Raw genomic sequence first — 426,663 nt, forward strand, 5'->3', positions numbered from 1 at the left:
GTATACACTCAAATTTACCACCCTTAGGTAACCAAGTGTTACCTGGTGCTGCCAGCATTTCCTCTGTTCTGGGCCATAGTACTGTGTTTACCATCACATTTCTGCAGATCCCCACAGCAAGGCACATCACTTCTGTGTGTGGCATCATGTCAGACTGTGAACGTCTTGATGCCTGTCAGCTCAGCTATTCCATGTCTAGCAAACAGCAGCTGGAACTCATGCTGACAAAAAAACTATACGTTGAGTTTACAAAGGAAGCTGGTATATTTAGCTAGTCTTCTCTTACACTGGCTCACCCCAGAGCACCTCTTTCCTGAACTGTTAGTAGTGGAAGTGATATATTGGATAGATTACCCTCACAGCCCTGGCCACCAGGACAGACAATGTAGGATGTGTCTATACGTATGTTTAGTATTTCCCACTTCAGGCAGTTCCTGTTTGGCTACAAACTCTGAGATCTTGGACAGTATAAGACTTGTCATACCTAAAGCAGCTTTAATGTGATCTTGAGGCAATGAGTAACAGCTCTAAACTCCATTGGACAGTGAGTCCCTGTCCTGGTTTTGTTAAAAACAAGTTTCTCTTTCAGTGAATTTTGCCTGTCAGCTAAAGCCTTCATATTAACTGCATTTTCCTGGAGAACCAGACACACGTTTTGGTAAACATAGCAATGGAATGCAAACTTATTGATAAGCATGGATGGACATCTCGCAAGAGGGGCGATGAGAAACAAGTGACTAAGAAACTGACCAACTGTGTATAACATTCCATTCACATGAATACTTCATATAAAAGTGGGAGATCACAAGGATCTCGTCCCTTTTTCCCTTCTGCTTATGGCCGACCTTAGGAGAGGACCTTGCGAGTCGTCCCTGTGAACTGAGGCCTAGTGACAGACTGAATCCAGCTCCGGTTGGCTGCAGAGTCTAATCCAGGACTTTGGGTGCCGGCTCTGCAGTTGCAGAGACTTTCAAGATTGGTTTTGTATATTTTGTATTATTTTCTCTATTCTTATTAGTAGCATTAGTAAAACATCTTTAATTTTTCCAACTCTCTTCTCTCTGTTCTTTCTTTCCCTCCCGATCGCCTGTCCTGAGTGGGAAGGGGGGAGAGGGAGGGGCAAAAAGGGGGAAGTGGGGGGGGAGAGGAGGTTAACAATACATCTGCCAGGGTTTTATTGTCACCCCGCAATCTTAACCCTCGACAGTCCCTTAATTGTGGGGCATTTCTCAACCCTTTGTCAGCATGATGTGCTGTGTCAGTCTTACATAAAAACACTATCGCTACATTATTCCTGTCTTACTATTGTTGTGTTAACAACTGAAAGCAGTCGCTACAACTTAAAGACAATATACTCCTTTCCCATGAGACAGTACATACACTCTTCAGTTTGTTTTGGTTTGAGACTAATGGTGTTTCCAAGTGACTCGTATGTTGAAAATGCTCTGTATTGCGAAAAAAAAAAAACAGAAGAAAGCAAAATCAGACTGTATACAGTGATTATATGAAGTTACCCAAAACCTGAAACACAGCAACTTAAAAGGAAAATTGCTTCTCTGTAAACAGCTTGAAAGTAAGCAATTTAATTTAACAGTTACAGCTTGAGGACATGATATTTTCTGAAGTGCACCAAGAATTGCATTTAACGGGTTAGATAGCTATTAAGAAAGAACATTTGGAAAAACAGAAACATCAGGAAGGGGTGGGGGGGGGATTAAGAGCTTCAGAGAGAGAGAGAGAAGTGATTTGAACAAGCATCGTTTCCTTAGGAAAACTGGGGAGAGTATTGTCAAGGAAAACTTATCAGTCATCAGCTCTAAACATCATCCTATAGAACTGAATCTCTTCACACGCAGTCTGTCACATCTCAGTTTTTTAAAAATCATGAAGTTCTGTAGAAAATATCTGGATTATGAACAATTATTTTTGCAGAAGCATTCTGATCATTTTCATAAGGTAAGCAAAGGAATGGGAAGCAATACCAACTCTGACTTTTCCAAACTGAGTGCTGCATGAACCATTCTCTGGTTCAAAGAGAATGTTCCCTAAGACACCAAGAAAATGATAAGAAACAAAGACTTTCTGCAGCAATGCAGGATGCATTGTTCATCTGCAACTGTGGTAAATCCCAGCAACATTTATTTCTAGTTAGAGTAAATTCCTTTAAAATCTTTAACTAGTCATTAGGTGAATCTGTATATGGAGCTTATTGTCACATCAGCTGCAAGAGGCCTCTCCTTTTAACTTCTGATTGTGATGACCATGGTGTGGAACACAACTATTTGAAATAGCGGTATATTTTTCCTGCCCTCAGCTTCACTAGTCATCAGTTTTAGTGTATAGCATGCTATATTTATCTAGCATACTCTCACCTCAGCACACATTTTCCTTGTGTTGATTTTTTAGAGGCAGGCACCTTACAGAAAGTGTAGGACAAGGGTGAAAACTGTTGCAGATTGCTCACTTTATGCATCAATACCAAACTTAAGATGACCTACAAAACAATATAATGATTCCAGGAGCACTGTTGTATTAAGGTAACTAACTAAATCAAGTGCATGCTAGCAGTAATTGTTCAGAAATACATGAGGAAAAGAAAGGGTTCTGCTAGTTCTGCTAAAACAACCTACTTAGGTATATTCAGTTTCAGCTATGCAAGAGCGTGGTGTACTACCCACATCTTGAGTATTGTTTGGAGTTGTAGGCTCCTCATCTTGGGAAGAACATGGGTTAGAACAATTACAAAGGCAACTAAAGTGATTTAGGGATAGAACAACTCACCCTCCCCATCTACTACAAGAAAGACATTGAGGTGCTGGAGAGAGCACAGAGGAGGGCAAAAAAGCTGGTGAGGGGCCTGGAGCACAAGTCTGATGAGGAGCAGTTGATGGAACTGGGGCTGTTTAGCCTGGAGAAAAGGAGACTGAGGGGAGATCTTATTGCTCTCTACAACTACCTGAAAGGAGGTTGTAGCATGGAGGGTGTTGGTCTCTTCTCCCAAGTAGCAAGTGAACAGACAAGAGGAAATGGCTTCAGTTTGCACCAGGGGGGTAAGATTGTATATTAGGAAAAATTTATTCACAGAAGGGGTTGTCAGGCATTGGAATAGGCTGCCCAGGGAAGTGGTTGAGTCACAATCCCTGTAGGTGTTTAAAAGATGTATATGTGAGGTTCTTAAGGACATAGTTTAGTGCTGGAGTTAGGTTATGGTTGGGCTTGATGATCTTGAGGGTCTCTTCCAACCAAATGGTTCTGTGATTCTATAACTGTCTTATTAGAGAGAGAAACTAGAAGGCAAATGCTTAAATATTCCTGAGCTCTTATGGTCCTCTGGTCTGGGTTTCTTTTTGATTATTCATTTAATTCAATTTAAACCACCTTCTCTTCACAGGGTTTGCCCTGCAGTTTGATGCTCATTTCAGTCAAAAAGTACTGAAAAATACTGAGCTTTATTAAACAGAATAATATTGATTAAAGCCATGGACTTATGCAGGTTTTTCAATAAAAATATGAATTGTCCAGAAAATCCATGGGAAGAAACAGAATTTCCTCAAAAAGTGCCTGGTATTTGTAATTTATGGCTAAATTATTAATGAGCCTAAGTCAAGCTTTGTGCTGAAAAATAAAAAAAAAAAAAAACAAACAACATTTTTGGGGTGCTGTTAAGATTCTGTGACAATCATCACAGTTGTCTATGCCTTTCATAAGCTAAATACATGGGTAGTTTGATGTGTACTCATTGACATTTTGCTTACAAAGGTATATTACCTCATGACAGCATAATTTGGCCACCCTGCAGTGCAAGGTACATCTTCCCAGACAACAGGTGTATTATTGTTGGGAATATGACACGTAAGAATAGCACTTGTCCTGAGATGGTCAGATGGATGGATAGATTAAAAAAAAAAGAAAAGGAAATATTGGAGACAAACTGTACTGAAGGAATCAGAAAGCAACATGAACTCATAGACTGTTCATGTTGGATTTTCTTCTGTTCTTACTGCCTCTCATTTAAAATGTTAAATGAGAGCTGACATTTAACAAGACATTAACATTAATGTCATGGATATTGCAGCACATTTAACTGAGTCCAAATACCTCCTGAAGTAAGTCATTCTAATTTACAAAACAAATTTGAGAATACATTTCTTCTATATATCATATATCATCTTTGGTAATCATTTATTTACATAGGTATTTTAAGTACTGAAAAATTCACATTCCTCTGTGGCCAAATAAACTTCGCTGAAAATTAAAGGAATAAACAAAAGCGATCTTGGCATATGTGCTTGAATATCTGTCTCTAACCATGCACCAGCTTAGTATGAAATACAAACACTTTCAAAGTGTTCCATGCAGCAGAGGGCAGCAGCGGTGAAATGGTGCATCAAGTATGATTACTGTAGGTCTGCTTTTATCATTTTTAGTATCATGTAATGCAAACAGCAAAAATAAAAACTATTACATAAACCCAGGGTTAAAACTTTTATTTCAGTTTTCTTGCTGATGTTCCTGTCAGCATTTATTTTCATTAATAAGAGAACATTACTGTCATACCCAATTTCCAAATTCAAGGCTAGAATTACTGTGTTTTTCACCTCATAGAAAGGCCAATGAACCTCCTACCCTATTAACTTTGTTTTGTTTTCTTTGAACAAATGAAATAAAATCTGATTCTGAATTAGCAAATGGGCATATTTTTTCCTGAGAGGGTAAATTGTTAGTTCCACAGATGCATTTTATTATAGATTACTTCATTACATTCTAGTGGTCAGTATCCTATTATACTGCTTCTCAATCAGTTAATTCTTTTTCATGGGTATAAAAATGATTGGAAAGCCATTATAAATTAAACTAGTAGCAGATCTAATGAAGACTGATTATGTCCCATGGCTTTGCGTCTTAGGATTGTTCATTTTGAATAAGATGGTTTATGGGATTAATAATGTTTCTCTTACAGTTTCTTTCATGTCTATAGCTGAGTCTTATGTCTGCAGCTTCTTGCACGTAGATACTATAACAGAAGAGTGCTCCTTCTAGCCCTTGTTTTCTCACAGAACTTGCAGGTATTAAATATCTATAAGATTTCTTCTCCTTTATCAATTATATTTGAAACTGCCAAAATTGTTAAAGACTTAGTGGGGTGGAAGGAGTGGGGAAAGTCATACAGAGACAGGGGGGGATTTAACTGGCAAAATATAGTTGATGGTACAGAAGTCTTCAACAAAGACAATCTTTCCAGGCTCTCTGAACTGTCAAGGCAGTTACCATAAATTAACTACAGATCCCAGAGTGCAGCTCCTTTCACTCAACAGTATTTCTAGAATAGGCCAGATAAACTGCCTCTTAAAATGTTTGTCTCTCTCCAGTGACTATACAGGGAGCCTAGAGTGACTTGTCCAGATACAGACTTCATATGCAAGAAATTTAGATAAGTTTAATCCTGCCTGCACAGACAGACCTTGACTGCTTAAGCCTCACTGCTTCAGGAGATCACACTGAAAAAAAGCAACAGAAACACCCTTTAAATGAGGAGGAAAAAAGAGGAAAAAAATAAATAATTCAGACTATACTTGTATATGTATAAAAAAGGTAGAAAAGGTTTTTTTTAAAAAAAACACATAGGTGAAAAAGAATTAGTGGTCTCTCTGCGTATGTTAAAAAGCTTCTTTGAAACTGCATATTAGCTTTTATGGAAAACATGCAGCTCAGAAACCAAAGAGTTGTAGGCAGGTTAAGTCTATCAGCTTTACTGTAAACTGTGAAGTTTTAAAAATAATTGGTAAATCAACATACATCTACTCATTTGTGTTCTGAAAGAGGTAATTCAGCTTTATGGGTGTGTTAAAGAAGAGATAATATAAAGGAACATGCCAAAAGGGAGCATGGTGTATTTTCCCATCTCTCATGCATATATACTTCCCTCTTTCAAAGTGACAGTAAAAATAGTCTTTGGCAGGTATATCTCATCAGATTTTTTTCTGCAGTAAGAGACCAAATTGGGGTTAATACATACCCAGTTAGCACCATGTCCAGATGGTCATTCTGTCTGTGTCATTTATTGCCTTTAATAGACAAGATATGCTTGTGGAAGAGTTCCGTGTCACTCAAAAGGAGACATAAAAAACAATGCAATGAGAGTCATCACTCAGAAGACAGGGAGGAAATCCAGTGTGTTGAATGTATCAGTTTTGGATGTATCCATTCTCCATACTCTCATCTGAAGGCTCACACCTCCCTTTTTTTGCTTTGCCACTGGTTTATGAAGAATCTTCTTTTTTTTTTTTTCATCTTATTTGCCTCAGCTTCCTCTTTAGTTCTTTCCATGATTTCTGAGAGAGAGAAGGGGAAGAAAAAAAAAAAGAAGAAGAAACATAAAATTCTAATTAAAAAACCCCAAACCTCCTAGTAGAGAGTTAACTTTAAAAATTACCTCAATGCGCTAATGCTCTGCATGCTAATCCACTTAGGCTTTCTTTTTCAAGGTTATGAGTGCCAGCCATTGACTTGTTCTACTTGGCTGCTTTATACCTTACAATGTGCTGCAGATTGTATGCTGTTAAGTGTATCTAATTGTTAAAAAGTATTCACTTTAATTTCATCTAATCAAATGGTGCAAACTGAGAATACACTTTACAGTTATGATTTTCGAAACTTGTGTGTGTGCTTAAAAAGGGCAGTGGGAAAAAGGGGAATTGGAATAAATGTTCTTCTTGCATATCTCAAAATCCATTTCCAAGTGTGGAGATGGTGTGAGAGCAAAAACTGCAGCAAGAGCAGAGCTGCAGTAGGCTTGATTAGTATCATATTTAGCAGACAATTTGTTTGTAGTGGACCCTCAGTTCCAGCAAAGTTTGTGCTTATGATGTTCACAAATTACTCACATTAAGCATGCCAGGATACATCCCCAGCATGTGTGATAGCTTGTTCAGCTGCTAAATCATAGGACAAGCACTTGCTCAGCAGAGAGTTAGCATGGACTGCAATGCTCTGAAAAAACTTGCCTGATGTTGAGTTACAGACTCTAATGAAGCTTTTGTTAAAGGCCGAATTTCATTCATAAATATATCCTAGAATGCAAAACCACAATGGGTTTATTTCAGAAATTCCTGGGTATAGTTTTTTGTCCTGCTTTAATGCAAAACATGCAATGATCCTAAAAGATCCCTTCTGTCCTTAAAAACTGTAAACTGGAAGACACAGGTTGAAATCTTTCCATGTAACTGAATATAAGTTGTATGCAAAACTCAGAAGGAAGTAATTTCCTATTGCAAATATATGAGCGAAACTTCTAGCTTAGCCTGAGTTTTCTAAAACACATAATATTTTTAGTAAAACCTGTTTTCAAATAACGTGGTTTTTTTCAGATTTGACTTAGGTTTCAGTAAATGGAGAGTTGAGGTTAAACAGGATGGAACATCTTCAAGATAAACCCATAGTTTGTGAGCACAAATATTCAAAAATTGGCAGGGTTATTTACTTTAAATCTTCAGTTGCTGTCTTGATGAAAAGACAACTTTAATACAGACTGTTACTGTTTCCTATATAGGAGGTTATAATTAGAACTAAATAGAAAATTCAAGCAAGCTGTTCTTGGAACAGTGTGTGGGAGATTACAGGTACTGATTAGCTGCAGATTGTCTGAGTGTTAACAGTTCAAAATCAGTAATTAAAGCTTAAAATACCAACCAACATCACAATGAGTGATGTTTTTACAAAGACTTGTGCTTGATCATTTGCAGCTGAGTATTACAAGACTTTGCATGCTTGATGAAATTCAGGGCCCACTGGTGTGATACCTACCCCAATGCCAGCTGCTTTGGAGAACCTTTGGTACCTGATGGAGATGAGGTTTTGCCCTGAAATCAAACATTCTGTGTTATTTCCAAAATGCATCTGCATGCATTACTACTACTTATTTGTTTAATCCTAATCATCGTCATCATGGCTAGGATTCCTCTGTGTGTCTTAACTAGTTAGTGAAGGAGGCTCCGCGTTATTGTTTGTGATATAAGAACAGCCTTAATTGAAAAAATGGTACTGTAGCTTCATTCATTTTCTTGACAAGGCAGAAAGTGTTCAGGCAATTAACTGAGGTTTTTAAGATGACTAACAAAGCAGAAGTCCAAGGTCTGTGCTTGAAATCTGCCTTCCAGCTCATGGTCCTCCATGGTGTTTGTGTTGATATTAACTGATACCATCTATATAATTTACAAGTATGGTCAATGAGCACTGTATGTAACTTAGATAAAACAAGTAGAAACCAGAAAAGACATCTGAGAATGGGATGGACCCCTGGTTATACCAGTGCGGTTAACTTTAAAAGTTGAAGGACATTAAATTAACAGCTTTTTAGTTCTTAAGAAACAGCAGTCTAGTGGGAATTAAGAGTACAACTGTCTTTATAATTAGCCCATCTACTCTGTGCCTTTGTTTTGGACCAAACTTCGATTTCAGACTTGGCTGATTATGCACATATTTTTAGTAATTCCATCTGAATTTGCCGGAAAAAGTACAAATATTTACTTACCTAGAAACAACCTGAGTTGTACAACCTGAGTACAACAAAGAGACTAAAAAAATCTGAGAAATTGTATCTTCTGCCAAGTGTTTTGATTTAGTATCATTGCATGTTAAATTAAAGCTTTTCTTATAATCTACATCTATATTGGTTTTCTTTTCAATATGTTCAATATTTTCAACATTCAGTACTTCAATATTTTCAATATCGTAATTTATTCCATGCATCTACACAACTAGAAAGGACTAATTCTATATTTTTATTAATTTCTACATTTATGAGAAATAAATGTTTATAGCTAAAAATAAGCCATGATTTCAATTTGAATGTTGGTAAAGAGGAACTAATTGATAAACTAGGAAGGTAAATTTGTTTGTTTGATTTTAAATGACAGGTTATAAAGGATAATCATGTTTTCATGCAGAAAGAATTAGAGACCTGGAGTTTTAGACATGAGGTAAAACATAGTAAGCACATGTTACAGGATGATAACAATGATTTCCAAGATGAGCAATAATGGAGAGCTAAGACCTGCACACATCACTTATGCACAGGAGATGTGAGGCATGTCGACTGTGCAACCATAAAAGAAGCAAATGCAATCTTTGTGTGTACACAGCCAAGTATTTTGAGAAAAGATGTGAAATTTCTAACATTATTATGAATATACTTCATTAGGAACAATGATTATGTTTATAATGACACATACTCATCAGATTAATCCAGTAAGTGGAGAAAAACCTGCTGTGTTGATGTAAAAATCAGAATACTCATATTAAATTAGACCCAGGGGTTTTTATTGTTTGTGGTTTTGTTTCAGCTTGGTGTTCTTTGTTTGTTTGTTTGTTTTTTCTCCAGATTCTTTGGTTTTGTTTCATACTCTTTATATATACATTTGTGTACAGAGAACATGCAGACATAACAAACTGCTTATATAGATGAGCACTACTGTTGCCCAAGATCTATACACTTCATAAATCGCTTTGAATATTCATTTACAGGAGAGGAAAACAATGAAGATAACAATATCTCACCTCAGTATGATGAGTTATTCTGGTACTTCTCAGTATAATATACACTTGACCCACAATTTGTTTCTTCCACAACTAAACAACACAACATACACAACCAATGGCAAACAGATGCACAATTCACCAAACTATTATTAAAATACAGCAATTCTCATCCATGAACTGGTGATACAAAGAATTCCATGGCCAACACTGAGCAGAATGAACGGTGTGTCCCCTTGACGAGAAAATAAGAGTTGTTCTGAAATCAGATAGAATACATAGTGTATTAACTCAAACTCTACTTGAAAAGTTAAAATAGTAGTTTGTTTTGTATTTTCTGTGTATTTTTTACAGGTAGGAAAAAGCAAGCATTTATTTTGTAATCTAAGGCTTACATATTCATCATGAATACTGGATGGTTATATAGAGATGAACAACTTTTTAAAGTAAAAAAAACAATTTCTTTTATAAAGTAGGAGCATTTCTTATCATAACAAATTTCCTTCTCATTGCTCTTGTTACCAAACCTTCAAACAATGCATATAATACTGGGTTACATGGGGGAGGTACTAGTTAGTCAGTGGTTTTAATAAAGGTGGAAACTTAGTTCACTCTAATGTGATGAAGGTTGTATTTGGTTAAACTTATTTTTTCTGTCTTTCATTGTCCTTTCATTCCAGGATTTCTATTTTCCTTTTCACCTTCGTTGCTTCAACATCTGTTACTTGAAGCCCATCTGATCACCCAACTATTCCATAAGCTGCTGTTAATGTTGGTGCCACCTACAAAGTTCCTGAATTCAAGATAGAGAGTGAAAGAAATTGTTTTCACTACCCTCACCCTGGCTTGTATTCATGACCCAGAAACTTATATTTTTCCTTTGTTTTTAGGCAGACTAGAGTGCCTTAAAAAGCATCGGTCTTCTCACAGGCAACAATTACCATGATGTTTGCTTGCAATGACTCTTCTCTATTGTGAGGAGAATTTCTTTAGGACAACAGAACACTGAGACATAATTTGAAAAACAAGAAGTAATGTGAGTAAACACTTGTTATCCTAATTTGTGCAACAGCAAAAATTATTTATGAATATTTCATGAAGTAAGAGAAATTACACAAATAGACTTTTGAGTAGGTTTCAAGCATAAGATGATGACTGTCCAACAGGAAAGAAACATTAAGTATGTTGGGGTTAGAAGTCAATGGGTGAAGAATTGACATATGAGACATAATTCAGTTTCCTACAAGGTGAATAACATAGCTGTCAAAACACTATTTTTCAATTTAAAAACCTTATTTTTTTTCTATTAATATATTACTTGGTGTTTCATGACATAATACTTCATAACATTTCATTTGGAATATTTAAATTTATAGTTTAACATACGTAATTGGACTGTAAATGCTTTGGACTGAAGGAAACATTGTCAGTAAAATCAGCTCGTATTTTTTGAGCTCAATGTCTTTAGAAGCCTAAAGGAGCAGAAATAAACAATATGCATAGTAGAGCCTGATAATGCTCCAGGACATAACTGAACAATAGGCAGCAAAAAGCTTAGTAACTGATTTCTGCATCTAGTTATTGGAGGAGGAGAAGAGATAGCTGAAGCTGATATGATGGTCTAGTAACTATACTTGAATGTTTAGATACCTTCAGTAAAGTTAGGCTGCTAAAATTCCTGAGGATGAACACAAGAACTTTTTTCCCCACGTGTTTTTAACTTAAAAATGCACAACATTGTATACATCCGTCTGAAGCCCTCTCTGTTTCTTGATCAAGTGTCCCATCCCAACAGATGGGATGAGGGATGAGTTAACTCTAAATGCAACACGCGCCCTGACTCAACAGGTGAGACCAGGTGTGAGTTAGCTTGGGGTTAATTCTGCACAGTTATGTGAAGTGAATGACAGACAGTCACTCCTGGGGTCCAATTCAATTGTGAGTTTTACTAAAAGTACATGTTGGAATATTAGTTACAGCGAATAGTGACTTGGCAAAAGTATAACAGAACTTATCAACACATTAACAGCGAAAGTCCTACGATGAGCGATGTTTTGGCAACCATTAGTAGTTATAATATGAAGTTTAACCAGAATCCAACAGCAGAGTTTAAAGTGATGTTACACTTATGTTCAAAAGGAAAAGAGGGAAAGAGAGTGGTAGAGAGGGAAGGGAAACTAAGGTATAAGAGAGAGAGAAAGAGAGTAATATATACGCAGGAGGAGAGACAAAGAAATGGGGTAATAGAAAAAGGTGAGGGATCCAGTCTCTTATGGCCCCACAGTGTGGATGACAGGACTTGTACGATGATGCATGGCCTTGGTGTTCCACAGCGAGGATGCTGGTGTTTGCAATTCAGGAGCACAGTGTCCTCCAAGGTCTGGTTCAGTTCCCGAGGCAAAGCTGCTGAGATGCGGAGTCCTGAGGGTGGATTCACTTTGGCAAAGCTGGTGGGCTGAGAGTCCTGAGGGTGCTGGATTCCCCTCAGTGAAGCTGGTAGGCTGAGGGTCCTCAGGGTGCTGGATTCCCTACCAGTGCTGTTTTAGGTGAGCTTTTTTATAGCTCTCTGAGTAGAGAAAAGTCTGGGGGGAAAGGGGTGATTGCAAAAGATCGACAAGTCTGGACAAGTCCTCGGCCACGGTGAAGGGTCTCAGCTTTTCCCTTTTCCCTGGGCATATCAGAAGATGGGGCTATGTGCCCTCCAGCACACTTTCCACCTCCAGTATCAGTCAGCCGGCCTGATCTGTGGCTCCTTACCTTGTCGTTGACATGTAAATCGCAGTTCCCTGTACACTGAATGTATCATTTCCAGTGGCTGGCTGAACTAGTTTCACCACAATGTTTTCAGCCATGATCCTTATCAATACACAACACCAAGATACTCATATCTCCTGCTGTGACTAAGTTCTTGATTATAATTAATATTACTGTTGAATAGTCTTGATGGTTACCTCTAGATCCCAATTTTGTTGTTGTTGTTTTGTTGTTGTTGTTGTTGTTGTTGTTTTTTATTGGAACCACAACCAGATAGTCAGCAATGGAGAGTTTGAGTGAGGGAGAAATCTGTAATAAGACTGAGACAATTAAAGAGGTTTTAGATCACACTCTCCCTATAAACAAACACTTTTTGTTAACCCATATAAGCTTTCATGCCAGGAATATTTTAGGACAATAAATGTCACAGATTAATTCTGTAATATGCGAGAAGACACTTCTGAAGGTGAATTTCTCAAAACATAAGAAGCTTTTCTGGCCTGAAGTAGAAGTAATCCATGAGTTCTTTCTCTTCTATTTAAGTGTAACTAGATTTCCATGTCTTCTTAGGAAACTCTGCTAACTAACGGGTGAATTACACAATCCTGAACTAATACAAGGCTTGTTCCAGAGACATATATTAATGTAGAGTTATATATTGATATATGTAACTCAGATAATTCCAATAGCATTCATTTATTTTAATTTATTGGCAATCTTAATATATGCGATATTGTTAGGATTGACTGTGAGGCCAATGAAGCTGGATAGAATGTGGTAATTCTAAAGCACTGACATTTTTTGTTACAGCATTCTAGCATTAATTCGTTGGCACAGATGCTTTATATATTGAGATTCTACACAAATTACATGCAAAATGTAGTCCTTTCAAGTGTCAATATGCTGTGTATGGCTGTAATTATAGCAATGTGCACAGATCACATTAATAACCTGGAGGAAATTTGCAGTACCACAGGATTTTCTTCTATTTGCCGTAATTGCTGTGATTAGTAAAAGGGGAAAAAACTTATTTGCTTAGTCCATCAGAACAAGTTATATATTATTTAAGGAATAGGAATTTTATAGCTGCATTTTTCAGTAAGCTGTGAAGTTCAGTAGGGGTCTTGCTCAAATGATGCCTTCATCCTCTCCCATTCTGCTGTACAAATAAAATTAAGCAATTTGTCAGATTGGTAGAGCTCATAGGGTTGTCCTTGTCATCTCAGAGTGAGTTCTTTAAAGAGTTTTTCTATTCCTACATAATTTATTCACTGATTCTTTGAAAACCAGTAAATTGCAGAGTGCAGTTATTCATGGCATTTGTGAACAGGCAACTTGCTTTTGTTGTCGCAGCAGGTGTGTAGGTAGGAGAAAAAACAAGATAAGATGCAATAAGTCTTACTGGTTTACTTAAAATTAAAACCAAATAAATAAATAAAAATCCTGTCACCAAAGAGGGCTTGCTGCATGTTCTTATCACGTTACGTGTCTGGATATGCCATTCGGAAGCTGCCTTCACTCCTATTTCCTAAAAATGGAATTTAGGATATTACTAGATGACCTTTCTAAGTCATAAAAGAATGCGTTTGTGTGTGGAGAAAATCTGATATGCAGTTGTCTGAGATAATGCACCCCATCATGAAATATAAACAAGAGTTTTCAGAAATTTCCATTTTTATCACTCTTATTTTATTTCTTCTGTTACTTATTTTCCTGGGACATGTACCCATGCCTGTCAGTGGTCAGGTACTCGCTTGCAAATATCCTTCCATGGTAACTCTTCAAGCTGACTAAGAATTATCTATTATCTCTGCAAATTCTTGAGCTCAGGCCCTTGCTTGATCATGCCAAGGTCCTTAACTGAGCATAGAATGGAAAAAAAAAATAATAATTTGCTTATTGAATGAAGGTCATCCTACTTTTGCTTTTGCTGTGCAGTCTGTCATCTTGTTCAAATGGTAATCTCCTTCAATTTGAGTTACCCCAGTTCGCCAGTTCCTGTGAGAGCTCTTTCTTCCATGCATATTCTACAGTAAGCAGAGAGTCGCTGGCTTATGACCATTGTGCATGGACTTTTTTTCCCCTTTATTAAAAATCACCAAAAGACATGCAATTGCATTTGAGCCAAAATGGCAGAGACTTGTAACACATGAGAGAAAAATAAGTGTTAGGTGCTTCAGGAGGTTTTAAGACATTCAACTGTACCAGTGATTTCTTTCTGTCTGTGTATCTCAGCAAACTTCTAATAGGCATTTAACTACACAGCTCTGTTATTACCCTTGTCCCATTTTATCAGTTGGCACAGCATCAGGATGGGTAGGTGGTAATGAAATAATGCTACTACAGGCGCGTTTCAAAAAAGGACTTAGCAATTGATGCTAGCAGTTATTTCAATAGTAGTGATCCAAGTGCTGTGTAGGCAGAAAAATTCTTTGATAACAGTGGCACGGCTGAAGCATGGGTAGTGCTCTGGCATCAGGAGTAGATGCAGAAGTTAAGGCTTGAGTCACCATCAGTGATTTTGCCACCACTGAGAAACTCATTTACAAGCCAGAGAAGGTTTGCAATGCTTAGTCTTAGAAAGGGAAGTGAATTCTCCTTTGAAATCTGCCATAGTACCCTGTACCAATTATAATCTGTTGCTTTTTAATACACTGTTTCCTTTTTTTCCCATCACTCTGGAATATAAATGTTAATGTAAAATATCACCAGTATTATGCAAATCTCTCAGCAGTTTTCAATAGTTATAAATCTTCAAATGCGTTTTCAAATGTTAGCTTCTCTCAATAAATTGAAACAATTCACCTTCTCTTTGTACCTTTTAATTGGATAGAATTAGTTCTTAGTTTCATTTTGTAATTATATACTACACACCAAATTATATACAGATAAACCTATTTTGTTTGTTTGGAGATTGAGCAGTCCCCAGAATTAAATGCTGGAAGCTCTTCCTTCATTATCTGAGGAATTATTTTTATTAGTGGAACAAATCTGGATGTAGTCAGCTTTGTTTAACAGAGCAAATCATATAAAAACTAGAGGAGATGTGTATTACCATGTGCCTCCGCTATTCAGTCATTCATATAAAAATAATTTTTTGAGATTAACTTTTCTGGAATTCTTGTCTGCATAAAGTTGCATATTGGGCAATGTTATTTTGATAAATATCTTTTATAATTTATGAAATAACATAAAAGATAATTTGATACAAATCTGAGGGGTTTTTTTTGTACTTGAGTATCTAATTGTAGGACTGATTTTTAAAATGCTCAGACAAGAGTTTGTACATACTTCTATGTAGCTTTCCTTCATATTTTTGAGAACATTTGTTTATATTTTGCACTTCCCTCAAGCTGGTGTTGTCAGTTTATATATATATATTTTTTTTTTATATGATCAGTATCAGTTGCTAGTTCTCAGCTTCACTAAAACAAGGCTGTTCCCTTTGACCTTGCCACCTTATAGGAAATATTACCAGCACTTTAGAACTCAGGATTTTTTGTCAGTCTAGCTTTAAAGAGAATTATGACGTTTCTATTACTACAGGCTTACTGCTTCACAGGATTTGTTGAGCTGACTGAGATGCCAATTCTTCACTACTGCACTGAAGGTTTGGAAGGTGGGAGAACAATATGACTGGTATGTACTTGTCACCCTGGAAATCTGTCAGTTGTGACAGTTTTCACTAACTTCCAGTGCAATAATAATGCAATGGCATGGTGATGTAATTGTCGACTTTGTAACAGCATCCCTCTGGAAAATCTGAGTGGGTGGAATAATTTTATTTTTCACTGCAGTCTGAGCTATCCCAGCTTTTTTAATTGGTGCAAATGTGGCACAGAATAAGTGGCGATGAAAGAGCCTGTTCTCTACGGACAGTGTTTCCCAAAGAAAAATAATGTTTTTTTCTGTGGAGGTGCCTGAAAAGATTTCTACTTCTGTTGTCATATTTGCATAAATAAGTAATGCTTTGATGAAACAAATAAATTCAGATTTGTTGCAAAAATTGATCAGATAATGTAGTAATGTAGAGAACAGAGTGCTTGCATCCATTACCCATTGTAATGAAACACATTCAATAGATTTTATAGGTCTTGCACTGCTAAAATAGAGACTGTTTACATAAAATGATAACTATTAAAATATGTGAAATACATTCAACAACGTGATGCCTAGAACTTGCCAAGAAGAACATGTACTAATTCCTATCCACCTCCATTGTTACCTTAAGAGCAGCTCTCTCCATAGCAACTGAAAACTTTTCAAGGCAGCAATAAACTAATCCTCTCCAGCTTCCAGAGCACCATCAAGGAATTTTAAAAACCTTGGACTTCCAGCAGCTAAATACTTCTGAGGATTCAGAAGGCCACAAAGCTAGATACACAAGCATTCTTTTTCCCTTCAGAAGGTAAGAAAATAATGTTTAGAAATAAATGCAACCTCGTAACACATTCCTAACTGCTAATGGTAAAATATATCTAAACACCGAAAGGTTTTCTAACATCTAAAAACATACTAATCTTTATCTGTGTAAATGCCAATTTGAATTCAGCAGTTATTTTTTCATTTTAAATACTCTGTTAGCAGAGTTTCGTTTAAAGTAAGACACACAAGTATCATGTGGCAGTTAAAAGAAGCTGAACTTATGTGTGGTTGTTTAACATATGTGCATTGTCAGCTGAAAAATGCATGTCACTGCCAGCATCTGCTTGTCAATAAAATGAAAACCTTTTTGTGGAAAACAGAAGTGAAACTCTTTTATGTTTCTTACACTTTGATATTGAGATAGATTATTGTTAAAGCAGAGGCGATGTTATATTGTTAAGTATAGTGACAAGACAGATTTACAGTACAAAATGTCTTTTGCATCTAGAGTTAGCAAGATAAGCTTGTTGCTTCTGGGTGTTTGTCTTGTTTATTCACTGAGTTCTGTGAATGAAATTATGGTGTCAGTTTTGTAACTCTTTCATCTGGTCATAACATATCACTGATTTTTAAGTATGTCATGTTCATTCTTCTTTTGTGTTGTATAGTTGGAGTTTGGTAATGTTAATAAAGTGTTTTGAAAATAAAACCTGCTCTGTATCATTGCTGTGTAACATAATTACTACACTTTTCTAGCAGAATCAGACTAGTAATATTTATTTACATCTATTTTTGCTACTAAAAACCTGTCTCATAATGGAATGAAAGTGAAAGCTATGGTATTTTCCTGTTCTTACTGAAGAGAATTATTAGTGAATGCAATAACATAATACTGAAATGAAAACCATACACTTAACTTTTATGAGGAGGGAAGGGCACTTTGAGCAACCTCTTGTTGGTAATTCTACAGAAGTTTTAAGGCCATGGTTGTCTTAGTTTCCTGCTGTTCTGGGCTGTAAAGCCCTTACAGGCTCCCTGTTGTTCAAAAACAGCTTGTCACTGCAAATCAGCTTAGCCGACCAATTAATAAATCCTTTCAAACATATTGCGTTCACACTAATTAAAGGGTTGGGGTTTTTTTCCCCTTTACTATTCAGATTCCTCAGGTTTGAAGTTTAAGCTGTGAAGTGCAAACAACAGCCCAACATTCAGTGCAGATCACACGCTGCAGGAAGAGGAGATGTGTTTTCTGACCAAGCGTCCAGCTCTTGGGGTGGTATGTTCTGCTTTCATATTCAGCGTGCTCACTGCTGAAGGACAGCCCGGGGAAGAGCATGGGCAGGATGGCAGTTATGCTCCCGGCCGAGGCTATCTGATGGAAGTTTTACGCGTTCTTTCAGCTGACAACAATGAGCTCCACATGAACCACTCACGAGAACTGGTCAAAATGTTACTGGAGAGAGCTGAGTGTCCACAGCGGATTTATGGCATGCAAGAGGATTGTAACCTGGTTAGTGCTTCAATTAATGAGGGATACCTTTACAGGATCATCAGTTCATTCTAAAATTATTTATTAGAGTGATACTCTCCTGAATACAAAACCTAAGCATGTAAAAAGCTTGTTATTGCAGAATAGAAATTGTCCCTGCTTCAATAATTTCATTCTTAACTATTAATATCTATTGTTTGAGCTCATGAAGAGATATTCCAAACATGACAGGCATTCCTCTAGAAGCTCCATGCTTCAGTCACATGACACTAATAGTTTTCCTTTAAAAGATATCAACTGTTTCTTTTGCAACAAAGATTTTTCTGCTTACCCTGATGTAACTATAAAAGCATGAGCTTGAATTTGGGACACAGAGGATTTCCACTGTGGAAATACATAGGTAAAAGTTGGGGACCAGTTCTGGCACTTCAGTTTTGTTCTGGATTTTAGTTCATAAAAATAAAATCCAGAAAGATTTGTCTCAGATTTATGTACCAATTTAGTGAAATATTCAAGATTTAGAGAAGGGTTTTGGTAAGAAGTTCAATTAAAGGAAAATCAAAGGCAGAACGATGAATCTACAAATCCAAACTGAAACTGGAAGCAGTCCAGGGTACAACTTCACAGATGTTTTAATTGTCTAGATGAGTTGAGAGTATTTTCAAAACTGATTCCCGATTTGACAAAGAAAGGAACAAGTATAAGAACATCATAGACTATAGCAGGACAGAAAAAGTTAAGTGAGCAACTTAGCTGAAAGGGATTACAAAGAGCTGGGTGAGTCTTCGGTTAACGTTACTCTACCTCTGGCATTGTTCAGTGACCTACATACACCAGAGTGTCTCTTTATATCAGAATTATGAGGATAGTCATAAAGGTGAATGCTTTCACAACATACTCTTCTTGGCACTTTGCTAAGCCAATGAATCGAGATCTTTTTCTCCTGTGCAGCAGACAACTACTCACTTAATTGGCCCTTTCTGCAAAGGTTCCCATTTTTCATACTAGCCTCAAAATGAAATTTCATACATAAATTATGTAGGTTCCTGTCATTCATCAAATGGGTAATTTTTATGGAGGAGATTGTGCAGTTTTTCTCTTCACACATCTGTGTAATGGATATGTACCAGATATAAAACCAGATCAAAAGCTGAGAATGTATTCATCAGTAATATGTAGAGAGTCCTTCTAAACTTCACAAAACAAGAGCGCAGGCATTCTTGTTCTCCCTCTTTGTTTTGCTTCTCTGGATTGCCATATTTTTTCCTTGTATTTGTGGAGAGTATGCCCCTGTCTTTGGATGGAAGTAATCTAAGCGAAATTAGCTGGGTCTTACTTTAGTCAGGACTTCCACTCTGTTTAGACTTCATCTTGGAATTTTTCCTGTGGGAAGAATTTGAATTCACCATTTGCAGTAGTTCTCAGCGTTGGCTGAGTCAGTAACACTGCACACATCCTGCACTACTGGTGCCACATGAACACTGTTTTCTGCCCAAGAGCAGTGAGAGAGAGGCGGCATCTTCAGTCCCATTCAGCACTGTGCTGAAATCTTGCAAGATGATTTAACAAGATCTCTTAAATCAAAACAGCAAAGCTGTGCAAGAAACAGTACCTTCAAGTTCATCAAAATGTGAAACAGAATGCCCCACCTTAGCTTGGCATTTTCTTTCCCATACTTGTTGGGAATAACTAATTGATTTCAGACTCAACATTCCTTTCTAAATCCAGTCATACCACATGAATTTGTTTTCAGATTTTAATTTTTTAATGATATCTCCAGGGGGTATCTAAAAGCAGTGAAGTTTAACATCATTTTAGACCCCTTTTTGGTTTGTTGTTACATATTGGCCCCGAGACTCTTTCAGTGGAGGCTGGCAGCTATTGAATGACATCTGACAGTTCCTTATTTCCTAAGCACACAAAATCAATATATTTCTTGCAATGGTAAGATAATTTTTTCTAACCTTTGGCCTTTTAAACAAAAGACACTCAGGGTTCAATGTCCAGGTTCAAAGTTGGCCTCTTTTTTATAGCAACTAAACATTTCTAAACCAAGGTGATGCAGTCAATTGTGCCTCTAAAATATTAGTAACAGCCAAATAACCAGTGATGAACAAATTTATGTCCTCTTGATATCTCCCCAAGGGTCACTCTGTATGGGCTACCAACATATTACGAAGTAGCTGCATCTTTTACAATGCACCTGCTTCCTTGCCATCAGCAATCTCCTTTTCAGTCAGCTTTCTTACAAGAGCAAACAGCTGCCTCACTGGTTGTAATTTATCCTCACTGGGTTTTGAACTCTTATAGAAGTCTCTGAAAATGTTCCACTACATGCAGTATGGTTATTGTACTACTATTGAGTGTTTGAAAAGGCTGATTGACTAACTTTTGGTCTTTTGGGATAGAAAGCAGAATAACTATATTCCTCCTAGCACAAGTACTAATACTCAGAGACATGCACTCAAAAAAGAATTGTAGATCTTGTTAGACAATGTAGGCAGGGCACAGTAGGTCATGCTGTCATCTACTTTATTTACAAGTATAAATATTTCATTGGGAAATTACCATCCACAGTCCTCTTTTTCTTTTTTTTTTTTTGGATTGAATATTTGTGATAATTTTTGTTAGAATTATTTCTATTAAAAAGTAGCAGCTCTCTCAGTTCCTCCAAGGAATATTGGCTCCTGAACATGACAATGTGTGTTTGATTCTACTCAGCTTCCATGCAGGAAAATAAACTGACATACAAGCTGACTTATACCAACCAGTGCATCATGCTTGTAGCCACAAACAATTTAGTCTGACAAACTATGTTCTGTCTGGATTAATTAACTTATTAGATAGTAGTTTAGATCCCCCCTTTGTACCTTTATGTGTTGTAGTTTCTTCTCTGTAAAGTACAGTCCGGCTGCTCTACCATAATAATTGAGATTAGCTGGCACCCCTATAACATGCTTAGAAAAGAGCCAGTTGGAAAACAAAACAAAACAAAACCTAAAACCAAACCAACCAACAACAACAAAAAAAAAAAACAACCAAAACCAAACAAAAATCCCACAAAACCAAACCAAAACAATAATAAGAAACAAAACAAAATTTAAAAAAACCCACACACACAAAAAAACCCGCAGCTACACAATGAATGACGATAGTTAGACTATATCTTCAAGAAACATTATTTTTTTTCTGGAATTCAGTATCTTATTTTCCATAGCTTGAAATAGAGCTCCATTAATCTTCTGATCTAATTTTAAAGATTAACTTTTGCTTGCACTGGCAAAAGTTTTTGTAAAGGCTCTTTGTATCAATAAAAATGAGATTTTATATATATATATATATATATATATATATATATATATATATAAAACCCTGTGCTCAGATAGAAAGCCTCAGAGGGTGAATATATCATTTCAGTCCATCTTGAAGTGCATTTGGAGGACTAAATGGTGTTGAGACCTTGTGCTGGGTCTATACACTGAACCTAATTGTTCCAGTTAACAGAATCCATTGAGAAAAAATTAAAATAGTTGTATGATTGCAGGGTAAATTAGGTCTCATCTCAGTGCATTGAATATGATATAACTTCTGTTTACACACCCTGAACTAACTACAGTCCCGATATGGTCTTTGTCTAATAACACAGACACATATAGAACACACAGGTGAAAATAGGATAGCCCTGGACTCTGTCTAATATATTTATAACCAGAAATAGATTCTGTTGAAGTTAGTGGAAGACTTTCAATTCTCTACAATTATTGATCAGAGTTAGTCCTGTTTTGTAGTAAATCTTAAATCCCTTGGACACTTGAAGTTTCTTAAAAACAGAAGGAGCTCTGGAAAATCAAACAAAAAAACACACGAAACCAAACAAAACAACAATGAAAAAAATCAACCCATAGTGTGATCTTGCAGCCATGTAACTACAATGAATTACCTGCACCCTCCTCCTGCTGATCCATTAGCCTGTATCTGTAGTGGCTTAGGTTTTATCCCTTAAATACCAGAGTTGAATTCTCCTGTTCTCATCTCTAATTGTATTTGCAGATGACTTGCAATGTTGAATTTCCATTTATTCTTATTTTTTTCACAGTGCCTTGAACCAGATGCTTTGTTAATAGTAGCTGGTGGAGATTTAGAAGACCATCTTAGCGAAGAAGTATTTGAGAGAATTTCTCTTATTCTTCTCTACTACATTCTTCATCATAGAGAAGTGTGTTCTTCAGAACTCAGCTTGAATAATAAGGATTATAAATTTTACTTACAGAGTATGCTTAGTTTAAGACATGATGAAGACTGTTATTATTTTTCACGGAATGAAACTGAAGATATTTTGGCTGCAGTAAGGCAACATTTTAAAACTTCTGAAACCCAGGTAAAGAAAACATAAGTAAAAATATCTTCATATTTATTACTGATAGAATGCCTTTAAGCTAGTTCACACAGTGTCTCGGTATCATGGTCCTCCAGAAAACTGGTAAATAACAATGCACAGGCTGAACATCGGTCTTTTGTTGTACGTGCTGTTTAATACCAACCTTCTCCTTGACTTGCTTTTGGCATCTGCTCCCTAGCACTTTCACAGGGTCCACTGAGACATGGCTGGGAAGACAGCACATATTAGGGACCTTTCTCAAGAGGTAATTCAGATGCAGTTACCCTGTTACCCTGTTCAGATGCAGTTACTCTGTGTAGATACAAGATCTTGGACTAGGCTTCAAAGGCAGAACGTACTTTCTCATTTAGTATAGATATCCTAGCAGTGACTGTATTTAAATGGTAGAAAGCAGAATAGTTCCAAAACTGATCTGTCTGTATAGCAGAAATGATGAATCATTTTGCTGTGATGAGATCCTTGCCAGGCCCTGCACTTCCATGTCCATCCAAAGCAGGGTGGAATAAGGAGTCCATCCAACGATATGATGGTTTCCTTCAGCTGGGACACATACATTTGTGAGTAATTATCTTCCAGCATGGATATGTCTTATAGAAAAAGTGATACAGATAAGCTTAAATTTAAAGTGGGGGAAAAAAAAGAAAAAAGAAAAGAAAAGAAAAGAAAATAAGAATATTGAGCATACTCAGCTAAAAACATCCTTTTAAAATCAGGAAATACACAGCGATTTTTCTCACCACCTTTTATTATTCCTTATTTCAAGTATGGTATATAAAATAATAGAATAATATTCTAGAATTCACAATCTAAAGAAAAACTGTTTTCCTTGCCATGGGCAATAAAATAAGTTTTGCCAGATTAGATAACTCCTAAAGTACAGGTTGACCTACTGGGAGAAGCCCCTTATATCTGTTCATCGTATAAAGTTAAATCTGGTTTCTTGCAAAGTTTGCATTGTTCTTTTTCATTTCATTAGATTTAAATTTACAGCATACTGTAGTAGGTCTTCCTGTGCAAACAGAAGACAGCCAGGAGTCCTGGCTGTGCAGCAGAATGCTGAGGGCCTCCAGTTTCTCTTTCTGTGTTTTGTGTTATCATTTCCCGTCGTAAATTATTCATTGACCAGTACTTTTGGTTCTGAGTCTTGGTGAACGTTCTGACTTCCAAGAACTCCAATGGTATCTGGGCAACTGTAAAGAGGCATCGGTGGGTATTTGGCATGTCAAGATAGAATAACAATGCATAAAGTGCTTGACTGTGTGGTCTGTTTGTTTATGCTGGCAGTAGAATCAGTTGTTAAGCCTGTTCAGTAACTGAGACTTCACCACTCACTGACATGAGGGAAAAGAGGAGTTTTTTTAATGAAAGGTACTCAAAACATTATGGACTACCTAATGCTTAGAATCACAACACCTGAGTTATGGAAAAGGGCCAATGATGCAGGTAGTAATATCAGAAAAGCATTTTTAGTGGCTCTTTATATTTTTTGTTTCACAGAAAATAACTTCTTCACAGTCATAGCAGCTAATATACTACCTTAAATGAGAGGTGAAATTTCAGGTTGTGGAAATGCAAATGTGTAAAGGATGGATGGGAAAAAAAATGCCAGCCTCCTTTCTGTAGTTTTTAAGGCATATATATGGAGAGATGAGTATGTCTAAAATAAGTAACTGCTGTACTGGCTCACCTAGTTGACCTTTCAATTTAGTTAACAAGAGTGAGAGACAAACTTAAATAATTTTTGCCAAATTTTCCTTGTTTCTCTCAAACCCCAACTATTTGCAGTGAAAATAAACATGAAAGGCAGAAATGGAAGAAAACAGGGATAAGTTTCCAGGTAACTGAGGGAGCTGTACCCTGCTCCCTCACTTCAGACCCACACACAGGGCTGTGCACGACTGACTGCAGCTCCCGTTTGCTCACCCAGCAGGGAAGTCACCCATTCTCTGCAGAATTATGTCTGTCCAGATTGTCCCCAGATAACTGCCCCATAATAAATTATTCACCTCATTTAAAAGATGGGGAACTAAAAATATGAAGAGAATTCTTTCTGAAGTTTGAGACGAAGAGTTAAAATCTGTATTGAGTCATTCTCTTGTGCCTTAACAAAACTTCCTCCCTTTTCTGCCACTTTCTGGAAGTAGATGTAGATGCAATTGAGGAGGATGCAGGAATGGTAGAAACAGCATGAAAACAACACTAAGCAAAAATCACCTGAATGAAGGACTGTACTTCTTCCTTGTCAGATACTGAGTAAAATTTCAGGCTTTTTTATTCTATGTCTGTTGTCATTAAAATGTCTTGTGCTTTGCATTTGCTGTCCTGCTGTCAATTACAGCTTTTATCTTGGTATTTTTTTCTACCCTGTCTGTCTCTGAAAGTGTTCTCTCCAGTTTCTCCTCCTGTCACTCTGATTATTTAAATGGAAGTGACCAGGGCTGTCTTCATGCTGTTTTCTCCTCATGTTTCAGTGTGTTGATGTGAGTACTCTGGAGAAAAATGCTGATATAACGGGCAGAGATGGTGCTGATGAAAACACACTTCCACGCCTGGCTGCTTTAATCATTACTCTGGCTCTCCAAGGAGTCTGTATGGGGAAAGCAAGTTTGCCCTCCCCAGAATTCTTTATAAAATATATTTTCAATTCTCTAAACAGTACCACTGAGCTCCAAGTGACCGGTAAGCTATTTATTTGTATCTGGTTGCCTTTTGCAACACACATTTGATATAAACTGTCTTTAAATGCCTAAAGGACATTTTGCATTTCATTGTAGATTTAAGTAGTGTCTTCTAAATTTAAAAACAAAGTTTGAAAAAAACTCCTTATTTTGATATTCTCTGAGAGGTATAAAACAAATTGTTATTGTGATTAGTAAATGTGTACCATCACATTAATTTATGACCTAATTGCTCAGCACAGTTTGGACTACCCATGAGAGCTCTGAAAGTGGCAATCTAGCTGTGGGGGCAGAGTTCACAAGGGCCTAGTTTATCTTGCCTCTTTTTGCAGATCCGGACACATTGCAAGACTCATTTAGGGGTTGATGGGAAATTCAGATCAGACACCTTAGTCACTCACACCTCAGTGCAGACATACCTCCAGAAGAGATGAAATAGAGGCAGGCCACTCTGTTTTGACCAAATGCTCTGATATCTGCCTAATGTACCCAAAAACATCTTTATAACTTGTGCTTGCCGACCCAGCTTCTGATCTTATTCTAGACTCAGAGACTGGGTACTATGCAAAGTTCATTTTTCCTTCAGGAGCTCTGTTGCTCGATGTATCAAAAATGCTACTTGGCCAGAAATAATTAGAAGTATAGGAAAGTTCTAAGTCGTCAAAAAATTGAAAAGGAAAAACACAAGTGTTGAACTCACAGCAGCTGCTGTTAAGTTCTGTAAAAGACTGTGCATGCTTAGCAGTGTAAAAAATTAAACCATCAGGGGCCAACTGTGGATTTAGAAGGTTATTATAAGACATTTCCTTGTTTGTGGTAACTGCTAACAGCAACACTTTACAAGCTTTCCAAAGCACTTTTTTTAAAGTTACATTAAGTATAGGTTAAAGCAACTTGAAGAGTTGAATTAAGCATAGCTAAAAACATTTTTACTACCCTTAGGTTACAGACAGGTGCACTGAATCACAGAAAATAATAATAATAATAATAATAATAATAATAATAATAATAATAATAATAATAATAAACAAAATCCTCAGCCTTACATTTGGACTCCTAGATCATACTTGCATAAACTGGCTTTGCAGCAAAACCCTTCCTTTAAAATTCCCAAGCCAGATCTTCTGAAGTAATTGACTCACAAGGATGGATGGAGCCATCTGGGCACAGTGCTACTAAATAGCTATAAATGGTGAAATTCAGGCCCAGTAGAGACAATAGCAAGACTTTTTGGTTAGTGGAGTTAGGGCGTCATTCAGAGAAACAAAAAAATAAACAGTTTATTACAGAGGAAGTGTATTTTAAGCCTAAGCTAATTAAATCATTCCTTTAAATTTATTTTAATTCTTAATAGTGACTGGAGGAAAGTGTAAAGAACTGGAAGCATAAAAAAAAAAAAAGGAAATAGAGTTGGCTACATTAGAAAACAAATCTAGCTTTAGCTCTGTTCAGATTTGTTTGCTCAATAGAAAGAAAGCAGACAAACATCTTATCACAAGCCTTTTTTGTAAGACTTGCCATGAGGAAAATATCATTTGCTTTTTCTGAATATGATATTAAAAATAGAAAGGATTATTACATGGGAAAGTTCTTAATCATTGATCTAACTTCCTTTAAAATTAATTTGTGAACTGCCTTTGTTTCCAATGGACAAACTCAGGTTTACCAAAACGATCACTATGGTTTCAAATTGAAAATGCAGGGGTGGAGGAATGGGATAAATAAGATAGGACAGAACATGCCCCCTCATATAGCCAAGCATTTCAACAGCAGGCACACCCACTGCACCCAGGTTATCTCATGGGACAGATCCATGCAGTGTCTCAGGTTTGGATTAGGGAGTCTGGCTCCCTCTTTCCCACTTCAGGGCTGTAAACAAGCGTGCTTCCAGATTAGCAGTTTAACCAACCAAGAGGGAAAATCTGCTGCCCTGTGTTCCACTTTTGCAGTGCAAAGGGCAGGGCAGCATCCTGAAGATTGTGTACAGAACACCCTATAAAGGTTCTGTCTTCCTGGTCTTTCTGCACTATCCAAATACCATTGTGTCTTGGCATGTTGTTCCATTTACACAGGAAAATTTGAAGAATAATAAAGCTATTCAACAGTAATTTGTAGATAAATCAGACAGAGATCGACGATTAAATGCACGATGAATTGCCTTCCAGTCAAATCTGTTTCCCTCTGTGTTAGTCATAGGGAAAACATCTGAGTGTGGTACTGTAAAGGCTGAGTATGTTGGTGTCTTGAACTTCTAGAGCTGTTAAGCAGAAATTGCCTACAGTACCAAACTGAGGAGAGAAAAAAGTATAAAATGAGGAGTTGAATTAATGTTAAAAATAACAAAACTTGAACAATTACTTTTGGGTTTATATTTTTAAATGTGTGTTTTCCCATAGTAACATATCTTTTTTTTTTTTTTTTCTAATGAATTACTAGAACTAGAACAACTACTAAATGTGCTTACAGTCAAAAAGACCTGCACTGTAAACGGGCAGTTCCACGGTCACAAAAGACGACGTTATGGTATGGCAACCAGAGATACTGGAAACAGAAATATTACAGTCAAGGAAAACCATCCAAAAGGAGACTATCTGAAAGGTTATTTTGAAGATGGTGAAAAGAACACAGATTGGGACCAGGTTAATTTATTTTCATGTTATTATAATATTAGTCACAGATTTTCAGTGATGAAAGTACGAATTGGTTTGCAAACACTGCATTATTTGAGGTAAAGGTTATTAATTTCAAAAAGTCATGTAGATACTGGTAAGAATAGATTTTTATGTGTTTATATTTGTTAAAGTATTAATTGGGTGAAGAACTTTATGGATGTTGAACATGTGATTAACGTAGCTGGGAAGAGCTAACAGACTGGTTAGTGTTACATGGAATCAGGTGTTTCTTCATGACACGGAGGACTGTAGTACCATGGCTTCAATGTTTTCATTGTTGTTCTGTACCAAGGAAAAGTGTAGATGAAGGTTTCTATATAAGTTGTTTTTAAAAGGCTTCTGTAAACTGAAGGGTAGGCACTTCCTAAGAGTTTTCATAGCCATCTATGGAGTCCAGGAGCCTCTTTTAGAAAGTATTGAGTCTGTAAGACAGAACTTCAGCTACTACCCAGTATCCTCTTTGAGGGCTTTGAAGGACAGTGGCTCACTGCAGGTGATTTTATCCTTATTCCTAACTATTTGAAAATAAATAATTTTTGGTTGTATCAATGATGAAGGTGGTAACTGACTTCCATCCTTTAGACTGTAAGACATTGCTTAGATAAAAAAGAAGACTTTGAAGTATATACTTTGTATGTATTTTGATGTGTACATTTGAAATATATACTTCAAGTAACATGTTTCTATTGTTTTCAGTTCTTTACAATTTAATTTAATGCACAGACAATTTTTCTTCTCCATTTAGGAGAATAAGGGATGCGCAATTGACTTTTTCTGAGTGGTCATTTTATGATATGGAACTGAGACAAATGGGATCTTGTTAAATACCATTCTGATATACATTAATCTATGTAATTTTACTGCATTTGGAATACATACTTTATCAATACATTTATTTCTTTCCAGCTGGCCACAAAAGAATCATGCTGACGAGCATTGTGAGGCATTTAGTGAGGTCTCAAAATAATTTTAAATGAAGGTCATTTTAAATGTGTTTCAAATTAATTTAAAATTTATGAAGGACAGAAATCAGTAGTGATACTATCTGTACAAGAAGTAAAATTGTTCTCCAGCAATAGAATAATTTATAAATCACAGTTTTTGATTTCTTTAACTTCTGAGACTAACTGTAACTCAAAAGATAAGTGTGCAGGGGAGCTATCTGAGGCCTGGGAGTCAAATTGAGAGCCAAATATTCTGTATAAATGAAAAAAAATCACATAGAAACATCTGGAGAGAAGATAATTTATCATCTCTATTAATTCCTAGTTTCTCAGGTTTATTCCATTCCGCTTTCTTTCTAGTTGTGTCTTTTTTCTTTAACATATCATTGCATTCGAAGGCTTTGTGTTTCAGTGTTGTGTTGCTAATTTTGTCTCCTGCTTTCTGCACAGATCTATGATAGCCATTGTGCTCCATTAGTAACAGATGCTGCTACATATGAGGCATTGACTCATCTATGGCCTATGTTTGCTAACTACATTAAGATCTGTAATTTGATTTTATGATAGGAATTATATTTTGAAACATTATCACAGAAAAAGGTCACTGCTTTCTTTTTAAGTCATCATTGTCTCTATTGATTTTAAAAATGCGTATAAAAGAAGTAAGTAGTAGATGATCTAATAAGAGAAATAATATTAAGTTCCATTAAACTACTGCACAATATCTGTGTTCATTCATTATTCCTCATTAAAGAAACATGGATTTTGGAAACCAAAATCATTCATCCATCCAGTTTTCCATATAAGAATATGCAAATTTGACTTATTAGTTTTCTACAGTATCATCCTGCAGGAGTAAACACATACCTGCTTTACTAATGGAGACTTAGTACTCTGCCTCCTTATGTTAAAAAGTTTCAAAGGCTGAGGCCTGCAGCTGGAAAATATGCAGGCCTTCGTGCCTCAATACTTACAACAACATTTTACTAAATAAACATTAAGACTTACTTTTTTATATATGTGTGAACAGTTCATTTTCCAGATGAAATCTTGTTTTTTTTGTTTAAAATTCCTGATCATAAAATAACATTAAAATTTTGGTTTATAGTAATCCTGGATCTCGTCTTTTCTATCCTACTTCTCAAAACAGGGCCAACATCAAAGTCAGATCAAGTGTCACAGGCCTGTGTCCAGCTGAATTCTGAGCGTCTTCTAAGACAGAGATTCCACAGTCTTTCTGGGAAACCTGTACTAGTGCTTTATTGCCATCATTTTTGTGGGTTTTGTTTGTTGGCTGGTTTATTTGTTTATTATTATTATTATAGCAAATAGGAATTTTTGCCTGCTGTAACTAATACCTATTGCCTCTTATTCTTTTGCTGAGAAGACTGTGGCTCTGTTTTCCCTATAATCCCCATTCGATAGTTGAAGACTATCTGCTCCCAAGCCTTCTCCAAACTGAAGAAACCCAGATTCCTCAGCCTCTCCCTGCATATCATGTGCTGCAGCTCCCTGGCCATCTTGGTGGCCCTCCACTGGACTTCACCCAAGTTGCCAATATCTTTCTTGTACTGCTGGTTATTAAACTGGACGTAGTCATATGTCCCGAGTGGAGGGCAGTAATCTTTTCCCGTTACCTGTTGGCTACACTCTTGCTCGTGCAGCCCGGTATGCAATTAGCCTTCATCTCCACAAGGGCCCACTGGTGACTTATGTTCAAGTTGTCTGTCAGGTTCCCGAGGGCTTTTTCTGTAAAGCTACCTTCCAGTCAGTTTTTCCCAGCCTTTATTGATGCACGGGGTTATTCTGTTTGAAGCACAATAAACTTGTCTCTGCTGATCTTCATCAAGGTCCTGTTAGCCCATTTTTTTGGCTTGTCAATATCCCTCTAAAGAGCAGCCATGCCCATCAGCATGCTGACTAGTTGTTCCAGTTGAATTTCACCTGTGAATGTGATATGATGGATGCTGTTCCATCACGCTGGTCATTGGTGAAGGCATTAAATAAACCAGCCCCCGCACTGATCAGTGAGGAATACTGCACATAACCAGCCTTAAGCTAGACTTCCAACTTGATAGCTCTTTTTGGTGTTCCCTACTTCTAGAGTTAAAACCACTGTCTAGAACAGGCAAACTGAAGGTCTTTTCTAATATGGTAGCTCCTGAATTGTCTTCATGCTCTCCTTCTGCTTGGAAGCAGAACAGACAGGTGGCAGGATCACCTGTTATTCTGATGACTAGAGTGTAGTATTCAGAACAAAAGTATCAGTGCTCAATTCATTCTGTTTCTTAGTGAGCTACAAGGCTTATTTTATTTTACTAATGGATGAACAAAGGCAGGAAGGTGCTAGGTTTTAACTGGGTTATAAAAAAGTAGTTATAATTATAAATATTTTTTTTAAATAGTAATTTTATTTCAAAAGAAACATAAGCTTTAGTCATTAGAAAAAGAATATTTATGAATTCCTTGATTCTCAGGTGGAGACTAATTTCAATAAAAGAAATATATTTTTTTTTAATTGAATCACAACTAATCTGATGAGATTAAGAAATTTTTAGGATAGCATGTTTGATCTGGACTTATTTTTAAAAGTTCTTCCAGAAATTGCAAATAAAACTGTTTTAATATTAACTGCCTATGTTTTTAATAGAAGTTTCATTCTGGAGATGAAAAAATAAATTCTTCATGAAAATTTTTCAAAACAAAAATGTTCCCAAGGAAAGTTCATTTTTTTAACAAGACATTTCTAACAAGAACAAAAATAATACAATTATGAAGTAATATTTAAACTCAATTTAGTCTATGTAACATCTAGTTTGCTGACCTTAAAGTGACATGCCGTTGTTAAAAGAATAAAAAAAACTGACCAGCTTAGTTCTGTATCTCGCTAAAGATGAGACAAGGACACAAGGACAAATTTCAGTACTGCCTTGATACAGGCGGTATCTTACATTAATACCAATATTGTTGCCATTAATGCAATCTTACATGAATAGCTAAGAATATTATTTGTGTTAGCATTAAAATAAGTTTTTTAGCACATATAATAAAATATTTATAGGTATTATTATGTCAGATCCTCATGATGGTAATAGGCTTTGATGAAAATTGTGCTACTTCATCCCAAACGTTCTGATCTTTCTGAGATAAATAGTACTTTCAAGTTTTAATTGGAAAAAATAAATGAATAGAAGTAATCGAAGTAACTAAAGTAATGTAACCAGAAAAGGCTGTATGGAAAACCAGTTTTTTCTAGGTTGTATAACCCTGTGTTATTGTAAGATTACGTAGTTAACCTCCTCATTAAATGCAGGTATATGCAACATATTCAGTAACTGCACATACTTTTCTACTTAGGCTTGTTTCTCTGCCAATGAACTTGTGAAGATATTTTTAAAAAATAGTTCTTCCTCCATTTCGAAGGACCACTTCAAGCAAATCAGTCCGGCTATCATTCAACAACTATTAAGTTGTTCGTGTCACCTTCCTGACTCCAAGCAGACTAAGCTGCCACCAACAACTCTGGAAAGTAAGTTATGCTGTTATCAGTAAAGGGTTGTGAAAATTCAGAGAAAGGGGTGCAGGGGCTTAACTTCTGGATATATTTCATTCATTAATGAACTCCAATCAAAATATGATGACATTTATGCACTCTGTAATCTATGCACTCTATAATTTCATAACATACATGTCAGATAATAGTACTATATTGAGAAGTGAGAGGATTCAACTCTCTCAATTTTATGTTGGACAGAATTCTATTTCAATGTGTAAATTTTATATTAGACAGAATTTTATTTCAATGTGTAGGTTTTTAAGCTTTATTTTCTTCATTTCTTAGAGGTTGCTTGGTACAGGCAGTAGGTGAGCCATGACAGGTCCTTATCAGTGGGTTGCTGGGGAATAATGGCCAATTTAGGGAAATTTCTACCAGGTTTATACTGGAATTATTACATTGCTCTTACATATAGCCTCAAGATTATATCAGCTGGCATTTTATACCATGATGTGACAAATGCTTGGTATAGATAAGTTCTGTGTGGATGTTGCTGATTTTTCATGTTGTGATATTGTACAGCAGAGAGGCTTTGGGCATACTACTGCAGGAAGAAAAACAACCAGAACATGAGTCATACAGGCAGCAGGACTTGTATGGTAGAACTGGAACAAGATTGTTTCCAGTAGCGGTCGTAGCCCTCACATGCCACGGCTTCTAGGGATTTCTGCCCCATCTGTTCTGCTGATTCAGTTTCTCCTGTATCCAATCCCTAGTCCACCCTATAGACAAAGATGTCTGAATATAATCTGACCTAAGGGCTTAATGTGTTTCCTTGTTTTGTTTTTACTTTAAAACTGCAGTATCTGGGAAGTTGTGACTAAAGTAGTTGTGCTGGTGTATTATGGGGGGCATTAATTTCTGCTGTGGGATAGAGGGGGCCAGGAATGAGGAAAAAGGAATAGGCATCTAAGCATAATCACCTGTACCTAGAGCAGTACTTTTAGGCTACTTTATCATTTCTATGCTACAGTTTACCCAGGTAATATACAAGGTTGAGTGAGACACAGTTGAGTGAGATTCTCCCAAGTCTAAGGCCATCAACCCAATCAATGACATTATAGTGATTTCATAATGGTGAGAGATCTGTGTAGATGAGAAAAGATGAGTTATTCAAACATGGAATGGAATTAATAAGCCCTTTCTGCATGACTTCATGTGTGACCCATGTGTGACCTAGTGATGTGAGCATAGAGTCACGAATTTTATTTTCAGTTCTATTTTACTGAGAGGCTGTGCTGTTTTGGTCAATCATCAAGGCCTGACCTTCCATAAGTATCTGTTACAGTCTTGTATTTGGATGTGTTGAGCACTTGCAGTGCTATTTGAACTGTGAAACTCTAGGTGACAAATTTAATGTTTTGGTATTAGTTCCTTTATCTGTTTCTCATCAGTGTTTTACCTCCATAGTAAGAATTCATACAGATTAGTCAGTATTCATGTTGTGCAAAAGTCTGGAAATGTGAGTAGCATGTAACTGAAGAATTATAAGAGTAACCTTCAAAAATCCCAGTACCTTTGGAAAAAATAGGTTGGTGATCCTGATGTAGTAACTAAAGGAGAGTATGTCCACAGAAAATTTGTAAACATACTTTGGACCAAATAGTTTATGCTTAGAACCTTAATTAGATGCCTACATCCATCTGAGGTTTTAGGCCTTGGTTTGTTTACTAAGTATGATTTGATTAATAATGTGGTGTGGACTCTAGAGACACACAGGTGTGGCATGGGATGACATAGAACAGCAAACACAAATCTGCTAAGAGGGGAAACAAATACCAACCAGCATTCACTATACGGCTCTGAGTGCCTCTAATCTGCACAGTCACAGTCTATTTACCTCTTTAAGGTCTGACATTTAGATGCACTAGAGTGTGTTACTTGTAAAGCCTGATAAAATGCATGTGATTTAGGCTTCGAATTCTGTCATCTATGTCACAAAGGACTAGAAAAATCTATGTGGCACAGTGAATCACTTCTCTGTGTGCCTCTACAGAGATGTAGCAAAACATAGCCTCAAAACCACATACAAATACAAAAAACAAATACAGAAATACAAATACTGAATGATTAAAGGTGCCCTTGTTTTGTTTCCTTTGTTTTTCCCTACAGAATATGGTTACAGCACTGTTGCTGTTTTACTTATTACTATTGGATCTATGTTTGGTACAACCCTCATTTTATTTAACTCCTGTCAAGAAATCTATACACTCATTTTACAGCTATTTGTTGGTTTGGCTGTTGGTACCCTTTCTGGAGATGCATTGCTACACCTTATTCCTCAGGTAGGTAATACACACTTTGTGTGTTTACGATGTTGACATATACACACACACATGCACACACATCCCACAGAAAAGTTTCATTTAAATCTGGCTTACGTACATCTGTTTAAAAATAAGGCTTTCCATGAAATCTGTGGATCAACTACCCAGCATTCCAATTTGTAGTTCAGAGAGAGATTCCAAATAGTAAGAAAGATAAGTCAATGAATTATGAATTCAGGGAAAATAAGGTTCCTATTTTCACAAAAAACTTTTCAGAAAACCAGCAAGTCCTGTGCAAGACAGGTTCCTTTTAAACTCTTTCATGAGGCAGAATCTGTAATGCATTTTAGGAGAAATTGTTCAAAAGTTGTACAAGGCATCCAAAGTCCCCTCCACATGTTGTTCCTGAGAACCATGGGCTACCAGCCTAATTCTGCTGCCTAGAACTGTAAGCAAGTGGGTGCTGTGATTGTTACCTAAATAAATAAATAAATTTTAAGGATAGGATAGTGTGGAAAGCAGAACCAAGTTTTCTGTTGTGAATTCATCTATTTTTGACTGAGTCTCCTCTGATATGACACAATTGTTATGAGTAGACTTCAACTGGTCATTGAAACAGAGCTTCACACCTTCCCTTGAGATTTTGGTCAAAATATTCTTCATACTCAACACATCATCTCTGGAAGCAGAACTGGGGGACAGTGGCCTGAGGAAGGCAATTCTCACTGTATATCAGACAAATGCGTTTCTTTAAGAAACACCTTTTGAATGTGAAAGTATTCTCCTTCAACAGTTTAAAGTGACATATCCAGTAGCCTTTAAAGTGCCCACTTTCAGAGCAAAGGAGGGCTGCCGTGCTGTACCTCGGGGGAAAAATGGAAGCACATGCACTAGCAGAAAGATTTATGGATTATTTTCAACATGAAGCTTACACCTGAAGATGAAGCAATTTACTTTTTAGACATTAAAAATCAATACACTCAAGCCAAAATATACGAAATGTACAGATATATAAAGGGCAATTTCATAAAACTGTCTCTAAATATAATATTACTTTCAACATTGAGAGATCAAGTGTAGCAGAGACTCCTAACAATTAATTTCATCCACATACTATTCAGCTGATTAGCTTGAAACAAAATTTACATGTAAAAGAGATAGCAAAAGAAAATTTTCAGGCTAAATTGAATGCACATATTATGGATTACTGTAGCAAAAATTAAAACTTTGCCTTTTTTTTAACATTTTTCTTTTTTTTTAACTTTTTTTTTTAGATTCTTGGTTTACATAAACATGAAGCACAAGAGGTAGAAGATTTCTATGAAGGGAAAGAATATATCTGGAAACTTCTGGGAATAATTGGAGGAATTCATGGTTTTTTTCTGATAGAAAAGTGCTTCTTTCTTTTGGTAACACCACGTGAACAGGTAAAGCTTTGTATAATTTATCCTTTAAAAAATCTCATTTATTTTGAGATTTTACAGTGCATAAAATGTTGAAATGATTGTGGAAAATAATTACAATCTATATGAGCTAAATGAAGCATTAAAATTGCTTTCCAAAGTGCTCCTACAAGACTGACCTTCAACTTCTGATTTGCTTTGCTATATGGATGTTGCATGCTTTATGAACATGTCCCATATATTTATAACTCAGAAAGGAAACAGTTAATTAAATGTGTTCTATAAGGATACTTTGACTAGCTCTGGCGCAGGTGAAGAGTATGTATCCATAAGGATTAGCAATGACAGTTGTTTACTCTAGGCTTTGTTTGAGGAGGAGGAAGACACAGATGTAAGCACACAATATTTTACAGAATTCTATCTTGAAATTTCCAAATTGTTTTTTACCCCTTTCTTATGGATCTGCAAATCGAATACGTATGTTGTGGTCAGTAGAACCCCATCTTATATTAATAATATCTGCTTGTTCACGGCCATGGTTATAGTAATTCTATCACTCTATTTCAGTGTGGCTGGCACCTCAAAATATGATTATGCACAAGGAGATAATGTAACACAAAGTGTGATGGCTCATTAAGCTTCTCAGCTTGGAAGGCTATCTTAAAGTCACTTAAGAAGGCTGAGCCTTTGCTTTTTTGGTTTTATAGACTGTTTAATGACTGGCCTGATTTAGATATGTAGCAATGAGTCCCTATTCCCACTATCTTTGTGTCAGTTGTAAGAATATTATGTGAGATTAGTAGAAAGAGAATATTTTAATTATGGTGATTCTTTATTGTTCAGTAAAAAGCATTCCTTTTTGTTACTTATTTGGAGAGAAGGGTGTTATGATGATCCCATAAATTTTTAAGCTTGTTCTACTGAGATCTAGATGAATTCTAAAATTTAGGATTTACATCCATCTCAGCTTCAATTTTAATCTTCCGTGTTAAAACAAAAGAAGTTTTGTCACTGATTTATCTGATTCACTTTTCACGTGTGTGTGTTTTTTGGTGGTTTGGTTTTTCGGCGTTTGTTTGTTTGTTTGTTTTTTGATGAAATAAGCATTGGGAAATGTTTGTACCAACTAAAAATCTTTTTCAATAGGTTTTGTTTTGGAAAAAGTAATTCTTATACATTTTCACAAAAGGATAAGAAAGACTGCACCTGTGTCAGAACTAATTGCAAAGCATCTTCATTCAGCAGGGCCTTTCTTTAGTTAATGGGCACTGGGGACCTTCCCATGATCTTTCAGTGGAATCTGAATTAAATGAACATTCAGGCAGAGGCAAGTCTACTTCAACCATACAGTTGGTAGGTTACCAGTATGACATACTTCCCTAATTTTATATTCCTCTTCCTCTGTACCACAAAAAATGAACCAAATTAATGTAATAAATCAGTATTATTTTTCAGCCTTCATTGATTCATCCTTTATTACATGATATGATTATCAGAAATCTCTAGATTTAGAAGTTTATAATGAGCTTTTACAGAGATTTTGAACACAGATTTTTGCAATAACTTTTCTGTTTATATCAGATTGAGATAACAATACACTTCCTGTACTACTTTTGTTGACAAAATTATTGAAGATTTTCCTCCTCCCTTCTTTTTAAAAACATATCATGTGTAAGGGCAGACTCTCCCATGGGAAAAACTTCAGGATTTTCTACAGTGAGAGTTAAGTGCATAATTAGTGAACAGATGAAATCCTGGACTGTTCTTGGGCATCTTCCACAGATTTGAACAGTAACATAAACAAGCTGGATATCTGGAAATAGTACTTACCTGTAAGAAGTTACATAAATTTCTGTTGGTCTGTGGAGAGTATCCAGTCAGATATATCTTTGCAAACTAAATTCTCTCATACCTTTTAACCTGTTTTTTCTTTTTCCAATGAATTTCTTTAGCTTGTATGTAGTACCTAGATACGTAGGTTCCTGGTTATTTACATCAGGATCTCCAGAGGTCTTCTATAATGTGAACTCCATTTTGCTAAAGCAGTTGTGATGGGTAAGAGCCTCATGAGCCGCTGTTAATCTCTCAAACACAGTTGGGCAACTCTCAAGTGAAGGCAGAGCAAACAGATGAGTGAAGAATGTTTACTAATTTATGAAGCACGTCATAGCTTCCTGTTCATGATAATGAATGACCTCGTCATTCCTCTCAGATGCAAGATCCCCCTGAAGTTATGTATAGTTCACATGAACTAGCCTGGCTTAGCTAGTTTGTACAAGAGCAGCCAATTTTTCAGAATCATGTGAGTAATAGTAAGACAAACACTGGTCGACTAAGAAAAGCTTATAAATCCTTCAGGTCAGTGATTAGTCTTGCAGTTTTGACTCAGAGTTCAAAGAAGTGGCATGTGAATAAATATATAACAGAAGTGGAACAATTACTGGAATTCATATGACTGGCTGTAATCATGGAAATTAAGGACTTTTATTTTCCATTTAAAATGTAGAATTTAAAAACCAAATCCTTTCCCTTTCTTCCTCATGTCTCTACAGCAACATATCCCACATCACAACCAAGGTAATACCAGGCAAGGAACATATCCTGTTTTGCAGCCAGAAGACATCTCTGCTATAATTTTTGGAGTGATGGCTGCAATCCCTGACAAAGAACTATTTCGTGCTGCTGTTGACTCTTCACTGGCTGCCATAATAGCTTTAATATGATTTTTTGAAAAAAAAAAGAAAAGAAAAGATAATTATTATAAATTCATTTTTTTTCTAGTTTCAAACAGACAAGTTTTTTGGCTTATCTCACCCTCACACAAATTCCTAGTAATTTCTCTATTCAGAAAACAAAGCCCCAGGGAAGTAGGAGGAGGGAGAGATGCCTCATGTTCTCCATTCTCCTCCCACATTTGCAGTTTCTGTTAATTAAACATTAGGACTGATGCATCAAATTAACTCTCTAGGATAAGGACAAAGATACTCTTCCTTTCTTCACTTGAAATAAGGGTAAATTTCACTCATCACAGCGGAATGTACTCAGGTGCTGCTGTGGCCAGTCAGTGTTTCCTGATGTCAGGACAAAGCCCTAACTAAAGGCCAAGAGGCATGGCCCTGAAGAAAGAAGCCCTATATTTTGAAAAGGTGTGAAACCTACCTATGATCATCTTTTTTAGTCTTGCGCTTTCACAGAGTAACTGTGAAGAATATGAACTCCAAAGAGACGCTGGTGCCTACATATTTTTTCTTGGAAATTCTATAGGTACCCAATCCAGCAGAAAGCCACAATCATCCGGTCATGACAAGATCAAAAGATAGAATTTGAATTATAATTACCTTTTTAGTCCTGCATTTGGCTCAGATTTTTGTGTATTCAAGCAGAAACATGATTTTGTTGGGTTAGAACAGTGGTTTGAACGTCTTTCGTCCTACCTGAATTAGACTGTAACCTTTTCTGGGCAAGGAAGATTTCTTTTTTACATGTTTCTGCAGTACCAATCACACTGCCACGGTTTAATAAACTATTCGAATGATATCTGTGCAAATAACAGCATCTATTTTTAATACAAAAAGCTTGAAGTTATTTGAATTTTTCCTGTATTTATAGCAGCAGTTGGAAGAGCCCCTTAACACTGATCCATTATCTTTGCTTTTAACTAGAGAAGCCCAGAAGATTGTGAGTCTGCTGAAGTTCCTCCAGAGAGTAAGGCGATCAGCAAAAAAAGTTAGTATCAATAAAAAGACTAGACAAGCAACAGTAAAAGCCTTCAGACCTAAGATGGAATTGAAAGTGTGAAGCTGGTTTAGCACTGTTTGTTGTGTGCTACATCACCACATCTGATGGTGCTTGGCTACATAATGTAGTCACTGCTTGAAGACCTTTTCAGCTGCCAACCCAGTAATTGTGAAGTTCATTAATCTTAAACTGTCCATGCTTTACTGTTTGTTTACTCACTATTGCAAACCATATTTTAAAGCCTTTGCTTAAAGGGAAATACTCAAAATTTCATACAAACCAGATTTTTATAATTGTAAACATTGCTTCAGCTTTTATTTCTGAAGATAGTGAAACAATTGTTTTGTTGGCTTACTACACTGGTATAATTCTGCTTCCTTCTTCTCTTATATGGTAAAGCAATAGCCTCTTTAAATCAGTAATAATTTATTACAAGTATGGAATTATGGGCTCATGATGGCTTTCAGTTTTATGATAATCTCTTTACTCCAGAGTGCTTCAAAGTTATCTTATCTTCTCTGTTTTGTTGCTGCTTAGTCCAAAAAATAGAGCACAAACCAAGCTCTGCCTTTGATTGTACTTGTGTGACCTCGGTGAATTTAGTAGAGTTGCAATCATCCAATTAAGGGAATAACATTTTAATTGAAATCAGTTTATTTACTATAATTGACTCCCCTTAGTTTTGTGATCTCAGATCTCAGGTCATCAGTTTGTTTTATTTAACAATGTCATTATCTTCTTTTATTTTCTTGAATATTGTTCTTTGTTGTTGTGGACTTCATTTCTGAGGCATTCGAAATCTGGATATCCATGTCTTCAGTTTCACCTATCCAGCAGTACACCATCTGCTGCCAGTTTCAGTGTGACTATCCAGTCCATTTCTAGATGTTTCCATTCTGTTCAATCATCACTACCCACGAACAAACGAAGTTCTAGGGATCTCGATGTTATTTGTTCCAAATAAATAAGTTGGGTGTATAACTAAATTTCGGATAGTTTCTCAGTAACATTCCTTTTTTGGTTCAATTTTTTCCTCATAGATCAGTTTTACCTCTATATTAGAAATCAGTAAGTGAAACCATAGTAGTGAAATGTTTTGTTTCAGAGTTTTTTCCTTGGATTTTTTTGAGAATGCATACTTTTAAAAGCTTGTATTGTTACAGTTCATATGAATAGCTAAATGCATAAACATACCTGGGTACCTTAGTAGTAAGTTTAGTAGCTAAACTTTAAGGTGCTATTTTTTGTTTGTTGCTTTTTTTTTTCCCAAACGAAATGGAATCTGCCTCTCTAAGACAGAAGCCTGACATTTCCAGAAATGCCAAACTTCACTGTAAATGCATGTCAAGGAGGACAGCGAGAGGAGTCAGTCACCTCACATAGCCAGTGAATAACTCAGAAAGCAAGAAGCTGAGGGAAGAAAAAGATGTCTCACTGGCCCTCTCCTCATTTGTCCACAGTTGTTCTATCAATATCTGAAAAGATCAAACAGTAGCATTTTATATTTGGTATACTCAGTGAGACTTTACATTAACTAGAAATATTTTTGCTGTATGAGTAATGGAAACATTGGAAAAAAGATCTATTTATGGATAAATGTTTGCTTTAAACTCTTATTCAAAGCTTAAGAAGCATAATCTATGGTGGGAGTCCTGCACCCAATAGCTTCATGAAAATTAGAGAAGAGAATTTGCTATGAGTTCTGATCCCCTATTTAAGCCCGGAAAATTATGAAAAATAAATGTAGGATTGTTTAAGAAGAAGAGGCTTTATGGAAATAAGGTAATAAATTAATAGCTAGTAGTTCCTATTGCAGCTATATAATGAAGTGAGATAATTGCTAGTAACAAAGTTGCTTTAAAATAGGTTAAAGGTAAATTGAAATAAATATTCAGATTTGTTTATATATGCATCTTCTTAAGTTTCAGTCAAGTAAATTCACAGAACTTACATTTGCAATTGCTCCATAATATTAACCTGATTCCCATGTTATATTACAGCCAATACACTGGAGTGAGCTCTAGTAACCATGGTACATCTTCTGTAACAATCAGATACTTGAATAAGCCAGTGCTCATTAAAAATCATGATCCTAATGTAATGCAGAAATTTATTATTTCTACATAACTCAAGCTCTGCACTATTGATCATAAAATGCCCATAATGTTTAGAAAGAACTGTACAAACTGGGGACATCCATGTCTGGCTCTGTAAACTGGCAGGAAAATTTAACAAGCCTGCCAATTTCTGAACCCGCAGAGCTCCCAGGCAACTAGGGAGGATTTTCTGAATACAGCTGTTAGGCTTTTATGTGCTGTGTGTTTTTTTATAACAGTCTGAAGACTTCAGTTCTAGCCAGTTTCTGTAAGAAAAATATCTCCCCCATCTCTATAAAATGGTCAGATCTCGAAAACATTACTGAAGTGAAACCTTGTAATAACTGTATTCAGACAGTTTTGTGCAGCTCCACATTAGCTCCTTAGACTGTTACATTATGTTTCTGTGGGGCCATCAAAAGTCAGGAAAATACATTATGTTTAAAGTCCAAATCATGACCCTGATTCTTCAGGTATAAAAGCAACCCTTTGCAAAGTGTTCTGTCTGTGCTGTGTAGATGGAAGCTGGATGAGTTTCCTGAAAGGCATTGTGAGGTCCTGCTTAGAAGACTGTGGATAAAATGGGTGGAACAAAGTATAGGATAGGGGAGCCAATTTTATATTGTTAAGCCTATACGTTGAGCCCAAATATGGAGTCTCACTGCTACTTGTAGTGAGAGATAAAATACCTCCCTATGAATCCATTCAGCACCCTACATGGCTGTCTGAGTTATGAGTTGGGGGGAGAGACAGTTCCTAATTCTCCAGCTTGATTTCAGTACTTGTCTCGCTAGTAGCACCTTTCCACTCATGTCAGATGCCTGATCATGAACATCCGATATACTGTTCCACACTAAAGCAAGGTCACAGAACAGCGTGGGAAAGAAAAGCAGCCCTCTGCATCCATGAGTGATGCTGCAGACAGGAGTACAATGAGCATAATGGGCATTAATTGATTGGAACAGAAGTTGGAAATGAGCATGCTGTGACACTGGACTAATAGTGATACTTGGAGGCCTGTTGCCTTTCATCTCTGTTTTTCACTGTAATACAGTCTCATAAAAAACAGACCCTGAAAATATTACCTAGTAGCAGCATGCTTTACATGTTAAAATGATCAGCTCATGAGACCAAACATCCGTCTTCACTATAGCTGTGCAATTCTGTGAGCAACAGTAGAAAAACTCCCATCTTTAAAGGAAGAAAATAACATCTAGGAAAACGTGTGTGAATTTCAACAATTAAAGAAACACTTAGGATACATGACTGGACTCAAACCTAATTCTAATTTTTTGTCTAATTGTTTACCTAGTAAAAATAAGGAAGAGACTTCCTGGTATTTCTGTCTCTGACTTCTACAACCTACTTTTTTGTTTCAAATGTATTGAAGGAAGTGTAATAAAAGGACATAATAGATAAACACTCTTGTCCTCTGATTATTATGACTTTCAATACTGTTATATGTGAAGTCACAGAAAAAGCAAACCATTTGTACCATAGGAAAAGTTACAAGATCTCTTTGTGTTAAAACTTCGGGGCTTTTTTGTTGTTGGTTTCTGTGTTTGTTTTTTCCTAGGTAAGAAAATTAGCTTGTTAGCAATAATGGTCCTGGTGGGTGACAGTCTTCACAATTTTGCTGATGGCTTAGTAATAGGAGCAGCATTCTCATCCTCCACAGAAACAGGTGTGACAACGACTATTGCTATTTTATGCCATGAAATTCCTCATGAAATGGGTAAGAAATATGTATGTGTATTTCTCCTTATTGCCCTTGTATTTCCAGCTTTTTTGAATAATTCTTTCCTGTATGATGTTAGTGGGAAATCTCGCTTATAGCATTATGAAATATAACATCAATGCATGAGATGGATATGTAAAGATGTTATGTTCTTCTCTTTCTCTTCACAAAAAGGAGAGGAAGCTTCTGTCCTCATTATTGGATACCATCCCATCTCACCTTCTCCAAATGTAAATGCCATCAGGGCAGAGTGGCCCTTTATTCTCATGTGTACAGAAACAAAAAGTAGTAAGCTTTGAGCAAGAGCCACCTATGCCTGACCCAATGGGCTATCCAGAAGTTTTAATATGCAGCAGAGCCATTTAACAATGTATTCCTTGTGCTACCCTCATTCCTGCTGCTAATCAACAATAACAAGATAATAAAAGAAGATATATGACTCATTTTACTAGCAGACAGGACAGGAAGACAGTTCTATTGAACATAGACCTCAGTTATCTCCTTGTAGTAAATCTTTCACTGTGGAAGAAGTTGCTCTACACATTGTGTTGATGAACATATATAGGCTGACAAATCTGAGATGAGAACGGCGGATTCTCATTTTTGTTCTTAAATGACTGGAGATTTCATGTATTGTCTATGTAGTAAACTTCCCCAAACAAAAAGGCAGGATGGAGAATTGCTGTAAAACTGGTAACTCTTGTTTGCATAGAAAAGAGATTACCAAAGTACTGAACAGTTAATTCCAAAGACAGACCTTCTTAATTCTGGGGCAGCAGTGTCTCAGTGTCAAAGTGGCATTTCTACACTCACGGAGAAGAATTTTCAAAGTCTTTAAGTGTGGACATGTTATGAAATTGTTTATTTTAGAAGAAAAATCTGTCATGGGATTCTGATGTGCAATTTACCAAAGTTAATTAGGTCTAAAATCAGTGGGATTAAACTCAAACTGGAATCAGACTGGCATAGGTTTTTCTGACTTGCAGCACCTGTGAAACAGTCAAAGACCGTGTTGCAAATATACTCACATGATTTGAATTGGCAAGTTCCCAACCAAGAAAGATTTAGAAACTCTGGGAAAGCATGTGAATTCACTTTTGTGAATCCAAGTTGGAAATGTCACAGAACATCAAGAACTAACAAAAAGCCACTCCTGTATACTGTATGCTACTTTAGGAATAGCTAAACAAATACAAGTCAATATGGTTGGTTTATGTTTTGGGGTTTTTTTTGTTGGTTTGGTTTGGTTTGGTTTAGTTTTTTGGGGGGTTGTTTTGATTTTGGTTGGTTGGTTGGTTTTTGGTGGGTTTTGCGGTTTGTTTTTTTTGGTTTTTGGTTTGGTTTTTTTTTTGGTCTTGTTTTGGTTTTTGGTTGGTTGGTTGGTTGGTTTTGGTTTGTTTGTTTTGGTTTTTTTCCCCACACTGGATGAGTTTATAACTAATTCTACAGAAATCTAAGGGTGGTCCTCCATCATTCACTATCTTTGTGCATATCTTAATTATTTTCCTTCATGTTTTATTACCCAGAGTCTTACAAATACATTTATCAGCTAAATAATACATTTTCTGTCTTTTTCTCTATGCAGGGGATTTTGCTGTGCTGCTAAGTACGGGCCTCCCCACAAAGATTGCAATTTTGATGAATTTTATAAGTGCACTAACAGCCTTCTTAGGACTTTATATTGGCCTTTCTGTGTCAACTGACCTGTGCATTCAAAACTGGATTTTTACTGTTACAGCTGGGATGTTCTTGTATTTATCTTTAGCGGAAATGGTGAGCGCTTCAGTTGATTTTTATATTTTCCTTTTAACATAGCCGTATCACAGATGAGTGTGGCAAAAGTACATAGATGAGGCAAAAGTACATAGATGAACTTGGAAAGAAAAAGAATTCATAGCCTTCTTGGGAAGAGCATGTTGTCTGCTCTGTGTGGGTACAGTGCTTAGAACAATCGTCTGTTTTTGTTTTGTGCCATTGCCATACTAGGTGTGCTAAGTAATAAAAAGGTGAAATAAAGAGGTTAATACATGAGAAAGGCATAAAGAACTTTTAAAGGGGGAAAGGTAAACAATATATATTTTTAAGTCAGATAGGGTTACTTAACAGAACATAAAGAAACATTTGAATCTGTGGAGTTTACAAAATTTTGAAGAAGTTGGTTACTTCTTTCTTTTTATTGCCCTTTTCTTCATCCATTGTTTCAACATGAATTTGCATTTCTGAACTAAAATGCAAGATACTTAACCTGTGCTCTTCCTGGCCAGCCTTTCTATCTCAGAGAGGTTTGGATGAGCTCTTAGGCAGTTCAAAACCCATCAGATTGCCTCGAGTTTTTTCATATTTGCCCTATGTGTTTCATACTCCCAGTTCAATAGCAATGATCTGACTATAGAAAAATAAAGTGTGAAGACATACATTAGGAGGAAGGTCTAAGGACTGTGGAAGAATGTGGTGGAATCATAACTCATGTGGATGCCTCAGGCCACATTATTTATTGAAGACATGGCTAACTTTTACACTTGTAAGAACACAAAACTATACTACCTTGCCAGCTTTGCCACATGGCTCTTTAACCAACATGTGTCAATGTGAACTTGCTTGCAAGCTTCTGAATAAAGATGGAATATTGTGAGTAATTAGATCAAGAGGCGTCAGGGGAAAAGGAGTTCTAGCTCTTCATAAATTACTACTGTGGTTTTCCCAAGCCTGGCTATCTCTCTGTTGAGTTCACTGCCAACCTCTACCTCATGCCTGGGATATCATTTAATAGGTTCAAGCATAATACTTGAAACCTGACATGTATTATAACTTATTTAATAATCTAGTTACAATAATTGACCTTAGACCTTGAGTATATTTTAGTCTATCTTTGCTATTTTAACAAAAGTAAAGTGAACATAAAGTGCTCCTAAGAGCTTATGAAGAAACTGCCTAAGGATTGTGGATATGTCCTGACTGATGTGGTAAATGAGAGACAAGAACACTGTGTACCAAGTTGCATCCTGTTCTGACACAGAGAAATCTGGAAGTGAGGCTGCCTACCTCCTCAATAGGAATGCTTTTGTTATGGGACTAAGAATGGTTTAGGCATATTTCTCCTTCAGTGTAGGATCAATATCCATCAGGGTCCCAGGGTTCATCCACAAGCTCCCAGAACAACATGATGTTTTTCCCTGAGTCTTTAAAGCAATGCGTCAGCTGTAAATCCCAAGAGATGACACAGTTTCAGGCAGAGACAGGAACATGTTTTCCCTTGTTCTCAGCTTGTCATCACGATCTTGTTCTTGATGTGAAGAGGAGAAAGATGGGAGAGATAGAAGAGGATCTTCTTTCTCTCACCTCCCTTTTATTAATAGAGATTCCGATCAGCCTTTCTCTGCACTTTGCCAAAAGAGTTGGCGCTGGGTTGCTCACCTATGTTTGTCAGAAGTGCAAGTGTTGAATATCACAGGGGTTATTTTATTTTAATTTATTTCTGTAGCACTACAGGATCTATAGATCTGAAGTTTTGTGTGTTTGTGTAGTACCTCTCAAAAGAAAATCAGCCATGCTTTATTTTTCAACTTTCTGCACGGAAATAACATATTCTCTGCTGCATTCTCATCTACAAACAGTAATCACCAGTGTTCCTGGCAATGGTGTACACATATTTAATGGTGTACAAAGCTTAACTATAATTTTCAGTATTTGTTTTATGGGCTTTCACATATGCATGGCCTTGTCAGAGCAGCAGTTAAATAAGAGAGCAGAAGTTAAATAAAACTGAACAGCCTCACTGGTTTCTGCATTAATATTCAAATAGATAATCAGAGGTGTCATAATAGGTAAAGCTATAAAAATGGTCTGTGCACTTGATATCCTGCACATAGGTTAGGTGGAGGGAGCAGAGATCTTCATTGGACGTAGGAAGGGTACTACCTGCTTTTTAAAACTTTCTTAGCAACCAACTGTGCATGTAACACATAAATTGGCACTGGCGCCAGTAAGAGAAAATACCAGCTTTTGCATTGAAGGGGAAAAACATTTCCTATTGTGCATCTTTAGAGAACTTGTTTACCCATGTGTGGGGGAAGAGGACAAAAGAGACTCATCATATGGATAAATTAGAAAGAACTAAGGTCTCACCTGGAAACCTGAATTCAGACCTAGGTCTTACACAGCATGTTCTACTTATATACAAAATGAAACCCACATTCTCTGAACTCTTACAAGCTGTCAATTCAGATTTTGGTTTACATCAGAACTTTGAGATGTTTACACTTGCTTTAGATTAAAAGTTTCTGATGATCTTTAAATACAAATTAAATATAACTCTGTGAGTTTCTAAGGTATGAATTTGTACCATAATTTAAACCTCTCCCTAGTTGTTATGAAGATCCAGGATGTTTGGGTTTGCCTGTCATTTTTATGCAAAACTTTACCATGGAGGCAGGTTTTTCTCTATGGTTTTTTTTGGACCCATACCAGCCTCCAGAAAAAGAGGAGTGCAGAAGCAGCGGATCCCTCTGACAGAGGGCAGGACAAGGCACAGCAAATCACTGTGAGCATCCCCAGATCATCACCTCGCTCAACACCGTTCCACCGACTCCTAGTGGTTGAGGCTCTGGGAGCAGAGGGAATATAATTAAGTAGCTTCATCCAAGTGTGGGCTGTGAGTGGAGCAGGAGGGGACTATGGGGAAGTACCAGGAGCACTCGCTCTCATTTTGAAGTTCACAACAAAGAGACAAAAAAAGCCCAAGCAAAACCAACAGCCAGTACCAGGCCACTGCTCTATATTTATTTCTGAAGTTGATATGAAAGTATCCGCAGTCATTAGTGTCTCCTCTGGTTTTTATAACACATAAAGCATAAGTACTAAGAGAGTCTGAGCCTGAGGCGTTTTTCACAGGTTTTATTGCAACATACGTTTTGTTTAAACCTTTGATATAAGAGAACCATGCACAGCAGAAGATCAATGTAGAGAGCTTTTAATATTATAAACAGCTACTGCTCCTTTACTTGATTTAAAACTCACAGAGAAAAATATTAAAGGTCATTTTTCAAGCATATTTACAAAATCATGTTTTCTACTTGTATGTTTACTAAAGCCCAAGTAAATAGGAGTGTTGCCAGTTATTTCAGCAAGAGCAGGATTGACCCTATATATAGTACTGAAACAAAAAATTCAAACTAGTTTATTCCCACAAACAGGAATCACTAATTTTACTAAATAAGCAATTCCTTACAGACAACTGTATAAAATTACTAAAAACTACTGAGAAGTTAACAAATTTTGGAATCTAATTTATAATTCTTGTCGATGCTAGTAAAAGAATGAAAATGGGTAGAATTTCATTTAAATATTTCACTGTCAAGATCTGTGTTGTTACAATGTACAAAACATGCTACAGATTAATAGCTATATTCAGAAACCCAGCATTTTGAAAGTCTTTTTTTAATGAAGTTTGTCTTGTTTTCCCATAAGACTTTTTTTCCCAGAGATGAATATATCTGGCTCTCATTCTGGTGTCTTATTCTTTTTTTAGCTTCCTGAAATGACTCATATTCAGACACAGCGACCCTGGTTGATGTTTCTCCTACAGAACCTTGGATTACTATTAGGCTGGCTTTGCCTCTTACTTTTGGCTATATACGAACAGAAAATTAAAATATAAGCTTTCTGTTGGAAATCTCGAAGTACCACTTATGACAGTGGACAGGATTATTCACAATTTTGTCATGTCTGCTATAGTGATGTATAAATTAAGTTGCCGCAATTTTTGTATCTGAATAGTAGATAGCTATTTCACTTTATTAACTTATTCTTCAGATTTTATAATTTTTTTTTGTAAACATGAATGTTTAGAATTATGTTTTATTTGTTACTGAGTTTACCAGATCCCATGCTCAAACTCACAGGAGCTTTAGATTAGTTTTTATTGAGACTGTTCTAGTTGAATGCTCTAAGTCAGGGGTGTCAAGCTCATTTATACAGTCCTAAAATTACATTTGTCCCTTTGAAGGCAACTGTGAAGCTGATGCGGCCCCCAGTGAAAATGAGTTTGACACCCCTGCTCTAAGTGATCTCTGCCAGTGTGATTGAAGAAGAGAATAAAACACTTTCATATGCAATAATTAAAGTGGACTAACTGTAGTTGAATAATTTGAAGCAGAAGTGTTTGCTGCCTCTTAGTGCAAAGAATAAATGTATTTTTATAACTGAAAAGTATAATAAAACTGAACTGCTAAATGACATACAACAAGCTCATTATAATATCTGCATTATCTACTTTGTCAACATAAAGATCCTAAATAGACATATCTCACTGGTCTGCTGTGGTAGGTAAAAATGACAAGTGTAAATGTTGAAGTTTATGATCTAGAAATCTGAGAATGCACTTTTCTGGCTGTAGTATCATTTCTCAAATGTGTGATGGAATCTGTGACAGTCAAACATTGGACTATAGTAACTGTCAGAGTAAGCCACTTCTGCTTTATCCCACTTCTGATGGTTGCTCATAGCAAATGCTTAAGAATGATTATAAAAAATATGTTTAAATATTTTTCCCTGACATCCCTTCCAGGCTCCTCAAATCAAGGGATTCCTTGAGCCAGATGTTGCTTCTGAGCCATCATGTTTAATGAACAGCAACAGTGCCTTCCTGTCAGCAATTAGCTTATTCATACAAATGTGATGTGCATTGTGGAAAGAGCTTTTTCAATTGTCTAAAGTGCATGAAATTGTGCTTTCCTAGGGCCTCACTCCTATCTTGAGTGATGTTTGTGTAATTAGTCCTCTTGATTTCAAGGGAATTCTGCATAAGTTAAAAGATGACTCATTTAATTTAGTATTGCTGAATCAAGCCTGAAACAAATATACAAATTCTGCCCCGATTCTGAGATGCTGAGCAACTTGCAGGAGGTACTGAGCAACACTCAGCTGTGTGATTTCTATTACTTACATGCTATCAATTTTTGGTGTAAAGACTCCCCCCAACCTAATTGATATTTTTATATGAGAATTGAGATGGATTCTTTCTCCTTCCTCTGATGAACTGTAGAAACAGAGGAAGTTACAGAACAAACAAATATTCTTTATGCAGCAAGCGGATATTTTCTTTTCCTTGTCTTAACTCAAGCGTGAAATATGGAAACATTATGACACAATACGATTGTCTCACAATGTGTCCTGTGTTTATTTGACAGCTCCTAGCGAAGGTACAATTATTTTCATATTACAGAGGGGAATAGAGTCTACTCTCCTAGAGCACTGTCAGTTCTCAAAGGCTGTCAGTTCTCATGGGCTTGTAGACCCCTAGTCATCCAGAGACTACCCTTGGGAAAAACACTTAAAGGTAATTTTAAAGACAGATATACACTGATTTTCAGTACCTGTTAATAATGAAAATCTGTAGCAAATATTCCACTACACATCTAAATGTACATCTAGGCATTTGCATACTTCAAAAACCTTGTCCCAAACTATTTATCCAAGGTCACACAGGAAGTCTCTATCTAGCTAGGGAAACGAACTGAGCTGTTTTAAGTCCCAAAGTAAAAACCTAGCTTGTTTTATTTAGGTGTGCAAATATGACTGCTTTTCCTGTTGATTTAGCTTTGAAAGGTGAGCTGAGAAGCTATGACTGAAGCTTCACTTTTCAAAGTTTAGATTTTTCAGGAGTTTGTGCTTGCTTTTAGTAAGGTAAGGCTTTTTTAAAAGAGGTTTCCCAGTATTTCATCTGTTTGTATTGGCATTGAGTCACTTCATGACCTTCAGCTTTGACAGTCAATTCAAGCAATAGCAGGACACCACTGGACGTAAGCAAAATCTATTCCTGTATCGGATGGTGCAAATGAATATTGGAAACATCTGTTATTTCTCAGAGCTACCACAATTTGCATGTTTATGTGTGCATAATGTTCACCACTACAAAAAACAAGATTACCAATATGGTCATGTTTCAGTAATGTTAATGTATTCTGAAATGTTTTCCTATTATTTATTAATGTATCTGAAAGAGGGCTAGTAATTTCTGGCAGTATGTACTTTAAAGTTGCATATGAACATAGGTTCAGATCCTGAGGTGATCTGTGAACATATTGCATCCTCATCTGTTCAGAAAATGCCATCTTTCGGCTATATATATTTACCAGGTTTCCTGATCACATTTAACAACCAATTATATTTATACAGCTTCCACCACACGCACAAATACGTTGGGTGCCAGTTAGTCTTTATTTCTGCCACAGAATTTGGATGTTTTTGCAGTATTTGTCAGTAAGTGAGCAGTTCCATCACCATTTTGCCCTGGTGTCCAGTCTGAATACCTGAAATCTCATTAACACACAGAAGATTGGATTTTTATGGAACCCATACTTAAAGTTGGTGCCTCTGCTGTAATTCTCTTGACATTAATATCTTCAAAATGATACTGAAGGTGGAGCATTACCATATGTAAAACAAGACTAGACTGTGTATTAGGAACAATGCATCATACAAAAGGCTGGAAATTATTCCTGTAGGTCACTGAATTAGAGAACGAAATCAGTTTAAACCCAAAGATATTCACGAAATCAGTTTAAACCCAAAGATATCCACCTGCAGGATTCATTTGTTTTGTTGATGTTCCCTGAAAAGCCCAAGAAGGATAGATGAATATGGGTTTGCATCCTTAGAAAAGAGAAGGTGATGCACAAGTATTCTTTTGTTTGTTTTACATTCTGTAGGATTTATTTATACAGATTTCAAACAAGGCTCTATTTAAAGCCAGGTATTTCTTTCTGTTCCTCCAAAGCTAACAGACAGAGAGCATAGTATGCCAATGTTTTCATTGAGTCAAATCCTGAGTAAGGACTGCAGAACTTCATCACTTGCAGCCCTTAAATCATGACTGGGTATCTCTCTAAGAGGTATGCAATTACTCAAACAGATGTTATGTGCTTGATGGAAAGATTACTTCGTGAGGTTTTACAGCCTGTCAGGCAGTTCTGACTAGATAATCATAATGTTCCTTTGAAACCCTAAAATATATGAAACCATAGATATGGGAATTTTTACTGGAAGAAGCTGGTTAGTATTTCTCTCTTTCATCTATTCTGTTTTCAGGCACTCTCATTATGAAAAAGAGAGAAAAAAACAAAAAACATAAAACAACAACTTGCTTTCCTACACAGAAAATGAGAGAGAAAAGGAAAGGTTGAAAGAATTGTTTGCTACAGTATTTTTCCCTGGAAGTTAAATGGCAGAGGGCCTCACAAAAAATACCTTCAATTCCAAACTACCAGGGCTCCTAAGCATAAGACAGCTGACCTTGTACCTCTCTCTTCTGTGTATGTTACACATTACCCAGTGACTCCTAAGATAAATAGTGCCTTCCTCACCGCCAGCTATGCTAATGCCCTTAGAAGTTTCTGGAGCTCATCTGCATGTTTTAAATACTGCCATCTATTCCTTCACTGTATTTTATGCTTTAGGCATGAATATGGCATTTCTCCAGAGACAAAAAATGCCTTTTTCATATAAGAAAGCATGGTTACTTTGGATACATATCTTTGGATTGTATTTCTTTTACCTTGACATTGCATTTGAGAAAGCATATTATCATTGTAACAATTTTGAGCCTGCAGCCAGGAACCAAAACCAGGTTTATACCAAAGTGAGGATTAGGGCTGATAATTTTATAATAAGGGTCAGCTTTTCTTGCTTTATTGTAACCTTTTGTCAGCTCTTCATCTCATCTTAAAAATAAGCTGTGTTCTATTGTGAGTGTAGCCATAGGAATGCAACTGCAGAAAATGCGAGTGGTAGTTACACAATGCCTTTAATCAAAACAAAAAGTTCTGCAATTTATTTTACTAGACCCACCTTCATTCCCTTCTCCCCAAAAGAACAAAAAATCCACACCACGGAGCTGGTGCTCTGGGTCACGTAGGAGAATGTAAGAAGTGCCTTCTTCCTTTTATGTCTCTGATAACAGGACGGAGCACAATGGGAGACCCTGCGTAGACGTCTGGCTGCATTGAAGTCGCTGCCAAGCTCCCGTCATCGGCAGCACAGAGCAGCCTCCTGGTGCAGGAATCGCAGAGGGCTGGTGCTGCTTCCTTTTGCAGGGATGACAAGAGACAGAGCAGGCAGGGGGACGCCGGCGGGGCATACTGCAGTGCAGCACTTCAACAGTTGCAGCAGGAGGATCAAAGGTTTTATAGTTGTCTCTGTAGCATCCTGCAGGAGCTCTTTTCAGGGCAAATTCTCAGACGGTTCACATTGTCATGGCTTTGGACGTGAAGGATATGGGGAAAGTTATCTGGCTGATAACCCTGTTGGTGCAGTCTCCCACAGTGCAATAATCCACAGCAGTCAGGGTGACCCAAGGGAATGCCCCTTCTCTGCGGAGGAGTCTCCCATGGTACTCTCAGAAATAAAGGAGAAGGCCTGTATTCATGACCAGGGTGGTCCACCTCCACATTACAGCCACAGGGCATCCAAATGGAGCATGGTGCAGCAGCTCCTCCTCCCCAGGGTCTCAGCTCGGACATTGTCAGAGAGCATTAAACACAGGATTAATTGGTAACCTAAATCTGCCTACCAACTATTTATGTATTGGTCCAAAATAATGCTGACCAACTGCTAATTTACTGCTATAGGTGTGTCTAGATGTGACATCATTTTGTCCCACTGTGGCTGGCTGGCGAACCCTCCTTTTCCCAGAGGCCAGCAGACACTAACTTGACCAGAGAGATGACAATAGATATGCACAGGGGAGTAGACTAGTCAACACATTCCAGTCTTAATTTAAGACTACACCAAATTCTGCTGTGTATCCATGGACTCTCATACTGCAAGGAAGTCAGCAGGACAATGTCTGTACTGGTCTGTTAGGTAGCTGCCCCGGTTGACCTCCCCAGGGTACGTGGTGGGTGAACAGCAGCCATATCTCAAGCCTGACAATTGTTTCAGAGTATCCCAGGTGTCCCTGTCATTGCATACCAGACATGGCATCCACCAGAACACCACCTCATATGAAAATTCTTTTTCTGGCAAGGACTTTCTAGCATTTGTCCTGTTTGTCTGCATTATGCAACTATGGTGTGGTCTCTTAACTGTTCTCCTCCACCATGCATACTGATGGGTTTGGAGCAATTTCTTGCAACTATTTGTGACTTCTGATGTTCAGAAAGGGCAACAGGGATTTGGAATTTTCACTGAGAACCACACAGGAGATACTACTATCTACACTCTGGTACCAGCAATTTTACTCTTCTTATTTGAGAGACACTGCTTGCTATGAGTACTGAACACAAGCACAAGCAAGTAATTCTTTCGTATTCCACACTGAAGTGTGTTGACATTTTGTTGGTGGCCTTGGGTGGTTTTGTCACTAGCAACTGGTCATGTGTCCTAATTTCAGGATTTCAAAGGCCATCCTCATACTTCCGTGCAAAGGTTTTTATGAGCTCTGGAGCAGAGGTGCACCTACTTTATGGCTAACATCCCAATCCAGAAGAGGATGAGTACTGCACTTCTTAAGTATACAAACAAAAATCATCTATATGCATGGTACAGCAGTTCAGTAGCAAGTAGGTGTAACTACCAACAAGTTTAGAAAGATGTGAGTGGACAATATACATATGGTGGTTTAGTATGCCCAGAACAGCATAGAAAGCATGACATTCAGAACTGAGCTATAGCTGTGAATGCAGTTCTTTTCCCAGGTACTGTCCACATGAGGAGTCCCATAAGTATAAAAACATTCTGTCATACTCCAGGACCTCACTGACAAAATTATTTTTGTGCGCTTTTGCACAAGCTTCAGAGGAAAAGATGTGGTGGAGAATAAGGTGTCTTCTGTAATTTGGTAAAGAAACTAATACAAGTGGCACCATACTCTAAACGGCATAGTGATTCATTATCCTGCACAAATACAAAGCATCTCCCTTCCCATTTCAAGACAAAAAGAGCAAAACATCTACATAACAGGAAAGCCAGAACACGGAAGTGTCCAGCAGAAAGTTCTTGCAGATGGCTGTGTAAATGCCAAAACAAACAACAAATATGTAAAGAATATTACCTCCTCCTCCTCGTGGTTCATTCTCATTAGTAAACACAGAACCCCCACAATTCTATGCAAATGTTGCTGGAAAATGTCGTGTCTAAGAAATTGAGCTTTAACACTGGAAATAGTTTAAATATTAAAAAACAGATGACTTTTAACAACTCTTAAACTTGAGACATGCATTGAAAATATGATCCATATGTTCACAGCCATATATTTTGGAAAATACATATTCATAGTTGATGAAATCTGTATAATTTTGTGTGTAGGATTTCAATTCCATCTCAAGTAATGAGAAGGAAAAAAGCTTATGAGATCATGGTCCATTTTGTATCATTTCCTACTGCCATAAAAACCTACTTTTTAATTTGGCTTTTTGTACTTGCAATTAGCAAGAATATGCCATTTGTCTAGACAACAGAATAGCTGACTGTCTGGCACAGTGTTTCTGGCATTACTGGAGTGGACTAGGAAAGCACATGACTATTTGTTGTAAATTCTTCTCTAGTATGTAATATTTTAATATGCCATCACAATTCTTAGGTCTGATTGCACTTAATTAATCCTCCATTCTCAACTTCGATTCTTCTTCATGGAATCATGTTTTTCAGGAGTAATTATAATGTACTTCACTTAAGTGAAGTGGGTTTTTTTTTTCCTCCCCTTCCTCTCCATTTCTCCCCCAATATAATTTCTGCTATGTATTAAATTTCAGTATTGGTGGAGAAAACTTAATTTGTCAGAAGATCTTTTTCCAGACATTTCATAATTATAGCAGATATTGGATTATGGGCAAGACGGACCTCAGAAAGGATTGTCTGAATTCTAACGAAACATAACTAGAGTAAGAGCAGTTCCTACCCACTTTTTGACGGTATCAGAAAGCACGCTCCAACTTTAAAGAAAAGAAAATTAAATGGCACAGCACAAATACCAACACTGGTATTCATCAGTCTGTTTACACCAGACTCCAAGTGAACAGATCCCCTGCACCTCTTCAATCACACTTTTTTGAATTTACTCTTTCCCAGCTGAGACATGTTAGCTGACACTGGGCATGTGCCTAATCTTTTGCAAATTCTCAGTAAAACAATTCCTAACCACTTTCACTTTTATAGCCTGTTAGTATTACATACAAAGACATAGAAAAACAGTTTCTAATAATGGATAGCTACTTGATTTAGGGAATATAAACTGAAAATCTCTGGTGACTTAAAGTAGATACTAATCAACTTGTAATTTGCTCTTGCAGTTTACAGTTCTGGTATGAAGATAAACCGCAGCCTTAACAAGGGTTGCTTTTGATTCTCTCATATCTGTGTCATATACTGCATATTTTATATCATTCCCTCTTCCTCCAGAACTCACAACACAAAACACATCCCATATTTAAGACAGTAAGAAAAAAAACTACAGGTCCCTAGCTTTCCCAAGAATCACTTTTTTCTATGTTCAAAATGGCTATTTGAATGGTAAAGAGGCCCTTTCATCTCTTCTGCACTACTTATTTCAGAAATGGCTACCTGTCAAGCTTATTCCCAGTGAAGTTGGTGGTTCACCTGGTAACAAACAGTCTTGGCAGAAGAGGCATTCATGTTCACTATATTCATTTTACAAAATAGTGTCAGATCTCAGATTAAGACTTTGCTCTCTTATGCTCTTATAATCTGTGAGACTTGCTTCATAGCGTGTAACTACATAAATGACTTCTGAATTTTCAGGTTAGTTTTATACTGGTGAAATTTTACTAAACGCAATAATTTCTCCTTTGTACTGTATTAACAACAACAACAACAGAAGGGCTTTTACATTCTTTGTAACAAAAAACCCAAGTCTGCACAGTGCCTCTGTTGCTGAGATCTACATGATAAGGAGATCATCTGAAATACAGCTGGCAACCAGTATCATTTCTCAAGTACTGAAAGTTCCTAGGCAGTATGTTTGATGAAAAACACATTGCATGTTCATTTATCCCCCACATCTATTTAAAATGTGAGATATAAACATTTCTTCTACAAACAAACTGGACAAACCTGTATCTGGTTTACATCCTTCAGTCACCACAATGACATTTTGTTAGTTAATCCATTGTGAAACTGATTTTTAGCAAAACAGAAGCAAATTCATTTCCTAAGTTTAACCTGATTGTGTAATACACTTCCACTAAGTCTGCCACTACAGTTCTGGCTGCCTTATGTTATTGTTTTCTGGTGACAGATAGGCTGCTGCAAATACTTGCACCATAATTAATCTGCTCCAAGACGGAAGGAAAAAAAAAAAATAAAAGAGTTGAAAGTAAACTTCTAAATGACATAATACTGCACCTTACAGTGCAAATGGGTCCTTGTGAAGATAAGACAAATAAGACAGAACAAAACTTCATGCAGTGTTCAGTATGTCTGTGATTGCTAGATAATAATAATCAGTGACAACGTAATAGTTTGGGCACTAGGTTGCTTCTCTTCAACTCTGACTCTTGGCTACATAGTCATCTACTGTTTTCATTCCAATTATACAGTGTTTCATATTAGCTACTTAAATGAGGAAACAATTGATCAAGCTTCCTCAGGGAAAATCTAATGAAGAAGAAAGTTCATTCCCAAATGAGATTTTTCTATGCCTTGTCTGTCACATTATCCCATCAGTTGAGCTGTGCAGAAAGGTAAGAATATGGCAAGACTTCTACAGCAGTTCAATAGAAAATTCAAAATCCAGGGATTTCCCAGCAGTTTTAAGCAGCATCTGTGGGTGCTTCAGGTAACCCCCAGGGCTTGGTAAATTTGTCAATTTGTCTATTAGTAGTTAGATGCAACAAAAGACACCTCCTTAGGTACATTGTCTTACCTCTGCACTAGACTTTGGATGAGAGCACAAAGACAGTAGAAAAGAATGGAATTGTCAGTGAAAAGCCCCAAATATTCTGTGCAGAAGCCAGACATTTATCAGGCTGGCTAATGCAAAAAGCGGCAAGGAATTTTTAATTTAGCCATTCTCTCTAGAGGCCTTTGAGATTGTAGGGACAATCCTTTATCTGGATCTGGCTAACTCTACCTAATCCTCTCCTGAGAACACGCACCTTATCTTTCAAAGATCTGAATATTGTCACCCTTCTCTTTTAGAGATTGTCTAAAGGAGGTTGTTCTGCCAAAGTTTATAAAACACCATGGCAAACAAGAATACTCAAAATCTAGTCCAGAACTAGCTAGTCCCAATTCCAGAGACTGTTATATGTTTTCTCCATAGCCTATGAAATAGAAATACAGAAACAGTCCTTGGAGCAAAAACTGGAGTCTGGAAGTGATAAACTGGTCACCAAGCTGCACTGTAACAGAATCATAGAAGAGCTGAGGTGGGAAGTCACCTCTGGACATTGTCTATTCCAACCACTCTTATTCAGAGCAGGCTCAGCTAGACAAGGTGACCCATTGCCATGTCAATCTACGTTTTGAGAATCTCCAAGGATGGAGACTGCAGAACCTTTCTGGGGAGCCTATGCCACTGCTTGGTTACTCTCACTGTAAATAAAACCTTTTTTACTATTATTTAAGTAGAATTTCTTGTATTTCAATTTGTGCACATCACCTCTTCTATCACTAGACACCACTGAGAAGAGTCTGGCTCCATTTTCTTTACTATTTTACTTCAGCTATCCATATTCGTGGATAAGATGCCTTTAAGCATTCTATTCTCCAGGCTGAACAGTTCTCTCAGCTCCTCCTCATGCAGCAAATGCTCCAAACCCTTAAACATCATCGTGGACCTTCAATGACCTTGTACGTCCATGTGTCTCTTGTCTTGGAGAGCCCACCAATGGGCAGAGTACTCCAGAAGTGTCTCACCAGGGCTGAGCAGGGGGAAGGGTCACCCCTCTCAGCCTGCTGACAATCTTCTGCCTAATTCAAGTCCAGGATGCTTTTGACCTTCTTTGCTGTAAGGACACACTGCTGGTTCATGTGCAGCTTGTCCAACAAATTTCCCAGAGTCTTTTCTGCAAAGCTGCTTTCCAGCTGATCCTCAGCCTGTACTGCTGAATGGGGTTATTCTTCCCCAGGGGTGGGACTTGGCACTTATATTTGTTGAGCTTCATGAGATTCCTATTCACACATTTCTTCAGCCTGTCAAGGTCCCTGAGTGGCAGCACAACCCCCAGGTATATCAGACACTCCTTCCAGTTTTGTACCACCTGCTAGGCATGCTCCTTCTTTGCTTTATCTTTGACCTACTACCATAAATTAGTTCTTTTAGAGTGCTAGAGTTTGTAGATCCTGAATCCTTAAGAGATAAATTCTGATTTGCTCATGTGACAGAAACTGAACTTCAGGGAGCTTACAAGTCAAAGAGGAGTTACTCAGTGTGCTTATATACCTCTAAACATTATGCATCAAATGAGTAGATGCTTCAGGACTGAAACTTTTAAACTAGGTGCTTAGGTTCTGCTTAACGTCTGCTCCAAGCTTCTTCATAGTCTATGGGTTCTAGAGTTACAGAGGGAAAGCAAATGTCACAAGTTTTTGGTCCAAGGTTATCAGATATAGCAACTTTACCCTGACATTGTGCTTTCCATCCAGCTGCACTGCCCCCACAGTGTACAATACTCACTGTCAAACTACTGCTATAGACTCTAGAGAAAGGAGGAGAATGAGACGAGACAGATATTACATAGTTATTTCATCCTGTCTAACACTCCCAGACAGTCCACATCCCTGCAAATTAGTACAGCTTATGCTAATCAAAGAGTCTTAGAGCTACAGACTTTCATGTTTGAAAGTTTAGACAAGTTAGCATTTTTGAAAAATAAAAATTGCAAACTGTACTTATACTACCTATACTATACTATACTACCTATAATCTCCAGCCTTCTCCACTTCTGCCAAAGCTATGCGAATATGTGAAATACCCAAACACCAGTTCACTAATAAGCTTGTTTGGAAATCTGAAATAAAAGAATAACATCTTATTTTCCTAAGTTAACAGTTTAACTGCTATCAATAAACTCCTTTGGTTTCCTGTACTGCACAGTTCTGACTGTACTAGGAGCTTTCTGTGCTTTTGTTAATCCCAAAATGTGCCCATCAGATAACAATTTTCTCTTTGGATAGCACTTCTTGCCTCTCCAAAGTTGTTCATAACTCTGGAACATAAGCTTTAAAATGCCAAGTTACTAAGACGTCTCTTTATGTGAGTGAATGTGTCCTCAGTTAAAGTGATAGTCCCCTGCATTTCAGAGATCATCTTGACAGAAACCAGAAAGAAATTCATGATGAAAACGAGTAGTGACTTACAATAATGAACCAAATGTATCTCAAAGGTGATCTCAATCCATTTTAGTTGTATAATTTAATTTAACGCAAATTTTATAAGTCTTAGATACTTTGGTTAGAATAGTTTTCAGAGCTCCTGTTTCATTTCTATAGCAGTTTCAGGCCTGACTTCTGCATGAAGGAATTGAAATTCATCTACACAGAACAGTTCTGCACCCTTGCAGGGATACAAAGGAGTCATTTTGAAAGAAACACCAGCTGACAGATGTCAGGGCTCCCTCTGGTATCCTCAAGGGTCCAAAAATGGTTCTCCCACAAGCAACACCTTCTTTATCTCCTGAATACACGATGACTCTCTTACCTCCAAAAGCAGAGAGAGAAAAGTGTCACCAGGTTTTGGTCCACTGGCTTCTTCAGCCTGTGTTGTAACAGCCAGGTGCAGCCTGTTCTTCTCTGTGATGGCAATCACCTGGGTCATGCTCCTCCATCTAGTCTTCCCATTAGGGGTTTTACAACTTAGTCTGTCAAATTTGGTTGAGAGAGGAAGCAGGGAACAGATTGATTAATAAGTCATTTGATCATACAGCTTTTATACCCCATGAAAAGTAAGCTAAAAGAATCCCTGTAGGTTGTAGTTCACCCTGATGTTCAAAGCTTTAACAACAGTTTGAGTTTCAACAAGCTTTTTCCAAACTACTGTTTTCCTATTCAAGAAAGCTTTTTTAAAGGTAAGTAAGGTTTCTGAAATGCTATTCAAATATAACAGTATCCAAACCAACACTCAAATTATCAAAATTCAAATTTAAAATAAATCAAATTGAGCACTTCTAGTCTGGCTAAAACATAAAGGGGACATGCTGTTTAAAATATGATAACAATATCAAGTGTTTGCTGAACCTTTGGTGAAGATTTGTGCTGTACTGATGCTGTGTTTGTATTTTGTAGACTGAGAACTAAGCACTAAATAAGTTTAGATTGCTTTTGCTTTATGAAGTGCTGTTAGTCTCCCGTCTTCTCAGTGGAGCTGTATGTCTCTAGGTAACCTCATAATCATACAGGCAGGAAAATAAAAGGTTGTTTTGCTTTGGTCCAGAAAATTATGAGGCTAATGAAAACGTAAGGTTATTTTTAAAAGACAGAGAGAAAATGTTGACTCTTTCTAAGCGGAGCAGCCAGTTCATGTATTTATCCTTTCATCACAAAAATGGACTTGCTTATTTCTTGCTATCAAAAATTTATCAGCATTTATAGATGTAAACGTAGTTACCTGTCCAACATTTCCTCTGTAGAAAACTGAAATTAAATTATCTCTTTAATAGTGAAATGAGTTCTTTGGAAGTTCAGACATACGTTCCTGAGCTGTTTCAATTACTTTTAGTACTTTGATCACATGCCTTCTCAAAAGTTTATCAGGTGACTACAACTGGTTAGCACTTCACAAAGGTGCTACAAGATGAAGTGGAATATATTCAGTGAGTTTATTGCAGCAATATTTGTTCCTGTTGACTTTTTTTTTTTTTTCCTAGAAAAAGCTCTTTTATTTGCCTTAAGACTCATATTTTACTGTGGTAAAATGAAAGAAAAATCTCTTTCTTGTGCTATAAACAGCTATGAAATTGCAGAGAACCCAAATTCAGCCAAGGAATGCTATTTTTCAATAATATTTAGTCCCAAATAAATAGATCAAGGAATTTATTTAATGTGAAATCTCTAAATTGCAGTTTCCTTAGGAAGTGTAACTCCTATCCTTTCCATGACACAGTTTAGTGGGTCTAGTGTAAAATCCACTCTAATCTCATTGGTTTGTAATCCAGTCTGATTTCACCATGGAGTTTTTTAGATTTTGTTTCTTGACAAATTTAGGTATAAACAATATAAAACAGAAGTTGATGATATGGCTTCTCTAAAGAAATAGTCTCTGTTTCCTAAATGCTGTAATTTTTTTCTCGGTCAGGTAAATATTGCTCATAAAATCACAGCAAATAACAGTTCATATCACAAGTGATGTAAAAATACTAACATTTTTAGAGAAGTGACCCTACCCATACATTGCATGTTTGCCCTCAGAACACATTTATGGTCTGAAGAAAATCTGGAGATCATGAAAGTGGTAGTAAATGCATTCTTAGGAATACTGTATACTTCATGCTAACCACTTACTTACGATGTGGGCCAGATCCAAGACAGCAGAAAAGAAAATTAATAGCTATTTTCTGGCAGGAGAGTTTACTCCATTATTAGGTACTGGATATCACAACAAAGAGCTGTTTCTATTTGGGCTCTTCCAGTGAATTGACAAGACATTTGGCTGTCATCCTTAAAATTTTTGGATATACAAAACCAGGCTTAATAAATATTTACATTTGTTGTTTTATACAAAGCACTGTGCCAAGACCAAATGAGAAAAAGGCTTTAAACCTTCAAAAACGTTAAAGTAATATTTAGCTTTTCTCATTTGAAAGCATTCCTTTCTTTTAACTGTATTTGTGCTTCTTGTTAGGGAATTCCTAGCAAGATCAAATTGTTTGAGGCTTTTAACATAATGGAAGAGAAAATTTGGAAGGTTTAAAACAGATTATCCTGTGAACTTGTTTTCTACTCAATATTTTATAGAGGTTCAGAAGATTAGGTTGATATTTCAGGTATCTTCAGTGAGGATATTTTGTAAGGAAATAATAATATCTATCTGAATTGATCTCATTTTAAGGGTTTGAGGATTTTAAACAGTGGCTAGCACAAAATCTTAAAGTGAGATTTGTATTTATTTATTTATTCATTTATTAAGAAGGTTGACAACGAAAGTAAGCTAAGCTGCTTTCACGTGAAGTTACTACTGAGGAATGGAGAAGATGGCAGTAAATGTAGCTGTAGCAATTCCTGCTTTTTTCATCAGCATGCAAGATAGCAGCATACCAGGGTGAGAGCAATGGGTTTGCCCAGAGTTCCCAGCTCTGGGCTGGGGAGCACACAGCTGTGTTACAGCCCCAGCTTTGACATTTCCACCAGATGCAACTGTACAGGGGAGTTGCGTGAGGATGGGAATTAGATAAATGTGTCACTCAGGTTTGTGGATTATAAGCCAAATTTTGATTCTTTAATATTACAGTATGACATTATTGCATCCATATAGGGAAGAGATATCCATTCAGTATCCAAACCTGTTTTTCAGGCTGCTGTGCAAAAAGGTCTATCTAATAGCTGTCAGGGTTATAAATTCTCTGAGGAGCAATAGTTCTAGCAACTTCAGAGAACTGCAATAAAGCAGCTTCACCTCATGGCAGTTTTAATACTTGATAGAAGCCCAGAGCACTGGAACAATCAAACTAGAAAAATCTGATCTCCTCTCTGGAGTGTCTTATCTGGCAATGCTCAGAGAACCTGACCTAATTTCAGCAACCCTTCTTGCACTCATGCTAATATGAAATGTGACAAAAGCGCTTAAAAACTATTCCTGATAAAATCTCGGGGGCAAAGGGTGGCTTGTGTCTGTATCCCATCTCATTATGCCAGCAGGCAGCTATAAAAACTGAGCTGTCTTAGTTGGAATCCAAGTGACTCATCACTTTAAAGACAATTACAATGCTAGCATAGATTTAAAGCATGGATTCTATAGCAGCTTGAAACATTCCCTATGGCCTGTAAAGGAGATGATTGTTTATAGTAAGAGTGCATATTTATATTCTTAATGTTTTGTTTTTCTCTTAGAGATTTATGATAATTATTCCAAAATAGTTCATCTGTATAAAACAATTTTTCCTGACAAAAATCTTCTTATATATTTTAAATTATTACTAAAAATAGGTAAAGCATGCATGGTCTCTGCCTCAATTCAGAACTCTTCTATAGGAGTTTATTAGTCAAAATAACAAATAAGTTATCCCAATTGGATTATATTCAGCTGGCCTTCTGTTAAAGGTGTAGTTATTCTAGGACAGCTGACGTCACAGAGAGTTGTTGTTATTATTATTGTTGTTATTGTTGTTATTCTAGTCTGCCTGATAAGATATCCTTTATTAGACTTGATTTATATTTTTGGAGCTGAAATAAAATACCAGCTTTTCAAAAACTGTGCCTAGACGTGGTGCAGTACGATGTGATTGTCTGTCATGCCACTGGTAACATGGGCATGATGTTGACAAGTCTCTCAGGGGAGATTTATGCTCATGAGTAACACTGGTGAAATGTTATCATATGTAGCATTTTTACCAGCAGCACTCTTGCACATGAGACAAGTACGGTTAGAAGTGCATCACTGTTAACCTGGGAAGCTTCCATGACAGCTACAACCCATATATGTTTAAAATAACCAGGATACAAGTCCTGTAGGGCTCTAGTAATAAAATCCCCACGTGGAAGTGTATTGATATCAGAAGTTAAATTCAGAATAAATACCAGAGTACAAGGGCATGGAATAACATGGAATAATGAGGAATAACATGGAACAACATGGAGCAACAAAGCAATTGCTGCTTTGATGAAAAGGTGGAAGCCACTAGAGAGCAGACTGTGGAATTTTAGCCTCAAGAAAGTGACTAGATTTATTAGGCAACAAGTGATGCATTTTCATTTCATTCTGTATGATGGCTTCAATTGTTATTGCATCAAACCACAGTGTTTCAAAACCACATATATTTGATTGGTTGGTACTTCATATGCCAAACTGCTGGGTATGTATAAGCAGCCATCAGATAAATTTCAAACTCTGAAATGGAGAATCATGCTTAATCTGTGCCAATGAACCTTGTTTTTTCGTTTTGTTCCCCTTATAGCTAAAACTTTTTCCTTGGTGCCTATCACCATTGTGTAGTTTTTTGACATTTTGACTTTTTTTTTCTAAGTGGGATGTACAGCTCTAACCATATTTTTCTTTTCAACTTCATGAAAAGCAACTGAAGAGCTGTAGAAGCAAACGTCTCTTGGTGTATATACACTTACTAGAGTAAAAGGGAATTGGTCATATAAGCCAAGATTTTTAAATCCTTCCAAACTAAGATTAATTACCAGATGTTCCAGGAACTTTATCATCAGTCCAGTCAGTCCTGATGTCCTTGCTTCGTGGTATATGTGGTAGTTGCCTTTTTGGCACTGTGTATTATTTCCTGGAGAGCTCCAAGGGCTGCAGTTACATGGCCTTTTGTGTGAATGGATTTTACCACACACATTTTTAGGCTACAGGAAATATGAGAAGTCTGTATGGTTTCTCTTGATTACAGTGCAATCTGGAAAGTACCACCACAGGAGTCTAATCTGTCTTTGTTTTAAATGCATGGGGATTAGTGCTAACAGACGTCGCATGTGAGATTCACTCACAGTATCCAGAGGGTAGCCAAGCATCACTTCCCATTCATTAAATCCTGCTGTGTTACCCTTAGGGCATTTTGGCCTCATAGTTTCCATGAATGTAGTCATAGTCACATGGAGCAATTTTTAGTTAAACCATCTCCCCTCCAAAACAATAAGGAAAATAAACACCAGAAATGTTAGAGGTGCTCTGAGAGCCCTGCACGTAGCTTACCTGTGAGTCTTAGCATGTGTCCCACTATAGCCAAGGATCACACAGGCTGTACCCATAAATCAGAGCTAGTTTCACAATAGCTGGCCAGCACAGAAGCAGCATACTGTACAGCAGGACAGAGTGAAATCCGTGCCAGCTACCTGAGTACCAACAGCTTGCTCATGCTTGAATACACAACCCTCGCTGAATCCCGCTGCTTTCCTTTGAGCCCAGCCAGCTCACCTTGGCCACTGGCAGTACAGACACCTGAGACACCCTCACACCCTTACCTAAACCCTGTGGTCACAGACCAGTTGCTGTTCCACAGCAGGCTTTCATTTCACATTGGAATCATAAACCTTTGTGGATCAGCAGCGGTGTTTCAAAAGCATTTTGAAGCAGGGGAGAAGGTGATGAAATAATTTGGATTTCCAGTTTGCAGCAATTCGCTCTCAGCAAAGCCACTGACTGACAAGTATTTAACAATTCATACTTTTGTGGGGTTTTTTTTTTGCTAGAAATGTGAAGATGTCATCTATCTGCAGGTGTGATTTTTTTCACAATATTAATAACATCTTGGGGTGTTTTTACAGAAAGCAATGTAAGTTGATACAGAGGTTATGAAAATGCCTCTTGACAAAGCTGATACTTGTTAATCAGAGGTCCCATAGAGAAGTATAATTTCTTATTGACTAACAGTTTAAGAAGATTCAGAGATCGTGTGGTACTTGTCCAAAACATCTAACAAATTATGAAGGAGCTATTGTATTCTGCAGCAGCACAGCCTCAGGGATTCACACTTTCTGAGGACTCACAGTACTGCTTCGATGCCAGAGAAATGAGACAATCTGATAGAGTTAACAGCCTGTCAGGCTGGGATCAGTTCACATTTTAATAATGTGATTTTACTATTGCTAGACTGGATGGCTAAGGAAATACTAAAACTGTTTGGAAAATATTTTCTGTTCTATAGAAAACAATAGTTTTCTATCAAATAACAATTCTGCCTGTGCTTTCACTTTTCAAGTCTTGCAAGACCTTTATTTTTACTCACTCTACTGGCAGTTTTCCTTTATTTTTTTTTTTACCAAACTTGCTCTTGGATCACAGAGAGCTCAATCTAAGCTAAGGACTACAAGTGGAGTTTGCTATATGCTTTTGTCAATAAAACTGGCCAGTCAAATCTTGCCCTCCTTTTTTTTTTTGTACGAATGATAAACACTATTATCAAGTACTTGCATCTAATTATTCTAAAGAGGTTTGACTCCAGTTGTTTCATTGATGACAGTGACTAGACAGCAAACAATTTTAAGATACTAAACCTTGAAAGACGTTCTTTTGTTTTTGAGAGGGGTGTGTTTGCTTTTGTATAAAACTGATCCTATGCACTTTGTGCATGTGGCTCCCAATCTGATCATTAACTTTCAATGTAAAACAATGCTCCTTCTACCTCTCTGAGCTCTGAAAATCTAATGAAACTACTCTTTCATAATATTGCATCTGTTACGTAGGTTTATTCTTAAGTACTTTCCTTAGTGAGGAGTACACTTACGGAGGAAGATGTGGAAATGTTAGTAAATGCTTTAAGTTTCTTCGCACTGATAAGTTGTAGCATATAATTTTATCTCCTGGACAAAGTGATTGTGCTTTTTTTGTTTTGTTCTGGTTTGTTTTTTTATTTGGTTGGATGGTTGGTTGGTTTGGTTTTTGTTCACATTTTGCTTGTGGTTTTTTTGTTTGTTTTTTCTTTTTAGAATTGTTTTTGTAAAAGGAATTACTCTTCAAACATTTTTCAGTTAGATTTTTTTTGTACTAGTATGCTCATTTACAAGCATTCTATCTTTTAATATTTGGGTTGCTCATCAGTAAAAATATGTATGTACATAGACAAATTGGACCTATAGTAACTGTGCTGAAAGAGCTTTGGTTTCTATTTTTAAGGCTATTTTGGTTTCTAATCTAATGTCTGGTTTATTACCTAAAAACCACAAAGGAACATACTTAGACAAATAATATCAGCTTTGTTTACTACTTGTGTTTTTAATACCATTTGTCATATTTTTCTTTTTGACTTGAATATTTTTTGATTTGACAATCAGTTGGATTTCCTCTAAAAGATGGTGTCTGAAATTGAAGCTACCTCTAAAATATAAAGTCTGATCTAAAAATGGGATTAGTCTCATAAAATGTGATCTGAAGTTCCGCAGTCACAAAGAGCAAAACTGAAAAGCACTCCTGGGATGCCAAGCGATCTCAGAGGCACTCAACTGAATGGACATGGTATTTCCTTTTAGAGTTGCACCTATGAGCAAAGACCAGGTAAATTTTTTCCCTAAGAAACATGTACAAGGATGCTTAGATCCACGTTCTTTATCTGTTAGGAGGTTCCTGTAACCATCTGGAATGGTCTATTCTGAAAATAAGATTCCTTGGTACTAGGAATGAGGGGAAAAGTAAATATTGGTTTTTAATCTGGTGGCTGAATATTCTGAGAAGATGGGAAAACCCTGAGATTTGATTGCTGTTCTTAAAGGACATTTTAATTTATCCAATGCCTATTTTAGTTTAAAAGACAGAATAGTCTCACCTTGGAAACATTTAACTACTCTGTACTTCTGTTTCCTGACCTGTAAGTTATAATTTCACTGACTTCTTATACTATTATTTCTAATCAACGTTTGCGATCTGTAGATGGTCTATTTCTGTGCAAGAAACCATAAATAAAAAAGATTGCATTTAAATTATATGGTGCAAGACAATTAGAGAAATTACTAATTCTATCAGACCTTAAGAATAATGAAAGCAGTAAATGTACTAGAACACATACTTGTTGTGCACGGACACCTATCTTGAAATTGGTTTTCTCTCTCTAACTGTAGCATGGTAGCAAATGTAGAATCTGCTGAATTTTCTTGCAACATCCAGAATTCAGCTACGCAAAGGAAGCAATTATATATACACACTATATTAGTTTGCGGTAAATAAACTTTTATTGCAGCTGCAAACAGCAACATGAATGCTAATTGAATGGAGTTTATAGACTGTTATTGCACAACAGCACATGTGCAATCCCAGAAAAAGAGAGCAGAGACTCAGCCACGTTGTGAGCTGAGGGTGGAGTGTGGAGTAGCACGCGTTCCGAAAGCGGCACTTTGTGAGGAGCACTTATGAGCAGCACCTAATCTTCCGTTTCTGAAGGCTCAGAGCAAGAAGGATATGTGAAGTTTATTTGTCCTACATGATCATGTTCTGCCTGATCCTTCAGTGTGTACTCTGTATTGTTAATTGGTAAGAAAGGCATATGAAAGCCCTTATTACAACTTCAACCCACTTTAACCTTGTTTATTTAGAGGAAAAAAAAAAAAAAAAGAAAAAGAAAGAAGGATTAACTGGTATACTTACATTGGCAAAAGTTCCTAGTAAAGGCCTTTTTAGTTTACACTAATGGCTGAACAAAGACTGCAGTCAAATTAATGTTTCTTCCAGAAGGAAGTATAAAGCAAATGAAGTTGGAATCGCTGAATGGGTGACCACTCTCAGCTGGCCACTGTGTTGCTTCAGGACATTGCTGCTTCAGCAATAATGATGGCCAAATGATTATTTTACTGGTTGGAGAACTATTGCACTCAACATATTAGTGAGAACTAAGAATTAATCTTGTTTTAAATTCTCATACTGGATTTGAAACAGCAGGAGTTCAGGAGCTGATTCATGAACAACAGTTTGACTGCAAACAGCTGAAATTTTGGTCCTAACTATCTCACTGTGTTTACTGTCATTGTTTCCTTTATGCTGAGTGACATATATAACAAAACTGAATAAAACAGTATTGTTTTTATTAAAAGCACGCAGTAGAGATTTTACTCGAAGAAAACAACCTCACAGTGGACAAAACTGCAGATCCCTTAGCAGTTAATAATGAGATTTACAGTGATAAGTAATTCCTATGATGTTGGCCATACTACTTATGCAAGTAGCCATTGACCAATGTAATATTATTATAAGAAGACTTAGTCTAGTAAACAATGTTGGCTTTTTTCATATGTGTTTGATCTATTCTAAACATTTTGTGTCAGCCTGTAGAAATGAAAACATGTTTTTCACTATGTGTTGAATAGTAGATGAGCATTTGGAAGATATAAAAGCATTTACTGCAGTAAATGTTGAATTAGTTTGTGTAAAGTGCTTGGGAACACTTGCATAAAGAATTGCATTAGTGTTTATAAGCCATACTGAAATATATCCAATGAAAAAGAAAATCTATCGTTTGGGATACTGGTATCCAGTTAAAATCTAGTGTAGAGCACCTCATAACTCGTGAAAGGTGCTGTGAAGCTAATGAAGCTACTTACATTAATAATTTGCAGGACTCCTTTTGGTGTTTTTATATACAGCTCATTCACAAATCTATGAAAACTAGGGCTTAAGTAACAGATGAACATGAATTGTTCTTTTTTTTGATGCTTCTGTCTTCCCATGGGCATGTAAAATTGCACTGCACTCATTAGGACTAGGAGCGAAGGCTGGGCTTCAGGGTTGCATGCAAAATTGCTTTTCTTATCACTAGAACATGACTAAATTGTACCCAGTTTCTCTAGCCAAATCTAGATGTCAGCAAGTGAACAGGTGATCCTACTGAGAGATGTCTCAGCTAGGAAGCCAACAAGATTAAAGATGAATTTGGAAAACACTGTATGATTTCAGCAAACCTTCACATATGCCTTTGATGTAACTCTAAAACTAAGTTATTACATATTATCGATGTCAACAATCCCTTAAGCAAGCCATGCTTTAAAATTGCCTCTGACTAGTTATTTTGGGGGCCTGAAATAAACCCATTTCACTTCCATATTGATGGAAGAAAATAAGAGACTTTGATGATGGAGTTTCTCTGCTTTTGTGAGCTCTGCATTAATTCACTCATGGGGAAATGTATTCATGTATGTTACTGTGAAAGCCACAACAATGGTTATTTTACAGTTGGGGGGTTTTTTGTTTGTTTTAATGTTCATATTGGTTAAAATGACACTCAAAAATATTTTTTTCTATCCTCATTGACTCCTTATACAGAAACAGTCCACAGGTACTAGCCTGGTGATAAATGGCTTCAATATTCTTGTTCTTATAGTAACTCCTGGTTCAGGACTTCATGAGCTGTGAATGAATAAATAGACACACACTGACTATATTTAAAAACAAAACAACAACAACAAAACCAAAACCAAAACAAAACAAGCAAAAAAACCCACAACGGAGTGAAACTGGTTTCAATATTGACCAAAGGCTGTAAAATCTCATCATGAATTCATTTTGTTCTCAGAAAAAATCATCTAATGCACATAAAAATTACTAGATACCAAAGACCATGATCCCCTTCCACTACTGAGGAGGAAATTTTCTAAGGCTTTGCTAATTATCACTGTCTGAAACATATTTTTCTTCCTGTTGCGCTAGAATATGCTCCACATATCTTTGTAGAATTAGGTCTCTGGCTTCCAGGCTGCTTCTCTAGTATTTGTTGCCATGGAGCTGCCTCTGCCTATTGAATTAACCTGGGCAGACGTTGGATAGCACACTGAAGTTGATTCAGTCTGTCACTAACACATGTCTTCGGTGACCAAGGAATTTAAAAAACGCTGCAAGGAAAATCAAGACTTGTTCAGATTTCATATTAAGGGATTGTTTTAAGTAAAATAAAAGGTTCCATTTTTTTTCATGGGATGCTTTGTGAGATCACTGATGGCCTGACATTCTCTCCTTTGAAAGAACAATGCTTCATCATTATTGTAATTTGCTGTCTTTTTCGGAAATCATAGAATCATAGAATGTCCTGAGTTGGAAGGGACCCACAAGGATCACGGAGTCCAGCTCCTGGCCCTGCATATGACAACCCCACAGTTCACACCATGTGTCTGAGGGTGTTGTCCAGTCTCTTGGACACTGTCAGGCTTGGGGCTGTGACACCTCCCTGGGGAGCCTGTTCCAGTGCTTCACCACCCTCTGGGTAAGAACCTTTTCCTCATGTCCAACCTAAACCTCCCCTGGCACATCTTCCTGCCATTCCCTTGGTTTCTGTCATTAGTCACTAAAGAGAAGAGACCAGTGGCTGCCCTTCCTCCTCCCCTTGCGAGGAAGCTGTAGACTGTGATGAGGTCTCCCCTTAGTCTCCTCCAGGCTGAACAAACCCAGTGACTTTAGCGACTCCTCATACAGTTTCCTCTCCAAACCCTTCACCAACTTTGTAGTCCTCCTCTGGACACTCTCAGTAGCTTTATGACTTTTTTTATCCTGTGGCATCCAGAACTTCCCACAGTGCTCCAGGTGAGGCTGCACCGGTGCAGAGCAGAGTGGGACAATCACCTCCCTCACCCGGCTGGCCATGCTGTGCTGGATGCACCCAGGACACGGTTGCCCTCTTGGCTGCCAGGGCACACTGCTGGCTCATGTTCAACTTGCCATCAACCAGAACCCCCAGATTCTTCTCCACGGAGCTGCTTTCCAGAATCTCATTCCCCAGTCTGTCCGTACAGCCAGGGTTGCTGTGTTCCAGGTGCAAAATCTGGCACTTGTCCCTGTTGAACTTCATGCGGTTGGTGATTACCCAGTTCTTCAGTTTCTCCAGATCCCTCTGCAGCGCCTCTCTGTCTTCAAGATTGTCAACAGCTCCTCCCAACTTTGTGTCATTGGCAAACTTACTAAGCAATCCCTCAAGTCCTGTGTCTAAGTCATTTATAAAGACATTGAAAAGTGTTGGCCTTAAGATGGATCCCTGCGGAACCTGCTAGTGACAGGTCACCAGACCAGCAAAACCCCATTTACTTTGAGCCCGTTTACTTTTACCCTTTGAGCCTGGCCTGTCAGTCAATTGCTCACCCACTGCACTGTGTGTTTACCCAGTTGTATGCTGGACATCTTGTCCAGGAGGATACTGTGAGAGACAGTATCAAACGCTTTACTGAAACCCAAAAAGATCACATCCACAGGCTTCTCTTGGTCAACTAGGTGGGAACTTTATCACAGAATCAAATTAAGTTTCTTAAGCAGGACTTTCCCCTCCTGGACCCATGCTGGCTGGGACCAAAGACTGCGTTGTTCAGATGTTTTTTGGTAACTCCCAGAACCATCTTCTCCATGATTTTGCCAGACACAGAAGTGAGGCTGACAGGCCTGTAGTTGCCAGAGTCATCCCTGTTGTCCTTCTTGTAGACTGGGACAACATTTGTCAGCTTCCAGTCATCTGGGACCTCTCCAGATTCCCAGGAGTGTTGAAAAATCACAAGGAGAGATCTCGCTATGACGTCAGCCAGCTCTTTCAGCATCCTTGGATGAATCCCATCAGGCCCCATCAGCTTGTAGGGATCTAGCTGGAGTAGCAAATCCTGTACAAGTTCTGAATTGATTGGGAGTTTATTGTTGTCGCAGCCATGGTCTTATAAACCAGGGTTATGGGACCCCTCAAGTCCATCATCTGTGTTGAAGATGGGGGCGAAGAAAGCATTAAATGTCTCAGCTTTGTCTATTTCCCTGTTAATAAGGTGATGGTGATCATCAAGTAATTGGCCAATGTTATTTCTAGTTTGCCTTTTTCCATTAATATATTTTTAAAAGCCTTTTTTATTGTCCTTCACAGTACTGGCCAGCTTCAATTCTAATTGAGGTTTGGCAGCACAAATTTCTTCCCTACAGTGGTGAGCAGCATCTCTGTGCTCCTCCCATGTTGCCTGACCTTGCTTTCACTGACCATGTAATTTCTTTTTTCACTGTATTTCAACAAGAATATCCCTGCTCAACCAAGCTGTCTTTTTGCCTCACCTGCTAGATTTTTGGCATTTTGGAATTGCCTGGTCCTGTGCTTTTAGTAGGTGGTACTCAAAAAATGACCAGCACTGATGGACGCCAACATCTTCAAAAGCTTCTTCCCAGGGAATCTTACTAAGTACTTCTCTGAGCAGCCTGAAGTCTGCTCTCCTCATATCTAGTGTTAAGGTCTTGCTGGCAGAATACCCATTCAGGACACTAATCCAAGAACAGATGTGGACGTGTCTCACCACAGCTTGCACCAGGAGCAGCAGCTCCTGCGCTACCCAGCAGGGACAGGATGGTGTTGTTTGATTTGTAATGTCCTGGGTATCAGAGGCTTGGATGCCAATACATTAGCTGTTGGTTTTTAATAGCTACATAATTTTAAAAGCTGACTGTTTCCTATTATTTTTATCAGTGTAATTCTATAATAATAATAAAAAAAAAGATATTATGTCTATTTCAAGCTATTTTTCCTTCCAAAATAGACCTGGGAAAATTGAAGGGAAATTTGTTTTCTTAGCATTTAATGATATAAAGAAACCACCCAGATTTAAGAAACATGTCATAGAAAGTACTTGCGGGTGTATTTTAAAATACATGGTTTCAAAATAATATTAAAGTACATATTTAGCTATGAAGTGTAGAGTAAATCTGATCGATGCTTGCCACAGTTTTCTTCTTTGCACATGACTGGAACAAAATGTTGCTATTAGGCTTCTGGCATTTTTTTCTACAGAAGTCATATGGGATACTTTTGTGATGTTACTATCATCTATCTATCTATCTATCTATCTATCTATCTATCTATCTATCTATCTATCTATCTATCATCTCAGCACAAACTTGGTTCTTAGGTTTTTGAAGGACACTTCAATGATAGTTATCTTAATAAAATGCAAGGCAGCACAGAATCAGAGGTGAAGATGGTGAAGTCTTATGCATCTTTTCATGTTTCAGGTGGACAAATGTTTCTCTCAAAATTTTACTCTGGAAATAGATAAGATGGTTTTGATGGCAATTAATTGACTGTGTCTAATGCAGATTTACATCACAATATTAATATGACTGCTGATATCTTATTTTTCAGAATATTTTTTCTTATGAAACTTGAAGGCTGCTAAAGCTTTATTGAAAATGGTTTCTCACAAAATGAGAACTTCAATTTTGGTAAAGATTGGGAGGTAGTTGAGTAAAAGAGGCTTAGCAGTAAGGGAGAAAAAGGAGGAACAAACAAAAGCTTGAAGACTTGCTTTTTCTCACTCTTTTTGCTGCATAAACTCAAAGTACTTATCCAGAACTACTTTTCAGAAGCCAATCCAACGTTATTCTGCAGTGATGTTTTCTAAAATGACCCTGGTTGCAGTTGCTCTAAGGGCTGGTGCGCTGCCAGGAAGGAATTCCTGCAACCCTGCCCTAAGCTGCATACTCCTGCTGTCCCCCGCTTCCCCTTTCACCCTGGTATTTGCACTTGTCAACTTCATGGTAAGACAACTCATGGAGATAAAACAGCAGAGAATTAACCCTGTGGAAAGGTAATTAATTTTGTGCTACATTTTGCTTTTAATTCTTGAATGGCGTCCCTGGTTCGCAGAGAAGCACAAGCAGTGTGCAATGGAGGATCCGCGTAGTGCAGCCAAGGCGAGGAGGGAAGGCAAATGCTCACAGTTTAAATTGACTTGATGGTAACGTGGAACTGTGCCATCAGGGATCTGCACTTCAGATCTGTGTAGGTACAAATTGGCAAAGAATTTGTAAACTCTTAGGCGTATTAACTCTGCCAACAACCTTGGCAATGATGAGTTAACTGCCAACCATGTTGATGGTTTTGCAATCCTCATACAGATTAGAAGATGTCATTGTTTTTTCTTGCACCATTTACTGTGAATGAAGTTTTGCTTCAGTGCCACAAATAAGTGATTTTTGGGTGGAAAAAAAAATAAAACAGAAAAGCCCAAGCTGAGCACAGGGCTTAATGAAGGGGGAAGGCCAATCTCAAGTAGCTGAGAAGAGCTCGGATGCCATCCATGGACACAGGGTGCAGGGTCTATTAAAAGCTGTCTCTCGTGTCAGTAACTCACATGGATTGAGCATATTTGTGGGTGAGAGTGCTGCAAAGCCTTTCTGTGGTCTTGCGATTCAAGTATTTAATAATAAGAGAGCAATGATGCTATAAATAGCAACACCATAGTTGGTAAGGTCTGGGGATACAAAAAGAGATATGGGGTCTCAGTTATGACAGGAGGGCAAAGGAAAGAAAATATCAGCTGAAACGAGTAACTTCTGCAGAAGTGCTTAATCAAATATGAACTTTGTATGTAACCCATCAACAACAACATTGCCTCTTGCAAAGTGAACAGCTTGCAAGCAGGAGTGTGCCTTTTTTGGTCACGTTTTGCAAAGGGCTGAAAATATGTGCTTAGTAGGTGTTGTGGCTTTTGCAAGTATTGTGAGCCTTCCCGTGCATTAGGAGCATTTTTGCTAGTGTTTGTGTCTTGCTCGTATCTTCCATTGTATAGAAACCCTGCTCCTTCCAATTCCCAGAATATATCATAACAATATGAATCAGGGTTTTGCTGTACCTCACCTACGTGCTACAGAATCAAGCATAATAAAACATGAGCTGGAGGAACAGATCGGTTCATTAAATCCAGGCAGGCAGTGTTGTGCACTGATACAGACTGATAATAGATTCATAAGTGAGCCTGTCTGGAGTGGTTTTGTTCAGACTTGTCGTGTGAAAGATAAAGTACAGAAATAAGAAGAATCTCTTTAGTTTGCACTTGTGACAGACAGCTTCCAGTTTATCACTCGAGAAGAAGATGAATTATGTCTATTCCAAGATATTAAATCCAGGTAACCGAGTGATTTTTTTTTTTCACATTTCTAGCTACAATGCATTTTAAATAGGAGGTGACACAGAGTAATAGATGGCCAGCACTTCTTTTCAACTGAAATGCCTAAATAAATTTGCTATATCAAGGCTTTAAACATATGCTCAATTAGAAGCATCTTAGTAGCTTCATAAGAGCTACTTATGCTCACCAGCCCATATTTATGCAAGTTTTTAATGATATCCCTTGGGCCTAAGTTATTAGCTTTTAGCTGCATTTACACAAATATCAGCCAGCCATCTTAGGCCTATTTTTGCACATTCAGGTGACAGTTACAGAATAAATCAATGCTGTAATCACTGCACATGTGTGCAAAGGTTAGGCCACGGTGCTGACACCACATTCTTATATTGGCAGTAAAGGACAATTAAACATGCAAAGTAATACAGCGCTCCTTGCTCTAAAAGAACATCTAATATCTCATACAACAAAAAAGGCTACTTTTTTGGCACTCAAATCAGGTTATCTATCTTGTTTGTCAGCCTAAGGACATATTTTTTTCTTTTTTAGTACCAACAAACAAAAGCCCCACAAAACAAAACACCTTATGTGTTCTTTTGGTCTTCTAACATTTACATGCTTAGAAAAATCCAAATAAGCATGCACAACACCCCTTCATTGCAGATAAAAGAGTAAAAAAATGCAGCAGAGTGGTTTTCTGCTGAGAAGTGATTAGGCATAGCAGGTTGTTTTCCTCTTGAGAAAGAATGAGCAATTTGGAATCTCTGCATATTGCTTTTACATATTGACCCTTATCCGGGAGCAGATGTGGCCAAAACCAGTATGCCGGGGGCTGACTGCATGTGAATGTGTTCTGCTGAAGGATTTGAAGGATTTTCACTGCATATTTCAAGGTCAGAGAACTCGCTTCAACTGCTAAACAAAAGGAGTAAAACAGACTAAGATACTTACAATTATTTTTCTAGGTTAAGCATCTAGGCACTCATTATATCAAGACAATGAATGACAATTTCTACTAAAAACACTTGGGTAGAATATGTTTTCTCAGGAAAAAAACTCAAACAAATTTACTAGAAATTTGCAGGTGATTATTGTGTGGGGGGTTTATTGTGTGTAGTTTTTTTTTTTTAGAGACTACTGTGCAACACAAGTATTTATATCTACTTTTTAAAGTCAGTTAGTCAGTTAGTTCTCTTTTGTTTATTTGTGCCTTAAAAACTTATTTCCTGAGTCCCTGCTTTCTGCAGCTTTTGTATGTATATATAAAAACAAGCAAAATTATTACCTTTATCTTTTTATAAAAGAAAGGAAAGAAGACAAAGTAATCAAAAAAGATGTAACACTCAGCAAATAAAAAATGAACTTCATTTGATATATTCAAGCTCTAATTTATGAGGGAGTATATATACCCCTTCAACTCAGATACAGAATTTATGGTTTTAGAAACTGTAATGCCTCCAAAATGATCTCTACTACTCTTATAGAAGAATGGTATATTAAAAAAAAAAAAAAAAAAAAAAAAGCTGTGTTCTTTAGGTACTCTTTACAAAGTGAAAAATTCAGAGAGCAATATGAAGCATCACTGTTACATGATTAAATAACATCCACTCCCTTGTCTGCATGAGAGAAAAATAGGTGATCTCTGATGGATACCTGAAAATTTACCAACCAAAGGTAGTGAATCAGAGTGGATTAAGTGCCTGCCATAGAGAATGGTTTGAAACAGAAGTATAAACCATAAAACTGTAAGAAGTCAAAGCAAACATCTTTCTGTAACAACACCCTGCTAAGCAATCATTAACAGGAATACTGTGTTTAGGTATTTTGTAAACCTATATTTATGTATTATCCTTCCTTCATTATTATGATGCTCACAAAATGTAATGCCATTAAAATAATATCATTTGGAACTGGCAAAGAAATGCCTACTTCAAGGCCTATGACAGAAGGTGAAGTATGTATTCTTCCCACCAGATGTGTAAAGAGAAAATATATTTTTGTTTATAGCCATGAAGAGAATATCTAGCATCTTTACAGTTCCAAGATTGAACAGTGTGAATGAAATGTAAACACATAAATGACATTCTTTTCCCTTAATATTAAGGTTCTGTTTTGCCATAGACAACAATTTGGACAAAGTTCTAGAAATTATTGTTGAAGAATACTATGACAACATTTCAAACTGAAATGTGAAACTTCTTGAACAAGTTCTCAAGCACTTGCACTGAAAGCCAATTTCTTCACAAAAAGTGGGTAGTTCCTGCAGGATATTTTCACTGTACATGAGAGAAAATCCATAGGGGTAAGCTAATTCAGAGAGGAAATTTATTAACTCTTACAGAAAATGAGATGAATCAACCACAAAATTGACAGAAAGCTTGAAAGTACTTCTTGAAGCCGAACTGGATTTTGTGCTGGTTCATGTTCACTGGCTTCTTTTCCTGTATCTGACTATTATAATGCTCTCTCATAATGATGGTTGTGATTCTAAGTATATGACATGAGGCCACTCACGAGTTTCTGTACTGATTTTTCACTGTTTACAATCAACTGATAAGTGATTTCACAAACAGTCACAGTAGTTTCCCTCTTGTGCTGTGTGGAGCGCAGCTGGGTCCAAACCAAAAGTGGCAAAAAGAGGTAACAAACCTTCCTCTACCAAGTCTTCTCCGACTACAAATATCAGGCCACTGTGTGTCTATGTGTTGAGAGGGTTTAGTCTCTGTCAGGAGAGTCACAATGTTGGATTTTGTTTTCCAAGGAATGGATGATAAATCATCTTGGGGTGGAGGGTGGTTTTGCTGGGGCAGGTTTTAAACAGGTCCTCCTGTGCAATACCTGATAGCACAATGAAAATTCGGCAGTGGCTTTCATCTCACCGGATAGCTAGGAATTACTCATCCCTTGTGGATATGTGCACGGGAATCTTCAAGAAGTACAGGAAGAAACCGTATCAACGAGACAGACCTATGGCAAGACCTCTTTGGCAAGTGCGGGTTCGTTCACTAAACCCAACCATACCCCATGATTCTGGCATCGGTGCGGCCTGGGACATGCGACGCCATGCGGTCAGGGACGAGCAGCACCGCAGGGGTGAGGAAGAGGGGTGCACCCCGCCGCCCTGGCTGAGCGGAGGGGTCCGGCTGAGGGGGGGGGGCGCAGCAAGTCTCTCCCACCACTCCTACCCAAAACGCGCCCGGCAACCCCAGAGCTGTCTGACCGCTGGGAAGCGTGGTTCGCAAATAAGTCACTGCCGGGAGCCAGCCCCTCCCGCCCTCGGCCACGAGTGGCTGGGAAAAGCGAGGCCTAACCCCCCCGCGCCTCAGCCCCAACTTTCTTGCTCGCCCCTCGGCCGCGCAGCCCCAGCCGCACCGGGAGGCAGGCGCCGCCCGGGAGCTGCTGCCGGGCGGGAGATGCTCGTTGTCACTTTCCCTCTTCCCCACGCGCCGCCCCCTGCCCGCCCCCGCGCCCGGCGGTGCCCCGTCCCCCGGCGCCGCGCTGCGCGCTCCCCGCCGGCAGCAGGCAGGACCGCGCCTCCGCCCGTCCGCCCCTTACCCCGGCATGGCCGGGTGCTGAGGGGCGCCCCGCCGCCCCGGCTCGGCTCGGCACGGCTCTGCCCCGCCGAGGGGCTCGGCGCCCAGCCGCCCGCTCTGCTCGCCAATGGTCCAGAGTGACATGTCCAAATCGCCTCCCAGCCCGGCGCAGGAGGTGCAGATGGAGCTGCTGGACAACCCCCTGCCCGCGGCGGGAACAGCGCAGGTACCGCGGGGACCGCAGGGCTCGGCCGGGGGCTGCGGCAGGGAGCGGGGCGGGGGACGGCGGGGCCGGGCCGGGCTCGGAACGCTTCGCCCTGAGGCAGCGGGCGGCGGGCTGGGAGAGGCGGGGAGGGGAGCGTCGGGGCTGCCGAAGCTGCCGGTCCTTCAACTTCGGCTCCCCGCCATCGGAAAAGTTTGAGGGCTCTCCCAAGGCGCCTGAAACCCCGGTTCTCCCTCACCCTCAAATGTGATTTAATTAAGATGCACAGTGGGATGCTCTGAGCCATAGAAGCACCCTAAGTCAAAAGAATCTTTCAGTGATTTGAACGGTGGACATATAAGAATACGTTGCTATTAAGGTGCTCTTCCGTGCGTGTATTACCCCCAGATTACGGCTATTTTTCCCTGCTCCAGTAACCTGTTGTATCTCTACCTGATGCTTACCACGCACTGCTGAAACCTTCCTCATCTGTGACACAGGCTGCTAGCGGGCTGTCTTGAAGGGGGAAGGCGATTCACGTTGGTTGTTGAGCAGGATTTTGGAGGAGGCTGAAGGTGTTGAGCACGCTGCAGGTTTAAGCTGCTCGATTACCATGCGGAAGGTGGCTGTACAGTCATCTCTGAAATTTTAACAACTTAGTCCATGTGCACTGCGTTCAGGTGGATGGATGAAGAGAGGGAGACAGGGTGTGGATGTCAGCACACTTGGTAAAGACTTTATATTTTGAAAGGTGGTTCCTGTTTAATATATGAATGTTGCATAATATCTTCGAGTTTGCAATAGTTGGCTACAAAGACTTACGATGCTATTTTTAAACCCAGTAAAAGGGTGGTAAAATCTGATTGCGTTAACTTTAAATTACAAACATGCTTGTTCTTGTTAGGACAGAGTTTTTTTCCTTTTGGGGTGGCAAGTTTTATTGCTGCTGCCGAAGCTATCTCCAGTGCTTTATTTTCTTTGAGAAGGAGGTCCGGTTTCATCACAGAAGTGCTCAATTGCCAGAAGAAAATGCTGTCAGTCTGTCAAAAGACTCACTAATTGATCTCTACTTACTGGGGACCAGTGACAGCAGAACAAAATCCAGGCACTGAAACAGAGACTAGGTTTAGCTGAGAAAGTGTCTCTTTGGATGTGAATTTGACTGCAGCCTCCAAGTGCAGAACAGACATTTCAGTAGGGCCATATGCTTTGCCAGCTTCCCCAGAAACAATGACAAGGGAACTCATTTCTGACCTACAAATTTCGCATTTTTATATCTTTTCGGCCCTAAGCACAGAATTGGCAACTGTCAAAACATATGGTGCTGCTCTGCCGTGGACAAAAGTCTAATACTGATGATAAAATTGATCTTCACCCCTTTTAATTAGGCATAAAGACAGGAAGGATAGTTTGTTTAGAGAGGAAGGATAGTTTGCTAATACCTGCATTATTTATGTTTCAGGTAAAGGCCTGATGTTCTGTTTTATAGAATTGGTTTCTGAACATTCACAGCCAAAAAGATCCACTTTTTAAGATAATAGTAATGCAGATTTTAGTTCAGAGGCTGTTTTTCAGTTTTCACAACCAAAGCCACTAAGCAAAATAAGAATTGTATCTTCTCTGTAGATATATATTCTAGATGTATGTAAACCTTTGGTAGAGAGGAAATAAGATTATGGAAGCAAAAGAGGCCATTGGCTAAATAATAATGTTAGTTAATTCCTTAGCATGCACTGCATTGAGAGACAATTATTCTGATTTGAATTTTTGCTCTGTTAACATGATTTCAAAAAAATCGATACTGTAAGATCTTGCCACTTTAGAACACATTCACAGTGGGGAGAGGGTTAATGAGAACATGTGAATCATCAAGTAGATTGCCTACAGGTACTTCAGTTGTGCCCACCACCATCTTTTTCACTAAGGTACTTGAGTATCAATCCTAGAAACGTTTCATGCCAAGTAATGTGTCATATAAACAAAAGCAACCAACACACAAGCTTATGGAGTGATATCATTCCTAAAAGTATTCTCTCTGAAGTGCTACTTCTGCAAATTAAGATTTAGCAAAATAAAATTGAAGAGCTTTTGTAGAGTTGTAACAAGCCTCAAAATTTCTCTTATCCAAGAATTTTGCTTTTGCAAAGCTGAGGATTTCTTTTAACCTGGCTGTACATCATGGTTGATATGTTGGATTGTGCCTGTCTATCGATTTTGGCCAAACTTGTCACCACTTGGCAGAGGAGTGAATGTAGTTAACACTGTGAAAGTAATTACTCTTAAAAGGTACTTAAATATGTGAAGTATTCCTGGATAAGTTCTATTTCTTATTTTCAAAATGCATTTTCCTAACAAGATCTGCAAACAAAATAAAATCCCTTAGGTATTGATTGTGACAGTTATACTGTATTCTCTCTGTGAAGTTCTTTGCAATGGGTACAAGGTATTGGTGTATTATTCTGTACTACCTAATATTCTGTGGATTTTAGTTCCACGTTACCGTAAAAACATAGTTCTGGGTACTCACAGTGATCCTAATCCAGGTGGGGTTGTGCTGTAGTTTCAGATGTCCAGTTTTATCCAGATGAATGGACACACTGACAGTTTCACTGTGGAGTTATTGACAACATGTCAGTTTTATCTGTGGTCCTTTTGTAATAAAACATGGATTTGATTTTCTGAAATCATAAGACAAGCAAACTCTGTTTGAATGCATCAGTGTTTGATGATCAGAATCTATTTTTTAAAGAATGAACTCCAGTCCTGTTTTTAATTCTTTATTTCAAGAACTCCCAAATTCTTGGAAGCTGAATTAGTAGAATATTCAATTTAATCATTCTAATTTACCCAAACACCATGCTGATTTGTTTATGTTATATTGTAACATAGTATATTAATGCCTTTCATGGTAACTCTTGGTCTTTCTTCTTCTCTTTTCCCTCCCTCTCATGTAATTTTTTTCTGATCCTACTTAAAAGTCCCTCAGTCCCCAGAAATCATTAGATTCAATTTCTATTGCTATTTTCTCATCAAGCTTCCTGTGTTGTGTCATAGGAACAGTCATAGCAAATCAGATCAGTAAATTATACGAGATGTTTCAAAGAAACTATAATTGTAACATTGCGTCAAGGAACTACAGACTTCCTTGTGGAAGGTATCTTATCCCAAATTAGTTTTTCCCTATTCCCCATTATTATTTTCCTCCTGTTCTTTTTCTTGCCTTCTTATGCATCATCTGTCAATGCAGGTCCTAACAACCTGACACATTTTAAATGAAAACAGTTCTTTTGATTGTTTTCTTCAGCTCTTTCACTTGCATTTGGATTTCCTTTCTGCCCTAATACTGTTAAGTGCTTCCTCCCAAGTCTAAAGACTTCACCATCCCGGGAGCTTTGGGTCCAGCAGATGGGGTAGTACTGCTGAAGGTAAACTGCAGGCATGGGTTTAGGGACAGGCTTCTTCAGTTTTCCTTCTGTATTGACTGTGATTGTTACTCATGTGAATTTTAGAGTAATGGGCACGTGGTGACTCCAGAATACCAGCTTAGTTATTTGGCCCTAGCACAGACTGTTGTCCTTCCTGGATCTCCAGCTATCTTTTCAGTTGCATAGCACCATCCCCTCACTGCCTGTCTTGTGGTAATGAGGAATGGAAAGAATAGCCAGAGATTTATTCTCAGCAGATTAATCACACTGCCCTCTGCTGCTCTCTTTCAGCTGAGCTGATTTATCACAATTCACACCGTGTTTACCTATGCTTCAAATAAACATTTTGCAACAGTGTATTTCCTAGTGCTAAAACAAATAAAATTTATATCCATTTGCTTACTTAGATAATAACAATAACCATTTGTTATAGGCATGGAAGGTTTTTCTCTCTTCTAGCAGCATCCGTAGAAGCCAGATCTGATGTGTCAGTGGCTCAGTGGAGCATATGCGAATGAAGAAGAGATTAGATCAAACTGCATTCATTGGACTTTCTTATGGTCCTCAGCAAGAAGCAGTGTTTTCTCTCTTGATTTGGTAACTTCCTTTCAGTGTTGTGCTCCATATTGAAAAAAATAAATGTTAATAGTCCTTCACTGAAGAAAGCCCTTCAGGTTTCAGCAGTTACTTTTCTGATGATTCTCCTCTGCTCTTCAGTTTATTTTGCAGTCCTGAAATCCAACAGTAATAGGTGATCTTGCATGCTTATCTCTTCCAGAGACATTTATTTGCCACTTGGGTATTACACAGCTTCAGCATACATGTGCTATAATAATTGTTTTTTACATTTTCCTAGAGAGTAAAATCCCTTTGAAACAATTCAGCAGTTTCAGTCCTGACATATTTGTGTATCTGGTAACCATCTTCTAGAGGCTACCTCTGTTTTTGTGTTGTTTTGTCTCCAGGTTTATAATTTCAAACCATTGTAGATGAAAAGTTCCTGAACTCTTCCAAGGCTAGCTTCTTTGGAGTCTCGGTTACTTTTCTTCTGCTTCTTTTACTCTGTTCTTTTCTGTGCCAGGATGGAAGAGTTTCAAAATAACTCAAAACAAGCCAAATCACCCTCCCTCTGTCAGCAGGGCAGCAGACCCTTAGCAGATGGAATCTTCCACATAAGCGCTGTTGCTCCCTGCAAATATCGTTCTGCAACAGAGCCAGATCGCTTTTTCTGTTTGCTTGTGTCAGAGAAGTACAGAAATCCATGGAGGGCAGGTGTGGAGGAGCAGGCACATGGCCTGCAACGGTATTTGCCAATCTTAAAAGGCTGCAGGAGGCACAGTGGGGTTTGGACATGAGCTTCAGCACCTACTGCTCTTGTGTGCTCCTGGTGTTACAGGGAGATGTGCAGCAGATTTGCACCGAGGTGGGTTCCCAAGCCACTGGGGAGGAGGAGGGTGGACCAGGTCCCCTACTTCTTGTCTGTCAGGGTGGAAACTGCCAGGTGACCTGGTCTGATGCCAGAGCGAGAGCACTGGGAGACGGCTTAGGAATGTAGGAACTGGTGAGAATTAGGCTATTTCTAGCTGCACTATTGGCAAGGCTTTATCACAGGCCAGCAGAAAAGAGCATCAAAGTTTTAACCCTGTTACAGATTTTTCAGCAGAAATGGATTTTCTGTTTTCATGAGGGGAAAAAGAAGCATCTGTCAAACAGTTATTTTTGGATTATGTATGCAAGTGTGGATAAATTATTTGTGGAGGGTGTTTTGTTTTGTTTGGATGGATTTTTTTCTTTTTGTGGAGGATTTTATAAAAGCACCATGGAATGGATTTAACAGAGTCATTATTGTAGCTTGTGTGAACTCGATGACTGTATATGGAGATCCTCAATTTGACAGGATTTTTGAAGGCAAGCCTTGTATTTTCTGAATTGTGTCCTGATAGCAAATGTTGTTTCTTTGAAGAAATCCAGGTTTTGAGACCAAAGCTTGGGCTGCTTCTCTGTGATGGGGACATGAGTCTGTGCCCCTCAGGCAGTTTCATCACTGAAGGTATGTCACAGGGCTGAGTGCCTGCCATGGGACTGCACTGGTGTTGACTGTGACCTGAAGCCCCAGCCCTCAGATGGAGGCAAGCCAGGATATATTGCTATGTTCAACATTGCACTGTTACCCCTGTTGTCATCGTGGAATGGAGTGGTGGAGTGCTGGGGGCTTGTCACCAAAGTCTACGTATGTCTTCCAGCCCTTGGCTGTACTGTCAGAAGGCTGACCTCCCCTCCTTTGTGAGATTAGTGGGATTTGTCATGCAAAGATCAGAAATATTCATGTCTCTTTCCATAGCTGACCCTTTATATCTAAAGATGTGGTTTATGTTATTTGAGTGGCAGGTGTGGGGATTTACCGTTACACAGCTGATTCTGGAGGCTGCACCTTTCAGTAGCAGGACGTTATCATTTCTGAGTGGTGGCAGGTCTGGCCATTGATCAGAGAGGGCTCAGGAGGTCTGATGTACAGGACCACTCTTGCCTTGTAACGAATTGATAACAGTGGCAATGACTTGTTTTTCTAAGAGGTGGATGGAGCTGGATGTATGTGTTCTGCACTGTCCTGGCATGCTATTCTTCAGCTGGGACATGGGCTTTTAAAAATATCTTTTAAAGTTTTTGCATGGGAAGGAAAAATGCTGAGTGCACTCTTTATTTTCTGACTCTTTTAGCAGTTCTCTAATCCTTCAGAGCGTCACTCTTTACCTCTAGGTACTCTTTTGATCCTTGTAATTGGTCATTTGTTCATCTGAGATTGTGTAAGCTTCATTTCAGCTCTTTTTGTTTTCTGTTTTTGTTCTCTCCAGCTCCTTTCTTGCATCATTATTTCTGTTTTGAGAACTGACTCCATGTCAGTGACTCTTCTGCACCTTTATTTTTGAATGAGACTAATAGGCTAGTTCTTAAGAGTTCATCTTTGCCACTTACCATGATATCAGTCTCAATACTGGTGCTGTTTTACCCATTATAATTAGCAAAGGTTTTGGCTCACCCTGTCTATACTTCTTTTGTCTGCTTCAATATAAAATATAAAGGGTGAGTGCCATGGGGATGGAGCCAGGCTCTTCTCGGTGGCAAACAATGATAGGACAAGGGGTAATGGGATCAAGCTGGAACACAAGAGGTTCCACTTAAATTTGAGAAGAAACTTCTTCTCAGTAAGGGTGACAGAGCACTGGAACAGGCTGCCCAGGGAAGTGGTGGAGTCTCCTTCTCTGGAGACATTCAAAACCCGCCTGGACATGTTCCTGTGCGACCTCACCTAGGTGTTCCTGCTCCAGCAGGGGGATTGGACTAGATGATCTTTTGAGGTCCCCTCCAATCCCAAACATACTGTGATACTGTGATACTGTGAGTAGTTGCTGGTGAAGGGCATTTTAAGACTCTCACTGAAGACTGATTCTCTGGTTGTAGACAGTTGGTCATTTAAAATATTTTATATTCCCTCTTCCAGATGATAGTATTTTTCCTACAGTGATAAACCATGCCTTCTGCTTGTCATGTGTTTTAAAGGATTAAATGTTACAGATGCATGCTTTTCACACGTTGAGGCAGAACCTCATGAAAATTAAAGGATTTTGCTGAGTGACACTGGTCTCATCTGTTTGCAATAACAAATAAATGTATATGAAACTGTTAATTATCATGAAACAGCTAAGCATGCCTCTAATGCTTCATATGATTCCTGTATTTCATTTGATTACATGGGCTGAGTAAAGGTTGCAGAGTTGAAAGGAACAGTCTTTCTTTGCTTTGTTAAGACTTTGATGATGAAATGTTTTTTATGAGATTACTTTGGTAGGTTTGTGTTTGGTCTTTGTTTTGGTTTGGGTTTTTTAGTGCCTTTTTCAAAATTTATTTTTTTTTTTTTTTTATTAAGGTTTCACCTTGTCTGTCGGGTATCTTAAAAAGCTGTAGAACATAAATGAATGTGTTGTGTTTCTCGCCTTTGGCAACTCAGCCAATTTTGAAAGAACTTCACACAGCTGACTAATAAACTGAGCTACACTTTCGATCTTGTAAACACATGTATACACAACTTTATTTGTATAAGATGTTCTGCTGAAATCCCATGAGAATGTTCCTGTCAGCAAACTTTTTATATAAATAGGCTTGTTCACAGGGCTGGAGTCAGTTGCATTAACATTAGCTGGGGCAGATGATGATAGTCCATACTCAGCCGACTATGCTGGGTTTCGAGATTATTATCACTGGGGTGCAGAGACATTTAGTCCCCTATGGTTTTTCTGTTAGGTACAGCTACCGTATAGGTTAAGAATGACTGCCCCGTGTTGCTGCTTTTACTGGCCAATGTCCGCACATCATGATTCAGTCTCTTATTTTTAGCTACCTAATTGCAGCCAACTGCTGCACAGAACACAGATAAGGCAGCTAATTTTAATATGAAAATCACAGCAACATATTGAGTTTGTTGTTAAAATTTTTTTTTTCACACCCCCTCTCCCCCCACTGAATTGAAAGTAACTGGTAGATTATTTTTTTTTTTTTGGTCACAAAGGTCTTGCTCTCGCATTAGGCTATCATGGAAAAAATACACTCAAAGAAGCAAAAGCTAATGAATATGACAGGATGAGTATTCATGGTTCTCCACATGACAAAGTTATTTAATCATTTTTTAAAATATGTAAGAATCTTCTTTGTTTATGGAAGACTTATCTTATTTCTAGAAGTAACTTTCAGGCATTTCTGACTGTGGGAATAAGCTCGAAAGGCCTGGAGGACAAATGTTAACCCAGATTGGCATCCTTTAAATCAATGAGAACAGTTATCAAATCCCACTTTTCCCGTGTGCCGAAATGGTCTCATTTTCCTTTGATTCAGAGTTGGTCTGTGCACAGAAGCAGCTATAAAACTGACTGTCCCTGCACTGCGTAGCCATGGCCTGCCATCGTGTCAACTGCTTTTTTGTGTTTGAAGTTAGGGTTTAGCTTGTGCTCCTGAATCGTTTCCACTTATATAAGACTAAAATACAAATTTGCATGCTGCTGTGCCCAAAAAAACCCCACCAAAACTGAAAAATCAAGGTGTGTTTCAGCCCGAGCTGCATTTACTGTGTGATGTTGCCTGAAATAAATGCTTTTAGTTGTTGCTACGCAGGTAGAGAAGTGTGCGTTTTATCTGTGCTTGTAGCACGTTTTTATACTGCTGTTGTTTGTTTTATCCTCCTGACTCCAGACACAGTCCCTCTTTTGCATTTGTAGTGATTTTTTGCATTATAAAACTGAACACTAGGATTCTGTAAATAAAATAAATATTGTAGCAACTAGGTACAATGCAAGAAATGTGACTGCGAAAGAGAACGTATACATTTTTTCTAGTATCTCCTTGGGGATTACACAATACTATACTGTACATTATTTATGAAACTGCCTAGATTGTTTGATATTTATGTAGAAGCTTTATATTATTGAGCTGCTATGTTCATGTTATGAATTCTTTTTTTTTTTGTAAGTATATTTCCACATTCTTCCACAAAAATTGGAGAAAAGAAAGTCAGAATGTTGGCGGGTAACTACAGTCGGTTACCTCAATAAGAACCATTTTTAAGAGGTGAATTTTGATTTAAAGATGTTATTTTATTTGAAGACTACCGATGTCAAGGATATTTTTAATGTATTCTAGGTGCCTTAATATTATATAATATTAGGTGGAATATTATGTTGTGTGGAAAAGGATGGTTCTGATATAACTGTCTGTTCCAACAGTAACTGTAAAATGTTTTGATTAATTTGCTGGTAACAGCAATTCTGATATGCTTTTTATTCTTATAGATATATGAAGACCTTTCTATTATCAAAAACTTCTCTTATTATCAAAGATCTCTTTTAGAAATACAACTGTGCAAAGCCATTCCCCATTCAATTTTAATTTTATATTTCATAACCTACTGGATTACAGTTCCACATTAATCAGAAGGTCCTATTTTCATCCCCATAATGTGTAGCATGCTGATTTTTATATAGTTCTGCTCTAACCAACACACCTAGTATTGATTCATGTGCCTTTCAGAAACTTCTTATATGGCTTTCCTACAGTTTTGTAAAAATCATATTGATTTAGCAAAATATCTTTCCCATAAATATATATTTTTGGGGAAATAATTGCTTTTTGTGTAAGTCTTTGCTAGTTCAGTGGCATAATAGATATTAAATTATTTTTGCTGAGAATCAGTGTCAGACTGACAGATCTATTGTTACTCAAGTCATTATTTCTAAAAGATTGGTATAATATTAGATTAGAACCAGTGCTCCAAGCTTTTCCAGAATCAACAGTGATGGTCCAGATACAGTCCGACATTATTCTTATGCATCTTGTGCATCTCATGGCAGCAAGTTACCTGGATTTGTCAATTTGACAAATGATCTCAAGTTAGTAGTGGCTGTCTGTCGTCCTCCTCAGTTACTCTTAGATTGCAAAATATTTTATCGTGTTTACCATGTGTGTTATTGCTAAGAGGTACGGCTCAGATTTTGAAGTCATGATCTTAAAAATGTGTCAGTATGAGATTTTAATTGTGCCTCTGAGCCTGTGCTGGAGCCCACCGTTCCCTACCCCAAGAACTGATGGGCCGCAGGCCCAGAGCTCTGCGTGGTGCTCTGGAGATGGCTGCAGCCCAGAGAAGGACATGCTTTGTGCACCAGGCAGAGTTTTATCCCAGGGTTTGCTGTATCAGGGCCAGGCTGTCAGGAGTATTGTGTTGTAACACATTTGCAGCCACGTTCTCCAATATGCTGATCGTAATATTCTCATCATGCCTAAACCCAGGACCGACTGCAGCTTAGGGCCAAAGGCAACAGCAGGATGTTCATGCACGGACTTGTAGGAAATAATAGTGGATAAATAATATAATTTATTACTGTAATATTTTCAGATACTAGCATGCTAGTATCTTATCATCAAGAGGGTTTTTTTGTTTGTTTGTTTTGTAGTTATATATTTTAAGGAGAACAATGAGATTTCTGTAAAGGGATTTCTGTTCTGGGGAGAAGGATTGTGAGGTCGTATGGGGGAGGAAATGAAATTAGTCTCAGAAAATTTAGCATGTAGGTGATGGAGGCTGATGTTTTTTGTTTTGTGGTGGGGTTGTGTTTTTTTTTTTCCTGAGTTATTATGGAAATTGCAAGTTCAGTGCTGAATGCAAGATGAGAGCTAAGATTGGGAATAGGCCAACAGAGACCTTGAAAGTGAACATAAAGACCCTGTTTATTGCAGGAAACTGTGGGAGGTATTTAAAGACAGGAGGCATGATCCAGAGAGATGGATTAGTAAAATGACCTCAACAACAGCATAATGAGTGAGGGAAAAAAAATCGCTATCTCAAGGAAAATAATATTTGAAGTAGTGAAGACATGATTTTGATGTAAGTTTAGATGAATTTAAGGAATGCGATTAGATAGGAAGGGTTGTCTTTTAATGTAGTTGTGCAAAACAAATCTGCAAGATTTTGCTATACCTGGGAAGGATGCCCTGGGAAGGGGCTGAGGTGGTGTCATGGCACAGTTTACAGTCACCACAAAAATAAGTGGTTGCAAATGGCAGAGTTTTAAACTTCTCATATTTTTTGAAATTTGTTTTATAATATATATGTTGATGGTCCATATTCATCACAAAGAACAAATAGCTTTTTGAGGGGATTGGGACATTTGCTGTGTTTCTAAACCGTAGTTTAATAAGTTTTGCTTCAGCCAACCACTGCTTTCTCCTGGTGTCTTTTTGATTTCTGAAGAGACAAAAATGATACCTTACTTTTTAGTTTTATATTATCCCTTTTCCAGATATTAATACATGTTTTGTCCTTTTTATTGTTATACTGCTTTTACTTCAGCTTTTTGTTTGTTTCGTTTTGTTTTTGTTATGTGTTCTTCTTCAGTTGTAGGATTGTCTCTGAATAGGCAAGTTGTAGGTAATTTCTTCCTGTTTAATATTTCCTCAGTTGACTTGGCTCATAGCTGTGAGGTACTAGAGACTGCCTCAGTATCTTCTTTCTTCTTCCTAGCTTGTTTATTTAAACTTACTGCAAAACAAACTGTACATTTTAAATCATTGTGACTTGGGTGAATAATACTACAAGTATAAAAGTTTCTCCATACCTGAACACGAAAAAAGCCCCAAAACAGTCAGTGCTCAATTGTCCAAACTTGATTGTGTTGGTGAGCACTTGTGCACAGAGCCCCATCAGTTACTTATTGAATATGTGCTTATTAATTAGCATAAAGCTAATTATCTGAATCCCTGCTAGCCTAGGAGGCATTAGTGATGCTTGTACTGAAAGCTTTCTGTGCAACACAAACTTAATGCTATTCCTTTAATCTTATTTTTTTACAGTCTTATGGTAAAGGCGCAAGAAGGAAAAACCGATTCAAAGGGTCAGATGGGAGTACATCTTCTGACACTACCTCTAACAGTTTTGTACGTCAGGTATGTCTTTTTCAGTTTTTAAAAGACTTGTTGATGTTAATGTTCAAGTAATATTTTTTTTAGGTAAATTATCAAATCAAAGAGTGATACTGTAGCCTGAGAAAAAGGAAAAGTCTCTGCCAACACAGTGAAAAATATTTGGTTGCTATTGTTTTCATTTTGGCAGAAAAATTCTTTTTCATTTCTTATTCATTTCCATGTATAGTAGTTTGCATTATTTTTGTTACTCTAATGCCATCAGGTGATTAAAGCTGGAGGAGGAGGTGCAGTTTGATGGCAGCGCCTAAAGTGGCAACATTCGGGAGAAAGCATCGAAGCCCTAACAATCCTTGGGGTTTACCTCCTTAAAATAGTGCTCTGTGAGGCAGTGTTAACTTAGATGCTTGCCTCCCACATCCCAGTGTTATTTTAAAGCATGGGTTGGAGGGGAGATGCGTGGCAGCATTTGTCCCCATCACACCGATGCTGAAAGGCCTGCAGAGGATGGAGTGGTGCCCTAGGCTCCTGTGACCTCTGCCTACATTTCTCTCCCTCAACGGGGGAGACTGACGCGAGTCCCAGACCTGTGAGGGTGCTTGGGGGGCACCTCGATCTCACCAGCAGATGTGACAAAAAATGCAGGGAAGGGTATCCAGAGTGTGGTGTGATCTTTCGCTGCAGAACGGTGCTACCGAAGCTGTGGTTTTGTGGAAGGAGCGTGCATTTTGATGTGTGTCTGGTTGGCAACAACGTGGAGAGCACGAAGGGTGTCCAGAGCATCACAGTGACTGTGCCAGTGCAAAGTCTGAAATACTCTTCTTCATGGCCTGCTGATTTAAACTGTGGTTTTGCAAATACAGACTTTGCCATCTTTTTTTGGAAGTGTTCTGGAATTCGGGAGGTTTCCCTGTAGACTTTTTGTTCTTGCCATAAGCAGGCACCACACCTCCTTCTCCACCAGCTTATCTTTCACGTTCCTCCATCTCAAAACATGTAATGACTTCACTGCTGTTGCATTGACTGTATCAGCACACATTTTCTGTTTGCAAAATCGATCTACTTTGTCCTGCTGTGATCATGATAGCAGGTTTTGTGATAGGCTGTGGATTTGATAAAGTCAGGCCCCCATTACATTTCAGTGTCTGTTGAATATAGTTGTGAAATATTAATTGCTCATGGGAGTTTTTCAGTGGCAGTAAACCATATCAAGATGAAAACTCTGGATCAATAAATTACTTATTTGTGACATTTTGTCCTGTTTAAAAGGAAAAAGCAGTCCAAGCAGTGTTTGGGAGCAGCAATAGGTTCTCCCACTTCCAATGAGCCTTTGTAAAGACATCTGTGTTGCTGTTTTCCTTAACTCCTTGTGGATGTTAAATTCATTCTGGAACACTTTTTGCAGAGTATGAGTGTTTATTTTACATTGGCTGCACATGGTTCTTTGCCTTTCTTGTTTACCTAAACGAAGTCTGAAGTTGGTCTCAAGTATTTCTTCTTGCTGTCATGAGGGGGAGCAGGGCAAAGAGGATGCAGCACATCAAACTACATATAGATGTTGAGGTGGACTCCTGTAGCTAGAGGAGAACTAGTTGGCTCTATACACTGTGGGGCATTATTTATCAAATCTGCAAAACAAGACATATAAAACAGGGTTGGTGAGCTCCAGTCTGAAAGACTCTGTACCTTTCCCAGGGCTGTAAAGGGAGAATGGAGCATGACTACCTCAAGTGTGAATTCTTACAGAAGAGATTTATATATTTCCCTGAAATAAATCCAAAATTGGTAGTTACTCAAGTGATATGATAAAAATGACTGAATGATGAAATAGGCTTCTGCAAAAAAACCCAGAGATTTAATAGAATGCTGAAGCAAAACTCAGTTTATAAATGCTATTATCACTGAAGATAACGAAGGGATGCTAATGGATAAATATTGATGTGACATCATACAAAATAAATTTAAAATAAGAAAATCATCACAAAACATTCCTAGTAAGTAAAGGCAGAGTTATTCGAGTTATAGTAGATGTATGAGAGAAGTGTCTCTTCACAGTTGAAGCTGAGAGGTTTACTTCAGGGCTTGGGCTGCATTTTCAACAGGCTTTCCTGTTCTGATTCTCCCCCTGGGACTGCTTGATTTTCTCTTGTACTAAGGAAGAATTGCCACCAGCTGGTGTTCAGCACCCCAGATATTAAATAGAATGAGTGCAGTCACTTTCTGCTGGCTCCGCTGCTGTGCCCTTCCCAGAAAACACCTTGGTGCTGCATATTGCTTGACTCCATCTTTCTTGGAGGATATTTTACATGGTAAAAATGAACACAATTGTTTTGCCATAACCATTTATTTGCAGGAGAAAAAGTGACTCCAATAATTTGGTGTTTTTTCTGAGGTGGGTAAAAGTTACAGAACAGCAGACCAGAATCAATGACGTAGCCATTTATTTTACATTATTTTATTTTAGTGGTATTTTAAAACTGGGAAGTCAGTTTTGGCTTGGAAAGGGGTTTGTGGCGTTTTTTTAGTAGGCAAACTGCTTGTTTCTGTGATGCTTACAATGCCTATATCTGCCTTTTTTTTTTTTTCTTTCTCCTCTGAATTCCCTTATTTCCTCTCATTTCCTGTCTCCTTTCACATTTACTTCTTAACTTGGCCTGCAACTTTTATGCGCATTTCTACAAGTACTCCCTTCTGCTCTCAAGAAGGAATCCTGGGATTGTCCTGAACATTTATGGCTAAGGTCTTCCTATATCCCTCATAAAGAAGGAAGAATATTTGGAAGGTGCTTTGCGTCATATTTAGCTTTCCCTGTCCTTAAACTAGAAGGGCGGCTGGAGGTGTGCATGTTCTTCTTGTAAGCATGGGTGTAAAGTGGACGTTTCATAACAGAGAAATAAATTGGTGCTGAATAAGAGAAGACAAATATGTCTAGTCCTGAAGACCTGTTATGCATGTGGAAGGCAGCGGACCTATAGTGCAAGAGCAAGTTAACTTCCTGTGTATACGATTCAATCATTTGAATCCACAGAGCCGCGGGCCATTTAAGTTAAAGTTGCTGCAGGCCTGAGGGAGTTAGTATCCACTACTTACACTGACAAAGCTTTATTGTGTCTGTGTTTTACCTTTTCCTTAAGGGCATCTGCACCGCTGGCTCCAGTATGTACCTGGCAAGTTTCCTGCAATGCATACAAAATGCTACAGTAGGAAAAATAATGCCAACTTAGTTTTGCTTCAAATTGCTTGAAAATTCCTGCTGTTGTATAAAGAGGATGAAATGCACTTTGCACAGCCCTGTGCACAATGATCTCTTCCACTTAAATCTGTTTTTCAGAGTGCTGAAATAGTGCAGAACAATCTATTGCTAATGTATATAAAAGGAGCATTAAACCAAAGCAAGAGCATTTACAAATATAATTTAAAAAACCATTCTTTTAAATCCAGTACTATAATTTTTATCTATTGATATAGATTTGTATTTCTATTTTTCACTTGTGACACTGTAAAACCTATGGGATTTTAGGAGAATGTTTTGGATCATGTTCTGTTTGTTTGTTACAAAAACTTGTTTGTTTAGTTTTGTCTCCAGAAAGTTATTGATGATATTGGAGCTTAAAAACATAACAACTTGGCCTTCCTTTCACTTGCCAGCAGCTACTGCTTGACTTTCTGTAGCAGGAAAGGGAAGAATTTTTCTCCCCTCTGTTGTGTTGTGAAGTCTTGTTGGCAATTAAGCAGTGTGTTTGGAAAACAGAAGCATCACTGCACACCAATCAGCTCCTAACCGACTTTAATCAGTTGTCCTTAGGGAGTTGAAGAACACTGTGTTACATAGTTTTCATCATCTTTTTTTGAGCTTTGGAGTGATAAGCAGCTTGTTCTTAGGGTTAGCTATGAAAGGCTGAATTGGATCTGATCTGTGCTTGGAGCCATTTTGACTGATGTGTGGTAATGATTTTGTTCCCAAGAGTTTTTTTAAAATACAGATCAGACAAAATATTTTGCAGACAACAGTATGGCACTTCCCAGCAACATTATTTTAAGCAAATTTCATGTTCTGATAGCATTATATATTTTGTGGTTGCACTTCTGGACCTGCCTTTGTAGAGGTTTTATTTTAAATCCTAATGATTAATCATAGAGGCAGTCTAAGTTGTTGGGATTTTTACATGTTGCAAAGGCAGATTAGATTGTGAAATAGACTGTAGACTATGGATCTGCTTACTGAAATATTTAAGGTTTTACAAATCTGTTGTTTTTTTTTTTTCCCTTTAAATATTGGCTTCATGCCTGTTACACTGTGTTCACTCAAAAATACAGCTATAAATAATTATGTAGGGAATTCATTATTCTTCACTTTCCTCTGAGGACATTTGCCTAGCTGTGTAATCACCTATTGAATTTTATGAATGGTAAAGCTAAGATTTGCACTAAAAAATGACTTGAAAATATTGACTCAGTTTTGCTCATAAACACACCTCTTTATCTTGAGTTCATCAGAGAACTGGACCATGTCAAAATGTATTTCTCTTCTTTAAATTGCCTTTTTTTTTTCCAGAAATATAGCTTAACATTGATTTTTTTTTTTTTTCCTTTTCATGGGGAGAAGAGCTTATTTATTCAGCTTATATTCATGCCTGCCAGTGAGACAATGCATTTACAGGCTGAGCCACAAAGAGCTGGTGCAGAGTGGGCAGAGATATTAGCTTTGGTCTTAATTTCCCAGCACTAACAATCTTGTGCTGAAAAGCTGCTTATGCTTTTTGTGCTAGGACTATTCCTGCTTCTTAAATGCTATATGTGAACAAGATTGTGTAGCCAGAAAATCTTAATAATTTTTTAAAAGTGCATTTGAAAATTAATATATTCTTACATTCTTTGTGTGCCTCTAATTATGAAACATGTTTGGCTTCTAGAGAATAAAAGAGCTTTTCAGACTTGCCTTCAGGTTTTACACGCTAGAAAACAAAGTTTGTCATAAATGTTTAGAGGAATTGTGCAAACATTGTTGTAATACATGAAAATGTATACCTACTGCTCAACTTAATTTTTTCATCTTTTATTTCTGATGCTACTATCTTGGCATATTTTGTCAGGTTCCGTTTTTTTTTCTGTTTTGATTCTGCTGATTTCACCGAAAGCCACAGCCTTGATACTTGTGGCCTGTGCTTGTTATTGTGGCTGCCTTGAAGCCTCACACAAGTGATAGGGGCTGGAACATCTGCTTATTTGAAACACATTCAAACTGTTATTTTGTGGGATTTTAATTTGATTGAATTGTGGCATCCTGTGTTTTTCACTGTGAATTATTAATGTAAGTGTTCGAAGGAAAGGTATTACCCTTGGAGAAAGCCACCTTAACACTGAGGTTGGCTTATGGAGTACGGTGTCTGTGGTGTTCTGGCATTGGCGGGAGCTGCCAAACTTTGCTGTTAAAGACAATGTTAATCAGTTTTTAGTCAAATCTATTAAGTCTGTATTTGTTGTGATACAAAAATATATCCTGTCTCTAAGAGTAGCACTAGTATGGGAAAGTGACTATTTTTCATGTATTTCTTGTCATGTGAAGTGTAGGGATTCACAGGAATATGTCAGTTCAGCTGTTGAAGTAGAGTTTAATTCATGGCTGATATTTCAGGTCCTCAATCATGTTGTAAACACAAGCTAGATGGGGAGTGGGAGGAGGACAGATTTTAGAAGAGGCTTGGATTGGGAGTGTGTGGCTGGAGGAAGGGCGGAGGGAGGAGAAAAAGACTTGCCCTTCTGGTGGCAGTTGTGGAGCTGCCCTTTAGGCTCTGTAGACGTGGGAAAATCACATTATGCTCATTGAGCTATAGATTTCCTCAGCTGTAGTAAGGGTTTGAAAAGTCTCCTTTTTTGGCCTGGAGAGAATTGAACAGATGCCCCTATAAAGCATGGGATTTTGGCACACATGACTGGAGGGGAGATGGCTGAGAAAAACTCAGCAGAAAGGAAGTTCATTTGCAGACTTCAATTCTTTCATGGGCCCTTGTTTTGCCTCAAATGATTTCTAAGAATAGAAATCAAAATGCTGCCATGTGTTTAAAAAAACCCACACACCCTCTAACCAAAACAAACAGGCAAATCATCGTAAAGCTCTTCTTATGTGTCCATTTATTCTTCCTGTAGCAGGGTGTGAGAAAACTACAGGGGTAACAACTAAATATATTACTTATTAAAAACTAAAGGATACGAGCCCTCTTTATAGCCTTGGATGGGCATACGTGTTTGATGTTACTTGGCAAGCAGCTGAAATCAACACATCCTTTTCCAAGCAGCTGTGGAAATTTGGAAGATGGGGCTCATATCTGATGGCTGCTGAGACGATTGCCAGTGTTGCTTTTGAGCTTGGGTGGGCATTGTGAGGTGTTGGAGAGGACACGTGTGGCCCGCTGTGAGAGGGCTGGGGAGAAGCGAGGCCTGAGGTGGGAGGTAGCAGCTGTTGGACCTTCTCCTTTGTCATTCCCATTGCAGCCATCTTGCATGTGCCTCCTGGTTGTGTGCTTCTCCTCTGGGTCTGTCAGGGACAGGGAGCAATGAGGCTTTCCAGCCACTCAGGAACTACCACAGCCTGCACTTGAGTCTGGCAGCGTCAGATGTGTCCCTTTGTAGTGGGACGTTTGAAGGGTTTGACAGGGCTTGTGCATCCCTGAGCCATGTGGGATTTCTGCAGGTGTCAGGGCTGCCTCCATCCTGAGGAGGAGGAAGACGAGGAGGCACGGGCTTGGCTGCTCAGGCAGTCTGATATGTGAGTGGTTTTTAAGCAGTGAGACAAACTGATGGAGCTAAAGCATCATCTTCGCAACTCTTCTGAAGATACAGTCGAGACTCTTCCATCACAGTGCATGGTAGGGGAAAGAGCAGAAGGCTCAAGCCCAGATGTGTTTTTAGGGTTTCTCTTTGGCCAAGGACCTTCATGACTGGCCACTGCTCTCTGGTAGTCTCAGTTCTGTGCTAATTAAAGTGTGCTTTGCATGAGCTGAACCTCTCAAAGCCTTAAAACTGTACCAAAAACCTCCTTGCCAGTATTTGTTGGGCCTTTGGGTGGGGTGTAGTGGGAGCCCCAAGAAAAAAATTACACAGTTGTAAACAGTTAAGATCAAAATTAGGAATAGGACAGAATGAGAATCAAGTGGTTTGGTTTGTCCCCTGTTTCTCCCAGGAAATTCACTGCGGTTCCTGGTTCTCGTGTGCAGCATTGTCTTACTCAAAATAATTTTAAACATTGTGGTGAGAAGCAAGGTTCTATTACATGCTATCATAGATGTCTTCCAGTTATAGTAAGCACAGACATACAAAGTGTCTGCAATGGGGCAAGAGTTCCAATAAATATATTTAATTATAGCTAATGCAAAAACTGTCAAAAATAATTTATGAAGATAAACGCAGTATTTTGACAACTTCTTCTTACAAGCCTGTTTAGTTGGAGTGGATTTGTTTTGAAGTTGAGGGTTTAATTTTTTTTTTCTTAGATTGAGAGGTCTATTGGAATTTTTTTTTTTTTTTTTGACAGGGCCTTGAAATATGTGTTGGCTTTTACTCTTGGTGGCTTTTTGTTTGTTTGTTTTTAAAAAGATGGTTTAAGTCACTCACAAAGTTCAACTTTATATGTAAAAGCACCATAAACATAGCTGCTGACTTAGTTCCCTTTGCAGAAAAGTAAATCTGAAGTGATTTTTGTCATTTTGAATATTATATTGATTTTCAGGGCTTGCATTTATGCTGTATGGTTTTGATTGGGAACGAACGCGTAACACAAGGGAACAGTTTGATACTCTGTAAGGCAAATGTCATTCTGCTCCAAAATGCAAGCAGTTCCAAGGAGACATAACCAGCAGTTGGCCGACGTGCAGAGAGCTGCCTCAGTATCTGTTCGGTGTGGAGCTGAGTTGTTCCTAGTCACTGGCAGGGCTCAGGGAGTAAAGAAAGTTACTTCACAATTAGCTAGAGGGATCTACCGAATCTTTTATCTTTCTTAATACCCCACCAGTACGCTCTTTCTCAAACTCAGGCGTGTTTGGTTTTGTACCTCGCTAACCAGGTACATTACAACATACACAAGTGCCATTTCCATCCAGTTAGTCACAAAGTTGCCAGTTTTACGGACAGTTGCAGCAGAGAGCTGCCTTGGGCTATGTAATTAGACAGTACTTCCAACACTGGTTATATCTTTCTGTAGATTTGAATGTCACTTTTTTCATCAGATCTCACTCAGACTTTCCTTTGCTCAAGTTCATTGAACAGCTTCATATTCCACCACTTCTAAAATTAATTGTAAATCTGCAAACAAATTTACAGGAAAGCTTTTTTCTGGGCATTGGATTATGGACTGACATCCATGGGAGCTCAACTGGTGCACCTTTTTTTTCACTGATGGTCACATGATATTTTAGTTCCCAAGTATAACTGGCCTGAAGCAGTTATAGGTATATGAAAAACTAGAAAGCTATCCTTCCTTAAAATCTGATATTGTGAGATATCCGAATTCTTCCACCTCTGCTAAAGGACGTCATTAATAATCCTATTGAGATGTGTAGTATTAATTCTAAGCTCCACATAAACCTGTAGCCTTCTATATAAATAATTGTCACCACGTGGTTTACCTGTAGGATGATCAAGTCTTGGGTAGGAAAGAAAACTGGTTCTTGCCAGTGAGTGAGGAGCTGAAAGAGGGGCAAACAGGTGAGTTGACAAGGGGAAAAATACATCTATAAATGCCTTTGATGTCTTTCCTCCAATTGCCTCCAGTGATATTTTTGAGTTTTCAGTTGTTTTGCAGATTGAACCAGAAAGTATTTCTGAAATCTGGAAAGGCTGTTACAATATGAAAACTAGACTTCTGCTCTTATGCCGAATTGGGTTGAGATGCTATGTCTTTTGTGTTAGAAATACAGCTTTAAGCCATGGTTGATCAGTTGGCTCTCAGAGGTCTGCGTATCAGATACTGCTTTCAGAGGAACGGAGCTGAAGGCAGGCACCATTGTTCCTGTGAAAACAGTGAAGCATTGCTAGGTGGGTTTATTTTTCCTACAAAATACGAAAATTATAGTATATATTCAGTCATCTCCCCTTATTGCTTTTCTAAAAACATGTTATTGCATGCATAGCTCTCTGAAAAATAAATCATTCTTTGTCCACCTTCTTTGACCTTATTTACTTTTAAAAAATTCTTTTGAAAACAGTATTGTGTCAAGGAAATGTTTGCTTATAATAAGAAAATATTAAAGATTATTTCAGCCTTGTCCTTGAAATAATTGCCAAGGAAATTGCCAGACTTAGTAATAGAGTATAATCAGAAGTTGATTGGTTTTATACATCTCTTCCCAACATTAGCTACAATTTATCCATCATCTGCCATTTATACTGAAATGGAAATAAGATGCTTTCCTTAGCCGCACTAAAGTAAAATGTTAAAATAAAATTTCCCATGCTTATGAGCAATAACATTTGCTCAAACTCCATCAGCAGTTTGAAGATATCAAAGGGTAAAATTTGCAAACTCTTCATGTCTCTGTTATTATCTGAGAAAAATAAACAGTAGTTAAAATACTGTTACAGAAACGACGAAGAAATGAAAGCAAATTAATAGATTTGACCAACTATGCTGTTACAGTACTACTTTGAAATCTGAATGTAGAAAATGAGTCAAAACCTTACATAATAAATAAGTGTGGTGATAAAGTGCGGTGTTGAGATAAAACCTCCAAATGAGATGAAACAACCAAGTAGAAGAGAGACAGCATCAGGCTGAGGCCTAAGCAGCAGTGGTTCCCTGGAGATAATCTGGAAGAACTGACAGTGTGCTGTGTACCTTTTTTATGGAAATGACCTAACTCTGAAGAGTTTAAGATTTTTCTAATATTATTTGATTAATTACTCATAAGCAAGAACTACTTAGAATAGTACTTACATTTTTTTGCAGTGTTCAACCTACATTTGCTATTTATTTATTTATTTTAGAAAGACTGCATACAATTAAAAATAACTTGAATTTGCAATTTTAGGTAAAAGCACAAACCCATTTTTTTTGCTGAAGGTTTTGAAGAGAGAAAGTGCTTGAAGGTTCTAATTCTCTGTCAGCAGATTTGCAGAAAATTTTAGGATTACCTCCCATAGGTAGTGTTTGAACTTCAAGAACCACAATATACATTAGCAGAATGCAGTTCTTATTTGAACCACTGCTATATCTTTATTTTATTTTATTTTTAAAGTGTGTGCTTTGCCATTATCACAGCAGTGCAGTCCTGGCTAGCTATGGCAATTCGAAGACAGTCACTCTGCCAGAGCATCCTTGTGATACACACCAGGAGTGAGAAGGGCTTGCACCAACCCATCAACCACAGATTAGGTTCTTCTCCCTACCTCTACTCTGAGGCAAATATGCTAGTACCCATTTTATGATGCTCTGATGCCTCTCCTTGCACCTATTTCCTAAAATCCCTAGTTAAACTACCTAGATGATTTATTAATGCTGTATTAAAACTTATGTATTGAAAGTTTTTTATTTACCACAAAACATGATCTTTCTTAAACAGGGTGACTAGTTCTAAATCTCTTAGGCTCAGATGCGGGCAAGGGAGCAGTGCTGGTCAATGGAAACTGTGTGGGGGAGCTCCACATTTCCAGAAAATGTGTGATCACCAGGTCTGTGTCTAAGCTTGGGGCTCTTATGGGCCTGTATCTAGGGTATTCACTGAGAGATGCAGGGCATCTGCTCTGCACTTTGAGGAATCTAATTCCCATGTACACTAAACTGTAACTTGTAATGAAAGGTGTTGCCCTTGGGTCCAGGTCTGTAGACTCCTGAACTTCTGCATGAACCAGCAGGTCTTGTTAAGAGGCCATCTGGGGAAATGAATTTAGAGGAAGATTCCAAAGAAAGAATTTTTTTTTTCAACATGACAGTGGCTTTCCTTTTCCATTCTTGCTCAAGAGTCTCATCTCAAACCAGTAGACTCTTTTGTGTTTCTTCATCTCTTTGCTTAACTGTATGGTTTTATGTATCTGCCTGAATAGCTTGTCAAATAGACACAACTATTATAAATCCTGCAGAAACCCTGTGAGCAGATTATGTGAGTTGCTCTGTCTTGAAAAAGAGCCAAGAAATGTCATCTTTCTTCCAGTGGGGCTGGATTCTTTTATTCCCACTCACAGCTAGGATCTCTGGTGGCACACTTGAAAATGAATAATCTAAGCCACAATTTAAAAATGTAACAAAGGATTGAGAAGCAAAGCATATTCTGTGCAGTGCTTGTATTGTGTCTTCTAAATACAGTTTCCTTTATACACAAATAATACCCATTAACTGTTTATGAGCCACAGTCACATTTATTATAAGACTCTGATGAGAGATATTCCCTAATTTACAACAATGTAAATTTGCGGGGCTCCATAACCCTGGGTTATAAGACCATGGCTGTGAGAACAATAAACTCCCAATCAATTCAGAACTTGTACAGGATTTGCTACTCCAGCTAGATCCCTACAAGTTGATGGGGCCTGATGGGATACATCCAAGGATGCTGAAAGAGCTGGCTGACGTCATAGCAAGACCTCTCCTTGTGATTTTTTCAACACTCCTGGGAATCTGGAGAGGTCCCAGATGACTGGAAGCTGACAAATGTTGTCCCAGTCTACAAGAAGGGCAACAGGGATGACTCTGGCAACTACAGGCCTGTCAGCCTCACTTCTGTGTCTGGCAAAATCATGGAGAAGATGGTTCTGGGAGTTATTGAAAAACATCTGAATGACAACACAGTCATTGGTCCCCACAGCAAGGGTTCATAAGGGGAAAGTCCTGCTTAAGAAACTTAATTTGGTTCTATGAAAAGGTTAGCCACCTAGTTGACCAAGGGAAGCTCATGGATGTGATCTTTTTGGATTTCAGTAAAGTGTTTGATATTTTCTCTCACAGTATCCTCCTGGACAAGATGTCCAGCATACAACTGGGTAAACACACAGTGCAGTGGGTGAGCAATTGGCTGACAGGCCGGGCTCAAAGGGTTCTAGTAAATGGGGTTATGGGCTGGTGACCAGTCACTAGAGGGGTTCCACAGGGAACCAGCGCTCTTCAATGTCTTTATAAATGACTTAGACACAGGACTTCAGGGATTACTTACTACCGATGACACAAAATTGGGAGGAGCTGTTGACACTCTCAAGGGCAGAGGGGCCCTGCAGAAGGATCTGGACAAACTGGAGAACTGGGCAATCACCGACCACTTGAAGTTCAACAAAGGCAAGTGCCGGGTTTTTCACCTGGAACACGGCAACCCTGGCTGTACCTACAGACGAGATGGGGGACGAGATGCTGGAAAGCAGCTTCACGAAGAGGGATCTGAGAGTTCTGGTTGATAGCAAGTTGAACATCAGCCAGCAGTGTGCCCTGGCAGCCAAGAGGGCCAACCGTGTCCTGGGTGCATCCAGCACAGCATTGCCAGCCGGGTGAGGGAGGTGATTGTCCCGCTCTGCTCTGCACCGGTGCGGCTCCCCAGGGAGGTGTCACGGCCCCAAGCCTGACAGTGTTCAAGAGACTGGACAATGCCCTCAGACACATGGTGTGAAATGTGGAGTTGTCATAGGTAGGGACAGGAGTTGGACTCCATGATCCTTGTGGGTCCCTTTCAACTCAGGACATTCTATGATTAATGTCTTAAAGATTTTGATTGACTGCTCTTGAATGAGGAAAACAATGTATATGTAAGGTTTCTGTATGTCTGCTTGGTGTATATGTCCTATGTTAACTGATGTACTCGTGGTCACGATGTGTGGTAAGTTTTGTGGGCTTGATGGATGTGGTGCTGACCAAGAGGTTCAAGACACTGTAAGGGACTTGTCACCTGAGCAGGTGAATGAATGCAGTGTGCTCATAAACCCTTCAGGTCAATGTAAGGATTTCTGAGACATGCTTTACTCCAACAAAATCTAAAAAGAATGGAATTGCATTACCAATAGTTATCGCACATATCCTTAGTAGGCTACTTCTTTTTTCTTTTTTTGTTTACCCTCTTGGAACTTCGCAAATTTTTCTAGAAGAAAGTGGGAATTTTACAAAAGAAAGAAAAAGTCCTTTATTGTTGCAATTTAGCTTTAGATTGCTGTTTCAGGGATCCCTGTCCATTGTTTGTGTCAAACAGTTAATTTTCTTCAAGTATCTGTGCTTTTTGAAAGACCTGTGTCTCAAAGACTGATGCAATAAATAATTACTGTATGATACAAAGAGTGTTTATTTAAACAGTTGTTCATTCCAAAATAATAAAAAAATGAATAGTGTTCATCTCGGACCAAAGAAGATTTGAAACTGTGACAAAATACAACTCTGTGGTTACATTTGCTCTTGTAATTCTCTCTCTAACACCTGGAGGCTTCCTCTGAATCTGGTAGGACTGTGTAATTACAAGTGTTGGTAGTTCTAGAAATCTTACATACTTCCAGTTTGATCATGAACACTTGAAATATACAGGTTTTTTGCTATGGATATGTATAAAAATATATATGCAAGTTGTATATATTTTATATGAATCTATACATCTCTATCTCTCTATATATATCATGACCAAACTCCTGGCAGTCTGAGCTACACAGCAGTATCACATTTTATCTTTCCTGCAAATTTTCTCTATTGAGAGTGCAACTCAGAACTTCCTTAATTGGTACTCGTTGTATGCCTGAAAGTCATCATGGTGAAATCCACTTTAGCACAAGTTCGGAATTTGGCATTTAATCTGGTATTCTTATTTCTACCAGAAATCGGCTTTCTACCTTGGCAAGATTCATCATGTCAGTTCAGACCTAAATCCTCACACCATACTCAGGAAATCCTTTGGTCTCCTTTAAAATGTGATGTTGTGTGCTTTTTGTTATGCTATACCGTGTGCTTTCCCACAAAGCAGGGTCAGATAAATCCAGGGCTTCTTTCCAGGATGCATCAACTGTATATGCTTTGCAGAACATCCTATTAGTTCTTTCCGAAATGGTAAGTGCAGCCCAGAAACATGGAAGAATCTGTATCTTTAGTACTTCATTTCCTGCTTGTAACTATATCTATGGATGTCTCATTGCTCATGTGGGGAAGCACTTGTGGGTGACTTACATTTAGCTAAGAGTTACTAATCACCAGGGGAAACAGAGAGATGAAGTAATTGTGAAACCCAGTGCTGCAATATTTGCCTAATTAAATAAAAGTGGGAAAATTCATGCATGGGAACAAGTAGGGTCTGAGGTATTATAATTTTGGCAGATCTTTACTTCATTTGTGCTTTTATCACCTCTGCAGAACAGAAGTTCACAGCTTTCCCCCCCATGCCGGCCCCAATCACGAGGGGAGTCTGTCTTCTGTGATGGTTCCCTTGGGTTTGAACTGGATCTGCCTGTACTGTGCTCCTGACTAAAGACCGAAACATGTTGTTCAGAAGGTGGCCTTGATCTGCTCCATTTTTCTAATTTTTGTGCTGTAAAACACTAACCTGTTTAGGCTTGTCAGTTCTGTTGGTTCTGCAGGCCATTTGCAAGAAGAGACAGGCCTTGGCCAGATGAAATTATTAACTGTGCTGTTTTCAAGGTAGTTTTAATTTTCCATCACTGCGAAATTTCTGGTCAGTCAGCTTACAGTTCTTTAGGCATCAGAAAATAAGAGTGCTTCATTTAAACATTGATTGTTTTCCTGTTATTGTCGGGTAGACATTGGACTTGGGGGAAATCTGACTCCTAGCTTATACAAAACTTAAACAAAAGTTTCTAGGCAGACTTTCTTGGCAGCACATGCAATATTTTATTCTTCATCTTAGAAAAGTTCACTGTATTTATAAGACTGGTATTATTCATGATTTTTCAGAACACATATTTGAAGTCAAGCAGCTGCAACTTAGAGTTAATCTGGCAAACATTTACCTCTGCTTACGCTGAGTATCACTCAGGGCCTTTTCTCTACTGGCTCTTAATAAGGCTTTTTGAAATGTCTCACCAGTGTGGTTTTGCCAGCTGTGGAACAGGACCTTAACTTGGTCTTATTTGTACTAATGAACCTTCCTTTCAAGTCTGTTTAACAGTGTATGCATCATTACATTTACCTGTGAAAGTGGTATTTTAGTGGTCACTCAAGAGTTTGAAATTCAATAGCTCCTACATTTCCAGTAAGGCAGGATCTGTCTCTGAATACATCGTCTGTTTTATTATGTAAGTTATCCCCAAAGCAGAACACCAAAATCTGAAATGTTATAAACCAATCTCTGCCAACTTGGGAAAGTACTTCTCTCCATTTTACACTCAGCTGATGAGAGTGTTTGCCAGCTGTGGAGGCAAGGAGACAGCCCTCAGACAAGCGGGCAACCTGCTGAAGATTAATTTACCAATGCTGGCAGCTGCCAGACTCCATGGTCACTATTTGTGGGGCTGCACAGGCTGCTCTGCCTGCTACAAGCGGAAGGATCTGGATGCTGTGTCCCAGCAGGTCACCCCCCCAGCCCCAGCTGGCCAGCCCAGCAGTCAGGAGGCCTGGGCACTGCTGGCATGTGTCAGGTTATGTGCTGCATGCTGCTTCTCAGCCACAGAGGACCATAGGAGTAGTCACTTGGGTGTATGCTATATACAGTACAGCCCAGGGCTGAAGAGTGTGCTTGAAGACCCTATTGTGCCAAAAACTGTTGAACTTGGATGCCTTAGTCCCTCTGGTTTAGCCCAAACTGTGGGAAGCCCTTGGGTTTGGAGCACATTCTACCTTCACTCTACCAAACAGAAATAAGCGTGGACAATGTTGCCTTTTTCCTCATCTCTGCATCATGGTTTTCCTGGAAGGAAATGAGTTTGGAATGAAACCCAACCTGCTGTGTGTTCCCAGAAGGTTCTGAGTTTTGGCAGTGGCTGGAACATTCTCTCCATGGGGCTGCAGGATATTTGTCCCACAGGTTCACAGCTGTCTTGTTGTCATGGGTGTCTCCAGCTACTAAAAGGAGAAATCAACTCCTGGTTTGAAAGAGTGTTTTGACAAAAAAAAAATGCGTTGGGAACTGTGAAGTGTGCAGGTGCTCAGTCTGAAATAGGTCTGGAACAGACAGAAATGGAAATGAAGTTAATATATCAGAGCAGAGAATAATTCCCAGCCTTTTTAAGCAGAAAACCCACCATACCAGAGTGAATAGAGAAAAATTTTCCCACTGTGCCTACAAATATTTTATACAGTCCATTTGCTGTATAGACTATACTAGGGATTTCTGAATAGAACTGATTTATCTGATTGCTAGCAGTCTGTTGTTTGTTAGGTCTCTAGGCACCATAAATGAGGGCGACTGAGGTATTTGGATAAAGATTGCTTCTGCCTTATATGGTACATCCTTACCATCTAGCATAGTATCTGTTAATTACAATCCACTTTGTAAACTTGTCTGTTTTTTCATGACAAGAGAGGGTACAATTTGTACTATGCTATTTTAGAATATTTTTTTCCTTGGTTTTATCTTGCTTTTCTAGGAGGAATGGGAGAACCTGGTACAAAGTCAGTCCTCTCTGTTGCTTAGCACAGTTTGTGTGCCTTGTGTGCTGTTGGCGTCAGCCAAGCCAGAAAGTGCCACTTGAGCTCTCACCCAAGCTAGCAGCATTCCTGTGCAGGCTTGATGGCTACAGAGGCAGACCAGCTCTTCCAGAAGTTGATTTTTATTACCTAAATTAGTCTTCTGCTCTGAGTTACTCTCCCAAGAGGGTAATTGTAGTCCCACTAAGTACAGGGGGAACATGAGGGAACCAAATTTCTCATTTAGCTGCCTGTGGTTGGTTGTTGTGAATAGTCTCATACCTGTATCTGATGGTCAGACGCTCTTCTCAGTTGATATTTCTACAGCTGCTTATCATTATTAGCACCTCTTTAGCAGTTGAGCACAGATTCAGCACACATTGCTACAGTGTTTTCTGCATCTATGCAGCTTTCTTATTTCTATGGAACCTTTTGCATCTGTTCTACTCTATTGAAATCACGTGGTCCATACCTATGGGGTATAGAATACAGCAGCACATAAGCTGTTTTTAATTTTATTCCTGTTCTGCGTTTAGGTGTGACTCATTGCTCTGGAGATTGAGTTGATAAAACATCACATTAATCTAATACTGTAATTCCCAAGAAACATTATGTTGAAAAAGCCTATTGTTCAGATGGTGCATGGGGAGGTTTACTTTATTGATAATACTATAGCCTATGTGTAACAATCCTACCCGTAATTTTCTAGCAAATGAAAATACAATACAAGGACTCCTTTGCAGAATCCAAAAAGTGATGTCTTGGAACTCAGACCTGAGGGAGTGTTGGATCAAGAGTTTCAAAAGGCTGCAGTTTAATTCTGTTACTCATAGCATTCATTGTCATTAATATCAACCTTGATGCTTTTCTGAGCAGTGACATTTTTCTTTATTTTTCAATACAAAGCTTGGAAAATGGTGACAGCCACCTGATTCAGCAAGAGATTAATTTGAAAACTATTTTAAAGCTCTTACTTTATGTAATGGTAGTCTATAAAGTAATGCAGAATAATAAAACAATTGGAAAATCTCATACAGCCTTGCTCCCCTGTAGTTTTATGATTCCCATTTAGACAAGAATTCTAATGCAGAGCACAGCTCAGGAGCTACTTTTCTTCATTCGGAGATGGATTAACTTCTTGTTTAACTATTTCTTTCTACTTCACCTTGGAATATAATGTCTCCTGTCTCCCCTGCTTCTCCTCCCTCCAAAAATTCCCAAACCAAAAAGGAAGGATCTATACAGTCTAATTTTTTCAGTATAAAAGATTCTGAAAGTGAACAGAAGCTGAAGGTAATGTGCATCTTCGCAAACAATTGTTCCTAAATTAATGAATTCTGCCTGTTGCAGAAACAACAAGTGAAAACTAGGAAGCAAAAGTGGTGAAGGGTCCCCTGGAAGAGTAAGGCTTCAGCCCTCGCCCTTCAAACACAGTAGTATTAGGTTAGGTGTAGGAGCAGCCTGCTTTCCTAGGTCTGGGCAGCCTGGCCCCTCAGGAACTTGAAGTCTATCTCTTTGGAGAAAAAGCTGTAACATCCCTCATGGTGAGTGTTAGAGTTTGCAGCATTTGTGTATCCTTTGGGAGTGGTTACTTTTGAGGTAGTGAATTTGCTACAATAACATACACAAGATGAATATTTGGACTATGGTAAAATGTATGGGCAGTTTTAAACTTAAGCTAAACTTCCTGGTTTTAAATAATTTCTTCTCTGTGGACCTTTTCAGAAGATTTTTGCTCCATGTGAACTGCTGTAAGTTTTTCCTCCATAGTACCTCTTCTTTTTTATGCTGTAAGAGGATAGCATGAGGTGTATGTGTAAGCTGAAGTAAAGAGCTTTACTTTTCTTGTTATCCATGTGTGTGTATACAGATTTTCTTTTCCTTCAGAGGATATAAAAATAGTTCTTTTATCCTCAAAGTTCTGGGCAAACTGGTGGGCACTTGATGTGTGAATTTGCTCCACTGTTGCTGGAGGGCAATGTTCCCTGACTCACAGTGATTTTTTTTTTTTTGGATCATATCTGCTCTGTTCAACATTGTATGCATTCCAGGGACTGTCTATTTGTTGAAAGTGCAAGACTAGATGCAGAAACTCCAGTTTAAGAAATATTTCTTTAGCTTCATATAACTTCATATTTTTACCTCCAGTTTAGGTTAGAGATCATACCTAAACACAAGTAGATGGTGTTTTGTCACATCTTGGTTCAAGATACAGAAATATAAATGAGCAAGTGACAGGTAAACTGTCTGGACAACACAAACACAACACAAACACAACACAAACACAACACAAACACAACACAAACACAACACAAAAACAACACAAACACAACAACATAACCTGAAGTCCACAGACAACCTTGGATATTTCCTCTGCAGCCTGTTCTCATTGTCTGCCTGGATTTCTTAACCTCTAGGTTAAGATAAATGGTGAAAAAGTCACTTTTGTTCTTTTTGGTTATTTTGTCCAAACCTTTATTCTTTTTCACAGCTTAAAATATACCCTTAGTCTGTGAATAAGTTATAGTAAAAGTTCTCCTGAGTAAACCAAGAAAATTTTATCACAAAGTTATGTCCCAAATATTTGCAGCTTCACAGTAAGAGACAAAAAAGAAATATGCCTCCTATGCCTTGCTTGATTACTGAATAAACTTTATAACAATAAAGAACTCCAAGTATGTTTGTAATGTATGTTTTAAAGTATTTTTATCCAAGCTTAATAATTTTTAGATTTCTGTAGAAATTTCTTTTTAACTTTGATTAGTAACATCCCCTTTGTGCTACAGGCAGTAAAACAGAGTACATAATCTTTTTAGAATGTGTTGGACACAGACTTTCACTGTTTTCTAAAATATTTATGGGAATTAGACTAGGTTGTTTTCAAAAGTTTTTCAAAAGTGTATCTTCTTGGTTCTTTTATTTATTTTTTTTTAAAAAAAACCCCTACAGTCTGCATGGTTGTATTGTAGTATCTCTACTATTGTGATTTGTCTTTCCCAGACCAGCCCATGGGAAGAAGGCGGGAAGCAGCAGCGATGAGCAGGCAGGGACCCCCCAGAGGCTTGCTGTGTTCCACTTGGGCCCTTGTTTCCCCAGGCCCTAGAGAGGGCCTTAACCTTGAGCAGTGATATGAACAGGCAAAGAGAAGGTTAATTCAGAGTGGAAATGGCAAACATGGTGGAAACATAGCCTCTCATGCCATTTCTTTGGTGTCCTACAAAGCGTGGGGCCAGCTCTGTGAAGAGCAAGTTGTGGATGGGTGTCCAAGGAAAGCAAATGTGTGCCACGCTTTTTCTTCAGCCTGAAAAGCAAATGGGAGTGTTTTGTTCTTAGTCTCTGTCAGCACATGCACAAGGCACACGTGTGTTAGTCTGCAGTGTCTACTACCTGTGACCTGTTAATGGTGTTAAATGGGCAGGGAGGGAGGGAGATACATGAAGTGCTTGAACAGCTGAGAGGAGCATTCAGAACTAGCTGTCCTTATCTGCCCAGAAATTTTAGGATCAAAAAGGCACAATTTGTTACAGCCATTTTCCCCTCTTGGAGCTGTCATCTGGGCTTTAAGTAATGGATTATTTTGAGGAGGAAAAAATGCCTTGAAGACACAACTCACTGCCCTCACGAATGACTTCATATCTTTTTTCAACATATGTTTGAATTATTTATGTTGGAGATTCTGAAATAGTGCCCTGGTACAAAAGTTGTGGGAAGTATTGCAAAGTCTGTGAGCTTTTGTTTTCTTGAGTGTGAATTTCCCTGGTCTTGATGAAAGGCTCTTGCCCCCTGGAGCAGAGGCAGCCGATTCCACTCTCCAACCATGGTCACAGTTCTGCATGGCCTGTGAGCAGTTGTCCTGTTAACCGCAGGGGATGTAGAGGCAGCGATTTGCACACTGTTACTATCTACTGTTAACTTTTCTTTTTGGGGCCTGTTCAATTTCATAATGTTTTAGGCTATTGGCGTTAGATTTTTATTCTGTGACTTAAAAATCTAGCTAGTACATTAAAAATGTTAGTGCAAGAGGTGTCTGCCATTCACTGAAAATAATCTAAAATTTTATGCATTAAAAATTATTTTTATTAATGAATAAATATATGTTTATTCAAAAGTATTGGGAAAATTTCTGTTTTATCTAGCAGTGCTCTCCAGCTGTTCTACATGGAGCCTTACATGGGATTTTTTTCTTCCTAGACAGTCAAAGGATATCCATGTTTATTGCGACTCAGGGAGTTCAGTAAAATGCTAATTAAATATATCCAATCAATTTAGGATGCAGCCAGGTTTTCCCCTTTGCCTTTTCTGTTTGCCCTTTCCTTTCTTTCTAAAATTACATATTCGGTCTCATACTTTCAATCTATAATCCCCTTGGAGAAGCTTGCATCATCTTCTACTTAAACTAGGTAAATCTAATTAGCAAATTCCTGCTATAGCATCTTGTATTTGCTGTAACACTACTTTGAACACCAACAAGGTAACTTTCCTTCATGTTACTCATGTCTGTGCGTGAGAGCTCCGACACTGTTGCTGGTCCCACCACACTGGACAGTTTGGTACCAAGTGTTACTTTCCCGTTGGGTCTCTGTCCTCTTGCAGATTTGGAAGAAGTCTGTTCCCAGTTCTGTTCCTGGCTCCATTCTTGGGGTTACTTTGAAATCTAGGCCTGGTTCCTGGAAGCTTTAAAAAGACTCCCTGGAACACACAGGTATCAATGAGCTGATGCTCAGTAAGCCTGAATGATTTGCATCAGTTTTGGCTCTGTCTCACCACTGGAATGTCTAGAGCTTTCTTCTTATAGGACGCACTGTGCTATTTTTTACCCATAAGCTACTTTTCAATAATTCCTTCAAGTAACATTAAATCTAATCTTTAATAGATATAGCTCATGAGCAGAGTAAAGGATTGCTTATTTAGACTTGGTGTTTGAAAATGTGACTATTTTAAAACAGGTGTGGTTCTTGTTTTATTTACTTGATAGGAGCAGGGTTCAGGTGTCTGTAATCTTTCCCTAGTAGAGCCGATGCTATCATTACCAGGTCACTTCTGCAAGGAGCACTTTACCTTTCTCTGCACCAGGTTAGCAATGGAATCGGCTCTTGGAGAAGAGACGTGGGGTCCAACACCCAATAGTCTGCAGGAATCAAATGTTTCAGACTTGACAGAGGACGGTCTAGATCTTAGACCCAAGGATGAGCTGGAAACAATTCCTGTAGAAGAAATTAAAGGCCTTAAACCTGAGGACTTGGAGGAACTTGCTCCTGCTGAAGCAACGCAGGACGCTACACCTGAGACTGGGCAGGTACAGCAAAGACACGCTATATGTTAAAGCTTTGGGATGTTTTTATGGTTACAGTGGTATGTTTGTTAACAATTTTAAACTTACAGTTTTCTTAATTATACTTAAGAAGGCTTCTTGAGTTTTACAGATTAAGCCTGTTATATCTGTAGAGGTAGGTTCTGTGGGCCCCAGCAAGGCCTGTGGGGCAAGGCTTTTTGGTGCGTGCCATGCAGACTTTTTGGCCTTAGCTAGGCAGGAGTTTCTGTATGCTCCTGCCATCCTCAGGTGTATTGAGCAGAATGAAATTATCTGTTGCAAGCTGACCTACATAGCTAAATTCTTGCTGGGCATAATGCATAGTGGATATATTGAAGCTGCCCTAATAGGAGGTGGACTTTTGTGTGCAATTTGAAATTTCTGGCCTCTGTTCTGAGTAAGGCTATAGAAATATGATTGTTCCTACCTGCAATAGTCTTTGTTTTTTTTTTTGTGGTATTTTATTTGTCTGCAGAAAATTCCACTCCACAGTGCCATCACACAGCTCAAGGAGATACATGGATATTGGAGCCTTTAAGTAGAGCAGATGCAAAACAACCTTTTAACATTGGAACAAACTATACATCTTTTTCAATGTTGCTCCTAAAAAGGGTCAAACAAATGTCAGGAATGAGAAACAGGCTTTGATGAACAGTCCTGGTGATCTGATCTTTTGCTGCTGCACGAGTCCTTGCTCTTCTGTGTTGCAGGAAACAGTTATGTCCTCAACACTGGACTGTGTTCTTGCCCAGAAATGTTCTCCTCTTAATGTTTGTTTGCAAAGTTTTCCTGTTTGTGTGAACTGTTGAGCACTTACTGCAGCGGGTAGTTGAAACATCTCCTGTGTTCCAGGTGAGTGTCCCATCCAGCAGGCTAGCAGGTCTGTATCTTTTCTGCCTACTCAGTAGTCCAAATCTGTAATAGCAGAAGTTGCATCTCAGTCTGGGTATCTGCATCCTGCATGAGTGTCTTTTGTTCCTTGAATACTCGTTTTGTGCTAAGAGTTTTGGAGTTTTTTAAATTTAATTTTTCACCAGAAGTCCCATCCTGAACTTGAGAAGTCTGTCACAAGGAAACTTTTGTTAAATATAGCACTGTTGCAAAACATCTGCATTGACAGATTGACTGCTTTTATCTAGTGTCGTTCTTTTGAAAAACTTGCAATTGAGAAACGTTAGGAAGAACTCCGTGTCAGAATGAAAAGATGACTGTTGTTTCTGGATGATAGAATACTTAATAATACAGCAAGAATATTAACAAGTGTCTGACATTAGAACAATTCAGGAATCTGAAAATCTTTTTTTACAGAGTACCTTGACTGTCTGTCAGAAAAATCTTAACTTCTGATTTTGAGTAGTTTTTTTTCTTTTTGAGGGTTTGTCTGAGCTTTAGAGAAAAGAAGGTTGGGATGGTAGTCCCCTTAATCAGTGTGATATGCAAAAACTCAGGTACTAACATTTTGAAGAATAAATGCTGCTGAAGCAGGGCTTTCTATTTCTAAAAATAATTTATTGGTTGAGCAGATTTCACTTTAAATCTTAGACTTTAGTATTTGATTTTTCTATTTGTCAAATGTCTTGATTATTCACTAAATGAGAATATTAGTCCATCTGTAAGGTTAAAATATGAAGGAATTCCTTAAGTTCCGCTTTAACAGTGCATCGTTGGTATCTTTTTATCCAGGTAATTTTTCTATAAAGCATTAGTATTGTAATGTGAAACTATTTGGTCATTATGATAATGTAAGAGCCATCTGGTTTTCCTGTTACTTACATCAGTTGCTCACTCTACTGTATGTTTTGTGAAATTTTGCAGTTTGCACCGAATTATTCCAGCAGTAATCCACAGAAGCACATGTGCCATAGTTAGAGCTCTGTTTTGGTATGACATATAGCACAGGCTGCCACATGTTTGCACTTAGTGTTGCCGAATGTATGAGTGTGCTTGATTAACGAGCAGTTGTGATCCCATTACATGTGTCCTACATTCTTCAGACTGGTTTGTAAAGCTGAATTGACAGGAAATCGGCCCCAATGTGCATCTTTAAGTATGCGAGTCAGGAAAGGACAAGGGCTATTTTCAAAACCTTGTGATTTAATCTTGGCATAGTTTATTACTTTGCTCTGACGCTGCTGAACATACAGTTTCAGAACATAGAAATACAGCTCCATGAAAGCACTCACTTTGGCATAGATCTCCCTTTGTCTAATAGCTGGGAACAGTTCCTGCTGTTTAGTTCTGTAAGTTTTCCCAAGTTCTTTTTGCTGTTGCTGACTGTATGTGCAGGACCCATATGTTATGGGGTTGTATGTGTACATGGCCTCTTTCAACCATAAATCACATTGATAAAGTTGCAAAAATCTCGGCACGTGTACAGGGATTCTTTGCTTAGAGTCAGAAGCTCTTTTTATTGTTTTTAAAATTCACCTAAAGTAGATCTCAATGTTTCTTTAAACTCTCTAATAAACATTTAATTTAGCTAAAAAGAAGGGCTTAATTAGAAACTCTCTTCTCTTTAAGGAAATTTCTTAGTCTTAATACTTTAATATAGATATAAATAAGTTTAGAAGTTACTTCCATTAGTGCTTTGATGTGAGGTAAATACAAGTAAAGAACAATTTACAGAGAACTAGATAATGATATTTTTAGTAATGATACAAAATGCTCAGTCTATGCTTTTAAAAATATTTCTGCCTTTTTAGGACTGTCAGAAGCAAAATTTCAGTGTATTCTCTAAACTAAGTACTTGCATTATATAATGATGGGTGTGTAGTTCCTGAACTTTTAAAATAATGTTTAGTTTATGAACTTTTCAACTTGAGATACAGCAGATTCTGCCTGGTGACAGAAAGTAAACAGAAGTTACAACCTGCAGTTTCATTAGATGCCTGAACTAAATACAGTTTGTTTTCTAACACATCAGTATGAATGCCGCTCATTCCCCAGCCTTTATATTCAGGGACTTCTATTAGATTTATGGGTCTTGAGTGTCTTTTTCTTTCTGTCTCTTTGTCTCCCTCCCTTTCCCTCCCCCCCTCCTGCCCCCCCGCCTTCCTTCCCTCCCCTTCTTTTCTGGCATAATTTTGTAATGATTCAGATGTTCCACTATTAGTCTCTCTTTAAAGTGAAAGTAGTGCTTGCAAGAAATGCCAGCCTAATGGACTAGGAAATTCTGGTTTCTTACCTCTAGAACCAATCCAGGATAGGCAGTGGACAGCCTAGCACCATAATACAGAGGAGAAACCCACCATTACTTATCAATCTTAGTCTACAAATGAGGAGTCCTCAGTGGCACATGGCTGCCCCTAATAACACCAGAAGCAAATACTGTTATGGGAATCAGACTGAACTGGGTGCGTGAGAAGATTGTTTCCAATAACGGCTGCATTTGTCCCTGTGAAATGTGTGTATGCTTACATAAGAACAAGTGAAATGCTTAGCCAAATGTTTGTGTTTCTGGGTAACCCAAAAGGGTTGGGAGACTTCCCTGACTGGGTCACCTATGGCTCTGTTCTCTGCGCTGGTGCTGCTGGTTCAGCATTACTTCCAAGGTGTTATTCTGCCCTGCCCTGGTTGTGGTTTCCCATTCTGCACTGCATGCTCTACTCCCCTTCTCCATGAGAATAACTGCACTGATTGCTCCAAGTTACTCTAATAGATCTCACATAAAGAAACTTGCAGTTCACTTCAGACTGGCTCCTTGATATAACATAAACATTCATACCACTAGTTCTTTCTGTCAGTGCTTTCTTTGGATGCAGACATAAAGCAACCCTTAAAGGACCCGGAGTCTACAGTGGTGGCTCATTCCCAGCGTTTGTTACATCATGTCTTCTTTGAGGAGTGCAGTTGCATGTCATCTTCACATATATTCAGAGTGCATTAGAATGAGTGGATGTTGCTCTGTGCCAAAGAATGTGCCGTTTGTTTGTGAGTGATTTAGATTGATAATATCCTTGGAGGAAGAAAACATATATTTGTAGTGATGGGTATCCTGCATCTGAAGCAGCCTGATTTCTGTTTGTTATTCTCAGTAGCATCTAATTTGTCAGAATTTGCAATGCCCATGGTGATGGCTTCCTTCTCTTAAGGGGATTCATGTACAAATTTTGTCAGACCGTCTAATGCTCTGTGAATTTTCCATGAATTATTTTAATGGCTTTTGAGATAGCTCTTGTGATTTGTAACAGGGTTCACTTGGATGTGGGGTGCTGCCCTATATCATTGGCCTGTCCTGGGTGAGTCCTGTTTTATAAATGTGTAACATGCTGAGTCTCAAGCCAGCAACTGAAAATGAGTTTGGCTTGTTCAGGTTGGTCTGTAGTTTACTGGCAGATTACTTTTCATGTCTGAACCTGGGGTAAGCCATCGGTTTTGAAGCTGAATATTCCATCAGGAAACTGCTGATTCTTTCAAGCTGAGTTTAGCTGTCCCTGGCCATGGTCAGTAAGCTGGTGTTAAAAGAGGTGAAGCAAATGCACTGCATGACTTACCTTACGATGCTAAAGCCCTTTAAAATGGCAGTTTGCCCAAGCCCCATGTGAAACCTGGGGGAGCAGCTGGACGATTATGAATCGTTTCTCATAATGAGGAGCCCTAACTTAGGCAAATACAAGTGGTACTCAGGAGGCCCTGTGAACTGTGAAAACAGAGAACAGCAGATTAGTTTCAGAGGGGCAGGTGGGTGAATGCCCAGCAACCTCACTTCAGCAAACCAAGGAGTGGAAAAGGCACACAGCAGCAAATGGCAAATGATCCAGAACACAAACTCGAACTATATGCATGATTTCAGATTCTAGATTAAAATTAGAAGGTTTCATAAATCAATACCAAGTTTTTAGGAGGAGAAGAAAGCATGAGTTTGAGATTGGTTTACAAAAGAAAACACAGCACTGTCAATCAGGTTTATGTCTCAGATGACATTAATTTAGGCCTCATATTATCTGAATTACTTAAGCAGATCAAAGGTGTTTCTCTATGTTTCAGTATTTATGGGGTTCATAGTGATCATCACAAGTTTCTTCTATTCATTTTAATGCTAAAAAAAAAAATCACTCACTTTTCTCCACTCTCCCATCCCTTCAAATAGCCTTTCCTGATTTTTAAAAACTTTGCCATCTACATTTATTCTCAAAGACTGTCCAAAATGCAGTTACTCTCACCTAATTTGTCTAGCTTCAGCTTGTAATCCTTTGCTTTTATTGTGACATTTTCTACTAGATTAAAGACCTGTTTACTGTACAAAGCCCTTCCCGCTCTAGTTTACATGTAATCCTTGTTCAGGTCACCTCGTAACTTTCTCACTGCGATAAACAGACTCAGCTGCTTTTAAATGCCCAAGGTAATTTTCCTAGCACTTCACTGAAATGTTACAGTTTTCAGCGGCAGCCTAAAAGATGTGTGGACACCTGTCCTGCCCGTATAATCCTAATAATAATCTTGCTGATATCATAACACCACTTACCTGCTCTCGACGTTTCTTTCAAGGTTCAAAGAACAGGCTGACTTTCTAAGCTACAGACCTGCAGAGAGACTTTGTGTGAAACCAGGATTGTTCATGATCCTTTCTAGATTACTGCTTTCTTAGGTACTCTGCTATTACCTAGTTCCCCTTTTTAAATAGGTGTGTGCATTTGACTTAATTTAATTGGGCCAAGTTCCACATATGAGAGTTATTTCCATCATTGTTTATTGCATCCTACAGTTTTCAGATCAGCCTACCAGTGAAGTGTCTTCTTTGTTCATTACCCTTTTCCTGCAAACTCTTTGTCTAATTTAATCAAATTTGGCAGAGCAGTGGAGATCCCAAAGACATTAATGTTATGCTGATTTTGTGAAAAACAGGGGGGCTGTGAAGCAGACAGAAGTGGATGGGTGGGCAGACAGGTAAAATCTGGCCTTTGCCTACTCTTTTTGGCAATGGTTGGATGGTCAGTAAATGTGAAGTTTGTCAGGGGGCAACAAGAAGATATGCACCTTCAGCAGAGCCTCTGTCTTCTGAAGCTTGGCCTTGCAGAGGTGGGAGAGGATGCTGGTGGAAACTGAGAGCACTGTGGTGCTGCCAAGAATGGGGAGTGGTGCATGAGGGAGTGTAGGGCATCAGAGTCACTAATGAGATGGTTGTGATGGGGAAATGCATAAGGACTTCATGCAGACAAATATATTTTTGGCTGGTTTAGGCTGCCATTAGCTCTGCTGAACTTGTCTGATCCCTTTTAGCCATTTTTATGTTCACATGTTAGATATGTCCTGAGTATGGGCTCCATATTTAGGATGAAAGGTAATTGTTTGCACTTTGCTTTCTTAATGAATGTTATTTGTCAGAGTACTAAGACCAAACCTATCTGAAAAAGCTATTTTTATTAAAAGTAAAAAAAAAAAAAAAAAGACAGTAGTATCCTAGTTTTTCAAAATGAAAGAGTTCTAACAGGAGATACTCATAGCTAGAAGCATGAAGCAAATATTTTTAGAGCAGCAGAAGAAATCCAGTGTTGCATCACTTCGGGTACTCCATGACAAAACTGATTAGAGTGCTGTTTGAGACCTAGGCTCTGTTTCCAAAGATAAATCCTACGTGGTTATGCCACTAATACATAATTCATATGCTACTAGGGAGAGGTATAGATTTCTACTGATAGTTAGGTGTGGTTGGCTACAGCAGTGGTATCTAGTGTGTCTTGCTGTTGCCTTCCATGGGGGACCATAAGCCTGCAGACATCGTGCTGGTACTGGGCACTTCAGCCCATCCTCTGCTGTAGAAAAAGCCACTGCACTGTAAAATGCAGAAAGGGAATGGTAATTAGAAGATAATAATTTTTGTTGAATTTTTTCATAATAATGGTTCAATTTCAAGTGACACCTTTTAATAATGATATATTTGTGTAGTTGAAATTTTTTATCAAATTTATATTTTCTATCTTAAAAATACTGTAGCGGAAAGTGTGCAAGCATGTAAATCAAGAAGAAACAGATAAAAATGTTAGATGGCCTTCAACTGCATTTTTCAGAAAAAGTCTTAAAAGTGTTGCCAGGCCAAATTACTTGAGTTTTTCAGTGTAACTTTTTATTTATTTTTGGAATAATAATTTCTAAATAATAGCACATTATGATATAAGTATAAAAGTTAAGTCGTGTTGCATGTCCTCTTTAAATGGTTTGCCCATTGAATTTGCTCTACTAAAGCTATCTGCTATAAATATTTTGCTGGTGTCCAGGCACTGTTCAAATAAACTTTCTAATAATGTCTCTCAAGTCTGACAACAGGAGATTTGTTATGGTTATATAAAGGTGGGACTTGACAAGATTAAGATGCTGGGCCATGGAGGCTTTGACTGTGAAGCTCAAATGTTCAGTTTGAATCGAGTGTATAAAATTACTTTGTACTACTGAAGACAGTTGGTGTTGTGGTAGGTTTGACTTATTACAAAAATATAGGAAAGTTATATAAAAGCAGGCCATATTGAAGTGTTTTATTTATTTGGAAGGCTACGTCTTTTAATGGTATGGAAATTGGGTCAGTCGTATCCCCCCCAGCCTTCTGTGATCCCCTAATGTCCAAATTCTTTTAATTTCTGCTCTGTTTTACCTTGTAGCTGCGAGCTCCCATGCAGACTCAATGCTGCTCTCTATAGAAATACCAGGAACAGTTTTGATTTTAAGTTCATTAAAGCCAGCATTGTATCATTTATGCCTATGTAGTGCGTAACAAATCAGTCTGTGATGTTTGTTAATCTTGCATGACATTTTAGGCTACATTTTTGCTATAAGCAATAATTGGTTGGAAAGTAGGCTTATATTTTTCTAGTTTATTAATACAACAAATTTGTTTTTGTACAGACCCTTCAAAATATAGCCACAAGAATCCCATTTTACTTGAAGAATTTAATGAAAAACCTTCTTTTTTCCTGTAGCTCAGAGGAGTATCTCTTTACCATGCAATGAGATTGAATTAAAAGCTGTCGGGCCTTCGAGGGGAGTTTTCACAGCTGGCTTGTGATAGCATTAGACCTAGATTGCAAGAAACAAGACTGAATTTGTGATCTCTAGGATGCTTTTTTGGGTGTTACTAGAAAATTGCCTTATCTATTGGAAAACCGCACCACTTTGGTGGTCTCCAAAGTGGCTGCCAGCGATTGCTTCTGCAGTTCAGATAATCAGATTATAAAGATCAGTGTCCAGTGATTTACTCTTGGCCAGCTTCAGGACATTTTCTAGTCATATATAAAGCATACACTAAAAAAAAAAAGCACACTTAAAAATGTGCAATGAAATTTTATATGTGCTGTTCTGTGAATGCCAATTAATTTATGAGAATTAACATTTGATTTTTTTGGCAAATAATACAGTGGCAAGTGTAAACTCCATGAAGCTGAGCTGTATGCTGCAATTGACATCTTTTGGAAATCACACTGAAAGTGATAGAAAGTGCTTAAAAGGGTTATTGAAAGTCAGTAAGAAGGCAGAGTTATATTACAGACAAGTATTATTCCAGATATGTGAGCGTGATCAATTCATCTGTTAAATATAAAGCTAAGTAACTTTTCTAAAGACTATACACAGGAAAAATTATCATACAAAAAAGAAAAAAAAAGAATAAAGATGAGATCAATAGTATTTTGGGATTTTTTTTACAGTATTTTTATTCTTGTTACTGCAAATATAGTCAAACAGGTTAATTATATTAATCAAAGATAGTGACTGATGAATGAGGCAAGGGAGGATAAGAAGTTGTCACTGCTTCAGTAATAACTGGGAAAAGTATACTGTAAAGAAAAACAGTCCAAACGCATGTGGATTGGGATATATTTTAGAGAGGCTGCTAGAGTTGGTTTCTGTAATTCTTTCTCTCTTCATGATCACTGCTGAAATGTGTGTCCCTGTGTTTATCGCACAAGGGAGAGCTCTTCACAATGGTTATTGCCCATACTTTGTAAGTTATTTAGAGAATAAAGTAGCATTAAAATTTTATACCATATTTTATAAGTAAAATTAAAAAAACAAAACAAAACACATTCAGAATGTGATAATATTCAAAGTGGAAGTACAATAACTTTATTTAAGAATAAGTTATAATGTTTTTCTGGCAACAACAGGGATGCCCTATTTGAGTAACTTTTTTTTGTTGTATCTCAACAACACTTATTCAGGGAAACAGAAAATATGGTTATCTGTATTTTCTAAAATATGAATCATTGTTAGAAAAGCATCATATATCATATACATATCTTTGAATTGCAAAGGCACTGTGCCTATAATAATTATAGGGCGGTGTTGTTTATTCAATTAAATAAAACCAAAACATTTTGAAAAGATAAGTTGCGTAATTTCTTTGGTAAATAAGTTTGTTTCTTCTTGCTGCTCAGCAATCAGGCTTATGTCCCGTTGAATATGCATGTTTATCTTTGTCATTTTTGCATTAGACTAGTGCTGAGATAAATGTGGTAGAGCTGAAGTTATTGTGCGCTGCCAGAACGCAGTATTTTTTTCCTAATACGTATTTGCTGCACGTAGTGTCCAGCAGCATGTGAATGTGTGTAGTGGATTCATGTTTTTATGTTCTCATGTATCCTCTGAGGATAAAACTTTTGATGCAAATAATTGTAATATTCAGAACATATTATCTCAGGGTCACAGAATGTTATATATTTTGTAGTGTTGCTGCCAGCTTAAGAGATATCTAAGCTTAAGGACACAAATAGATTAAAATATGCTTCCAAAATTCTGATTTTGTCCTTCATCGTTTAATATTTCACAAAGTTTCTCAATACAGTGAAAAAAACAAAGCATGGCAATTACTCAGCTCTATCTGGATTAGGCTGCAACAAGTAGACACAGAGGTTAGTGCAGTAAATCACTTTTTCAAGGGTGGTTATAGAAAATGACGTGTCAGTTGTGTTGACTAATTGAGTCTCTGATGAAAGGAAAAGTGGCATTGACTACAGCGCAAATGTGTCTTCTAAATTTTGCAGTTAAAAGTTAGACAGGAGAAGTTTTGTTAATGAATACTAAAACGAGCCTTTTATGTTATTTAAATCAATTTAGATGAAATCGCTTTGGAATTCAAAGAGTTACAGGGGAAAAAAGCAGCTCTAAGAAATTCTAATACAGTTATAAAGGGTAGAGCAGCAAGGAGGTTAATCATGTTTTCACTCAGTTTCCACGCAATTGTATGCAAGTTCCAGATAAATAGTAAGTCCAATGAGATGGCAGACAGTGAATTGGTTAATATTTGCAGAATTATATTCTTGGATACAGAACTATTGCTCTTTGTTGGTCTGGAAAATGCAATTCCATTTTTAATTTCTAAATATATGTTTGTTTTTCCTGGTCTCTAAATTTTATATTTAGTACAATACTCATGACATGGATACTAAGTTTACCTAAAACAAGTATCAATCCTGCCAGCCTTGACAAAGTTAGGGGAATTATTCTGACCTTTGGCAGTGTTATTTAAAACGGAATATGTCTCATGCCGCAGTTTTATAGATGTCAGAGATGGAGACAAACTTTCTAATAAGAATAGCTTTGATTCCATCTAATACTTCACCAGCATGTGTTGGAAGTAGATCTCTGTTCCAACACGATTACCTTGTGTTTAAAATTTATGCATGCTATTTAAAAAAAGAAAGTATAGATTTAAATTTATATGGTAGTGCACATTTATTTATCATAGATGTAACAGTAAAGCAATTAAGTCATAATGAAAAAAAGCAGCATAGAATTCCCAGATATCATAAGTTATACGTTAGTTATATAATCGCAGGGAAGAAGTTCTGCTCTGTCATGAATCTCTGAGGATATAATTACTATTAATGTTCATAAACTTGGTAAGACATATATTTTGAAAATGTAAAGCAAATTGGATCAAACACTGTTTTGTTACTAAAAAATTAAGAAATATTTTAATATAATTTTAATAAGATTGGTTTAAAAGTGCATGTGAGTGTCGTGTGGTTTGGGTTTTTTTTATTTTCTTGATTTTTCCGAATTGTCATTATCTCCATAGATGGTGTATTTGCTCTCATGTTCCCATTCTCACTGTGAGGTTTGAACACATCTGAAGAAAAAAAATGAACAAAACTCATAAAGTCCCTTTACTTTGTGCTGAAAATTTTGCATGACAAACAGACTCAAGTGAACTCTAGTTTACTGCAAGATTTCAGGGTCTTCTTCCTTTATGTATTGAGAATATTTTACAAATTGACATGGAAGTAAATCTCCTGATTATAGAAATGTTTTGATAAGCATGAACCAGATTCCTTAGATAGGAAGCTGTGTGGAAAAGCAGAATCTCTATATGTGCCCCAAATATACCCCAATCCTTTATGGTGCCACTGTGGTCCAAACCAATAGTTAAACCATATGTGTGCTGGAAACATTTTGTCCTGGGGACCGGACTAAATCTTGTCTGAAATAAAAATGTTTCTGCATATACTGGAGACCTATAGGGGCCTTGGCACCAGTTTCTTCAATCTACTGAATGACCCCTGTGGTGCTGCATAATTGCTAACGGAGACACAATGAAGAATATAATCTTCTGTGGGTGTGAGTGAGTTCCTTAGATAAGCCATTGCAAGGCTTCCTCCTTAGCATCCCACAACCTCCCCACTTCTTACTTGTATAAACATTAGTGCATTTTGTAAAACTTGTTACTACTGGAGTTAAATAGAGGGGTTTTTTTAGTTACAGGCTTCCACTACTTGTGCATTGTGCAAACATATTGGAAGATATGGTATTGCCTTGATTTATGGCTAAAGAAAAGTAATGATTTTTAGTAGTACAAGGTACTCATGAAGCCAGAAGTTTTGTTTTTTACGTCTGCTACCTACACATTTTTATTATCAGGAGGGATGTATAGCATCTCAACATTTCTTTTATTGTTCACTGACATCAGTAATGTGATAATCTCATCAAATGGGTTTGTGGGCAAAAATGTGAAAACAACACTTTAGATCTATTTAATTTTGCCTGAATTTGCAAAAGAAAAGTCTATACTGACTACAGCTGTTGGTTATAACTCAGGATAATGATAGGTCCAAGCTAAGATGGCTTGGCTGCTGAGATTACTCTCACATCTAAACAAATACAGACATCTTTACAAATGGGATTTTGAAGGTCCAAAACATGAAAGAAACACCTTAGCATTCAATTGAACTCTTTTTACAAAACTTATTCTAAATTCTTTCATAGTCAAGTAACTACTGACTTTGAGTGCCAATGCAACCTGTGTTTCTTGTAAAAATAAAAGCATCTCGATTAAATTAACATTTTGTAATTGTTTTAATCCCATTGCACTTTAATGTCTGGGTTAGGACACTTTCTTTTTTGTATGGCATGAGAAGATGGGATGCTGTGGAGTTTGTGTAGCACCTGAAGGACCAGCTGCATAGCAGCCCTGGACGGGCTGTTCTCTTCCATATCTGAAGAGTGGGAAAGGCAGCAGCAGGGAATGTGCAGCCATTGCCACAGCGATTCATCTGACCTGTGTACTTTCCCCAGTGCTGTTCGGATACAGGCAGGGAGTAGGTTTGCAGGCTGGGTGAATATTTGGCCGTAATGATTTGCTCTCATTTGCCATCCTGTCCAGTGACTCCTTTATATTTTTTCTCATGTCAGTGCCTCAGGCAGAGCAGAGAAGGGTGGTGTGTGCTGGAGCAGTCACCTGCTGACATGGCCCAGGGCAGGGAGACAGGAGCTGTGCTGACCATCCAGGCAGTGGGCTGAGCATCTGTGTCTTCATCCGTCCTAATGGTGAGGAAGTGGGTTTAAGCAGCTGGCATGTCAGCTCTAGTGAAGAATAAACTTTTGACAGCATAGGGTCACCATGGTGGTTCCTTTGTGCTCCTTCCCCATACTGAAGACAGAAATAGCTTTAAGATTATTCCAGATAGCCCCCTTTATGCTTTGCATGAAGCCAGGCAGCTGCAATGCCTGCCTTCAGCAGGAGTGATTGATGCTCAGCAAATCAGCATTTTCCCAGGCAAAAGAAATTGACTAATGTTAATAATTTTTATTCACTGATTCCTGGTTCTATAATTTATTAAAAGCCTATTTATAGCCAGTTAATTTCCACCAAAAAATACATTTAATACAAAAGTATTTCCCCATCTACATATAACAGTCCCTTTTATGTTCTCAGCATTTATAATACTGAAATGTAAATAGTGTGCCTTGTTTCACTAACACTGGATGTACCGTCTATTCATGTGTGGTGTGCCTTGATATAATATTGTTCTATTCAGCACACGAACTGCGTGACACAGATGTCTCTCTGGTTATAGAGAGTTTTGTTTTGTTTTCACTTTGTTGTATTCTTGTATCCTAATTTATTTGATTTTTTTTAGGAAGCAACTTTCAAAAGCTGGATGAGCCTTTATATTTTAGGAACAGGGTAGTTAAATGTTTCTATCTGATACGATACCTTTCTAAAAACAGTTCCGTATAATAGACCATAGAAATATTATGCCATTCTTACAGTATTTGGGTTTCAGAATAAAATAGTAACCAAAGACTTTATTATGGATCTTGGGGGTCATATATGTTTGATGTCTGAAAAACATTGGCTTTTGTATAAAGGTGTCTTTTGTAGTTAGATCCACAGCTAGAGCTGGTGGATTTTTAGTATTCTATTAAGTAAAAACTTTTTTCAGCAGCTTGTGTAGATTTCTTGCACTTAAATAATTTTTCAACACTAGAGTTGAACCTTAAGAAGTGATATGTTTTAAATACACAAAGTCTTCCAGGATGCAAAATCCCCCATTTTGTTTCTTTTGCTACGATTCCTTTGATTACAGATGGTCTGTGTGATAGTTGCTATAGAAACCAGACCATTTTACTTCAATCTCTCCCTGTTGCTATGGTGTGCAGAGAGCTCCTACGTGTGAAGTGTCATTTAGATTTTTTTGCGATACTCCATGTAATAGTTAACTTGCAATCAATATTTTCTGACGGCAGATAGAGTAATGTGACACTAATTGATGCTTTCTGCCACCAACTGTTGGATACAACGGTTCGGCAGAAATTAGTTGCAAAGTTAGTTTAATGAATTCTGCAGATACATCTTTCTTCAAATGCTTAATATTAGAAGAAAATAACTCTTCTAACTCACTGTTAGGCAGAATTGTTTTTGTTGCCGTACCTCACTCTCTAACCGAGCACAAGCATCCAAGGCACCCAGAACATCTGAAGACAGAGACCTGGGGGGTCTCCAGGGATGGCGGCACAGCTGCCCCACCAGACCACAAGGCTGGTTGTGCCGTCTGCAGTTACGGTTGCAGCTGAACCTTCCAGCAATTCCTGATGGCAGCAGCGATTGGGATCTCAGAGGGCGAATGATCTGGAGCACGGCTCTCCTGGCCACCAACCCTCACCCTGCTACCAGCCTCAAACAAAACCAGTGCAGGGCAGCGTGTAGCACTTGTAACACTTCTGTGTTGTAGTTTCTCTTGATGGATTTGGCACCTAAAAATAAAAAAAGAAATTAGTTTCTATTAGATTCCAAAAGTTAGATTTTCAGGAAATACTCTAAGGATGACATGAAGGAGTCCTTGGTGGAGATAATGCTGATGACGATGTGTTGTCATTATTCTGAGATGAAGATCAGATTATTTTTCATGCCCAGTAGTTGTGTCCAGAACAAAAGCCACATCTGAAGCAGGTTAGTGAGGGTATCCACATCCCACAGCAAATTTTCAGTGATTGGTTTCCTGTCACCTGACTTAGTTTAATAGTATCTCCTCCATTTATGTTGCTTACACCCCACAATGGAGACACCAGTGCAGCAGCCCAGCAGCAAAGCTTGCCCTGCCTCTGAGGTATCAGGAGGAGTCTCTGATGCAGGAGGGTGGTGGCTCTTCACCTTCCTGCTGGGGTTTACCAGCCCCCAGAGTTTTGTGCCGTCTGGGGGTCAGGACCAGGGTTGCTGCTGCTGCGGTGGGCTGGTGCAGCACCTCGCTCTGCAGGGTGCTGTGCTCCACAGCAACACGTTCTCTGCAAGTAAAAGAAGTTCCATTTGTTCCGAAGTTTTGCCACCCTGGAAGGCTCCAGAATCCTCATTCCACTTTCCCTACACCATTTCAGTGATAAATAGCAAGGAGTGTTTAGATGCTGTTAGTTACATCCTGAAGCTTGATCAAGAACCTGCTGTGTGATTCTGTCTCTAAGATGGGAAAATGGTACCACGAGGGTGCATCTGGAAATGGCTTTGGTAGAGTTGTTTCAGAGGAGAGGCTTTGAGTCGTGAAGTGGAAGTCATTCTGAGACAGGAAAACTTCATGATAGCCCCTTTTCAGATGCGAGTTATTCTTAAATATTACTTAACTGTCAATAAAGAGGAATAAAGATAAGTTATTTTAAGTGGGGTTCTGAGGAAATTACATGTGATCTTTGGAAGTGCAAGAAGATACACCTTTGCAAACATTTGGATCGCTCTGCCAGTTTATGTATTATGCACTATTTATATGTTAGTGTAACTCCATTGATTGTGATGAAGCTAAGCCTGGTGTAAGTTAAATGAGAATTCTTCTTCAGCCTAGCTAATTGCCTCACAGCTCACACTACATCTTATTTTAAATTTTTTCAATGCATTTGCATTATAGATGTATGGTGTTAAACATAGTGAATTGAATTATTTCTTACTGTTATTTCCAGTGCTGAAGTTGAATAGCACATATGCCTATTACTTACCATCTGAGCAGCTGAATCAGAGGTAGTCATGGCACTTACACTTTCCACTGTTATTTCTTATCACTTCTCTTTCTGTTTGTTCTTGTCACTTGGTTTAAAATGAAATAATTAAAATTTCTGGTTTAGGTTTCGTGCCTTTGTTTAAAAAAGAAAAAAATGGTTCTTTTGCATCTTGAAGAAACATTGGATCATGTAGGAATGAATGCAAAGCACAATTCCTGATTCTTTGAGAGATACGTTTATCATGTAGGAACTAACTTCTGAATTGCACCCTTTCTAACACATGTACAAATGGCACTTGCAGGGTTTTGATTTCACGTATGTGCTTTGCTGAGAGAATGGAAACCTTCTGTCACAGTCTGTATGGGTTATGAGTTTGGGCCCTGTCCTAATCTAACAATATGGATTTTCACAGTTGTAATACTTTATTAATTTTTGTTAGAGAGGATAAATGTCATTAAGGAGTCAATACTATATTGCAGACCCTCTAACAGTAAAGTAGGTGCACATTTCAGCATAATTCTTCATATTAAAAGTTAAATTATTATTTAAATAGTCTGCTTAATTAAAAATTAAATCACCCAAGACTCTATAGCATTGAGAAAAGCTGTCTGAAGCTGTTGCTGTAATAGTGAAAATTGCAACAGGGGGTAAAATGTGTTTTTGTTCCATTTCATTCATTTTTTTTGTTACCGTTGCATATGAGATAATGAAAATGGAAGACCACTAATCTAGATAACTGACCCTGGTCAGCCAAGATGCATTGAGAATCTGACATCTGGAGATATAAGGGTAAATTAATTTTTTCATTTTAAGTGGTTGCGTTTTAAAGGATACTGTTAAGACTGCTGTGCTCTGTTTATAGTTTGGGCTGCTTCCAAAATCAATCTTTGTCTTAAAATATTTGCCCATGTGGATGGTATTGAAGGTAGGTGTGCAGATGGATACACGAACACATAGGAATAGAATCTATTTTTACCAAGTCATATGTAATGTGTCCTTGAGCAGGAAATGTTACACACACCATGGTGGCATAAATAAATTTTGGGTTTTGACTGGAATGCATTCGACTGCATTGTATCAGGCATGTCTTGATACTTTTGAGTATAGTTTTAGTTCTTGTAGTTATTTAGCAACTAGAAAATCTTTAATTATGGATGAAGTATTTTTCATTTATTTATTTTATGTTGAGCCTGCTTGTAATATTTTGGTTCTGAGCTGCCTTGTAAAAATGCTTAAACAATACCAAGTTTTGTTAAAAGCGTAATCATTCTAGTTTATGTGCAAGACTACTTCTTACAGAGATTTCCTTTATACCCTAAAGAAGTCTGCTCCATTTCTAACTGTCTTTCTGTAATAACTCTCTTAATCCCTCTTCAGCAAAAGTGAGACATCTTTGGCTTCTTTAGTTGTGATGAGCTGTACTTGCTTGTAAAAATCCCAAGAAATTGACATAAAGTTGGAGTAGGACTGCAGGATGTCAGTGTAGGGTAAGAAGAGGAGCAAGAGCTTGTTGGTGCTATTTCAGGCAGAGACATCTAGTGTCTGGTTGCAAGTTAGCATGGAAATGGCCTTTATATGCTTTTTTTTTTTTTTTCCCTCCTTAAAAAAAAACAAAGGTTAAATTCAAAATAGCACCTTAAGAGCAAAACCACAAAATCATGCCTGTGTGATTTGTGAGTCTTAGGGTTTAGGTCAGTTTTTACTGCAGGCAAAAGATTGCTAGTGGTGCAGGAATCTTTTTTCTTTTAAGGGACATTTGGTACTTCATGTCATAGTGCTTTAGAGGTAGGGTTTTTTGTTTGGTTGGTGTGGTTTGTTTTTTTTTTTTACATTTGCTTCAGCAGAAAACCAGATGTGCTCTGGTTATTGAATGTTCTTGTATTTCTAGAAGTGAAAATTTCTCATTGAAGAATTGAGTTGCAGTGGAATGAAGCTTCTCCTGAAATTACATATTTATTGCTTCTTTGCTGAAAATGGTTGTAGATCTAAATCTGTCACTTTTTTTTTTCCTCAGTGTGGAATTGACGTTAATGGCTCAGCACGGTGTGAATATTAACTAAACATCCTTTTTGTCAGTTTGTCAACTAATGCGTTGTGTGTATTATTAGCAATAGAGTCCTTGTTGATGGGACTAATGTCTTTCTTCTGTTGTCACACTTTTCTTTCCCCTTTCTTATATTTTTAAAAAATTACAGTGTAATCTCTTTGGAACACAGGCTTTGCTCTGTTTGAGTTCTATGAAGTACTTTGTACAGTTAAAGGAATGAAAATTGTCAGGTATTACAAAAATTCCACCTAAATTCACATTGCAGATGACGAAATGTAAACTAGATGAAACCAACATTTTTTTAAGGCAATAAAAGGGAAAAAATATACATAGAACTTTAAAAAAAAAAAAGGAAAATATTTACTTGTTTTATTCCAGAATTCAGGTGTCACTTTGGGTTAACTTTAGCATCCCCACCATTGCTCCACTTTTCTGACTTTTGTTTAAGATATAGCACTCAGAACTAAATTACAAAACAAATGTGCAGGAAGCAAACCTTGCTTTGCTGTGTGTTGTATATTCTTGTAGGAACCCTACCAGAAGAGCTGGAGAGGGGCTTTCTACAAGGGCATGTAGTAATAGGACAGGAGATAATGGCTTTAAAGAGAAAGAGGGTAGATTGAGGTTAGAAATAAGGAAGAAATTCTTCAAGCGAGGGTGGTGAGGCCCAGGAACAGGCTGCCCAGAGAAGCTGTGGATGCCACATCCCTGGAGACATTCAGGGCCAGGTTGGATGGGGCTCTGAGCAACCTGATCTAGTGGAAGGTGTCCCTGCCCTTGGCAGGGGATTGGAACTAGATGATCTTTAAGGTCCCCTCCAACCCAAACCATTCTATGATCGTATGGTATTTTAACAAAAAAAAGCGAATGTACTGTTGAGATTACTACTGACAATTAAATCTACGCAATTTGATGGAGCGTGATATAAATTCAAACAGTAAGTCCATAAACGTATTTGACAACTAAATTCTTCATTCAAGAGAAAACTGCCTCCTCCTTTGTTTGCTGTCGAAACCATTCTGTGCCTATTGTGTGTGTGGCAGCAGCTGGATGAAACGATTTCCTATACTGTGAATATAGTTAATTGCTGCCGCTATCATTTCCCTTGGTGGGAAAAAAACCCCATGCGGTATGAAGGGGAAAGGAAAAAAAAAAAGCTTCAGGATTGTAATTGTAATTGTGAGTTTGTCTTCTCTGTTCTTTGTCAGGGTAGCTGGGTACTGAAAAGATAAGCCTGTCAGTGAGTTTGAGAGTTGCTGTGGTGCCAGAAGGTTGCTGTCCTTATGATGAATGCAGTGCCAACAATGTGACATCTGTGAGCAGTGAAACAGATACCCATCTCCATGAGTCACTGATGGCAAGGAATGTTCTTGGTTATTCTAAGATGTAGGACTGTGTAGAGAAATGTCTTTCTTTTCCATGAGTTGGATCTCTTTCTGCTGTGTGGACCTGTTTGCCACTTCATTAACACTGTCACTTCTGTGTTTAATTCTGCTGAGGGAACAGACAACTTAGCGTATACAAGGTGCATCCTCTTTCACCTGCCCTGCACAGGTGTCAGGCTGCTCAAAATGGGAAGGATGTGTTGGACTCTTTCTCCCTATCGCTTACTTCTCTGAAGATCAGGGAGTGTATTACTGTATAGATTTTAGCTTCTGACTTTGTTTTCCTTCAGTCTTTTTGGTATTTCTTCCCTGTAAATTAATTATGTGAACAGGTAGGTAGGTAAGTAAAACATAGCAATTTTTATGTTGATTATGAGTAGTCCCTTTAGGAACCACAGTTGTGTTTTGAAGGAGAAATAGATGTAAATTCAGAACCAGTTTCAGTCACTGGTATAAAATTACAAAATTTTAATATGTTTTATTAATTCCCTGTCTGAAATATATATAAATATATATATATATACATGTTTAATGTATTATTTCTCAAAAAATAAGCTTACTAACTTGTTGAGTACTGGTGGCACATTATAGACAAGCTGGAGAGCCTGGCTAAACATAAGCTGTACAAAATCTCCTGTGTCTGTGATCCTGGGCAAAGAGAATTTGGGGTAGATCCTTCTGAATCATTTCATTCTGTGAATGAAACCAAGTTGGTACTTGTCCAGGACTAAGCATTTGGTGCATGGTAGCGGTGCTTAGCCTGTTACCAAGTGTCAAGTCCTCGCATACTTGATGCTATGCAGGAATATGTCTAAAATTGATCTGAATCCAGCTGCGCTCATTGTTAATATCACTTATTCTCTCTATCGTAACCAAAGCAATATGCAGGTATTGTCTAAACCATTTCGTGAGGTAAACTGTACTTTCAATCCTCTGTGGAAAAGCAGCGAGGATATAAAATTGGACATGGAAAGTTATTTTGCCTTTTAATCCTGTTTTGCTTTTAGTCCTATTTCCAAAATGTATTCATATTGCACACAGTTAGGTAATACGTAACTCTTGCCCTCTGTAATATTTGAAGGAAGTTCTGGCAAGACTAACTATGACAACCATCTCTTTTGTAAGAGCAAAAGTCCTAAAAAGAATAAATGCTGTCAAGGGATGGGAGAAAGCAAGATTTATGTCACTGCCTGTAGTGACCTGGTAAAACTGTGATGAAAGGCGCAGAAGTACTGTATTGCTTTTTAAAATAACTGTAGCATACATTTCTGGAGGAGATTGTCTTTAAATAAGGATAGGCAGTCCTGAATTAGCATCAGTTAAGATCTTTATGCATTGTGAAGAGTAGGTGAGAGACTGGAGGAGATAGCGGAACATCTTTTTGCAAAAGATTTGTTCTCTTTTGACTTTCATGAAGCTGAAATTGAAATACCAGCTCTGAGTTCCCAACCCCTGTGTATGCTGTAGTAGTGCGAAAGGGTAGTGCTGGCCTCTCTTTGCCATTTCTTAAGCATTCATGACTCAACTCACTGGTGACGTTGAATAGGTTGAAATTAGACATTCTTGGGCCACCCAAGCCTTCTTTCACTGATAATTTGAAGGCAACGCACTGGGTAGCGCCTGGTTGGAGAAGATGTCTCCTGTCCCCAACTCTCCTGTCACCCCAGTGGCCGCTTCCCAGCCCAGCCGGACCGCTGGAGGCTGCGGGAAGTGGCCTGTGTTTGTTCGTCTGTGAGCGATGCTGATGCCGATTCCCGGCCTCTCCCTGGGGAGGAGGCAGTGGGCAGTGGGGAAGCGTTGGGCTGGCTGCCAGCAGAGCCCTGCAGGATATTAAGCCACAATATAAATTAATAAAGTTAGTGAAAGGGAGTTTAAGCTCTGGCCTTGAGACAATGTTTTGTGTTGAAGGCTGACCTTTTTTTTTTTTTTCTTTCTTTTTTTTTTTTTTTTTCCTTAAAAGAAAAGAAAAAAAGGAATAAAGTTTAGTTTAAGACTACAGAAACTGGAGATTTCATTATGGATCAAACAAAAGGCTGGGGGTTTTTAATATTATTATTTCCTGAACTGTTCATATCTGTGTAAACAATCTGTTTTTTTTTCTTTTTACTTGAACGCAATTTACTTTCTTAATCGGTAACAGTCCAAAAAATATTTTCTTGCAGGATATCTTTTGACTTCTGTCATCTTTTTAGTTATTTGCTCCTGTTGCTTCTCAGAATGAATCTGCAGTTTTTCTGTTATTTTAGTCATTGCTTCATGTCTAGTGTTCTCCTCATTTCAGGATTCAAAGTGGCATCTACAAGGGAATGTAAAGCTATTAGCAGCACATAGCACTACGGTTGCTTTTCTATACCACACTTTCATTTGCAACTAGTAATGCTTCATGACTTAATTATGCCTCTGTTTGAACTTCTGATCACTCTGTTATCAAAACCAAATACCATCCAAACACAGAAGCCAAGATTAGTCAAACTTTGGTTACCAGGTACACAGTCTGTCTCAGGTGCCAAGGGCTTCCTGATACCACATCAGGTTTCAAGTGAATAAGGACTGCAAGGTCAACAATGTTTTCATTTCCAGTGAAACACTTTGGTACCATCTGAATTCTTCCAGGCAACAAGTAGCTGGAGAAAGTAGAAATTTCATGACTTAATACCCCAGGGATGTCTTATTTGAGTTCCTGAGATGTGCCATCTGGAAATTCTTGTTCATTCACATGCTGCAGCCTTTTTTGGACACTGAAGAGCTCCAAGGTGCTTCGTCTGAGTTGCTTTGGAAGTGCCCAAAATAAAATGGGGAGAAATACCAGAAAGTCTTTATTAAAAACAAATAAATAATAAAAGAATCAATTTCCATCTGAGTTGCCCAGGTTACCCTGGTCCGCTACGAAGTCTGCCCAAACTTTGCTGCTGTGTACTGCTACGCTCCAAGTGCTGCCTCTTTTCCTTCTGCTTTTCACCCAGTTGTCCCTTAAAATTCTTTATGATTTGCCAGCAGCAGGATATTCCTTCTCTCTACCTCCCTTTTTTTCTGCTTCCCAGACTGTACCCACCAGAGGCTCCAATGGGCTCCATGGGGAACATCACCAACCCCAGGTCTCCTGGTTCAATTGAGTTTTGTTTGGAAAATGCAATTTTGGGAAAAGTCTTTTATTTGGTAGAGTCTGATGTGTGGCAGAGATATATCTTGTGGTTTGCTGTCTCTCTCCACCTCCTACCCCACAGCCTTGGCTTTGTAGCTCAAGGGCTCTTGGGCTTTCCTGGTCTGGGTTTGGTGGCTACCCATGGAACCAGGGATCAGGAAACCCTCATCCCCATGGAGAGGGGCAAAGCCTGGAGGATGCCGTAAACCTGGTAGTAACATGTGGTTTGTATCACTTACCGTTGTGTAACACAGACGTCCTTTTTGGGTCTCAGGTCACATTGGAGAAAAATGTTTTGAATGACTTTAATGAAGTTTGATGAAATGTTAACAATAAAACAACATTATTTTGCTATTTAAAAATATATTCAAATCCATTTAGCAGTACTTTCTAAGGCTTTTTGTCTCAAAATTGAGGCACTTTTGTGACTTCTGTGTAATGGTGGGGATGTTTATCCCTCAGTGTTTTCTACAGAACCTCCAGTTTCTTTTTACTTGGCTACTTATTTAGGTAAATCTATAGGAAATTAATATTTAGTGAGATTCTCCCCCTCAGTCAAAAACTGCAAATGAACCTAGTACATAGAGGGAGAAAGTTTTATTTTATTAAGAAACTAGACTACAAGGCTATTATTTGCTTACTTCTGTCTGTCTGGAAATCATGAAATATTGCTCTTCATCTTCAGAAAATCCACTTCATATTGCACCAACTGCTTTTACTATACTAGATTCTGTTTATATTCCTACTGAAAAATTGTTTCAAATAGGCTGTGATATATATATCTCACAGTTGGGTTTGTTTGTTTGTTTGTTTTGTAAAAAAGAACTATCAGGGAATTTCTCTGGGTACTTGGAAACTCTTAAGAATTTTGTGTTGCATTTGAACTTCCCCATTCCTTATGTTATGGTTTACCTATCAGTAACAGCACAGTTCAGTACAAATACATTAGACAGCTGGCTTCCGAGGGTCCAACAAGTTTGGTAATTACGGAGGGAATACTTGAAAAGGCTTTGGAAGATATGGAAACTACTGTAAAAGGAAAATTTTGTGGGGTTTCTTAATGTTGTAGCTTATGTTTACTTTTTCATAGCAGTACATTCTTAAAACTTTCCAGCGTCTTCTTAATAACAATAAAAGCTTGACCAAACAATTATAAATTTTCATGTAATTGTCTTTTGAATACATTTCTTCTTCAGTAATAAGGACAGATTTAGAAAGCCAGACTTCTTTTCAATAAAAATTAAACTGGTGATGCCTTTGCTTATTATTTAAAATGAATAAGTAGTAGTGCATTACTTCCCTATTGTTGTCTAAGTGCTGAACATTAAGTAGTATAATAAGCGGAGATTGTAAATTCTTTCTTTAAGCAACAAGACTGCTGCCAGTTAAGTTTAGGCAGAATTCTGAGGAATTTTATGCATTCAGTGTTTGTAGAATCCCAGACTGGCTGAGGTGGGAAGGCACCACTGGAGATCATGGAGTCCAGTCCCCTGCAAGCACAGGCTCAGCTGGAGCAGGTTGGTCAGGGCTGTGTCCAGGGAGGTTTTGAGTAAATCCAAGGATGGAGACTCCATAACCTCTCTGGGCAACCTCTTACAGTGTTTAACCACCCTCACTATAAAAAATAGTTTTCTTTTGTTTAATTGAAATTGCCCGTATTTCACTTTGTGCCCATTGCCTCTTGTCCTGTCATGGGGTACCACTGAGTAGTCTGACTCCTCATAGCAACCTTTCGGGTATGTGTACATATGGATATTGTCTCCCTGAGCCGCCTTTTATCCAGCTGAACGTTGCCAGCTTTCTGTCTCTCCTTTCATGAGAGATGCTCCAAGCCATTGAAGGCCTTCATGGCCCTTGGCTGGACTTGGCTCCAGTATGTCCGTGTCTGTCTTGATAAGTCTGTGTTTCTCTGTGGAAGATGATTTTCTGCGGGGAAGAACATTTGCAAGATTATGCCCTGTTGGAAATATGTGGTGAGCTCTCCCCATCTCCCAGTTGTTTTTGAGCCCTCCTGAGGTCCAGAGACTCAGACTGAGCCCACACTGTGGACATCATTGTAAGCTGCTTCCAAGTGACCTTTCAGCAGACTCCTGCTGTTTTGGGGCTGAAAATCAAAGGCAGCCAGCTGTGAGAATACCTTTGTCACTCTCTCATGTTCTCCAGAAACTGGACTGCTTAGGAGGTGGCTTGTCTTTTGTTCCTCCATCCCCTCCCACCCCCTGGCTGTGTCGTTTAGACAGAGGGTTGCAGTAGTTTAGGTTAAAAACTTCAGCCTTTGAGCTGGGATCAAGGTGTAGAGCTCAAACTCAGTGTGGTTCTGGCTGTTTAGTTTAACCTCTCGTGTGACACAGAAGCTCATAGATTTTATAGCTGCGTCACTGCGATCAGTGGTTTACTGACATGTGAAATGACACACATCTAGGAATGGGGGTGGATGCTACTGGGCAGAAATACATTCCACATCTATTGCATGTAGCTGGTAAATTTCCAAACAGGCAGTGCACATTGCTTTGGAATGACTCGTTCTCAGTCCGGTTTATTCTGTTTTCTTTCCTTCTCATTCTGAGCGGGATGTTTTTAGTTGACTTTCACTTAAAAGAAAATGGAAACTAAATAGTGTCAATACTCAGCATTAGCTTTTCCCCTTTTACTGTGAGGAATATGATCAAAACTGTCAAGCATTTAGTACCTGCAGTGGTTGCCTCCCTTGATGCTCACGCTCCTTCCTTGACAATGTGAGGCTGTAGCCCCACTGACTTTTAAAGAGCTTGAGCTGGATATGACAAGAGCTTACCTTCAGCACACCCTCTCTATCCCACTCAATAGATTAAGTTTATAATTTTCTGATTAAGTTATTTAGTCAAGTCAAAAGCCCTCGACTGTGGAGTTCACCATACTTCTATCTTGGAGCTGCCAGACTTGTCTCATGAAAGATGAAGAAACAAGCCAGGATCCTCCTCTCCTTCTGCACTCTTTGGGCACTTCATGCTCCTAGTCCATGAATTTTTTTGGAAGAGGGAGGTACTAGTATTGGGAATAGATTTTTTTAATTAACTGAGGGCTCTGTAGTTCTATGGGGATTGTTGGACGGGAAAGCTTTTCCAAACCCCTTTCTTTAACATGTGCCCCTATGCATCAAATGAGGTTTGTTCTGCAGTGTATTTGCAGAGAGCTTGTGGATGAACTAATGTAGTGTATTTCATGTCACTGTTACCTTCATTGCAGGTACCACTAATTCCAGTACCTTGGGATGTGTAAGTGTATATAGTGGACAGCTTGGAATTTTGTACCAAGGAAGGTTTAGATTGTTGGGCATCGGAACAGGCTGCCCAGGGAAGTGGTGGAGTCACCATCCCTGGTGGTGTTTAAAATACATGTAGATGAGGTTCTTAAGGACATGGTTTAGAGGTAGACTTGACAGTGCTAGGTTAACAGTTTGACTTGATGACATCAAAGGTCTTTTCCAACTAAAATAATTCTATGATTAAACAAGGAGATGTGCTGAAACAAGGAGGTGGGAAAAAAAAAACAAACAACAAACCCAAACAAACAAACAAGCAAAAAAAGGTTAAGGAGAAGGAAGTACTACAAAAAAAGGTTGTCTTTCTAAAGTATTTGCTGGAATTTAAACATATGGAGAGTTTGACTGTGCTGATTTAAGAAGGAAGAAAAGCAGCTTTTATGTCAAGAAACATAAGGAGTACTGTGTCATCTGTAGTCGAAAGATAGCAGTATTGTGCCTGATATCAAGTCAGTGAATGTGTTCATAGGACTTATTTTCTAAACTTAAAATCTGTATTCAGTATTTTTAATGTTGCCCGGTGCAGTAATTTCTCCATGTGATTTCAAGAACATTCGCTAAAAATGTGTTACCTTAAGTATTTCAGGAATTTTAATAAATAGATGAAGCAGTTTAATAATATTTATAGATAATGTCATAAAATAGGTTTCTCGTTATTGGCCTTTTGTTATTTCACACTATTTTCTGTGGCATTTTTAATAAGTCCTTTTATATTCAAAAAGATGCAAAGTCAAGTTTCAAATTATTTAGTTACTGGTAATTGTTCTTTGGCCAACTTTGCCACCTAGTGGCTATAATTAAACAGAACAGTTCATTTTCTTTATTTTTAAAAAACTAATGCAGCACAGCACTGTTGTATTTTTTTCCTTTGCGTTTAATATTCTCTGATTTTTATGTTGGTATAATTTTCAGATGCAGCTGAAACCACTCATAATAGGTTTATGAAAATAAGCACTTTAGCTTCTAATGTGGTTTAAAAGCTTAGTAAATGAATTTATAGGAAAGTTTAATACTAGACAATTCTCTCTTTTTTTTTTTTCCTTTACAAACGTAGTCTTCTCATAATAGAATCAAAAGAAAAACTCTAAACCCTGTGAAAATCTAACATAAAAAGATGTAATTTTAGGTCACTGCTTGTATGTACTACAGAATGTTTTTCCTCTAATATCCTTGTAGCACATGTAAAATCTGCTGTCTCGTCTCTGGGCTACACCAAGCCACAGGCAAAGCAGCTCCCCAATTTATAACTTATATTTAGTCTTTTTTTCCCCTCTTTCTTTCTTTTTCATTTACTTTTTTAATATAGAAGCATTACCTTTTTTTTTTCTTTTTTGTCTTCCTCAAATGCTTCTAACTGACCTTGTTTAATACATTTTTACTAAATTTAAAGAGATGTTTCTTTCAACAGGAAAAAAGTATCTCTGTCGGTAATGTGGGCATTTGAAATTGACGGTGATATTTAATGTTGGAAAACATTACAGTCACCATTCCAGCAAGTTGTTTTTTAGACACAGGTTATCTCCTTTCAGTCTCTTTTAGGTTCCAAAGGAAAAAAAATAGCTGTTCTCCGAGGAGAAGAGCTACAGAAGCTTGATTTCCTTTTATTATATGTCCTTTTTTTTTTTTTCATATGTCCCAATGACAAAAATTCTTTTTAGGCACGTGACAGCATATGCTGTTACTGGTTCAAAGTTACATATGTGGTGATTTCCCACACATACAGGCATGATATAGTGTAATTGTCCTGGCAGAGCATGTGACACTTTTTTATAATTTAGTATGATTTTGTAATTATCTGGGGTTTGAATGTCTCTTATTTTATCCATCTTCTAGTACTTGCCAAACCTGTAGAAAAGAAATAACCTTGAAACTTCTGCTATTTGAATTAAATTCTCTGAAAGGTGGTGAAAGGCAGGAGGATCTACTGGATGAAAGGAAGGATCACTCAGTTATATAAAGCTTTGCTCCCTGAGAAACCTAATCTAAAGCCATCATATATCTTGATCAAAATATGGCCTAGAGAGCACTCTGTGTGTAATAAGAAACTGAAACAGTGTGGACGACTTGTTAATGTTGTCATAGCATTCATATTATCAGATTCAATACAGGAAATTATTTAACTGTTGGAATATGTTCAGTCAATCCCTGAAGTACAGGAGTGAGTAAACAGAGGATCAGAAAAAAAGGGGAACATGGTGCAGACTTTGTCTTTAATAAGAAAGAAACAAGTCCTTGACTTTTGAGCTGGGGACTGGGGAGAGGTGCTGACAGTGTTTGAGATGGCATCAGAGATGACCTTCACATTGAAGGAGAAAACAAAGATGTTGAGGTGTAGAAGCTGCCAAATGTGCATTGCTGATGAGAGTTCTGATAACATCTGTATGTGCCTAGCATGTATGACCTGAACTTGTGGCAGAACATTCCTGAGAATTAGAGTTCTCAGGTGGAAACAGCAAGTTGGAGGAAATAAGAGAGGATACCATATAGAAACATAGTGTGTTCAAACACCTGTCTGACAGGAAAACCTGAAAAGCAGGCTGCAGTCTGGAGGATGATGGTTACAAGTAGAGGATCACAAGAAAAGAAGATGAAATACTGTTGAAGTTTCTGGGTAACAAGAGACAGAATGAAGTGCAGGTGAAGGGAACAGTGGGGCATAAAAAACCTCAGTGGGCATGAAGATGACAACAAGTGTCTGTGAGTGGAAATCCCTTTAAGACTAGATAACTAGAAGAGCAGATAACATAAAGTCTCCTCCTGCATCAGAGTGGTGGTCCCTGTAGCACAGTAGTCTGTCTCTGTATTTTTAACTGTAGCTAATAATAATGCTAGCTAGACAGGGTATGAGGGAACCTGATGACTTTATGAGGTCCCTTGTTCTCCTTGTTTTGACAGAGGGTATATCCCTGACTATTTGTGTTTGTTTCTGATTATGTACCTGCTATCCCTGTATTTGTGCAGTCCCTTCTTCCCCAGTAGTGTCTGTCGTACTGCCAGTGGCAGCAAATTCCAGAACTTCATGCCTCATGTTGTAAGAAGTACTTTATTTTACTTGTTTGAAACTGATCTCCTAGAAAGTTTAAACTATGACTCGCTGATTGAGATTCTCTGACGTAGATTGGTATGAGAACAGCTACAGCTATAGTTAGGATGATAGCTTGACAGATTTGTATAAACCAAGGTTAGTGATTATTTGAGACAAATTGTTTATTATCTGTCTGTGGAGAGCTTTTAACACATTGAAAAATGAGCTTGCTAAAATTGCGGTTTTTGTTTACCTTTCTAGATTAACAGGCATGGTAAGGTTTGCACATATTGCCTCTTTTAGGATCAACTATGATAACAATGAGGGACTGCTTTATTAAAAGACAATTTTGAAATGATTAACTTATTTTTGCTCAGAAATTATGTATGCATAGATCATGTAGGCAAGAAGGTTTTAAGTGTTGCTAATTAATACATGCTAACTAGCAAAAATAGCATAGTGACATCACTAAATCAAAAGATTTCAGGTTAAAAGGGTTTTGTTCTTTTTCAGTCTACATTAAGAAATAGTTGTCTGCAACTTTAGCAGTTTTATAAGAAAAAATAAAAGTTGAGCAGCATGGCTCTGAAGTAAAGCCAGGCAGCATGAAGCTCCTTAATGAAAATGAAGACTCCTCAGTGCTAATACTCTTTTCCAGACAAACGCTGGCGGAGAAGAGGACGTTTATAACATTAATAGAAAGTCAACAACATTCATTTCTGGTGGAAGACAGGAAGGTGGGAGCCATAGTTGGCAACACTCATTGTCAATGATTAAAGCAGCAAACCATTATTTAAGAAGGTTAACTGAATGCTGAAGTCTGGAGCTAGTATTCCGTATTTTCTATATTAAATTTAGTTACTTAGATTTTTCACAGAGAATACAGATCTTGTATGGATGATACAGTAGAGGTTATCCATTTGGAATACCACTAAAAAAAAGAGGCTGACTGAAGAGGATTTCATTGTGCCCTTTCAAGCAGTGGAGGAGCTGGACATCAACAAAAGTAGGTTCTCAGAACGCCTTGGAAGGAATTGGCTGCAGCACATGATCAGTAAAATGCCACATGGAGAAAGATGGCACCACTGGAGACAAGTCACATTCTTAAAGTTTTTTTTTTTTTTTTTTGCATGTTTGTGTATGTAATGCATTGCATAATATGTAGCAAATGCTTTGTAAAGGACTGGTTTTGAGAATCTCATATAGGTTTGTACCACTGACTTCATAAGCAAAATAGATTTTTGGGTTGCTTTTGATATTAGAGGAGGGGGACTGAATCTCTTTCTCTGCAGTTCACAAAACCGAGGGATTCAGAAACAGCTTATTCTGCCAAAAAGTCTGAGATGTTTTTATCGCAATTTCTCTGTCACCATAGACTCCTCATACAGTTTTGCATGAATCCTTAAAAAGCTTTATTTGTAGGTAACTGAGTGACTTAAAATATCTCAATTGAGTTTCTCTGAAGTGCTGCATGGAAAGAATGTTAAATGGTACTGAGTAAATTAATCTATTTAACAACTGACTAATATGCCAAAAACCTTTAGCTAAAAAGAATACATTATTTCATAAATGCTGACTCAGATATACTACTAAGAAGTGGGCCTGAGAAGCTTTAGCAGAAGGTTTACAGTTAGAAGCAAAGTAAACATTTTGCTGTAAAGTTAGAAATCCAGTCAAGTACTTAAAATGAAGTTGTTATGATGCAAGGGAGAAAATCAAACCTAAATATTTGTGTGTATAAATTTTAGAGGGAGAAGCCTTTCTGAGGGACAGTGGTTTACACTGAGTATCCATACCATTAATCTGATGTCATAGAAAAATTGCTCTTAGTAATCTTTGAAGGGTTATAGTGATTGGGAAGGTTTATGAGGACTGGAAGAAAGTAAATATAACCACAGTCTTCATAAAGAGTGAGAAGATCTGGGCGTCTACAAGCTGGTCGGCCTTACCTCTATTCCTGTGAAGGTGATGGAGCAAATCCTCTCAGAAACCATTATTAAACATGTGAAGAACAAGTAGGTGACTGGGAGTAGTCAGCATAGATGTACAAAGGGCAAATCAGACTTGACCAGCCCGACAGCCTTTTACAATTTTATGATTGGCTTAGAAGACAAAGGGAGAAGCGTGGGTGCTGCTTATCTTGCCTCTGACAAGGTTTTCCAAGCTGTTTCCCAGGACATCCTCATAGACGAAATAATGGACTAAATAAGCAGATGGTGAAGTGGACTGAAATCATCAGAACTGGCAGGTTTGTGATCAGCGGCATGAAGTCTAGCCCAGATGGGGGCCAGTCACTAGTTTTGTGCTCTAAGGGTGGTCCTGGAGCCTATACACTTTAACCTCTTCATTAATAGTCTGGATGACTGAGCACAGTGTACCCTTACTAGCAAGTCTGCAGATGCTACACAACTGGGAGGGGTGGGTAATAAATCAGAGTTTGTGTTGGCATCCAGATGGACCTCAACAGGCCAGACAAATGGTCTGACAGGAACCTCATGAAGTTCAACAAAGTGAAGTACAAAGTCGTGCACCCAGGAAAGAATAACCCCATGGACCAATATAGACTGGGGCTGATCAGCTGGAAAGCAGCTTTGTAGAAAAGGCTGTGGGAGTCCTGGTGGACTCCAAGTCAAGATAAGCCAGCAATGTGTCCTTGCAGCAAAGGCCAACAGCCTCCTGGGCTGCGTTAGAAAAAGTGCTGCCAGCAGGTCAAGGGAGGTGATCTTTGCTCTCTGCTCAGCATCTGGAGTGCTTGGTCCAGTTCTGGGCTTCCTAGTACAAGAGAGATATGGACATTCTAGAGGCCAGCCAAGGACCACAAACTTGAAAAAAGGCTTGGAGCACATGTCATATGAGGACAGGCTGAGAGGGCTGGCTGGGACTGTTCAGCTGGAGAAGGGAAGGCTCAGATGATCTTCTCCAAATGTATAAATATCTGAATGGAACAAGTAAAGAAGATGGAGCCAGATTCTTCTCAGTGGTGCCCAATAACAGGACAAGAGACAATGGGCACAAATTGAAATATAGGCAATTTCAATTAAACATAGGAAAAGAAAAAGCTTTTCTTCTGTGAGGGTGCCCAGAGAGGTTATGGAGTCTCCATCCTTAAATATACTCAAAAGGCCCCCAGACACAGCCCTGGCCAATCTGCTTTTGTTGAGCCTGTGCTGAGCAGGGGGTTGGACTTAATGACCTGCAGCTGTGCCTTCCCACCTCAGCCAGTCTGTGATTCTGTGGATAAACTGAAATAATAAGTTAATGGAACTACTTGTTTTGGGACCTTTTGAGGAGGGATTGTGTTTTTTAGTTGTGGTGTGGGGTTTGTTTGTTTGTTTGTTTGTTTGTTTGTTTGTTTGTTTGTTTGTTTGTTTTTTCATCCAGAAGAAGGATTCGGCATGGTTTTAGTCCACCATTGATCTTTTTTGGAATGGCTGCAATGCCATTTGAGGTAGTTGGGGCAGCTGTGCATTGAGCTTGCTGGCACTGAACACTTCAGATCCATCTCATTAGCTCTGGGCAGTCACTTGATCAGATTATGGAAAGTCTGGCCAGGAGCATTGGGGTGACTGTGAGCTGGCAGAGGCTTCACCCAGATAGTGCTGGTTAGCTGAGGAAGCCAATCAAAGTAAATGATAACAACCTCCTGACAGCCTCTTTTTCTTTTCCCACTTTTCAGTTTACATAACCTGTGAAATGAAGCACTTGAGGAGAATACAAATAGCTGTATCACTCATTTACCCTCTAAGGGTTCATTCCTACTCAACCTTTTATTCCAGCCTGCTCATTTAATTTCAGATAAAAACTTTTGTCCTTTCTTCCATGTTGTTTCAATATTGGAGAAGCTGCCTCTAAATATTTGAAAATCAGCCTCACTGATTGCTTCAAAACACTTCTGAAGTTTCTACTTATTTGTTGTACCTGATGGTATATTTGTTACCAGTGTGTCACTGTTTCTTTCTGCTTCCCAAGTGTTTGTACCAATCTTCTGAATATTATTTCATATGTATCTGTTAAGCTCCTTTTTTGAAGATGCTACCATTATGCCTTGTGTGCAAAAATAAAATTATTCACTGAGAACATTAGCTTTGGTATTATCTTAATAATGATGGTGAACTTAAAGTTCATTTCAAAAATGTATCACAAGAAATACAAAATTAGAATAATTGCTGTGTTCATAAAGCTATTTTTTTTCAATGTTAGAGCATGAAAAAATATTTTTCACTGGCTTGGTCGTATTCTGTCTTTTAGTGGGGTTTTGTGTTTTTTAGTTGGTTTTGTATTAGATGCCTTGTTACACCTGCAACTTAAGGTAGCATGGAGATTTTTTTATTATAGTAACAATGTTGAGGAGGGTTTTGGTTGTGGATTTACCAAGAATCATTATATTGCAGTTGGCCTAAGACTAAGCCCACCAGGAAGTATAGGAAGGATAGCGATAAAATTTGCTGCCTGAATAGTCATCATTGTTTCTTTAAATGCAATAAATACTGCTAGATGTCATAAACGAGGTAATGAGAATGGAAAGACAAAACAAAGTAAAATCCAGTGTGAGTGCTGAAGAAAATTTAAGAAAGGATATAAATGGCCTGGTTCTGTATTCACTGCATTGTCCTATGGGGACTGTAAACAAAGTCATATTTGCAGAACATAAAATTTTACTGATGAGTTTGACTTGGAGATACTTGTGTCTCTTCTATCCTCAAAATATTCATCCCTCCCACACCTTCATGAAGTGTGATCATGACAAAGTATTATAGTAATTTGGGAGTAGGAGGGGAGACAGACAACCGAACACTTTTCCTACCTATATTGAAAGGAGAGATTTTTATGGTTGGATTATGAAATTTTGGTTGTGAGAGTAGATGCAAGATAATTTGAATAAGAGTTGTGATACTGATTTTATAAGGGATGCTTATGGTTACTGTGGGTATTCTTGATGAATTTTAGGAAGAGTTAGAAATGCAGATGCATTTATCTCCTTCAGAAGCAACTGAAGCTTCTAAAATTAATTGCTGCTTTTTTGTATTGTTTGCCTTACCAGTGTTATAATCACATATATGAGACCAATATTATTGATGATTTCCAAATAAATGTCACAAATATTTTAAAAAATCTAACTGTATAACATGTAGCTGAAGTATGGCTTTCATACTGGTGTTAGTTTATGTATGGATCTTCTCTAAGAGTAAAAAGTGGTCATTACAAGGAGAGAATATAGAGAACTAATTGGTATGTATGTATGTATGCAACTACTATATTATTCTTTCTATCTTTATTTAATTAGTTGTTTTGAACAAGTGATTCTTTTTTATGGTACTATTCAATATGTCCTGAATTTCAAATGTTTTTTTCTTCCCACTAGTCCTTGTTATTGGTACATTTACTAATGGCTTTTTAGAATAACTCTAAACAGTCCTGATCTGCATTGTTTGTTGGTCTGGTATAGTGCTTTTGGACTGTGGAGTTGTTACAAGGACACTTCCTTAATGTGTCTTTGTGAAGTACCAACTTCTGTCCTCTTGCTAAAGGTAGATGATGACCTGTCTGACTGTGTGGTAGGAGGTAAAATAAAGCCAAGTTAGATTTAGGTGTAACTTAGATTAGGTCCTTACATCCAGAATTTCCTGGTTTTAATTATGTTAGTCTTATTATATTTTTTTAAGATGCTGAGAGCATCTGCAGGTCCAATTGAGATGAGTTATACATCTTAACTAACAATTCTGGCTTTTCACCAAAAGTGCATTTGGCTTAGAAAGACCAGTAATCCACTGGTATCCGCAGCACCTGCTTGTTGTTAGTTGGTGTGGAAAAAGCCTACCAAAAAGACCCCAAAACCAGTCAAACTAGTGATATTTACATGGCTAAGGATGCATTTTGGTCCTCGAAGACACATAGATGCTTAACATGTGATTTTTTTTTTTTTTTCTTTCTTTATAAAGGGGGAAATTGCACATGAAAAAATTGTACTTGAAATTGGCAGGAGTTGCCTTAAATCGAGTTTTATATGCCAGACTTTGGGGTTGAAAATGTTAACTCTCTCACCACTTGGGTTCAGCACAGAGTCAGAGGGCTGCCCGCTCCTATGGGCAGAGCTGCACTGTCTTCCACTGGCAGAAAACTCTTCTTGAATACCTGGTACCATTTTTCTTGCATGCAGATAACTTGCCTTCTTTGGAGTCCTCTCTTTCAAGCTTGGAAGCCAAGCTAATTTCTGAGGGGCATCGCCTTCTATTTCTTTACCCTTTTGAGAATATTTCACCCTTTCATGAGCCATCAGCACACAGCCTACATAAATCCAGGATAGAAATATCATGTATAATCTCTAATTTTTTCATCGCAGACTTTAACAATAAACTCAGTAATTACGTTAAAATAAAAGTACCTTTACCTTCTAAAAGTAATATACTGGTTCTCCTTTTTTTACTATTTTAAGCATACTGTATATCCTATTTTTTAGCAAAGTGCTGGTGGTGAAAGAGTTAAGTCTACCTCAGTGTTATAAAAGTAAGTGATCCTGTATTCATCTGACCGGAGATGTACAGTACTGGAGACATTTCAGACTCTTAGACCACTGCTGTAAAGTACTGAAGGATTTAATTTTAAGATATAATAGAGCTATTAAGCCTTTTCAGTACGGGGATATTCAGTCCCTCCCAGAAGAAGAGTGATAAACTGTGATCATAAACAGTTTAATTTAATCTGACCTCATTTCAGATGTGTCTTATTGCTTTAAGGTTAGTAATTTTTCATGATATTTATCTTTTCAAAACCATTATCCATAAGTCTTCATTATCCAAGTTGTTAATTAGCTCTGTCACTGTTTTAGGTAAAAAAAAAAAGAAAGAAAGAAAGAAAGAAAGAAAACCCAAAAGGATGTATTTGATGTTCTCTCAAGTTCTTTTTGTAAACAGCATGAGCAGAGGAGACTGTGCCTCTGATGCGAGTCAGGTAGTAAGGCCACTCAGCAGTCCTGCCTCATATGAAACACGTATCGCCAGACAAAGCATCTGACTATTTGGAGGGTGGTTCTGTATCCTTGAGAATCCAGAGTGAATTAAAGTCTAGACTCTGTCATTTTTTCAGGCTGTCGGGAAGGGATAAATAACAAATCAGATATGCCCAAGATAGAATAGAGGTAACGCTGAAACAAGGATGCTCTTGCTGGTTTGTGCATTGGGAAGAAAGCTGTAATAGCAGCAGCAGCAATAACAACAGCAGCAGCGGCAGCAGCAGCAGCAAGAGACCTTTGGAAAGCCGGGTGTTGCAGTAGTCTGAGAGATAAAGATCCTGTTACGTCTCTCTTCTATCCTAAGTTCAGAATGGTTGATACAAACCTTATGCCACGTGTAGCAAAAGATGTAGATGAATACGGAATTTGCTTTGTAATAGCTGGATGCTGAGGAAATAAAGACGTGCCTCTGGGTTTTTGTTGTTGGGCTTTTTTCTGCCTTTTTTTTTTTTTTTTTTTAAATCATCTGAAAGAGAAGAGATTGATTTACTCAGAGAAAGTAAGTTTCATCTGTCTTCAAGCTAATTTAAAAGGACAGCTTGAGAGCTGGAGGGTGGCTGTTTTTCTACCTGTTTCCTTGCACCTGGGGCTGAAAAGTGAGGAGAGATGGACAGTGTCTCAGAGGAGACAGGAATGACTGAAGCTTGGTGAAACCGTACACTGATTGTTGTCTGCTGTCCTCTTCATGCAGTGCTGTGGGCTGGTGCACCGACGGCGAGTACGGGTTTCCTATGTAAGTTTTCATTTGTATTAGAATGATGCTAACTTGTATGTTCAACTCCTAATCTAGCCGATGGTATGGTATGCCTCAGGCAGGTATTTTAATGTATATCTGACTGACCAACCAGAGCACCAGACACAGGATCATTTTAACAGGTATGAGTTTCTTGTCATCTGTTTTTCAGAACTTCTTCATATCGAGAATATATCTTATTTCAAAATAAGCTGCAGTGTTAAAAGACTGGAAGCCTGACCCTTCTGATTTCTTTCTTAAATTGTGTGGTGTTTGGTTTGGTTTGGTTTGTTTTTTTTTGCTAGTAGCTCTGTGTAAGTGGAGTCATTAGAAAAGGACATCTCTATCTGTATATGATAACGGAAAATCAATTAAAGTTATAAGCAATTATGAACTGGCATAAAAATTATTTGGAAGATCCTGAGGCACATAAAAATCCTCGTATGAGGTAGTTCTTTTGAAAAAGAGCAGTAGGACAGTGGCAGAAGTATGGCCTGATCATTTGCATGGTTTGTTTTCTTTCCAGAACAGGGTATTTCAGTACTCTGATATTATAAGTCTGCTCTGTATTGCAAAATGGCTGTCTCTAATAAATTCCACAAGAAAGGCCAGCACCAAAGCTTAAGTATTAGTAATGAAAAAGATTGTCTATTACCTGAAATATGTCTGAACCATACTCAGCTGATGTGACAATCTCTTAAGTAATTCATTTATGTTTTAACTTTCCTTTTCCATTCTGCTATTCAGTTGTCAGAGAGATGTGATAAGAAACAGGAGGCTGAAACGATCTGGCTGAGCTGCAAATTGAAATTGCTGAGTATTTGCAACAAGCAGATCGTAGCTTGTTGCACAAGAAAAGAGCAAATATATCAGGAAAAATAGTTCTGTTGTCAGGAATGCTGTGTGTTTATGTCATAGAAAGCTCTTTTACACAAAGCTTAAAAAATGATCACAGAACATGCAAGGTCATAAATAGGTGTAATTTAAGTCAAAGTTTTTGTACGGGGTTGATGAAGAGAACAAAATTACTAAAGACAAAAAACATCTCTCCTTCAGTATCCATGGCAGAGATGTAGAAAGAAATGTGAGTGTTGTCATAGTTGTTTTGCGCAGATAACTTGACTTTGGATGTATTTTGTTCTTCCTGGTGCAACAGTTGATACTGTTCTGTAAGAAGCAGGCAGAAGCTTGCATAGGTAGCTATGCCCACTGTTATGCAGAAATTGAAATATGGATACATTGAAAGAGCTTTGTATGTGGAGATTGGGGCATATGAAAATAATGACCTCTTGAGATGCATCACCCATTCTTTCATTTCTTCTTGTAATTGTTACTTAACAATAACACGAGTCACTGTGAATAACATTATCTAGACAGAATAAAATATTTGCCTGTTTGTAAAGTATGTTTCACAACCTGGAAGTGTCAGATTACTCATTTGTGAACCACCATGACATCTACTTGGGTTTAGTCTCAGACTAAACACATTGAACTCCATTTACTGTCATTTTTTTGGAGGTTTGTGGGTAATGGAGAGAAAGATGCTTAGTGAATGTATTATAAAGTACTAAGGTTTGTACCTTATTTTGTTACACTTGTTGTGTAAAGGATATTGTGCAATTCTGAGTACCTAACTGACTATATACAAACAGGATGCTTCATCTTAGGATAATTGAAATGGAGTTTGCCCTTGATCTTTTTGGTCCAAACCCCATTACGTGAAGGATGACCGTGTTCTCAAGTAACTTAATTACAATGAAAATTCTCTCTGTTGTTTGAATCCTTGATTATCCAAACCCGTTATTATTGATTTTTTTTTTTTTTTTTTTTTTGGTGCTCCCCATGGCATTGGGCTAATTGAGGTTGTACTGTGTGATTCTTTTGGGATGAAAGCACTGAAATTAAAGTGAGCCAAGGTATGACCCTTTTTATTAATGTCTGACTCACTGGGGAAAAACATCAGACTTTTATTCTGGGTTATTAGTTTACAGATTTTAAGTTGCTTATGAATTGTAGTGGTGAACGATCTAACACAGAAGTTCTGATTATTTTTTTTTTTTTTATTTTTCTGGGAGTTTAAGGTATTTTACTGTATGCATCCAAAAATGTATGACCAAATCACAGCTGACCATTGTTTTGCAACCAATATAGCCTTTCTGGTCCAGGTCCTAAAAATTGTGCATATCTTGGGCATAATCAATCCCTTTGATGGTCTTTTGGGTCAAGAATAGACAGACGACTGCAACTAGTTATGTGGCGGTCACGTTGTTTCTTTGGGGGAGCAGCGTTATTGATAGAGAAGGTGATTGTATTATGTTGCTCCTTTCTATGATATTAGACTCTCATGCACAGAGATTAGTCCTGCATCTGTGTGCAGGGATAAAATTCAAGGCCTGGGTGGATCGTAGCTATGTGTTTGAATACAGACTTCAACCTTTCTCCAGGTTTTGCTGCATTTTAGTGATGTGCAGGTAACACAATGTTAACAAGATTAAATTTGGCTCAGCTATTCTTAGGCTTTCCTGATCATTGACTCTTCCTTCAGCATGGCACCCTGTACTGCCTGCATCTATTATACCAAGCTTCCATTCTTTCTCTTCTGTGGCTGGGTATTGAGGGGGCTGTTTAATGCGATCCGTTTAATATACTCTGTAGCATAACCTGCACCTTCTAAAGATAGGATGTCTCATATGGCCAATATGATTGCATGTTAATACTCAATTCCAGAAATAAAAATCTTTATATTGGACTTTTTTCATAGAAAAACTGGAAATAATGCTGAATAACATCTTCACCTTATGTCTTTAGTCATGTCTGCAAGATCGGGTCATGCCATTTTTCAAATGGTACCCATTTTGGGTAGTGTGGAGGAACAGCTGTGTTGAGCTTTTCTGGGAGACAATCTCATCTCTTTCTGAAACATGGAGTCGAAAACATTAGTACTGCTTGTATATTGCCCCAAAAATGTTTCACAGCTCACAGTGACAGCATGTCACAGAAATCTAAGTGCACAGGAGCCTAAAGACTAACCAAGGTATTTTAGCTTTTAAACTTTAATTCAGTCTATCCAACTGTTGGTTGAGCATTCAGCAGAAGTTACAATCTGATGGAAGTCACTCAGGAATCTTGCACTGTTTTCAGCTCTCTACTGTTCTCTCTGGATATGTCTGGAAACCCATCATGAAGACTGTTTGAATACAGACTCTGAGATATTTCCAAAGTCTGCACATTTGCGAGTAGAACAATTAGCTGTCAACCACTCTGCTTGGCTGTATGTACTGTCACCTCTAATTGCTGGGAGAGTGGTCTCATTTGCAGTGGTGCAGCATGCTTGTCAAACTGGAAAAATTGCATATATGACAACATAATAGTGATTGACTCTGAACTTTTTATCCATGGCAAGTGAAAGCAATGAGGAGAGTCCATACAGTTTCTTGAGAGGCTCTTCAAGATGGTTAACTTGGACGTGACCTAATTCATAGCTCAAGGTCACCTACCAGAGTGTACAAATCTTGGATTTACAAGTGCATTGAGCACTTCAGTGCAATTCTGGAATTCTTGGCTTCTCAGGGTGCAGGTGTGTTTGCAGGGCACATTTATTGCCACTGTTATAGCTGCATAAGGAGTAGGTGGGTGTAGCTAGGGAGGGCCAACATCTTATGATAATCTGGATAAGCAAGCCACAGGCTGGAATCTGTTTTATTTTTAATAACAGCTTAAAATCTTTGGTTGTGTGGATTTCCAAACACCAATATTTATTTATTTGGTAGTTTGAAAACTCATCTTGCTGACTTTTTAAAATTTTACCTTTTTTTTTTTTTTAAAGAATGATCAAATTCTGGTTTTGCTTACCTGAAAAGACTTCAGAACAAGTCTGAACCTGTATCTTAAAGATTTTTCTTAGATATATAACTGATTTGATAAAGCATGGAGATGATGTCTGGAAGACAAATATTCATTACTCTGACTATAATCCTTTCCAAAAGGATTAAAAAAAAAAAAATCCAAACAAAACCAACAAAAAACGAACAAAGACAACAACAACCAAACAGCCTTAAAAAATGCATTCCAAAACAATATAAACTTTAAATAAAGATTAGTAGTGAGATTTATGGTATGGCTTGTACTGTGTATTTCAGTTTAATGTAATTAAGGACCTTGGTATGGTTTTATTTCAAGATGCTTCTTTTGTGATGTTGGGGACTGTAATTGGAGAGCTTTCTGCCTGCCTGCAGCAGCAAGCAGGATCCAGACGGCAGGCTTTTTGTGCCTGTGTCTGGAGGATATCTCAGACCTCCTGAGGGAATGTTCTCTTTTTGGTGTTGTTAGCTTTGGACTAGGGTTATTTGTCTGTTCTTCTTGATACTATAATCTTTTCCATCTATCACTTAATCAGGTTTCTCAACAGATCATTCTTTATCATAGCAGATGCTGTCCTTTTTCTTCCTTTTGCTCACTCCCCCCCTATCTCTTCATTGCTGATTTATAGTTTAGTTTTGTTTTCCAGATACAGCTATTTTTTTTTTCCTCCTCTTCTTCAGCATGCTTCTCTGTTTTTGACATGCAGAAATTTTGCTTCACATTTGCAAACTTCTTTTCCTCCTGTTGACATTAGTCCCAGCTTTCTATTTTCCCTTCCCAGGACTGCACCTGCCAGGGCTATTTCTGTGACCCTTAGTACTCCTGGGCCATGAGCCCTGGCCTTGTACCTACCCCCTTCTCTTCTTTTCTCCATTGCTGCTGTTGTCAGTTTTAGTGCAAGCTGGAGTTGTTGAGAAGAAGAAGTTGCAGCCAAAAGGCAGCTGTTGATGAACTGTTGTTATCAGGACTTGCCTCTGTGATTCTGTCCTTTGTGTATTGTAGGCAGAAAAACACGTTGAGAGGAGGAAAAAAATGTATAAAGAAGTTGTAGTTTTCTGATAATGAGAAGTAAATTACAAGTTTTAGCATACACACAGTATATTTATAAGAATTGGCTGGATGAGCAAAAATAGTCCTTTAACTTTTTAAAGTGACTGGACTGTCCTTGGTACAAGTTGGGTATATCTGACATAAAACTGCTAGGGAGCAACCCAAAATCTCTGGATTTTGGGGAAACTTTGTGTATTTTATACATCTCTTGGAAGTCCTTTTGCATTTTTTCTCTACCCTACTTTTCTAAGATTTTTGTTTGGTCATATGGAAAGAAAACAAACGGGGAATAAAGTGGAATAAACTGATGTGGCGATATTTAAAGAGCAAGTAACCTGAACCAAGACTGTCAGTCATTGTATACCAGCCAAACCAGGAACAAACTCTTCACTGCCCAAACCACAGGGAAATAAATCCCCTTTATCTGCATTTCCTTTGCTACAATAGTCCAACAGAGCCTATATTTGTTATGTTGTGGAGTGTTACTGAAGCTAACCTGTTTCCATTGCAGTTTCAGTCCTTTCAAGTTAAACTTCACACATTTGCTCTAATTATTTTGGTTTTTACATATTAGGTGGCCACAGTTTCTTATTTTTGACTCCCATGTCTGCGTTTAAATGATTGTGCTCCATTTTACGAGCACAGAGTTTGGACTACAAAGCCTTTGTTTAAAGAAAAAAAATAAGAATTTTTTTTTTTGTCCCACTTTCTGTAAGTTCTTCTTGCTGCATTCCCTAGATACAACCTTTGAATTTAATTAACTAGAAAAAGGGGTTTCTTTTGAAAAGCTTTCTTACATTTAGGAGAATTATAGGGAACATTTGTAGCTCATCATGCATTCTGAGGTAAAATTATATAACAATATGGCTGGTGAATAAAATTTTGCGACAATATATGTAATAAGGGCCTGCTTTCTTTCATTTTGTTTGTAATGTAACTGCTTGAATAGGACATTTAAAATACTGAAAATTTCAAGTCAGCAGCAATATCACAATTTTAAATACACTGAAATAAAGAATTAGAGAACCTCATTTTAGTTATTTTCCTCTAGTCTTGTCTCTTAAGGTTGAATTAATATTTCCATTGATAGTACTATCACTGATTGCTATACCAAGGGCATTGTTTTGTTAACCTCCACTAATTTGAGTATATCAAATTAAGTGACCTTATTTGCATTGTTTCCGGCAAGAAAAGCTCAGACTTGTAAAGCCGATCTGTGTCTCTCATAACATCCTCCTCCAATACCAGTGGCACCCTTGACACTGTTTTTATGCATATTATTTTAGAGTTTTCTGAAACTGTATTTTAAATGTAGTTTTTAAAAAGTCTATGTGTTTTCTGAAACCTCTATTATATTCATGAAAATCAGTTGCAAATTTGCAGTAAGCCATACACTGCATGCTCTATTATTAGTCTCTTGGTGTTACTAAGTGGGAATCAGGAGTTGTAATCTCTGCATGCAAACTTGACAGTGGTTCTCCTGTGGCTGTGGAAGAGTCATGTGGAAGGAGGCCTGAGGTGCTTCCTTTCCACAAAGCTGCTATTCTTTGATGGAAGAAGAAACGTGCTGCACAAGTATGTGTGCAGAAGTGTAAGGTTTTCAACAAAACCTGAAAAAAAGGAGTATTTGTTAAAAATAACACTTTAACTTAACAGATTGTGATGAGTCAAGTACAACCCATTTTCATCCTTCTTTTTTTTTTCTTCATATTTTTTACCCTCTGCCTTTTCCCCACTTCATACATAGTGAGCTTTGCTATCCTCACTTGGTAAAAATGTTTTTCTCCTTCTAAGTTTTTTAGTGGTTTATTTTCTTTGTATTGCGTTCTGAATATATTTCTTCCCTTCAACATTTACTTGTTCTTTCTGCTCTTCTTGGGTGTAATGTCTTTGGGTACAATACTTACAGACTTCGCTTGTGATGGAAAAATGTAACTATTTTTGGCAATGTTAATACATTTTCTGATGAGTTGGCATTCCATAACCATTTTATGAGATCGTGAAGCCATGATAAATTAACTGGCTGTCTTACAATACTAATTGAGTCTCCTGACTTCTCTGAGGAAGATTGCTATGTTTGATGTCTTTCCTGCTATCTTTATACTTAACTAGAGTAGCAAAAATCATAACTTACTAAAAGGGATGTGAGAGGAAAAAGAAAACAAAACCAAAACCAAAAAACTACTTTTAGAGTTAAATTGAAAAGATAGAATTGGTGAAGTGCCGAACATAGCCAAGAATGCTCCACTGAGCACAAACTTTTCTGGAAAAGGCCTTGCACTAGTTCTGGTGTGACTAAACATTCCCTTCCAGAAGGAATATTGAAGGAAAAGGGATTTGTTGGTCAGTGAATGAAGAAATGGAGAAGGTCAAGGTCCAGATAAGCTGGAAGAGGCCAAATGAGATTATTGAAAGGTCAGCTTTTTACTTCATCCTAAAAGAGCTGAAAGAACTGATTTTGTTTAAGTAATGTGTTAATGTGCCTTTTATGTGTGGCAAAAAAAAAGAAAAAAAAAAAAAAAAAAGAAGAAACTTTTGGCTTTTGTGGAGTCCTTAAAAAGTTTTGCTAGTTATGGCAAGGTGAAATGAAATTAGAGCTGAGAGTCGAGGTGTTTTCAGTTTGCATTGGTTTCAACATGTAATTTACACATCCTTACACAAATTCATTATAGAGCTCTTTTATATGTCAGTCCTAGTCACATCTACTTGCACATTATTTGTGGCTGCAGATATTGCCAGGACTGTCCAGCATGTTAATAACTCTGGTTACTACATTATCTTTTCTGTCCAGTGCAGCCAAGCACACTTTGCTCTAAGAAACAGATATTCATGGAGCTATGACACCAGGTAGCAGGCCCATTATACTGAGTGCGCTGTGTTAGTTTTTTGTGCCTATTCTGTATTTAAAAATAGCTAGTCGTGAGGGACGAGTAGCTTTTACACACTCTTCCTCTAGATGGAACCACTCTGCTGCTTCAGTTGGCTGAAATTCTGTATGTTTAACAGCTGAAGGAACTGTTGCAGCGCGTCCTTGCCATCCCGCTTCTGTGTTCAAATGCGCCTGTGGCTCAGAGCAGACTGTGGCATTAGAGGCATGAAGAGAAAGGAGGAGTGTTCTTGGCTTTTGCATTGCTTCTGGAAATAAATATTTGGAAGGTAGTGTTTGCAAACTTTGATCTGTTACAGAGTAGAGAAAATGATTCTCTTTATGGGAATATTGACCTACTTTTCCTACATCTGGCAAAATGCAGTCAGATGCTTCATCTTGCCCTTTGTCTCTGTAGAGTCTATTTCAGAGTTTATAACCAGACTGTTACCAATAACTCTCACTATCGTCACATTTTATGATCCTTTCTGTTTATGGGTTCGTGCACAGAACTTGGTCTACTACAGCAGGCATTGGTACCTCTGTTTTCACTAGAAACATCTTGCTTCATTTATTGCGTCTCTGTTTCCATTTGTTTTTTCCAGAAACTTTCTTTACTAATGCTTTTCCCATATTTTGTGATTATGTGTGTTTTGTTCAGAAATTTGTGTATACAACTTTCTCAAGGTTTCTCTCTTTTTACCTGATGCGGAAATAAGTAGGTGCGTTTAACTGTTATCTTCCAGTTGTAAATGTGAACTAGATGTATTACATAATATATTCTCCATGTTGTTTTTATTGAATTAATCTGGAAACACAGATTTTACAGAAACAGTATGTTTTATAATTTGTAAGAGTAGCATATATACGCAAGACTTAGCCCACTGCACCCCTTGTAAAAGATTCAGAAGATAAACTAGTTTGATTAATTATCTTCCTGATCAGAATCAAACATAGTAAAAGATTGTCCAGAAAAGAAGAAGGAAAAAATTGTGTAGGACAGTTAATCTCATGGGGTTTAGGCCTCTTTTTCTCCCAGAATATTGAAAATGTGCTGAAATAGGATGGCCCTACACAAAACCAGCACCAGTAAATAAGTAGAACATGCTGGTTCTTGGTCCCCAGCAGCTAAGGAAGGAAAGCCTTAGTCATACAATGACTTTAAGACTATATCCATTGATTGATGTTACTCTGTCCTGTAAGCAGAAATAAATATGGCAATGGATTATTGTCCATTTTGTAGAATCACATAATGCTATTAAAATAACAAGTGATGAAATATTGTTACTGGGGTATAGATCTTTAGAAAAGAAAAATACTGTTTAGCAGTTATGTTGTCAGTGCAGTTCCTCTATCTCGAATTTTCCAGCTTTTGGTAAAACATACCTGAATATTCATTATCATTTTAGTAGAACTAATCCATAAAAGTCCAAATGCAAGTCTAGAAGTGAGTTTAATCTAGATTGTGTTTGTGTGAAATAATAAACCATTGAAATTGAAAGAATTAGAGAAAGAATGAAGAGAAATTTAGAGAGGATGCCAAATGGAAGAATTCAGCAGACCCTGAGGAGGTATGCCACGTGTGTAGAAAAATCAGATGGAGGGGGGTTGCGTGTGTGGAACCTTTTCTTATGAAGGAAATCATTAATGTTGTTATGAACTATTGCACACATTTCATTAAATACTTATGTTTCTGTTTGTGTATCTGCAAGCACAGTACCATAATTTGTGTAATATGGACAGCTGAATTTTTACAGGTTTTAATTAAACTATGTTGGCTGCTGGTAGTTAAATGTTGTTGTGTTTGATCTATTGAATTAGCAATGTGCCATGACCTATTAATGTTATTTATGTTTTAGTAATAGTCAGTCTATACATGGGCTAACACGTTTGTGTAGGTTACGTAGAGATTACAGTACAAACCTTAAAGAAGACAACAGGTGGAACAGACACCAAAGTGCAGGAGAAGGAAAGAAATGTTACCCTCATTGAGACAAAGAAATTTTCATTAAACCAGTCAAGTACATGATATAATACCTGGTCTAAGAAGGCAATGTTTGCACCTCTGGGGAAATAAAACCCTATTTATTTTGAATGACCGTGCAGTTTTGTAACTCATAAGTCTCAGTGACCAACACTGAGGGAGACTTCAATGATCAGATTGGTTATAAAAAGCTCTGCTTCACCAAAACGAGGCACTCAGTGATGGTTGCAGCCTAAGAGTTAAGAGATACGGAAAGAGGGAAAATGCAGTAGAAACAGAAAATTCTGTAGAATGTTTCTGGAGAAGGAATTAGCTTCTTCACTTTTGTTTTTATAAATATTTTTGACTGATGACTGCTTTGGAAGTTGTAGGGTTTTGTTTTGTTTTGGTTTGTTTTTTTTTTTTTTTTTTAAGCAGGCTTGTGTTAGGGTGGTAACCCATCTCACCCAAAGCCTATTGTGAGTCAAACATCCTAATGTATTCATTGCATGTTTTAAGAAATATTCTATTTGTCCAGTGCGTCCTCATGGTTGTCCAAAGGTAACGAAGTCTGACGTAGAAAAGAGTGTCCCAGGGTCAGGTGAGTCTGTGCATCCCAATGTGTCCCAGTTGCTGGTGGGAACCAAGACAGCAACATTTGAACAGGTTTCAACTGAGCTTGTCACAAAACATTTTAAAAATGTTTTTCCTTTTGTGATCTTTGGATTTCTTAAAAATTACAAAGATTGAAAAAAAAAAAACTAAATAAAAAGATGAGAAAAAAATTAAGGAGACTTCGAAGGAAACTGTTGTATTGCACAGCGAATGTCTCCTGGTGCAGTGACCTGGCCCAGTCTTGCCATGGCTGAGCTCCTTCCAGCCATGGACACAGGGCTTCCCGCAGGGGACCCTCCCTCCAGGCGTGTGTTTGCAAATGTGGTATGTAGGCCAAATATTGTCCCCTTATTTTATACTCACTTTTTAAATCACCTTGGTTTCAAAGAGATATGGCATCATCTTCTAATTTTATCATTGTACTACTGGTACTTACAGTTAACGAGTTGACTCCAGTCATAGCTACGTTTCTAATCTGGATGAAGTGATCCTTGTAAATCTTAAAGAAAAATGTCCAAGTACTGTAGATTGAAATAAACCTCAGACGCAAATCGAAATAACTTTTTCTTAAAAGAGAGAAGTTAAAAGGAGACAGCAGAGGGAAAAACAAACAAACAAACAGAAATCTTTCCAGAAATAGCAATATATATACATGTGGTACAGGCAGAGATCACAGAGCTGAGTTTTGTTCTGTGAACTCTCTTCAGTCGCTCATGGCTGAGATCTGGCTGAATTCAAAGAAAGTCTCTCTGCCTTCATGTGCAAAGTTTGCTCACAGTAGCAGTTGTTATTGTGAGGCTTTGCCACAGGACTACCGAACAGAAATGTTTTCTGTATGCTTTGAGAAGTGATGTGATTATAGGCAGAAAAAAAATATTTTTTTTTTTTCTCCTAAATACTGTAAAAATACCAAAGGAACAGTGTAGATATTTTGCATTGGGGAAGTCATATATATTCTGGTAAAAATACATTTAGACAAAACCCACGGATGATAGATGATACAGAAAAGCCAATTCGTAACTACTGCAGTAAAATCAAATAAAATTGTTAAAGAACAGTTCAACCAGCTGGAAAGAAAAATTTTGAAAAACTGCCAAGGTCAGTGCGATTTGCTGATTAAATGATGCTCACATGTTCGTATGCCTGTGGGTTGTGTTTAATTCCTGTACTTCCATGATTCAAAATTGAAAGCATGCTAAAAAAGGGCGAATTGGAGCACAAAATAAAACTTGCATTTGTAGTCATTCCTTTAGAGGCTGCATTCTGTGTATGTGACAAATTTTTGGAGTGCTCTCCAAATAAAAAACACTGTGTGAATCGCAAATTGAAAGTAACTTCTCTGTCAATTTATCATCACATAAAGTGTGGATTTCTGATCTAGAAAGTGGAAAAGAATTTATTTAAATTTTTTTAAAGTAAATGATTACATTCTGGTTCCTTGATTTGATGTAGCAAATTAGATATACAATTCTTAATACAGAAATTAATATAAGCAACTAATTTATTGAAGCAAAGACAAAACTCTTACTATTATTTCGGTAGACTAACTTTTTTCAGTTTGAACTGCAGAGATTTCTCAGTGCAGTTCTCCAGACGAACAGGTGCAATGTGATATTGTTATCATAACACTACAGATCAGCTTGTGTAGTCAGTAGGATTCACCTGTGACGGTGGATATGGAAACCTGGGAAAAATTTATTGGTAAGAAATTCCTTCTTTATAGGCTGGAAAATTGTTTAGATTTCCCAGTTAGAACTGGGATGAGAAAGTGAAATATAGCAGTTATTCACAGCTCAGGTAGGTAAAGTCTATTGCCCAGGGCAAGCTGATCAGGTGAATTTAAGGCCTGTTTGAGGGAGTTGTAATGGAGTGTTGCTTGCCTAAAGTAGATGCAGACTCCAGCAAGCTGGGGAAGGTACAATTGGGACTTTTTTCAGCCAGCAAGCCTAGTTCAGTTTCAGCTTGTGGGGGCAGGATATCTGTGCCAGCCCAACAGCAGGGACCTTGGTGGTACCAAGAATGGAGGAACCTGCAGGAACCATTGTGTGAGGTAACCTCATCTCCAAACGTATGTCCTTCTAAATTCTTGGAGATCAACGTGTATACCAGGGTTCACACATTTTGTCAAAATGTGGTTTCACAGTTTTTCCGGTGGCTCTACTTTGCTCTGAAGGAGGGCAGAGGAGTGACCCCACCAGTGGCCGTGGCCGCTGTGGTCGCTGCCCCCTGCCTGCCGGGCCTGCCCTGCGCAGGAGGAGGAGGCTGCAGTGATGCCACCCCTTTGCTAGCTTAAAATTAAGATATATTGCAGCCTTGGTGTTACATGTTGTGAGTCTTGTTGAGATAGAGGTGTTTGTGTTAGGTTATGGAGTTTGTGTGAATCTGTTCCATTTCTTCGTCATGTATTTACCCACTGGCTCTTCTCTCGGCTCAGGAGGCTGCTCACTGCTGCCATTCACTCCCAACACTCCTGGTAACAGGCAGCATAAACTGCTGAACATCATTCTGTGTGATAGTCCCCATCACTTTCATCCATCAGCGCCTGAGACGTGCTCCTGAGCCCGCTCTGCTGCTCGAACATTCAATTTGGTGCATGAACGATGATGTAATTTGTGGCCTTTTTCCAGAACAATACTTTTGATTATATTGGATTTTGTTGGGAAGCCCAGAAGGATAATCTGTCTATGTAATATATAAATATTACCTGAACAAGTTGAACTTTACTTAATTACCTTTTCTTCTTGCCCTCCCTCCCCCCTCCCCATTTCTGCTTTTTCTCCTGAGAGCCTGTTGTTGACTTTAACTACAAAGGTGCTATAGGCCAGAGTCAGGGATTTTCTCTTGATCTGTCCTGCACTGGCTGCTCACAGCACATCTGCTGTCTTACTCACATGTAGACACTAAAACACAAGAAGCAGAGGTACAGATCCACCATATAATTTCGTCTATAGCAAATATAAATAGGCGTGAGAAAGGTGACATCACAAAAGGCTGTACAAGCCAGTATCTTTCTTGACACACGATCTTCAAGATGGTAAATATTATCAGATTTGTTTTTAAGAGCATGTTTTTAAGTGTTTTTGCTTTGAAATCCTTGCTTCACAGTATGTTGCTTGCCCCTGAGGAGCAATGTGACATAGTAGAACAGATTCTAAATTGTACTGGCTTTTCACTGATGATTTAATTGATTAAAATAAAACATTGTGTGAGTTGAAAATGAAACTGTCTCTCTGAAAGGCTTGCACCGGTCTAATAGTGATTTTGAATATCAATGCTCTCTAAACCTCATTGCTCATTTTTAGCAATTTGGGCTTGAGATGTTTAATGATGATGTCTAATAACAATAGAGAAGAAAATCTTACCAATGGTAGGAAGGCTGAATTCACCTACACTGTATCTGATACCAAAAAAAACTTCAAACAATTGAACATTGAATAGATTCAGCATCGTGTCCTTTTCAAACATTGAATGTGTAACTGAAGGTTTTATAATCTCTGTTATTGCTGTAGTCTAGGGTATTTGGCTTTTCAATCAGTGAATTTTCAATGAATGCAAGAGATGGCCACAGGAGAACATTATAATCTAATATTGTATTTAATTAGTGTTAGAAATAAAGAAAAAGTTAAAATAAGTTTTTGTTTCTGCAAGCACCTTTATACTCTTTCATGGCTTTGCTTACGTCTGTACAATGTTCTGGTTGTCTCGTTACATAGAATATTGCAAATGAGTCACTTTAATTTATTTTTGCGTACATGTGTGTGTTCTGAATGAACTGTTGGAGTACTCATAAGACTAAAAATCAGAAAAATAAAAAGGAAAATATTCAAGTCATAATGTCAGTAAGTCATAGGAAAGGATATTGCTCAACTACTCAAATAAAGAAATGCAGCTAAGAACATTTATTTAATGTAAATATATTTGGATGAGAGATCCATGCCCAAGGGTTGTGGTAGCAGGTTTCGAAGTGTACTCACTCTACTTTTGATACTCTTATGTAAGAATTACACAAATATTTTCATGCATATAGAAAAAAATAATAATTTTGAAGAAGTCATAGGTACCAGAATTCCTATTGCTCACTAAGGCTTAAGGAATTTTGTTTTATCAAGATATTTTTAGAATTAATATATTATCTCAGTAATCAATATCTTTCTTAACTTGTGGTATATTTTCTTCTTTCACAGAAAGGCTTGATTTGACTTACCATTGATTATTGATTGATGCTTTTGATTATTTTTCTTTGTGATTTCAAATACAATTTAGTACATGACACTCCCCAAGTATTAAATCTTACTTATTTGAGCATTTTAAGTACTTCAATTATTATTATATACAGTGAACTGAAATACCACTGAAATATTACATTTACATACTGTTCGAGCTTTCTTTTGCTGTGAGCGTCATTAATTTTCTGCTCATAAATATCCAATGTGAACTTTTCAGTAACCCCTAAAGCAAGGGTGTCAAAGTCATTTTCACTTGCAACCACATCAGCCTTGTGGTTGCCTTCAAAGGTGAAATGTAATTTTAGGACTGTGTAAGTGTAGGACTAGTTACATTAATACAGTCCTAAAATTCCACTCCACCGATTAAAGGCAACTGCAAGGCTGATGAGGCCCCCAGTGAAGATGAGTTTGACACCCCTGCTCTAAAGCATCATGCAAAGCTTGTAAAAATTACAGGTATTTTCCATTTCTTTCCGTGAACCTTTTTTTTTTCTTTTACACTTTTTTGCATTGTTCTGAAACATTTATATTTGTGCTCTGTATTGCTGAGTAGGACAGATATGGAAAGAAGCTTCTTGTCCTATCTACTTAGAAACTACTGGAAACAATGGATACTCTGTGTTATTAATATCCATAGTATTCCAGTTTTGAGAAACATAATCCCTGAGTCAGCTGCAGTATCTCAGATAATATGTTTTGAAAATATGAATGATTATTATAACCCTATTACAATGCTGAAGGATTCTTTTAAAATCAAACTTTGAGTTTTCTGAGTTTTGGTTGGTTTCACAGGTTTGTAGTCCTGGGGATTGTGGCTGTTGTAAATCCACCCCATTTTCCTCCCTGCCTGCTGGGCAGCCCTGCCATGGCAGCAGCCGCCTCCCCTTGCTACCCAGCCCTTCATTTCGTCCCCTATGAAGCGAGGGGCCAGCCTGTCCCTGTCCCGCCTTTGGCTGTCTGAGTGGGTGGCTGCAGCGCTGGTGGCCGGGGCTGACAGGAGGGACAGAAGGCAGGGGAGCTGGAGGAGGATGGAGACGCCTGGGAGTTGGGCCATGCAGACACAAGTTATTTGATGGCATGGGGGAAATGACCACCAAGATACGGAGCTGGTGGAGACAGAAGGAGAAGGAGGAGGAGAGGGAGGGGGGGACGCAGGGTCTGAGCTGCAGTATCTTTCTAGTATCAGCAAGAAGAAGACCGTGTGCCTTATTCTTTTTGATGGCCCAGCCTATGTAAAGAATAACAATTATGCTTTGGCAGCCCATGTCACAGGTTCCTGTGTTATGTGTACAAAGGCTTTTCTTTAATGATCTTCATTAAGCAGTGCAGTCTTCTATAATGTTCATCTAATTGCTTCGCAAACTTTAATGAGCAAATTTAGAGCATTGATTTGTAAGGCTATGTTGTTATTTCTGTTTTATATCTAGAGACCAGACATGTTAATTCCAGTGTCTGTATATTCTGAGGAGCCAAACTGAAATGACTCTGGCAAAGTGCATTGGTTTCAGCCACAGCTCTGAACTGAGAACAGTTGCAGGCAATACCGTGAAGCTTGTTGCAATCAAAACCATTCCATGCATTCATATGATTTTGGTTTGGTGTGTGTGAGGTTTTTTTTCTTCTTCTTCTTTTTTTTTTTTTTTTTTTTTTTGTGTGTGTGTGTGTGTCAATGGTGCTGGGACTTTAATTAAAACCTATAAAAATTTTAAAAAGGGAAAACCTATGTGTTATAAATTGTTCAGATTAGGAAGTTGGTTATTTGAAAGGTGAAACACCCAAGAATTGTGTGTATACATCACAATGTAGTATTTAAAGACCAAGCAGCACATTCTCTTCTTCTTAAGATCTTAGCTGTATTCATCACTGGATGGGTGATACTCAGGAAAAAAATAAAAATCAATTTACTTGATGTGAGACATCACTTTGTTGCTGAGGTAGGAGCTTAGTATGTGAACATGAGACAGGAAGAGAGAGGATAGTTTTGTGCTTAAGACAGAAATGGATTTGGCGCTTGTTTGGCTCTTGGCAAGGCTGGACACTTTGCTTAAATCAGAGATTCAGGTCATTCTCTAAGTGTCTCGTGTACCACCATTTGGGAATACCTGGCTTAAAACAACACCGACCTCAAAACTGAAGTAATCAAGGTTTATTTGTGGAACTGCTGAGTATGCAATAGAGCGGAAGTTCACAAGTGTGCTCTAAGTACAGAAAGTATTACAGAATGTTAAATTCTTGGAAGGATCAGACCAGAATCCTCTCAGTCTAGAGTCGTCATTACCTAATGGACTCATCTGGAATTTATTATTCCAGCTATCAATTGAGAATAACAGTAGCATCTCCCCTCACAATAATCCTCTGAAAACATGCTCATGGTACAACTATCGGAAGTTGCAGTGAGTGTACAAGAAATGCATCCTCAAAAATGAGATGATGCATGATCAACATGTGCAAAATATGTCTGTTGTTTTAGGTTTATTGTTCAGCATTGTTCATCCAAGGAGGACCTTCTGTTTTCTATAACACAAGGAAATTTGTGTCCTCAGGAATTAAAGATTAGAACATAGGTCCAACATACAACAGAGCTAATTTCTGCAATTTCTAGTCTTGTTAGCATCTAAATTTTCAATATTTATTGCCTTTTAATTTGGTTTTCTTAGTGCATCCTGTTGTCACTAAGGTAGCTGTTTAAGTAAAATTCAGTATTTCTAAATCCCTCTGTGTGAGGAAATATATTTATTACAGTTCATTTTAGTCGACCATATGTCTGTCAAACCCTCAGCAGCTGCTGCTCTAAAATCCTGTGAACTGGGTTAGTATCAAGAAGGAGAAAACTCAAATGCCAGTTGTTTTCCAGGTTGTTTGTGTGGGACCAAGTGTGTTTATTAGCACAGTATATAGGATCAGATTGGACCTAATCTGTTCTACACCAGTGACAGTATTGTAAGATACCTTTGTGTTAGGTACAAATGTGGCAAACTCTATATCCTCTAACTTTCAGAATGGAATAAACTCATGAGTTTCTCTGTGAAATATTTTTTTTCTTTACTATGTCTAGACATGGCATATTTGAAACAGAACTGTTTCTAATAACTGGTTAATATCTCACTGAGAATCTTTCTTGTACTTTCAAGCATTTGACTATGGAAAGTCACCACACAGCTGTAGGGATGTCCATCCAGTCATATACCGCTTTATTTCAGCAGTCCAACTACTAAAATTTGAATCTCAATGCACTTCTTGGATGCAATCATCCACAGTTTTATTTGGGCCTCAATTTAAAAATTGAGTGTAGCTTCACAAATAGAGTTCTTCCAAGGATGCTACTGCCCTTGTGCTGTGGGATCTGGACGAGAGCCTGGTACATGGTGTGTGCCGTAATGAGCACTTACTACACAGCATCCTGTCCATACATACATATGGACAGCATATGTCTGTACATTGTACTCGGACTTTCAGAAAAGATGTGCTGATGCTCTGCTGGTAATGATTCACTTCACATTTGTAAGCTGACATCTAAATGCACTCACTAACTTAGATTGTTTCATGGGACATACACCTACGATACATGAAAACAGTAGAAACTGTGAAAATTGAACTGGGAAGCAGAAATTTATATAAGTGCATGAATGTATGTTTAGTGTGTTTATGTCTAGGCAAGCATGCAACACACAAGTGCTCACCTTAAGCATTCTGAGAAGCCCAGAAATTCTTACCTTTTAATTTATTTGCAGGTAATTTAATTAAGTAGACCCGAGATTACCTCAGTGGCAGCCACATGTATGCTACATATCCTACTTAAGTTAATGTTTCTTTTGATATATGTATACTGGTGCCATTTTTTCCCCTTCCCAGAAGTAAAATGGGATTTGTATGCTTCAGGGTTCCCTCTTCCCTAAACTGGCTGTAGGCAGACTTGTCTCAGCCCAGTTTCTTTATCAATTATTTATGATAGTGCAGATTCAGCAGAGACTGCAAAACCACAGGTTCAACTCTGCTTAGGGTGCTTCAGGTTCCTCTTGCTGATACCAGTTTCTTAGTTTCACTCCATTGGAAATGAGGGAATTGCTGAGAATAACTGGACATACTAATGAAAATATTGTTGGCTGTTTAATACATCTGCCTGGTTCTCAGTCAGCTCTCAGGAAAGCAAATTATCTTCTGAAGTTATTTTTCCCATTTTAAGAACAAACCTGTTGCAGAATAGTGCTGAAATTTCCTTTGCATTTGTTTCTGTCACGTTCATCTGTTTTGTTCCTACCAGAACTAATGTTTTTGGAAACTTTTTTACCTTATTACTTGCGTATATTTTATCATTTTATGGTCAAAGTCAGATAGCGGGAAGTAATGCTATCAAAGTATATGGGAGTTCTGTTGTGATATTTGCCTGTGTTACATATGTATAAAGCGGCATGCATGCATACTATAAATATGTAAGAGATATTTTGTTACCATAAGTAGAAAAATGGCAGTGATGGTTTTCTACTGCTAACAAAACCATATATGAGATGAAACAATGTGTTCATCTGAAAGAAGTAATTTATATTTTATCAGAGATCTGTTCCAGTGATATTCAGAGAAAGTGCAAATCTATAGCACACAGTTATTCATAACATATGCCCTCTTTTGTCTTTGGTGAGTAACACATTAGAGATTTAAGATGTTTCAATAGAAATTAATAGATAAAAATACCACAGTCTTCATTGTTACATTGCTTAAGTGTATGACTCTTAACAGGAATAAATGCACAACCTAAAAAGCTGTTCCTGATGCTGTGTCACTGATGCATGGAAGGCAGCTCCACTAGTAAGCTGTGCTAAAGTGTTCAAGATTGGCTTGTAGTTTATTGCCTCCAGACAATGTTAACTTGTAGGTTTTGTTCTATGGCATTTTATGCCCTGAAAACCATTACTTGTGCATTGCCATCTGTGGCTTATACATTTTCTTTCTATTTTTTGAGGCCTTTGTTTGGCCATCTTAATTACAATGCTACTTCAAAGAATTTTTAGTCTTTCTGCCTTAAAGTGTTGGGTTTTAAAATTGATAGTTGCTTTCTCAGGGCAAGAAATATTTATGTTTTCTATAAGAAAAGATAAAACATTATTGGTACAAAGTATTTCTGTGGTTAGGACTGAGCAGTACCCCCATGATGCTTTTCCTCTGCCTGGGTAAGCTGTTGCATCACCAGGAGAAGGATCATTCAAATGCCTGAAACGGCAAGCGCTGACTGAAAACAAGTCAGAGGAAAAGCATCATGGGGGAACTGCATAAATCCTGAGCTTCTGTTTGCATCTGCTAACCAGGTCTATAATGAGTGACTGGTTAATGGCTTGCTGGCAAGTGATTCTATGGTTGGCATGAACAACAAAGGGGACAACAGATATCTTTGATATATGGTTCATGTAAAGATGAATCCAAGAAGAATGCACCTCACTGGTGAATATCAATGCCAGAGTTGTTCTGAGACTGAGTAAAATTATTCCATATGCCATACAAGAGAACAGTTATGAGATTTTGGATCGTCTCTGTATCCCAGAAGAAGTGCTGCACAGTTTGGCAATATAGATACAGCTATGCATGTATCTGTATATGCATGTCCAAATTGTCCTACCTTGTTAGGTTATGCAATCAGTTGAAAGATGTGCCCGAGCTTGTATTTTAGCATTGATCTTTGTAGTTTTCACTGGAACTTTCAAAATATAAATATTTCATAAATGATCTACTCATTTAAAGGATGACATGAAAAGTACTAGTAGGGGAAAGGGACCTGGGGGTCCTGGTGGACAGCAGGATGACCATGAGCCAGCACTGTGCCCTTGTGGCCAGGAAGGCCAATGGCATTATGGGGTGTAATTAGAAGGGGGGTGGTTAGTAGGTCAAGAGAGGTTCTCCTTCCCCTCTACTCTGCCCTGGTGAGACCACACCTGGAATGTTGTGTCCAGTTCTGGGCCTCTCAGTTCCAGAAGGACAGGGAACTGCTGGAGAGAGTCCAGCGCAGGGCAACAAAGATGATTAAGGGAGTGGAGCATCTCCCTTGTGAGGAAAGGCTGAGGGAGCTGGGTCTCTTTAGTTTGGAGAAGAGGAGACTAAGGGGGGACCTTATTAATGTTTACAAATATATAAAGAGTGAGTGTCACGAGGATGGAGCCAGGCTCTTCTCAGTGACAACCAACGGTAGGACAAGGGGTAATGGGTTCAAACTGGAACACAAGAAGTTCCACTTAAATTTGAGAAGAAACTTCTTCTCAGTGAGGGTGACAGACACTGGAACAGGCTGCCCAGGGAGGTTGTGGAGTCTCCTTCTCTGGAGACATTCAAAACCCACCTGGATGCCTTCCTGTGTAACCTCATCTAAGTGTTCCTGCTCCAGCAGGAGGATTGGACTAGATGGTCTTTCGAGGTCCCTTCCAATCCCTGACATTCTGTGATTCTGTGAAGCAAGTTCAACCTGCCATTTTCTAATGTCATCTTCCCTGGAATGTGTATTGACCTGTGATTTATTGAACTGAAGTCCTGATGTAAGGCTGCCAACACACAGTAGTACAGTGTTTCAATTTTTTTTCTTTAATATCCAAGGTATTCTATATCTCAATTTTTTTAAAAAAAGCTAGAAACTTTTTTTCAAATGCTATCTTTAATAGTTGCATTCTTTGTAATGCTTTTTTCAGGAGTGAGTTACAGTTTCCTTAACTCCTCCAGGATTTCTGCCTGCTGGATTACATTTGTACATTTATGGTAGAAAAATGGATGATGTTTCTCTTAAACAAACAAACAAAAAAACTACTGTCAAACTACAAGGTAATTAATACTGTCTCAAATAGATGATTCTACTTCATCAACTTCTAGAGTTTATCAGCTGCTGATTTCCTAGCTACAAATCAAGGTCTACAGATTCTTCTAGTTAAAGATGCTGATGAACCAATAATAGATAGTGCTTCAGCTCCATGAGACTGGCTGGACTTATTAAAAATAGAGGGATTTATTAAAATACAAGCCTTCATTCTAGCATACACAAAGCAGGGTGTATCAAACTTGTTTTAGTTACCCTCGGTGTGGACTGTAAATCTGCAGAAGACTGTAATTGTTTTGAAATCAGAGTTATCTCCACTGGAAAACACATGTATTTTGCTTTTATTTCTTTTAAAAAATAAAAAGTTTATGCCATCATCTGGGAAAAGACCTTAATATTACTTTAATACCCACAAACAAATCACGGACCCATCCACAAAATGAGTTTGTGAAATCATGCATTTATACAAATACATTAAATAATGAGTGTAAAGTGACAGATAATGCTTGGAGCATAATCTGGGTCTGTATCATGTGGATAATATTAAAGTTATTATTTTGGAGGTCCTAGAAAAATTGTATGTTGTAATGCAAACTGCATTTCTGTGTCACATTCACAGTGTCTGTCAGATGGACTTAACTGAATTTTGTACATTTTTTTATTTTTTTGTCATCTCACCTCCTTATTTATTCTGTTCCACCAGTCTCCTTTTGTATTTTATTGTTTTGATTTATTCTTTTCAAGATTCAATACCACGGTTTTATGATGGTACTATAATTTCATAATTTGTCCTACGTTTTTGTTTGATAGCCTGTATCTGTATTTAAATAACTGAATATATATATTTGAATATGGGTCATGCAGGTCACTTTCCTATACATTTAATGATATGCTTTGGAAAAAGCACATTTGAATTACATTATGAGTAGCATAGATACTGGCAGGATTCAGCAGGTTTACCCGGGGGAAGATGATACTTCTCACATGTTTGGTGCTCAGGTGCCACACAGGGATGCTCATATTGGATCCAGATTTGAGCAGTAGCAATCTGATACACAGAGTGTTTTAGGTACAGAATGTCACTCTTTGATGTACCGTGCTCTCATGGGTGAACCTGTGAGGCTCTAGCAAGCTCTTCCATCTGGAAATGGTTTGAAACATTCCTATAATGTAGCTATTAAAAACAGGATTCCGTTTCCATTTTCCTCTTTTTAAAAACAGCGCAGTCCGGCTTGTTCATACTTCTCCGTTCCTCATGGAATGGACTGCTCCAAATGCTCTCATGCTGTGCAGCGAAGCAGAAGTATTTTGCAAATGGTACTGGCCCGTGTGCTGAGCGAGGAGGCAGAGGTCTTCCTGTATAATCCGATTTCAATCAACTCACTCTAATCACTACTGATAGTTGCAAAATTTAGCCTGGATCCGCTCTAGTAATCTAGATTGACAGGAGGTAAAAGTAAAGGGACAGAAGGGCAGAGGAACAAAGAGAAACAAGCAGGGACAGTGATTTTCTGCGTTTGCTTCCCGTTTTGGGACGCGTGTCTGTGCTGGCGGGTGCACCAGGCGCCGCGGTGGGGGCTGGAACCACCGGTACCTCCGCAGGGTGGGAGCGGTGGCCACCTTGCTGCCAGCACGCACAGCACAGCAGGCACCCACACAACCTCTTGTTGTGCGTTATTTATTGACATCGAGATTCTAATTCTCTCAGAAGATCCCGGGGTTGTGAAATATTCAGGCATAGCAGCAGTTAAATGGTGCAGCCAGCAACTGGGCATCTCTTCGACATCCTCTGAAGGCAAGTGGCTTCCAGTGTTGGGCTTCATTCTTCTACAAGCTCAGAGCTTGTGTGGAAGCTCGGTGGGTAACCGGGCACTGCATTTTGCCGGAGGAAGTGGGACGTCTCTGTGTGAGTCGGTCCTCTTGACTTTCAGTTTTAACTTTTTCAAGAGAAGAGCCGACTTCGGATTTCATGGATATACAGAAATACAGCCAGCTGGTGCTGGAGCCAGGTATTTTGCAAAGATTTGTCTGTGTTTGACTGGATTGTATATCGGGAAGAAAAATGACTTTTTTTATTGTTACCTGACCACATGCTCAGTGTGCCTGTGTCAGCCAGGCTAAGGGACTGTCCTCCCTGGGGTAACAGAGGCACCTGGACTGCTCCTCCATCTGACTTTCCATGCTGGTGGGGCTGTTGTTGGTCGTCTCAGCCTTGCATGTTGCCATGCTAAAAACACCCAAGGCTAAAAATGTGTCCTGGGTAAGTACAAAAGGATGAAAAAAGTTTCTATGAATATGCATGTTTTTAGATATATATGAATATACTTTGCTCTCTATATATGTGCAGCTATAACTTAAATAGACTGAGGTGCAAGGTAGATTAAAAAATTATAAGTGATTTCATGTCATAACTATTTAAATTATTCCTAAGAATTAAGAAAAATAAAAAAAATACATTTATTTGAACACAAATATTTTGAGGGAACTATATTTGGAAATTTTAAAATTATAGGCTTTCAACTTGTTTTTGATATAAACTCTTAATCTGTGCTAGTAGAGGGTTTGTGCTATGTACTTTTAAATCAACTGCAAAATTGGTGTGCCTTTCAGGGTACAGGATCAAGGCCTTAAGAGTAAGGTTTAAAGATTTGAAGGGGATTAATTATTTTAATGATATTTAAATTTCTATTTTTGTATATTTCAGTGATTTTTTGACTGTAGGTATATGATCCATGTCTTTAAACCTTATTTAAAATGTCCTGGGAGTTGTTTCAGTGTGTTTCAATAAGGTGTAACACAGTGGGATGAAGGAGTCCATGTTCTGTGTCTTTTCTGTAGACTTTCTTCATTTTTACCAAGAAAATGCATTTTTATTTTGTCCTGATACATTATTTCAGTGTCAGAAACTAGGCTTCTCTATTGGGCAATAAAGTAAGCCACGAAATACAGTTCCAGAGTAAGTAACAGTGCCCTTTCCTATCCCCTGTCACGTACGATTATACAGTGCTGCCAGCACCCAGCCTGCTCTAGCGAGGCAGCAGAGCATCATCAAACCCCAGCTTTACACAGAAAACTGGACATGCCGGCAGCTCCTCCATAGATGGCTTTAGGGCTTCTTGTGTGACCTCATTGAATCCCAAATCTTGCCCCAAATGGGTTGCCCGTAACCTTGTCTACAGTGCTGGGGTTTTTTGGGAATGAAGGATGTCACTGCCAGACATGAGGGTGCAGAAACCTTCTGTTTGCAGTGGCTGCTCAGTGATTAATAGCTGGGAAAATCCACTAATTTCCAACTGACTTAGAAATTTTGGTGTGTTTGTGAAGCAGGCTATGGTTGTATGGAAGTGTAGTTGGTAGATGTTTGTATCCCCCAACTTAGGTATTGAAGGATAAACTGCTCACATACCCAGTGTGTCTTCCTGGATGCAGAAAACTCAAATGTTTGCAGCTATGATTGTCTCCAGGTTTAGGTATTTAAACCACCTGTTTCTGATGATTATGTTGGAGAATGCCAAGGTACTTACTCTGACCCATAGTTTTGTACTGTGGAGTAATCACCGCAAATAATAAAAGTAAGACCTGTCTCCCCCTCCATACTTTCACTACCAGTTTGCATACAGAAGGAAATACTTATATCCTGTCATGAAAACAGTATATTTTGTTAATAATTGCAATTGAATGATTGTTACATTTATGTATGTTTATGTATGATCGCATAGCTCTATATGGTAAACATGAGTGACCTTTAGTTGTTTCACTAAACCCATAGTTATACATGTGAAATGTGTAAACTATAAACTGATTTGAAAAATCCAGTGCAAAAATGGCAATTTAAAGGTTGCAGCTGTGTGCTCTGTAAAGAAACAGATGCGGCATCCAAACCACTGTAGCTTTTGGGATCACTTCTACTTTATGTAACACTTTTCCCCTTCAAAAATAAATCAATAAAACTGCAAATATTATTTTTAAGGATTTCTGACTTAATGTTAAATAAGTATATTTTATTAGTAATTTATGGTTGTGACTCAATATCTGTGTGAGACACAAAGAGCCAAAGAAAGAAATTCATAGTTCTATAGAAAGACGATAGGTCTATGTAATTCTTGCATTCATCTCTTTCCCTTTGGTTTTCTTGGGTGGAAGGGTGTGTGTTTAATCACTTCATCCATCTTTGGCAATATAGTATAATGGTTATTCACTACTCTAGTGGTGGAAGTTATCGTTTTCTTATTAAGTATAAAAATAATTCTGTGACCATTATTTTAAATGAAAAAAAAATAGAATAGCTATTCACTGAAGAAGTTTAAAACAAGTGATGAGAATTTTTCAGAACATAATAGTGGATTGGTTTGGGTTATTTTAGTGCTCTAGAGGTTTGGAAACATGAGATAGATACCCTGAAGTAAAGTGTAAGGGCACCTTACAGAATCAGATACCTGCTCAAAGTGTCATTTGGTTTAAATCCCAACAAGTGGAGATTATCTTCAATTTTCCTAAAAATCTGGAATTTGACTCTGGAAGTTTTACCTGTCTTGTGATTTGATCTTGACCTTTGTGGATATTCAGTGAAAATATGAAGGTCCACGGCTGAATCACAAAGATGAGTTCAAGAAAGAATTTGGATATAATCCAGCAAAGCACTTAAACATCTGCTGAAATTTCACGTCATTTCTTACCCGCTTAAAACTTAAGCTTGTGGTCAACCACATTTCTGAATTAGTGTGTTTGCTAAATTTGTGTTATTCTGTAATTAAAGTTGGTGTTTGATCTTTGTGTCATTAGCATGCAAGTTCTAGAGGACAGAAGCTATGCCATCATGGTGTGTCTTTGTACAAATGACTGCTACCTGCTGGCAAGTGCCTACCTGGGTGCATTCCCCTGTGGAAAACAAACAAAAAGCTGCTACAGTGTTTAAAAGCTAGGAAGTTTCTGGGACTTTTGCCAGCATTTTGCACCAATGTGTCTGACAGAGCCCTGACTGCTGCAGGGACTCTCACCTCAGAAGTCACAGGGCTGAGAGATGAATTTCTTCTGTCTTTGAAGAGCCGAGGAAACAACAGCTCCTTAGTGGGCTGTTTCTTCCCCAGAAGCTCTTCAAATACCATTTGGTAGATCTGCACGACTTCACTGTAGGCTCTAGGGCTTCCAGATGTCAATTATAGCCTTGATTTAATGCATGCAGTCTTGAGGAATCTTTGGTTACTGCTGCACATGGTCTATGGCTTTTTAAGTCCATTAAATGGCCTTGGAGGAGCTGTGGTGACTTTAGTTTTAAATTACATAGAGAATATTTTCACCTTTCTCTCTAAAGACTGTTGAATGTTTTTGAAAGTTACTGGGAAGAGCTGAGGCTGACCTAGACAAGATGAATGTAAAATCTGTTTATCTAATGCACTGGGATTTTTAAATTTGATTTGCAAAATGCATCCATTTAATTATCCCTAATGGAATAAATTTGTTAAATTGACTTCTATTGACATGAATTTCATTTCTATTGTCCAATATCAGCAAATTTATCATTTGTTACTTTATGTACATACAAGCAATCCTGTCCTTGAGCTGTGGCAGCTTTAGGTAGGGCCTGCACCTGTGAAAAAGACAGTAAATTACAACAAATGCAGCTAGGAGACGTGGTGGATTTTTTAAAAATTATGTTTTTAACCTAAGCAGTAGATGCTGGTGAGATTTGAGCTTAAAAGAACTTTTAAATTTGAAGTACTATTGAGTCTTCAAAATACTGTTCTATGGCTGTTAAAGATTTATTCCCTATATATCTTGTAAAATATTAGGCCAGTCTGCTATTTTGCTATATTACAAGAGTAAACACCTTTAAGTGTTCTGTAAAAGACATTTTTTACCTGATGCCATTTTCAAGGGTAGCATGATTTTACAGAGTTCCAGCTACAGCCGCTTTTCTCTCTCTAAACATCCTCTGGCCTTTGGAGCCACACAAGCCTTGCTGCAGGGCTGCAAACCTTGACTCTGTGCCAAGGCTGCCTTCTGAGCAGAAAGGTCATTGAGCCACGGAAACCCCAAAATAAATTCAAGCTCTTTAGCTGAAAGCTGTGGAGCTTCTTGTCATGCTTTGCTGGCAGCAGCTGTAGACTGTGGTACCTATAGAAAAACAAAACAAAACAAAAAACCACAACCAAACAAAAACAAAAAAAACCAACCAACCAAAAAACCACAAAAGTCCTCAAACAAACAAACAAACAATCCAAAACAACAGCAACAAAAGTCTGTATGCCACTTTAGCAGGATGACTCTTCTTCCCTAAAGGACAGGTTTGGGTGGGTAGGAAATTTGCTGCATTGCTATTACTGTCAGTAGGGTGCTTAAGAGTGCATACGCAGGATGCTTCTGCTTTTATTAATATTTAAATTGAGTTGTCATTGTTATTTAAGAGAGAAATCTTCTTGATTGCAAAGTTTCCATTTTCTTTGTCCTCTTACTTATTAACAATCTTTGCTACACACCCAGTATCTTTCAAATTCAAAGGAGTGGAATTTACAGAGTAGGAAGACTGACTTTTATGTCATTAACTAAATTACAGTTCCTAGTGAATTCCCTGAGTTAATAAAAGGGACTGATATTTCTGTATCACTTTATTACTTAAGAAGTTACATGGTGGTACACAAAGTGTCACCATGGTACAGAAAGTGAAGGATAAAAGAAGAAAGATAGGATGAAAATAGTGAAATATGCTTATTGCAGCTCAGAAAGTTTCAAGAGAGGATGGGACATGTGTGGAAAATGTAAATAATAGTTCCATTCTATGGTTTTGGAAACTTTCGAAATATGGAGTAACTTGAAAAAAATGAAAGATTAAGTAGTCAAAGAAAAACAGATAAGATAAAATTCTGAGGGAGAAAAGACGAAGAGAAAGACAAAGCAGAGCTTAGAATTTTAAGAGATGTGATAGTAGTAGAAAGGAAGGATTAAACAAATGCAGAAACACCAAGAGGAGGCTGTGGCTGCATTATTTTTGTTTCTGCACTTGGGGTCAACACGAAAATAGAAAATTAAAAAAGTAGTTTGAAGGACAGTGGAAAAGCTTGAAATAATTGGAAAATTATCTGAGGATGTGTTTGCCCTGAAACATGGAGGATAGTGATAATACAAATGAAATTTGCTGGGTTTCTAACAGAGAGGACAAAAGGTTCCCTCGGATGAGTTCTTTATGCTTGAGATTCTCAAGGTACATGGAGGAGAGGAAAGCGTGGAGAGAAACACACGCTACTTTCAGGCATGCGAGTACTCTGGTTTAGATTAGTATTGATCTTGTGAGGAGACTGCTTGTACCTACAGAAGTGCGTGAAGTCAAGAAATACTATGGAAATATCACCTGTCTGTGGACTGATAATAGAGCCATTGCTCAGTTCAAGGGGTTGTTTTGAGATGTTATTGAAAGGGGGGAGACAAGGATCTGATGGAAGATCTAAGCAGATAACATCTGCTGCGGCAATATCTCTGTGGGCTTAAAGATCTCTCCATGCAGTAGCTGAAGTAGTCTTTGGCGCAAGCGGCAATTGATTACTCAACTCTGGCTTGCATGGCGGACTTCATCCTTTGATAAAGCAAGGCTCTTGACATTTAAAGACTGACATAGCTGAAACAGCTGGGGATATATTTGGCTGAAACACAACATTATTGGGAAAAAAAAAAAGAAAAGAAAAGGAGAAACATAAAAGGAAAAAAAAAATCTCATGTTTGTTACATTGCTTATGAAGTGGTGTTTCTTTCCAGTAAATCAATGGGTGATGCTTTGGTTCTATCTCAGCCTGGCCTAATGTGCACTAATGTGATACTCATTCTGTCAAATAGTCATATAGTGACATGACATTGACAGTTGCTTTCCTTCTGGTTGATATCAAGTCCTTAGTTTCTATTGGAGACAGCTCTTAGCATTCTGGGATGATAGGGAAAGCTTCCTTGGCAAAGTTCTGATGAGGACTTTGCTTCTTTCTGCTGACAGCCCAGGTTTTTTATGTTAATAGAGGTGGGCCTGGGTTGCCTCCATCCTTCAAAGGGAAACTGGTGGGAAAGCTGCTCTGGCTGTGGATCATCTGTCTCCCTTTGCTTGCCTGGACTCAGGTGGTGTGCTACAGAAAGTTCATGGGATTTGAAGCACTAGGAAACAAAAGCCAAAAAGCTCAGTTGCATATTTTCCCCCTTCTGTTTTTTTTTGTACTTATTTATCCATGTAATTCCCACTGATTTTGGCTGGAGCCACATGCATGATTAGCAGAAAGGTCGTCAGGACATGCAGATCTTAAAAGTAGTCTGCTGTGAGAGGACGTGCTTCCCTTGAAATTTCGGAATGTTTTCCCTGAATCAGGGGAACCAGCATTCTGCCCGTGTCCTCACCGCTGCTGGGCTGCACCAGCAGAATCGCACGGGTGGCCGTTTCTGCGGGTGGTACCAGACTGTGTGTGCAAGGCTGTGATTGCGCTTGTTCTGCTGGAGGTGGGACTCTGGGCTGAATGTGGGTGATACATCCCTGTTGGTAACACTGCTTGACTCAGACAGATGGCATGATCTTTAAAATTAGGCAATCCTGTTTGACAAATAAATCAATGATACATCCCAAATTGGAATCTATCAATTTTAGTAATTCATCTTTATTTGCACTATGCTGAGTTTGTGACTGCCATGCAGCAATTTAAAGAGGCCGGAGAATAATTTATGCTAAAGGTAGAAAGTTGCCGTTGACTGACTTCATACAGTAATGAGATGTTAACTTTCCTAGAGTGTTTTTTCTTAATACTATGTAATAGAATACATAAGCATTTACCACAGACATCTAATTGCTACTTCTAATGTCACAGACTTTTGTAACCACACAAAAGGGGTGGGTTTCAAAAGATAAGAGAAATGTGTTTTCCCCTTTTTAAGATGTAAAAGTCAATTTGTTTTTCTGTGTCTAGAGTTAACAAAAAAGCAGAAGGAATTACTAGGTGACTCAGTCACAGTCAGTTTGAGCTGCCTTGAAGTGTTTTCTTGAAGAGAAATTTTTAGAGACCTGCAGTCTATTCTGGAATAGAGGAGAGTCTAGGAAAAAAAATACAAACCTGACTTTGAAGGTAATGTTGCCTGAGATAAAATAAAAGGTGAAATTATAGAAGCATCTGTGAATAAAAGGAAATGATGGCCTGCTTTTCTCAGTAGTACGTGTACTGGCCTTTGACATTAGAATCTGGATACAGGAATGCCAGCTATATATTCCAGTGGGTTGGATATTTGTATTGTCATTTCCCTTTTTCATTTCTAAGTTTTGCATGGCTACTAAAATTGGAGAGCCTTGCAATATAAATTTGCAGTGTAATTTTCCTGTATTTGAATTGCAAAGACTAAAGCTGACTGAGGTCTGCCTGTTACTTAAATTTATGACAAATTGCCAGATAGATCCTGCATTTCTAGAGGCATAAATGGGCCCAGAGTGTTTAAAGTGTAAATGGTTTTATTTTTCCAGTGATGTGTGACAAATTTAAACATGTAACTGCATAAGTTTTTATGAGTTCTTCACTCAGATCATCAGTGTATTAATGGGAGATTTATTCCTAAAAATACGGTAGCCATGGGAAATAGGTAGAGGAGAGAACAGCTACTGGACATACAGGGCTGAGAACCTATTGCAACACTAGGAAGGCTCTATGAATATAGATGGGGAAGAGTTAACCTTTTCATGTTTGATAAATGTTATGGGTGACATAGAAATGTTATGTTGGGTTTGAGCAGACTAGAGCTGGATGTTAAGGCTATAGAATTTTCTGTTTGGATTAATCTTTCTCCCTTTTGAAAATCCTCTTGCTGCCACAGTTGTTAAATTTCAGCTGGAACACCACTTGTGTATGGATTTTGTAATGTCCTGCAGTTATATACCATCAAATTATATTGCTCTTTAAGTAGTGTGTGCTACCCAGCAAAAATCACGCATACAGTAAGAAAGGCTCACAAGAAATATTGTAAGAATCGTGTCCATATTTTAGTCATAAAGTTTTAGATACAGTTGATCAGAATTTCATGGACATTTAATAATTATATGCTTGGGGTTTTCTGTTTCTGTATCTCCTTATTTCTTGATACTTATTCATAAGAGGGTATTTATATCTGACTTTAACTATTTTATACTGAATTCATAAGGGCTACTGATTAAATTGAAAGCCTTCCTAAGTTCTGTTTTCATTAGGTAGCCTTGTCTTGAAGGAAACTAATAACAGGATTCCCATGTGGAAAGAGTTTTTGAATATTAGAACAAATCTGAATGTAATACTATGCAGAAAACTAAACCATGTAAAGCACATATTGTTATCATTTATTGTGGTAGAAAGAACTGTGATAAAAATTATCACAATAAAGAAAAATAACACAGTTACAATACTTCTCTGAGTGATCAGGAATATACTTATATAGTTACTAGGAAGTGTTTATTTGGTGCCTCTTGAGCTGTCAGAAAGGCGCGTTCTGCCTGTAGTTCAATCAAAACAGCATCATCCCTTGTTAACGAACAATACAGCAGTTGATTACTAGACTTGATAAATCTGGGCAATGATATGCAAAGGTACGTCACAGAGAAAAAGAATATGTGTACAAATAACATGCTGAAAAGTTACATGTGTGGAAGCGTATGCTACATTCCCAAAATACATGCTGGGAAGGCAGATCTCTCTCTTTCCCGTGATACATGATTCCTAAGTGAAATCACAAGTGAAAACGTCTTGGAAATGAGAGCAGAGATTCAAAATACATTAGAGAATCTAAATAATTAGCCCTGAAGAAAACAGCAAAGAAGTTAATACCACTGTAGAAAATTTACATTTCAAGAATTAAAAATCCAGATCTGTGCCTGGAGCCCATTGGTGATATCTTTTCTGCAGAGGCCCCAGGGATTGTCTTCATGTCTGACTTCTGCTGTCTCTGCTTCCTAATTTTGTTTGCTTCATCTTGGCTTTGGTAAATAAGCATCTGGCTACTACTGTAATAGATTCAGTTTTGTCAGATACAGCATATTGAATTTTTGCCCTGTGTCCAGGCCGAGTGCTGGAACATGTCCTTGGCCACTCAGGGCAAGTTGCACTCCACAAGATTTCTGCCATGTTATGGAACCTGGTTCTTGAATGCAAAATATTGATAACCAACTTTAGGAGAATTGATTAAGTCAACTTAATTTGATAAACTACAAAAGGCACTATGATAGTTAAAATAATAGTATCTTCTTCAGAATACTAAGAAAATGATAGGAGGTGCTTTGCAAGCAACATTTCAGTTTTTGAATATTCAGCATTTCAAACCAATACTGTATTCTTCAGATGTGAATTATTTTATTGCAGGGCTCATATATGTTCAGTGTTTGCAGGCCTTCCTACCTTATGGGTTTTTTTTCTTCATTGGGAAGCTTGCTTCCAATTTGAAATCTACCCTGTGGCAAAGACTGAATCACACTTCTTTTTGATACAATCTCCCTTAAGCCTTCCAATAATTTTGAGGTTTTACTGCCAGGTTTCCCTCTATATCTGCCCTGTGTTGAATATAGCACACAGAATTCATAGGCACCAGAGGAGAAAATGATGAAGACAGAAGGCCATGAAATGCATAAAACACTTTTTAATGGACTAGATACTCTTATTGTGAATAAGAATAATATTTTAAAATAATGTTAAATGTTGCTTCTTGAATAAAACTAGTAAACAATTAGAGACATATTTAAAAAACATAATGTCTCTAAAACCAAGAAGAGACAATGCTTTTATAAGAAAAATGGATATATATGTTGGGTCCTTTAAGTGCACTAATATATGATATAGAAGTTTTGAGATATTGTCTTTGCTGCACTATTCAATATGGTTGTTAAACTCTAAGTAATGAAAATTCTGGCTTACTTTTTTTTTTTTTTTTTTTTTTTTGAGAAAAACAGAATGAAATCCCAAAAGCACGACACAAACAGGGAAATCAAACTAATGTTGTCTCAGCTGTTAATATCTACTTCTCTATTTATTTCTCCTTAGAAAGTATGGGTCAGATATGACATCTTCTGACATACTGCTTCCTCTTCACAAACCATCATCTCAGCCTAGTCCGAGAAAGGTTCCTGCCTATTGGTGAAAGAGGGACATTACTGGAATTCCTCAGCATAACTATGGCCTTTTTTTGGTTGTCAAAAATTAGAGCAGCAGTTCACGTACTCTGCTTTGATTCAGGTAGATAAATATGCAGCAGAAGCACCACAGGACAATCTCCAAATTCAAGAAATCGTGACTTCTCACTAAAACTTTGATTTGCAGGCTCGGTGGCTGCTCATATACCATGACTTGCTTCTCACAGACCAGACAACTAATTTTTTGTCAAGTGTTTGCTTGGCTAGTAAGGAAAGAGTGCACTCTTTCTAATTCTTACGACACTTTCCATTGTAAGGAAGTTCAGGTTTTATGTCTGTTTCTGTACACTGATAAAACAGGAACATGTAAGTACTTGGCGTGTGTAAGTGCATAGGAGACTGTACTTGGGAGGCAATAATACATGGTGGTATCCTTTGGAGTCATTAACAATTTGATAGAGAATAAAGTTAATGAGGCAAAATATAACTAGAAAATGGACATTAATTTCCTCTTAAATAACATTTTTAGGAGCAGATTTTTGTAGAGGAAGAAGGAAAGAAACATAATCACCCTTTGCCAGCTAAAGAAGTTTTGCAATTCAGCAAGTGATAAATTGTATTCTTCTGCAAAAAAATAAAACATCTAGTTGCAAATATGTTTTTGAATGTTAAAAAGTATTACTGTAATATTAATATAGTATTAATGTCTGTCATTAGTTTCACTTTTAATTTTAAGATTTTTTGACAAATTCCTGTTTGGTGGTGTGCGGGTTTTTTTTGTTTGTTTGTTTGGTTGGTTAGTTGGTTGGTTTTTTTTTTTTAATTATAAAATGTTTCTCAGTATCAGGGAGACTTGTAGTAGAGGATTTTTCCCATAGTAAATAGAAATTGAACAAGCTTCATGCCAGCTATTTCAGTGCCGACAACTGGGCTTTTGCAAGGTCACTTACAAAAGCTCATAAACTTAATTAAGTTCTTTTGTGAGCTTTGATGTGAAGAGTAAGTTGAGAAGTGTCAGACTGCCAGAAATTTTGAAGTGTTCCCAGTGTTACAGCCAACAAAGCAGCGGGAGAGGGGTCAGGGCAGAACGGGGCTGTGCTCTTTAGTTCCTGGCAAAATGACACAAAGATAGAACAAAATCTCTTAAGTGACTTTCCAACTTTCTTCTGGACAAACTGTACTCTCAAGTATCTGTTCAAATGTCATCAGCTCTGTCACATGCTTAATGACATAAAAGGGTAAGAAATTTATCTCTGAATGTTTGTTTGAAGTCAGTAAATATAGTCTGATGTAACCTCTTTGTGCTACATAATGGTGCGAGGACAGCACTAGGTATGATTATACTGTATTTCTGATGAGTAAGATAACGTCAGTCACACAACATCTTTCTGCACAGTCAACAGAATAGATATTTCAGTCTTTTCACCTGCGTTAGGGATGACAGGAAATGTGGGCTGCACTGCGATACATGTGTTGTTGGGTCTGGTTTTCTCCATCAGATGATCTTGTGGTCAGTTGATCACCTCTGTATGCTGTTGGATTGGCAGTCTTTTTAAATGAGTAAAACCAATGTCCCACCTTTCCAAAACCAATGGGAAGTTTATTTATATCAGCAAATCTAGTGCCTGCCATCTGAGCAGGATTTGGAAGGAAACCAAAGGCTCCGAGTAGGGGTTTAGCTGGTGTGCATGACTGCAGGGAGCTGGTGTGAGGAGGAGAGATATTGCTCTGCCTGAAGCAATAGCAGCATGGCTATTTAATCCAGTGCCATCAGTTTTAAGCCGTTTGCAGGACGACCTGACCTGTAGGGATCAGGTCTGGGGCTGCTTAACAAGCACCCAGACACCATCAGTCACCGCATCAATCTGCCAACCCTTACTTTCCCTTCTATCCTCTCAAGTTCTTCCCTTTTCCCACCCTCATTCTCACCCAAATAAACATCCTGCCCTTAATCACTCTTTTTTTTTTTCCTCCAGTAGGTCCCAATTTTGGTGTGTCTGACTGACGTTGCCCAGATGATATGACCTTGTACCACCTTACTGGTAGAGTTGCCTACACACTGTGTTACCAGTTTGATGGTCACGAAGAAGGGTTCATGTATTGATGGGTAAATGGGGCACTGGTACCTCTCTTAGCTGCTACTAAGAAAGCAGTGTGCTAAGTGATCAAATCCAAGCATGCCAGTTTTAGTTAGAACTATTTTTGTGGGTGATTCAAGCACTCATGAAGAAATGGCTTTTGAATTGTAGCCTTTCCTGTAAATTTCCCATTATGTCTTGGTAAATTGGAAAGACATCGTTTTAAGAAACATTTTGTAGGTGACCTCTTCCAAGAGACAAAGTATCTGATTTGTTTTTAAAGTACCTTTTTTGATACTGTGTTTGTAACTAAAATCTTAAAAGTATGCACATTGCCTCATTTAAAAATAATATTAATTTTAAAAAATATCACTTAAGTTGAAATCCCAAACCCAATTATTCTAAACTACTGAAGTAATTTCTGCATATTTATGACTTCAGCGGTACTAGACTGGCTCATGATAGTGAATTAAGGACTTCTTTTCACTTACAACCAATGCTTTAACTGGTCCATTGTTTCTTGTTCCATAGATTTATTGTTGATAAGGGAAATACTTTGAATCCTATGAGAAATACAGTATGTTCCCACACTGATGGAAACTATTATACTGTATTCTTGTAGTATACAGTTTTCAAGGAACTCCCCACGCTGCAAGTTACATCATGAGTAACAAAATGCGTTGGCTCTGGGAACTGGTGTTCTCCTAGTGACAGTTTAAACTCCCTGTTGTAAATATTGCATTTTTAAGGAAGAGGAATGCAAAAGCTCTTTAGCAATAACTCAGGCATTCCAGATTAGTTAATTGTAATGTTGTATAGTGCTCTTTGAACTCAGGCTCTTCTTCAAGTGACAGTAGCTGATTTCTTCTTGATATATTATTGTGTGCTAATGTCTTACCAGTGGGTTTTAGCAGTGTGATTTTATAGCTGTATAGCTGCTGGATAGTTATATTAACCCTTGTATTGTTGCTACACTGAATGGCATTACAGTTCTAAATCTGCATAGAAAATTGAACTACTGAAGATTCAAGGCCAAATATCACTATGATGTGAAAAAAGAGGAGAGGTAGCTTTCTGTAATTGTTTCAGCTGTAATACACATAGGAGAAGAGAAATATTAGCGATGATAATAATGTTGCAGCATATTTGGAAACAAAGGGTAAAATATCTCTGAAGTACATTATGTTTTGATGTCCACCCATCGTTAACAAGAGACTTAATGGCATTGTGAAAATTGTGGTTTAGGTTGAAAATTTCAAGACTTGCCAAACTGTGTAATTTGTAAAAATCCATAGATAATTCCTCACATCCAGAGAGCAAAAACTCCTTTATTGTTTCTCACTGAAATCAGAGCCTTACAGACTTGGTACATGCCCAAATTAACTACTTAATGCATGCGTTCCAGTGGGATTTTGCTTGTATGAGTGTGTCTGACTAAAAGGAAAACATTGAGGAAAAGCCATACAGAACCAGTGTTTCCAGAGTGATTTCTATTATTTCTGATATCAGCTGTGCCCTTGTATCAAGCTACACAAAAATTAGCCTAGTTAGATGTTCACATCTTGTGTGGTTATCGTGTACAAAGTGACAGAGAATATTAAGTCCAAAGAGGAAAAATTCTTTCCTGAAGGTACCAAGTAGTTATTGTAGAAAAAAAGGAGAGTTTATATGTCTCTGATGCAGAGGACTGTTTATTAACTGATAAATGCATGACTCCAAATGTAATGTTTATGAACGTAACAGAGACATTTATCTGCTTGTTGGACAGTTGCTTGTTGGCAAACTTGGTTCTCATTGAAGAGGATGAGCAGGCTGTTCTCTACTTGAGGCAGAGGAAAAGGAGTTTAATGAAAACGTAATAAACTTGCCAAAAATCTGAAAAGAGAGACTGGCTGTGAAAGTGAAGAAAGCCCGTGCAAAGGGCAGAGGACATTCGGGAATGCTGAAACCTTTGCATTTTTATCTTAAACTAGTTTGCGCTGTGAGCATCCACGGTGGCCTGTTTCTCATGCAAGGGGCATTGCAAAGCCATCAGAGGTGTTCCAGCTCTCTCTCCTCTGCATCCCTCAGGACATCCAGAGAAGAAACTGAGGAGAATAGCAAATGTGTAGAATCAGGGATTAACTTTTAAGATTTGGGAAGATAACGGGACTTTGTTCTGATCCCACGCTCTGAGAGAGTGATTGATTCCCATTATAAGTTAGTGTAAGGTGAAGAAAAGATACACCAAAGTTCTGAACCTTTCCTCGTTAACCCTCTCTATTAAGTTGCAGTTGCTTGGGTAAGAGTAGCAAATTAAATACTGGTGCAGTAAAAAAGAATCTGTTTTCCTTTCTAGCAGAAAGCCACATAGAAAGGAGAAAGGACTGTAGGGTGAAAACATTAAAAAGTTAGAATTACAAAATAATTCAGGAATAACAGTAATTATTAATAGGAAATATATCTAGTGATTAAAAATAATTATTATACATTATTTGCTGTCTCAAGGTCATTATCAACTTTTATTCAAACATTCATTTTCAGGGACACTATGTAGCTAGAAACACAGGTTTTATGTCACAATCTACTTAAAGAATGCATTTGGTAAAGATTTACTGTAGAACTGACAGGTGTAATATTTTGTGATCAAAGTCTTCAAGTTGCTTACAGTAATTCATGGTGCCTTTGCAATTCTGTGCTTAGGGTTGTTTATTTTATTCTTCCATTAATATATTGTTAATCCTCTGAAACGTGACTAAGTGGACCTATTGCACAAAATCTAACAACTGTGACTTAATCCAGAGCCACCTGTGAGGACTGGGTTTCCATGCAAGCTGTGTTATGGTGTGTTGTGTTCCTTAATTGTACCGAATTTACCGGTCCAGTATTAGCAGAGAACTGGTCAGTTCTCTAGCTCAGCTCCTCATCATTGTTACTGCCAAACTCTGCTTTCTGTTTCTGAGGTTTTAAATTTTTAATTTGCATGAATAAGCATTGCTTCATCTGTTTACAGCTGTAAATTAGGACAGTTGAATGCTTTTGTTTTCACAGAACAGGGCAAGTTGGGGTTATTTGTGGGAATGTAGCACACAGGGTGGGGTTTGGGACTCCCTGCTGCATCCCCCTGCTTCCCCCCCCTCACCCCCCCAGCAGGCAGCCTGTCCCTGGGGTCTGGGGTGTCTGGTGTGGAAGGTCTTCCTTCGTGGGTGGCCAGTCTATGGTCAGAGTGGGGGATCAAAACTTCAAATCTGATAATTTTGGAGAGTTTGTGGTTATTTCCATGGTTCCCATGATGTGGCCACTGCTGATAAGACATTACTAAAGATCATCCGTCTTTTCAGCTTGCCTTATCCTGGTCAAACACAACCTTCAGGCTCGGAAGGAATTCGGCTTCTTACGTTCCTGAATGTGAAATGGGGACTCTGTTGAAGGAGCGGGAGGGTGTGCGAAATACCTTCAGTGAGACCTGCTCCTGGTGTTTTTCAGACATGAAGTCAGCATATTAAAAAGAGCTGTATTTTTAGCCAGGGTTGCTTCCTAGCAACGGATCATTTACTGTTCTGTGGGCTTAAAATGTATTAAATAATTTTAGCTTTCCTACTTTAACCTCGGTGGATTACAGTAATGCCTCAAGGCTCTTTTCCTGTGCTGTGCTATGTGCCTTCCGGTACAAGACAGCAAACTACTGGCAAGGCCATATTGTGCTTAACCCCAAATGCTGTTAAACATTTTTAGCGTAAGGATGGTAACAAAATTTCTGCTGTCTTCCTACTAAGCAACCACCTGAGTAAATATTTAGAAACGAGACTCCTATCCAAAAACTGTCCTGATTTATATTTTCACAAGTTTAAAAAAATAATAATTAAAAAATTGTGAAGTCATGTTGTAGAAACTGTAAATAAAAATGAAGAAAAAAATCAGAGTGAGGATGGTTAACCCTCAAATGTAATAAATTTGCAGAAGTTTCAGTTATTTCAATGGGATAGGAAGCAATATATTTTCCTGTATTTCTCTTAAGTTTATTTGATTTTTAAAAATTTTTTCTTGGCTCATTTCCTTCTAATTCTAACTATTTAATACTTATTAGTGAATAATTTTCATTGTATGGTTCAATTTTCACTTTTATATTCAGGTTATAGTGTTGCTTTGTAGAACTTATTCCAAAAGCAGTTTTGATTTTCTGCTGTAACCGATGTGCATATTATGCTGAAGGCAAATAATACACCTGTCTGGCTTGAGTAGCTTATTGTCGAAATAAATCCTGTACTGTTTAAGGAGGATACTTTGACTGAAGTCTTTAAATGGTCTAGACCTGGTAGGGTAAGAAGGCAAAGGTTAGACCAGTCATTTTCTTCCATACACTCCCACCTCCTAAATGTTGGTTAAATCTGAGAAAATCATCCCCTCAGATAACGAGCCTGCATTTCCATTGGCACCGTTTAGTCACCTACACTAAAGCAAAAATTACTTTTACACACATTTTGAATAGCTAGAATTGGTTATAGAAAAAAGCAAATAACAAACCTTTTTAGTAAATTCTGGCTAGTGGCTTCTCCTTATAGAATTCTAAAGTATCTTAAAGTTTAATTCTAGAATAGATAAACCAAACTATTTTTAAATTATTTTTAAATTTCTTTTTAAAATGTGAATGTTTGAAATATTTGTATTTTTCCAACTACACAAATATTGGATATTTGAAATATTAAGTTCTCAAAACACTTAAAATATTCTTTACTATTTAAAAGAAATATCTACAGATTTAGCCCTTGTTACTGTATTTGTGTCTCATTCAGCATTGAAGTCAAGAGTATACAAATCTCCTTAGATTTAGGAATTTCATAATTTTTTATTTATTATCATCTTTTTGCCCTGTTTTCTTTTCTTTTCTAGTGCTTTCTTACTAGGTCTGGGCTAAGTGTTTTTCCAGTATTTTTGGAAGTGATAACCTTTTTCTTTGCCTGGTTAGGCTTCACATTTAAAATGTGAAGTAAAAGTCTTGGGGCCACTTTTGTTGTTATTTATGCATGGGTAAAGCAAATCACAGCTGTCAAGTTTTGTGCACACCGTGGAAGATATTTATGCAAATAACTGAATAATTAATTTTGCATGCTTAATGTGATTTTGCATATACTAAGAAAACGTCTGTTTGAAATACAAAAGTGCTGATGAAAAATATCTGTTCACTCTGGTTGGTGAAGTCTTTTATTATGTACAGGGTAAACATAAATGGTAATAATACTGCCCTATTGCCATGTCTCTGTTCTTATTTCTGACTTGTTTCTTTGCTTCAGGTGCTCTTCTGTTTGGTTTCTAATTAATATTAACTGTGGTAATGAGTATGTAGTATGGAAGCTGAAACTGAAATCTCAGCAGCCTGGCAGATGGGAAATAAGTTTAACTGTTACTGAGCTACAAGGGGAATTCATCGATGAATTCATTACACTGTTCATTACCCGGCCGCAAATAAGTATAAGTTTCTGATGAGGAGTTGTACCAGTAACATACAATCTTAATTCAGATATTTCTTAAAACTGAATCTTGAATTAGACACTAATTTTTAAAATATTAAATTTTTAACCTCATATGGTTCATTTTGTACTTGCATTTCAGTAAAAGTAAACTGAAAAAAATCCTTTTGGTGTGTTCCTAGGATGGTACAAGACATTGCATAATGTTACGAGACACTGATTTGGCCCCTGCTCCCAAATGTGAATTATTCAAGCGGCTCTAACTAGGAGTGATAGAACATGATACTCAGCATTGCTTTCCTGCTTTTCAGTCTGGTAGACCAGGTGCTTGAAATCAGCTGATTCTCCCTGCTTTTCAAACAGCTACACATTCATTATTTTTACTCTGTTGAACTTTTTATGTATTTGGGTATCAATCTTTCACGTGTTGTGCTGCAGCAGCTCGCTCCTGTCTGTGCACACTCCGAGGCTGCCAGCTGAAGTCTGGCGGCAGGATGAGGTGGAGCTAGGCCGGGATCTCTGTGCTAGGAGCTGCGCTCTTGTTCATCTCAAGAGTAAGATGCTTCTTTCAGAGCCTTGTAGGAAAGAGCTTTCAAGGTTGAAGCATTTGGTTTGGCCTCTACCATTGCCAGATCCTTTCCTGGATCTGATGCTTCCCGCGGTACCTTGGCGCGGTCCTTGCCTGCCTGGCATAGCTGGATGTGGCTCCAATCAAAATGGCCTGAGGTGCCAGTAGCTCCAGAAGGTGGTCAAGGGAGGCAGCTCGAAATTCAGCCCTGTGCCCTGCTGGGATACTCGCCTCGTGCGTTATTCTGAATGAGCAGCTCAGTCTAACCGTGCTCAACTGCGATCAGCACCACCTTTGTGATGGGAGATTGTACAGGTCAGTTCTCTAACGTTGTGCATTAATTATGCTTTTTTCAAGGTTGGGATAACTCAATCTAAAAATGCTGTATAATAAATATTAGGATTATGCTAAGCTTAAAACATTCCATAGTGTCTTTTATATTGTACCAGGAAGATTTCAGCCCTCATGAAAAATATGGTTTGGGATGTCATTTAATGCCTTTTTTGTATCGAACTTATGATTTTCTCTTTTACATGCAGTTTGACATGAGAAAAAACTAAATCAGAGCAAAAAGGCACGCTGAAATGAAGTGTCCATGTTGACATGGCAATGGACTGCAGATCACTGAGCTGAAAACTGGTTTGGCAAGGCTAAGGTCATCTTTTTGAGGTGCTAAATTTTCAGAGAAAGATGTTTTAATTGCAGTGTTCGGTATGCTTGAGAAATGTAAACGATGCTTTCCAGCCAGCATGGACGCTGCCCGGGCTGGCTGGGGCTGCGGGCAGGGATCCTCCAGGGCCTCTCGCTGGCCTGTGTGAGGGGGTGCAGGATCAGCTCCTTAATCTGCTCTTTTCTTCTCCCTTCTACAAAATCCTGCCATAACGTGAGTTCATGCTGTGGGCAGCCCTGGATGTTTTTATCCTTCCATATTTTGTATTGTCCCAGTTTCAAGATGAATTCTCTTGAGATTATATTAATAATAAGAACATGTCTTTTAAATTTTCTTTAGTAAATCTGAATAGATTAGTCTGAATCGTACATAAAAAAATATTAAAGTAGGTGTATTAAAATCCCAAGGATGAAATATCATACTGAGTTCCTCTGAAAACAAACCTGCAGAAAAATCATGGTAGCATCATAACTGCCAGAGTCAAAAATGTGTTTTACCATGGATACTAAATTTGAGCATTTTTACACAAGGCAAGGGACAGCACGTGAAGAAATTGAGTGAAATTGGAAAAAGAGCTCTAACAAAATCAGTGGTCTTTAAATGGTAGCCAGGTGTTCTGAGGAGACGTATCAGTGAAAATGAAGAGATATGTCATGTCACTCGTGTCTCTTATGTCACGAGGAGAGGAATATCCTGAAAAGTATATACTGAACAGTATAGGTGTATTTATGTGCGCAGTGTGGTGTTCCTGGCGCTGATATCAGTCAGAGCAGCGTCTCCTTTCAGCCCTGCTGCGAGCTGCCTGTTTTGTAGAGCCGTGGATAAAAGGCAGGCACACAGGCAGAGCCCGGTGAGCTCTTCCTTACCCACGCACATGGCTGGATGTGAACAAGGAGCTCATAAAGCCAGGTTGCCAAAGAGCACAACACCGTGACCTGATGCAGAAGCTGGACCTGTTCATTTCCTACATGGCATAAATGGGAAATCAGAGACTCAATCAGTTTTTCTTCTCCTCAGAGTCTGCACCATTGCAGGTTGCCCTTTATTCCACATAGATCATAGTGTCAGCACAGCAAGGAGCTCAACTTGGAAATATTTATAAAACTCGTCTCCATTTAATAGAGAAGACCTATTTGTTTGCAGGATCTGGTTTTATTTATATCATAAAGCTTAGTTTCCTGTGCTAAACCCTCAGCCTTATACAGATAATGAACACTAAGTGCAGCTCAAGCGAGGAGGTGCAAAATGGCCTTGAGCCATCAGCCTTGGGACAATGACATGACCTAATCTAAACTTTCCCTGGCTCTGCTCCAGCAGCCTCTGGGATGCTCAATCCATTGCTTCTCCCTGTGTTCCCCTGCTCTCACAGGCCCTTTTTCTGGGAGCCTGGAGATAATTACTGTAAAAAACAGATGCTCTGCTTTAGCTTCTCCAGTGTCTCATTTTTGATGCAGTCCTAAAATGTTAAACAAATGAGTTTGTTATTTTTATCTTACACATTACATGGTACTCCATCTCTCTGATTCTCCCTTTCTGAATGTTCTTCTTGTATTTTATAATTTAAAATGTACCTTATAGACTTACATTAAATGAGGGAAGAGGCTACCCTTGCGAAAACTCAGTTACTTCCAAAAGAGTTTCGCAATCTACAGGCCAAAATAGTAATTGTCTTTTTTGATTTCTTTCTCAAAAAAGATACCGTTGTCACCATTTCTATGTTGCCATGCAAGTACAGGCAAGTGGAAAAGGCTTAGAAATTACATTGTAGCACTAGGCAAACTGATTCAGTGGCATTGAAATGTCATTTCTAGAATTATCCGGCTTACTGGAGAGTGTTTCAAGGAATAACCTTCTGGCATGGCAGACTACAGTGCACGGATTAGATGGGGCTTGCACAGGAGGCCAAATTCTGCCTGGTGTTAATTAGGATTGTGCGAGCATGAGCAAAGACAGGAACTGTCCCAGCGATTGCCATTTTATGTTTAAATTTCTGTGGTATGGTATGTTTGTGACATTATTTTTTCCCAGATAGGAGTGAGCTCAGACCCCTTTTAATTTAAAAAAAAAAAAAAAAACAACAACGAAACAAGTGTGTGTATATATATGTATAGTCAGATATCAGATGATGTGTTGGCAAAATTATTCTACAAAGTCACAGAGCCTGTTTTGATTTCAGAAATATGTATGTTTAGGACCTTGCTTTCAAGATAATTACTTCTGATTTAAATTTTGTCTAAGAAACTCTTCAGTATTGCCCTGTGAACAGGACCTACAGTTTTCAAAGGTTTCTAAAAACATCCTTAGACCATAAGTGGATGCTGATAACAGAGCTCTTCCAGAAAAGCGGGAAGGCTCCTAAGGAAGCCACAGAGTGCTCAGCCCACAAGGTCCTACAATCATCCCAGCCTGTGCAGGGGGATAGAAAGAAACTCAAGACAAAACTTTTGGATTTGACTCCCAACATGGGAAGTTAAGATGGACAAGCTTTACCCCAAAATGTTAGCATAGTTTGTTTGCCAAATTGCTATTTAGTGGTGTCAGAATGAAATATTCAAAGACACAGCTTTGAATTTTTATTTGGTCCAAATGTAGAACAGAATATTCAGCACGCTACCTTCTGTTTCAACAGGCTAGAAGAAATTGGAGCTGATTAAATAGCATTAATACTGTTATTTTCAATAATGTTCTTTTGATCTGGAAGTCTTTGCTATTTTTAAGAAACCAGATCAAAAGTTCAAGTTCTAAGAGGTGCTATAATTATAATAAGCTTCTAACATTGTGAACGGAACTTTTGGAACTGTTGCTAAAAGGATGAACGAGACTGATTTAATGGTGTTTGGTGGGAGCTACCAAACATCTTATTTAAGGGAGAATATAGGGCCTATAAGAGGTACTTGGATTAAATGATTTTGTGAGGAAATAGGGCAATATGTGAGCTGTCTCTTGGCCACTTCATTTTCACCTGGAAAAAAATTGCACGTGTGTGTTGGTGGCAAAGAGTGTGAAAGAGGGTGAGGAAGAGCAGCTCAGCCCTGCTGCTGAGGGATGGTTCCTCGTTTGCCTTCTACTGGGCATCTGGCAAGCTGCTATTTTTGTGCCAATTTCACAAAGTTGATTGTGGGAATGATTGGGCCAGGCTTTAAAGAATTCATAATTCTGTTGTGTAGTTGTCCAGATTGCAAGTATGTGTTGAACACAGTCCGGTTTAAAAAGCAGAAACCATTGCTTGCAAATTCAAGCATGTTTTGTGTAGATATTTTAATCTGAAACAATTAATTTCAAGATTTTTGTAGTATTGTTATTAATTCTATTTACTGCTAAAAGACCTGACAAGACTTGAAGCCAGATATGAGTGCTATTTTCAGCCGTAGTTCTGATATAGATATACTGCAGGGACCAGGGAGCAGGCTTTATGCAATAATTATTTATTTGAGTTCGGTTTCTTTATTTAGATAGTTGGAGAAACATTTAATGATAGTCTATGCATACTGTGTTTTTACTGTTTGTACTCTGTATATAACTCTTTGTTAATTCTGGGCATTTAATGTCATTATTCTTCGTAAGAGTTATTTATATTTGCCTTTATAGTATATTTAATTATTTTTTTTGCTACTGCAGAAAAAGGAAGGCCTTCAAAATAAGTCCTGTGATCTAATCATAAGATTAGGTAGTATGTTTGAAAGGGGAGAATACACTAGAAATGACTAACTTTTATAATTTTTGCCAGCCGCCCATGCACCCGTAACTCATCAAGGAAGGTGCTGGCAGCTGTTTGTTTATGTTAAGAGGGGATGGCATTTATGTCTCCTGTTAAATCCTTGATTGACGCAAACTGCCTAAATCTCCTTAGGAAGAAAGAGTCACCGTGCGGCACGCTGGGACGGGTGGGCAGGGCGCTGTGTGGCACACGGAGCAGTGTCAGGACACGCGGCTGCCGTGTGTCACCAGCGCTTGGACAAGGGGGGTTGCTGAAGGAGGCGGCTCAGGAGCTGCAGCCCCCCTGTGTGCGACCTTTGCCGGCGAGTTGGATGGGGTGTGCAATGGAGTACATTCTGAGTCAAAACTGTGCTTGAATTTCCTCTCACAGTAAGATAATGAGTAAATTGGGAAAGTAGCAGATATAATGGAAAGTTAATTTTTCTGTTCTCCATGGGAATTTCCCTCGATGGATCAATAAACTCAGTGATAATTGTTTGTTTGCTCGTTTATGAACAGAATTGCAGCATTCTCCTTATTTTAAGTAAGCCTGTCATGCAAAGAAGGGGAAAAAAATTAAATTACATTGTTTGTCAGCAACAATAGCTTTCTGTCCTGTTTTAAAGAAGTAATTAAACCTGATAGTTTTGCAGCCATGACATGACCTGTTTCGTGACCATACTGGGCTGGGCAGTGGCAAACTGATACCTGGGTCTTTCTGTTTCCTAGTGAGCGATTTCTCACCCAAACTGATGTGCAAGCATGTCAGGGGATGAGAAACACGTAACCAAGTAGAGAGGGGGACTCTGAACTCTCCATCAAAAAAATATCTGTCACAAAATGTTCTGTAAAGCAGCTTGAAACCAAAAATACTAGAGATGTACCACCTTCCACGTGACCTAACTTTTCCAAGTATCTGAATGATTTATATTCTCCCTTGCAAATTCATTTTAGTCATGGCTGAACTTATAGATTTACTACACAAATAATTTTACAAGTAATGGATCTTTTTTTAGCTCTACTGGATTTCATAAGGAAAAAAAGATTAGGATTTTTTTTATTTTAAGGAGTCTGTGTACTCTGACAGATCTCAGATGAGATTTCAGGTATTTAAAACAAAAGTTCTGCTGCTGTTTCATTAAATTCATTTTTTCTGGGTGTTTAAAGAAACTAGGATTTGGAGCACGGGTTTTCTTGCAGGGTTTTGTTTGTTTTTTAAAGAGCGCTGATATATAGGAAAACGATGGAATAAGTAGAATGGATTAAAAGGCTATTGTAAGGAAAATCATATTAATTAGAAAAAAAAAAGACAAAATATGGTGAGAGCAGCAAGTGATATAGAGAGAAGAGGATGATGATGTATATGAGTGACAGAAGATGGAAGAGGAGACAAGACACACAAAAGAATGAATCCAGAGTTGAAGGTGAGCTTTTAAGTTAGCTTGAGTAACAGCTATGTTTGAAAAAAAAAGGTGGATATAGAAATAGGCAGCTTTAATTTAAAACAGAAGTAATCTGAAAAACTCAATTATTAAAAATTCATCTGATTTATAGATATTCTGTTGAGGTCTTAATGTTTTGAGATATACTGAAGTGGTACTTGCAGTTCAAATAATCGGATAATCACACACAACTGAATACTGGTTTCGTATGTGTAACTCGGGGCTCAGTGTTGCCAGATACCACAAAACTGTGTACTCTTCTGTTTTTCTGTGTTTCAACAAGATTTGCACGGTGCATGGGAGACAACACAGCCTGATGAAGAGTGCTTCATTTCTGACTTGTATGTGCTATTAATGAAACAAAATATGTAATAACTAAAAATACAGTCTACAAGATAATTTCAGTTTCTAACCATTTAAGGAAGAGGTGTAAAAGATGAATTCCATGTTTCTTTACCGTCCAGGAGCTGGAAAAGGGACGTCCCTCCTCCCTCACTCAGGCTCAGCTGCAGGGCAGGCTGAGGGTTTGGCTGGGCAGACCAGCCCCGAGCCTGCCGCGGCCATGCAGTAGATTCAGCATCGTTCCTGTAGTAAAATACGCTCTTGTAGAAAATCCTTGTGTTAGGTTCATTCTCTTCCTTAATCCCTTTCCGTTCTTTTATTTCTGTTACACAAGCAGCCTAATAGCTTTTATAATTCTCATTCTCTCTGTTCTACAATGTATTCACCTCTCCACATCATGAGATAATCCTAAAATATCTGTACATACCAGAAATAGCAAATGGGCGTTTTGTGTTCTGTTTGTTTTGGTTTTGTGTTCTTTTCTAGAAGCTTCTTTCCAGCAGCCTCTTGTCTAAATACTGCCCAGCAATCCTGTGGCATTCCCCGGATCTGGGACACAAAATCATTCTCTTAATTCCTGTCTCTGATTACTTTCTGCTTCGGACCAGCCTCTGGAGCTGAAGCACACAGATTTAGTATGTTTGATTTGCTGTGCCACTAAAATCTTTTATCGGCCAAGAATAAAAACCAAAACAAACAAAACAACCTGCCAAAACCTGTGCTCTCTGCAGCTGTACAGGAGGAAAGGGTCTTGGGGAGCCATAAAGTTTGAAATTCTCTCCACGTGGTACAAAGCAAACATGAGCTTTAGTTTGTATTATTTTATACTGATCTGAATATTTGCTGTGTCTAAAAGACAATGAAATTTGGTGTGGAAAGCTGATATGAAGGGAAACAGTGTTTGGTTTTGGTCAGTAACAGTGAAAATTTATCTTAAAGAGAGTTATAGAAAAAAACCCAGATGCAGGGAGATAAATAGGTATTTTCTTCAATGTATGCCATCAGCAATCCTAAGTCTGTCTGTAAAATGTCTGGAAGTATGATGGATGTGTACATAACCTAGGCCTTAATCAAACATCAATTGCATTAAACTAACCAGGCGTTTCAATGACAGTTCTGCATCCAACATAGTTTTGTTTTCTAAGTCTCCTTGTACGTACTTTAATAAAGCCTTATGAAAATAATTCACTGAGTTAAAGTGAAAAATGAAGATTCAGAACAGAAATAAACCGTTATCAGTGGTGCTCAGATTTGACTGAAAGTCAGCCTTGTGAGATGCTCTGCGCTGCGTGGGCAGCCGCTGGCCTGGCCCTACCTGCCCAGGAGGTGGCTGGCTGTCCCACCTGGCCAGGCTGGCTGTGCCACCACGCAGGGACAGCTCTCCCACCAGGCAGGTCTCGCTGTCACATCAGGCAGGGATGTAGAGGAGTCTCTGGAAAGACACTGGGGAGGTTTAGCAACACAGTGCCTGGCTTGATGTTGTATGGTGCCAGATGACTAGAAAACTCCAAATGAGCAGGTGAGGATATAAAATGGAAATACTTGAGTTGTCTTATGATGGTGAAACAATTGCCTGAGTGCACTTCAGAGTACCTTTGTGTCCCTAAATGGGTCCTGGCTTTGCCTGTTGGAGTTATTGGAGCTGTCTAGCGCTGAGGTTGTTTCTGTGCGCAGGAGCTGAGGAGCATCAGAGGTTTCCTGGCACAGGAGTGCAGCTCTGTGTAGTTGTCAGAGCCGTCCCAGGTGTGTGTTTGGCTGGGACTAACTCGCAGGCTTCCAGGCAGCTCTTTGGCATCCCTTGTGAGACAGCACAGGCCTGGTAGTATTCCTGCGGCGTGGTTTGGATTCAGCCATCCCCTTTTGAAGGGATTGAGAATTAGCTTAATACTGTGGACTTTGGCAACTCCGAGCCAGTTGGCTTTAGGTCAGGAGAGCAGTCCAGGCATGCTTGATGCATTAGACCCCAGTAAGAGGAGCCAGGAGCACTGTCCCACACTAGTAGTCACCAGTTTATCTTCTGGGGCCCTGCAGTGATTGCTTGAACTGCTAGGAGTGGACCAGGAGCCACATGAGCCAGGAGAAAAAGTACTGACCTTCCTCCAAACCATGGAGGTACCTCTTTTTTATTGTAAAGTGTTTGCCCTTGTATGAAAGATGGGCATTTGCACGGCCAAGGTTGCATTTTAGCCATCATTTGTAAGTCATGTTGTGCATGATATAACAATTCATAAAGCAGTAGCTGTTTTGCAGAGTAATATTTTTTTTATTTCTACTGTACAGCTGATCTGAAATGCAATCAGTAGTATTGCACTGTCAAAAAATATTAAGACTCTTGATTAAATTGTTCTCCATATTCTTCTGCTTTTGAAAAATAATACTTTCACAAATATGTTCTATGTTGAAAATAAAACTTTTCAAATGAAAAACTGACATTGACTGTACGGCAAAGTTAAATAGGGAGCGCAGTATCTACTGTAACTTCTGATTACGGGCAAAATCAGGTTTAAAAGCAGGGTGCGTCATGTCTTTGACTTTTGGAAAATATTAAGGGAGTAATCATGGGAAAGAAATGGACTGAAATTATATCCAGGAGGAAAATAAAACAACATTATCAGCTGAAGTCTCTATTTGCAGAGATAATGTAACCTTCTGGGCAGTTCCTGCTGTCATGGGCTGTCCCTCCACTGCCTGGTTCATGGTTGAAAGCGCAGTTTAAGGCTCTAGGGAAAACTCCTTCCCATAACCTGGTACGTGACAGTGCTAACATCCCTACTGACCTACGTAGTTTAATGGAAATGCACAGCAGTTCTTTGAATGTGCATTCTTTTCTCCTGTAGACAGTCATCTAAAGGGACTGTTTCTGGAGAATTTGTGCTTCAATACAAGAGGTTGCTTTTTATTTTACCAGAGGGAAAGGTAAGTCCTTGATCGCAAGACCAGAACCAGAGTTAAAAAAGAAAAACATAAAAGGAATTAAAATGAAACTTTAAGTATATTTAAGAGCAGACTCCTTCCCTGGAAGATTTTGCAGAGGCATCTCTCAGCCATGAAGCCTTAGGGGCAGCTCAGCACCATGATGCTTCCTGGGAGGTATGTTTCTTACCAGCCTTTAAGCTACCTTTGAAAGTTGAAGAACTCGGCATGCATATCCTTTTCTTCTCTCTTTCTTCTTCTTAGCTGTTAATTAAGCACTTGACATAAACCATGCTGTATCAAGTTACACTGAAGATTCATCTAGCTGTTTCCAATAGTAAGCAGTAGCAGAAATAGGGAGAAATATAAACACAAAGCAAGTGTGTAGAGATACTCTCCACAAGACAGTTTATTCTCCACAAGATGTAGCACAAGAACTGTGATGGTGGTACTATATCCAAGGTTTATTTAATGTATGTTTAATGGCTCTCAATGGATTTGAATTCCAAGAACATGTTCTGTCCACTCACATTTTGAGTCCAGTTTTGTCATTCTTTGCACATGTTATTTACTCAACAGAGATACGATTTCCAAATTTACACTGGGATGGTTGAGCTGGCTCCAGTTTATTCTTGAGGACTGACCTTTGAAATCAAAATTCAATAGGAAGGGCACTTCTGCCTTAAGGCATTTGTCTGCATTTGAATTCTGTTTTACCCATTAGTTAGTGTGTTCCTTCTACTTTAAAAAAAGCTTGTTTTTGGTCATCTTGTGAGGGCCTGACAGGTATTCTGCATGTCTTCCAAAGACTTGTGGCCTTCCAAGAGGATCTCTTACTGATGTCAACTACTTGGAGGTGAGGTGCTGCTGCTGGGAGCAGGAGGGTTTCTTTCACACACAAAATTTTAGTGCCATGGGCCACAAACAGATCATGTGCTCCCAATTCAGATGCTGAGGTGAGGAACAAGCAGCCCCTTCTGACCATATTCTGCCTGCCTTAGCTCTCATCTGTCAAGTGGGAAAAAAGCCCCCTTCATCTTGTGCTTCTTATTGTGAAGATAAATTCTGTTTGAAGCTATAGAAGATGCTAGTGATGAGCTTCTCAGAATATTCAAAGGAAAAGTTAATAATAGAGAAGGCCTGAGGCCTGAAAACTCAGGAGTACAAAGAAGAGAAAAAAATACGTACAGAACATAGCAGCTCAGTAAACGTTCGTCTGTCTGTGTGCTGAAAAATGAAGGAGCTCTCTGGAAATCCAAATATGATTATGTAGGTGAAGACAAGGGAATTCAGTTAAAGTTGACCAAAAACTTAAATGCTTTATTTTGCAGTCTTGCTCATTTTCTGTCAAAGTAGGCTCTATGTGTAATATATGGTATATATATTGGTATGGCTGTGTTTTTTGTCATTCTTTCTGTGCTCATAAGAAAAAAAGAATCACTAAAGTGTTTGCTATTATTAAAAAGAGTAAGTTAGTATTTTTTTGCTGTGTTACATTTTCTTGAGCCTATTTACGTGTCTTAATTTGCAAGTTATTTCTCTCCTAATCCACATAAGTAGTGTCGGACTGTGAATTGTGAAGTCCAGTGCCTTTTAGATGGATGAGTGGAGACTGCTGTTGTTTGTGAAGGATCACTGAAAATTCTGCATTATCAGACTAATAAACTCTAACTTCTCTCAGTACGGAAGGAGAATATCAGATATTTGTAGGCTGTAGTATTCTGTGATAAATGGTTCTCCAACAGAGAACATGAAATACAAAGATGAGAGTGTGAATAATCCACTCTTCTTGCATTGAGAGAAGTTGGGAAAATAGTTTTAAAATAACTTGTTTTTAGTCCTTTTTATGAGCTGTTGTACTGACCTATTTTTTGTATAGTCTTAGAGATGGTAATCTGAAGACCATTCTCTGATTCCCTGTAAACTAGTGCACCTTGCTGGCTAGTAGTTCTGGTTTATCTATTTATTTCAGCAAGGCTTTTTCTATAGTAGTAATACTGAGTTCTTCACAAGGATTTATTGATAATCTTGATAATATTTTATTGTTTGTGCAATTACAAGGATGGATATAGATAACCTCATGGATGTTTTTATTGTCAGTAGAAAAACAGAAGAACAACAAGAAATTGTAATTGCTTCTCACTGGGGGAAAATCATGCTTAAGAAGAAAGTGGATTGTAACAGTTCATGATAATTCTCCATTACATATAGCCTAACAGCCTATTGTATGGGGAGTTTTCACTAATTGATAGCAGCCTTCCAAACTTCACTGTGGAGTTGCACATGAACAAATACACATTCACTCACATATTGACACTTGCTTCATGTGGACTCTGCAATGGTACTTTCTGTCTTTTGTACTGTAGTATTGGATTGCTTTACTGTATCCTGAGAAACATCACAGATTAATCTAGACTTTAAAAAGTATATGTAATACTTTGCATACTTCATATAAAAATGATGTAGGAGAAGAGTACTGACCTTGGGCCTTCTCCCTTCCAGTAGTTCCAGCTGTGGTAATAATGGTCTGCTGTGGTTTTTATCCCCTGTGCAGAGATGGACATGAATTTGCAAAGCACAGAAGTTTTTTTTAAATAAAAACAAAAACAAAAATAAAAAACCCAAAACACATTAAGTGTGTATGTCATACAAAGTTACATTATTTATTTAATTATTTTCTGGGAGAGTATGTATTAGCTTGTATATTCAATTTAACAGAATTTTGTATCTGTTCTGCTTTTCCAAAATACAGGCATCTGTTAAATAGAAATGAATTTATACACACAGAAATTGTGTCTGTTGGAACTTGCATAGTAGAAACGGGCCCCAGATGTTACAGTTACGTAAGAACCTAAACCAAAGCCAACTGAAGAGAGCCTTGTGGGCTTCAGATCATGCCAATAAGAACATTTTCAGGAGAATTAACTTCGAAGGAGATTGCAGTAAGCTAACATTGTCTGTAGCTATTGTAAGTATTAAACCAAAATGTATGGATGAAGGGGTGTGCCTTATTCAGTAGGGCTGGAGCTAAATTTGTGCTTTGAAGGGGAAAAAATGTGACATGAATTATCTTTAATAAAAAAAGACTTCATTTAAATGTTAAGCACAACTGTATGTATCTTAAAGCTGTCATTTTTTCTGTTTACTTAAGTAAGTGTTTGTGTGGGGGTGGTTAATTATTGATGTTTTGAGTATGAGATACTTCTTTTGAAGTAGATGTCTTTTCTGCTTTTAAACTGATACAGCATTGCAAAGCTGTTGCTGTGCATTACAAAATAGAAATTAAATTCACAAAGGGAGTTAGGCCCTTGGTGGGTTATCTTGTGAGGTTTGGGTGGTGGAGGTTTGTTGCCCCACCACTACCAGCATCCTTTCCCCTGCTTTTGTTCCCTTTAGCTGTTTCGTCTTACTGACCTGGCAGGAAAAAAAGAGACAAAAAGAAAAAACAAAACAAAATGAAACAAAAAACAACAAGCAAGTAGTTTCCTGCTGAGCTGGGTATGTCACTGTCCTCCTGGAGGGGTGTGATGTGCTGGGACCAACAGAGAGGGAAGGAAGGTGCTGCTGCAGTACCAGGGATGGGAGTAGGAGAGGACCAAGAGCTCCGCTCTCAGCAGAGGCATTTACTTATTTAAACTGTTAGTGTAGCAGTTTCATGTGTTATTTGTATTTTATATGCTGCACTCAGATTCCTGTAAAGTTCCTACATGTCTTCTAGTGCCATCAGGGAACTTAAATTTTCATCTAGCGCTGAAGTTCCTTCTCTGCAGAAGACCTAACCAACACCTAACCCTAAGGCACTGTACTGATCCTGCCTTGTGGACTTGGCAGTAAGGCAGTGTCATGTAAAAGTGGGACTATATTTAGACTGGTGGAATTCCACATTTTTCATTAAATTGATTTTTGGCAAAGCAGTGTGTACTTGAAGTCAAGAAGATCAGCATCTCTGAAGATGCAACAGTTTTCTCTCACATGCAGCTGTAGCTCTTGGGAGTAACAGTTTGCAAGTCAAATTCCTCAAGTTAGCTGGTCAAAAATGAGGAGTATGAAGGTGCAGGTCATGGTAAGCCAGGCACTCTTATTGTGCATTTTAATTGTAAAACATACCTCTGAACCTTTTTATCCCAATAGGCATCTATCCAAGTCAGCTTGCCCTTATTAAAAAAAATAATAAAAATAAAAAAAAATAAAATCTTCCTTGTGTGTTATAACCAGTAACCCCACTGATATGAGTACTCACCTGTTTCAGACCTTCACACCTGTTTTGCAATATTTAGGCATTACAGAATTTGGTTCTTTATTGTGTGACAAAATTTTCATTGTGAACCCTGTCCCACTTACAGAAAATAGTTGACTATTTTCACAGCCACAGAGAGAAAAAACAAGAGATTGACTTTATATCTGGTAGTGAAGAAACTTTGGAGGTGAGAGACCCTGTTTGTGTCCCTTACTCAAACTGGGCAGAGTGTACGTGGGCAGTAGTTGGCCATCCTGTAGCTCAGCTCCCACTGTGCTGGGTGAGCAGCTGCGATTTTGTCTTTTGCTAGAAGTATCAATCAATTGGCCACTCTTGCAGCATCTCACCTGGGACTCTGCTGCATGAGCGGCCCTACTCAGTTACTGTGCGAAACACTAAACAGAACTGGCCCTTTGGTAAAGATCTGAGAGGGAATGATGAACCTGAGAAACCTTCATGAGCTTTGATATGAGCAGGGGAGCTGAACTCCTGCCAACCGGGTGGTTTTGAGTGTTTTCTGTCGAAAGGCTGTTGCATCAATTTAGGAAGTCTGGGTTGGGCCTGTTTGCTACTGTCTCGTTGACTCTGTGTGAGCTTTGACTAATCTATCATCTGTCTTCTCAACAAAAATTTTGTACATGTCAGAATTCCCATCAACTTTGCATAGGCGTATGCAGAGTTCTGCTGTCATATCATGTTAAATAAATGAGGGATTTTAATCCCTTGATGTCTTTTGAGAATACTTTGGATCTTGTCAAAGGGGAAAGGAAAATCTTCCAAAGTTGACTCTTGCTAGGTGAAAAGAGATGGTAACATATATAACTTATATGAATAGCAAAGGGATAAATATTCACCTTCAAATAGGAAAAAGGGGATGGCTTAGACCATACTTAACTCAGCCTGAGATCTTTGTATGGCATACTAGGATACCTAAACCTTTGGCTGAGGAATCTCAGAAGCACGAAGTTACCTTTTGAGAAACTGTAACACTAGTGAGGTACCTGATGACTGAATAAAAGTAAATTTGATATCTCAGGTAACTGGAGAAAGACACAGTATCTGCCTTTAAAATGGGAAGAAGAAATAGAAGAATCCTTCTGTATGTATATATTAGATTGACACGTGGATTGACAAGCTTCCATGCATTACCTATTCATACATTTATCCATCAGAAAATGCCACAGAACAGAATCCATAGTGAGGCAGAATTACAATAAATTGCCTTAATTTGTTTGCCATATGCTAAGAGTGCCCACATGTCCACATATGGAACAGCTGATGCACAATAACTTGGTGATGAGAAAAATTACTCATATATCTAAGTCCTTATTATTTCTGAGATATCGACTGTTGTGATCTCTAACAACTCATTTATGATCTGGTTTGTCAAGAAGAACTTTCTTAGACAAGCACCCATTTTCAATTTAGGATAGAAAGAAGCAGAGTCCAGATACCTGGGTTTGCTAAACTAAGAAAAATAGAACCAAAAAAACTTAAACATTCACAAGAAAACTTTTGTTGGTGTGCTGCTGAGAATGAGTATTTAGTCAGTGCTTCTATTTTCTTATGTGCTTATTGGTATTTATGGTCTATAGTACATTTCATAAGGTTATGTTTACAATTGATTTGAGACTTCTGATGAAAACACTAAATATGGTAGTAATATTTAATGTTAAAGCTACTTCTCTATTAGTGCTATATAAGATTAAAGAATGAAAACTGTAATTATTGTATGAATTGTGTTCCTGTTCTATTAATAAGGGCCTTAGATTTTTCTGTAAGTGGATGAATGTCACTCACTTTTGTTCTAAGGCATCTTAATTTTTTTGTAAGGTTATGCACAACAGTCAGCTTTTAACAGACCTGGTACGTCTGAGGTGACAATTCACTCTCTTGGGTAAAAAAGGGCAGAAGTCATCTGTCATTCACTACGTACTCATCCTGTGACTGACGACGGCTCAGAAAAAAACAAGTGGTTTCTATTCTATGGCTAGAAGAGTGTGGGAGCTTTTGAAACTTAATGATCTGTACCAGGGAATTCCTCTGTTGCTCTTTCTGCATTGAAATCATCTTATTTCTGTGTTTTCTAGTACAAAGTTCTTTTGTTTCAATATTGTCATGCCAAAATTTGCCATTGTGACAGCCTGGTCTTGCAAGCTTAGTTTCAGTATTCTGTAAATTGTGCTGCAGGGCAGAAGATAAGCCTCTAGAATCAGAGCTGTCCTGTCCTAACTGCAATATTCCAGCTGGGACTGTGATTATGTATTCTTCAGAGTAGTTCTGACTTGCCCCAAGGTATTTGTGTCACACAGCATGTGTTAAACTTTTTAAGGATGGTAATTTTGCCAAAAACTAGCTCAGTAATTGTGCTATAAAAAAAACCCTTTATTAATACAGTATTGCATCAGAAACGGCCATACTTCTCACAGCCTTCTAAAACTGAATTCACTGAAGTTTACTATTTTCCTCCTCTGAAAACAGTAGTTGTCAAAAAAAATTATACAAGAAGTTGTCAATGTTCTCTGGATTTTTCTCTGCTGAATCTATTTCAGGTAAATAGAAATATCAATTTCATGAGAAATAAATATTTGGCTATCATTAAAAAAAAACAACTTATGCAAGGTTTCTACTTATCTGAACTGAACCTAGCATGAATATTGGTTTCTGAAACAGTGGTAAAATTTTAACAATCCTGCATTTCCAGACTTTCCTTGCAAGCAAACAAAAAACCTAAAAAACCAAAAACCAAAAAACCAAACTAAAAAACCTGAACAAAACAAACAGCCTAACAAAAAAAACCCTGTTATGCATCAACCAAAAGTTACCTCTAGTGTCAGTGAGTTAGAGTTGTTAAGAATATGATGCGCAGCTAACATGAATAAGAAATCACATCTTAAGTGATGGAGGGAGGTACAAAGATAACTGACCTTGGTCCACCTTAAAAGTAGCTGTGTGAAAGTATGTGTAGAAACCAGTTAATACAGATGGAAGCCACTCTGAGATCTTTATTAAAAATAAATACATAAATAAATGTTTTGATTCTTATTGTGACACATGTATGTGGAGTCTCCAACTACTGTCAACTTTACAGAGTCTAATTACAAAGTCAGTGTTAAAGAGTTTGGCTTTTGGAAATAGGCAACATTTTCAGCTCTCATGGACCTGAGTTTTGACTTCATGGGAATTTGCTTGCCTAGCACGCCTACTAAAGGCCAGTCTCAAGGCGTAAGCAGAGGTGAAGATTGCCCAGCTCACTGAGCAGCAGGAGCCAAAAAAAATGTTTGCGCTTGTTGCTATTCTCAGGAGTCACTGCCTCGTCATTTATTATCTCAGCGGTAGCAGGAGCATAAAGCTGCTTCTCCGCACTTTCTACTCTCTTCGTACCATTCCCTGCCTGTTGCTGCCTGTTCCTTCTTCCTCTTTACTACACCTCCAGAAGGCTCTGAGCAATACAGGCATGTATCCTTCATTCTTCTTATTTACATTCAACCTACAGTCTAATTTTAAGCCAGTTGACCCTAATCTTGCAAACTCTTAAACACATTAGGAACAATAATATTCCTGATGATTGTAGCGTACTGGCTAATGCATGGAAGTACTGCCCTGCTGATGTATCTAATGAGGTTGGTTTTCTGGTTTGTTTTTTTTTTTAGAATAGTAGTTTATACAAAGAACTGTGATTAAGGTTCATTTGAATATATCTTCTACCATAATATGTCTTCTGCCTTAATTATGATCAAGCATAATTTTCCTTTTCCAGATTTCCAACCTGAATTTAGATTTCCAACTTGAAATACCAGTGCCTAATATCTCTGTTCAAGGGAGGGTGGAAAAAAGAAAGAAAAATATCCATATCCACAAACATTAAGAAATCCGATTATCCAGTGTTCGTGTTCAGATACTTCTCTGTTATTTGGTTCTGGCTGCGTAGCCAGTTGTGGTATGTTAAGAGGAGGCCATGCGTGCTGCAAGGCACGCATCTGAGATTAATAAAATGTTATGTTACTCCAGCAAGCGTGCGGGCTGCGTTCCTAAAGCGACTGACGTCACTGGGAGCACGGAGCCCTCCCACTCCTCCTGGGTAATCGATGGTGACGGGTTCTCCGCTGAGCTGTAACCCAACATCGGGACTGAATCAGATCAACGGCTGAGAGCAGCCACCAGCAAACAGTATCGCTCCACATAGACGAAAGCTGGGCACTTTAAACCGGGCCTTAGATGGACGAGTATCTCGAACGATGGTTAATGCGGGCTGATTTGCTGAAGTTTTCGCTAGTGCGCTGTTTTGCGTTGGAGGTTTTGTTCCTTGTAAGAAGCGTTGCTGCTGCTGGAAGGGCTGGCCCACGTGGAGCGAGGCTGACATGCTTGACAGACGCCTGATGTCTCCTCAAACTAAGCACATTACTCCTGGGGTAAGCGTATGTTGAAGGAGTGCAGGCCAGATGCTGGGGAGGCCTTTAATTTTACAATGCATTGTACAGGCTGGCTTGCAAGTTAATTACAGTTAAACTGTATCACTTTGCTCTCATCTAGGCAAGCGCAAATGTTGTTGAGAAACATGCCATCCTTTTTATGGGAGTTCAAATTACATTTTTGAGCTTCCTTATTTCAAATGTACTAGCTTGCTGTCCCATTGAAAAGCTGCAAAAAACTAGATTTTAGGGCATGGGAAAGCACTGACAGGTGGCTGTTGCTTAGAGTGCTTCTGTCTATAATCCTATTAAAATAGTTAAAATTAAGTAGCTTGCTGTTCTGCGTTTTGGGGGACTGTGCGAAATTGTTTTTGTGTCAATATGAGAGCAATGGGACTCTCTGCTGGCAGTAGTTAGAAGTACATTCTCTTTACAGACGCAAATGTTACACTCTCTATTAATTTTTGGTTTGGTTAGCATGTAACATGCTCATGAGTTTTGATTTGGCAGCATTTGACCAGGTATGTGTATCCTGCAGCCAGAGACCTAAAGTAGCAGATATGCCACTACAGCTGTGCTCATGAAATAAAATCTAAGTAATGACCATTTTTTCCTAAGCTCTAATTGTATACATTTTATTTTTTACACTGTAGAGAACAAAAAAATGAAGATAAAAAAAATAAAATTAACATAGGCATAATTTTCAGCCAAATGTTTGGTTTAAACTTGCTCCTTCCTATAACCTTTATAAGAGATTTTAATGTAGTTGCAGTGAAAGAAGTGTACCAGAGGCATGATGGTAGCTTTCCAGAGTTATTCTGAGAAAACCCAGGGACAGTGTGTTTTGTAACAGCTGTTCCACAGCTTTCTTCTAGAAGGAAATCAGCTTTGGATCATTCCTATTCCTGGATTATTTAGGGATCTCCACATAGGAAGCTGAGTAGTTATTGCTAAGATCCACTCTGTCCTTCTCTCATGGACAACTTTACTCAAATTAGAATGTGCTTGTATGTTTGTGAGGGGAATAATGCAACAGTGGGTCTTACAGGGAGTGTGCCATGAAGTAGGAAGGTATACGATTATTATATACAACTCCTCTGGACTTTTTTCAGCATGGATGTTCGGAGCAGCAGAAATCAGCTACTAGCAGAATCACAGAATCATTTAGGTTGGAAAAGACTGTTAAGATCGAGTCCAACCATAGCTATAGCTGCCTTGAGCCTTTTCTTATGTAAATAATATAGTTAAAAGCTTAAAAAAATAAGTTTCAGTATACATATTTTCCAAGCAGTTCTTAAGAGCTCTGAAGAATTACTGTATTTTGGACTTCTCTGACAATCACAATATATTTTTAAATGGGGAAAAAATTGGAGAATAACTTTTTTGATGGGTAAAGGGTGTAAAATTAAAAAAGAATCAGCTGGAAAATATTCTTTTCCTAAAAAGAGAAGCTATCTGATATTAGAACATAGCACAAAAAATGCCCATATTTCCATGCAACATTTTTACCTTTCTGTCTACCAGTCATCAAATAATGTCATCAAGGGGAAGGTGAGTTTGATTTATCTGGGCTATAAAGTAAAATGTAGAAGTCCAAGCCCTGTTTGGTGGAGTCATAGAGGTCCTGGTTGATGGAGGAAGAAGTTACTGGAGATCACAGGGAGCCATGCTGTGGATGTACAGCTCTTGTGAATTGAGACGCAGCACCAAAGCAGGACAGGTGAAGGAAACAAATAAAATTTGGCTGAGGGGATTCAGCCGTGTATATTACGTGGATTTCTGAACACTTGATCAACCCTTCAAAGTTATGGTTGATGACCATTCTTTTCATGTTTCTTCAATTTCTATCCTAGTTTCTAGATGAGGGAAAGAAGACCATTTGACTTTGCTAATGTGATTTTCACTGTAGTCACTTCTTGTTCAGACGCATTTTACAGGAAGCTCTGTTTGTAAATTAGCTTGTTTTTAGTGGTACTAGTCCTCAAATCTGATTTTAAAAGGAATTGTTTAAATGGCTGAAAGTAATGAGAAGATTGTGAAGATTAAAAAGAGAGAGCTTCAGAACTTTCATATTTCTTGGCATGTGTAATTAAGTAAATTGGCTATTGATTATAGTCTCTTAATGACAGATGTTGCACCAAAAGTGGATACAAATTACATAACTGAACAGAAAATCAGATAACCATTCAATGGGAACATTTTTATAAATTGCCAAATTTCAGGATGTCCCTTGTAACAAGTTGACCCCTGAGGTATTCAAGTAAATTAAAATATTAGAGTAGAATGGCATAAAATAATACTTATTGCATAATGTGTGATACGTTTTTCACCACCAACACAGTTCTTGTGACATAGAAATTCTTCAGTATGGAAAGTCCTTTAAGTGGCAGAAAGTGTAAGTACATCAGGCACAGTAATTCCTTCCAGTCTCCTGAGGCTGCCATTTTGTCCTTACCTCACCCACTATGCAGAGAAGTGACATCCTGCCTTTTGCCAATTTACCCACATCTGCCTGAATTTATGTTTTTAGCATCAGTGGAATATATAATTGCTGCTCTTATTATTTATTCTGTCTTCAAATTGCAACTAGCCTAGGAATTAATAAACTTTAAAGGGTGAATTCTGCTATTTGCTTCTCACGGTGGATGGTGTAGAAGTGCAGCATAAAATGGAGTAAAAGTAGGGTAGGTAAAGTGCCTTGAAACTTCCATTGCATTCAGATACCCGTTTTCCTAGAATCAGAGAATAGCTTGGGTTGGAAGGGACCTTCAAAGCTCATCTAGTCCAACCCCCTGTAATGAGCAGGGACATCTTCAACTAGATCAGGTTGCTCAGAGCCCCGTCCAGCCTGGCTGTGGATGTTTCCAGGGATGTAGGCTATTAAACCACTGGCATGATTGTTTTGGTTTGGTTGTTTTTTTTTGCTATGGGCCAAAATACAGAAGATGTAACAATTTTGAAAGTAAGTTTTCTAATTACATATGCATGTATGACTTTCTACAATTTTTTAGTTACTGATCCTTTGTTATAAGTACGGTATTTTTATGCAAACTTTTATGCACCACTGGTGCTGCGTGTACACTGCATGAAAGCCTGTGGTTTATATCATACTTGCCACTGCTTAATAACAGCAACAAATGTTCTCTGAAAAAAGTAGTTTGAAAATTCTCCATAGTCACCGACAGACTAAATGTTTACATTGCTGCTCATGCCATCATCTTATATTTAAGCAAGCTGCTGAGTATTAAAGAGTGTGGACAGTCTTTGTATAACAGCTCTGATTTTACAGGTTGATTTCCTAAAACAAAATTTATGCAATCCCACTTTCCATCTGTTAGTTGTGCTTCTCAGTAACTTCAATCCAATGGCCAATTTAAATCAGTCTTGCACTCAGTAGCGCTGAGTGTTTATAACAGACCTTTTTGTGGGCTGGACAGGGCGGTTAAAGACATTTGCTCAACATGCCAGCGTGTGAGAGTCAAGGCATCCTCTGGGCTGCTCTGGCATCCGAAATCCAGCATCCAGCCAGCCGACGAGCAGGAGTTTAACTCCAGAGCTGCTGAAACAAATGCTGCCTCTCGTTCAACCAGCAACTCGCAGAAAGGGAAGGGAGGTTTGGGAAGGGGAATCGAGGGTGCAGAGCATGTGGTGTGTAGGGAAAAGGAGAGAGAGCTGAAGGTATTGTGGAGGTGTGTGTGGGAAACCAGGCTTCATTACTTCTGCTGTTCACAAAACAACTTGTTTTTCTTCTGCTCATCATTAATGATCCACTGCATTTTGCACTGTTTTAGCGGATATAAATTTCTGGGTTTTTTTCTGGATGTTTTGGAGCTGCTGAAAGGATGCTGACAGATCGATGATTTAGAATATTTGTCCCTTAAAATTATTAGGTTGTTAGTTAATTATATTAGTAGAATATTAGCATCAGAAAAAAAAGAGATCATTTAGAAGCTCTGCTAGTAATTCTAGGTATAAAAGCTGAATTTCACTTTGAGTTGGCTCATGCTGATCAAAGGCAGTTGGTGGAAATACTGCTCACAGTTGCAACAGCTGTAATGTAACTTAATGTCTTCTCAGTTTGCTGAAGTCCTCAGTCAAGTATGTATTCTAATTTCTGTGTAATTCAGCACAGTCTTGTAAGTGCACAGTTCAGCAGCCTGGTTCATCACAGTAGAGTTTCTTTGAGAATCGGTGTGACCCAGACATGCTTGGGCTTTACCTGTTTCCTTTTATCATGAGCCTTATGACTGGGATGCTGGACTAGATGACCTTTAAAGGTGTCTTCCAACCTAAACTCTTCTATGATTCTATGATTTTGCTTATTCATTTAAGCACTATTCAGTGACTGTTTTTTATTTGAAAGTTTCTGGTTGTTTCTTTTTATGTCATTCACATATACTTTACCATTATACGATAATAAAATAAGTATATTTTTCTTGCCTTTTAATAATGTAACAATGAAACAATTATTTTCAAATCATAGCATTATTTGAAAGAGTAATCTCTTCAGTATTTGCTCTCTAGAAACTAGTGAATGAATATATGTAAGGCATTGGAAAGAGTAATGTTTCAACTTTTTAAATACTGCCTTTCAGCAATATTTCCAGTTCATTTTGGAAACAGGGTCACGTTGGTACATAAGTAATGGGTTAATCCTTAATTATATAATATTTTCCATAGCTTATGTCACGGTGGAACGCTAGAAAAGTAATTTTAAAACTAACCACTTTGATAACATTCTGCCGAATTCAAAGTAAATCAGTGAGTTCCCAGAACATGATGATATTTTCTGGCTGAATGTTGTCTGGCTGAATATTTTCTGTCAAGAAAATGTGATCAGCTTCTATCGCTGTGCTTTCCCATGGATCTCCCAACTTCATTAGAATTTGTATAGACTTAAACAAAGCAACTTGCATCCTAATAACGAAAGTCTTTCATTTTAAGAGAAGCTTAAGGTGTCTGAACCAAACTGCTCGAGTGAATAATTTCCTTCTTAAATTTTTAAAGCAACTTTCTGCATTGATGCTGGTTTATTGTAAATCTGTTATTGAGTTCCCATCATGCACAGCATAACATACAACTTAGGTTCAGTGTTATGAATTTAGGAGAGGAGAAATTCTTGTACCTTGGAATTCAAAATACTGTCTTTATAGGCCACTACCATATTAAGATCAACAATTATGGATTTGATCAGAATTCTTACATTGTTTACTTATTTCATCATGGTAAATTGATTGTCTAGTAAATGTTTTGTATTTAGGAGGAGTTTCTCAGTGACTTCAGAAATCCTCATCCAACTCACCTTAGTATCACGGATTTGAACCTGAAAGTTAGTGGGGGTGACTGCTGAATCACACACACAGGTTCCCCTTTGAAGCTCTACCCAGGATGTAGACAATGCAGGCTCCGACAGAGAAGGCAAACCTGAAACAGACACACACTTTGAGGTGCGCTCTTTGGTTTGATGCACAAGCTTTCGGTGTTGTCAGCATCAGGGAAACAGGCTCTTCAGAGGATTCTTTTTATGAACACCAATTGCAAATCATAGCAAGAGGGAGAGGAAAAAGTCTGCTAAACAGAAAAACTTAATTGAAAAAAAAAACCCAAACATTTTTGCACCAGTCTAGGAGAATATAATTGGGAAAATATGTATCATTTCAGTGAGGGAAGACCTTTCCACTCTGCCCTAAGTATTCATGTTCTTACTCTCTGCTAACAAGATTCTGCTAATTTGAACAGACAAGCAAGGTTGATTAAAATTATCTTACCTTAGTGCTGCATCTCATCAGGGCAGTTCTGCGGATGTTGTTGTAACGCGTTGCATTAGTTCTCTGTGAGGACCAACTTATTGTATGTATTTTATCCATTCCATTGCAAAGTACTGACTCTGCTTAGCTAACACACTGGTTATTCTGTCTGCATTTTCACCACGGTGCCCTGAGAGTCAGTAGCCAGGGTTACACATCTGGCTCCCTGCTCATTACACTAAAGTATGTTTCTGCAGTGCCAGGGTGACACCCATCCCCACAGGTGAGAGAGGCCATTACAACAGCACACGTGCTGCCTAAATTCCACTTAATTCCTATTCTGAGCTCTGAAGTGGGTCTCAAGTGATACATAGTCCTTTCTGCAGACACAAGTTTTCCAGCTTTGATATTTCACCAGAATTCATTTCACTGGGGCTTGTTAAATTGTACAAGCCAGTCTTCACCAAAAGTTAAACATAATTAATAAAGCTTTACTATTGCCAAAAATGCAAACATCAGAAAAATTAGACTCTTCAAACACAGTAAAAATGAGAAATGGGAACTGAGATTTGAAGAAGTGATGAGGCCAAAGAAACCACAACATTTGATGAGAACCAATAACTTAAACTGATGGAATTGTGGAAGAATGACTTGTGCCAAAAATCCATAAACAAAGGCAAAATGTGTCAAAAAGCCTCCAGTGGCCTGCTGTTGTGGTTCTGCCGCTCAGATGTGTGTTTGTTTCTGAAATGAGAACAGAATTTAGAGGTATCAATAGCTCAAGTTTTACAATTACTTTTGTAAATGTGATTTTGAGATGTGGTTGGACTTGTATTATACATGAATTATAACCTCATTTTTAAAACCAAAACAGTTGTAAAGGACAAAGGGCTTGAACCTCTCCTTTGTGAAGTGTCAGTTGATAAGTCAATGTCCTGAGTATGGGGATTGCACAGCAATAGTACCCAGAGGACAACCTGTCACTCGGGCACCATTTTCAGAACTTGGCTGTGGCCAGAGGTGGCTAATATCCCTGGTTGTTCATGGTAGCCCTGTATGCAGCTACAAGCCAAAGTTACTCCTCAGTCACCTGCTCTGGAGCAGCAACTGGCCATCATTGAGCTGCTCTTGGCACTTGAAACATTTCAATGCACCCAGAAGCAGACATGTGCTGAGTGTGGGAGTTAAAAGCCTTTCACTGAGATTAAATCTCAGTGTTTATTTAATGTAGCTTTCAGTGCAGCAGAATGTAGTGGTGACATTATGGAGTTAAAATAGTAAGTTTTCAGTGGAAAGCTGTATTTTTTAAGGAACATCAGCCATCACAGGCTGCTTTTCCAGGTTTGTGTAAGTTTTATATATTTGCTTCAAGATCTTAGTTTTACCTGTGAAGATGGGTTCTATTATTGATGTTCTTGTGCTCAAAAGCACATTTCCCTTCTTGCAATTAATAAATATGGCAAAATATTATTATATTTGTTTTATTCTTCAGGGTATTATGTATTTTAAATATGGTTGTTGGAGACAACTTTTTTCAACCACTGAAAGATCTGACAAAATTTAAAGCTGTTTCAGAAATGTTTGCCTGCACATTCAGTTGCAAGTGACTTGCACGAGCATCTTAGACCAGCAGTGGCATGTTGAACACTTGACTTGTCCTTTCCATCTGTATCCTCATTCTCTGTGCTTCACTGCTGCAAGGCTTCAATCTTACCCATGACTCCGCATTACATTAAAAAAAATAAATAATAAATCTTGCCCATGCATGGGAGCAATCACCTGTGGGCAGATCTTCCAACTTTATAGACTATAAAGTCTATAAAGCATCTCTCCAATATCTGAATTATGCAGAAGACCCATAATACAACAGGTATTTATATTAAGTGTTCATAATACAAATGACTTCAAACCTTTGCTATGTTCCTGACACTCATTGTGACTTGGGCTAAATGTTTTAACATCTGACTGGAAGGAGATCGACAGCTTGTTGTTTCTGTGACACTGTGAGAACATACTCATGTTATCTTTCAATGCAGGAGGAGATAGCATGTGCCTCTAATGTACGCATCTTTGCAAGTTGAGAAGTTTAGTTTGCTGTTAATGTTATCACTGCTGTGTCCTGAAATAGAAAACTGCAGGCAGATTGGATTGTGTCAGAGAATGGTAACCATAATAACCAATAACAATCTGTAAATGATAAGCAGCTTTAGTGGTTAAAAATAGAATTTAGATATCATTCCAACAGTTCCATGAGCATACTTTCAGATTTTATTTTATTATTCATTCATTTTACGCTTGTTTTTGAGATTTAAGATGTGACATTAATCTTAAGGAATTGTTTCCTTATTGCATCTTGAATTAGTTGACATTGCTTTATTATATACCTAAATTTAATCTCATAGAATAAAATGTTACTTATCAACCCTCTTTCAGATGTACACCATCTGTAAAGGAGAACTACAAATATCGTACATGATATATGGTATTTTATATAAGGAATGGACTTTTATCTCTAGATTTAAAACCACTATATTCAGAAAATAAATACAAAGTCTGCTGGGGATGAACACGGAGCATCCTGATGGTTTGGAATCTGCACCATGTTCTGGGATACTGCCCAGCATTTCTGCTGACATGAAAATTAAACAAAACCCTTTTAACTTGACCCAAAATATGCTGGTTTTCGGGGGTGCTTTAAAAAGTAAGGAAGGTGTCATTCAAAAGAAGTGAAGGAGGAGGTCCAAATCATGTCCTGGCCCCTCCATCCCACTTCTTCCCTCCCTCCCACCAACATCCAGACTAGGGTGTTTAGCACGAGTTGGGGAAGCTCAAACTCAGCTGTCACAAAACTCAGTCTATGAGCAGCACGGTGCTGCTGGACCAAGCTGTCCACTCTTCTGGGTTAGCTTGTTTGCAGTCCCCGTTGCTGAGGTAGTTCTATCATGTTCATAAAGTACCTGGATGTTTCTTACACAGTCTTACTTCCCAGTTGCTCCTGACTGCCGGGACACTGTGGTTACCATCACGCTGCATACAGGGAGTAACAATGGTAATGAGAAGAACTCTTGCAGGGCAATAACATTCCTAGAGGTGTAGGCAAGCCATGGTTTATGCTGCTGGAAGCGGAGTGCCCACAGTTATCCTGACCACCATGGGAGAAGTGGGAGAGCTAAAATTCATAGGAAAAACTGAAAAAGTACTTGCTAATCACAATTTTGCCAGCTAAGTAACACCGTTAAGCAATTGTTTAGTGCTGGTGTGGGATAGAATAGTGTGGATGATAGGTAATTAAAGTGAAATAGCTCTTGCTCTTTGGTCTCATATGTGAAAGGGGATAAGTTCTTCAGAATTTTTGCAACAGGTAAATGAAAAGTGAAAATAGAAGCATTGCTGAAGTTCCCTTAAGAATGAAACACTTCTGTTTACAAGAGACAATTCTTGTTCCTAGCTGTGCAAAAGAGTTACCAGCTGTTGACATTCTTCACTGGTGTTTGAATTTGAATCTGAATTAGGTAATAGAGAGTCAATTGCTTTCCATTAGAGTTTCTGAAGAAAAAAATGTCCTTACAGTTGGATGCAAGTTGAAAGGTTCTTGTTTATCAAGGAAGGTCTGTTTAGTCTATTAACCTTGACAACCATGTCAGCAGCTTTTTCTGTTTGTTTTCCCAAAGGCATTATGTTGAAGTAGTATGATACACGAAGTTATTTATAGTGTAGACAATTCATAGCTATGCTTAAAAGACATGGGTCAGAGTTTAAATACCAGAGTTAAATGCTAACCTTCTAGAAAATTTGAAAAGTTAATATGCTCAATCTTTGAAAATTAAAATGGAGAGATGGAAACACTAAAATAACGTGAATCAGGTATTTTTATATGAATTTATTATGGTTTCACAGAGTGGTTGAGGTAGGAAGGCACCTCTGAGCTAGTCTGGTCACCAGCTCAGAGCACCAGATGGCTTTTGAATATCTCCAAGGAAGGAGACTCCACAACATCCCTGGCAATCTGTGCCAGTGGTCGGTCACCCTCACAGTAAAACAAAACAAAACAAACGCCAGCACCACCAACAAAAAATACTTATGTTTAAGTGATTTTCCTGTATTTCAATCCATGCTCATTGCTTCTTGCCCTTTCACTGGGAACCACTGAGAAGAGACTGGCTTTGTCTTCTTTACTCCCTCCCATCAGGTATTATGCACATTAATAGATTTTTATGAAAGGAACGGAATTTGCAGAAACAATCAAAGCAAACAAAGTCCACCCATATTCACATACCTGCATTTGTATCTACTTGCCTCTGTTAACACCTGTTCAATCTTGCTATTGCTGTCCTGGATACTACAGTTGAGCAAGGGCTGCTCTAAAAGTACTTGGCTACAGTAGAAAGCTGAAGTGATTTCTTTTATTGTTGTGATTTACCCATCTTTCGGACTGTAGTCTTGACTCTCACCATCAAGCCTCCAGGTAGTTTGTTTTTCTTTAATCTGAAGGATGGTTCTTAAGGCCCAGTCTTCATCAAGTTGGGTTTGTATACCTGTGTAGCTGTCATACATCTTCAAGGACATGTCCTACTGGAAAGTACCAGTGGAGGAGAGGAGCATTTCCAACCTTAGCTTTGTTTCCACCTTCTTTTTTTATAGAGCCATTGCTGTGGTTTTGACAATTTCTGCCTTTGTTCCAGTTCCATCGCTCTCTTAAACTTTGTCTCTCGCTGAAGTCTTCACCCTACAGGTTTTTCAGTAGCCCTTGTTTGCTTGATCAGCCAGTTCTGCCCAGACATCCCACCTTAGCATCTCTGCCCTGCTCCTCACCATTCTTCTCTTCCCTGGTTACCTCCTAGATCTAGGCTAGTCAGGTAGTCAGCTGTTGCCATGCAGGTCTTTTCAAATCCTATTGTGTTCCCTGTCTACCATGAATGTTTTTCTTGCCTCATCTTAATTTGTGTCTTCTGGCCTGGTTTTTGGCATCTCCTCCTTGTCGGTCACACAGTCACACTGCTTCCTTCCTTATTCTGCACTCTAGTTTTGTGCCCTTCCCATTCCTACCGCTTCTCCAGTCCCATCGCTGCCAGATTCCTTTTTCCAGCCTACTTCTCTCTCTCTCCCATTCCTACTTCTGTGCTTTCTCTTTCTGTGTGGATCATGGGATTCTCCTCTGTACTGCCTGGCTTCAAGGGTCTGCACCAGCAAGACACTGTCCACCCTGTGCTGGCCAGTCCCACGCCGCACTGAGGCACTGGGGAAGGATGTGCAGAGAAAACCCATCGCTGTCACTTGGCTGGGAGTGGAGCAGAGGTCATCCAGAAGTGCTGTGCTAAGTTTAAACGCCCTCAACAGGGGTGGCATTTTTGCAGACTTTAACTCTTGAACCATAAAAACTATGTACAGATCTGCTTGGTGGAGCCCTGAGATAGACTTGGCTACCTGTCATGATGTTTCAATTCAAGAGAGCAATGAGCAATTCAGCTTATTTACTGTCCAACCTGCCAGACTCTGGCTGCTTGTACTGTCTGTAGTGAGGATTACTTGTGACATGTAAGTCGCTTATGGTGACAGTCTGAATAATTCCCTAAGTCTCTGCCGAGTGCATGTGAACTGCAGTCCTCCCCGATTTCATATTCATGCCTGAAGTACAGGAGCTGATGAAACTATTGAAAAAAAATCACTGTAATTTTTAATACATAGAAAGCAATATGTTTTCCTTATTCTTGATGGTAGGAGCAGTTGTGACATTCCTGCTTATTTTTTTTTGCCAAATTTAGTTATGAGAGCCATATCCAACAAGGGAGCAATCAAGTTATGGCACCCAAATTTTAGTTGCATGTAAGAGCTGTATCAGACAGGCGAATAATGGATGATGACACTAGCTTTGCCTAGTATTGACAGGTGTGATTTCACACTAAAAAAGCTGTGCAGTAAAGCTTAGGCAATTACATTAAAACTAATAAGTGTATGTAACCACACTTGTTCAGAATCAATTGTGGCAACCAACTTGGCCAAGTGATTATTACATTCCACTAGCAGTGTCTTATGTCTGTTATTTACCTCCATGCAGAAAGGGTGCGTGTTTTGTTTACTTTCTGGGAACACAATATTATGATATTACTTGTTTGAATCGTAATTTGTAATTGATATAATGCGAAATGACCAGTTTGGCTGGTAGATTAAACTACTGCTATTTTGTAAACATATGGTTGGAAATAAAATTAATGTCTTCTGATTTCTAATTTGCTCTTTGCAAGAGTATACAGCTTGGCTTTAACTCTGCTTGTGAATACATAGAAGAACTTAAAAAATCCAGGCTCATGACTCACATCACATACAGCCAACAGAGGACCAAAGGTCTGTTTTGACAGAGAAGGCAGACTGAGAAAAGAATATCCTACTAACTCACGCAGAGAAACTGAGGTAGTCAAGATCTATTTAAAATGAATGGGGAACAAGGCGGGGGGAAGGAACAGGGAGGCTGTTTACAATGTATTTGAACTCTTTCATTTGGTGTTTTTGTTAGGAAAGAGGTCTTGTCCTCCTTCCTGTGTGCAAAAGGAGGAAGTGGAGTGGCACAAACTGGTTTTCAATGCTATATGCTTTCATGATATCTTGTCACGGTATGTTGTGTATATGATATTAATGTAATTATAGATATAAATGGGTAAGCATACACCTACACGTTTTCTCCTTCAGACATTACATATTCCATATTTTTTTCCTAGAGCTTATGTACAGATTATGGGATACAGTGGTAGCAGCAGCATGTACTATAAGGAATTTAGAGGACTGAGCAGAGAGTCGCTGTGTTTCCTAGTGCTGTTTTAAAGCTGTTTTCATCAGGGTTGTGTTACTGGATGCCAACTGGTGGCCTGTTCCGCAGCTGTGAAGGACAGCCTTTCCTAGGGGGCAATATTTCTGTATGCCTGGCTTACTTTATGCTGTATTCCTAAACCACCTTTAATGAAATTTATTTTTAAAGCCCTATTTTAATATTAGATTGGGAATGCTGTTGGTGAATTAGTCTCCGATGTCTTTTAGTCTTCAGCATTTTGTTCTGCTCTCTGGCTGCTTTTACTCTTTCTTGCCCGCTCTGCCTGGGCTGGAAGTTGGCCAGGAGCGAGGCAGGTCCTCAGGCTCTTCTGTCATGGTGCAGTATTGAATGCTGGATCTGCTTCCCTTGCCGTGAGGTAGCAGGTATAGATTTTCTGTGACCTAAGTGCCATTTGTGTTGTAAAGTTGCACTGTGTTTCGCTGGCAGAGCAATCTGGGATTAATCAGCATAAGGAGGCAGTGAAGTCAGTGAAACATAGCAACAGAAAACTATCCTGGGCCGGTTTTTATTTTTTTTTTTTTTTTTTAATAGAGATAGATAGTGAGATAGCTCCATGGGTTTTCACAGAACTATCAGAACAGTGAGCGATACATTTGGATGAGCTCAGGTAATCCAGATTGTGAACTGCCTGTTCTCAATCCAAGTTAAACTAGTTGTGCTGGCTCACACCGAGCGCTTCACCGGACAGCAGCGTTTGCTCCCTGAACCCCTCGGTGATGAATACCACCAGCGTGTGCTCCCACTCCAGAAATGCCACTCCTGCGATCTTCCCGGACTCTCCCACCCCGAACAACGGCCCACCGGCCTCCCACTCGCTTTTTCCCGACCCTGCCTTTCCCCGCAGCCAATCGGGGCAGCGCCAGCAACATGTGATGAGGAGCAGGAGCCGGAATGAGCGGCCCGGCCCCGCTCGGCGCTGACAGCCCGGCGCTGCCCGCGGCCGCGCTCCGGCCCGCCGCGGGTCGGCGGCTGCTGCTGCCGCTTCTCCTGCTTCTCCTGCCGCTTCTCTCCTCTGCGGAGTTTCTCCTTCGGAGCAGTTCGCCAGACCGTCGGTTCCCCGGCCCCTTGCAGGCAGCGGTTTTGTTTTCGTGCCTGAGAGCAACACTTGGAGAGCAGTTCGGGCGTGGGAACGGAGCGCTGGGTCCGTCCGGCAGCTGCGAGCCTGCCCTGGGGCGCAGAAGTTGAGGATGCTGGTGAAGGTCTTGCTTTAGGCGATTTGGGCGCTCTGGACGTGGAGGTGTAGCAATGTACCTTTTTGGCAGCGAGGATTACGAAGCGGTAAGATGTAAACTAAGGCTGTGTTTTGTTTTGTTTTGTTTTGTTTTGTTTTGTTTTGTTTTAAACGTTATTTACTTTTAATGTTTCCTGTCTCTCAGAATTTACTGGGCAGATTTGGATTCCTGTCAGTGCTGTGCTTTCTGTAGTTGGGCTTTAGTACTTACCAGTTGTATTGCTTTTTAAAAAATGACATTTTTCTGCAAGTTCTTCAAGTAGTGAGATACGATTTATTTTCCATGTTTATTGCATTTTGGTAATATTGAAAATATTCAAGTACCCAGTAGTATTAAGCAATTCAGGCTTTGGGTTAAGCAAAACCATGCTTCCAAATAATTCAGAATTTGACTCATACTTGGTGATGTAGATAGACTACAAGTAGCTTACAGAACTGCCCTTAATTGTATGTTTGTGGGTACGTTGCCAAACTGTTTCTTTTGTACAATTCAAAACATGTCATTGCAATGTAATGTTCATCATTAAAGCTTGCTTCAAAAAAAAAAACAAAATAAACCAAACACTGACATTAAGATCTGACACTCTTTACTTCAGTATTTGTGTAAAACGGCATCAGAAATATGTCCATGATGATGAGGAGAAAAACACAAATAACTCCACATTCTGCGTGGCATTGGTAGCTGACATAAAAGTTTGCGGTTTTGCAGCCTGAGGCTCATGTGCTACTTCATAAGCAAAATGGATGGATTCTTCCACCCACGCACCACTCGTGACCGAGCAAAGACCCGAGGAGCTTTGGGGAAAAATAATGAGACCAAAAAATGTGAATGAACTCTACTATTGGACATCAAAATAAATTTCATATGTTAAAAAGTGGCACATTCTTTGCATATAACTGGCAATTGCAAATGTTTTGATTATTGAAGTTGCTCTTTGAAGTATGAAAGCGCCTTTTATGGCAGTCTGGGTTCTACAACACGTTTCAATTTAGTTATTTTGGATTTTTTCCTAATTTTTTTTCTTTTTAATTCCAACCAGCTATGTTTTTGAGATGCAGGAAATATAGAAAAAGTTGTTGAGGAAAATAATTTAAACACAGCTGTCTGCACATTGAACTCATTTTTGTGTTCGACCCACACAAACTTTCCCAAAACAAGCAAGGCAACTGAAAAGAACTTGAGTTTCTCCAAAGCAGCAAACAACATGGCATTGCAGTAATTATTATATGGACTGGTTACTTGTTTATAAAAATTGACAAGTAAATGAAAGTTTCCAACTTCAAAGCTTTTAAAGGACTGATTTATTTTTCTTAATCCATTACATCTTTGTCTCCATTTGTAAGGGGTTGCGAATCTCTCATAATAGATTTCTAGATTTCTGTCTGGTCTCTACATTCCATTATACCCTGTGTAGTTACTTGCTGGTTTGTATAGAGGGTGAAACTTTGGGTCTGAAATTTTAAAGTACCTTTTTCTTCTTAGTTTTTCTTTAAAGCAGGATAGTTCAGAGGAAAATATGGATGCACATTTTTCGTGTTATTTTGGCAGCCAGACTTACCAAGATGTTTGCTTTACTCAGTGATAAGTAAAGTAGAATTCATGGCCTATATAAAGATTGAAGAACAGTTTTATTGTTCAGTAAAAGATAGAATCAATGTCAAACTTCTGTTTGCACAGATCTGTAGTCCACGAAGCCATATGCTCTGCACGGTAGAAAAGACATTTGTTTTATCTTCCCACACAAACAATTACTTGTGAGTCACTGAAGGACGAAGTGAGTGAAAAGAGTGACAGTGGAGGAAGAATTGCAGGATTTGATTTAAAGTTCACTATTAATTTCAAACAATTTGAAATTAGTTTGAGGCATTCTAGCTATGCATATAAAATTTGATTTTAATCCTAGAAAGGAGATTATTGATAAAATGAAACATAGAATGATTCAAACATCTCTTAGAGGAGTTCAATAAAATCCTCTTTAAAAATCCAACCCTTAAATACAGTAATAGAGAAAAAGAACTTTCTTTGGTCATCATGTGTATTTTATATGCACACATGTATGTCCACATGAGCACACATACACATTTGCAGAAACTTGAGCTTCTGAAGCAATATTGTAACTTAACAGGGAAACTCCAGAGACTGATACAATCAGCTGTTGCATGTGGTGTCCTCTTTTGCTTTCTTTTTGTTCCTGTGTATAAACAAGCTTGGATTATTAGCTTACTCTGACTACATACTAAGTCCAGATAACTGGCAGCACCAGCAATCAATTTTTAGGTCATCTCTCATAAACCCTATCTGAACAAAGATAATATTGCTTAAGGATGAGTTATCAAAAGACAATGCAGAAATTTATGACCACTTCGTATTAAAAAAAAGGTGTTATTTAATAACATAGTGACAAATGCTATATTTTTGAAATCATCAATAAAACCATGTGGCTGTTTGAATGAGTTTTTGCATAAATGTCCCAATTTGGGACATTGCATTTTAGTATTTTAAGCAGATACTTATTAACCTCTTAAGAAATGGTGGAATAAACATATGGTATCTTTTGTGATCTTTTAAGGCATTTTTTTATGCCATATGCCTGGAAATGTAAAGTTGTTTGAATACAGAAAGCAATTTAATTTCGTAAATACAGGAAACTATAAAAACTCCAGACCAAACAATCTCATTTGTGGCTACAAGTTTGTGTAGGGATTTCCCTGTTTGTTTGCAAAATCGACCTTGAATAGCAGCACAGAATTGGAATAGTTCATCAAAAATAGAGAACAAAGTGGGAGCTCCTTTTCAGGGCTGGCTGGTAAATTGTACTCTACATTAACCTCCCAAAGCAAAGGCATCTAAAACTTACTCCCAACAGCCTTTTGAGTCGATGCATAAGGGGTGATGGAGATCTAGGACAGTGCTTGCATGTTTGGGGGCCCGGCCAGAGCATTCCCCATAGCTGCAGAGGTGCTTTGCCTTGGCTGTGGGTGCTGGGCATCTCCAGTCATGTCCCACCATCCCACCGTTGCCTTTGCAGGAAGCCCTGGGTGTACGTTTGCAGGCCAAGGCTGGCAGCACCAACATGGGACACCTTGGCATTTTACCTCTCCTCCCTCCTCCCAGTCTTTCCCAGTAGAAACTTTGAGCTCTGTTGTAGTAGGATGGTCAGGCATTGCGAGGGTAAGTGTAGGATTAATTAGGATTTATGTTGAGAACGACCAAATTGTTGGAAAATATTTTGTAGCGGAGTAGTTCAGAGTCAGGGAGGAGTTTTCTTGAGAACTGGTCATTTAAGGAAAATAATTGAATTTCACTCACTCTATTGCATCAAATGCAATCTTTACAAGATTTATGAAGAGGTCTTAATAATTCTGGGAATTTGATTGTGATGTCCAGAGCAAATGTTTTGGTTGCCTTGGAAATGCAGTATTTGTCAGTTGTGTTCTCTGGGCAAAAGTTGTCTATTTAAATTAAATCTTCACTTCCCTGGGGTTTGCCTATGTCCTCCTGCAGGTGGGAGAACTTCTTATGGAATATTAAGTTTGATGTTGATAGATGCCAGTTACGCCTCCTGCAAGGTGGCATTATCTTCTGAAAAGTATGAAAAACTGTCTGCTAAATTTTTAAAGGAGTGGAAGATCTTGAAACAGCGAAATGATATTCAGTTTTGAGAAGAGTTACTTTTTGAGTGCTATTTGTGAATGAGACAAACCCCAATTCTTTGTGCAGCAGGCGTGCTGCTGATAGGGCTAATTTTGCTGCATGACAGGAAAACCCCACTATTTTAGAAACGTGTTATTGTAAGTCCTAGAAATCAGTAGGGAGAACACATTGATGTGTTTTCAGTGTTTACTCTGAGTCGTCACTACTTACCTTGTTTCAGAAATTGAGCGAAGGCAGAAAAGATAGTAAGGATGTTGTTTAAGACTGGAGAGAGTCACGTGTAACTGTTTGCAACAGTATTTTTTGTCATACTGTGGATTAACATAGGAATATGTCTGAAAATCATAATCAGGATTGCAAGCAGAGTTCTGCAAATTTCCTCTGGAAGAATGCTCTAAAATATTAACCCTGAGACTTTGGAATTGCTTTCCTTTTTCCTTTTCACCTTAGGTCAACCTAAGGCATCAACATCTGATGCTATGTTCAGATGAGTAAGTTGTATGGCACATGTGAGTGTAACTTGAAGTATAGACTTGAAAGGTAGGAAAATTCAGCTTCAGAGATTTGTTTCAGAGTCATGACAAATCACTTGACGTTTTGTTTATTTACGTTTAAATTTTAGGTGATATTTTGTCCTTTTCTGGTAAAGATAAAGGTTTAACTTTTTAAAGCTGGTAAGTTCCTTTAAAAATATGTGCTTTACACATAACAAATGCTAGTATTTAATAATTTTCAACTACAAATGTTGTACATGTGTACTAGGAATGGAGTTATTCATGCCTAAAGCAGGGTGATTTGTGAGAATTGCTCTATGTGAAAGACAGATGTGCTCACATCCAGAGCTGGATGTGAATCTGTGAAACAGTAACCCTGAGCAAGCCTTTGCCCGTTGATTCTCTGCAGCAGCCAAAGTGTAGCAGCAATACAGATTTGCTTTCCTAAATTGGAAAAATGAGGGTCATGCTGTGTGGCATCGCTCCCCATGACTAGCTCAGAGATGTCTCAGCTGTGTTTTAAGCGTTGTGTATGAGTTTTGGGATCCCCCCAGGGGAAGCCTGGGAGAGCTGCTAGCTCTGATTGTGTAGCAGAATGTCTCCTGAAGTAGTTTCAGTTTAGGATAGTGAAATGCTAGAGAGGAAAGCCTTTATAAACCCATGCAGAGACTTCTGTGTTAACTCCCAAGACACCCAGTGTGCTTTCCAGTTAATGATTTGTGCAACTGTAGTAACCATACTTTTTTTCCCAAAACACGTTTAACCTCCTGTAGTGTCTGTGAAGCAGATTCTTTAATAATGATATGACTGTTTGAATCACAGAATCATAGAATCACAGAATGTTAGGGATTGGAAGGGACCTCGAAAGATCATCTAGTCCAATCCCCCTGCCGGAGCAGGAACGCTTGGATGAGGTTACACAGGAAGGCGTCCAGGTGGGTTTTGAATGTCTCCAGAGAAGGAGACTCCACAACCTCCCTGGGCAGCCTGTTCCAGCGTTCTGTTACCCTCACTGAGAAGAAGTTTCTTCTCAAATTTAAGTGGAACCTCTTGTGTTTCAGTTTGAACCCATTACCCCTTATCCTACCGTTGGTTGTCGCTGAGAAGAGCCTGGCTCCATCCTCGTGACACTCCCCCTCTGTATATTTATAAACATTAATGAGATCACCCCTCAGTGTCCTCATCTCCAAGCTAAAGAGACCCAGCTCCCTCAGCCTTTCCTCATAAGGGAGGTGCTCCACTCCCTTAATGAATGATCTTTGTTGCCCTGTGCTGGACCTTCACATAACTTTCCTCTCCTTGCCTCATTTCTTTAATTTGAATTACACTGATTGAGAATGGAGCTTTTTTGATTGTTGAGAGTATACCAGAGGGGTTTACACTATATCTGGCCTTCCCCTGCCTCTGTCCCTGTGATCCAACAAACAAACAGGCAAGAGAAAGGTGGGGAGCTCTGTGGAGGCCATAGTTGGAGGCACTGAGCTGTAAGTCCTGTTAGGTACTTGAGTCTATGAACTGTCAATCAGCTGTCCCTCATGTAGAGCACAACATACCTATATGATACTGTAGCATCCTGGGGTATGTGAAGCTCTCAAAGATTAAAGACAGTGTTCTCCTTTCAGGAATTAACTTCTAGAAATAGATATTTCTGACAGCAAATATGAGGCAAAGTACTGACTACAATTAGCCTGGATCCTTTTGTACTGGTTTAGTGCCAAGTGGTGTCTGAAGGCAGTGGAGGAAGGGAATGAGAATACCTCTTACCATGGAAGCGGATCACAATTAACATGCCATGTTTGAGAAGCAGGTTCATATCTGAAGCACGCATGGGAGAGCCCCTGTGAAGTGAGCAAAAGTCACATAGTTTCTAGCTTTTAGAAACCAGCCAGCTACTCCAGGTGATGAAATAGCAAGGGAGTTTACATCTGTTTACAGAGTAGAGGGGAAGAGATGTAGAGCGTGGAGATTGGCCTGGGTTGGCAGGACCAGTGCAGTTCACCTTACAAATGTGAAGGCAAAATAGCGAAACCAAAGTATTTACACTTGGCATTCACACGTGGTGTAGGTGAACAGCCTTGTGAACACTTTACACAGAATCACAGAATGGCAGAATTTGGAAGGCACCTCTGGAGGTCATCTGGTCCAACTGTCCTGCTCAGGCAGGTCCACCTAGAACCAGCTGCCCAGGACTGTGTCCAGGTGGCTTTTGAGTATCCCCAAGGATAGAAACTCTGCAACATCCCTGGGCAGCCTGTGCCAGTGCTTGGTCACCCTCACTGTGAAAAAGCATTTCCTGATGTTCAGAGGGAACCTCCTGTATTTCAGTGTGTGCCCGTGGCCTCTGGTCCTGTCACTGGGCACCACTGAGAAGAGCCTGGCTCCATCCTCTTTGCAGCCTCCCTAGAGTTATTTATGTACATTACAAAGATTCCCCCTGAGGTTTTTCTTCTCCAGGCTGAACAGTCCCAGCTCTCTCAGCCTTCCCTCATGTAAGAGAATCTCTAGTCCCATCATCATATTTGTGGCCTTTCATTGGATGCTCTCCAGTATGTCTGTGTCTTTCTTTTACTGAGATGCCTGGAACTGGACATTCTACTCTAGATGTGGCCTCACCAATGTTGAGTATTTTGTGTTTTTTATTGTAGGTCCTTCCTTTTCTTCTCACCATCATCTTCCATCTCGTAGTAAGTGCTAGTGGAAAAAAACAAAGGGTGTGCATGAGTGAAGAGACCCATCTCTGGATGCCCTCCATCAAACTGCTTGAGGTACATCTGTACCTCTTGGCTGATTTTCCATTTATGAGACAGCAGTGGGAAGGAGGGAAGGAAGTCTCTTGCACAGTATCTGGGAATAGTTTGCTTCTACTTGTGTCGATGTCACCAAGTCTGGATGAAATCTTTAAATTGATTGGTCTTGGTTTCAGCTTTTTTTCCCATCTGAAGGAAATAAATAGGATAACACAACCTACTTCCTGACAAAGCACTAATGAATCTCTCTGGAGAGTTTACCTCACTGAAGTGAACCAGCATGAACTTCTGAGTAATAACTTTGTGATCGATGATACTTGAGTTTTTTTCTTATTGTCATCTGCTCTACAGGTCTTGATATTGAAAATAGAGCTATTTTCCAGTGAGGAACTTGAATGAAGCCTAACGTAGCCACAACAGGAGATGCCAGGAGGGGCAGAGCTAATTCATCGTGCTTCTCTGATTCACATAGCTTCTATGTACTTAATTATCTTGGATTCTTCTGCATGCATATGTATGTATATGCTTCTAGGCTTTTGAGAATTTTTTACAACTTGCTACCTATTACACCGCATGTATTCATACTTCTTCCTTACTTAGATGTCAGGAGACTTACATAGCTAGAGGAGTCTTGTTCTTAAGGATACTATTGACGTGCCTTTTAAAAGTCATCAATTTCTAACTCTTGGGTTGAAGCTCTACATGGAAAAGTTGTAGCTGTTTAGAAGGAGGTAGCTTGAATGTCTCTAGTTAAAGAAATGGAACTTGTATATGCTGCACATGAATGTGGTACAAGAAAATTCCAGATCTTGCAGGGCCCTCAACGTGGTGCCTCTAACTATAGAGTTATTTTATTCTGTTTTCAAGTTAAGTATTTGTGACATGCATTTTTATGTCTATGTTTTTCAGTCTGTGGATGAATGTAAGTTAGCAGAACGGGTACGTATGCAGGATGTTTTATGTGAAGAAATGAAATGGTGACTCCCAGCAGCACGTTTGAACCAGCACGTGGGCGCTGTCTGCCACGCGTGCCTGCCCGCTGCGTAGCCCGCCTGATTTAGGTGCGCTATCCTGGTAGCATAGCTACTTTTCTCCCATCAATGGTATATGAGGTGGTGTCTGGCAGTTTAGGTATCTCGTTGCTCTCTTGACCTTTCAACACTATAGTAGTTACAACAGCTTAGTTAAGTACTCCTAGCAGGCAGACTGGATATTGCACAGTGTCATTTTGATAGGAACCTTCCACACAGGGGAATCAAGGGCCAAAAATTCTGTTTCAGATTATCTGATCTGAAACTTCTTTGATAATCCATCCCTTCCTCCTTTCCCCCACTTCCCTCCTTCCCTCCTCTTAATTCTAGAAGCAGGTAGACCATTATAGGAATTCTAAGCATAGTAGGTCAGTTTATAGGAGCAAGGCTGATACATGCATAGCTGTTATTAGAGTATTATAATACCTGTTATTAGCCTATTATAATATAAGTGTATAATTATATTGCAAAGCTATTCCTTCAAGGAGCAAGTCAGTGTGATAAGAAAATGGCCTCTGCACATCTTTTTTATGAAGCGTATTTGCCTGAAAGTAAATGGGAAACTTATTTTTTTTATTCACTGGAAGTAATTAAGGTTTTTTTTTTCAAGTGTATAAATTGGCTTTACTAAAACTGTGCTGAACCTGGTACCATTGTATTTGTCTGCTCATGGAAGGAGCTCAGCTGTCTAATCTTTGAGGCTAGAGGTCATATAAGTTATTAATTTATTATCTTAACATGTTAGATTACTCTTAGAATTCTCTTACATAGGAGATTAAAAAGTAAAATTCTGTTCAAAGTTGCAAAATTTCCATCCGCGGAGATTTTCAAAATTCAACTAGACAAGGCCCTGAGCAAGCTGATCTGGCTTTGAATCTTGCACTGCATTGAGCAGGGGATTGGACTAGGTGTCCTGTCCTCCAGATGTCCTCTTCCCAAACTATTTTTTTCTGTGATTCTGTTCAGAGAAAACAGGCTATACAGAAATCTTACTGGCACCTAAGTAGAAATTCCCATGTTTTATAAGTCAAAACTCGCTCTTTGAAGTCTTCATCTTGTCCAGCAATTCCCCATGATTTAGCTGCCATTGCTGAAGGATGCCATATATAATTTTGAAGTTTCAGGTCTCTAATCTGTAATTCACTATGATTTTTTTAGCTTTCATCTGCATTCCATATAAATATAGTGATATATCTATAAAGTGAGATCTGAAGGACAGGGGCATTAGATTGTGGCTCAAATATAGTCAAATTATCATATGTATCGTATTGTGGTCTACCCCAAAGTTGTGTTCTCTTTCCCTTAATTGTCCTGTGGTCTTTCTAAGATGAATTTATTTGTATTGTTTACTGTAATTCTGTTATTTACTATATGAGCATACTGGCAAGAATATAGGTGGCCTTCTGTGTACTTAAGTAAAACTGTAAGGCTCATTATAAATGACTCTAGTACCATATGTGAAATTTTTCTTTCACTGATTGTCATTTCTCTAGAACTTAACAGCCTTTTTTTTTTAAATAATCACCAGATACATCTGTTGCTGATAACTTAAACTGATTTCCCTTCTGAGTATAACAGTTTTCCCATGCACACATGAATGTTATCCCCCTCTCTCCATCAGTAACATAGATTTGTAAGAAGAATGAATAATTTTCTTCAGCTGTGTCTTGTTAGTACAAAATAATGTTCTGATGAATTTGGATCCAGAGGTTCAGTGGAATTCGCAGGCAAGAATATGTGGGAAATGATCTGGATGGGACTGTCTTCAGTGTGTTGGGAGGGAGAAAATACAATCGAACTGATACCGTTTCCCCTAGCCATTGCTGCCTTGTCAGCACAGCAATAAAATCTGAGCTCTTCTGTAATTGAATGACTCCCAGTAAAAAGCATACATTTATTGTGCTGTTTCTCTGAGGGCTGTTTTAAATAAACCTGGACATCTGTGTTTGTAAGTGTGCTGGTAGAGATTAGTTCTGCCATTTACACAACATGTTTTGTGGATCAGCTTGCCTTGTGACAATTGTCAGTGTTGCCTCTGCACTTCTCTGGTAGATTTTATGACGTGAATGAAATGCTGTTTGGTTTAAATAAGGTCTATTCTAGCATAATCAAAGAGGAAACAAGAAGGAACTGCTATTGAGATCACAGGCTATGATGATTTTGAAAATGAACAGAACTGAAAAATGCTGATGTCTTTTCAAATCGTAAAAAAGATCCATGCCTGCAGACAGCTAACAGAACACAAGACTACATTTCTGTTACTGTGCCAACTTCAGCAAGAAACATTTCCTTTTCTTCTGCATGTGGAAAGAAACAATAAGCCATCGTTTTTATTTTACCCTTTGTAAACTCAAAAACTTCAAACAGGAAGGGAGATGCTAACTCTATGAATTACTGCTGATTATAGATAGAATAATTATTACAGAAGGAGTGATGGAAGGAGAGCAGTGCAAACCTAGAGTGAAATTCTGGTTTCCTTAAATGAAAGTTTTCAATACTTTGTAATAAGTGATTCAGCTTAATTGAAATCAGTTGAGAATAAAAACACACACATATAATTAAGATACTAAATTCCTTTTTTTTTTTCAAAATGGAAACGAACTGGAATACTGTTGAAAGTCAGGAAGAGTCAGACTTCTTAGAGCATGAAAAGCCTGTCTTGCATTTAATGTTCACTTTTAACTTTAACGTGGCCATGGAAGCCAGCATTGTGTCTCTGGAGAATGTTCAAGAGGGTTTGAGTACAGATGTATTTGAATTGTGGTATAGCATCACATATACAATGTACATGGCTACCAAGTAGACAATAGGTATGACCTGGAAAAGATGATGTGTCTTGGGTTTCTCTATCATTTGTAATTCTTATATGTCCGTGAACACTTTGAGAACTCACTTCATGTAGAGCAGTGTAAACACAAACTGTCGAATGCTTGTTAGCAGAAAAGCTAGTTGTGGAATTAGTTTTCTGCCTATATACTTCAATTTGGAAACTTAGAACCACTGGATATTTATTGGCTCTAATGGAAAACTGCATACAGTACAGAGATGGAAGTGGTTAGGTGTCATAAAAATGCATATTGTTTTAAAAAAGGGAGTTATTAGCTTACTAACTCTCCTTGTAGTGCCAGGCATATAAATACAAATAACATTGAGATAATTTTTTTGTTTGACAGTATTTTTATACAGTATTTTCATCCTAGAAAAGATATCTTTCTGCTTTTGTGATCTCTGCTGCTGAACTGGAGAGTGGCAAGAACTAGTAAAAGTTCAGAAATGCTTGCTGGCCTGCTGTCCACCTCTTACATTCTTGAAATCTTTCTCTGGTATTTCCCCCCTGAAAGCCTTGTCCATTTTGCTGCTTTGTCACAGGTGCTCCTCTTCTGTGTGGTACAGATGATGCCCATCATCCACCTACCTACTTTCTGCTGGCTCCTTGGTCACTCTCTTCCTCTGTGTTCAGGAGTCTCATCCAAATAATAATGGTCTTTCTAAGTAGCACAGCAGAAATCTCAGTGACATCTTTGTCATATTCCTGTCGCCTCAGCAGGAGTCCAGTGGTGATAGCAGCAGTGGTAGAATTGATAAGTTTGGCTGGTGATTCCTTAAGCAGAAACTGATTCGCTCATAAACTGGAGGAAATATGACTTTTAATTGAGCATAACTGGATGAGTTTAAGGAAAGAATTAATTTCATCTCCTGAAAATGGAACAGAGATGAAGAAGCAGGTATTGGCCAGTGCAGTTCCTGAAGGAAATAAATTATTAGGGGTGGCATACATGGGTTCATTTTTATTTCTTCAGTGAGAACACAACATGTTTTGAGACTTTAAAACTTGCAGAACTGGAGTTTCCATTCTTGTGTCTTTCATTCCTGCAGGTGCTGGAGACTCTCTTGTGACCAGAAACTTGCTAGGGATATGTTGGAAGGCATCTCTTTATCTGAGGGGTTTTACAAAGTTGATTGATCCTGGTAGCATATTAATAACGTTGCTTTACAGCAACGTGAGGCATTGCTTGTCTTAACATTTTTGAATGAATTTTACTATTGTATAGCACATCTATAAATGCAGGTTTTACAACAAGTATGTTGGCTCTTTTCTGATGAAAATTCTATTATATTTGCAAAGTCACAGGTTCTTTTGAAATCCTGAACTCTTGAGTCCTATATGAAGAGGACCACAGGCCAGGGAGGTGATCACACCGCTCTGCACCGCACTCACTAGAACATACCTGCTTTACTGGGACCAGTTTTGGTTCCCCAGCAGAAGAAAGATGTAGATAAATCAGAGTGGCTTCAGTGAAGAGCCCCCAGAATGGTTGGCCTGGATCACTTGGCCTGCAGGGCCAGGCTGAGGGGCTGGGGCTTGTTCAGCCTAGAGACGTGATGGCTTCAGGGGAAACTGAAACCCTCCAGCATCTACAAGGAGGTTACCAAGAGCATAGAGCCAGGCTCTTCAGAGGTGCGTGGTGGGAGAGCAAGAGACAAACACTGAAAATTGAAAGAAGAGCTGTTCAGACTGCATATATGATAGGAAAAAACATCTTCACCATGAGGGTAGTGTGTCAATGGGACAGGTTTTCACAGAGACGTTATGCAGAGTCTGTCCTTGCAGATTTTCAAGACCAAACTGGATAAAATCCTGAACAAGCTGGTCTGGTCTCACAGCTTGAGCAGGAGGTTGGATTAGAGAGGCCACCTGAGGCCCCTTTCTGCCTGAACTATCTTGTGGTCCTGAGCACAACATGTAGGATGTTGTCATAGCTCTGACACAGGGTGCTCACTCATTCTTTCTTAAGATTTTGGGTTTATCATCAAATCAAACCTGTAGTTTGTGCCAATATTCAGTATTGCAGCAATAGCTGAAAGAGCAACCAGTTGTCCAATATTTGGTGCTCTCTCTAGAGGAAGAAATGGCTCAGCAAGGCATATGATGTAATGTGCTGTCCTGACCCAGACAAAGCCTGTTCTGAATCAGAAAGAAGTCTGTTCCTGATTTTTATTTTATGTCTGAAAACCAGAAAATGCTTGGACTTGTAGGTTGCAATAATGTTAAAAACCAGAGTTCACTCATTATCCTGGAAAGTGCCTGTTGTCTTCTACTAAGCTTTGAATGTTCCAGAGCACAAAAAAATATTCCAACATGAGTTAAGAAAGGTCGTAAGACCATGTACTGCTTTTATGCTTGCCTTTAATTTTTCTATTGCAATTCATTTATATTTTATTTCCCTTCAGGTTAGCATCTAATCAGCATCACCATCTTCAGTAGCTGGCATGTTTCTGTTTCCAAATTGCTTAAAACATCTACTCCTCTTTTAAACTTCTCATCTTTATTTAAACAATCATATCTCAGTACTGCTAATATAAAAACATAGCACAAGACGTGTTTTAGCTGTAATGAAAATATACTTAGATTTATACATTATTAGAGATTATATACTGTCAGATGGTTTCCCACAACCTTTCACTAATTTGTTTTTTTGTAAACTAGCTTTGTATATATTCTTATTATTGTATTTGCTTGCAGATGGAAAATAGAGGCAGTAACATCCAGAGAGTTCAGTCTTACTTCTTAGTAAAGAGGTGGGAATGGTGCTCCAGGAAGTGCAGTAGGAAGGATTAATAAGTCAGAATCATGAACTCCGTCTTGCTCTGCATCTTTCACAAGGCAGTTGGTGGAGCCTTACAAGTAATGACAGCCACGTGGATTGGGATGGGGGAACCAGGCATGCAGGGCTTGCTTTAGCTTCTGCCCTCGGGTGGGTATCACACATGGCACACTTGAGACCCTCAGCCCCTCTGTGTGGATATGCTAGGTTAGATATCTTTTAAAGTCAAATCTAAAAGAGCCAATGGATGTGAACAGTTGACATTGTGAACTGTATATTTTGGTTTTTGAACAAATACTGTGAAGATGTATGCTGGAGAGAGAGAATTTTCCAACATTACTATTTTAATATGTGATTGGCAAGAGGGACAAAAGGCCTTTCCAGAAACTTTTTCATCAATGAGAAAGTATTACGCTCTATTGCATTCTTGAAAGAAGACGAGAATAATTGTAATATCTAAATGGTGTAAGGTGGCTCATCTTCTTGGAAAAATTGCAAGTAGTTTGCTTTGGTTTATGCTGGACCTGGAGGGTTGGTAATGGCTGTAAAGAAACAGTTCTGGTATTTTTCAAGCAGCGTACATGAGGATAAAGGCTGGAACAAAGGTCTAACATCCGAAACCACAAGGACTCCTGTGGCTTCTGACACCCTTGGAAACTGAGCTTACACTTAGCCCACTGACGAGGAGATGCGTATTTTATTTAGCATTTTTATCCTGAAGTAAATGGCATCATGCCGTGTGAAAGCTGCTTGCTTGCTGTTTCTGGTAGTATCAGAGGGACCAAGGCTGCAGATGCCTAAGGGGTGGTCGCGCCTGCTAGAGATACCTGGGCTGACTCATAAATGAAACACTGTTTGACAAACTTGAGCTTTCAGGGAGCCTGGGTTAGGGAATTTAATGAATTAATTCCTTAGTCTTCACTGTATGTAATTTAAGAAAGGTGTTGATATGAAAACCTCTCCTAATATAAGCAGTGAGCAAACTGCAGTGTTTTATGTCATGACAGTCACTGATTGCTGTTAACAAAAGATCATGACTAGAAAATCAAGATTTTAATAATAGATGATGGGCTGGAAAATAAACTTATCAGATGTTGAAAAATATTGTAGACAAGTAGTGTATGACAGCTCTTTTTCCACAGTATGTACTTGCCAAACTAGCTCATGAAGGTATATGAAAAAGAGATAATTATTTAAACAGATGAATGTTATATTTACAGAACAGAAATGAAGGGGAACAACAAAAATACGTATTGAAGCAGTTGTTACATTTGAAATAGTAAAAAAGGGAAGACTTCACTCTATATACTTAACCTCAACATTTTTAAGACGTTAAAAACCAAACAAGCAAACAAACCACCAAATCTTCCATTTCTTATCTGTAGAAGACTTTAAAACCAAGAAGGGATTGTACATACAGAGATAATTTGATAAAATACAAAGAAGATTTTTTTCACTTCAAAATTCTCCATTGCTAACAGAATTTCATGCTAAATTTTCAAGGAAGTTATTTTTAAGTATGCAGAAAATCTTAATGACTTGAACCAAAATCCCAGATAAAAATATACTGAAGATCTGGAACAGAGAATCTAAATTGGCACTTTAAACTGAGCTGAGACAAACTGAGATGATGGTTGCCATGCTTTGCTTCAAATTCTTTCCTTTTCTAGTTGTCTTCCTGTTTCCTTGTCATCCCAGATGTATTTTCCATTTTTCCTCTTTTTAATTGAGCCCTTGTAATTTTCTGGCTGACCCAATCTTTGTCTTTCTCTCTATGCTCTTTTATCAACACATAGCATGTTATATTTTAAATCCTTTTTCTGAGTTTCTTTCTGCAATTTAAAATCCTTCATTTGCGATATCTGCTGTTGATGAATAAATTTAGTCCAAAATATTTTCATTTTTCCTGAAAACCTTAAATTTTTTTGCCTGCTTCTGACTCAGTAAACTCCACCACAGCTCACCTTGTTGTTACTAATAATCCTGGTTTACCTTTGCTTAAGGGCTTAGACATATAATCAAGTTACCAGAGCTTTAAAAAGTTATCATGAGTCAACCAAGTTGTGCTGATATACATGTGTATACTGACAGTTTGAGAGAAAAGGGAGATGATTCAGGTTCATGCAGCTTGCAATCATTTCCTTGGTGTATTTTTCTTCCTTTGACACCTGTCTCTGAGTTGTTCCACTGGCAACATCTTAGCTCTGTCATTGCTCTGACTTTTCCTTACAGCTCAAAATAACTAAGAAGTTAATACCATCCTCTAGATCCAATTAATTGTCTCAAAAAAAAAAAAATCCCATTTTTTATTTAGTTTTGAGGATTTTTTTTAACATACTCAATTATGTGATTATGTTGTCTACAAAACATATTTTGATAAAGTAGGAGACCTCCTTATATTCCTGTTGTTGCCTTCTTCCTCAAAAGCACTTTCTCTTGTTTCATAAGTGGGAGAATCTCTCTGTCAGAATATACAGAGCTACCAGATTATCCTCCTTCAGAGGCTTTCACAGAACTAATCTCTGCCATAATACATATAGAAAACTGCCTTAAACAACCCACCATGGTTATGCAAGAGATGAGTCATAATGCTAGTATCAAATATTTTAAAATTCTTTATTTTTTGTTGAATTGCTACCTTGATCCCTCTCTTTTTCCTTTTATTTATTTATTTTTCCTGCTCATACTCTCATCCTTTAGACTACAAGTTCTTTTAAGCAGGGCTTGTCATTCACTTTGTGACTGTACAGTGCCCGGTACAACAGGGTCTCAAGTAGTTTTCCCTCTAAGATGTTTTTTGCACAAAATGGTGAAACTAACACAGCAGAGCATTCCATGGATTTGTGCAAAGCTTAGCTCGGCTTCTCAGGGCTCTGTTTGTTTGCTTACGAGGCTGAGCTCTGCAGCGGCCTTTTGGAAACAAATTGCATAGTGCCAAAGTTTCTCTGAAGAGTCGCTATGAAAAGACTATCATTCCTCTAAAAATATTTACTCATGATACTTTTTCTTAGCAAAACAACAGGAAAACAAACATTTAAGCCAATATAATGAAAATGTGAGTGCAAATGTGTAGGGTTTTTTGGTGTGGGGGGTTATATTGGGTTTTGTTGGTTTGGTTTTTGCTAATAAACTACCTGACACAACTGCTTAACTGGTTCATGAATACCAAAATCTAGGCTTCTGCAAACCTAAAGGATATTTTAAAAAAAACTGCTTTCATCCAGCTGTTGATTGGATTAGGACCTTGAAAACCAGTTAACGTTGAGCTGGGTGCTGTGATCAAGCTCGCAAAAGTCATGTTAAGGGTAAAGAGAAGACTGGTTTCCTAGATAATCTCCTTTTTAATCACATTGCCTCCCTAAAGCTCCCAGCTGTTCTAAAATTGCACTCCTGTTATTTGAGTGTCCCCCATGGCTGTAGATGCCATGGCAATACTCAACAAAAAAAAATTGAGTCTACCTTGGTGTGGGTTTTTAAATGCAAATATAGCAGATGATGTCTGGAACTGGTAGCCCTCCTTGTATAGCAATTGTGGGAGAGCCCAGTTTTACAGCGTTTTAGAGTAAATGTGTGGATAGAGAGCAAATGGCCAAGCCCCTGCTGAGGGCTGGAGAGGACATGAGGAGTACACTTGGCAGCTGCCAGGCTGTGGAGGGTCCATGGCCCTTAAATATGCCCGCTTGATATGCCCTTAATGAATATGTGAACTCTTTCTTTTTTTCTTCATTAAACTACATTTCTTCAGTTTTTTATAAGCACCAAATATACATGCCAAACAACTAATTGGAATTAGTTTGGTCTTCCCATAAACAAATCTATCCTTCAGTAAATAATTTTAACATCAATATAAGATTGTGTAGCATTCTCAGAGCGGCACTTTGTGCTTTCTTCAACATCATTCAAAATAATGACATTGCGTAGACATCTGAAGAAAACTTTATGGAAAAGAAATGTTCACATTTGCCATCTGTGGCCTCTCTGCCAAACTGAGATCCCTACAGACAGTGCATTTGGGGGTGTGCTTTGTGATTTTCTAATTGTGTGGCCCATACATTTAATTTGGGTCAAATAATTATGAAAGAACACAATCTGTATTCCCTGTTAGCAAATTATATTAAAATACGCCAATGTCAGCAGTTTTACTTCATGCTAAAATTTAACGTTTCACATTTTGCCTTTGTTCTGAATAAGCTTTAAAGATTTTGAGTGAAATGAAAATTTTATGGAAATAACCTTTCAACAACTTTTTTTCATTAACTTATTTCCTGGCACTCAAGAAGTACCTCACAGGGACATAATATACCATCTCAAATCATGTCCTAAAAGGATGTGCCATGTCATTCTGACTGTTTCAACAAGATGAGGAGATAAGCAGTTAGCAATATCTGTGTATAAATTCTGAATATTGAAATGAATTGTTCCTCTTATTGGCACAGTGAGGCCTGAGCTTTCCATATTCAAGTATAGAACAAATGAAGACATAAATATATTTCTCTTTTTGGTTTTAAAATTCTCTTCATCATTAAATGAATGAAGAGATGAAAAATGTATCTAGGAGAAGACCCTGGTATTATAAATATATATATGTGTGGTCACGTGTATTTCTTTATTATTTATAAGATCTTTTTGTACGTTTGCTTACTGCTTCATGCCTTTATGTGATAAATAATAATGTAATAAGTCTTTACTTGAAGTAACTTGTTTGATCTTTTTAAGAAGATAATTATCTGAGAATATTCAGAAATTTGGAAAGTTACCTGCCCTGATGATATTCAATTCATAAGTGAATTACCCCATTAAAGAGAAACATGTGGTACTCCGAGGATCGTTTTTACTTTCTGAAGACATAATATAAAGACCATGACTGAATTTGTGATTGTAACGATAGCTGTAATAACCCAGTAAGAATTTGTTACAGTAACAGACAAAACACATCAACAAATTTTACACTGTGAACATAAGACTGCAGTCAAAATCAGTACTTCACCTCCAGCTGTACTGACCCAAGTTAAGTAGGGGTACAGAAAACTAACAAGAAAAATAAGATCTAGAGGCAATGCCTAATATAACTAAGGAGTTTCTACCTGCAAATAAAGGAAAATAGCAATAAAAAAAAATTGTATTTACAGAATTTACTTGACTTTGATGCACTTATAAACTACAAAAGATAAGACATTTTTGGTCTTAAAGAAGGACCTCAAATATGATCACATATGACCACTAGCTGTGTGAAAAGAGTGGCTTCATATTGAAAGAATACCTCATAGAAACTATTATATTCTAATAGAATAAGCGTCAGGATAGTTGGTAAATATTTGTCAAGCATGTAGTTAAAACAGGAAATGATTTATCAAGCAAACTGGATTTGTACACCTGCCAAGAAAGGAGGAAAAGAAAAGGAAGCGAGAATAAATAGATGGGGTAATTATTAACGTGACTTATCTCACTTTTATTAGATAGTTTCCCATGAAAGATGAGGAACTGGGGGCTATGGTAGCGTGTATTACGTACATATATTACAGCAGCTCTTCCATATTGCAGTGGAAGGAGATGGAGACCTGCAGAATATCAGAAAGGCTGAATTTCAGACGCTCTTGGGAAAAGATCCATAATGTACTCCAGAGCAACCCTGAAAAACTTGTGTAGCCCATGGAGGTAATGAATAGATAGTGCTCATCCACTTGGCCCTATCTTCCTTAAATAGTCAAAGTATTTCCACTGTAGTTTCATCATGGTTTTTATCTGAGTTTGATTTTTTTTCCCTCTGAAAGTGGTTGAAAGCATTCTTAGCTTATGTGGAAATACTCAGCAGTTTATCAAATGAATTGATTGTAATTGTGTGCTTCCCCTTTTTCCTGCATTGCCTTGGTCGGCTTTGATTTTTTTTCATATTCGAGAAGTGAAGAAGCTCCCAACTTCTGCTTTCCACAGAAAATTTACATGACCATGTCTGTCCCACAGGGGAAATAAATGTAATGTTGAGTTTGATTCAAGCAATTTGTCAATAAAATTAAAATAAATTGAATCATTATAATTTTTGGATGTGTGTTGGGACTGTGGCCAACACAAGACATGACCAGCACTAGAAATGATCTCTGTGGCCTGGAAGATGAAATTCCAATTTTAGCAATCCTGGCCTGACCCAAAAGACATCTTGCCCTCCTACAGGAGATATGAATTATGTTTCTGTGCATTATGATTTTTTTTTTTTGTAGGGTGAGGACCATTTAGGCAGCATTCTTCCTGGACAGCAGAATGGATGATAGTAAAAGTGATGCTATGCCACTTGGTCAGTGGAAAATCTGATGTGTTCACTGTGAAAATGCTGTAGAAAGCAAACGTGCAGACTGTCCATTGTGTGATTGCCGTGTCAGGCTTGGTGGCTGATTTGTTTGTTTTCTTCTGATTTAAAGGTCTTGTTGCGTTGGGGTTGGTTTATGACACTGTGCCCAGTGTGATGGCGAAGTTGCACCAAGGAACTGCAGCGCTGGTGGGGAACGGTTTAAACGTCCCTTTTCTGAAGGGGGTTGAGTGTCAGGGGGACCCCAGAGTGTCCTGGGGGCTGGGGTTTGGAGCGGGGCGAGGGGGCAGTCAGTCCATCACTGTCTTAGCTTTCCTTAGTGCTGTGATAACATCAGTGGTTTCAACCACAGGATGTTGTGTCAAACAGAATAGGATTTAAACTCTATACTCAACTTCTGTCTGTTTGTTGCTGCTCATCTTTTGCCACTGTTTCTGTTGGAGAGATGGGTCAGAAGTTGTGGCAAAGGGAAATTTTAAAGAATAGACAAATTTGAAAGGCCTCTGAGTATTCTCCTAATGGGCATGATTTTTAAAAATTCAAGAAGAGTTTGATTGTATTTTATTTTCTGCTCCTTTTGCTTTAGCTCAATAGGCAGTTTAGTTTTAGAAAATCACTATAACATATCATTTAGATCCATATAAGCAAAATATCTCTTGGAGAGTAAAGTTCTTTATGTCAGTTCAAAGACAGGTTATGAAACTCTATGTTATAATTCATATGGGCTTCAGGAAAGAAAACGAAACAACATTTTGAAAGTTAAAATTTACCTTTATTCTAAAGTGTCAGTTTAGTGACAACTATTGTTTGCTCTAATAGTGGTTAAATGTTGGCTGCCGCATCACTTGTGATGGGCCAATTTAGTTGTTACATGGACTCAAACCGTGGCAGGATTCAGTCGTTCCTGGGACATACTGATGTACTATGACATATGCGTGACCACTGTTCCCAGCTGTAATCTCTATTCTCTATTTTTCTTGTCACTGTGAGCTTAAATCAAAGGCAGGTGTTGCAATCAGCTACAGTGGTCTTTTTCACCTAGGCTGTTACATGTCTGTCAGTGAATCATTAATGCTGTAGATAACCATGCCTTATCATGTTATTTTCATGTCAGTTTATGAAAGGATAGGGGGTGACTCTGAAAAGGAGACTATAGAAACTCAATGTTTTGTTTGGCTTTTGCCACATTAGGATCTAATATTTATGAGTTAAGTGGTTTGGTGCAGTTATTCTTTGCTTCTTTCCTCTGCTAACGTCAGAAAAATATAAGCAGTAACTAGGGGGTTAAACTCCTGCTCAACAGGCATATTTTTGGATTTACGTTTTTTCTGTAAGAGAGCTGGGAGTGGAGCTCGGCGCTTTGCAGCGGAGGGAAGCGCTGCGTGACAGATCCAAGCGTCCGAGGCAGACATGGATCGTAGCAGACACACATGTCAGGAACGAGATGCTGTACCAGCTCTTCCAGTTTCACAGGGAACTTGCGTTTTCCAGCTGTTTACCCTTGAGTCGTAAAATGGCAATTTGGCATAGGCTAACAACCCAGTGTGATGCGAGCATCTGCGTAAAAGGCTGCACATATGGAGCATGCCCAGTGATAAGAACAGCCTGTTACCCCACCCCCAGCCAATCTAGGAAGAGATGAAATGAACTTTGCACTTGCAAATGTCACTGAATACATTTTGCACAGGATTTTAAAAGGTTCTCTTATAAGCACTATTTTTAACAGCCAAATCCGCCCCCCAAAACAGAAAGAAAAAAGCACTAGGTATTTTTCTGTGATTGATCTCAGTTTAAGATCAATTGAAGCATCTCTCACAACATTTATCTGAAACCTGACTTATTTTGCCTTTTTATCATTCAAGTTGGGATTTTTGGAGATGGTGTGGATTTTTGGGGGATTTTTCTGGATTTTTTTTTTTTTTTAATGGCATGAGAAAATTTGAGAATTTAATCACAGTAGACTACTCGGAAACAGTGAGGTTGCAAGCTTGAAAGGCAGAGGGAAGAGAAGGAAGGCTCTCAGAGCAGAGCATGGATAGCAAAGGAGCTGTGATTCTGCGGTGCTCACTGTGCACATGTTTTATGAGATCAGTGCCGGGCGCTGCAGCTGCGGACAATAACTGAGCTGTCTGGCTAATGAAGGCCACCTGGATCAGGCTTCTGAAAAGAGCCAAAGGAGGACGTCTGAAGAATTCTGATATCTGTGTAAGCCCTACGTTTTTGTTATCGGCATATATATATTGCAGAGAGGGAGGGGAAAAAAAGACGGTGAGGAGAGGACAGTTGTTTTCATTCTGATTGAATTAGCAGAACTCTGTTTTGTATGCAAGGAGATGCAGAGGGAAAGCAGAGCTGTCATTATTTATAGAGCTGTTTTGGCATTGTGGCTGCTTCCATTGTGGTGATACGGGGACATGTGTTGAGTCCAGACGGATTTTATTAGTTGGAAGTTGATTTGTGGTCACTTGCATGTTTTGCTGAGGGGCAGAGATGGATATGAGCCATTTGCAGTTCTGATGGGGAAAGTGTGTCAGGTTGCCCTAAAGTGAAAATGGATAGCAGAGATTAAAGCTGTTAGCAGTGATGTTGTGTAATGGTAATTATTGATACAGAATTTGCATTTTGATTATAAAAAGTCTGTTTCCTTGCTAATACTGTGTCACTGTTTAGAGTTTTCATTTTTCCTTGAAGCTGCTGTGTGTCCTTCAGCCCTGCACTGCACCACTGCTGTAACTACAGAGCAACTGGCTCTGCTTGCTGAAAAGCACACAAATAAGAGCATGGGGATAGTGCAGGAAATAAAGCACTGGGAAAGACACCTGCACTCTTGGAATGGCTCCACGAGAAAACATTTACCTAGACTCCATTTCTCCAAGTGACTTTCCCTTTCGGGCAGTTGTTCTCTTTTTGGGGATCCAGAAGTAAGAGAAAAGGCAAGGTGTATAACCACTTCCACTGTTTTGTTTTGGGTTTTTTTGAACACCAAAACGACTTGTGACATTATTTTTCCTTTTCTTGTGCAGGGTTCGGCGGACTCCTACACCAGCCGTCCATCTGATTCAGATGTATCTCTGGAAGAAGACAGGGAAGCAGTGCGGAGAGAGGCAGAGCGACAGGCCCAGGCACAGCTGGAAAAAGCAAAGGTAAGGTGTCACTTCATGTCACGGACTCATAAAATGTTCAGCTTAAAGGACGGTCATCTCATCCGTTACTGATACAACTGTTTTTAATGTGTTAACATAGAGCTTAAGACCTCTTATAAAGATTTTCCTGACAACAGTAGAAAATACAGTTTCCAGGAAAAATCACTGAGAATCAGTATTCCATAAAAAGTGTTTGATTGGCTTGCGTATTTCAGAATAATCTTACTTAAATGTGTGCAGTTTTTCTTGCATTGAATATACCTGTTTATATGCAATGTATAGGGTCAAAGATTTGAGTTCTTACTGAAGATATTTGTGAAAGTTTGCCTGTGGATTGCTATGGCACTCAAACTTCCTATTTATCTGCCATCAATGAAGGATCAGTCCCTACAAGTCATATATAAATAGGGAGAAGCTGTTACAGAGGTCTTTTTTGCCTAAAGATTTCACTGGCTTACAGTTTCTGTGTAAAATGACCCTGTGAGTAATATGCTCTAGGACTTGTTAAGGTTTCTCCTTCTTTCTCCATACTCCTAACAGATAGTGACAATTCAGTAAGGAAATACTAAATGAGCTTTAGGTTCTTGTTCTGTGTTTATATATTTTCCCTGAGACACATTTAGGACTGTGAGGGTTTTAGGAGTGAAGGGGTATGGCCTTGGTTTTCTTTCATCTGTGCTGTATCTTTAAACACAATTGTAAAAATCATCCTTCTCTTATTTGGGATCATTCCTTTATCACTTTGTTCCAGTTTTTCTTTCTTGTATCCTATCTGCCAGATCTCTGTATTACTGTTTTCCAAGATGTTTACCATTTTCATATATTATATTTAAATTGTAAATACACTGTTGAGATCCCTCCTCAGATCTACATTTCTCTCTCACTTTCTCTCTGACTCCCCTCCTCCATTTTGCCTTTTTTATTTCCTTATCTCCCGTTCCCCATTCTGTTTCCTTTTCTGCTGCCAGCTTTGCCTATGCCCATTACACCACCTGTTTTACAAGGGTTCTTCAGAAATTCAGGAGTCCAGATCATTGAGCTATGCACCTGATCGTATGGCAAGGACCAGCTCTATAAATAATACAGGACCATAATGCACAAACAGAAGCAGACACCTTCATTGAGCCAAAAACCTTCAACAGGGAAAATGTAATTGTTTACCAATATTTAATAAGAGCTCCTGAAGCAGCTTCTTGATAAGATGCTGGAACTTGCCAACCGTACAAGATGCTGGACATCTCTTTGAAGTTGGGTCTTGCTGTCCTGGGACCAGTACAGCAGAGAAGCCACAGAAGCAGCCCGCTGCTTCCCTTCCACCTTGTATCTTAGAGATGTTACTGATCATAATCAGGAGTTTCAGTTTTATCAAGGTTGCTTTTTGCAAAGTGTGAGATTTCTTTGCTCTTAGGAAAGATGATAAAGGCTGCCCTGAAGTTCAGGTGAAGTGCTGAATTTTATCAGAAAATGCACAATCTTTAGAAGAGTTGAAGTAATAATATCTTGCAGACTAATCAGGGTAGCAGTACAGCACTTGCTCCTGAACTGATGCATCTCTTGGCGATGAGTAAATCTATGAGAGTGTTGCTATGGGAATTTGGCTTACTGATGCTGGCTTGAGTGCACGGACAGTCCTTATGTAATATTCATGACCTCTAGCACAGCTGCCATTGTAGTTTGTAGCGAAACTGCTTCCAGACCCTGAGTTTTTAAAACTGTATTTCTATACATCAAAGCAATGTTCTCACTCCAGCTGGCATAAGATATAGTCTCTAGGTCTGACACCGTCTGAGACTGTAAGACAACTTGCGAACAGTTGAAGTAGCAAAGACACTGCCAAAATCAACCTGCTATAACAATAGGTAATTCCAGTCATACAGAAAACACAAAATGAATTATTTAAATCACTTGTGATTTAAAATGGATTAAGGCTGGAACTACATTAGCGGTTTTTTTCCTCGAGTCAAATGTTAAAAATCATGCCAGGCTGTAATGTATAGAAATAATTTAATGTAGTGGTATAGTAGTGTAATATGTACTCTAGTGTAATATTTAATAATATTAAGTAAAATATTATATGCATTTGGTGCTTATGTTTGAAATAAATGTTTTAAAAAGACATAAATTGAACCTAACCTAGTAGATCTAAAACATGACAGGGTGGCTTGACTGCCTCTATTGGTGATTCAGCCCCTCACCTCCCTGAAATGCAGTAAAATTAATGAAGCAGTGACTTCCACTGGTGCCGCCCGGCTCCTGTGTGCGCCCAGCCCTCTGCTGCTCCTGCTCCCCATGGCTGTGCCGGCCCCTGACCGCCCGTCGGGCAGAGACAAGGGCTGCAGCCGCTTTAACTTCTCGTCTTTTAATATTGTGAGTGGAAGTGTTGATCCTAAATAAAGTCATTACAGTTGTATTTGTCACAGGAATTAGAAGAGGATGACATACATGAATAATGCAGCGGTGGAGGGAAAATGATAGCGAATTAAGGGTAGATAAAAACTGTTGGAACTGTGTCACACACTTAATGAAAACAGTTTAATGACATCCATTTGCCTTCCTTACAGCTAGGGAAAACACCTTAACCTGAAGAGAAAAACATAGCGATAAAGCACACAATGGCAGATTGTTAGGAGGATTTTAAGATTTTTAAATCTGGATTTTTATGGATTCTAGGTGCTTGTTTGACATGAAGCCAGAATAGAATATGCATATCTGATAGGTATCCAAGCAGGGAAAAATAAAAACAGCCTGGAAGGAAATACACATTCTGTCCATTTCTGTTCAATTATTTATTTATTTTTACAAGCATCTCTTCTCTGGAAAATGGTTAAGCATGTTTTGCTGACTCACTTTGGCACGTGACCGACTGTAAGGAAGGTGGAGCCATGGGTGCACCTTCAGAGTCGTCCGGGATGGAAAATTAAGAGGCACCTTCTGAGGCTACCGGGCAGGGCAGCTGCTAATCCCGGGGGAAAGACATCTGCAAATGAAGCTGTTAAACCGAAAGCTGAGATGAAGTGTTCTTGGTTAGAACAGTTTAACAATGCAAATGTGGAAAGCTTGAGGTTTTTTTGATTTGTTTTAAATAGACCATTTCAAAGCATTAAGGATTTCCTTTGGAGCCTCCTCATAGTCCATAGCATGTGGCTATCTCCGTTATAAAGAGGATGTGTTGTGGCTGAGTAGGGCATGCTAACAATGCCCATATCTGAGGGCTTGTACTGAATTTCCCATTTCCATAAAAATATGAATCTTAAGCATTCACAAGAAAAAAAAATAAATAGAAAGCTCAATTATTTTAATTGCTTTTAGCGTTAATATTTTTAAAATTTTCATTTCTATAGAAAAAACCTTCCATTTTGAAGGGTGAGGATTAAAAATAAATGATAGTAAGTAAATATCCTTTTTGTCTGTTCCTTGCGAGTATTCAGTTAAATATCCCTTAAAATACTGAACTGAGTGACAGGGATGAGATCAAAGGAAAACTGTGAGGTACAAGTATTAATGAGACCTTTAAATTCAGTACTAAATGAGCTAAATTTTTTTACATAAAAAAGGGGGCTTCAGTAATGATTTTTGGCCTTTTCCAATGCCAGTAAAATCGACTCAGATATTCTGTTGATTTATTTTGCCAGAAGCACATAATACATTATGTACTAGATTTGGCTGGAGTATAATTAGTCAGGTAGTCTGTAAAGCTTTTCTGCAAGAGTAACTTATTCTCTTCAGTCTCTTCTCTACAGACTTTTAGATTTCACCTCTTTTTTTTTTTTTCCCATGGCTTAGAGCTCCTTATGTACAGACAATTTTCAAATGACATATATAGAATATTTTCAGCATTTTGCAAAATGAAATAATTTTTCAGTTATTTCTAGTACGTTGGTTACTTAAGGTGACAGTTAATCATCCAGGTTCTGTTCCTCACCTGGCACTAAGAGCCCTATGCTCTTCGTTCTCTCTTAAAGATTGTTCTCAGCGTCCTTTGGTCCTGAGACATCTTAAGTGGCTGTCAAAGTCGGAGTGTGGCCTTCCAGAAGTCAGTAATTGTGTCTAGAATAGGAAATTTCAGTTCCACTCAGCTCTACTTTGTTTGCAGTCCACCTAATGTTCTACTGCCAGCATCCTTTTAGGAGTTTGTTGAAACTTGAAATATCCATAGTCCTAGTTTAAAACACCATTTAAATAATTTTTCTGTTAGGACAGTGCACCACTGACATGTTGGTACCAGACATCCCTTGCTGGCTCCTAGGCATTAATACAAGCTGTTGTGTTTTACTTTTTGATGTGTGCTGTAGTGGTGGTGATGGCTTGTGACTCTTGAGTAATAGTGCAGTATCTTAAGTGTAATACTGTGCCCCCATGCATGTGCTGGGGACCACAGCTTTGGAACGTGTATCAGACTGGGATAATGCCTACGTATCTCTGCAAGGCTGAAGGCACAAAAAAGATTGTCGAATGTAATTATCCAGTGCAGTGTGCCAAGACTAGTTATTTAAGTATTTATTCACTCTCAGACAGGTTTCACAGCCTCTGAATGACCCCACGCTGCTAGCAGGCAGCTGCAAGGCTAGTTAAGGTATGTCTGCTGAAGCTGCAGTACCTTTTTGACAGACCAGAAGTGCCCATCTTGTTGGTGTGTGTTATATTATGTCACCTTGTTCCATCACGGAGATTCTTTCTATTTTGTCTCAATTTTGAGAATGTCATGGTGCTGAACAGTACCCAAAGCCATAGTAACATAGGCTAAGGTAGTACCTTGTGCTGGCTGTTGTGTATGGTAATATTTTTTCATTGATTTCTTCTCATTTGCCCTTTTGTTTTGGAATATTCGCGTTGCATGTTATCATTTAGACAGCTAATGTTGCGTGTCAGAGTTGCTGGGATTACATAGGAGTTGGCACAGTGTTCTAGCTGGAAATAAATAACTTGTTGATCCAAAAGTACAGTTGCAAATCTGGTTGTTGTTTAGCTGGAGGAAAGTTCTGCATTGCTGGATATGTTCGTATCAGGTTACAGTTACCCTTTATAAAATTTTCTTCATTTATTTCTGCTGCTTTTTATTAGGACTGTAACATTGGGATGTAAAGCAGCTCCCTTTAAACTGATCTGTAGTTTTTTCTTGTTTATGTTCATGATCTATTTAATATATACGCTTGTTCTGCTCTAGTGCCTGTCATTATGTTGGTTATTTCCCTGAACAGTTGATCCGTTCTCACTGTTGAGCTGCAGTGTTTGAGGTTTGGAATTGTTTCTTCCAGTGGGGTCTCATGCAAACTGGAATCAAATGCTCCAGAAGTAGTACCCTCTCTAATTAAAAAACGTCTGCCATCTCTCATTCGTGCTGTGATTCCAGAGTGGTCAAATCTGCTTCATAAGTATCCTTTCCTGTTCTGCTTCTTGAGTATGAGTGGAGAAAGAAGAGTGGAAGGAAATTAACACAGCCTAAATTCAGATACATAACTGTAGATAGTTCTTTTAGTATCCTGACATTCTTTAAATAATCAGCAGAAGGAGATAAATTGTCTTTGAGGAATAGTGAGATAATACTGAGAATAAGTCCCAAGGCCATGCATAGCTCTTCCACCTGCTCTCACCTGCAGCTTCCACATGCACCTGCTCCCTTTCTTGACAAGATGTCTTTGCTCTGACTTCATCTGTATGTCAAAATTCCTGTATAAAGGGCAGTAATACAAACATTACATTCTGTTTGTAAAACTAAACCTATTCTTTATTAAAAGAAGTGTTGAAGGAACATTTTAACTGCCAAAGTAAGCGTCGTAAACCAGATATGAACACACACCTACATCTTAAATCCTTGTCCAGCGGTTTTCCTCCTACTCCTCCTCCCTCGGGTCTGTGTGGCAGACACGACCTGTCACCTGCCAGTCTCTGCTGCAGGGCTGGCACTGCAGAGGCTACAGCCCCAAACCGTGGTGTGCCTGTTGCTGGCCAGTTATACGTGGTGACAGCCACATGCGACCTCCTGCGTGCGGCTGCTGCCCCCCTCTGCAGGGTGAGTGTCCTCAGGGCAGGGGTGACCTGTGTTCTGGGTGTCAGGCCGGGAGCTCGTGTGTGGGTCAGCAGGGGCTATGGAGAGTATTGGGAACCATACAAGAGGATGAGAAGCAGCTTTGGGAATGGTCTCAGTGACCGACAGGGAGTGTGGTTGATGGAGCCTGGGAAAGGAGGAATTAAGGTGTGCCTTTGCAGGCTGCTCAGCACTTCCACTGATGTTAGATATAGGTAGATGCTGCTGGTCACTCTTAGCAAAGTATATATGGCCTGATTTCTTAACTTTCTTGGGTTTTATAGGGTCTCATTTACTTTTGCCAATGTCCCAGACAGTATGCTGTAGTGCAGAACTCCACCTTTCTCAGCAGCTGGTCCAGCTCTCCGAGTGCTGTGTTTATTTAAGCAGTTAGCATATGTCTTTTTACTTAAAAGGGAATACCAATTCAAAAAGAGAGGGGAAAAGAGGGTTTCAGAGCATAGGCCATTGTTAAAGGTAGCTAAAATATTTGTAATATTTGTAAATTTACCTTAAGGTAAATGCTGAGGTTTTTTCATCTGTAATATCTATTTAGGAGATAATTTACACAATTTTATCTTTTCCACTCTAAACGATTGATGTATATTTCCCATTTCAATTCCAACTTGATGTAGAATCTGGTTGGACTTTTGGGGGGTGAATTTATCTTTAAAAAAAATCTTTTATTTTTCTAAAATAAAAAATGTATTTGTAAAATGTTTTCAAGGTAGGCATTACCGATACAGGTTTATACAAGTATTAGTTCTCTTAGTTATTTTTGCGTTCAGTAAAATATAGGATGTTAAATGTCTGTGGATCTGGACCTGTGTTTGTATCTGTGTGTGCTTATACCTATGTGTATGCATTATATACATCCATATACATATTCATGTATGTATATGGATATACATTTATACGTATGTCTGCATGTATTAGATTAACTATCACTGGTGACTTGAACTGGCCATATATATTCTATAGCTGGTAACTTCCCATTGTAAAGTGTTTATTTTGTACTCAGGGAGAACTGTTGTACCAAAGGATTAACTTGTGGGAAGACAGAAGTGTTTTATCAGAGAACAAAGTTATCCTGTGGTCAGTGCTGGTGGGATTGCCATGGGCTTTGGGGAAGCAGGAGTGAGGTGGAGTGAGGACTTCAGGGCAGCCACCAGCAGCGCACCGTGCAGATGTGCTCAATTAACTCAGACCCATGGGATGCGGTGCAGTGGCTTGGAGAAAGACTAGTTTGGACAATAAAAGCATTGTGCTTTCTGCTGGTGTACTGAAGTGGCTGTTTTTCCAACCAGTTCAGGAACTAACCTGATTTCTATTAGATCAGACACCTGACTGATGCGTGTTATTATGAAGAGAGGTACTTGTCATCTGCAATGAAAACAAACCCCCAGACACAATTCTTAAGTCCTTAGTAAAGATCTGAATCCCCTCCCTCCTCAATAACCCACCCTTCCAAAAAAAATGGGAAGAAAAAAGAATAAATCAAGTATCTGTAGTTTTGGTTTTATACTTAATCAGAAAAAAATGGAAGGAAGCTTCAAAATTAGTTGTTTTTTTTTTTTTTTTCATAATTGCAACATGAAGTATGACATTACACACAAGATGCCAGTGAGTTCTAACTAAAGGTAGCAGTAGAGTGCTTTGGTGCAACATTAGACTGATGTTAGATGCCAATTCAAAAGCATTTGCTGTGGAAAATTTAATATTAGTTACATAAACTAGTTGTTGGTTATATAAAACTTAAAAAAAAACCCAACAACTCAGTCGGAGCGCAAAGTAAACCAGTGATACCTGGGAGGACAATACTCTGTGTTTTCAGGTTAGGAACATTTTAAGTGCAAACTCAGCTTAAACTATGAAGAGTGTCTGGATTCTGCATAATTCATAGTATGACAGAAATTAATTAAAAATGAAGATTCAGAGACATCCCCACTGATGCTCTTCTGGTTGTGTTCCTGCCATCTTTTCATATATATTCTGTTTGAAGCCAATGCCCATCCTAGAGGAGAAAGCATAGCGTGAACTTTCCCAACATTCACCTGTGGAGCTACAGAAACCTCTCAACATCTCCTCTGTACATTTAACCGCCAATCCCGCATTGGCATTTTTCTCTAACTTTTCATATTTACTTGGGTTGTATTCCCAAATTCAATATGATACAGAATATTTGATGCATAAACCCTCTATTTTTATACATTTAAAATCAATCCTGAGGTAAAAATATATATATGCTGAGGTGTATTTTTGGCTGCCACAAAATATCAAAAATTAAACAGACATCTTTTATGAAAGATAGCCATTTACCCTTCTCCCTCCATTTTTGTCATATAAGTGTCATAAGTGGGTTTTAGTCATACAACTTTTACAACTACCTAGTTTTATTTTTACTTGATAGACAAAGTTCAGCTCTAGTAGCAAGTAAGGAAGAAATCAAATACTTTTTATTAGATCTGATATGAAATCATAACATGTAAGTTTCAGGTGGCATTCTCTAGCTTTATCTGAGACAGTACTCATTGAAATATTACTTCTTGCAGCTATTTTTCTTAAAAACCCCTTCTCTTCCTTGCTAAGTAGATCAAGAAAATGATAGTTTCATCATGATTTGTTACTGAAATCCTAGTTTATTGATAGAAAGACACATGCAGGTGGTACCTAAGTTTTAAAAAGTGATACAATGTCAAGCGATACAGCTGTGCAAACAATTCAGATTAATACTGCTTGAGGGAATCCAAGGGTTTCTCCCGTTTTCTTTTTCTTTGCTTTCTTCATATTTACTTTGATTAGTCTCCTCCCTGTCCATATTTGGGTATTTTTAGCATACTGTAATTGTTATATTACTTTTTCTTTATTCTTTTCATAGCCTTCAATAAGTGCCATTAAAACGTGACATTCTCATTTGATTGTTCTTAGAAGTGAGACTCGCTTCTTGCTTGTTGGAATGCTTGGTGAAATAAAATTTTTCCAGCTTTGTGACTCTTATAAAATGATCTTTCTGTGCTAACAGCTTAACCTGCTTTGGCTTATGAGTTTAAAATGTGTACTTTTTTGTTCTTGGAAAGGTATAATAGTACGTTGATGGTAAAATAAAATATTTAAGATAAATATATGGCTAAAATACATATCAACAAGAACATCCTTTGCTCTCATTTTGGGAATTTTTTCAGGTAGATACCTATTTTCAGTGGGATTTGTTGTTTATTATATCTAGAATCCAAAATTCAGTTTGAAAACTGGTGCCCTATTTTCACTATTTTGAACAGATCTGCATTTGACAGGTATGGAAAACAAGGATACACCCCATGGTTTGGGTCTTTATTGTGCAAATATACTCATGTTATTGATCTGCAAGCCATCCTTTTTCAGTGATAGGAGGAAAAGCAAAGGGAAAAATGTCTTGAAAGGGAAGATGAAGGATCAAGCTGCAGCTGCTTTGATTATTTTGACTGGAGATGTCAGAATGTTGAAGTGAGAGAAGAGATGTGCCTGCTGCTTTTTGACTCCATCCATTCTGCCAATTATTGGAAAATTGGGTTTTACAAAATGGTTGGATTCTCATATTTCACTTGTGGTAAAGTAGACGAATACAAAGCACTTGGGGTTACTATAACTCCAGATCTCCTCTGGCTGTCATGAAAGAAACATTTCCTGACTGAAATAAAAACGAGAGGAAACGCTGAGTACCTGCCATCTTGCGAATCAGCTCTGCACATTGCTTTTAATAACCAGCAGTAATAAACGGCAGTAATTGGAAAGGCAGATGTATTCTGACTCTTAGTAGCAGTCAAATTGCAGCTGAAAGTGTCTTTCCCAGAGGAGCTGTAAGGGAACTTACTACATTTATCCCAGCTCTTTCATTATTTTGACTCTTTATTGCCCTTTTGCAGCAAGGCGAGTGAGTCACCCACAAAGTAGAAATTTCCTTGCCTTCTCCCTGGTGTTTCCTGGTAGTTTAATCCAGTTGAGATGTAACACAGAGCCACCATGGAGGAGGCCTGCTGTATTGCTCCTTATTTTCTGCTTTCATAGCAGCCCCGATGTGCTCAGTGAAGCTGATCTGGTGGGGATTGAGCATGGACCTGCGTCCCATTCCAGCCTCTCTGGGTGCTCGAGCTGCCTGCTGCAGAAATGGGGACGTGACATGAGGTTCCTCCCTGACAGAGGAGGGTTTCACAGAATCAGAAAATGGTTATGGTTGGAAGGGACCTCTGGAGATCCAAAGATGCTAAAGCAGGTTCACCTAGAATAGATTGCACAGGAATGTGTCCAGGTGGGTCTTGAATGACTGCAGACAAGGAGACTCCACAACCTCTCTGGGCAGCCTGTTCCAGTGCTCCATTACCCTCAAAGTAAAGAATTTTTTCCTCATATTCAAATGAAACCTCCTGTGCTTCCATCTGTGCCCATTGCCTCATCCTGTCACTTCGCACGGCTGAAAGGAGTCTGGTCCCATCCTCTTGACATCCACCCTTGAGATATTTATAAATATTGATAAGATCCCCTTCCAGTCCTGTCCCAGCTCTGCTGGCAGTGACCTGGGGACACAGAGAACTCCAGCAGCTTGTGACAAAGGAGAAGGGTGCTTCCCTCCCATGAGGATAAAGCTGTGGAGCTGTGCTGGTGTAGATGTGCTATGTATGTGTGAACTCAAATGCAGCTGAAACCCTTACTTTTTCCTCTGAAAGGAAAAGATTCCTTACTCCTACTTTTAAACTCTTCTCCGCATAAAACCATCAGATTAAATCACCCAGCATGTAACTGTATCCTTGCTGCTTGCCTTCCAGAGCAAGAACTCATCTTGGCATTAGGCTGGGTAAAGTCTCCAAGGAAAACTCTCAAAGCAGGAGTTTATTTTGAAAGCCCATGATTGAGGTGCAGGGCCTGAGGATGAGGGGAGGTCATGGAGGGTTAAACAGAGCAAAATAATTTTGGATTGCTTCATACAGACTTGTTCTGTGATTCAGCTTGAAGACAAATCTGGTGGGAAGGAGGAGATAGAGGGAGTTGCTTGTTGACATTCTTGAGCAGGTTTGAAAGACTCAGATTTTACCTTTCATTGTTCAGACTCAACAGTCTCTCACTCTTTGATTATGCTGTGTCTCTCTGGCAATGTACTTTCATGGCAGTGGCTTCAGCTCCAAAGCACTGGTTTAAGAAGTTTCCATCTGCAGCTGCTCAGTTCATTAGTTTTGGCAGAGTTATTGCTAAGCCAGGCCAGGTATCCACAGTGAGCGTGGTGCGGCCTCCGGCAGTGTGCTGCGGTGTGGGGATGTGAATGGAGACTAAGTGCTCCATACCACATGGCTGAAAAATTAAATGAACCCTTTTCAGCTGAGAAATCCTCTATCTTCTCTTGTCGGGGGAAGTATCTTCCGTTTACCACTGATCCTAGTTTTTGATACAGCACATACTGTTGGTTGTTCATCGGTCACAAGTGAATTTGATTACTCTTCAGGACTTTCCTGCAGAAGCTGTCTGATGCGAACAGGGACATGTCTACACTGTTATTACTTAATCCTAGGAAAGGAGCAAGACATAAGAGGGCATAAAGCAATGTATCTGCTTTATCTGCTTCACTCTATCATGAAATGTGAAGATCCTATTTTTGTCTCAGAAATGACATGTTTCAGTACTTCTTCCTGAATATCGCTGGCAAATCCAGGCTAGAAATTTTGCCGAGTACAATTTGGCAGATAGTTGTGTTCCACAGTCAGAAGTAAACCTGAATTTTCTCTTTAAACTTCAGTGTGTATTGCAGCAGTTTTCCTGTATTCACGAACTATAAGATCTCTGCCATTACTGCAGGCCTGTTGCACACTTAGACAGGAATAATGACAAGCATAATTCAACAGCTAGAACATTTAATACCAATACCATCCTGCATGTATCTTTCATGTAATCAAATTTTTAATACCTTTTCCTGTGTTTTATTCATCACTGAGTTCTTGAAGCTATGATCATTCATTCTAGGCACTGTGAATATCTGTCCTTGTACATGACTTCCCATGGATTCTCTCACCACAGTGATCTTTCGCCAGAAAAAAAATGCTACCTGTAATAAACCATGCCTGCTAAAGCAAACTCCTTTCTGAGAGCCTGGAATTCCAGAAATGAACAGCTACTAAATATGCCATAACTATATGTTACTCTCAAGTGCGTGTATGAAGCTAAAATTCATCGTATGTTTTAATAGTAGAAACTTTATTAATTGTGAACACAGAGACACTTTGCTTTTCGAAAAGTGATAAAAAAGTAATACCTTACTGATTTTGTCAATTTTCTTATGCATGTATACAAAACAAAATAATTTCAAGTCCTAAATCTGTTTGAAATGTTGCAGAAAATGTGGTTATTTTATGAGATGGTTCATTTAGGTGCTCATACAGAGTATTCAGTGGCAGTATTTGTGTGATACTGTCTGTTCAGATTCTGTTTATCCGTATAATCATAGCATCAAGCTCTACGCATTATAAAAATACTATGCCAATTCTTTTCAAAAGCTTTGATTTTCATTGATAAACTCATTTATTTTCAGAAATTTCTAGAAACCACAGCTAACTCAAGAACCTCCATGTCAAAACCCACAAATAACATTTTTCCCTGTTGAAATTAGTAGCTTTGTTCTGAATATTTTAAGTAGACGTAAATGAAACCAAGTGACAAAGTGCACACACGGATTTATGTGGCATTAGTGCAGCTGGGGAGAAGTCCATATACAGATCTCTTTTCCAATTCAGGGCTAAGAAATATATAAGCATGTATGAGACATATGGGAGACATAGATTGGACACCATTTCTTTGGATTTATAGTAAGGAATTAAATTTGTTTCTCTTGCTCCAAATTATCTGCTTTGAATATCCTGACGTTTTTTCTTTCTTTAACTTGTTTAACACATTTTGTAACAAACTGAAAGCTTAGGTGGAGATAAAAGGGGAAGGAGGTTTTATCGAGTTACTGAAATCTGCTGATGCTCTTTTTTCAGTGGAAGAACTTTGAATGGAAATAGCAGATAATGTTTTATAACATCTTGAGGCATTTCGGAACATACTGTTTGAATTTAACTAGTAAATTAAGCAGCTACTCAAGGTTGAAGACCCCAAATTTATCTTGTTCAAAGAATATAAATGTAAGTAAGCAGTCTGGTCACAAATACTCTTTCCAAGAGTGTCAAAAATGTTCTTGTACACTTTTGTTGCTTATTGCAGAATTCTAAACCTTAAAAATGTAATTTTTTACTTCTCATTATTGCAGTAGATTATTGCTTAAAAAAAGAGGCTTTAAGTTATTTTTATTTGCATTTTCAGTACATTGAATATTCCTTTGACTCAGGCTCTTCACATTTTATGTAAAGTATGAGGTCTTCAGTACAGCAAAAGGGAGAAAAAGGAAAAGAAACCATGGAAGACCCTCAAATGATTTCTTTCATCAACCACTGAGTAGCTGCTGTGCTGCTTTAACTATATTAAGGACAGAAACAGCTTTAGCGAATGCTGGGCCCTGCGTGAAATCAGCATCAAGTATGCAGAGGAGAGAAACCTTTTTGCAGAGGTGGGGGACAAATGTGTTCTTGCATAACACTATCAAATTTAGCAGTGAGTTGAATAACACCAAAGAAATTTCATGTGTGGAGAGTAAGGCTTCTCTAATTAGCTGTGAAATGTCAAATGATGGGTACTAAGGACTGTATTATAGCAGTGACCATCTCTGCTACAATGCATCAGTCTCTCTGCCCTGTCAAAGGGGCTGCTGGTGTGGTGGTCAGTGGTGTCTCAGAGCTCTGTTGAAGTTCAGCCTGTTTCTCCACTTCTTGGGCAATCTCATAGCCCTTTAATTATCAGCTGTCTCTAGTCAGACTGCAACATGTACTGATTTTGGATTATTGTAATAAAATTGAGAGGATAATAAAGTAGAAAATATAATTAGAATAATTATAGTAAATTAGCCACCTCCATTGTCACATCTCTGTTGCATGAAATACACTTGTAATGGATAGGATTAACACTTGTGCCTTGCTCATCCTTTGCAAAAGTTTTCTTCACATATTTGCTTTGTCTGAGTTTTTCAGATCAAGTAGACCTGTTTGTATGACTGTAGGTTCACTTTTATTGTATGATAGTTTATGTTGAGCTGTATCTCAGGTGTCTTCCAATGCCAAATTCTTGTTTGATGCTGTCTGTAGGTGTTCCTAATACTTGTGGTTCATGGTGCATTGTCTGAGAAACTCTGTTTATAGAAAGTTATTTCATTTTGGAAAGAGGCAGAGGGAATAAAATCTCACAAATCTTCACTGAACATTCTGCAGGTATTTCTGATCTTTTTCTCATCTTCTGTTCACTTCTGAGTCCCAACACATGCTTCCTTGGTGTCTTCCCCCTGGGTTGACCAACAGAAACTTTCACACCAGATTCTCCTCGAGTCTGCTGTGAGGGATGGAAAAGATTTAAATTGCTTTCACTCACTGACCGGCAGCTCAGAGATTTAACAACCTTGCTAAAAGCAAGGCCATGGCCAGCAGATGATGCACAGGCCCACACTGACACTGTCTTGCTTCCAGTCAGCTGCTTTGAGATCTTGTTTCAGCCCAATTAGAAGGAAAGGGACCTGGGGGTCCTGGTGGACAACAGGATGACCATGAGCCAGCACTGTGCCCTTGTGGCCAGGAAGGCCAATGGCATCCTGGGGTGTATTACAAGGGGGGTGGTTAGTAGATCGAGAGAGGTCCTCCTTCCCCTCTACTCCACCCTGGTGAGACCACATCTGGAATATTGTGTCCAGTTCTGGGCCCCTCAGTTCAAGAAGGACAGGGAACTGCTGGAGAGGGTCCAGCGTAGGGCAACGAAGATGATTAAGGGCGTGGAGCACCTCCCTTATGAAGAAAGGCTGAGGGAGCTGGGTCTCTTTAGTTTGGAGAAGAGGAGACTAAGGGGGGACCTTATTAATGTTTATAAATGTATAAAGGGTGAGTGCCACGAGGATGGAGCCAGGCTCTTCTCGGTGGCAAACAATGATAGGACAAGGGGTAATGGGATCAAGCTGGAACACAAGAGGTTCCACTTAAATTTGAGAAGAAACTTCTTCTCAGTAAGGGTGACAGAGCACTGGAACAGGCTGCCCAGGGAAGTTGTGGAGTCCCCTTCTCTGGAGACATTCAAAACCCGCCTGGACATGTTCCTGTGCGACGTCACCTAGGCGTTCCTGCTCCAGCAGGGGAATTGGACTACATGATCTTTTGAGGTCCCTTCAAATCCCAAACATACTGTGATACTGTGATACTGTGAAAATTCTGTGGGTCAGCTTCACTACAAAGCAAATTTAATAGATTGATCTAGTAGCACGTGTTTAAATTATTGCATCTCAGAGTCAAATTCAGAGGAATAGGAGAAAAGTGTATTTCAGTGTCATTCTAGAACTTAAAAGAAAAAAATCTGTCACATATTAAATGGCCCCTAAATCACTCCTACTTTCCCTCAAGTTGTGAGGTGGTAGGCTGTATATGCAGAAAGCCACTTTTGAGTAACATATTTTGTTTACTGTTGAATGTTTAAATTGTAATATGAATTCTGTATTCAAGCCTGGGCTTAGTCATTATATTTAGCCTAGTTAAAGTAGAAGTTAGCAGATAGGCTTTTGCAATTTTTTAAAATTACTCTGATCAGTCAAGAATGTCTATCAAAGCAGGCACTTACTGCATGTATAATGCACGTATGCAAATAATAAATACAGGTAAAGAAATAAGCCTGCACTGACTGTGAAAGAGGTCTGTCTGTTTGTTAGTAGGCTGCAGTGAATTTCTGCACATTAAATAGTGAAATTCTTTCAAATTAAGTCAAAGCGTAGTTCATGAGGCAAAGTGCTTTTATTCTGCAATTACTTAAAAAGGCATGAAATCAGCAACCAAATAAAGTGTACATTTGAAAAAGAAACGTATTCTAAATATATTGTATTTAAACATGTTCATAAGCAGAATTAATTCACAGTTATTTTATTTTTTTGTTGGACTGCACTAATCAGTTAATGCTGTAAATTTTATGCATTTTTTTCCTGCAGATGAATGCTGTGGTCCAGCCCTCTTGCTGGAAAAGCTTTTATGTGACTACATGGTGAACTAAAACTGAGTATTATTACAGTTATATGTAGCCTTATAAGAAAAAATAGATACAAGCAGTATAAATTTTGTGATCCTGTTCTCCCATTGCCATCCAAAGTGGGGTTTGGGACCAGAAGAGAGGCTGCAGAGGAAAAATAAGCTATAATTTGGGTGTTGTAGGAAGACAGCATTTAATTTTGGTGAGGATGTTGGCTGAAAATAATTGAAAGTATGCATAAAACTGGCCTGAAGGACATTCTGAACTAGAGTTCGGTTTCATTATTAAAATACCCCTGAAAGTACATTTAAAGACATTTCTGCCTCGCTTCATAAATAATCAATACATGACATCTGATCCAGGGCCATTCATCTCACTTCTGTATTTCTCAAACAGATACTTTATAGAGGGGATAGCTAATTTATATGATGTAGACATAAACTGGCTAGTCTTAATTTTCTGAAATACAAGGTTTGTCTAGATTTCATTACAACAGAGGATTGCGTCCAGATCAACATCTTGTTTGTAGAACAGCTACAACAGCTCTATTTGGTGGCGGTTTTGCCCTGATCTTCTTCTTCTCGGTTTAAATTTTACCTGGCCTGTTACTCTCTTCAGATTTCTAATTCTTTCCTCCCCCATTTTCCTCAGTTTCTCCTTGTTAGCCACAGTGATGAGGTGCGTGGAGTCCCAGGCATCCTGCTCCCTTCCACCAGGCCTGGCTGGAGCATCTCCACAGGCCAGCAGCCAGCAAGGGCTCGGGACTGCTGCCTGCCACATGTGCAAAAGAGGCACGAGTCATCACAGAATGAAAATGTCATTTTTGCAAAGCTTGAGAGCTGCCCCTTGTGTTGAGTTTGAAGAGGAGAGAGGAAATTGAGGGGAAGGATGTGATTTCGTTGCAGAAATTCCTTCATCACCAATATTTGGCTCCTCAGCTGTGGAAAGAAAAGCAACTGTGTAGACAGCACACATCATCTACCCTTCATGTCCAGTCTAACTGCTGGGGTCTTTCTTAACTGGCTTCATTCACGTGTTTGCCAGTCAGTCAGCAAGTTGGGGAAAATCACAACAGATGCACTGAGCTGCCTTGAGACAGAGCAGGAAGTTCCTTCCTTTTGCCAGCAGTGAGAAAAGGGATCATTGAATGTGTGGAGTCTTTCCAAATGCACGCTTGAATGATTCCCTTACAGTTCTTTAGTGGCTCTTTTTATATTCTCTTTGTAAACTGGGGTATTTAACCTGTTCCGTTTCCCTTTCTATAACAGTCATCAACGTTTTCTCTAATTTCAGAATGTCTTTTGTCCAGGCAGTTTTTAATATGTAAAAAGTAGTTGTGCTCAATATACAGATCACTTTTCAAAAAGATGAACACATATGATCTGCAGAATTAAAATTGTGTGTCTATATACACATAGATTAGTTTCAAGTATCAGGTCTTAAATCTTTTAAAGTATCAAGTCTTAAATCTTTTCAAAGTGGTCCCACATGTTTCAACTAAGCAGGTCATTAAATCACACCTGTGTGATGTTCTGTGTGAAAAAGAAGCTGAATTCACGTGAAAGAAATTACAAGTTCCATTTTATAGTGTAAGAGAAAAACAGACTGTAAACATAGTCAGTAAATCTCTCAGATATGACACAACTTTGCTTGTCTCAATTCCTTCTCAAGGAACGGACCTTTTGGTTTTTTCCCCTCTAAGATTCAATGCTGAATTCTCTGGATGTAGTAGAGAGTTTTCACTGGTGTTTCATAATGTTTTATAGATTAGAATTAGGATCTATTGCCATATTTTTATAAAATACACGCTCGCCTTTATTTTGGGACACAGACTTTTGCTTGATGAATAATCTGTTGAAATAAGAAATAAAAATTTGCACTTGATTTGATTCAGTCAAGACTCATGTAAGACTTTGGACGCTGTATGCTAACTTAACACGAAGTAGCCTTTTAGGCTGCCTCTTTCTTCCTCTTGTAGTTTCTTCCATTCACATTTCTTAAAGCAGGTTTCTTTTCTGCTAAGCCTGATTTTCAAGATAAGAAAACCTCTTGCATCATAACATATGTTGGAGTACCCACACACTCTTGTATCTGTTCTCTCCGTCTTTAAGACAGTGAGTTGGTAATGACTTTGCTGATATTGCTTGCAGTGTAAGTTAAGTTAATCTCTTGTGCTACAAGCACTGAAGCCCCAAAACTGTGAAAGCCCTGTGGTCCTGATTTTTGGCACCTCTTTCATGTCATGCGACCTCCACTTAAAACGTTGTTACTAGTGTGTTCAAAAACAGCTGTCATTTTTTTAAGTTCACTCCCAGGTTTCTGAGCCTTTAGGCAGGATTTGGGAAATATTTCAAGTCTTCTTTCACAATTGTAAGGACTAGAATATTAGTTTTGTTTTGTTTTAATAGAAGCTGAAACTCTAACTAAATCATAAAATTTTAAGACCATGGACTTGATGAATAAGGACTAAATAATCCAGCATTTTTAAAATCATGCATATTGGCAACACTATTTGCTTGCTTTCACAAAGCAATTAACCTGACAGAAAGATGAGAATTGTGAATGTTCCTTACTGTTTCACCCTTGAAAACTGTCTCCTAGTTTATCTGACCATCTGTACATCTCCTCCTCTTCTGTGTTTCAAATGTTCTTATCTGAATAACTTCAGCAGGTAACTGAGACACTCCAGCACATTACTAACTTCCTGAGTTCAAGGGTTCTGGGAATTAATGGACACAGTGAAGATAATAGCTGAAATGTTAAGTGATTAGTGACATCTAGAGAGATTGTAATACCTATTGCCATTTTGTGACAAAGTCTATAGATAGTCTTTTATTTTCCCCTGGAGTTTGTGTCTTTGAAAACATTCTAGAGAACGTCTTTAAAAGATACAAATATCTCAAAAGGAGACTTGACTTTACCAAGGAGGAAACCGGTTTTGTTGTAAGTAGCCTTAGTGCTTGTCCGTCCTGTGGCTGCACAGGCGCATTTGTGTGAAGAGCCTTATAAAAAAGCCATACAGCACCTAGATTTAGTCACTGCTGTCATATTTCTATATTTAATCAAGAGTTATTATGGAAATACTCCTTTTAAAGTAATACCAGTGTCACATGAGGATTATCTCAGGGGACTGTTTGCATCTCTTACAATTATGACCTAAATGATATATATTTAGAGCACATCACAGAACTTAATACTTGTGAGTTCACAGTTTCAGCCGTGAACTTCAAGGTTTATTGAGTCAGGAATGCCTGCAGGTAGCAATAGAAGCTGCTTTATTGTGGCCTTTTAGACCTGTACAACATTTTTCCATGGTAAAATGTTACCATTGTTTAGGCTGGTTACACAGCAGAGGGAGAACGAAGAAAAACTGTTCATCATGGTCTTGGTCTGTGCATTCTCACTAGTTATCCTTGTTTTGTATCTTTCTGGTAAGAATTTGGTATGTTAGTAATTCTATATATTTAAGGAAGAGGCTTACCTTTTTCTTCTTGGAAGATGTATTATTCAGGATTTCTGTCTCACCAGTTTCCCCTTTTGAGACTGGTTCTTCACTGCAATATTCTTTGCGCTTGAAGTTATATATGTGATTTGGTAATTACCCTTTGTGATGGTCATTTTTTTGTCCAGGAATAATGGCAACTGAAAGGTAATTTATGATTATTGCATTACAGTAATGGCCTGCAAAACTGATATGTTTTAGCATATTAGTCGGAAAGGTTAGTAATGGAAATAACAACATTGTATGGAGGATAGTAGCCCTGCTGAATTGAAATTTATTATATAGTCATGTACTTGGACAGCAGATTAATATCAAGAATCTTGTATTAAAGGCAAGATTGTTACTGGTGAATTAATGCAATTCAAAAAAAAAAAGAGACTTTTTTTCTGTTTTGAGCACTCTCATTTGATTATCACATCTTTATAAAACACATTTTTATTTTAAATTAACAATAGATATGATTTCAAAGCAGCTGGTTTATCACACTTTGAAAACAGTTAATTAGGTACTTATGTTCTTCTGTCATAGTAACTTAGAGGATACTTTACTATGGATTTTTGCCCTATAGATTATTGTATCTTAATGAGTTCTACTTCCAATTGTCCCTGAACTTTCTGATAGATATAAAAGTTGTCTACCAGGATTACTAAGCATCATTTGCAAAAAGAAGTCTGTAACTTTCAATCAGCACTGCTTAGTTACATATTGGAACAAGTAGATGAAATAACAATTTGCAGCCTGTCGCACAATTTCACATTTTATGTTAGAAACAGTAAATTGATCAAAAAACAGAGGTGGAGAGGCTGGAGGTCAGTCATCCATGGACTGCTTACAAAACTGGGAGGTATGGAATTGCTTTCCCTTAGCTAGTTTTCAGTAGCAGCCTTTCCCATGACATAACCAAGCTTGGAGAGCAGCATCTCTGCTAACAGTTCTAGTGGAAATACCTGCTTAGTTTTAACCCTAAACAGTCTTGTTGATGAAGATCCTGGACAGTGTTTTCTTAAATAATTAAATAATGCACGTACTGTCTTGTTCCATTTTGCATTTAGCTGAGCTAAAAGAGCACAAGAGGAGCTTTGTGCCCGTGTGGAGGCTGCAACCTCCGGCATCCACTGCTGGGGGGCACATGGGTAGCCCAGACACCCAGCCCTTCAGGCAGGACCTGGCTGTGCTCTGAGGATCTGGGTTTCCTACCTTTGTGTCTGTAAAGGGACCATTTTCTTTCAGGAATCTTATGCAACTTACCCACCTTGCCATTTCACAATTAATGAGCTCCATTAAGTTCAATAAGGATTTTATAACCTGTGTTTTGGTCAAGACAAATACAGTGTTTCCTCAGTTGTATTTACAGTTTACACTTGTGTTTTTGACTTGAGTGATTTGTTGTCATGGTTTGCTGTGCTGTTCAGTTTTCCTTGGAAATACGCGTAATAGATAGCCATGCTTCAATGTACTTCAGTAAGAACATTTTGTCAGGCATTATCTTGCTGAAAGGGAGTTATAAAACCAAAACTGATCCTGCTCATTTTAACTTGCCAGGGAATCATGTTAACTTTTGTTCCCCTGCAAAGGTAGCAAGTAGAGTTCGGTAAGGTTGTTTAACACTGATGTAAAGTTCTAGCACTGCAACCATGAATTTCAGCTCAAAAACTGCAATTGGTTTTCATCTTCTCTGAAACCAGGGAGCCAGGAGCCGGGGAGGAGAAGGGTGCTGAATGAGAGGAGGCAGTCAGTGGGAGCACTGCAGCAGTCAGTGAGATTTCTGAGTATCGGGGCTGCCAGAGGCAAGGAGAGCAGGTGGGCTGGAAAGGCTGAGGCTGGACTGGGCAGTGGAGGGAGGTTGTGCCCTTTCCCCATACAGCTTGGCAGCCAGGGGAGCAGTGGAGGCTTTGGCTGCTGCTTTGCCTTAGGCTGGAGGAATGGGCTTAGGACACTGAAATCCAGGAGCCTGTTGGGAGCTTCTCTAAGCTGCAGAAAGGTCTGTGGTTAAAGCTGGAGGACTCCTGGATATGCTGGTGGAGAGAAGGGAAGACATGCTGTGTGAAGGGCTTCAGTGTTCATTTTGATGACGGAAACTAGTGAAGTACATAGGAGTGTCAGATTGTCACTGAATTTGCATATCTTCTTTGCTATCTTCATTTATGTCTTCTGTCTGGGAGCACAGTTACTCTGTAAGTTGCCTTAAAAGGTGAACAGAAAAAACCCATATCTTCTGTAGCATATGTTAAAAAAAAAAAAAGGCAAATAAGTCACAGTTTTCTTACTATTGTGTCAAGATACTGTCATATTGTCTGTTCAGAGGATGACCTTTTAGCCTCAAGGACTCCAGATACCTGCAAATGTTCTCATTTTCCTCTGTATGCAAAGGAAAGGGTGGTGATTTTTAAGCTTTGGAATATTTGAATCTTTTCCTTCTTAGGCATTGCCCATTTAGAGACATGCCAGGCCTGGGCTAACATGGGAGTTTACTTTCCTGGCCTTTTTGCCTTTTTCTGTTCTTGGCACTGGGTACAAGTTTAATCGTAATGAACTGAATTGTTTTTTTCTTTCAAGTCAGCCATTGGTAGCTCAGCCTTTATTCACTCAGTGATGTATGTGTAAGATGAAGGAAAAAAAAGTCAGCAGACCTTTGCCAATGTCAAGTAATAGAAGAGTTCCTTTATAATTTGAAAAACAAAACAAAACAAAAACCAACAAAACCCCCCAAACAACACCACCACCACAAACAAACAAACAAAACTAACAGGAAAGGTAGATTCTTTGGTGTACTTGAAACAGGTCATGAAATGCTGATGAGAGAGAAATGAGAAGGCCAGGGTTTCTAGTGGTTTGTGAGGTTATAGGATGTGAAAGCCAGTCAGCTACTGTTACCCTTTGTTTGACCACTTTGATATGGTGAACAAAAAGGTTAAAGGTTTCATGTTGCTTGATCTTTAGCTCTTCCTTCTCGGAACAGTTACATCTCTTTTCTTGGCCTGTTCAGCAATAATCTCCTGACCTCATGAGGCATTTTCCCAGGAATTAAAGCCTCCTCTTTCTCCTCCCTCCCCTCCTGCATCCCAGGGGATGGTGCTTCTCTCAGCAGTCTGACTAAATGTCTCCCTGTGAGAAGAAGGATCTGTCTTCTAATGTATTTTCACTGGGGTGGTGGGATTATCTCTTTCCAGAGAGGAAACAATATTTGTGATGGAGGATCTGCTGTCTGTTTGTGTCTGCTTTACTTTTAAAGACTCTAAGCTTTGCCTAAGGCTCTCAAGGGTTACTGGGTCAGCTACGGCTTCTGCTTCCTGAGGAATTCATTGGTTCGTTTCAATGATAATGGTTCGGATCTGGTATAATGTACTAAGCTGGTGAAAGGCAGCATGCTTTTTGCTGCTTGTTTGTAACATAGGGCAGAAAAGCACTCTCACAGGTTGCTTGAAAGAGCACAGCTTTTTCACAAAATGTCTTGATGTTACCTTTTATTGCATTTAATACTTAATTTGATATTTAGGATAATAAATGTCGTTTGTAAACCTCGGATCTTTTTTCATATTGAATTTCTCTTTGTTGAGGGTGTCATGTTACTGTATTACCATCAAAACAAAGGAGTTCTCCAATTAAACAAAATGTTCTTTTTCTCTGTGACTTTGACTTTTGATTGCAAAGTGTGGTTTTAAGTTTGTGCTTTAGTTACACTCTTTACACTTTTTTTGCTTTTACTTGCTCACTTATCATCACAAAATTTAAGGGAACTTGCAATGTATAGACTTCAACTCCCTCTATCAAATTTATCTGAAAGACTGAAACCTTATGGGGTGAGGAGATCATGATGTGTGGGATGGCTGCACAGGTACCACCAGAGCACAGTCAGACGCAGCCTCCTGAGCATGATGCTGAGAGGCACTTTCCCTTGGTCTGCTGCTTTCCCATAATTCCTATGCTTCTAACATCAGACACAAAGAAAAATACAGTCCTGATGGAAAGATCAATAGAAAAACAATATCCTGTTATTCCTTCTGAATTCAGAAACGGCTAATTTGATCCTGTGAAGGGCAAGGGGGGGAGGAGAGCGGGGAAGAAGAAAAAGTGTAAGTAAATAATACTGGTGCTTGCATATCAGAAAGGGTTGGGCTTTGGGGGATTTATGAGAACATTGAGTTACATGTCCAGAACACGGTATACAGAACTGGATTGTAAAACAGTGGGAACAAAATTATTGCTTCCAATCTTTTGCTTTTGACTTGTTACGTAAAATGAGAATAAATTAAATGAACCAATTTACAGTTGTAACTGATGAGAAAAGTTAGATTGTGTTTCTTTTGTATCTCCAATTGCAAAAGTGCAAACAACTGGAAAAGATAGGATTTACAATGGAAATATTAGTTCTATACAATAAAAAGCCCCAAATCAACACATGGGCTGGCAGGCTTCCCAGGATGCAGGTGTTTCATGCCCACCTGACTGCAGTGCTGAGGTTGGGAAGGATGTGGAACATGACAGAAATGTCTGACTGAGGCCAGGCCACTGTCCATTGAAGTGCCTCAGCTGCTTTGGTAGCTGCATTTCATTGTGAACACTGAGGACACTGAGGTCACTTACCAGATTTTTCTTCCTCTCTGTGACCCCTGGGTCTAACACATTCACATTTTAGCAGGAAGGTCTGCCAAGCTACATAGACCAGGCAGATAGTGAACAATTTTGCACTTTGGAACCGCTTATGACCTTCCTTTAATGCTTGGCACAACAGCTGTTGGGGGTGTGGGGGGGTGGAAATACAGAAGGAAAACGAGGAGCGGGAATGAATTTTAAAATATATTTTGAGTAATAGGCTCTGTCCTTCCTTTGCCGGCTGTTGTGCTTTTGCCAGCTGGGGAGAGCTCTCTAGTAATCACGTCAAAAGTAAAGCTAAAGGCTGGATCTACCGCTACTTCTGATTTTCCCTGTGAGCAGTGCTGGGATGCAGGGTGGTACAGGCTCGTGTGCTGGGGCTGCTTCCAGTGAGCTCGGTCAGCTGCTGCTCAAAGCCAAGTGACAGAACAGTGTCTCATAAATTTCTCTCTTAACACGCGCTTTCACAGCTTAAACTGCCTCAGTCTTTCTCCCTCCTTTGCTTATTTATGTGTTATTTTTCCTCTGTGACAGTTTTATCAGTCTTCAGGGTGTTTCTAATGTCACATTTCTGGCAGGTGTAAAAAGCATTGGATCAGCAAGTTCTAACACATCCCTGTAGGGCCTGTGGAGGCCAAGGCATGGTTACCTGGCCCTCCTGTGTTAGCCTCCTTGCAGCAGATAATCCTGAAACAAAATGCCCTCTGGAGTACCACCTTGCTCACATCTCTTGTCCTTTTCCCTGCCCGTTGCTTGGGAGTGTGGGTGTTGAATTCACTGCATTGTCTGTTAGCTTTAGGATTGGGACCAGCCAGGGAATGGCAGAAACGTGATGCTTTTCTCTCTGTGCCTTAGGTCTTGTGCATTGACACTGGGCACAGAGCTGAATACTAATGCTAACTTCTTGGTAATGACCTTTGGGTTCAGCAATACAGGAGGTTTGGCAATTTTTGTCTCTTCTGAGCTTCCATCTCCTGACATCTTTGTTTCTGCCTATGACCTTTCTGCTCACAGATATACCTGCCACCATCATGGTTGGCTTCATCTGTTTCTCTTCCCCACAAACACGGGCAGCCCCCTTATTGTGAGGGATCAAGGAGTACTTTATGGGCCACTATGCCACACTTTCTGTGTCTCAGTAAGTTGCTACCTGACCTACTACAGAGTGGCATCTTTTCTCTGTGGGTTGCTCCCTGTGTGTCCCTGGAGGGGACTGTCTTTCAGTATTAATCTAACCTTTTTCCTCATGGGGTCGGAGATCTTGGCCTGTAGTTCCCACCAGGGCATGTATCCTCCCCACACCCGTCAACCTGCGCAGCAGCCTCCCATGCAAGGCAGAGTGCTGTCCTATACATACACCTAACTTCACTGCTGAAGCTTAAAGTGTTACTTCTCCAATCTCAAAAGATGCCCAAGTGCTTCTACATTTTCTTCCCTTCCTTTCTTTGCTGTTTTCTCAGATGTTCCCATAAACTGTAGCTAGTTCTCCAAGTTAGCTCCTTACAGTTTTATTTGCCCCAAAACTTAGTCAGTAGTACTCTAGGGCTATTACAGAACAGACAGAAGTACTTTCTGGTGTAAACTTCACCAGTGTGAATTATGTCCTCTGCAGATACATTTAAAAATATCTAGAGCCTTTTATTTGACTATTGGGGCAGCACATCACTATTTCTCTACTCAGTTTCATACAGTCAACCAAACTTTCATTTATTAAAGTATTAGTAGTAAATATTTTTTATATATGGGAAACAGCTTAATGCCTTTGGAGGCATCCAGAATCCTTGCATGGGATCCCTTCTTTTCCATATTTTCTCTCCACACTGTCATACCACCTAGAAGTTAAGTCTGTCTGTCCATGAAGTCATTGGTAGCGTCTCATGATCTGGGTTGTCCAGAAGTGATGAATATCCAGGCATTTGGCCTGTGTGTCATCTTACTTGTTCCCAGAAGGTGATGTACTACATTTACTACCCGAGATACCTGGGTTACAGCTCGTTCCATCTCTCCTGGGTCTATATTCTACAGGTGCACCCTCTGCACCATCACTCACTGAACTGAGCAGCAGTTGCAGCAAATCGGCCTTGCTCAGCTCTTATAGGAGCAATCTGTTCATACACAAGGGCTTGCCTCTCCTTTCTGGTGACTCAGTTCTTTTCCCAGGGTCCTTCCTTGTCCCTCTTACCACAGTGACAGGAACAAAACAAAAAATATTTCTTGCTGAAATTTGAGCCTGAAGTGTGTTCAGACCTCCCTAAACTACTTAAAACTAGATCAACGAACTTCATGAAATTGAGAAAACTCGAAATGAGGAAGGTCACTTCTGGCCTGAGAATGGTTGGTCTTTTCTTTAAAGCTTGTTTTCTGCCCAGCATCTTAGTAACTTTCTCAGTTGAAATAAACCCCACCATGTCTCCTTTAGGACCCAAGGAAAAGAAAAATCTTTCTTTGTGTCACTTTACATCTAGTCTTGTTGTATGCTTCTCTCTCTGCCTGTATATTGCCATTGTGAGCTGCATATGAATGCTTTTATGGTTACCACATTAATAAACACATGAGAAATTCATAGCATACCAGAAAAGGATAATTAAAGAACCCAATATATATGTATATAGAGCCTGTCTGCTTTGGGGAAAAAAAAATAGCTGAAAAATAATTTACTAGAAATATCTCTGTTCATAGAAAACAACGGTATGAGATATGCAAGAGAAAAGAGATCAGCTGTGCTGGTGACTCCGTGAAGTCTAGAATGAGTTTGACCAAGCAACTGAGGTAGTGGAATAGAGAGAAAGTTTGAGTGTTTTATGAGTGTTAAGTTCTACAGACCATTGCCTGGCGGCTGATGTTATCTTTCTGTTTTGTTTTGGGTTTGCTTTGTTTTGTTATTCCCTTGTTCTTTTTTCCTTTTTTTTTTTTTAATATCTAAATAGTGTTAGATGATCACACTTTTGACGTAAAAGCTCTCAAAGGCTAGAGATAAAGTCTAGAATTCAGCTAGTTTAATAAGATTGACGTACTTTTTTTAAAAAAGAAGCTTACATAAATGTGAAAGAGCTCAAAGCGTAAAATAAAATTAAGACTTCAAGGGATTTCAAGGCCTTTCCAAGAAGTCTGTTCTACATCAACTCAGAATGACTTGTACCCAAGCAGTTCCTTATAGGTATTTGTGTAACTTAAAACCTCAGGCAGTTAGGAAATAAGTAAGGTTTCTGTGTTCTCCCTGCTGTTTTCTACACCTCTAATCATCATTGCTGTCCCTGTCCAAACCATTTCTCTTCTTCGTCCACCCTCTTGAAGCTCCATGCCTGAGATGCTGTAACATTTCCTGAGTGAGGCCCCAGCCCCTCTTGAATCATGTGCCATGTGCGCTATATTCTTCCCTGGTCATCTTCCATGGAGTATTGTATTTCACACATGTATGACAGGCATTTCTAATTGGGATCCAGTCCTTAAATCCTGTCATTAGGACAACCACTGAGTCAGTTACGCATTTCTTACTGGTGGAGCTGATGAGTGCTAGCTGGTGATCTGCAGCTTTTCTGATTAAATTGTGGTCTGTTTTTCATTTGGATTATTCTTTCGGTTTGGAAAGATAGTTTTGAAGTCTTGCCACTGTCTCCCACCATTCTTTTAATTTCTCCCAGTTCAATATCATTTGTAAATTTAGGGAGGACATTCTGTATCCCATCCTCCAAATAGTTAATGGAAATACTGAGTAGCAATGGACAAGGGATACAGTGCTGCAGAAAAATCAATTAATCCATCTTCCATATTTGATAGCAACCTACTGTTAACTTTTCCAATCCATTGTGTGGCCCTTATTTCAGCAACACTTTTAAAGCTTGTTGGTGACTATTAGAGGAGCAGAGTTCAGAGCATCAGTCAGTCCAGCAGCAGAGGATTTCCAACTCTCCATGTATTCTCCTACAGAAATAAGTTGGGGCTGTGTGACATATTTTGTTATAGAGGTTTTCCTTGTTATCTTCTCCTCTCTCTGCATAAGTGTTTTATTTTAATTATTTTTTTCTAGAAACTGAAGTTATCTTAACTGTTCTTCCATTTGTCATAGTCCTTTTTCCTCATTTACCATGGCTCAAATATCACCAGAGCAGAATACGCTATAGCTGGATTTGTATTAAACCTCTGTCTCACCTGTGCTTCTCTTTCTCTACCCATAGTTTCTACTCCTTCATCATCAGGGTGTGTTTTGTTTGGGTTTTTTTCCCTGTTCTTTGTTTGTTTTTTATTGTTTGTTTGCTTCCCTTAAATATGCAGGAATAGCGAACTTTTTAAATTTGAAGACTGAATCAAATATACATGGTATTTCTACTTTGTCAGGCACATAGAGTTTTAGATTTTTCAGTTGGGTGAGAGAACTCTTTCCTTGATCTGCTTTTTATTATTAATATACATGAAGATCAGGAGGAAAAATATTTTTAATATTGCTAACTAATTCTGTATATTTTTTTTTCCCCCTATTTGGTGGTTCTGTTGTATTCATAATAATTTTCACATTAGTATTCTTTCCTAAGTTTCAGGTTATGTACTTTCTATCGTTTTTCATATAGGTTAGTTTGTGCTTGTGCCCTTAACATTATTTCACTGAGGACCTGTCACTTTCCTGAACTAATTTGTTCCTTGAGAACTGCTTCCCATGGGAAGCAGTTATACTTGAGAATACACTGAAAATATATTAAAATCTGCTTTCCTGGAGACCATTGCATTCAATCTCCTGTTATTAGTCTTTCCCCACTGTTGTTGAGTTTCTCCATTTCATAAGCACTTGTTTCTTTCCAGTTTCATGTTCTTAAACACTTGCCAGCAATTGGTTAGAAACAAAGCTACAAGAGCTCCTTTTGTTTTGTTTTTCCCACTTGTGGTTTCCAGAACATTCAGAGGTGTTACTTTTATCCTGCTTGGCTCCATTCTCAGTGAATGTCTACGTAGTTTAAATATGCCATTAAGACAATGACCTATCTTTATATGATTTGTAATTATTCATATAAAGCCCTTACCATCTTCTCCAGGCTTTATTGCTTATAACATCTCTTCTATTTCCCTTCAATAGTTTGTTTGGTTTTTTTTTTTCCCCCTTAATTTTATCCTTAAATCAGAGACTTTTAATGGTCTGTCTCATGGTGCATTCTGAACCTTAGAGGCAGTCTACAGATTTGTTATATGAGACATCTTTCTTTTCCTTTCCAGAAAATGCTGTCTACTTCATGTAAATTCTAATTATGCAAATTATCACACAACTCTGTTTTGTTAATTAAGACACTATTTTTTTTATGCAGTGAATTTCCAGTTCCTTTCAGTTACCAGATTGGTAAGAAAGCCAAGTGACAACAAAAAATGTGTGTGAATTGTTTAGTGAAATGTAAACAGATAAATTAGTTGTCTTCAGTTTTTAACAAATGAAAGTATGCTTATTAATTGGGTACACAATCTGTATTGTTTCATGTGAAACGGACCTTTATAAATCCATCATGATATCATGCACTATATTAAATGTTATTTTACAACAAATATTTTAAAATTTAAGCTAATGTTGCATTAAAGTAAAACAAAAATTAGAAAGTTGCATAAAGTTAATATTGTGTTTGTATTTCTTCATTTTAAGTGGTTTTTATACCCATTGTGCAGGAAATTATTCATTTTAGATGAAAGCCAGTAAAAAGTGTTTGTCTTCCAATGTCTGACTCAAAAAATGAACAAAGCCATAAAAACAAGTACTAGAAATCTTGAATTTGATAACAATCAAACAATATCAAAAGTTACCCTAGAAAATAAGACTGTTTCTTTGGTATGAAATAGAAGTGTAAAACATGACTGAAACATATTATTTAAATAATACCTACTGATTTTAGTTTGTCTCTCCATTCTCCATGTCTTGTAAACAGTTGTTTGTTTGTTTGTTTGTTTTACAAAAATAGAATGTTTTAACAGCATTAAGCCTCAATATTGTACTTTAAAGCTTCACTCTGGTCTCTTAATTTCTTTAAGTAAATACGGAAATAGTCTATGGCTATTTATAAAATTCATTTAAATTAAAAAAAAAAAAAAAGAGCAGAATCCTACCATCTATTTTTATTTTCCTGTGTCCCCATTATTACTTTGTGCACCCAAGTTATACCATTGCGGCCATTTACAACCTTCTGGTTGACTACCTGCAATTCAAAAACGATTACAGGTCTCCTTGGAATATAGCCATGGATATTATATAATTTTGATACTGGAGGAAAGGTGTGTAATTTTAAAATAGTTCTTTTAGCTTCTTATTAGCAAACCATATCTGCTGTCCACAAATTCTTTGTATTGCATGTCAATGATGTTGATGCACAGGGGGTGTTGAGTTACGCTTACAGGCACAAAGCTGCATCACCAGGTCCATAGGTGATGACATACATCAGGTCTTTATAGTGAAAGGTATTTTTGGGGAACAAGCAAACAACAACAGCAAAAAAAAACCCTGGGGAGGGAGAAGAACAAAAAAAGGTGGGGGAGGCTCTCATTAGCCAGCTGGAGAAAGAAGTGATGGGGCCCCTGATGAGTGCGCTCGTTCTTCTCCGGATGTTCTTCCTTTTACAGTATGTGGCATTGAGAAAGAAACTACATTTGGGGTTTCTCTAATATAAACTAAACTCTAGAAAATAAAAGGCAAGACAGTTTGGGGGTTGAAGGGGAGAAGGGCTGATTTCCATGCCAGTAGCAGTCGCTTCCCAGGAGAACTTGTTGCAACAAGTGAAGGCATGTAAAGCCCTCTGTAATGTTGAGTGGGTAAATGACAGCTGCTTATGAATACGATGCTAATATGTATGATACCTGTTGTCTGTGGATAAAACAACTGTGTAGATAGGCAGATGTATCATACAAGGGTATTATCTTGCTCAGGCTGATTCCCTGGTAAGACTGAGCATGGACTGCTCCACTTGCCTTGCTTCTGCCTAAGGAACTACATCCTTGCACACCCACAGAAAATGCAGACCACTGAGCCAAAAAAAGTAAATGAAAAATGTCTAGAAACCTAAATTAGAATTCTTACCGCAGCTTTGCATTTTGATGCCCTGTCTCTTTTTCCTACAAAGAGAAAATTGTTACAATTCTGTGTCATTTTATTTCATGCTTTTGTAATAACTCTTGCTGCATCCAACCTGGAATTAAACTTTAGCAGTTCTAGAGCTATAATAAGAGGAAGGTTTATTGCCAGCTAGTGTTTCATCTGCTGGCTAGATGACTAGCTGTGCACCAGCTGTATAATATATTCTGTAAGGATATCATCATCACAGCACTTCACTCTTGCATCTCATACACCCACCAGGAAACCTGTTTTATCTTGTGTTCCAAGCAAGGAATCCAAATAAGATGTCTTAAGGAAAAGTAAATAAGACTATTAAGAAATATTAAAGAGAAGTAATTCTATTTCTAGCACATTACTGTGAGAGAGTGGTTTTGGACAAGAATGGGATGAGAAGTCTCATAAATCTTTAGGCTCTAATTATGGGCTGCTCTTAGCACAGCTCAGACAAAGAATGGCCCAAAGCCTGGCTTTTAGCCACTCTTACGTTGGTGTCTCGCCCGCATCATTCTGCCTTGTTCCTGGCTTATGCCAAAGAAGCCCTAGTGTTGCTCTAACTTAATTCTAAATCCTTGGAGGATTTTTCTGGCAAAAAGGGATCTCCAGGACATACCCTTTTCCCATAACAGGGCAGGAGAACGGCAGTGCAACAGCAGCTCTGCTGGTGCTAAGCCTCCTGGGAGCTCTTGTGTGCAGAGAGAAGTCTCCCAGATGTGTGAGTGATGGCCAGGCTGAGGACTCAGGATGTCCCTTTTTGCCTGAAGGGCGAAAGGAGGTGTGTAAACCAATGCAGGCTCGTCACGAGAAGAGCCAGAGGCCACAAATGCATTTGCAAAGAGCAAGTTTTATTTTAGTTACCTCTCTACCGGGGGATCTCCGAAGTAGCACCTAAGCTCCCCTGCAGAGGTAACACAAGCAGGGATGCCCGTGCTGCAGCAACTCAGCCCTGGTAGAAGATCACTGGGCCTTCTGAGCTCACCTGTATTTCAAGGCTTCAAGCAGACACAGCCTCCCGCTCTTTCTCACAACAAAGCAGGAATCACAGACATAGTGATAAGGTGTCTTAGAGTTTCTCACAGGCCTATGTTATCTGACACAGAGGTTGTACTTGTCAAGCACACAAGGTTGGTAAAACAATTAGTGTGATGTACGTGCTTTTTCTAGACCACAGATACAAGTCACTTGAGCGTATTTACATTTAACCAACCTCCTTGCCAATCTTCTGCTCTGTTCCCATGTGGGAGGATTACAACAGATACAGGAAAATTATAATAGATGAAGTTAGTGATGTAAAATTTACTCGTTTTGTTTGTCTTTCTACCAAAATAGAGATATTTGGCCTAATATTTTATATGCTTGGTATCAGCTTCAGGTAAACTTTATAAAAATAACAAACAAACAAAACACCCACAACCAAAACAAAAAAAAACAAACAAACGACAACAACAAAACCCAAACCAAACAAAAAAACCAACAAAACCCCCCCTCCAAAAAAAAGAAAAAAAAAAAAAAAAAAGCCCCCCCGTTTAAAATACATTTCTGATTAGCTTTGTGTTAAATAGCTTTAGTTCCTAAGTCTTACAGTTGTTCTGCTTTTGGCAAAAATTTGAGAAGACCACCGTCGAAGCATGCCTCAACTCTAGTGCTATTACACTTAAAAAATATTAAACCATTATCAGTCTGTTAATTCTGTGACTGAAGTTGTGAAGAGTTTTTGTCAGTGAATATAAAGATTTCAGTCATACTGATGGTGTATGAAAACGTCAATGTGACACTAGAAAAGCGATCTTTTTGCTGTTTTATTTAAACATAGAAAATCGTGCATGTACACACGAAATTAAATTAAAAACCAAAACAAAGTAAGTATACAATGTCAGGTACTCCAAAGCTAGAAAATGAAAGATGTAAAGTGGTTTCTACTAGCTTAGCATTATACATCTGCACAGGGAAGTTATGGTCTTTACAGTGTAGTCTGAATATATTTAACAAGTAGTTGTTGGTTATTTTGTTTCTCATTTCTTTTAGTGGCTCAGTGTTGTATTTATTGCACATTAAGAAGAGAGAAGTATTCTCTTCTCTAATGATTTCTTGTTTTCATGGGACCTTGTGCAGAAGTTATCTGAACGCTGTGCGACCATTGATTTTTCCTTAGAGTGTTGCAGCTGGGCCACCAAGTCATAGATTGAGATAAAGAGTTTCTGTGAAAGTTGAGCGACAAATTTAAGAAACCATCCATACCATTGAGTAGTGGGTAAGATTTGGTATGCCTGGATAACTAGGGATTGGTACTTTAATTGCCTATTTGGGTGATAAAGAAAGGGAAATGGTGATTCCTGCTATTTTAAGAGAGATTAATCATCCTTTAGAGCAGGGGTATCAAACTCATTTTCACAGGGGGCCACATCAGCTTCGCGGTTGCCTTCCAAGGGTTGAGTGTAATTTTAGGACTGTATAAATGCAACTGCTCCTACATTTATACAGTCCTAAGACAACTGCGCTTTAGAGACTGCTTGCCTTTCTCTGTTGGGCTGGGTGAACTTCACTCTTCGATGGCAAAAATTAATCCATCTGAGCGGTATAGGATACTACAGAGAGCTCCTTGTGTTTCCTTGTGAGATGGGGGAGAAAATATGAAGTTAATGTTTGTACCGTAATACTGTACATAGTGAGGAATAAGTTAAAGATACCACCACCATTCCCCTAAGTTGACGGTACCTTCATTTTCACTTTTTGTAAGTCTGGGAATTTTAACTTTGAACTTTAATAAATGTTCTTCTAGCACAACTTTAAATGTATGTGTTATAATTTCTGTAATCATTATCTAGACTGTTAGGGACATTTGCAGTAGAGACGCCATTTGAATTTATATATGAGAAGTATCTCAGATAGTGCAAGACCTACAGAAACAATAGGCACTCAGTTGAAGGTAGGGTAACATAAGCTGCGACCAGAAAATGTGATCATATGTAGGGTTTACCATGTGGTGACAACTTCTCAGTTCAGCATATTAGTTAAGAGGTAATATAACATTTGACTTTTCAAACTCTAAAATATCATCCTTGGAACATGTATTCATGTAACTCCTGGAAATAGAGCAGTCTAGCTATTATACAAAATGTATGTTTCTAATAAAGGAAGAATTTATCAGCATAGTTTCTTAAAACACACATACTTAACATATTATGTAATAGTGAAACATTTTTACAACATTAACCTTTGGTTCTAGCAGTCATAGAGACTTTCTGATCCAACTGAGATGCAAAATTATTTAAATATTAAAACTATTAAACTATTAAAACTTACATGCATAATACTGAATTAAGTAACATTTTCAGTGATGTAGCTTTTTTCAGGAGATTTTGATAACAGTATATATTTTTTAACCAACCATTGCATTGTTGATTTCTTTAGTGTTTACTTTAGCTTGCTGTCTCACAGATTTATGCTTTTCCTGGAGAATTTTTGCTTGTGAATAGCCTGAAAATGTTACTGCAGATCTTTCCTCTATGTGAACCATAAGTTACCTAAAATTCTAGTACTAAAGTTATGCTAAAATCCTGTCTCATAAGCTTAAAATGTCTCATAAGCAAAAAACGTCCTCACTTGTGACACTGAAAAAAAAATAAAAGAAAAGATCTTGAAATCCCATCACAGTATTTGTATTGCAAACAACAGTTTTCATGTGGTGGCGTTGGCTGCCAGAATAAGCATGTTTTCAGCAGGCACGAGCAGACTTCTTCAGCTCTGCCTGTTTCCAGTTGTTCCCGTTTACTCCCCAAGTGGGTGGTACCGAAGAGCCACCTTTCTGGCACACTTGCATGCAGACAACACAGGGCCACTGATGAGTTTTGACATTATGCTCTAATAAAAAAAAGACCCCGCTCATATGAGAAAGCTCCGTGTGCGTCACTGAAGCTATTTCAGTCTTTGCCACCTCCTGAGCTGAATGTAAACCGACATCGGTGACTCTCTATTCAAATGTTATTTCGTAAAAGGAAGTAGGAAGCATGACTCTCTAGCTGTGTGTGAAGATGAGCTAAAATAGTAACAAAAGTATCTCTAGAGAGTACAAGAGGACAAAACAAAATTCTCTTAAGCCTCCCTATTGTTAAGAAGAAAGGGATCTGAAGACTCTTTTGTACCAGCTGGATGTGTTAAATTTTCCTTCTTTAACATTGAGTGCACAGGCATTGTTGTAGCAGAGATACGAAGGAATTGTAAGGATTCTGAGGTTTCCTCAACAAATTTCATCAGTGGCCCTCAACCCTAATGAGAATCACACTCAATCTTTAATAGCTGAGTTACCCTGCAATGACACGTACAACCTGCTGGGCAAGTCCAAGAGGAAGGCTGATGGTGGCAGTGGCATGTGGAATGGGCACGTCCCATTGCTGGTTGCTCTTGCAGGAGGGTCCACACTTGTGTGATTCCTCACAGAGCAGCAGTTGCGATGTTCCCTAGTCAAGACGTGGGTGAGCCAACGCTCTGTGAGGGAGCAGTGCAAGCATTGGCAAAGGCCAGGCATAGTTCACTTTTCCTTAATTTTGGAAATAGGTGGTAAAATGTACTCAGATCAAATAATTTCTCAGTATCTGAGTCAGTAGTGAAGTTTGGCTCCAAAACTACATGTTCTGGCTCACCCCTTCTCTCCCAAATCCCTCAGGAAAGATCCATGCTATCAAAAGCCTTAATAATTCAGAAGAGTTTGAGTCTCATTATACTATTGTTGTACTCAGGCTGCTACTTATTAGCTACATGTTTTTTGTGTTTTGTTCTCCCAGTGTACAGCTCCTTCACTTGGCTGGAAATGCTGAGTACAGCACCTTGCACAGGACTCAGTAATCCAAGACTCGAGCCTCAGGCATGAGATGGCTATGAGGGCAATACTATCTGCCGTAGGAAAGTAATACAACTGCTGTCTTAACCTGAAACAATTGTATATGCCACACACACAAACCCCAACCTAGTGGTTAAAAGCCTTCTCTTTTTAGACCACTTAAAATTAAAACTGGAAATTTGTGATTTCCACTTGTAATAACACTTCATTTTCCTTGTACTGGAGTATAAAATTCAGTATTTGGTGTCTGTTATAGATATTGGTCTCCCTCACTTATAGATACATGAGTGAGCCATAGCTCCTGTATGGATTTATTACCATGAGGGTGGTCAAATACTGGAGTAGGATGCACAAAGAGGTTGTGGTGTCTGTCCTTGGAGGTGCTCAAGACTCCCCTGGACACAGCCCTGAGCAGCCTGATCTAACCAGACCTGCTTTGGGGAGGGGTTGGACCGAGCAACACCAGAGGCCTCTTTTAACCTTTATTCTGTGTTTCTCTCTTGGTGCCAGACTTGTTTGATATATATATATCCATGCCCATAAAAGAAGGCCTGATCTTTGCTGAGAAGTCATATTATTGATCGCCACTTTTAGTGGCAGCTCTAATTTTCTATTGGAACATCCGTGAACAGCTTCCTTTGCAATGAGCATGCTGAGCAGATGGACAGAGCAGAGGTTGGACAATTACTTATCTGTAAGGAGGCTCCAGCAATAATCAGCATTTAGGACATAAATTTCCTGTGATTTGTTTGTGTACTCAGCTGGTTTTGATTTTTGTTTCTTGTGTAACAGATACATAAATTAGTGCACAATTTAAAAAATATAAAATAGGAAAGTTCTTTTATTATTTTTATTTTTCCGTTCTTGAATTGCATTTGTTACAGTGTATATTTCGTATTATAAACTTATTTAAAATAATCATGAAAAACATGTAATTCTGTAAAATATCTAGGTTTTAAACTGCTTTTGCTTTTTAGATTTGACTTTAAGTGAAGAGCAGGGCAAAGTAAAGTGACATATTTTAAGATGGCCGTTATCAAGCCATCACATTGCTATTCATCTTTGTCCTGTGTGGAGTATTAATATTGCTTGTGGCCTAAACACTAAGTACAGGGCAACTCTGTGGAAATAGTGCCAAACGTAGGTCATGTTCTGGCATATATACTCCCTACCAAGACTACTAATGAAAAATTCAATAATTGTATCATCTTTCGTCAGCTGAAAAAGATTGTGTGGTGTTTTAAATTTTCATGAGTGCAAACCTGCTAGTGTTTTGAGAGAGATCCATTATAGTAATTACCTAAGAGAAAAATAATTCCTTACTTTCAGGATAATGTTACAGGCATCTGTGAAAGTGGATGTGATGAAGAGTGTGTAGCATTTTGTAGTCACGGTGAGGAAAGATACTTCCTTTGAGACAAATTTTCCAGACTTTAACACAGATGCCAACTTTGACAAGCACTTTGTCAAAATTATAACTGAAGTCATTTTCTGAGTCAGTTCTTGACTGAGGTGGCATTGCCTTCATAAAAGGTGCGTTCTGATTAGCAGTCTGGTTTCATGGAAACTGAGGTGAATGCAGTGTGGGAATGATGTAATACAGTGAGAAATTAGATAGATCAGAGACCCTAGATCCTCATTGCCTACTGCTGAAGAAAGTAAAGGCAGCCTTAAGCCTTGCTTGTATTTTTGTTGCCATCAGGTGTAAATGAAAATGGTTTGGAAAATGCTCTGATCTGTTTTTCTACATTCTGGTAGTGGATGGGGAATAGAGATACCTCGATTATCAAGCAGCATTCCCAAAATTAGTGGCCGTGTGGGAGATGACCTGTTCTGTGAGCAAATTCTGTGTCAGAAAATTTACCTTATTGGCTGGGATCCCCAGAGGTTGCATCCACTGGGTTTATGGCACAGCATAAAAAATCTGAAATGAGTTATAGGAAAAAATGGGTCCTGTCATGTTTTAAGTACATTACTAGCAAAGCGACTGTATTATTTTGCTTTGTTATTGAGTGAAATATTTCTCAAATACAAATTCAACCAAGCAGGTGCAAACTCATTTAAGCTGACAAATTGACTGAGACAGAGACAATGTGCAAATGCTCATTTATGGATTGAATATGGCTTAGTCATAAAACAAGAGTGAGGGAATATAAGTAGTAGACTATAATAATACTGTAGATACTATTGACTTAGTAATGAGGGCTGGCATGAAGATATATGAAGTGAATATAATTTATGAACCTAAAGGAAGAAATGAGATCCAGACAGAAAAAGAGAAAAGTAAGGAAGGTTTCCCTAGTCCCACTTTCATTTATGTCCGTTACCAAAAGTGTAAAGCCAAAGTTGGCTTAACCGTTGGTGAATAAGGTTTCATAGTTTTATATTTTGAGTTTAAATTAGAAGGTGAAATTTGTTCATGAAGAACCCCACTCCAGAGTGTGTTCCCTGCTGCCCTACTAGTACAGATGATGGTAATGTTCATGGTCTGGTTATTGTTCTCCTTGTGGGGTTATTCAAACTATAGAATGTTGTATTTTCAAGGGGAAAAAAGGGAAAAAAAGGTGGAAATATTCATTCTCAAGACAAGTGAACCTTTTCAGGCTACATTGTTTCTCTTAAGGGAGATGAGATGTTAAACTGTTTAGCGTCCGAGAGCATCTATCCTTGTAGTCCAGCCTGTGGATTAACTGAAAGCTAAAAAGCTGTTGTGTTTTTACAGAGATTTAGAGAATGAACAAAAAGTGCTTAACTGTTTTGACCCAATCTAATTTCAGAACTATAGAATATGTAAGCAAATGCTAGATATATTTTAAAATATATATATATCTCATTTTTTATGAGACCCTAATTACATAATAACTGGAGTTTTTTAGTTCAAGACTATGTAGTTCAAGAAAAGAAGTCATTAATTTGACCTGTCTATGAAACTTTAAGAATTATTTATTTATGTAAAAAGGCTAGCATTTATCTTTTATAAATTAATTAGTTTAAAATATTCAATTAGATTCATTATTGTGGTCTAATCCCATGGTAATTCAGTCTCCCTCTCTGCCAGTATGACAAGTATCAAAAATGGGACATACTGTTTCTGTGAATATCTGTAGCTCAATCTTTTGCTTTGTTTTCCCACTCGGAGTTGTACTTTAATTTTTCGATAGCAGAAGGTGACAGAGTATTTTTTTTTACCTGCTGCTTATCTTTCATGTTAAGATAGTTCTGGAGTAGTTTCCATTTTTCTCTTTTTCTTGGGTAGTCAGCTGTTGCCCTCCAATAGGAAATTTTAGATCACTTCTAAAAAGTATGTCAAGGACATTAACTTGCTGAAGATGTCTTTTTGTTGCAATGCAGCAGAGATTTTAAAGTCTTTAGTCAGCCTAAAGTCTTTCATCCAGTGATACTATTAGGAGTAAGTCACAATACTCTATTGAGCATTTTTTATTTTTCCTGAGGATATAGCAAATGTGAGAATGGATAAGCAAGCGTATTATTGCCCCTATCAGTGTTTGGCAAAGATTGTTCCTTAATATCTCCATTCTTGTTCTGAGATACGTTTCTGCAATAAGTGTACTATGCTTTACAAAAAGATCATTCTTAATAACCAAGTATGATTTATTCCATGCTGTACTATTTAATGATGAAGTATTGTTTAGGAGATTTGACAATTTAATACTTATTCATATCTCTATTTTCCGTATTGAAATGAGTAATAGAATAGAAAGCGTCTACTCTGTTAGTCTGTAATTTTTAAATTCAGGAAAGTTGTAGGGTTTTGCATAAATATTAAAACCCAGTAATTTAAGTTATCTTCTATTTTTAGGGAATATAATTGATATCTCTGAATTCAGTGCCTGTGTGACTATTTTTTTTCATTGTGGTGTGCCTAGTTGTATAATAGTTCGCAGGCTTTTACATAGGGTAACTGAGTGCTAGTAACAACTGATAGAATTGCATAGGAGTTTAATAAGATACAAATTTGAGCTGCCAGGAAGTGGACGTGCCTGGGTTGCATCAACACTACAAGGTTTTTAAATTGATATAGAAGGATAACCAAATATTTTTTTTTGGATGATCATTCTCATGAATGTCCATTTTCAGAAGTGGAAATATGAATGCATAATCGTATCTTGATGTCCTTCTAACAGTTCATCTCTCTAATGACAAGGTGAACTTAATAAGGGCTTATTCAGGGACATGTGTGCCTCGCATTTTTACATACCTTTCTCTCATACTGGAGCCCAGAAATTTGTGTTAGGTGCCTCAACTCCTTTTGCAGCACACTGGAAGAGTTCACAGCATGAGGAAGATGCCCAGCACAATGAGTTAAGCCAGCTATTGGTCTTTGATTGTGTTTTTTATATCTGTAAAAAAAAAAAAAAGTGGCTATCATTTTCTAGCATAGGATGGTAGCTAATAAGAACATCTAGTAAATTCATCTCAACCAATACATATTATCTGCATTTTTCTACATATTTCTCCTGTTAATGGATTAATTTGATCCCCTTATCAGTTTTGCCTGTGTATTTTTAAAATATTATTTCTGATTTTAACTTCTTTCTGTTGCACAGTGCAAATATAAAGTTGGTTATATAACCTTCATCTATTGAGTAACAGCCCCAGCATGTTCCAACAGCAATAGGATTTTCCTTGTTGAAAGAAAACAGACACTTTAAAAATATCCTGTTCATTTATTTCATCATTGCATTTCATATAATACACTAATTTGTTAATTTATTAGTTTTTTGTTTTTGGTTTTTTTTTTTTCTAGAACAGGTGACCTGGAAATAAAAGCAATCAATTATTTGCAATATTCTAATTGTGGCTAAACACCAAGACAGGTGTCATAGGCTTTCCAGTTTAAACAAGTGCCTATTTGAATGGTACCAGTTTCAGCCTTTCTATCCTGTCTTTCTTAAGACTTTTGCACTAGTTCCAGAAGAAAGAACAGATGGAATAAAGTCCTTTTCCAATAATTTACTGATTATTACTTTGTACAAATACATATTTAGATCCAGAATACCACAGGAACATGAAGCCCATTCTGCAGTACCCTCCCAAAATTTATTTCTCTTTAAATTGCCTGTTTCACCTCTGGGCACAGAGACTCTCTTGACCCCACTGTTATGAAAGAGCTTATCGTTTCTCCTTCTAAATTAAAAAGCTTTCCTAAATGTGCACTTAGATGTAAATTGTTTGACTGTGGTAGTTCATTCAAATACAGGCCTATTTAAGGAGTTTTAAATTAAATCTGCTTTATTGGAACCCTGTGGCTTTTACAGCACATTAGACCTAAATTAAGCAACAGGGAACCTTCTCTGCCTTTATTTCCAACTGTCCTTTTCAGGCCAGGTGGCATGATAATGTCTTTAGAATTCTTTATGTATCTCCTTCATCATTTTATCATGTATTTTAATGTGGCAGATTTCTCTCCTGTGGCACTGTGCAAATTGTCAATGTAATTCTGGATGGAGCAGGCAGGGATTTTTGGTAATCGTAAAAATATAGCACATTTTTTGTTTCAGGTATTTGAGTTTGCTATCCTGAAATAGGGGATACATTTTCGTATAGTCGTTTTTGAGAATAAATGGAAGCAATTCCTCATGTAGGAAATCAGACATATTTTTTTGCTTGTCATCTCAGCAAAACACCATATTTTTAGCCAAGCCAAAGCGATGATGGATACTAACTAATAAAGCTAAAATTGTTGTCTGGTAGAAGTTTAGTATATTTTAAGGTGAAAAGTTATGCCATGCCTTCTTCAATCACTCATGAGCACCTCTGGGACTCAGTTCATACGGAGGGGCACCTGGGGAATATTGTGGCACCTGGAATATTGTGTCCAGTTCTGGGCTCCTTAGTTCAAGAAGGACTCTCCTATGCTGGAGAGAGTCCAGCATAGGGCAACCAAGATGATTAAGGGAGTGGAGCATCTCCCTTATGAGGAAAGGCTGAGGGAGCTGGGTCTCCTTAGCTTGGAGAAGAGGAGACTGAGGGGTGACCTTATTAATGTTTATAAATATACAATGGGTGAGTGTCACGAGGATGGAGCCAGGCTCTTCTCAGTGACAAACAATGGTAGGACAAGGGGTAATGGGTTTAAGCTGGAACATAAGAGGTTCCACTTAAACTTGAGAAGAAACTTCTTCTCAGTGAGGGTAACAGAACACTGGAACAGGCTGCCCAGGGAGGTTGTGGAGTCTCCTCCTCTGGAGACATTCAAAACCTGCCTGGGCACGTTCCTGTGTAACCTCATCTAGGCGTTCCTGCTCCGGCAGGGGGATTGGACTAGATGATCCTTCGAGGTCCTTTCTAGTCCCTAGCATTCTATGATTCAGTTCATGTTTTTAAAAGTATTTTATCAGCCGTAATGTACAGGGATATGAGACTAGACCATAGGAGCAGTGTGGAGGTTTTTGAGGTGGGCTAAAAGTCTAGCCTGGGGTAGGACAACAGTGGATCCCAAGGATACTGTGTGATATCCTCTGTCAGGAGAGGTGTTCTTTGGTGTAGAATAAACCAGAATAAAGGTTGTCCTCCTGTATTCTGGTTATACCTCTGAGAGGAGGAAGCTTTCTATAGCTCTAGGCTGGGCTGAGCTGGATGGCATCTCTTACGACCTGCTTAACGGGAGCTGTGCAGAAAGGTGCTCAGCACTGGTGGGCATGGGGAGGAGAAGCTGTGTGGGAGCTGGAGGGCAGCTGTGCAGCCAGGGGCACACTGCCTCTTCCTGCAACTGCTTCTTGAAAACACAACTTAGGAAAATCCTGCAACTCACTGATATCAACTACCAGTATAGGTTGTAGTATGAGCTATGGAAACCAGCAAGTCTCATTCTGGCTGGTGTTTGGTAGCAACCTGATGATCTGAGGGCACATTATTGCAGGCTCAGAATGGCTCTGCAGTTGAGATGTCTTGCATAGGTGTCACCAGCAGCTGCTTGCACCAGACCTCCTGATTTGTCATTGCCCTGAAGACCACTTGGGGTCTGGCAAGTGCTCCTCTGTCCAACTGGACAAGCACAGCAGCAGAACTGCATGCTGAGCATAGTATATGGATTGCCAGCTGGTTTATGATTTGTAGTTACTGATTTGACTTATCCCAAGTGAATTCAGAGCACTAATAACTAGTAAAAGTCATGTGTTCTATCAAATGTGTTGATAGTAAATAACTGAGGTAAGTCGGCATGATGCTTCATGATGTTTTGCATGGATGCTTTGAGAGGTCTCTGTCATTCTTATGATTTTAAAAAAATAATTTAGAGAAATCATCCTCTGTGTATATGTTTGTACATATGTATGTGTTTACAAGCGAAATCTATATGCTGTTTATCTTTTGTTTTGCAGACAAAACCTGTTGCATTTGCAGTACGGACAAATGTTGGGTACAGTGCAGCTCACGATGACGATGTCCCAGTCCCAGGCATGGCCATCTCATTTGAGGCTAAAGATTTTCTTCATGTTAAAGAAGTAGGTAAAACTAGAGAAGCAAATCTCTCTTTAAAGTCTATTTGAGTAATAGTGCTACTATTTCTTAATGTTAAGATAACATTTCACATTGTCAAAGCCCTACACAAATGTTATATAAATAAGCTTTATAAATCTACATCAGCATATTCAATTATGTAATATTTGTGTCTTTTACCACTGTAGTACTCTGAGGGTTCATTTTGATTCAGCAGCCAAGGGTTGATTCTCTTTCATTTGTCTGACTGAATCTCAACCCCAAAATCCTCAGCTCTCCTTTTGTTTTCACTGAAACTACTTCCCTGACACAGGCAATATTTTATTAACAGTAACGTACTAGAAGAACTGATGTAATGTTTCCAGATGCACATAGCAACTATCAGAAAAGGCGCTTTGTGTTTGCTACCTCGGTTTTCCTTTAGGTTGGCTTTGAAAATTTTCGTTTTTTACAGTTTCAAACACCTAAAGTCATTTTCTTTCTCTGCTCCTTGCAAGATGATTCAAAGCAAGTATCTTGGTAACTTGCCTGTACAGGCCTTCTTCAACAGTCCACCGCTCCCTTCTGAAAGATTCCCTCATTTTAAGAGATTCCCAGCTTCTGGTCGTGTTCCATTGTGTTTTGTCACAAAAATGCCCATCTGGAAACGGAAATTTATAGCAGAAGAAATAGGAAGTTAGCTTAAGGATGAGAGCAACTTAGCCATGTGTTTCAAATTATATCTTTGCCCCATTTCAGATTATTAAAAATCCCTCAGTAGTTATGACTGATGATGCACAATGATTCTGCTTGTGCAGGTGCTTTACAGAAGCAAGAAATGTTCCTGGTAGAAATACAGGTGGGCAGAGACTAAGGTAACACAAGAAATGGACTTCTAGTGCCTTCATACTGATGACTAATGATCATGATTTTCCATATATAATTAACACACAAAAAAGGAATAATTTGGATTCAAACTGTATGTAGTGAAGAAGATATTTTTTTGTCTGATGATAGTGCAAAAGAATTGTTCTCTTTTGCCTTGTGACCAAAGTAGAGATGGTCAGGCACAGTGCTGGCCAAATAAAACCATCAGCATTCTCCAGTGAGCTTGAAAGCACTGGAAAATATGGCTCAGTTTGATTAGATTAAATTATTTTGTATGGTCATCTATTCCATCTGCATTTTGAACAAGCTTGTAATCTCAGACTTCACATCAAGTCTTTTGACGGCTGCCGTATGAACCAGAAACACAATGTTAGGAGATTTTCTGTTATAATTTATGCTTTTTTCCTCACAGCACAACTTAGATATAAATATTCATAAGAGAAAATGAGGAAGAAAAGGTTTCCTGAACTTTTATGGATCTCCAGAAATGCCTTAAAAGGATTCTTAGTTCAGCTGAGTTGTTATAGTGTTTGTGGCTGTGTGTACCACTTAGGAATGGTAAAAGAGATTAAGATGTTCTTGCAGCTTCAGGTGTAGTAGAACAGGCACTCTGCTAATTGCCTTTAAAAATACCTCTTTTTTCTCTAAACATTTAAGGAAAATTAAATGTCCAGTGGTGCTAGGCCAGAGCCGGGTTGGGGAAGGGACCCTGTGCCCATGCCAGCTGCGCCACTGGAATGGGGAGTTGGGAAGGGATCCATGAGGAGCCAGACTTGAACCTGTACTCTCTGGTCCTGAATCTGGCAGCAGCTGTTCCATCTGGGCAGGCTGAACCTCTCCAGGAGGCTGCCCCTAGCAGCGGCCCTGCCCTACACAGCCATGTCCACTGCTCCATCTCCCATGGCCAGATATTGTTCCTGCAGTAATTTTGGTGCTCCTTATAGTTAATGCTGTGAGAACTGAAATGTCCAAACTTTAATTATTTGTGCAGATGAAAAGTGAAAAAAAAAGATGTATTTGACTATAAAATGCAGTTTTGCTGTTCTATTTTATACCTGTTTGCTAGAAGTGAAGACATCTAAATTTATCTCCAGTAACGTTTGCCTGCGTAGGAATGCTGTATTGGATCACTATTGTCCTCTTCTTGTCCATGAAGAGAGTTCTGCAATTTGTACTGCTGAGAGGGCTCAGATGAGAAAAACCTCAGTTCAGAATGTTCGTGGGCAATGGTGAAAAGTCCTGCAGTGACGGAGTATGAGGAAAATTTCTTTCCGTTATTAGGTTACGTTCATTAAAACTTGGTATATATAAAGATGAAGGATTCCTTCCAGCATGAAGAAACATGAGCTGCATCATAGTCACTCCTGAATTTTTTGAGGCTTTAATGCATGGCCATAATTCTGCTTTGCATTTAGTTCATATTTGTGCTTCCCTTGGCACCCCAAGCATAGGTGAATTATAGAGAATCACTCACCCCAAACAGCGCCTTGAGAGCTGGACACCTCACTACCAAGATTTCCGCTATTGCTTTTTAAAATGAGAAAGTATTATGTGTTGTATTATTTACTTATAAAATTATCTTATTCTCCTTTTCCTGTAGTGACACAGCATTTAGCTTTGAGACTTTACAGGAGTGAATTCCACATCTCTTTTTTTTTTTTATAAGTAGTCTGTTGTAGCGTAGGGCAGTATAAAAAGGTAGTGGCTGTTCAGATATTTTTTTAATCTATCTCTTCCTTTTACCAAGTTAATGATACTACTTCTGCAAACTTCATGTATACTATACGGCAGATCCATGTAACAGCAACCTCCGTTGGCTCAATTGCTATAGTCTTCCTCCACCTATATTATCCTACGACATATTTTAAATGTGCATGCATATCTTCAGTTAGGATTTTGCAGTGAAAGGTTATAATTCTAATAATATGTTTCAGTCTAATACAGCTTTGAGAAGCTGCTATTCCAGGTTAGATCCCTATTAAATGTTGGTATTCTTACTCATAAAGGCATCCAGTTGGAGGAATGGAATAGAACCCCTTAAACCTTATGAGCTTAAAAGTATGTTTATTTTAATGTTTATTTTTTGGTAGCTAAATGTCTTAAAGTTGGTTTCAAGCATCACAGTAGTAGCCAAAATGAAAGGTAATACTGCAATTCGGGTTGTGTATCATTGATCCACCAATGTTGTATTCTCTGTTAAATTGATTCATTTTTATGGGGGCCCACACATTTTACATGTTTTACTCCTAAATGCACACTTGTTAAAACTAATTAAATAATTAAACATGCACTGTAATATCTACATTCATAGCTTCAGATTCAAGAAGGCAACTTCTGTCCCATTCAGATGTTCTCTTACACTTTCATAAATAATGCAAATTATCCAAAATTCATATTTAATGGTAGTTCTTCCCATGGAACCCCTAAAATATTGCATGCGGGGCCATACATAGCAGTGACCTATTCTTATCCAAAAATGGTGAATAAACAACAAAGAAAAAGGCAAATAGTTCTGTTCTGCTGACCTCTGCAAAACAAACAAAACCCCCTGTGTGTGTATGAATAAATATTATTAAATTAGAGTAGTCATTAGCTCATATTTCATATAGCTGAAATTCAGTTAATTGGCCTTTCTTGTGCATTTGTATAATTGTAGTTTGTTTTAGTTATCCAAAGATATCCATTCCCTGTGGATCTATCATAGTATGTTTAAGATGCAGATCACATGAGCTGTATGCAGTAAATATAATAAGCAGTGGAATGTAGTCATATTTGAGATTTTAGTGTGTTCAGAGAAGCAGGGGAATTTTAGAAGTAATAGTTTTTATTTTAAGTGGAGAACTGAATATAGTGGAATAAGAAAAATAAATTATTACATTGTTGCAGTGGGTAGAAGCAGATCAGAAGAAATGTCTGGTATCTACCAAGGAAAAACATCAAAGGAGAACAAAAGCTGTTCTCATGTATGAGGGGAAAAGACTGTGAAGCAAAAAAAAAAGATGAACTGGGTGGATATAACAGCCAGGGAGAATCATGAAGTCTATGGAGGAAGTTTTCTGCTTAAGCACTGTAGCATTTTAATAATTTGCAAGGTTATAATTATTTTAATGTATTTCTGAATATTGCCACAATTATTAATTGCCATAATAAGATAGTACAGTGATTAATGGCAGGGAAGAATTACATAAAATTACTTAGCTGCAAATTAAAAATAATAACAATAGTATCCCAAATACAGTAATTTCTTAGTACATGACTTTTTTTTTGTATTTCTAGAAATTTAATAATGACTGGTGGATAGGACGGTTGGTAAAAGAAGGCTGTGAAATAGGATTCATACCAAGCCCAGTCAAACTAGAAAACATGAGGCTGCAGCATGAACAAAAGGCAAAACAAGGAAAATTCTACTCCAGGTAATAACAAATCTTTAAAAATAGTAGCTATGAGCATGACACAACTTGGGAGTTTATGCTGTGCGTGCTGTAGTTCTGTGTAATTGTCATAATGGCAGCTGCAAATGTTTTGAATCAATGAAGGATGTAATATTTCTCTCTATAATTAATGTAATTGTCCTTTGAGAAAGAGAGTACATATTTAGACTGGTGGTCCGTGGTGGTGTACAGTGGCTATTACTCTATTTTATTTTCATAAAATGTTTGCAAATTTGCATTGCAGTTAATACATGACTTAAAAATCAATTTCCCTAAATTCTTTAGCAACTGTTACATCTTCTCATGATCTTGCAATTTCTAAGCACTTTTAAAGCTGATTTTAGAAATTACAGAAAACATTAATTGGTTTGTAAGCTGAAGCCAGTGCCTGTTAGTTAAGTCTTAGGGAAAAAATGTTTGGTCATGTCAAATTCCTTGCCCACAAATACAGCTTTTAAGAATACTGCATTTTATGATGGAAGCTTCGTGTCATTTGTTGTCTCTGACTGCAGCCATGGTTACATAAAGATGTTCAGTATCTAAATGTATTGAACAACACTGCAAGATGGTAATAATGTTATCTTTACTGTAAAATTCTTAATAAAGCAATTTTCTAGTAAACACATACGGAAGCAAATGCCACTTGATTCCCCTTGGGTTTATAAGAAACAAATCTTTTCAGTGTGCCTGAGTGGGATGCACATGGGATTGAGAAAACAGCTGGGAAACATCTGGGAAGCCAGGAAGATTTTCCTGCTTCCATGGGAAGGACAGCAGTATTTGAGGAGCATGTCTTTGCTGGGAGGAGACCAGGATGCTGCAGCACGGGGCCGCATCCACCAGCTGTGAAATGCCTTTCCCATGAGTGTGCTGTCCTCAGCAGGAGGATGTTGGGTTCCTCATTCTGCTCTTGACGCTTCTCATGCAGCCAAATCTGACCCTGTGATTCGGTCCCTTTCCAAGTTATAGAGGCTTCCATGCTCCAGAACTCCTTACTGGAGATAACACTGTCCTACGGCACAAATACATTTACTTAGTGTATGTTAATATTTTAAGATGGAGAAAGTGGAAACTAATACTATCACTTGAATTGTTTGAAGAGTGAAATAGCCTTTCTTACATTCTTTTCAGTGTTTTTCTAGTTATGGTAGCTGAAATAAAATCACTAAAAATATTCTTTTATTTTCACAACTTGGATAGGTTTTCACAAAGCAGAACTTGACAAAACCCTACACTGCTTTATCATTCTTTAAGAGACTCTTTTTTTCCTACCTTGTATTGAGTCAGCAAAAGAACTTGTACTTTAATTCAGTTGAAAACATGTTAGGCAGAACCACTATCTTTTTCATTAGGGAGCTATCAATAACTTTTCTGTTAAAGGAAACAGATATGCTCGCTGGCTTAAGAATTAGTCTTAGCAACGAGCAGTTATATTAGTAATTATATATCAGTAGCCATATTAACAACTGGATCACATTAAGATCATGAGGTAGTGAGAGCATATACAACAGAATGAAGTTGCACAGCAGCACAAGGAGCATGATTGATGTTTGCAGTTCCTCAGTCCCCAAAATTTACACACATTTTGTGTAAGATGTGTGTTTTATACCAGACAGAAACACTGTTTGTCTTTTGACTAGCAGCTCACTTAGAAGGCAAGTAATAAATAAACTAGAATAAATACTGAGAAAGCTATGAAACTTCAAAGTAATTTGTTGCTTTACTCCAGTAAATCAGGAGGAAACTCTTCATCCAGTTTGGGTGACATCGTTCCTAGTTCCAGAAAATCGACGCCTCCATCATCTGGTGAGTAGGTCATGAAGCTGTTGGTTTACAGACTCATGCATCTCATCTGTTAAAATGCATATACATTTGGATCTATACATCTTAATCTCTATACTTTGTAGATAGATGGCTGGGTGGTTGCGTTGCCCCATAAGGCTGGTTTGGGTTGTTTTGAAGTAATGGAGTCAATGACAACAAGTTCAGGCAATGATAGGGCCGTTAACAATCCACAGAATTCCCTCTTTGCTTTTATCATGGTGTTTTATAGCAAAGATGTAATAAAATGATGAGACTGTGTTGCAGTAGGGTAGTTAGAGGCTTGGTCTGGTCTGAGCACTCCTGCTGAACAAGAAATACCTTCTGGTACAGGAGAAGAAGCACCAATAAAAATAAAAAAATCCCAAGAAGTTTCTTCAGTAGCATCAACAACAGCATTATTTTATAACAACAGGAACTTTTAGTTTCACAGTTGATGGTGAGGATGTGCTTCACGTAGTTCTAGCATACTGGATATTTTTTGCCTTTTGTGAGAATTTTTTCACAAATACTGTTTTGTATTTAGAGCATCAGCAGACAGACCGAACTTTAGTTATGTTGGATTCAAGAGATATGAAGCAAGTACATGGCAAGTTGGTGGAAGAAACTGGCATTAGCTTCTTGAAAAACGCATAGCAGAAGATGAACAAAAAATATATATACTGAATTAAACTGCTGTGTTGCTGCATGTTTTACCTTGTCCTGAAATAGAAAATGTACATTTTGAATACCTGAAATCAGAAAATATTAATGAATGTTGCTAGTGCCTTGTCTACTGAAGCAAAGATGCGTATTTTCCAATCATATTAGTTTATATGGAGTCTGGTTTTCAGAGCAGGCATCTTCAAATGATCCTGAAGATTTTAAAGTATTTACATGAACATTAAGAGAGAGACAGAGAAATTAAGTCACGTTATGGTGGCATCTTCATTGGAACGAATTAATTGAAAAATATCTGTCTGTCTTGTGAAACTATGGATTTGTTTGTAACAACCAACTTTATGATGACTGGAGTTTGTGTATCAAAATCCCACTTAAGTTCTACTTTTTTTTTTTCTTTTAAATATATTTTTAGTATACTAATACGTGTCATCACGAGTCTATAGAACACACTTTAATCTTTTAGTTTATGATAGCTTTAGGCTGTCATATTTGCTGTTAAGGCCACTTTTTCAACAGCTGCGTTTTTGTCGTAAAAGTGTCCATGGACCTATGTTGCAATTTTCTAGTTAGAGCATCTGAAGTGCTATAATATTTTTGTATCCTAAAAACACTTGGAAATCAGTACAAAATTTCCAGAATGTTGCACAGAATGTACAGGTACGAGAACAGATGAGATACTTAGATTACCAACTGACCGATGGCCATCTTGTGATTTTCATTGTACTGAATTGTTTCTTCAGACGGTAGTTTTGGGAAACATGCTTTTCTGGAGAAAGAAGGAAAATCTGATAAAGTTCATTCATTTACACTGAAAATTTGGAGAATATTTATGAAAAGTGCACATTAAGTTATTCTGTGATCTTAAGATTTTGGGTCTGCAGTGTTTGTTTGTTTGTTTGTTTGTTTCTTATCTTAAGACATCCCAAGAAGGGTGAAAGAGGCATAGTTTGTGACTGACACAAGAATTCGAATGACTTCGAAGTACAGTTTAATTATTATTCCCAGGCCTCCTCTTTTTGAAAGTTTAATAAATGACAAATACACAAATTATTCAATGAGTTGAAGAGATTTTAGCCAAATAAGTTAACTTCGTTTTTTTTATTTGAGTCAGATTTTTTTCAGTATAAACTAGTGCCACAAAACCAAAACAAAACATTGAAAAACAAACTAAAAGGAGGCTCATATCCATTTAAATAATATTATATTGATACAGTAATCATTCCATACAGTCCTTATGGGTCACCAAATAGGATGAGGATATTGGTGAAAATAACTTTGAAAAAAACTCAGTGAACTACAGGTAATTAACAGTAAAAGATCTATCATGGAAGTTGTTACATAGTGTGAAGACTGAGAATGAGAAAAGGATAGATTGACATCTAGCTGATCAAATGCTGCATTTTTCTTTTTACAGAAAAAAACACCCTGCTTTTTCTTTACTGACGATTTTAGTTGAACATAGAACCAAAGGAGTTTTAATGTACCTCATTATGACTGATTTATATCATCTGTGCTGGCCTGTATTCAAGAAAAGATAATGTGTTCTTTTTATACTTACGAAGAGGCTGAAGGAACAGTGTTGCTAGAAGAAAGTGTTACATGATTTCTGTGGCTGTTTTTAGGAGCAGGAGAATAGAAACAGGGTGCAGATCTACTCACAGGCTTTCCTGCTCAGTGGCACAGTTCTGTAACTCAAAGATTGTCAAGCATTGTGGCATTAGATCTGTGGATAATTCAAATGGGAAAATAGTACTTTACTCAACCAGAAGGGATCACTGCCCCAAGTGTCTCTTAAATCCCTAGCTGCACGTAGGCTTGACAGAAATATTTATTTGTTGCATAATTTAATAGCACAGGCCACTGTATTCGTTGGTGTCCCACTCATCAAGCAGCTGGAAGTAGGTCACTAAGGTGATTTCATAATACTTTGCAGTGATTAATTATGGGTTTGGATAAAGTCAATGCAAACGGTACTGCTTACAAATGTATTCAGAGTTAGGTTCAGTTCGACATAATGGCACAGCAAGATACACATGAGTTACCAGAGTGTGTCAGGAGGTGGGTATGATCTCTACACACAAGAGTGATGTTGTACAGCATGTTTGTGGATCACTTTTGTGTACTTGCTGTCTGAAGACATATTTAATACATTACAGAAGATCAGGATTGAGCATTGTAAACAAGAGAGTTTTTGTTTTGGTTTGGTTGTAGTTTGCAGGTATCAGTTGGAATCAGCATTCTGGATAACATGGCTTTGCATTTTGAAAATATATTTATTTCTGAGTCCATTATGATTTTTGCTTAAACTGTTGTTACTTACTTGCTAAAGAGGTTAAATATTTTATTTTATGGTATAGGCATTGTGTGTTGTATATTCTTTTGGGGTAAAGGTTGAACAGCAGTGGTTTATTGTATTCACTTCCATTTTGCCCTGCCTGCATCCTCACCCTTTACAACAGGATCCAGGTCTCTGAGACAAGCTGGGATCACTTTCCTCTCTTCTGCTACCCATTCTTTTTAATTTTCACTATTAGTCAGTCTGTTTTTATTTCTGGTAAATGTTTCTTATGTCTACTGTGCATTTTTAGTCAAAATGATTGAAAATGCCAATGGTGTTTGACCCGGAGATTAGCGTAGAGGTTATTGTACCAGTATCAGGCCAATTTTGTCTTCAAAAGTGATTTTTCTTCTGTTTCTTAATTTCCTATAGACATCCTAGTGACATTTCAAATTTCATGATACTCATTTTTAATTAGTGTTTATTGCTAGAAAATATTTCAAATGTTGTTGGCCAAGTTCAGTTGTTTACATTGGTGAAGGTCTTACATATTCCAGTGAACTAGTTTGGATTTACACTGATGTAACGAGAACAAACTTGACCATTGCATTGTTTTGTAATAGTAGTTCCATGTATGTCTGATGTAGCTATGTAAAAGGGGTTCAGAGGAAAATATTATAGTAGCTGCTGCAGATTGCCTTCTGACTTCTAATCCCAGTGACAGCACCTTTACATTTTTCCCTTTGTTTTATTGTGTTTTGTACTCATGGTTGATTTTTTAAAAATTTTTATTTATTTGTTACTCTGGATGGTTTTATTTTTCTTTACCTGTTACTTCCTTTTTAACCTATCTTTACTTTCCCTGTCATCTGATAATTCTGAATTGTTTGTCTGTATATAGCTATAGACATAGATGCCACTGGCTTAGATCCAGAAGAAAATGATATTCCAGCAAACCATCGCTCCCCCAAACCCAGTGCAAACAGTGTAACATCACCCCACTCCAAAGAGAAAAGAATGCCCTTCTTTAAGAAGGTAACACCGACTTCCAAGCTCCCATCTGTCCACCTGCTCACCTGCACTGCGTCACATTTCTAGTCCTGTTAACTGTCTGCGTCCTCTGACAAGCCAATAACATGCATGCTTTGTTGTTCTTTGTTTCTTTTCCATGCTGCTGTAGCTAAGCAGAAGCAGAAATCGGTAAGTTTATATCGACATTACCTGTGTTTATCCTGCCACTGGCATCATGAGCATTATTACCCCAGATTAGCAATGTAGCTGTTCTAGAATTAAGGAAGAAATGTGTTGAGCTGTTAGTGGATTCAGTACCAGAAAACAAACAGTCCCAAGTTCAGTGCATCTGTGAAACTCTGTTGCAGTACTTATCCTTTTTGATGGAATAATAGGGCACACTGAGAAGGCCTTCTGAAAGTTTGAGAAATGTATTTCTAACAAATCCATATAATGAACCTCTCAAGTGCATGCTTATTCTTTCTTTTTTTTCCCCTGTAACTCAGTTTATTGAAATAATTATTGGAATCTAATCACATACTCAGATTGTACTTAGAAAACAAACAGTACAAACCACTATATTTTTTATTTTAATCAGTACTTAAACTTCTAATTCACTAGGTGCAAAATCTGCAGGTGAAGAAGACCAGTGGAAAACCACTGACTTGTTTTGATGGTTTACTTTGAGTTTTTCTTGTTGTCATGTATAAATTATCAACCAAATGTCCTCACCATCCATCAGTCAGAATTTTTCAGTATCTCAGCTAGTGGAAATGGTACTGGCGGTTCCCAGGAGAGCCAATGTCTCTCCGTAGATAACCCAGATAACTACAGAATTATGCAATTGGCATCCTTTTACAGCAAACTGCAATACATATCTAGGATCTTTGCTGGAATAAGTTACCAAGACATCAGGTAGCAGCCAAACTATTCAGTGAAATATCACATTTCTACTTTCTTATTTTAAATCCTGAGTCTTCATAGCTCTTATTCATTTGTTTATAACCACTGACTTAAATCTGCATGTAACAACAGACTGTTACATCGCTTATCAACAGTGCCAAGTGACATTGTTGTCCATGCTGTGGATGCTCTCATGTTCAGTAAATGAAACTCATTTTTTCTCTCTCTTTTCTTCTTATATTTTAAATAATTTTGAATCCTTCCTATTTCCAAAATCACTGGTATTTGCTTCAGTAGAGTCTGTTAAGTACCATGTCATTCACAGCCCGCTATGGAAATCAACAGCAGTTTCTTGCTCCTGAGCAATTTACTACTTAATAATATTTATAACCAGATATAAATGTTAAGGAAGAATAATACATGTTGACATTTATTGGATGCTGTCTGCATAAGCATCATTGAAGATGCAGCTTCTAGATGAACCACCTTGGACCTGGATGGTGGCTATTGCCATCTCTCCATTCTTTTGTTCAGTATCAGAATGATTACTTGTTATAGTGGGTATGTAATACTGACATGTAAAGTAAATACTGGATGACATTCCAAGTTCATATTTGGACTTGAATCAGCAAGTGAAAGCTGTATAGCTCAGTGCCAGTCCCTTAGAATATATCCGATTTTCTAGTGCTAAATTAAACAACCTTAATGCTTCCATTAGATAACTTTTACTCAGTTTCTGCTGACAGCTTCATTACTTGAAGCTGTAAAGATTAGAGAAGAAAATATGAAGGTGCATGTTTCAACAGAACAGATTTTAAAAATACCCCATATTCCATCAAATAGGGTAATTTCTGTGCTTTCCCTAATTTTGAAATAGCTGGTTAAGTTCTAGCATGAATATCTTCAGTTGAGTCAGTGACATTAAGACAAAGATCTCTTGAGTCAGGACACTCCTGCTATAAGCACTCACACATCTGTAATGAATTTTTCTTAGGGTCTGTCTCTAACACACTTGTCAGATTATTAGTGATATTGGCAAGAACAGTGGAGGGCTGCATTTTGATACTGGCACAGTGTAATTGCAGGGGTTTGCTTTGAAATGGTTTGAGTCAAATTCTTCACTGTGTAAAATAAATCTGTTTGACATGCTTATGATGCCTGGGGCACTGGTATTCATTCTTATGTTACTAATTATCTGGTGAAGCTACAGGTAACAAAAAAATAAATTATGTTGAAAAACATCCACAAAAGGGTTTTCCATGTTTTAGACTGCTTTAGACCACTGCTTGTGTAGCATTTTGTGCTGTCACTTTATTAATGTCTGTCCTTGTGTTTTTGTGTTTTGGAATGTATATACTTAACTTTAATGTTATTGTGAAACACCTTGGGATACGTTGAATACTGAAACAATGAAAAACGACCGTATTCTGTGGTCTTGACTGATGTATTTGTACTATGTAGGCATTTGAAAAATCGATCTGGCGTACCTTTTTCCATATCACCCACGTATTCCTAGGTTGGGATTTCAATCATTTTTTCCCAAGACAAAGATAAATTAAACTCTCCTTTACAAACAAAACCCACTTTCTGATAAGACTCATTCTTAATGGTATATATTGAACAGCCACCTATCAAAGAAAAAAGTTTAATTTGTTTATATTTTATTTTTATAACAATAGAAAAATTTATGCAATCTTTGGAACCAGGCAATCTTCTTATCTTTGATTTTAAAATACTTTTCCTAAATTATGCACAATACATCAGTTAGTAGTTTGGTGAATATCGTACTAACAGAATCCATTCTTGGGAGTAACGGGAACTTCTTCCCAAAGTGGAAGGATTGCTATCCCAAGCTCTGTTTATGAAAATTTTCTAGAAATACTAACTTGATCAGTCATTATTTTGATTTCATTTGCAAATGGATTGCAGATGCAAATGTGGAAGTCATACAGACAATGCTCTCATGAGAATTTGCTGTGGTGTCACGATGTTTTGTCAAGCAGTGGGCAGATCTGAACATAAAAAGAGATGTTATGTTTTTCCCCTACCTTTTTGTTTTATTTTTCTCCTTCCTAGTTTGCCTGCATAAATATTTGGTGGTGAACTGATGTCACAGCTCTAGAGTCAATCATTTCACATCATTAACTATTGGAAATAACCTTTTCAGTTTACCAGTTAGGAATTATGGAGTGGGACGTGAATGTCTCCAGAATAACAGTTTTGCAGCAATCCAGAGCAAATATGAAAACAATAAGAAAACCAAAACTCAAAGAAAAGCTTATTCAAAAGAAGTCCCTAAACCTGTTATGTCCTTATCTTGTACTACCAGTTTTCGGGCAATGTTAATGAATCCTTGATTCCTGTGTTAGTGACATCACTGGAAATTCAGAGTTCCTTATGTTGCTTTCTCTAGGTGCTGAGATGCTGAAAGCTTTTTCTGTTTTGCAGACAGAGCACATCCCTCCCTACGATGTAGTGCCTTCTATGCGACCAGTAGTTTTAGTGGGGCCTTCTCTGAAGGGATATGAGGTAAGTGATTGTTGTGAATGGTTTGATTTTGCCAAAAATATCATGTTTCATTTGTATTTGAATGTCCAAAGGTAGTTAAGCAGAATAACATAATTTATATCAGAGGCAAAAATCTAGACAATTTTTATTTCTACTAGATAGCTGCTTATATGTATTTTATTTCATATCAGAAATGAGATTAAGAATAAATTACATTCCAATGCTTTTATTCAGATATGCAATTTACTGTCAACTTTATTACATATTACTATTAGCATCAAGTATTATGAGTTTCCTATGTGATTATTAATTTGTTGTTTGTTTGCTTCTAGGTAACGGATATGATGCAAAAAGCATTATTTGATTTTTTAAAACATAGATTTGAAGGACGGTAAGTACTTTGCAATGCAGAACTACTTGACTTAAGGTCCTGTTTAGGAACCACCAGGTTTTTAAGATATAATGACATTCTTGGAAAAATATTGTAGAAAAGTAGAAATGGAAACTAATTCCTTGATCAGTGAACTATAGTGTGGATTGGAAGTTTCCTTAGAGCATGCTGAAGTTGTGTTGCAGTGGGCAGTGTTCATGGGCGTGCGTTTGTTAAGGGTGGAAAAAAGGATGTCCTCTTCTTGATGACTCTGGCGTTCACCCTTTAAGTTGCTAGGTGTTTATCTACAAATTTAATAAATGTGTATTATTAAAAAGGGTTTTTTCAAGTTTTTTGGAGTGATATCTCATCAATGCTCCCTGGGTGCTGCACAAGCTGAGGAGAGCCACCCTTCCTGCTCAGCTCTAGTTCCTTACAGTGGCATCTCATTTGGAAAGAGTGATACTAGTTTAAGACTATCTAGTGTATATGATCATCAAACTCTTGATCCCTCCAGCTGGGAGTGTGGTTTGACAGTAGTGATGGACTCTATAATGGGAAGTCTCTAAAGGACTGCTGGGGAGGACTGACCCCACCTTGTCGAAAGATGGTCACCCTTGGTAGCCGGCAGGCTGCATCTCACTGGGTTTCAGTCTGAACAGTGTCACAGCCTGTCCCCCACAGCAGGCTCAACAAGGCCCAATCTGATTTCTGTTTGAGCCTCCAGGCATGGCTGTAGTACAAATGTCAAATGATAAGTCCACCTCTAAAAGCAGTGGCATGTTCTGTAATTCGAACATCACAGGCCCATGGACCAGAGGCATCAGGTGGATTCTCCACATGGATTAGGCCCTAGAGTAATATGTGCTAGTGGGTTGACATCTGGGGGGAAAAGGTCTTGTTATAATGTCTGTAACTTCAGTGAATGTTCTGTTTAGTTTGGAAATGGGCAGAGCAGTAACACCATTCTGTGTGTCCTGGTGCTGTCAAACTTTCAAGGAGCTTGAGGTTTTCTATCAATAGCTTCAGCTCTTTATAATACTGGACTTTGTGGCTTAAGCTGTTGGATTTTCTGTCAGAATTTTATGTTGAGACCTAAACGCTTAGTAGTCCCTCTTTATATTAGTCATGATTATTCAAATCTTAGATCTGTTGCATGGAGGAAGGAAGACTGACAAGAAAGAAAATAAAACAAAATAAAAACAAAAAGTTGTAGAAGTTTGTAGTGTTCATCAATTAGCCAATAAAGATAAGTAATGAGTACCTCAAATTACATGTTGGATTTCATTTTAAGACTAACAGCATTATCTGTGAGAAGCTGTGCCAGAAATCACAATCTTTAGTTGTGTTTTTAGCTTAAGTTAAATCATGCCTAAATTTCCAAAAAGTTTTTTTGTGTTAACTTCTGGCTTTGTTACATTTTGTGGGCTTTAAGATATATACATATGCTGAGCTTATTGGAAATTACCTATTTGGTTACATTTCAGATGAACAGCATCTGACTCTGCTTGCTAGAGAGGCGCCCTCCCTGTTCTTAGCAAATCCATTTCCTCCTTTTCAAATTGCAAATAAAACCACACAAGGAAGAACAAGGGAATAACATCAGTCTGATTTAACTCTCAGCACTGGAAAAATGTGATCCCTAAACCTCATTAGACCAAAAAGTTTGAAAGTGAATTTATCCAAAGGGTGCATTTTGACCCTGTAAAGCAAAACAAACCAAGTTAACTGTTTTCCTAGGAAGAAGAATATGCAGAAAGCTTTTAGCAGGTCAGTGCAACCAACTGGAAGTAACCACTTCTTTCTTGGCTCATCTTTTCTCGTAAACACAAAACTGAGCCTGCCAAATACTCAGCACAGAGTTTTCATTTGGTTCCTTCTCTATGTTACAGTCCACGTTTTTGGGTGGCCAGCATATTGCTGGGTTTTTATGGAAAATTAGAGGTAACTCTTGCACTCTGTTAAAAAATGTATGCTAGCAAACTGAACAATAAAAATAATAGTTATATGACTCTACTAGTTTCCCTGCTAAGACTTACCTTTACCAGTTAACTCTGCATACCCCTCTACATCTTACACATATGGTTAAAGTAAGCCAGGTTGCCATTCAGTACCTGTCAAGAAATTAATCAAATTAGGGAAAGGAGAAACCAGCCTACTCATACTGGGCATACTGGTGCAAAGTCTAACCATATCAGGCCTGGAGCCTCCAGGGAAGTCCCATCTTCTGCAGCATGTCTCTGATCATCTCCTGCCTCCCCTCTCCCCAGACACATGTAGCGTTGCAGTCAGTAGTCACACTGCATTTCAGTACTGTGCAGAAAGTGGGATGTCTTAGCAATGGGATGTCTAACAGTATTAGTTAAAGCTTCTTCTCTGTTCACACTGTGCAAAGCATTCTGTGCTATTGAGGAGAACTTGTTTTCCTGTAGTCTTATTCTTTTTATAGTGTCAAATAAGTCTCTTTTTCTCCTCACATCCCTCCAAGATAAATAACATTCTGTTTTACTGTATTTTATTTTTGCAGTATATCAATTACACGAGTCACAGCAGACATCTCGCTTGCCAAACGCTCAGTATTAAACAACCCCAGTAAGCATGCGATAATAGAGCGATCTAACACAAGATCAAGCTTAGGTAAGTACCTATAATGATTCTATATACAAATTGGCTGTAAAGTATACTACTCTCAATTCATATGTGTAAGCTAAAAATAGCCTTCTCTCTGCTGTGAAAAAAATCACAATTCCCATAATTCAGAAATCCTGGCACTAGAAATAATTTTAAAATCACTACAAGCTAAACTTCATCTAGTGCTGATTTTGTTTTATCCTGCGTATGTTCAGTTTTCATGTTTTGCTGTTTGCCTCAGTGGGGACAAGTAACCATCCACAAGGTAACTAAAATCTGAAGGGATGTTCTTCTGGTTAAATAGAAGTAATGGTTTCAGAATAGCTGCAATTATATGGATATTATTGGTATTATGCATTATCTTTTATACGGTTACTAGTAGTGGTAGATACTGATGTTAGACCTGAAAAAAATTATGGAAGTACACACTTTCTGAATGCAATAATAGTTTAAACTAGTGCTGAGCGTGGTACAAAAAATGAAGCATGGAAAACTATGATATAGTTAAATATATAAAAACTAATATATGTAGCTAAGTTTATAACATACATATCTGTCATCTTGCATGAGTCTTTTTGTACTGAAGCTTGTCCAGTTGTACAAGTATTTAAACATTTATTAGGCAGAAAGAAAAACAAGCTTAGCTGGGAAGATATAACTAAATGTCACCGTCTACAATACAGCTGGCTACACTGGATCTTGTCATTCTAAGGTGTCCTTAGACTGAACAGGGAAAGGTGGCCACTTCGGAGTCTCAGCTCATGGAGACTGGCCTCAGCCTTTCGCTTGCATGAGGTGAATTGTATCTGAGTCTCCGCTACTGCAGCTGGCTCATTCCCTGTGAAGGGACACCTGGAGGTAACTGAGATGGATCCTGCCAGGAGTCTACATACTCCTGTTACAGCCCCCAGCTGAGATACAGGACACCCAGGTTCAAGTCCCTGCTCAAATACAAAAACGGAAAAACTCAAACATCCTGGATCGCAGGTGAATGCCCCAGGCAGGTCTGTCTTTACAAGGCTGCAGATTTCTCTTAGTAGCCTTTGAGAGAGCTTGGTTTCCCGTGAGCACAGCATTGTATCTTGAAATTTTGTAAAATTTATGGAAGAGGAAAAGTCTCATCTGTCCTATTAAATGGGTTCTTTATCAGTTTTATAACAAAATTTCTGAGTACACTTGTGCTTTGACTGAGTATTTAACATTTGCCTAATATATCTGTCCTCCTTAGAATGAGCTGCTCTGCCTTAAAATGTCCAACTTCCCTTTCTTGAAAATTTGCTTCTGAAAACCCTTACTTTCAGCTGTGTGGAGGCTGTGAATCTTTATTTGCAAGTAATCTGATAGCTTGCAAGTATGTCTTATTTTAAGTGTTTTGAAATACCCAAATGCAATGTACTGTAACAACATAATGGATATCTTTACACACAAGAATATTCTTCAATGTGAGTTTCAGTCTTGTTGCAAACGTCTATTTAATAATCTAATGAAAAGATAAAGCATCACTTGTTTTGAATAGAACTGAAAATTGGTAATAAAGATGGAGGTCACCCAGTCATGGAACATAAAAAGAATCATGGTGATTAATTCCCCAAACTGAACATCAAACCATGTGCAATTTTGTGTAATACTGCACAAATATATGCAGCAGTAAAAAGCGTATCATCTATTCTTTGTGATAAAATATTTTCATACGTGTAAAACAGCTAAGACAAAAATTTAACAGGAAAGAAAAAATCTAGCAAAAATAAATGCAGCCCAACATGTACACCTTTATCTCATGAAGAACTTTACCTTTAAGAACATCAACAGAATAACAGGGCTTTTTCTCCAAATCATTGCAAAACAAAAAAATAGACAGAAGTTCAAGAAACACTAAATTTGTGCTGCCTTTTTTTTTTTTGTCCAGACTATCTACAATGACGTAGTTCTGCTCCACATATTTTAAAATGGTATTTCTTGCAATAAAATTTGATCTTGTTAATTAAAAACAGGGTTTGGTTTGGTTTGCTCTGAATGAATTTCTGGCTGTGGGACCTGGGGGAGCTGGGTTGCTGTCTGTCTCGCTCCTTCTTGAACAGTCAGTGGTGCACGGACTGAGAGCCATGTGTTTATTCCTGCATCCAGTATAATTTTTAAAAGGCATTTTTATTATAGCAAATATAGCTCCCCAGAACTGCTTTACATTGAAACAAATCCCTCCCAATTGCCAGGTTCAATGTGAAGCTCTTCCTTTACTGGGTGCCTTGGTGTAGTGGTACCTCCTGCAGCTTGACAGTCAAGGTCTTGATTTATCCCTCGGTTATGCTCATGTTTGGGAGCAGCAGTTGTAGCTGCAGCAGAGGAGGCTATTTTTTTAGACTTATGAAAATATATTGTTGGGTTTTATTTAAGTATTATTTTCATAAGTGTTCTGTCAATGAGTTAATATAGTAGAAAGATAATGTTCTTGATATATTAATAACAAATACCTTTTTCTGGGAAACAAATGAACCTCTTTTTGAGAACAGCTCTTCCCTTATCACCCTATATAGATTTGTAGTATCATGCGTATTGTTCGTAACTGCATAGCATAGTGAACAGCGGAGTGAGCACCATTATTTGGAACTGATTTAATACATAACCCAAAATTAATTTCAAGGAGGCACAGACAAACCAGATGGTTATCAGGAGTAGGAATTGCCATGAGGAACTGGATTTACAGGATTATAGGGTTCTCTCAATGGGCTTAATGCTACACATACCTATGGACTTAAAGTTTGATTCTGTAAAGGAATCAGTTCAAAATAGACTTGGGATTTGACTCATTGGAAAACAATGCTACCACTGAGTATTCTAGTGTAAAACTAATATATTTAATATTTTATAAAAATAATGTCTAGCTCATAAAGGTTTAGGACAATACAGTCTTATTCCTCTCCTATATGAAAGCTTATTTTGTATAAAAAAAAAGAAATGTTTGCTTGTCAGCACTGCTTTGTGCCTAATATGTGAAATGCTAGAACTAAATTTAAGGAAAGGGCAATTGATTCATTTCTTGAAAAGCCTAAAAGAAATTGGTAATTTTGAAAAGACTTTTCTCTCCAGGAAGGTACAGTACATGGTTGAGGCTCATTCTCCTGAACATCAGTCCCAATTGGCTTAATTAAATTTCACATGCCATTTGCAGAAACTGCTGAACCAGCTTTGTGCTTTTGCTGCATTTCTTCATCAAAGGACCCAAAGCTTTTTGTTGTTGTTTCTGTGTATGTAACATTTTTATAACCTAACCTCATGCTGTATGCTTTGTACAAGAACCTGATTGTCTTGGCTTTTTCCATTCTTTGCTTCATTAATGCTCTCCCTTTCCAGATGTTTTGGGTATGTATACAAGCTTGCAAATTACTTTTCCTGCTGTTTTGTGTTCAGTGCTTTATTGTACCTCACAGAACCACCGTGTGTTTCTCATAACTGGCTCACTGACAGACAAAAGCCAATCCTGTAATATGTTGCTAAGCATTTCTTTCAGAAAATTTCTGGTTTTCCTTATTTATTTTCAGGTAATTCTAAAATTAAAGTTGAGATTGACAAGTAAAGCCTAAAGATTAGGTTTTCCACCATAAATTTCTAACGTGTGTGCACCTGATCTGCATATTTTAATACAGCCATGTGAATGCTGATGGACGATATGTCATTGTGTATACAGTAAATCGATTGCAGTCAAATGGCTCTTTATTTGCTTTCTGTGTGCATATGAAGTAACCTGTCAGGCATTACATGCACCCAGTTTGCATGTGCAATTGATTGCCTTCCTATGGAAAGCTGTCTCTAGAAAATGCATAGGGCTCCCATTCACATCATTAAGTTGATATCCTAGAGTTTTGTTTTCTGAAAATGAAACATAAATGTTTGAAGGAATGGACTGTCAGTGCAAATTTCAGCTTTGTATTTTTATTTTCTTGATGTTTATGTGAAAATCAGTTGAATGCTTGAAACTATGGTAACTATTTTACATATGTACATACACACACACATTATATATATGTATTCCCCATGTTTGGTCATTTTAAAACAGTTGTTGTATATAGTATGTTTCAAGTAAATGCTTCCCTGACTGTAAAATAAAAGAGCACTAGCTAAGCTATGTAATGATCCTTCCCTACCTATAGAGGCAGTAGAACAGGAATAAAAAATGGTACTTGACCAAGGGTGTATTTCCATTTCAGAATCTCAAGGATCTAATATAGTTCAAAGGGAAGAAAAAAAGGTGTTCAATGTATTATGGAAAGTCCTGATTGTCCTTTATTTATCTTCAATATAGCTGGGACAAATGTCCAGAACTCTTACTTGCAGGCATTAAATCTCAGATGTGGTAATCTACTGAATGTCAGGCTGCCTTGAACCAGAAGAATGCTGTAATACAGCAGCCACGAGCTTTTGGGTTATCGTGAGGATGTAGCTACACTTCTTTTTTGCACACAGATGGGGAAAGAGTGGCATGAAGATCCTGAACCTCTTATAATTTATCAGGCCTGCATGTCTCAAAATGCTCTTTTATTCTGCTGCGCCAGCGTTGATTTTGTTAACATCTGAGGTCAGAGTCTTTCTAATGAATTTGCCAGGTACTTCTGCATTAGAAGTTTGATACTAACTTTCCACTATTCTAACTTATGAATACTTTTTTGATACAGTACAAACAACATTTTTAAATTAAACTTCTTGAGTGCTTTCAAAGGACATAAGAGAAAAAAAATCTTGATTTCTGTAAATAAGTAATAGCTCTCAGCAACACATCACTATTTTTTCATGGTACTTCACTGAAATACATATGATTTGTAACTACGATGAAAAAAAATGTGCTACAGACAAAGCAATATAGCAGTGTGACAAAATAATTTTTAAGGTCACAGATGCCTGTATAATAACTAGGATACCTGGATAGGTGAATTAAATAGTTTTAGCAAGTTAGCTGTTTACTTAAGAATACAGTTTACTTCCCTTAAAATTATTCACACCTGTAGGTTGAATTGATTCAGTATATCATGGAAGTGATAAAATATTTGTGTCTGTATCCTTGTTTTATTCAAGACTAATGGTTTGGGTTTTTCAACCAGAATGCAAAGAAAGTCTGTGTTCGTTTCTGTTCTCTGCTAACAGGTGTGAACTCAGAGTTTCCATCACCAGGAGAGGGCTATGATCACCTTCATTTTGGTTGTCAGTTGGTCCTGACATAATAATTACACCAAATGGAGAGGTGCAGTTGATGCATCTGAGGGGCAGGATGCCATCCAGAGGGACCTGTACAAGTTCGAGAAGTTGGCTCATATGAACCTCATGAGGTTCAACAAGGCCAAGTGCAAGGTTCTGCATCTGGGTTGGGGCAACCCCCAGTATCAGTGCAGGCTGAGGAATGAAGGGACGTAGACCTGCTCTGCTGGGAAGGACTTGGGGGTACTGGTGGTTGAGAGACTGGACATGAGCTGGCAATGTGCACTTGCAGCCCAGAAGGCCAGTTGTATCTTGGGCTGCATCAAAAGGAGTGTGGCCAGCAGGTCAAGGGAGGTGATTCTGCCACCCTGCTCTGCTCTGGTGAGACCCCACCTGGAGTATGTGTCTGGCTCTGGAGCCCTCAGCACAGGAAAGACATGAACCTGTTGGAAAGGGTCCAGAGGAGGCCACCAAGATGATCAGAGGGCTGGAACATCTCTCCTGTGAGGACAGGATGAGGGAGTTGGGGCTGTTCAGCCTGGAGAAGACGAGGCTCCAGGAAGACCTTATTGCCACCTTTCAGTACTTCAAAGGGGACTACAAGAAAGACGGGGACAGACTTTTTAGCAGGGCCTGTTATGATAGGACAAGGGGTGACAGTTTTAAACTAAAGGAGGGGAAATTCAGGCTAGACATGAGGAAGAATTTTTTTACAATGAAGGTGGTAAAACACTGGCCCAGGTTGCCCAGAGAGGTGGTAGATGCCCCATCCCTGGAGACATTCAAGGCTGGGGTGGACAGGGATCCGAGCAACCTGATCTAGTTGAAGATGTCCCTGCTCATGGCAGGGGGGTTGGACTAGATGCGCTTTCAAGGTCCCTTCCAACCCAAACTGTTCTATGATTCTATGATTAAACTTTCCCTGGAGAATTAACTGGAATCCACGTGTTCTGCCTCCCACTCTGAGCATCAGGCTGCAGAGTCAGTTTCTCTCCCACTCAGTGAATATGCAAATGTTTTGTGAGTTGCACAGCATCAGCAGGAGGGGTTGAATAGCCAGCGATGGAGTGGTTTCACATCATATCAGTGAGAAAGCCTGAGCATTTTTATTTATGTTTGTTCTGAATAAAACAACAAACCCAAGGAACACTTACTTAGCGTCTATGCATGGACCAGAGCTGTAAAAGCCTATAGTACTGCACTGAGTAATGAAGCATGGTACACAAATATGCAAGTTACTGCCAGCCTGACATGATGATTTCCATTATGAACTATGCAGAGACATCTGCGTGGTCCTCTGGGCAAAATAAATGTTAGACTGCTGCTTTGCCCAGTCTTACTATCCCAATTACTCACGAATGGAGTGTAGGGGAGCTTAATGATGGGAGCCATGCTAAGCTACTGCATGGCACCTTCTGGAGCGGCTGGGGTTCCACCTGATGCAGTTGTTTCAGTGCAGCTCTCCCCTGTGCAGGGCTCATCCTCTTGTGTTTCTGCTGCAATCTGCTGATTTTGAGCTTTTACATTCATAGGCTGTTAAAATTTACTTCCAGTTTAAACCTGGCATTAGAAGCATCATTCCATGAATGCTACTGTTTTACTAGCCCAGAGAAATAGGGGAGGAAGTAGACATTTTCATGTGCTGTTTAATATTTTTAGATGATACTCTTTGGTTTATGTTTTCACATAATTACAGTGTTGCATTTCAGGAGATGTTAGTCTGTTATAAATTGATCTTGATTGTGTTGAGGTTTCCAAACACCACATTGTATCTGTAAATACCACTTGGACGTGTGTGTGCATTCAAGGCCATCTGAATTCTGTCTAAACCGAGCCTCAGCAGGCAGAAAGAGAAGAGCCCTGTTTGCCTACAGCAGCTCACCCCACAGCTCCTCTTCAGCGGAGCCCGGGCGGGAGCGCCAGGCGGAGCAGCCGACATGCTCCTCTCCTTGCTGCCTTGTCCCTCGCTGGAGCCCCATCTGCCAGGCATGAGTAACACATGCAGCCGCTTTCCCTGGAAAATATTGTCATCCTCCCACTCTCACCCTCCCTTTTATGTAACAAGATAGTAGCTAGAGATTTGGTTGAGACCAAGGAAGTGTAACTATACTCACAAAAGTACATTTATGTTAGAAATTTGATTAAAACACCTGTAATCCAGGTATCTTCCAGCCCATTGCCTGAGGACTGAGAGCATTTACTCCCTCTTATGGGCTTATGCTCCCCTCCAGGACTTTTTGCTTCTTAGCTGTGTGTGCTGGAGCGGGGCACAGAGGCTCCTGCTCCCCAGCATTGCCACCGGTGTGGGGTGGGAGACCTATTCCTGCCTGGAGACCACAGGGCAGCACCACCCTGGCTGGGGAAGGGATGGAGCCAACCGTCCCTTGTCCAGCATGACCCCGCTGTTAGCTCCCTGCCTACCCTGGGCACCCTTGGTGCTTGAGGGGAAGAAAGGGGAAGATAAGAAGAGGCCAAGCACTTACATATGTGTGGCATTTCTTACTGGCTTGCTCCAGACTACTCACACAATATGGAGCTTTCTGTATCACCATCAGTAGCATCTTGGCCTCTCCAGCATGTATACAGAGAGCACAGGTATCTAATGTAGTCTAGGCTAGCCAGCTGTGGTGAAGTACCGGCATAATGGTTAGTGCGACACCTAATGCAGACACTTTGGAGATCTTCCCAACAATATAAGCATGTGTATACACACACATGCTCACAAATTAAAATTTAAAATGTTAATTTTGTCAGTGAAGCTCATGATTTACTTCTTAATCAAGAGGTGTGTGGGCACAACTCAATAGTCATCACTTCCTTTTTGTTTTTCTTTTTTCATTTTATGGATTTCAGATATGACATTTATCCATTTCTCAACAGCTTTTTTGGTGCAATATTTTCTATGTGCTTTTAAGGCACTGGGGATATATTGCGTATTTGTTTCTTTTGCCTTTGTTTTGGAATTCTTGAGGCTGCCTTAAACTTCTCATTTCTTTAATTATGTTCATAGAATTTAGTGATTAATTATTTTTAGATAAATGTGCTTGTATAAATGAATTAGCATAAGAAAAATCATGACTACTAATATCTGTTCTCCTTAATTTATAATATTACTTGAAAGCCAATTTTGCAAGGTGTTGCTCATCATTCTATATGACATGCGTTGACATAGGATGTTCTGTATCTGTAGTATCAGCTCTGTTTAGAAAAATAGAATGCTTTGTCTCTATAGTGCTGGAGTCCAAGTAATAATTTACAAATTCAGTTCTATGAACAAAACTGCCACGATACCAAAGATAAGTAGACAAGGTCAAATTGAATGGGATATTAAAGTCACACTCTAGTCAGCTGACAGTATAGGAACCTCACTGTTCCTGCTGAAGATCAGAACCTCTTGGATGCGTATAAGCAATATGTTGTGCTTCTACTTTGGCACTTGCAGGCCAGAACTATGGCCATTTTGCATTGCATCTCCGTCATGGAACTGCCATCTCATCAGGGTCTTCCTAAAACATAGTGCTGGGCAGCCACTGCTCTGTCAAGGTGGGTGTCCCCATGACTCCTGGCTGCTATGGATGCTTTCTGCCCAGGTTTGAAGGAGGGTTGTGTTTCTCCAACTGTGTAGAGCAGAGAATGTTCTTTTATCATGGCATCGTATAAGCCACCCTAAATTCCACCATAGTTACTAGAGAGTTGACATAGATGCAATACAGCGTTGCTGTGTCTTTACCTTTACTTTACATTATATTAATGTAGTGAACTGTTCAAGATTTTTGCTTGAAATTCACTTGTAAGGTCCAACCAGTGTAAAGAAAATTTGTCTTCTCCCATAACAGGATAAGCCGTTTACTTGTGTTCTTACTGCATTGAATTTCAATTCATTTCAGGGGGCAGTAGAGATATTTGAAATTAATATATGTGAGTAAGATTGAATATGCAGTATTTAAAGTTGGCTGGGAGATGGCTTGTTTCTTCAGGCTGACTCCCTGTTGTATGAACTAAATAGTTGAGTCCTCCTGTCATTTAAAATCTGTTTACTTTCTGATTGCCAGGGAGACCATATCAACTAGATTGTAAGGGGCACTTTAAAATTTGATAGCTTATTTTTGGTTTTGAGTGTTGTAGCTGGGCTGCCAGCATTTCATGATGATTGTCACAGTAGATCTAATTACGTTTATGCCTCTCGTAATGATTGGCAAATATAATTTATTGGAGTTAATTGTTATAGCCTCACTGTCATGCCTCTCCAGTGCATCAAAAGGGACATTATTATAAATATTCATGGAATTGGGAAGATTGCTAAGCTATTACTGTGCAGCTTTGAAGATACCACACTGTCATTGTTCTGAGCTCCCTGTTTTAACTACTAGTGACATTTGTGTTACTATCCCCACATGACATTTAGAGTTCTTTGCTTACTTTGGTCAAAAGTATGACAGAAAATTTGTGTTGAGTGTCTTGCTGGGAAGAAGTCTTTACAGGTATCTAATTTGTTTTTTGAGAGATGTTGCTACATAAAGATGAAAACCAAAGCTGCGGCAGTATTAATAAATAAAGCCTGTGTCAACTAATAAGCTATTATTATTTAAGTAATTGCAACAATGTAGTAAAAAGATAGAATACAAGAAAATTTTAAGCAAAATGCAGGGTTTTCCAGATGCTGAAAAAGTACTCTAAGGGATGGGACATCAGACCTCTTCAGCAATCTCTGTCACGTTTTTTCCATCCATTCCTGACTGGAGAGGTACAGGCACAACATATTAGTTCATCAGCCATGCAGTGTAGTTCTTTGAACTTTTCTCCTATACTCAAGTTAAGAAAAATAAATACTGAAATACTTCTTAGTTGATGGAAAAGATATTTCTCTGTCTTCAGACTCAGGTGGAAACTATTGGTTTATAGGACCATAGTTACCTGCAATTATTGGCCTGGCTGTGTTTCACAACAGAAGAGACCCTGAGGCATACTCTGCCCTGGCAAAAGGTTGTTTCAAAAAGTATAGCAGGAAATCTAGTTCACAGAGATGTATTCTATACTGGCAGAAATGTGCTTCCAGCAGTGTAGCAAAATACTGCTTCTCCAGACAAAATTATGATATACTGTCAAAAGAGACAGATTTTGCTAGTTATAAATTGTCTTGAACAAGGGTTTTTAGCAGTCTGGAATGGTCTTAAAATGATACATTAACTGATATTGTTATACTGACTGAAGTGTTGAGCCTGGTTTGAAATTGCAGGGAAGCAATCCAAACTCAGCATCAGAACAGTATGACAAATTATCTCTCTATGTTTATTCTAGTTGTCATTTGGACTTAAATAAGGGATAGACTACTGACTATCCTCTAAGTCACTGAGACAATGGTATTCAGTCATTGAAGCAATATCTCTATGCAGCAAAGTTACAGAAAATGTGATCGTGAATGTGCCAAGAACCATCAGAAGTTCTGTCTTCAAATGTGTAATCCTAATTCAGACAGCGGCTGGGCCACAATGCTTTTATTCACAAGCAGGAAAACATACACCAATGTTTTCCATACGAGCAGCCCATGCACATCTCGTAACGTTCTCTGCTGTAAAAGACTGACATGCATGTACCCAGCCAAAATTGGAGAGAACTACAAATAGATAGAGGTGATCTCTAAGAAATCCAAAACAATGTCAACCTCCTCCAATAGAAAACATCATCTAGAGATTTTCTGATGGCCATTTAAGATGTTACTTGATTTATAAAATGGTCATAGTAGTCACCTCTCAACTTGTACTGAATTTGAGCTAAATGGAGACTAGCTGGGATGCTTTGCTCTCTTGGAAATTTTGAAACCCTGTCATGGTGCCTAATTTATTCAGTTGCTGCTGTTCTAAGACGAAAATGAAAATCAATCTCTTCACAACTCCTGAAAGAGACATTCTTCTATAGAGAGCCATTCACTATAGAAAACTCTCTCTAGCTGGATCAGATAGGTTGTGGTTTCCAGCAAACATAATGCTTGTGCCAGCATAATCGATAAAATGCCAATAATGTCATTTCAAGAAACTCCTAATAAATAAATTGGTGTTACCTCATTTTGCCGTATAAGTGTCTGTTGGTTATCTTCTGATATTTGTTTTGAACTAACTACATATCTAATCTGCTTTTGGTTCATGGAATGTGCACAACCTTGAAAGGGAAACCTATATGAATTACAGTCTTGTGTGGCTCTCTAACTTTATAGACTTGCACAAATTACCCAACTTCTGTAATTTCTCTGTGAAGTCAACTTACAGAAAGGTTTGAGCAGGAAACTGTTAATCCATTTCAAGGATGATTTTGCTATTTTAAGATTTATTTTTGTTTTATTTGGGAATGAGGTCCCTTCCATTCCCTAACATTCTGTGATTCTGTGAAGACAGTTTCTACATCACTGTGAAAGTGGACACAGTCCATCTGTCTTGGAAAGGCTTGCTGTGGCAACTACTGCGATCAGGCAGGGTACTGAGGAGCGGGGAGCATGAGTTAGCAGAAGACAAGATTATTTTTTCTGGGAAAATCACCTTTCCAGAACTCCTGAGTTGTGAAGAGGATACCATAGCATTACTTAGATTATTGAGTTGTTGTTGGTTTGGGGGTTGGTTTTTTTAGTTTTGTTTTTGTGGTGTTTGTTTTTGTTTGTTTGTTTGGTTTGTTTTTGGTTTGGTTTGGTTCTTTTTAGTGTTTTACACGTAGTAACCAAATTTTTGATATTATACCATGCTGAGGCCAGTATATGAAGAAAACTCTGTTTTCCAGAGCTTTGATTAATTGAAGTAAATGGAAAAACAGGAGCTTCTGCTAATATAGACACCTCAGTACATCTTAATGCCTATCTCAGGCATTCCAGTTTGAGTAATTTGCTTACTGTGTAGAATTAAAGTCTGAGCTGAAATTCTTTACGTGTAGGGAATCAATGGCATAGTAAGATTGGTATGCGATGCAGCAGGCCTTCTTACTTCTTTTTTTTCTTACATACATGGACTGAGGTCTTTTAAGAAAGTGTTAACAGTGTCTCTTCAGGCTGGGATTGCAGGAGGTGGTGGAGGTGAGAGAGTCAGGCAGCGCTGCCTGCTGGGGCAGTAAACCGGGGACAAAACATTAACGTCGCATTCGTTTCCCTAGCGTGCCATGGACATGCACAATTACAGCTCCTGTCAACTTGAGGAGGAGCATCACACCAGTCTACCACATTTTCACATTTCTTAAAAACTATCTACCATTTAATGTTTTCATAACTCTGTTTTTCTACTTATCCGCAGCTGAAGTTCAAAGTGAAATTGAGCGGATTTTTGAATTAGCAAGGACACTGCAGTTGGTCGTGCTTGACGCTGATACCATTAACCACCCAGCTCAACTAAGCAAAACCTCTCTGGCTCCCATTATAGTATACGTAAAGATATCTTCTCCTAAGGTAAATATTTTATTCATTCATACTGTTTCAGTTGTGGGGTTTTTTTCCTTTTTTTGATCTTAAATGCAGGTAATGACATGTCCTCATTAAAGCTCAGAGCTATATATTGCTATTGCTTCCATTTGGATGGTGAAATATTATTAATCAAAAAAATTGTCTTAGGTCTGATGTTATCAAAAGCCATTTTGGAAAAGATGCTGTAGCTCTGATGCTTTTTTAAAGTAGGATTGCACTTTTAGTGTCAATCACATAAGTAATGCTGACAGTTTTTTTAATCAAAATAATACAGAAAGAAAAGAAAGATTTTCATGTAACGAATATCAGACTGATTGGTAAACTTTAACATCTGGTAATGTATTCTTTCATTCTGTGAAAAAACCTGCACAGACTTTGTGAAGAGGCATTTGAAAGAGAAGAACAAATTTATGGGAAGAGAACTCAGGAGGGCAATTAAAGAATTTCAATTTAGAAGCAAACAAAAGCAGAAGCAGCAGAGGAGTATAGGAGGGGAACTTCTTAGTGTTCGTAACAGGAAAGGAAATGTTGGGAAGTAAATGAAAATTAGCTTGTTCTGGATGTAAACAGCATGGGAAATGCTCCTGATGCCAGCAAATGAAGAATTTGGTCTGCTCAAGGGGACAGATAAAAATGTAAATATTTTAAGGGCTTATATATATACACATTAAGTCCAAACCTGCTCATTTGCATTAATGTCTTATTTTTGACAGGTTTTACAGAGGTTAATAAAATCTCGAGGGAAATCTCAGGCCAAACACCTTAATGTTCAGATGGTGGCAGCTGATAAACTGGCACAGTGTCCTCCCGTGAGTCACTGTTCATTTATGTCTCATATTTGAAAGATGCCTTTCTTTTCAAGCACGAGGTTAATTATGTAATTTCTGGGAATGTTTGCCCTCTTCTGGCCATATTTCACTATGCGTTTTTGCAGAACGACTCCTGAGGTCTCTGGGCTCTTGCACCAGGTTGCAGAGAAAAAACAGTCCTAGTCACGAGTAGTTGTTAGGATGCGTGCTGATACATTCACCACTTAAACAAGCTGAGCATTTGTTTTACTTGATACAACTCTTGATGTAACTCTTTTGGAGTTATTGCTCTAAAAATGAACCCGCTTATTGACTGTGCTTATCCCTGGCAGTTTAGTGTAAGGCTGGTGGTTTGGGTAGCTCCCCTGGGGCCTGTGTCAGCACAGCCCACCACTGCTGGTGTTCTTGGTCACAGTTTTGGCAAAGAGCTGTGGGTCACGGCATAACTGAGAGCTCTGCAGTTCTTCTCTTGGTGTGCGCTGAAGCAAAGTCTCTCAATTTGTACCTATAAAGTGGAGCTGGTGAGACCCCAGCTGTGTTTTGAATGTGACCAATATTATTGCATGCATACTCAACTGTCAAGAGAATGGGTGAGAGACCAGAAGATGAAGGTTCAGCTCAGTTGCACATATGGAAATCTGCCATATTTACAGAGCTGAGTGAGGGGAATGTTTTAATCATTTCAGTTTAAGCATCTCAGTTAAGAGACTAGTCTCCTCAGGTCCCCAGGAAGTCAATGAACAATGCCAGAGACCTGCTAAGCTCTCAAAGCTGCATTCAGAAGGACTTCTGTCTCCCAGACCAGGGAGGGAATGGAGGAAACTTGCCTCCTAACTTTAGATGCCTAAAATTAGACAGTGTGACTAATCTCTTGCCTAATATTTGTACCACACTTGGAAAACGGATGATCTGTATTACTTGTGTTTCTAACTGTTATTAGTTATTGGTCTTAGTTTTCTCTTAGTTATTCTAGATATGGGGAGTGAATCTCTTTTCTTTCCATTCCATTTTGTTTCAATAGCTAAAAGATTCAATATATAACCTTTCTGGATATTTGAGTTTTAAGATTGGTTCAAGCTGCCTCTTCCTATCTTCATTGACCGTTTGTACTTTGTTAAGTGGAAGTCATGAGGACCCGCTTTAGCAAATATAACATGAGTGCTAGTTATGGTTGCTGTCTTTTGTATCAATTGCATTTTAAAAAAGAAAAAAAAAGGTGAAATATCTTAACACAAGTATTAGAAATGTGATTCATTTTTGCTGAATGAAGAGTGTTGTCATCAATGTTTCCAGCTGATCTGCCTTTAGTTGATGGTTATTCTCACTAAAACCTTTCCTTTATCAGGAAATGTTTGATGTAATTCTTGATGAGAACCAGCTTGAAGATGCTTGTGAGCACCTTGCTGACTATCTGGAAGCCTACTGGAAGGCCACACATCCACCTAGCAGCAATCCTCCTAACCAGCTTCTCACTCGCACACTTGCAACAGCCACTCTTCCTATTAGCCCAGGTTCAAATATTAATTTACAGGTACAGTTTTTATGCCATCTCTTCTTTTTTTTCTGTCAACTTCTTCCTCTTCCAAACCACAGTGGTAGTCTGATACTAGGATATGCTGAATATATCTTACTGGTTTTGATAAAGTAAGAGATTTTTCAGTAGACATTCACCCATTTTCAGTATAAAAGGCAAATACAGGCACATTATTGTTATTGCAATTGTATTCACAGTAGCATGTGTTTATGTGTTGACTAGGGGGCTCGTTTTGATTCCAAGGACTAAGCCAGCCTGACTGAAAACATATGGTTATGTGAAGTGGAATACTTAAGATTTCATTGTGCCCAGGACACCACTGTGCCAGTAATATGTGTACCAGCCACAAGCATTTTTATAGCTGGCCATATGTAATCCAGTCAGAGGAATAAAACTGGGCTAATACTATGCACGTTACAGCCTCTGGTAGCTCTCTGACTGATGGGCAAACTATTGCTAATAGGCAAATCCCAGCCCCAGGTGCCCTGTGTGACAAATTGGGTTATGTACAGAGCAGATCCACAGATGTTGCAGGGAATCTGTTCCTCTCCTCCCGCAGGCTGTAGAGTTGTAGAGAATGACTGACTGTATTTGTGAAGTCTCGCGGTCAAAGTGGCCCTTCCAGTGTCTCCTTTGTTCTTTTATTCATTGGCTATTGCTGTGAAAAGTACATACTTCCTTCAAACCAAACTCTTACATAAAACCCAAATCCAACTGCACATTGTGCAGAAAGACCTTGAGAGGCAACAGTGAGAGTGCTGTCGAGTGAGCAGGGAAAAAACAGCCTTTGTTCCATCTCTGCGCTGACCTGCCTGTTGACTTTGGGCATATTGTGTCCTCTCTTTTCTCCTTCAGCTTTTGGTTTATATAATTGTATTAAAGTTTGCAGCATAAGGAGATGCTCTCCTTTGTATATGTGTTGCATGGCATGAAATGAGGTCTGTAAAGATGGTACTTCATTATAAACAGTGACTGACACCCTGAAGCTGAGAAAATCACAGTGGGGGTTAAAATACATCTGTCCCAGCTGAAATAATGGCTTACTACATCTAAATTTCCACCTAAGTTCCATATATGCCCATAAGTTATGTACGTATGTCTGTTAGAATTCATAACTTTGGCTAAGAAAGATTCCTCTTTTTAAAAATAAAAAACAAAAAAACCCAAGTCTGCACCCAAATTAAAATGCCAAAAAATGGCTTTTTGTTTTTATGATCTTGCAAAATGATTTTTTGTGTCAAAGAAGTCATTCCCTATTAGACAACCACAGACTTGGCAGGTCTGTTCTTTAACAAGAAAAATTGCTTCAGCCACCTTGCAGGGTATCATCTTGTTCTCTCGCTTTCAAAAGCAGTTGCAGGAAAAGAGACGGTAAGCTATAGCTCATCTCTGCCTTTTTTTCTGTCCTCAGAGCTGAAACACCCTGAAAAAATTGTGAACTGGAAGAATTTCTGAGTATGAAATTCAGTATTGTTGTGTGCAGACTTGCTAGACATGTTCATTATTTTTCTCAAGTTTTTTTTTTGTTTGTTTGTTTTGGCTTTTTTATGCCTTTTGAGTGTGGATTTAGAGTTCACTTACTCATTTTATTAACCACATTCTCTGGAGGAACTGTACAGAAATCTAATGACACTTTTCTGAATGTTGTGCTATCTCCTTACAAATTAACAGATTTTTATTTTAAGATTAACAGATTTTTATTTCAAAAATGAGAATGTATTTGCACTTTCACAGTTTGTTTGTAGGTCTACTAATCCAAAAGTGCGAAGCAACGGGGGTCCCTTTGGATTAGAACTTTTACATTCCTTTTGTTTCATTTTCCTATGATACATTTTCAGCTGACATCTCAAACCTGACCCTGTCACAGTCTTGGAATAGGGTGGGTTTATTTTCTAGTCACAGTGGCTCAGTCCATTCTCTGAATAGTGTTAAGACCCTCTATTTGGAGAATTTAAAGTCTGTGTCTGCGCCAGTTTTGTGGACTGTTCGGCAGAGAAAAACCATCCATTTGGCTTGGAGTGGCCACATCCGCACTGCAAAGCATTTGAATCATTCTCCCCTGGGTCCAGTGCAGCACCCCATTGCCATAAGACATAATTGTCTTTTCTGGTTTTTCAGTCCTGGGGGTACACTGTAATGACAGGTTTGTGTTGCCAGCTGCCAGAGTGGTATTTTTATAGCATGATGCTGACTGTGTGCATTGCATGGCACGAGGTGCTTGAACGTGTGAGGCCTCTTGGGACTGTGTGAAATGAGTCGGTGAAGACCATACCCCACCTGTCTATCTAATGGAGAGCTTTGGAACAAACTGTCCTGACAACTCTTCTCAAGTTTCCTCTTGTAGGGAAATACTTAGCTATTACCAAAAAGAAGACTGGAGCAACCTCACACATACGTGGTGCAGGTGGATAGGGACCACTGGATGGAAATAGAGAGCAAACCAAATTGACTGTGTGGACACAGACTTCTCTCTCTCTTTTTCAGTAGTGCTTAAACTTCTTTCCAAGGACCCCTACGTCTTTGAAATTACAACCTGGTTAATGAAACTGGCTTATCTCAAACTTTCTCCGTTTTAGGCAAAAAACCTTATGAGATTGTGCCATAAAATTCCTGCATTGTGGTATCTAATTTAAATCAGAGGCCTAATTTGTTTGCGAACCACAAGCCAGACCCTAATCCAGATTCAAACATTACCTGCTCAGTGTCCCTGTAATATTTAGGATAAGTTACCATCGATGAATTTGCCTACAAATCCCAATAGCCCAAACACTATTATGAAATTGCAGGTATTGGTTCTAAATTTGTTGACTGTGGTCCTCCACACGTCTCATCAAAGCAGAGAAGATGCATCTGAGTTTGTAAAAGTAGCATTCTGTTCAAAGCAGCTTCAAATTTTGCATTTGTTCTCAAACCACAGCAATGACAGATTTTATTAGTCGCAATTATGTCTGTAGGTACATACATATTTCGCCTTTGACCATATGAGAATTCAAGGGTTTCATGTGTGTACCCAGTCTGTGTGCCTTAAAAAGTCATTCTTGTGAACGAATAGAAACGTGTTTGCACACCCAAAGCAGGCGTTGCTTTAGACTTCTTAGCTTTTCACTTGATTTAATTTATCTTCACCTTGAACATCACAAAAACAAAAACAAAAAAGAAATTTGACCACAGTTTCTGTTACCTTGTTCTCATTTATACCATTTGTTTCAAATTAGGAACACAAGGAGCAGCCCAGTTTGTCACTGGGAAGTTTACAGAATGAAATGTTGTCTTAGAAAATGAAGATTTGTCAAATTTATCAAATTGCCAATTTCAAATATGTTGCCTTTTATAATTTTCTGATAAAATATAGATTTGTTCCTGTCCAATTTCCTATCACTTTATGTTTTGGGTTGCTAGGAAACCCACCTGCCAGGATCTGTGGCTGAAGGACAACATTTCCTCTTTCCCCTAGCTCTTTTCCACAAAACAGACAGAAAGAAGATACATCTGTGGGCTGCCCTGGAGGCAATGCTTATTTTTAGACAACTCTGAACATAGGAGGGCAAACTTTAGACTAACTTGGGTAAATTCAAAACAGTCTCACAAACAAATGCCTGGATAACTTTGTTAAAACCTACTTTAATTTTGTGCCAGTAGAGATGATTTTGTCTTGATGTTCTTCACCTCATGTGAGAAGGATAATCTAGTTTCACCATAAACTATGTCTTCAAATTTTGCAATTAATCTTGAGAAGCCATTGGCTGTGGTTTGGAAATAAAAGCAGGTTAATGTAATGAAAACCCCAAATGAGTTAAATAATGCCACTTGTTCGTTTTGCAGTGATTTCAAAGCATTACGCTGGTGAAGAGTAGGTTTGTTATTACCTGGTAATTTTTATTTCAGTCTTTTAATAGTAGTGGTGTGCTAGGAAATTCTATAGGTGATAATATCACTCTCCTCTTGCTTTTCTTGGCAATGACCTGTATTGTTGAGCTATTAAAATTATGAGGTCAAAGTTTAATTTTTCATTACTGTGAAGAAATGGAATTATTGCTGAGAAAAACAGAAGGTCAGTGGTACTATTGGTATCATAATACAAACTTCATTCATACTACATTCAATTGCTTTTTTTTTTCCTACTTTAAAAGAGCAAGGTTTTGTTATTTTGGTTCTCTGCTGGAATCCACTTCCTCAGCCCTTTAAAATCACTTTGCCATAGTGGTTGTTTCCAAGCAGGCATCTGTAAACTCTCAACCGATACACAATATGTCCTCTAATTTTTCTGCAGTTTGTCCTGCTTCTGCATGCTCTCTTCTTGTCTGGAGTGTGGTAGGCAATTATTCCTAATGGGAATAGTCAGAAACATCACAGGAGACAAGCGTTGCAGAATAACCTGAGTGCTACCCTCCATTCTGATGAGCATGAAAGGAATTGTTTGTATTATAATACTGAAATTTCAGTAAAAGTTGAATTCTAATGTGTTTTTTTTTTTTCCTAGTTTAGATTAACAGTGGATTGTTGTGTACTTAAATTGTTTTAGTTTCATGATACTTTCTAGTTGAATTTGATATTGGGGAAGGCTTTTAGATGTGTACTTCGTGTACGTGAACTTAACTGCTGGTTGTGATAGCAGGGATCTCAAGGAGACCAGAGGAATGACCATTCAGTCCCTGAACGCAGCGGTTCACAAATTGAAGAGGAAGCACGGGTTGAATCCATCAAGAAATCCCAGCATCGCTCTTCCTCGAGCCAGCACCACAACCATCGCAGTGGTGTTAGAGGCCTTTCTAGGCAAGAAACTTTTGACTCGGAAACACAAGACAGCAGAGATTCGGCTTACGTGGAGCCACAGGAGGACTACTCACATGAGCATGGTGACCACTATGATTCTCACAGGGATCACAATCACAGAGACGAGTCCCACGGGAGCAGTGATCACAGACACAGAGAATCAAGGCATCGCTCAAAGGAGAGGGACCGCGAGCAGGACCACAATGAATGCAACAAACAGCGCAGTCGTCATAAATCAAGGGACCAATATTGTGACAAGGATGGGGAAGTGATATCGAAAAAACGTAACGACGCAGGAGAATGGAACAGGGATGTTTACATCCGTCAGTAACTTTTGCCTCTGGCAGTCTTGTGTTTCTTTGAAGTCTTGTAACAATGCCCCTGAAAATATCTTTGGGTTCTTCATCGCAGAACATATGGTATCTTTCTGTATGCTGATTTGTATTGCTGTTGCTTGCATAGCAATAGCATGAAATAGAATATTCATATACTTATTTTTTGGTTAGTGCTATATGAATTAGCGTAGTACAACCGCAGGGTTCCTGATGCTGTACTATGCCATTTTTCAAGCTGTTTTTTGGTAGCTGCCACTTGAACAATATCTGTTGCCATCAAGGTGTTGTTAGTATTTTTTAAAAAAAGGTACATTTGATGTTTAATAACTTCCCGTGTATTCAGCAAGCCAGAATCAGCACATAAAAAATCTAAACCTTTTTGTCTGCTCTGATTTTTCATTTGTATGCACTTGATTTGCATATTGATTTGCGAGTCACTATCTGTTGCTTGAACCTCTGGTGGACTCCATTCGAAGACTGAATTCAGTCTTGCCTTACACACAGGGGATCATGAAGTCAAGATCTATTTTCTATGTACTGGTACTGTGTACTGTATATACAGTTTATAAATGTTATTTCTGCAGACACCTTCTTACTATATAAGTTTGATCACACTGTTTTAAGAGTCCTAATGCCAAGTCAGCAGATTTGCTTTTGAATTACTGGCAACTGGAACTAGCCTCATTTAGGAAATCTGTAACAGTGTTCAATCTAAATACTTTTTCTTCTGTAGCAGAAAGCTTATACTTATTGTAAATATGAGTGAGTGCTTGAGATAAAGGGTCTAACTCTTATACCTTACGGAGTCCTTGCAAACCCAATTTTGCATTTTAAATTTATGGTAAAGATAACAAACTTACTACTATAAATTATTCTCTCTGTACAGGTCACAAAATTGCAATGGACACAGCTTAGTTTTTGTTTTATTGTCAGAATAACAGAGCACAGATGACAGAGGTGTGTATGTGAGCGGGTGGGTGGTGGATGGGCGGACGTGTGCGTGAGCACGTTAGGCAGCGAAGAGTGAGAACCTACTGAAGAAAACAAAGGTTATTCAGAAGCCCAAGTCTGTTTCTTCATTTTGTCTGTTGATTTCAAAATCCAAATTGCAGTCAAGGAATATGAGGGAGTTTACTGTCCCAGATAATTGAGAAAGCATAAATCTGCTGGCTCTTTGTTGAGACTTCAGGAGAGTAAACACAGGCAAATGTTACTGTGAGTGTTTCACTGGAAATGTAAAATCTTTGTGTTTTAGAGTATTTGTTTTAGTAAGAAAAGTTTACACAGCTTGTGGAGAGTTATTTTGTTGGAAAATAAATTTTTGTAGCTTCTCCACTTTTTCTACACTTGCCAATTCCTCTGCATTCCCGCTTTGCAGCCAGCTCACTGCTTTTCCTTCACCTCAACTGTTGTGCTGCTAGTGAGAGCTTAGAAAAGTGACTGTGAGGAAACACTCTGTTACGAGCTTGCTAGAGAAGAGGCATTGAAATCAAAGGGAGTGAACACTTATTTTTGCATTGAGCACCCATTGCACTGGTAAGTGGGGGGAAAATCACTATTATTTTTGACTACAGGTTCCATACTCTTGCCTAGTGTAAAAGCTGTTCTGCATCACACATGGTCTTTGTAGTTATCGTATGAATGAAATACTTTTTGTATTTCACTGTAAATAGCACATTATATAAAGACTGTAGTGGGATAATAATTAATTTAGCTGGAAGTTCTTATTATTTATTATTTTAATTCTGGGAATATCAGCATTGCCTGATTTTGAATATCATTTTAGTGAAATGGATAAGATATATGGCAGGTGCGTGTTTTCTTCAATCTCCTCTTCCAGCATCCAAGCAGTTCAGGTTATCTCCCTTAAACATACTCTGTCCTCCCTCTTCCACCACTGTCCCTAATGCTTTATATGCATTGTTTTCCAAATTCTGCTGTTGGGTATCTGGCCACCCCTCCCAGTGCTGCTGACTGTTGTGGTTATTCAAAGTATGAACTGTGGGGAACACAAGGAAAAGGGTATTTTTTTTCTAGAATTAAAATTCTCAGTGATCATCTAAACATCACTAAATGACTATGTAGACAAAGGAAGCATAGGTAAGTAAGTAGATCTGTTGTATTACTAAATGGATATATGAGTATATAAGCAGTGGCTCTTGATATGAGAAGATTTTCAGGGTATCAGTGGAAAAATGACATTGAAAGACTTTGTTGTTTGAATCCAATCAGATCCCATGTAAACAGGAAGAGAAGTTCTATTGTCCTGCTCTGCAGAGCCTGGCTTTAGCTGTTTTACCAGCTTCAGTAAATGCTGCTTCTCCCTACAACTGTTACATGACAGCTGTGTCCTCCAGAAAGTGATCTGTGGATTCCACTTCAATATCTTGAATTTTGGGGGTTGGTAGGTTTGTGGTTTTGTTATCTTTTATTTAGTTGGGGTTTTTGTTTGGGGGTTTTGTTTGGGGGTTTTTTTGTTTGTTTTTCCATTTAACTTCTGCTCCACAGTGTTTATTTTCAATCTTTCTTAAAAGTATTTTTAAGGAATGTTTGGCAGAATTTCAAAGCACTGAGTAGCGTATGAAAACCATGGAGTAGGTGGCAATGTATAAACAAATAAATGAGAAAATAAAGAGCATAGTGCAAGTCCTAATATTTAAGTATGGCCTATATACTAATTTATGGAATATAAATATCACAAAAAGGCATGTCCAAATCCAACTAATGAGAGAATAATATTTTGTATAGTGCTGCTAATTACGTACAGACAACATATACTTGCATTTCTTAGGCAGACTCACTCAGTAAGTTTTTATTAGCCTTGCCAAGATACTTTCCTTCAGTTATTGTTTTAAGTCTGACAAATCATTTGTAATGTGAGCTTGTACTACACATATTGCACACTCCCACCTGCCTGCTGAGCACTACTTTGAAAAGCACTTTAACAGAAATATATCGATAAGAAGCTTTAAAAATACTCCAACTGGAGGACATATCAAAGGTTATTGTGATGAAATGTCTTTGCGGACTTACTTTTTCCAATAGAAAGTTCAATATTATTGTTTGCTTTAGGATACTACTGAGTTCATATTTCTGCATCTAGTTTCAGGAGCTTTGAATCTGAGGAATGGTAGAGGTCCCAGTGAGCTCCAGAGTCTTCTTACGTATGTGTGGTACAAACCAACCTGTAAAATTTATATTCAAATGAGCTAAAACGATAATAAAACCAGTGAGACAGAGGAAAGGAAGGTAAAATAGTTAAGTGACACATAGTTCTCGTCAGCTCTCACTCTATATTTTTCTAAAGAATTTCAGTATAGAGAAGGAATAGGATGCATTTTAACATTTACATGTATATATGTTAAATGTTAACCTTAATTTTGTATGTCTTTTCAAATGAATACATATCAGTGCTGTTCAGCAGCCCAAGTCTGTCCTTTATCAGTTGTTCAGTGTCACACAGACATCACGGAAAAAAGAATTCTCGATGAGGGACTAGAATGAGGCGAGAGAAACAGCCTCCAGACCTGTTAAAGGACAGGACACAGGGATGAATAAGCAAACAGGTTTATGCATAAAGGCAGCATCTGCAGGACTTATGACCTGAAACTATTTTGAAATCAACCCATACATTACTGCCTAGAAAATTTTTTAAATCTTCTAGAGTATTCATTAATTAATATTCTGTGTCTGGCATCAAGAGTTCAGAATTGGAGAAGAGTTCCAGGATTTTTACTTCTCAAGGTGTAAAATTGAATAGTTTCTTCTAAGGATTTGGCCCTAATTAATGAAGACTGGTTTTAAAGCCACCATGAGTCTGAGTGCAGTACCTGCTTTCACATTAATTTGTGAAGTTTTAACCTATAGCCCTTATTACAAATGGAGGATAAGGAAATAAAGTTCTACTCACCAAACCCTGAGTGAAAGTAGAGACCTATCTTCACTTCTCCCTTCTTATCTGGTTACTCGTCCTAGACATGCAGCTCCTGCCCAGGTCTGACACTCTGCCCCTTACTTACTGGGTTTTAGGAATTTGTTAGGAATTATCATTGTTAAGCTCTGTCAGTTTGTAAAGTCATATTCATGTTCTGTGACGCCTGCAGCGGTTTTACTGTGGCCCATTATCGTTCTCTTAGCTGGAATGCTAAGTGGTCTGATTGCTTTTAATCAGCATCCGTCCAAAGTAAAAAGGTTGGTGTAAACCACTTCCTGTGTTAGTTACTAAAGCCTCTTCAAGATTTATTTTGGGTTGTGGTTACATTTGACCTCTGATTGCTTTAACACATCAGGCTGAAAGCTATTTCCCAAATGACTTTTGACTTTAATTCTATTCCGTCAATGAAAACAAAGCACATATTGCAAAAAATTCTATTACATGGTCTAAAGGAAGAACAGATAAATTATTTTTCAAAGTGTAATATAACATTTCTGTTGTACACATATTTATTACTTTATTGCAAATCTTTCACCAAAATTTTAGTTCTTCTATCATCTGTAAAGTCTGTGAATGCCATTTTTATTGTCAATGTTTTTAATCAAATGTTATTCAATTGAATTTATTGCTTGGCAATTTGTCTATAATTTATTTCCCCACTTTTATATAACAAACTGTTACATATGAGCTTACAGTAGTTTTATAGACAGTTTCTTTTTATAACTTACCATCCTAGAGATGTGTTCCTACGCAGCCCCAAAAAAGATTGATATCAGATATAATAGAGATTAAGCTGGTTCTTCCAACTCATCCATGTTCTCTTTTCTTACTTTATTCTTACCACTTTTATCTACCATGCTTACTTACCCTGCAATGAATTCCAGCAGTACAAAATGGGATTTGCTCATACATTTTAGTCCTGAACAATTAAACATAAAAAGAAGGTTCTTTATATTTTAAAGTACCCACTCCAAAGTAATTTCTTGTTGATGATCATCACCAGCCTCTTTCTTACTAAACTATTCTCTTTTCCTGAAAAAGCCTATGAAATTCTATGATCTAGAAATTCATGGACTCCATGACACTGAAAAAGGAAGAAACTATATAACAATTTAATACTATACTAGGCTGCCTATTTTAATATATTTATATTGACCAATATAAATATTTAGATCTGGCACTATTACTAATGAGTCTGCAAATGGATAAAGTAGTTTTCAGACGTTCTTAAAGACAGGATCTGATTGCATGCCTAACCTATCTGTTTTGTAGGGTTAATTTTTCACTACAATGACAATAACTTTAAAAAAATATATATATATAAAAATATCTCATAAAGCATATAAATACATATATATATATTCAGTTGTTCTTCAGTGCCAAACACTGAAGCATGATGGTTCAGTGTGTAAAAGCATTCTTATCAGGAAAGTAATCCTATTATGTGTTAAAAATATATACACACCATTCACCAAAACTGTAACAATGAGAAAGTATTCCTGCACTTCTGCTTAAAATCACAGTAAGATTGGGAAATAAAAAAAAAGGGCAGCCATCCAACTTTAGTCATCTAACTTAGCCAAGCCTATAGTCAAAGGAAGGACTCTGGCTCCTTCAGGGGATGCTTTAGAGCATCTTAATAGGGTTTCTGTTCAGACCTGCCTGATAGAGAAGTCTCTCACCCAGCGCATCCCGCTCCCCAGTTCCAGCAGAGAGAGGGGACTCCATGGAACAGCTGAGGCTCCTCCCCTTCATATGCTCAGTGTGCTTCTGTCCAGCAGTTGGCTTCTGCAGAAACAACTCTAGTAAAAGTTCAGATATCAGTAATTTTTTCAGGTGAAGTCTGGTCTACAATTACACTGGAATCAAATACAAATGAGTTACTTTGCCTTTCCCCCAGCCCAGAAACTTCTCGTATAACATCAAGTCAGATCACCATCTTGAAAAGCCTGTTTATTATTCAAAATGAAAGAAATCTTGGAAAGTCTCAACAGATCTTCCACTAAAAGTTCAGCAATCTTAATTCTTTCAAATTCAGCATTGCACAAATCCTGCTACTGAAACTGGAGGCAAAATTCCCTACTTTATATGCATATGCAAATTTCAGTATATAGTCTATGTCTGCTGGTACACGTTTACAGAATTTATATATTCTGCAAAAAAGAAAACAGTTTTTACTAGCACTGAGTTAAAGAATTCAACATGTACTTACAATAAAGGACAATCCCTTTTGTTACCAAGTAATTATTTTAGCCATATTTAGACTAAAAAGACTGTAAATTATAGCATGAGCGTTCATGATTCTAAATAGGGTATCTCACCTACTACTGATGAAACAAAATACTTTTAAGTCTTCTTTAGACATGTTATGGTTAATGGAAAGGAGTGACCAACAAGAGCAGCCAAGTAGTAGTAGACAACAAGTCTATTCTCCTACCCTGCTAGCACAGGCCTTAGAGAGGATGTACTAGTCAACCCTGGCAGAACAGAAGGGCCATTTGTTTTATTTAAAATCAGTAAAAAACACATGGTATAAAACATTTATAGCAAATATAAGTAAACAATGAGAATACTGAGAAACAGAATTGTATAAATTGTTTTGATTGCCAGCAAATACAAAAGCACTTCTGACAGTATAAAGACAAATTTTAAAAGGACTATCACTATTTTTAATCCAACCAAATAGTTATGTCTGTAAAGACAGACATTTTTAAGATAATGCTTTTAACAACTGGAAATTGATGACTGAGGAAAAAAACAAACACACAGAGATGTAAGTTTATGGTTTTGAATTGTACTTACCTTTTCCCTCTAATTTTAGTGCTACCGTCAGTTCCAGCAGTACCGAGAAAACAGAAAACTGTTCAAACAGAGAACATCTCTGGCAACTGGAGCAAAATTTTCAAATTCATCTAACACTTTTAAGAAATTTAGATTATTAAAACTTTGAGCAGTGTTTTAAGGCAGTTCTCATTAGCTTGCTTCCCCAGTTTCAATTTTTGTATGATTTTAGCTGGTGATGCTTTCTAACCAATAAAGAGTTAATATTCTTAGTTGTTTGAAAGGTGATTTGCAACATTTCAGATGGTATTATGCATTGTTTTCTGTCTTTTGATATATTAATCACAACTGTAGCCCCTTCTGTTGCAAATGTTTCATTTTAAAATTGTCACTTGTCAGCCAGTCCAATAGGCTATTATTTCAGAACCAATACAGTTTATGCATGGGAAGTTTGATGTTGAAACAATATTTATTTACATTCCCAGAGTGAGATGGTTTAATATATTCATGCTGCTATAAAAGACATGCTACAAAGCCTAATCGTATTTTGTGTATATACTATGTGTACAGAGAATCTTGCCTGTATTAAAATAAAAGAGAAATGAGGTTCTAAGTATCAATTTATAAAAGTTATTTGTAAAATGTTACAGTGTTTCATGAAGCACTATTTAATGAAACATTAACTATTAGTAAACCTCCATAGAAACTACCTTTTCCAAAATTCATTATAATAGTTCCAAATATTATGTTTGCATTTCATGATGTGGCTTACACCCCTCCCAGCAAAACCCTGTTCCTATGCTTGCTGCACTAGACAAACGACTCACATGAGGAAAGACAGACCAGACAGCAGCACAAGTGAACACACTTGTCATCCGTGCACTGACCTGCTGTCAATACAAAAGGAAATGGAGATGTGCAAGTGATCCTACCCTTCCCCCAGCCATGACTTTCTCTCTGCAACCTGTGGCTCTTTCCCAGCAGAACAGCTGGCAGGTTTTCTGGCTGCCATAGCAACCCTGCCGTCAGCCCGTTGCCTCAGCAACGTTGCAGCAGGAGAAACACTTCACCTCCAAATTGTTCTTAGACTCACAGAGGTGTTTTTTTCAGGTTGCATTCCTAACTCCTTATTTACTGTTCAGTTTAATAAATTTTGCAATAAAAAATCCTATACAGTCCTTGTTTGCCAGTGAAATCAGATCATCTTCCCTGGAATCTTCCAAAGAATTAATATCCATTCCTTGCAACGTCACAGCAGATGGATCAAATCTCTGCAGCAGCTTCAACTGATCAAGTGACAGTCCAGCACCCCTCATGCCTTCTCCTCCAATGTGAGGTTCCTTTTTTAGTAACAAAGAAAAGCAAATGATTGCATCAATAAAGTTCTTAAATGCCCTCAATGTATTCTGCCAAGTATATGCAGAGCTGCCTGTTAACGTGGACAAGTTAAGTTTGTATCATTCACACCCAGGGAGGTTTTAAAAATAAACTGGCACTTCTGTTCGTGACTTCATCTGTCCAGTATGTACACAAGCATATATACAAGGTCCAAAGTACTTTGAGGAGGTGGTGGGGCACCTAATCCACTTTAGCCCAGCAGTTTAGAGCACTTTTTGAGGACAGGTACACAGGTCTAAATCAATGAATTACTCGAAGCACTGAAACATGATAAGAAAGCTGTTATCACTAGACAGTAAAAACTAGAGGTTTTAGGTTCTCTCTTTTAAGTGATGCAACACTTCTGTGTACTGACTAATAGCTATGGTTAAGTCAAAACCAGTGATTCCTTAGCCAGTTACTAATATACTCAGTAACAGTAGCAGAAATATACCTGGATTTTTCCCATTAAAAACTTAAACTGGAGAGGCTGAAAGCCCCATTCCAGGATACTGTACTGTCTGAAGAGGCAGCATTTTGGAAGATGATGCAGCAGAAAAACCTGAGCTTCGGATTTTCTATGCACTGTAATTACACTAACAGGTAAACAGGACTACTGTTACATGTGTATGTGTATGAGGCAGAAAAAGAAAGGAATAGTTTAGGTATCTGAATTTAGAAGATGCCATTTGGCATCAAAATCCTGGAGAGGGGAAAGGCTTAAAATCACAGCCCTTTTCTCAGCATTTCTTGTGAGTAGCCTTGACTGTTTTTTATTTAATACACTGATTCCTGGAAAAAAAAATCTGATTTCTAGCTTTCAATGCATTTGGTAAAGAGATAGAATAAAATGTGCAAAAGCTGGCACTGCAATATCAAAACCAGATCTCCTTTGTAAATCTAGTCTAGTGCAGTCTATAATGCACCTTACAACAGAGTATTTTTGAGCCATCATACTGAGCTAACACAAGTTCACCCTGTCAAGCTCGTGATGTGAGACAGTTGCTTAACGACACGCTGTGTGCTGTAAAGCTGGGCAGCCAAGAGTTTGTAGCCTGATTCTTCTCTTCCTTTCCCTCAGCAGGATTTCAATGCTTTCCAAGGAAGAGACAGAAGGAGGCGTCCGTTGCAAATTGAGAAAAAATAGCATACAAAGGGAGATGGGGGTAGTGACTTGAAGTAATGTAATAGAAGGATGGAAAGCGAAAAGTCTAGGGACAACGGTAGTACACAGGGTCAATCAACTTGCTCAAAGACAGACCAATTTCTTCCTCGACCTTCTCCTTTCTCCTTCTAGTAAAGCATCTCCTGGGTAAACTCCTAAGAGGAAGTAAGTCTGCACAGACAAAGGATCAGCTGCCAGGCAGTAGCCTCCACCTACAAGCTCAATGTCTACATCTCTATCTCCTGTTTTTTCCGTACCCAACATGATTCCAGGATCTGCTGCCAAACTGAGAAAGTGGGAGACAGTGGATTGGGTACGTGAGGAGGTGTTCACCGAGAGACTAAAGAATATGAAAAATATGTAAAGGATTATGAGGTAAGTCAACCCTAGATTCCAGTTTCCTGTTCATTGGAAAAGATCACCTGGTTTTACACTACTGGGGAACTGGTTGTAAGATACTATACACTAGCTGTGGGTAAACAATTCAGTGTCATCTCATTTAAAATATACCATACACGAAAGCTTAATTTTTACAGACATGGCATTTCTGTGTAAAAGCTAGTGCATTATGCAAGAGCGATATTACTGGTGAGAGAAAGTCTATGAACCCAGAATTAATCTTGCATTTGAGTTTATAGGGGTAATGTTTTGCTTTGTCATTCTATCGAGGACAATTTTATGCTGTTACTTAAAATATATAATCCCAGTTGAAATACCTGGAACTGAAAAATTGCTAGTAAATAGATGGTGAGAAAGTAGGCAGAAGAACCCTAACATACAAATCTTCTTCAGTTCTGTTAAATCTTTACAAGCCTTCAAATAATCATACACCTATTATATATATATATTTTTAATTACAGTTAAAGGATGCATCTAAACTTCCAACAAGGCCAAGTGCCAGGTCCTGCACTTGGGTCACAACAACCCTGTGCAACACTACAGGCTTGGGAAAGAGTGTCTGGAAAGCTGCCTGAAGGAAAAAAAGCTTGGGGCATTAATCAACAGCCAGCTGAACATGAGCCAGCAGCGTGCCCAGGTGGTCAAAAAGGCCAACAGCATCCTGGCTTGTATAAGGAATAGTGTGGCCAGCAGGACAAGTGATCATCCCACTCCACTGTACTCGGCACTGGTGAGGCTGTATCTCAAATCCTGTGTTCAGTTTTGGGCCCCTCAATACAAGAAAGACATTGAGGTGCTGGAGAGAGTTCAGAGAAGGAAAATAAAGCTGACGAAGGGTCTGGAGCACAAGTCTGAAGAGAAGCAGCTGAGGGAGCTGGGGCTGTTTAGCCTGAGGGGAGACCTTATTGCTGTCCACAACTACCTGAAAGGAGGCTGTATCATGGAGGGTGTTGGCTCTTCTCCGAAGCAGCAAGTGATAGAACAAGAGCAAATGGCCTCAGATTGCACTAGGGAAGGTTTAGATTGGATATTAGGAAAAATTTCTTCACAGAAGGGGTTGTCAGGCATTGGAACAGGCTGCCCAAGGAAGTGGTTGAGTCACCATCCCTGGAGGTGTTTAAAGGACGCGTAGAAGAGGTTCTTAGGGAGATGGTTTAGTGCTGGACTTGGCAGTGTTAGGTTAACAGCCGGACCCGATCTTAAAGGTTTTTTCAAACCAAAATGATTCTGTGATTCTTAGAACAGATACAAGTCATCACACAATGTGTAAGTAAGCTACACAAGTATCAGAGTTAGACTTTTCCTCAAAGCTGTCATGATAAACAACTAACCCACCCAACTTATCACATCAACAAAGAGGAAGAGAGATGCATATGGTCTGATGATAAACTCTCTCCAAGGTACTAATAAAGGTAATAGATATTTTTGAAATATATATGGTATAGATGAAAAATTCTACTATCTCCCTATATATTACCTCCTCCCAGACATCTTAATGGTAGACACTGGGTCCAAAAAAGACAAGGTACCTTCTTGGGACACTGAGCCTGAAATAAATTTACTCCCTCATTCCTTTATATAATGCAAAAGTATCTCCCATACATATAAAATCCTCCTTCCTCAAAACACAAGGTATTTTCCATTTATCTCCCATCCTTCATGCAAATCTTCACTACTTCAGTGGCATCTATAAAAAAATCTTTCACCTTTCTTATGAATGTGCAAAAAAAGCAAGTAAAATATATCCATTAGAGAACAATTGCAAGCGAAATTTTAACCTCTCTGAACTATCTTTTTTCCCTGTTGTGTTTTAAATGACTGTTGTACAAATCAAAACAACCACACTACACAGTGGGAAACTGCTTAACAATCCCTAAATGAAGCTCAGTTAAACATGAAAATAGATTTAAAAGAGCCTTAGAAATGCTTGTGTTATTTCCATCCACAGGAGTTAAAATTTTCTGCAGTGAAAAAGAGATTTATTGATAGTAAATATAGCATGTAACTTTATAGTACCAACACAAGATCACTGGATTGTGTGAAGTACCCTGAAAATACTATTACCTGTGGCTGAAGCTGGAGACAAGGAAAAGTTTTCAAGGCCCACGCAACTTGCTCCTCATTTTCAGAGAGTGTAATGGTACATGTACTATACACTAAAATACCTCCTGGCTTCAGCAATTTCACTGCCTGCAGAGAGAAATAAACAATATTTCAGCTTATTTTTATATGTAAAAATTTCCATATTAAGCAACATTAACCAAGAAACCATTAAGCTATAATATAAAAACTTAACACTTAATTAAACTCAGATCCTTCTAAGAGAGGCATTAGGATACTAATTCTTCTCAGGAAATGCAGTAAAGGATCCCATGGATTAGAAAGATTCTTCTTTCCACATCAGCATTATAGCTCATGCAGTTTATTAATGCCATTGAGATGATCCACCTTGTAAGATTTGTTATTTGTACAGCCCTGCAAATCCCAGACAGATTAGTTCTGTTTTCATCACCTGCTGCCAACCTTGGATACACTATATTTTAATCAGTGAAATTAGATGTCAACTATTCCACATATTTGCATGGAAGTTGTATTTATGTTGCTTTCCAAGCTGTGGTTCACTTTGAAGACCTGTAATTCAGATTTAGACAAGTTTCAGGAAATCTTATCTTTCAGCATCATCCCAAGCACACTCCTACTAGCAGGAAAAGCTGCAATCTGGTTTCCTGGCTTTGTACTCCATCTCATGTCCCATACAGCACCTCACAGCACCACTGCACAGGAGATCTACGCAGTGAACATACAAGTCTATGCTGCTGCAGAGAAAAGACTTTAGCCTGCTCCCTGACTTAGACCCTTGTGATTATTATAAACTAAACCCGATGAAACTGAAGGAATGAAAAAAACACATACAAAGGTTTTTATTTACTGTGTCTTACATATACCTTTCCCATGTTCCAATGAACTGACTTCACCTAGCAACAGAACTTAAAGCTATTTTCTTCACTTAACTGCTGAAAAGATAGGGACAATGAGGCACTGTCTTTCAATATTAAGTTCTATGCTGCAAAAGCATTATGTTCAGTTTAGCTTATCTACTCAATGATTAATACATACCACAGTGAAAAGCTTGCGCTGAAGTGGCTGGTAAGAGGTCACTTCTTTTAAAGTTGAGGAATAAGCCATGTTTGGTCTCTGTCCCATCCCACTACATGGAGCATCAAGAAGAATTCGATCAAATGACTCTGGTGAGAATGGAGGTCCGCCTGTAAAAATCAGTTAGAAATGTAAAATGTGGCTGTTTCTTTCCCTGAGACTTCTCCACAGATAAGTACAATCTATTTCTGCATCCTTGGCTTAAAATATTTATGTTCTACACATAGTGCCTGCAAAAGTAATTGCAGTAAGAGATGACTCTCAGCACCGCTCGTCGTAGATTTCACCTCTCAGAAAACTAAAGAATTTTAGTTCTGTGAGGTCAAACAATACATCGCCCCTTTAGGAAATGATCTTTTTAAGCTTAATTTAATAATTTGAAAGTAAAATGTAAAGTAATCAAACAAAAATGCTGAAATATGATTGGTCAGAGCTTCTGGGTACAGTCAGCTCATAACTGAACCAAGTGTGCAAACTGTTAGAGAGAAGCCTGTAGTTAACCATAAAGACTGCCTTAAAGAATAATAATAATTGGCCTGTCTATAGAATAACTATTTCTTGTGATGCATATATATCTGTAGAAAATAGAGCACTTCGTAATAACATGAAATATTACAAGTCCTAATGCATGCTAATGCTGTCTGCGCCGCAGAACAATTCAGTAAACAAGAGCTGTGAAGACAAGAACAATTTCTGGATATTACTTACATATATAAGGGAATCCACAACTTCTATATGTATCCTTTCAACTGAAACCCACTAGCTCAACAGCCAAAAAGTTTATATTGTCTTAGTGCTAGAGACACTCTTCCGCTCAGCATCACCAAGACAAAAGTGGCTCCATAGGTGTACCTGTGAGTAACCAATGAGGAAGAAAGCCATACATATGCTTTACCTCCTTTTCTCCTTCTGTTCCTCAAATACTCAAGTTAGGTCACAAGTGAAAATGAGTGACTTCATACTACTGCTACCTAGCTTGTTCCAACACTACAAAATAAGTCTATCTGATTTATCTGCCTCTGATCCATTACTACAACATTCAAAATATGTCATGTCTTACTTGCAGGGATGTATAAAAAAGCCTTTGTGATCTCTCAGTATTACAGCCAGCTCTTTTTCATCTGTGTAAGTGCTACATATCACCTACCATATTTTATGTTCATAGAAAGACTATTCAGGAAATACCTTTATTCCTCCAAAGCAAGAATAACGGCAAGGCATAGCAAGAAGGAAGGTGAATTATGCAACCTAATGCCTACTTAAGCTAACTAGTGACTGGAATAAAACAGAGTGAGAAAGAACAGCACACTTTGCACAACAAACTAAAAATAATCAAGACAGCAAATACTGTTTAAATCGTTCCATCATGGGAAAGGAACCAGTATGATAAATACTGCACTTCAGAAAAGCAAATGAAATGAGCTTAAAATAATACACACTGCTTCCATAGAACTTTCCTCTAAACAGCTGAACAAACATCAATGAACTAAACCTTGCAGCACTCCTGGGAGTTAGGTATTAATAACCTCATTTTACAGATGAGGATTCTGAGGCAGAAAAGCCAAGCAATTCTGAGGAAATAATTTTTTTCTCAGACTAAGTCAAACAATTCAGAGTATGGGGTTAAACATTATAATGAAAGAACCTTTAAGGTTTCTTCCATCCTTGACATTAACTGGAAAAGGAATGCATTCCCTTTGATCATGTTTGGTTGTGATAAGGACAGATAGTTTGAGTTTTGTATTTGCTTCATGGAGAACCAAATAATCACAAAGGAGCAGAAAATAAAAGAGCATTCACAGTGCTGAAGCAACTTAGGTATTGCTAAGATTTCAAGGACTTGCAGACCTGTGGCAGGATTAATACTATTAGTGCAAAACTGATTACTGTTTTCTTATAAAAGCTATTACTACTCAAGCAGTTTACTTTACCTTGTCCATCCTCTCTCTTCTCAACTGAAAGTGCCTTTGTTCCATCATAGCAAAAAGTCTTAATGCAATTCAACTGTAGCAATTCAGCGTTCTGCTTAATTTTTTTGACCTTGTTAGCTGTCTTGTCCATGGCTATTACTTCACCCTGAAAAAAACACAAAGTTTTTATCAAGAGCACAGGGATTAAATGGATGCACAGTTCCTGATTTCCTCCCTGCGCCCATGAGCAGTGTAATGAATGAAGCTTAGTTTTCCCTACAGAATTTTGTTGTTCTTAAATCCACACTCTAGTAATTCTTGTTCACCCATATTTTCCGTGATACCGCATTAGGCTAGATACTAGTCTGAAACCATGTGCATTCTGACTGGCACTAGCTGCCGGGCACAGTCACTCCCTAAGGGCCCCTATCATGTCTCACTTCTGACAAGGGCAGGTTTTTTGCTTGTTGGGTTGGGTTTTTTTGTTTGTGTTTTTGCTTGATTGGTTGGTTGGGTTTTGTTGTTGTTTGGCTGGTTGGTTTTGGTTTATTTGTTTGTTTTGAACTGTTTTACTGGGCACTAACTTAGATAAAAATCTAATCATTTGAAAGAGAGTAGAAGTCTCAAATATATGGTAAAATAGGTCAAGACGTTTTAAATTTGCATGGAGATGGTAGGAAACAGTCCTGAGGAAATGAGGCCCACAGCCAGGCCTCTGGCTTGCTCAGATTCTTAACATACTGTTACACTTGCAGTAGATGTCACTCAAGTCACTTTGGGAAATACTGTAAATACTAGAATAAATTTAGATGGGGAGGAGGGGAATCACGACGACATATTCTTCTCCTTTTATGTAAGATTTCTCTTTTCCTAAAGAGAAATCAAAAGGGACATACACCACTATCTGCTAGATAAAATCTGTTAACTCGAAAACAAACTGAAACCAAGCAAACTTCAGTAAAGATAAGCTGTTGACTGTGTGTCATGTTAGCCAATAAGTAGGTCTAGGACTGAGAAGTAAAAAAGGATTTATGTTGTGTCCAGCCCTCAGCTACCATGAGCTAAATCAGCTCTCACAGGAGCAGCCCACGAGCACGTGCCACTGCTGCTCCCTGTCACCACACAACCTCTGGTGCTGGCACACCAACCACTGATGGTGCTTGAAAATCAGGTCTGTTGCTAGAACAGTGGATTTGCTGCACATGTGCTGTGGATATATAGAGAGACAAGTCCTTCTCCTGGGAGACTCTCAGAAAAAAGAACAAGCTGAAAGACAACAGTTTTTCCCCATCTGGCCCATGGCAACTGCTGCCAGAAAAACTTCCTGAAAGATATGTAGAAAAAACAGTGGTCTGGACTGGAATCCAGATAATAAGAAATTCTCAAGCTTTAACTATTCCAAATTTCTATCTAAAAGCTCATAACAATACAAAGTAATTTTACATGTTCATTTTCCCATCTAAAACCAAAACATCTATAAACTAATTTTTACAATTAAATTACAAAAAATATGAGATTGAGTCAAATATTCTGAAATGTTAATGATTTAATTTGCTGTCTATGAAAATTTAGTATGGAACATCTCTGAATGGAACTTAAGAAGCAAAGAGCAGTGCAAATTTACTAATGCATTTCTTCTACATCTTAAATTCAAATTATACACTCAGAAAAATCTCAACATCTGTATTCTTAATCTTTACCACTTCAGCTGGAGGTAAGCACAATCAACTTATCTAAAAGGACTAAAGAAAAACTATACCAAGTTATACAAAATGTACATACACAGACAGAAAAAGTACAAATGTAAAATGTATCCGTGACAGAAATATACATTTTACAGACTTCCTTTATTTATCATATTGAAATTTCTTAGTGGAAGCTTTATAAATCTATCTCATAAATGTCTAATGTCTGTCTAATTCATGTTTAATGCATGTTTGCAAACTTTCCATATTGAGGAAAGAAACACCTCAATAAGCAAATAATCACAGAACTGAATACATCTCTTCTAAACATATTCACATCACCACCCTCTGTACCTTCCCATTAATGCACAGACAACTGTTGAAGTACTGCATAATGTAACTGCAAGACTTCTAATTAATCTGATACGTTCTAAGAACCCTATTCCAATGCAAATAATAACCTTACCAGATTTTTAGAGGCAACATTACACATTTTTCCCTTCTCTGCCAGAAAAGAATAATCTGTATTTTTGTTTTACATTTTGCTTATAGCAATTCAATATATGCAAATTGTTATTCCTATATCCACATTCTTTTTTGCTTCTGTGTTATTTTCCTTTGTATTTCTCTAAATATTTTCTGTTTCTTCTCATCTTGTTGCTTTCTCATGAAATATTTTTGGGTTTGAATTTCTAGTGTGAATCTGTTGTTGGTGGCCCTTCTACCCTAGAACAACAGATTCACACTAGAAATTCAATCTAAGATCATATCTGTACTGCTTAATTGATACTTTTTACTGAGAAAGTTAATTGGATTAGTAACTTTTTAATATGTTTTTGTACAGAGTTGTGCACTCTTCTGGCACACAGTAGTAATTCCTGATTTCCATGTATTCTCAGTTTCATGAATCCAGCATATTCCTGCATAACTTTGCCTTGCATGTTACAAATTCCTCCATTACAAACAAATCAATAACATTTAAAAAGTGAAATCAAAGATATTTCAATAGGTCAATTTGCAGCAAGTTTTTAAATGTGATGGTGACTATTTGATAGTCTGTGCCCATTTCAGTAAGGCTGATATATAGCAAAATACACTGGTAAGCAGAATGTTCAAGTAGTTTCCTGTTGTAAATTATCTGTGCATTCTGACAGCTAAGTGAACTGAGCTCTGCAAATGAACAGTGGTCAGACTTTCTTCACTAAGACAGAAAATGCCCAATGATTTCTCTTACCTGGTCATGCATTAATGCTGCAAGATGGGTTGTTTTTCCTCCTGGTGCAGCACAGATATCCAAAATTCTTTCTCCTGGTTGAGGGTTTAAAATATGGCTCACAACCACAGAAGGCAAGTTCTAACATTGGAAAAAAAAAAAAAAAAAAGAGAGAGAGAATTCAAACCTTATGTTCTGTATCAAGACCTCTATTAAGGAATGAGAAACTTGTTGAAACAAAAATTCATTCAGCAATTAAGATACCTGTGATATTGCTGTAAGGTCCTGAACAGAAAATTAACTGCTGGGATTATATTAAAAAGTCTGTATATGTCAGAAGTCTCCAGTGGCTCATTTTTTATTTAAAGCTATATATGACTATCTATGGCTGAAGTTTAAGTGTTCATGACTACAGAGACTACAGTGTTAAAAGACAAAATAAAATAAGCTGATACTATCACAAAAACAGAGCAGCTCTGTATATAACAAATACTTTATATTGACCTGTTTATTGGAACATGTACTATATGAACATACTGGTGACCTACTGACGAAGAATAATATCAATACGCAGGAGTTTCAACTTGCTGATTTAAGGTACCAAGAAGCTGAACTGCACTATTAATTGTGAAAATAGAACAGATGTACTGAAGAGAAATAATAGTCACTAATTGTGCACCATATTGCATCTTACACAATATGGAAACATTCTTCAAGATTCTCTTCTAACTTAGTTCAGCACAAAGGTATAAAAACATTTCAAAGTTGTCTTTACTATATGTTGTCTCTGGTTAGCATAGTTTTACGTTCCATGCCACAATGTTAACAAAATAAATGAACAATAATTAATCTTATACATGGCAAATTAAAGCCAAAAAAGCTGAGCTTAAATGGTTGTGATCAGTGGCACAAAATGCAGCTGGAAGCCAGTCAATAGTGGTGTTCACCAGGGGTCTGACCTCTTCCTTAGCAACCTGGATATAAACAGAGTGCACCCTAAAGAAGTTTACAGAGGATACAAAACTGGAAAGAGTGGCTGATAAACTGGAAGATTGTGCTGGCATTCAGAGGGACCTTCACAGGCTGGAGAAATGGAGAAACAGAAACCTCATGAAGCTCAACACAGAGAAGTGCACACTCCTGCACTTGGTGCACCCCAGGCACCAGCACCAGCTGGGGCTGCCTGGCTGGAAGGCCCTGGAGAAGCTGGTGGACAAGAAGTTAAATATGATCTAGATTCTCATGTGCACCAGTCTCTCAAACAACCTGTCTCTCTAAAATTTCTTGAAAGCAAGTTCCTTGAAAGCAAGTGCTCTGATAGGCTGAATGAGGGAAGAAAAGGCCTCTACTTTACTGCAGGCCATGAGACAACATATTGCATGATAAACTAACATTTGCCCACTTCAAAATACAGAATTGATGCTGATTTAAAAATATTAAGTTCAATTACAAAGAGAATATATGCATGAAAATAATTCATCAGATGGACTGATTCTTCTGAGAAAAGAAATACTGAGACGATTCACTGTTAATAAAGGACTTACTGTCTGAGTGCTAGTAATATCAATCAAATGAGGAGATAACTTAGAATTTCAGATAACATCTCTGAACAAGGGTTTATTTGATGTAAAATTTACATTTGCTTTACAGATTAAAATAACTTTTCTTTCTAAAGGCTGGACAGCTTTTGTTTTAAACCCTGCTTCTAAATCATCATATAATACCATTGTTGGTACACTAATTGTCTTAGAAATCTAACTGAGGTGTTCACCTGATCTTTTTACGTCAGCAAACTGAAATCAAGGATTTTACCCAATCATCTTAAAACTAGAAAGTTCCGTGATTTCATCATCCTATGTTTCAACACAGCACAGGTGGCCAATTCTTATGCCTAAGTATTGCTTTTAATTAGTTTTATTGAAGGTGAAAAGGAATATAGGTATCACAGATATCAAAGATATGAAGGAAAAGTTAGCTTGAAGTAAGTTTTTAATTCTACAATAAAACTACACCCAAAAAAATGTCCTTCTTTGGAAGCTGCGTAGTTTTATGTTAAGAGGTAGCAAAAGCTGTGTTACTGTAAGATTTTTCATGGTTATATTCTTCAGGTGAGTATTTTTCATTAGGGCTAAAAAGATACAGGTTTTTTCTTCAAATTAAAGTTAACCTAGTATTTGGAGATTTCCCTGATTATCTACAGAAGGATGTACCCTGAACGAGGCTTATATTTCGGAGTTGATAGGCAGACTCCAAAACCTAAAAGTTCTATGCATAGTACCTGTGCACAAAAGAATTTCGAAGTTTTTGAGTAACTCTTAAGTCACTCTGAAGTCTCTTCTCACAGCTCAGACACAGTGTGATTAAACCACCTACATGAAGGTACTGATTGCATTCTAAACACTTTGTTTTCTTTAAATCCAAAGAGTGAATTAGGTGCCATAATAAACAATGATTATATAAAGTATTAATGTATGCTTAGAAGATATTACTTATTCTACAAATTGTACAGACTTATTTTGTAAGTAACATACCTGTAAAAACAAATTACTAGGAAGCACATTGTCAAACGAAGGACTAAGGTAGACCGGCTCTATCATTTTTACGCCCATTCCACTGAAAAACAAAAAAGACAAAAATATTTCAACTATTCAGATTTATAGTTTTTAACAGTATTCAGTTAAACTTACTATGTTTACAAATAGAAACTTGAAACAATAGTCTTACAAAACTGAAAGCACTTCTAAGTCAACTAGGAAAAAAAGTTTTACAATTTTGTAATCTGATAATTCTTTAAAATTACATCATTAAGTTGGGTAAATCATAACAAAAAATATACTACGTTATAAATCTGAAGTATCAGTAAAAACAGTACAAATTTCTTTTTCTTGTACACAACACAAACTGAGATCTAATCCAAGTCTTGATAATGTAAAGAAATTCATAAAAACAGATTTAAATAAATGGTTGTGATCGCCATAACTGCTTTTGGCGAGTCACGTATCCACTAGGGCACTGGCATATGATTTTCTACTTAGATCTTCCTCCATTTTTTCTAGACTGTCTGAGATTTCAGTCAAATACCTAAAGAAAGTCTATTTCGAAAGCCTTACAAGAACATTGATTTGCCTGCAAAACAAAGGTTTGAACATAGAAGCAACCTAAAAGTTTTAAATATGAAGTTCTGACACAGATTTAATTAAGATAAATGTACTAGGAAATAGACAACAATAAAAACAAGAAAAAAAAAAGACAAAATTGAGCCTGGAAACAATAGATTACTGAAGATAACAAGAATTAGTATTGTTTTGCATATGCACTGCACAGTCTAACAAGACAAAGGAAGGACATGAGAAAGCAAATTTGCTGACACCATATTTAGTGTTACATGCTGTCATTCCACATCTTCAATTCAACAGGTATATCCCACCACTACTTTCACTATATTTAAGCTCTAATAAATAAGGAATCCTCTGACAATGTAGTCTTTTTTACTAGGTCTTTTGTACTTTGTTCTTGGTCCTTAATTTGATGTTCATGCTCTTCTACACTGCTTTTCATATATGTTTTAGATGACAGAAGAGGAACAAAATGAAATACAATAGAAAAGCAAGTAATCTTGAAACAGATAACTACCTTGGCAAATGCTATTATTTTTTTTAAATGTCTGGCCTTATGTCCTGTCCCCTGCCCCACCAAAAAAAGCCCCCATGAATATTTTTAGGAGATGGAGAAATCAACAAGGCTGCACTTCTGTTCCCTCCAAATTGGAGAGAGGCACAGAACAATTTACCAAAATGCAATTTTGCCACAGTGAGAATGTTTGTCACTTCTGTTTGTTCTATATTATTGAAGTAATACGCCAAACATAAATTCTGAAAAGGCTCCCATTTATTTCTTCCTACATCTCAAGTAAACTGGTATCTGGATACCACTGTGAAAATAAATGTTGAGTCTGACAATCTTACTGTAGTACTTTAATCATAATTGCCATCACATTGCCGCTACCTTCATTGTGAAGTTACAGAAGACAGCAGGTGGCACAATTCTATTATATTGCCAGAAACTAACTCTTCCCCAAAAGTACTGGAAATCCAAACACGCAACAAAGGTCTCTGTCAAAGCCATCTTGTGGTTTCACAAACAGTACAGAGCATTTCAAAATGTCTTCCCATCTTCTTCCTTCCCTTTGTACAGTTGTAGGTGTAGATTGCAGTTACTACGGACTTACTTCAATGGGCAACTAGAACTAAAGATTTCACTGCGACTCAGTTCTGAAATCCCATTTCCAAGGAAAACTTTGACTCCTTCAAATTCTTTGGCTCCTCTTTTACATTTCCCTTCAATATCTGAATACACTGAGACCAGATCTCCAGCTTTCATAACTGTGCAAAGAAGAACAGAAATTTTGAGATTAATATTATCCTTGACAAGACAGTAGTGACCAAATAATTTAGGATCCTCAGTAGACTACTTACTTAAACACCTACACTATAGCAAAATTTAAACTTGATTAACATAACCAAAGAAAAAGATTAACTTATATTAGGCTTGACAGTGTACATGGTGAATGATGGCTACTGAAGACGAGAGCTATTGAGAGACACAAGGTTACAAATCAGACAGCTTGTCTTGTTTTTAAGAGGCCAGACAAATCTTCACCCATAAGTTTTAAGCAGCTCTTGAGGATTCAGTCCTCTATTTGTGCTCCAAGCATGTAAGTACATCCAAAAACACTGGTTCACACTTAAGGTACAAAGGTAATAACACTAAATTTGCCTAATGACCTCTCAATAGCTAGGTAGAACATAGCCATAGCTGCTTTTTCCCTAACTATTGCTTTGATACAAGTGATTATATATTCTTGTTGAAACAATTTTTCTGGTGTGGCTCTCCTCACTCTAAGGCAACTGCTGTTCTCAATAATCCTCTAATAGAGTTTTACATCTCCAGTTAAACCCCTCCAGATCAGTATGTAAATATACACCAAACTCTAGAAGTGTAGTCCTGGGGACTGAAACTTTCTGAGCTAGAACAAATATAGATGGAAAAGGGGGATGGTTTAGGTGATTCTGTAGAATAGCAGACAAACTCTATGCACTGACTGGCTGAAAAATATCCTTAAGAATAAAGGCCTCCACTGACAGCAATATACAGTTTTCTAAAATTACATTTCTGACATGTCTGACTGGCTGGAGCAACCAGAAGATAAGACAAGCAAGAGTAATGACAGTTCAGCTTCCCACGAATTCTTTAAATTGTATTTAGGAATAATTTTTTTCCAAGTGGCCTTCTTAATATGCAAAATGCCTTGGAATTCTTAAATGGTCATATTTGTTGGGGAGCCACTAAACGTACTTTTTTGGTAGCTTCTTTTTACACAATGTGACATGAAACATTATGTGATAGCCTAGTACTATTGTCTGCTTAAACTTCACTGAACAAAAACTTGCAGTAATTTAACTCTTCCATCAAGCATATTTGCCAGTGATTTTTGCATGGATTTTATTTTACTCTCTGCTAACAACCATCCTTTCAAAATGCATTAGTACTCTGAAAAGCTCTTAAGCTTTTTGTAGCTTATATTGGCATTCCATAAACATAAAGCTTAGAGTTTGATTAGTTAAATTAAACTCAAAGCCCCCTGATAATTAGTTTACCCTCATTTGGGTTGCAAGTTCAGTGATTAAATGTGTGTTCTGCCTGTACTCTTTTTTTTCCTAGTTAGACCATCTGTGCTTAACACAGCTTTTTTATATTTGGCTTCAAGTGGGTAGCATCCCCTTTTATTTTATTTTCCTATCTGCAATTCCCCTGAAGTGTTCCTAAAGTTTTATAGTATCTTTTCATTCTTTGAATTGATGTTGCATGCATAATTACATGCAGCAATTATAATAAATCACTAGATGACTCAAAGAGTGATTTGAATATTTATGAGGTTGCCTAAATAAGCAGTTTGAACAACTGCTATGGCAATATACTTATTTCATTATCAAGTCCTAGATTGAAAAAACATTCCTATTCAGTGAATTGGACATAAGCACATGGTTAAAACTTTTTGAAGGTTTTTTCTTGGAAGGGAATGAAGTTAAGTGGCTAGATAAATGCTTTCCTGACTCACTTTGTTTAATAATAAGAACCATGATGATTAGTAGATCTCATCATAATAGAATAATGAGGTGAATCATCCAAAATTATACTGGTTTCACATAAAGTTAATTTGACCTTTAAATAAAAAATAAATAGGCTGCTGAACACTAAGCATGTATATGTCATTTTTTTTATCTTGCCTCACAAACACTGAAACAAAAATTTCTGTTTCTTAAGAATCTGACATTAAAACTGAAGATTTTTCTCACCAATACAAAAAAAACCCTTTTTACTAGTTTACTAAACAATATCAAAATGAATCACCAGTGAATTAAAAGAAAAAAAATCTGCTTTTTTAGATCTGTATCACAGAATCTGACAGGATCATGAAGGTGAGTGCCTTTGTGACTGAATGAAGAAATAATATATCTGGAAGTAATATCTATTAAATAATAAACATACATCCACTTATCTCCCAGAAAACACCAGAAGAACTTAAAAAAATATATATTTACCATAAATTACAACTATAAGATAAATTTCAGTTGTGAATAGAAAAAAAAAAGTGTCAGTATTTATTGAAAACTGTCACCAAGGGGTGAAATTTCTTCAACTTAACTGAGTGTATATAAATAAGTCTTACATCTTGAGGTAGATATGATTCCAGGGACATAAACATGTGCTCCTCGAAGAACTGCATATCCACACTGGGCTCCAACAATGACTTCAGATGCATGTTTTTTTAAATCTCTCCTAAAAATACAATATGTAGTTCAGCTTAAAAAAAAAAAAAAAAGTATACTGAAAACAACACCACCACCACAAACCCCAAACAAAATACCCTCCAAGTAAACTCTAGTTCATAAATACTGAGTTTGTCACAACATAATAGAAAACACAGTTAACTATTATGTATTACATTTAAAAGATTTATTTTAGTCTCAGAAGAATCAAATGAGCGAGCCAAGAAGGAAACTAGTCCTCAAAATTAACCAGATTCTGACACACTGACACATTCTGCCACTATAATGAACCTGACATAGGAATACAAATAAATTATACTGAGGCCAGTATCTAGTGGAGTGCCTCAGGAGTCAGTGCTGGGGCCAATATTATTCAATATATTCATTAACGATTTAGACGAGGGAATTGAGTGTACTATCAGCAAGTTTGCTGACGACACCAAGCTGGGAGGAGTGGCCGACACGCCGGAGGGCTGTGCTGCCATCCAGCGGGACCTGGACAGGCTGGAGAGTTGGGCGGGGAATAACCTAATGAAATTTAACAAGGGCAAGTGTAGAGTCCTGCACCTGGGCAGGAACAACCCCAGGTTCCAGTATAGGTTGGGAGATTACATATTAGAGAGCAGTGTAGGGAAAGGGACCTGGGGGTCCTGGTGGACAACAGGATGACCATGAGCCAGCACTGTGCCCTTGTGGCCAGGAAGGCCAATGGCATCCTGGGGTGTATTAGAAGGGGGGTGGTTAGTAGATCGAGAGAGGTCCTCCTTCCCCTCTACTCCGCCCTGGTGAGACCACATCTGGAATATTGTGTCCAGTTCTGGGCCCCTCAGTTCAAGAAGGACAGGGAACTGCTGGAGAGGGTCCAGCGTAGGGCAACGAAGATGATTAAAGGAGTGGAGCACCTCCCTTATGAAGAAAGGCTGAGGGAGCTGGGTCTCTTTAGTTTGGAGAAGAGGAGACTAAGGGGGGACCTTATTAATGTTTATAAATATATAAAGGGTGAGTGCCATGGGGATGGAGCCAGGCTCTTCTCGGTGGCAAACAATGATAGGACAAGGGGTAATGGGATCAAGCTGGAACACAAGAGGTTCCACTTAAATTTGAGAAGAAACTTCTTCTCAGTGAGGGTGACAGAGCACTGGAACAGGCTGCCCAGGGAAGTTGTGGAGTCTCCTTCTCTGGAGACATTCAAAACCCGCCTGGACATGTTCCTGTGCGACCTCACCTAGGTGTTCCTGCTCCAGCAGGGGGATTGGACTAGATGATCTTTTGAGGTCCCTTCCAATCCCAAACATACTGTGATACTGTGATACTGTGAGATGGAGCATAATAGTCCTCTATCCCTTCCTACGCCAGACAATTGTGAAGTGATTTGTGGTGTTTAACAACTGCTAAGTACTTCTATAATAAATGTAGAACCGGATGTAAGGAACTTTGCCAGTAAGAATTGTGAGGAAGTGCAAATATATTTGAATACAAAAAGAACGGAATGTTCAGAAAAAGATGCTACCAAAGAGAATTAAATGAATGAAGAATAAATAAAAGTGTTAAATGCTATTTTAGAGTGTACAGCCTTTACGAACCGGTACTACTTGTTAGCAATCTCTCCCTAATCACAATATAAACTGAATCTGAAGTAGGTTAGTCTCCATTATGAACAAGATACTTTAAATAAAATGTCCATAACTGAATACAGTAAAACACTGAAGAACCTCCATAGGGGCAGACACAGATGCAACACGAGAAATATCCAAACATATCTTAAGAATGAAGAACAAATAGTCATTTTGTAGGGGACAAAATTGATTCAGGAATCCTCTCAGTATTTTTGATCCAGTCTCCCTAAGTCTTGCTCTGGACTTGATTACAGTGGCAGAAATCTCTGCCTGTATTTAGCTATAGTTCTATATTCCCCCACAGAAGTTTAGTTCTTCTATCTGCCATCTACCTGGATTGCCAGACAGGATGTTCTTATGTTACATTTTCCCTATAAAAAGTTAATCTCATAAATAAGGAGAGAACTCTCTCTATGTTTTCTTACATCTTTTAAGGACTAAATCTCTCACCTAGTTAGGATATGGACTGTCCACTAGGTCTTAATACATATGAAGTTGTGCTTCTTTTATTGTGAGTTAGTTATCATAACTGCTTAACAAGAAGTCTATAAATAAAATATTTGTTATGGCATTTTAAGGCTAAAGACTGAAAATTTCAAACCTGGGTCCAATGACAGGAATTAATAAGATGTCCTGGAGTTCTGGGTGCTCAAGAACTGGAACACATAATCCTTTAAATTGCTGTTTCATTAAAAAACATAATTATTAGGCAATTCTAAAAAAAATAGCATTTGAGTACTTAATTAGACTGAAAACAATTTTCCATTCATAATTTATAGCTGTAGAGTATAAAAAACGAATGTAGTGAAAACAGTACAAGAAGATGGGAAATAGAGTATAAAGAGATACTCCATTAAAAAATACTGCTCTAAAAGGCTAAACTTTTAATAAATTGAAAAATAACAAGGCCACTAAGGGATTCACTAATATGTGACCTCAGGGAGTGGAACGGTGTTCTGACACTACCACCACCATCAAACCCTACCATTGGTTTTTGCTTTCTTCTGGAAGAAGGTTGTGTCAAGTTATCATCAAATCACAGTAACACCACCAGATAAGCTTGGGTCTAGTCTGTGTTATCTTTTTGATGTTATTAATTATAAAACACTGTTTAAATCTAATGTATTGCCTGTCTTACTTAATAGGCCAGGTTGGTAATACTTGTTATTTTTCTTTTCAGCTTAGCTTTCATTGAGTACGGAGAGCTGAGCTGTGCATATAGTTGAAGAAATGACAGCTTACAACTTGAACTTTAAAAAGACGATGCTTTTTCCCCTGAGCCTTCTAAAATATAACCTTCAACCATGCAAAATCATAAATTAGTTTGCATCTGATAAATAAGTATTTTTTCTTAAGAAAACAATCCAAGAGCATACTTTTGTTAAAAAAACTTCTATGTGGTTTCCTTTTCTAACATAACCACAATTCAAAATGGTTATGAAAAGCCAGTCTTAATTCAGTTTTCAGCAAAGCATTTTCCCTTGAAGCAAAATATCATTCTGCAATACATATTTCCAGATTTCTACAATCAAACTGAAATTAGCATAACTCATTACCATTCCAGCCAGCAGAATACTGTCAACTACCTCTGCATCACAGAAATGTCTTGGCTCCTGTCATGCAATAGCTCCCTGCACATCCACTAGCATTAATAATTTACTTAACGAACAACTAGGTCTTTTTAGACAGAGTGAAAATCTAGGATAGAGTTTCAAAATACTTCTTAAACATAATGGCTTACATATTATCAGATAAATAACTGTTTAATTAAGGTCTGTAAAAATAAAAAAATTATATAAATATTAAAAAACAGGTTAAAAAAAGAAAACACAGCAGCTGCAAAGCATCACTCTGGCTCCAGTTTCTAAAATATACAGATTTTCTTACTTGCCTGAACAGTTTGTGCAATGAGACACAGAGCCATTCTCCTCTAATCTTAAATAAAAATGTTCTAAACATTCTGAACTACAGGTTTTTTTCTCCTTCTACCATCTTCTCTAGACTTACAATGCCTTTAGAGTATTTACTACAGTAGTACCCCAATCCTATCTAAGGTCTGGATCTGCAATATGAAAGAGTTATTTTCTTTTCCCTCTGCTATTGCCTTTCTTGGATATATTAGATGAGGAATAATGCTAGACAATGAATTTTCATTGAACATTTAATGCTGACAGGAAATCAATATGATTGCATAACGTTAATACTAGCAGGCATATATTAAGGAATAGTTTCCAGTAATGAAAAGCTCTCACAATCAAGCAAAAGATAAAACGGCCTGTTGTTTTTGCTGTAACAAAGAAATTCCACAAACCTTCTGGATCTCTTCAAACAACATTTTTTTCACATCTTTCACTGAGGCCAAGTGGGTATTAACTCTAACAGTGGTGAAACTTGGTGGATGAGATAGACGACTTAACAGAGATTGATATTTACATTCCGCCTCCTGGGTTCCTAAAGCAGTGACAAGCTGAAAGTGAAAGAAGAGATTTTATATTAAAGAGATTCACAAAGCAGCCTCATGCTCAGTGAAATTAAAAAAAAAAAAAAAAAAAAAAGCAAAACCCACTGAATATCCATTCTGTGGAAATGGAGGAATATGGTTGTGTGGTGGGCCATAGTGAGTAATGTCTATGCCTGGAGGCCTAATTCCAGTAAAAAAAAACATACATTTCTTGAAAAGGTATTGTTGGAAAAACAGTTGTATTAGCAAGATCATTGTAAACAGGCAGCAGCAAGTACCTAAAGTAACTGCTAGTGAGCTCTGTGATGCTGTACCAAGAACAGTCGCAAGAAGATGGAAGATTCAAAACTATGAATCAATAACTCTTATTCTGATACACAAAACCATCATTTTTTTGTCCTTTGACATTAGGAATTCATACACTGTCTATAGGATTTTTGGTTCTACACTGGGATAAGAGAATAATTCTTGTCAATATTATGTGATTGAGAAGTGGTTCATTTTCTCAGTGATCATACTTCAGTGGGATCCAGAACTGGAGTCTAAGATTTATGCTACTTTTAGTTTAAATATGTCTAGGTTACTTTGAGCCAACAGGCATAAAGAATAATTTTATATTTTAAATAGAACTATATATAAAAATCTTTGTCTAATGCAAAGACAATGTAAGGTAGTAAAGTCACACAAAATATTAAATCAAAGCAATATTAACAGTGTTAAGAAATATTTGTTGATGATTAGTAGTATCTATTTCACATACCTCATTGTTTCTGAAAACTTTGGTAAGATACTCTTCAACCCCACATTGGAAAGAGATTTTGGGGAAAAAAGACATCTTCCTTTAGTTTTTAAAATCTGCTGGTAAAGAACTGAAAGAAGCAAAATATCTTCTTAAGTGTTTTTTATCAGTCTATAAATTTATAAAAGTAACAGAAGATTAACCCACAAACTAAGCTGCAGTTTCTGATTCTTCTGCTTTAATAATGCAATTTTACTGTACTCAAAGTTCCAAATATTGCTCAGGATATGACTGTAGCACTACTGTTAATTAGATTTCAGAATATGTTCATTAACATGTTTAGTATTTGCAATCACCTTACAGTGAGGTTACTGGTTTCCTTGCTGTCATGTCGTTCCCAGCCAAACCTTCCAAGGCTACTGTATCAGTCTCTGAAACGTGAAGAAAATGTCACCACCTCTAAATCCTGTCTCATTAAAGTTCCCCTAGCTATCCTTGGGGACATCTTGCCATTTAGTCCAAGAATTCACTCACAAAGGCTCCTCACAGAGTCTAGTTTTGACTCTTCTAAGTCCCATCTTTGAATTTCTTATTCTATTACATCATCATATCTGTTCATTTTAAGGTATAATTTTCTAATTTTTCCCTATCAGATTTCTTCTGCTCAAGCTTAACTTCTTAGGTTTCTTCTATACTTCAAATTATTACAACTTCATAACAGGGGGACATGTGCATGACTGTGGGCAATGATTCTCATTTTTTCCATATATACTTAAAATTTAAAGAAGAACTGTAAGTAACACATTTCTCTTGAGTCTGTGTTTAATTCACAGCAAGACTAGTGAAACATGAATGCAACAGAAGCTCTGGTGGTTCTCACTGAAAATCTTCGTCTGGTGAAAGATTACATGGTTAAAAATTAAGGAAATTTCCAGAGGTTGCTTTAATTCCTTCTGCAAAGCCAAACTATAAAGTCCCTGCTGTAGCTCAGCACTGATGCAGCTTTTATTCTTTGTAATTATTCTCTGTTTTTCTCTGTAGGTAATAAAATACAGTTAACTTCCCAAATTGTATCTGCCCACTCTTATATTGCTTGTATTTTGAAAGAGTATACACACTTCAGTCAGAAATGAGACTTCCTAAATATTTAATAATTTGTTTACACTAACTTAAATGGAGGGAAAGTGAGAACATGGCCCCTGTCAGTGAAGTTTATCATGTCCACAACAAGGAAATTTGAATAATAAAATACTACATTTTCATTGGATTAAACATAGTTGAAGAACAAACATCAGAAAGCTGGGTATTCATTCTATTTAAATAAGAGTCTGTCACTTTTATCATACAAAACCCCTCAAAATATTTTATACATATATATGCATATTTCAGATTCAGCTGAAGTTTTAATGCTAGAAGAATGTAATCTTTTTTAGACTTTTGATCCCAGACAAAGGCAACTTTCAGCTTCATGGGTAGGAATTTCAAAGCCTTATTCCCGAAATTAGCACCCTTTGAAAGAAATAAACTGTAATGGAATTAAATATTTTTTTATGAATCAAATTAATTCTTTTTAGAATCTAACAAAGTGCCTGAAAGGCCTTACCTTGAGATTTCTACTAAATCTAACAGTATAATAGTTCATATTACAACCAAAATTAACAAAGTTCTGTTTTAACATTTCAGACAATGTGACATATTACGCCTCTGAGCTGTTGTCCTAGCATGCCTACATTACAGGGAAAAAGAAAGCACCAAAAAAAAACCACAAAACCCAACCCTCTGTCTCACATTTGAAAAGGTTTTCTTCAGAAATACAATAAACAAGCATTTAAAAAAACCACACACTTGTGAATTTTTTGAAGAGTTGGAATCCTGAACAGAATTAAGCAGACATTTAGAAATTGGTAGAAATATGTGTTATTTATGAACCCTACAAGTGACTTTGGTACTAACATTATGAAGGCATCTTTTTAGGACATTAAATGGGTATTTTATGGTAACTGCAGAATCACACTGAATGACTGAGGTCATCTCACAATCACAGTTAGTTCTTCATGGATAACCAGCCACTGATCTGACAGCATGCTGGGAACGGGACTTGTTTCTACCTAATTTTTAAAATGCAACTGAGTGCTACCATGAAATATGAGACAATGGGTGGTGAAAACCATGAACTCTTGGTCAAAACCACCACACACAGTAGACAGAACTGCAATGAAGGTCCCTAAATGAGGTATAAAGAGATGTGTTAGTCCCACGATACAAATTAACAAGACAACTATGTAATGCAGGATCTCTATGGCTGAAAATTTCATATCAAAATAGAAAAGTTATAATGTGTTAGAGACCATCATCCTTCTAAGCAGAACAGCAAGTATTTTACAGTGCCTGCAATAAATGAGGGCCAACAGAAAAACAAGAATAAAAACAGGGATTGTACTCCTCCCAGTGTAGACAGCAGAGATGCCATGCAGAAACATGATCCTACACATGTGCTTTTAACCACAATTCATGAACACTTCAGGAAATCGACAAACATGTAACAAGAGAAGTTAAGACTTGACCCTGACTAGTTCCCAGGGCCTGGTACAAAACGTTACTGCAGAAGAGCTGCTCTGTCACAGCAACTGTAAGGCATGTGAACTCGACACATGCATTCAAATGTCAAATACAAGAAACCCACTATCATTGTGCTTAGTTCAGGGAGAGGAAAAACACACAACTGAAAAGCCATTCCTCCGTTAAAAAGAGCAGTCAAAAGAATAAAACTATTGTGAGCAGGCTGGAAATCTCAAAACCACTCAACTGGAGGCTCAGAGCACATGCACACAGCCTGCAGCTTCAGCACCGCATACATGCCCTTGCAGTGCCCGTATCCCAGAAGAGATGCAATGTAGCTTCAGGGAAAGGGATAGGGAATGGCTTTCAAATAAGGAAAAACTAAACTGTTTGCAATCTTCCAGGCTGGAGAACACAGTTGAGAGGGAATGTGATAAAAGCTTATCAATTCAGGTGTGGCAGAAAGAAAAGTTGATGAGGGAGACTGCCTAGTGCCTCTTCAAACACGAGTTGGACTTCAAACAGAACTAGCAGGAGGCAGGTTTGAAACCAAAAGGAGCTGTTTTGTTGTTTTTTCCACAGACCTGCTGCACAGTATACCTTGCCCCAGGAAAGGATTGACTGACTTCAGCAGAGCCCCTGAGGGAGCATAACCCCCTGTTCACCATCTCCTCACAGGTTTCCCTGTGCCTCTGTTGGGAGCAGCTGCGGGGGATGCGATGCTGGGCCAGGGCTTTGATCTTGCTATAAGCCCTGCAAGCTGGCAAACGCAGCCAGCGCCCAGAGATGCCGAGCAAGCCTGAACTTTAAAACCTCCTTTCCCCACCCTTTCCCACAGGAGGAAGAAAACTCAGCCTGCTTATTGCTGTGGGGGGCAGGACTTGGGGGTCTCTCTTTTATTCCCACATCGCGCCCTTATTGAAAACACTAAGGGAGGGCGGGGGGGAAGCTGGGAACAGCTCTCTCTTGGTAGCCTCCCCCAGGGCCTGCGAGGCTCCTCACGCCAGGCCCGGGGTCCCCGGGAGGCGGCGCGCCTCAGCGGGACGCTCCGCTACCGGCACCGTTGGCCCCTCAGCCCCGGCGTACACCCAGGGAGACACAAGCCCCGTCCGGACCCGGGACAGCACGAGCAGGGCGGAGCACGCAGGGCCAGGCCGCGTTCCACCCGCTCCCGGCGGCGCTGCGGCCTCCGCCACATCCCCACCTACCGCCGCTAGAAGGGCCGGTCCCGCCTCCTCCGGGCAGTAGCAGGAAGTCCCGCCTCTGCGGCCGCCGGGGATTGGTTGACGGTCGGCAGGGCGGTGCCGGCTCCGCTGTTACTATGGGAGCCAGACACGCCGCAGCGGGGCCGAGGGTCGGGAGGCGCTCCCAGGGCACGGGAAGGGCGGCAGGAAAGCCGGCGCGGAGGCCGCCCAGGGTGAGCAGCGCCATTACCCGCCCTGTCCCCGCTTACGTGCGGCCGCAGCGGTTTCCCCCGCGGTCAGAGCACGCTGTGCCGCAAGGTCCTTCTCCTGCTCCGCGGTTTCACGGCGTCTCGGAACCACCACCCGCATCGCTGCCGGCAGGAGCCTGCGGTGGAGCGGCGTGTCCCTGTGCTACGGGACAGCAACGAGTTTGTGACGCTGCAGTAGCTCAGGCCAGAAGTTCAATACACAACTGACAAATGACAAAACGTTGCTGACAGCGCTTTTTTTTTTTTTTCCTTTTAGCATGAGAAACCTTAAACGCTGCTGAGTAGATTAAAGTAACGGGTTTTGTACTTCCACCCCTCCTGCACGTTAAGTGCCTCGAGGTTCCTTCGCTAAGGCAGAGCGGGGTTCGTGCTCTTCGGCTGACCCTGCCCAAGGTGCTGCCAAGTGAGAAAACCGCGGTACCCAGGCAAAAGTTCCATATGCAAGAGCCTATAGTGCCGCATCGAAAAGGAGTTTGCTGTTCTAAAGTGCTTTATTATACACGGAAGAACTGACAGCCATGAGAACCACGAGCCCTTCCCCACCGTGACGAAGGCCGCGGACCAGCCACAGCACCGCCCGGCCGAATCACACGGTGACGGCAGAAGGCCGCTGCCAGCGCAGAGCGGCAGGGCTCCCACCCCGGCACCGAACACCGCGGCCGGGGAACAAGCACACCCCGACGCACCACTCCCTTGCCGGGCGGTTCTCTCTTCCCCGGCCGTGAGAGACCCCAGGCCCTTCGGCTCTTCACCAGCCCTGGGGAAAGCCCGGCCCCGCCTCGCAGCTCGCCCCTGCAAGACACCGTCCCAGCCGCCCCCTCCCGCCGCAGCTCCCACACCCACTCAGCTCACCCAAGGTGGGCGTACATGATGACGCACAGAGTGACGCGGCGCCGCAGCCGTGTGGGCGTTGGGCCGGCCCGTCGCGCCGTGCGGCCGTTGGGCGGGGCGGGTCAGCGCCGATTGCCCGCCCCGTTCTGCCCCCCCACCCGACCGCTGGCCCGGGGCCGCTGCGGGCTGCGTCCGCCGGACGGGAACCGCGGGGACACCACCGCTGCCTGGCTGAGCCCTGGGTGCCCTGGGGGCTCGGCGGCGAGTCGAGGCCAGGCATGGGCTTGATATTTGCCAAGCTATGGAGTCTCTTCGGTAACCAAGGTGGGCGCGGGGGCCCGAGCCGGCTGTGGGGAGGTGGGGCGGGCGGCGCGGCGGTGGTGAGGGGGCGAGCGGAGCCCGTGGGGCGGAGGGGGCCGCGGGCAGCCGTTGGAGGTCGGGGGCCTGCTCTGGCCGCCGAGCTTCCCGTGCGGGTGCGCCCAGGCAAAAGTTGGGCTTCTCCCTTTGCAGCCCCTTGAGCGGGGGTTCCGCGGGGCCTCATGCTTGAAGCTGCTTTGTTTCCCTGGCTGAGATGGTCCCCACAGCCCCCCCTGGCTGCTCCAGGCACTTGGCTTGCCCCGGGCAGCCCCTTCAAGGCTGTGCTCCCGAGTTCGCAGAGTAGTGAATGCTGGTGCCGCTCGGGCGTTTTTGTCATTGTTGTGGCGGCTGAAGCTTTGATGGACCGTGAAGGGCTTGTTTGTCTTTGTAGACCCTCTGCTCACAAGTCGGAGCCTGCTGTTAAAATCATGCTATTTTTATCTTTAATATCAAGAAAAAAAAAAACACTGAACTTGTGTCGGGGCCTCTGAGGTAAAGATTTGTTTATGTTTTGGCAAAGATACTGGTTAAAATCAGTTAGTGACTCAAGAAAATCACTTCTCAAGCCAAGAATAAAAAGGTCGTAAGAGGATAGATAGCTGTCTGTTCCCTCCTACTCAGTGCACCCGGCTGCACAATAATGGCCCATGCTCTAATTCAGAGTTCAAAACTTGTGGCTGTCACCACCTTTAGCTCAGACAGTTATGAGAAAAATAGGAAATTATGTTTTATCTATTTATTTATTTTCATTAATCATGTTTACCTAGCCTTTCTTGGCTAGAAAATAAAGGAGTCGAGGACTTTAGTGTTTGTGTTGTTTTTCCTTGGGGCTCTGAGTTTGCAGCAGGCAAACTGGTGTTGTTGTTGTGATTCTCTCATCAGGTTTCCAAATACACACTTCATTCCTGTTTTAAAGTTACTAAAAACGTAGTTAAGCTTTTTTTTGTGCAACACGTTGTTGCTGGTGCAATTTTGCAAGTTTTAGGAGGCAGGTACACCTGGTATCCTGTTAGTAGTCTTGTTACTGTCAGGGCACATAACCCGTTCTAATTATGTAAATAACCAAGCAAAATCTCGGCGTGTGTACATATTAACATCTGCAGATCAAACTGTCTTTTCATGGGATGGGAGTGAGAGCTCCAGACCATTTATCTTTTCCCTGCATACCCTATTCCACTGTGGCCTTCCTGAAGTCTTCTGAATTTGTTGTTGGTTTTGACTTGAATATTCTTATTTGTCTCAACTGGAAAGCCCATTTGGTAAGATACAAGGTTCCTCTCGTTCTCCAGAAAACTATTAAGTACTATCTTGGTTTTCATAAAATATTGAAATCTGTGACACCTTTCCTTCTGTGAAGGACTCTGAAGAGACATGTATAAGCAGAGGACTATCAGGAGATAACTTCTTGTGGCTTTTTAGTGTTGGTCAGTATGGTGCCTTCTGATGTCAATATTTATCTTCAGAAAGGAAGTAAGAGGTGCAGTTTCTTGGTTTGGTTTTCTGTGGTTTGTTTGTTTGGGGGGGTTGAGTGTTTGGTTTTGTGGGGGTTGTTTGTTTTTGTTAGTATACAACATTTGATTCTGTTGATTCCATTCTATTAGAGGAAAACATGCCCTTGTAACTGTCTGTTAATTCATGGAAGGAAAGTTACTCTTCATACATTTAAAATGTTAATAAAAATTAATATCACAGTTAAGATAAAAGAGGCATGAAATACTCACCATTATACTTTAATCCCAAGAAGAAGCTTCTGGAGTGTGTTCTGCTCTTGTTTTATTGTTCTTTTTGGTTTGGTTTGTTGGGTTTTTTTGTTGTTTGTATGTTTGTTTGCCCCCACTACTTTTGGTGACCATTGAGGAGGAAGCGAGTTTCTTTTCATGGCCAAAATTGAAATTCCAACGTGGAAAATTATGTTAAAGCATAATTTATTGACCTGTCTAGTGGGAAGTTATTCTCTGATTTCATGACCATTTTCCTCTAAATAATAATAATATTATTATTAATTTAAAAGGGTAGTAATTATTGAGTTTGTTTTGGTCACTCATCTAGTTATGTCAAATCTAGACAATTTCTTGGAGATTTCATAGTCTAGCCCATGAAACTGCTTGCCGAGCAGACTAGCCCAGTAGCTTACACGATGCTTTTGACTATCTGGAGGGAACATTCTAAAGGTGCAAATAAACCCTAATGTGTGTGGAGTGTATCATCAGTTCACCATGGCTAGTGTGGGTTGTGCCACAACTGTGGATTGTGTCTGAAGCACTTGATAGTGACAAAATGAAAGGTTGAACAAAGCCAAGATTTATAAAGTACTATCTGTCTTCAGTCAAGTAGAGCATGGGTGAGAAGGTGTGCCTAAGTGCTAGAAGATACAGAACAGGAAATATTTGGCATTTCACTTGAGTATTGATTATGCAGTGCAGTATTTCTTTACATAAATGTGAATAATAGCTGACCTGAAAATGCCAAATCTGAAAGGTATTTGATTAATACTGTCTGGACATTGTTAAAGAAATATCTACAGGTGAGCTAGTATCTTCTCCCTGTGAGTTAATGGTATGTTGGTAGCTTTCTGAAAAATGTACATCTTGAGATAACTAACATCTTAAAATAAGCACCATGCATTTTTGTGCTCAGGGTTCAGTGCAGTTAGAGTACGTGTGCTGTGTACAGAAGATTGAGTTCTAGCGGGAAAACCTTGTGATGAAGGCACCTTACATCCTGCTAAAGCACTGAATGTCATTTTATTAATTTACACATCATGTTTACTGCTTTACAATTTGAATCTCCTACCATCCTTTCCAATGGCAAGGGTGAAGTAGGGGAAGGAAGGTTGAGAGGTTTGACCTAATCTGTTTCTAAAGACAATCAGCATTAAGTGTTTGTTGACTAATGCTATCTACTGACCTCTTCCAGCAGCATTTGTTACTACTGGTATTCCACTGTTGTAGCCCTGTGACTTGGGTAGCATCTGTTTGTTCCTACCAGGAACTTGAGCCAGTCTGTTGTTCTGTTGCAACTTGGTATACATGCAGCAGAAATTGTTTGAGTTGGTTCAGCCCATTTTGATTATGATTACCCATTTTGGTAAACCCATACTGGCTCATAGTGAAAAATGTAATGGTTAAAATAGTATTGTGTGGCGAAAGCCTTTAGCTATTTTTCCTGCTCCCCTGGCAGAATGCACTTGCTTTTCCATTGCAGTGCACCGTCTATTCTCCAAATCTGGTACGTGGGATTATGGAAGGAGAAAAGCTGCAGTGCAGAGCAGTTTGAGGAAACTGGGTGACGCCTGTGCTGATCTGTGAGTCAGTGACTGATGAAAGCGAGGAAGGCTAACAGCCTCTGCCCTGAGCTCAGTCTGTTAGGGAATATCTCTTTAGTTCTGTGGATATGTTTGGAAGGGTTCATTTTCAGTTTGAGTTTGGTAGTAGTCTTTATAAACAGTGGATGGTTTTGTTTGGGTGATAGTAGGGGACAAAATTATTCCAGGACCTTTTTAATATTCTTGTTTTCTAGTCTCCGTGCTTTTCAGTGCAGGGGTTAAAGATTGAAGGAGGGAGGACAATAAGCGTTTCTGTCTCTTTGAACTCTCAATATATATTGTCTCTTAATCTAGTAATTTAACAATGCAAAATAGAGATACTTTACTTAGAAGACAAGCAGTTGGCTTAAAAATAGACTTTTGTCTTTTTTCTAGGCAATTTACTGATGGCTTCCTGGTTCTTTTTCCTTATGTTTGAAATTGACAAAGACCATTGCCTGAGTATTGTTTTCATTTAACACATTGTGCCCTGCAGCCATTTAAAGTCTGGTTATAAAGTGTCAGAAGTTCAAAATGAACTTATTTTTAAGAGTTATTTTTGAAATGAGTGTATGTTTAAAATACTAGACTTCAAAAATTACTGACTTATGCTATGATTCAGTACTCAAATGGCCCAGACTTCTAAGCAACATGTAGTAATATCAATAAATGGTGGAGCAACTAACTTATTGCCTGTGTTAACATAAAGCTCAATAAAACTTGCTAGACTTATCATTCCATCAATACTATCAAGATTTCTTTTAATGAAATCATAAGGAAAAAACAAGTGAATGTCAGCGAGTGATAAAGGCAACTCTGACAATTGTCAATACTTTATTCCTTTGTGTGTGTGGCTGGTAGAGTTCTTTAAGAAGTTCACAAATCTGTATTTTAATTTTTTTTAATTATAGTCTTCGAGGTTTCTCTGAATAAATGCTATAGGTGTGGAACAGAAATAACAGTAAGCTCCAAGTAAAGATGGTTAAACTTTTGGAAGTCAAAAATTTACCTCACTTGGTCTTGCTGGCATTTCCCAGACTGTACAGTCAGGTTAACAGAGACCATTATCCTGAAAGCCGAGTGGACTTTGGTTCCAGTGACTATTAAAGGCTACTTTCTTGTAATCAAGTCTGGAAATATAATTGTATCTAAACAGTTCCTTTGTGTTTAAAAGAAGACTAAGGCAGCTTTTAGTGTGCAGAATGAATCCTTGTATTGAAATGTCTTTAAACTTTAGTAAAATGCTATTCCTTCTGCCTCCCCTTTAGCAAGCTTCTGTCTGCATTCTGTGTTCAGCCTTGAAGCCTCCAAAATCGTCATTCCTCAGAACTAGATGGGGGTTTTGTGTTTCACAGCCTCAAAAGTGTTGGTACCCTATACAATATTAATGTCTTCTTTCAAATATATTGGAAGAACCTTGCTCATCATTGAAGTATTTAGAAATATTTTTATTTTTAATTTTCACCACTTAGAGGAAAAGGCAAAGTTGTGCGAATTCAATCTTCAGTTTTGGGTCCTCTTACCACAGAAGAATGTAGAAGAGTAAGTGAAGCAAAGAGCACATTATGTCTTATTTCTAACATCTGCAAGATCATCTTCACTGTCATGTTATTTTGTAATACTAGACTGCCAGATTTTTTTTAAACAGTACTACGTATATCTTTTTGTTTTCTTTTAAAATGGTAGTCTAATACTGTCTTTAATTTTTCTTTTTTTGGGTTTTTTTTGTTTGTTTGTTTGTTTGTTTTTTCTCCCCTGCATATGCCTAGTTTTTCTACTTATTTTTTTCCACTCTTTCTACCTGATTTATAAAGGCTCTGCTCTTCTGCTTTGGCAACTCTGTTATGGATTTTCTTCTTCCTTTGCAAAGAACATGGTGGACTGGGAAGATATTAACGAGTACAACCCAAACTGAGTTTGAATACCAGCCAGTAAAAGGGAGAAACTTGGGTTAGTCTGTAAGTACAGAATACAAATATGAGCATAAATCACTGCTTATGGTTTACTCCGTAATTCACCTTTTTTTAAATGTAACATCTATCTTCTATTAGTCCCTCTTGTAAACAAGTATTGGTCTTGTTTTTACTTTTGTCTTTTGCTCTTACTTCAGCAGTTTTTAAGTTGTTGCAGTTTAAGCCCAGCTAAGCCATCAAAACCACAATAGCCGCTCATTCACTCCCCTGCCCACCCCCAAATAGGGGAGTGAATCAAAAGTGAAGGAAGAAACTTGTGATTTCAGATAAAAACAGTTTAATAAAATAACAAAATAACAAATAATACTAATATACTACTACTAATAACAATATGTATAAAATGGAAATAGAATATAAAAGATGGTCAGTGCAATTCCTCATGAACTCTGTCCGTGCCAAGCACCCAGTCCCAGGAAGAGAGAGCACCCTGGGCCTGAACAGCTGATGCCGCGGAGAGAAAAAGGCAGAAAGGCCCAGAGGCCTCCGCAAAATGGCAGAACAGCAAAAGGCCAAACAGAGGAACTCCACCAAAAGAGCAGAAACCAGAATGGGTCTCCATCTCCCTAGCCAGAAAATCCAACTCTCATTAATTATGAAACGTGATGCTACTGGCATGGAATATTCTCATTGATCAGCCTGAATGTCAGTCAAGGTCTGTCCCATCCATGCCCTCCTTCCCAGCTGCCTCCCACCTTCAGGCAGAGAGCCCAGAAAGACCTTGGCCACCAGAGAGCAACTAAGATAACAGTTAAGTTCTTACATAGTCTTCGTTCCAACTTACAAATGCTGAAAACTTACTTGGAGAAGAGCATTAATTCTGTTATCTTCTTATTCTCAAACTAAATCCAAATAACAACCATGCTAGCCATGAAAAATGAAAGTTTCTATCTGTATGATGAAAATTAACTTGCTTTCAGTCAAACCAGTGCATAAATTAATGTTTTTCCTGTAATGCACATATATAAGCAAAAATTCTGTAATCTAACCAAACTAGACAGAAATTCAACTTCTGAGTATGTTTGTAAGTGAAGAAGTTTTCCATTACCATAGATGACAATTCTGAAAGCACCTGCCATTAATAAAGGTGAAAACTAGTTGTATGAGATACTGATGTATTTCATCATATTATTTTCATCCCCAAATCAACATCAGTTAAGAATTGTATGACCGTTTCTTGTTTGTACTTATTCATTACTCTATAAAATACCATTTGACTGAGCTGTGCCTTTTATTTCCCATATAGTGTTGAACCATTCATGCCTCAGTGGCTTTCAAAAGCAGTCATCTCAATGGGAATTTTTTTTTTCATTACTTTAAGTAGCGTGATGTTTCATCCAATGCTTTTCTTATTCATTCCTAAGTAAGACTCTGTATTCTGATGTGAAGGTGGGAAAAAGCAGTTTAATACTGACTGGAATTCCTTTTCCTCTTTGAAAATAACTCAAACAAAATGTTGAAAAAACAGAGTCATCTTCCAGACAATAGTTGACAATATGGCTGTTTTGAAAACAACAGAAGGGCATTTCTGTGTTTGAACTTTGAAAGCCCTTAAAACTGAAGAAGAGATGGACAGTCTAGCTATGTGAAATGGTTTATTAGAGTTGAAAGCAGAAGGGAGTAAGTACCATTTATGTATTGGGAAAGGTTATTAATTACTGATGCTGCTTCTTACGGGGCTAAATTTATTACTGGATTTAAGGCCAGGAAAAGTTCTTTCCTTGGAATGCATTGGCAGGATGCAGCAGTAGGGGCACAGATACAAGGAAATGAATTTCAATGTTAGGACTGTATCGCATAGCGAAACCTCTAAAAGTCCCAAGCAAGAGAATGTTTTATTACAGTCACTTTCAGTATGAAAAGGTCTAGGTGGTTATATATAAGTATATTAAAACTAACAAAAAACAGACAAATGAACCCCACTTTAATTCTTCCTTAAAACACCCACTTGCAGGCCAAAAACCCCACCAATTTCATATTTTTTGGTAGAACTTCTAACCTTATAATAATTTGTTGTAAGTCTTGTAGATATAATGTGCTGTTTTAGAGGAAATCTTTAAGCTGTGAACCATGTTTTGCTTTGGAATAGGTGCCCTAGAATTTTAAATACTACCTCTTCAAAAGTGAGCCTATTCTCAGACTTTTAATGCAAATTTTACCTCTGGTATTCATTTGTAAATTCTCTGTGCTCAAGTGATTTGCTTTTTGGTCAGTAAGCAGATAAGTATCTTCTAACTTGACACATATATCAAAAGAACCACCATTCTAGTTTGCTGTGCTACTGTATTTGAAATTCTAAGAAGGATTAACTACAGAGAAACCTATAAATTCTGGTGTGGTTTTTTTTTGTCGTTTTCTTTTTGTTTTGTTTCTCGTGGGCCTGGAAAAAGAACATTGCAGCATTTGGAAGATCACTATTCTATAAGCTGGACTTTCAAGCAGGTCCAGGCAGGTGATCTCTCCCTTCTGCTTGGCGCTGGTGAGGCCTCACCTGGAGCAGCGTGTCCAGTTCTGGGCTCCTCAGTACAAGAGAGATGTAGACATACTAGAGGAAGTCCAGAGAATGGCCACAAAGATCTTTAAGGGACTGAAGTATCTGACATATTTAAAAAAAAAAAAGGTTGACAGAGCAGGGGCTGTGTAACCTGGAGAAGAAGAGGCTCAGAAGGGATCTTATGAATGTATATAAATAACTGAACAGAGGTTGCAAAGAAGATGGAGCCAGGTTCATCGGTTCATCTCAGTGGTGCTCAGTGACAGGACCGGAGGCTATAGGTACACACACAAACACAGGAGGTTCCCTCCAAACATCAGGAGATGCTTTTTCACTGTGAGCATGACTGAGCACTGGCACGGGTTGCACAGGAAGGTTGTGGAGTCTTCATCCTTGGAGATACTCAAAAGCCATCTGGACATGGTCCTGGGCAACTGACTCTAGGTAGCCCTACTTGAGCAGGGGGCTTGGACCAGATGACCTCCAGAAGTGTCTTCCAACCTCAACCCTACTGTTCTGTGGCTTTTCAGTTCAGAAATTGCATTGTTGGGATTTTTGATCTATGCGCATTTTACTGTGCGTAGCATATTACTGTGCGCATGATGGTGGGTGGTCCCTTAACAAGTGGTTATTACTGAGCCTTGAATGTTAGGCTAGTATTTTGTGTAGCCTTTGGATGTTTGGTGATGTTCTTAAGGTGATTCACTGCTATGAGTTATATTTTTTCATTGTACTTTTCTTTCCAAAACTGGATTTTTTTAAATTAAGTAATCATATTAGTGAGCATTCCTTTATGAAAACTTCCAGTACCGACTTTTCCTAAAACTGTAGTCTCAAGAGAAGATGAGGCTTTGTGGATTTTTTTTTTTTTTTCTTCTGTCCTGAAGTCACCAGTAGTCTTGTGAGCTGTTAAAATAAGACAAGCAAGCAGTTACCTTCTTCACTAAGGAAAAGTGATTAACCAGAATTCTAATTATTGTTGTTGCTACTCATTTATTCTTGTCTTTTTTGTGTATATACAGAGCACAAAGTAATCATAGTGGGACTTGATAATGCTGGAAAGACGACTATTCTTTACCAGTTGTAAGTATATGAGCTGTTTTGTTTTTCCGTTTACATTTTAGTTTTTGTCACTGTTTAATCATTGAAACTTCAGCTTTGCAATCTGTCAGAATCTTTAAGGTTCTAAAGGATAAAGTGAAGGAACTGCAGTGTTTTAAAACTGAACTGTGAATTGAACAACAAAATTGTACATATAAACACAAAGTGATTTTGCAATCAAAGCCTATTTTTATTTCTAAACATAGAAATAATCCTGTCATCAAGAACTGCAGAGAAGAAAGTGATTTCTAAATTAATGGGAATTATAGCCACTGTGCAAAAATCTATAAATGTTTCCATGTGTTTCCAGATTCCAGTGTCTAAAATTTGTGATGGAAGATTCCTCAAGATAGTATTTCCTCTTGCCTAGATCCTACCTTAAGCATTTTCAATAGTGTCATTGCACCCAAATCTTGCCAGCATTACAAGAATATCTATGATAAATTCAATAATTTTGGCAGGAACACAATTACTGTTGTAGTTGTGGAAGAGGAGGAAGGTGTAGCCAAATTACTATGCATGTATTTGGATACAAAGGCAGCAGAGGATGTTTGACAAAGAACCTTTTCCTAAGCACTTTTGACAAGGCTTGAAGTTAGAACTGAGGAATTTTCAGCTATGTAAACAAACAATCCTTAGGAATTAATTTTAATATTGAGTTATTAAGTTGAGAGCTCTGATAAAATTGTATTCTGATTCATATTTTGGACAGTTTACTGTTCCCCTTATTTGGGATCTTTAGAAGAGCAACAAGTGTGTTTTAAGTATCTGTTAAAGAGTGTCCTTTAAAAAGAGAAGCCGCTTATACCAAATGGATAAATGTCTGCATTTTAAGCCTTTTATGTGCTTGTTTTTCATTTCTGATGTCTTTAAGCACGCTACAAAAGCACACTAGAACTTCATTGACAGTTTTCAGTCCAAATTCAAATTGAATTAGTATTTTTACTAAACAACTGCTTTAAGTATTTACTTCATGTCTATAAAAAAATGAAATGTGTAGCTTTTTGAAATATACCTAGTTTTTAAATCTTTCTTTGTCAGAGGTAGACATAATTACTTTTTCTGCAACAAATTTGTTGTAACTGAGCTGTGACAAGCATTGTGGATTTTACTGGTTGGTCTTTATGGTGTGATATTGTTTCCTTTAGCTTAATGAATGAAGTGGTTCATACTTCTCCGACCATAGGAAGCAATGTAGAAGAAATAGTGGTGAAAAACACTCATTTCTTAATGTGGGATATTGGAGGACAAGAATCATTACGGTCGTCATGGAATACCTATTATTCAAACACAGAGGTATGAGAAGCTACTTTGAGATCTGGAAATTCAATAAGTTTGTTTGAAATTGTATTTTTTTTATTAGGAATATTGGTAGATTTTTATAAAGATTGCAGCCGTATTGTTCCTGAATCTTTTTGAGGAAGAAAAAAACCCCAAAAAGTGTAAGGTGTCTCTGGTATGCAACCAATTTTTGGGTAACATCTGATGTATTTTTCCTCTGTACTTTACAGTAATGTTTGATCTGTGGCATAAAATGTGAAGTCAGACTTTTTTTCCTAGACAATGAAATGATATCAAAATATATTTCCAATCAAATGGGGCTTTTTGCATGTTTTTTCAAGTAGATCAAAAAGAAAACTTTGCAATGTACTTTGCAGATTAAGTGAGGATTTGCAGGGGTTAACCTAACTTCTGTACGTCTAGTCTGAAATGTTTCTGAAGTGATGGTAATTAAGGATGAGGAATGAAACTTTCTCTGGGCAGCAGTATTTTAAAAGCTCATCAGCTTATGTCTTTTATCCAAAGGGTAAAGAAAAGTGTAGCTGTGCAGCACCCAGGAGGTAACTGGCAAAGCTGCCATTGCTGGAAAGGTTGGAGTGGAAGTTGGCAACAGTTGTCTTTTGGGGGTTTGTTTTTATGCCAGTCTTTTTGATGCAAGAGGTTATCAACAGAACATGCACATAAAATCTCTGTAGCCTCACTTTGAGGCTTCTACATTGATGTAAAAGATTTTGGGCTTAATTTCTTACCATTTCTACTAAAAGTAGAGACCTCTTGTACATGTTACTCAGTATATAAGCATTCCATCCTCCTGTGAAATGAGTTTTTCTGCCTTATGACCCTCTTTGAGAAGGGAATTTAGAGTGATCCATCCCTGATGTTCAGAAACGTTTTTGTTTACTGAAAGCCTGGTGATCATGCCTCAACCTTCATATCTAGTATTTTAAACTTATCTAGTAATGTAAACTTAAATTTTATCTGAAAAGTATGGTTACATTTAAGACACCCTCATATGAGGGTGAAGACACTTCTGCCCACATTGTCTGGTACAATAAGTTCTTGATATTTGTTCACTGAGAATCTTTTATTTTGTAATTTGGGGAGATGCATGTATTTGTTCTGTGTGGTTGGGGTGGGGGGGGTGTTGTTGTTTTATTTGGGTTTTTTTCTATGTTGTTGTTGCTGGGTTTTTTTTAATCCTATTTGGCATGTTCTCCATCATGTTCTGGCTAGTAAGTGTTTGAAATCCAGTCCTTTCTAGCACTTGGAAAGAAGTACTTTCCCTTCACTTAGAAGCTTTGTCTGCTTGAAACAGTTGAGGAAGAAAAGGGGTCTGTTTAATATGCTAATCCATAGCCTTCACAATGCAAATAATTCCTTTACTGTTCCTCCTCATCTGCTAGACATCTCAAAGTCACAGCAGCATTAAATTGACTTAGTTTTTTTATACTTTGTGGTAATTTTCAAAGGGTAATGAATCTCCTTAATTGAAGGCAAAGTGATTTGAAGCATATGTTGGAAAAGTAGTGATGACTTCTTATCTTCCTTTTTTGTTACTATCTCTCTTTTCTGTTTCCTTATCTGTAAATTAAAGCAATCTAAATGAAATCTTTGAAGTAATGTAAAAATACCCCAAATAAGCTTTCAGTGCATACCTGTCCTAATTAGTTTCAACTTAAGATGGCTAGTTCTACAATTCTGTTTTAAGAGTCAGAGCATATTCTTACGGAAATTATATTGAGACAGGCTTACAGACACAAGATTTGGGGGGAAGAGGATAGGGGAGGGAGCTCTCATTGTTAAGTTATTGGGGGTGGGATTACTATAACAAAAAGAGTTCTAGTAAAAGAGTAAGGGGATGCAAAAGTATTCCTATCAAAAGTGATGGAGTCTCTCAGATGAATGTCATCTCCTTGGTTTCCTCTCCAGGATAGCGTGTGTTCCCTGTAATTTTATTTTTTTTAGTAGTATCTGTATAGTTTTCATCAGAAAATGTTTGAGCTCCCTGCTGGTTGTTCCAACCTATGATGCTGTTAGCACAGCTTGGAGCACACTCTGAGCAGGGCAAGTGTTGGCCACTGATCAGTTGTTATGGTTTGTATACACCTACTGTTGTGTAATGCTTCCAAGCATTTACTTGAGCATTACCTACTACATAACACCATGTCTTTTTCCCTTCTGGTGTTAGGCTATACAATAGAAACTACAACACAAGGGGCAGAAAGAGTGGGGTAAAAGAGAGTAATTTTCGTACCAGTGGCAATCGCTTCCAATAGGAGACTAGATGTACCAGACCCTGCAGTGTCTCAGGATTCACAAGTGCACAGCCATGAAAATAATGTGCCTGGCAGGAACAGTAAAAGTAAAATCATTGCTATAGCATCTCCAAGTGCCCGGGTGGAATGGTGCAAAGTTGTCAGTGAGAACCCAACTGCAGAGGCCCTTTTCATGACAAAGGTTTAAGGTGTTATGCAACAACATAATGCTAAGTACTATAGGTACATAGCTTTCTGAGGTCTGATTTACTACTTTGAAATAACTTTTCTTACACCTTGGGAGTAAGATAGTACTAAACTGCTAAAAATGCTTCTTTGAAAATAGGGAATTTCAATTTCAGTTTTATAGTGTTCAGAGTATTCAAGTAGTAGTGGACAGTGATATTAATAGCTGTTTTCATTGATAACTATGTAGCGAGTTTGTCATCCACATTTTAAATGTAATCCATTATCTCTAGGTGCTTTTGGTACATACATCACTATTTTGCTTATGATGTAGGGCCTGAAAATCCACCACAGACATTTAGCCATAGTAAATGAAAGTAGGTCTTAATAGCACTATTGAAATGTGCAAGCACAGTCCTTTTTTTTTTTAACTTCATGTATGATACCCAGCGCTCTAGCAAAAGACTCTAACAATAAACCTTGTTCTATTTTCTACTGTGCTCTGAGAGTCTATGTCTGTCTTATAGGAAGACTTGTGCTAGTGGTCTCTTGAAAACTTGCTTTCTGTAATTTATACTTTGTACTGACATACTGTACTATTGTTTTTTCCCCTAGTTCATCATTCTTGTTGTTGACAGCATTGATAGAGAGCGACTTTCTATTACAAAAGAAGAACTTTATAGAATGCTGGCTCATGAGGTATGATGGCGAGTTGGGATAGTAGTTTTCTTTTGTTGTAAACAGTCACATAATGTTATATGCTTCTTATGTTAGCAAAAATTCCTGTCACAAAAAAAATTTTTAGCCTAAATGTGTATGCATGCTGGTCACATTTTAAAACCATGTAAATTATAAATAAACAGGAAAATTATTATCAAACAACCTGCTAATAGGACTTGCTTGATTGTAATTAAATCACCCTTTACTTTGCAAATGTTGAACTTGTAAAATATCTTAAACTTCATATTAATCTAACTAAGTATTATTTTTCTCTACAACTAACTCTCTCCTTTCAATCAAATGGTTTACATTTCATTGAACTTTAAAAAAAAAATTAGAAAGTAGGCAATTCCATTTTTCTTTTCTTTTTTTTTTTTTTTTAATCTAGTTCCTTAAAATTAAGGAACATTTCTAATCCTATGGATAAATTGGTTTCAATTCAATTTCCTTCTGAATTATTTTGTTCATAGTTTTATTATTATATATTGTATTGAGGACTGTTCAACGTTGGGTCAACTCCCTCAAACATCCTGAATTAACATCCGCATTGGATTAGCCAAAGTACATTAAAACCTTCTGTGATCACTCTCAAGCTAAATTAGGGTTTTTTTTAATCTAAATATCTCTGTTTATTTTTGAAGTAAAAGTATTGAGTGCAATGCAAGTAAGTCTGTGCAGTTCATTTTGAGGGATTTGCATTGTTTCAAATGACTAAGGTTTTTACTTTGTAGTTTATGGTAATGTTGTTTGGGTCTGGTGGTAAGGAGCAAATATACTACCAAGAAAAGGTGGAAAGATTACTTTTTGTGGTGAAGTTTTCACCTTTTAGTTTATTAGTTTCCAGTGTTATAAACTCTTATGAGATTGTGGTCTACCATGTCCTGAAAACAGACCAAGACTGGATTACTTGTAGGAGTGAATTTTCAACTTTGGACTGTAAATATTTGGAGAAATAGTTTCAAAATTTTATATACATTTAAATGTATTGGACATTTTTAATTACAACTGTCAGCTTCCTGAATACTGCATTTGTTTACCCTTCTGCACTTGTAAATCATACATCCCAGTTCTTGTCTCATTGCCATGTGGAATCCTAATTTCATACAGAAACAAAACAACTTTTTATTAGTTTCTATTTTTACTGAAGCTGTTGCAGCATTATTAGAGCTTCCTTTTTGCAACAACAGGATAAAAATTCCAATAATTTAAATAGCTTTCTTAAATTGTTACTGCTTTAATTACTATAGACTTTGTTTAATGAAGTTGAAAGTAATTTCCAGGGAATGATAGTAGCATTTTCCATTTGAATAGTAGCTAATATAGACTTTGGAATGTTTATCCAGTAATAGTTCTACTGGCTGGATGGTTTGGAGCTTTATGAACTATATTTTAACAAGATTTTCGTTAGTTAACATAAGAACATGAGGTCAACACCAACAGGATAGTTGTATAATATGTGGTAGTTTGATTCTCTGTGGTGGAGAACACTTCTGAATAAATTGGTTTCTTGAGTCTTAGTGCAATTAATTTTTAATGCAGTAAGTCTGTTAAAATTCTGTGCTGCTGTGTAATTGTAGATTAGCTTGAAGAACTTCAGTTAACACAATAGCCTTTTAGTTCTTTATAATAACTATTATGAATACTCTAAATTACTTCTAGGATTTACAGAAGGCTGCAGTTCTCATCTTTGCAAACAAGCAGGACATGAAAGGTTGCATGACAGCTGCTGAGATATCTGCATACCTCACCCTTAGCTCCATAAAGGATCACCCGTGGCACATTCAGTCCTGTTGTGCTTTGACAGGAGAAGGGTAAATGCTTGTGCTTGGTATAGTAAAAATGGTAAATGAGAATACTGCTTTAGAAGCTTATTGACACCAAAGTGGATTTCCTGAAAGAACATATTTTCTGAGCTTTGCAGTCAGAGGGACACTTTGAATTTTTCCTTTACTTTGTTGAACCTTGTGGGGTTTTTTCATTGCTCAAACTCCAAATTTGGATGAAAGCTTTCCAGCTTATTCTTTTTTTTAAAAAAAAAAAAAAAACCAACACCCTCCCTGCACCCAAATATAGAGCTGTTGGCATAATTGTTTACTCTCTGTGCACTGCCTTCTCTTTCTGGGTGGCTTTGTGTAGTTAAAGAAAAAAGCTGCTCTAGTCTTCGTTTGCATTCTGATCTGCTATAATCTTCTAAGGGTGGTGGTGAGTTGGTTTTGTGGTTTTTTTGGTTGGTTGTTTTTTTTCGATAAGCATTCAAATGTAGTTTGGATTAAAAGGCACATAGATCTGGCATAAAACAAAATTGTGAAACTTCTGTACCTTATGCCAGCAATTACTAAAACGAAAAGCTGAGCTTTACATGTGTCTATAAAGATAAAAAAATATTTTTGGATGCCTATAACAAGTTGGATAGTGTCTTGCTTACATGATTTGAAGTGTGCTAATTTTTCATCTTTATTCTTAAGGCAGTCTTCTAATGTGTCACAGTTAGAGGCTTTTTTCAGCTGTGTTGTACAACATTTACATTTTTCTGGTCTTGTGACATCAAAAATAGTGAATCCAACTGAGTACTTGAGAAGTGAGAGCATCTTCTGCACTTCTAGCATTAAGTATTTTCCATTGTAATGGAGGTGTCTTGTAGATTGATCAGTAGCATTCACTTCTTTAGGGTGGGATGTGTTAGTGAAAGTGAACTGGTTTTTTGATTGAGTCTTTGGATTGTATTGTTTCATTCCAAGAGTCAAATCTGCTTTCCTACTACCAGTTTTGCCAAAGTCACTTTTCTGTACTAACTTAGATCTTCAGTAAGTTGGCATTTGGAGAAAGATAGAAATTAATGAAGTTTACTTTAGAAACATTTGCCATCCTAGGCTGCTTCTTTCTTATTTAAAGAAAGACGAATAATTAGAATAATTAAAACTGTGACTGGAGTGAGACCAACTCATAAAAAAATTCCCAGAGTTACACTACTGAGCTGAAGCTTCCTTGGGAGGATCTGGCTGAAGACCAGGGAGATTGGCCCTGTGCGAGTGAAGATAGAACTCTTGGATAGCTATGTTGTCATATACTGTACAAAGGTAAAGTTTAAAGATGGTGTAAACTAGGCAACTGGGTCCCTAGAATGTCAAAGAAAAGCGAAAACTTTTGAATAGAGATGCAGATTAGATCTCATGCAGTCTTGGTGTTAAATAAAAATATATTTTATTTTTGTTGTGGGCTTTTGGAGTTCTTAATACACTGTATTTTCATGGACCGGTTCAGTCTGGGTACCTGTCCTTTGTCTTTTAGTATTAGTATGTAAAGGTAGCTTTCAAGTAGGCTGTCTTTCATGGGAAACCTATAAAAAAATACAACAAAACAAAACACCACCACCAAAAAAAAACTTATTTGGTTCCCAATACATGTTAAGAATAGTGTCTTTTAGATTTACAAGGGAAAAAAATGGAAGGAGTGTAAAGCTTTAATAAAATAGCATGCTTGACCGTCTGCTCATGGTTAAAGCCTAAGCAGACTTAGTTTAAAACACTATTTACTCTGTTCAAGTTTCAATCCCAATTCCAGCTGACTTTAAGTAGATGTTTTTAAATGTGAAAACAAGTAGAAAATTCTTCAAAGAAGTTGGAATAGAACCAGTACCAACATAATATCTCTTATCTTTCAGATTATGCCAAGGCTTGGAGTGGATGTCCTCCCGTATTGGAGTGAGATAGCTTCTTTTTTTTTCCCAAAAGAAGAGACTTCTATTTATCCTGTGAACATGTACATTTTTCTGTACTTCTGGCTGCTGAGGCAGTGACCATGTTTAATTTATATCAGCCAAACCCCATGCTGTACTTGAATCAAGTGCAGTTGAACTGAAACACAAAGTATTTTCTTAACTTTTTTTAATACACTAATCTTCAACTAGATGAACGTATGTGAATCTGTTTTTAAACATTGATATTCCTCTGAATATGTATTCTAACTTTTTAAATGATAGCTTTTAAAAATCTGTTTTCTCATCGTCAATATTTCATACTTTCTAAATACCTTATATAACTTAATAACATCAATGAATGCAGTTTGTTTAATAATGAGAAAGTAGTGAGTAGATTGACTTTACTCTGGCATAGCTTTAGCCCCTAAGGATAACCGTATCTCCATCTAGGCTTCCTGGAACATCACTAAAGTTCCAGCCAGCACAGGAGTTAATAGTTATGAATGCAAATTTTTAAATGCTGAACAAGTTAGTTATAGTTAATATTGTGCTGGCTTTCAACCTGGTACATAATGGAACTTCTGCCTTAAATCTATTTCATTCTCAGTTTCTCTGGTAAGTAGTTCTAGGATATAATTCTTTTACTTGAAAATGCATCTCTGTACAGTGGATAGAAATCTTCTTTAAAGTGCTGGTTTAGTCATTTAGAACTTGAATACCTTTCTAAAAACAATCCTCTTGATAATTAAATTTGGAATCATGACAGCCAGTGTTATGTGTAGACTTGCTGTAATCTGTTAAAATTTTAAATACTGTATACATGAGCCTTCCTTACATTTTAGTGAGAGTGTTGTTTTCTAAATGAATGCAAGATCAAAAGGGAAGCCAGATTTATAAACAGAACAAAATAATGGTGCTGTATCTGCAGATTTCAGAGTGAAGCTAATCTTGACATTTATTTACATACTATCAAATATGTTTTCAGATTCTATTGCAAAGAAAGTATTTTGCCTTAGTTTTTGGTTTTAGTCTTATTTGCAGGAGCTGGGAACTTTTGATGATGTTTGAATTAAATTAATTCACCTGAAATTTAGGAACTAAAAGCTGAAAAAGTAAAAAGCTTCCACTTGAAAAACAGGTGTTGAAAGACTGGACCTTACTCTCAATTTGAAGGGAATGAAGTTAAATCTGTAAAGAGAATCTAAAGCTACGGATGAGGTTGATTGAGAACATCAGAAGAAAAAAAAAGTGGCAGACACCCAGTTCCTAGTGGAGTCCCAGCAGCAGTCAAGGATCTAACCTATATAAATGCTTGTCAGGCTTTCCAGAAGCACCATCCTGCACTTTTGTGTGCCTAAAACCCATGTAGCCAGGTTACTGGAACCATTATGCCAATTGACTAGAATCCTTCAATGACAAAATGTTTTTGATAAATCTTGTCTTAATAATTCAAGCACACTGAGTTTTCTTTAATAAAATTTTAAGTTTTGTAAATGAAATTTGTTTCCATTTTTATTTAAACAAAGCGTAATGAAATTTTAAAAGTTTCAGCAAATAATGTCATGTTAAAAAGAAGACTGAATAGATTTGGAATCAGTGATTGGTTGAATAAAGTTACATATTAATGCTGGTTAGTCACATTTAGGGGAAAGACTGTTGAGTATCAAATCAAAATGCTCAGAAAATAATTTGCATCAGTGAAAAGTAGTGCTTAAAGAAAAAAAGGAATATAAGGCAAGGTTAAAATCTAGTATTAAAGCTTCTTGCTCTGGCGTTCATGCTAACTGTTTTAATGTGTGAAAATAAGATTTGTTTTCTTCTTAGGGAAGAAAATTATAATGAAAAAATAAAATAATACTGTGAATGATGTTTCTTGTTTGGTAACTTAATCATTCCAGTTCATAAGGTAGGTTTATTTTTATGTAGTTCAAAATGTATTCCAGAATATTAATAAAAAGCACTAGCTGGATGTGTAGCACTTTGACTATTAAAAAAAAGAGGCAGCAAGCATGATTTTATGTTTAACACTTTCCAGGTAAAACCATTTGTAAATGTATAGTTTGATAACTAAATCCAGTCTCACCTGAGGTAATAGATCTAAGTTTGATTAAGAGAAATGGTCATATTGTAGACCTTAGAATAATGAAAATTTGCTTTTAATTCCTTAACACTTTGGCCTTTGAGTACCTTTACAGAAGGAAACATTCTTTTTACAACGGCTACAATTTTGATCACCCTACTGCTTCATTTTCTACAAGTTTTCCATTTATGTTATCAGGGTTTTTTCTAGTCATTTATGCTGTGGGTTGGGTTTTTTTTTTGAAAAAGGCTTTGTGTGGAATTTTGGGATGTTTGTTTTTTATCACCTTCAGAGCCTGTTAAACTGAAATGATTTTGATTGCAAGAACAAAAATCATTATTACAACGGGGTGCTTTAGAACACTTCATGTGTCTTTGCACTGCCAAACACTGCATAATTTTTGTTAATCTGTATGTCGTAAATATTGCAGGTAGTTTTTGCACTTTGAAAATATTCTGCATTTAATATACTGTTCACAAAAAACACTGTTAATCATCTTCTCAGAGGAAATTACAAATGTAAGGAAATGTTTAACAACTTTCCCAAATAAAATATCACAAAGATTTTTCTCCTGAATTATCAGTTTTAATCAAAATACAGGATACTGTAATAAAGTAATTGATATGCATATTATAGTCTGATTTATAGAATCAGACCCATTGTGTTAATGCATAATATTATGAGAGAAATAGTTCTGATTTGTGTAGCAAGCTCTATGAGCATGCATCTTTGAGTGATTTTTGTCATGCTTGCATGAGGTTGGCAGGATCTGCTTTTTTAAAGCAGTCTTTGCAGACTTTTAAGCTCTTTTGCATAATTGAATTTGCCTGGTTTATTTGAAGTGGAATTAGTTTTACAATAAGAATTCCCCCTCCCCCCAGCTTTTCCCTGATGTTTTTCTCTGTAAGCTAACTGTTGTTACTAAGTAGATCCAGTAATCATTTTAATGTTTCCCTCCCCGTTAATCGTTTTAAGACTGAATAAAGCCTTATTGCATAAATAACTGCTAGAAAAAATAAGCTGGCTAACTGAGTAGTGAGTGTACTATCTTTCCTATCTTATTTTGTCCGTCTAACTTCTACCTGCTTCAATAACACGTGAAAACCATTTACGAAGGGAAAAAACATGTTTGGTACTTATAAAAAGCTGATTTTCATTTTGTACCACATAGCATATTGAAGTGAGTCATTTGTGGTTGAGAAGGAAAGTTTTATTTCCTTTCTTTACCCTTCAGTTCACAATTACTGTAGCTTGCAAATATTGAAGTGTTCTATATTATAATTTCATATATTGAATTTTTGAAAAGTTCATTTGCTCCTCATAAACTGAAAGTCCCCCGTAAAGCATACAATTGGAATTTTTTCCACTTTTGAAAATAAAATTCTACAGTCACACTAGTAGTCACTTCAATATGTAAATATTCTAACAGATGCTAAAAAATGGTTTGGGGCTGGGAAAAAAATCTGAAAAAATATTCAAGTGTTCAATTTTTTTGTGGTCTTAAAATAATTTGTTAAAATACTTTCACCTGTGTTTTGGGTTTTTTTTGTTTGCTTTTAAAAAAAAGCTTGTAAACAAGCCATGACTTGTAGACAAATATTTACAGACAGATCAGTAATTAGTGGTGAGTTGTGAATACAGGGCTGAGGGGTGGGAAGTACAGCCAGTTGAATTCCTGTTTTTCTGTTTGATGCCAACACTATTTCATAAGAACAGGCTTTAAACAGGAAATACTTTTTCAGTGTGTTTCCCTTGTGTGTTAATTTTGACCTTCTAATGTAACATGTTTCTTTTTTCCTCAGTAATTCCAAAAATCTTCCCAAAGAATAAAGGGTACTCTTCTCAAGGCAGAAGGGCCAGAGTAGCAAAAGAAGTGTGTGCCTATATTTACCTGCAATTACTGAGACATGATCTGTCTCTTGCATAGGAATATACTTCCTGAAACACGAAAAAAGTTTCCTTCCAGAAACCGTACTTTTTATCACATTTAGAAAACAAATCTAGAAACCTCACATGCTTGTTGGCTTTACTTCCTTAAGTTTATGGAAAGATAAGCATATGTTAAATGAAGAGAAAACTTTGCAGATACAAGCCAACTAATTATGGAATTGGGGGTAGTTCAGAACTTCTGTAAGGCTACACAAATGTCTCTGTAGGTAGTCAGGTCTGACATGAAACTGCATTGTTTTCAGAAAAAACAAAGCTGGAACATGTCAGCTTTCATAGGCACAAAAGTTCTCCTTTTGGCTGAATGATGTCTTCATATAATTCACTTCACAAAGTACAGTGGTCAATCTGAGAGGTCCTGAATAGGTATCGTGTGGTTTTTTTCACTGTTCATGAATATGTTCATGGCAGTTTGCATTATGGGTGTACCTTATCTTAGTCTCTGTACTCACCACTGGAGGTCAGGCTTAGGAAACAAGCTGTCTTGATTTCTTGGTGGTGCCTTACTACCCTACCATCGTGTCTTTAATTTCAGCTTTTGTGGTTTTTTTCTTCTCTGCCACCTCCTGCCTCCTTCTCCCTGCCGCCCTGAGGTGTCGTTGCCTTGTACTCTCTTGTCTAAAGATGCTGACAAAGGCATGTGAGGTCCTGAACAAAACATTGATCATAACGCTACAGGTTTTACCAAGAAAGCTGCATTTTCCTCATACAGCTCTTTTGCTAAATCCATTTTATCTGTGTTTGTGTTTACCTTCAAGCCCAGAGCAGTCTCCATTTCCAAGACATTGCTGCCATTTTATCTGGAGATCTTTAGAGTCTGCTAACTGAATGTTCTGCAGAACCTGGACAACAGTCTCTGGCACAGGAGCACAGATTTCCTGAAATTTAACCAGTCAGGCTGTTCTAACACTTGGGATCCATACACAGCTTCCTACAATGTCTGTGGGCACTAGCAGTTTGCAAGTTTTAATCTTTGCAAGTTCCTCTATATCAAATTTAAGGCTTGCTAGTCACCACTGGGGGTTTTCTTGTGAAATGCAGGCTGTTACCCTGAGCTTGCAGGAGACCTTTTTTTTTTTTTTCCCTGTAAATAGCAAATTTCATAAGTATAATATTGCAGAGATTTATTAGTGTTTTTTCAGCAGCGGTGTTGATCTATTTTCAAACTTCTGATTGTGCCATGCAAGCATATGCTATGTTTCAGTTCAAGAAATTAAGGTGCCTTATACAGATTTATATTACACTGCTGCAAATGAGTTGGCATGTGGCTTTATATTTGTTTTATTTTTTGGAGTTCCTGGCCTAGGTGGTAAAGAGCCTCAGAATCCCCAAGCCAGTGATTCTTCTCAGCCATTTCAACGCACTGCACACAGTCATGAGAAGAAGACTTGGGCAGAGCTAATCATATTTTTTTCTTTTTCTATCAAAATAAAATTGAAGAGTTGTTCTGTTAAATTTTGGGTTTTTTTTTTTTTTTTAGTCTGTACTTGTATTCAAGTAGTGTAACACTGTCACTTTCGGTCTAGGGGTCAGGGAGAGTGTTTCATCTTCAGTCCTTTCACAGGGGCAGAATCAGAGCTTCTATCCAGTGCAACTGTATCGAGTTCACCAAACATGTTGGTTGAACACCATCTTCCTTTGATCCTAGCAGAAGCTCCAATTTTAATCCTGAAGAGCCTTTCAGCCGTGGGAAGCATGGGTCTTCGTTTGTTTTAGCAAAGGGTGTTTGCTTTGGTGGATGATTCCCTTTCAAAGTAAGAGCAAAACAAATCCAAATGGAAGAGAAGGAAAAACGTTTGGATATTTGTGTGTACATTTCTCTGATGCTGAGCATTTAGCTGAGTTTGCCCTTTCCTTTTGTAGAGTCTGCTGTGTGAAAGAGCCTGGAAGGCAACAGTGAAGAGAGCAAATGTGAAAAATGTGGCTTGCAATACCAACACTAGCAATAGGAACTTGCATCTTGGAACAAACTTTATTGTTTTCTAAAGTTAACTTGATGATCTTTCAACATTGAGTGTTTCTATATTTTACTTCCTAGGGCAGAGCAATAGGAAGGTGCATTCTGTCTGTACAGTATGTGGGGCACACTGTTACAAACTAAGTTTCTGCACTGCTCAAGATGCAGGCAGCAGAATGAGATTCTGAGAAGGTTAATGCTTCATGTAAATGATGTATCGAAAAGAAAGTTCTGACACTGAGCTGAGATTTCATAATATCAGCTGTGATGCAACTTTGCTTTTTTCTGACTTTATTTCTGGGACCACAGACACCTCATTCCTTTTTATCACTGTATTGGCTGTTGATGGATTCATGTGGTTTATAGCAGTGTAGATCTTATACTCTGTTGAGGTATCCAGGAAATGAAAAGGCTTTTCATATGGCTGAGTAGCTCAGAAGAAGGCTGTGTGTCATAAAAGTGAGGCTTAAATTCTCAACTCAGTATTTTTGCTGGGCATTTAACTGAAATTTACTGTAGAAGCTTGTAGGGTTATTCTAAAATTAAACTGTTACCCATCTGGTCCCTGATAAAACAGTTGTGCTGCTCTTCAGTTAGGTTTGTTTCTTGATAGTTGTGCTAATCTTAAATTGATTTTTGTTTTTTTTTATGCATAGAGATAAGCATTTCATATAGAAAAATTTCCTGTATGTAACTGTGAAGACAATAGTCTGTTCCTCCATTTGTACACCAGTCTGTGTCCCCTAGATGGCAGGAAAGGATCACTTTAGCCGTGCCAAGCCTGCATTAACTCATGTGCTCAGCATTGACCTGAGGGACTTTAAAAATACCTCAGTAAAACTAAGTTATTGTGTATCACTAGCTAAATTGTAAGCTAAATCACTAGCTAAATCAAGTAAGCACAGAGGGATGGGAGGGAAGCTGATGATGAGTTTTGAATAAATCTGAAACTTAGTTCTGTAGCTTCAAAGCATTTTGTGTTCATGATTTGTGGTTAGAATTATATGCCACACCTTTTATTGTTGTTCCATCTGAGAATGGAGACAAGAAAATTAATACAATTCCTGACATATTTAACTTTTATAATAATCTCTGTCTGCTGTCCACAACAAGAAAATAAATATTGAGCTTTGGTTGCTTGGCAGTTGTTCCATTGAGGCTCTGCACAGTGGTATTACTGCTCCTCAGAAATTGCAAGGCAAATACTTATAACATTTGGGATCTATACAATTTGAACTGTCAGTTGTACCTCTAAAACATACCTTGCCTTATGCTTAGCTGTGGTTATGATTTCTAGTCTTCCCTTTATACTTACGAAGGCAAAGTTCAGGTAAAATGGCAGTTTCTTTGCAATGTTTAGATTATCTTTAATGGTAAGCAGAGCTCAGGATAGCAGTGGTCCCAATGTGCAGTACCACCAAGTCTTTCACTGCCCATGTCATTTCTGTTGCAGTTGCTGTAATGCATGTCTCATGTGAAACACTGCTTAATTTTCTGTATTTTGTACAATTGGTGCTAAATGATTCAGTTTTAATCAAAACGAATGAAATTAGAGACCTAAGGAATGTAGAGTGGTACCAAATGTTCCAGGCTTCATGAAAATAAGTGAAATATCTGAAGCAGTTGTTCCTGCAAGATTTTTCTTTCTCTAAAATTCAGAAAAGCGTGAGAGGAAAAACTAGATCAAATATTAAACTGTACTGTTGAAATAACTGCTTCTTGCTGAGGAAATGTTGGAATGGAACAAGGAAGCACAGCATGGTGACGTGTCATGCTACCAGTTCATCAGTAGACACATCATTTGGAAAGCTGCATGCATGCATTTTAGATTTGATAATTCGTAAGAAAAAAATGATGCAGTGCTGTTTGAGAGAACAGGATGCCAGCTTCTACCAAGGAGTGTCTTACTGATTACTTTGAAGACAGTAAAATATGGGCAATCTTGGGTTGTATGTGAGGCTTTGTCAGTGCAAATTCTTGACGAGTGTTCGTGATGACTTCTTTATGGTGGTGAAAGGAGGATCTTCAACTATGCTGCTTGTGTGAAATGGAACTCTAGAAGAATGAATAAATAAGTACCTTTGTAGCCAGAAGGACTCTTTGGACATAGAAAGGACACTGCTTTTCTCTGCCTAACCTAGAGGAATTACTATACCACATCCACCCATCTGGCATCCATCCGTTTGATACTTAGAGCTGCCTTTCTCTAATGGTTGATGAACAAAATCAAACTAATCTTAAAACGATTGTTCTCAACTTATTTGTAGTTTACAAATTATTGTTTCTGGCCTGAAAAAAAGATTTATACAAAACATTGCCAGTCTGTTCCAAATATTAAAATACTTGGAAAAATTTTGGTCTGATTATATTTTTTTAGAGAGACAGAAGCTATGCTTGTGAGTGTGTTTATTCAATGTGTATGTGTAATGTTGGTATCCTTTCATGCACTTCACACCTTCCAGAATATTTGGAAAAAAGTATTTACCCAGAACTGTTGGGCAATATCAAGATCAGTGGTGTGCAGTGAGGACAGAGAGGGACAAAGGTGGAAGGAAGTGCAGGAAAGCAACAGCAGGGGCAGGATGTGGTTACTCGATGGGCAGTGCTGCACATGAAGAAAATACCCTTTTCTTACTCATCTATTTCTGCCATTGCTTCTTGGTTTAAATTTCCTCAGTTCATCCTTTTCTGATCACTTCTTCCACTGCTCTCTTTGCACATCCAGCAGAATTCAGGCTGGTTAGTCCTGTTACACTCTGTTTTATTAAAACTTGGAGTTTCTGCCAGGTAGAATGAATCTGGAAGCAGGAACTTAGTGCAAGGCAGTGGTAGTACAACCAAGACCTTGCAGTTGAAATGGTTGACTAGAATTAGTGCTCCATTCACAGGCAGAAGCAGCGTTAATTTGGGGAAGACAGCAAAATAGCTCTCCTCCTGTCTCTGCCAAATCTTTCCTTCATGACTTTGCAAAGCCCAGTGCCATCACATTTAATCATGCAACAGTATTCAATCCTCAGCTGGGCAGCACATGGGCAGAATTTAAAGTGATTTTTTGCAAAATACTGTTTTTTCCTCTTGTACGTATTTCAATCTTATATAAATGCAAATGGGAAGCTATAATTCTATTTATTTCATGGGTTTGTATTTGTGTATTTCCCTTTAAACAGTTTTAAAAAAATTTTTTTACATTATGACTATTGACAAAGTATTACCTAATAATTAGCTTTTCATTTATATGTCCACAATGAAAGTTACTGCTGGCCAAGCTTCATTACAGGTGGAATTGACTTTATGTAGGGTCTCAAAGGGCTCATCCTCCATCCTGAAAAAGAAGTGGTAAACTGTGGGGTGCCTTGGGGAGGGAGCAAAGTCTGTAAGGCTGTAATTTCTTTCATCTCTTCTCTGAGGATTGTTTTTGATGAAGCGATGAGCAAGAACTTCTTGAAACTCACTTTCATATCTGTTTCTGCAGCACATCTTTCACAGCTAATTGCAGAAGTAACTTTTACATACAAGTTAAGAGTTTAATGGCTAAAATTTAGATAACCACATTTCAAGATTTGAATTGGCTTTTGAAGCTGACCTGTAGGTCTCCACACCCTTATTGTCTAAGTGCAGCCTTTCTGTGGCTGGATTGTCCAGCCTTCAGCAGCTGCCTCCAAAGCCCTATGCAGTGGCTTCTGTGCTGCACAGTGGCGTGTGGTGCACTCACTGCATCCACCAAGACTGAGGCGGATCTGCCTCCAGAAGTGACTTCAGTCTCACTGCACAGTTTTTCCAGAAATGGCCATGATAACCAATGAAGACACTGGAAGCTGAAATTAAAGGTATTAAGATAAAATGTAATGAAAGTATGGGTTAAAATTTTAAGTTGTAACCACCGACCTTTTGGAAATTAAATGAATAAAAAGGCACTGTTAGTCACAGGAAAATGTCTACTGAGTTATTTCAAACTATCTCAGAAAACATGTTTTGAAAATGGTGCTGTTAAAACTGAGACTTAATTAAGATCTTGGTAACTAGCTAATACTGGTCAAAATGTTCTATGACAGTTTTAAGAAAAATATGGCCATTTTCTTTGCGATCAAAACTCTTGTTTCTGACCTTATTTTTCAAGATTACACTTTTTAAGCAGTGTTTTCACTGAATCATTTGAGTGACTATCATTTTTCCATCAGCTTTTCCCAGATCTCCTTGGAGGTTTTATTCCATTTCTTTGGAGGTTTGATTCCATTCTGTAGACAACAGAACTGGAGCAGTAAGTTCATTAGTTTGACCAGAGTCAAAAAGGAAGTTGCTGTCAGATACTAGGCTTGGAGATGTGTTATTCTAATCCCATGTTGAGAAAATGGTTTTTTTGGTCAAGCTTTAAAGTTTGACAAAAATATATGTTCAATTACCACCAACACTCAAACTCCAATGTTGGGAAAAACCTTGAATGCATTTATAAAAAATGGCATAACTAGAAATTTATTATAGATTTCAGCTTAGTAAACTAGAGTTCGAAGCTGCAGGAGCCAATTGAAAGAATAATATTTGTAGCAAAACATTTTTTTAAAGATGTATATATAAATGTCTCTTATGTGTAAAGGAGGTTGATGCAGAGACGTGTTGTAGTCTATCCAGTGAATACTGAACAAAATTAGCAGTGATCCTACAAAGGCCCAAACACTGTTCTTAGCCCTGCTTTTCCTCTTGGACTCAGCATGTTTTAATACAAACTCTTAAATATTTTCACTTTGCTCTTTTATCAGTAAGTTGCAAGACAGCAGCTACTTGATAGAATCCATTTTCAGTTTAGTAGGAAATGTAATATACTTCTGCTCTGGAGGAAACTTGGGAAGTAATTACTGTAGAATTAAATCCTATTGCTTCTGTGAAAATAAACGCAATATAGGAAATGTCTGGGGACTTTCAGTAGGATATATAACCCAACAGTGCTCATTCTTCTTTATAGAACTATCTAAATTAGGAGTTAATGAACAAAATACTGGACTGTTTGCAATTCCATACGCTGATTCTCTGCAAGTGTTGCAGGCAATTTCTTTTGCTTCTTATGAATCTTCTTATCTTTCTGCTTTGCTTTTTAGCTGCAATGAAAATGGGATCTTACATTGACATCAATTGTGTATACCTGAACAATAAGCAATGAAATTCAGTACCTTCTTAATTCAGTAGCTGGTCTGATTGTCTCTTCTGTGCAGTCAAGACTGTTTCTGTTAGTATCTGTATAGATTCATAAATATTTGGAGGGGAAAAAAAAAAAGGTTACCTATATATGAGTTGAAATAAGGAGAGGGCAAAAGTACTCTCATCTAAGGCCAGACCATTTTTGTCTCATGTGAATCTGTGTCTGCCTTCTGCTGTGTGACTAATTGGAAAGCTTCATTGGGAGAGAAAAGAATTTGAGGTTTCTGATTGTGCTGAACAACCACTAAACAAGGGGCCCATGTGTGAGCTGTGGGCTTTACATTCCAACCTTTTTCTTTTGAGTTGTTGTTCTATTGACTTCTTGTCAGCTGGGATTTTTCAGCACTGAACACAAACTCTCCAAGGTTCCTGGCAGAGACTGTTGGTGACAGAGTAGGAAACCATGGCGTACTGCTGTGCGCTGCTTTAGCTCTACCAGAATTTCTGCCTTAAGCCAAACACCTACAGATTATCCCAACTAATTATGAAGCTAGACACATTTTTAGGTTAAAAGTTGTCCAATACCCTTACAATGCAACAAGTAAAAATTAGCCATTGAACCTATAAATCTAATATGCATACTAATGAATTCAGAGTTATGGAAAAAATACTTGAAAAAGTCATAAATATTTGATTGCTTTGAAACACAGATGTAAGTAGCTTTATTTTTAAAGCCTAGTACTAGAATCAGAGAGAATTTTAATATTGCTAAAATCATGCTTAAATGCCATTGGAACATCAGGCAAAAGAGATCTAACTTAGGCTAGTAAATTTATTTCATTTCAAAGGAAGCGAGCAATAAAACCCTTGAAGCAGGCATTACCTGAAGGTAATTGACTGCATCTATGAGTTAAATGTTCCAAGAAAAAGAGAAGACTGCTTCTAGCTGACAAGGTCAATTATACCCTCACTATGTCCTTTTTGGGTGCTACTGACATTCTGAACACATCTGAAAGTGTTAAATAAAACATTTGAGTGCAGAATAATGTATATTTTTAAATAAAATGCCTATTAACTATATTTAAAAACACAAACATTAAGGGAATTTCCATTGGAGTAATGCACAGAAATAACACTAATCCTACAGGTATATGCACTTAACTTCCAAGTAGTAACTACATACCTGTCATCACGTGTGCTTAGATGGAATATTTTAATGGGATTTTTGCATTTTGTTTGTTTGGGTTTTTTTGTGTGGGTTTTTTTGTTTTTGTTTGTTTAAAAACATTCTCTGTAAAACAGCTTGTGTGATAGATGGAGTGGTTAAAAGCTGGTATACGGTATTTGTATTTGAGCATCCCTGTAAGCCCTATTTCTATCATAAGTGGAATCCTGATGAAGTAAAAAGAAATTAAATGTATGTAGGCCAAGTCAGGCAGTGCTGAACCAAATAGGGAATTGGTAAAAGGTCAGTCCCCTGGTTCAGAAGCCAGGAGGCAGTGTTATTTCTCTGGTTTGTTTCACATGTCCAAGCTCAGCTGGTGAGTCCCACACACAAGAAAAGCTTCACCTGCTCTCGGTGCCTGAGGAGCATGAAGCACATGGACTCTCTCAGTACTGCTCTCAGGACGTTCCATGAGGAACATCCTCAAACTCTTCCATAGCTCTTTTGGCTTGATGCTCCTCTTAAGGGCTTCCGAATGCCGAAACACAGACCATGACACATCTTTTACTCTATTTGAGACATTTGTTTGTTTGTTTTCTCTCTTAGGTAATGCTGTAGATAGATTGTACCTTTTCCCTTGCCTTAGTTTCTTGTTAATTTACTTCATAAACTTTTTCAGTTGGGAATAAAATCTTTATTATAACATTTGAGTTTCATCTGTTTTCCTGCAGCTTTTCTCTCAAGAGCAACAATTACTGTGTCCTGATAACACCAGACTGTTCATCTGTGTCCAATTTGAAATTAACATTCTGCTTTCTTTAAAATTGATAGCCCACTCACTTTTTACTGCAATGTTGTTCATTCCTTCCAATATATTAGTAATGCTGTTTCCAGCCCTGCTCATGCTGTTTATATACTCTGCCAGTGTTTGCATTTGCTTGTGAAATTATGGAATCCTCTTTATTGTTTTACTTTTAAGTGATGGGCATATTCTTGGTTTGCAAGTCTGCCACACAGTTTAATGTTCTTTGCAACCTTTTGGCTTGTTTTGACTCCAGTGTTAACCTCTGCAAGGCCCCCTCTCCCATTTTTTTTTATTTCTGTGGTGCTATAGGTTGCTCTGTACATCATAAGCTCCATCTCTAGTTGAGTGGTATTTGACTAGGAATTTTATTGTTTAATGAAAGAGTAATTCTGAGTCTAGTTCTTTAACATTTTTTCCCCACACTTATTTTTTTATCTGATCCCTTCTAGGTTATCTTTAAAAATAATAAATTTATCTTTTTAATCTTTAGTTGGAGACTCCTTATGCCTTCACTTATTCTTCATATTGTCTATTTAAAAGTGTGCTTAAGCTATTTCAGAACTAGTCCTGTGGGTGTCTTGCTTTCTACCCTGAACTCACTTCTGATAGCCAGAAATGGAAGTTCTGTTTTAAACCTTCTTTGTTGTCCTTCATGTTTCCATAGCATTTCAACTGTTAACAGGTATTCAGAGTATTTTCTTGGTTTTATGTGCTCCCCAATACCTTATTCAGTAGTTGTTCAAAAGCAGATGCTTGCTTTGCTGGCTGTCTTATGGAGTGCAGAATGATGCTGCCTGTGTGGTGAAATGAGTAGGGAAAAGGGAGGAGGGACGAGTGGTGAGTTGTGAAAGTGCCTTGAGTCTGCCCAGGCAAGGAAACATGGGAGCCTGCTTGAGTCAGAGGGCACCCCTGCTCTGTGGCAACTGCAATACAATAATTGAGACTAGAAGATTTCTTTAGGGCTCATTTAGCTCAGTGCTTGACCAAAAGCAGGGCCAGCTTCAAACTTAGGCGTAGAGCTTTGTCCGGTTGTCTTGGTGTGAACCTCTTTGGGCAGTGAGTACCAGTGCTAGCCCATGTCAACCCCTTCAGCTGCAGCTATTTCTCCATGCCGAGGGCATCAGGTTGGGCATTCCTGTAACCACAGGAAGTCTTTGAGGCAATTTGTCTAAAAATCAACCATTAAGTGACTTCAAGAGAAATAATGGCAACACTGGTGTTAACAACGTGCACTCTTGGCTCTTCCTGAACGAAGTGAGGTGAAGAGGTGCAAGAATAAAGCAACTCCTTTGCAAATGTAAAAACTGTCCTGTTTCCCTTCCCCCTGCCATGCACACACAGGTGAGTGATGTAGGAAACCTCTTGCATTTAAGCATGTAAGAAATTTGAGCAATATAAATTGTGCTTTGGAAGAATGGACAACACAATCAGAAGCTATTCAATTCTTGTCACGTCTCAAAACAACCCTGAAAACAAAATTAAAAAAATGTGTAAGTACATTTCTCAGCAATGTCTCGAGTTTAGGCTCCATACAAAAACATGGTGGAAAAACAAGCGTTTCTTGTCATTTTCTCAAAGCTCACTGAAACCTACAGTTCAATTCTAACTCTAAGTCTGGAATGTATGTAAAATCCAAACCCTGGTGTTTACTAAATAAAGAAAAGCCTCACAAAACCTTCCTGTCCCAGATCTTGCTCAGCTTTTCTGTAGTCTAATATTAAGCTCAGTGTGACAGCCAAAGTATTCATTCTGGTTTATTCTTTGTTACAGGAAAACCTTTAATTCAGCCTCTAGGAGCTTTCCACTTGCAATGGAGAGCTGTCACATTCACTCTGATTCTGTGTACAAATCTGCTAACTCTCACAGCTGTTCAGTGCTTTATACTGTTTATAAATAACCTTAAAATGATATCTGCTGCACTGCTTCAGGTTTTCGAAGCATATAGCATGATAATAGGACAATCAAATGTCATGGAGATCAAGCTTTAGCAATAGTACTTTGAATTTAACAACCAGCTCTAGTTCCAAGATCTTGCATTTCTGTTATTTAAATCCATGTTGGTTTTTTTAATATAGTCAAAGAGAAGAGCAGTGGGAATGGAGCTGGGGGAAGGGGAAGCTTTAGGTGCAGTAAAGCTATACAAGGTGGTATTCTACAGATACCATGCAAAAAAAATGTATGCTGGGCTCTGATTTTTTTTTTTTTTAATGTTCTTTGTCATTCTCTGAATGTTTTTCCTATGGTTCCTTTGTTTCTGTTCTTTCCCTCCCAAGCTTCTAAGTGAATCATCAACTTCGAAGATTGAAGATTTTGAGTTTTCAAGATTTGTATATTACAGTGGAGCTGAATATAAGCCTAATAAATCGGTCTATCTGAATAGCAGTGAAGATTATAAGTATAAATACCACTGTCATATAAATAACTGATACTTTCTGTGTGTTGTGTACATTTTTCATTTTAACAGTTTCCTCAGCATAAAATAGTGCTTAATAACCTGAGCCCTGTGCAAATGTAGACAATATGCATTTTAAATTCTTCCTGCCTGCACCAGTCCTACCTTCTATTCTTCCCCCACCATATACTGAATGAAGCCTAAAGGAGATGGACTTGTGATATAAAATATCTTTTTCCAAAGATTTAAACCGGTTTATTCAGCAGTATTATTCATGATTGTATTTGATTTTGGTTTCTTCCTCTAGAGATCAAAGAAGTATAGTTCCTTTTTATCAATTTTTTTTCATCTAGTATGCCATCCTATGAGATGCTACTCAGCTTCACTGGGATTTTAAAGTTTAAAGATGTTTGGTAAATTTAACTGTATTGAAATTTAGCCTACATTTCCAACTCAGCTTTGCATTTGCCATCAAAATACAGGAAGTGGTAACATCTATTATAAACTGGGTCTCTAGAAGAACAGGACTCTCTACTGTCATAAGACAAATGGCCTCTTATGTGGATTAGTTCAAACCATATACTGTACAGAAATATCTTGTTGCAAATCAGTACAGTAAAACAGATATTTTTATTTCAGACTTGTGAAATAATATATTGATTAAAATAATCATATAGTAAAAAAAACCCTCAGGTTTCTTTTATCAGTCATGACTTTAAGAAGATGAAAAATATCAATCCCATTAGAAATGCAGGTCTCAATGAAGTTAACATTAGATGCGTATTTTCATGACAGCAAAATCTGTTTTGCAAACATAACACACAAAGTACATCCTACAAAGATACTAAAGACCAGCCCTTCAAATGGCCACCAGTTTAGACATGACTTCAGCTCTGAAAACTGGAAGTGGACAGACTTTGGGATTGAATGTCTTGGTGGCAGTTAAAGTCAAAAGCTGGAAGAGCAGCATGTTAACTGTTATGAACTGTGAAAATTACAGATGTCGAGCCTCTGTAATAAATAAATAAATAAATAAAAATGATACTGTTGTAGAGCAAGGATTGCAGGAGTGATTGATATGCCGAGTCAGCTTCTCTTCTGGTTGAGAATGAATTCATCATTCAGCAGATACCCCAACAACATCTGCACTCGTGTAATGAGATTTCTGACAGAATTTGCGCATTGTAATCTGTGTGCATGTAATGTTTCAAACTAATAATCTAAAATTCATTCAATTCTGACAGACCTTCCACTGAAGCGGTAGATTTTTACTCCTGTTACTGATCAGTGATCTTCCATGATTATCAGTGAATTACTTTGTCAGCTGATCATGTTTTGTGCTGTATACTGGATTATTCAAACTGCAGAGGTCTCACGTAAGTTGGTCCGCTTATCACCAGCAATTTAAAGAAACAACAGCGAACAGGAATCAAATTAAAACATTCACAAAGGAAGCACAACGTAGCTTTCTCTCACTTATTGGAAAAACTTAGATCATGTTGGTGAGATAAATAACCTGTGAAAATTAAATATGCTGCATTGCTTCCAGTATCTATGCTTTACTGAGTTAGAGATTAAGTTTATTAGCAAACTCTCATGCTAAACACAGACCAGAGCCAAACAGTGTTGGTTTTGTGAATTGGCATTGAGAGTTTGCAAAAGTACTGCATCTGACGTAGTGTATGAAACTTGAGTGCCATTTAAGCTGTCTAAACATCAAGCATGCATTTTTAAACACTAGGTAGATGTTAAATAATAAAACCTGGTTTATTTTCATTGTATATTCCACCAAATGTATAATTAATAGCTTTACGGCATGTTCTCTAGTGAGATTGCTTAATGGGGGGTTACATTGTGTAAAAAGAACTTCATCTGAAATGTGTACTGGCTTGAACCATGTGCAGCTGTGCTGAACTTCTTGGGACTGTAGATTTTACTGTCTGTAGGGACAGTGTCTTCTTAAAAATACATAATGCATAAATATTAAATTGTGTTTAAAAATGAACAAAATCATGAGCAAACACAGCTGTGTTTGCATGTGTATTCTTTGTTACTGTCTCTCCCTGTGGGTTTATGTCTGTCTTCACTCTCATAAGAAAGGAGGAGGAGGAGGAAACAGTTGGCAACAAACTAGTTTATTTGCTTGTTTAAAACACACTAACAGTTCTACTAATTTCTGTGAGCAAATTAAGGTTTTCTATCTTTGTCGACCCCAACCCAAAACATATGATGTAACCTGAAAAGTTTAAAGTAAGTACAGTTGCCTTAAGGGAAGCTAGTAAGTCTAGCGTTGGTGGAATTATCACACTGAAATGTGTCAGAAACCGCTTGGATAGTTCCTAAATGTATAAGTTAGAACCAAAATATTAGCAATGAATATTGCTAATCATGTTTTGAGTCTGCACAGGGGTGCTCAAAGTGTATTTCATGAAGCATTAACAGATAACCCCTACTCTGAGAACTGTCTTAATATAACCATTACCTGATAAGTGAGAGAGTTAAGACAAAGAGTAGTGGACTAGGCTGGTGATGTTGTAATTCTTACTCAGAAGTTTTGTATGGATGTTGACAGTTCAGTTCATTTTCTTTTCCTGATTTGGCTACTTACTCTCCTACTCACTTCTCATTGCAAAATGTTTATTCAACCGTTTCCTTGTACTAGTGAATGTTACATGAAAGAATGTGAAGAAAATGTCATGTGAAAAGGCTGAAGATCTAACTTGGGCATCAGAAGGGTTTAGAGCAGTTAGGAGTTATTCACAGGTACAAGTCTCCAAGGCTTAAAAGAGCTCACTGATGTGACTGAAATTATTTGCTCTGAGGGGAATGAGCAGAATTGCATGTGAGGAGCTTTCCCAGCTTGGTGTGTTCAGGTACCAGCTCAAATTCCAATCTGGCTTGGGTCACAAGTTAAAATGAATTCACGCACTTGTCCCCAGGGGACATTTATCTATACACCAATGCCATGTTGCAGTTTGGCATAGTAGTAGTGTGAAAAAGCTTTCTCAGTGGCTTCCTGCCCTGTATGTGCTTCTCTTGCCATGAAATTGGTTCTGAGTAAATCAGACTCATTCATCTTCAGGATGAAATATTAAATTAAAAAAAAAAGAAGGGGGGGAGGGGGAAGGAAAAAGAAGTGTTGCCTGAGAAGAATTGTAACTTTTTTTACTGAGTCATTTAATGATTTAAATACAAAGGTGATGTTCTTTTTTCTTTTTATCTTTATTAAGCACATAGCTTGGAACACCACTCGAGAAGGAACAATAAAATAGAAGTGTTTTGTCTGTTCACTGTATCTTATCTTTTGTATGTTAAATCTCCCTCAAAATGTCATATAAAATTAGGAAGTAGTAATCAGATTCCTCCTGAAAGTAGACTTTGATTTCAGATATAACCCAAAATCAACTGTATTAATAGATTTATTTGCATACCTAGTACAGATATTTGAAAGGCATCATATAAAATGCCCCTTTAACCAGCTCTACAGCACTTTGTAGACTTTGTTCAATTATTATTTAGGTTGTTATCTTTTCCAACCAGGTGAATTTCATGACAGAAAATAGCAGCAGCTGGTGCACTATTATACAGAAGTAGCTGGTGTGTTCAGGATAGGGACAGATTCTTACATGTTCCCTGAGTGAGGTGACTGCATGTGGTCACAGTGCAGTTTCCTCAGACCATAAAACTGCTCTCCTCCACTGAACCAAGTGGGACGGATCCTAGATATCTAGCACTGAGAGATTCAGACAGGTGTGTCTGCAACATGCTCATAAAATCTGCGTAATTCAATTCCTCACTTCTCAGTCTTCGTCTATTGGCTCCAGATTCCCTCTCACTCATGCCTGTTTCTTCCTTGCCTGTGTAGCAGCCGTTATCTCCTGACTTAGGAGGGCCAGAAAACAGCAAATGCAGCCCAAAGTGAGGATACAGTGCCAAGGACATTGCCTGAGCATTGGTCAGCCAAGGAAGAGACTAGGCAATTAGAAATGCAGTAGAGCAGAACACCTATAGTGAAGTTCCTACATAACAAATTCTCGTCATCCCGAATCCCTCCCACAGCCTAAGTCTGTGCCTCTGTCTCCTAGATTGCAAGTGCAGCAGCTTTTTTCTTCAGTTTATCCAGCTTTTTGTCACTACCTACAATTTCAAACAACCCTGGTTTTCTTCATTGTCTCCGTGCTGTTGCATTGCACAAAATGTCATGTTTCTCGTAGCCCAAAGTCCATCTGTTTTACTTTTAATGAGGGTTGTGGGCTTGGTGTTTTGTTTTGTTTTGTTTTTCCACTTATCCTGAGTGAATGAATATAGGAGAATGGAGGGCAGGGGATGTAGGGCTTGCCAGTTTCCAAAAGGTGGAGTTCACTAACACTTTTTGATTTACCCTTATTGCTACTGGGGAATCATTGCATGGGGATACTTTCTAAAACTACCATAATGTCTTTCCTAAATGTTAGTTGCCTTACAGGTAATCCTTATGCATCAAAGGAGAGTGTGGGTTTGGTTTGGTGGTTTTTGGTTTTTTTTTGTTGTTGTTGTTTGGGTTTTTTTAACTGTTATTTGTTTCAGAGTACAGAGGTGCTGTAAAATGGAGATGTTGAACAAACAGGCTTTCAGCTAACTTTTCTCTCACAAGCAGATGACAGAAGTTTCTGAAAACAAGGTATAAGGGATTAGTACAAGAAAATACGTCCATACGGGGTCCTGAGAGTAGGAGGGGTGGAAAATCAAAGAGAAAAACATACAAACAAACAAAAAAATATTATTTAAGTCTTTCTGAAAAGAAGCAGCAAGGTACAGTTCTTCAAAGGAAAAAAAAAGACCCATTAATTGGACTTGACAAAGTTTAAAATATGAAGATTTTATGATATAGCCTGTCTGATACTTATTTGGTTACTTGAAACTGTTGTGGTCAAAACTCCATTCAAAATAACATTTTTTTATTGGAGTCATTGATGTCTGAGGCAGGAGTGGTGCATTATTTTGTAAGCTTTAAATGGCGTAGGATAATTTCCTAGGAGTGTTTCATCACTTCCTTTCTTTAATGTAACACCCGATAAGTGTAGCAGAGGTGCTCCATGCTTTGAGAGAGCTGTAGCAGGCTGCTCAGAAGGCAGACAAAAAGTAAATTTGAACAATTCTCTTATTCAAGTTCAAAATGGGTCATAAAGCGGCAGAGAAAACTTGCAACATCAACAATGCATTTGGCCCAGGAACTGTTAACGAGCATACAGCACAGCAGTGGTTCAAGAATGAGATGAGAGCCTTGAAGATGAGGAGCACAGTGGCTGGCCATCAGAAGTTGACAATGAACTACTGAGAGCAATCATCGAAGCTGAACCTCTTACAACTACATAAGAAGTTGTCAAAGAACTCAACATTGACCATCCTACAGTCATTTGGCATTTGAAGCAAATTGAAAAAGTGAAAAAGCCCGATGAGAAGGTGCCTCATGAGCTGACTGAAAATTGACTTTTTAAAGTGTCATCTTCTCATATTCTACACAACAATGAACTGTTTCTTGATCAGATTGTGACATGCGATGAAAAGTGGATTGTATACGACAACCAGTGACAACTGGCTGCAACCAGCTCAGTGGCTGGACTGAGAAGAACCTCCAAAATACTTCCCAAAGCCAAAATTGCACCAAAAAAAGGTCATGATCACTGGTGGTCAGCCGCCTGCCTCATCTGCTACAGATTTCTGAATCCCAGCAAAACTGTAACATCTGAGAATTATGCTCAGCAAATTGATGAGATGCACTGAAAACTGCAACACCTGCAGCTGGCACTGGTCAACTGAAATGGCCCAATTCTTCCCCACAACAACACTGAACCGCATGTCGCACAACCAACTCTTTAGAAGTTGAACGAATTGGACTACAGAGTTTTGCCTCATCTGCCATATTCACCTGACCTCTTGCCAACTGGCCACCACTTCTTTGAGCACCTCAACAACTTTTTGCAGGGAAAACACTTGTGTAACCAGCAGGATGCAGAAGCTGCTTTCCAAGAGTTGTCAAATCCTGAAGAAAGGATTTTTATGCTACAGGAATAAACAATCTTACTTCTCATTGGCAAAAGTGTGTTGATTGTAATACTTCCTATTTTGATTAACAAATATATGTTTGAGCCTAGTTATAATGATTTTAAATTCATGGATAAAAAACGCAATTACTTTTGCACCAACCTAAACAGGTGTAAACACTTCCAAAAAGTCAAATAATTTGGAAAAAAATTACAGTGATGACTGAATTTAAATTCCTCATATTAGTAACAGTACCTATTACCACTAGTGTTACTGACTTGGTCTATGAATGTTGTTTCACCTCTGTAGCCTATTTCCCTATATGAAAAATAGGGAATAATGATAGCTTACAAACTGCTGAGAGAGCTGAAGCTGAGAGGTGCAGTAGAGCTGCTGAAGGGATTTTAAATCTAATCTGTGTGCTCCTTCCTAAGACATCACTACCCCAAGAGATGTTGCTTCCTCCTCTCTCTATTTTCCTATTATCATGTACATGTTGGGACTGTAAATTCTACTTTTCAAAAAAAAAAAAAAAAAAAAGTAAGAAAACTCCACATTCCAAGCAGGACAGTAGTTGAATGTATTGCATAGTTGTTCTGCCTGAGAAAGGCTGTTGAAATATACCAGAAACCTTGGACAAATGTAAGTGATTACAGTCGCCCTGACCAAACTGTAGGTAACTTGTGGGACATGTTTAGTGAAACTGTGACGTCCCACCAGCTAAGGAAGATGTTTGAGGTACAGATCCTGTGAGCTAATGTCATTCCCATGCTGCTTTCTGTTTGTCTTTTCCATTTGCTTTTGATCAACATGTCATGCGATTCTGATCTTTCCCAACCACCTCTTCCTTAATGTCACATTAGCAATAGCGTGTCAGTTCATGATGCACCATGATTGTAGAATTAATATATGTTGGGCTTTGACCTGTGCTTAGGTGGAAAGTGGTTACAAATTACCCTCTGTATCTACTGACCTGTTCCAGAATCAGGGATCTACCTGAATAAAGTTGTTAAATTGTTATCATTAAAACAGTGGTTGGCATATTCTCTGCTGGAGAGAAAGTTGACTTCTCTTACTGCTTGAATCTGTAGTGAAAATGTTTGGGGAAAAAAAAAAAAGAATCATTACATTTATACATTCAATCTTCCCCAGGCTACAATTGCTTTTTTCTTCTCAGAATCAATTGATGAAGCCCCTACGTCACTGCTACTGCTAATAAAACTTACTCATTGTTTTAGTGGACAGTGAATAGGCTTTTAATTTTCATTCTATTCATTCATAAAGAAATGAATTCTCAGTCTTGCTATTTGCAGTTAAAGATGTAACATCGGTCAAATCTCACATATGCACTTTTGTTCCAGAGAAGTTCCCCAAAGTTTGATGTGGGAGCTTTTACAGACATGAGACTATGTTTGTCCCAAGGCTTTCCTACACATTTGAGAGCTAAAAGGAAAAAGTCTTTGGAAGCTCTCGATTTCTTTTTTCCTCTGCCTTGATATGAACAGGACACGATAGTTTTATTGCAAAGTAATCCACTGGATCAAAAGCCAAATAATAAACCCCATTTCCTGCCTTCACTGTAATGCCAGCTTAGCCCTCTTCCTTCCTGCTTGAACCTGCCTGGGAAGCAGCCAAAGGTCTGACCTGCTCCCTTCAGTATCCAGGTCCTGCTCCTGGTTGGGCTGCAGCAGCCCCAGTGAGCCAGATGGAAGCACCAGGCAGAAGAAGCGACACTTTCAACAGGAACATCCCTCATCTTTGCAGGTTAGATGTTGTTCTGATCCTCAGATGTTCAGGACATCCAGTAACATAACTCAGAAGCATAACGCCTCTCTCTCTTCAGACTTCAGATCATGACGCAAAATCAATGAGACGATTGATTGCAAAGCTAGTGCTGTTAAAAGTTACTTCTTTTTCTTTTTTTTCTTCCCATGAAGAGAGAGAAATGCCCATGAGCATTCTTATTGGCTTAATAAACTGCTGAAAAGTTTCAGCATGTCAACAAAATTACTTTTTTTTCATGACAATAGGAAAAACTAATTCTTAATAACATGCCAGTGCTATAACTGCTGGCATCCTGACTTACACTGCAGGCATTTTTCCAAAAATGGCAGCAGCTGTGTATGAGAAAAAGATAAACCCAAGGTGGCTTAACAAAATGTCTTTCCTGTGCTTATCAAGTTTCATCTTTCTTGTATATTTTTAATAGACACTATTGCATTAGATCAGTCAAAGGCATCACAGGAAGGGACAAAGAATTGAAAGAATTTTCAGATACCCATATTAGACTATGGTACAGGTTTTCTACCCTCATCTCTGTAACAAGCAAAGAGAAAAATCAAAACTTTATAACATTTCTGAAAACACAGTGGAAAAAGAAATACATAAAGGTTATTTGTTAAACATATTACCACCAAATATTAATGTATGTTGCCTAGATGACAGGAAATGTCAACCAAAATTAACTTTATTATTTTGTTTTACAGGTCCAATTTGATTAATATTCTTGTTTCTTTAATTAGTAGAAAAGATATTGTGATAAAAATGAAAATTATTATACCTCTCAGTTGTCCATTTACTCACAAAGTACGTCAGCTGCTCCTCTTTGACTACGGTTCTTTGACTAACATCTACCCTGTTATTTTTTAAAGTAATAAATTCTGGAAAAAGAAATGTGTGCTTGGTATATTACAGACCTGACTTACCTCTCCTGTTTGAATAAAAATGTCTCATTTGGAAACAGTGGAGCTGGGGTTTCTTCTTCTCATTACATATACTATGTAAATAGATACAATTCTATATGTTTCTTCTGATGTCTGCTTAGAGCACACTTTCTTTAACACAGAGGGAGATGTTTAGCCTTACCCTATTTTGTATTACACAGTAGGGAGTATCAGGCAGTAACACATACTGTAAGAACTAAAGGCCAGATCTTATCTTGATGAACCCATATTTATCAGAGACTCCTGAAAAAATCTTTTTGCCTGTTCAAACAGAAAATAATTTGTCTTTACTTAAAATTAACATGTTTATTATGAGTGTGACTGTACTTTTTTGTTGGGTTGGAATACTCCTTTGAGTGCAACCCAGTTTGGAAGAGGAGGTGAACCCCTGCTCGGAGTGGGCTCAGGGGGACTCAATCCTCTTTCTAGGAAAAGGAGTGAACTTTATTTTTAGTAGTCATGGACTACATTCATGAAGTTAAGCTTAAATTGCTTCTTGCTTTTTTAGTTTATCCCAAACTACTTCCACTGTACTAGTACTGGCAGTGCTCTCTGCACCGTGCTGCTGACAGACCACTGGGAAAAGGGTGTTTTCACAATCGTTGGGCAGTAGGTGTCCCCGAGATCATTAAAAAAAAAAAAAAAAAGTTACTTCACCCAGAAGCTTGAAAAACAAGAAAGAATATAGTGATTTGCAGAAGTATTTGCTATTGCTTGTTTCAGCCTGTTTGCCTGTTTTTTGTGGGTTTAGGAACATGCTTAAGGTAACTGTGCTTGTTAGATCCACATTTAACACACATACACACACACCCCCACAAACCAAAGTACCATAATGACTGAAAACTTGACAGTTAAAAAACCAATTGGACAATTTCAGTTGCTGCAACTGTGCCCTTCTAAAAACTGATTTTTCCCTTCAGTATTTTCACCACTTTGAAGGTTTTCCTTCTAATTTATTAATACTAGTATGAACTGAAGTTGGCTAATGATTCTTCAGTGAAAATAATTAAGCAGACCTCATAGAAAGGACTGTTACTTATGGTAAAATATATGATTGGTTTTCTCCTATTTATGTTTTTGTTCTCTGGTTTCTAATAGCTATTACTTGAAGCAAATCTCAGTTTTAAAGATATCTTCTGAGTGCTGTGATTCAAAAAATAGTTCAGACATCTATTTCAGCAAAACACAAAGTTCTCTCTGCAGGTAATATTTATGTGCTATCTGAAATCCAGAGGGCAATATCTCTGCAGTTTTATCCAACTTTCAGCCCACACTTTTAAACTTAAAGACCTAGGCATGAGGGGGTAGCAAACTTCTGCAGAAATGGGAAATGTCAAGTACTGATATCTGTGCCTATCATGAGTTTTAGAACAACTGAAAGTTCCATTCTCATTCTATCAGTCCTTACTTGCAACTGCACTCTTTGGGCATTAACAACTCTGCAACAAACAGTAGATAAGTGAATCCACAGAAACAGAAAAAATGCATGCTAGACATTGTGGATGACAGTCATCAATCCTAAATTTAGACATTTAAATACTGCTGTTAATAGTTAAGCTAGTTACACTATGCTCCTTTTGCAGTCATCTAAAAGAACTAGCATGTGATTCACTCAACCCCTATTAGAAGTCAACACCAGGATGACGTGATTGTTGCCCTTCCCTCCTTTGACTGTAACTAGCTGTCACTTGAAGATAATCACAGGTGATTAGCTCAGATGTAGACATTTTTACTAAGATGAATCCCATAGTTTATTGAAATCAGTATCCCATTGAAAGGAATGCATTTTTGGTGCTTTTGGTTTAATTTATCTACAGGCAGGCTTAAAAAGATGCTTAGTTTACTGCATTTGCGCATGCTTAATAATTATTTGAAGATTCTTTTTTCAAGAAGGAAATAATGGTCTTTTTCAAAGGACTAATATTTCCCTATGGTAGGTGAGGGCTCCTTGAGCGTCTTGAAACGTTTGTACTATACTGATACTAACTACAGGAAAATCAACAAAGTAAATTAAGATACTAAAAGTTCATTATTTGAAACGGAAAGCCTACAGTTCTACAACTGTGAATCAATGCACAGAGCATTTATGTATATCTGATTTGAAACTACATCTTTTATTAAGACAGAGCACTACCTAATAAGTATTCTCTTAGCAATGCAAGATGTTGGTACTAAACCAGAAAACTTGATAGCTGCTCTGTGAACAATTAAAAGGTGTGCTTTCATAACTAAAATTTAAAAATAAAGTAAAAGTAATTTAAATGAAATTATCTTCTTTTATGCCTTTGGCATCATAGATACAAATGACACCATATCAGGTGGTTGCCCATTCAAAATAGCATTGTAACCAATCTCTAAATTTCAGTGATAGCTTCTTTCACTACCTTTGAAATTTTATGATGTGTTGACAATAATTATAAAATCAGTCACTAATCCTACACATCTTTTCTCCAGCGTATCTTCTTGTCTCAATGAAAGGTATAAAGGGAATTAATCTGGAATTCCAGGGTTTTTTTTTTATTTAATTTCTTTACTGCTACCACCCACCCTTAAAATAACCCCCTGAAGTAAATTCTAAGATCTGTCTTTTAAATCTATCTTGAACAAAAGCTGCACACATGCACATCCATGCATGTACATCCATGGTAAGATGCAAGTGCTAAAAGTCTTTGGTCAAACTTTGTAAGATTGTTTCTAATACAAGCAAATGGTGATAATTAAAAGTGTAAAGATAATAGTGAACAAAACATCTCTCCTGGTGGCTTGCTTAGATTTTAGACCAAAAGGCTGGTAAATCCAGTTTAGCAAAACTTCAATGAAAAGCATAAAATCTGAGGAGTAAAAGGTCTGAACCTCCAATGATATAACTCATCAGCATAGTGTAAGTATCATGGTGTTTGATACAGTGGTCCAGTCCTGTTGTCTTCAGTTGTATGCATGGATGCATCTCTAAAGCTGAATTAAGCATTAATATTGCCTCTATCTGCTGGTTTATGGCTCACTAACCATCTCAAAAGACACAATGCTGTGGAAATCTGTTCGTGCGTGGTGCCAGTGCAGAAGGGACTGTGTCCTTTGTCTTCTGAAGACTCAGGTACTGCCCTGAAGATAAAGGACTTGCCACTCACTACATAATCCAATATCAATATGAATCAAAGGCCCATGAAGATGATAGAACAAAATCATACCTATTGCAACTTCTGATAAGATGATCAGCAGTAAAGGACCAGCTCCTTAAAATACTGTCCAATAAATTAATGCCTGCTACTGTCATGAGTAAAAGAATCTTCCTCAAGTTCTAGATTGCTAAATAGCAATGCTGAGGTTTGTATTTGCCTAGCAATTACCTTCTGCTCTTGTCCTTTTTCTCTGCAGTAATTTGCAGCTGACTGTGCTTTTTCACTCTTATTTTACTCTTTCTAACTTATAAATAATTTATCTGTATTTTGCATGGGTGTAGAAGAGATAAGTTAGGGTTGTTTTTTTTTCTTGCATTAAGGTGTAGCATAATTTCTCTGATTCCTTTACTCATGGAGGCTTCTGTTCACAGCAGATTTTAATAATCCTTTTGAAGCTCCTGAACTTCCATGTTCTAGAAAGTCTAGTCAATTTTTTATTTCATACCATCATGCTTAATCTTTTTACTGCTAAAAGTTGTTTCACTTTGGTAATGGACATGTCAGTCTTCATCACACTGATATGTGTTATTAACGCTCATCTCTTGTGCTCATGATTGACTTATCATAGTTTCTTCTTTTTATCATATAAGCAATCTGCCTTTTCCAGTTTTTATCACATAGAAAACCATTTGGGCATTTTTATCTCAAATTTAATAACTAAATGGAATAACTGGCAGATAATGATAGTGCAGTTTTTCATTTGATGATGTTGCATTTTGGAGAACGGAAGAACTAAAAATAATGGTTGTTGTTCTCCATAGAAATGTACCTATATAAAAAGAAGAAAGTGGGCTGAAACTAGATGGAACAATGTTTGATACCTGGAAATGCATCCAGAAATGTGAAACCATTTTCCAATAAGATAAAAATATGGATTGTCCGGTTATTTTTCCAACATTCATCTCAAAAAAAAAGTAAAAATCTGATACACCATACAAATTATAGTCAGTTATCTTCTCATTCAGATGGGAAACTTTTAGCGCTCCTCAGAATTTTTTCCTCCTTGATGATTTAAATATTTATTCTTCTTTTATAAACCTGATTTTGTAGAGAAACAAGACATATATTCACACTACCAGCTAAATTCAGTTGCTAAAGCATTCGGTGTCATTTTTAATACCTTAAAACTTTGCATTTGGCTTATAGCTGCCACTCCAAAAGGGAATGGAGTCCAATAGGTCCTGGGTCACATCTGCTAGTCCTGGGTGGGTATTGGGATTGCTCAGGGTGTAAAAATTGCAGTATTTAAGCAGCTGTCTCTTCACCTGTGAGTTCTTGCTTAATAACTTTGGAGCATATTTCTTTTTCCAACAGCTTGGCAGAGTGATGAAAACCTGATAGGTACCACCTTTTGCATGATTTCTGTGAAAACTGTCATCCAGGTAGAGTCCTTGTGGCAGTTGTACGGCCCTGATGAGATTCAGTGCTTTCAATAGGGCAGTTGATGGCTCTTTAGCACCTTTTGTGTCCCACTGTGCCTGTCCTCCCATAGGCACCTTGATTGATGCTGACAGTCACTTTCCTCCCACATCAGGGCACAGTGACTCCTCATGTTCATTTCCCCCTTCACAAGGGGAGCAGGAGAGGTGGGACCCTTGGTCAGAGGACAGGGTCCTCAACAAAAGAGGTGTCCATGCCCAGAGAACCTTCTGGACTATGCTCATAATGACCACAGCCAGATCCAAACAGGCTATAAAATGGGGCTCCTGCCCAAGACCCCCTTTGCGTGGTCTTCTCAGAGCAGTGGGTCTGTGAAGAGAACCCTCCCCTTAGATCAGGGACGCCACCTAAGGAAAATTTCTGAGGGTACTCTTGAGTGAAAGAAACCTCTTGTTTTTGTGAATAGTTGTACAATAATATCCTCAACTGGTATGTCGAACCTGCAGCTTATTAAATTTGCTGGAGTGTTGCATATTTTTGAAAAAAATCCCAAGCATTTCTAGTTGGTTTCTCTACTAAACAGTTCTAATTAGAATAAAGTCTGTTTGGAGCTTGTCACCTGCCTAAATTGATTTCTGGGGTACCTCCATGACAGTTTCCTTCACCACGGGGAAGCAACCTTAGAGGGAAGCTTCAGTCAACATGTAGACATGGGATGGCCTGGCAGAACCTGGGTGCTTCTCATTGGCTTGAGCTGATGGACAGTGAGGGCACAGGCAGGAGCTGAGAGGGGCTTGCAAGATTTAAAATCAAGTCCTTCTACTGAAGCCAGTGGGAGATCAGCTCAGCTCAGGAAATCCTGCTGAAATCAAAGACTACGTTTTGTCTGTAGATGAATAAGAGTATTCTTAAAGAAATCTTCCTTGAGATACGTGGTTAGAACTGATTTGCTGTATTTAATTTTTTTTCACTTCAAATGTTGTATGAGAGGGTAACTGCAGCACAAAGAATTCATCCAAATATGATCTTAAATTGTGGTCCGATGTCAACACATGCATGCACCCTTTCCCATTTTTTTACATTTTTTTACAAATGTACTTCCTGTTTGATTTTATTTCATTTTCTGTTAATGATTTTTCTCTAGTACATGTTCATGTTCTGTATTGCTCTTCCTGAATGGAATGCCTAAATCTGTTTGCTGTAACTTACACTATAGTCTGAGGCACCAAAGCATTATTTTGTCAACTATGCTTTGGTTTTTGTCTGCCCTGTGCTCTGGACCTGTTATCATTTTCTATCAGTGAAATACTCTACCACCTAGTGATTTTAAGTTTCAGGTAGCAAACAGGAATACATGTTACCCCTGTGAACAGCACAGTTTCAGTGTTCTTAGTCTTAAACTCAGTGTTAGATTGATGATAATACAGTGCATAGTGGAAAACCTGCAATTACTCTCTACACAACAAGTATTTATACTGCAAAAATTTGCAATGATTTCTTGTTACTGTGCCTTTATTACAGAGAGAGAGGTGTATTCAACACGTTGTGGCTTTGAAGGACTTTGGTACAGCCCTCCATGGTGGCTTAACCCCAGACAGTAACTAGGACCACATTTCGGCTATGTCCCCTGCCGTCCTGCCAAGTGGGATGGGAGAGACAATCAGAAAGCAAGAAAACACCCATGGGTTGAGATAAGAACAGTTTAATAGGACAGCAAAGGATGATAAAATAATTATAATAACAACAACACTAATAACAATAATATCATTTACAAAACAAGTGATGCACAATGCAGTTTCTCACTACCACAACCCAATAGCCAGTTAATTCCCAAGCAATGGTATTGGCCACCCTGGTCAACTCCAGTTATTCACTGAGTATAGTGTCATATGGTAAGGAATAGCCTTTTGGCCAGCTTGGGTCACCTGTCCTGGCTTTGCCCCCTCCTGGCTTCTTGTGCACCTGGCAGAGCATGGGAAGCTGTAAAGTCCTTGACTACCTGTAGACAACCAAAACATCAGTGTATTACCAACATTCTTCTCATGCTAAATCACTATACCAGCTGCTAGACAGAAAATTAACTCTATCCCAGTCAAAACCAGAATACCCTCATATATACTCTGTATTTGATGTTGCAAGTTCATGTAATTTTTCAAAGACGGAAAAAGAGAGTAGCTTGCAACTGCTTTAGTTAAAGAACATGCTTCTTTTGCTCTACAGGTATATCTCCTGATGTGCTGAAGGGAGTTTCTGTTAATATTTGATGCCAGTGCTTTTGATTTTAAAATGTTCTATCCATATGAAAGTAGGTTGGAATGTATTTTCTGACTTTGAAGCCACTTATTACAGCAGAGTCTGAATTCACTCTTGACCTTGCTCAAAGCAGTAAGTTGCATTAGATGACCAGCCTACCATCAAGAGAAACCAGTAGGTGTGGGATTTTTTTGGATTTTAGCAAAGCTTTTGATACTATCTCTCACAATATCCTTCTGGATAAAATGTCCAGCACACAGCTAGACAATTCCATAATACATTGGGTGAGCAATTGGCTGATTCGTCAGGCTCAAAGAGCTTTAGTAAATAGGGTTACATCAGGCCGTCAGCCAGTCACCAGTGGGATTCACCAGGGCTCAAGTTTTGGGCCAGTTTTCTTCAGTGTTTTTATAAATGATCTCACATTAAGTAAGTTTGCTGATGATACTAAATTAGGAGGAGCTGTGGACTCCCTCAAGGGTGGAGAGGCCTTACAGAAAGATCTGTATAGACTACAGAGCTGGGCAATCATCAACCACATGAAATTTAATAAGAGTAAGTGCAGGATTCTCCACCCGGGACACGGCAATCCTGGTTATGTGTACAAACTGGGGGATGAGAGGCTGGAGAGCAGCCCCACGGAAAGAGTTCTGGGGATTTTGGTTGATGGCAAGTTGAACATGAGTCAACAGTGTACCCTGGCAGCCAAAAGGGCCAATTGTACCCCGGGGTGCATCAAGCACATAATAGCTGGCTGGCCACGGCAAGTGATTGTCCTACTCTACACTGCACTGGTGTGACCCCACTTCCTGTGTTCAGTTTTGGGTGCTGCAGTATAAGAAGGAGACCGAACTATTAGATTGTGTCCAGAGGAGGACAATCAAGATGGTGAAAATCTTGAAGGCAAGACTTAGGAGCCACTGAGGTCACTTGGAACTCATTTAGCATTAAGGGTGCAACAGAAAAGATAGTCAAAGAAACTGATGAGAAATCTGTAAGTCAAGTTGATGCAGAAATAACTATGCACTTTATTATAATCTCTCTCCCCTTCTTCATTTTGTATTTTCCTTGATTCTACCTAAAATTTGCTGTATGGAATTAGACCAAAAATTGCACCCAGGTTTCCTCTCCATCATAAAAATTAGTAACATATATCCATGAAGGAGATAGAGAACTAAGCAAGTATAAAATGTTTTATTTCCCTTTGATGGTCCTCCAGTTTCCACCAGCCTACGCGTTTTCCAAAGTTATCCTGCTTTCCAGTATGTCTTCACTTAGATTATTAAAGTTTCCATGACCTGACATATGAAATGCAGATGTTGACCAGCAGCATCTTTGACTCTCTGGACTTCACCTCTTGCAGATGGTGTCTACTACACTCCTGTTCTACGGCCCTGAGTTTCTTTGATGCTTCTGAGTTACAGCTCTCCCCAGCAACAGAGCTGGATTGAGCTTCAGGCCCCATACTGGGCTGAAAAAAAAGCAGAAGGATAAAGTACAGACAGGTTTTGAATAAGCAGGAGAAAGATGACCTTACTTGGAAAAGAAGCTGCAGGGAGGTCAGAGAAAAGAAGGAATAAAAGTTCTCATGTCCTGTGTTATATGGGGTATCCTGTAGAATCATTTTAAAAGAAAATAGGTTGGATTAGTGATTTAACCGTGGTTTAAGAAAGGATGAAGACTTACGAATACTGGAGCTGATAACCAATTTTTTTTCCCTCTTGGGTCAATTACCAGAATTATTTTAATAAAAGAAGAAGAAGTTTAGAATCTTATTAACAATTATTCATCATTCAATATTAACTTATTAAAACCAATAATCCATCTCTCATCTTTCCCCTTCTATTCAGCCTCCTACTGCACTCTCTTCCCTGCCTTGTTTCTCTTTTTTACAGTGTTAGTTCACAAAAAAGACTGAGAAAATGCTGAAGTGTTTGTCTTCCCAGTTGACTTTTTTTTTCTGTGGGAGGGGCATTTGACTAAAACAGAAAGTTTTCTGCTGTCAAACATCTAATTAAATAGCTTACTTTGGACTGTAACCTTCCTTTTTCTATTCTTCCCAATTTACAGTATAAACACACAGTGAATAGCATAAGTATCCAGCGTGGCTGTAGGTGGTATTATAGAATCATAGTAATAATACAAAACCACAAGGAAATCTTTTGTGTCTTTTGTGATAAAGTCCTCAAAGTCTTCCTGAAAAGAAGGTGAAAAAGGTTTTAGCTTTAGGTCTTGATGCAGTTACAAGGAGGCTACTCTTTTCTACATGAAGTGACCATTCTGTACTTTTAAAAAATGAAGTAACTTTTGTGATTTGAAACTTTTTAAAAAAACCTTCTAACTTTGCTTGTCTTAGTGGCAAATGTCATTAAAATTCTACTGGATGTCAGATATACAGATCAACTGTATCTCTGTCAAGACACCCTACTGATTTGACTCATTGCTATAAAACTTAGCATTTAATGTGATGAATGTGTAAAGCAAGGTTTTTTTGTACAGAAGGTGTTCAAAGAACTAAGACTCTTTCAGAACTCATTAGTGTATAAAGTTATAAAATGTAGATTTTTTTTTCCTAAGTATTTCTTACTGGCTTCAAGAGATGTAGCATCAGTTCAGATTTGTTTTCTCTAAGTGTTCATGTGGTGGACAGAGAGCACTGAGCAAGCCTGGAGCAGCAATGGCAAATGAAGAGGAGGAATAACAGGTGGTCACCACTGCTGAGTTGCCCAGCTGGTTCAGAAAGTGTGCTGATAGCTCCAGACTCTAATGGCTGCGAAAAGTAAAGGAAGAGATTGAAGAATCCAGGTAAAATAAATAGAAGAATTTTATTTCCTGTATTTTATTGTGTTCTATTTATAAGCTCTTGGATTTATTAGAGAAGAAACATTTTACCAGCAAGACCAGTGAGCAGTCATTTTTACGTAATGAAATTGCTTACTATCTTTACCTTGAATTGTCAGAAAAAAATGTATCCCTCTTTGTAGACAGTTAAAGCATAGTGGAATAAAAAGTGCTGTACAAAACCAGAACTTAAATATTTTCCATATAAATGGTTTGGACAACTAGACTGCAAAATATACACAGTCAATTACTCAAATGGAGTTAATATTCTGGGTAATGGATGGTGAAGTGCTACCTTGGAATCCTTTTTCTCTCTGGGTTTTTTAAAATCCCAGTATAGTTCAAACAGGAATGTCAGACATAGAATTTGCTGTCTGGTAGAAACATAGCTAGTATTAGCTTTAGAAATATTATCTAAACACTTGTGTAGACAGATAAACACTTCTCTTTAATACATCAATCAGCCAAATGTGCTGAGCGCCACATTTTCACATCTCATAACAGCTGATCTTTCTACTGGAAGGCTGTGAAAATGTTTGGTCTTTTTATTTCCTCTTAGAACTTTATTCCAGGAGGCTAGAGGAAAATTAGTTCCTTCTGACACCTCTACATATTCATATTTTATGTTATTTTTCTATTGTGATTTTTTATATACATTGATAATTGTGTTGTGTTCAGCAGGAGGTCTCCAGATGATTCCATAGAAGGGTAACATGTCTGGTCACACAATGAGCAGCACAGTGTTTCTGGGATGCAGATCTTGGTGAGAAGGCTAAAGCATATACAGAGGAGGAGAACTTTATGAAGTCCAAAGACGCTGACTTATCGAAATGAAAAACATGCATCTGTAGTAATTTTATGCATGTGACACCTTTTTCACCCTGATTACATTGCAGAATATGTACATAGAAATAAACTCACCTGCGCTGAGATGTGACATGCTCTAGGGCTGTAAACATCAGCTGTTTAGTAAGGAGCATGAATTGAATAACATGATTTCTAATTGACATAGGAAGGGGAATTCAGTTAGTCGGAATGTAATTTGGAGCTATTTTAATTTTGTTTCAGTTAAGTTAAAAAAATGTCCTGTCTGTAGAAGCAAGATCATAGCAGATAAAACAGTGGTGATAGATTGCTTACATTACTGAAAACGTTTCTATGGTTATCTTTAATCAGATTTTATCAGAAAGAGTCATATTGAATTCTTGCAGCTACCCTGTTTATATTAGTTTGCCTGTACAATCTGGTCCTGATGATTTTAAAACTTTCTTCTTTGAAATTTATAAATGCTCTTTTTTTTTTTTTTTTTTTCCTAATTGTAACTTAGTTCCTCACTCCCCACCTCTGCTGGAATCCTTTATGTAGTCAGAGCACTGATTTTCCTGGAGTCTACTGAATTTAAGGTTCTGTTGGTTATTTGACTTCTTGTTCGTACTTCACCTTTTCATAAGCTTCAGTAACTTAGCTGAGCTTAAGGGGTATGGTAATGAGTAGACATAAATGACTAGTTATTAACCATTTGATTCTTTTTATACTAATTTTCTTTTAGAATAGCTTTTAATGATAAAAATAAATTGTTTATCAAAAATCACCAATATTGCTTACCACAAGGGAAAAATTGCATTAAGCTGATCATGCTTACTGCAAAATCTTGACTGAATACTGATTTGTATATTACTTTATAGTTTTGTCAGAGTATTGGATATCTGAGAGTCTTCAATCGCAAAGAGATCATATGGCGTTCTCCTTGTCTCTTATATATGAGATTCCTGGGATAAATGTAGTGTTAAAAATGAAACTGACTCTTGATGGCTATTCTCACAATTTTTAATCAGTGCCTGTTCTGATGGATCAGACAAGTGGTTTTAAAGCAAATAAAGGCTATGCATATCAGAAAAAGGCTTTTGAATTGCACTGTTCTTTGGAGAGTCAATATAGACAGTGGAGTAGTAGTCTCGTGTATTCTTGGTGACCTCTGTAGACAGCTACAGAATTTAAGACCAGCTGCTGCTATTTCTAGACATTCTTAGCTATGAGCTATAGTCATGATGACTATAGCTGAAGATCATGAGTGTCTGAAACACAATTGTATGTATCTAAAATGGTGGCGATATTTTTCCATCCAAAGGCAGATGATGGTAACTGTGATGGGAATGAAAAGTAATAAAGACTTAGAATGAATCCCAAGTTTGAAGTTCTACTTTGTATGATATTGAGGGTAATAAAAAGAAGAAGAAAAAAAAATATTATTTTTATTTCTGCCTGTCTATCTCGATATTTCATCTTCTATGAAATATTAAATGCAAGGGTTAGGGCAGGGATGGCTGGGATATGCAGTCCATCACATTTAGTATAACAGACATCTGGATGATTTCCATGTGCATTTATATTGTCTTAGTACTTTCCTTAAAGAAGATCTTGAAAATGAAAGATAAGAATCAAGCTTAAGATTCAGTTTGCAAGTTATTAATCATAACTTCTCACCTCTAAGACAAGTTTATCCCGTTGGCTGCTACTAGCAGTAATGGTGAATTCTGGTTGTGTGTTCCACCACGGATAAGGAAGAGGTTATCTGAGAGAGCGGCACTGTATGTCTCATTTGATCTGAGTTTGACAGACTGTGCTTCAGGAAACTGGATGTTCAGATAATGTCGCAGACTTTCTACAAACTTGTCAATCTGGTATTATTCTGAAAATGCATCTAGGTAATGAGAAATTAACTAGTGGCATCAATAGTGTGATGGCTGCTTTAGAGTTGTTGGTCAGTGCATAGGTGTTTAATCAGAGATTTCTCCCTTTGAAGTATGGAGGTTTCCTTTGATAAAGGTTCTAGCTGTGATCAGAAGCAGAGGCAGAATGCTTGCAAGCACTCGGGCTGCCTGCGAACTCACTTTTTCCAGTATGCTGAAGCTCCCATCTAATCTGCAAATTGATAGTTCCTTTCCATGAAAACAAGAGTATGTGTGAGACACTAGTGTTTGTTAATCTTATGATGATACAGAGTTGGCACATGGCTAAACTGCAGCGAACATGAAAACATTCTTCAGTCCTATAATGCAGATGAGGCTCCAATGATACAGATGTAGTCTGGTGTGTTCCCACAACGGATATGATGCAGGATAAATCTAATTATTTTTGGTGTTTATTACTCATGATATCTCCTAAAGCAGTTTGTGGAGAAGAAGCATGAGTTCTTGAAGGAAAATTATAATTTCTTAGAGAGCTAAGAGATTAGACCAATCTGAACCTACAAAGAACAGTATCTCTGTGAGCCTTTAAGGGTAGCAGCCTTTGTATATTAAACAGCTTCAGGGCAGTGGTTTTTTGTTATTGATTTTTTCCCAACACTTTTCAGAACTGTCATTGTCTGTTCACATGGTTGTCAGGAAAATAATACTTTGGTGCTGTGTTGCCAATAGTCAAAGAACTACTGTTACTTTTTATGAGTTCTTTGACTTTCTGATTACTTGGGGTGTATTTTCACTTGATATTGATATTATCCAAGTAATTTCAAGGGCTTCTAGCTTCTTCTTTAGAATAAGGGAAAATGCTAGTTTTGAAAAGGAACCATAGAATTGTTTGACAACTGATTTTTTTTCTATTTATGTGTGGATCAGAAGACAACTAACTGAGTGTATCTCCAAAAAATTAAGGTGGCAGCATGTGCTCTTTCTTTGGAGCATAGTTTTTTTTTTAGTTTTTGGAAGACTACAATAGTTTGTATATGTAGTAGAGTATTTGATCAATACTTAAAGACCTATAATATACAGAAAGTCAGATTAACTAATCCAGTGATTCCATTGTGCTGTACTTTCTATGAAATCTGTGAAGAATTTATGTTAGAATTCAGTGTGCTGGGTTGTTTCTTATGTTCTAGGAATTTGATTTTATTGTTAATTTGTTTGTTGGTTTTCGGTTTGTTATGGGGTTTTTTGTTCTTCTTTTTGGTGGGGAGAAGTGTTACTGAAAATTAGGGATTTCAAACTGTAATTGCTTTCTGCCACTACATACATATGTACAGGTATTTCTTCTCTAATTCTGGGAAAAAGTATGTATTTTCATATTTTCAGTCTTAACTGAATTACACAATAATCTCACAGAATTATATAATCTTGGTTTCATATTTTTGCCAGCAAGGAACATAGTGATCTGCCACGAGATGGAGTATTCACCCTGGATTTCACATATCATCATATACCCTTCAGTAACTGGAGACACGGCTTATGCCTCTGAAATGTTGGAATGAAAACAAGACACAATTTAAATTACTGATTTCTGTGTTCAACTAGTTAGGCAACAAGGGAGGCTAGGAACTAAAGTTAGCCAGAGGTGATATTGCTTCGTATTGGAATTCTTTGTTTATCTATTCTATTCTATTCAGTTTGTGGTTAGTTTTAAGAAAAATTGGTAGCTGAAAATGTTTTTATTAATTTCTTATAGATTATAATGCAGAGCAAAACACTTTCTTAGTAACAGCAATTATGTAGCTGAGGCTCTAGCATATTTCATGTTAGCTTTGGTGACTCTATAGGGTCCATAGGAAAAGTTAGCAGGAAGAGTGGCTCCTCAAAGTGGCTGTTCCCAGCAAAACTCTGCCAGATTCCTCAGTTTCCTAGATCTGACACTGTACTGTCATTGCAGAGGATGCCATCGCTTTTGGTTCGTTCCTCATTCGCAGAATAAATGCGCTGTCTTTTTGAAACATCTTCCTGAAGTCAGACATTGCCCGGCTGCCTCACTGGAGGCATGTTCCGGTCTGTTGATCTGCATCCTGCAGTGCTGGCCCGGCTTCCCACGACTGTTAGTAGTAAAGAAAAAACATAATACCCACGATCCACTAAGACAGACTTCATCTGTCACAGGATATACTTCAACTAGGAATTGGAGCAGACATGGAGATGCAGAGCTGTCTGGGACTCCACAGGTTACAGCTGGAGCTCCATACATCTGTAGATCTTCGGCTCTTTGAAGCTTTTCTCTTCTGCTTTGCTGCTCCCAGCCTCTGAGGCCAAAAGAGTAGGTCAGAAGCCGCACAACAGAAATTAAAACAAATTCATGATTTTCTCTGCAGTCAGTCTTTCCTATATGAGAAGCAAGTGCACAGTCCATAAACAATACATGGTGTAATTGACATTCATTTGCAATCGTTTAGCTAGTAACTCAGCTCATTACAGTGTGTGTCCTGACATAAATTACCCAAGTTTTTCTCAAATGACTACTAGGTATACAGTGCCAAAATTTCAACACCTCCATTTCTCACCAGAAATTGTGTGCTATAGTTTTGCAGTGTGATGGTTGCAGGCTCTGCCATTTACATTAGTCTCGAGGAGAACAGGCTCTTAGAAAGACCTACTGCTTGTCCCTGTTCCATTCCACTACAATTAATTGAGTATTAATAAGAGTCTTGCTCAGAATCACTCATGTTCACAAGAATCAACTCGTGTTTTCCTGCAACAAATAGTAGAAACTCCTCCTAGGCGAAGTTCAGCCCTGTGGGCTTGTTCTGGTGAGATTTGTATAATCCTTCTCCAAGGGAAAATCCAAAGCTACATTTTAAAACTGTAATTTTTCTATGAGTGCATTGAATGAAGTGAACTAAGTGATAGGAAAGGGAATCACAAAGAAGAAAAAAGTCTCCCTGGTATGGCATTCTAGTAGCCCAATTCAGATCACCTCTTCTTTATGCTACTGGAGTTTTCATTCACTTGTGTTATTTTACATGGGCTCACAGCTATTGTTTCCACTACACATACAGGTTGGTGTTTTTATTTTGTTTTGGTTTGTTTTCTAGTGTGTGGGTGCCTTTTTGCTAGTCTTTTTGTCATTGTTAGCAAACAACTGTACTCAAGGCTGCAATAGTTCGGACTCTTTGATGATTTATATATTACAGAATATTTCATGCTTTTTGATGTGCAAAACATATCAATTCTATGTATTAATTATCCATTCTTGTTGGATGTGTTTTCCATAACAATTCATAAACGTTTCAGGTTGTGGCCCAAATACCTGAGATATCTCACAGGTTATAATACCTGCCATTTTATAAAATTCACTTGTGACTTCTACATAGCCTGTCCTTAAGAAATAAACAGTTCAGTATTATAATGTAAAGATGGAAGCAGCTGCTGTGGTTGTTTTATTTTCTTATTTGTTTCAGCAGCGGAGACCCAAATCTCTATTAGAAGAATTGTTAGCTTAACACCATATTACTCAGAGCTTTCCACTCCATGTCATTTCGATTTCTGCAGTGCTGAGTGAGACTTAGTGCAATAATTAAAGAGACATCATTTGTAATTATGAAGAAGTTTACAGAACTAGCACAATAACATTAGTTTCATAAAACTTGTCTGTTCCTTTCATAATTTTTTTCTATACTGTCACATCTTGCTGTTTTCCATGCTCCAGTGTTTGCTGGAATATAAAGAGGAACAAGTCAGATAATTCCACCTCTGTAACACAGGCATGTTGTTTTTCCTTTTCCTCTTTGGATAATAGCTTGCTGCAGAAGTTCCCAATTTCCTTTTGCTGGGGCTGTGCTCCACAAAATTTTTACCTTTATTTTTCATCTCAGTAGTCACAATCCTTGTTTTGTGGTGTTTGTTGTTTTTTGGTTGGTTGGTTGGTTTGGTTTGGTTTTCCATATGCCTAGAAGAAACCATGGAAGCTGACAGAAAATGACTTTGACTTCGTGCTACAATATTAGCTGGTATTAGGATTTGCTGTCTTCAGCAGCACTTGTACTTTTTCAAGGAACTGGACATAATTTGGATGGCTCTTAAAGATTTAGGGCAGCTGGGGCTCCTGTTAGTTTCAATCAAAGCTCTAGCTACTCATCACTTTTTAATAATTGTTTGATGATTGTGTTTGTGAAAGCTGTATTCAGGCTGTCATATAAATCTGATAGAGTCTGGTTTTGTCTTCTTTTGTTGTCTTAGGGGAAAGGTTTCCTACAAGTGGCTTGTGGTACTTACGAAGTGCTAGGAAGCAAAATTTCACATCTTTTTTGTCCTGCAAATTGCTAGTTTAATTTGAGGTATAGCACCAGTAGGAAAAATGAACATGCAATAAAGCACTGTAATTGCTTCAGCAAAAGCTTTGTATCCTTTAGTTCCCCAAGTGGCATTTATAATTTCTTTCTGCTGTGTGTGTGATTGCTTCTGATACTTGGAGGAAGGATGACGTTGATAAAAATACATTAAAATATTTATTTAAAAATAATGTTATTCTATGATACATGAAATGTATATATATAACAATTCAAAATTATATACAAGATACTATATTATGTTACATAATATATTCTGTATAATATCTATTATTATATCATATGTATACAGAATTGTTTTAAGTAAATTGCTGGAGAACTGTAAACATTAAAAAGTAGTGAATGTCCTGTGATGGAGGAAAGTAAGAATAGACCCTAATCTGCCTTAAAGTTGCATGTGAAACTTTATGTCCTTGAGCATTAAGGTTTTCCAGCCTATAATGTGTTAATTATGTCTGAGTGCTCTTCCTCAGACAGGACTTATTTAAGGGAGAAATAATCATGGTGTCTAAGGTAAACATGTCATTCTGCTGACATATATCTACAAAATAAATGTATCCATTTCATCAATGTAATCATAAATTTGGCCAACAGGTCTGCCTTCCACCCTTGCCAATCTGAGAATTCTCCTGTCCTTACAAGCAGATTTTCCCTGATTCCTGGAAAATGGTGGGACAGGGGAACTCAGTAACAAATTGTTTCATAGAAGACCCCTACAAAGTGGATTTCCAACATCTGATTTACCAATTATATTTCTGGTTCAGATCTATGTTAGAAGAGAACGTAGTTGCCTGAATTTTAAGAGTACTGATAGAAATGATTGTACACATCAGTGGTAGCTGCAACTCCTCTACTAGTTTACTCACATCTTCTAATGTAGATCAAGGTAACTCCACATTTGGCTAGCAAATAAAACTTTTAAGACATAAGAAGAAAAATTATTTTGAATACCTTTAGTTGGAACTTTGGTGTATGACTTAATCACTAATTTGGCTTCCAGTTCAGGAAATATCCTAAAACTTAAAAACCTAGTTTAGAAAAAAAGTGTGGTTTATAAAGAAAGCAAGATAAGTCCATGTTCGAAGTGAGTAATATATTTGCTTCCTTCATAAAGCTTGTATGTCTTTTAGTACGACTAAAAGGTATAGTTTTATGTGAGAGCTGGATGTGGAATTTCTGTTGTCCTCTAAGATACTGTATTTTATAAAAAGAAAATTCATTTACATGAATAAATTAATGATGTGTTAAAAGCAGAAACTGACTATTTTTTAAAAAGAAATCTCATACGGTAATGGTAAGTAGGATCTTTAAAATATCATATTAATTTTTAGTATATGTTTAATGGGCTTCTTTTAAATTTGTAAATGGATACTTATTAATGCAAAGTACAGATTGGTGAACTCCAAAAGCTTTAAGCTCTTGATGAAGAGGTACAGAGTTTGATTCTGCTCTGAAGCTTCTGCATCATCCCTACCCGTGTTCAACTAGCAAAAGCAAATTTAATGGAAAGAAGTTGACCATATGACTTGCAAGAGGGACAAAAGTATTTGCAAAATGTGATCTTCACAGCTAGAGCTAGTGAGAATTATGTCTCCTGCAACACCTGCTTCACTCACAGGGGAAGGAATGATCATGAAATGTACATGTAGGACTGTACCGCACACTGATATATGGTGCACATGAGGTGTCAGCAATATTCTTCTATAGCGTATGTTCAAAAATCCATATAGTAACTGCCAGACTGTAAAATAAAGCAATTGGAATGATTGTGTAAGCTCTAAGGAGAAGATAGAAATATACACAGTTACTTCTGTCTGTAAATACAGCGACAAAAAGATCAGGCAAAACATTCAGCTACAATTAACGCATTTGTTTCAGTTGAAATTCTGAGGACAACATCATTTAGCATCAGATGTAGTTGAAGTACACTAAGTCTAGACACTATTATCATTTCTGCAGTGGGAAGGGATTTTCAAGCAAAGAATTAGAAACAATGCACCAAGTCAAGTGGAATTTTTTATTACAACTCTGCATGCTTCCAAATGCTGATATCTTCTTATTCAAAGGATTACTATTTCCAAATCTTTTTGTGTCAGGGTGATAGAAGGCTACTTGATTGGTTGCTTAGAGGCTAATCTTGGGAACTCTAAATAAGGGCTTGTTAAAAACAGGACATATCTATCTTAGAGCCTATGAAAAACAACCTCGGAAAATGCTCATTCTCTTTTCAGTGTCTCTGTTTTGTACAGTCCTAACAGTTGTTGCAAATGTCAGAATTTGGCAGACTTCAAGGATTGAACTTTGATGAAAAACTGTCATGTGTCTGCGTGATATTTACTCTGATACACTGATGAGTGCTTAACACTATTTACTATAAACACCTTAAAAATAGTAACACCAGCCTGAAGTTAAACGCACTTCCATGCTTGTTCAACTTAGCGTGGCTGCATATTATGAAAAATGAAAGTGTCATCATCTCTTACAACAGCTTTAATTTCACTTTTTTTCATTTGTCATGTGAACAGAAAGCTGTTCATGGAAGTGCTACTATCAGTAGAGGGAAGTAGGTGTAGTTTGATTTGTTCAGCCTTTACTAGTGAGGCTGATGTGGAAAAAACAGCACAGGGAAATTTGTGCCATTAGTGACAAGAATATTTTTGGGTACGGTGAAAGGTCCTCAAACATGAAACAGAATAAAGGAAATACAAACAAAATGGGATCCCCCAAGACACTTATAGTGTTCCTTCTCAAAGCAACAGTTAACTCTTGGGTTTTTTATTGCCTTGCAGTTAAATCTGTGAATGGTTTCTGTCCATTATTCCTTTGGTAACCAGATCAAACTGTATAGGACATGGTCTTCAGAGAAGTAATAATTTAATCTTCTCTGCTGCCTCTCTCCTATAAGTCTCAGCTACTCCACTATTGTATTTCCAACTTTTGGCTTGGCTTTATTTCTATCATGCCATTTATAGTAAAGAAACAAACAAACAAATAGCTTGAGACCTGTTACTGTTTAAATTTTATCTTTGGTCCTTCAATTCTGACTTACCTTTAGTTTCATTATCTGGTGAGTAGTTAAAATCATTCTAGATTCCTCCCGCCTTTATGAGGCAGATAAAAAGTATCCAAAGTGCTTTTCCATGGCAATGTTGCTTGACAGGGCCTATTTTGCTGGGTGGGGCATATCTGCACTGAGAAGTTACATTAGAAATGCATTCAGTCTGAGCATTTTGGCTTTCAAGACTCATTTCAAGCTCCTCTTCTTCCAATATCAATTTAACTGAGTTTGAACCTCTGCTACTCCAAGAGAAATTAACTCAAAATTTCCAACTTTTGCTGGTCATTAGTATGAAGAAATAAACCAGCAGATGTTTTCCTCTGAGCTAGGCTCAGCATAACTTACTGGAAATTAATGAAGTTATATCTGAAAAAAATATCTACCTAACAGCTACAGAATGGAAAATCAGTGCACTGTCTACAAAAGATATCTGTTAAAGTGTTCCTAAAACTGGATATGTCACTAACTGTTGCAAAATGATTGTTTCATTGAACAACAAGATAACATAGCAAAGGACATAATTAAAAAATTGTCTAGGGGTGCAACTTGATATGATAGAAGGATAGTTTGACTTACTGGTACCTGAATACAGAAACACAACAAACTTAATTCAGAAAAACAATGATTAAGTGCTATGAAAATCTCAGTGTATTTTTTGTTATGATTTACTGATCAAGGCACAATTGCCTGCTACAGAAATTATCTCCATTAATGAACCTGTGATTATAGGGGAACTACAGTATTAATGAAGCAAGATTTTATGAAATCTTAATATGGTGTGACCATCGTGCACATAGCAAAAATACTTCTGGGAGTGTGAACTCTTCCCTTGGAAGAAACTTCCATTTTTGCTTTCCATAGGATCAATATAAGATGTTCTGGGACCTTCACAGTAAACTATGTAGAAAAGGTGTCAAACATAGCCTAAAGAGCTTCTTTGAATTTTCCCTATTTCACTAACAATTTGTTTGACTTTCAGTTTGAGGTCGGCAAAATATGAATTAATCCCATTTCCCAGTTATTCCTACTAAATGTTTTTCCCTTTGGGGAAAATCATACCCCTACAAATAGGACACCTCAAAGTTGACGAGATTACCTAATATTCCAACTTTCCCTTGCCTTTTTTCTTGACTTTTCCACCCATTCTTTTGCCTTACTTGGCTTTTGTATGCCAACTCATGATGAGAGTCATCATCCTCAATTGAGAGGAGGAGGTATGTGCCCTGCATTTTGAAGTGACAAAAGTGGCAGTTTCAGATGGAAGTCAGAATTGAGCCTTAGCTATGAGTCCGATGCCATTTAACTTAAGAGAGTCAGCGGACCTAAGAAAGTCCATAAATACAGAGAAGGAAATTAGACTGTTCATTCGTGTGTACGTAAATAAAATCATTGTGAGTGTATCTCTATGGTTATAAGTCTGTTTAGGAGATTCTACTATTTTAGTCACATTCTCAAGGGACAAAAAGCAGGCAATTCCATTTCTGACATATTTGACATATCTTCTTTGGTCAGCTTTCCCATCAGTACAGTAGAAATTATTTCCACGGTTAAAACCAGAGCAGGGCACTATAGTAATATGCAGAATTTCTCTTTGTTATTTGTAACTCTGCATTTACCAGAAGCATTCCTCGTAGAGAGTTTTTTGCAGCATATTATAACTGATAGTAGCATACACTCAATATGACCCTACCCTCATCTCTTTCTAGTTCAGACCGTGTTTTGCTTAACTACATTTTCTCTCATTAATATTCTGAAATTTTAATACTGGTAGCAGCAGAAATGAGTCACTTCACTAATACCAGTATGTTGGAATTTATAAGAGCTTTGTTGAAACTACTCATAAATGCCAGTAATGACACAGAGTGTCCTTGAATCTAGAAGTGCTTAACTGGAGCTAATATCTTTACTGAAATCCCTGAATCACGTGTGAAGTGTCCTTAACAATTGTATTTACACTATTATTTACAAAGAAGCCTATGATGTCCTTACCATCTTAATGACCTTAAAAATCGAAAGTCAATACACACATGCATGAAACACTGGATTATCTGAAACCTATAAATATGAACAACTGAAATATGATATCAGCCTCCCACCACCCAGTTGTTCTGCCAGATGTCACTTAAATAACTTCTAGTAAATGTGTTTTAAAGTTTTAATTTTTCCTTTTTTTTTTTTTTTCTTTTATCAATATATTAATTAAATAAATTTACTCATATACCTGCAGATAAAGTACCTCCATTAATTAACTGAAGACATAGACCTAAAATGAGGTTCTACTGTACCAAAATCTTCCCAAATATTAAAGTTTTGAATAAAGGGGCATCCATCCAAATGTCTTTTTGATGCTAGTTTAGCAAAACAAATTTCTGTTAGGAATTTGACTAAAAAATGTCTTTCTCTCACTATAGTTTATTTGTCTTTAAAAATCTTGTTAAAGTAGATACAAACCTCAAAGCTCCTCTACATACATTATAAAGTTAGATATATATGAGAGTTCTTTCACTCATGCATTGGAAGAGCAGTGAAGCCACCTTACACATACAATTGGTTTGAAGCTGTAATTTCATTCAGTTGTTTTTTCAGGGAACTAAGAACCCCTCATTCCTCTAAAATCAGGCCTGAAAGTATTGAGCCTGGTACAGACTGCTGTCCTCGAGACATGACACATGACATTCTGGCTTTTGCAGTTTTTGATGCTCTAATTATATAGCAGTATCTTGAAGTCTTTCTAATAGTCATATTGTGTATAAAATTTTTAATGGTCTCCAGTGGTATAAGCTACTTTGCTTTCTGGATTAGTGCAGAAACTTTGCAGTAGAATTGCTTAAGACAGAATTTAGGAATAACTGCTGAGGTGTGAAGGGGGAAATTAAGTTAATGTGGTCACAGATCTTAATCCAGTAGGCATTTTTTATTGCATTTGTTTTATAGTTTTATATTGACCTTCCTTGCTGTATTGATTTACAATCGTCACCCTTTTGTTTTGTGTGCGAGACTGGTTCTGCTTTCAGTGTTACCTTGTTTGGTTTAATTAAATGTACCAGAAAGGATCTTATCTCTGGAAGGAATTATTTTTCAGTAAGAAAAAATAATTATTTCTGAGACCTGGAAAGAAAAAGGAAATTAGTTGATAGAAAGTGTCAAGAAAATAAAATTCATTATACAAGTGATGAATAGAAATTGCTTGGCTCTTTATCAGTTACAAATTAGTACTTTTCTCAAAGTCCACAGAGCTATGCCAATTATACAACCACAAATTTAGCAGATCAACAGGCCAAAATTAAATAGCTATTTAATGAAAACATAAATTATTTTACAGCGTCTTGTTCCAAATACAGACTTTATTTCAAAGGGAAAAAAGAGTTTGTTTATTTGAAACTAATGTATTGCAAAGAAAAGCAGTATTTTTATGTGTGATAGGCCACATTCTTTTAATTCAATTATTTATTCATTTTTTTCTTTCTCCCCTCTTTTTTTTTTAGTTAAATCAGTGCATAAGTTATGCTCCCACCCTTGAAAAAACACCAGTTAGTTCATTGCTATGAAAACAAAAAAGGGTGTGTTTGTCTTAACTAATGGAATAATTTAAAAATAATTTTATTTAAAGCAAACCAAAGGGGTAATTTTGTATTAATTTAAGGAATAAACATACAAGTTAGCCTGATATGACCATGATAATTGCTCATTCATGCACTCTCCAGATATGACAAGTCACAAGTTAAATCTACTTAAGTCTCAGCTAAACAAGAATGAAGTAAGTGGCACTGCTATAGATTTGGAGTAGACAGATTGTCACAGCCTAGTTTTTGACTAGTGACTTGTTAAGCAAGGTCACTTTGACCAGGTTTCTGAGCCTTGGGTAGTTAGAGACATAGTTTAAAGCAAACTTAAATAGTCTTAGTGTACACTTGAAACTAAAGCAGATTCCTTAATAACACTTTTTCTGCTTTAAACTAATAGGAGACTAAACAAAATTAAAATTAAAGCTTTGTAAGACCTAGTTTGGCCATGCAGAACATCGTAGGTGCAATGGTACCAGTTCAAGTGGCACATAATTTAGGGGGAAATACTGCACATCAAGGCTGAGAGTAGAGGACTGAACCCCCATGTGCTTCATGTAGCTTAAAATTAATTTATCAAATCAGTTCTTTAACTGGAG

At 38.1% G+C, this 426,663-nt stretch overlaps 4 protein-coding genes across 14 annotated transcripts; 3 read left to right on the forward strand and 1 right to left on the reverse strand.

Annotated features, from left to right (window-relative positions):
* Nucleotides 1-17,893: 17,893 nt before the first annotated feature.
* On the forward strand, nt 17,894-49,289 carry SLC39A12 (solute carrier family 39 member 12; the record flags this gene model as incomplete). The annotated part of the gene is made up of 12 exons (XM_082045890.1): nt 17,894-18,163; nt 22,239-22,520; nt 25,013-25,220; nt 27,656-27,858; nt 32,193-32,364; nt 34,504-34,676; nt 35,933-36,085; nt 37,307-37,414; nt 39,724-39,787; nt 43,472-43,630; nt 45,219-45,406; nt 49,161-49,289. The coding sequence occupies 12 exons, from the start codon at nt 17,894-17,896 to the stop codon at nt 49,287-49,289; spliced, it is 2,109 nt and encodes a 702-aa protein (XP_081902016.1).
* Nucleotides 49,290-92,656: 43,367 nt separating this feature from the next.
* CACNB2 (calcium voltage-gated channel auxiliary subunit beta 2) lies at nt 92,657-332,768 on the forward strand. 5 transcript variants are annotated; one of them, XM_082045810.1, is made up of 13 exons: nt 209,729-210,126; nt 246,785-246,904; nt 290,378-290,500; nt 294,639-294,775; nt 296,523-296,599; nt 300,457-300,590; nt 303,918-303,998; nt 304,310-304,368; nt 306,875-306,984; nt 319,431-319,582; nt 320,311-320,406; nt 321,752-321,937; nt 326,556-332,768. In XM_082045810.1, exons 1-13 carry the CDS (start codon nt 210,076-210,078, stop codon nt 327,042-327,044), a joined length of 1,815 nt encoding a protein of 604 aa, XP_081901936.1. In that variant the 5' UTR covers nt 209,729-210,075; the 3' UTR covers nt 327,045-332,768. The 5 variants fall into 5 exon arrangements, with proteins under 5 accessions (XP_081901933.1, XP_081901936.1, XP_081901932.1 ...); XM_082045806.1 differs by lacking the exon at nt 209,729-210,126 and adding an exon at nt 223,823-223,974; XM_082045807.1 differs by lacking the exons at nt 209,729-210,126; nt 294,639-294,775 and adding an exon at nt 92,657-92,721.
* Nucleotides 332,769-332,911: 143 nt separating this feature from the next.
* NSUN6 (NOP2/Sun RNA methyltransferase 6) lies at nt 332,912-360,545 on the reverse strand. Of its 7 annotated transcripts, XM_082045812.1 has the most exons (14): nt 359,458-360,071; nt 357,750-357,823; nt 356,671-356,745; nt 356,336-356,444; nt 355,426-355,581; nt 353,716-353,795; nt 351,399-351,508; nt 348,897-349,050; nt 347,200-347,281; nt 344,690-344,809; nt 341,792-341,936; nt 339,822-339,970; nt 338,769-338,894; nt 334,214-335,103 (listed from the first exon to the last, which is right to left on the reverse strand). In XM_082045812.1, the coding sequence occupies exons 4-14, from the start codon at nt 356,408-356,410 to the stop codon at nt 334,891-334,893; spliced, it is 1,410 nt and encodes a 469-aa protein (XP_081901938.1). In that variant the 5' UTR covers nt 356,411-356,444; nt 356,671-356,745; nt 357,750-357,823; nt 359,458-360,071; the 3' UTR covers nt 334,214-334,890. The 7 variants fall into 7 exon arrangements, with proteins under 7 accessions (XP_081901942.1, XP_081901938.1, XP_081901941.1 ...); XM_082045816.1 differs by lacking the exons at nt 356,671-356,745; nt 359,458-360,071 and adding an exon at nt 360,082-360,545 and having other exon boundaries at nt 332,912-335,103; XM_082045815.1 differs by lacking the exon at nt 357,750-357,823 and having other exon boundaries at nt 359,474-360,071.
* Nucleotides 360,546-361,229: 684 nt separating this feature from the next.
* Nucleotides 361,230-380,021, forward strand: ARL5B (ARF like GTPase 5B). Its single transcript, XM_082046645.1, has 6 exons — nt 361,230-361,481; nt 370,305-370,365; nt 371,532-371,679; nt 374,721-374,804; nt 376,485-376,636; nt 378,487-380,021. The coding sequence occupies exons 1-6, from the start codon at nt 361,436-361,438 to the stop codon at nt 378,533-378,535; spliced, it is 540 nt and encodes a 179-aa protein (XP_081902771.1). The 5' UTR covers nt 361,230-361,435; the 3' UTR covers nt 378,536-380,021.
* The last annotated feature ends 46,642 nt before the right edge of the window (nt 380,022-426,663 follow it).

This window comes from Streptopelia decaocto, assembly GCF_964273445.1.
Source record: "Streptopelia decaocto genome assembly, chromosome: 2".
Lineage (NCBI taxonomy): Eukaryota > Metazoa > Chordata > Aves > Columbiformes > Columbidae > Streptopelia > Streptopelia decaocto.

Excerpts from the sequence above, each read along its gene's own strand:
- ARL5B (XM_082046645.1), top strand. The coding sequence starts at position 361,436 with ATGGGCTTGATATTTGCCAAGCTATGGAGTCTCTTCGGTAACCAAG. Across the intron at positions 361,482-370,304 it reads GAGTCTCTTCGGTAACCAAG|AGCACAAAGTAATCATAGTG; the intron begins GTGGGCGCGGGG and ends GTGTATATACAG. Across the intron at positions 371,680-374,720 it reads CCTATTATTCAAACACAGAG|TTCATCATTCTTGTTGTTGA; the intron begins GTATGAGAAGCT and ends TTTTTCCCCTAG.
- NSUN6 (XM_082045816.1), bottom strand. The coding sequence starts at position 356,410 with ATGTCTTTTTTCCCCAAAATCTCTTTCCAATGTGGGGTTGAAGAGTAT. Across the intron at positions 344,810-347,199 it reads CTAGTAATTTGTTTTTACAG|AACTTGCCTTCTGTGGTTGT; the intron begins GTATGTTACTTA and ends TTCCAATGTTAG. Across the intron at positions 341,937-344,689 it reads CAGCATTAATGCATGACCAG|GGTGAAGTAATAGCCATGGA; the intron begins GTAAGAGAAATC and ends TGTTTTTTTCAG.
- CACNB2 (XM_082045810.1), top strand. The coding sequence starts at position 210,076 with ATGCTTGACAGACGCCTGATGTCTCCTCAAACTAAGCACATTACTCCT. Across the intron at positions 210,127-246,784 it reads CTAAGCACATTACTCCTGGG|GGTTCGGCGGACTCCTACAC; the intron begins GTAAGCGTATGT and ends TTTCTTGTGCAG. Across the intron at positions 296,600-300,456 it reads ATCGACGCCTCCATCATCTG|CTATAGACATAGATGCCACT; the intron begins GTGAGTAGGTCA and ends GTCTGTATATAG.